The sequence below is a fragment of the Pseudorca crassidens genome, chromosome 10, assembly GCF_039906515.1.
Source record: "Pseudorca crassidens isolate mPseCra1 chromosome 10, mPseCra1.hap1, whole genome shotgun sequence".
Classification (NCBI taxonomy): domain Eukaryota; kingdom Metazoa; phylum Chordata; class Mammalia; order Artiodactyla; family Delphinidae; genus Pseudorca; species Pseudorca crassidens.
The window spans coordinates 99,579,032-100,084,152 of NC_090305.1; the positions used below are offsets into that span (position 1 = coordinate 99,579,032).

General features: G+C 44.4%; 5 protein-coding genes across 39 annotated transcripts; 2 read left to right on the forward strand and 3 right to left on the reverse strand.

The window, feature by feature from the left end:
- Positions 1 to 1,530: 1,530 nt before the first annotated feature.
- Positions 1,531 to 369,705, reverse strand: SRGAP3 (SLIT-ROBO Rho GTPase activating protein 3). Of its 11 annotated transcripts, none has more exons than XM_067755322.1 (25): positions 369,619 to 369,705; positions 325,224 to 325,355; positions 285,973 to 286,033; positions 140,867 to 141,059; positions 120,564 to 120,726; positions 97,599 to 97,661; positions 84,991 to 85,176; positions 80,198 to 80,326; positions 78,484 to 78,705; positions 76,836 to 76,937; positions 74,429 to 74,626; positions 70,146 to 70,230; positions 60,529 to 60,556; positions 57,912 to 57,998; positions 51,514 to 51,559; positions 50,355 to 50,415; positions 48,574 to 48,651; positions 39,083 to 39,217; positions 35,470 to 35,575; positions 35,042 to 35,269; positions 32,127 to 32,206; positions 14,180 to 14,360; positions 12,876 to 13,025; positions 10,372 to 10,699; positions 1,531 to 6,494 (listed from the first exon to the last, which is right to left on the reverse strand). In XM_067755322.1, the coding sequence occupies exons 5-25, from the start codon at positions 120,624 to 120,626 to the stop codon at positions 6,081 to 6,083; spliced, it is 2,970 nt and encodes a 989-aa protein (XP_067611423.1). In that variant the 5' UTR covers positions 120,627 to 120,726; positions 140,867 to 141,059; positions 285,973 to 286,033; positions 325,224 to 325,355; positions 369,619 to 369,705; the 3' UTR covers positions 1,531 to 6,080. The 11 variants fall into 11 exon arrangements, 10 of the variants coding, with proteins under 10 accessions (XP_067611423.1, XP_067611424.1, XP_067611422.1 ...); XM_067755323.1 differs by lacking the exon at positions 369,619 to 369,705 and adding an exon at positions 332,722 to 332,803; XM_067755321.1 differs by lacking the exon at positions 369,619 to 369,705 and adding an exon at positions 332,573 to 332,754.
- On the forward strand, positions 332,795 to 359,552 carry THUMPD3 (THUMP domain containing 3). Of its 6 annotated transcripts, XM_067755332.1 has the most exons (11): positions 332,795 to 332,900; positions 334,203 to 334,491; positions 335,580 to 335,657; positions 343,047 to 343,523; positions 347,357 to 347,487; positions 349,634 to 349,703; positions 352,963 to 353,078; positions 357,560 to 357,670; positions 358,304 to 358,427; positions 358,604 to 358,636; positions 358,725 to 359,552. In XM_067755332.1, exons 2-11 carry the CDS (start codon positions 334,237 to 334,239, stop codon positions 358,773 to 358,775), a joined length of 1,446 nt encoding a protein of 481 aa, XP_067611433.1. In that variant the 5' UTR covers positions 332,795 to 332,900; positions 334,203 to 334,236; the 3' UTR covers positions 358,776 to 359,552. The 6 variants fall into 6 exon arrangements, 5 of the variants coding, with proteins under 5 accessions (XP_067611433.1, XP_067611427.1, XP_067611428.1 ...); XR_010947159.1 differs by lacking the exon at positions 352,963 to 353,078; XM_067755326.1 differs by having other exon boundaries at positions 358,604 to 359,552.
- On the reverse strand, positions 339,352 to 340,465 carry LOC137232709 (HIG1 domain family member 1A, mitochondrial). Its single transcript, XM_067755337.1, has one exon. It carries the CDS (start codon positions 340,356 to 340,358, stop codon positions 340,077 to 340,079), a length of 282 nt encoding a protein of 93 aa, XP_067611438.1. The 5' UTR covers positions 340,359 to 340,465; the 3' UTR covers positions 339,352 to 340,076.
- A 153-nt stretch (positions 369,706 to 369,858) lies between the features above and the next one.
- On the forward strand, positions 369,859 to 451,762 carry SETD5 (SET domain containing 5). Of its 17 annotated transcripts, none has more exons than XM_067755298.1 (27): positions 369,860 to 370,157; positions 404,201 to 404,260; positions 407,008 to 407,194; positions 408,009 to 408,233; positions 411,610 to 411,802; positions 412,079 to 412,184; positions 412,511 to 412,719; positions 413,059 to 413,117; positions 413,659 to 413,837; positions 414,773 to 414,811; positions 418,310 to 418,552; positions 419,353 to 419,501; positions 419,887 to 420,004; positions 421,118 to 421,227; positions 422,126 to 422,378; positions 422,753 to 422,836; positions 423,599 to 423,856; positions 424,544 to 424,864; positions 425,281 to 425,523; positions 430,701 to 430,830; positions 438,623 to 438,867; positions 441,866 to 441,922; positions 443,810 to 444,280; positions 446,877 to 447,175; positions 448,103 to 448,236; positions 448,712 to 448,800; positions 449,135 to 451,762. In XM_067755298.1, the coding sequence occupies exons 5-27, from the start codon at positions 411,711 to 411,713 to the stop codon at positions 449,741 to 449,743; spliced, it is 4,497 nt and encodes a 1,498-aa protein (XP_067611399.1). In that variant the 5' UTR covers positions 369,860 to 370,157; positions 404,201 to 404,260; positions 407,008 to 407,194; positions 408,009 to 408,233; positions 411,610 to 411,710; the 3' UTR covers positions 449,744 to 451,762. The 17 variants fall into 17 exon arrangements, with proteins under 17 accessions (XP_067611402.1, XP_067611403.1, XP_067611399.1 ...); XM_067755310.1 differs by lacking the exon at positions 411,610 to 411,802 and adding an exon at positions 412,279 to 412,415; XM_067755314.1 differs by lacking the exon at positions 411,610 to 411,802 and adding an exon at positions 412,824 to 412,949 and having other exon boundaries at positions 412,568 to 412,719.
- Positions 451,763 to 463,011: 11,249 nt separating this feature from the next.
- On the reverse strand, positions 463,012 to 494,891 carry LHFPL4 (LHFPL tetraspan subfamily member 4). Of its 4 annotated transcripts, none has more exons than XM_067755334.1 (3): positions 493,371 to 494,780; positions 470,572 to 470,808; positions 463,012 to 467,201 (listed from the first exon to the last, which is right to left on the reverse strand). In XM_067755334.1, exons 1-3 carry the CDS (start codon positions 493,774 to 493,776, stop codon positions 467,101 to 467,103), a joined length of 744 nt encoding a protein of 247 aa, XP_067611435.1. In that variant the 5' UTR covers positions 493,777 to 494,780; the 3' UTR covers positions 463,012 to 467,100. The 4 variants fall into 4 exon arrangements, with proteins under 4 accessions (XP_067611435.1, XP_067611437.1, XP_067611436.1 ...); XM_067755336.1 differs by lacking the exon at positions 463,012 to 467,201 and adding an exon at positions 468,159 to 468,935; XM_067755335.1 differs by lacking the exon at positions 463,012 to 467,201 and adding an exon at positions 468,159 to 468,944.
- Between the last annotated feature and the right edge of the window lie 10,230 nt (positions 494,892 to 505,121).

A 505,121-nucleotide genomic window follows, 5' to 3' on the forward strand; every position in this document is an offset into this window, starting at 1 on the left:
AGCCATCGGGCAATCGCAAGATATCGGAGAGCCCTGTGAGCATAAAGTTAACAGGCAGAGCTGAGTAGAGCCAGCCTGAGAAGAGGGGACTGCGGCCGGGAGACCACGCCACTCTCAGACCATCCGGCTTGGAGCCCGTCCTAGCCTGGAGTTCCCAGCTATGTGAGCAAGTAAATTCTCTTTCCTTAAGGCTATGTGGGTTGGATAGCTCGTCCCTCGCAGAGTCCTAAACAGATATGCCCAGAAGTGGGCAGTCCAGCAATGGACTGCTTTGGGGCTGGCAAAGCCATCAGGCAGCTAAAATGTGTCCTTTCTTTGTTCCTTCGTGGGTCAGAGATGCTGTCCTTTGCATCGTTGCTTTAATGACTCAAAGTTGATTTCAGGATTCTGGAGTGATCGTCTTGTGCAATTAGACTGCGAGCAACTTGAGGGTAGGAACTGGGTCTCGTCCGTCTCCCCAGCAGCCAGCTTGGGGCAAGGCTCACACCAAGGTGCTTACCACACACTTGTTGAATGACAGGCTTCTTTTTCAGGGTTCTCAAGCAAGCACGGTTGCTTTGAGCCAGATAAGAGATTATGGAATGCACCCAAAATCTAGACCCTCAGCAGGCTGCACCGCATTGGAGCCTGGAATTAGCGAAAGGCCGCCACTGAGTGGTGAGTGGTTATGGGGGGACTCATGGATTCCCTGAGGCTGGCAGAAGACCTGGTTCTCTTCTGCAAAGGCCCCTGTGTGAAGGTCCACCAGAGGGCTCACTGGAAAGGAAAGGCCCGGTGTCTTCCTTGACTACGGCCCGCAGGGAGCTACCTTCATCATGGGATCCTGCCGCCAATCCCACTGTGATGAGCTTGCTTGAGGGCAGGCAAGACAATGAATGTGTAAACAGCACGGCTGCGGGGTCAGATGGGCTGAATTCAGATTCGGGCTCCTTCACTTCCTAGCCTGAGTTCGGACAAGTTGCTTAGCCTCTCAGAGCCTCCATTTCATCTTCTGCAGAATGGGGTTTAAGAAGGGTACTTACCTTCAATAGCTGTTTTGAGAATTTGATGAGAAATGCATACTTAATCTAGTGTCTGGGACAGAAATAAGTGATCAACAAACACTTCACACATGCACACACACACACACAATTCCAAGGGGCTGTATCACACGTGTGTAGACAACAGGTGCTAAAATGCTGCATATGCAGTCACACTGGCAATAGTATCCTGTGGCCTCCGCTGATTCGTCATAAGCTCAGGAAGGCCTCTCCTCAGATGACGGCTCCCCCTCCCCCTTGCCTTTGCTCTGACCGTCCTGGTTCTCGCTTTCCCAGCAGGCACCCCACACTTACCTCCTTCAGTTAGCTCTGCAGCGGACGCAGTCCTCTTTGGAAACTTGGCCTTCACAATGTTCGACCTGAGCTAAAGGACATCTCAGGGATGCTTCCCGGGGGAAGCACACTGACCGTGGACTGGAGGGTAGGAACACCCCCCTGGGGCCTCCCCATCCCCAGCGGGCGACCTCACCCTTCCAAAAAGCCACCGGAGCACGTTTGAGAAAAGTTAAGCTGTTTTATTTCACAGGATAGCTCCACGTCAAACCAGCAGGCACCATCAGAATACGCGACAGAGGATCCAGTCAGACACTCTACAGCACGGGCGCTGGGTTGTAAGGTAGAGAAATGATGTCCGGGAGAGGGCAACACTTATCGCCACACGGGGACAGGCAACCAGCAATCTCCTAGGGTGATTTCGGTTTGATTTTCCTGACAGTTTGGGGAGGAAGGAAACCAAAGGAAACGAAATAGACCAGCCACTCTGAAGCAATCAGAACCAAACCTATTGCCAAACCGAGTAAACAGTCACACTGCCGGGGACTAGAGCCTGAGCAGAAACTCTGGCCAGAAGCTACTTCCATTCGAGGGAAGCAAAACGCACTCTGGCTGCTCTGGTTCAAGGTTGTCGTTTGCCTGTCATTTGTCCTTTCACACAGAAAGGAGGTGTCGGCAAGGGGCAGTCCCAGAGGATGAGACGGCGGGACCCTGGCAGATCAACCTCAGAGAGGCAAGGAGGACGCAGACCTGGCAGCAAAGCCCCTGCCCTCAGCTCCCCCAGCAGCTTTAGGTATGTGCGGAATTCTCCACACGGCTGCTCAGAGGAGCGGGGACCCCAGAGAACCGGGGAAGTTGCCAGGAAACATCACCATTAGCTCTGCACAGCAGAAAATCATCTTAGCAACACCTCGGCTCACCCGCTTCCTGCCTTTTCCTCCAGGTCTCCCTCCCTGAACCCAGCAGCCCCTAACCCCCATGGTTGTGAGCCAGCCGTCCTTCTTTCTAGGTTTCTCAGGAGGATGAGGCATTTGCTCTAGTATGAAAGGTTAGGGACAGAGAGACTGAGAGGAAGAACCATTCCATTAGGCCTCATGGTTTGCCATCAGCTGTGTACGTGCGCTGAGCGCCAGGTAATGACCAGGTCCCAGGAAGTCCTCTGCATCCGTGCCTCCTGAATGAGAAAGAAATCCCCCTGACAAGGCACTCCGAGGGCCTCCAACAGGGAAGCAAGCCCCACGCCAGGCCCTTCCCTGTGCTGGCCCCCTGGGGGTACCACCAGCCAGTTCTGGAGTGTTTGTTTATAAGGCAGATCGCTGAGCTGCTAGTTCCGCCGGCAGCCGAGGGATGACTCCACTTCCCTGCATCTCTTCCCACTTGGATTTCTTCATGGAATAGGAACCTTTCGACCCTCGGGAATCCGTTTCTCTCCTGCCCCTGGGCCCAGTGACCTCAGAGAAAAGACTCCCAAGTCTGATTCCCAAGCTGACAATTCCCTCCAGTTGTGCGCTCTGTCTGGGGTTCAAAAGGCGCTTCAAGGTGAGAAATCGTTAGCACTGAAAACAAGGAAAGGCAAGAATTTTTCACAGAATCCCACAGCTCAGAGCAGCTCTTTAAGAGGAAAGGGGACTAAAGGGAGAGAGTGAGAGAGGGGTAGGAAGCACGGCTCATTCTCCGTTTTATCCAAGAAAGGTCCTTAGTGGCCGGAGGCTGGGCCCCAGGCCCAGGAAACTAGACCAGGAATGAATTGTCTTTGGTCAGTTTTAAATGAACATCTTGCTGGTTCATTCCTAAAAGAGACTGAACACCAGTAACACATAAAGACAAAAGGCTTGACCTCAGGGTAAGTTGAAGGTTAAGAAACTGTTCTGTGAAGAAAAAAAAAAAAAAAAATTGCCCGTTATCAATGAACTGATCAGTACAGCTTTCGGTAATCGTGATGGACAAGCAGGTAAACACCACTTCCCCTTGTACAACTGGTTATACTGAGGACTACTAACTAGGTTACTACGTTTCCCCCCACGCTCACTGTACAGTTAGGTTTCTGGTACTTGTTTTTTACACTGATCTATCTACTAGGTGCAAAGATTTGGTGAGTGGCATTGGCTGTGATTTCATTGTAGCCTTTTTAAAAATTACAGTTTCACATTTTAACAGTTACTTTCCAGCATTTAAGCAAATACAGCAATATATAGTGGACTAACACAGGCAGGAGTCAGGACGAGAATGCCAATGCTCGTGACAGTGGGCGGGCCTGGATGCGCGTGGAGGGGGCCTGAGACATGCAGGGCGCCAGATGGGTGGGGCAGGGGGAAGTACTTTTCCACGTGGTTCTGCGTCAAGGCTCAGATTTGGAGCTGGATGAGTGAGGTGTGAGCTTCCCTAAATGTGAACTCACCAGCCATTTCCCAATGGAAGAATAGGTGCCTAAAGAAAACAGCAAAGGCTCTGCCCTCAGGTAATTCAGTGAAAGGCAGGCCTATTTTCAATAAGGAAAGATGAAGTTAGTCATTTCAGAGGAAAATCCACATGATCTGACTGGTGTTATGTATTTCAGGCAACAGATCTGTCAACTCAGATTTTCACTTTTCGTCTGGTAGTCATGGCAGAGAATGTGGCATTTTGCACAGGAGGCCACTGCATTTAAGGTCTGCGAGTCTCTCTGGGGTGGACATGAGAAGTCTCTTATCCCACTGAACAGCACAGCCTCCTTGCAAATAAATGACTTTAGGAGCTGGACCCAGCCCCACTCTCAGCCATCTATTAAATCTTGGACAAGTCACAGCCATCCTAAGGCCTTGCTTCCTCTCCTAACCTGTAATATGGGGGTATGTTTATGTGCTAAAAAGACAGAGGGCTCCTAGCTCGTTCTGAGGCTCTTTCATTTCCAGGAGTTACAGGCAAAACAAGGAAGGTCAAGTTTGTCACTGGCCTCTCCCTGGCATTCTCTTTTTGTGCCCTTTCTTATTCTTTCCTCCACTGTGTGCTCTCAAGGCCAGTGCTTCAGGCAAGGCAGCGTGGCTCACCACCCCTATACACCTAGGTAACGTGGCTTCATAGGTCCCCCCGTCTGGGGACCAGAGGAGAGGGCGAAACAATCCAATGGGCTGAAATGGTGATGATGGAATGTCAAGAGGTGATGTACCTGCAGGACTGGGCTTCATGGCTCCTATGAAGCTGGCAGGAAAATTCCACTGCCCACTTCTCAAATGCCATTAGGAGGTTTCAAAAGGATGGCGCTGGATGGTTTTCACCTTAGTGATGACCGTGAAGAGAGCAATCGTGTTGGCACAATGCTTTCTAGGTTGCATGGCTTGCTCGCTTACATTTTTATGGAGCAGGAGACAGAGGTTCAGTGAGGTGGGTGACACGCCCCCCAAACCTAACCCCATATTTTCAATTGAGTTAAATGTGCTGGAGGAGGTGGGCAAAAGGGAAGGGAAAGGGGAGAGGGAAGCTTATTTCATTGCATAAAGTCCACCGAAGCGTTCTCTAGGACGGCAAGTGCCAAGGACTCCCTCCCCGGCCCTGGTCTGAGGTGGGCACTTACGGTCCCGTGTGGTTCATGCAAGAGGCCACCAGCCAGAGCGTGTCACGGCCTGATTTCAAATTAAAATGATGGGACTCAAAGTCTCCTTGCCTGTTTAGTTCCAGATTTTGACACAGTATAATTAGTAGAAAGAGGAAAAGACAAAATTAAATATTTTGAAAATGGTATAAGTTAAACCTCTATAGTTACCACAGATTTATTCCTACAGCGTTTCTAGGTTTTGAAGTGTTCCACACCACTGTTTGGGTTTTTTTTTTCCTTTTTCCCAACCACACATAATACTGCGCTACGATGGGGCTCAGGCTCTCACCATCCCCTCTTCTACAGTCGAACACAGGCCGCTGCAGTCAGGGCTCTTCCCGCCAACGTCCTCCATGCCTTTGGGGTGCAGTTGGTCTTGGCCTCCGTGTGGAAAGGCAGGGTCTCTGGGGTGGACGGGGGGGGGGGCTCTGTGAAGGGTTCCCCACCTCTGGGAGCAGCCTGCCCGGGGTACCACCTGCCCCACCCTTCCTTTAGGGGCAGACTGTTCTGGAAGGCCACAACTTCTGGAGACAGTGGGAGACTGGTTTTGTTTTTCTGCAGGTTAGTAGTATATTGCTTCATTCGCAGTTACTGTGGGCCTTAAATTCTCCCAGAAAAGTCCCTGCAAATCCCACCAAATAACTCAGCGGGAGATGTTTGGTGGCATGGGTCTGAGGTAAATCTAAGTTTCGTAAAAAGAAAAAGGAGATCCTATATACATTTCATATGTGTGTCCAGATCTAGTATATGTATATAGATGCATAAATATATATATACACACACACACTCCTACAGACACATACGTACATATATACGTGTACATATGCACATACACATACATACACACGTATGGATGCATGTAGAGAGAATGTCGAGAGAATAACTTTCCAGTGACTATACGCGGGTGAAGCCATTTAACATTTGCCACGACCTCGGGAAAGGCTCCGGCTGGGGCGGCTGCTCCTCTCCACTTGGCCGTCTGTGTGCACACAGGAGGGAGGCCTGTGGATTCATGTGGCTGAAGGTGAGCTGTGGCTCGGGCCTGGGCCTCAGCTCCACACAGACCCGCTCCCAGGCTGACCTTCCGGGCCCTGCCCGACAAGGCCAGGAGCACCGGGAGGACGTGGGAGTCACAGAGGCCACCCTCGGCCACGGCGGGCCACGGCGGGCCGGGGCGGTGCCCGCCACCCCGCAGGTCACATGGTGCCCGACTTGTCGGCCGAGCTGTTGGGGAACATCTTCTCGGTGGGCGTCACGGCCGGGCTGCCCACGCCCGAGCTGCTGCTGCTGCTGGACCGATGCTGGACCACGGGCCGCACCGGCCGCATGGGGGGCGGGCGCAGCTGGGCGCCGGCCAGGCGGGCGGACAGGGCTGGCTTGAAGGTGGTCATCATCTCGGTGGAGGAACTGCTGCTGCGACGCATGGCGGCGTCGGGGTCGCGGATGACGATGGTGTGCAGGGGGCTGGCCGGCTCTGAGCTGATGGGGCCTGGCGGGTTCTTCAGGGGCTCCAGGGTGTCCAGCACCACATCTGGTGCCTGCTTGACTGTGTTCTGCCTCTCCAGTTCCCGCAGCTCGTGCAGAGCTGTGCTCATGGTCTTCTCGATGTCCTGGGGACAGGGAGAGCGCTCGTCAGCACAGAGTCTGGAGGGCTGGGATCTAACCCTTCTGGGGCTGCTACCCAGCTTGTAGGCTTCTTAGGGAGGCTTCCCCACAAATCTCATGGGAGGGATGGAGATTGGATCCCAGGGACTCTTATAACCATAAGGAAAATCAGTGTGAGTATCACAGACCTAGTGGTGGCAGGCTCTGCAGTCAGACAGACCTGGGTTCAAATCCTATTTCTGTGACTTCCCTGCTGTGTGACTGTGGGCAAGCCACCTTACCTCTCTGAGTCACAGAATCCTCATTTGTAGATTACAGACATGTATAATACTGACCTCAAGGGGTTGATGAGTATATTTAATGATATGGTCCCTGCGAAGAGCATGGCATGGCACCTGGTACCTAGTGAGTATTTCCAAATAATGACAATAACAATGACAATAACAGCTAAAACCGAGCACCAATTCAAGCCCCTTCCCCTAACAATTCATTTAATCCTCTCACTTATCTGGTAGGAACTACCATTACGCTCACGTCACACATGAGGAAATGGAAGCTCAGACTGGTTAAGTAACTTGTCCAAGGTCACACAGCTACTTAGCAGCATAGTAGTTCTGGCTCCAGCGTTCATGCCCCTAACTATTATTATTAAAAAATGTATCTCTCCTTTGTCCATAGGAAATTTGTGTGGAGGTTGTATATCAGAATGCTTGCAATGCTCACCCCAGGATGATAGGACTGTTACTTTCTTCTCTGTATTATAATCAGAACAATTTTTTTAAAAATGGGAAATTTAAAAAGCAACAAAAATCTTCATCTGCCTACACAATTCCCAGGGATATTGTGATATTTAAGAGCTCATCAGCATGAGAGCACTTTGAATGACACAGAGAGAGATTCTGGCAGCCCAGAGGGCCGACCTGGGGCTCAGCATTCCAGGAGTGAGCACTGGAGCTGGATGACAGCATTTAACCCAGGAGCCCTGGGCCTGGATGCAGAGCCCAGGTTTGGGAGGGAAAAAGGTTCCTCTGCTACCGCTGCTGGGCAACCTCGGGCAAGTCTCAGTGGCTCCGCACAACACTCGGTCCAGGTGCTGAAAGCCCCCTGCTGGCCGTGAAGATGGGATGAGACAGTGGACGTGATGATACTTTGTGAACTGCTGGATGGTGGTTTTCACACTCCCTTCAGCCAGAGTCCTCGGCTCCCGTGGGGTTTCCCAGGGATGCCTCCACACAGAGGCAGGGGGAGCTGCTCAGGCTGAGCTGGGCCACCGAGAGGACAAGGAGGGACAGAACCGCTGCTGGAAAGTGCTGACCCACCTCAGGCTCCGGGATGACTATTGAGACACACTAGCTTTTCTGCCCTGGGGCAGCTCTGGGAAAACTGAAAGTCTGGTCAGACTGATGGGGCTGGTGCCCACAGGTGTCCTGCCGGCCCCTTCCTCGTCCACGTCTTCTTTCACCTCCTCTCCTCCCCTGTCCTCAGGCAGCTCCTGCCCGCTGGGCCTCCACGACAGGCTCCAATCTGGCCTCCATCAGGGTCCCAGCCTATCATCTTGTTTGGTGAAGAGACTACTGATGATTAGCTAATGGCTAATATTAGCATTTATGCTTCCCCAGGACATTTTATCCTTTGCCCTTAACACTGTCTACTTTAAAGAAGATGCTGTTTGTGCCTTTACCTACAAGGAATAACTGTGGGGCTGTGACGGGGGTCCCACCTGACAGGAGAGAAGGCAGTCCTGTCCCAACCTTTGCTACATCCCAACCCTGCAGTGATCAAGCCCGCCTTCCGCGTCTCAGTCTGCTTAAAGTCCCCCACTGACATCACTACTCTGTCTGCTCTACTCCAGCAGGAGCCAAAAGGCAAAACTAATAAATAAAATATAATTATCGCCCCTCCACCACCATCCCCACCACCACCACTCCACCCTCGCAGAGTGTGAGCCAGGAAGACAGCGAGTCCAGAGAAAGATCAGCTGGGGGGTTTAGGCGTGAGCCTTGCGTTAGTCTGAGAGGTGATGCCGTGATCTAAGAGTGGAGCTGCAGAGAGGCGCTGGGGAGCACGGACAGCGGGGGAAAACGATCCCTTTTCACCTCCTCTCGAACGAGACCTTCCCACCTTGGATGGCGGTGCTGCCAGATCCCCAAACTGCCTCTTTAACTGGGCTCCAGTCTAAATCCTAAAAGACATTTTGAGACCAGAGGATTTCAGGTAACTCCACCTACCACTACATAGCTGCCCTCCGCAGCCTGCAATGTCAAGTGCTCGTCAGAGCCAATGCAGAGCAGGCTGGAGGCCATCCAGGGGGCCCTTGGCTATTCACATACCGTTTCCCATGCTCTGCTATCGAATGGCAGCTACCAAATTAGCGTGTGGAGATATGTCTGCAGACATATCTGCAGATATGCGAGCAGCATGCCCCACGTGTATTCTTTAGGCCGCTCTTGCAAAATGCTCTGTGACTAAAGGTCAAAGAAGTCTGGGAGATGGGTGTGCCCTGCTCTCTTTCTTGAAGATTCACAATGCACATCAACATATTTAATAATGCTTGTTGCAGACAACCCATTCAAATTTGCAAGACCAGCATTCCCCAAACTTTCTTGACCATAGAACACCTTTTTCCCCTCCACTAATACCCCATGGAACCAGTCTGCTGTGGGACCTGCTTTGGAAACAGTGGCGTAGACTTCATTTGATTCTCCGTGTAAAGGGCTCTGGGCCAGGCCTCAGGTGGCCTGACCTTCCAGGTGACGGCGGATGCTAGGGCAATGCTTCCCAAGAGAATGGCCTCCAACAATGGAGGGAGCAGCAGGCTGCCCGGCTGCTCTGCTGGACCCATGCCAAGATGCTGATACCTTGGGAGTGGGCATTGAGACCTGGGGACAAACTAGATCCTGCGAGGTGTTTCACTTGCTGTGTTGATATCCCTGAGAACCTTTCCTGGCCTCCTCTAGAACACAGCCCCCAAGCTCTCAGCTTTCCCTTCCCCTTGTGAACAGGGATTCAAGGCCACTCTTCACAATACAATCCTAACCGACCCAAAGGTTCTAACTGTCTCTCTTTTCTAAACTGGGAGAAAACACTGGGAAGGGGATTCATAATGGGCATCCTGCCAAGTTCCAGAGGGAAAAATGGAAACTTCTGAACTATGATAAAAGTATCAAAAACACAGGAAAGTAGCTATGCAAATTATTAAACAACTTGAACAAACTGTCTCATAACAATTTCTTAAATGGATGTGTTTGGTTTGCTTGGCAAGTGTAAAAATCACACAGGTTTCTCATCCAGATTTTTAAAAAGTTATTTAAAAAAACACAAAACTCTAAAAGCACTCTTGAAACGCAGAGTCCCCTCATTCAAGACTCCTGACCCAGCTGCCATTTCACAGCTGTGTGTGTTACTGGTTGGCATCTCTCTCTTCTCTAAACCATAAGCTCCATGTGGGCAGGGCCTGGATCCATTTTAGGTCAATTATACTCTCAGTGCCAGCCAGTGATTGCCACACAACAGATGCTCAATCAGTATTTGTCAATAAATGAATGAACAAATGAATGAATGAATGACAAGATGAACGAATGAAAACATGAAGAGCACAATCTTGCCATGTTATGGAGACGTCTACCATTACCACATCCCCACATCCGGGAATCCCACCTCTGGCCCTGGAGACTGGGCCCTTGGGCCTTCACAGGAGCCCCAGCCAGCAGTTGCACCCATCCAGCTTCCGCTCCCACAGGGGGGCCAGCTCATTATCTACCTCACGTTCTGGCTTAGCCTGAGCCTGGCCTGAAGGGCGAAGGGGTTCCCCCGTCTGCAGGTGCCCACCCCCTGCCCCTCTGGGTGTCGGCTGGCGCAGCCTGCCTTCCCGCCGGCCCTTACTTCTGCCAGGGCCTCGGCCTCCAGGGACTTGTGGTCCCCCAGGCTGCTGTGCCTGGTGGAGCCGCACGTCGACCGGATGCAGTGCCCTTCGGAGAGCGCCTTCTTGTCGGGGTAGTTGATGCTGCCGGCGCTCCCGAACGTCGCCATCCTCCGCTTCTCGGGGCTCTCGATCCGCCCCCGGGAGAGGGGGATTTTGTGGGGACTGCTGGGGCAGGCGGCGGCCCGGGGTGGCGTGTCTATGCTGGGGCCCAGGCCCCGGGGCGGGCTGTGTGTGTCTCCCCCGCTTCGGCGCCTGGGGATGGCTGCTCCATCAGATCGTAACCGCACTCTGCAAAGGAGCCAGGGGGCGGGGCGTGGGGCAGAGGTCAACCCTGGCCAGTGTCACACGGGTCAGCCAACCCCCAGGCCAAACGCTACACACTAGTCTAGGGAGTGGGTATAGTAAAGCCTCGTTCAGCCAGACTCTGGGGTTCTGCAGGGAAGGCACTGTCTGAGCACGTGACTCAGGCCCGCGGGTTTCATCTGCACACACGAAGGAGTCGGGGGCGTTCCAAGCTCCAGCCGGGGGTGGTGCCAATTACATAGTGAATCTCGTCTACACGTTAGGTCAGGGCCAGGAGGATTTCAACCTGGGAACACTTCGCTCCGGGTTAGGTGGGCCCATGGTATGTTCTTAAGCGGTTTAGAGGTCTCCATGATTCCAAAGGGCCTCTGACTGGTCTGAGGCATTGAGGCTTGACTATACCAAAGAGTTACCAGCTCCCTGCAAGCTCCCTGAAAGATGGCCCTGGTTTCCGTGGGGCAGCACAGACAACAAGCCTGGTGAAAACAGCGTGGGCTGGGGCTCAGGACACTGGGTTCTAAGCTCAGAAGGCCCCCCTGGGAACTGACCACAGCCCAGTGTTGTCACCAAAGGCTGTTCCTATGAGGCTTTTCCAGACCTTGGACAACTAGTCATTAAGAGTAAAATGTGCATCACTGGAACGCCTTGCGTGCACTTGGATACCTTTCACCCCTCAGGGAGGCCTGTGGTGGAGTGAAAAGGGGACTAGAGTGTCTATCAGGAAGGCGAATTCTTGTCCTGTCTCTGTCACAGACTTTCCAGTGACCTCTTTCAGACCCACTTTATTAATCTGTTAAATGGGCATAATATTCCTTGCCCACCTTCTGAGGGAGGTTCAGTAGGTGGGAAAGCACTTTGAAGAGGTTCTCCCCACAGGAGATTTTGCTGTGTCCTATGGAGGGCACTGAAGACTCAAAGGCACTGGTGAGGGGAGGGAAGGCTGGAAGTGGCAAGGGGGCGGGGAAGAGGGGCAGAGTGCGGGAATGGATTGTGACGGGGACCAAGCTCAGTGTGGTCAGCAGCGCTTTAGACCCTGGGCCACCAGCCAAGCTAAGCACCTCCTGTGGGCACCCCAACAGCACCAAAGCATTGGTGTTCGAGAGGAAGAGTACTGGGAAAGAACGAGAAGAAGGTAGATGAAAGAGGACAGAGGGAGAGGGAAATTGAGGCAGGAGAAGATACGGCCCCCCTGGAAGTCAAGGGACCATGATTCTGTCATCTACCTACCCCAACCGTCCATCTGCCCTGATTCTATCACTTATCAGCACCCTGAACCGAACGGAATACACTGAAAAGAGGCACTGGGACTTTTGCTGAAATAACTTCATAAACATATGTTCCTATTGTGGCTGATTTCTCTGGCTTTATCTGCAAGTGCCCCATGTGTGGGTTGATCCCATGACCTCTCCACCAGAAAAACAAAGAATATGACATTTTGAGAATTCGATTAAGAAAGCAGTGACACACTGCCAGCTTTCCTTTCCAACGTCACATCTTGTGGGGAAGAAGGGGCCACGACAGCCTCCCTCTCTCCCTCCTTCTCTTTTCCTTATTGTATTTTTTTCTTTAAACAGCCACGTGCTTTGGACTATACCTGTAGAGGGAGTGAGGAGCCCAGCTCCGTACCTGGCGGAAAGATCATGTGACAGCCCCGCCCACACGCAGGAGTGAAGAAACTGGCAAATCTGCTCCCACCAAATATGTGCGTGGAGCCGAGTGTCAATTTGCCCCCACGAAGTGGGTGTGAGGCTTCTGTTTCTGCAGTGCACTTCAGGGACTAAGTGAGCTTTACATCTTTAAATATAACAACTTAGGTCTTCAACAGAAAGTGGGGAGGAGGTGTAAGAACTGGAGACAGAGAGGAAAAATACTTGCCAACTTGCAACTCTCTCTTTCCCGTTTATTATTATTTTAAATAAAAAGCATTGGTTGCCAATATGTCTTTCCTCCTCTTTCTCCACCTCTGCCCCAAGCTGGATCACTTTCTACCTGACATTCTAGGCCAGTTCCAGCCAGCCCACCAGCTGTGCCCCATGTCATATCTTGTGGGGAAGAAGGGGCCACAACAACCTCCCTCTTTCCCTCCTGTGCTCTTGCTTCTCCCCAGTCAGACACAAACCGGCACTGTACTAGCCGCAAAGAATGAATCCGCGTTTCCTACCGGCCCATCACCCCCCCAAAGCCGTAATCCGAGATGTGCTCCGTGGGGGACTGGAGGTCGTTTTTGGAGGAGGCCTTGTCGTCCAGCAGTGGCCCACTGCTGGCCTCGCTGTCGGCCTTTTGGCTCAGGCTGTCCGAGAAGGCATCGTCCCTGGGGAGAAGGACAGACGTGAATTGGGAGGGATTCGCTCCAGAGAACCGACATGTGCTGAGACCTGAGGGGCTGGATCCACACACACCTCGTGGTTGAGCCGCTGCTGCTTCTCCAGCAGGAGGCCCTCTGTGGCACCGCCCGTGCCTACCTTCTCCTCCCCTCATCTAGGCTCTTCTCTCCCAGCTGCTCGAGACTGGGATAAGCTAAAGGGGAGGGTGTGCTGGAGAAATGGGGGAGGGGGCCTGCAAGCTGAGCCCTGGGCGATGAGCAGCAGTTTGGGGGTCCAGCGAGGGAGAAGGAAGGCATCTCCATCCCTCTCCGCACCCGGGGCTTTGAATAGGTGTGAGGGGCCTGGAGCTTGTTGGGGTGCCCTGCCCACCTCCCCCCCATGACCTCTCCCTGCCCTCAGAGGCCTGGGGACATCAGAGAGCTGCTTTGGATCGTCTTGTTGTTTGCCGAGCTCTGGACTTTTCTCTGTCTCCAGACCGTCCCCTTGAGGCCCAGCTTGGTGGCTGCTTCCTTGGTAAATCAGTTCCACCTGAGGCAGACTGGAGCTCGGAGGGAGTGTGTGCAGGAACCTTCACAGGCTTTCAAAGAATGGAAGGTGTAGACTTTCTGGGCATTATGGTGGGGCTAGGTATTTGGGATGTAGGGCTTTTTTTTAATGCCCAAAATTCTTTTTTAAAAATTAGTACCCTCTTAGCTGGAAATGAAGGGATGATTGTTTCTGCCCATCTCCTGAGACAGCCACCTCGGGGTAGAGAATGGTGGGCTATTAAGAGGGGAGTGGGATGGCCACTGGCTACAGGGAAGGCCCAGGAGGGTGGAGGTATATGGCAAGATCCACTGGACACTGAGAACCATAGTGGGTGATAAACGCCCTGGAGGCTGTCAGGTGGGCCGGGATGGTGAGCCAAGGGCACCAAACATTGTCCCTGTGGACTCTGAAGGATGAGCAATTTGCTTATTTGTTAAGTAGGTTACCATTCAAAGGGAGGTTAGACATAATCCATTCTTACGGAAGACCAAGTGTGTCATACCAGGGAGAGCAAAGTGCTGTCATACAATCCAGTACTCCCATTCCTGTGCCCATTCCAGACATCACTAATCAATCATGGCATTCTTCACAGAAGCTCTCAATTCCCACTCACATGTCCTGTACAACTATGTACTGATGTGGGATGAGCCCATCCACGCCGTTGTGACGACCCTCCCACCAGTCCTCGGAGGCGCGGTGGTACAGGAGCAGTGAGGCTCCCTTCTTGAAGGACAGCTCACGCGGGGACCGCCCCACGTAGTCAAACTTGGCGATGGCCTCGATCTGCTCCACTTCTAGAAGGAAAGCAAGGGGAAGAGCATCTATGAGGCTAGCAGAAGAGCAGCCCAGGAGCCTCACTCAGATGGCCCTGGCTTCTGTGGGGCAGCACAGACAACAAGCCTGGTGAAAACAGCATGGGCTGGGGCTCAGGACACTGGGTTCTAGGCTCAGGTCCACTCTCCATGCTGTGATCTCAGGCAGGCCATCTAACTTCCCCAAATGGAAAATGGGGCTGAAATACTACATCCTTACCTTCCACTGCCCTTCTTGTTCTCCACTTTTTAACACTTATTAAAACAATATTATAAGAAATTTCTTTTTCTTCTATCCCTTAATGCCAGCTCTGTTTCCATTTTTCCATGAACCCTTTCCCTCTTTGTTCACTTATAATACCACCAGTGGTTCTTACCTTTTGGGAAGTCAAACAGATGTTATATATGGATTCCTTTCCATGCAAAATATTGTACACAATTTTTAAGGGTTCCCAGAAGCTTCTCTTCAGAGCTCATTGTTATGGACTGAATTCTGTCTTCCCTCAAATCCAAATGTTGCAGCCCTCACTTCCAATGTAATGGTATTTGGAGATGAGGTGTTTAGGAAGTAATTAAGCTTAAGTGAGGTCATAAGGGTGGGGCCCTAATCTGATAGAACTGGTGTCACTCTGAGAAGAGGAAGAGACGTCGGAGATCTCTCTTTCTGTCTCTTCACGTGCACAGTGGAAAGGCCTTGTGAGGACACAGTGAGAAGGCAGCTGTCTACAAGCCAGGAAGAGAGACAACAGCAGAGCCCAACCCTAATGGCACCTTGATCTTGGACTTCTAGCCTCCTGAACTGTGAGGAAATATATTTCTGTTGTTTAAGCCCCTCAGTCTGTGGTATTCTATTATGGCAGCCTGAGCTGACTAACACACTCATCCATGAACTTAATTTGGGGAGCGGGAGAATTCTTATGGGGGCTATAGATCAAGCATATCTCTTTGCACACACACATTTACCCATCAAAGCTTTATTCTTCTCTGGTCAGTGACAGGCCCTGCCTGAGTTAAGCAATGAGAACATAGCTCTTGCCCTTGAGACACTTCTACTGCCCAGCTCTGTCACCTCTTGTTTGTGTGACCGCAGGCAGGTTACATAATTTCTGTACATTTCAGTTGCCTTTAGGAGACTTAAACGATAATCCATGAAAGAAGACAAAAAGATGGCCAACAGGTGCATGAAAAGATGCTCAACATCATTAATCATCAGGAAAATGCAAATCAAAAATCAAAACCATGAGATATCACCTCATACCTGTTAGAATGGCTATTATGAGAAAGACAAGAAACGACAAGAGTTGGCGAGGATGTGGAGAAAAGGAAATCCTTATGCACTGCTGGTGGGAAATAAATTGGTGCAGCCCCTACAGAAAACAGTATGGGGTTTCCTCCAAAAACTAAAAATAGAACTACCATGTGATCCAGCAATTCCACTTCTGGGTATTTATCCACAGGAAATGAAAACACTTAACTTGAAAGGATACCTGCACCCCCAAGTTCATTGCAGCACTATTTACAATAGCCAAGACATGGAAGCAACCAAAATGTCCATCGACAGATGAATGGATAAAGAAGATCGGTGTATATAAACAATGGAAAATTATTCAGCCATAAAAAAAGAAGGAAATCCTGCCATTTGCAACAACATGAATGGACCTTGAGGGCGTTATGCTAATAAAATAAGTCAGACAGAAGAAGACAAATAGTATATGATCTCACTTGTATGTGGAATCTGAAATCAAAAACAAACCAAACTCACTGATACAGAGAACAGACTGGTGGTTGCCAGAGGTGGGGGTGGACAAAATGGGTGAAAGGAGTCAAAAGGTACAAACTCCCAGTGATAAGATCAGTAAATCATAGGATGTAATATACAGCACAGTGACTATAAATTGTGATATATATTTGAAACTTACTAAGAGAGTAGGTCTTAAAAGTTCTCATCATAAGAAAAAAAAAGTAACTATGTGTGGTGATGAATGTTAAACCTGACTTATTGTGGTGATCATTTCATAATATATACATATATCGAATCATCATGCTATACACCCGATACTAATAAACTGTTATATATCAATTATATCTAAAAGAAGAAAGACACGAGACTTCAATACATTAAAAAAAAAAGAGAGAGAGATACGGAAAGTGCTCAGCATAGCACAGACATACAATACATTAGGTATTCAGCTGATAGTGGCTCTTGTGATTATGATTATAATTACTAATGGCTTTAGCTTATGGGGTGGGTCTACACAAAGAAATCTGAGGTGCAGAGAATTTAAGTGTTTTGCTCAAGACCATGCAGCTAGTGATCTTTGGGAAGGAGACTTTTGGGGGAGCAGGACAGTTAAGCCTATGATTTATTTAACCTGTGTTGTAGCTTGTACCCTGAGAAGTGAAAATGGGTAGAAAATGGTAGAAAATGGGTAATGTATAAGTGTTAATGTATTTGTATTTTAAAGCAAGCACAAAGATGTTTAATATTATAAAGAGAATACATATATATACACCTATATAGACAGACAGATCTATTAAATTCTAATAAACAAAAGAGTAACAAAGGTGGCCCCTGCTCTCTCTATCCTGCAGATACCTTCCCTGTGCCGAGCATCCATGGGACTGTCTCTTCTCCTGTCCTCGTGGATTATCTTGATTCTGTCCACGCAGCCTGTCCACCTGTCCACCATGGAGTTTTACACAGGTAAAAAGTGGCAAAGCCACGATACCTGGCTTTGCCACTTTTTACCTGTGTGACCTTGAACAACTTAGTTCTCTTTTCTAAGCCTCCATTTCCTCATCTGTAAAATGGGAATGATAATAATAGTACCTACCTTATAGGGCTGTCATAGGATTAAACGAGTTATTACACATGAAGTGCTTGTAACGGTGCCTGGCACACAATTAGCTTCATATGAGAGTTAGTTGTTGTTGTTACCAGAGCTACTGACTCCTAAGGGCCATGAGCAGCATGGAAATCATCCCTCCCTGTTAATCCCCAACCCATGCATGCACACTAGGACTCCTCTCTGTGAGCAGGTGGCTCAAGAAGACTGGGCCAGTGCCCCCATGAGATGCAGTGGCCTCTTGGTGGACCCAGCCCTCAGTGCCTGGGACAGCCTTCTGCAGACAGCAGGCCTCTGACAGCTAAGTCAGCTTTCCCCAGATGGCTACCTGACAAATGTCTTTACATGCTGCTCTGACATAGTTGATGCAAAATGACAGCCCGGCTAAATGGGTCAAATGAACTCAGATCTGGACTCAGAGTCACCTTCTCAGTAAAATGGAGAGATCTCCGTACTTCTTTCTGCTGCGTCTTTGAATCTCACACCAGCCATGTGTTAGCACCACCTGGTGACCTGTGTGTCTGCCTAGCTACAGAGACAGAAAGGCCGGAGGGCTTTGCAAGCCCATGAACTGAACCCCACGGTCTGCATGCTCTCGGGTTTGACCCCAAGGGCTTCCTCTGATCCCACCCCCCGTAATTGTGAAGGAGCCGACCCGGGCAGAGGCTTGCTCATTTCCAGAGGCTCCAGCAGTCACTGGTGGTGGTCTGGAGTGGCGGGTGGAGGAGCGAGGAAAAGTGGAAAATGTAAGGGGGAGAAAAGAAGAAAAGATGAGTAGAGCTGAGCTGCAAGCTAAGAGAGAGCTCGTGTGTTTGCAGAGGTCACTATGTAATCGTGTGGGGTAGAAACAGTGATAATAGCTACCATTTATTAGGAAGTCTATTATTTGTTTTTTTCACACCTAAAATAGAACATGTGATTCTCCCTCTTACCACTCTCCCACACACCCCTCCCCAAACTTACTTCATTCCCTCATCTTCCCCATCTTAGGAAACAGAACCACCATCTGCCTTGCTGAGGCCAAAGCCCTGCTCTTGGGCAATGCATATCTAATCCATCAGCAGCTCCTTCAAATTGCCCCCTGAATCTGACCAGCCTCACCACCTCCACTGCCACCCCCCTGGTCCAGACCACCACTGTCCCTCTACCTGGCCTCCTTGCTTTCATGCTTGCTTGCATTTCTCCCCACAGCAGCCAGAGGGATCTTTTAAAGTCATAAATTAGATCATGAAACTCCCTTGTTCAAATCCCTCTGAAGGCTTCCCATTGTGCTTAGAAAAAAACACAAAATGTCTCCTCACAGCTTATGAGGCCCTCCACGCTCTGGGCCCTGGAGACCTCGGTGGCCTTCTCTCTGTACTCTCTCCTTCCCTCAGTCTGCTCCAGCCTCACTAGACTTCCTGATGTTTCTCCGCCAACACTGCATTATGATACTTTTCAAACACAAAGTAAAGTTGAAAGAATTTTAGGGTGAATATTCATATACCTACCACCTAAATGCTACTATGAACATTTTACTATACTAACATAAGCATATATCTGTCCATCCCTCTATCTATCCATCCATCCATCCATCTAATTTTTTAATGAATTTTAAAGTAAGTTGCAGACATCAGTACACTTTACCCCTAAAAACTACAGTATAAATATTCACAGAGCCTTCTTAATGCTTTTAAAACATGCCAAGTACTCCTGCCACAGGGCCTTTGCACTTGTTATTGCCTTCCTTGGGATATTTTCTTCCCAGACATTTGCATCATTCACATTTCACAAATATTTACTGATCACTGTGTGCCATTTTCTCATTTCTTTCAGATCTGTACCCAAATGCCAATGCTTCAGCAAGACCTTTCCTGGCCACCCTTCACTAACTACAAAAGCACCAACTTCAGATCACTCTTGCTTTATTCTTCTTCATAGATCAGATCAAAACCTGAACTTTTGTGTGTGTGCACAAATTCGTAGTTTCCAAATTTGTTTACTGCTGATTTTTCCTACTAAAATGTGAGCTCCATTAGACAAGGATTTTATTTTATTTCCTGCTATTTTCCCACTTTTACAACAGTCCCTGGGATGAGTAGGCACTCAATACATACTTGTTACTTGTATGAACAAATTAAGCTTTTACCATGTGCCAAGGGTTCTACTTATGTTATCGCATGTAAGTGATATCCTCACAACAGTATCTGCACACTATCCTCATTTTACAGGTGAGGAAACTGAGGTTGAGGTGAAATGATCTGTCACGCAAGGGGCGAGTCATATAAGTAGAGAGTGATGAGCTGAGAGCTAAGCCCAGGTCCCAGGTGTCATTAATAGAGCCTTCTTGATGTTTTTAAAACACAATATGCTTATTCCTGCTACCGGGCCTTTACACGGACACAGTGCAAATATAAATATGCATATATACCATACTGTATGACTGGTATTCAATTTGACTCCTGCTTATGGAGAGGCTGGTTAGGCCAGGTAGGTGCCCCACGGGCCCTACAGGGAGTGAAGAAATACAGAGGCCATTCCTGAGCTAAAGAAGAGGTTGAAGGCTGTCCCCGTAGAGGCCCGGCTGGAGTCACACTTTAGAAAAGTCACTCCAGGAGCAGAGCAGTTGCAGAATTGGAAAAGGACTGGAGGGGAGAGGCTGGAGGCAGGAGCACTTCAGCGGTGGTTACAATAGCCCAGGGCCTGACATGGAGAAGAAAAGACAGACTGGAGCTTTGGTTTCATTTCAGAATCTGAAGGCTGGAGATTTTGCAAATCCCATACTCGTTATCCTTCTCTACTTATCACCCAAGAGGAAGCGCAAATGCCCCTCTCTAATGATGCCACAACAGAGGACCCTTTTAGGTCACGGGAGAGCAGACGGCTCTGTCCCTCTCAAACCACCTCACTGCCCCCTATCCACCCCGCCCACCACCCCACCCCCCCGACACACTGTCTCTCCTCTTTTAAGAGAGAATCCTAATCTCATTAGGACCATTTATCAGAGGCCACGGTCACCGCGTTAAAGGGTAGGAACATGGCTGTGCCCTCTCTTCTCTCTCATCTTCCCTGCAACCAAAGTAATGAAATCACCTGGGGCCTGTCCACAGGGTCCTTCTTTTCTCCTCTGTTCACTCATGACCTTGGGTTCTTTCATTGCCTCTGGCTGCAGCACCAGCTAGTATTAAGGCTTTGATCTTATTTGAGAGGATAGGAGAGTGATGAACCTGGCAGGACACTGTGGGGAGATCTGCTGATCTACCCTTCAGTGAAACTTGTGAAAAATGCAAAAACAAGCAAACAAACAATGACTGAAAGCCTCTGGAAATGGTCCTACAGGCAAACAACAAATGAAGAAATATCTATTCAAGAAAATCTATGAAAATTCGGTAAGAAAAGTGAGTCTGTGCAATTTGAACAAAGACTACTCCCTCCCTCCACCAGCACCCACAAGCTCAGGGAGTCAGACTCCACTTCAGACTCCTGTAGCCCGAATGTAGGGCTTCCTCTCCCACCAAGCTTCCAGCAGGAGGGCTTTCTTCCCAGGAGGAGCAGGACATCAGTGTTTCTCCTCCTGCCCCCAGCTACCTGTTGCTGAGGCTAAGTCCCAGGTGAATACGGTAGAGAGGTGAGGGCTCCTCATTCCACCCAACCTTCACTTACACAATAGAAGTTCTGCCTTGGGCACAGCACCAGTGAGAATATTCGGGCCCTGATCACCCTTACCCCACCTCATGAGGTGATGGTTCCTTGTGAGAAGAGGCAAGCTGAGAGGGCCTCAGGACGCTGCCTTCCTCTCCACAAAGCACTCAGCTCCTAGAATGCGCAGGTCACTCAGAAGCTTGCCATTGTCCTCACCCCCAGCTCCAGACCTCTACCTCAGAGATTCTGCCTGGGGGAAGAAGTAGGCTGCAAAACAGCTGCTACTCTCTTCCCAAAGGAATTGACTTCACTTTGAAACAGAGCTTGGAGAAGTTTAGGCCTAAGGGTGCTCTCAAGAACGGTGGAGATTGTGGTGAAAGGCAACTGGGGGCAGGTTCACAGATTTAATGTAGATACAACTATTTTGGAAGAGATAACCAGAGAATTAGACAGCTGAGAGGAGCCCTCCTAGGGTCAAAACAAATACCAAACAATGACCTCAGAAACTATTCCTTCAAAGGAGACAGTTTGTTTGGATTGGTTTGTAGAAAAATTTATGACTGAGGACACTGTTAATATTTACAATAGCCAGGAAATGGAAGCAACCTAAGTGTCCATCGACAGATGAATGGATAAAGAAGATGTGGCACATATATACAATGGATATCACTCAGCCATAAAAAGAAATGAAATTGAGTTATTTGTAGTGAGGTGGATGACATAGAGTCTGTCATATAGAGTGACGTAAGTCAGAAAGAGAAAAAAAAATACCATATGCTAACACATATATATGGAATCTAAAAAAAAAAAAAAAAAAGGTCTTGAAGAACCTAGGGCCAAGACGGGAATAAAGACGCAGACCTACTAGAGAATGGACTTGAGGACACGGGGAGAGGGAAGGGTAAGCTGGGACAAAGTGAGACAGTGGCATGGACATATATACACTACCAAATGTAAAACAGCTAGGGGGAAGCAGCCGCATAGCACAGGGAGATCAGCTCAGTGCTTTGTGACCACCTACAGGGGTGGGATAGGGAGGGTGGGAGGGAGATGCAAGAGGGAGGAGATATGGGGATATATGTATACATATAGCTGACTCACTTTGTTATACAGCAGAAACTAACACAACACTGTAAAGCAATTATACTCCAATAAAGATGTTAAAAAAAAAAAGAGCAAAACATGCAGCAATTAGTGGAGTTTAACAGCTGGATGTAGTCAGGGAAAGAGAACCCTACCAAAACCACTGTCATCCCAGGTGATTGTGGGCATACGCAAAGCTGTTCCTCTCTGGGAAGTAACATCAGGCTTAACACTGTATGTATGGGGGAAGGGAGGAAGGGGAACACAGATGTCACTGAAACAGTCCAGTCAGTCGTTAAACAAACACAGAAGCAAATAACAAATAAGCCTCACAGGGTAGGGACCAGTACCCAGAGTTGTTATAATATTTTATCTAAAATGTCCAGTTTCCAACCAAAAATAATTAGAAGACATGCAAAAAAACCCAAAAAGTATGAAAAAAAAAAGTATGATGCAAACACTGGAGGGAAATAAAAAGCAGACAACAGAAAATGCCTGTGAGAATGACCAGATGTCAAATTTAACAAATATCAAAGTAGCTGTTACAAATATGTTCACAGCTAAAGGAAACCGTGATTAAAGAAGTAAAGTATGAGGACAATGTCGAATCAAATAGAGAATATCAATAAAGAGATAAAAATTATAAATTAAAAAATTCTGGAATTAGGGCTTCCCTGGTGGTGCAGTGGTTGAGAGTCCACCTTCCAATGCAGAGGACACGGGTTCGTTCCCCGGTCCGGGAAGATCCCACATGCCGTGGAGCAGCTAGGCCCGTGAGCCATGGCCGCTGAGCCTGCGCGTCCAGAGCCTGTGCTCCGCAACGGGAGAGGTCACAACAGTGAGAGGCCCGTGTACCGCAAAAAAAAAAAAAAAAAAAAATTCTGGAATTAAAAAATACAGCAACTGAAATTAAACATTTACTAGAGGTGCTCAATAGTAGATTTGAAATGGCTACAGAATTAGCAAACTTGAAGACAGATTGATAGAAATAATGATGAAAGCTAAAGAACCAAGAGACAAAAGAAGGAAGAAAAATGAACAAAGCCATAGAGAAATGTGGGATACCATTAAGTGTGTCAACATACGTGTAACAGGAGTAGTAGAAAAGAGAAAAATGAACAGAAAAAATATTTGAAGAAATAATGGCTGAAAAATTCCCAAATTTACTGATAAAACAATAACCTACACATCTAGGAAGCTGAACAAATGCCAAGTAGGACAAATGCAAGAAGATCTACATATAGACACATCACAGTAATAACACTGAAAGTCAGAGACATGGAGACAATTTTGAAAGCATTAAGAGAAAAATAATTTATCACTTTCAGGGAACCCAAATAAGATTAACAGCTGACTTTTCAGTAGAAACAATGGAGGTCAGAAGACAGTGGGATGCCACATTAAGAGTGCTCCAAAAAATAACTGTCAACCAAGAATCTTAAATCTAGAAAAGCTATTTTTCAAAAGTGAGGCAAAATAAGGATATCTTCAGATTTAAAAAAAAACCCAAAATGTGTTATCTAGCAAATCTACCTTATAAGAAACACTAAAGGAAGTTTTTTCAGGTTGAAAACAAGTAACCCTTATAGTAATTTGAATCCACAGAAAAAACAGAGAGCACTAATAAAGATAATTATGTAACCATAAAAGAGTATAAATGCATATTTTTTCTCTTTTCTTCTCTTAATTTATTTTAAAAGCAAGTCTAAAAAATATGTGTATAATATATGTATATAATGTATTGCTGGGCCTATAACACACAGAAATGTAATATATGTATAATATGTTTGCAATTAGAAAACAAAGGAGGTGAGAGCAAAGCTGTACTGGGCTAAGGAAATGGCTACAGATGGTAAAAAAAAAATTATAACAATGTGCTGCTGCATTTATAAAATTAACAGATGTAATATGTATACCAATAATACCACAAAAATACAGAAAGGGGAATAGAACTATATATGAGTAATATTTTCACATATTACTGGAATTAAGCTAGTATAAATCTGAAGTTCATTCTCAGAGTTAGGACATATATGGCAGGCCCTAGAGCAACCACTTAAAAATAACTCAAAAATATAGTTAAACACAGTTTAAAAATTATTTAAAAATTAAAATACTACATTAGAAAATACTTAATGCAAAAGAAAGTGGTAAAGAAGAAATAAAGGAATAAAAAACCATGACACATAGAAAACAAAAAAGGAAAATGTCAGGTAAAAATCCAACTATGTCAATAATAACATTAAATGTGAATGGATTAAACAATCCAATTAAAATGCAGAGACTGTCAGACTAGATAAAATAACAGGATCCAACTATATGATGTCTATAGGAGACATCTTTAGATTCAAAGACACAATTAGAGCGAAAGTAAAATGATGGGGAAACTATATTATGCAAACTACAGCCACAGGAAATCTAGAGTGGCTATCCTAATATCAGACTACACAGGCTATAACACAGAAAAATTACTAGAAATAAAGAGGTACATTTTATAATGACAAAAGGTTCAATCCATTAGGGAGATATAACAATGATAAATATAATGCATCTAATAATAGAGCAGCAAAATACATGAAGCAAATAATGTCAGAAATGAAGGGAAAAACAGATAATTCAAAAAAATAATCATTGGAGACCTCAACATCCTACTTCCAATAAGGAACAGAACAACTAGACACAAGATCAACAAAGAAACAGAAAATTTAACATTATAAACCAAGTACACCTAACATACATCTATAGGATGCACCACCCAACAACAAGAGGATACACATTCTTCTCAAGTGCACATGGAACATTCTCTAGGATATGCCATATTCTGGGCCATAAAGCAAACTTCAGGTAATTTAAAAGACTATAAATAATACAAAGTATTTTCTCCAATCACAATAGAATGAAACTACTGATTTCTCAATAGTAGGAAACTCAAAATTATGAAGAATTGAACAACGTCCTCCTAAATAACCAATGGTCAAAGAAAAGATCAAAAGGGACATCAGAAAATACTTTGAGATGAATGAAAATGAAGACACAACATACCAAAATGTATGAGATGCTGCTAAAGCAGTGCTTAGAAATTTATAGCTGTAAACACCTGTATTAAGAAAAAGTAGAGCTCAAGTCAATAGCTTAAACTTCCACTGTAAGTCACTGGAAAAAGGAAGAGCAAAATATACTTAAAGCAAGGAAGGAAATAATAAAGACCAGAGTAGAAATTAATGAAATAGAGAATAGATAAATTATAGAGAAGGGCAATTAAACCAAAGCCTGGTTCTTTAAAAAGATCAAACAGATTGACAAACCTTTAGCTACAATGACCAAGAAAAAAAGAGAAGACTCAAATCACTAGAATCAGAAATGAAAAAGGGACATTATGGCCAACCTTACAGAAAGAAAAAAGGATTATAAAGCAATATTGTGAACATCTGTATGTGAGTAAACTGAATAAGTTAGATGAAATGAACAAATTCCTATAAAGACACAAACTACTGAAACTAACTTAAGAAAAAATAGGAAATCTGTAGAGACCTATAACAAATAAAGAGATTGAAACAGTTTAAAAAAAGAAAAGACCAAACTACCCACCCACAAAGAAATGTCTAGGCCCAGACAGTTTTGCTGCTAAATTAGACCAAACATTTAAAGAATTAATAACTATTCTTCACAAACTCTTTCAAAAACTAGAAGAGGAGGAAACGCTTCCCAACTCATTTTATGAGGTCAGTATTAACCTTATACCCAAATCAGACAAAGATGTCGCAAGAAAACTGTAGACCAATATCTCATGAATATGTGTGCAAAAATCTTTAACAAAATACTAGAAAACTGAATCCAGTAACATATAAAAAGAATTTTGTGCCACACCCAAGTGGAATTTATCCAAGGAATGCAAAATTGGTTTAACATCGCCCCCATCAATTAATGTAATATATCAATCAATAGAATAAAAAACCAAAAAAATCACATCATCATCTCAGTAGATGAAGAAAAAGCATTTGGCAAAAGCCAACATGATAAAAACACTCAGCAAACCAGGAAGAGAAGGGATCTTCTTCAACCTGATAAATGGCATCTATGACAAACCTACAACTAACATCATACTTAACAGTGAAATACTGGATGCTTTCCCCCTCAGGTCAGGTGCAAGGCAAGGATGTCCATTCTCATCACCTGTAATCAACATTGTACTGGTGGTTCTAGCCAGGGCAATTGGGCAAAGAAAAGAAATAAAAAGCACCCAGATTGGAAAAGAAGAAGTAAAACTATGTCTATTCACAGATGCTATGATCTTGTATATAGAAAATCATAAGGAACTCACTAAAAACTATTTGAATGAATGAACAAGTTCAGCAAGGTTGCAGGTTACAAGAACAATTATTAAGATCAATTGTATTTCTATACACTTGTAATGAACAATTCAACATGAAATTAAGTACACAATTCCATCTTTTGATTAGCATCAAAAAGAATAAAATACTGAGGAATAAATTTAACAAAAGAAGTGTAAAACTCATATTCTGAAAACTACAAATTATTGTTGAAAGAAATTAAATAAGATATAAAAAATTCGAAAACATCCTATGTTCATGGATCAGAGACATAGCACTTAAGATGACACTACTCCCAAATTGATGTACAAATCCAACGCAATCACCATCAGAACCCCAGCTGTTTGGTCTAACCCCAGTATAGCCAAAACAATCTTGAAAAAGAAGAACAATCTTGATAAAGAAGAACAAACACACTACAAAGCAACAGTAATCAAGACAATATTGTACTGGAACAAGGATATACATACGGATCAGTGGAATAAAACTGAGAGTCCAGAAATAAACCTATACATCTATGGCCAGATGATTTTTTACAAGGGGGCCAAGATCATTCAGTGGGGTAAAGAATAATAATTTCAATTTATGATGCTTTTTTTAATGAAAACATATGGCTGCATAAAAGTTGTATACAAATGTTTACAGCAGCAATATTCATAAAAGCCAAAAAGTGGAAACAACCCAAATGTCTATCAACTGACAAATGGATAAACCAAACACGGTCTGTCCACACAATGGGATAGTATTCAGCCATAGAAAGGAATGAATTCCAGATTCATGCTACAACAGGAATGAACCTTGAAAACATCATGCTAAGTGAAAGAAGCCATATACAAAGGCCACATATGGCATGATTTCATTATATGAAATGTCTGGAATAGATAAACACATAGAGACAGAAAGTAGATTAGTGATTGCTTAGGGTTGGGGAGAAATGTGGGAGGGAAAGGAGAGTAAGGGATGAGAGCTAAGGCCATGGGGGTCCTTTCCATCGTGATGAAAATGTTCAAAAATAACATTTTTTTGAAAAAAATGTTCAAAAATTGACTGTGGTGATGATTGCACGTATCTGTGAATATATTAAACACCACTGAATTGTACACTTTAAATGGGTGAACTGTAGGTATGTGAATTATATCTCATTAAAATGGTTAAAATAAAAGAGGCAGTGAGATTCCTACCCAGGTTTCAGGCCTAAGCACGTGGTGCTGGCCAGTTAACCATCCCTACACTAGCGGTGAGGAAATAATGACGTGACCACTGTTCTCGTTTTTCTATTGTCTTTATTTCTTACAGGGCAGAGTGGCAATCATTCAGGCAGAATTGGGCTTTCACGTGTAAACTGACTGAAATACCATTTTAATACCCTCAAAACCTTGCCTAATACATACGATATGGATGAATCTCCAAACGTTATGCCGAGTGGAAGAAGACAGAGCAGAAAGACTCTCTTCACAATTCTATTTATATGAAGTTCTAGAACAGGCAACACTAATCTCTGGTGGAAAAAAATCACATCAGCGGTTGCTTCTTGGGCTTTTGGGGCAGGGACTGAGTGGGAAAGGGCATGAAGGAACATTCTGGGGTATTGGAAATGTTCTGTATCTTGAGAGGGGTTTGAGTTATACAAATTTTTTGCATTTATAAAAACTCACGGATGAAACACTTAAAGTTTATGCATTTCAGTGTTGCAATTTTACTTTAAAAAAAGAACCATGAACAATACTGGCCCTTTTTAATGATTTGCTTGCTGAAGCGTCTTGGGGAGACATCCAGTGATGACTGAAACTTACTTTGAAATGTGTTAAAAATAAGATGGAGGGACTTCCCTGGTGGTGCAGTGGTTAGGAATCCGCCTGCCAATACAGGGGACACGGGTTCGAGCCCTAGTTCAGGAGGATCCCACATGCTGCAGAGCAACTAAGCCCGTGTGCCACAACTACTGAGCCTGCGCTCTAGACCCCATGCGCCACAACAAGAGAAGCCACTGCGATGAGAAGCCCGCGCACCGCAACGAACAGTAGCCCCCGCTCGCCGCAACTAGAGAAAGCCTGTGCGTAGCAACGAAGACCCAATGCAGGCAAAAATAGATAGATAGATAGATAGATAAATAAATAAATAAATAAATAAAAAACAAAATAAGATGGATTGACGGATGGGTAGACAGATACATGAAAAAGCAAATAAAGCAAAATGTTATCAATTGTAGAAACTAAGTGGTAGTTATATGGGTGTTCACTGTACAATTATCTTCAACTTTTCGGTGTGTTTGAAATTTTTTTATTAAAGAAGATACTGGGAACCAATATTTTAGAAACAAGTAAAAATCTTACCCTGATTTCTAGTCAATGCCTAGAACAATCTGATGAAAACTGTGGACCTCTTCTCAGAGGCACACGTTCCTACAGAAATAAATTTTGCCTGTAATGGGCCTCCTAAAGCCCATTTATGGATACCTGATGTGTGCAAAGAGTTAATGGTTTAATGGCTTTCTAGATGTAGATGATGTGCAAGGAGTCAAGGGCAATTTGGCGAATTTGGGGAAAATATCAATGAAAGGATGATGGTGCACATTTTAACTATATGAGCACGTTTCTGTTACCAGTTTCTGTGGTTTCTTTGTCTGGCAGTCTGCTTCCTCATTTAGCATTGTATTAATAAAGTTGCTACTGACTGGCTGCCTTAATGTTTTCATTGTTTATTTCCGACAATCAAGGGTTCTTAGCCTAACCATCGTTTCTTCCTAAGTCTTGGAGACAGGAAGAGCAAGCACAAATGGATTTTCCACACTCACACCCATGATGTATTATAGACTCAAGACAGGGCAGCGGGCGTCAGTTAGGTGCAGAATCTGCTGAGACAGCAAAGGCAGGAGACTCTCAAACAACTGACTTGGTCCTCCAATTCTGTCACTCGTTGGGTGAGCCATCGAATACAAGGATGTGTAGTTGTGGTGTTATGGCCTATTTGACCTTTGAAGGGCTGGGCTCCATTCATACAGGGTACTTTCAAGAGAGACGAAGATACCAATGGATCCCCTACATGAAATGTCTTAGAGGGAAGTAGGTAAGAAATCAGGCAGTTAGGCTGCCAATAAATAGTTACATCAATAAAATTCTTTGGACTCGGTTTCTTTATCAGGACCAGGAAAGATTTACACTGGATACACAGTCAATTGATGTTTCCTAGCCATCTAGTGGTCCCAAGCACTGTGCTAAGCTCTTTCATGTATGTCATCTCATTTTAACCTAGACCACAATTCTCTTGCTGCTGCCATTCCCATTTTACAGATAAGGAGACCAAGGCCAGAGGTTATGTGGCTTATCAAAGATCACATGGCCATAAAGGTCTCGAGTCCAGTGCCCCCTTGACCATTCCTGCAGCTCAACATTTCTATGACTGTTTCAGCTGGAGTTGGCATGAATGTAAACATTTGACAACGCAATTAGTTTTTCTCCAGAGAACGTCCATGGTTCAGCACCCACACCAACACACAGGATACAGAGAGAGTCTTCCCTGAACTCGCTCTCCCAGGGAGAACCACTGTCCTTCCAGGACGATTCTTCCTACCTTTGTCATTCTCAGAAACCAGCAGCATGACAAATAACAATAGGGGCAGTATCTCCTGGAGAAGCAGACACAAGGCTCTGATCTATCCCCTTCCAGGGACCTGTGTGCCTCTGCTCTGAGGGGTCAAGGCAGTATTTTCTGGGGGTTTTCTTGGTGGGGGTGAAGCCTGCCAGGTGTGTCCTGTGGCAGCAAGCCCCGTGCTCTCTGGCCTTCCCCCTCCTCAGTCCTGATGCCCACAGCACCTTCCACCCCCAGTGAGGAGCTGTGGGGAAACACAGCAGGTGCAGGGTGACTGACAGCGACCTCAGCCCCCCAAAAGTGGGTGCCCCAGGAAGGCTGCAAGGCTCCTCAGAGGGCACCTGACCCACTTCCTCACAGATGTGTCTGCCTCCACCAGCAGCCCCCACAGGTCTCAATGCTGAAAACTCAGTCTAACTTGTTGGACAAGAGGTGTTTTCCACCAGTGGAAGAAGAGAGGCTGAGAGCAAGATCTAGAACAAGAGCTGCGTGCACACGCATGCGTGCGCACACACACACACACACACGGGAATAAACAAGCAACAGATGGAGAGAACGAGAAGGGGGGCTGTTAAAAGTGATAGAGGAAGAGGGTGGATCGGAGGTGGTAGGAAAAGAGAGGAAAGGAAGAACAGAGAAAAGCAAACCACTGCAAACAAGCAGAAGGTGGCAGCCTTCATATCTCAAAACAAAGGCTCTGCAGGACACTTTCCTCAGCTCAGGATGACTTCAGCCTCTGAGGATTCTGGCAGAGCTGAACACTGTGCCTAGATGTGCTTTCCTGCCCTGGGACCCAGGTCCGACCCATCAGCTCCCTCTCGGGCCACAGTGACTGGTTCTCGCCTCGGTGCGTGACTCAAGGCAATGCAGTGAGACTTCATCCCAGCAGCTTTCTTGGAACCATTCTGAAAAGGAAGCTCTCTTCCACTGCGACTTTGGGTAAAAGGATGAGGAAAGCCTGGAGTTGCCAGAGACCACCACACAGGGAGATCCTACCTGAGGATGAAGCCAACACAGAGGGAAGCAGAACGGCAAGGTGGAGACACATTCCTGACAAGCTCTACTAAGCTCCTGGATCCAGCTATGCCTGAAGCCATGCCTACCCTGGGACTTTCAAGTATATGATCTGAATCCCTTTTAGGCTTAAGTCAGTTTGAGTTGGAGGTTCTGTGGCTGGAAACTGAAATAGTCCCACTAGAATATGAAAACCCACCTATTAGTCTTGCCTCTTATGCCAACTCCCAGAAACGTCACCTGAGGAGATACCCAGTTCTCCTGACAAAAATGGTGGCCAACAGGGCCTGGGACTGTCCCACAAGACAAACACAAAGGCCAATAACTGCTGAATAATTTTTTATTTTTTAAAAGTGAGACTATCACAGGGAGAAAGGAGGGCTATGCTCAGTCAACATAGGGAGGTGTTGTGACTCTCAGGCCCTTGGCACCTGGGCTTGCATGGGCCCCTTCCTCCACTAAAAGGAACGTCAAAAATTATATCTTACAACTGCATTGTACAGAGATGAATATAATCCAGGCTCATATTCTCTTTTTTCTTATTATTAAAAAAAAAATTAAAACGTTTTCATGGGCCCTGAAAGCATCGTGGGCCCTGGGCACTGTGCCTGATCTGCCTAATGGAAATGCTGGCCCCAGGCCCATATTATCCAGACTGCTTGCCTGTAGTGTCCAGGCTCCCTAGAGACAAACCTGATTTTATTTCCTTGTCTAGAGGGGTGGAAGGTCTGAGGAGTCCCTCAGAGCCCAGGCTGGCCTTTCTCTCTATATATGCTAACACTTCCCTAGGTCACCACAGTTTGGCCTCGCCTTCGGGGTACCCACTGCACTGGGTCACCCCTGTAGCCTGGCATTGTCACTCTGCATGGTGGGGAGCTGCTCTCGACCTGTCAGGTGACAAGACCAGGAACGCCTTGATGACCCATGTCTGGTTCATTGATGTGCCCCAGGTCCCAGCTCAGGCCGGGCGCAGAACAGACCCCCAACAGGGGAGGGAAAGAGGACAAAGCCTGCTTCCTACTTAGGAAACTCTTGTCCCTTAGGATTTGCACTCAGGCCAGGCAGGACACAGAAGGGAAGGAGGCAAGCTGTGTGGGGATGCAGTGGACTGGAGGTCTTTCTGGGTCGCTGTCTGCATCAGAGGATGACGTGCTGACTTCCAAAGCTGGATGGGTGGTTACGTGGGTCAGCCCAGCAGGTGGGCAGGCATGAGTCAGCAGGAGAGGCCCCAGGTGAGTTCTTCGCCCCGATTCCCCCTCACTCACCTTCATCACTGGTGTGAGGCTCGGTGCCATTGTCGTGGTCAACTTCGTCGATGGTCCCTGGCTCGCTGTGCGGGCTGTCGCTGCAAGGAAACATAGGGAGGGGACTCCTGGGGGGCTTTGTACCTCACGCTGCCCTCAGCCTCCCGCAGGCGCCGGCCTAGCCCACCTCTGCGCCTTGACCCAGATCAGGCCAGGCCCACTTCATCCCAGTTTTTGATCTGACCACCCGCAGACCTTCCTAACAGAAAACCACTCCCGGCCCCCTCACCCATTGGGAAGATTCCCTGAATACCATCCCCCAACTGACCCCAGCCCTGAAATTTGCTGGGCTGTCTTCTTGGTAAAGGCCGTCAGTGCCTAAGTATTCTGTAAGATCTAGAAGGCAGTAAAACACCGACGTTTTTCCTCAGAAGGACCTCAGGCCAGAGCAGAAGGAACTTTGGAAGTACTGAGAGTCATCCATCTGGCCTGGCTCCCTGCCTGTCTTGCAGCAGAGGTGACAAGCTCAGCGAGGTGGGTGAAGCTCCCAAGGAGTGGGTTTCTCGGGGCTGCCTCATGGTGCTGCGTGCAAAATCCACATCAGCCCAGGTGGCGAGCAGGCTGGCAACCATGATGGGCTTAGGGGTAGAGTGAGTCCAGGACCATCAAATTCTGTCACTAATGCGCTGGGATAATTTCATCAGCTGCTGCCCCCTCACTGGATTGTAAGCTTCTTAAGGCCAGGGTTCATTCACATAGTGAGCCAATCAGTTTTTTTTTTAATCAAACCATTGATTGAGTCTTAATCTATGCCAGGCATGGTGCTAGGTAAGAGGGATGCGTTGACGGGTAACGTGGACACAAACCTTGCCCTCATGGGCTGAGAAACAGAAGTGCTACAAGTTGAAATATGTTATATAGGCACAAATGAGCAGAGACAAGAACAGGAGAGGGGACCTACACATGGTGTCAAGGAAGTCTTCTTGAAGGTGACATTTACAATACCATTTAAAGGAAAATGGACTTTATTATGAAAAATTCTCCTGGATAAGTTCCAGACTCTGCACAATGGCTTAAGACCTTTCATAACCTGGCTCCTGCCGGCCTGTGGGGCCTCCTCTCTCACCATTCTCTCGTCACATGCAACACTGCAGGCATACAGAACACTTTTCATTTTATTGCATGCTCCAGGCCTAGCACATTCTTTGCCCGCTCTCACCTGGCTGACCCAGTTCATCCTTCAGGTCTCAGTCAAGTCTCCGTGTTTCCTCCAGGAAGCCTTTCTTGACCTCCCTACATTGGCTCCAGGGCCCCTACTCCTAGAACTGCCTGTTTCCTCCTCCCTGTCTCAGGGGTTACTCCTGGTCAGGTTACATCCCTACTCCTCAGCCCAGGGCCTGGCCCAGGACAGATGCTCAGTAACCATTTGGTGAATGAATGTTGTCCACTGTGATGAGACCCTCAACCAAATCCTCCTTTTTGGCTTTGAACACTCCTCCAAAATTACCATGTAATTAGTTTTCCTTTCTCATGGGGCACAAATGGGATTAAGAAAAGTGTGGTTACTGTATGTAGTGCTTTGGTAAGTATGCTAAGATCTGTACGTGCCTTCCCAGAGCACTAATTATATATACTGCAGCAAGAAAAGAAAACTGGTAATGGCTGCAAAAGCGATAAAGTTGAAAAGCTTCCTTTGTCTAAAAAGTGTGCTTGCTGGTTGTAGGATTTCTGTTACAGATCAGGGACAGACTGGCTCCAGGTGCCTCAGATGAGATTAGAGAGCTGTGGCCCGGTGTTTCTATGCAGAGAAGTGTTGCAGAGAAACAAGGAGGCTGGAACGTTTCCCTTCTTTGAAGCCGCTGCCCAAATATGCCCACAGAACTAAAGCGAGGCAAGAGTCCAGGAACGCTCTGACAATCAAAAGAGTAACTCCCCTGTAGGCATCTGGCTGAAAGCAGTGTGGGTAATACCTAAACATACAGCTGTGTGTTGTCCTGGATTGGGAAGAAAGAAAGAGTAGGAACCCTTTGGTTTTTGTCAGTTGGTGTTCTGAATTTTCTGTCTTCACAGAAATGTTCTATTTTCACCGTATTTTCAGGTCTTAGCCTGGGGAAGGTAGTCAGCCCTGAGTTTGATAAGATTCTAAAATATTTCTCCCAAGACCCAGTGTAGCACCAGGTACACAGGTGCCCAACTAGCACCTGTTGGCCTGGTGTGGAGCTCTCAAAGAAAGTGAACAAACTTTGCCAGGAAAAGAGAACTCTAGATGGTAGGGGACAAGGGTGGGAAGTGTCATTCTCAGTTTAAGAGGCTGAGGTGGGGATTATCCACCCCCTGCTGCCTGAGATGGGCTTGCAGCTCACCTGGCCAATGACAGCATTACATACATCTCCTAATCGATGTGATTAGTTCACCAGACCCAAGCCTCAGGAGGAGACGTAATTCTTGGACTTGTGTTAAAACATTTGGGAAGGAGAAGCTCTTTTTCCACTGGGGATGGTGAGAGAACAGGCTCTAAACTGGCGTTACCAGATGCCTCTTTGAAACTACCAAGGGAGAGGCTGCCTGAAAATGAAGCCAATGTAGAAGAAAGCAGCCAGGGGCTGGGAATTGCAGGACTGAGTCCTGATGATAATAGTTGAACTCCTGGATCCAGCTATACCTAAAGCCATGATCCCAGACTTTATTTAGTTAAAACTAAATTCCCAATTGGCTTAAGCCAGTTTGAGTTGTATTTCTGTCCCTTATAAATCAAGACAGTCTTGACTGATGTACCTATCCCTCGTATAAGGCTGGTGCGAAGCTCAAATGAGAAAATATATATGGGAGTACAGACTAAAAAGCAGTAACAAAATCAAAGGGTTTCTTACTGTTCTGGTTCAACAGTAACAACAACAGCGATGATAATAATAATATTAAGAAGAATGGAATCTTACCAATATTCTTCCCCTCCAGCCATGCATTTTTCATACACAGGTCCCTCTAGCTCCCGGGGGCTGGGGAAGATGGCTTCATGGTGGATGATGATGGTTTTGATGACTTCGTTGACGTGTGCCTGGCAGGACACAGGGTCTTGCCCATCGGGGATGTGCATGAGGGTGGGCCCGAAGCAGATGGCCAAGTTGTAGGGATCCATCATGTTCTCGTCACTATATTGCGAGAGGCTACAAGAAAGGAGTACCCACAAGTCACCAGGGAAAGGTGAATCCTCCTCCGTGGTTTCTTTCTCTTGGGGGCTCTACTCACGTTCAGGAGGGTCCCATGTTCTAGGAACAGTTGTACCTACAAACCTCAGGACACCCCCTCCCAAAGGAGGCCAGGGCTGAGTCAAAGAGGGGGTCCCCCCCTTGGCTGGGCAACTCACTGGTTGAGGAAAGCGAAGAGGTATCTCATGACCACGATGACCACGCGGGGAAGGGTGATGAGGATTTGTTGGATCTGGTGCACCCTCTCAGCTGGGTTCTCCAGTTCTGTAACACAAAGGGACTTTTCAGGGTGCCTTTCACCATCAGAGAGCCAAGTAGCTGACATCTGTGAGTCCCACCTGTGAGATCAGCCCACGTGGTTCAGGGGGAGGCAGCTTTTTGTTTTGTTTTAATTAATTTATTTATTTTTGGCTGTGTTGGGTCTTCGTTGCTGCACATGGGCTTTCTCTAGTTGCGGCAAGCGGGGGCTACTCTTGGTTGTGGTGTGCGGGCTTCTCGTTGTGGTGGCTTCTCTTGTTGCAGAGCACGGGCTCTAGGCACGTGGGCTTCAGTAGTTGTGGCGCATGGGCTCAGTAGTTGTGGTGCACAGGCTTAGTTGCTCTGCGGCACGCGGGATCTTCCCAGACTAGGGATCAAACCGTGTCCCCTGCATTGGCAGGCAGATTCTTAACCACTGCACCACCAGGGAAGCCCAGGCGGAGGCAGTTTTACTCTCAGTTCCAGGGATGGAAATGTGACCCTGGCCTGGCCAATCAGAGCATCAAATTCCCCTAGCCACAGGGTTGGGCCCAGGAAGGGGTCCATGGCCTAATCAGAACAAATCAGGGTTGATCCTTGGGACTCAGCTGGAGAAACCTAGAGAGAAGTTCCCTCTTGCAACTGGGTAGAGGAGCAGCTGGGGGCTCCCAGGAAAGAAGATGGTGTCCGGGAGTGCAGTCACCACAGAGCTGGAGGGCACAGATTCCCGAAGATGTCATGTGAGGTCTGAGTCCAGCTGGGCCTTAACTTTTCAGATATATGAGCCACTACATTCCCTTCTACGGGTTAAGTCAGTGTAAGCTGAGTTTCTGTCACCTGTAGCCTATGAGTCCTGATGAACACAGGCAGGGACCAGGTTTTATTAGACTCTTTAAAAACACCAGCTGCAGCACAGGCCTGGCACAGAGTAGGTGCTCAGGAAATGAACACAATAAATAACCACCTCCTGAGCTGTATATTGGTCAAAGAGCCTGGTGATTCCTGGGCTCTTGTCTCTGACCCCCATTTTCAGGTCAACCCTAGAGATACAGACATTTAATCAGTCAAGCCAGAGTTGGGGGCAGCAAATTGGGCTTGGTAAGGAGAAAAAAGTGCTTTGTGGGCTTTTCTCTGTAGAGAGAGAAAGCTCAGGCTAAGAGTGAGCTACCAAAGCTCCAATGATTATCTGCAGGGCTGATGCATAAACCCATGTCAGTTTCTTTTTCAGAGAAAAACATGTTTTTCTCACTCAGCCCCTCCTCTCTCCAGCCTCCAGATCCTGTCAGCATGTTCCTTTTAAAACACAGCTTCCCCCTTTCTCCTCTGTATCCAAGGCCCTTCATGATGCAGCTTCAACCACCCTTGCCTGCTTCATCTCCCAGCTGCCGCCCCTTCTCCAAGTATCTGAAGATGACTGAGAGCCATGCTTCTCAGATGAAGTGGGCGTGCACCTCTGGGGCACTTACAAATATGTGGGGCATTCTCTGGGGTTGTTGCAGTGACTGGAGGGTGCCACTGGCATTTGGGATCCAGGGGCCAAGGTGCTAAGGGTCCTGAATGTGTGGGACACACAACAAGGCACTGCTCTACCCAAAGTGCCAGTAGTGCCCTGAAGAAGAACTGTGCCAGGCCACCTTAGCTACCCCCCACCCCTCCACCCGAACACACGAAGGCTCTCCTGCTCCAGGCCTTGGCACACACTGGTGATCTCTCTTCTCCACCTGGCATGCTCCAGCCTACCTTCAAGGTCTGGCACCTCACCAAGGCCTCCACACAGAGTGGAAGGCTCTGGCACACATATCGAGTCCACTGCCCCCCATACAGGCCCCTCCATGTCCTTGGCTTCAGTCACACTGCCCTAGACCACCTCCACTACTGTTTATTAATACTGTTTTCTTAAATACATTTCTTTAAAAAAGGAGACCTTGGGCTTCCCTGGTGGCGCAGTGGTTGAGGGTCCGCCTGCCAATGTAGGGGACACGGGTTTGTGCCCCGGTCCGGGAAGATCACACATGCCGCAGAGCGGCTGGGCCCGTGAGCCATGGCCGCTGAGTCTGTGCGTCCGGAGCCTGTGCTCCGCAACAGGAGAGGCCACAACAGTGAGAGGCCCATGTACTGCAAAAAGAAAAAAAAAAAAGGAGACCTTACCTCACTCTGTAAAGGAGAAACCAGGATCACTTGCCATAATTAGAAGGTAACATAAAAAGAGATACAATGAAAGCAAAACAATGCTACCAAATTATAGGTAGACATTGTTTTATACAAAAGTTTCTGAGACTGAAGTCCTGCTCTCTCTGTTTAGCAGGGAGATTGACTTGTACGTTGGGGGCAGAGGGGGTGTCACTCCTTGATGTAGCCAAGGCTTTGGGAGGGAACTGAGGAGGGACTTTTCCTCTCACACTGTCATTCAAGGTACACAATGCCATGACCTTGTACCAGGGGCCAAACACCTTGTCCGCTCAGGAACTGGTCTATTGGAGCTTCTGGAAATACTGGCTGAGCAGGTGACACTGGGCTCAGACAGGGACGGGCCTCTGTGGCCTGGGATTTCTGAGAGGTGGTCTGGAGCCTGAAGTGGATCAGGAAAGATGAGCAGGAAGTAGTGGCGGGGCAAAAGAGAGGAGGAAGCGCCTTTCACACAAGACAAATAAGAGGGTTCAAGCCTCCCTAGGCTCTTGTCACCTCCTGGGGCACTTCCCTGGCTGCAAATATCCCTCAGAACATGGTGAGAAGCATCCCTAGTGAAACGGGGTGTGGGGCAACTTTTCTGTAACTCAAAGAGTTTATTAAAAAAAAAAAAGAGTTTATTCCAAAATACTAACATTCTAATATTCTAAAATTAAAAGTTTATTTAAAAAAATACTCCCAAAAGATTGTCATGGATTTTGGCATCTTACAGTCAAGGTGCCTTTACTTCAGCCCCTAGATTGGGCTCCTGCCTTTATCCACAGAAATACTAGTCAAGAAGGACTCTCATGGCTAGTGATGTCAGAGGAAGCCCACAATCAACTTATTTTCATCATTTCCCTGTTTGCCATATTGCTGACCTGACTCCCAAACCTTCCATGGCTCCCTGTAACCCAAGGGGAAAAGCTCTGGAATCCTTGCAAGGCATTCAAGGTCTTCCCTTTCTTGCTCCATCAGACCCTTCCAGCATCTTACACCATGTACTGGCTGGGACACCCTCCTGCTGGTCCCATTGATCTGTGGGTCCCCAACCCTTCCTAGGATCGCTGAGTCCACTCCTCCCCGAAGACTCTACTCACATCATTCTCCGTCAGCTGTGATTTGAGAAACCAAGGCTCCCTCTGCCTCTTCTCTTCTGAGCTCCTCCTATACCCAGAGGTGTACCATGCCCATGAGTTCTTCTATTATAAACCATCTTGTTATTTCCACAACTAGGTTTTAAGTTCCATGAAGACAAGAGTCATATGGCTTCTTTCAAGGCACCCCTCCCCTGCAGCGATGAGCCTGGAGTGCAGCTTCAATAAAGATTGGTCAAGAAATTGATCATTCCACCTGGGAAATACTTACTAATAGTAGATATCAAATCTTGAAACCTTTCCTTAGGAAAGAGTGGGTTTTCCAGTCCTCGGAAATACAGTTTTAGAACACCAGCGACTGAATTGATATCTCGTTCATTTTGATCATCCACAAGCGGGTCTTCACCTAAGGGGAAACAGGAGATGACGATTCAGCTCGGTAAGGGGGCAGGGTGTGTGCAGATGGCGGAAGAGGTGACCTGGCCCAGCCTGAACTGGAGGACAGATGTGACAGCCTCCGCCACACAGCATGCTTAGGGTGCTCCCTGCAGCGGATTCTGAAACTGCTCCAATCTCTAACAACGCTGTAGAATTAAAATAATGAACATCCGTCACCCTACACTTACACTCATCTTGCCATATTTGCTCTCCCTCCCTTTCTCTACTTATGTTTAGTACTGCTCAATTATTTGAGAGTGTTTTGTAGACATTACAACACATCACTGCTAAATACTTCAACACATTCCTTCTCAGCATAAGGCTATTCCCCTACGTAACCGTGTATTACACCTAAGAAAATTAACAAGAGTTCCAAAACACCGTGTCACAGACTTTACCCAAACATTCCCCATTGTCCCACGTCTTTCATAGAATTTTTCAAACGCTAAGATCTAATCAGTGTTCACACAATTCATTCAGTTGTTATGCTTCGTTAGTCTTTTGAATGCAAAACAGACCCCAACATTTTTTATTGTTAGTTTGTTTTTCATAATATTGACTTTTATTGAAGAGTCCAGGCCAACTGCCTTGTAGAATGCCTCACGTTCAGGATCTGTCTGATTGCTTCCTCATGATTAGAGTCAGGTTAAATATTGTGGCCAAGAATACTATGTGGGTAATGCTTGATCACTGGGTTAAGGTGGTGGCCTCTGGATCTCTACACTGTAAAGGTATATTTTCTCCTTTGTAATAACAAGTGTAAAATATAAAATATTTTTGTAAACAATAAGTGATCTATGTGCATGTCATCATGCTTAACATATTTTACCCAGTGCTTTGAGCATCCAATGATAACTTTTGCCCAAATCAATTATTACCCTGCGGTTCTAACGAAATGGTGATTTTCGGATTCTGTCATTCCATCTACAATTATTAGGTGGCATTCTTCTAAAGAAGAGCTTTCTCCGTGTTCCCTCCACCCTCCTATTTTTTTAAAAAACATTTTACGGGCTTGTTTTTATAATTTTTAATTAAAGTGTTATAACCCGTTACATCACTATTCATTGGGGTGCTCAGATTGTCCCCAGATTTGGCCAGGGGGAGTCCTTTCTTATGTCCTTTGATGCAACCTCTATTGAGCACTTAATTGCTTACTGGCATAAAAAATGTCCCTGAATCACCTGGTACTTTCCTTGACCTAGACCTGGAATAAAAAACTTCTCTAAGGAGCTTTGTTTGCTTTTTGCAGGGCATGGTATTTAGAAACCAAGATCTCGGTTCTAGGTGTGCTCATTGCTACAGGAGTGTCATAAAGAACATCTAGGCTCTTTCAGTACATAGAGCTAGAATATACATATTTTTTTTTCACAAGTTCACACTGATATCTCTAATTCATGTTTAAGGTACAATGTTTTATTTACCTTCATTTATTTTGTATTTTCATTTCATTTTTCTTACAGTGAAAATCTTGTTCTGAATAGTATTTATAATTGATATCTTAATGTATCTGCCTTATCCTACAATATACATAAAACAGTTTCAGATTTTTTTGGTTTTGTTTTTGTTTTTTTTGTGGTACATGGGCCTCTCACTGTTGTGGCCTCTCCCGTTGCAGAGCACAGGCTCCGGACGCGCAGGCTCAGCAGCCATGGCTCACGGGCCCAGCTGCTCTGCCGCATGTGGGATCCTCCCGGACCAGGGCACGAACCCATGTCCCCTGCATCGGCAGGTGGACCCTCAACCACTGCGCCACCAGGGAAGCCCTAGTTTCAGATTTTTAATAGCAATATCACCACTAGCGATAAACCTACTACATAAAAATTAACGTTTATTTGCAGGGCTTTTTTTGTTTTTTAGGCCCTCAGAATGTATCCCACTAAAGACATATGATCAGAAGACAGAAAGTAGATTAGTGGTTGCCTAGGGATGGGGGCTGGGGTGTAAGCGGTACAGGGAGTGACTATAAATGGGTACAGGGTTCCTTTTAGGGATGATGAGAATTTTCTGAAATTAGATTATGGTGATGATGTACAAATCTATAAATATACTAGAAACTACTAAAATATACACTTTAAAAAATGGATGAGCCTTATGGTATGTAATTCAATAGAGCTTTTAAAAAAGTGTATGACCAGAGCACATGTTGAAAAGTTACTCTCTGTATGGTTGTCAGTCTGATATACAGCTTATTTGTTTCTATTTATATTCAATTTTAGGGATTTAATTTTTTTAGAAATCCTTTTTTTTTTAAAGTATGCAATTTTGAAAATATAAAGCATCCACATGTTCCAGGAGTCCTAACCAGATAAAAAGTTGCTTGCAGAGAAGCCCTATTCTTATTCTTCTCTCCCTACACCTTACATTTAACCATTTTCATTAGTCTCTGGTTTGTCCTGCTAATCTTTCTTTCTGCAAAACTAAGCAAATACACATATACAATTTTTTTACCTTCCCTCATTTCTTACATAAAATGGACGTAGCACACTCTGCTACTACATATACTTGTTTCTTCTCTAAACAGTAAATCCTAGAAATCCCTCCTTGTCAGTTCATACAGATCTTCCTCATTTTTTTTTTTATGGCCGCAAACGACTCTATTTCATGGATAGACCATAATGTAGTCAACCAGTCTCCTATGGATTGACATTCCCATCTTTTGCTGTTACGAATACTGCCACAACAAATAACCTTGTACCTGTGTTTCTTATTCATAGAGGTGTGTCTCTGTGGTAGGTTCCTAGAAGTGGGATTACTGGGTCAAAGGGCAAACAAACATGTAGCTTCATCAGATAAAGCCAAATTCTCCTCTGGTGGGGCGGCACCATTTTCTCCTCCTCCCAGCAACATAGGAGAAGGCTGCTTTTCCATAGCCCTGCCCATGGAATGTCTTTTAAATTTTTGCCAATTGCACAGGGGAAAATATCTCAGGAGAGCAGCACTTTTCAGTTTAATGGGGGTTGCTGAGCTAGTTCACCACCAGGATTTCCATGGGGGACGTGAAAGGAAGCAGGCAGCAACCTGACACCTCCCTGAAGGTGCTGAGAGAGGTCTGTTCACTGGGCTTCTCCTCCTCCTGCCAGAACAGCCCAGAGCAATCTAAGTCTGGTAAGTAATGAAGAGCAGAACTGCGGGCTTCCCTGGTGGCGCAGTGGTTGAGAGTCCGCCTGCCAATGCAGGGGACGCGGGTTCGTGCCTTGTGCCGGGAAGATCCCACATGCCACGGAGCGGCTGGGCCCGTGAGCCATGGCCGCTGAGCCTGCGCATCCGGAACCTGTGCTCCGCGACGGGAGAGGCCACAACAGTGAGAGGCCCGCGTACCATAAAAAAAAAAAAAAAAAAAGAGCAGAACTGCAAATTCATACTTGGATCTCTATACTATGCCTCTGTGGGAAGAGAATGTGTGTCACTGCCAGGGCCTCTGCTGGCCCCAACATGCTTTAGTGCAAATTAGAGAAAGACACCCACACACACACACTTCCTGAACCAGGGCTTGTGGCTTCCAGGGCATGAGCCAGAGTTCAGCACACTCCTGTCCTCGTGGCTGAGTACTCTTGTGCAGTGCCCAGCCTGAACGACTGTGTGTGGCAGCCCATGCATTGTGTTCCACAGGTCAACCTCTCAGACGTTCCCATAGGAGGAGATGAAAATGCTTCCCCACAGGGGTTGAATGTAAATGTCCCCAGCACTTCATGGCTGCTCTTTACTGGTACTGGCCACTTGCCAGATTCTGTTCCCTCAGATCACTGTCTCCGGAAAACTCATTCTAAGCAATCATCTGGGACCCACCAGCCTGCACTGAATCAATCTGGTTTTGCCTTACACACACACACACAAACACACAGGCATAATGACTGATTGCTTAGAATGAGTTCCTCTAGGATTACCTTTTTTTCCTCTAAATTAGTTTTTTCTTTAAATTTAACCTTCAGTTTTGAGTCACTTAGTTGCCTGTTGCATCAAATGATTCTTTGGTTTTACAGGTTGCCTCCCAGTGATGCCAGATGGGATCAGTACAGCCCCAGGTGCCAGTTGCTAATGCCTATAAAATACCATCTTCCCCAAAGGAGAATCATTTAAGAGTTCTTTGGACTTCATCTTCAAAAGTAGCCAAAGAATTCAAGTGACAGGTTATCCCAGAAAATCTTTTGCAGTTAGTGAACTTAGGGTATCAGTAAGAATATTCAGAATACCACACACACAGTTTAGGTGATCTTGGTATAGTGGTGGGACAGCAGTGATTATAAAATGAAAGTAAATAATATGTACATGCTCTGTTGGGGGGACACTAGAGGGAAACAGGTGTTCAGCCTAGAAAATCATTTCTCAGTGGATTTCCTATGAAGTCAATGTGTCTTGGGTTTAACTTTGAAACAAATTTAAAAATTCAAAAACTGGAAAAAAAAAAGGAAAATGCTTCCCCCACAAGACTTTCTCATGAGGAAGGAAGAGAGAAAACATATATATATATATATTGCCTATACTGATATAGCACTTTTCAAGTGAGAAGCACACTGGCATATGTGATCTCTCTTAATCCGCAAAACAGCACTGCATGGCACCAGGGGAGGCATGGTTCCAGCTCCACCCCTCTCACCTGCAAGAAAGCTGAGGCCCCAACAAATGAAACAACTTGCTCATGTAGTCAGAAACAGACACCAGCAGCTCCCAGGTCTCGTAATGCCTGGGAGGTATTCCTTCTTCTACCTGTGGTTTTCAATTCTATCTGCTGCCTGTCTGCCTGCATGCCTATCTATCTATCTATCTATCTATCTATCTATCTACCTATCCATCTATCATCTTCCTTCCTTCCCTCCCTCTCTCCCTCCTTCCTTTACAGTAGAATCTCAACTTTTCTTTTTTCAAGAAAAAAGTTCCCATGGATGAGCAAAGCTGCCTTAGTTGAATTTAGAGAAAGGTGCAAGCCCTACCTTCTCATCTTCCCTCCTTATCCCAGTAGCAGCCCTTGAAGCCCCTCTGAAGGACCGTAAGAGTTTGAAAACTGCGCTGTATTAAGCTGTTCCCCTAGTGCACCACATGTTACTCTTGTGGTCTCATGATCCAAAAGCACAAGGATTTTATTTCCTCCATACAAGCTCTCCTTGTTAAGTCTGGTTAACTTACTGACCACACACACACACACACACACACACACACACACACACCCCATCCATTCTTGCTCTTCCTCCCAGAAGGCACTTCGTCCATAAAAGGAGCCATCCAAACAATCCTCCCTCCTAGCCCAGGCCTTCGGCTCTCTGCAAGGGTTGCCAATTTTGGCTTAGAAATGAATGGAATTCCAGAGTTCAAGATGAGCAGGATGGTGTATGTGAATGATGGCTTCCTCCAGGAGGAGAATTAGAGCTAAAATTCCAGGCCAGTCCAAGAGAAAGCTAGTTCCCATTTTGCTAGCTAGTTTCCCGGGGAAGGAGGCAGAATTATTACCAAACAGCCCTGCCTGCAGCCTGCTCCCAGCCAGGTCGCCCCAGCATTCCCTAAGGGCTGAAGGCAGGCTGCACCCAGGGCAGAGTGAACACACCGTGTGTGCTCACAGCTCTAGGGGAACGTGCTGCTGGATGGGGGCATGGCAGGAAGCCCACAGGTGGTCTCTCCAGGGCAGGTCTCTGCGGCCAAGATCCTCCCAGCCCCATCCCGAGGCTCCGCAACGTGACAACCCCTCCCTGTGTCTCCCGCTCACACCCCTCTTCCTGGGGTAGGAAACAGATCTGAGAAGGGCCACATCCAGAGTCTAGAATGTGTCAGATCCTACATGCCATGATTTCAGCCCCAAATCCAAACCCTATGTTGATGTGAGCACAGTGAAAGGACCATTGACTCCCTTTCCAGCCACCCTTCCACATGAGGAGAGAACACAGGCAGCTCTCTCACCTTTTACATACCAAGAGGACAGGGGATTGGTTTGTGGGGAAAACAGAGAGGCAAAAAGCTAGCCTGGGAGACAACAGCAAACCACAGCTCTTTCCACAGCACAGCTGCTGATTCCTGTTTTTCCATGATGTTTTCTCCTTCATTTTGCCAGAAGATTACAGGAAGATCTCAAAACTTGAGTGCTGAGTTTGAGATTTATTGACAGCAAAATATAATTAAAAAAATCATAATCCCTTGGGCTTCCCTGGTGGCGCAGTGGTTGAGAGTCCGCCTGCCGATGCAGGGAACACGGGTTCGTGCCCCGTGCCAGGAAGATCCCACATCCCGCGGAGCGGCTGGGCCTGTGAGCCATGGCTGCTGAGCCTGCGCGTCCGGAGCCTGTGCTCCGCGACGGGAGAGGCCACAACAGTGAGAGGCCCGCGTACCGCAAAAAAAAAAAAAAAAAAAAACATAATCCCAACTAAAACCCTGGTTGACTCACGTCAGAGGAGAAGGAAAGTGCGTTTAGGAATAATAAGCCAAAAATGGATTTCTAACATGTAATTTTTTCACAAGCTTAACAAAAAGAGGTCCGTGCTCCTTTCAACAGCCTTCTTCATGGAGCATAGGCAAGAGCTTCGCCCAAAGAGAGAAAAGAAGGGGCCAAGGAGGAAAAGATCCATGTCTGTTTGAACAAGTGGCAAAGGACAGGCACCCTGCAGGGATTAGAGGGTTTAAAATTTTTTAAATAAAAGGAAGAAAGGAAAAACACACAATGTACTGGTTTGAAGAGAAAGTTCCATCACCAGTTAGAGCAGGTGGGCCGCGAGGAGTGGGCCCAGGCCGCTCACTGCCAGGGGCTGAGAAGAACACAGCAGCGAGCCAGGGAGAGGAAAGCTGGTTTCAGGAGATGGGGGAGGAGGTGCCCCGAGGGTCAGCCAGGTCAGGAACCCAAACCCAGGGCCGGTGGGTGGTGAATGTCAAGAAACAGAAAGTAATGCATGTGAAATCTGGGTACCAGCCAGCCCAGAGAAGCCAAAAAGGGTTTTTCTAAAAGAGACATCCCAGGAACTATTCTTTTAGAATAAGCCATGCTCCCGTGTAGGCTCGGGTGGAGCCGAAGAACGAAGCGGGCAAGAGAATGAGATTCATCCCGGAACGGGGGTGAGAGGGAGAGGGGCCAACTGCACACATGAGGCAACGAAAAAGCAGAAAACAATTTTTGCAGCTGAGGTTTGGGTCAGGTGATCTCTTCGCTCCAAGGAGCAGAGAAGTCTAATTTGCACAAATACCCCTCCAAGGCACCTGAGCAAGTAACAGAAGGTGCTGACCTTAGAAATCACGTTCAGGAAGGAAAGAAAGCAGCGCTGCTGGGGTGGGGATTGGGCCTGGCTGCCTGGTACAGCAAGGTACTTACTTACAAGACACTGGCAAGTAAGAAAACACAACGGGGAGCGGTCACCGGCCTGGAGGCACCAGGCAGTTTACTCATGACATACAAGGAATTCTCTCTGATGGGGTGAGCCCAGGAGGATGGAACCAGCAAAGGGTCCAGACCACGGCTCTGTTCACTTACAATGAACACAGGGCAGCAGGGGTGTTAAGGAATTGGGGGAAATAAAGAAACCAAACCCTGGCTGGGCTGTCTGTCATTGCCAAGAGAAGCTCAGGGAAATGATGGATGACACTTCTACCAGGGATGCTGAGGGGAGGATACCTCTTGCTTTGTGGGCTTTGCACATGCTGTTCCCTTGGTCTGGAATGCCCTTTCCCTGCTTCCCCTGACTCTTACTCTTCAAGCCTCAGCTTAGGCATTTCCTCTTCCAGGAAACCTTTTGAGGCTTTGCTATTCCTCCCCCTTCCACGCAAACTGGGCTAGGGGCTCCCATGCTACCCAGCGATTACTCCATGCTTGCGCTGACCGTGCTGTTTACTAAACCGGTTCTCTGCTAGCGGTGACTTGTCTGTTGTTCCTATCATATTGACAGGCCCTAGTCCATTACCCAGTGCAGTGCAGGGCTCAATGCAGGCTTGTTGAGAGGATGAATGAATGCGCGAGTAGGAGCTTGGAGCAGGGCGATTCTGGGGCTCCCTGGTTCTAAGTACCCAAGATCCTGGAGTGGACTCCAAACCCTAAGCTCTCCAGGACCCTCCTCATGGGCCACTGAGAGCCACATCCAGCCCAGTCCTGCTCTCCACACCCGGTTCCAAGCCAGAGTGCCTAGTGCTGCAGAGCTCTGTGCTGGGGGCTATGGTGGTGACTGCCTGGGGCTGACAGACTGCTTCCTCTGCCCTGGAGCTAGATCTCAGGACGGAAGCGGGAGGATAGGGTGACCGAAGGTGAGTCTGCTCAGGAGGCAGCCCCTCCGGGAAGCCTGGCAATAAGTCGGGAGAATTCTAGGGCTGGAGCCCTGGGGAGAGGCTTGCTCAGAGCACAACCAACAAGGACAAACCATAACCTTCCAAGGCTATTAGGAGGATTACATAGAAGAATGGGTAAGAAAGTGCTTTGTAAATTGGGATGTGATGTATTGCGGGGAAATGGGTTTGGGATCCGGGTCCTCAGACCAAACTTAGTACCTAACTACTCAGAGCAAAGTGTAGTAAATCAGAGCTGAGGAGTAACTACGGAGACGGGATGCTTCCAAACGCTGTGAAACTAGAAGTGCAGATATCGCTTAGGATGCCCCACACTGGCTCTTCTTTCCTCCCTGGGATGGGCTTTGTTCAACAACCAGAGAGTGTGATGCTGGAAAATATTTCCTTGAACGGAAATGCACGGACTCTCAGTTTCACTGTAGCAGCAAGATATGTACTAGTATAAAAAGGCAGAGGTTTAAGAAGAATTGAGCTCCTCCTGACCCTAGAAAGTCCTTACTTTGCTTGGACACTGGCCGTCTGTTCCCATCAGGGATCCTGGGGCCAAGGGAGGCTCAACCAAATAAGCCACATTCTGGTGGCCACTTCATTCCTGATAAGCTTTTATACCAAAGTGGGAACTAGGTAACCTCTCCAAGGGTTGGGGAGAATAGCTTTGCCAAAAACACTGCATAAAAAAGAATTAGGCAATTCTAAGCCACTCCATGTTATCTAGCTTCTTCCAACTTTTCTAAAACACAGCAGCCTTTACAGATTCACACAATAACTCCAAGGCCCTCTTTCCCAGCAACCACTGTAGAGCCCACCAGAGAAAGTCACCCATGTGTGCTGGTAAATGTTCAACAGCTAGCTCTTTGGCGGCGAAAAGAAAAAGATCAAAGGTCTTAGTGTTTGCCAATTTCTGTGATGTAAATACTCCCACCTTGGCTGATTTCGAGCTACCAAGGTGAAGTCGCTGAAGGTGAAGTTGGGAAGAGATGTTGATACAAGCTACCCCAGCACCACTGGCTCTAAGACATGCGTTAACACCCAACCTGGCTTCCTCTGGACACAAGCTGGAGATGATCACTTCACACCTACCTCTCTCAAAGGAATTTTTGATGTCATTGACTTCAACCTGGGATCCTGGCACTCTGAAGATCCCTTGCTGCTGGAGTCCTAAAAGAAATAAACAAACAAAAAAAGAAAGAGAAAATGCCTTGAGCTCATCAGGCCACTGGGAACACGGAAGACTCTCCCCACTGCTTGCCTCTTTCTCCCGCCATCCTTTGTAACAGAGTCATTCCCAGTGACCGTCTCCTGGCAGAAGCCCCAAAGGAGCCTTTGCGATGAACTTCAGCTGGTCCAAATACTCAGTCACATTCTGCTTCATATGTCTAGGGTCTCTTGTTTGGGCTTGAAGGAAACAAGAAGTTTATATCAACACTGGACCAGTGAATGACTTCCACTTTAACCCACAGGTCAGCTCAATCAAATAACTGGGTAGTGAATGCTGCCTAGTGCGTTCATCAGTTGCACTGGTCCCAAGTAGCTTGACCTGAGTTTACAAATGCCATCGGAGTTTAACAGCCACAGAGACTCTGAATGAGAATGATTAATGCCACTCCCTCAACCATTCCCTCGCCCATCACAGACAACGTCTTCCTTCAAGAAAATCTAGAGTCTAGAGTGCATGCTGGCTTGGGATCAAGGAGTTTGGGGGACATTAACTTATTGCAGAAGGACGATCTCATTTTCTATGTGTTTCTACAAGGCCTTAACAAAGAGGAGAACTTGATACCTGACACAGCAGTAACAACAAAACAGCGACCTATAAGATTGAAGGAATTAGAGGGCCTCCCTCATCTGAAAAGGGAATTAAGACTGGGATCCTTTCCCTGAGATTCAGTTTTTCTATATGAAACAACTCTCCACTTTATAATTCAGGAAAGTGTTTACCCTTAAAGGCAGGCTTTAGTTAAAGTTTGGTTTGTACATATAGTATGTGCTCAATAAACGTTGTTCATTTCTTTCGTGCTGAATTTCTACCACCTGTGTCTCTTACCCCATCCTCCTGGCTCATTCCCATCCAGTTATGCTGGCCTTCTTTCTCATATTAGGCCTTGACACTTGCCATTCTCTCCACCTGGCTGGCTTCTTCTACTCAAATATCACCCCCTCGGAGATGGCTCTCCTTACAACCTTAGCCAAAGCAGGCCTGCCCTCCTCTAGCCATTCTCTATCCCCTTTAATTAGTTCCTTGGCATTATCACTATCTGAAATTATATTATTTGTCTCTCTGCCTGTTCATTCCCTTGCCCTTCTAATTGGTCATGTAAGCTACCTAGGGCCAGCATCCTACCTGTCTGGTTTGTGGCTATGCTGCCATTGTCAAAAACAGTGCCTGCTATGCACTCTGGAAATATATTTTTGGAGGGATGAATAAATGAACAGATGGAGGCACAATTTAAGTGCTGGGGACACCATGTGGCAAATCCCAGACACTCTATTTCCTCCATGGAGCTTACCACAGTCTAGCAGGATTAACTGATTGGTTGACCAACCTCATTCAGCACTCAAAGTGCAGAGCTCTGGGCTCGAGTGTGAGCAAAAAAGGAACTAATACAGTTGTCCCACGTGCCCTCCCTGCTCCTCGGTTCTCCTAGCTCCTGGGTCTTCTCACCACCATCTTCAGTTCCCCCGACACACAAGGCTCAATAGACAGCACTCAAGATAGCAGCTGTTCCATAGAACGTTTTCCCCTCAGAAGCAGAGCAGCAACAGGAAATCTTCCCAGACGAATTTGAATCTCATATCTTATGAGAACAGCCTAGCACCTGTTCTGGAAAGAGCTGAAAACACTGCCCTGAGATCGAGCTTACCATATAAATTGATGTATCTGATGCAGCTCTCGACGACCAGTGGTATAGCTTGTCCTGAATCCTTAAGAAAAAAAGTTGTGAGTTGTATTGGACTTGGCAACCACCACAGGAGAGAAGACACTGCAAACACAGATTATGAACTCAAGCCAGAAAATTAGTACCATCAGATTAGTAGGAAAACAAGCAAGGAAACACTAATTCTAAAGTCTCCACAAACAGTTAAAATAGAAAGTCTTCTGTGATTGCAGAAAAGCCATAGCTGTGATCATTTTAAAGAAATGCTCTGTCTTCCTATTCAGCTGGGAAGGAATCAGGGCTCAGGAGGCCTGATAGGCACATCAGGGAAGGGGAGGGAGCCCACCGCCTGGAGGGGCTGGAATCCGCCCTCGAAGACTTCTCTGCCTCCCACTGCCCTCAGCCCCATCTCAACTCTGTTCTCCCAGCGCTCAGGGCAGGATCAAGGCCTCTGCCTAGTACTGTAGGACCTGCTGCCGGAATTAAGAAGGACACACCATGGGGGAAGCAAGGCTGGCCCCAGGGATCCTTTTGAGCTCAGAGGAGGGGTGACCAATTCTACTCACAAGTAACAACCTAAACATCCAGACAGATATTTGTTTAACAGTAAACACATTAAAAGGAAAAGTTCTAGAAACAGCTAACGTCAGCCACTGACCACTGAGTGGCAACCTTAGTCAGAAAGGCTGAATAAGATGCAGTTCTAAATACATGCATCTGGGGTGTGAATGTATTTTCAATTATATTTTCCTAGACTGGCCCACAACCACAGAGAGCTGGGCACGGGATAATTTCCTTTCGGATTCCGTGACTGGTTGACCTCTCTGCTATTTCAGGCCACTTACAGAGCATAAAAATTTTTAAAAACTCTCTTTGCAAAGGGGACAGGTTAAGCACTAGCCTCCTCAGAAGGTGAGGAAGCAATGAGGCATATGTAATATGCTCATGTAAAGGGACAAAGAAAAAAACCATGATTTCGATGCTTTCGTGGGTCCTCCACACCCCACCTGCAAATTCTGTCCTTGATTAACTACCGTCACGGAGAGGGTAACAAAGTGGACTCATTGGCAACAGGCAAGGCGGGCCCTGTGCTACTAGTCAGGGCTAAAGACAGGTTCCATCCAGTTGAATGGGGCTGACGGACCTTTCCAGTAAATACCTGGTTCCTGGTTCGAGCATTTCTTCTTCCTCTGATAACAAAAAATAAACAGGCAGCAGAGCAGAAGAAAAAGAAAAGATTACGCAGAAGTAATAAGACCAGTTAGAGCAAGCAGCTCCTTCAGAGTCCGGGAACGCCGAAATGCAATGGCAGCCAGCGGAGGTCCGGGGAGACGGCAGGCAAACCGTGGGCCCAGTGGAGCTCCGGACCTGCCCGGCCAGCCTTCCAGGTGGCTGCCTCGGACGCCAGGGGGCAAAGGGGCCTCTTTCAGTCCTTGTCAAAGGGCAGGAACGGTGTGTACTGAACACTTGCCCCACCCCAAGTCTAGCTTCTCCTCAACACAGGGGGCTGTTTACTCACCAATGGTGAGAGCCCACCTAAGACTCTTTAACGTTAGCCCAGCCACCCACAGAAAAGGAGGGACACACGCCCTCAGGTGTCTCCTGTGACACTGGCCCTGCAAGTCAGCTCAGGAAACCTCGCTCTTAGCTCTTAGTTAACCAAGACCGTGTTTATGAGGTGCCCTCTGGATAGGACCAAACAGGATTCCATCTGGTTCCAAATTCCACACCGCTGCCCATGCTTTCCTACCAAACACCTGGGGCAGCTTGTCCCGGGTACCCACTTGGCTTTGCTTTCCTTCTGCCCACGGACCCTCACCCTGGCACTGAAAAAGCCTCAGGGAACGCAAAAGCTGACAAAGCGTGGAGGAGGGAGGGCAGTGGAGTCAGAGAGCCTTCGTGATCTTGCGGGCAGAACCGGAGGCTCTGCTTTCACTGAAGTCGCCCATTTGCAGGCGAGCACGGCCTCTTCTTTCTTCCCACACATGCAGTGGGTCAGGCTCTGGGGTGCGTGCTGTGTCTCATCCCGACTGAGAAACGGGAGCATGTGCGCCTGCTTGCTGGCGTCACCTGTCCAGCCCCTGGCACCTCAGCAACTAGAATTTTCCTATGTCGACTATGCCTCCCTGAACCTAGGACAGCAGTGCCAGGTGATCAGACAGGGCCCCGTGGGCACTCTCCGGAAAGCCCAGGCAGCACTAACAGTTAACATTTCCATGGTGTTTACCCTGCGCCAGGCAGAGCTCTAGAACCCGGCAGGTGTTACTCATCTGATCCTCCTCACACACTCAGGAGGTGGGTAATTATCATTCTCATTTTATTGAAACAAGGTAAGGACTCCCCTTGCCCCAGCCCGAAGGTAGACCTCCTGGGCCTCAAAATTTATCATAATAAATTGGGTTTCCTTCTATCCGAGAGAAGGGGGGAAAAATCAAGCATTTTGAAAAGAATCCATTCAGGTAAGGTCCTAGAGATTTATACAAGTAACTCCAACTACGTTTATCCGGCATTCTTGGGGATGCTTCCTTGTCCCTCTAAACCCTCATAATCATGGAGTTCCTGTGATGTTATTTTATTGAAAAGCCTTTCAGAGCTTTAGAATTTCAGAGCTGGGGATTCTTAGTTCACACTGAATCTTCTTCCAGATAGCATGAGAATCATAAGAGGAAATTAAATTCCATTCCCAAAGGTTGAAGGACTGGATGCATCACACTGCCTTTTCATTTTCTGAGAGTTAACAATCCTTGAGGTTGGGGTCCCGCCGCTGCAGTCTGTCCCCACAGGGAGCTTAGAGTGGGCACGCAGAAGAGCTGGCGGAATTGCACAGATGATGTGCGGTACAAGCACACGTGACTATAAAAAAATGCATTCGCTCAACAAACATACTTTTTTCAGTCAAACGGTCCCCTGAGGAGGCTGTGCTCTTATTTCAGCAACATGCTGCTGCCTAGTGCTCTGGGGTGACCCTCTCTGGGGGCTCTTTTCAGAGCCAGTCCCCTAGCGTCCACTACGGCCTATGCCTCTTGCCATATTGTGGCTCCAGGGGCTACAAAGCCGGGCTCTGATTGGCGCTTTTCATTCCAAAGACTGGGGTGTCTGTTCTCAGACAAAGTTTTGGCACCGCTGACGAAGGTCCTGCTGCAGGCTCTCGGAAGACTGACCAGCTGCAGCAATGGCTATATATTTAGAATAAGGATGTGGCTTCCTGGTGACTACCTCCAAGGGGCAGACAATCCCGCGGTTGGTGCATGGCACTCGATCGTCATGCATTTTTTGTAGGAGCTCTCCATTCAGAGACTGTTTCACTGAACAGAACACCTAACTTGCAAATGCCATTAGGTAAGAGCTCCTTCCAAGCGTCCTGACAGAGCACCTGTTTCCAAAGAGCTGAGCATATTCTGAAAGGTGTCTGTGTCTCTGAGCCTTTGCTCATTCTGTTCCTCCTCTCAGGGGCTCCTCCGTCCTCCCCTCTGCTGTGTTCCGCCCCATCCTTCAAAGCCGCCCGGACCCCACTGCTCACAGTTCTTCCTGCTCTGAGCTCTCACAGAAATTATTTCCGTGGGGAATCAGTCACCAAGTGCTCATCCTTAATCATCTTCCGCGTTCAGCCTTCTGTCAAAAACCCCCTGAGCAACATGATAAGCTCCTTGAGGGCAGAGAGAGTAGCAAATGGGCCTCAGTCCCCTCTCAGCTCTGGAGTATGGCTTTTTCGAGAAGAAAGTCTTGTTGGAGCGAGGAGGGAGGATGAAGAAAGGGCTCTTGAGACAGCCCCTCTTCCCATGACCTTCTGGATGGCAAACTGCTCACTCGGAGTCACCCCCAAACAGCACCCCTTCCCTGATGCACGCAGTAGCACCCCTCATTTTGGGGTCCTCCACACTTCCCTCCTCTGAGGCATCCTAGAGCAGCTGCTGCTGTTTCCCACCCCCGGGCAGTGCCAACGTGTGCCCTCCTTTTCCCCTTTCCCTTCCCCCACTGTCCCCCAGAACTCAGCTTACAGACAGAGGGACCCAGGCTGGTCCTGCCTACCCCCTCCCACGCCTGAGGCCAACCCTCCCTGCCCAGCAAGTCCTGTGCATGCCCTATATGAGGACAGAGGATAGAGAGCCAGAGCAGGGGCAGCCTCAGCACTCCAAAAGTGTCGGCAGGGCCCGAGAACCTTTACTTTTCTCCTGACTCTTATTTTCTGCAAACGGTCTTCGTTAGATGGGGCACGCTTCCAATAACTGTCAGGGACCTTCTGCTGTTCCCCTAAGTAATGTTCAGAATGCATCTCCCCTTCCTCAAGTATGTCCCCCACGTGCTGCCCTTTTCAACTCCACCACCATCTTAACTTGCCTTGAGCTGTTCTATCTGGGATGGCTTGATCCTGCACCCTTTGCAGCCAAGAAGTAAGAAGAGAAACTCACTGAGGTGAAAAGCTTTTTTTTTAGTTTAAGGTGTAAAGGATTAACCTGGAATTCTAAAGGGACTACCTCAGCTCTTTTCTCTTCTCCCAAACTGCCTAACAAGAAACAAAATTAGGTGGAAGGGTTGTCTCTCGTACAAATTGTATGTGTTGTGTTCCTTTGCTGGTATATTCTCAACTTTAAAAAATCACTTGTATAAAAACACAGTTACTCACAGGGCTTTTCTTTGTATTGTTTCCAACCTGTCCCCTCTTGGGAGATGTGAGTGTGACTCAAGGCGAGGGGGTTTCTCTAAGTGTCCCTCAGGCTGGTCAGGACTGCAGTTCCTGAAGCAGTGAAGTGGGGCTGACAGGGACCACTGTCTGGCACGGATTCAGCGCCACCTGGATTTTACTGGGTCCCAGCGTGATTGCAACCCTCCCCCAGGGTTGAGAATCAAGGGAAAGCACTTAGGAGCGACTGGTCAGAGGCAAGAGCAGCTCTGATTAGAAGCCCTCACTGAAGCTAAGAGCAGGCTGCCGGAAGGACCAGCTTGCCACAAGGCCTGGCCGAGGGCCCGGATTGAAAGTTCCAGTCCGTCAGTCGTTGGTAGGTCGGTAGGTTGGGGCAGGGCTGTTGGCCGGGGGAGGAGGTGGAGAAAGGCTGCCATTACATTGGGTGCATTCGCGGACTCCGTGGCTCCCCAGCAAGTACCTTAATGAACGCTTCCATACAGCCGTTAAATAGTTTATGGCTACACACTGAGAGAGGCCTAGGTCTCCTCATTTTCTGTGGTTTAGGGGGAAGACAGGGGGGCCTAGGGGAAAACGGAACAAAAGAAATCAAGAAAGCAAACAAGGTAAACATACAACTGGGAAAGACGCTCTTACGACCCACGACTGGAGGAGAACACAAAATGCAAATGGAAGGCCTGAACCCCCAGCGCATTGGTGTCCAATGCTCCATCTGAAGGCCTCTGGATGTTTAAGCAGGTCTTAATTTACCCACGGTGTCAGGCAGGAGTAACACAAATGTATTCTAAATCACAGGAGGGCACAGCACGTGTCCAGGAAACCACTGAAACTCCAATCAGGGCTGTCATCCCGCAAAGCTGACCAGATGGAGGGGGAATCAGGGGAGAGATGTAATCTGTAGCCCAAGAAAGCAAGAGACTTTCAAAGATGATCGGAAGGGTTAATTTTCATCATGTTGGCTTAAATGCATCACCAAGTCTCAACTCCCACCATACCAGGGCACTGATCTTCCTAATGCCTCCTTGCATTTCAAACGCACTTGACTAATCTTTAATCCATTGATCTAAGAGCCAGGCAATTATTATTCTTATTTTAGAGATGAAGAAATTGATGCCAGGAGGGAGGCTGCAGCTTCTTTGGGGTCCCCAGGGGACCCAGGATGATGATTATCTCCTGTCCTTTAGTCAAGTACACTTTCAGTTACAATGTTTTCAAATCCATTATCACACTTAATGTCAGCTCAACCCTGCACGTATGGTCCCATTTTACAGAAGCCTAAACTGAGGCCTAGAGGGGGGAGGTGGCAGAGCTAGGCCGCAAACCCAGGCCTCTTTGGCTCCAATCCCAAGATTTTTACCAAAGGGTCTGTCATGGAGCCTTAGGGAACTTTCTCATTTCCAGCCAAAGACTCATCCATCCCATTAACCCTTGCCAGCGGAGGACCCGTGGGGTCAGGTTGAAAGTGTCTTGCTTGACTTTAGGATCTCCATTCCCTGCGCTCCATCTCGGCCACAGGGAGGGGCGATCATACCACAGTTCACCAGCGACAGCGAAACAGCCACAAACACTGGACCAGTTTCCAGAGTTGCTCACATGCATATACCTGTGTTGGCTTATTTGCTCATCTTTCACCACCCAAGTTGGCCTGACTCAATGCTGCCAGCGTTCTAGGGCAAAGGGCTTTCTGAGGTTAGGAGGAGAGTCCCTAACCAAGAGACACAGTTCGTTTTCAACTGGCTTCGTTCATAATTTGAGAGGTACCAAGTGGGGACCAAGCCTGACACAGATAATGTCCATGCGTGATGAACACAGACCTGGGCCCACAAGCCTTGACTGATTTCTGTGAATGGGCAAGAAATCGTATGTGCCGTGGAGCCAGTCAAGGAGATAAGACTCATGCTGCCTTGCTCACTGGCCTTGTGGTGCCTGTCTCCCTCAGCAGGCCCGCCATCTAGGGAACTCGGATCAACTTCTAGGTGTCTGAATACTGAGCAAATGCTGCTAGCTCCAGGACATGCATGGGCAAAGACACAGTGGAATCCAAATCTCATGCCACCCAAACACTGGAACTAAAATAACAGCACAGACCAAAATTTTGCAAAGAAACAACAGGCAAGATTATTTTGAGCTCATCTCGGATCTACGTCAATTTGGTTAGCTAAGTCCATGTCATTTCTTTTTCATAAGTTACTTATTTTTTGAGGATGTGGGTTATGTGAGAGTGATATTTCTTACAACAGATCTGCTTTTGAATTTCCAAATGCCAAAAGAGAGTGCCAAAAATGTGACAGGGCCATAGGTTTTACGTATCATAACTGGAGGGTAGCAGCTGCACCACCTTGTTTCCATGGTGATTTGGGTTTCTGTTTTTGGACGTTCTCACATCATTTCCTTATCTCACACTGCATGATACCCTCACGACAACCCTGTGAGATAGGCAAGAACTATTAAACCTACTTTAAACATAAGGTAAACGAGCCCAGGAGAGATTAAGAAACTTGCCCAAGGTCATAGGAACAGAATTCAGCTCTTCCTACTTCAGGTTCCGGTGTGATTATGGAAATTGGGAAATCGATTTTATCACAGAACATTCAGCAATAGCATTAAATCATCTATTAAACTCTCATGGTCAGCAAGAGTACAGACTCTTAATGCAGGTGTTGGACACCCAATACCAAAAATATCTAGGGTGCCTTTAAAATTTATTTCCTAAAATAAGTCCTAAGGATTCTTTTTTCCTTGAAGTTACATAATTTCTGCCCAATCCAGAAAGCAAAGGACTGTTACAACCGCATCAGGATTTCTTTCTTTTGTGTGGTGCTCTGTGCAGTGAGCGGAATCTCTGACAAGGAAACGTAGCTATCCCAACTTTGCATGACACCAAATTGATACCGACTTACTGAAGTGCTGGGTGGGGCACAAAGTGGGGAGCAGGGGGGCAGCTCAGCCAAGGAAAGTGGGGCAGCCTAAGCCTTCCATCTCTTCTGCTGCTCAGTTGCAGAGCAAAAGGAAAGAGAGAGAGAGAGAGAGAGAGAGAGAGAGAGAGAGGCAGGGAAAACAGGAACAGAGAAAGCCACGGAGAGGAAGAAAGAGAAACCAGAGACCAATGTCCCCTTTCTGCCTTTCAACCAAGATAAAAATTAACACGCGTTAGTAACATAGGAATTGGCCTCAAAATTATTCTGTGACCAGAAGGATGGTTATTTCCCTAGACAACCCAACAGATGTGGGTGTCAACATCCAAAATGGCAGCAATATTGTAGTTCAATGGTGGTCAGGCTCTTGGAAGCTGTGCATGGGTATGCATGGGGTTGCATCTGTTTGGACAAGAAATCCTGAGTGATTTCACTGCTAATCCAGACTTGGAGCGAGTCAGCCTAGGTTAGGGAAGCCACTCAATGGTTTGAAAAACCATATCAAACCCCACATTTGCATCTGGCTTTGCCATTTACCATATGTCTTTCAAGCGCATTATTGCATCTGGTCAGCCTAATTACAGGGTTATTATGAATTGGGGCTATTCTAAGATAACGTTCTAAAGTATGAGAAAAAAATATACAATGTGTTGCAGCCCATATGCAAAACTTGGTCTGTCTATACAAGGCCAGCAACAACTTGGCTGAGGGGACCTGCTCAAATAATCACCCAAAACAACACTGACCTTGGACAGGAAACTATGGCAGATAAAGAGGGCCACAGTATAGAAATAGCTCACCCAGGGCATTTAAGATAAATTTTAAAAACACTTCCAAGTTAGCAGTGCACTCCACAATAAGTTAAAAATGATTTTTGGAAGTAAGAGGAAGCTTTTACTTTACTAAGAGTTGCCTTTGACCTTGGCCAAGGGCCAAAGTGCAGATGGCTGGATTTGCAGCTTAGTGTCGTGTATCTAAGTGGGAGGTCTGTAATCCTAGCTTGGATTTCCCAGGCCCTAGGTCAAAGAGGGTGTGGAAGACAGCATCTCAGAGGGCTTTATTTAAAAAAAAACAAAAAAACAAAATACCTCTCAACATTTCTCTAAGGAAGACCCTGGGACCTCGCTAAGGGTTTGATTACAGATCTCTCCTACAATCTGCTGGAATCATCTTCTCCCACATGAGTTTTAGGAATTAGGAGGAAGTGAGGGATGGCTCAATTCATCCCCCCATCTGTTTCATTATTTGCAAACTTTGGTGTAAAATGTGGCTTCTGTTGTTTTGGGACTATGACAACACTCTTGCAATAAGTAAGTAAGTAAATAAATAAATAGGAGTTTGTTTCTAAAAGGTTCTTAGAAAGTAACCCTGCACATCTGCTGACCCATGTGCTGGGAGGGCCTCGCCTGGTATCATGAATCTTCCCAATGTCCGGGGACTGCTGGGGCCTAGAGGAACAGCTGCACAGGCTAAGCTTCTGGAGAGCCCTCAGTCTTCCCCCACCCTGGGCCAGCAAACTGAAAACCTCAGAGCTTTCCAAGCCTTTTCCCAGCCAACTCCCTTCCAGATGAGGCGGGAGTTAAGGGTTCATCCTCCCTCTTGCCAAGTAGGACAGCTTTCCAGGATTCTGGGCCACTGGGAAGAACTTGTGGGAAAAGGATGTCTTTGGGTCACTGGGCCCAGAATGAGGCAGAAGTAGCTCTCAACGGCCATGTGATGGAAAAGCGCAGGCCTCTGGGCCACCAGCTCAATTCAACTTGGGCAGTGGGACGGGCATTGCTGGGAACACGGAAATGGATGGGCTCTAAGGAACCCGGGCAGCGATAGGGCTGCTTATGGACCTAAACTCTCCACAGGTAGAGGAAAGGTCCAGTCCTGAAGCCAGCCTCTCAGCTATCAGCTGCTGAGTGAAAGTGTTCACTGGTTCTGGTCTGCTCAGGGAAAAGCCCAGAGGATAATGTTGAGCGAGCTGGAGAGAAAGCAGAAGCTGCCCACTATTACTTCCCCCACCAGGGGCTCTGCCATCAGGCCATCCCAGTGCTGCGAGGTCCGAAGCCAGGGCAGGCAGCAGCGGGCGTCTGCGCCCGCTCGTGTGGAGATGCGCATGCGTATGCCCGGTGGTGTGCGTTTCCAGCCAAACCCGGAGCCTTGGCAAACTGGGACCCCGGGCTGGGCCCCACGCCTCGGCGGTTTGCTCAGCAGCCATAGAACGGATGGGGAGACAGGTGGGCAGCTACCCCACAGCCTCTGGCTTCTCCTGGTTGCCCTCAGCCACTCTGCAATATACATTACCTTCCCGTCCTCCCACCAGATGGATAGCAACAAGGGACGACACCCACTTCCCACAGCAGCTCTGAAAGGCTCCCTCCCCATCACCAGTCTAATGCTGGAACCAGCAGAGCAGCCAAAAGACCTTTGCCTTCCCTCTCAGCACAACCACACCCCCGTGGGGACACTGGCGAGGAGCTGTCCCCTCTAAGACTCCTCCGCTGCCCTGAGCTCCAGCACTGTCTCCCCACCTCCCCGTCTGTCCTGCTCCCCCCACCTCCTCCCACTGCCCACTCAGGCAGCAGGTGAAGGAAACAAGATGCACCGCTCTTACCTGGTTGTACCGCATTCTGCTCTCTCCCCTGGAAAGAAAAGTGTACATTGATTTAATTGTTGGTTTTGTTTTCGTTTTTGTTGGTTTATTTTTGAGCGGAGAACATTCATCTGTTTCTAAAAACAAGAAACAACTAACACCTTAATTATTTGTGAAATGGGAAATCTCATTATGCCTAAGGTGTGTTCTGTTGCGAAGAACTGAGTCTTATTAAATCCTCAGTGCCTCCTATTTGTAGGGCCATGTTCACATATTTTTCATTTGTTATTGTTCCTACGCATTTGATTTTCAGTGATTCTCAAACTACAACCTGCTGACCAGTGGCATCAGAATCTTCTGGAACTCTTGTCAAAAATGCAGGGTTTTTTTGGCTCTTTCCTGGATAAGGACCCAGGAATCTGCATTTTGACAGCACTCCCAGTACTCTCTTCTATGCATACCCCAGCTGGAGAGCCCACGCACTGCTTTATGTCCACAAAGGTTTACTGAGCACCTGTCATGCCCGGCACTGAAGGGTATCAGCCATAAGACACCTTCTGTTGTCACTCAACCCCGCCAAGTGCCCACCCCCAGCCCTCCTGCCTTCATCCTCAGCTGAAGACCTTCTCGCTTCCTTCACTGGAAAACAAAATCAATAAGACAGGGTCTCTGGGTACCACCATGAGACCTACCCACCTACCTGCGCTTGCCCACTCCCCCGCTACCTCCTTTCCCGGTGCTCTGGAGGAAGCATCCTGCTTCTGCTAAAACCCAGACCCCATGCCGCAGGTCCCATGCCCTCGGCCCTTTTCAGGGGCTTTGCTTCTGCAAGTGTCTCCCCTCTCTCTAGCATCGCCAGTCTCCTCTCTTCTGGATCATTTCCATCAGCGTATCAACACGTACACTGGATACATCCAACCTGCCTTTTAAGCCTCCCCTTGATCCCATTTCTCCTCTAACTCAATCTCCATTTCTCAGCTCTCCTTTCCAGCAAAACTTCCTGAAGGAGCTCTGTTTGGGGTCCCTGTCGCTTCCTCCTCTTGCCTTACCGCAGCTGGCTTTTGTCCTCACCACTCCACGGAGACTGCTCTGTGTGGCTGAACCTAATGTCTCCTCTGCTCTTACCTGACTGCTCAGCACTGCCTACCTCAGTTAATCACTCCCTTCTTCTTATAAAGCTTTTTCCTCTTGATTTTCATGACTCTGTACACTTTCCAGGTGTCCTTCCTGCCCTACAGGCTGTTCCTCAGTTTCTCTTGTTGTCTCCTCATCTGTCCAAACTCTAACCTCTAAATATTGGAATGCCCCCAGGATGCAAACTGGGTCTCCTCCACCCTCTCTAGGTGATCTCAAATGCTTGCTGAGACTTCCTAACTTTATCTCCAGATCTTACATTTCCCTGGAATTCCAGTCTCATATCCACTGCCCTCTTTTTTAATTATTGAGGTATAATTTACATATCATAAAATTCACACATTTAAAATGTATAATTCAGTGATTTTTAGTAAATATTCAAAGCTGTGCAACCATCACAACTCAATTTTAGAACATTTCCATCACACTGAAAAGATCCCTTGTGCCGATTTATAGTCACTCCCTCTTCCCATCTCCAGCCTATGGCAACCACTCATCCACTCTCTGTCTCTGCAGATTCGCTTATTCTGGATATTTCATAAAAATAGAATCATACGATATGTGGTCTTTCGCATTTGGCTTCTTTCACTGAGCATAATGCTTTTGAGGTTCATCCACAGCATGATTCAGTACTTCATTATTTTTATGGTGCAGTAGAGAACCTCTAAGCCGGTGCTGTCCCATGGAAATATAATGCAAGCCACAATTTCTAGTAGCCACATATAAAAAGTAAAGAGAAACATGAAAGATTAATGTTAATGATACATTGTATTTAATCTAATATATCAAAAATACTATTTCAATATGTATCAATATAAAAATTAATAAGATATATATATTACTAACTCTTTGATATCTGGTGCTCGTTTTACACATCTCAATTCAGACTAGCCACGATTCAAGTGTTCGATAGCCTCATGTGGCTTGTGGCCACCATATTGGACAGAACAGCTCCAGACCCTAGAATCCCATCTAGCATTCACATGAAGGGACTTTATTCAAAAAAAAAGAACTGAGCATTTATATTTCTCTATTGTTTCAGAAAGCAATGCTGAATGGGGAGAAAAATGAGGGGAGGAAGAGAGTTAGAGAAGTCTGAGAATAAAACTTGGAGCGAATCAGCACACAATTCCTTAATTCCTGACCAAAGCCACAAGCAGTTACAAGAGTGACTGCAACCGGCTGAACAGAAGCCAAAGGAGGAAAGGAGAAAAGTTGGGTAAAACAGGAAAATTTGCTCTGCTTAATTTGATTATGTGCCTGGGGTCTGGGGCAAATTCCTACCAGACATCAACTTGAGTTAAATTTTCACGTAGATCTAAGACCCTGAGTTGAAGCTGACGGCAGCCCACTCATGAAAGCGTCAGCCAGTGGCCTGGGTTGACTATAAAGCACATCATTTCCCTTAGAGCTGTAGTCAGCTGTGCAACTCTGACTGACAAAGGGGACCTAGGAAGAGGTTCCAGCTCTACCTCCTCTTAGTTCCAGAATTGCCCACTCCCCTACATACTCACTGTGGTCCAGGCACAGTGCCCTTCTTTCATTCCTACCTCACCACATCCCTTCCTGCCTTCACACAGGCTGTTCCCTCTGCCCCAACACTCTCTCCTCAGTTTTTCACACGGCTGACGCCTTCCCATCCTTCAGTCTCAGCTTAAACATCACCTCCCCTCGGAGGCCTCTCTGATCACCCAACCTAAAGCAGGTGCCCCAATGCTCCCCAACCCCGTACACAACTATTCTCTATCTCAGCCCCAATTTTCTATTCGAGGACACTCACAGTTATAATTCTTTACTTAATGGTTTGTTTCCTGTTTGAGGTCTCTCTTCCCCACGAGGGCAGGAACCTTGTTCGTCTTGTATATACTGTGTCCCCATGGATGGATGGACAGATGAATGGATGGCCGGGGGGGGGAAGAAAGGGGTAGGTAGGAATCAAAGGATCTGAGTCCTGGAGTAGAATGTGTCAGAACACACTCAAGACAGACCTTCCTCTGGCAACGAATCGAATTTATTCTCCTTCAGCTTTGACTCACATTCCAGACCTCAAGAACCTCTTTACCAGAAACATCTTTTGGAATATGGTGTTTCAACTTCTAACAAATAACAGAAATTAAAAATGTTCTGCCCTTTACCACCTGAGATCTCTTCAGGTTTTAAAAATATATTTTATACTTGGTGGCTCAGTCATTTTCTAGAAGGTCAGACTGTCTGGTCCCGGTGGACATTTTGCTCTGTAATGGGCTATTAAACCTTGGCCTGAAAAGGTTATATCTCATCCCTTTTATAGACAATGCACCATTCACCCCAGAGTGGCTATAGAGTAAATTGAAAACCCACCCATATCTTAAGTGTAAAGCCTGGAGCTTACTGACTAACCAGGGCAATAAAGAGCTCAGAAATCTAAGACTCAGAGATGATAAACTAAGAATCCTCTGGCCAATAAAACGACATAGCAACAGCCAAGGGCACATAAGGGTGTGTGCTCTTGTTCCCAAGATGTGGCAGCAACATTTGTAACAAGGAATGACAATTTGCAGGGCACCTAGAAGCATTTTGACTTGTGTGCCATGTTCAAAAATTCGCTTCTAAGTGAGGGTGACCCAAAAGACCTAGTTTCCTCCAACTTGTGGTTTCTTTGAGGCGTGCTGTCAAAAGAGTACTGGAGAGAAACTGAGGCACTAGACATGATATTTCATTTCATTAAAAAAAAAAGCTTTGTATCTTTTTAGTAAAAATATTCCACTTGGCCCCATATTTCTCACCTGTTTTCAAAATAACCAGCTTATCCCCCCAATATATAATAGCTCTCAGATGACCTAAAAAGGCCATTGAGGCAGGTGTCACCCTACCCTAGCCCCACTCTTAGAAGAGCTTTCTACTAAATGGAAGAGTTAACATGTCCAGCTGGAGGGGAATCATCTGAAGATGCTCAGAAGAGTGAATTAGAAGATTCTGAGCATTCTTTGGCCCGCTCAATTTTTTCATGCCCCAACTTTGCCCAACGGGCAAGTTCTTTATCAAACTAAGTCAGCGCAAATTCTCCCCTTTCCCCTAATGCCCTTAGAATCCACATATACCTTTATTGTGCAGGGGAGACACAAAAATGACTGAAGATTTGGTTTCAGCTTCAGTAATTCAGTAATTTACTAACTTCAGTTAATAATAATGTATCAATATTCATTAATTGTGACAAATATACCATATTCGTGTAAAATGAAGATGTTAATAATAGGGGAAATTGGATGTGGAGTATATGGGAACTGTACTACCTTATCTTTGCAACTTTTCTATAAATATAAAACTATTCTAAAACAAAAAGTTTATTAAAATTTAAATAACTATGGAGAACACTACGGAGGTTCCTTAAAAAACTACAAATAGAACTACCATATGACCCAGCAATCCCACTACTGGGCATATACCCTGAGAAAACCATAATTCAAAAAGAGTCATGTACCACAATGTTCATTGCAGCTCTATTTACAGTAGCCAAGACATGGAAGCAACCTACGTGTCCATCGAGAGATGAATGGATAAAGAAGATGTGGCACATATATACAATGGAATATTACTCAGCCATAAAAAGAAACGAAATTGAGTTATTTGTAGTGAGGTGGATGGACCTAGAGTCTGTCATACAGAGTGAAGTAAGTCAGAAGGAGAGAAACAAATACCATATGCTGACACACATATACGGAATCTAAAAAAAAGATGGTTCTGATGAACCTAGGGGCAGAACAGCAATAAAGACAAAGACGTAGAGAATGGACTTAAGGATACGGGGAGGGGGAAGGGTGAGCTGGGAAGAAGTGAGAGGGTGGCATGGATATATATACACTACCAAATGTAAAACAGATAGCTAGTGGGAAGCACTGGCACAGGGAGATCAGCTCAGCGCTCTGTGACCACCTAGAGGGGTGAGATAAGGAGGGTGGGAGGGAGATACAAGAGGGAGGGGATATGGGGATATACGTATGCATACAGCTGATTCACTTTGTTATACAGTAGAAACTAACACAAGCAATTATACTCCAATAAAGATGTAAAAAAGAGGAAAAAAAACTTCTCCAGAATTGACCAGTCTAACAAGACCCATCCCATTTATCAAAAGCAGCACAGTGGGCTTTCCTCACTGCTGGCTTATGAGAAAACAGGACTGTGGAAATTCTTCTAGATGGCTCTTTCTTAGCCTCCATTATACTTCTGAAGTTGCATTTTCAGTTTTTTGCTGCTCTTCAGCTCAAAAGTCAGATGAAGGACTCATAAATCACATCTCAAAGCAAGGCGCAGCTGAAGGCTAAATAAACTTGGAAGACCAAATGGATCACGAGTTACGCCAACCAAAACTAATTATTATTATTATTTCATTAAGGCCATTCAGGCAAGGGCAGGAATAAAAGGTTGCATGTGAGAGCACTCACGGAGGAGCTGGAGAGAAGCACTTCCTCATCTGGGATCTTATTTTATAAAAGAACATCTTGTTTTCTAAATCCAGGGTATCTGATTTCAAAAGTACAAGTAGCCAGCAACTCACATGGACCCACATTTTGCTACAACTCATGAGCAGCAGCCCCCAGTCCCATGATCATAAAAACTGATTCTGTGAGCTGTGGAAGCTGCCCCCGTCACACACACACCCAAGCTCCTCTCGAGGACTTTCTGTCTCTCCCCTTTCCCTCTATTCTTGCTGTTCTTGTTCCTCCGTGTTACCCACAGTCCTCCATGGCCCCATTCGCCTGGTCCAATACTGAAATGTCAGGATGGGCAGAATGTAGAGGGGTGGGACAGGGGAAATGAAGAAAAAGCTCATTGCAACTCCTTCTCCCCCACTCTTCCTCTCCATCAATGAGTTTTGACAAATGTAAACACCCATGTCTAACTACCACCCAAAGCAGGATATAGAACATTCCCATCACCTCCAAGAGCTCCCAAGCTCTCACCAGCTAGAACACAAAAAACTAGTCTATGGCAATAGAAATCAGATCAGTGGTGCCTTGAGGTGGAGGATGGGGGCAGCTGAATGCAAAGAGGCACAAGCAAACTTCCGGGTGGTGGTGACAGGTGGATGTATGTGTTTGTCAAAACTGATTTCTACACATAAAATGGGTGCATTTTATGGTATATCCATTATATGTCAACAAAGTTGACTGAAAAAATTCCATTGGTATTAGTTTTAAAGTCCTGGCTATTCCTTCAAGCCCTAGTTATTCATCTTCCTTGAAGCCTTTCCAGCTCTCCTGGGCCCACAGCGAAATCTCCCTCTCTGGACTCACAACCCTCAGAGTCTGTACTGTTCGCCTGGCAATTCAGTCAGTATTTCTGTGTGATAGTGTTATCGTTATTTAATTTTTTATGAAGCCTTTCCAGCTCTCCTGGGCCCACAGCGAAACCTCCCTCTCTGGACTCACAACCCTCAGAGTCTGTACTGTTCGCCTGGCAATTCAGTCAGTATTTCTGTGTGATAGTGTTATCGTTATTTAATTTTTCATGAATTCATGTGTTGTCTCCCAGTGAGAATGTTAAGTGCCTTGGGGTTGGGAAATGGTTTCATTTTTCACCAGTTCTTCTAAAGCATGGGGCTCACAAATGCCAAGCACCTGCAGAGCCTGGCAGCCCCCTTGATAGCTGCTGAGTGGACAGGAATTAGGGACTTGTGTGGCTGGGACACAGCCACTAGAATGTGCACCCACCGGGAGAAGAGAGCGAGCAGGGAAGGCAAGGACGTGTTGCGGACAGCGAACTCCCACCGGCAGTGACCACCAGCCCCACAGTCCAGCACAACTCTCGTCCTGTCACACTCCTTCCCCAGAACACTCCTGGGAGCTCTCTAGGCTGCTTCAAGCTGTCATCTCGGGATCTACTGGCGTCATCATCTTAGAAATTCCCTTCATCTCTCTTGTACTGCCCCCTGTTTCCCAGACCCCATGTTTTCTTTCCTTTCAGTGGAGCACATCCTTCAGCCAACAGCCCTCTCTAAACAGAACACAAGACTATCTCTGAGGTTGCCCAGTAGCTTCAGAAGCCCCAGGTCAGCTCCTCCCCTCAAAGCTGAGCCTCATACCCGGCTCCAGGGCCGCCAGGACTTGCTGTAAACCATCTGTGAACTAAAAATGCCGGCTGCCATATCAGTAAACAAGGGATGTTGCAGGCATCAGCCACTACAGCCACTCCCAACGGAGAGCCCTGAGGGAACTTGGGATGGAAACATAATGCCCAGGGACTTCCCTGGTGGGCCAGTGGTTGAGAATCTACTTTCCAATGCAGGGGACAGATTCAGCCCCCGGTTGGGGAAATAAGATCCCACATGCCACAGGGCAACTAAGCCAGAGTGCCGCAGCTACTGAGCCTGTGTGCGCTCTAGAGCCCACGTGCCACAACTAGAGAGAAGCCCGCGTGCCGCAACAAAGAGCCCACGTGCTGCAATGAAAGATCCCACATGCCGCAACAAAGATCCCGCGTGCCGCAACTAAGACCCGAAGTAGCCTAAATAAATAAATAAAACATAATGCCTACCAGTGAATCATCAGATACTGCAGCCACCCGCCACCTGCCCACCCCCCTCAACAAACGGTGCACCCTGAGGAAACTCAGCATGAGAAAAGACAGGATACTGGCTCCAGAGAGCTGAGGTGCATATCAAAGGAATGATTGCACTGAGCCCAGACTCTTGCATCTTCCCATATATAGAAAAGTGCCAAATTCCTTAATGTGAGATGTCTGGTTTTCTTTTATTAACAGCAATCTTTAGATGTTCTGACTACCTGGTCTTTGTTGCAAAAACTCCTATATATCCTGGCTCCCCACCTTGCCTCTTTGGAACAGTATCTCAGAGTTATCTGAGATGCTGTGCCCTGGGCTTAAGTCCTCAATTTTGTCCACTGAATAAAATACAACTCTCAGCTCTTAGGGTGTGCATTTTTGTTTTCAGTTGACACACCCTTGACCTTGGATGGTTTCTAGTTCGTGTTCTGGTGACCTTTCCATTCAACATTCATTCAGTGGCTACTGAGTGCCTGATATGAGCCAGGCACTGTTCTAGACACTAGATAAAGTGGTAGACAAAATAAGCAAGGAAGTCCCTACTCTGGTTGAAGATATGATGCTCTTGGGGGTGGGGGTGTGACCAACGACAATAAGCAGGTGAACAAATAGTATATAGGAGGATTTCACATGGTGATGAGTGAGATGAGGAAAATCAAACAGAAAGAGTGTTGGGACAGAGGTGGTGATTCCTTGAGGTTGGGTGTCAGAAGGGTCTCAGGGGGAAGTGACATCTGTGCTGACAGCTGAAGGATAGGGAGCCATCCACACAGAGACATGGGGTAAGGGCATTCCAGGCAGTGGGAACAGCAGATGCAAAGGCCCTGAGGCAGGAATAAGTTGGATGAGCTTTTTTTTTTTTAACACCTTTATTGGAGTATAATTGCTTTACAATGGTGTGTTAGTTTCTGCTTTATAACGAAGTGAATCAGCTATACATATACAAATATCCCCATATCTCCTCCCTCTTGCGTCTCCCTCCCTCCCACCCTCCCTGTCCCACTGCTCTAGGTGGTCTCAAAGCACCAAGCTGATCTCCCTGTGCTATGCTGCTGCTTCCCACTAGCTATCTATTTTACATTTGGTAGTGTATATATGTTCATGCCACTCTCTCACTTTGTCCCAGCTTACCCTTCCCCCTCCCCGTGTTCTCAAGTCCATTCTCTAGTAGGTCTGCGTCTTTATTCCCGTCTTGTCCCTAGGTTCTTCATGACCATTTTTTTTTTTTTTTTAGATTCCATATATATGTGTTAGCATACGGTATTTGTTTTTCTCTTTCTGACTTACTTCACTCTGTATGACAGACTCTAGGTCCATCCACCTCACTACAAACAACTCAATTTCGTTTCTTAGATGAGCTTTGATGTGCAGAAAGGAGCTCAGTGCCACTGGAGAACAGTAGGGAAGTGGAGGATGGGTAGATGAGGTCAGCGAGGCAGGCGGAGGTCAAGTGACCTTGGGCCTCGTGTGCCATGGGAGCAGTTGGGATTTTATCCCACCCATCGTTGGAAGCCTTTGGGGAGCTTTAAGTCTAGTCCCAGGTCTCCCAAGGACCAAACTCTGCTTTACACGTATGCATTTTTCTTCTTGAACCTAGAATCCTGGCCAGGCACTCCAGTAGTATTCCTGGCAAACAGAATCTGCTAAAAAGCAACAGTGCAGATGCCTGTTCCCTGAATCCCACCCCCTACCTATTGGGGACCCTCATCACTTTATCTGGGACCCTCCTCCACAACCCAAACTAAGACTTGTGCTTGCCCCATAGTTTCTGCAGCCAGACTGGACCCCCTCAGCATCTGTACCAGAGCTATTTTCCCAGATTGCTCATCCCGATAGGTGGCTCTAGGACCAGACCTCATTCCACCAAGTGCCCAGGATCTCCATGTGAAACAGCTCAAGGGGCCACAACACAACCCAGCGGGAAGACAGCCCCCCTTGCCAGCCTCTGCCACCTGACTCACCTTCGCCCAGAGTCTGCTTGAGTAAGTCATGCTTGGCCTGTAGCTTAGTGATGAGGTTACTGCCGTTCACATATTCTTTAAATTTCTGTAAGACACAAGGCACAAGGACATTACAGATCGCAGGGCCAAGTCCTGCCATTTCTGCTTCCATAATGGACCTCCAGGGCGGGAGGCCACCCTCAAGGCCCCAGGCACAGGGAAAGGGGTTTCTGCGTCGGCTCCATCAGATCCCCAGCTCTGCCAAGCATGGCTGTCCAGTCCTATGAGGCATTTCAGTTCAGTTTGGGAACACAGAGAAAGCTCGGGGGATGTGCGCAGTGAAAGGTGCTTCTGTCAGGTGAGGACTGCAGGAGCCCGGGCAGTGGGCTTCTTTAGCCATCAAATTCCTCCATGCTTCTGGGCCAAGAGCATGCAGCCGAGACAAGAGAGCGTTATCAGATCTGTCAGAGGGGAGCCTCAGAACATGTCTTCTTTTATCTGGCTGCACTCTGAAGGAGGAAGGGCATTGCAGGCCCCTGGAGACGTTCCTATTAAAATAACCCGAACTGCATTTGGGGATATGATTTTCTTCTTTTTACAGATGAGAAAGGTGAGGCTGGCACAAGAAATGATTTGCCCTAGGACCCCAGGCTGCCTCTAGTTCTGGGGCCTGGCCAAACACAATGCACTTTGAAGCAGTGCCAGGAACGGGGCACCCAGAACAGAAACACATCCACCTGCCCCCAGTTCAGCCTGGCCTCAGCCATGCCTCTATACAACTACCAGCTTCCCTCGGCCCTGCCCACCCCATGTCGCCCAGTCACAGGCCGGGAGCCCTCTCTGCTGGACCATGAGCCACTGTAGGCACCGTCCATGCAGGTTCCTTTCTGGATCCTCGGTGCCTACAGCTGTGCCAGGCATATAGTAGGTGCTGAGAAATTCAGCTGAAATCTCTGACCTGGTGGGACTGACATAGCAGGGTAAGAGAGAGACAATAAACTAACAAAAACGTAAGTAAAATACACAATTGGTCAATGGTGGTGAACGCTAGGGATGGAAACAAGGCAGGAATGAGGAACTGGGAGTGAGGGCAGACCTCACTGCAAAGTTGCCATCTCAGCCCCGGCCTGAAGGAGGTGAGGAAGACAGCCGTGTGGGTGCACATGGGAGGGAAGGGTCTAAGCAGAGGGGAACGCAATTACAAAGGCCCTGAGAATGAAGGCACAGGAACAGATGTGATTGCCCCAAATCTGCCAGCTAGTTTCTCACCAAAAAACCCATTCTATTCCCCAGCCAGAAGGCTCAGAAAGGGCGCAGAGGAGCAAAGAAGTGTGCCTCGGCAGCTCAGGACATCTGGAACGTCACCATCTTCCCGCTGAAGACAGGTGTGGGGAAAGGCCCACGGGGAGGGGGCTGACATGTGCCCGGATAAGACTGAGGTCACCGCACCCTGGCCCCTCCCTGCTGGGTTTCTGGGGCTTGTGGCGTCCTGTCTCCTTGGCCGTGGTCCTTCTTAGCTCCTAGGGCCTTGTCCCGTGGTTGCTAAGAGTCACTCCCCCTTGTATCTGTAGACGGTTTTCAAACATGTACATCTGGTCCTCACTGCAGTCTCAGATGACAAATGGTGGAAGCATCACCATTCCCATTCTACCCAGAAGGAGAAAGAGCTCAGAGCTGTGGTCACTCAGTGTGCGATCTTGGCCGGATTTCTGAACATTTCTGGACCTCATGCCCTCCTCAAGGTAAAATGAGTAGACTCATGGTGCTTCTCCAAGTGTGGTGCAGGGACCAGTGGCCTCCTACCCAGCTGGGGAGAGTGTCCACATACAGATTCCTGCTCTGGAAGACTGTGAGTCTAACCCGAGGAGGACACCACAGAGGCCCAGAAGTGCTCACATTTCCAGGGTGCCACCTCAGGGAGGGTGGTAGTCTGGGAACCTACGTTTTCAACAAGCTTCCTACATGATTCAAAAGCACACTTCGGTTTGATAACTACCCACCTATAGGCTCTCTCTGGATGCTTCCAGTAATATAGCCCTCTGATTTTATCGCCCTGTGTTTAAGAATTCACCATAAAAAGCAGAGCTGCGGTATAAGTAGGTATTCTCTCCACCCTGCCTCACTGTCCCAAGCCAGGTGAAGCTCCAATCCCAAACTTGTAACTCATGCTTTGGTGGGTTAGTGCAAATTACACCTGGTTAGTGCAAATTACACACTGGGGCTCTGGGGCTTGGGGATCCTGGCTACTTCTTCCAAGCTTCACCCAGGCTTCACGTGTGACCCATGAAGGAAAGAATGCCATTGAATCGTATTAATGTTTGCTTTAAAAGGAGTGTTATGTCCTTAAAATACCTAAATAATGTCACAACATCACGTCATGAGGTGTACTAGCCAACCAGGTTGATAACTTGAATATTCAGATCAAAATATAACATCCATGACCCCCATCATGGATGCTGTCTTTTAATTTCAAGGAGGCTGAACCCCCTTCTTTGCTCCTGCTGCCTAAGTGACAATATTCACCCACACTCCTCACTTATCTTTGTAACCCGTAAATTCTCTACAAACACAGTAGGCCCCTCGTGGAAGTGGTGAGCCCCCGAAACTGGCATGGGCTGATTCACACAGTATTCACGTAGTATGTGCTAAATAGATACCTGAATGAGTAAATGAGTGAATCGGTTCTTTCTTGAAAACAACAAAGTCAAAGAGTGTTGACAAAGGAAATGCAGTAGGCGTCAACCGTTGGTTTTTGACAGGGATTTGATGAGGCCTAGCATGAAATGGAGCTGGATGTTAGAACTGGGTGGGTTTGTGACTGGTTAAATGACCACAATCTAAAAGTGCTGATTAATGGATCAATATTAGCCTAGTGGCATGTTTTGAATAACTCTGTCTTTGGCCTGGGCCCTGAAGTACCAATTAGTTTTTTTTTTTTTTTTTTTTTTTTTTTTTGACAAACTTTAAGGTACAGAAGCCACGCTTACTGAATCTGCAGACACAAGGTCTGAAGAGACAGCATATGTGATGAGCAGCCGGTCAGGATCCTGACAGTCTGGAACCATGAGCTGAACCCATCAAGAGGAAATCTAAACGGTGATAAACATCAGACCCACCCAAGACATCACCTACACATCCCATAGGAGGAGGGTGGCCTCATTTAATGGCAGTACAGTGGGAACAGAGATTTAGCTGATACTAGCTTAAAAAAAAAAAAAAAAGAATATGGTCTTAGGACATATGGAAAGAGAAGCATAGCCCCTAATGTGGAGGGAGGTGAAAGTTTAGCCCTGCTCTGTGCTGGTCACTCCCCTGCTGGGAATCTCACTTTAGAAGAAGCACCGACAAGTGGGACAAGTGGAACACATTCCGGGAGAGGGTCGCTAGGATGCTGAGGGCACTCAAAACAAAAGCTTTAAGAGGCTGGATCGAAAGAAGTAGATATGTTTAGCCTGGAGAAATAAAAACCCAGCTCCCTGCAACCTTGCCAGACTGTCAAGTAGAATTAGCCTCTCTCTGGGTTGCCCCAGAGAACAGAATTAAGATCAATGACCAGAAATCCTAGTGAGGAAGATTTCTGAAGATAACAGAGATACGGGAAAACATCATAATATCTATAGCCAGCCGCAAGCCAAACAAAAGGGTTGTTTGGGGAAGGAGGGAGCTTTTTAATCTGGGGTTGTTCAAGCAGAATCTGAATGACTTTTGGGCAGGGATAAGGTTGAACAGGGTCCAACATCAGATGGAAGATGTAAGGTCCTTTCTAACCCCATTCCATGTTCACTAAATACATGTTGAAATAAAGCCCCAATGCCTCTCATTCCTGTTCCTCCTTGGCCAAGTGAAATGTAAGTAATCTGGGATTTTACATGAAGGGCTGGCAACTCACCAGCAATTTGCAAAGATCACTCAGGGTGTTGTTTGCAGAGTCCATGCCCAAATTTGACACAACTTGACATGACAACCACATACTAAACTTGGGGGTTGTTACTTGGGGCGTGCACCTGGCTCTGTTCGCCCCTTTTCCTCTCACCCTACTGAACACAACTCTCTCTGTATTTTTTCTAGAAAAGGAAAATCACAATAACTGTCAATCCAAGATCAAGGCTGGTGCTACCCACTGGTAGCTCACTTTCTGCATTTCACAAAGCCACGCCAGGCAATTTAACCTGAAAACATGCTGGAAGACCTGTAGGTCTAACGGACCCACGTGGTTCCTCTGGCTCCCAGTAGTTTGGGCTGCTCCCCAAAATCACTGCCGGTGGGGGGGCAGACAGAGGGTCTTGGGCCAGGACGCCACTTACTGTAAAATAAAACATTTCTGTCTCCTGCTGGTTGGCTCTCCTCTTGGCGATGTTGAGCTTGCTCATGTAGGTCTCGGAGGCAGCTGACTTCACAGACTCTGTGGACCGGCTATGTTGGAAGGCGTCGGAGACGTCAAAGTCCTCCACAGTCAGCATGTCCTGCAAGGTCTGCATGGTGGCGTCCAGGGTTTTTCTAACCTGGGGAAACACAAAAATCCTTCAGGTTGACAAAAATCCTTCAGCCTCAGAATGCCTTTGACACTCATAGCCCTTTCCCAACCGTTCCTTAATTTCTTCCACACAAAACATCAGGAGGCAGGCAGGACAACGATGCTCATTCCCGTTACAGTGATGTGGAAAGTAAGGCCAGCAGCTGGCTGGGGGGAGAAGCCAGGTGGCCTAATCTAAAGTCAGGCCATGGGACTGCTTCTGCTGGAGACAACGTCGGAGAAGGTTGTGACCAACAAGGAACTTCGGTTTTGAGGTTTGTGTTTCTTTATGGTTATACAACCCCAAACCAGCTCCTCCTGGGAGGCAGGTCCCTGAGGAGGAGCAACGCTAGAAACGCTCCCCGTTTCCTTCATCCAGAGAAGGGAGGGGACACAGTCTGGATAAGGGCAGCGCTGTCCTCAGTGAGTGAACTCCTCTGCTGTCGGCCACTGAGTCCACGCAAGCCTGACTGAGATAAAACAGCCTCGAGGAAGATAGACCCAAGACACACGCATTGTGCTCGGTCCTCCAGGACTCCGACTCCTCTCCCGGGACCGAGCAGGACCTCGGAGGCTCCACACGCAGGGCCCCGGCCTCCCCACGGCCCTTCACTGAACTGTGCCTAAAGGGCGTACTGGAACTTGGATGGAGGGTCACTCCAAACACAGTCCTGGGGGAACTGTGTCCACATTCGCTCCACAGTGATTGCTGCTCAAAGCCTCCCTTGTCACTCAGATCTCAACTTAAAAGTCACCTCCTGGTGACATCAGGCCTCCCCCCACCCACCCCCGACCACCATCCTTAACTTACTGTCTGATATTCCGTGTACGTATTCACTTATGGGTTCGTTCGCTTCTGTGTTTTACCACCTGTCTTTTCTCACTAGAACATAAACTCCGTGAGAGGAGGTACTATATTGTCTCATCCACTCACTGAACTCTGCACAATGTTTAGCGCATAGTATGTGCTAAATAAATACTTGAATGAATAAATGGGTGAATCGGTTCTTTCTAACATAGGCTCACAGAAGCTCAGGTTCAAAACTGAGCATTTCCATGGCCATGAACAGCCTACCCAGAGGAGCATGTGCTTCACCCTCCTTTCTGTGCCCCGATTTTCAATTTAAATTCCATTAACATTATTATCCATATACAGCATATACCGTTCCATGTAAACAATTTAAAACGCTTCACGGGAAGATGTAGGGCATAAAGAAAGAAAGAAAACACTCTGGCCATATCCTCTCTCTTCTCAGGTTTGATAAACAAATATATAATTTGTCTCCACATAACCACTCCCCAGGGACTGCTTTGATTCGTTCATCCTTAGCTACACTCTGGCTCACGTTCGTCCTGGCTACGTCCTTTTTGAAGACACAAAGCAACCTGCCCTCTCTGCCTAGAACAGCCCTCTTGAGGTCTGAAGACAGGGACCACGGCTCCCCATCTCCAGCTGCAACTGCACTTCTCAAGGATGGACCTGCCCATGATCTTGGGTGACACTCCCATGTCCTGGTGTCCTCCAATTGGGTGATGTCCTCCCTGGGTGGGGGCATCCCGGCTGGAACAGGAGGTCTCCCATGTGGCCTCATCAGTGCACATCAGAATGGAGCCACTCCAGCTGGTACTTCCATTTGTGCCCACCTGGCAGAAGTCCTGAGCCACCAGCTGCAAGGGAGGTGTGCTGGCCACGGTGAGACAGAAGCTCCCTGGAGCTCAGAATCTATGACACATTTAGTGTGCCCTGGGTTATTTCATTGTGTAATTTAAAATACCTACTACATTTCTGATGATAAAAATAACATAAGCTCACTGCAGAAAATAGAGAAAAGCACAGAGAAGAAAACAGAAATCACCTATACTCCTGCAACCCAGACAAAACCACTATCAACATTCAAAGTATTTCCTTCCAGTCTTTTTCTCTATGCCCGTGAATATGCACAGAAACGTGCACGCATACTTCAGTTTATCCTGGTTAGGACAGTACTGAACATAGAGTTCTACTTCCTCCTTGCTTTTCTTTAACATCTTGTGAGCATTCCCCATGCCATCAAAGATTCTTGGTGTAGTTGGTTTTGACAGTTGTGCATGTTACAGATGAACCCTGATTTCTTACGTGTTCCATGGCAAGAGTAGACTCTGCAGGACCAGTCAGGCCTTTGTAAAGAAATCCTCACAGGGTGGAGGGGCTCACTCACCTCCTCGTTCTCGATCTTGAGAGTGGCCAGTCTGGACTGCAGCTGGTGGTACCGCATGAGCAGTTCCGTCTGGACGGGCTGCTGAGCACTGACCTGGCACACCTGCAGAAATGACAGCCACCGCCTGCGGTTGACCGGGGCCCTTGCCACCTGTGCATAGCTGGGGCCGGCCTATCATTAACATCCCCATCGACAACTGCAGAAACAGGCCTGGAAAGGTTAAGTGACCTACCCAAGGTCACACAGCTTGTACCCAGCGACACCAGAGCCAGCCGGGAGCCAGGGGCCACCCTCTCACGCTCTCGGTTGTGGTCTACATTTGTGCAGCATGTGACGGTTTGCTACTCAGAGCTTGGACATAATCTCATTAAGTGAGACTAATTGGTTAATTTCCAGGCAGGAAGTGGTGGTAAGGAAGCAACTGCCTAAGAGAAGCCAGTGAAAAGAACAAAGGATGGGAAACAGTCAGCAGAGTGGCCCAGCAGGAAGATGCTTGAGAGAGAGGCAGCCATGGGGCAGCGGCCCTCTCACAGGGGCCGCTGAGAGAGGAGGGGAGAAGAGAAGAAGATGAGAGAGCGATACTGTTCGCCTACACCCATTCCCACCAGGGCTCTCACTACCTGTGGGCTGGGCTGCCTGCCGTAACTTGGCTGAGCTCATAAGGGACAGCAGGCCTCTGTTCTTTACCACTAACTGGGCAACCCGACCCTGCAGTCACCAGCTGATGAGCCAAAGGGCTGGACATGAGGGCACAGGGATGGGGCAGGAGCTGTGGGGAAGCCCGGCAGAAGGCATCTCTTGCAAATGAAGAAAGAGGGCAGAGCCACTGGAGGGTCCAGCAAATGCCATCGTTAAAGGCGCCTCCTGGTCCCTCCCTGCTAAGCAGGTACAGCGACAGCCCAGCTGAGCTCCCACTGGGATCCAGAGGCTGGCTGGGTCCCCCTGACTCTCGTGTGCCTGGGGGGAGGGAACGGGGCCACTAGGAGAAAGTTCTGGGCACATGTCCCTGGGGTAGAGATGGTGGAGATGGGGAGGCAGATATGACACCTGGTGGCTCTCTCCGTTGGTTCCAGGGACTGGGGCCTGAGCCCTGGAGAGAGGGAGGAATGACATGGAAAAGCTCAAGGAGCTATTTTCATAAGAAGTTGTGTGAAACTCAGGTAACTAGTGTGCTGCTTAGGGGCTAGTGAAGAGCGCCTTCTCCCATTTTTTTTTCCAGAACATAATGAGGATGTGAGCAGCGCAAGCCCTGAAGAAAACTGGGTTGGCTGGTACTCCAAGGGCTCACGGCACTGGAGCACAGGTCCGAGTGGCTCTGCTGAGGCCCCGCCTTCGGTGATTTGAGGCCATCCATCCGAGGGGAGAACGTGAGATGATTGTCTGTGTGCAGATGTGGGACTCCCTTGGGGTCTTCTAGACACAGCTGCGAGGGATTTCATGGGAAGCTATGGTCTCGCAATTCTGCAGGTGGGGGACTTGAGCTGCCAAGATTAGGGTATTCGTGGTAAACTCCTCAGCTAGGGAAGCCCATGCACCAAGAACTTGACCCCAGGCCTCTCCGCTGACGTTCTCCTCCCACTGATGCTCTGGGAGCCCACGGGAGACAGATGGAAGCAACCTCAAGCATGGGCTCCTGGGAGAAGCCTACCTCGTCCCCCATGTGGGGCTGGAACTCAAACTTGAGGGGGGGACAGAAGACCTGGTTGCACATGTCCATGACTGTGTGCTTGTCACTTCGGGAATCCAGGTTGTCCACCGCGTTCTCGATGACGTCCAGCCCCTCATGGCGAGAGGTCTCCAGGTTGTACTCGGCTGAGAGGTAGGTCCGGAAGGTGCGGGCCAGGCTGGCATGAAAGCCCAAATCACAGCACTTGGAGAGAAGCACACACAGAAGGTGCAGGTGAGGGTGGTGACATGGAGGTGGGGCCGTCACAGTGACTTACGACTACCTCCTATTCCACGGTCAAATCTTTCATGCTGGAGGCCCTCATGCACTTTGGAATCTTACCACACAAGTCATGGCAAAGCCCTCGGAGGGAGCGGGGGACTGCGATCTGGGCAATGACAGTGCTCCTCGCGGCTCCCCAAACTCACTGCTTTCTTTCTCATCTCCAGGCCTTTACACACGCATTCCCTCTGCCTGAAGACTCTTCCTCTCTCCTCCTGCCTAAATACTCTTCCTTTGGTTTCAGTTTAGAGGTCACTTCCTCCAGGAAGCCTTCCTTGATGTTCTCCCCACTCAGAGTTCACACCAGGTGTCCCTCATCCAGGTGTCCACAACTCCCTCCACCTCTCTCATGGTAACACCCACTGCTTGGCATTACGTTTGCCTTTAATGCATCAGGGTTATGTAGGCTGAGCTCCATGAGGACAGACCCCCTGGCTCTTATCCACTGTTGTACCTCAAGAGCTAGAGCTAGAAGGCACTCAATAAAAATTTGGTAAATAAAAAGATGAAAGGGTTGGGTGAAAAAGAAAGCTGAAAGGTAGGAAAGAGGAGGGGTCTTGCCCCCGGGCATTTGGAAGGCAGGACCAGGCAGCTCCCTCTCCTGGGGGTGGTGATAATGGCGATAATGGGTCCCCTCTGCAGCCAAGGGAAGAGCGGTGACCCTCTGACTTCCTGACGGGATACACCCAGGCCAGAGGAAAAGGACGCACCCACCCTCAAGGAAGCCTGACCGAGCATCTGCTGGGCCGGATCCCTGTCTGCATGAACACATGCGAAGCAGCCCCAGCTCTGTCACAGATGATGCAGGAGCCTCCCCGAAGGCACCACTCACAGAATTCTTTCCCGAAACCTCATTGTCCTACCAGTGTGTCCTGCACAGCTGGTGCTCAGCAGTCAGTGTTCCATTTCCTCTTGCTTAAACTGCCTGATTTCTCCCAACATAACATCCCCAAGTAAAGCTGACCTGTATAATTTTGTCTCATTCATTGTTTTCTTCCGTATGTGTGTGTGTGTCTAGTGGACTGGACCCAGGCGTGTTAAACAGATAAGCATCTTTACCACCCTGGGAAGTTCCCCAGGGCATGAACTGTGTACGATCACCCCTGTACCCCCAAACCCAGTAAAAGACCTGGTGTAGAGGAGGACACTTGGAAAGTGCACGCTGAATTACAACTGCCCAGCCCAAGTGTGCAAGGGCCGCCAGAGGCCCACTCCCACCCATGGAGGTAGAAGCCACAGGGTGATACTCCTTCCCAGGCCCCAAAGGCTCCCTGTCCTTCCCCTCCGTTAGGGCTCCAGGGGCCACTGGCCGCCCCATATGCCAGCTAAGGACAAAGGCCAGCCCTCCCTCAGCTGATGACTCGCACCAGGCGGTGCAGGACCCTGTTCAACCCCAGACTCCCCAGGAGCTCACGTCGATGAGGTCAGAGACATCGTGGATGTAGTATTTGCTTATAGCTGCGTTGGTGGCCGCCAGATTCAGCAAGTAGTCGTTCCGGGCCTTAGTGCATTTCAGCTTGTTCTCAGAATACTTTGCCTGCCTCTGGAGGAAGGAAAGAGTGGATGTGAAAGCAGAGCCGCTGATGGGAGGGATTTGAGATTTTCTTTAGGGTCACTGCCTGCGATCAGCTCCCCGCACGGCCCTGGAAAGCCTTACTCCATGGGCCAGGTGAGTAAGATCTGGACCCCGTACTCAAAAAGCTCACCTGACACTGCACATGTGCAGCCATCGTCGGCAATGTCGGGTAAGCAGTGGCCTTTTCCGGGAATGTAACTAAGACCTCCGGAGGCCCCTACTCAACACCCCCAGAGGCTGCCCAAACCCGGACGACAGCCTGTGAAGCCCTCCTGACCTGGCTCTTCCTCCACGCTCCTGTCATCCCCTCCTCTGCACATCCTTTAAGAGGCCAAGTTCATTCCTGCCTCTAGACTCAGACCCATTCTCTCCGGCTGGCAGGCCAGCCTTCCAGGTCCCTGCGTGGCCTGCTCCACGTCATTCAGGTCCTTAGCCATGGTCACACAGTCGCATGGGCCTCTGACCACACAACCGTGTCTAAAATGTGTCCCCGGCATCTTGACTGCCTCCTCCCCACATTCTGTCCTGCTCTATTTTTCCCATTCATTTAATCTTTGTTCAATTTTTAGTGATTATTTTCATTTTTATTTAATTTTTAAGAGACTTTTTTTAGAGCAGTTTTAGCTTCACAGCAAAATTGAGAGGAAGGTGCTGAGATTTCGTGCACACACCCCTACTCCCATACACACACCACGTCCCCCCAATATCAACACCCCCCGGCACCAGGTGGTACATTTGTTACAATTGATGGACCTATACTAACACATTGTAGTCACCCACAGTTTACCTTAGGGTTCAGTCTTGGTGTTGTACATTCTGTGAATTTGAATAGATCTATAATGACATGTATCCATCATTAGAGTATCAGAGCAGTTTCCCTGCCCTGCAAATCCTCTGTGCTCTACCTGTTCATCCCTGTCTCCCACCTAACTGCTGTAACCACTGACCTTCTTACTGTTCCATAGTTCTGCCTTTTCTAGAATGTCATATAGTTGGAATCGTGCAGTATGTAGCCTTTCCAGATTGGTTTCTTTCACTTTGTAACATGCATTTAAGGTGCCTCCGTGTCTTTTCATGGCTTGACAGCTCATTTCTTTTTAGTGCTGAATAACATTCCATTGTCTGGATGGACCACAGTAACTTAGCCACTCACCTACTGAAGGACATCTTGGTTGCTCAAATTTTTCATAAGTACTTTTCACCACCCCAAATTACATTTTTTACCTCTTTGATTACTTGATGATTTTCAGGGTCCCCTGCTAGAAAGTAAGCTCTGTGAAGTCAGGGACTTAATGGTCCCTGTTCATGACTGAGCCTACAGCACCCAGAACAGTCCCTGCACGGGCAGCATGAAGTGATTGCCACTGGCTGTCTGGTTGTGCGTGGTGGGGAGAGGCGGGGTGGGCAGCCAGAGGTGCAGTCTCGGCTAGGAGCTGGACCGCCTCCCTGGGAAGCTGTTTCTGTTCTGGGCCATCCTGGGCAGGAAGCAGTAAAGAGTCCGTGGGTTACAGAGCTGTCCCCTTGCCCCCTTCAGACAGATGAGTCCCACTGCTGAGGAGAGAGACAGCTCTCCTTAAAGAAACAGGGCTTCTTCCTACCTAGGCACTCTCAACCTTCCTTCCTCCAGATTGAGTTCGCTAGCTGTTCAGTAGAGATGCCCCCATTGTCAGCCTTTTAATTCTCTTCAGACATCTCCTCTGACCTTTCTCCAGGGTTCACTTATTCTGGGAATTTCTAGAAACAAACTTCTGGTTATACCCTGTACCAACCACACACCCACCCTCCACAGAGAGTTTTGAAATTCCTGGCCCATTTCCAGGGGGCTACTATAACCCTGAGACCATTTTCAGCTCTTCATGGACTCATAAAATTTTATGCCTGGAAAGGATACTTGAAGATATCTTACTTTAATTCATCCATTTTATAGGCGAGGAGATGAAAATTGAAAAGAAGTTGGCTGTCCAAGAGCCAAATGGCCAGTTAGCATACAACTCTGAACTAAAACTTAGTCTCCAGACCCCACTAACCAGTGCTTTCTCTACCTCTCTACATATCCCCTCTATAGCTACCCCCCTATGTTGTAGCTCCATAATTCCCTGCCTGGTTATCTTTTTTTTTTTTTTTTGGGGTACACGGGCCTCTCACTGCTGTGGCCTCTCCCATTGCGGAGCACAGGCTCCAGACGCGCAGACTCAGCGGCCATGGCTCACAGGCCCAGCCGCTCCGCGGCATGTGGGATCTTCCCAGACCGGGGCACGAACTCGTGTCCCCTGCATTGGCAGGCGGACTCTCAACCACTGCGCCACCAGGGAAGCCCCTGGTTATCTTATTTTTAACATTCATTTCTAGTATATTCACAGACATATTGTACAACCATCACCACTATCTAAATTTAGAATATTTTCATCACCCCAAGAGAAACCCTGTACCCATTAGCAGTCACTCTGCATTCTTTTCTGCCACGGCTCCTGGCAACCAATAATCTACTTTCTGTCTCTATGGATTTATCTACTCTGCACATTTCAAATAAATGGAATCATGTAATATGTGGTCCTTCGTGACAGGTTTCTTTCACTTAGCCTACTGTTTTCAAGGTTCATCCATGCTGTAGTCTGTATTCATTCCTTTTCATGGCTGAATATTCCCTTACAGGGATTCACCATATTTTATTCATCAGCTGAAGGACGTTTATTTATTTGGATTGTTTCTACCCTTTGGCTATTATGCATAATGCTGCTATGAACATTCATGTGCAAAGTTTTGTCTGGACACATGTTTAAATTTCTCTTGGGTGGATACCTAGGAGTGGAACTGCTGAGTCATATGGTAACTCTATGTTTAACATTTTGAGGAACTTCCAGACTATGTTCCAAAGTGGCTGCATCATTTTACATTCCCTCCAGCAATGTATGATGGTTCCAATTTCTCTACACCCGCACCGACACTTGTGATTATCTGACTTTTTTATCTTAGCCATCATGGTGGGTGTGAAGTGGTATCTCACTGTGGTTTTGAATTGCATTTCCTTAATAACTAATGATGCTGAGCATCTTTTCATGTATTTATTGGCCACTCATATATGTTCTTCAGAGGTATGTCTATTCAATTCCTTTGCCCATTTTTTAACTGGGTCTCTGCCTGGTTACTGTGGAGCATATTTTTCTTTGCCTTTGGAAATTACCCTGAATTTTTATTTTACCTGCCTTTGGTTACTTTGCCAGCTTACCCAGGTCCTGTTGGATTATGTTCCCACTCAATCTCCTATAATTTTTAAGAGCTGTAGGATCATATAATCATAGAATTAGTCTCATAGAAGCCCCAATAAACATCTGATGCAATGTTTGCAAATAGAAAGAGCTCAGGAAATGTTTGCTGATTTCATGGAATGAATGAATGCAGAGAATTCAACAAGAATATCATAGCTTTTTAAGAAGAAAGGAACCTTAGAAGTAACCCAATCTAGGATGACAAAAAGCAGCATGCACACTGCCCCTCTAAATTCCTTGGCCAAGACAGACATCATTAATTGATCACAGCACTGTCTTTAACTAAAGCCTCGAGAGGGCTCACAATCCTCAGCATAGGGCTCTGGGAAGCCACTATCAATTGATCAGAGTTGACATGAGAAAGGAGATTTGTTTGCCATCACTGTCAGTTTTTAAAATTGAAGGTCAGGGACTTCCCCGGTGGTGCAGTGGTTAAGAATCCGCCTGCCAATGCAGGGGACATGGGTTCGAGCCCTGGTCCGGGAAGATCCCACATGCCGCGGAGCAACTAAGCCCATGTGACCCAACTACTGAACCTGAGCTCTAGAGCCCACAAGCCACAACTACTGAGCCCGCATGCCACAACTACTGAAGCCCGTGTACCTACAGCCCATGCTCCACAACAAGAGAAGCCACCTCAAGGAGAAGCCCGCACACCACAACGGAGAGTAGCCCCCACTCGCCACAACTAGAGAAAGCCCGCGTGCGTAGCAACAAACACCCAAGGCAGCCAGAAACTAATTAATTAATTAACTAATTTAAAAATAAATAAATAAATAAAATAATATTGAAGGTCAGAGAGTCGCTGTACATGTGGCATCTTCAAAACTCAGCCTGACTCCAAAACTAGCACTTTCACCATGCCCTACCGAAGCTCTTTTCCAGCACCAACACAAAAGGATTCTCACTGGCCCAGCTTTGGCTTGGCGATGGCAATTTCTTCAGAATGGTTCTTTACCTGGTTCCCAGGTGCTGGTTGGTACGCCAGCGCCGTTCCCTCTTGTTGGGACACACGAAGTCCCAATCAGCCCCCCGGCCACTAAACTGACGTCCAGGGCAGGCCCCACCCCCACTAACGCCTGGTGATTCTTGCCAGAATGTGCTCGCTGGGCGAGAGTCTCATCGCAGTTCAGCTGTCTTGCCAGCTGAGTGCCTCTCCTGCTGTTGACCCTCGCCTGAGGCCTAACAAGTGTGAGCAGAGGCATGGCCAGCCCTGCCTCTACCGTGACACTGACCTCCAAGACAGCAGACGCTGGCAGCATTATTCCAGCCCTAGTCCCTCAGGGTGCGGAGGTGGAGGCTGAGGCTGTGGGGAGCCTGGCCCTCCCCTTCCTTCCCACCCCGATACCCGGGGCCTTCACTCGCCTTCTCCTTCATCTTCTCAATCTTCTTCACGGAGCTACGGCGCTGGGGCCGGTCCTCATGCCGGAGCAGGTTCATGCTGAGGTCTCCCGACTTGTTGAACTGCTTCTCCTCCTGCTTCTCAGCCTCCTTCAGCTTGCTTTCCGCACTGATGCTCTCCGCATGGTACATGTGGTAGGTTTTCATGACCTGGAGACACACGAGTGTGGGAAATCAACAGGCTGTTATGGCCCAGCAAGGGTGGCCCTAGCACTGGCAGCCCCCTTCCAAGTTCTGTGTTCCAGTCAGCTCTGTCCCAGCCCTCTTCCCATGACATGCTCTGAAATCCCACAGCCCTTTACTTTTGCACAGACGGTCTGAGGACTGGAAATGATGATCAGCAGCAGCAGCAGCAGTTTCATCATCATCATCATCAACAACATCATTAAGCGATTACTAAGTGCCACGAATGGACCAGTAAAGAGGAAATTTAAAAGGGCCACCACAGGCCCCGGGCATTTTGGGGCTGTCAGAGGTGATATGGTGAACACGGCCTTCTTCAGCTGCCCTCTCCGGCCCTGCCAGCTGTGTCTCTTGTGTCCTACTCCCTCCCCACAGTGTCGCTGGAAAAGGCCCTCCTCAGGTACCCACGGGATTTCTATGGGAACATCCTTCTTACACACAAATCGTTATCTCAGCTGTCTCCTTGAGTAAAATTGGCCTGTAAATGGCTCTGTTCCCCAAAGGAATATTATTGGGTAACCTAATAGATATTCTATGCTCTCAGAAATAAACTCATCCTTGGCTATAAAATGAATTCCTATAAAGAAAATTGCACTTTGCTACTCTACTTCCACATTAAGAGTTGGATATTGTTATATCAAGGGAATTTTTGAGTCAGAAGGAATCCTATACATCATCTAATCCAACCACCAAATTTTACAAATAGGGAAACTAAGGCCCAGAAGAATAGGGTGACTTATCCAAGATCATACAGTATTATCAGCATAGTTTCCAGACTTTACATCCATGGGATCATCATCACCATCAAGATACAGAACAGTCCCATCACACCAAAAAGATCCCTCTTGACCCTTTCCAGTCGATCCCCACCCCTTACCCCAGCCACAGGCAATCACCGATTTGCTTTCTGTCACCGTAGATTGTTTTTGTGTGTTCTAGAACTTCATGTACATGGACCCATCGAGTATAAACTCTTTTACACCTACCCTTGCTCACTCAGCATAATTTTTTTGAGATTCTCCCATGTTGTTGCATGTATCAGAAATTCTTTTTTACTGCTGAATAGTATTGCCTTGTATGGCTATACCACAATTTGTTTATCTGTTCACGTGTTGACCGTTATTGGGGTTGTTTGCAGTTTTTGGCTCTTATGAATAAAGCTGCTAGGAATGTCCATGTACCATTCTTTATGTGGACATATGTTTTCGTTGCTCTTGGGTAAATATCTAGGAGTGGAATGGAGGGTCATACAGTAAGTGTATATCTAACCACATTAAAAATCTGGTCTCAGACTTTTAATTCTATCATATCATACCGGTTCCTTAATTCATTACCATTTGTTCCTCAGATGTGAGTATCTGGGGCAGCCTTAGAGCAAGCTGGGCCAGGCCCATACCAACAGTATTCTATCTCCCAGTCCCCAAATAGTACACTTCCCTTTGCAATATCAAGTTTATGACCATCTTTCTATGCTAAGAAACACAAGAAATTTCTGGAATTCATGGCTCCTGAGCCTTGTTGGTCCTCTTCTCCTGTTGTTTGGGTAATTACAGCAGCTAATGGAGCACAAGCTTCCGCCTCGGGATGGGATGTGCTTCTGACAAGCCAGGCCCTTTAAGTCAAGGAACTCAGAATGAATTACTGGCCAATGTTATAACCTTATTCACTGTCATTTGAAGCCCTGTGAAGTGAGACTTTTAAATGAGGACTTCCTCTGTGATTCTTACTGTGAAATCACAGCATTGATCTGTTGTTAAGCAAGTCCCCTTTGTCATATGTCAGGAGTCAGTGGGGGCAACATCTATTGTAGAGCATGTCAGGTAAGAATATGGCCTCTGGCCCAAACGTCTGGGCTGAATCCTGATGCTGCCACTAACCGGCTGTGTGACCTTGGGCAAGTCACATAACCTCTCTGACATCTGCTCCCTCATGTATAAAATGGGGATGATAATGGCACCTACCTCATAGGTTTGTCGTGAGGACTAAATAAGTTAATTTTTTATAAGGTGCTAAAGGCAATACCAACCACACAGTAAAAGCTATGTAAGCATTAGCTGCTACCATCACCACCAGCATCGACATCCCTGATTTGGGCTGAGGGTTTGAAAATCTTGAACTTACTCACTTGACTTCAGGAAAATGCTCACAAACTCTAAAAAACATTAGCTAATGTGAAAAAAAAATTATTCTACACCATGTTTCTCCCTCCTTTCATCCTGAAAACCTCCCCACGTTTCAAAACAATAAATGAAAAACTGAAATCAACTTTTCTTCTTGGGTCTTGGTGGAAAGACTTCTTCTCTGCATCCCACCCATCTCTGCTCATCTGCAGTTGCCCTAAAGCCTCTAGAGATGCCCTTCTTGCTGATTTCATCCACTCCTTACGCCAATACCTCTAAGTTTCTTTCTAAACAACTCAATGGACCAGAAAGTGTGTTGGATCAATGTGTTCTTGACATCTAGTGGCCAAAGGGGATGACTGCAGGTTTACAGATAACCAAGGCAGTTGCCTACTTTCAACCACCTTTAAGCCATGGCTCCTGGAACATAACGCAGCTCAGAGTCGGGAAGCCGGCTGAAGGCTGTCTCCGGGCCTCTCTCCCATTCTTGAACCTTCCCTCTACACCTCCACATTCACAGGCACCACTGCTTTCTTTGCTCCTCCCCCTCTATGTGATCCAGTTGGTAATTCCTGATCCCAAGAATAATGGTGAACTTGATCACTGGTGTCACTTACGTCAGACAGCTGCCACAAAAGAGCTTAACCTAGGGACCTCTCTGAAGTGAGTCTAACTATTTATGCCCAGAATCCTCTAAGATGTTTCCTTTATTTAATTACCTGAAACATGGGCTTCAGGATGAAAGGCCCTTAGCTCAATAGTCTAGAACAGCCTGCTCGGTATTGCCAGTCCAGGAGATGCTGAATAATATTTTAAAATTATCTATTACTTCACAGAGTTTGCAAACCTCTCTATTCATTATCACCAAGGAGCATTTCAATTAATCTTTACCCCAATCCTGGGAGGCAGCATGATAACAATAATAACAACAATAGCAGCTAACACTTACCGACCACTTACTACACACCAGGCCTAGCTCTAAGCACTTCACATATATTAACTCACTTATTTCTCACAAAAACCCTGTGACGTAGACTATATCATCCCTGCTTTACCAAAGAGGAAACCACGAAATAGGGATGAAAGGGTCCTCTGCCCCACAGGGACTCAGGAGACCCAGTTTTGAAACTTGACCTTCCCACCACTTGCTGGATGACCGTGGCAGAGGCTTGACCTCTCTGTGCTGCCTGGCAAAGGCCAGAGGCGGGGGGCTAGGAAAGAACTCAGTAAGCTGTGACTGTAGAGTGGCGAGCTGACAGCAGTGCTGGGGCGGGGAAGGGAGCAGAAGTGGATGCAGGAGCTGAGCTGAGGCCAAGTCACTGGGACCTGGTCTTCAACCCGGGCTCTCCAGAGGGGCCCTCAGAGGCACCCACCCAGCTTACTGCCAGATGGGCGTTCTCTTTCCAACCCTCAAGACCCTATCAGGGAGAGCCTTTCAGAAGAAGTCCAGCACAGGCTAAGAAGCACTATATAGGAACATGTAAGTGAGACCACTATTCTTGGCCCAAATCAGTTTCATAGGTTATCAGAGGCCCTCCAGAAACTTTGGTGTATTAACCTGTCATTGAAAGAAACTAAGGCCCAGAAATAGCAAGCATGTGGCCTAAGTCACACAGCAAGCCAGATGGCCGGGCCTTCCAAGCTGTGGACATTGCCTTTTCTGGTGATCATGCTGCCTTTGCTGTGTACACTTTGCCTTTTGCATCTTCCCAAACCCTCAGATCATGAAAACAGGAAAGTACTATCTGTACAGCTCTTCAGATCTGCATTTAAATGCAAAAGAAGGCAAAGGCAATCTGGAAGTTAACAGCATTAATACAGGGACATGCTGGGGCAGGAAAAGGATCAGTTTTTAGAAAATAGGTTCTCAACAATGCAGTCCATGTACACTTCCTCCACCCCACAGGAAGGGCCATCCCTAGGCCACACAACAGTTGTGTATGAGGTGAGACCCTGGGCCAGGACATGACAAAGACACCCTTGAAGTACCCAAACTTCAGTCTGAGCGCCCACACTCTGTGTGGCCTACGTTCTCTGTAGAAATTATAATCACTGTCTTATTCCATTTGCACGTTTATAAACTGTCTCACCCAACTACAGTGCAAAGTCCATGAGGGCCAGGACGTTGTCCATGATCATAATCCCTGTATTAGGGCAGAGACTGGCACCCAGCAAGTAGCAATATATATTTGCATGAATGAGTGGACGACAGCTGACTGGCTGGCTGGATAAATGGGTGGGTGGATGGATGGATAGATAAGTGGGTGGGTGGGTGGATGGATGGGATGGAGGGAGGATAAAACAGGGGAGGTAGATTCTATTGCCTTTGCTCTGCTGAATATATTTGGGGGTAGGGCAACAGCTACACCTTCAATCATTTAATATTTATTGAACAGTTCATTATGTGCTAGTTACTGCACTCGGTGCCATTATAGGAAACACTACAATGTAGAAGACAGATATGGTCTCTGCCCTCACAGAATACACACCTTAGTAGGGACACAGACAGTTATGCAAGTGATTATCACAGGGTGTGATAAGTGCACGGATGAGGGGGGTACAGGGTGCTAAAGGAAGGCTTCCTGAGGAAGTGACATCTAAACTGAACCTTGAAGGAAGAGTAGCTATTAGCTAGGTGAACAGGGACTGGGGTGGGGATGGATTATTCCAGACAAAGGAAGCAGTGTCAGCATTAAGCCCATTAGAAGCAGGAGCCAAACAGGTTTGAGGAACAGCTTACAGGTAAAACATCAGGTGTTTGTTTGCAAACCAGCCAATGGAGCCACTTTCTCCTCCTTCCTGAGCTCCTCCCCCTCAGCAGACATCTGTTGTTGCTCTCTGCGTAGGATCATCCAGTCCCCCTCCTTCTGGAACATCTTCCTGATTTTCTTTGAGGAAATCCCCCAAATTCCGCTCCACCATTCTCATTCCATGTGGTTCATGGGAAACTGACACTACCCCCCAATCCCTGGGTACAGGGCAGCAGACCCAGGCCTGACCTATCAGTATGCATGATGTTAATCTGGCCACAGCGATGGGACCCCAGCCAGGCCAATTAGAGACAGCCCTGGGCTTCCGCTGGAAACACCAGGAAGGGAGTGTTCACTTTCCACTAGGGGGCGCTGAGCTGATAGAAAGTGAGCTTGGGAGGGTGGGGAAGAGGGATGGACTTGGGCCAACTTTGTCACCACAGGGGAGAAGCCTCCTGCAGAGGAAAACAACACCAAATAAGGGAGGGGAGGATGGAGGGAAGGGAGGGAGGGAAAGGAAAGGAGGGGGAAGGAAGACAGAAGGAAGAAGGAAAAGTGAGGGAGGGAATAGGATAAAATGGAGGAGACGCAGTTCTGCTGCCTCTGATCTGGTGAGTGTATTGGTGGGCGGAGTGGCTACACCTTCAATCATTAAATATTTATTGAACAGCTTATTACATGCAGGTATGATATACCAGGTGCTGCCAACAGTACAGCGTGGAAGGCAGATAGGGCCTCTGCCCTCAGATTATTCACTCTACTGGGGAGATAGACAATGAAACAAGTGTGTCAGCCTCCGAGATTCAATAAATTGCCATTTTTAGATATGTCAGGTTTTCCTGGCTTTCCGTCTCTTGCTACTGAATGAGTCCCAAAAGGCAGACTTCCTTCCCCGCTAGCTTCCCCACTACCCAGGATCAATCCTGGTCTCGACTGGCCACACTTAGTGCCTGACTCACAAACACTGACCGGCTGAACAGGGGCTGCTCCCCATACCCGGCTTCCTGCTTCTCTGCCTTGCTCTCCACCTGGGAAACTCCACTGTCATTCAGCTCCAAATCCAATGCCATCTCTTCTCCATTCACACCGTGTCCATATCCCCACTGACACTTGTCACATGGCGTAGCCACATCCCATGCTCTCGACACAATGATGATCAGTAAACGTCTGCTGAGTGAGTGAAGGAATGTCCACACAGGAGAGCTGAGGCGGGGAAGGAGGTTGTCTAGAAGGAAAGCTTGTTCCCCCCATTCTTCTTAGGACCACCACCATTCCTAGATGACACTGGGCATACACCCTGGCCAGCAGCTGTGACAGTCCAGCAGGGCCTGCCTTGCCCTGAGTCAGAGACGCGCCCTCGTCTCCCTCCCTGGGCGGCGTGGCAGGAAGATACAAGCCTGAGAGGAGCCTCAGAGTTCCTCTAGATTCGTGCCTTCATGCGGCAGATGGGGAAATCGAGGACCAGAGCCCAGCTAACTGGCACTGCGTCAGTGTTTCCCAAAGTGTGTGAGGGGAACCGCTTGTGTTACTGAGGTGATTTCAGGTGTTACGCCTTTTCAGTTCTCTTGGAATCCTTCTGAGTATATCGGGAGGAAAAACTCAGTTTGGTGCTCTCATGTCTAATGCCTGCTTTGAAGGCACGGGCAAGAATTAACCCTGTTTTTTCTTCATTTAGCTTATGGAACCCTTCTATTTATACCAAGTTGTTTTTCATTTGCTAATGTGAAGTATCATTTCCTTCCAAAATATATATATATAAGTAATTTATATGTGTATGTTTATATAACTAGTTGAATGTATTTATGTAAGTAGCTTTTGGGAGTAGACTTGGAGCAGGCTCCGCCACTCCCCCGCTGGGTGACCTTGGGCTGGCTATCCAGTCTCTCTGTGCCTCGCACCCCTCATCTCTAAAATGGGGTGGTAATACTACCACCTACCTCAAAAGTGAACAGAGGATGAAACGAATTAAGACACTGGGCATTTAGACCAGTGCCCAGCACGTGATAATCACCATGTAAAAGTGGAGGCTCTAATTATTGGTGATATGAAACAATCTCCAAAACGTAACCACAAAAGCAAGATGCAGAACAGTAGGCCCAGTTGTTGCCACTTGTGCGGGATATGTGTGTCCACGTATGCTTAGTGATGAATTAAATATCTCCGCAAGGAGCCACCAGCTGAACTAGAAACTAGTAACCAGGCTTGTATGGGAGGAGGGGGAGAGGTGGGCAGCAGGAGACATACTTCTCACTATGTATCTTTTTGTACTGTTTATCGGGTTTTTTATAAAATGCATGCATTATCTATTTCTAACTTTAAATATTCAACAATTTTTTAAAAAGGAAAAATACTGGCTCGAGTATGTAACATGTGTAATAGATGGCAAGCCTGGAGGATAGGAGAGCGATCAGGAGGTGGCTGAACTTTTTTAGGCAAAATATTCTCAGAGCTCGGGCTGGCCTAGTGGCATTGTAGGGGAGAGGAGAGAGGAAAGATTTAGAAGCATAAATGAAAAATATTTATGCTTCACCCTTTCATAAAACACACAATGATTTAACACTGGCGTTCACCAGGCACTGTGCTATACTCTATGCCACTCACTCTTAGAATCCAGAGAGATGAGGTGGTGACACTCCCATATTCTAGGGAGCTGAGGCTCAGCGTGTTTAACAAGTGACAGCTGGGGCCAGAACCCATGCTGCTGGGTCCCATCTCAGGCTCTCTCCACCACTGCATCCCTGAGAGTGGTCATCAAGAGGGAGACACCTTAGCAAAAATTTGCCTGGGGGCCCAGAGTTGATTTCATACCCCTGAGCCCAGCGCACAATCAAGTCAAAGCTGGAGTAGGTAAAAGGTAGAGCCCATTCATTACTCCAATTGGCGTCTACCTGTCACCAGCAGCAGTTGGTGTGGATGCTCCTCAGGCCCCCTCCACGTCACCCTGAACCAAGTCTCAGGGGCCCCACTAGCAGTGCTGGGCTTGGAAGACAGGCCCAGCAGCCCTGCCTGGGAGAGCCTGGAGCAGGGCTACTGAGCCCAGCAGGAGGGGCCCAGTGGCAGATGCTACAATGTTTGTCAGTGCAAAGCACAACAGGTGCATTTCATGATCCAGAACTATATTGAAAATCTGAACGTAGTTTTAGCTGAACAATGAAAACAGAGTGCTTTGTTATTGTTTTGTTTTGGTTTTGCTTCTTCTGGAGCAAAGACTGGCACACTGGCCCACATTCTCACCCTCTGCCCTTCTTTCCTCTCAGGTCAATACACGATGATCAAGAGCTATATATTGTGTCAGGCTGATGGGAGTCTAGGGAAAAATACGTGAGGTGTGACGTGTGTGGGGTGTGTGTGGGGGTGTGTGTGGGGGTGTGGGGGGTGTGTGTGGGGTGTGTGTGTGCGTGTGTGTGTAAGCACTGGCATGTTTTAGAAAGGAAGGCACCTCAAGGTGATGAGGACTGGGCAGAGGGAAACCTTGTTGAGTGAATGAACGAATGAACCAACGAACAAATGAACCTACAAAATGCCCAGCCCTGCCGTCTTCTCTGTGTCCTTCCTGGTCCCAGGTGGAGACAAGCCTTTTCCCTAAAGTAGGAGACAGGTGGCAGTAAGCATTCATCTCTATCATCATTATGCCCAGTACCACCTCCTCTAAAAAACATTGAGAGAAAAAACGTGGGGCTTACTGGACAGTCCTTTCTCTACATCATTTCCTCTTTAGTCCCTGTGGTCATGACTCCGGGGCTGGGGGAGGAGGGAGCATCTAAAGGCTTGCATAACAAGGCACGGTAACCAGAAAGTGCTCAAAGCAAATCTCTAGTAACGAAGCGTGGCATTGGGGTCCAGAGCATCCTCAGCAACTGGGTGCTGTGGTGGACTGTTTGCAAAGACGGCCACAGTAGTTGCCCGATGGCCTCAGGGATGCCCCTTTGCATCGTCACTTCGCAAGCAGTTTACTTCTCCATCCCACAGCTCTGGGCTTGGCTGTGTGACTTGATTTGGGGAATGAGATATTAGCAAATGTGACACAAACAAAGGCTTGAAACCTCACTGGGGTTTTCCCATTTGGGGCTCTTTTTTTCAATGGCCAGGAAACTGTAGCCACATCAGTGGCCCCCGTTGAACCCAGCCCAAATCACCAACACACAGAATCTCGAGTGAATAAAATGCTTGTCATTTTCAGCCGCTGAGTTTTGACAGAAGTTGTTATGCAGCAGTTGATAACTGATACAAAGGCCTTAAGCCAGGCTTTACTTCTTTGTGCCTCAGTTTCTTTATCTGTAAAATGTGTGTCAATTAAATAATGTGTATAAAGTATCTAATACAGTGTGAGATACATTCTGGCCATGGTTGTTATTATTATACTTGTTTTGAGGTCCAAAGACGATATTTGACTTGGCCAAGCTGGGAGGTGGTGCAGCAGGAATTCAAACCCACCTCCCTCTGTAATCGGTTTGCTCTGCCATGATCCTGTGTTGTCTCTCCTGCTCAGAATTCCCTTTCTCTTCCTCTGTCCCCCTGTGCTTTGTTAATTCCTACCCATCCAAAGGCACCAGGCCCAGAACTCACCTTTGATCACAGTAGCCCCAGCCCTTTTCTGAACCCTCAGTCAATCTCTCACACATGCACAAACTCTACCCCTCATTTCTTCGCTCAGTGAATATGTATTGATTGCCTACTGTGTGCCAGCACTGCCCTACTGGGACAGCTGTAGAGAACCTGGCTCAGCTTCCCCAGGCTCACAGTCTAGGTGCCTTCCCTCCGAGTCCAGGTATCCAGCACACGCTAGGCTCTGTCTTAGGCGGTGATATCACCAGTTCACAAGTTTACTCTCATTTCCCTGCACAGATTCTAAACTCCTTGCAGGCAAAACCAGTTTCTTTCACTTATTCATAGATCCTTCCCTCCCTCCTTCAACAAGTACCCTGGGAACACCAAGGATGTACAAGACACTTCAAATACCAACTCTTGAAATGTTCACGGCCGGCTGCTATGTCTCCTGTGGTGCTAAGTCCACAGAAGGCAGCCCCAAATATCTGAATTTAAATGAATTTCTGGGCAACTACTGAAAACTCAGTGCAGGCAGCGAATGACCTGGTGGGGGGCAGGGGGTGCTGTTGGCCCCACCGTGTTCTCACTTTTCTGCAGCACATGGCAAAAGGAGACAGTGGGGAGGGGCTGGCCCTTCCTTCCCCACCAGCTCCAAGGCCATTGCCAGGCTGCTGGGAGATGGCAAGCAGGGACCAGCCTGCCTGCCTGGCCTGTGTGTCTAAGGCCAGTGTCACTTCTGTCCAGCCACCCTGCCCCATGGCCAGCAGGGACACCCGTGTGTGGGCACCAGTGTCATCCTCCTGCTCCCTGACCCTCCTGCCCTATCCAGCCTACAAACTGGAGAAAGCTTCTATTTCCAGCCCACATTTCACTGAGAGCTGAAGTGACTCGCCCAAGACAAAACAGCTGGGTTCAAACTGAGGCCTTGGGCCCTAAGCGCAGTGCTTCTCACCAAGATCTGACTCCAGGGAGTGTACGTGCCAACGGAAGAGACAGGGTGGAGACATTCAAGATAACATAAGGGGTTTTTTTAAACTGCCAAAGGAATTTGAGGCCCAGCGGTGACGGCTTGCTCAAGGTAGTGGAGTTTGGTCTGGGTTTGAAAACTGAGTATGACTCAGACAAGCAGAGGAAGAAAGAGGGTGGCTGTAGGCCGGGGGATCTACAGGGGTAAAGGAGCCAAGAGGGGAGAAATCTGGGGTGAACAGAGAGCACCCAGGAGGGGAGCCCAGCTGGAGCCCAGAGGAAAGCTTAGAGATCTGGGTGGGAGTGGCTAGGGTCCTGGATGTGGACCCAGTTGCTGGAACACTGTGGAGGTGAAGTGCCTGAGAAACATGAAAAGGTCCTCAACAGGGGAACAAACCCTCTGCAGAATTCTGAGGAGAAACATCTCATCTGGTTCCCGGCCTTGCCCCTTTACCACCCGGCTTCTCCACCGGGTGCTAAAGTGGGAACACACAGTCCACTTCACACTCGCCAGGGAGGTGGAGATAGCAGTGGTGAAGGGACCATGGGAACCTCTGATACGCTGTGCCTCTTGGTTCTCTTTGTCCTGGTCATGCTTACATATCTGATCCCCTTTAATTCTCACAAGGGGGTGTAAAAAGCAGGTATTATTATTTCTATTTATCAACTGTATTTGAATCCAGGTCTCCAGCTCCAGAGTCTGTGCTGTAAACCACAAGGTGATTTCCCCACAGTCCAATCTGACTCAAAGTCATATGTTTTCTCCAGCAGCAGTGCTTCCTTTACCCCAAGCAACGATCCATTAAAAAACTGTCAGGGTGCGAGTTTTTCTCCTTAACTTGGAATCACAGAAATGTGTGTTTCAACTTTTATAGACTAATCTCTAGGAACTCTCACCCCCATTTTACTGATTGGGAGACTGAGGCCCAAAAGATCGAATGCCTGGCCCAAAGTCCCATAGCTGGTTGGAGTCTGAGGCAGGACTTCCAACCTGAAGTACAGGCTCTTGGGCAAAGGTTCTTGGCCCCTGAGAGGTCTACCACCTGCTGGTTGCACAGAACATGGACTTCGAAAGATAACAATACCAAAGAGAGGGGCCTCTTACAACCTGCTCTTCTTCCCCTCATACCAGAGCTTTTCAAATATAATTTTAGCAGCAGAATCCTCCCCTTTTAATGAGAAGCTTTATGAGGAATCTCCACATACTTAAAACATAACAGTTTTTCTCTGGCCTGATTGCCTTAGGAATGGTGGGCCTGTAGTTCTGTCTGCTGGGCCTCCCCACCCTGCTCCCCCAGGCTGTCACTGGGCCTCTCCTCACTCCTCCCCACGGAAGCCCATGGCTCCTCAAAGCACAGGCTGTAACTTCCCTCACTATAACCACTGTGCTTGTGTTCCCCATCCACTCACTTTCTCAGATTCTAACACCCATCCCAAACCCAGTTAGATCTTGCCTCTAAGCAGGGAACAAGGTCAGTTCTGGGCCAAATTGTGATGTTCTGAAACTATTCCCCTGAGATGGTGAGGCATGCTCATCCACCCCCCAACCCCTACCCTCTGCCCCTCACGTGACCCTCAGAAGAGTGCTCCATTTTGCAGATGAGAATACTGAGACCCAGATGAGCTACCTGCCCGCCTCAGGTCCCACAGTCAGTAAGGAGCGGGCCTCAGCTTCAGCCTGTCCTACCTGACCCGCGCTCTCTCCACTCCAGCTTTGCGTCTTCAGGTTTGGGAGGTAATACATTCCCACAGCTGGCAGGTAATCTGGATCTCTGTGAACTTTTACAAATTAAACATACCCGGGGCCCCTCCCCAAATGTACTGAATCAGAAGCTGGGGCTGTGAGTCATTACATCCCATCGTGATGACCCACTGTCACTCAGGCAAAAGACACAGCAAAAAGGCCCAGGGTCACCCCAGATCTCTGGTCAGCCACCCCCCTGTGCTGGGTGCAGAAGAAAGGGGGCCCAATCCCAAACAGCAGCGGAGCCTGAGCGAGACTCACCGTGTAGAGCTCATTGGTGACCTTCAGGAGCTCCTCATGCATCTGCAGGCCGATCTCCTTGCTCTGGAATATGGAAGAACAAGCGTCAGAAGGGCAGAAGGGAGCTGGCTGCACTGACCAATTTCCTCTTCAACACAGAAAGGGCAGTAATGCTTGGGGTGGGGTGGAAAGGGGTACAGAAAACGACATAAACTTCATCGACCCAGACCTGAATACCTCAACTCACATCCACAGAACAAATCCACAGAGAGTGGCTCCTTAAAACAGGAATTCCTGGGCCATATAAGTTGGGGAACCCTACACATCCCCTCCTTACCTTGATGTTTCACAGAGACACCATATTAAAGATTCTGAGAAGCCCACAGCCAATCAACCTGTTCACCTTTCTGTAATTCTGGGTGTCTTCAGCTGATGTGACTAGAGTGTGTGTCCCTAGCTCAATACTCACTAACATCTCATGAGACTGGGGTTCCAAAGAACCCAGTATGAGAAATAATGATCTAGCCTCTCAATTCAGTGAGCAGCTCAGGTAAACAGACAGCCCACTGGCGCTTGAGGCAGGGGGTCGGCGTTCTTGCCTGGCTGCGCTGCCGAGTAGTCACATGGCCTTGGAACCTAAGTTCTCACATCTATAAAATAAAAAACTTTAGAAAGCTCCTTGAACAAAATGAGGCGGGTCTTCTTACTGCAGAACTTTTCAGAGGCTTTCATGCCCTCACGTGCATGGATTTTGGGGCTGTAGGGTGCAAGTTTAGCTGACCTCAATCCAAACCATGAAGTGACATACATATTTAGTACATTGAGGGACATGAGTCAGAAAACAACGGACAAATTATCTCCAGGTTCCCTCCAGCCTGAAGATTCCAGGATTCTGTTATTTTGCATATTATTATTATTACAGTCATCCTTCCATATCCATGTGTTCTGCATCCAAGGATTCAACCAACTGCAGATAGAAAATATTTGAAAAAAAATTCCAGAGAGTTCCAAAAAGCAAAACTTGAATTTGTCTTGTACCCTACTGCCAACTATTTACATATAGCATTTACAGTGTATTTGTAACTATTAACATAGTGTTTACACTGTATTAGGTATTATAAGTAGTCTAGAGATGATTTAAAGTATATGGGAGAATGTGCATAATTATATGCAAATACTATGCCATTTTATACAAGGGACTTTGAGCATTGTTGGATTTTGGTATCACGTGGGGGGGGGCGGGTCCTGGAGCCAATCCCCCCCCATATTGAGGGATGACTGTGTTATTATTATTATTAGGGGGAGGGGAAATGCTCTCCCTGTTTGCCCAGGCCATCATATGAAACTTCTGTATTGACAATGGAAGCCCTGCTCTTGGCCCCTGACAGCTGAGTCATCCTGTCCTCTCTCTCAGCTCCCTCAGCCTCAAGCATGGCCAGCGGCTGACTGGCCTTCCTCTGGCTCCTTCACAGGTCAGAGCCCCCGGACTCTGAGGTCGCTGAGGAAGGCTCAGTATCAGACATGATGCCTTCCCAGGCTCTTCACCTGGCCCACTGCCTTCCTCTCAGCTTCTGGCCCTGGATGGCCAAGAATCACCCATGTGAAGGCAGTCCCTACAGGAGATCTCTTAGATCTCCTAAGAGATAGCAAGGACTCCAGGGCAATTGCAGAGATCTGTTTAGACCTCCCTCCAGCTCTGGCGACTAAAGCAAGGAGACCCAATCCAAAAGCACAGTAGAGTCTCGGCAGAACTTTCTGTGCAGAGCTCCGGGAGAATCTTCGGTCGCATCCTGGGCATCTACAGAGGTGCTCGATGAGCCCAAGGAGCTGTCCCCATCTCCTTCCATTCTCCCTGAGTCTCAGCCGGTACCTCAGCCTCACCTGTGGCCCCTCCCCCTGACATTTGCCTCGGACTCTCTGACACCCTCCAATGGCCTCCTCTTGGTCCTCGGTCTGGCCAACATCTCTGACACCCAAGATTCAGTTTCTCACGTATTTGTTTTTATGATCCAACTTTTTTGATAGGTAATAAATGCACACGGTTAAAGGAACTCTAACAGTCAGCAAGGTAAAAAGTGAAAAGTAAGTGTCCTGGGCTCCCAGAACCCCACCCAGAGGCAAGTGCTATTAAGTTTCTTCTGATACCTTCCAGAAACAGTCGATGAATATACATGCGTACAGTTGGATAGTGTCTGGTTTTTTTTTAACACAAATGAAACTATTCTATACAAGCCTTTGTTTCTTGCTTTTTTCCACCTAACAATATAACTGAGAGATTGTTCCTTGACAGGACACGTAGCTCTTGCATCCTCTTTTTCTAATAGCTGCTCGGGGTTCCATACACCAGATGTATCGTAACTAATTAACTAGCAGGTTGTCTCCAGTCTCTTAATATTCCAAACAATGAGACAGTGAACATCACTGTACTCTGTCACCATGCACGTGGGCAGGGACCCCTGTCAGAAAAATTTCTAGAAGCAGCTCTGCTCGGAAGAGTCCAGCCTTCTCAGCTCAGCCCCAGCCGGCTCCCCACGCACTGCTGACTTCAGCTCCCACTTCTCGGGCTCCATCCTGCATGACCTCAAAGACCCATATCTTCAGCTGTTGCAAAACAGTACAGTTTGGATGGCGCCTCATCACATCAAATTCAAATTATCCAAAACAAAGTTGTGACTTTTCCTCCATCTCCTCAAGTTCAGTCAATGGGATAATATCTTCCCAGACATGGCAACTGGAAATTTGGAGCTATTTTTGACACTTTTTAAAAAATCCCCCGTCCTCAATCCAACCTGTCAGTGCATCCTGCCTTCGAACCACCCAGTCCTTTGTTTTCTGCAGCAGGCTATACCCGTTCCCTCCCCACTATCCATTCTTGCCCTTCCTGCTTCCTAACAGAGACGTGAATTTGGCCCTGCTTTCATCCCTCCAGCCAAATTCTTTCCAGGACATCGCTGACCCCCATCCCGACTCAAGATGGTAGATTCTGTATGTGTTGTTAGTCTGGGGGTGAGTATTTGACAACTGCATGGAAGAGGACTTAGAAGGTTGAGGGGAATTTCAGCTTTCCTACTGAGTGCTAGCAAAAAAGCATGGAGCCCCAGTGGCTACCACCAGGCCTCTTAGGACCAGGAGAGGAAGCTGCCTTGGGTGGCAGAACAAGAAACCTAGCTGCTAATGACCTCCAGAGAAACTGGTTGAACTGAACCCACAGCCTGCCTCCTGGTGAACTTCTACTTCTGTGGATTTACTAGTTAAGCTACTTAAAGCTGGGTTTCCTGCCATTGGCAGCCCAAAGCAACCTAATGGATGCATTTCCCATCACCAGTCCCAGAGCAAGCAATGTCATCGTTGCAGGACCCAGATTCGTGAAGCCGCCCCTCAACAAAGTCCTGACTCTGGTTCCCGATTCTGCATGCCCATCCCAATGTCATTTCCTAGAAATGCATTTTACTGTGTCCCTCTAAGACTGCCTCAGTGCCTATGGGATCAAGACCCAGCTCTTTAGCTCGACTTTCAAGGCTCCATACAACTGGCAGAGGTCTGGTTATGGGGTGGAGAGGGCTGAATTTCAGAGCCACAGATTGGAGACAGGGATTGGAGACAGGATTGGAGACAGGACTTTAAACCATTTTACCTCTCAGCATCTTCGCTTCCTCGCCTGTAAAATGAGTGCCCGTTACTGTCCTTCTTTGCATTTATAAAGGGAAGTGCAGTGATCTTGCTTGTTTACTTGTTTATTCATTTGTCATTTGTTTCCCCCACTTGAAGGTAAACCCCATGAGGGCAAAGAGACTTTCTGTCTGGTGGTAGATGCTCATATCCCCCAGCTGCTGGGACGGCTGGCAGCAGACAGCCCCCAGCTAAGAGAAAGCTTCAGGGATGGCATCAGAGGATGTGGTGACAAGTCCTCCAAAGACCGACACCTCATCCAAAGATGGATCTATGTGGGGCATAGAGGCTCATCTCTCCTGTCTCAACCTGGACAGCTCTAAAGGGTTGTGCTCTCTTTAGAACTCCCCGTAGGGCTGGCTAAGACCTTAAGTAAGCCTGCCTGCACTATAGCTTAGCTTCACTCAGCTTCCTCCCCCGCCCTCCCTAGGGGGTGGATCCCAAATACACTCCCTAATCATTCTGCTAAGATGTTAAATTCAGGCCTCAGAGTCAGCTTCCCAGGTACCCAATCTGCAATGTCTCACCTCCCCACTCTTCCCGGCAAGCCGTAGAGCCTGTCGCATAGTGGGTGTTCATTAAGTATGTTTGTTGAGTGAACCTATGAATGAATCCAGTGACAGTTCCTCTAAGACTTAGTTTCCTTATCTGTAAAAGTGGGACGATGTCACAAGTGTCATGAAGTCCCTGTAAGGATGAAAAAAGATGACGCACATGACAGCACTGGTATCATACCAGGCACAGGCAAAGAGCTTGGGAAACAGTGGTACAGGCTGAATCAATACCCACTGGATGCCAGGGGCAAGGCTAGGAAGTTGCCCAGAAAAGGGAATTCAAAGTTGAATTTTTTACTAACTCTTCCCAGTTTGGTGGGATCAAGGGTCAAGAACCAAATAATTCTAAGGCATGAGGCAGAAAAGGCTGCAAAAGAGTGAAAGAGGAGGCGATGTGGGAAGCAGGGATGAAGAGGCTGGAGGGACCACCACCGGAGCCACCTGACCTTGCACGGATGGCCAGAGACGGCATTCTAGACAGGAGGCACAGCCTGAGCAAAGGCACGGAGGCCGGGAATAGGGGAAAATGTGGTTTGCTAAGAGAGAAGCACAGCAACAGAAGAGCAGAAGATACGCTTGGAAGGCAGGTTGGGCCAGATCACGGAGGCTAGCAGAGTGCAGGCTTCAGTCAGAGCGCACCTGGGAGCCTCTGAAGGTTTTTGAGCAGCAGAGTCTGACGGCAGACTGTGCTTCTTCAGGAAGATGAAGCTACGGGTAGAAGAGGGTGGATTGGATGGAGGCGCTGCAAGTCACCAGAGGGAACCTGCCTGAGTCTCTGCTCTCTCCCCCTCAGCACCAAGCCTGGGCAGGGCTGGCCACAGTGAGTGCTCAGCCAATAGAACTGCAAAGGACTAAAGGCATTTTATTTTTTATGGTTGGGTTTTGTTGGGAAGGGAAAGAGTCTCACTACAGTTCCAGAAACTACTGAACCCAAACCAAACATTCCATCATGAAGGGGAGGCTAAAACCCTGATCATCCCCAGCAGACACCACACCCAGCCCTTGGGGACCCCAGCGGCAGTGTATTCGCACTCTGTCTGCATTTCTCGCATGGCTTTCATGCCTACAGAGGTTGGGGTGGTGGGTTGCTTCCTTCAAGGACAGGAAGTGTGCAGACTGTAGAATATGATTACACTGGGCCAAGGAGGGTTCAGCCCTGGTACTTCGGGGTTGGAAGGACAAAGCCCTGTCTCTCTAACCCAAAAATCTGTAAAATTGGGTGGCAGGTGGCCCCGGCCCTGCTTCTTTTTTTGGCCACGGCTAAGGACAGTTAAACTCCCCTGAGGACCAGGTCACTCGGATGGGGGTGGGGGCGGTCCTGGGCATTACGAGACGCTTAGCAGCATTCCTGGCCTATCACCTCTAGATGCCAGGAGCATCCCCTACCCCACCGCAAGCTGTGACAACAAAAATGATCTCCAAACATTGCCAAATGTTCCCTAGGGGACAAAATCGTCCTGGGTGGAACCGCTGCCCTAGACTTAGGGCTCCAAGTGGCAGCTTCTCTGGGCTACAGATGCGTTTTATTTGGCCATTCAGTGTTTTCAGAAAATCTGACTCTTTCCAGCATTTAAAAATCAGGAAATTGCCCTTACAAGTCCAGATTTTCAGCTTCTCTTGAAAAACTAGAAGATCCAGCGAGGCTGAGCCCCGACTTGGAGCACAGAGGCCCCTTCGGATGGGGTTGTGCTCTCCAGTTGGCCACAGCATCTCCCTTCACCCATCCCTTTGAGTTTATGACCCAGAAACCAGTGGGGTCTCACTGGGGGCAGCCGTCTGTATCCCCTGGTGCTCATCAAGGCAGCCATCCCAGACCTGCCAAATCCAGACGTGTGAGAGGATCTTTCTACAAGAGCCCTTCTCACATGCCAACCTTTGAGAGTCACCGAAGAGTCTGGTTCCTGAGGCTGAACCTCCTGACTCTCCCGTGGATCCAGACCCCACTGTCTGCATAGAACCCCACACCCCTGAACCCATCCTCCTGTCTGCACTACCTCTTCCTGTAGCTCTGTGGCCAGTTCCTCACCTGGCTTTTATTTGATTTACACCAGCATTTATCTGAATGGCCTACTACATACGAGCCTGCACGAGGCACTAATGACACAAAGCTGAGTGAGACCTGGTCCCTGCTCCATCAGCTGCAGCCAGCATTTCTGGAGCACATTCCATAGGTAAACACTGTCCAAAGTCACCTCCATATATTATCTAATGGAAACCTTTAAGGCAGGTACTATTATTATGCCCGCCTGGCAGACGAGGGCTGGTGGCTCATAAGGGTTAAGCAACTTGCCCCACGCTGTACAGCTAGGAAGTGGCAGAGCCAGGATTCAACTTTTGGTTGCTCTAACCCCAAAGCCGGCACTCATAAGGACCTTCTGTGGCCTGTTTCCCCAGGGCCAAGACGAGATACAGGCACACAGGTGAAGAGAAGCCACTGCAATGCTGTCACAGAGATTAGTCCAGGCCACAAGTCCAGGCTGCAAAGAACGGCATACCCTCTGGACGCCACCAGCCCATCCGATGTGCTTTCTCACCACTTGTGCAAAAATCTGCATCCTTGGGCCTTACCCTCACTTGCAGGCAGTAGAGTTCTCCTTGGCCTGGTCCTTCTTGGCCCACCTGCCCTGCTAGGACTAAATCGGCCATGATGGCCATCTCTGGCTTCTCCCTTCTTCCTTGTTCTGATAACAAAAGATGAGATACAGGTGGCACTCACCCCTGCTTGTCTGATCACACCAGATGGTCCATCCAGCACGGGACCCAGCCTGACCAGAGTGCTCTGGTGCCCTGTGTCTAGTGACTGGGTCAGAGATGGAAATGTATTCCAGGCTGAGCCAACAAGAATTTTCCCTGCAGCTTTCTAAGAACCATACTCTCAGATCATCTCTCCTCTGGGGTCACCAAGCAAGGACATCAGGGGTCTCGAGCTACCCACCACAAGGAGAGTCAGGGCCTCAACAACAGCATTTCTGTCCTGACCTAGTGATGCTAAGACTTACCTCTGGACTTTTCCAGCTTACAGAATCCTGTGAATTTCCACCTTTGCTCATGTGAAACAATACTGATGCACTCTGCTTATTTTAGCATGAAGACACCAAAATAACCACAGGGTGAGACAGCCTTCTGAAAACCCTCTACCAAGCACCAGCTTTCAAACAGTTTCTGCAAAAGGTCCAATTTTCAACCGACTAGAGAGAGCATAAGCCCCTTAAAGGCTGGGACTCTGGCTTCGCAGAGTGCTGTTCACGAAGACTTGCGCACAAAAGGAACTCCACGCTACCTGTGCGTGAGCTAACCAATACGCAGAGCCAGCGAATGGAGAGGGTAAAAGGGGGCCAGCTTTGACTCTCGCTTTTCCGCAAAACACAAGACAAAACCAAATCCAGTACGTTCACGTCAAGATGGCATCAGATGACAAAAATTTTTTGACACAGTGTTCCTGAGCGAAATCAATGTCTTCACCAAAAGTCCTGCTGTGGATGGCTGAATTTGCTTTTCAACGCAGGGCTGATCTCGCTATTAAGGGGAAACCCTCAGAACTGTCACTACAAATCCTAGGACTTCATGAGCTGTATTTGAAAAGTTCTCTTTGCAAAGGGTATGTTTCTGTCTCCCTCAGGCTAACTCAAATGTGGAGCTGGTCATTCTGCACATCTAGAAAACATTAAAATTCTGGGTTTCAATGACAAGACTCCCTCTCACTTCTCCAGAGGAGACCATTCGAAACAACCCTTAGAAAACTTTAAGGCAGAGAGTAAGGTGGAACCTTCCTCAACTCCAACCGTCCCCTCTTTCATCGCATCAGGCGTTGAGTCAGCAACACCTGTCTTCCTTTTCTCTTTGCTTGATGTTCTCATGTCCAGTTTTCCCCCTTTGGGAACATTCCCTGGTTTTCCTAGTTCTGAGGTTCGAAGGAAATAATGGGAAACAAATATACAAACAAAGTAAAAACAAAAACTCTGTCTCTTTTAGTGCTAATCCACTGCTTCAGCTTATTTTCTCATCAAATAACAAAACTGGAGACCCACAGATGTTCCCCATTTAAATAAATGATATATGTAAGCACTGGCCATCTCCCAAAGAGACTGCATTTTTATTTCCAAAGCAAAGGCTTGAGGGGCGTGTCTTGGAGGGATGGGGCTTCTCCAACTCTGTCCTGGAAGGTCAATTTATCCCTGAACACAGCCACTTGGACAGCTAACTGGCTGCCATTCTCCGGGCCGTGTCCTAACTTGCCAGTAACTGGGCTGCCAGCGCTCTGGCACGTCCTTACCCCTTGCCTCCTAACATCATCCTTAGCCTACACTCCGCCCACCTTCCACCAAGACACTTGTTACTCTTCCCCCTCCCCCCACCTTCTTCCTTTCCCTGCTCCTGGACACCTCCCTTCTTTCCTCCCCTTCCCAAACTAACTTCTGTCTCCTGTGGCTGCAACTCCAAATGCTGTCATCTATTTGTTTTCACAAGGAGCTGGAACACCAGGGCTGGGATATCGGGCAGCAAGGAAACAGGAGGCCCTGCGACCATTCATCAAACGTCCTCGGCAGAAGTGGGCCCCACTAGTGCCTCCCAGGAGGCCAGCAGCAGGCTAAGGCAAAAAGCCTAATGTCGTGTCTGTCACCCTCTTCCCCCCCTAATTCCTCCCAGCATCTCTCTGGGGACCCTGTTTGTGCTGAAAGCCTTCATTTTCAGAAATGCTTAATGTCTGAGGATACCTTGGAATGGCATGGCCAAGTGACCTGATACGGTCAGGCTAGGAGTTTCTGGATCTCTTCTAATAATACTAAATATTATTATTCATATAATACTTATCGTTAATAGTAATGCTTAGTACTATTGATATTACTACCAATAATACTTATCATTAAAGAAAATAACAACAATAATAGCTATTGTTTCTTTGATCTCTTAGCGTGTACCAGGCCCAATGACAACTGCTTTACTGACAGTAACTTACGTAAGCCTAATATCAGCCTATGGGATATAACCCCACTGTAACCCCACTTTAAAGATTAGGACACAGAGGCTCAGGGAGGGTGAGTAATTTGCTCAAGATCACAGAGCTAGTAAATGTGATTCTCTCAACGATTCCACTCTGTTGCTTCCACCCTGTTGCTGGGAGAGTTATGACTCCCTGTGCCTTTAGAATTTTTTTCCCCAAACATTCCAAAATAATTATAAAACGGATATTCCTCTGCCTTACCATAAGAAGCATGCAGATATTTAAAAGGCTCTCCTTTAGGTCACCGTCAGTATCAGACAACAGACAGTACCCAGTTCCGTTTTGTAGAATCTCCTGTTTTCTGTGACCACGTCCTGACCCCACCCCCTGGCTTCCAGGCCAAGGCAGAAGGACACAGTGTAGACTGCTGGGCTGAGTCTCCGTGAAAGCAGAACATACTCAGGAATAATCTTTCCTATGTCCCTGATTTTTTTCATTTTTTTGGCAAGAGTTGGGGGACATAAATCTCTCACAGATAAGCATCAATAGGCTCAGGGGATGGTGAGAGTCTCTGTATCCTAAGGAGCGTGACAAATCCGTCTTCCTGAAAAACCAATAGCTACAAAAACCAGAAGCCCCTCAGTTTTGAGCTGTTTTCTCCCCCTCTACATTCTCTTCAAGGTGAATATGGATGTTGTCAGGCTTATCTGTTGGATTCAAAACATTATTGATCACTTATTCCTGCTGAATAACTGACCTGAGATATCTCTCTAACCTCCTTGTCATTTTATGATCTGATCTTCTACTTTATTTGCATTGTTTGTGAATACCTATGTATCCACCCACCTATCCACCACCTTCCCACCCATTCACCCATCCACCCATCCACTCATCCACCCATCTACCCATGAACCTACCCATCCACCTATCCACTCATTCCTTTCTATTTCCATATCAACCTCCCTGATCCAGGCCCCTGTCACCTTCCACTACTAACTTGTATATTAGTCAATATGTATAACAACTGAGTCCAGCAACTCTCTTTTCAAAGCCATCAAATGCACGAAATCAGTCGTCCTTAAATTTGACTCTGGCCACAACACCCCCTACTCAAGAACCTTCAGTGGTTCTTCTTTGCCTAAAAAATAAAGCCCAGCTTCTCACTCTGACACCCAAGGCCCCCTTGATCTGTCTCCAACCTACCTTCCCCACCCCACCACTTAATTTCAGCACTCCAATATTTAAAACACACAGAAGAGTAGAGAGAACAATAACAAACACCCACGAATATGCCACCCAAATTAGATAACCATTAAAATTTTGCCATTTTTGCTTCAAAATCACTCTTAGGAAGCAAAATGTTACAGAGAGCACTGAAGCGTTGTCTCCTCCCTTCTTCCCTCATCCCTCAATAACTCTTGTGAAGCTGGTGTGTATTCTTAGCCAGTCCACCTTTGTATAGCTCTGTTTCAGACACGTATCTAAGAATACAAACAATATGAACTGTTTGAGTTTTAAATTTATAAAAATAGTATAGTGTACCTTGCTTTCTTCACCCAACATTGTGTTTTCAACTTTTATACACAGTTGCTTTATGTAGATCTAGTTCCTCCATCTAAATGATTGTATAACAGTCCATCATGTGACTATCCATAGCTTATTTAACCAGTCCCTCCACGATGGCCATTGAGGTGATTTCCCTTTGTTTCTTTACTACAAACACTATTGCAGAAAACCTCCTGGCACAAGGTTTTGTGTGTGTGCAGATATGCTAGAATATTTTAGGTTGTACTTAGAAGTGGAACTGCTGGGATACAGGGTATGTACCTCTTCCTTCTCTGTCACAAGACACTCCCAGTGTTCTCCAAAGGGGCTGAACCAATTTACATGTTTATTAGGAGGACACAAGTGGCCCTGCTGCTCCACATTCTTGCCAGCACTTGGGATTATTTGACCAATCTAATGGGCGTCAAACTGTGTCTCATTTTCTTTTATTTTACCTTCTCCTGATAACCTGTAAGTATGAGCATCTTTTCTTATATTTTTAACCATTTAAATTTCATTTTCTGTGACTTATTTATATCTTTTATCCATGTTCCTATTGGGTTGTTTGCCCTTTTCCAATTTATTTGTGGGAGCTGATTTTTATATTCAGGTTATTAACCTTTTATTAATTCTATGCATGCCAAATATCTTTTCCTTGCCTGGTCTGTATTTTCCCCTTATTTATTTGTTGCAGTTGCTGTTGTATAGAAGATTTTAAAAATCTTTATGTAATGGAATTTATCAATATTTTCCTTTATGGTGTGTGCTTTTTTGTTTTATGTTTAAGCAACCTTTTCCTACCTGCCAAGGTTTTAAATAGAATCTTCTACATTTTCTTCCAGAATTTTTTAAAGTTTTGTTTTTTACCTTTAGCACTTTAATCCATCTAGAATATATTTTTGGGAACTAAGGTGGAGGTCTAATTTTATTCCATATGGAAGAAAAAGTGTGTGTGTGTGTGTGTGTGTGTGTGTGTGCATGTTTGTGTGTGTGTGTTTAAACCAGTTCCTAAAAAATAATAAGAAATGGACAAGCAACCAGTGGAATCAGATCCATTTACTAAACAGGCTATCCTTTCCCCTAATCTGTAATGCACCACTGCCATATACTGTGTTCCCATTTGTGGGGGGCTTTGTTTCTGGGCTCTGATCTGGACCATCGGTTAGTTTACTTAGCATTGGTCTAATATTACCGGTTTTACTGACTATCACTTAAGAGGAAGTCTTCATATCTGATAAGGCAAATGCTCCAACAAATACCAAAAAAATAGAGCCTACAGGCCTTATTTTCTTTTTATGGGGTAATCAAGTTAAAAATTTAAAGCAAGTAGAAAGCTTTAAAGAAAATCTTTGGAAATAAAATATACATAATTCTGAAAAATTTATGGGGCAAAGAAGAAATTGCAAAATGCAAATTATGAAATATTTATATCTGAATGACAATGAAAACATCACTTATCAAAATTCCTAGGATGCAGCTAATTTATAGCATTAATGGCATTAATTTTCCATCATTCTTGTTTTCTAATGTATGCATTTTTTCTAAACTTTAGTTTCTGCTCTGTTAGATTCTTTTTTTTTAATTAATTAATTAATTTATTTTTGGCTGCATTGGGTCTTCGTTGTTGTGCGCAGGCTTTCTCTAGTTGCTGCGAGTGGGGGCTATTCTTCGTCGCGGAGCGCAGGCTTCTCATTGCAGTGGCTTCTCTTGTTGCACAGCATGGGCTCTAGGCGCACGGGCTTCAGTAGTTGCAGCCCGTGGGCTCAGTAGTTGTGGCTTGCAGGTTCTAGAGCACAGGTTCAGTAGTTGTGGCACACGGGCTTAGTTGCTCCGTGGCATGTGGGATCTTCCCGGACCAGGGCTCAAACCCATGTCTCCTGCATTGGCGGGTGGATTCTTAACCATTGTGCCACCAGGGAAGCCCTAATGTATGCACAGGAATGTTATTAATTTTTATATATTGATCTTGTAATCAGCCATCTTGCTGAATGCTTCAGCAGGAAGTATGAGATTTACTGGTGGTTTTCGGTTAACACCCTTTATTAGACTAAGGAGGTTTCTATTTATTCCTAACTCGCTAAGCATTAAATGGTGAAAAGATAAAAGCATGCTTTTTAAAAGTCAAGAAAGTATTCAATATCCTGTGATAAACCATAATGGAAAAGAAGATGAAAAAGAATGTATATATGTATAACTGAGTCACTTTGCTGTACAGCAGTAATTAACACAACATTGTAAATCAACTATACTTCGATAAAAAATAAATTTAAAGAAAGACAAGAATGCCATTTCTCTCCCATTTCCCTCTACACTATATCAGTTGAGGTCCAAATCAATACAATAAGGCAAGAAAAAGAAATAAGGTTATAAAAAAAAAGCAAGACCACCATCAGTTAGAACTAATCAGTGAGTGGTTTCCTGAGCATATTTTCTTATTTCTGACCCGTTATTTAACCTGTGTGCCTGAATGTTCCTTCATCCCACCTCTGAACTTAATTCTCACTATGTTCTTTCTTGAAGTCCCAATAATCCTCCTAATAATAACTAATATTTAATGATTGCTTACTGTGTACCAGGTAGGCATCTTATATCATCATTTTTTAATCCTTACAACAACCCTAAGAAAGAGGTTTTTTATTAGTTTCCTTTTGAAAATGGTGAAAGTCAGCGGTTTAGGAATTAGGTTGAGCTCACACATCTGGAAAGTGGCAGAACAGGGATTACACAGTCTGTCCATACCCCTAACCACTGCAGTAGACTGCAACGCTGGCCGACCTGCTCATGATCTGGGACCCAGATTTTTCTGCCAGATCTCTGCATATCCACTGGGGACACAGCAATGCACCACTCAGATCCCCTTCAGGACTGGAGGACTTATTCCCCCAGCTATGGGGAGTGCTCCTGGCAGGCACCCCCAGCTATCAGCCCTGTTTGGAAGTGCCTCACCAAAGAGGCACCTACCCAAGGCCACATGCCCTCCCAGGAGCAACATGAGGGTATAAAGGCCTAGTTTCCTTGCCACAACCCAGGACAACTCAGAAGGGCCACCCCAGCCTCAGAGCTCCCCAAGGAGTCATTTGAGGCCTTTCTTGCAAATTCCCTGAATCCTGCCTCCCTCCCTTCCTTCTGCAGTGGGGACCCCAAGAACACTTGATAATACACCCCTGCACCATAATCACTGTCTGAGAGTCAGGTTCCTGGGAACCCAAGCTGGCATAGATCCTAATCCTCACTTCAAGATTCACTTCAGATGCTGCATCCTCAACATAAAACCTTCTCCAAAGTGCCCCCCAGCCCAGATTAGAAGTCCTCCTCCCTCTGAACCAACTTCCCTTTCTGCTGTATTTGCATCATTGATGCACATCTGTCTTCACTTCCATTGTTCACTGCCAGCTCCTTGAGGGAAGGCACTGTGTCTGATTCATCTCTCCATCCTCTTTAGCACCTGCCTTTACCACTAAGCATGGGCTCTTGGGTCAGACAAATCTGGATTCAAACCCCAGCTTCACCTTTATAGGCATCAGTTTCCTCATCTGTAAAATGGGGGTGATGACAACATCTTCCTCTAAGGCTTTAAGAAGTGAACGCTTAGCCCAGAGCCCGGCATACAGTAAGCACTCACTAATTGTTTGTTATCTATGATTACTGCTTATCTATTGTCACAAAAGCACTAATACATGTCTGCTGAGTGAGTTGGGAACATGGCGACCAGCTCAGCAGCCTCAACTAGCAGAGCGAGCGTTCACAACTTGTCTCCCTGGCAGACAGTGGAGACGGCTGAAGGCTCCTCGTCCCTGGCAGTCTGCCCACTTCACTCTCTCTGTCTGTGCAGGCATCAGAGCTGGACCCTCCAGCATGCAAACCCTCACTCTCTCCTGCAACCCAAAAATAAAAAATAAACTTGGCTTTGAATCCAAGGCCATTGGTGCTTTTGATCTTGGTCACAAAGCAAGGCAATTATTGGATACAAAAGCCCTGATTTATTTATGAAATGTGACGGACATCTTCAAGGCAGGAACGAAAAAGCTCACTGAAGACCAAGCCCTTATTGCCACACAATGAATGGCTGCTTTCAAACACAAGCCCCCCGAATGCCCTCTCTTCTCTGCTAAGAGTCTTTCCTCATTAGCGCTTCCTTCAGAATACCACAGCTTCCAACAATCAAACTCACTCCACGGCTGGGGCAAGTAATTAAATTCTGCAGGCATCAGAGCAGAGAATAATGGATGGCTATTGTTAAGGAAGCTGAGGCTGGAAATGAAATGGGCTTCAATGCCCAGCTCAGAAACGGTTGGGGCGGGAAGAGAGAGCAAGCAGGGTGCAGATGGACCCTCCCTGTTGGTGCACCATGGGGGGCAGTGGATTCAGGACTGGACCTGGAGTAGAGAACCTGCATCTGGGGCGGGTTCTGTGCTTACCAGAGGTGGGCCTGCATTTCCTCACCTGTAAAACCAGGAGGTTGGACTAGGCAAGTCATTCCCCATGTGTGATCCCCAGATCAGCAGCATCAGCAGCGCCTGGGAACTCGTTAGAAATGCAGAATCTCAGGGCTCACTTCAACCTGGTGAATCAGAAGCTGTGGGCATGGGGCCCAGCAATCCATGTTTACCAAGCCCTCCAGGTGATTCTGATGCTAGACTTTGAGAAGCTCTGTTAGATCGTGTTTAAAGATGAGGCCACAAACTCAAATGCACAAAGGGCCAAGGAGCTAAAATAAAGGGATCGGTGTCATTCACCAGACAACCCACAGGGGCTGTGGGGCAGTGGAGCGAGTGTGCCCAGCCTGAAGGACCAGCGGCTACTCAGCTCTGGACAAGTACTGCCAAGAATGACCCCATGTTGTTCTGGTACTGTCAGAGCTTCTGGCTTTTTAAGAGGAATACAAAGTTCTGATTTTTATGCGAAATCCCACAATTTTAAAATATTAAAAAAAAAAAAAGGGCTTCCCTGGTGGCTCAGTGGTTGAGAGTCCACCTGCCGATGCAGGGGACACGGCTTCGTGCCCCAGTCCGGGAAGATCCCACATGCCACAGAGCGGCTGGGCCCATGAGCCACGGCCGCTAAGCCTGTGCGTCCGGAGCCTGTGCTCTGCAACAGGAGAAGCCACAACAGTGAGAGGCCCACGTACCGCAAAAATAAAATAAAATAAAGTAAAATATTGGTTGAAATTTTCTTAACATAGTGAGGGCCAAGCAGATTACACTTGAGAACCAAATTCAGCTGCGGACCACCATTTTGCAGCCTCTGTTCCAAGGTGCTGTGGACCCCCATCATGACACTCTGTCCCCTGTGCTCTTGCCTTTGTCCTAACACTGAACTCCTAACCTCCTTTCCCCACTTGGGAGACTCCTATTCATCCTTCAACACCCAATTCAAGCATCACCTCCACTGTGAACTCATTCTCAACCCTCTGCCCCACTTTCCACCTTCTCCACTAAGAAAGTAGAGAAGAATCAAACACGAGGCCAAAGAACTGACACGTAGAAGAAAGTAACACAGAGGAGGAAGACATGGAGAGGTTATAAAACAGGCTTCTCCCACAGAGGAGGAATGAGGAAACTCTTGGAAAAGTTACCGTATTGCTGCTTGAAAAATCGCTTAAAAAAGGACACTGAGGGCTTCCCTGGTGGCGCAGTGGCTGGGAGTCCGCCTGCCGATGCAGGGGACGCGGGTTCGTGCCCCGGTCCGGGAAGATCCCACATGCCGCAGAGCGGCTGGGCCCGTGAGCCATGGCCGCTGAGCCTGCGTGTCCGGAGCCTTTGCCCACCAAAAAAAAAAAAAAAAAAAAAAAGGACACTGATCCCATTTGACCAGAATCTAATAAAATGAAGTTTTAAAAGGGCAAATATAAAAAAACACAAGGACAGAACTCATGGACAGATTAAAAAACATTTGGTACAAAATCCCCTGGAGATTTGAGCTGAGAGTTCAGAGTGGGTCAAATGCGCTGAGACGATCATGAAAAAGGCAAGTGCCTTCATAGGCTTCGTTATTAGAAATAAAGGGTCTAGACAGCCCTGCTCTCCTCTTAGCTGGTCAGAGCTTTCTGGAGGGTTCTGAGTGGTTCTGAATATTAACTTATGCCGGTCACAGCAGCCCTGGAGCCTGACCCAGGAGGAGAGAAAACTCAAAGCCAAGTCACAGGGGTCAACTGAAGGAACCTGGCATGTTTACCCAGAGGCGGGAAGGGCCTGGGTGTGTGGTCATGAGTATCTGATAGATTTCCATGTGGATTGATCTAGGTGGCCCACAGGACCTGTGAGTGGAAACCCTGAAAGATTTCATCTCAACATTGGGGAGAATTTTCTATTGGTCTCAGTTGTCCCCAAATGTAATGCAAGGTAACGAATGCCCATAATTGGGGGAGATCTGGCAGAGAGAGGACAGCTCATGAAGAGGATGATAAAAGGACTGGAACAGAAGGCCTAGTGGACACCCATTGTTTTATTTCACCCTTCTTGTAAGAGCACCCAGTTTTTCCTGGGGAGCCACCCTCAGCCATCCTTTGTCCTATGCATAAGGGGGAGTTGAGTGTATGCCCAGCTTCAGGAGCACTCGTGTGACCCACACTGGTCCAGTCAGAGCCTGTAAGAACCAATTCTGGGAGAAGGGACCTCTCACTTTCCGCTGGACTTGAAGCAGGTAGGATGTAAGCCTGGGGCTACAGGGGCCATGTGGTCATCACAGAGAGAGACTGACTATGCATGAGCCCTTCTCCCACCCCTCCTTAAAAACAAAACAAAACAAAAAACTGGAAAACAAAGAAAATTGGCGCAGAATTGCAGAGAGATTGGGTCCTAACAACACCCTTGGTGCCCTTGAAGCCCCCTGCCTGAAGCCAGTCTTGGCTCTGAAGAGCCGATAAGCTCCCTTTCCTCCCTCAAGCCAGCTGAGCTGCGTTTCTGTTGTTTGCAACCATAAGAGTCCTGATCACTATGGTGGCTGCTAAGAGCTCATCCAGTCCATTCTGCTCTGGTGGATCCACATCTCACAGTTAAAGCAACGGCCACCTGCATGCACAAGTCCATTTGCCCAAATGAAGCCTAGAATGGCTGTGGAATGAGAAGTGCTGCTTCCAGGCATAGCACACTGCATTGCAGAAGGGGAAACGGAGAATCAGGAAAAGGTGAGTTATGAAGTCAAAGAGCATTCTGCACCACTGAGGAGCTGGCAGGTGGAGCAGCTGCCCCAGGCCCAGGCACAGGAAGGACACCTGGCCTGGAAGCCACTCCCACCTCCTGCAGAGGCAGTGACAGAATGTCACTTGTCAGATGGCGAAGGACTCCCACTCCAAGTGTGGCACTGTCACCATCTCCTCTTCCCAGATGAGAAAACTGAGGCTCAGAGAGACTTACGCAGGGTCACAATGTCAGTGACAGGTGGCTCTGAGACAGACTCCAAAAGCCCAGCCGTGCTGCCTCCTGGAAGTGATGACAACTGGCCATTCTCAGGCTTTACCTTCTCATCTGTAAAATGGGCTGAGTGATGATCTTGTTCCCCAGTCTGACCAGAGACCAGCCCCTGCAGTCGTTTGAGGTCTGCAGAACTATTATTATGTAAGGATGCAGGGCTCAGGGCTGAGATCATCTATAACTGATGTGACACAAGGGGGCCACGCTGTGCTAAATCAGCCAGTCAGGCCCCGTCCCCCAGCTCTCTCTTGGCCCAGAGGGGCCGGGTCGTTTCCTTTGTTCCACAGGCACAGAGCTGGTAACAAGGCAGCCAGGAGCTCAGCTGTAGACCTTTTTTCATTATTTTCCACCCTGTTAACCTCCATAACAAGTGAGGCTGCTGTCAGCCTAAATGAGAGCTGAAAAGATTTATCTCACTTGTCCCAGGGCTCAGCTCAGGAAAAGATCCTTCATTTCCTAAAGGCCCAGATGACCCTTTCTCTGTGAGTCCCTCCCACCCAGAAAAAAAGATGTGACAGTGGCAGCAGCAGGCGGGGGCTTGCAATGGGACCAAGCAATCTGAATCCCTTCAGTCTGGCTTTGCAAAGCACTATGTGAATTTTTTTTTTATTGCACTGTATTTACCTTTCTAATTATGTTTGCTTACACAAAAATTAAACTTAGACTACACTTCATAAACACAGCCCCAGGAGGAGACCAGAGCAGATTGTGTGGCGGGGGGCGGGGGGGGGGGCGGGGAATTAGCCTGCAGTAACAATTTTGCAATAGAAGTCATCCTCAAAGTGGACAATCCACATACAGACCAGGGAGAGATGACTATATTTCAAACCAACTTGTCTTCTTCCTCTGTGTGACTAGCAATCCCAGGTCACCTCTTCCCTAAAACTGGTGCCTGGCAAGAACAGATGAGCTGGATCATTTTAGTAGTAATAGTCTCTTACACTCGTATTATAATAGCCAGCTTTCCTGAGCACTTAGTGACAGGCGCTGCTTTCCATGCTTTACTTGGGATTAATAACCCTCTTAACCCAAGCAACTACCCTGTGGGTATTTCTATCCCCATTTCACAAATAAGGAAACAGGCTCAGAGAGTTTCAGTAACAAACCCAAAGACACACAGCTAATAAACAATTGGACCAGGATTATGAAGCCAGAAATTGAAGACTTGTGGACCCAAAGACCATATCCTGAAACACTTCTCAATAATACCCACCTCCTTCACTTGCACCATTTCATTTAACCCTCATACTGCCCCTGGGAAGCAGATGATCTTAACCTCATTAGATAGACAAACAAATGAGCAAAATTTGACCCTAAAATTCCTGTTACAGAAACAGATCTTAAGAAAATAGCAGTGGCCCAGCCAACATCGTTCTCAATGGTGAAAAACTGAAACCATTTCCACTAAGATCAGGAACAAGACAAGGTTGCCCACTCTCACCACTATTATTCAACATAGTTTTGGAAGTTTTAGTCACAGCAATCAGAGAAGAAAAAGAAATAAAAAGAATCCAAATCGGAAAAGAAGAAGTAAAACTGTCACTGTTTGCAGATGACATGATACTATACATAGAGAATCCTAAACATGCTACCAGAAAACTACTAGAGCTAATCAATGAATTTGGTAAAGTAGCAGGATACAAAATTAATGCACAGAAATCTCTTGCATTCCTATACACTAATGATGAAAAATCTGAAAGAGAAATTAAGGAAACACTCCCATTTACCACTGCAACAAAAAGAATAAAATACCTAGGAATAAACCTACCTAAGGAGGTAAAAGACCTGTACTCAGAAAACTATAAGACACTGATGAAAGGAATCAAAGATGACACAAACAGATGGAGAGATATACCATGTTCTTGGATTGGAAGAATCAACGTTGTGAAAATGACTATACTACCCAAAGCAATCTACAGATTCAATGTAATCCCTATCAAACTACCAATGGCATTTTTCACAGAACTAGAACAAAAAATTTTACAATTCATAAGGAAACACAAAAGACCCCAAAGAGCCAAAGCAATCTTGAGAAAGAAAAATGGAGCTGGAGGAATCAGGCTCCTGGACTTCAGAGTATACTACAAAGCTATAGTAATCAAGACAGTATGGTACTGGCACAAAAACAGGAATATAGATCAATGGAACAGGATAGAAAGCCCAGAGGTAAACCCATGCACATATGGTCACCTTATCTTTGATAAAGGAGGCAAGAGTATACAATGGAGAAAAGACAACCTCTTCAATAAGTGGTGCTGGGAAAACTGGACAGCTACACGTAAAAGAATGAAATTAGAACACTCGGTAACACCATACACAAAAATAAACTCAAAATGGATTAAAGACCTAAATGTAAGGCCAGACACTATAAAACTCTTAGAGGAAAACATAGGTCGAACACTCCATGACATAAATCACAGCAAGATCCTTTTTGACCCACCTCCTAGAGAAATGGAAATAAAAACAAAAATAAACAAATGGGACCTAATGAAACTTAAAAGCTTTTGCACAGCAAAGGAAACCATAAACAAGACCAAAAGACAACCCTCAGAATGGGAGAAAATATTTGCAAATGAAGCAACTGACAAAGGATTTATCACCAAAATATACAAGTAGCTCATGCAGCTCAACATCAAAAAAACAAACAACCCAATCCAAACATGGGCAGAAGACCTAAATAGACATTTCTCCAAAGAAGATATACAGATTGCCAACAAACACGTGAAAGGATGCTCAAAATCACTAATCATTAGAGAAATGCAAATCAAAACTACAATGAGGTATCACCTCACACTGGTCAGAATGGCCATCATCAAAAAATCTACAAACAATAAATGCTAGAGAGTGGAGAAAAGGGAACCTGTTGAGCTGTTGGTGGGAAAGTAAATTGATACAGCCACTATGGAGAACAATATGGAGGTTCCTTAAAAAAACTAAAAATAGAAGTACCATATGACTCAGCAATCCCACTACTGGGCATATACCCTGAGAAAACGATAATTCAAAAAGAGTCATGTACCACAGTGTTCATTGCAGCACTATTTACAATAGGAAGGACATGGAAGCAACCTAAATGTCCATCAACAGATGAATGGATAAAGAAGATGTGGCACATATATACAATGGAATATTACTCAGCCATAAAAAGAAACAAAATTGAGTTATTTGTAATGAGGTGAATGGACCTAGAGACTGTCATACAGAGTGAAGTAAGTCAGAAAGGGAAAAACAAATACTATATGCTAACACATATATGTGGAATCTAAAAAAAAAAAGGTTCTGAAGAACCTAGGGGCAGGACAGGAATAAAAACGCAGACATAGAGAATGGACTTGAGGACACGGGGAGGGCGAAGGGTAAGCGGGGATGAAGTGAGAGAATGGCATGGACATATATACACTACCAAGTGTAAAACAGATAGCTAGTGGGAAGCAGCTGCATTGCGCAGGGAGATCAGCTCGGTGCTTTGTGTCCACCTAGAGGGGTGGGATAGGGAGGATGGGAGGGAGACGCAAGAGGGAGGAGATATGGGGATATATGTATACGTATAGCTGATTCACTTTGTTATACAGAAGAAACTAACACACCACTGTAAAGCAATTATACCCCAATAAAGATGTTAAAGAAAAAAAGAAAGTAGCAGTGGCCCATCAACAGATGAATGGATAAAGTACATGTGGTATATCTATATATACATATACAGTGGAATATTATTCAGCCATAAAAAAAGAATGAAAGTCTGCTATTTGCAGCAATGTGGATGGACTTAGAGAATATTATGCTTAGTGAAGTAAGTCAGACAAAGACAAATACTATATTACATCATTTATACGTGGAATCTAAAAAACAATACAAATGAATGTATATGCAAAACAGAAACAGACACACAGATATAGAAAACAAACTACTGGTTACCAAAAGGGAGAGGGGCAAATTAGTGGTATGGGATTAAGAGACACAAACTACAATAAATGAAATAAATAAGCAACAAGGATATATTGTGTAGCACAGGGAAATATAGCCATTATCTTATAACTTTTAATGGAGTACAATCTAGAAAAATACTGAATCACTATGCTATACAACTACAACTAATAGAATATTGTAAATAAACTATACTTCAATTAAAAAAATAGCAGTGAATGTGACAAAGGTGTATATAAAAGAAGCTCACAGCAGCAGTATTTATAATAATATGGAAATCACTGAAGTGTTCAACAATAAGGGATTGGTTAAATAAACTAGGGTACAACTGTATGATGAAATACTATGCAATCTTTCAAAATGTTGTGGAATTATATTTATTGATATGGGAAAATTTTGTAATCCAGTGTTATATAATTTGTTAGGTGACATAAGCAGAGAGTAAAATCGTATATGTGGTCTGATCTCATTTGGGAAAAGTACATACATATTCTAGAAAGTGTATAAAATCAGCACTCATAGAAAATGTATTTACATATGTACATATAAAGAAGTTCCTATGACAACCAAAGTGATTATGGCTGAGTGACAGCATTTCAGGTGACGTTAATTTCTAAGTGTTTGTTTGTTTTTGAATTTTATTTTTTATATAAGTGTGAGCTCATCTCTGTTTCCAAATCTCCTACAATGAGTGTACTACTTACCTAACCATGCAAAGGTTTTTATTTTTGTGGTGATGGTGGTCGCTGAAGTGGCTGAGCCCCCCAGCCACATCCAGGACTCAAACTCAGGGTCTGCGGTGCCAAGTCCAGGCCTCAGCACCCCGCACCCTTCAACATGCCTGACCCCTGGTCCCATGTCCCCAGACCACACCCCACCGTGGCTGGCTGTCTTGCCAAGGCCAGCCTGGGGCAGAAACTCGGGTGGCCCAAGTACCCACCTTTTTGAAGAGTCTGATGACATCCTCGCTGATTTGGGAGAGGCGAACGATGACATTGTTCATGAAGATGTCGTTGAGGGTGGCATGGTCTCGGCTCTCCCGCCTTGTCTGATGCAGGACTAGATACCAACAGTTCACGGGCGAGAGGAGATATTGGTCCTTCCTGTGGAAACCAAGACAGCTCAAGTTGGCTCCACTGAAACTGCCAGCCACACAGTGTTCTACGTTGTCACCCACCGTGGCTCTTTTGACCCTCATGGGGCCCTTTCAAACTCGTTTAATTATAACATATTTAACAGCTGGGGCAACAGAGACCATGAGGAAGCAACCCTCCCAAGGTCACAGAGCAGTGCTGGGGCCAAAACCCAGGTCTTTGACTAGAAGTCCTATCCCGTCCTACTCTCCCACTGGATGTAGCACTTGCTACATGTATCTCTCCCTTCTGAGAGGAAGCTGTCTTCCCTGGAGTTAAGAAATACTAAACCAGTTGTGCTTGAAATTCTTGTATGAGTTCTAGAAATATCCAGGGGAAAGAACAAAAAGTGGACCCTTTCCTTCCCCTCCTTGCCTCCCCCAACCCCTGGGGGTCCCTCAGGCTCTTAACCTTTTTGTCCTCCTCCAGGGTCAGTCCTGGTCTCTTGGCCTCTTGGAAACACATTCCTTTGCCCCTCAATGGAGCTGAGGGCCTGGAGGATTTCAGGTTCTATACTTGGGAAGAGGGCCTAAGGAAATCTGCTTTTGAGTGAAGTACACACAAGACAAATCTTTGTCCTTCAAGGACTGACACATTCTTAGTGTCCTCTAGCTGGGCATTATGCTAAAAGAGGGGTTCTCAAAGTGTCGGGGTCCCCAGACCAGCAGCAGCATCGCCTGGGGTCTATAAGAAATGCAGGCTCTTGAGCCTCACTCCAGCCCTGCTGAATCAGAACCTCTGGAGATGACCCGGTGATCTGGGTTTTAACAAGCCCTCCAAGCTGCTGATTCCCACGCAAGTCTGAGAACCACAGATCTATGCACCAGTGTTTCCCAAAACTTGGGAAATGGGATATTTCCAAAAATGAAATGGGGGATATTTCTCTTCTCTGTGCTTTACCAAAGACCCCTCTGTTAGTCTCAGTAAAGTGTATATAGTGTCCAGGAAGACAGTAAAGGACAATCAGAAACCAAAATCAAACCAATAATCCCACGTTGCCACATGGGGCATCTGGCATGTGTACTTGACCTAAGACCCTTCCTCCACTTTCCAAGGCAGGAAGGTGATGTTGGGGCAGAGGGCCATCCACCACCTAGGGTGACTGGCTCAAGGTCCAGTCCCCCAGGCCTGCCTGGCTCCCCCAGGGGGCTGGCCATGGTTCTCTGAGGAAATGCGGCCTCCCACGATCAGTGTTTCTGAGGAAGGGAATTCTGCTGACTTCTGCTTTGACCACATCATCCTCCCAAAGCCAAGTGGAAGCGTAGCCCTGAGGGCCTCTGGGCAGCCACAGCACGTACACCCCTCACTGCACCCAAACCCTGGGCTTGGGAAGGATAGGTGAGGAGAGGCCAGTTGACTTTTCTTTCTGTCACCAAACGGGCTTAAAAATCTGCCCAGGTAGTCGGAATTTGGGAGAAAGGAATTTGGTTGAGAGAGAGGATGGATATGTTAGAGACCTCTAAGGAAAATGGAGGAGACATTATGCTGTAAGAGAAACGAAGCAGTTTCTCCTTTGTTTATAGCCTAGAGAAAAGGCCAGAACACTGAAATCCAACAGCCCAGCCCAAATCCCTCAGCATTTATTCCGTGTCAGGTCTCAGGTGGGCTCTGGGTGAGCGTGGACACAGACCTGCCTCGGAGGGGCTCCTAATGAGGTGGCTGAGGCAGAAGGATTACAGTGGAAGGTGCTGAAGCGCTGGGATAGAAACATGCAGAGTACCCGTTCTGCGCGAGAAGCTGGAGAAAACGCGGAGCCCACTCCACGTCCCCGTCACACAGGCCCCTTTGCTTTCCTGCCAGCTTCTTCCCGCCTGGGGTCTTCACGCGCGCTGTGCCATCTGGAATGTGTGAGCCCCTGCTCTTCTCTCTTCCTGAGTCTTGGCTTAAATGATACTCCCGGGAGAGTGTGCCTCGGAGGACCTCGCTCTAGGGCAGCGGTTCTCAGAGGTGGTCCCCAGCCCAGATGCATCAGCTTCACTTTGAAATTTGTTGGAAATGTAAATTGTCGGGGCCACTCCAGACCACTTAATAAGAAATCCTGGAGGTGGGACCAGCACCTGTGTTTTGACCAGCCCTCCAGAGGATTGCGATGCACTCTCAGGTTTGAGAATTCCTGCCTTAAGGAGTTTCCACTCCCCACCCATCACCCTACTCGAAGTTCTGTGAAAGCAGGAACTGTTTCTGTCTTAGTCACCATATCCAGTGCCCAGCAATGTGCCTGACATGTAGTAGGTGCTGTAGAAGAGAAACCCAACAGAAAAGGTCACATTTGTGCTGGGTCTTGAAGAATAGGTACGAGTTTTCCAAATAGAGGGGCAGAGAGATGGAATTGTAGGCAGAGGGACCTGTGGATACAAAGATAGAGAAGCAGCTCGGCAGAGCTAGAATTGTGAGCGTGTTAGGGGAGGACGTAAGGATGGGGAGACAGGTGAAAGGTTTGATTGTGGGGAATCGAACACCAGCCTAATGAGTTGGGATTTTATCATCTAGGCCATATGGTTCTCAACCCAGTTGCACACTAAAATCACCTGGGAAGCTTTTAAAAAACACCAAGACCCAGGCCCCACCCAAGACCAATTAAGTCAGAATCTCTGGGGGTAGAACCTTGGTATTTTTAAAACATTCTCTATAAGATTCTAATGTGCATCCAGGGTTAAGAATGCCTGCTGTAGGCAGTGGAGAGTCATGGAAGTTATTTAAGCAGAGGTATGATCTAACCAATGTGTGTCTTAGGAAGATCATTGCGGGCAGACTGGAGGGTGATGGACAGATGAGTGGGTGGGTGGATGGGTTGGTGGGTGGGTGGCTTGTTGGGTGGATAGACGGGTGGATGGATGAACAGGTGGATGAGTGGAGGGCTGGATGGGTGTGGGCAGAGGTGTGGGGCTGGAGGCAGGAGGATCAGTCAGGAGGTGACCCTAGTCCAGGAAAAGAAAGATGATGAGGGCCTGGGTGGTGGCCAGAGAAGGGTGAATTTAAGAGACTCCTCACCAAGAGAGCAGAGAATCTTGGAGACTTCCTGGAAATAGAGAGGGGGTGGGGGAGGGGGAAGTGGATGGTGATTCTGAGGTTTGGATCTCAGGCGACTGGTTGGATGCTGATGACATGAACCAAGATAAGAACTGCAAGGGGAGAAGTGGGTTTGGGCAGAAAATACTTTACATCCCATTTCCACAGCTTCCTAGGTGGCGATGGAAATGCAAAGATGAAAGGAGAGATGAGATAATTGAGCTGTTACCTAAATTACTTCAGGGGCTGAGCTCAGCCTGGGATGCAAGAATTGAACAGCATCAGGGAATTAAATGTGCAAAATTTATGGAAGTCACAGCCAGAAGGTAAGTTTCAGGGAAAGGAAAAAGGTCTTGAAAGGGTGCAAAAGTGCTGGGACAGCTTGGGGACCATTAATTAGGTCACCTGGCCAGGGAGAGACTGGTTAGGAGAAAGAGTGGAAAGGAGGCGCTTTCCTTATCAGCAGCTGTGGGCAGGAGGCAACACAGACGCAGACGGGATTACAGGGGCGGCAGAAGGAGCAGAGGCAAGGAGGGGAGAGTTACCCGAAAGCAACCAAGGACTTGTCAAGCTAAAGTGAGTGGCTGCTGAGGAGATGAGGCCTTGGTTCATTCAGGTTTTCATTCATTCATTGTCTGTCTCCGTGTGTACATGCCAGGCAGGCGAGGGGCTGGGGATGCAGCAGTAACCACAGCAGGCAAGACCCTGCTCCACAAGGCTGCATTCGGGTAAGGGAGACACACAAGGAAGCAGAAGATGATGATACAGCCTCATAAATGTAGTGATGGGAAGGAGACTATGGGGCAGAGGAGGCCCCCTCGCCCAGATCTGGTGGAGGGGTGAGCATGGATGGCTTCCTGGAGGAAGCACTTTCTAGACTGAGAACTAAAGGCTGGAATGGAGTTTGACAGTGGAGAGCTTTCTAGGTGGAGAAATATGATGAACAAAGGCCTAGAGAGAGCAGGTTGGTGAGTCAAACATAGTCAAGGGGACTCAAGCATCATGTCCTGGAGTGATGGGGGGAGAGTGAAAAACAAGGTTGGAGAATTAGGAAGAGCCCACATAGTTAAGGGCCTTAAGTCCCAGTAGAGAGTTTGAGCTTCATCCTGAGGTTGGCGGGGAGCCACTGAGGGGTTTAGAGCAGGGGAGTGAAAGGATAAAATTCCACTTTCAAACTCTCACTCTGGCTACTGCGTGGAGGATGGGCTTGAGGGGGCCAAGAGGGAAGTTGAGGGATTCAAGAAACATTTAGGTGGTAAACTGACTGGACCCTGAGACTAACTGGTTGGGAGGGAAAAGAAGATGCTCAGAATGACTCCAAGTCTTTCAGGCTGGGTGCCTGAGAGCAGGGGTAGCATTTACGGACATGAGGAACATTTACAGGGGCAGGGTAGGGAAGGAAGGCGATGAGTTTTATTTGAAGACGGCGAGTCTAAAGGGCTTGTGGAACACTCAGAAGGCGATATCTGGGCTAGAGAGATAAATGTGGATGCCGGCAACAAGCACTTGGATGATATTTGAAACCATGGAATGACCTGGAACTCTTTACAAATGCACGTGACCACCACGTGGCAGAAAAGGCAAATTCTCAGGAGGCCTGTCGAGGCTGCAGCTGGAGGGATGGGGCAGGGCTGCGCTCCTCCTGCCCTGGTGAGCTGGAAGAGGCCTACAATGGGGATGATGTGCCAGCCCATCCTCTGCAGACACTGTCCCAGGCCTGCCGTGCAACCAGCAGCATCCATCCTCTGGGTCCACTCCAGCACGGGAGGCTGCTTCTGCTCTCCCCATCTTCTCCCAGCCCTGGCTCCCCTCGTGTGGGGCAGCTCACTTGTAAACTAAAAGACCGGGGTGAACAGGGCTGTCCACAGCCAGGGTCAGGGTGGAGTTGACCGCTCTGTGGAGAGCTGCCATCTGTGGCCTTGGCCACAATGGTACCTGGCTCTCACCACGTCAGAAAGAAGAGGGAAGGCCACAGATGGGGCCCAGCATGGTGAGACAGAAAGACACGATGAAACAGAAAGACACCTGGACTTGGGGGGGGAGGGGTACCCCTAAGTCCATACTGCCTGTGTGACTATATGCAGGTCTCTTAACCCCTGTGGCCTGCCTACTTAGACCATATTGTCAACCTTGGTGTTAAACACCAGAAAAAAGCTCCAGGGTCATTCAGCAGTTCCCCCACTCGATACATTCTTATTGCATATTTCACATGGACCAGTCCCCTGGGACATGACATGGAGCGCAACAGACACAGCTCCTGCCTCCACGGAGCTTACAGTCCAGTGGGGGAGACACATAACCCTCAGAGAGTTCAGCACGTGTGGATGGAGTCACAGCCACAGAAAGTGCCAGAAAGGAGAGCATCGTGCATGAGGACTCATATCGAGGGGACCTGGCCGTATTTCGGGGGTCTCTAAAGTGTCCCTAAGGAAGGGGCCTTTCAGCTAGGCTCTAAAGGAAGAGATGGGGAGGCAGGTAAAGGGGCCAGGAGAGTGGGCTTGCGGGTAACGATTCCAGGCAGAGGGAACAGAATGGGCAAAGGCTCACTGCGGGGCAGGGAGCTCGGTGCATTTAAGGCACCGAATGAAGGCCAGCGTGGCTAGAGCCCGGGGAGCAAGGCAGAAGAGGGGCAGGTGCGGGGTCCCGAGGGCTCCGGCCAGCGCACTGATCACCATCCCATGGGCCATCTGGATTGTACCGGGACCGCAGGAAGAAGCATCCAGGCCACGTATGGCAGAGCTGGACACCGGCCTTCTCTTTTCAGGAGGTTACTTGTCCCTTTTGAAAACAGGACCCCTTTGACCTGAGATCCAGCTCTCCATGCTAGCAGCCATTTTGCCTGCTGCAGCCACACTTCTGGAAGATGCCAAAATGAACCTGGGCAGGCGTTCTGTCCTCTAAGGCACATCTGGAGGGCTTTTCTCCTTTTCCAGTCTTGCATCCCTGTGTCCACAGAGCAGGTGGAAGCTGCTGAGCTAAGGTATAATTGAGAACTTTCACATAGATGTGTATGTATTTTACTTTTTACAGCCAGAAAACAGCAACGAAAATTTCTGGTGAGTCACAGCTTTCTTTCCTTGGCTAGGGGAGCTGGGTACGAGGATCCAAGCAACTGCAGCTAGAGGAGCGAGGCCTCGCCAAGCTGGTGAGTTGGGAAAATGAAATCAGCAGTGAGCCAGCTTCTCCCTTCTTCTTCTTCTGGCTGGGCACCGGAAAATTCCACTTAGCAAACAGAACCCATTTCCAGGCCTGTTGAGCCCCATCCAAATGCAGATGAATGCAAATCCACTGCCCGGGGATGGTGGTCCCTCCGGGAGGGAGGGGAGCTCCTGCAGCTGACCCCGTCCCCAAGACGCGGAGTCCCTGCCTCTGGCTTCCCACTCGCTTCCAAGACATTCCAGGGTCTTGCACTACGCTTGCTTGGGCAGCTGCCAGCAAAGCTCAGAAAAGCACTCCCTCAATTAGTTCCGGGGCCCAAAAAGTATGGTTAACCTCTTGCTACCTAAGTTGCCCCAATCAGGATTTGGAATTCCTTGTCCTTGCTGGGAGCATGAATCATTAATTCTGAAAATATTAACTGGGTGCCATGTTTTGTGCCAGACAGTGCTAAGCAAAGTGAGTCATGCTCCCTGATTCATGGAGCTTACGGTCCAGTAGGGGCCTCAGGTGACAATCAAATAAGCACGTAAGTAGATAGGAAATGGCGTCGGTGATAAGAGCTGTGAGAGAGAAATGCATGGTGCCTCCTGAGTCTATAACGGAGAGGGGCGGGGGGGGGGAGTTTACCTCACCCAGGGAAGATGGAGGTGGTCCTTCTTGTCACTGAGACGTTAGCTGAGATGTTTCTCCTGATTGAGGCCTTCCCTGCCCCCCAGCGGCTCCTGCATCTCTAGTACACCACCCCATTTTATCGTTATTACAGCACTACCACGCCTGACATCCGTCCTGTTCATTTACTTTTTGTTTCTGTCTTTGACCCCTTTCCAGCTTACATCTGTCCTCTTCACCACTGTTTCTCTGGTGTCAGGCAGGTCTGGGCACACAGTCAGCTGATAGGTGAAAAGTGCCCAGAAGGATGAGGTGGGACCAAAAAAATGCATAGGTTGTACAGTGGCCTAGGGATAAGGGAGAGCATCCCCAGCAGTCGATATGAAGGCTCTGCGTGCATGGGCGCCTTCCCGAGGGCAGAGCGGATGTCCAAGGGGTGGAGACAAGGCCACAGAGGCAGCATAGACCAGGGCCTTGAGGGACAGAATGAGCATCTGGGCTGTGTACTGCTGGACACCAGTCTTCAGTAACAGAGCACCACAGATGGGTCACTTCAAGAGCAGAAATGTATTGCCTCTCAGTTTTGGAGGCTGGAAGTCTGAGATCATGGTGTCAGCAGGGTTGGTTCCTTCTAAGGGCTGTGAGAGAGACTCTGTTCCGTGCCCCCCCTCAGCTTCTGGCGGTATGCTGGCCATCTTTGGTATTCCAGCCATCTTTGGTGATCCGTGGCATGTAGACACATCACCCCAATCTCTGCCTTCATGTTCACGTGATGTTTTCCCTGGATGTGTGTCTATGTCCAAATTCCCCTTTTTTTATATTACAGGGACACCAGTCATGTTGGATTAGGGCCCACTCTAATGACCTCATCTTTACTTGATTACCTCTGTAAAGACCCTATTTCCAAACAAGGTCACACTCTGAGGTACTGGGGGTTTAGGATTTCAACATGTGAATTTTTGGAGGACAAAATTCAACCCCTAGTAGGCTACTACCCCAAGTGGATCAGGAGTCTGAGGAGAGTTTACATGGTCACTTGGGCATCTTTCCTGTGGTCCATCAGAGGAGCAAATGGACCTACGACACAGAGGATAAAGTCTAACCTCCTCCGCCAGCATTTAAAGCCCATTTAAGGCCCAATCTGCTGCCTGCCCAGCCCTCTCCCTCATCCCCCTTTCTGCTCCAGGCAGTGGGTGAAGCTCTGCGCCAGGAATGGGTTTCTTCATTTACCTATCTTTTGCCCCCCAAGGCTTCTGAGTCTATTGTACTGGGAGTTGGGGAGCATGGCTCTGCTGCTAATTGGCTGTGTGTTCTTGGGCTTGCGGCTTGACCTGTCTGAGGCTTTACTGCCTCAGCCATCAAATGGATGCGTGAGGGACGGAGTGGCCAGTGAGGGCCTTTCAGACCTCTGTGACAAGAGCAACCATATATTTCAAAACCAAATGTATACATGTGACCTGACAAAGGATTTTTTTTCCCAATTCCCCAACTTATTTATTTGAAAAGCCTAACAAGAAGCACAAAAATGGAAACAGTGAATGGCTATTTTCTACACTTTTATGTATCTAGCTTCAAAGACAAGAAAGTGAGGCTGCTGAAACCTGGGAAGGACTCCTCCTGGGTCACATGCATCTCCACCTCACATCTGTGCATTCACTCGCTCGGAATGCCTTCCCCTCTTCACTCCACGCAGCAAAATCTACTTCAAAGGCCTTTCCTCCAGGGATCACCTGAGATCCACAGAATGTTCTGTCTGAACCACTCATTTCAATCTTCTCGTATAGTTACTTCCAGATGACATTTTTTATCTTCTCGCTTAACTCACTCGTCAGTTGCCCTCCACACATGTGGGCTTGTGTCATCACTTATTCTATAAGCCCCTTGAAGGCAGGAACCACCTCTCATATTTCCCTGTATCCCTCCAGAGCCCTTGGCAGACTCTAATTCATTCACTCATTCACTCACTCTTCTAATATCCTTTGAGTATCTGCCATGTGCTAATAGGCACCGTCCAGTCCCAGGGGATTAAAAAGATGACTGGATGAGCCTTGAGAAGGCTCATGATCTAGTAGTTGAACTTAAGGCAAACCGAGAAGTCTTATGGCCATTGGTCAGAACACCTTTAGTTGAAGTGAAGGAAAAACTTACTTCAGACTGGCTTAAACAAAAATGGTAGTAATGGGAGGAAGAAAAATTTTCAGGATCAAAAATTTTAATTAAAAAAATGTAAAGGAATAGGAGGTTGTTGCCCGCAGGCATGGCTGCATCCAGGGGCTCAAAGGATGTCAGCGGGACCTGGTCTCTATCATTTGGCTCTGCTTTCCTCTCTCTGTACTGGCTTCACTCTCAGGCAGGCCCTCTTCAAACCAAAAGTACCCTGACTGCTAATAATCCCAGTAAAAAGAGGGCTTTTCCTGACCTGTTCCACCAAAAATCCTGGATTGCAGGTCGCTAGATTAAAGCTCTGTGGCCAAGAGGATACAATGCTGGTCACAGGCTCACCATTGTTCAGGGATGATTCCCCAGAGGAAAATCTAGGTCTTGTTATCAAAAGAAGAAGGGAGGGATGCTGAGCAGGGGAGAGTAACAGACGTTTCCTATATTATGCTGTGTGAGGAAGGGGATCTCAGAGGAGTGGGGGAGGGAGCGGCTCATTCTGCCTCAGGGTGGATGGGTTATCACAGAAACATTTGCAGTGGGCTTGAAGCACACGTAAGAGTTTGCTGGATGGGAAACACAAAGACAGACATATCCTGCAGGCAGACGGAAGGCTGAGTGTGAAGCTATGAGGTCAGACAAGACATGGATGTTCCGGGGCTGAAAGAAGTTCTTTTGGGCTCGGGCAGCAGTGATGCAGGACATGGTGAAAAGGTGGCAGGAAGGGAGGAGCCACGAAGGACTTCGAAGGTCAAGGCTGAATGAAGGTTTTGAATGGTCCAGTGATATGATCGCTGGGCGGGAAGGCCAGGTGGGAGGCAGAGCAGCTGTCCAGGTGAGGGGGGAGAATTTGGGGCTTTGCCTGGGAGTCACCGGGTGGCAAACAGTGGATGTGAGGCTTCAGGGCAGGGCAGCCCCTTCATGAAGCTGAGATCTGCTGACTTAGAAGCTGCTGTTGGCTGACACCAGCCCTGAGACAGTCATTCCATAAGGGAAGAACTACATCCACTGGGTCACCTGCCCGAAGCAGGTTCTGCTTACCCATGCTGGGTGCTATGGAGTCACAGGCTGGGGTTCAAATACCAGTTCTGCTCCTCACCAGCTGGGTGAACTGGGAAGCTAGTCAAACCTTTTCTTTCTTTATCTGTAAAACAGGGTTGATAACGCCTACCTCACAGTGGTGCTTTAAGGATTAAATGAGGTAATTCATAAGACACTCTCAGCATCAAACCCAGTGCCTGATAATAGTAATAATCATTATTACTGGCATCATTATTATTGCCACCAGCACCTCACTTGGCTATTGGGAAAATCCATTGACTGGTGTATGTGACCATACAGCCCATGGTAGGTTTGCTATAAATGTTGGTTTTCCTCCTCCCATTACTACCTTCTCTCCCAGTAAACCCTTATGTGTACTTCAAGGCCCAGTGCCAATGGTCCGGAGACGCCCCCTCCACCCTGAGGATCACTCCTCACACCTCAAAGTGATGGCACACTGGGTCTGGTTCAGCAGCACTCCTGAGCTCCCTTTTGACTCGCTGAATGTATTCTTGGTACTGGAACAAAAATTCCTGCCTCATTAGGCAACGTCTGGCCAACCTCATCTTCTCTTTCCCTGTGAGAACTTTTGCCTTGGTTTATCCACCTGCAAAATGGGTGCATCACGTGGTACGTGCAGCACCCGGCAGAGGAAGGGCGCTGACCCACAGTTCCTCCGGTCAGTTCTTTCACCAGCCAGCGGGGATCCTAAGCCAGGCCCACCCTGTCTGGCCTTCAGGTCCTCTGCCTGTCAGATGGGGATGATGACACCTTCCCTGACTCCCTCAGCCCACCAGGACTCTTGGGAGGATTTAAGCAGCTAAAGGCTAGGAAGGCACTCTGCAAAGCGTAAGGTGCTGTATAATCTTGGAAGATCATTATTGTCCTCTTTGCCTAATGGAACTGAGTCAAAACTAAACCCCTGCATATCACTGCTTGCTAATTACAACAACATCTATTTTATCTTTATTACAACTTCTATTTTCATTTTTAGAATAAAATTCAAATGATATACACATATCTATGTGTATCAAGCATATCCAAATATAAATAAATCACGTCCTGCTTAATATTAATACTTTGGAAGTTGCTGATTACAGTCTCTGAGGATTCCAGGAAACTGGGTGTAGGATCTGGAGAGGCCCCAGAAGGAAAAACTGGAAGGAGGATAAGGGGCTGTAGCCATTGCAAAGACCACTCAAGGGGCTGACCCTCCTGCCTTAAAATCCCTCCCAGCAATGAAAACAAAGGTGGGGGATGAAGAGGGTGGAGATGAAAGATGTTCACTTTCCAGGAGGAGCTGGCAGGGGCCCTTGGGGTATCTCATGTTGGCTTCAGGATTTCTGCCATCCTGCACACCACCATACTTCATACCTCCCTGTCGAGTGTCTCTTTTTACTTAAATGGATTTATTTACAAAAAGGACTCTCCCTAGTCTTAGTTAAAATAAAAATTTAAAAACCAGCTTTACTTGCCCTAAATAGAAGGTTACTGGAAAAAAGTAAGTTCCAAACAGTATCACTGAATCCTAGGCAGAGGCTGATACCCAAGATCTGCTGTCTGTTTGTTAAATGGAGGGTTAGAGAGGTGTTAGCAACACACTAGAACCAAACTATAACCACAAAGACTGAAAGAGAACTGAAAAGATCAGTCACTATTTATGGCACACATGCTATCGATGATCCCTCCCTCATTCTGAGGAACACTGATCCGGTCTGACAAGCCTTCACAATGTGCCCCTAAAACACCCAACTGTGTTGTGTACACACCTCCATGGATTGGGCACTCACACCTCCCAAGGCAGCCCTTTTCTTGCTGGACAGCTCTGGCTACTGGAACGTTCTCAAGGTTAAGTTAAAGTCTGCTTTTCTGAAAATGCTATCCTTGGACCTCACTTCTCTCCTTCAGCATCCCCACAAGTCTATTTCCTTCAAGTATTTGAAGAAAGTATTCAGTAGTATCTTGGTCTTTTCAGTTCAAAAAACTTTGATAGAGCTTCTATTGTATGTCAGAGAGACAGAGGGACTAGAAATGGTGCCTTGCCGTCAAGCAGCTGGCAGACTGAGGTGGGAGAATGAGACGTATGAATTGGATCATTCCTTGATAATCTGACCCGAGCCCCAGGAGAGTGACATACAGATCACCATGGCAGGCCAGGGGAGGAGCAGTGACTGCGAACCTGGGACCTGCAGCAGGGACTTCGCAGAGGAGGTGAGCCCTGAGCTGGCCCTGGGGAGACGAGCATGAGCTGACCAGCAGAAGGAGCCCTCTGACGCCCACACGAGGAGGATGTGGTCTGATGGCTGACTCTCCGGGAACACGAAACCAGCCCAGAGAGGTGAGGGGACACACCGAGAGGCATGCAGCTAGAAGAAATTTTGCACTTTGGAGCCAGTTAAACCAAGATTAGAATCCTAGATTATCACAGTAAGTGAAGTAAGTCAGACAGAGAAAGACAAACATCATATGATATCACCCATACGTGGAATCTAATTTTTTAAAAAAAGATACAAATGAACTCTTTTACAAAACAGAAGCAGACTTACAGACATCGAAAACAAACTTATGGTTACCAAAGGGGAAACGTCGGGGGGAGGGTTAGTTGCATCAGGAGCTTGGGATGAACGCACACACACTACTATATATAAGATAGAGAACCAACAAGGACCTACTGTATAGCACAGGGAACTCTACCCAACATTCTGTGACAACCTATATGAGAAAATAATCTAAAAAAGAATGAATATATGTATATGTATAACTGAATCACTTTGCTGTACACCTGAAATTAAAACAACATTGTAAATCAACTATACTCCAATAAAATTAAAATATTAAAAAAAATCCTAGTTCTGCCAGTTACCTGTTCTAGCTGTGTCCCTCTGGACAAATTACTTAATTTCACAAAACCTCAATGTTTTCAACTAGAAAGACAGAGATAGTACCTGCCTCAAAGGTCACAACGTTTACCATGAAGGTTAAATGACACGATCCATGTCAAACATCTATAGGGCACCGGGCGTATGGTAATATGGATATGGGGGGAATTTGAAAGATTAAACAACCTACACAGCACAGACACAGAGCCACCAGGAAAGAGTCGGCTGGCAACCTGTCCTAGGAGAATACCAGCTCTGGACAGCATTACTGGAAAGCCATCACTGGTGCGATGGTAGCCATAGTAACAGCAGCAGCTATGAATGGAAATGCGATTCGCCACCTGGAGGACCTCCCCCATTATCCCCACCTCGGTCTGAGCAAACCTTTTCATTATGAATCCTTTGCACATTTTACTCACTAGAAAAGTGCTTCTATCCTTAGGATTCACCTGGAAGGCTAAGTCTAAATTATAGCATCTTTTTAGGGAAATGCTACATCTGTGGAAACAAAAAGTCTGTGATGTTTTATCCCCCCAAAGAAGCATTTTCTTGGCAATCAACTTAGCTGCTCACTGAATCCTCCCTCTCAACTGCTCCGTGAAGCTAAGAGATGCTCCAAACCTCCTGTGCAGAGAATATTAAGCATTATTCACTGACTGGCCAAGCACCTCCCAGCTCCTTCCACACTCTGACTTTCCACAGTTTAAACATGTTTGAATAGAATTCCCTGTTGTTTTTTTTTCACAGCTGTCCAAATAGCAGCAACCAACACTTAGACTTCTGGAGGGAGCATTTTTAGCAGGTATATCCCCGGAAGGTCAGGGGTGTCAAAAACGGAGGGAGTCAGAATTCTAAGAAGGGGGCTGTGTCACCTCCCACACTATTTGCATGTAGCGTGAACATTCCAGAGGGGAATCCAGAGTTTGTCTCAACAGAGCTTTTTAAACTGGGTCCCAAGGAGCGCTTGTTTGGTAAAAAATTAATAAACATCCTGAGAGAGGGAGAATCCTGTGGTCAAACAGCCTTCAGAAAGAAGTCAACAGGCTTATTTATTGTAAAACCTCTCAGAGCCTTTCATGGGGAATCTCTAAGGGGAGGCACAGAGTGGCAGTCTTTCCCACCTCCACTCATTCTCGCTCTCTTTGCCTTCTCCCGCACGCCCCACCACCAGCCTCCACAGCTGGACAGCTCAAGGTGTTGGAGTTTCAGAAAACACTTCTCTGGAGGAAGAAGAAATCTTAGTTCCAGGAAACCTCTGGCTGCCTAGACCTACCAAATTTGTTCGCAGGACACCCCTCTACCCCCAGAGGCAGGTCTTAAGGTCCCCGTGTGCCGCCCTCCCCAGCACATTCCTGCTCAGGACAGGCTCCCAGCCTCAAAAAGGAAAAGGCCAGCGCATCTGGCCCGGCTGCAAAAGGGCAGTGGATCATGAATTTTATGCTGGGGGAGAGGAGGGGTCTGGAAAGCCAGCACAACCTGAAAGTGAATTGTAAACAATTTATCACCTAGAAAGTCATCATCCTGGGCAACTCTTCAGCAGTGAATGGCCATCAGAATCCCCTGGAGGGCTTGTTAAAATACAAATTGCTGCCCACCCCCACCCCCCAGAGTTTCTCATTCAGTGGGTCTGAGGGGAGGCCAGAGCCTTTGCTCTTCTGACAAGTTCCCCCGGGATGGGGACGCTGAAGCTGCTGGTCAAGACCACACTCTAAACTAGAGCTCAACTTCTGCGTTCCCGACTCCCCAATGAAGGACTGTCCTCTCAGCAACCCTGTGCCTGTGCCAGGTACCACAACTGGTGGTACCTTTGCCTTCACCCAGATGGCCTCCCCAAGCTCCTACTGCAGCCACAAATGTCCCCTTCCCTGCCCCCAACCACCCCCAGCCCAGAGTCACATTAATTACCACCTGACCTTCATTCATTCATTCAACAAACATTCAGTGAGGACCAACCATATGCCAAACCTGGTGCCAGGTGCTAGGGACCCCAAGTCAACAGCCACCCCCTCTTCCATCTCAGAGCTGGCAGCCCAGTCGTCAAAAGAGGGACAGACAAGGAAAAAAGGTGACTACAACACAGGGTGGCAGCTTTTGCCTTAGGCCCTTCTCAAGTCCCTTCATCTCAAGTCCATAACAGATTCTTCTCTTTTCCTCAATTCTGCCTCTGACAGATTTCCCAGCACCTGTCCACTCTCTGTCAGCTCTGCTATCACCCAGGCCCTCGTCACCCCTGCCTGGAGAGCTATACTCCCATCACCCTGCTAGTCTGCTCAGCTCCACTCTTGTCCCCTCCAATCCAGGGTGATCTTTCAAAAATGGAAATCAGATCATGCTACTCCTACTGAGGATGGCTATGGCTCTCCTCACCACCAGTTCCAGCCCCATTGGTCTCTCTTCCCCTCACACTGTCCCCACGGCTGCTCCTTCTCACCCCTCGGGTCTCTGCTTAAATGCCACTTCCTCCAGAAGCCTTCCCTGGCTGCCGTTTTAGCTCAGTGCGGAGGATTCAAGAGGGCTGCGAATCCTTTGACAGTCCTCCAGTGAGAGGAAGGCTTTATTTTCCCTCCCTTGAGCTAGAGCTGAGACCACTCTGATCAAGAGAATCTCGGCAGGGGCTGGAGGTGGGGTCCAAGAAGACTGCGGATTGCCCTCCTGCCACCTCGGTGCCCTGAGCTCCCACGACTGAAGTGAGGCCCTGGCCCCATGTGGAGAGGGAGGCAGCCCAGCTGAGCCCAGCCTTACAGCTGTCTTCACCAAAGTGCCAGGGAACGTGGGGGAAGCTGTCTTAGACCCTCCAACCCAGACCCTAGCAATTGTTCCATCCCAGCAATCATTGGATTCGTTTATTTGTTTTCTATGTTTGATTTGCATCTCTCTCCTCCACTAGGTGGTAAATTCCACCACAGCAGGAACCAAGTCTGTCTTGTTTGCCACTGTAAGCCAGGGCCAGGCACGTGGTAGGTGCTCGATAAATACCTACTGAATAAGCGAATCAACAAGTGCAGAATATTGTGGGCACACACAGGAAGGCACCAGGTCAGACTCAAGGAAGCTTTGCAGAGGAAGTGACATCTAAACGCTGAGGCCTAAAGAACAAGCAGGTGGCAGGGTTCAAAGAACAGGGCCTCAGGGACTGGGTGCCTGCCCCAAGCACACCACCTATGGAGGACATCCCCCACGCCACGTGCGAGAGAGAGAGAGAGAGAGAGAGAGAGAGGGAGAGGAGGGGCAGTGTCTCATTAACCTGTGTCTTCATCATGAAGCACGGTCTAAGAAAATAAGAGGTCCTCAATATACACATTTCAAATATGATGGCCCACATGGCTTTTCGGAGAGAGATGCCTGAGCTGGAAGCCAGGAGCCCTGGGTTTTCTCACTCAACAGCTCACGATGTGTCCTTTGTAAAATCCCACTCAGCTTGCCTGGCACTCAGTTGGCTTGAGATAAAACCACTGGCTCCCTCTCTGCATCCCTGGGTTATCATCAGGATTGTAAGAGAGCAAAGACGTCAGAGTGCTTTGAAAAAAGTGTTAGAATAGAAATATGTGATGGTAGAAAAGACACACGTGATAATGTTTTTCTCTGAATGTTCAACCGGCCCCAGGTAAACTGTCAGGGCCACCAGCTGAGCCTTTCTTTGAATCAGGTGCCACATGGAACTCAGTCTGGGTTAGTCTAGCCCAGACTCCTCCTGGGTACCTCCTGGGCAGCTGTAAATTTTTCAGCTGCCCAGGTGGAGAGGGAGCAGCTGGAGCCGTAGAGAGACGGAGCCCATGGAGCAAAAGGAGGAGCAATGGACTTGGAGTCAAGAGATGTGAGTTCCTGTTATGGACTGAATGTTTGTGTTGCCCCAGAAGTCATATGTTGACACCCTACTCCCAATGTGATGTTGTTGGGACATGGGGCCTTTGGCAGGAAATTAGGAATAGATAAGGGCGAGAGGAAGGGAGCCCTCATGATGGGATTAGTGCCCTTGTAAGAGTCTCTAGAGCTTGCTTCCTCTCTCTGTTCCTCTCACTGTGGGAGGACACAAGGAGAATCAGGTGTCCGCAAGCCACAGGAGGGCGTTCACCGGAACCTCACCACGTCGGCACCCTGATCTCAGGCTTCCAGCCTCCGGAAGTGTGAGGAAAAACATGTCTGTTTACAAGCCACCCGGTCCGTGGTACTTTGTTATAGAAGCCCAAGTGGACTAAGGCAGTGCCCATCCCAGTTTTGCCACTGATTTGCTGTGAGATCTCGGGCAAATTAATTCCCTCTCTGAACCAAATCTCTCAGCCATAGTGAACTTCATAGACCAAGTAAATCCCCTCCCTCCCTTTCTTCCTCCCTTCCTCCTGCTCACTCACAAAGGCCCCACCTCTGCCCCGAGGGGGCCCAGTGTAGTAGGAATAAAATGACCAGACCCATACCCTGAGAGGGTACCTGGCAGATAGGTGGACCCTCTTAATAAAGGATCTACAAGACAGCAGGACAAGGCTTCTCTGGACAGCCAGGACAGAGCACAGCACAGACCCTGTGCACTGAGCTCCAAAGAAGAAGCAGCCAGAGGTCAGGCTGGTTGGCCCTGGGGTCAAAGGGCAAGTCCAGGCATCCCCTGGAGACTCCTGCTTCCAAAAGCCATCGGGGGCAATGCCAAAGCATTAGCCTCATGCAGAGGGCCTGCAGCAGCTGCACTGGCCAGGGCCACACCCTAATTAGACATTTTCAGAGTGTGTCCAGCGGCCTGCTTGGCCGGACTGCCAGCTGGGGCTCCTGTTCTGTCTGGTGGCCTCGGTTAATGAAGCCATGAGGGGCTGACTGAGCTCATTACAGGCAATGCAAGGGAAGAGGGGATGCCCGCCCATGCTCCCCCAGTGCCCCGCCTCCCTCCTCTCCACCATGTTCACACCGAGAACGGGAAGAGAGCTGATTTCAAACCAAGAGGAAGGAGAGGGGCAGGAGCTGAGCTCCAGCCGGATCACACAGCCTGGATGGCTCCCATGACAGCGCAGCCAGAGACGTGGGTTTCTGCAGTGTGTCTGTGGTTTTAGGGAAGTGTTCAGAGTCCATGGCTGTTCTCAGACCACACGCAGGCCCTTTCTTATCTCAGGCCAAGGAGGCAGAATGAGAGCAAAGGTTCAAATCTGTCACTTTCCAATAATTGGCCCACAGACATGTTTGTACAAGCCACTCAGTCAGAGCTTCGCTGTCCTCATCTCTAAGATGGGGTAGTAATACCCATCCAGCTCAGAGTAAGTACTCAGTTAATGTGCTCAATAAATCATCGCTGTTGTTTTAGTTATCAAAAGGCAGGCAAGAAAAGGCACAAAATGTGAGCTTCTGAGTCATGGGGCTGCGAGTGATTTTTTTTTTCTTCTCCTTTTCTACATTTTCTAAATGGTATACAATGAGTATTTTACTTTTATCATTTAAAAAAGCACACCCTTTCTCCAAAAAATATATCAGAAAAACAAGATTATGTATGAAAGGGCCCAGATAGTGCCTGGGAGGAAGTTATTAACAGAAGCATCCTCCTGCAGTGAAAGTTTGAATAGATGAGATTGGGTGGAAAAACATGCATGGTATTTGCAAAAGTGTAATACATTTTTGCCCTTTAATAAAGCAATTTCTTCTCCCCAAATGTCAAGGGAAGAAGGCACAATAGTGAGTGTTCAAATGCTGAGGCACCGATTTAGGGAGATGTTGAGGGGAGCTTAAAGGAACAGCACTCCCTGGCCGGAGCAGAATGCAAAAGACAGAGAGAGCAAGGTGGACGCAACTAAACAAAGGGTGGTCTATACACACAATGGAGTATCATTCAGCCTTAAAAATGAAGGACATTCTGACACATGTGACAACATGGGTATACCTTGCGGACATTAGGCGAAGTGGAATAAGCCAGTCACAAAAGGACAAATACTGTATGATTCCACTAATATGAGGTCCGTAGAGCAGTCAGACTCATAGAGATAGACAGTAGAATGGTGGGTGCCAGGGCGGGGGGAGAGGGAAATGGGGCATTATTTACAGGGTGCAGAGTTTCACACTTGTAAGATGAAGCAAGGGTTCTGGGGAAGGATGGGGGTGATGGTTGCACAACAGTGTGAATGTACTTAATGCCACACTCCTGTACATTTTAAAATATTTAAGGGCTTCCCTGGTGGCGCAGTGGTTGAGAGTCTGCCTGCCGATGCAGGGGACACGGGTTCATGCCCCGGTCCGGGAATTTCCCACATGCCGCGGAGCGGCTGGGCCCATGAGCCATGGCCGCTGAGCCTGCGCGTCTGGAGCCTGTGCTCCACAACGGGAGAGGCCACAGCAGTGAGAGGCCCGCGTACAGCAAAAATATATATATATATATTTAAGATGGTAAACTTTATGTTATGTGTATTTTAGCACAATTTAAAGCTACGTAGAGAGAAAAAAAGAGATCGAACCCAGGGGAAAGAAGAACGGGGCAGGCAGGATGAAACAAGTCTCTGGTCTCCTGGGGTTGAGGGCCATTCACTGGAGAGATGACCCACAGGGGAGGGGGACCTCCAGGGAGTACGGCAGAGGGGGAGACAGGTGTAGGAGGACGCATCCCGGTGAGGTCGTGGCTCCTGCCCACACTTGGCGGCTGGCACCGCGGGTTCTGAGCTAGGGGCATTTGCAGCTGGAGAACTCAGCCAGGGACGTGCCCAAGAGGACCAAGCCTCCCTCCCTCCTCGAAATCAGAGCTTGGGGTATGAGAAATTAGGCCCTGGAGGGTATGTGTAGGTAAATAAGCAACTAAGGCAGCAACTAAGCCTGGCACCGTCCTCCAGGGGAGGAAGGAAGGGGAATGCTTTGAGCATCTGTTTCACAGGGAAGAAATTCTGAGGCCATTGTGCTGAAGGAATGCAGACATGGGCTGGCTCACCCCCAGATAAAAGAGAACTGGGGAGAGTCAGGATGTCCTGAAAGGAGGTAGGCTGTCACCTTGGCCCAAATGGAAGACAGCGCAGAGCCTGGTGCTTGGTGGGATAATCACAGCAGAACAATTTATTGAGCACTTAACTCTCTGTGACAAGCACTTCTCTTGGGTCCCTTGTGTATTCCCTTCAGCATCTTTATGGGTAGCAACTATTTCTAGCTTCACTTTACGCTGAGGAAGACTGAGGCTTGGAGTTGGAAGTCACCTGCAGACCCCGGGCCCTAGACGCACACCATTTGCCCCCAGTGAGTCCTTGCCTCATTTCTGCTTCAGCCCCAGCACTGCCTCCCACCGCCCCAGACCCCTGGCCCCTTCTCACTTGAACTGGTGCTCCCGGGAGCTGCGGATCTTGGAGGAGAAGCGCTCAGCCAGTTTCTCCAGGCTGCGGGAGTACTCAAGCTCGATCTCGGCTTTCCGGCGGAAAAACTCCTGGAGGTCCTGGAGCAGCTGCAGCCTCGACTCAGACTGCTGCTCCAAGCACTTGAACTGCTCCACCAGCTGCGTGCGGATCTCTGCGGACAGAGGCAGGAGCAGGCTGTTAGGCGATGGTGGGGAGAGCAGAGGGACCCACCCAGTCGACCCAATGCCAGTGGCCCAGGCACTGCAATACCATCTGCCATCCAGAGCCTCTCCAGACATTGGCAGGACGATTTGGCAAATGCCAGTTTTGGCCATGGTGTAACCCAGTGTTTTCCAAAGTTGAATCATTGCACGTCACCACCACGATTTTTGCCATATCCACACACGACCAGCATTATTATTTCTTCTGTATGATCTAGTAAATTTGCTCATTTTTCTTACTGGAAAGAACTTACAGTTTTATGTCATTATGACAAGTGTAAAACTAGAACGACTTGCCACCCTGATACACAGAAAATTTATTCAACAAAAACAGAAACTTTGTAAAATTCTCTCTAAAGACTACTGCTATCAAACGCCCTAAGCCTAAACTGCTCGATCTCCATCAACAAGAGGAATACAGGAGCATGAGAGGAGTTAAAGACAGACTTTCTCCAGGTATAGTCAGGACTGAGCGAGGGCTAAGCGTTTCAGTGTTATTCACTCTTAGGTTTCAGGGTTATTTAAGGCCATGCCTGTGTTCTACTCTGAATCACCTTGAATTCCATTGCATCAACATCTCAGGTATGTAGCCCAGACTTCAGGAAATCCTGACAGAGCAAATCAGGTCTGTGCAACCAGGGCAAAAGTTCATAAGCAGGGGCTAGAGATAAAAATCACAGCCAGATCCCAGTGGTTCTGCCACTGCTGCCATCTCCATGCATTAACCCCTTCCCTGCCATCCCACGAGCTGCTCAAGAGATCAGTCTCCCCACACTATGCTCACACCAACTCCCTGCTCAAAACTGCCCAAGGCACCCCCGCTCTGGCTGAGTATTACGTCCAACTCATTAGCACAGAATTCAAGGCCACCCATCACCTGGCCCCAAACTTCATTTCTCTGGATTTACCCCCAGTGGACTCTCCAAGCAATCCAAACCAGTCCCTGAGATGTCCAATTCCTCCTGCAGAAATGGGCCTCCTGTCTGAAAAGGTGGCCAGCACCATCTTAGCATCCTTTGGAGAAATGGTCTTCAAAGGGGGCAGCCCTACTCTGGGGCACTCGAAGCCTTCCCAAGGGGTGCACAGGCAGGAAGTGTTACAAAGGAATCGGTTTGAGATCCTGTTTCCATTCCCACTCTTTCCTCCTCTGCCTGAGAATGTGCCTCAGCATCTCTCCTTTCCCACCTCACTCTTTACAACCGTCCTCTCTCTTTGCAGAAGAAAGACTAACTTCTCCGTCGTCCAGAATCTGGCTATGGTGCAGTGCCCCAAAGTGTCAAGACAGACTTTGAGGACGATTTAGAATGTTGGTGCTCGCAAATCTTCTTTAACCTAGTTCATAAATCCTCGCTCCTCAAAGTGTGGTCCATGGACCAGTAGCATTAGCATCACCCATAGACTTATTAGAAACACAGAACCTCAGGTCCCAACCCAGACCTCCTGAATCACAATCTGCATTTTAACAAGATCCCTGGATGGTCCTTATGCACCTTAAAGCCATCAACCATTCATCCACATCATTATGAGAAGTATTTCCCATACTGTCTTACTTTTTATTTTTAGTATTTATCAAATTATAAAACATTGATATTATTTTGATGAACTGTATGATAAATCAATCTGAAATAAAGATACTTAGGGTTTTATGGCCAAAGGAATTTTTTTTAAAGGTCCATTTCAATTTAAATACATATTTTGGGCAAAAAGAATAGAGCAATCAATAAAAAAGTTCAGGGACTTCCCTGGTGGTCCAGTGGTAAAGAATCTGCCTTACAATGCAGGGGACGCGGGTTCGATCCCTGGTCAGGGAATTAAGATCCCACATGTCACGGGGCAACTAAGCCCGTGCGCCACAACTACTGAGCTTGTGTGCCTCAAAGAGAGAGCCCACGTGCCACAACTAAGACCTGACACAGCCAAAAAAGAAATAAAATAAATAAATAATAAGTAAAAAAATAAAAAAGTTCAAGCATAAAAATATATTACAATAAAATTCTGTGAAGGAAGTAGAAGGAAATTATGAGCTCAAGAAGGTAAAGACAGGAACAATGTAAACGTAAAATTTCTGCCTTGTATAGGTCATTTTTGATGAGTGGTGGTGGATACCAATATATTGTGGTATTTATCTTATCACCTGGTAATTCCACTCATGGATCATACCCCAAAGAAATCAGTGTTTATGTCTACAAAAAAATATGGAAAAATACTCATAGAAGATTTATAGCTAAATATTAGAAACAACCCAAAATGTCCATTAAGAGTAGATAAGATTTTTTTTTCAGTAGGGCAATTTATTTCAAAATGCTTGTCACTCTTAAAATAGTAAAGTAAATTTATGCAAAGAGTAGGTAAGATTTTTTAAATGTGAGATATTCATTCAATGGAATACTATACGATAAGGAAAAAATGAACTACTGCTTGCTACCTGCTTAACTCTCCTTATGTTGATGGAAAGAAGGAAGAAAAAATGAGATCATGCAAAAATAGTTTATGGTGATAGAGGTCAGAGAAATGATCACCTTTGGGGGATACTGACTGAGAGGGGATGTGAGGGTACATTCTGGAATGCTGGAGATAGACTATCAAGGTTACACCTTGGTCTGGGTGGTAGGCACACTGGTAAAAATGAACTGAGCTGCACACTTAAGATCTGGGCATTCTACTGTTTATAAGTGATACTTCAATAAAAAGGCAAACTAAAAATTGCTGTTATTTAGTTTCCATTTGATACATTTAAGAGAGTAGGGTAATTTTGCTCTAAGAGGTCAATATTTACAACACGGCAGAAATGATATCCTTTGTAACTATTTAAACTTCTAATGAAACATTTCAGATATCAAGTTAAAATGTGTGGGGCAAAAGAGATTTTTTCCCCCAAAGTTCATTTAGAGGGTAGGCAAGCAAAAAAGTTTTAAAACCAGTGCTTTAGAGCCCAAGCTCTGCTCCTCCCAGGAAGTCCTGGACAGCTCAGCCCTCATGACCCTCCTATGAACTCCCTTGGTACTTGCAATTAGTCTCAGACCGCCTTGTACTATTTTTTTAATTCTTCATGTATGCGCGTCATATCGCCTTAGCTCCCCGAATGAAATTTAAGTTCTAACAGTGGACTCTCCCAGCACACATGGTATGTCAGTATCTGTATAGCAAATTACTATTTGCCTTTACCAAGTGCATTTACCCAAGGACATCAATTGCTGTGATTATGGGAATCTCACCCAACACACACACACACACACACACACACACACCACACAAGCACCATACACACACCACACATACACCAGACACACATACAACACACGCCACACACTCACACAAAACGCACACACTCACCATGCACGCGTTTACACACACCACACACAACCCACCACAGATACACACACCATACACAAACCACATACATACACCACACAAACTCTCATACCACACATACACCACAACCACCACACCACACTACAAACACACCACATACCACACACACACCACACATGTCCACATGCACACTCACACACATACACCACACACATTCACACACACCACACATACACTATTCCCACACCAGACATGGATATTATTATTATCCATTTTTACAGATGAAGAAACCAAGGCTTCTGTGTGAACCAATCAGGAACTTGTCCAAGGTCACATTTTGTTCTGTGAACTGTAACAATCTACGCAGGCACTCCTTGACACAGCCTACTTGTTAAATTGGATTGAGATGCCTTCACTCCACAAGTGCAAACCCTGCCATATCAACACATAGTTACAAAAATGCTTTCTAAATATTTTTTTTTGGATGGGAACCATTTTTAAAGTCTTTACTGAATTTGTTACAATATTGCTTCTGTTTTTATGTTTTGGTTTTTTGGCCCGGAGGCATGTGGGATCTTAGCTCCCCAACCAGGGATCGAACCCGCACCCACTGCATTGGAAGGCGAAGTCTTAACCACTGGACCACCAGAGAAGTCCCTAAATATTTTAAAAATTACTTGTAGACCATCCACTATTTAGGACTCATAATAACCTTAATAATTATTGTGAGCACTTACAGAGCACATCATGTGTTCCACGCCTGACGCTGAGTTCTTTGGATATTTATCTCACAGAATCTGTATAGCACCCCCTCTAAGGTGGGTGCTACTAGTATTCCCCCACTTTTTCCCCATAGATGAGGAAGTGGAGGCTCAGAGGTAAGCAGTCTCTGGTCATAACAGCTGATGTGTGGCAATTAAGCTAAAAATCAAGCCCAGCTCCTTCAGATGGGAGCAATGACCCTCCCAACTCCTCACTTAACTGAGGCCATACTACTTGCTTTAAAAGACTTGAATCTAACTTCTTGTGTTCAATACACAAGAAGTTGTGTATTCAACTTCCTGTATCCTTTTTGTAACAAGACGGTGGGCTAAAGAGATATTATTTATCAAAAATGCTGCAGCCACTGCCTTCCTCCATCATAGGGCATGATCAGGAGCCAATGTTCTCATATTTTAGAGGAAAATCTCATAAATCACACTGTGCTGACAGGAGATGATTTGGAAGGAGCAGAGAAACCTCCCCCAGTTCACACAAGCAGCTGGAGGCTCTAGCAGCTTGGACGGCTCAGAGTCAAGTCTTTCTAGCAGGAAATGCCCTGGCAGGAGCCGGACTGCAGCCTGCTGGTGCTGTAGAACCCTGCAGGGATTTGACTACCCATCTCCTTATTTCTAACTCCCTTCCAACTTGCTCTTCCTTGGAGCCAGCACAGACTTGGTTTTTCTCCTGGAAGATTTCAAAAGGAGGGGCAAATAAATAAATAAATAAAACAATTGCTCACAAGGCACAGACTTCATTCAGAAGACTGTCCCCTGGGAGTGGTTCCAGGCTCAGCACAGCACTGAGTGGCGGAAAAATCAAAGGGGGTTGGGCAGGGAGGAGAAGGGGCTTGGAAAGTCGGAAAAGCCTTTGATATCAGAACCTTAGAGCTGCAGGGGACCTGCATGACTCCTGGCGCAGCCTCTGGTTTTACAGACAGAGGCGTGAAGCCCAGAGAAGGTCTCTTGAAGCACAGCTCTCCCTGTGTTGCTCTCCTGATAAAACTCTCCATGGAGTAATAGGGGAGAACAAATCCTACTCCATATTTGATGTGCTTCTTTTACTTTAACCTTTGTATTCTATTGCTTTTGCTACAAGTTAACCATGAAAAGAATGTTGCCTATGGCCTGAAATATACAGGATAGCCCTTCTCAAGTCTCCGGCCTTTAAAGGAATAACACTCTTCCATTCATGTAGAGATAAAAAAGTTGCAGAACAGAGAATAACATTTGTCCTGCTGGAGGTTTACAAATACTGTGACCAGGCCTGCATAAACAGCTGCAGGAACAAAGGATTCAAAGGATTCCTGCGCCAAGAAGTTTGCAACCACCAACCACACCCCCTCCCCTTTTAGTAAGAAAGAAGCCTGAATCCTGACTCGGGGAAGATGGTCCTTTGGGACACTAGTCCATCATCTTCTCAGTCTCCTGGCTTTCCAAATAAAGTCACTATTCCCTGCCACAACAACCCGTCTCTCAAATTACTGGCCTGTTGTGCCGCGAGCAGGACGAGCTTGGACTTAGAAAGATGACTCCCTATTGCTTAGAGGATAGAGGCCAAACGCCTCCGACGTTCAGAGTCCAAGAGTCGACAGCCTGCCTAACCACCCCCCTTAACACTCCCGCTTATTGTGCAAGCAACAGTCTCACCCAAGACCATGGCGCCTGCACCAATGCTACCACCCATGGCGATACTCAGGTGACCCACGTTCCAGGAGGACAAGTTTCCTCACACTCTTCACCCCACTCACAACCACAGCCTCACAAGCAGAGGGAGCAGGGAGATTCTTCAGATCCAAGGTAGTTAAGAATTCTTTTTTTTTTAATTTAATTTAATTTAGATTCTTTTCCCTCTCTTTTTTTAAATTTTATTTATTTATTTTTGGCTGCATTGGGTCTTTGTTGTGGTGCGCGGGCTTCTCATTGCGGTGGCTTCTCTTGTTGTGGAGCGCGGGCTCTAGGTGCACAGGCTTCAGTAGTTGTAGCACATGGGCTCAGTAGTTGTGGCTCACGGGCTCTAGAGCACAGGCTCAGTAGTTGTGGCACACGGGCTTAGTTGCTCCATGGCATGTGGGATCTTCCAGGACCAGGGTCTGAACCCGTGCCCCCTGCATTGGCAGGCGAGTTCTTTTTTTTTTTTTTTTTGCGGTACGCGGGCCTCTCACTGCTGTGGCCTCTCCCGTTGCGGAGCACAGGCTCCGGACACGCAGGCTCAGCGGCCATGGCTCACGGGCCCAGCCGCTCTGTGGCATGTGGGATCTTCCCGGACCAGGGCACGAACCCGTGTCCCCCACATCGGCAGGCGGACTCTCAACCACTGCGCCACCAGGGAAGCCCAGGCAGGCGGATTCTTAACCACTGCGCCACCAGGGAAGCCCTCTATTTTTTTTTTTTTAATTAATAGACTATTTTTAGAGCAGTTTTAGGTTTAAAGAAAAATTAACCAGAAAGTACAGAGTTCTCATATAACCTCCCTCACTCTCCTGAACAGATCCACCTATTATTAGCCTCTTGCATTGGTGTGGTACATTTATTACAATTGATGGACAATACTGATATATTATTATTAACTAAAGTCCATAGATTACATTAGGGTCACTCTTGTGTTTTACATCTATGGTTTTAAAAAATGCATAATGTCATGTAGGCATCACTACAGTATTATAGAGAGTATTTTCACTGCCCTAAAAATCCCCTATGCTCCATCTAGTCATCCTTTCCTCCCTCCTCGTCCTAACCCCCAGCAACTACTCATCTTTTTACTATCTCTGTAGTTTTGCCTTTTTCTAAAGGTCGTATAGTTGGAATCATACATTATGTAGGCTTTAAAACTGGCTTCTTTTACTTAGTAATATGCACTTACGGTTCTTTCATGTCTTTTCATGGCTTGATAGCACATTTCTTTTTATTGCTGCATAATATTCCATTATTTGTAATAATATTTATGGTTTCTGTATCCACTCACCTTTTTGACAATTATGAATATTTTGTGCAAGCTTTTGTGTAAACATAAGTCATCACCCCATCTGGATAAATACCTTTTTGTTAAGTAATAGACTAAATTTAAGAGCAGTTTTAGGTTTACAGGAAAAAGAGGGAATTCTGGTTTTAAAACACAGGAGTTTTAAAAATTAGTACAAAATTCAAAAAGTAGAAAGTGTATAAAGAGGAAGTTCTCTCTTCCACTCTTGTTCACCAGCCACCTAGTCCCTCTCTAGCAAGGTAACCAAGTTTCCAAGTTTATGTTTCTAGAAATAACTGCATATTTCAAAAACATTATTTCCCCTGTTTTTATACATATTATATAGCATGACATTCACAGTGTTCTGTACTTTCTTCTTTTAAGAATACATTGTAAGGGACTTCGCTCCAATGCAGGGAGCACAGATTCAATCCCTGGTCGGGGAACTAAGATCCCGCATGCTGCATGCTGCAGCCAAAAACAAAACAAAACAAAACAAAACACACACACACAAAATACACTGGGGAACTCAATCCATGCCATTTTATAAAGAACTTCCACATTCCTTTTTACAGCACTATAGAATTCCATATTCTATATTCCAGATGTACAATTTTTTTAGCCAGTCCCCTTTCCTGGACCTTTAGGTTGTTTGTAATTGTTTACCACCATAAAAAGTGCTGGAATAAACAGCCATATACAAGCCTCATTTTGCACACCTGCAGGGATGTCACCTGTGTGATGAATTCTTCACATAGAAGTGCAGATCAAAAGGCACTGATGTTAGCATTTTCAGATTGCAAAAGTGCCCTTCCCTGAAATTTCACCAACTTGTACTCCCAGCAGAAATTTATGAGAGGGTCACAGGGACTATTAGAAACCTGACACGCTGGGATTTACTTCAAAATAACCTTGGGTAGGGGACCAGGGAGTGGTAGCAATATAGGTAAAAAACATGATTGGCCTTGAGTTGATTGGTGAAGTTTAGCTGTAGTGATGAACATGGGGAAGAGGCTTCTTATACTATTCTCTCTAATTTTGTAATGTTTGAAACTTTCCGTAATAAAAAGGAGAACAAAGAAAGTCAGGCAAGGCCAGAAATATGATACAGAGCCTGCAGCTCTGGTTAACAGGTCTGACCAGTTAGAAATTAAGAATGCCAATAACTTGTCCCTAGAGGCCTCTGCCCCTATCCTGCAGCGGGCTCTCCTGGGCTAGAAGGAGGGGCCAGAGCACGACCCTCAGAGCAGGCCCCGCTCAATTCTCATCCTTAGACCCTGTCCTGCGAATGTGGTAACTTTTCTGACACTCCCTGGGACGGTGAGGCCCCACTTTCACAGTCTGTGTCCGTCCTGAAAATCAAGATCAAGTGTTTTGCGCTCTGCTCCCCAGAGGCGGCTGGTGTACCCTCCCCAGGATAAAGTTTCAGGAGCTAACAAGGAGGATGGTATGTTACACAACTACGCACAATCCTGCCTGAGGCTGGCACTATTCTCATTCCTACTTTATAGATGAAGCAATTGAGATGCAAGGAGGGGGTGTGAGTGCCTATGGTCACCCAGAAAGTGGCAGAGCCAGGGCTCAAATCCAGAGTAAGGGGCAGACAGGAGCCAAGATGACCCAGTCTCCAGGTCAGGGTGCTTTCCCTGGGGGATGTCCCAACGCCCCCTCTTGCAGGGATCATGTCCCACTCCACCTCCTGTCTCCACCCCCCACTCCATCTGTCATCTCTGTGCCATTCTCACTGGTTCTGGCTGTCATCGTGTCCCCCAGTGCAACCTGACCTTGACCTCAGGCCCTCCTGTGATAGAAGAAGACATCAGTTCAAAGCCTGGCCCTGCCACATATTCAGCAGGTGAACTCGGGAACATTTCCTCATTTCCCAGGGACTCAGTTCCCCCTGTAAAATGGGGATGATAGTAATCTACCACATATTGTTGTTAAGGGTTGATAAGTGACCATGAAGAAAGCTCTTAGTACAGTGCTTCATCTATATCAGCACTGCACACAGTGGCCACTAGCCACACGTGGCTATTTAAATTTGATCAAAATAAAACATTCATTCCTCAGTGGCACGTGCCACTTTTCCAGCGCTCAAAAGCACGTGTGGCTAGTGGCTACTGTATTGGACAGCACAGAATATTTCCATCACTGAAGAAACTTCTATTGGATAGCACTGTATGAGAGGCTCAGTAATGGTTAGCTATGATTCTCATTTATTGTTATTGCTTTCTGTGGCCATTTCTCATATCCTCAGATGGAATAAAGTCCTAAGGCAGGGGTGACACCCATGTTTTATTACTCAGAATTTGCGCTCAGTGCTTCCAACAAGAGCAGTGTAATGGGGCCCGCGAGGCCCTCACAACAGTGTGATGGAGACCCACTCTCATTGCCGCCAGCCCAACGCCCAGCATCCTGAGGGGTCCACAGCCATCCGCCTCTAGCCTTAGGAGAAGCAGTGTGGCAGAGTGGATGGACGCAGCAGAGTCTGGACTCCAACTGCTCTCATGAGTTGGACTGTTGTCTCTGCCAGAGGCCATCATGAGGTCTTGGGCCAACGAGTCATTTTCTCTGAACCGTTTTCCCATCTGTAAAAGGCAGGTAACTGTGCTTATCCTGCAGCATTGCTGCAAAGATCAAAAATAATGTGTAGAATGTGCCAGGCACCTAGAAGACCCTCGGCAAACAGCCACCACCGAGAGGTGGCAGTGACACAGCAGGAAGGGCACAGCTCCCAGGCTTTGGGGAGAGCCAGCCTGGACTCCAAACCTGGTTTTCTCCACTTTGCAGAAGTCGCCTTGGCTCTCTGAGTCTCTTTTCTAGTCTATAAAATGGAGAATAATAATACCTTCCTGGTGGGTTTGTCAAAAGGGCGAGAGGTGGTGTGCATATAAAGCCCCTGGCTTGGTGCCTGGTACATAGCAGGTAGGCAATAAATGGCAGGAGGACTTCCCTGGTGGCGCAGTGGTTAAGACTCCGCCTGCCAATGCAGGCGGCATGGTTCGAGCCCTGATGCGGGAAGATCCCACATGCTGTGGAGCAACAACACCTGTGCGCCACAACTACTGAGCCTGCGCTCTAGAGCCCGCGAGCCACAACTACTGAGCCCGCGTGCCACAACTACTGAAGCCCGAGCGCCTAGAGCCCGTGCTCCGCAACAAGAGAAGCCACTGCAGTGAGAAGCCCACGCACCGCAACAAAGAGTAGCCCCCACTCGCCGCAACTAGAGAAAGTCCGCGTGAAGCAACGAAGACCCAACGCAGCCAAACATAAATAAATAAATATATATTAAATAAGTAAATAAATAAATGGCAGGAATGAGACATCACTATCGCTGCAGCCACGTAGAGTGAGCCTGGGGCACGCTGGGCACTGAGCTAGCTGATTCCCAGGCTCAAGTCACGCCCTCTGTCCACCACCCCACAAGGACCATGTATCACCCCGGGACACCGTGGTGTATCATCCTGCGGCCTGTCGGCACTACGTTCCCTCTTCCTTCCCTGCCTCTGTGCCAGCCTGGGCCCACGTTTCTTTCCTTCTCTGGGTCCTGCATAAAAGTCTCCACGACCCCAGCACGGGCTCTGCACCCCAGCCACTTCACCCAGCCTCGTGAACGTAAAGATGCAGCTCGTCGTGGGGCCCCACGCCCCGGAGGGCACCCAGCTCCGGGCTGCTGTCAGGGCAGAATTCGCGCACAGCCGTTTCCCTGCAACCACTGCCGCCATGCGACCAGCTCCGCCCCGCCCGACCAGTAGAGCCAGCCTCCCCCTGGAAGCAAGCTTCTCTCTGCAGGCTCCAACCGGCTCACAGCACCTTGCATTATCTCTCTCATTTTGCCCAGGACCTCTACTAAAGACTTAAGTCCGTCCTTCATTAACCTTGACCAAGCCCCTTCGCATCCTACATCGCTTCTGACCACAGAAGAGGGCGGCAGGGAAGGATGAGGAAATTGAGGCCCAAGAGAAGGTAAAGGACCTGTGGGAATCACAGGATTCAATTCCGGCTGGCCTGACCCTGCCAGGTGCTGCCCTGGTCTAGCTCTGCTCCCCACCCATCTGAGGGAATCAGACCCAGAATGAGATTGTTTCTCAAATCTTAGCACGGCCTCAGCCCTGATAAGTGGGCCACTGGGTGATGCGGTGCCAAGAGCTGGGTCTGGGATCAGAGTTGCTGAGTTCAGAGCCTGGCCTTGAAGTTCGCTAGCTGTGTGAACTTCAGCAAATCAGCCTCTCTGGGCCGTGGCTTTCCCATCTGCAAAATGGAACGAATAACAGCAGACAATTATGGCACTTCGTGCTTCCCACTAACTGTCTCCTTCTTCAAGCAAAGCAGTGAATATTATGCTACAGCCTTAGGAAGAGGTCGCTACTACTGTTATACCATTGGATAGACTGAGGCACAGAGAGGTGAAGTGATTTGCCTAATTTCATCTAAACATTAAGGAGGCTTTTGGCTCCAAATCATGTATCACTTGCCAGAGGTGTTTCCTGCGCGCTTACCGTATGTACTATACCAAGTCAGCCAAGTTTTTACACTCTGTCTTTAGCCATCTCACAATTACTCGGGGTAGCAAAGGCCAGGCTTAGAACAGATAATCAAAGCACATCAACCCCTGAGGCCTCCCTGAAACAAAATTATATCCGCTTCCAGCTTTCTGGGGAGTGGGGGAACACATATGTTGGAAAGCAGCTGGGTGAAGTGACTGGCATTTCCCCCTCTGCTTCTGTTGATGAACATGGGGAAGACCATGTGCCTCCCCCACAAAGGAAACAGAGTATATGAGCTAGTGTTCTGAAAAAATAAGAACTATTTAATGATGATGATGATAATGCTGTCAGCCAGGAAAATCTTCCTCTAAGAGGAAATTATATGGTCCCAAAGAAACTAGGGAATTAGCACTGGATATACATTCATAGTTGAAAAGATGGGAGACGAGATTCCCACTTCCCACTGTGGTCCAATAGCACAGATCCAGCTCTGCGGCCCTGTGGGCATCCCTACCTGGATTGCGAAGCCAGGTCCCTTGAGGAGAGTTCAAAGCGGAGTGGGTGGGAGAGAGGGTTTCCCTACAGCATCTGGGCTGTGTCCAAATAACAGCCATTCCTTCTCATGAAGAAGTCAGACGGAAGTTGCCTCCCCACCTTCCAGATGTTCAGTGAAAAGCAAAGAATGGTCAGAATAAGGCCACGCCTCCTCCTACCAGAAGCTCTCAGTTAAAATTGGACATGATCAGTTTCAACACATTAATATTCACGACTTTGTTGCTCAATGGTTCTTGAAGGATCAGATGTATTTAAATGGGAAAAGGTCAGGAATCATTAATGCTGAATTTCCAGCTGCATCCTCTGACCAAAGACGCTTTTCTTTGTGTTTCCAATCCTACCCTGCTCCCAGAACTCAGAAGTCAGAGAACTGGGGACCCCTGGAAACATCTGTTTCCTAAACTTCAGAGCCATTTTCACAGTGTGTCCTCTCTAAAAACCATCTATCCTATATTTATTTAATATATATTTTTAAATCACCTCACTTTTTACAGAGGATACTTTACAGTATTGACATAAATGGAAAAACCTGAGTCACTCTCCATTGATGGAAGGTAACTGTAAAAATAAATACAATGATCAGAAAATAATGTTATTCAATTCTGCCTAGATTCTGTAGCCTGAGACCAGATTTCTTTCTTTTTCGTTTTTTTTAATTAATTTATTTTATTTTTGGCTGCATTGGGTCTTCATTGCTGCGCATAAGCTATCTCTGGTTGTGGCGAGCAGGGGCTACTCTTCGTGGCGGTGCGCGGGCTTCTCATTGCGGTGGCTTCTCTTGTTGCGGAGCATGAGCTCTAGGCACGCAGGCTTCAGTAGTTGTGGCACGTGGGCTCAGTAGTTGTGGCTCGTGAGCTCTAGAGCACAGGCTCAGTAGTTGTGGCGCATGGGCTTAGTTGCTCTGCGGCATGTGGAATCTCCCTGGGTCAGGGCTCAAACCCGTGTCCCCTGATTGGCAGGCGGATTCTTAACCACTGCGCCACCAGGGAAGCCCATCCAGCTTTCTTTTTGATAAAAGGAGTCTGGTAAGTATTGAAGGAAGTGTTGAAGACACACAAGCACCTAACAGCAATTTTCTCCTTAAGAGGGGTTGAAGGAGAATTAACAAAGGAAATAAGTTATCTGTTTCTGTGAGTCAACACTATTTAGTTCTGTCCCTGTGAACCACCTAAAATTACCCTATATATACACCATCAGTGGTGCTCATCCCTCACTTCAGGAAACAGCAATTGGTCTAGTTCCTTAATTCACAAAAGGGAAACTGAGGAACAGAGAGCCTTACCCCAATGTGGTACCAGAACCTGGGTCTCCCAGCTTCTTAGCCACTGCTCAGCTCTTTTGACTACAGTTCTTCATATACAAGTCCTTTCTGCTCTGTTGTGACAACAGGCAGCTAGTACAATGTCAGTGTCTACCACCAAATTGGTTCCTCACAAATATTTTTAAATGAATATATTAGCCAGTCAGAAGAAACAGTGCATTGTGGAAGGTTGAATAATGACACCCCCGCAAGGATATTCATCTCCTAATCCCTAGAACCTGTGAATATTACCTTAAATGGCAGAAAAGGACTGTGAAGATATGATTAAATTAAGGATCTTGAGATGAGCAGATTATCCTGAATTACCCAGGTAGACCCTAAATGGAATCACGAGTGTCCTTATAGGAAAGAGAAAGAAAGAGATTGGCACAGACAGAAGAGGAAGAGGTGATGAGACTACAGAGGCAGAGATTGGAGTGATGCAGCCACAAGCCAGGGAACGCTGGCAGCCACCAGAAGCTGGAAGAGACAAGGAATGGATTCTCCCCCAGCATCTCTGGAAGGAGTAAGTGGGGTCCCCTGACAACATCCTTATTTTGGCCTGGTGAAACTGACTTCAGACTTCTATCTTCTACAACTGTGAGAGAATTAATGTGTGTTGTTTTAAGTCACCAGATTAGTGGTAATTTGTTACAGCAGCCATGGGAAACTTATACAGTGTACATTATTACCACTTTGAAAGCTCTAAAGAATTACAGAATATGGTCTAAGCAGTGCATGATATAGAAATTCAGATGACCAGAAGAGGGAGGGACCTTGGGGTGCTGGAGAGCTAGCTGAGACCTCATGAAGGAGGAGAGCTGAGGTGGGATTTGTAGGATCCAGAGAAGCAGAGAGAAGGAGCTGGGCATTATATTATACAAACCCACAAGCATTTCCTGACTGCCTACTATGTCTGTGTTAAAGGACAGGAGGATCTGAGATAGAAATAACATGTACAACAGGATCCCTGCCCTCAAGGAAGTACCAGTGTACTGGGAGGATAAGGCATACCTAGGTGAAAAAAAAAATTAGCAATATGAATTGGAATAATTCCCTTTCTAGGATCAGAGGAATACACCCAAAAATGTGCAGGAATTTTTATCACAACGTTATTTATAAAAGTAAAAACTTGGACACAACACAACATAATCCAACAACAGGGGATTGGTTAAATATCCTCATACATCCATGCGATAAACTTCTCTGCAGTTTAAAAATCAGTGCTGTACAATAGTTAATGACATAATGATATAATAGTTATTATAGTTAATATAGTAGTTAATAGTTACAGTAGTTAATATGTAATTAATTGGAAAGTTAAAGTTAATTGGAAAATGCCCATAATATATAGTTAAATAACAAAAGTGGGTTACAAAAATAGGAGGTATAATTTAGTCTTCCCAAAATATAACTATAGCTATTTATACACAGAGCAAAACTAAAGAATATACAGCGAAGTGTTAATTGTGGTTACCTCTACGTGGTGGGATTACAGATTGATTTATTTCTTGGATAAATATTTCCTGAGCACCTAGGTGCTAAGCCATGGCTTGGCAAATTTTTCCTAAGGGGCTAGATAGTAAATATTTTAGGTTTTGCAGGCCATACAGTCTCTATTGCAACTACCCAATCCTACTCTTGTAGCACAAGAGTAGCCACAGACAGTATGGCAATGAATACACATGGCTGTGTTTCAATAAAACTTTATTTATAAGAACAGGCAATGGGCCACATTTGACCCATTGGACCAAGGTTGCCAACACCTGCACTAATCCCTGTGCTTTTCTATTTCTATATTTTTCAAATCCTCTATATAATAGACATTACACCTCTAATATGGGGAGGGGCAGTAAATTTTAAAAAACACTCACTATCGGGAATTCCCTGGGAGTCCAGTGGTTAGGATTCCAGGCTCTCACTGCCAAGGGCCCGGGTTCGGGAACTAAAATCCCACAAGTTGAGCAGCGCAGCCAAAAAAAAAAAAGGTTTAAAAAAAGAGTTTCTTAAAAACAAAAAACAGCTTACTATCAATTGGCCCTGGAAAGGCCATGGTTGGGTCTAGTAGGGTAGCAACCTCAAATATCTCCAGGGGTTAGGCAGGTAACAAAAATGTGATTAGAGACCTTGCATAAAACAATACAGAGAGCACAGATTTCACCAAATATATTCAAATTCACTCTTTAATGTTAATGCTGTATCTGCTAAACAAAAGTGATCTATAAACCTCTAGTTTATGACTCCAGCAAATGTCACTTTAGCTAGTGCCAGCCCTGATTCAAACCCAGAGCATGACAGACCCCACTGTGCCATAGCTGTCCCCACCTTGACCCCATTAACTCATGTTGAAATGACCAGCCGGGGCCAGAGCTGCTAATCTTCATTGAGAAGGTGCCTCCGGCCATGTGTGCATTCACCTGACAGTAATAGGATGCAGGATGAATTTCCTTGACCTTCTGATGAGAATGCCACATGGAAGAATATCCAAGGCCTCAGTGAAGCCCAAATATTTTATGCACATTGCAGCTACTGCTCACGAAGTCTTGCCATGGGATGGAAAGGCACTACATCAGGCTGAGTGATTTATGTTTCTGAAAGCTACGTGAATTATTGCCCATTACCTCGTTCTGGCAACTTTGCAAATTCTTGCCAATTGATTTTTGGAAAGAAGAGAATGAGAAACAAGGTGGGTTGCTCCTCTGTGTGTGTGTGTGTGTGTGTGTGTGTGTGTATGTGTGTGTGTCTGTGTGTGTAAAACTCTGCAAAGGTTTTCAAAGGGAATCTTTATCCATTCGACAACAGGGGCAGAGGTTAAATTTTCAAGGAGGTCAGTGAGCGGGGCCTGTTTATTTGAAGGAGTTTTATTTTTGTAGTGCACATCAAGCAAGTCTTTACAATCACTGCTCTAAATTCTTGTTGTCAATCAGGAACCTTCAGGGAAACTCTTCAGGAGACCTTCCATGCCTCAGAGGATAGATGGAGTGCAGCAAGACATAAAAAAAGGAATCTAGATATGTACCTTCTCAAATTCTGAGTCCAGACAAATTTTAGGAAAAGGCTCAGAAAAAAATACAGAATTATTATGGTTGCCTAATGGCTTAATAATGGCTTACAAGCCTGAGCACAGATAATGTTAGCACATGAACATGCTGTGGTCTGGTAAGGCTATTTCATACTCAAACATGGACTTGAAAAAATAGGGTCTGGGCTAGTTCCCTCTCTGCCTTAAGGTATTAACCTCATCCATAAACTGGGATTAATGAGACCTACTTAATAATTGTGGTAAAAATCAAATTAGGATATATATACACACATGAAAGAGTTCTATAAACAGTAAAAAGTTTAACAGCTGTGATTCTTCTTCGTGGTATGATTATTATTACTTTATAAGAGTCCATTACCTGCAAATTAGAGCAAAATGTGGCTGTACATCCACCAACTGCAATAGCGACACAAGCTCAACCACAAAGGAAGTGGTTACAGCGTCCTTAGCAGACGCATCTCCCAGCGTTACAGCAAATTTCAACAGTCAGGCTGGAATCCCATCACTCACACTTGGGCTCAGAGAGAGCACTCACTACCCCAGTATAAATCTATGTGTGCTGCTAATGCAATATGGAACTCTCTGCCAAGCACGTATTTCATGTCTTGGGTCCTACTACCAAAGAGGAAAAATACCTCATGTTTATTCGCTTGCCACTTGGCAGCGGAAATGTAATGGGTTCTTTCTGCTCCCTGCCGGGGCCATAACTCTTCATGAGACGTTGGCCAGATAGCCTCACTCTTCTCGGTCAGTCGGTCAATGGATTGCTTTTGTGGTCCTACTACGGACCAAGCTCTGGGCTTCAAATTCCATACAAATCCGGGTTGTTGGATTAAGGTCTATTTCAGCGTTAAGAGCTTATCGGATGTTAACCAAGTGGACAATTTCTTAGTCTAACACCCCTCTGTGCCCCATTTGGGCATAATTCAGGTTACGTGCTCTATAGTTCCACAGGAGTCACCTCCCAGCCAAGGTGCCCACCTCCCACACCCATCGCGTGCAGATGAACTCCAGCCCCTTGGCCTTCCCCTTCCTCTTCCCTTGGCCTCTAGTAATTTCTCCCAACACTGAGGTGAATTGCTGGCAAGAACACAACAATAGCAGATTCTAACTTTCGAAGCACTGTCTGTTTCCTCCTGTTCAACTCTTACATTCTCCCTCCTGAATGAGGGCAGCTGCTGTGGGTCAGCTTATGGGGGAACTGAACAGATAAAATGCCATCTAATATTGCATTCCAGTTTCCAGGACCAAACCTTTTGGATTCTGAACGTACTTCATGGTAGGAAATACATGAAATATATTTCCTATACAGCAGAAACACAAATGCCAGTGGTGCTGATTCCTTTACAGTGTCTGTCTTCGAGAGGTTGAGGAGTGCTGGGCAAAACCACAGTCTTTACAAGGCTCTGGGTCCACCACGTCCCATAAGAAGGGACATAACGGATCTACAAGCACCTGATAGGGAGGGCGGTGGTCTGGCCTGAGTCCTACTTTCTGAAATTCTAGGGACCTTAGTGATCGTCAAAGCCAGCATTTCCTCCCAGGGAGTTCCCCAAACCCCTTTGCCATGAGATGCCCCTCATTCCCACCCTGAAACCTATCTCACTACATATCCCCTAGGTAAGGAAATGGCACTTTGATTCCCCTACTTGCTCGAGTTAGAAACTGGCCATCACCTTACCTCTCCCATACACCCAAGCCTCCATCCCAATCCATTCTAGTGCCCCAAGACTTCTAAATTCATCCATTTCTCTCCATCTCCACCACAACCCTAGTGAAAGCCGCCATCATCTCCGACCTAGACAACCACAGCAGCCTCCTAAACCAGTGTCCACATCACATTTGTCCCCTTTCCAATGTTTTTAAATCAGTTCTTCTTTGGAAAGTAGCACTCTCATTCATGTCACCACCAGCAAGTCTCTCTCCTCCCCATTCTTCACCTCCAGCCTAAAATCCTTCAATGGATTATCATCCCTTTTAGGATAACAGACCAACCCCTAATGGGGCCTACAGGACTCTCTATGATGTGTTCTCTCCACCCCAGCACGGCCTCACCTGGTTCCCTCTGTCCCTTGCTCACTATCTTCCAGCCCCCCAGGCCTTCTCTCTGCTGCTTGAACATACCAAGTTCCTTCCTGCCTCAGAACCTTCGCACTTGCTATTCTTCTGCCTGCAATGACCTTTTCTTCTTCTCTCTGCTTTTCTCTTATCCTAACTCCTATTTGTCGACAGGTTTGGAGAAATGGAATAACTCCTTTATGGTGTCGCTAAGATCATTAAATGAGATTATGCATGTAAAGTGCTTGGCCTGAGTATCCAATAAATGTTACATATGCACTATCCATGTTTAAATCTGAAAATGCATTCTTATTCAGGCCCATGTATTCTTCCTTTCTTTCTTCTCTAAGTTAATTGCTTTATCTTCAACTCTAGCAAGTCTTTTCAGAATGCTCAGAAGGGAGATAAAAAGTTTCTTGTTTCTACCTAGACCTGGAAACCTCTTGGATACTTTCTTTTCTCTCCGTTTTATATAAACTTTATGTTTTACTCAAATACTCAAAATCCTCCCTTCCTCCTAAGATGTGGATGACCCAATTCATATCTAACTTTCTATTACTACATTCAATCATTCATTTACACGTTCAGTCAAGATTGGTTAGCACCTACCAGGCCCTGTGCAAGGACAGGAGGATACAACAATGGAGATGACACAGGACCTGCCCTTGAGAAATTCAGCAGAGACCAACAAATACAAAAACTACAACCACGAGCTGGGATGGAGGTATGCACAAAAGAGCCTAGGAGCCCACTAAGGAGGAAGCAGGGACTCTGCAGGGAAGACAGTAATGGCCAAAGCGATCAGAGGCTTCACTTGGCATCTGGGCCTGGCCTTGGAGGGTGGATGGTGTTCACCAGCTGAGGCAACAGCAGAGAAGGCAGCAGGAGTAAGTCAGTGGACGAGGCCCCAAGGTCTGGAAGTGCATGGTGTGTTCAGGGACTGGCAAAGGGCTTGCTGAGCCCACAAGTTAAGGAGTTTGGCAGGATGCAGAAGCTCAGGTGGGAAGGGTTCTTTGGAGCCAGACTGTGGATGACTTTGAAGGCCACATTCGGGGACTCAAACTTTACCCCACAGTCAATCTGACGGAAAAACGTGGTGGCAGCATGGGAGACAGGTGAGAGGAGATGGGAGAAAAGGAGACCGCTCAGGAGGCTACTGTGATCCTACAGTCAGGGATGGGGAGGCTCAGCTGAGAGATTAATTTCCTTCCACAAAGTAGGTATTTCATGTGATGACTGACAAAACCTGCTTCCTTAACTTTTACAAGAGCCCCAGGCATGCAGTGCCACCGGACCACTTTCAAGTGCTGAGTTTCTCGCAGTAGCCTCCACATGCAGCCTTTCCTTTACAGCGTCCAGCTCAGAGTTCTCTCCACCTTGGCTGGTGGTGATGAAGGCCGTGATGTGATGTGCTGCCACTGCCACATGCAGGCAGTTCGGAGCCCAAACTGAGATCAGAGGTGTCAGGCAGACAACCCCAGCATCTATGTGTGTAACTGAGTTCATAAACCTGTGAAAAGGAAGACAGTCTGGGAGAAGAGGTAGCTTCTAGGTAAAATATGGGTATTACACTTACCCTTCATTTTGTGAACTCCTAATCATACCTCAAGGCCCAATTCAGATGTCCCATGGGAGACACCATGAGATTTCATGATAAAGCTTAGCAGAGTAGAAGAAAAGGGCTTCTTCCACCCTTTGGCTTAGAGCAGAGATGGCTCTGGGGCAACACAGACCAGCAGGATCACAGAGGCACTTAAGGGGATGCAGCTCAGAGAGCACCAGGCCCAGGCCCTGGAACGGAAGTGGTAGTCCCACAAGGGCACCGTAGCTGGGGCAAGGGGGTGATGCTTCACTCTAGGTTCCTGGCAGGAAGCAGATATCAACTATAACACGAGTACACTTGTTCACGGCACATGTGAGATACCCTTTGGACATGTGGCACTGCCGGGCCCCTGCCCGGATTTCCCCTTCCATAGAGAACATGAACATGAGATCATGGCAGCCACCAGAGAAGCGAGGTAAGGGATCCAAGGTTGATCAATCTCAAATCAGATTCAAAACCCATCTGCTCGAGGCAGGTTCACATACCTGATCTCCCTTAGTGTGACCGTGCACCTGGAGGAGCTTGTGAATGAGCAAACTGAGGCTCATTTGGCAAGCTCCCCAAGGCCACTGGGCCGCCATGTGCTGCAGCCAGAACCTAAGCCCAGGACATGTGAGCCCAGGAAGGCTCGTCCCCCAAGTCTCAGCGCCTCAGCTTCCCACTCACCAGAGCACCAGGGTCCCCGATTCTGGGGACAGAACCATGAGCCAGATGAACCCCTCCAGGAAAGATTCCAGGCACAATGATTCATGAGAGAGGGAAGAGAAAAATAACACCGTGTTGTCAGCAAGAAGTGTTCAAACGCTTCCTTTTGCACTTCTGTGGGACTTGGACGTGCTCTGAGCCAGGTGTTTCCATGCAGCCAGCCAGAGCGACGGCCTCTGGAGAGATGTGAAGCCTCAGAAAGGAATGCAGCCTGCACTGAAACCACAAAAACAGATGCCAGGGTGCAAGCCGGAGTCGGCATGGGCTCAGATGGGCACCCAGACCCTGCAAATTCATTACCATTCTCTGGCCTCCCTGTCCCACTCTGCAAGGCCCATCTTTCAAATGCCCCCTTTCCAAGTTCAGGAATGAAAGGCCCCAAGCCCCACCTCCCACCCCCGGGACTGTCTCCAGAACTAGAGAGGGGCTGTTGTTTTGATGGGGCTTTTCCTCCCAAGCCAGTGGGAGAAATGCCCACGGATCCAGTTTAGCTCAAGTGCCCAAGTGTACCTCCCATTAGCATTTCAGAGACGTGGCTAATCACCAAGAACCATAAACTCAAGGGAGGGTGCGGGGAGAGATGAAGGAGAGGCCTGCTTCTCCTCCAGAAACACGGACTTTTATTTGAGGGGATGACCACATAGGACTGAAAAAAGAAAACGCCCGGGGAAAAGCACGAACTCTAGCATTTCTCTACCCTGGGTGGTCGGCAGGCTGGGGAACCTGGGGTACGGTCACCAGCAATTCTGCAGGCAGAGCTGCATGGTGTTCATGCAGAAAAAGGATACCTAGCAAGTGTCGCTTGTCATTTTTATTGGGCTATGAAAACATCTTTACAGAACAATTCGCTCCTGACCATCTCGTCTCCTGGGGACACAGAGGAAGTGCCATGGGGTAAAGCCAGACTCGTGAAATAGCTACTTCGGCAAAGTGGCCTGTGTCTAACAGTACCTTACAACCACATAATGCTTGATGCTTTTCAAAACCCATCTGCATCCATTATTTATTAGACCCCACATGGCCTCCAGTTCACAGTGGAGAACTTGAGATGTGGGAAACCTAGGACGTGGGGCTGGCAGGCAGGTTCCCGGTCTTGCCACCACCTCTCCACTGTCCCACTTCCTCCCCAGTTCTGTTGGGCAAGTGCCCATGGGAGAGCGATCCTGCTGCACAGTACTGTTCAGATCAGAAACCACTTCCCAAACTCTGAGCGTGGGCCGAAGAAAGAATGAATGAATGAACTCCTTGTAATTATAGGCGGGCAGGGCGGATACCATCATTCCCATTTTCCAGGTGAGGAAACAGAAGCCCTAGGCCCGCCAGACACATGTGAGCTCCCTGAGGCCCCAGCTAGGGGTGAACTATGACCCAGGATTTGTGATGCCCAGCGTGCCAGGTTTCATTAGATGCCCCAAACTTCTTCAGCTCCTCCCTGTACTCACTATCTTTGCCACGTGACTCTATAGTTCCTCTCTCACTAAAGAGGTAGAATCTGTTTCCCCACCCCTTGGATCTGGGCTGGCCTATGACTTGCTTTGGCTGAGAGAATGTGGTATACCTGGGCCCCAGAGGCCTTGCGTGTAACAACAAACCAGGAGTCTGTGCCGCTCCTCCCCACTTCATCGCCTGTGCCCACCTGCTCTTACACCCCTGCCATTGCCAGGAGCACACGCCCAGACTAGCCTGTGGGAGGACAGGAGACACGGGAATGGAGCTGCGTTGCCCTGGTTGCCCCGGTTGCCCTGGTTGCCCCAGTCACCCTGGCCCAAAACAGCTAACCTCATACATATGAGTGAACCCAGCCAAGATCAACGGAGCTGCCTAGCTGACCTCCAGACACACGAGCAATGAACACTTGTGATCCATGCCACTAAGCTGTGTAGGTGGTTGTCGTGCACGATTCTATGGCAGTAGCTAACAGGTACACAGCGCCTGTTCCATCCACCTATCCTCCTATGCCTCCATCGATTCACTCAGCGTGTATTTGCTGAGTGCCTACTACATGCCCAGCACTGTGCTCGGCACTGGGGACACAGTGGTGAGCAAGGCAGACCCTGCCCTGCCTTTGTGGAGTGCACAGACCAGGGAGGAGGACTGATAAGCAATTACAATTCACGGAGAGGAGGGTGGGCAGGGAGGCTAGGAGGGGTTCCTGGAAGGAGTGACATCTCAGCAGAAATCTAAGGGCTGGAGAGGAGCCGTGGGGCTAGGAGAGGTGTCAGGGAGAATGTTCCCAGTGAAGACTCAGCCTGGCAGAGGCCTGATGAGGTATCTGGCACTGAAACCTGGAAGTAAGAAGGTGGGGGAGGAAAGGGGACTCCAGAGGGGCCAGCATCAGAGGGACCCAGCCATCATCCCAGACACTTTTTCCGTATTTACGTTCAAGGCCACGCACAGATAGAGAAACAAACGCAGAGGCCACAGAGCAGTTCCATTGCACACTCAGGGAGCAGGGCCTGAGGACAGCCTTCTAAGGGCAGCAGCAGAAGTTCTTGCATTTTTACTGTAAGGGACATTTGCTACCTGCCTAAAGCTGTAGGTTCTTTGCTGGTTCTCGCACGGGACAGAGTGAGGAAATGAAAGTTTACCGATGGAATCTAGAACACTCCTCTAAAGCAGCCAATCAGAGGGAGACAGAAGTATGCTCATCTCTATGGAGAAAAATGGGGGAAAAAATGCCAGGGGAGGCTGTATGTTGTGGCATTCATTCATCCATCCATCCATTCTTTCAGCCAAGTCCGCCCTAAGTGGACACACTGTGCCAGCCCCGAGGAGGACTGAAGATGACTGGCCCTCAATCCTGTCTGCAAAGACCTCCAGTCCAGAAAAAACTGGGTCAACACCAGACTTTCTGTATAGACAGAGCCTAGAGGCAGCAATCTGCTGGATGTGGACACTTGGGAAATAGCTTTGAAGCTGGTTGAGAATAAGGAGAGTGCATTTTTACTTAGATTATGTATTTATGTGGGGTGCCTTGGGGAGAAGAGGTTGAAGTCACCCTTTGGCTCAGCCATTACGTAGGTGAGATCAAATATGTGTGGAACAGCCTGCAATACAGTTATCAAATGGGAAGGGGTGGCAGTGAGATTCAGATGGAATTTGAAGAGTTTGGAAGAGGGCAAGATGGGCCATTACTGGCTGAGTGAATCAGGCAGGGCTTCTAGAAAGAAAGATGAGTCAAAGATTGAGGAGAATGAGGAAAAGGTCTAGAGGGGGAAGGAAACATCCAAAAGTGCGGAGGTAGGGAAGGCTGGAACCAACCTGGGCACTCATTCTGGGTGCTTGGAGCACAGCCATCAACAATAGGGAAAAAGTAGAAGGTCAGCTGGACAGGCAAGCTGGAGCCCAATGAAGGAGGTTCTGAGATACCAAGAGATGGAGGTTGAACTTTATCCAGAAGATAACTGAGTCAAAGAATGTGACATCAGGGGTGCATTTCGGGAATATTCATCTGACCAACTAATGGGTTGGGAAGGAGAGACTGAAACCAAGAAGAGCAATTAAGAAGATCCCGCCAGAACCGGCTGGAGAAGAGAAGACAGATGTGAGAAACAGACTCCAAATGACTGGACAACTGGCTGGATGGAAAGAGCAGAGCCGAGGGTCATCCCAAGGTTTCCGTCTGTGAGGATGACTGTGAACTCCACTGCAGTAGGGAAGACTGGAGGGCTGCCGGTTTGTGGGCTGAGGCTGTCAGACATAGTGGGGTTGGACTGCCAGAGGGGCGGCCGGCAAGGAGCTCAGGGGAGAGCAAAGGTACTGCTGCTGCTGCTGCTGCTACTGAAAGACAGGCCAGGTTTGGAAATGAGGAGATGGAAGCAACGGGGAGCCAGTCAGAAAGAAATGACTGAAACCGCAAGGGAGAGAGAAGAGAAGAACAAACCAGGAGCTCGTCCTGCTCCTCCCACATCATTGCCTGTGCCCCAGGGAAATGCTGTTCTAGGTCCCAAGCCTTGCCTGGGTCGGATCTTATTTATTTCTTCACAGTCAGTCTCCCCGCAAGAGAACGTGCCCTCCATGAGGGACTGTTGTCGGTTAGATTTTCTGCAGCATCCCCTGTACCTTGAATACTCCCTGCACATCAGAAGAGCTCCTAAGTGTCCCATAGACATGTTTGATGGTGACTGACCTGGCCACGACCCCTGGAAAGGAGAGGTACAACATGCCAGACCGCACTCCAGTGACTGGGATAGGAGTGGACAGTGATCCAAGCTGGGTGTGGGGAGAGGGTGTCCACTCACAGGCTGCTCGAACCAGCTAGTCTCTCTCAGACATTTGAACTAAGACACAAGGATTGAGGGCAGTTGTGATGGGAACAGGAGCCTTAAAGCCATGCAGGCTCTGGGCCGGTGGCCATCATGGGCTGTGAGCAAAGTGAGTAGGTGAGAAAGCCTGTGGTCAGAGAGAGGCAGGAGAAAGGGGCAGAGAGAAGCAGAGACACACGACCCCTGAGAAATGAGCAGAGTGGCCTCCATTCCTAACCTCCCAGCTCCAACCTTGGAAGTACTGGCTTAACTCTGCTCTCAGCCCCTGGGCACTGTGGGGGACACAGAATCAGCCACCAGATTCTCCTTCAGGAAGGAAGGCTGCATCCTCCCAGCTGCTGGGAATGCTTCCGGAAGACTACCCGTGGCTGCCAGCCCCTCTGGAGACTGAAGAACGCTGCCTCACCCATGGTCACGCTCCTTCCAGCAGCAACCCACGTCCATGACTGATCAACATCCCATGTAAAGGCCTGGGCCCCTTGCTCCAACCTGGGACAAGTCTGAAGGGCCTCTCCAAGTTCCAGAATGTCACATAGAATGGGCTGAGGCCTTCACTGGGACTGCATCAGAGCTCAACTCCTCCCTCTGGCCAATCACCTTCAGAAGGGTTGATGCCAATCAGACACCACAATAAATGCCCTGCATGCTAATCTCCATCTCAGCACCTGTTTCCCAGGGAACCCCACCCTCAACAGCCCTAATATTGCCTATTATATCCTTATAATAAACTCTTTGTATACTAGCCAGCACAAGTAAATCTTTTTTTTTTTTATAGATTTTTTTTTTTTTGGCTGTGTTGGGTCTTCGTTGATGCGCGCGGGCTTTCTCTAGTTGCGGCGAGCGGGGGCTACTCTTCATTGTGGTGCGCAGATTTCTCATCGCGATGGCTTCTCTTGTTGCGAAGCATGGGCTCAAGGCACGCGGGCTTCAGTAGTTGTGGCTCACAGGCTCTAGAGCGCAGGCTCAGTAGTTGTGGTGCACAGGCTTAGTTGCTCTGTGGCATGTGGGATCTTCCCGGACCAGGGCTCGAACCTGTGTCCCCTGTGCTGGCAGGCGGATTCTTAACCACTGCGCCACCAGGGAAGCCCCACGAGTAAATCTTGATTAGACTGAGGGTACCAGTTTTTGTATTCCTAAGAGCACTTACCACAGTGTTTTGCAAATAATAGCAAGAAGAAGAAGAAGAGGTATTTATTGAGCAAATACTATGCCAGGCATTACTCTAAGCATATACAAGGATCATTTAAGCTTCGCAGCATCCCTATGAGGCAGATACTATTATCCCTATTTTACAGATTTTAAAAGAACAAACCTGAGGCATACTTTCCCAGAGCCACCCAATTAAGCAGGAATAAAGTCAAAATGAGAACACAGCCTGCCAGACACAGAACCTGTGTCCTTAACCACATTCGACCCTGCCGCCTGCATCAAGGACACTCAATTACAATGTCAAAGAAAAAAGAGTCAATGATTTTGAGCTGAACGGGGGCCTGTAAATTATCTGGGCCGCTCATTTTATTTTACTGAGGCCCAAAGCAATGATTTTTTTATGCTCAAGTTTATACAATCCAGTTGTAATATATGAGCATTTAACTAATACAAAGTCAAAATACACATGTGGCAAAAAAGAGAGTGATAAAAAGATAGTTTAAATAATGTAATTTTCTCCATAATAAATGATCGTTATATCGACGCTACTCATGGCACTTTATACATTATACATACACACACCTTACTATATAGTGTTACACACACTAAACCATGTACATTCTATTTTAAGGGCAATTTCAGGGACTGACATGACCCAATATGCTGACTTTGGGATCTAAACCCCTGTAAGACAGGCTCTGTCTCTGAAGGAGCTGATGGCAAGAACCAGACTAGAAGCGGGGTCTCCTGACTCATGATCCAGCTTCCCTCCACCACTCCCACCCACGTCCCCTCTATTTGTTTACCTGGTTTTATTTCAAAGAAACCAACTGGTTCAGAGCGTTGCAACACTGCCATTTAGAAAAGCTCAGAGCCAGAGACTCAAGCTACTGAGAAATCCACGTGAATTACCACACTGCAGCCATGCTTTCCAGATCACTGTTTCTAATTAAAGGACCAGCTGACACATTACGTAGCTCCTTGGGAAGCATCCCATCACACCACATAATCTCCCAGATGTGCCTGGATTTCTCCTTCTTGCCTTTTTCATTGGCGTTCTCACCCTCATCACCAAGTAGTGCTCATTTACTCACCACGGCCGTCCCTGGGGAATGATGTAAGACACTAAACTATGTGACTCAAAATAGACCAGCTTCCAGATCTTAAGGAGGACACAAGGATTCAGGACAATATTTAAACATCTCTGGCCCCAACCAACCTCCTCCTCTCAAACCCCACCCCCACCAAATTATTTCTTGAGCCACTACAGATGCACTCCCACCTCAAGGTCTCAAGTGCCCTTCCTGCTCCTCTCCACTTAATTAAATCCCATCCATCCTTCAATTCCCAGTCCAAGTACCAGCCCCCGGAGAAGGCATCTCTGCTCATGTGATAGAGACCAGAGAGCCAAAGGGACATTTAAACATTGCCTGTGCCCGAGGTCACCAACTGCAGGCTGAATGGCTGTACAGTGTTATATACTATATATGGCTGTAGTTTTCTTGACTCTTCAAAGTGTTGAAGAGCTTGGTGTCTTAAAAATCACTGAACTTGTTGCGAACCCTTAAAACTCAGGAGATTTCACATAAAAGTTCTGGCTTTGTGGTTTGCCTTGAAAGACCAGCGATCTGGAAACACTGGGCTTATTTCCTACATGGCAACAATCAGATGAAAGGGAGTAGAAACTGTCCCCTCTGTACTTTTTTTTTGCACAAAAGTTTTGGTTTTGTGCTTTTTAAAAACCTAATCAATGGTTACATACATCTGCAATCAAACTATTTCACCAATTTCTAGGCTCAGGTTTTTTCTGCATGCCATTTTTTAATCTCAATATTTCATCTCACTTTTCTTCTTGATAAGGTTCATCTTTTAGTATTTCTTTCAGCAAGCATCAGTGTGTACTGAACTTTCTTCTTTTTGTATATCTGAAAATGCCTATCATCCTCACTCTCGAGTGCTGGTTTAGCTGAGCGGAGGCTTCTGGGCTGACAGTCGTACTTGCTCAGCTTTTTCAAGGTGCTCCCTCACTGTCCTCTGGCAGCTGCTGTTGCTGATGAGAAGTTTGCTGTCAGGCTAGTTGTTACTCCTTTGCAGGTAATTTGCCTTTTCTCCGTGGAGCTTTTAAGAGTTTGTCTGTGTTCTTACGGTTCTGAAGTTGCGCTACAACATGTCTAGATGTGAATTTATTTTTATCTGTCACTTATGGTTGCTTTTTTCAACCCTAGAAATCACATCTTTCTTTGGTTATGAGAAAATGTGCATTCACTGTTTAATCAAATATTGCCTCTCATTCATCTCCTCTATTCTCTTCTTCTGAAACTCTGACATATATTAGAGTCTTTTGATCTATTCTCTGTGTCTCTTAACTGCTCTTTCATATTTTTAATTTCTCATCCTGGGTTGAGTCCCTGATGAACTCCTCAGTACCGACTTCTAATTCACCAGCCCTTTCTTCAGTTATGTCCAGTATTGCGTCTATGCCCTCTATTGAGGTTTTATTAAGAGATTCAAAACTATATATTTCCTGATTTCTAATTGGTTCTTTTTATATTCTGTGTTCTTGTTTAGTTTCTGCTTACATTTATTTCATTTAATCTTATTCTTTTTTATAGATGATATTCCTTTCTTCAGCCCTTTGAGGATCCTCCTCACACATAGTTTGAAGACATCATTAGCTTTCACTCTTATTTCTTGTAGTCTGAAGTGAATTCATTTCCCTATTGTTGATTGTGCTGGCTATATTCCTTTCTTTCTTTCTCTTTTTTTCTTAGCAATAGTTTTCCTCCCACGTGTTTTGGAATCTGGAACCGTAGGCTTATCTTGAGTGGGAGGTTTGTTTTGTGCCTGTTGCATTCTCTACCTATACATCTATCTATCTGGCATTTTGCACTAGGCTTCTCCTGGACCACTAGAGTCCCCCGTGCAGACCACACCCCAGTGGCAGCTCAGGGCTTAAATCCCATGGTGATACTGGGAACGCTCAAGCTTACCACTGAGTGCTGGGGGACTTGACTTGCTGGGTACTGTCTGCAAGGATATATTAGCATCTCACTTTCTATTTGTCATAGCCATAGGCAGCAGTCAAGAGGAGCTTTTTTCCAATCTTCTTTTCCAAGTGAGGGAACCCCACTTCAGCTCCAGATTTCAAGCAATAAACCTGGCTCTGGAACCCTGCCTCTCATCGGGCACTTTGAATTCCCCATTTCCTCTCCAAAATGTATTCCAGGGGAAGTTGCCACTTGGTCTTATCACTAAAGCATTGAGGCTCCAGCCCAGGAGTGGGGAAGAACTATACTGGCCAGAGGAGCAAGATCTATTAACGTATTTCCCAAGGGACTTCCCCTAGATCTGGAAAAGTGAGGGCAGCAGAAAAAAGCCCAGGTACATATTTCAACAGACAAGATGCAGCCAGGCAAACAGAGCAGAGCCTAGTACCTCAAAGGGGCATCCCCTGTACCCTTCATTTCCAAATAAAGAAAAATACTTATTAAGACTGTACTCTGTACCCCCAAGTACCCTATTTTCTTTAATATTCCAAGCATGGATCCACAGATTTATCTGAACTTTTCAACCTGTTTATATTTCTGGGGCACATATTTTTCTTGAGGGTAACGAATACCATATGTGCTACCTGAAAAAAAAACCCTGACATTTATTGAGTGTTCACTATGCACTAGGTACTATCTAAGTAAATTTACACATATTAGCAACTTTCAGCCTCAAAACAACCCTGTGAGGCAGATGCTGCTGTACTCCTTATATATGAAAGGGGAAAGGGAAGCTTGAGATGTACCCAAAATGTCCCCAGAGCTCCCATTCTTGGCCATTACATGACCGGCCTTCTCTAGTTTACACTGGGGGACACCAGGAACTGAAGTAAGAGGACCCAAAGAAGAAAATGAAATCTAAACCAAAGGGTTGAGGACAACTTATACATCTCTAACCCACACATATATATAGACACCAAACAATTAAAACACAAACTACTATAGGCAGGAGGGACAACTTCCTGTTTCTTGGAAACTAACACAGGAAGTAATCCAGAGGAGCATTTTTAGGCTCAAGGGAAGATTCTTCAAGGGGAAACTCATACTCAGAAGTTGCTCGCATACCATTTAATGAATAAGAGCCATTGTTATTTTCACCTAATACTTATGTGAAAGTCCTAATCTCTGAAAGTCCAGCTAAAATAACTCTTTCAGGTATTACCTAGAAGGAGGGGGCCTGGCTGGACCCGCCAAGGCGATGCGAGAACAAAGCCCCTTCCTAGCTGGGGTGAAACCATGCGGCCCAGCCAGGATTCTATCTGAGTCTCCTGTCCGCTCAAACCTGGGAGCGTTCCGTAGGGCACGCTCACAGAAAACATCGGTCCTTTACAAAGAGTAGGAGGTGGGGAGGAATTCTAGTCAAATTGGAGGTTTTATCAATCAGGATCATCTTGAGTTTTTGCTCCATGAGCCAAGAGCAGTACATCAAGTCTGTAGCTCCCCTGGGACATCCGGGTCCCTATGTAAAGAGGGGCCCAGTGACAATATTAAGATCTTTCAGCTCTCACTGGCTGGAGTTTGTTTCACAGTAATATTCCCTTAGGTTCACACAGCACTTGCTGTTTGAACAATTATATTCACGTGTCTGATTGAATTGATTCTCCCCAAAACCCAGGGAGGTGGGTATTAATTACCCCCATGTCCCAGATGAGGAATTATCCCATATCACCTGCCGAAAGTCCCACAAGAAAGAAGTGGCAAAGCTGGGGCTCAAATCACAAACTTAAATCTTCTCTGTAGGGAAATTTAAGAAGCTATTCCCTCTTTTTGCACAGAAAGAAAAGTAAAGAATTGCAGACAGGCTTCCATGGCAGTAGGGTTCCCTGGGTCTCATCCGCAGTGTAGGACTGGGTGTCTCCTAAGGAATTCAACACTAAAAACCCCTGGAGAGCAGGTTCACCCTCACTCCAATCTGCACCATAAACCACAATTTGGGCAAGTGAAAGCCTTAGAAACCTGCAGGAGACGGACTTCCCTGGTGGTGCAGTGGATAAGACTCCAAGCTCCCACTGCAGGACGCCAGGGTTCGATCCCTGTTTAGGAACTAGGTGCCACATGCATGCCGCAACTAAGAGTCCACATGCTACAACTAAGGACCCGGCCTGCTGCAACTAAGACCCGCCCGGTGCAACCAAATACATAAATACATAAATATTAAAAAAAAAAAGAAAGAAAGAAAGAAACCTGCAGGAGACACTGAAGGGGGCTTGCCCAAGTGAAACCCTAGCCCCTTGGCAGCCTAAATTCACTCCAGTCCCTTCCTGTTCACATTCCTAAGAGTGAGCCCCTCAGACACCAGTTCAGGCCCAAATGAGGTCAAAAGGCACCAAAGGGTAAAGTGTGTCTGCCTCAGCGTCCAGTCATATTCCATGCTCTGGTGCTGGAGCTATAACTCTCTTTGCCTGCCCACGTAGATTCCAGGTTCTCATACCTGCCGCCCAGATTCCCTTTGCCAGACCCCTCCTGACCTCCGGTATCTGCCTGTCCTTGAGTTCTCAGCCCATCTCTCGATGCTTGTCAGTCTTTGTAGATCCCTGATGACACCTGCTTGGCTGTTAACCTCTGCTAGTTCCCCTACCTAATGCTGCCTTCCGAGGCCAGACACTTCACGATAGGCACTTCCCCTGGCCGGCTTGCCTCACCTCACCAGCCACCTCCTTCTTGTCTCTGCCACCCATGCCATGGTAGGATAGCAACATTCATTCACTTAGCAATCAGTAAGCAAAGCCAGGCGCCCTACTAGGCACTGTGGTGGAATATAAGGGCAACCAAGACACAAGCCTTGGCCCTACCATTTAAAAGGTAATTACATGTAACCCAGGTTTTAAATAACTTCATGTTTATGTTATTGTCTTCCAAATGGACTCTGTGCTCCTGAGGGTAAAGACCATGTCTCATATTGTTCCATTTTTAAAGGTGCTCCACCCCCAAGCCTTCCCCTAACGCTTTGCCACGCCAGAGAGGCCAGCACCACCATTCTGCCCGTTTTAAAAAATTATGATTTACACTGCTTTTCTCTAACTGTCTACCTGCAAAATAAGCAAATGGAAAGCAACAGGTGGGAAGACAGGCCTCCTAGGTACAGAGCTAGAAAGGGGATCTGCGGGCAAGCCCTACTGGAGAAGGCAGTGGGGCTACCCATCACCCTGTACCTTGCTGCATGCTGCCTTCCACGGCTAGGGTGGATGGATCATGTCTCTTTCCCCTCAAATACCTTGAGGAATTCTCCATTTCCTTGCCTCAAGGCCCTGCCAAATCAGGTAGTGGCTGAGAATGTGGGCCCTGGAGCCAGGCTGCCTGGGTTCAAATCCCAGCTTTACCACTGTCTGCTTGTGTGACCTTGGCCAAGGCACTTAACTGGTCAGAGAGTAATGCCTACCTTTTAGGGTTATATAGTATGGATGAAAGAATTCACAGGAGTTTATGTATTTTGTGGTGGCTTTTCAATACGATCACAAATCCTTTGACCCGCTCTCTTCAAAAGGGCCTAGGAACATCCTTCATCTCCCCTTAAGTGTGGGATATAGTCAGTGACTCGCTTCTAATGAATGGACTGTGGCAGAAGTGATGGTGTATGACTTCTAAGACGAGGTCATACAAGGCGCTGTGGTTTCCTCCTTACTCTCCCTGTGGGATCACTCTCTGTGGAAGCCAGCTGCCACGTTGTGAGGACACTCCAACAGCCCTGTGGAGGAGTCCCTGCGGAGAGGAACTGAGGCCTCCAGCCAACAGCCAGGTGAGTTGCATATCTTCAAAGTGAATCCTCTAGCCCCAGTTAAGCCCTTAGATGACTGCAGCCCTGGGATCTCCACTGCAAGCTCTTGAGAGAGCCTGAGCCAGAACCACCCAGCAAACACTCCTGATTCCTGATCCACAGAAGCTGTGTGAGCCAGAAAATGTTTGTTGTTTCTAACTGCTATGTTTTGGGATAACTTGTTTCACGGCAATAAATAACTATTACATATGTGAAGAATTTATATATATAAAGAGTTAATAAAGAAACTTAGAACAGTGCCTGGCACATGGAAAGGGCTCAATATTATTATTATTTTACGTTACAAAATCACAGTAGTTTATGTATTATTCGCCAAGCCTACCAGATATTTTTAAATTTACAGAAAAACAATTTGAGCATCAAAATAAATAATGACTGTTGTGGATTATAGCCCATTGAATAAAATAGAAATTCATGAGTTTGTGCTGATACAAATGAATGAATGGACAAACAAATAAATAAAGGTGTAAAGCCTCTACCTTGTAGTAGAATTGCAAATAATAAATGTAGAAGGAATTATAGAATCATCATTTGGCAAAACATGATGCTAAAACTGCAGGGTCAAAGTTTGATGAGGAATAGAATCTGTACACTGTCTCAAAGTAGTTCCCACAAAATGCTTATTAGATAGTAATTTATTAATGAGTACAACACACTTGTTAATCAACTTTGCAATGGAGAAACCTGGCAGACACCATCTTAATCAACTGATAAATGTCAATATCACCAATAATGGGACAAATCAACATCATGTGCCTCTTGCTATGATGCACTGAGAAGAACTCCCAAGGGCCAGAGCCTGTCTTGTTTATCTCTTTGTCCCCAGCAGTGCCTCGTAGAGTGGCAGCTCCTGCTCTCTGGGCACTGTGTGCCAGACGCTGCCCCAGATGCACTGGACACATCCCATCTCATCTGATCTTCACAATGACCCTAGGCTCTGAGAAGCAAGAAGAGGACCCAAGGTCACACAAGCAGTGAGACGCAGAAAGAGACACAAACTCTATCTCCACGTTGGACTGGCTCCCGTGGGCACTCAATAAATATTGAATCCAGTCCTCTCTGCAGCTCCAGGAGGTTTATGGACACAGAGCAGTTGCCCCCAGGACAGAGCCGCATTCTCCTTCCTTCCTCCTTCTAAATATCAGAGCCAGCAATCAGAGGGAGAGAAAGTGCTGGACTCAGAGTCTGAAGGCTATAGTTTTGGCTCTGCACATTACGTACAGGTAACTTACTCATGCTTACTGGGTCTCCATCTCCCCCAACTTTGGTCCATTGTGGTGGTTTCCAAATTTCTTTTAGCAACTGGATTTTCTTTCAAGCAAACTTTCCCATAAAACCTCAATATATCATAGCAGTGTTATTTGCAATAGCCAAAAGGGGGAAGCAACACAAATGTCTATGGCTGGATGAAGGAATAAACAAAATGTGCTCTATACATACAATGGAATATTATTCAGCCTTAAAAGGGAAGGAAATTCTGACATATAACATGGATGAACATCAAAAACATTATACTAAGTGAAATAAGCCAAACAAATATTGTATGATTCCACTTATATGAGGTCCCTAGAGGCACAAAGTAGAATGATGTTTGCAGGGGTGGGGGTGGGGGTAGGGGGAGTGAGGAGTTAGTATTTAAAGGATACAGAGTTTCAGTTTGGGGAGACAAAAAGGTTCTAAAGATGGATGGTGACGATGGCTGCACAATAATATGAATATACTCAATGCCACTGACCTGTATGCTTGAAAACGATTAAAGTGGTGAATTTTGTTATGTATATTTTGCCACAATTAAATAAATAAATACCTTAGTGTACACAATAGATGAAGCAAAAATAAAGAATGGAGTATTAAGATGCTCCCTTAACCCCACCCCACCCCGCCCCCTCCAGTGACTGCAAAGAATCCCTACTCCTGAGGAGCACATGGACTATTTCAATCCTAATATTTGGGGTTCTGGGAGCAAGGTCTGCCCATGGAGCTTGCTGCCTACAATTTCAATCCTGAGCAGCCCCTGCTCCCTCTGTTGCACTTGCTGGCTGCTGTGATGAAGCCCACGAGTTAAACCACAGTGAGGACAAGCCTCCCAACACAGGGACAAAGGCTCCAGGATGATCCGGCAGGCAGGAGCACTCCCAGGGAAGCTGGCTTTGGGTGAAGCACTTGAGGGTGGGCAGGCGAGGGGACAGGAGCTTAACAGCCTGGTGGCACAGCTGCACTCATTACTCCACGGCTTCCCATCCCGACCCTGGGCGATTCGATCAACTTCTCAGAGCCTCAGTTTCCACTTTTATAAAAAGGGAACAGTAATAGCAGTAGCTGCCTCATAGGATGTGTTGAGGATTAACTGAGATAATGTACATAAAAGTGCCTGGCACAGTAAGTGATTCAGAAAGGGTGATGCTATATGATGGGGGTGGTGTCCTGTGGCAGTCAAGGGGTGGGCTTTGGAGGTGGCCTCTGCCACTTACCAGCTGTATGATTTTGAGAGAGTTGTCCTGTCTGTGCTTCACTTTCCTCATCTATAAAAGAGGGTGATCATCGTACCCACTTCTTAGGTTATTAGGAAGATTAAATGGGCTGATTGAGGTAAGATTGTTAGGAGGATGCCTGGTCCATAGCATAGACGTGAAGCATCTCACCAGGCCTGTCTGACCAGGCCTCCTAAGGCGGCAGCCCTGGCTGAACTGAGGGGGATGGTGCCTGCATAATGACGCTGGTCTGTCTGAGCCAAACCAGATTATACTGCCCAAACCAAACACAGGCCATGGGGGCCTGCTCTGTAGCCCAGGGCCGCACTCCTGGGAGAGAGAATGGCTCCAAGCTGGGCAAAGTGGGGGCGGGGGCGGGGTTTCAAGGGAGGGTCAACTGGGGAAGCAGCCGAGAAGGAAACAAGATTGTTCTCCAGTCTTCCCTCAAAAACAAGCAGAGGGCGTGCCGTGGACCAAGGGCCTCAGATTTGCCATTTATGGTCTTGACCAAAGGTATTTTGAAAATGTGGCCGCCTTTGTGCTTTCCCCTTGGTCTTCACCTGTGGCTCACCGCTGAAGCCAGAAGGCTAAATTTAGGCCACTCTGCTGCTTGGGCCCAGCGGGAAGGCTGCTGCTTTCACAGCAAAGAGGGGAGGGGAGGTGGGGGGCAGGGGGTGCACAGGAAAAAGGAGGAGGCAGACTCCACCCAAGGGCTTCTGGGCGCTTCTAGGATCCTGGCCATAGGCCTGGCCTGAACCATGGCAAGGACCTCGGCTCCAGGCCTCCAGCAAGCCATGCCTGGGGCAGGTTGTGGACCTGGGGCCTGTGCACAAGCGGCGCTGGGTGAATCAGAGACCCCAGGATCCCACCCGTGGGAAACACTCACAGGAAACCCTGACACTCCCAGTGGAAACCCTTGTCATTGTCACCACTGGGACAGATTCATCTCAGCTCTTCACAGATGAGGAAGTTGGGGACCACTGTTTCCACTGAATGTGCATCCACTATTCCAGGACTGTATGAAGCACCTTAGGTGCAGCATCCCCTTTAATTCCCAGCAACAACTATTATTTCTATATTATTATAAGCCTATAGCTGGTAAACAGCTTGGCTGATCTTTTTCAGGGCCTCATGCCTTTAAACATCAGAATCTACCATATAAATTGGGGAACCGAATTGCTCAAACCTCCCAGCAAGGACCACTGGTGCTGAACTCGGACCTCAAATCCCCTGACAACCAGACCAATTTACACGCACCCCTACACACACACACAGTTATTCTGAAAAATCTCCCTAACGGAGACATCAGGTGTGGCCACTGCTAAGCCTCTCCTTGCCCCTTGAACCCTATCCTCTTTCTTCCCACACAGTGTAGGCATTTCAGGTGGATGTCACAGCCACTCCGTACTCCATATCGTCTATATCATTATTCTCAATATCCATGATATTCATACTGCACCCTGCTGTTAGCTGATCTTCCCTTTGATCCTCATAGAAGCTCTTCTTTTACAGATAGGAAAACAGCTAAAGTCCCAGGATTGCTAAATAACCCAGATGGAGACACACAGCTTCACCCCCAGTTCCAGATGGAAGCCTGAAGTTAATGAGCCCCTTCCCTGTCCCTCCATCTGCTCCTCAAATCCCTGCCTCCAGTGTCCCTGTGAGCCACAAACCCTGCCCAAGGCGGCCCTCTGCCCTTCCTATTCTCTAGCTTTTCTGACCCCTTTCTGATCCTTGTCCTATACCTTCTGTCTATTCTGCTGCAAAGTCACAACTTTATGGGCTTAGCTCTTCCCAGGGTTCTGACCATGTCACTCCTCGCGTTTCAGACTCATCTGTGGCTTCCCTTGGCTCTTAGGATAAAGGCCAAAATCCTTAAGAACCTTCAGGTCCCGTGTGTGCTTGCCCCAGGTTACCTTTCCACTGCCCCTCCTCCCCGCCACCTCCACCCTGCCTCAGCCACATGGGCCATTTTTCAGTCCTCCATCCCCAGGGCCTTTGTACATGCTGTTCCCTTGGTCTGGCTGCTCCTTACCTGGTTAACACCCATTCATCTTTCAAATCGTCATTCCTCCCTCCCCGAACCCTCTGTCTAATACCCCCTTGTAAAATGGTCTCACAGATCTAAATTCTGCTCCTTCAAAGTCTTACCTCAGGTGTAATTATTCATCCCATACATGTGATTACCTGATAAGTGAGGAAGAAACCCTATTAGGAAGAAAACCCAATAAGACTGGGCACTATAACTGTTTTCACTTACCACTGCATCCCTATCACCAAATGCTTGTTGAGTAAACAATGAATGAATGAATGAATGAACGAATCGCCCTCTACCTACTGCCTAAGCCCCAGTCTAGCCTTCCTTGACACCACTCTTCCCTCACAGCCCTCTCCTGTAAAAGCCGCCCATCTCTCGGCTCTCACTTGGTTCGTCTACAGCTTCCACTCATCAGCTGCCTTTTCCTCCTCTGAAGACCACACCACCCACTAGGCTGTGCGCTCCATCAGGGCAGGCATCGTGTCTGTCTCCCTCTCTGTAACTCCAGGACCCAGGCCATAAGAGGCACTGAATAAGTATTTGTTGAACGAATGACGGTCCATCCTTAAAACCATCTGTGCCATCAGTGTGAAGTTTTTTCAGTTACATTAATTTTTAAAGAATATATAGTAAATGTAAGTCATATTTACTGCTAAATATATATTTACATACATATTTATATATTTACTGCCTAATATTCAGTAGAACCTTCTCCACTGATGACTTTCTATGAAAGTCAGTCATTCTTTGATTTCTTTGTAAGAAATAAACTTAGATTTCTGGTTTGAACTTTGGCCTCAAGTGCATTTATAAAGTACAATACTTTTGTTTTTTAATTTGTTTTTAATTTATGCAGGGTGGATAAAAATTACTGAACTTTTTATATTTATGTAAATTTATTTAAAATTAAATTCAAATTTACTACCATATGCCTCAAGAGCTAAACATAATATAGACTATTATAATCATTTATATAAATTGGTTTTAAAAACCAGTTCAATATGTTGAATCAATATGTCATGAATTTCATATCTATCTAGTTGTCATCCTAGTAAATTCCATGTCATGTACTTTTACAGCATACAGATTTTAAATAAAATTGAATAGACTTTTCTAGCCTGCGTTATGGAGGAACTTCTCTTATCTTCCAGTTGACTGATTTAGTATTAGAAAAGAAGCACGCTACTGAAATATGAATCAGCCATGTTTTGTATATCCATCAAATCTTTTTAGGACAGAGTTTTTATCTCTCAGCAGTATTTACTGATTGTCCTTCATTTGCTATTCTTTGTGTGATACAGGATAACATGAAAATAAATATTCACGTCAAAGGATAAAAAAAAAACCATCTGTGCCAGATTGCTAGATGGTCCCACAAATTTTGTTCCCTCCTTTGTCCATAGGGATAGTGTACTAACTGAGCTCATGTCTGCCCCAGATGGGAATTTCCCAGCCTCCCTTGCAGCTAAGGGTGACCTGTGACTAAGTGTTTCCCAATGCAATGTGAGTGGTCCTCATGGGACCCAGCAACAGCCTGTAAGTAAGTTCAACATCCTAGAAAATGGCAGAGCCATAGTACGGAAGTCCCGAACGACTTCATGGAGCAGTGCCTTGCTGACAGTCGAAGCCAGCAGTGCTGTTACATGAGACAGAAATCAATGTATTTAAGCCTAGTATCTTTGGGTGTCTCCACCCTAACTAGCACGTAGTCATTTCCAGACCTCCAAGCAACACCCACAGAAGCAAATGTGGACTTGGCTGTTGGTACACAGCTTCCTCATGACATGCACTGTTGCCCTTGCCTGAGGCCAGTTGAACATCCACACTGATGACCAATTACCACTCTGGCTTCAGTTCTCTGTCCTCACTAATCTAATAGTCTTCTGCTCCACCCCTCCTCAGAACCCACTCATGGGGCCCCACCCTGACATTGTCAGCTCCCAGGAACTGCCCTACCTCTGAAATCCTGAACTGGATAATGCCTCTTTCTAGCTGCAACTCATTCCTTTATTTCTGCTACTACCTGACTCCCAACCATGCCTGTTCTCCAGCCTCCTGAAAACCTCTAGTCCTGGGTTCTCCATCCTTTTGTGAACCGGTAGCCTTTGAGAGATACGACACGCTCTCACTACCAGCGACAGCTCACCTACGGCAGCGATTCCCACAGACAGAGAAAGGGGGCCATCGGTCCTTGTGGGGCTGCGAATGCTCCTCCGGTGGGCTGTTTCCACCGTCCATCTGCCTGCCCTCCCTGCTGCCCTTGCTAGGCTCTCCCACCATTCAAACCGCAAGAGGCCACTGCTCATCTTGCTGGCTTTCCGTCTACTACCTCTTTACTCTCCCTCTCATTCTCCACCGCTGGTTCCCTTCTGAACTCGACACTTGGTTGCCAGGCATCATTTCCATTGCTCTTCTCAACTTACAACTCAGGTTCTCCTTAAGCGACCTTGCCCGTGCCTGTGCCTCTACTTCACACACGTGCTGACGACTCCCACGTCCATGCCCCATCCTCTGACCTTGCTCCTGAGTTCCAGGGGCTGAATTCCCTGCCTCCAGGACCCGGGCTACCAGATGCTCCTCACCCTCAACGTGTCTGAGCAAAACTTAGCATCCTCTGCTGTTCCCCTAAATGTGAGCCTTCTCCCGTGTTCCCTGTCTTGAGGAATGACACTCGACACATATCTGTGGAATGAATGGAAGTGTGACTAGTCCTGCAGCACGGATTTTATTTGGACAGGCGTAGGAAGGATGTGCTGGATGGAGGGAACATCAGAGCGAGAGTGTGGAGGTGGCTGTGAGCATGAAGTAACAGGCCTACAGCAAAGAGACCAGCCTAGAAGGAGAGTGAAGTTGGGATCTGCACTCCTTTGCCAAGTCCCTGGCTTTGGGCTGCCTTCAGCCTTCAGATGTGCTAATTTTAAGGAATGTCCCTGGACATCCGGGATGCAAAATAAGAAGGAGAATCCAGCTTCCAAACTCTCATCTGCTGAAGACCATCAACTTTCCCACTTCAGACTGAAAAAAAGCCAAACCCGTTCTCTCCACTTGTAAACAAAAGCCCCAGGCTAAGTCTCCCTGTCTTCTGCCTGCCTTGCTGTTTTCTTCCCACCCTACTCCTCCATCAACACCACCTCCGAGCACACTCAGCAGATGCAGCTGGGAGCAAACTGCCCCAGGGACTGGCAAGAAAAGCTACCTAATGACAAATAATGGTAGTTAGAGCATCTGCACAGCCCTTTCCAATACACAAAGTGTTTTTTTTCATAAACATTAGCTCATTGACTCCCCATCACAATCCTCTGCAGGAGGTGACATTCTCCCCCTCTGCTCGGGAGTAAACGGAAGCCCAGAGAGGTTAAGAGACCTGTCCGGGGATGCAACAAGCAAGCGGCAGGCCTCTATGTCAACAGGAGGTGTTACAAAGCCACAAGGCAGGACCAGAATGCACAGCTTGAATTCTCAGCCCAAAAGTCCATCAGACAGAACTTTGTCCCCAGGCCTCTCCCGTCCCTTGCTTTGTCTGCACAAACTCAGACATTTCTATAGACATTTCAACCTAAAGCCCCGGTTTTTGCCTGTCACAGAGGCCCAACCACCAGCTCTGCTGTTACCAGCTGCTCCAAGTACACTCAGAAAGTCAGCGGGTTGGGCAGCAGCCAGGCCACCCCATTCAGGACATTCTGAGGCCCCGCCGGAGAACGTAGTACTCGTGCACCAGGGCTAGAACCAGGACCAGCATTCATGCAACAGCAGATGTGCAGTTCCGGCAGCTGGTTTCAAAACCAGCCTTTGTTTTGGTTCACCTGTGGCTTTTTAACACCAGCCTAACAACTGTCAAAGGTCCAAATTGGGAGAATGGATTTACTTAGAATAAAAGACAACTGTGTAACACTTAGAGCTCCAGATGGAGACTTTTTTCTGGGTTTTCAGCCATTTCTTTGTACCTGCTACAAGGCAAGTCAACTAAAAGATGTGCTTCTTAAACCAAGTAACCTGTTAAGTGATGACCTGTTTCTGCAGTAAAAAGGGAAGGAAGAAAATGGGAAAGCCTACTGGTTCATAATCCCTTTCATCTACATTTGGGCTCCTACTCTGTGCCAGACACTGACAATATGACTGTGCATATTTATATTCCCAGAATGTCGCAGTGGTTAAGAGCCTGAACTCTGGAGCCAGACCTCATGGTGCCTGTGTGCCCCTTCCTCCCAACATTCACAGCTCTGCACCACGGTGAGGGCACCCCAGATGCCCTTGGGAAGTACGCAGTCAGCACAACTGTACATGGCAGCACTGACTTCAACCCTGACTCTGCCACCTATGGTGTAACCTCGGGCAAGTTTCCAAACTTCTCTGTGAATCTGCATTTTCATCTAGGAATTAGGACAAGTAATGATGTCTACCTGATAACGTCATGAAGGATGAAATGAGATAATGCGCAGAAAGTGTTAGCACAGAGCCTGGCTACAAGGAAGAACTTTTTAAGTACTATTATTTAAATACTATTATTGTGTATAAGACATTGTTCAGGCCCTTGTAGAGTTTACGGTCTAGTGGGAGAAGCAGATTGTAGTAATATTATAACTACTTACAATAGGGTTGGGGAGAAGAGTGGTTGGACATGAATCAAGAAACTGTTCTTGAAGGATGAGTAAGAGTTCACCAGGCAGAGAATAAGAGGAGGGTGGGATCAGGAGGGAGAACACTCAGGGCTTTGAGAACAGTATGTACAAAGGAAACGAGGCGTTACATGTCATTGCATGTTCCGGGAATGGTGAGACATTTCGCACTATTAACTACTAATTATGAATTTTTGCTGAGTTCAGGTGCCTGGTATCAGAGCAAATACCTCCCTCTGGGTGCCAAACTTATGAGTCCAGACACTTGACTTTGAGTACAACTCTTTGAAGTAGACAACGGCTTGAATTAACCAATACCACCTTCGTCAGGTTTAACTGAGACCTGGGATGTAATAGCAAGAGCATAGCTGAGTGAGGGCTCCCGCTGGTACTCACTGGGCAGCTCCCAGCAGCAGTTTGGCGCGTCTCTGAGGGGGAGGAAGGGGCAGCAGAAAAAGCCCTAGAAGTTAGGACATCTGGGGTCCGGTTCCTCCTTCTAGGAAGTCGCCATCCCCCTTCCTGAGCCTCAGTTTCCTCACCTGCAGGATGAAGGGACTGGGCGAGAGCTCCTTCAGACAGTTACACCAGAACTGCTTAGAACCTGGACTTTAAAGTTGGACAGACCTGTGTTTGGCGTTTCAGAGGATAAAATGAGGATTTAATGCATGTAAAGCGCCCCACGCAGTGACAGACCCACAGGAAGCACTGACACAAGAAAGGACACAGGGTTTATTGCTGCACTGAGACAGTGGCGGCATGTGGGATGTGTCAGCGAAGGTTTCAGAACAAACAGGTCCTCAGTCTCGCACCCTTGGAGAGTTCTGAAGCCCGCAGAAGTCCCACGCCAGGGCAGTGCGACCAATTCAGTCAACTTCAGATTCAGTAAGATGGTCCTTCTGTTTGGCTTGAATGGGTTTTCCAGATTTTTTACGTGGAAAACACTCACATGAAAACCTCAGAGCCATGGTGGTGGTGGCAGGAGTGGGTGAGGAGGGACGGAGTGGAAAGAAACTCTCTGGTGATAGAAACCAGAAGAGTTTTCTAAAGAGGCCAAAAAACTGCAAAAGAATGTGAGTCACACCCAGGCACAACAAATGAGAGGCAAAGGGAGCAGGTTAGTACTGCTCTTTAGGAAGCGGCCAACGGTTCTTTATGGCTCCTCACATGAAGAAGGATTTATGGTCTTTGCCCCCAAAGACTCAGGGACATTCACTGTTATTATTGTTGTGAATAACATCGAGGTCAACATTAGAAAGAGCTCCCACCTGTCCTTTCCTCCTCACCTCTGCCCAGCAAGCTGGACGCTGTCCTCCAGCCATTTCACAGGTGTGGGCCCTGAGGCGCAACGAAGTCAAAGGAAACTTGCCCAGGGTCACACTCTGCAGAGGCCTGAACTCAGACCTCAGACTCCACACCTTCTGGCCATTCCTCTCCCCCAAGCTCTTCACTTATTAGTAGGTAGTGGGCACTTTCAAAGTCCCGAGGAGGGCTACAAAGTGGCCCTGGACTGCAAAGCGTCATTGTGCTCCAGCTTGCTAAGGGTCGTGGCCGTGAGACGTGCGGACAGTTCACTGTGTGATGAGTGGCAATCCCACCCCTGGGCAGCCAGCTCCCCGCTGGAGCCTCTCCTCAACTGCTGTGTGCTGTAAATGACCCACCAGGGCCCACTCTCACAGTAGGACCTTGCTCTAGCAGGGGCCCAAGAACCCTGGAGGCCCCTGTGGCCACCACAAAGTCCTACGAGAACCTGGCAAGGTCCCGGCAGGATGATGTCCCCTCTTCCTTGCTCCTGAAAGAGGATCAAAAGACTGTGTTACTCCTCAGGCCACCAGGCAAGGGCTCAGCTGCCCTTGAACTGTCCCATCTGCTCCAAGTTCGGAGGCAGCTGTGAGGGCATGGAAAGAACATGAGACTCAAGTCAGAAGGCCGACATTTAAGTCCCAGCTCTGCCACTTAAGACAATTATGGGACATCTGTGAGCCTCAGTTCTTTCCTCTGCAAAATGGGAATGCTCACAGTACTAACCTCACAGGGTCACCCTGAGCGCCAAATGGGATAATAAATAAGAAAGCTTTTTGTAGACTGGAAAGCCCTGTAAAAGTATATATGGGATAATGGGTTGTTTTATCCCTTGCCCAGCTCTACACCAGTCAGAAGGATATTAAAAAGTTCCTTATTAGAATCTTATTAATACTCTCATTAGAGTCTTATTAAAAGTTTTTATTATTATTATCAAAATCTCTGCCCAGATACCTCAAAATAGAGCCTGTATGTCCAAACTAAATAAGACGCAAATAAACTTGATAGCTAGAGCACACTGACCCATAATCAGAAGTGAGAGGCTCTGAAGGTATTCAAATACTGTATTCATTTCCTGGGGCTGCCATAAGAAAGGACCACAAACTGCCTGGCTTAAACAATAGAAATGTATTGCCTCTGTTCTGGAGGCTAAAAGTCTGAGATCAAGGTGTCAGCAGGGTTGGTTCCTTCTGAGGGCTGTAAGGGAGGCCCCACAGCTCGCGGAGATTTGCTGGCAACCTTTGGCATTCCTTGGTTTGTACATGCATCACCCCCTCTCTGCCCTCATCTTCACATGGCACCCTCCCTGTGTGTGTGTGTCTGTGTCCAAATTTCCCCTTAGACACTAGTCATACTGGATGAGGGCCCACCCTAACGACCTCATCTTAATTTGATCTCTGCAAAGACCCTATTTCCAAATCAAGTCGCATTCGCAGCTCCTGAGGGCTCAGAACTTCAGCATCTTTGGGAAGGACACGATTCAACCCATAATAGATACCTTCCCCCAACTCTCTGGGGCGCTCAGAGCCTGGATCCCCAGAGCCCATGTCTGCCTCCCCATGTGTCTACCCACTCATTTGTTTTCAGTCAAGCTCTGAGCTAGGCTGCTATGGAATGTTCATCCCATGACTTAAGAGCAGCCCATTTCTGCCCCCCCAGGAGCTGGTCCCCTCCTGGGCACTTGATGGAGGAGCCCCAGATACAACATCATAGGTTTCACATGAAAAAGTGCACCGATCCTCCTTCGCAGTGGTAGAGAGAGTTGGCGTGGGAGGGCGGTGCGCGAGCTGGGAGGGTGAGCCAAAGACAGCACACACTCTGGAATGAGGCCACCAGGAAGGGGCCAGCGCAGGGGCTGGGTTTAGTGCAGCAGATTAGACTGGAGGTGGCACGGGGACGCCGCAGGCAGGGAGGCCAGAGAGAGAAGTAAACAGAGACAGAAGTCATGTGAGAGGAAGTTGGGAATTACCAAGGCCAACAGGAGAGGTGGTGAGGCATGGCTCACGGCCACCAACCCCCGAGCGCTGTACACTGTGGCCCGGCCGAGTCGGCCAGGCTGGCGCAGCGAGGCTGGACATCTGCAGACTGGGGCAAACGCCGCTGCAGAAGTTTGGCCACATCTGGCCAAGCCCTGGCAGGATGCTTCCCACACTCCCTGCTTAGGGGGCCACAGAGCAGAAAAGGTTCAGCCGGCCAACACAGGCAGCCCTGCACACTGAAGCTGGCAAGTGCGTGGCACGTCAGGAGCAAGAGCACGGAGGAAGAGCTTCCACGCTGAGTCAGACGTCCTCACGCTTGTCCCCCGTCCAGCCCTGGCAGGCCCCAGATGGCGGGAGCCTCCCTGTTTACATGGCCTGGGGGCATTGCCAGTGAAACAGCTGACCCCTTCAGAGGAGTATCTGTTTGAGAGTCACTGACACCTACCAAGATATCCAAGATAATAAAGTAGTAGATAATAAAGTAAAGATAATAGCTGTGCATCAGGCATCTTACTGGCTAAAGGGAGAAACAGCTGAGCCAAGGGGGAGTTTGAGTGGATTGGAATAGTGCCAGGGTGGAGAAAGTGATGGGGGAGAAGAAATAAAGTGGGCCTGGGGGTTGGCAGGATGCTCCCCAGAGGAGGGCACAGCCAAGTGACATTCTAAGGACTAAACTTGTTCCAACTCCTCCAACTTGCCACCTCTGCTGCACTTCGGCAGCTTCACACATGCTGCTCCTTCTGCCTGGACCTGCCCTGCCGACCCCGTCCCCACCTCCCCACCTCCCCACCCTTCAGGCCACTTCCTGAGGAGGAATCTTTACTCCCATTTGATGGATGAGGAACCCGAGGTCACTGAAATGAAAAGCCTATGCTTGTCCCTCGGGGCTCAGGTGAGTAATCTGGAGAAATGTGAGTGACCTGGCAACACTGGACACCAGAAAGGCGTCCTTCCGTGGGCTGGGGAGACAGTGGGCAGGGGCAGTGGGCGATGGCATTCTATGCACGCAGATGCTCGCTGCCCAGGCGTGGCTGGAGGCACAGTCTGAGGACTCTTGTTGAGCCAGCACCTCATTCCCACGTCCCTCCCCGCCCTGTGCGGCAGGTGGGCAGGAATTCCCCAGGATGCTTCGGAACACACAGCTGCTTACTGCTATCAGCCAAACATCTGGACTTGCCCAACGTTCACATGTTCCAACATCATTTAGGCATGAGCTTAAATCCCAAACTAAAATTAATTTGGTTAATCGAAAAAAAAAAGTAATTGCTTGTATCTCGAAATTCACACAGCACTTCTCAGTCTATCTTGTACATTGGATGTCCTATGCACTGACCTAGACAATGGATGTCCTGGGAAAAGAGAGAGTATTTTATTTGCCTCTGGATCCCCAATCCCTAGCACAGGTCCTGGAGCACAGAAGGTCCTCACTAAACATTTACAGAATGAACGTGTGTTTAGCTGTGAACTAACTCATAGACATGACTCAGGGCAGTACCCCACCAAGGGAAGACACAGCTGAATGGTCCGAGGAAGACCCAGAGACAGGCAGGCTCTCGGTGGGGCAGCCCAGGAGCAGGCTCCGGTCTGCTATGGGTGCCCCTGGGCAATGAGAATGTGGCTTTGTGCCCACTAGCACCACACCTGGCACAAGGGGTGCTCCAGAAATATTTGTGGCATTGAGTCTGTGCCAGGTACATTCTTCTGGTCTCAGTCCTACTCAACATGAATTAAGACTTCACCAGCATGTCCCAAATTAGGTGCGATCCTTGAGATCTTCTAAGTGTTTGGAGAGAAAAGGGATTCCATTATCAACAAACACACGTTACACAAAGGTAAAGTGTTTCCACTATAGGATTTCTCATATCTTCAGTTGAGTAAGGAGACTGGACACCTATCAGATCGCCAGGATTTGAGTTCCATATCTACCACTTTCTAGACGATAACTTGAGATTCTTAATCCATGCAAGCATTCATTTGTCTTCTGTAACATGGGGTGATGATGGCATCTACTGCATAAGGCTATTATGAGATTACTTGTGAAAATACGTGTGAAGGACCTAGTAAGGTACCTAGCACATAGTAAGCCACAGCTGCAATGGCTGCTGGAACAAACTTCAGTTCCTTTCCTTCAGGTAAAGCCCATGTGATCTCCACTGCTCCCCCACATGCACCCACCAGCCTGATCCCCTCCTCATCTCCCTTTCTTCTCCAGGTCCCCTGCTCATACCCGCCTCTGCCCTTCTGAGTTTCCAATCCTGCCCATTGTTCAAGATCCACTTTCCCGATAAAGCTCGGCTGCAGGAAGCCATCCCTCTTGATGCCCACAGCCCCCACTGCCTGAGGCACATTTCTAGGTGGGGTGTGTGTGTTGGGTTGTGATTACTGCTAGTCTACCCCCTTCCTACTCTCTTGTATGCTTTCTGGTTATTTTGGGCACATCAGTTTGAGATGCTCAGCTGGATAAGCAATAGCACAGAGGTTACAACTCTAGGCTCTGGGGTCAGACACACCTGAATGTGAACCCTGACTCTGCCTCTGCATAGAAAAGTGACCTTGGACAAATGACTTATCCTTGCCGAGCCTCAATTTTCTCATCTGGAAAGTGGGAATAATAATAGGCATATAAAGGATTTAACCCAGTCCTTGGTAAATAGTAAGCAGTTGATGAATGTGAGTTTATGAATGCTGTGGTTGTTGAAAATGTCATTAAACACTGTCACCAGTGAACTCCTGGGGCACAGTATGCAGTAAAATAGAATCAGCTCACAGCTAAGTAGCTGAACACTTAGCTCCTGCTCCCGCTCCTGCTCTTCAGCCGCCCGAGGCTTTACTTTCTCAACTGTAAGATGGGTATAAGAACTGCTGCCATGCCTACCTCATGAGATAATTGAGAGGATCGAGTGAGGGGATACAAACTAACAATACCTCCTCCATAGAGTTTACAGTTTACAGCATGCTTGCAAAGCGCCGCTTCAGTCATTGTTCGACATGATTGTAACACAGAGGTGAGGTGATGAGCTCAGGGTCACGCCACCAGCAGGGATGGAACCAAGGCTGGCACATGGTCCTCTTCTGTCTTGTTCAGTGCTGTGTCCCTGAGTCCTAGCACAGGGCCAGGCACACAGGAAGTGTTTAGTAAATATCCAGTTCTGTCCACCATGCTGTGCTACTTCCCAGCCTGAAGCCCGCGAGGCCATCATTTCCAGCCACCCCCACGGCGTATGGTCTGGGGGCTAGAAAGAGCTCCTGAACTGAAGGGCACTCCAAGACAGGCGGGAGGAAGGGCGGAAGCGAGGTAGCTCCCCAGGGAGTTCAGGCATGGGGAAGATACAGTCTAAGTCACCTCAGCCATGCAGGCGACAAGACTGAGGAGGGGACGCCCCAGGCTCAAGGACAAGTGGAAAATTGCTAAGGAACCTTTAATAGGAGGGCAGCTGCCCTCAGAAGACAGGCTGTTTGCTTCCCACCCATAGAGAGACAAAGAGAGTTAATCAGAGTTCGAGTGGGTTAGCGGGGAAGCCACGGGAAGCCAGGCTGGGCAGGAAGTTATTCTCCGCCTGTATTTCCCTTACCCCTTTGCTCTCCCACCACTGTTCTTTTGGCTACAACCACATGGTGTGCCCTCAGCCAGCACCATGGACTTGAGGGGGCGTTGAGAGAGAGGAGGGCAGGCCAGAGGCCGTGGGGTCCACTCACTTCAGGTTTGACCCACACCCTGCCTGCAAGTTTCACCAAAGCAACTTTTGCTGGAAGGCGTGGGCAAGAGGCATGCCCTGCAATCACGCCAGAAATCCAAACGCAGCCATCCCCTCCAAGTCCTGCTCACCTCCTCTGTGCATCTTCTCCAGGCAAGACCCAGTGGGCTTTCTCTTGTCTGAATTGTGGTACCAAAAGCTTATCCCACCTCCCACTGTAGATCCTGAATTGAAAAGGGCATCAGGAGGCACCTGCCAACGTCCTCCCACGGATGGCAGGAATCCCTTCCTCAGCATCCCAGGCAAATTGTCCACTGGCTCCTGCTTGACCATTTCTCTACAAAAGGAAGCTCACGCCCTCACAAGGGGCCCAAGCCTTCGGACAGCTGTAACTGTGTTCAGACAACAGGTGCTTTGGGAAATAGAGGCAGCCATGAGCTGTGGCAAAACGTGTCTGTGATTTGGAAACAGGAAACCTGGCTTGCAATCCCACTTCTGTGAGGCCCTGAGCAAATCACTTCCTTCATTAAATCACATGGTTTCCTGCCTTGTAAAATGGGGAGAATAATATACCTAGAGCTCACAGGGCTCCTGGGAGAAGCAAGTGAAATTTTGCAAGAAATGCACTGGGAAACATCACATTCTGTACAGGATGGTGGTATTATTCAAAGATCCAAGAAAGTAAACGTGAGGCCCCGAGAATTCCTATCATTGGCCATGTCTTTGGCTTAAGGCACTGAAGGTCCGGTGAAATGGGAAGGTAACTGTATTCCTTTTCTATTACTGCCAGAACAAACTTCTACCAACTCAGCAATTTAAGCACAAATTTATTATCTCACAGTTCTGAGGCTCAGAAGTCCAGGTTGACTCAGCTGGTTTTCGGTCTAGGGCCTTACAGGGATGAAATCAAGGTATTGGCTGGCTGGGCTCTTATGGGAAGATTCAGGGAAGAATCCACTTCCTCCTGGATAGTGGTTGTGGCAGAATCTAGTTCCTTGCAGTTGTAGGACTGAGGTCACCATATCCTGGCTGGCTGTCAGCTGGGGGGCACCCTCAGCTCCTAGAGGCTTCTCTCCAGTCTTTGCCCTTGGACAGGTCCCCATGTCTCAGAGCCAGGGGTGGCGCAATGGGTCATATCCTTCTAACTTCCCCTCTGGGCACCTCTCCTCTGTCTCCAGCCAGAGATAGTGCTCAGCTTTTCAGGGCCCATGTGATTAGACTGGGCCCCCCTGATAATCCACGATAATCTCCATATTTTAAGGTTGTTATGGGTTGAATTGTGCCCCCCTCCAAAAAAGATATGTTGAAGTCCTAAGCCCCAAATATCTCAGAATGCGACCTTAATTGGAAATAGGGTCTTACAAAAGTAACCAAGTTAAAAGGAGGTCACTTGGGTGGACCCTGATCCAAGGTGACTGGTGTCCTTATAAAAAGGGGAAATTTGGACACAGGGACAGACATACACAGAGGGAAGACAACGTGAAGACACACAGGGAGAAGACAGCCATGTGACTGGAGTGATGCACCTACAAGCCAAGGAACGGCAAGGATTGCCAGCAAACACCAGAAGCCGGAAGAGGCGAGGAAGGATCCTCCCCTAGAGTCGGCAGAGAGAGCACGGCCCTGCTGACACCTTGATTTCAGACTTCTAGCCTCCAGAATTGTGAGACAATAAACTTCTGTTGTTTTAAGCCAACCAATTTTTTTGGTGCTTTGTTGGGGTAGCTCTGGGAAACTAACAACAACCTTAATGACATCTGCAAAGTCCCGTTGCTGTGTGAAGTAACACTCACAGGCTCCCAGGGAATCAGGATGCAGGGCTCTTTGCGGGGGGCGAGGCATTATTCTGCCTACCAAACTCACCCAGTGATGATCACAATCCTTACGCTTTAGCATGCCTTCCTATCAGACTCACTGAGCAAACTGCATCCAAAGGGGAAGGCCATGACTGGGAACTGGGAAAGAAGGAGGAGGTGGTGAAGGGGCCAAGAAAACGGGCCAGAGCAGAAGCCCCGCTGCAGAGAGGGCACATGTGATCCCACTTTGTTATAAACAAGGTGAACTAGACCAGCAGGAAGCGTCCGCATCTTGCAGCCACATTTCTACCCCCGGCACCTCACTAAGTCTCACTTCCCCCAACCTGTGAATGGGGATCATTAATACCTAACTTCACAGAGATGTAAGAATGAAATGAGGTCATGAAAATAAAGAACATCTCCTACTTACTATAAAGGCTGGCACATAGTAAGCGTTTGATAGAACTTAGCCACTATAGTTACATATCTAGTACACAGATGTTTAATTATGTATCTAAAACACAGTATACACACACACACAGAGTCTGGGAGAATATATCCACAATGTTAACAGTGATAACTTATGATGGGTGGCAAGAGCTTTCAAAGTTTTATTTAGAGGTTTATAAACCTTGATAGTTGAATTTTTACAGCAAGTATGTATTACTTTTATAAGTTAAAACTATTCTTAATTAAAAACACGTATGTCCCTAGGAAACTAGTTTTGAATGTCCTTCCACACCCACAGAGTTGTGTTCTAGAACTGAAACGGATTTGTTCTCTCTCGCTCTCTCACACACTCACACACACACACACACACACACACACACACACCCTGTAGTATTCCCTAAAGACCTTCTCCCTCTCATGCGCCTTCACCCCAGTCCCAGCCCTGGACCCTCAGCCCCGGCCCCTCAGCCCCGCAGCGGTACCCCAAGATGAAACTCAATCCTCTTCAGCTTGGCTTTTTGGTGGAGCCAGAGGCTGTAGGCAGTGGCGACTCCAGGCCCTCCCACTCTGCTCTCAGCTTGCAAGTCCCCCACCCCTTTGAGCCCCTCACCACCTCAGGAGCTGTGCTCTGAAAGGCTCTTTGTTGCTCGGCAAAGTGCTTTCGGAGGCTGTTTGAAAAACATTCTCTGCAGACGTTTCCATCCACCCCCAGGTCTCTCTCCAAGGGGCTCAAGGAAGGAAAGGACACTACTCCAGGTGCCCCAGGTTGTGCACCCCCTCAATCTCCACCCCCTCCCCCAGTTCAATCAATCAATCAATTCACATACAGAGATTATAAGCAAAGTGATGCTGGAGGCCAAGGTAAGGAAGGAGCATGATAATGCACTGCAGTGTCATGGCTTTTAACAAAGACCAGTTTCAATAAATTGGAATGATTTTATTTCACAGCATAGCACAGGGATTAAAAGTACAGACTCTGCCTGAGACTTCATTTGAATCTGAACTGCAACAGTTACTAGCTGTGTGACCTTCAACACTGGATTTTAAATTCTTTGAGCCTCAGTTTCTTCATGTGTCAAGTGGGAATAAGCTTGCCTCAAGGTCTTAACATGAGGATCGAATCAGCCATACATGTAAATCTCCCAGTACCCAGAAGAAGTGCTCAATAAATGGACCCTGTTGTTGACATTCTTCTTATTATTAGAAATGCAGACACAGATTTTGCCTTGGAGGTCTAAGTGGGAGTTAGGCAGAGCCCCTTGAAAGTTCGATGAGGACTTGGCTACAGTACTGTAAACGGCATTCAGAAACTAAAGGTCACACAAATAGTAAAGAGCTAGTTAGTTGCTTTATAGGAGAGATTAGAAGAGGGAGGTTATCCAGTACAGCCTGGCTCCTTACCTTTGCACCTCTCCTCCTAAGAGCCTTTACCTAGCTCCAGAAAGATCCCTACCAGACAGAAGGTATGAATCAGCTGTATCCACACCACCCGACTCCCAGGCAACACAAATACCAGTATGACCGCCAGGAGCCCACTTTGTTCCCAAGCCCTGGTGTGGGTGCTATACCAGTCACCTGCCTGGTGTACCTTGCTCTTACCATCTTCCCTCCCCAGACAGGCTCTTCCCCCTAGGAGGCTCTGCCCTAGATTCCCAAAGGTCCCAGGCCCAGACTCCCCTTCGCAGCACTCCAGCCACCCACTGGGCCATCTGTGGTTTCAGAAACAGTGCGAGCCCCCTTCTCTACCTGGAATCCCACCTCCCATTGACATACTGGGTGCCCCTGGACACACTGCCCCCCCCTTTCCACCATGTGTGCCTCTCTAACCCCCGCCCCCCCCCATGCCTAGTCTCGGCCAGATTCCAGCCCCTCTTGCTAGCTACCCTGTGCTCCAAGAGAAGGCAGAGAAGGTCGTGGCTGGCGTGGCCAGAGACAGAGGCTCAGTGGAAGAAGGAGCCACCTGTGACCTGGGCTGACTGCAGGAGGGGAGGGCATCCCAGGGGCACCCCACTTGTAATAGAGTGAAAAAAGGCTTAGAAACAGACTGTAATGAGCCCTGGATGCCAAGCTTGATCCCTCCTTCCCAATAGGCTACTTAGAAGATTAGATGGAGGAGCAGGGAGTGGGCTGGCACACAGGGTTCAGCGAGGCAGAGTACTGGAAGCACTCCACTTTCCATCCACACCAGACAGCTCTGCGTTCTCCAACCCCATCACCCTCAAATGCTGGGGCTGGTGGAAAGAGTCACCAAGTCCATTTCTCTCATGCCACCACCAGTGGATGCTTCCTCAAAGAGCACCAAGCTGTCTCCAACCTCACTGCCTTTGGACGTGTAGTCTCCTTTGCCAGGAATGTCTCTTCTCCACTCTGCCTTCAAGGTCTAACTTGAGAGACTCCTCCTCCAGGGCAGCCTTGTCTGTCGCTCCCAGAGAGGATCCACTGTCCTCTCCTCTGTTCTCGCAGAACTCAGAGTGCCCCTCTATTACCATGTTTACCACAGTGCCTTGTGATTACTTCCTGAGTATTATGAGTCTCTCTTTATTGCTGCATTGCCAGCCCCTTAAGAACAGGAGTCCTGTATTATTCATTCTGTAACAGCACCTGGGACACTCAATAAATGCTTGCTTGTAGCATCATCAATACCACTTTTTATCGAATGCCTGCTACATGCCAGAGATGACACTAAGTATGTGAGATAGAAAATCTCATTTAACCCTCCTATAACTCTGCAAGCTAAGTATCACTTACCCCATCTTTCAGATAAGGAAGCTATCCTTTGGAGAACCTCAGCTAAGTGTGGAAAAGCAGGAACCTCAGCTAAACGTGTGCTGTGTCCTTAGGTAGCCCGAAGCAGATATTTATTTCTGGTTACTGAAATCTACTCAGTTTAAGTCAGTCCAGTCGATAATCTGCTCTTGAATAAACATCAGGGGCATCTGTTATTCTACAGAGGAGCAGCTTGTCATGTGGCTAGCCCCAGAACAAGGTTAATTAGACCTTTCTACAGCCAGTGGGTACTAAATTCTCCCTGTATCTTACTTTTTCCTCAACAAAAAGAGCTATAATGGCGATTTCTCTAAAATGCAATGTGCCTCCCAGGTAAAACGTGGAAGCGAGGTGGCCCAGTCGGTGGATTAACTGAGGAAGGGGCTGGACGGGATTTAATCACTGTCATCCAGTAATTGAGGGCAGATGAGAGGTAATTAGGGGGAGAACCACACCAGCACACACACAAACGCCATGCTAAGTGCTGCACAGCCATTATCTCTCCACGCGTCATCACCCTTTCACCTCTTCAAAGAAGCACCATCTTCCCCACCCTCGTAATCACAAAGCCAGGGGCCTGTCTCAGCCCTGGTCCTCCTCATCCTCTCTCTTCCTCGCCAGAACTTGCCACCCCACCCCGCACCCCCGTCTCCACCCCCCTGGGCTTACATGAATCTAGGCTCTGCTGCTTCTTTCCCTTTGTTGCTCCTTCTGACAGCATGTGCTCCATTCCACCTCACTCTCCTCCTCTTATCTCCTTTTCCTTTGCCAACCTCTTCAATCAGGGCCTCGGCTCCGTCTCATTTCACCGGATGTCTGCTCCCTGGGGATCTCATCCAAGCCTGTGTGAGATGCGGCTTATACCAATCAGTGACATCCTCAGAACACTTGCAAATCTTTGCAGTAACCATAATGGTGATTAGCAAACAACCCCCTGCCAGAGGCCTATGGAAGCAATCGATTTGGGACTCTTGTCCCAATCCCTTTCAGTGTCCATCCCAAATTAGAAGACGGTGGAGGGAGGGGAAAGAGAATACAATAAAATGATCATAAAAGCAAGGGTCGAACCGCAGAAATACAAAGGATTATAAGACTGCTACCAACAACTATATGCCAATAAAATGGACAACCACGAAGAAATGGACAAATTCTTGGAAAGGTACAATTTCTAAGACTGAACCAGGAAGAATTAGAAAATATAAACAGACCTATCACAAGTAATGACATTGAAACCGTAATCAAAAATCTAACAACAAACAAAAGTCCAGGACCAGATGGCTTCACAGGCGAATTCTATCATTTAGAGAAGAGCTAACACCAATCCTTCTCAAACTCTTCCAAAAAACTGCAGAGGGAGAAACACTCCCAAATTCATTCTACGAAGCCACCATCACCCTGATCCCAAAACCAGAATAAGATGTTACCAAAAAAGAAAATTATAGACCAATATCACTGATGAACATAGATGCAAAAATCCTCAACAAAATACTAGCAAAAAGAATACAACAGCACATTAAAAGGATCATACACCATGATCAAGTGGGATTTATCCCAGGGATGCAAGGATTCTTCAATATACGCAAATCAATCCATGTGATACACCACATTAACAAATTAATGAATAACAACCACATGATCATCTCAATAGATGCAGAAAAAGCTTTTGACAAAATGCAACACCCATTTAAGAAAAAAAACTCTCCAGAAAATGGGCATAGAGGGAACCCACCTCAACATAATAAAGTCCACATATGACAAACCCACAGCAAGCATCATACCCAATGGTGAAAAACTGAAAGCATTTCCACTAGGATCAGGAACGAGACAAGGATGTCCACTCTCGCCACTCTTACTCAACTTTGTTCTGGAAGTCCTAGCCACAGCAATCAGAGAAGAAAAAGAAATAAAGGAAATACAAATTGGAAAAGAAGAAGTAAAACTGTCACTATTTGCCAATGACATAATACTATACATAGAAAATCCTAAAGATGCCAGCAGAAAACTACTAGAACTAGTCAATGAATTTGGTAAGGTTGCAGGATATAAAATTAATGCACAGAAATCTCTGGCATTGGTATACACCAACAACGAAAAATCAGAAAGAGAAATTAAGGAAACACTCCCATTTACCACTGCAACAAAAAGAATAAAATACCTAGGAATAAACCTACCTAAGGAGGTGAAAGACTTGTACTCAGAAAACTATAAAACACTGATGAAAGAAATCAAAGTTGACATAGACAGATGGAGATATATACCATGTTCTTGGATTAGAAGAATCAATATTGTGAAAATGACTATACTACACAAAGTAACCTACAGATTCAATGCAATCCCTATCAAACTACCAATGACATTCTTCACAGAATTAGAACAAAAAATCTTACAATTCGTATGGAAACACAAAAGATCTCGAATAGCCAAAGCAATCTTGAGAAAGAAAAACGGAGTTGGAGGAATCAGGCTCCCCAACTTCAAACTATACCACAAAGCTACAGTAATCAAGACAGTATGGTACTGGCACAAAAACAGAAATATAGACCAATGGTACAGGATAGAATGCCCAAAGATAAACCCACGCACAAATGGGCACCTAATTTATGACAAAGGAGGCAAGAACATACAATGGAGAAAAGACATCCTTTTCAATAAGTGGTGCTGGGAAAACTGGACAGCTACACGTAAAAGAATGTAAAAAGAATTAGAACACTACCTAATACCATACACAAAAATAAACTCCGAATGGATTAAAGACTTAAATGTAAGACCAGACACTATAAAACTTTTAGAGGAAAACACAGGAAAAACACTCTTTGACATAAATCACAGCAAGATCTTTTTTGGCTCACCCCCTTGAGTAACAGAAATAAAAACAAAAATAAACAAATGGGACTTAATTAAACCTAAAAGCCTTTGTACAGTAAAGGAAACCATAAACAAGACAAAAAGACAGCCCTCAGAATGGGAGAAAATATTTGCAAATGAAACAACAGACAAAGGATTAATCTCCAAAATATACAAATAGCTCATGGAGCTCAATAACAAAAAAACAAACAATCCAGTTAAAAAATGGGTGGAAGATCTAAATAGACGTTTCACCAAGGAAGACATACAGATGGCCAGGAGGCACATGAAAAGATGCTCAACATCACTAATTGTTAGAGAAATGCAAATCAAAACTACAATGAGGTATCACCTCATGCCAGTCAGAATGGCCATTATCAAAAAAGCTAGAAATAATAAATGCTGGAAAGGGTGTGGTGAAAAGGGAACCCTCCTACACTGTTGGTGGGAATGTAAATTGATACAACCACTATGGAAAACAATATGGAGGTTCCTTAAAAGGCTAAAAAATAGAACTACCATATGACCCAGCAATCCCACCACTGGGCATATACCCTGAGAAAACCATAATTCAAAAAGAGACATGCACCCCAATGTTCATTGCAGCACTATTTACAACAGCCAGGACATGGAAGCAACCTAAATGTCCACTGACAGATAACTGGATAAAGAAGATGTGGCACATATATACAATGGAATATTACTCAGTCATAAAAAGAAACAAAATTGAGTTCTTTGTAGTGAGGTGGATGGACCTAGAGTTTGTCATACAGAGTGAAGTAAGTCAAAAAGAGAAAAACAAATACCATATGCTAACGCATATGTATGGAATCTTAAAAAAAAAAAAAAAAAGTGGTACTGATGAACCTAGTTGCAGGCCAGGAATAAAGAGGCAGACATAGAGAATGGACTTGATGACATGGGATGGGAGGGTGAAGCTGGGACGAAGTGAAAGTAGCATCGACACATATACACTACCAAATGTAAAATAGTTGACTGGTGGGAAGCAGCAGCATAGCACAGGGAGATTGGCTCGGCGCTTTGCGATGACCTAGAAGGGTGGGATAGGGAGGATGGGAGGGAGGCTCAAGAGGGAGGGGATGTGGGGACATATGTATGCGTATGCTGATTCGATTTGTTGTGCAACAGAAACTAACATGGTATTGTGAAGCAATTATACTCCAATAAAGATTAAAAAAAAAAAAGCAAGGGTCGAGCTGTATACCTATCAAATGTGTGCTTACCTGTATGCATATTCCACTTTACAAACACAGCTTTTCAAAGACCTCCCAAATAAAACAAAAAACAAACAGTTGAGAAATCCACAGCCTAGATCAAGAGCACTGGATAACTGACGCAGGAGAGAGAGAGAGAAATGTTAGTTCACTTTCCTTTTCCTATTAATGCCCATGGGAAGACTGAGCAAGGAAAACTTTATGGATTAGGAGCAGGTAGTTGGTGTGTCCATTTGTAATGTTACACAATTGTTTAGTCTTCAAAAAGACTTTGGCAGAGAGTTGTAGACCTACAAGGAGGGGCCTGAAAGATCACCTAATCCCCCTTTTCGTTTTACAGATGAGGAAACTGAGGCTCAGAAAGGGAAACTGTCTTGTCTCAGGCCAGTGATCATCTACTTGCCACTTATGCCTCTTCTGTATTCTGATCCATGGGGATACTGATCAAAAGTGTGATGAACAGGCCCACAAAGGTCCCAGGAGAGCTGAGGTGCACCTGCCAATATCTCCTGGGCTTAGAGGAAAGCTCACAGCAGCCTGACCCGACCAGTTACAGCAAAGCGCATCCCATCTCTTCGGTGCCATGTCTTTTTTTCCCCTTGATGTATGATCACTTAATTCCCTCCTTGATTGCTTTTCAAAAGCAATCTAAATTAATGCGAACCCACAAAGGGCAAGGCTCTCTGTGAATAATCAGTGCATGATAATAAATGCAAATAGGGAAAGATGCAAAGTTGGGCTAAGAAGAGGGCTCCCACCTCCCTGCCCCCCTCGCTCTCTTCTCATAGGGAATTCTCTTCACACCATTAAGGAAAGGGTTTTGAGGAAACTTGAGAAAGGGTGGTATTTCTAAATAGGCCACTGGGTTCACTGAAGGATAGCTGGAGGACAAAACAGAAGCTGAAAGAATCAGACGACTGATTGCTACCAGATCTTTGCCTTTTTAGTAGCTTTTGCTGGAGACAAAACACTTGTCCAAATTTCTGCCATTTAGAGAGGAAATATCATCACAGTCAAGGATCCACCATCACTTAATCCCATCCATGCAGGATTTCCTTCCACAAACCTTTAGCGCAGCCTATGTCGTCTCCTTTCTGTCTTAGCCTAAGGCCAAATGGTTCCCATCCGTAAACTTTATTCCTGCTTTTATCCCTGTCTCAAATGCCCTCCCTACTGCCTTTGACAAATTCACATCTTATACATCTTTCAGAGCCCTTCTTAAAGCCTTCTCTGACAACTCCACCCTTTTTGGAAGTTCCTGTGATTCCAGGGTACATGGCAGAAACTGCTAGTGCCCACCAGTATCTGCATTTCTTCCCTCCTTCTCAGGCACACAGCTAGACTAACTTTCCAGCCTTCCTTGCAGTCAGGTGTGGTCATGTGCCTGGGTTCTGGCCAATAAAATGTGAGCACAGTAGTGCCTGCCTTTTCCAGGCCTAACCTATACAGAATTCTCAGGCATGGTCCTCACTCTCTCTTTCCCCATCTATGGCTGAATGGGAAGGACTCCACAGGCCTTGAGGAGGGCCGGAGTCACAAGATGGAAGAAGCCTGGGTCTCTGAATGACTGTGTGGAGCAGATTTCCCTACCAATTCAAAATGAGTGTGAAATAAACTTTTATTGTGCTGAGCCACTGAGATTTTGAGATTTATCTATTACAGCAGCTAGCTTTACATATTTTAACTAACACAGGATGGCATATAGATTTTACTACACATGCCAACTCTGACCTATGGTAGTGGCTGCCTGGAACTCCACGTTGAGAAGGATTACTAGGCAGCATCTGAGCTTACTACGGAAAGACTGTAGTGACTGATTAGTTATGTCTGCCATGCTGTGTTTTCCTATCTCTGACGTATAATGTATGTTTTAGTACTTAACTTAGCAACTGATTGTATACAACTTTGTACTGTTTTTCACTGCTGTGTGTGCCTCAATCCTACCTCCCCTATAAAGTTATAAACTCCTTGAGGGCAGAGGCCAAGCCCTGTCCACGTCTGCCTAAAAGAGGACATACAGATGCAAATACTTATAAAGCTGACTTAAAAGTCAAATTCAAAGATGGAAATAAAAGGTGTTCAGACCTTCAGTTGGACTGTCTTGAACATTATGCAGAGGAAACAGAGGTTTAGGAAATGTTGCAGCCAGTAAAAGGCAAGCCCCTGCTCATCCCCAGCTAAATGGGATATGAGTCCCTTCTGGAAGTTAGTTTTTATCTCGAGTCATACTTAATAGGCAGAGGTATATGGCAAGGGGATGGACTATCTGTGGAGCTTGAAATTGGGGCTCCTTGCACCGCTTTATTTAAGATTATAGACTATCAGAGTTAGAACATCATCTAATCCAGGGACAGAAAACAGATGTGAAATCAGGTGCCACCTAATCAATTCACAATGGCTGCCTGGAGAGCTGTATTCAGAAGAGTTTGAGATCATATCTGAGACTGGTAGGAAATGAGAGAGAAAATCCAGAAGTTCTATGCCCTTCCTCCATCTGTCATTCCTGATCTAGTCCACCCTCATTATTTGACTATGACCATATTAAGTCCCAAGAGGAAGAGCTGACTTACCCAACATCACAGAATAAGCTGGTGGAAAAATAAGGACTCAAACCCAGGTCTCCCTGCATGTTCCATTTTCCTAGTATTCCAAGGTTTAAAACAGGAGATGGACCTGAGAGTGTAATTTTGAGCTACGGGTAATCAAAATACTCCTAATCACTTATTAGCACTGTGTGCCAAGTACTGTTCTAAGTGCTTTTCACATATAATATCATTCAATCCTGCCAGAACAGTGAGAAAGATGCTATAATCATCCCCGCTTCATAGATGAAATTAAGGCACAAGAGAGGTTAGTAACCTGCCCAAGACTCCAGGACCACTAAGTGGCAAAGAAGGGATTTAAACACAAAGGGAAGGAAAAACTCAGAAAAGAACAGAACTGGATTCAGAAATATCCTCATATAACCCATGGACGAGGCAGGTAATTTCACTAACACATGTGAAGTCAACTAACATTGGAAAAATATCCCAGGAAGCCTTTGTGATCTTTTCAAAGCACCTAAAGGCTGCAGAATAAGGAGTACAAAGTCCTCTTGCAGTGGCAGGGAGCAGCAGTGAGTGACTGAGAAGACAGGAGACAGCAGGACTCAGGTAGGACACTGAGCTCCTGGCATGAACACACCGGCCTCACTACGATCTCAAGCATGACAGGCTGGCCCCAAAAAGTCTCATTTTGCTGAAAAGACCCCTTGAAATGAAAAACGTGGTACATGGAATAGCATCGGCTGACTCGATCCCCATGGCTGCTGTTTCAGAACAGAAAGACGTGCCCATCAATATATTTATAGGCTTAAACCTGGCCTGCAGTTAAGCTACCTGGGGCTGCTCGACATCTGTCTCAGTGCACATTTCCCCCCATTTTTTTGTTTCACTAGGTTTTAATCAGCTAGTTATTTTGAGCCTGAATTACAATTTCACACATATTCAGAGCCAAATGACATAAAAAAAATAAAGAAACCCCATGACCAAAACAGAACTTGGGGCCAGCAGCTCAGCAAGGGCAGCCCCCTGGGAATAACCCCTGCCTGGGATCAAAGGAAAGTCAAGTGGTGTGTCACATCTGAGGGCTGGGGAGTCTGGGGGAAGGGGGGCCCCTCAGCCTTGAGCCCAGCCAGTCCAGGCCATGCACAGCCGGTCACCCCTTTGTTCCATGACCTTGGCCTGGAAATCCCTTTCCTCCCCTTCCTAAGGAAAATCCTCCAGTTCCTTCAAGGCCTAGCCCAAATGTCAACTTCTTGGGAAGTTTTCTCTTATTCCTTTCCTACCCTATTTCTACTTCCTGCAAAAAAAACTCCCTCCTCCCCTTCCTCCTTCTCCCCCTCCCCCCTCTTCCTTCTCCCCTCCCCCTCCTCCTCCTCCTCTTCCTCCTCTGTGTTGCCAGCAACTTCATCACACCATGGTGAGCTGTCCAGGGCCTGTCTCTCCGACCACACTGAGCTCCTCAGGACAGGGCCTGCGTTTTCCTCAACTCCCAGCCCATTCCACATGTTTCTGGATGAAGGGGGAAAGGAGGAGGGAAGAGAGCACAGCTGTGAACCACCCTTATTCAAACAGATTGAATCAACATCAGGCAGGAACTTGGAGGCAGAGGCAGGTCCAGGCCCTCTGGTCACCAGGATTATTAGGTGGAAAGCACTGGAGAGAAAAAGTTGAGAAGCAATACACTGCCCCAGTTTTTCTACCATGAGCAAGTATTACTTTTAGCACTGCAAAAACATAAAGTAAACATTATTTTTAAGGGCCTACATGTTCCCTATCTTAAAAGAACTTACAGTGTTTCCTATTGTGTGGGAAGTAGATGCTGAATGACCTATGATGAGAGGAGACATTTACAGAGCGCTTTGGGCGCACAGGGAGGGAGAAGCTCAGCTTGCCTGCGGGCATCAGGGAAGGCTTCTCACAGGAGGGAATGCTTCCCTGGAGACTTAGGATGAGTGAGAGCCCACCAGGTAGACTAGGGCAGGAGAGGTGGAAGGGAATTCCAGGCATAAGGAACAGTGCATGCAAAGGCACAGAGGCATGAGAGTGCAGGCTAAATGATACAGCTGGAGTGCTGGGTGCATGGGAGAGAGTGGTAGACCTGAGTTTGGAGGATGTGCAATAAAGGGTTAACTCAGGAGGCCTGGGGTGCTCCAACCCTGCATATTCCAAAGAAAGGACTGATTCTTGACCAGCTCCTAGGAGATAACCTCTGAGTTCCTGGAATATCCTGCCTGATACTGTCTTTGTATACCTGGGGCTTTGGGCCACACCAGATTGTCTATGCTAACAACGTGATTTATGATGAAGGCCTGGGTTTGTTTCCTAAGGTCAGTCACATGGGTAATCCATGCCTATGTGATTGACCCCCAATAAAGACTCTAAACACCGAGACTCAGGTGAGCATCCCTGCTGGCAACACTTCATAAGTGTGGTCACACATCATTGCTGGGAGAATGAAGCGCTGTCCACAGGACTCCACTGGGAGAGGATAACTGGAAGCTTATGCCTAGTGTCCCCTGGACTCACCCCCCGACACACTTTTTCATTTCCTGATTTCAATCTGTATCCTTTTGCTGTAATAAACCATAACCTATGAGTATAACAGCTTTTCTGAGTGCTGGGAACCCTTCTAGAAAATCACCTAACATAAGGATGGTCTTGGAGACCCCCACCACAGAGGGTCAAGCAGGAGCAGAGCAAGAAGAGCTGTGCCTGGCAGGCTAATGAGTTTGAACTTCATCCTGGAGGCAGTCATTATGAAACTGAAGGGTTCTAACTTGGGGCTGGCATGACAAGGTCAAAAGGACATTCTGGAAGACACTTCGCACTACAGGTGGGGATCGATGGGAGGAGGGGACAGGGCTGGAAGCAGGAAGACCAAGACCAGGGAGGAGACTGCTAAACCAGTCCAGGCAAGAGCTGGCGAGCCCTTGGTAGTGGGCAGTGGCCATGGAGAAGGACTGAAATCAAGGGAGATTCAGAAAACAGAAGCCACAACTAGACTCTGGAGTGAGGGAGAAAAGTCAAGGCTGACTCCCAGGTTTCTGGCCTGGGCAACTGGATGAATGATGGTATCAGCCGCTGAAATGGAGGATCCTGCAGGAAAAAGTTTGGGGGTGTCCCGACTGCCAATGTGGCTTCTCTCACTATTATTCATTTCTACCATCCAGGGTAGACAGACTGCTTTGTCCATCCTTTTTTCTCCCCCTGAAGCCATCCCTTCAGCCCTTTGCCTTCAGTGATCACTTACAGATTGCTCCTCCTTAAAAACCACCAAAAGGTATACTTGGCAGATCTCCCTGACCTTGATTTCTCTGCTGGCAGAATCACAAGAAAGGCATTAGCGCCTGCTGTGAAATGGGGAGCCGGACAGAGGAAACGCCCGGGATGGGTGGCAGACGCCTAAGAAAACAAGGGACATGTGAGGAGATTTCAAACACCTAGATGGGGTCTTGGGCCAGATATCAGGGAGGTGAGACTCAGATCCCTGTTACATGGAGTGGGGGTGTGGGGCCGAGGGAAACAGTGAGAAAGAAAAGCTGGTGAGAAAGAAAAGCTCTTTGGTCTGCACAGAAAGTCTCCCCTCGCCTGGTGCTAAGCTGCACTTTATGGGTTTCCAGGTGGCAAGGAGTCAATGTGAGTTGTGGTCCCTCCACGCTTGGCCCCAGGACCAGACATCACAGAGCGGCCGGGCTGCTTCTGGGTGCAGGTGATCCAAGCCATCACTAAGTCAAGGGTGAATCCCACATCTCCTGGCTGTGCTCTGCAGACCCAGCAGCCCCCATAGCAGCACAGAGCCTGCAGCGCCCCCGGGGAGGCATCACCGGGAAATGCTCAAAACCAGCCTTCTTTGCTCCTCCGCCCATCACTGTGCGTCCCAGACAAACGGCTGAGTGCACAGCTGGCTTCTGGCCTCCTGGCCTTCCTCCTTCATTTGCTTATTCAACAGTTACAAAGGCCTGAGTTGCAAAGGGCTTACAGCCCATTCTACCCAGAAGAGGGCCCAGAGAGAGAAAGGCAGAGAGTAAGTGGAGAGGGGTGGAACCAACCAGTCTCTAGGTCCCAAATGGGGACCAAGATGCAGCAAGAGCCTCACATAAATACTACCCCAATAAGGGAATATGGAAAATGGTTGAAAGCACAGGCTCTGGGGACTTCCCGTGGTACAATGGCTACGACTCCATGCTCCCAATGCAGGGGGCCCGGGTTTGATACCTGATCAGGGAACTAGATCCCACATGCATGCCACAACTAAAAGATCCCACATGCCACAACTAAGAGCCTGCATGTCGCAGTGAAGATCTCATGTGCCGCAACTAAGACCCAGCACAGCCCAAATAAAATAAATAAATAAACATTTAAAAAAAAAAAAAAAAGAAAGAAAGAGAAAAGAAAGCACAGGCTCTGGAATCCAGTAGACTGGGCCTGGAATCCCAAAGTGGCCGTTTACTAGCTATGTAACTGGGCAAGTTACTTAATATTTCTGAGCCTCCGTTTTCTCATCTGTGAAATAGAAAGAACAAACAAACCCTATGTCACAGGGTTGATACGTGGATTAGATGAGTTAAGGCCTAAAATGCCTCGTATATAGTAAGTGCTCAATAAATGTTATATATTTTTACTGTTGGCTCTCTAAGCCTGGCGATCAGAGAGGAAACTTTTGAGTTAGGTCCTACAGTACTACAGTGAGACATGGTTCCTGTAATGCTTCCAACACAGGCCAGATGGGTAAGAGGATCACATAGTTTGAGGTTGTACAGAGCTGGAAGTCTCCTGAGTGATCATATGATTCCTCCTTTCATGGGTGAGGAAACAAGAGATGTTGAATAGCTTTTCCAAGGTCATACAACAGGGTAGTAGCAAAGCCAAGACCAGAACCCAGGGCTCCAGATTTCTGTTCCATTGCTTTATTCTCCATGGAACCATATAAACAAAGAAGAGGATGCCACAGGTCAGGTCATGGATAAAACATCAGATGACTTGCTGTAGTAGAGGACACTGTTAGTGCCCGGTCTCGATCATCTTATCCAGGCCATGCACTATCCCTCTGCTGCTGTGAGTACTGGCTGCTCCACGGCATGTGGGATCTTCCCGGACCAGGGCTTAAACCCACGTCCCCTGCATTTGTAGGCGGATTCTTAACCACTGTGCCACCAGGGAAGTCCCCATGCTTTGCTTTTGTTTTTAGTCACCTTCAATATCTAGCAGCAATGTTCACTTTTCATTTGCAGAAATATGTAATGTTTCCCTTTAAAATAATTTGTACAGAATGGAGCTGTTTAAAGAAAAATACTCAGAAAAATAATAAAAAGGTGATACAGATATGGAAAATTCACAAAGGCAGAACACAAAACCCATAAATTTTGCAAACTAGTCCAAAACTCTCACTTTAAGATAGGAAACTTGCACCCAGAAAGGGTGATGGAACTGCTAAGGATCACACGACTAGTTAGTTGAAGAAACAGGACAAGAACCAGATCTCGTAATTCCTGCTTCCATGTTTTTCACTCTGCACTGCTTTTCTTTCAAAGAAGGAAGAAAAACAATGTGTTTTCTTCTAGAAAACACCTTCCCAAAGATTCTGTCCTCCCTCCAAAAGGTATATAACAGAAAACTCACCAGGTCCTTTCTCATTCATGACAGAAAAAAGCCACCTTCCCTTTTCAATCAACCTCACTGGTGGTTTTCTGTGTAGAGAGGGGGCTCACAGATAACAGGGTGTGCTGGCCTGGAAAGGACACAAATCCTCTTGAAATCTGTCACTTCTGAATTCATCATTCTGCTAACATCGGATGTCAAAGCTGCAAAGGAAAGTTGGCATTTTGATGCCAGCGTCTGCCTCCAGCTGTTCCATGGGGCGTGACTGTCAAAGAGGTAGCCTATTTGTTTTCTAAACTAAAATGTACAAGCACAGTTGGTTTAAAACGCATCTTCATGAGAATTGTGAAGCAGGAAACTGACTGTCTTTGCCATTAAACGCCTCTGGAACTTCAGGCTCCCTCCTCAACCTCTCCAAGACTCAGTTTACCCACTCTTAAATAGAGAAAATAATTCTTGTTTATTTCAATATTGTTTCAATAGCCACTAAATGTTTTGCAGGACAGCTTAACAGTTTACATGAGGTTTCCTCAGACCTAGTGTCTCATTTAATCTGTATAATTGTGTTGATGTGGATTTTATTACTTAACGGATGGGGAGACAGTGTCCGAAAGAGGCCATGTAACTTGTTCATGGTTGTAAGTGGGTCTCAAATCCAGATCCTGTGTCCCTAGACCACCCATTTAAAAAGTTTGGAAGTATATCAACAACGTTTCCCAGAGCATATTTTTCAGAATCTGTGTTGATTGATATTGATAGATAGAGTCGCTAGTTATTACTTTTTAAAAGAGCTACCATAAATAACATTGTACTAAAAGTGTTGAGGGCTTCTTTGCTGCCATGGAACTTTCATATGAATTGTAAATCTCCAAGAGGGAACGAAGTATGAAGCATTTCTAAAACTGATTTGTCAAATTACCAATTTTGTCAAATTTCTCTGTCTCTAAAAATTAACATTCTAGAGGACACTTTGTGAAATGTGACACTATCCTATTGTAGTTACTCTTAGTTCTATCATTACTTTCAGTTAGGTTATCTGTTGCCTTACGAAAACTGCTAAACTCTCTACTCCATGTTAACTACAGAAAACGGACCTTTCTATAAAGCCTGTCTTTCAGGCCTATAATAATTAGACCGATCACAGCCTATCCATTTGCTTCACAAGGCAAAACTTTGAATGACAAAGCTTTCCATCATCATATTTGATTACGTCCAGATAATTTTCAGAGAAGTTGAGCATTCTGTGCATGTTTGTGTGGCCTAGCTGCATGTCTCAAGCAACCGATATTTACTTAATATTTATCTTGCCTTTTATGTGTATTCAATTGTCTCTCTGTAGGCCCACTGAGTCAAGGAAGACATCCTCCTCTTCTGAGGCTGCTCAAATCTCACACACAGGGATAAGAGGATTGGAGTAATAAGGAAGCAATAAATTCTTAATAATTTTTGAATAAAGGGCCCCACACTTTCGTCTTCTACGAGGCCCTACAAATTATGCAGCCCATCCTGAACAACCAGTGTTTAACTGTAAGCTCCGTGAAGGGAAAGACCATATCTGTCTACTCTCAGCACCTAGCATTGTGCCCAGCACAATAAAGGGGCAACCTATGTATGTATTGAATGAACAGGTGCAAGGAAAGGGCTGCAGAGAGGAGAGGCCTGGTCCTTCTTCCCAACAAGGTGTAGGACCCCCCTTGAATTCTGAAGGGCATTCACATGTAAAACAGGATCAGTCATTGAGTGAGAATGAAAACGCACCCACAGACAAGCTGGAGGAATAGGCCAGAACATGAAATTAAAACCCAGCCTGTAGGAAAGCAAGTAAGCAAAAGACAGGAAGCAGGCAGACACACTGTCCTCTCCGCAGATAATGGGACATTTTCCAATGCTTTTCCAGGCGACAGACAATATCAGAAAAGAGCACTAACCTGAACGTGATGCATTTTCCTTCCTGTCCCCATCCAATATCTGCCCTGCTTCCTTTCCTTTCTAAGCCAGCTATCTCCGATCCCCAGCACCTCTCAGCTGCTAAAAGCCTGAAAGGTTTAATCTCCAAGAAGGATGCTCCAGAGCTCTGTTATCAGAGTTACTTAATTCTGCATTTGCCACAGGCTTAATGATCTGCATCAGACCACACTCCCGTGACTCATGCACACACACTCGCTCTCTGGGAGCTGAAAGTTGTTCTCACTTCATCAGCACCTCAGAAGCATTAATAAAGTGCAAATGTGCAGTGGCAAAGGCAGGGAACGAGGAGGGGTTCAGTTTCGTGTTTTTGTTTCTCGGTAACACTGATGTTCTAGCAACAGTCACTGAAATTAAAACAAAACAAAACAACAACAATAAAAAAAACACAAAATATAAACGTTCATGTCATTTCACCCCAACCACCAGTTGAATGGTGTTCATTTTCCCAAGTTTCCTTCCTTATTCATTCTATATCATTGCCATAACAGTAAAATCTTTTACATGTTGCGAAATCGCCTGCCGAGGCCTCTTGTCTAAAGGCTGAGTAACATTCCATCAAATGGCTGTGACCATCTGTTATGGACTCAATGTGAGTGTCCGCCCAAATTCATTTATTGAAGCCTTTAGCCCCCAATATGATGTTATTTGGAGGTGGGGCCTTTGGGAGGTAATGAAATTTAGATGAGGTCATGAGGGTGGGGCTCCTATGATGGGATTAGTGTCCTTATACGAAGAGGAAGAGACCAGAGTTCTTGAGCTCTCTATTGTTCTCTCTTTCTATGCCACTTGAGGATATGCAAGAAGGTAGCCATTTGTAAACCAGGAAGAGAGCCCTCACCAAGAATTTGACCATGCTGGCATCTTTATTTTGGACTTCCCAACCTCTAGAACTGTGAGAAATAAATATCTGGTTTCTAAGTCACCCAGTCTGTGGTATTTTATCACAGCAGCCCAAGTTAAGACACCATCCAACGCTTAACTATTCTCCTCCCAATGGACATTATATAGGTTGTGCTTTTGTTTGTTTGTTATTATAACTAGTACTGTAATATCATATTTGAAAGGGATTTAGAGGGAGTAGAACTGCATTCAAACATTAGCTATGTCCCTTACTAGCTGGTGAGACCCTAGAGGGGAAATAGTAGTTTTTCCTGATTCAAAGCATTGATCATGGGAAAGCGCCATATAAACTATATGGCGCTCTACAAATTTCACTATGACTGGAGGTGCGAAGCCCTGTCCAAAAAGAATTGCAAACACGTGGTCCCTGTCCATTGGAAACTTGCCATTGAGACAGACAGCAATTTGAGCTATTAAACAGAGGAATTATGACAGAGAAGAAGTGGGAGACTAACCTCTAGACTTTGAAGTATAAATGTGAGAGAAAAAAAATCAATCTTCAAAAAGGCCTTAGGAATTACAAAATTCATATAGGTTGTAGGTTGACTAGTAACCATAAAGATGGCATTTAAAAGCAAACTGTTTAAAGTAGAGGCTAATAATGTGACATTTATATGCAAGGCATCATTTGTGTGCTTGGGGGGTGGGGGGAAATAACTACAGCCTGGAAGATAGTAAACTGTGTCCTATGGAGATTAGAGCCATGAGCCCTGAAAAGAAAATGTATTCATCCTTTAAATATCATTGATACTTTTTAAGATAAATGAGCTATGTTATCAAAACTAAAATTGTCTTATTTGAATATACTTTATGAAGACCCTCTATATCGTAAGAGTATGGTATTAGGGGGTTGGACAAGATTCTTTTGTTCAGTCACTAAATATTTATTGGTGTCTATGACACGCTAGTCTGCTATACTCTAAGAGAAAGATGAAGAAGATGAGCTCCCTGTCCTCAAGGAGCACACACACACAAAAAGTGAGGTGTACCATCCAATAAGAGTACCTGCAAAGTGCTATAGAAGCAAAAGGAGGAAGCAAGTAATTCTACCCAATAAAGGGGTGTTCAGAAAAGTTCTCACAGTTGAAGCCACTTTTGATCTGGATCTTAATGGATGGGCAGTTTCCCTGGCAAAGAAGAAGGATCATGGATACGTGTGCACACCCCTGGAATAGAAAGCAAAAGCAATTCCAGATCCCAAAAAGACAGGGTTCCAGGTCATCTTGCTCTGAGTAGTCTAAAGTTACCTGCATCAGCATTACCTGGTGTGCTTGTTTCAAATGCAGCAGATTCCTGGGCTTCACCACACACTACTGAATCCCATGGTAGAGTCCAGCAGTTTGCACCTTACTAAACTCCTCCAGTCACTCTGACACATACCAACCTTTAAAAACCAGTGGTACCAACAACAGAATGGTACTTTCCAAGCACAAATCAAGTCACAACTGCCCCCTGAGGTAATCAGCTGTCAGTGGTCTGGAAATGCACCAACAGAGGCCATGGAGCAGGAGAGGGGTGAACATACAGGCACCTCCTTCAAGCCACTTCCAAAGACTCGACACCACCCCCCCGCCAGCCCCTTGACAGCCAGCCAAGGCTGGTCCAGATGGATATACTCCTTAAACAGGCAGACACCATTTTGTTAGCTTAAAATCAGTTTTCCAACAGGAAGGCTCAGTAACAACGGACCAGACATGAAGGACAGTGGCAGGAGCCAACCATATCCCACTCTGTGCTCTCTCGACCACCACCTCTAAGTCTCACAAATCAGACTGGTAGACCCCAAGACCCCCAGTGAGGCAAGGGGAGAGGGAGCTCCCCTGACATCCATTGGTGGTTGAACCAGTGTTGAAGCTCAGGTGATGGAAAAGCCCAGAAGCCAAGGCAGATGTTCAGCCAAATTAAGTGGTTCCAGGAGAAAATGAAAGCTTGCCTGCCAAGACATCTGGTGTCCATTAACCTCCTAAGCAGAGCTGCAGCAGAGCCATCTGCTAGAATAGACTCTCTGGAGGCAAGGAGCCTCCCCCACCTCTGTGTGCCTCAGCTTGCTCCCAGCAAAGGCCTGGCCTTAAGAAGAGAGAGAAGGACACTGGTCCATTCTATTCCTTCCAAACTTGGGGGCCAGCAAAGAGAATGGTGAAGAGATACCCCATGAGGCCACAGTCACAGGATGTGATGCTTGCCATCAGGGAAAGTAAACTGACATCAAGGAGAGCTTAGTCACTATCAGGTGCCTGGTGACACTCAAGGAGACACTGTACAAAGACTGTGGGTGCTCCTGGAGAAATGGGACTTCTAAGTGGTGCATCTGATCAATACAGAGAGAGGAAAGAAACTAACATTTAATGAGGACCCACCATGGGCCAGGCAACGTGCTAGGCATTTCCAGATACATTTATCTTATTTAATCCTTACAACAACTCTATGCCCTAGGTGTTGTTATTTGCATTTTATAAATGACAAGACTGGGATTCAAACTCACGTCTCCTAAACTTCCAGGAAAAGTTCAATACTTCTTTCGCTAGATGACTGTGCCACAGTTAAGCTAGTCTCTTCGGTTCAGAGGATGGGTGGGAGGGGTGGGGGAAGGGCTATAACAAAAGATTATGCATGGATGAGGTTTGCTGCCTTTGATGCTTTTGAAGATGACCAGACTGAGGCTTGAAATGTATCCATGGAAACAGCTATGGTAGGAGCAGAGGCCAAATTAGTTCACCCTTGAGGCAGTTGGGTGGGGACTCTGGAGACTGTTCGTTGATGCAGAGAGACAGTGGTGTCAGCTCCCACTTCATCTCCCAGGCTCTGCCTCGCCTGTCCCCACAGCTGGACCACCGGAAGGCACAGTCTCCTCCCAAGACACCAGCCAATCCAGATACCAGGCCTTTTATGAAGCCAAACCTTAATTACCTCTGAGCCCCCAGTTCCAGGGGGCTGAAAACCCTCCCAGGGAGGCCCAAGGACAAGCTGCCACTCTGGATTGTGCTAGCCTGACCTGCGCTAGCAAAGACCTGGGCCTCATCCTTGAACTCTTGTCTAGAGCAGAGGCTTTTACCGCCCCTACTCAGACCTCCAGGTAGAAACTGCCTGCCTGCCTCACCTTGAGCCCCCTCCTAGATTCCTGCCCCAGCTCTGTCCAGACCCTAGGAACCCTTCTTTCTCTTTGTGAGAACCGCCAAACTGACATTCGGCCTGATTCTCCACTGAGCCTGCAGGCCTTGGACTTTGCCTTCGCCACCTAGACCTCTATTGTTTTTCCTGCATCCATTCCCCCGCACCAGGATGGTGGTAACATCCCCCAGCTGCCCGCGCAGTTGGCACCCCACAGCCCTCAGCTGAGCCCATCTCTAAATGTGCTCTAGGCCTCTCCAAAGGTCACAGGGCCTTTTGGGGGGAAACCAACCCCAGTGACAGGTTGCTGTGAGGGTGTAAGTTCAGCCTCCTCCCCAGTTCATGACAACTCTGTAGGCCATTCCACTGCAGTGCTCCCTGTGAGATCAGCTGAGCCTTTCGATATGACTGCATAGCAGGTCAGCTTCTCTCTCTGCCCAATCCTGCTTCCTTCCCTCCTGCACAGACGTTGATCCTAAGAGCAATCCTCAACAACCTTACTGCACAGAAGTCTCCAACTCAAAGTCTGTTTCCCAGAGAACCCAGCCTCATAAAGACAGTTTTGTCCTCTTTAAACTAGAGAGCACCATATCCCATGCCCCTCCCAGCTTGTCCCTGCAGCTGCAGCCTGTCCCTATATTGGAACACTCACCCACTCTCCTGAGCTCAGCAAAATCTGGGGCACTGAACCTGGATTCTATTCCTAACTCTACCATATACTTGCCGGGCCCCTTAGGGAATTATTTAACCTCTCTGGTCAGTTTCCTATCTATAAACTGATAAATATGGGGCAGTTATCCTTGCAGCTCATAGCATTTTTAATTATCTTATTCATTCAACAAACACATATTGAGAACTGACCACATGTTTTCATCCCTCAGACCCCAACTTAAATGTCACTTCCTCCAGGAAGCCCTCTCAAGCTCCAAAGCTGGGATATACAGTTCTTCTGTGCTCCTGCAGCCCCTGATCTTACCCTTCCTGTGGCTCTTACCCCCTGAATTGCAATTACCTGCTTTATGTCTTTTCCTCCATTGGACCATGAGGTCCATGAGGGCAGGAAAGGCGTTTATATCCTCCATGCCTAGTTCAGGGTCTGGCCCATGGTAAGACTGTAAAAATATGTATAAACTAATTAAGTCATTAAGCTAGGTGTTTCAGGAAAAGCAAAGACAACATCCTGCATTCACAAGGCCCTTTACAACGTGCAAATTGCTTTCACACCCAGGTCTCATTTGGTCTTCATAACAACCTTGCGGGGTAGGCAGGACTGGAACAGTATTCCCATTTCTGTAGATGAAACAGAGGCCAATATGTGTCAAACTGACTTACACCCTGCTGGAGCCTGGTCTCCTGACTGCTCAGCAGGCAGCTCCCTTCCATCCCCCTGCCCCACCAAAGCACAGCGAGGTGGAGGCAGGCCTCACTAGTACTGGTTCACACGCTAGGAAGCGCTTGCCTCCATCCCCAGCCCACTGGTGCGTGGGATCTGTGATTGCCCTCATCTGTAGACCGCCGTCCTAAGAGTGAATGAAGAAGCCATGAAGCATCTGGGACCTGTCTTGGAAACTACTTAGACCCCATGGCAGAACAGCACATGTGACAAAAGTCCATGTGACACTCAGGAAAGCTGGCGAAGGCAGAGTGCCTGCCTGCCTAACACGCCGCAGGAGTGGAAGCCTGGGTGACTGGCCTCTCAACTCTGGGCAGAGCATTAGTGTGGGAAGTGCCCTGGGGATACAGAGAGCAGGGGGGTGGGGCGGCCCTCCCACCCTGTTCCCCCCTCCCCCAGGCCTGAGCTAGCTGTGCCTTTTCTCCCACTGGCTTCGCCTCCAAACTTATCTCTGTTTCTGTGTGGAACACTCTTGTCTCAGCTCCCTCAATATCCTATCAGTGGGGAGATAAAATGAGGAAAGAGGGAGGGGCGTGCACACAAAAGCTCTCTTCCAGCTGCAAAATAGAAATTCTTTTCTTCTCTACTCCACAGGGGGAAAAAATGCTACACCCAAACACAGTACCAAATGGATCTTAACTCTCCCTAGGGTCTTCTTATTTTTTAAGTCCTAAATAAATGCATGATTTTTCCCTAAAGAAACTGTGATAATACAATTAGCGATACACAGAGGCTTTAGCTGGGAAATCGCCTGCCCTCCCCACTTCCCAACCCTGGCCTCCGTAGGAGTCAGGCTTTGAAAAGAAGAAATCTATTGTCGCTGGGGAACACGGAGCTGAATCACCAACCCCAGCAGAGTGGCGATGCTGAAACCACCCTTTGTGGAGGGAACTGGGAGGCTGCACGTTAATGGCTGGGCGTTATTGGCAGCAACGCTGGGGCCTATTCTCTCAGCTTGTTTAAGCTTCCATGGGCCATAAACATTGATCACCATTTAAAGTGCACCACCTTTGTGATATAAATCACTTGTCTGCCTGGAGCTCTGGGAGAGAATCTCCTTTCAGACCCCAACTAACCGTGGGAGGAACACCCAGAGAATTACTGATCTAGATCTGAAAATGAGTGATGAACTCTAGACCAGAGCTATCCAATCAAAATCTGAAGCAAGCCACAGTGTCATTTTAAGTTTTCTGGTGGCCACATTAAAAAATAAAAAGAGGTGGGGGTGGGGGCAAGATAGGTGAGGGCATTACGAGGTACAAACTACTAGGTATAAAATAAGTAAGTTACAAGGATGTAATGTACAGCACAGGGAATATAGCCAATATTTTATAAGTTTATAAGGATAACTTTATCTATAAAAATACTGAATTACCATGTTATATACCTGAAACTAATATAATATTGTAACTCAACTACACTTTAATTTAAAAAATAATAGGGACCACTTACCAGTGGTCCACTGGTAAAGAGTCCGCCTTCCAATGCAGGGGACCGCGGGTTCGATCCCTGGTGGGGGAACCAAGATCCCACATGCCGCAAAGAAACTAAGCCCGTGCGCCACAACTACTGAGCCAGCACACCTCAACTAGAGAGCCTGTGTGCTGCAAACTACAGAGCCCACGTGCCCTGGAGCCTGCGCGCCACAACTAGAGAGAAGCCTGCGCTGCAACAAAAGATCCCACATGCTGCAACAAAAGATCCCGCATGCTGCAACAAAGATCCCGCATACCTCAACTAAGACCCGAAACAGCCCAAAAAATAAAATAAAAAATAAAATAAATAACTTTAAAAATACACAAAATTTTAAAAATAAAAAACAATAAAATAAAAATAGAGGTAAAATTACTTTTAATAATATATTTTGTTTAACCAGGAGGCAGGAGGAGGCAATATATCTGAAATATTATGTCAATATATAATCAATATAAAAGGTTATTACTTGAGATATTTCACATTCTCCTTATTCTGTACTAAAGTTTTCAAAATACGTATGCATTTTGCATTCACAGCATGTCACAATTTGGACTAACCACATTTCAAAGCTCAGCAGTCACATGTGGCTGGTGGCTACCATATTGGACAGCCTAGCTCTAAAGTCTGCAGAATATATCTAACTTGATCTTTACAACAAGCCCCCTGAAGTAGGCATTAGCGTCACCATTTCATAGATGAGAGAGCTGAGGTTCAGACAGAATAAAAGAGTTGACCTCACACAAATCTAGAAGCTACATCTCCTGCCTCCTGGTCCTAAGCACCTATCATTTCCCTGCACTTACACAAAGCAGGATAAAAATTATGGCAAAGATAAATCCAGTGCTTATACAATGCAGGTGCAGGATTCACAACAGCCAGAAGTGGAAGCAACCCAAATGCCCATCAATGGATGGATGGATAAACAAAACATGGTATATGCATACAATGGAATACTATTCAGCCTTAAAAAGGAAGGAAATTCTGACACATGCTGCAATAAGGATGAACCTTGAGGACATTATGTGAAGTAGAATAAGCCAGTCACAAAAAGACAAGCACTGTATGATTCTACTTATATGAGGTCCCTAGAGCAGTCAGACGCAGAGATAGAAAGTAGAATGGTGGTTGCCAGAGTCTAGGGGAGGATCATGGGAGTTACTGTTTTAATGCAACCAGATGGGAAGGTGAAAAAAGGCTCTGGAAGTGGATGGTGATGATGGTTGCACAACAATGTGAATGTACTTAATGCCACCAAACTGTACACTTAAAAATAGTTTAAATGGGGCTTCCCCGGTGGCGCAGCGGTTGGGAGTCCACCTGCTAATGCAGGGGACACGGGTTCGTGCCCCGGTCCAGGAGGATCCCACATGCCGGCGGAGCAGCTGGGCCTGCGCATCCGGAGCCTGTGCTCCGCGCAACGGGAGAGGCCACAACAGTGAGAGGCCCGCGTGCCGAAAAAAATATATATATAGTTTAAATGGGAAATTCCCTGGCAGTCCAGTGATTAGGACTCTGCGCTTACGCTGCTGAGCGCCTGGGTTCAATCCCTGACCAGGGAACTCAGATCCCGCAAGCCATGTGCTCAAAAAAAAAAAAAGTTTAAATGGTCCATTTTCTGTTATATTTTAAACACAATTTTAAAAATCATTTGTAAAAAGAAATGCAAGTGCTGTGCTGAACTCTATGAGCATTTTCACATCTTATCCTCATAACAAACTCAGTTCATAAATTAGGTGGGTTATTATCTCCATTTTACTGATGGGGAAGTCAAGGCTTAAATACATTAAGCAAACAGTTCAAGGTCCCATTGCCAGGGAGTGGTGGAACCAGGATTTGAACTCAGGGAGTCTGATTCCCAAGCCCGTGGTTTTAAGTATGATGTTCTCCACAACGTTCTCTCTGACTGTCCCCAAATAGAAACAGAAATATAAATAATCCAGGAAAGAAATGGAAATGACATTAGTTACAATCTATTCTCAGCATAACAGTCACAAAACCCCCTTTGAAACATAAACTTGATCATGCCACTCACTTTCTCCAAAACCACTTGCAATAAAACCCAAGTTCTTTATTCCTAGCCCCCAGGCCCTGCAGGATTATGGCCCCTTGATTCCTCTCCAATCCCCTCTCCCCCTTCGCTCATCATGCGCCTGCCACACACCTCTTTCATCTTTCTTAAACCTGCCAATGCCCAGGGCCTTGGCATGCACTGTTCCTCCCTCCTGGAAGGCACTTCCACTGGCCTCTGTATAGCCAGTTCCTCTCTTCATTCAGGTCCTTAGCCAAAGGTCCCCTCATCCCAGAAAGCTTCTTTATCCCCTGACTCTAAACTAGGACACTTCCTCGCCCTCAGCCCAGCACCCTCCATCCCCCGCATTCTCTTCATTTTCCTTCATAGTCCCTACCATTGCTTGACATTATAGTGTGTACTTATTTGTCTGTTTCATTGCTGTCTGCCCCATCCCCGCTGAAAGGCAACTCCAAGAGGGCAAGAGCTTTGCTCTGTTTACTGCTGTACCCCTGGTCCCTGAAGTGGTCCCTGGCACATAGCAGATGCTCAATGAACATCTGTTGAATGAATGACTGAATGGATGGATTCACTGAGTGCTCAGTCAATCCTCACATGGGGTGACCCACCACCCTGGTCCATGAGGGAGTAAAGGAGTTCCCAGGACATGAGACTTTCAGCCCTGGATCTCAGCAACTTAGATCCAGAGATTAAGAAATGAGAGCTCTAACCAAATGAACTTTGAGTTCCCTTCCAGCAACCTGATTTTATAACCCCATGGTTTCCACTGCTTAAAGTCCCACACCTACAGGGTGGCAATATAGAAAGACTGTACTTTGAGCACAGACTTAGTTTGAACTCAAGATGTGCCACATACTGTCCCTGGGCGAGCCATCCAAGCTCCCTACGTCTGAATTACTTCATCTTTAAAACAGAATAAGTAATCCAGCTCAGTGGTCTCTCATGAGAATAGATCATCTATGTGTCATGGATTGGGCTCCCTGGGAAGCAAACTCTGAGATGGAGATCATCATACAGGAGTGTTTTAGGGTATGTTCTTCTTTTCAAAACCTGTGATAGGAAGGGGAAGGAAGCAGGACTGGACAGAGTGAGGAGCCAAGCCACAATGCAGTCTCAGTGGAGGCACTGAAGCTGAGTGGGCCCTTCAAGTTGTCCAGGTTTGGGGGAGGGGATACCTAGGGCTGGGAAGGGGGCATAATCTGGGACTATGCAGCTCCCTTCAGCAGGGGCCGTTCTCAAAGAGGGCTGACAGCCAACAGTCTCTCCAGGACCTGGGGATAAGTCCTTCAGTTCTGAAGGGGACCTCCTTGTCTGCCACTCCATGCAACATACATGGTACATGCTCAACAAATGATGTTGTTGTCATTATCATAGGACATACCTCAAGGCCAGGTCTATCTCACTTCGAAGTCGGTGCTCCTTCTTTCTGCCTCCCAAGCTCTTTATCTGAAACTCTCCTGTCACCACTTCTGCCTGAGTTCGAGTGATGTCTGAATAGATCCCATTTCCCTACCCAGATGGTGAGTCCCCTGAGAACAGGCCACACTGACTCATCTTTGTGTCCCCTCCCACAGTTGCCCTCGGAACCTTAGGCTTCCTAGGTAGCTAATACATGAGCAAGAGTATATCTACCCTTTCCTGGATCCCCATGATTTTTCGGGATTTTAATCATATCCTTTCTAGGTCTTCAATATCCTCATTGCCTATCCAGGTTAGGCAACAGTATCACCTAGGGTCAAATATCCCAGGCAGAGCCATACTCACCTAGACACCATTTGACTTCGGAGTTTAAAGCACCTCTCTTCTCCCACTACCCCAATCTCCCTCCATTGGGCCTAGATCTAATTGCCAACAGCCAGCTCATTCCTACCATGGAGCAAACAGAAAACCCAGAAGGGTCTCAGGGTCCACTCTTCCTGCCCCCGCCTCCCCGGACTCTGCTGCAAACACATGCCTTCTCTCATTACAAGAAAAGAGTCTTGGGGAGTTAAGACTAGAACCCACAGATTCTGCAGCCCAAATCAGTGGCCTTCTCACTCTACATTCCACCTTCCTGAGGATCTGTGTCCCTTTATAAAGGCCTCCTCAAATATCTCCTTACTGGTCAGACCTAGGTGAACTCATTGAATGCTTCAGAAGCGAGGATGAGAGATTCCTGGTTAAGCACAGGCTCTGGTGTCAGGCAAACATGAGCCTGAATCCCAGCCCCAGCATCTGCCATCTGTATGACTGAGCAAGTTATCCGAAGATCCCTGTGCCTTTTTCCATGAGGAAATAACTACCTATCTCATAGAGTGACTGCAAGGAGGAGTGGGAACAAATGGCCTACAGTGTGGATTCTGTTAACGTCAGCTGTCATAATTATTACAAGCAAGGGGCTGGGAAGTAAAAAATATCCAGATTCAGTTCTCAGGTTTTGCACTAATACCTGGAAGCTGTGCTTATGTGACACCAAAACAACTATAAAGAGTTGAAAAAAATCTCACCCATTCAGCTGTTTGGTAGATGAAGCACATATTGCACTCCTCAGCTTTCTCCCCTATCAATATTTTACCTTCCTCACCTCCTTCTGGGGATATTATAAATATCTAAGTGATACTTGTAAAATGTTCACAGATCCCTTTTTCCCTAACAGATATGAGTACTCAAAAATGTAAAATATCTGTATAGCACACTACCATGAACAGAGTTTCTGATGGGAAAAAAAAAAAAGGATAAGCTGAGGAATGAAAAATTTGCAGTTCATTTTATAAGCAAAGAGCCAACTTCCTAAAATACAAAGAATTATTTCAAAGTCATAGGAAAAGATAAACCAGTAAAATATTAAGAAACTGACATATAAATGGTCAACAACTTCTCCAATAATAAAAGAAATAACAATTAAAATGACAATGAGACATTTTTCATTTATGAGATTTTAAAAAATGAAAATATTCATTCTTTTTTTTAATTGGGGTACAGTTGTTTTACAATGTCATGTTAGTTTCTACTGTACAGGAAAGTGGAGTTCCCTGTGCTATACAGCAGGTTGTCATTAGTTACTTATTTTATACATATTAGTGTATATATGTCAATCCTCATCTCCCAATTCATCCCACCCTCCCTTTCCCCCCTTGGTCTCCATACGTTTGTTCTCTACATCTGTGTCTCTACTTCCGCCTTGCAAATTGGTTCATCTGTACCGTTTTTCTAGATTCCACATGTATGTGTTAATATACAATAAAATATTCATTCTTGCACACGACAAGTACATGGGAAAACAGCTACTCTCCTGTGCTGCCGGGGGTGGGAGGTATAAATTGGTGCAGCTTCTCTTGGAAGACAACTTGACACCAGCTATTGAACTGTCAAATGTTTACATCTGTTGACTCAGAACTTCCCCTTGTAAATATATATCCTTCCAAAACATTCACCAAAGATTATATATATATATATATATATATATATATATATATATATATATAAAAGGATGTCCAATACACATTATTCATCAAAAAAATCAAAATCCAAGTAAATGGCCATCAGTGGGGTTTGGCTAAATACATTAATGGACAGCCATAAAATGGAACTCTATACATGCACTCAAAAAGAACGAAATGTATCCACACAGAGATTTGTACACAAATGTTTGTAGAAGCATTATTCATAATAGCCCAAAATTGGAAACAACCTAAATATCCACCAACTGGTAAACAAACAAAATGTGGTATATCCTAAAATGGAGTAGTATTGAGAAGCAACCAAGGTCTGTTACATGCTACAACTGGACAGAATCTCAAAAACACTGTGCTCCCTAAAAGAAGCTAGACACACACGAAATACATATACTGTGTTTATAATTCCATTTATATGCAAGCCCATAAAAGGCAAATCTACAGAGGCAGAAAATAGATTGCCTGGTAACAGAGATGAGGATGGGGGTGACTGCGAACAGACACGAGGAATCTTTTAGGGGTAATGGAAAAGTTCTAAAATTGGACTGTGGACTTCCCTGGTAGTGCAGTGGTTAAGAATCCGCCTGCCAATGCAGGGGACACAGGTTCGAGCCCCGGTCCGAGAAGATCCCACATGCCACGGAGCAACAAAGCCCACGCGCCACAACTACTGAGCCTGCGCTCTAGAGCCCACGAGACACAACTACTGAGCTCGCGTGCCACAACTACTGAAGCCTGGGTGCCTAGAGTCCGTACTCCGCAACAAAGAGAAGCCACCGCAATGAGAAGCCCACGCACCACAACGAAGAGTAGCCCCCGCTCGCCGCAACCAGAGAAAGCCCGCACGCAGCAACGAAGGCCCAACACAGCCAATAAATAAATAAATTTATAAAAATTTAAAAATAAATAAATAAAATTGGACTGTGTAGTTAGTTGCACAATTCTGAAATTTTACTAACAATTTAATGACTTGTACACTTAAAACAGGTAAATTTGATGGCATATAACTTATACCTCAGTAAAGCTACTTTACAAACACAATGAAATAGGGACTTCCCTGGTGGTGCAGTGGCTGAGAATCTGCCTGCTAATGCAGGGGACACAGGTTCGAGCCCTGGTCCGGGAAGATCCCACATGCTGCAGAGCAGCTAAGCCTGTGCACCATAACTACTGAGCCTGCACCCTAGAGCCCACTCACCACAACTAAAGAAAGCCCTCGCAGCAACAAAGGCCCAATGCAGCCATAAATAAATGAATAAATTTATATAAAAAAAGAATGAAATAGATCAATAAATTCTCACATGCAAAGATGTCTGAGATATATTGTTAATTTTTTTTAAAAGAAGGAAAATAGTATGAATGATATTATATGATTGTTCAGGCAATCATAATAAAATACCTTCATACACATATAGAAAAAAAGTCTGGAGGAATATATACGAAACAGGTAATAGGCATTTTCTCTCCAGGAGGCAGGATGATGAGAACGTTTTACTCTCTTTATGGGACACTGCTGATATATGATTTTTTTAATTAGGTATTTTTGCTACATGTTTGAACATTTTCTCAATAAACCATTGAGGGGCAAGTGGGCATTACTTTTATAATCTTAAAAAACACAATGTAAATATTAAAATAAACAGGTAAATAAAGGAGCATTGTTTAAAATGGACTCTGTTTTGCTGATACAGCTGAGTCCTAGTTAAAGATGCCACATCTGGTCACAAGATGTATGGAATTTCTCATTTTCCTGGCTCCACCACAGCCTGGAAAAAAAAAATCTGAAAACCACCCAGCTCTCTTTCTCTCATTCCAGGCTTCCCAAACAAACTGTGACTAATTCTGTTTCCCAGCTACCTTGAAGCTGGGGAGAACAAATGCCCAGGAGAGGTGGATCTCCCAGTGTTCATCCATCTATGGATACTAGGGCTTATGAAACAATCTTTTGTGAGTTTGGCTGGCAAAAAAATGGATTCCTCAAACGCAGATAAAATAATCTGATTATTCATTAAGCTAAAGAATGGAATCAAGGGCCTGAGGACTCTCTCAAGACACAGAGACCCCTGGGAGGCCTGACTTATATGGCTGACCTATCTCCCTGTCTTGAATTCTCAAAGCCCAGACCCTGACAACTCAACAAACTTAAGTAGCTTTTTCATAACTTTTTATTGAAGTGTCATAAACATACAGAAAAGTGTACATATTTTAAGCAGAATTTTTATGAAGACTCCAAGGCTCAAGGATAAATCTTACCCTTTTCTAATGACTTTTGTTTTTTCCTTTGGCTTCTCCTAATAAGAGGTCAATGAAGTAGCTGAGCTAATAACAGTCCATAGCCACGCTGGACCCATCTCCCTGGAAGTCTGGACTCAGGTGCATGTGTATTGTGGGTGGTGGTCATTGTTTCCCAACCCCCAGAGGTGCTTCCAAGTCAGATGTTAACATTTCATGTCTCAGAGAACAGGGGCTGAGATCAGCTCAGCCTTCCCCAAAAGAAAGCTCTCCAGTTGCTATGAAGAAAGATGGAATGACCTCCACTAGACTATAAACTCTGGGAGGGCAAGAAGTGTATCTGTCTGTTCATCTGTATAAACCCAGTGCCTGGTACACAGTAGGTATTCAATAAATACTTCTTAAAACAAATGCTAATTGACTGGAATAGAAAAGGTGAAGACAGACCTTGGAAACCGGGCCACAAAGCAGAAACCCCAAGGGCTGGAAAGTGCTACTGCTAACGCAGATGAGCCTTGGTGCCAATTATAAAAGGGCAGCCCCTTCTCCCTGCTGATACACCTCCACTCCAGGGCAAATGCTTGGTGAGCAGAGTTTGAACTGGCTTTCAGGCCCCACCTCTTAGCCAAGTGCCCTTGTGCAGGGGACAACCTGCACTGTCCTATGGGTGGCCCTGAGTTGGTATCTCTACTGCTTCTTGTGCCCATTGAAAACACAAATCATGTAGACCATTCCTTGTCAGGCTTCTAGGCAGATGCCCAGTTTGTCCACAGGAAACTCTGACCTGAAGTGAAAGCCAAAGACCTAGAAAAACCTTCCTTTAGTCAATAAATGCTTGTTGATTCATTATAGGAACATGTAGTCCCAAACCCTGCATCATCTGAAAAGGATATGCAGAAATTTCCCTGTGCCCACTTCAACTCCCTCCACACTCCTACAAGAACAAAGCAAATGGGAAAAGGAAAAGAGAACATCCTACTTCGCACCAGAGACTGTCCTTTTCCTGTGGAAACAGTTGCATGAGCTTCATACTCAAACAGCTCCAGGAAGACTTCATCTGTGCATCTTCTGCTGTGCAGGCATCCTCTCTTGCCGAGATGGATGGCACATGCCCCTAACTGGTCCCACTGCTTCTGCTCACCTACCCACAGTCTATTCTCCACGTTCTAGGAGGAAGGATCCTTCTAAAGGAGAAAACTGATCATGTCATCTCCCTGCTTAAAATCTCTAATTGCATGTAGAATAAAATATAAGCTCTTAACATGGTCCATGAGGCCCTCTATGACCCTGTTCTGGCCAATCTCTCCCAGTTCTTGTATCCTTCTCTATCTTGTTCGCCTTATTCTTTCTGTGCCTGCTTTGTTACAGTTCCTTCCCCATTTTTCTTTTTTTTAATTCTCGAAGCTTGTTGTTCCTGCCCCAGGGCTTTTGCACCTCCTGCTTCCCAGGCCTGGATTCTCTTCTCCAGCTTTTCACATGACATGCAAGTGTCAACTTAGAGAGGCTTTTCCTGATCTTTTATCAGAAGTTCCAACAACCCCCCTTCATTCTCTATTACTATTTTATTTTTTTAATGGTTACTATTATCTAAATTTATCTTGTTTACTAGTTAACCTTTTTATTGCCAGTTCCCTGCCTTCCCTTATCTCCCTACACCACCTCCACCAATACACACAAGAATCTAAGCTTATTTCCCACTCTATCTCTGGTATCCAGAAGTTTAATAAATACTTTTTAAAAGCATGACAATAATTATAACTGTAAGCCTCTTAACAGTTTGCAAATATACTCACATTCATTGCTTTATTTAAGCTTAAAAGCAGTCCTATAGGGCAGGTAGCACTCATTTTATAGATGAGGAAACAGAGGTTCAGAGAGGCCAAGCAGCTTGCCAAAGATCACACAGCAAGAAAGAAGGTTATTTTGCACTCAAACCCAGATTTTCTCCCTCCAAGTCCAGAGTTCTTCCCTCAATATATTTAACATCCAACAGGGCTTCCCACCCAGTAAGCAAAAACTTTACAACACCCGACGAGGAACAAAGCAGTTCCTTGCAGGATCAAGTTAAGCTCCAAGACAAAAGAGAACATAAGGCTATGAAACCATTTTGGAAATAATCAAAATAGACAATTATGTAAAATGAGCCCCCTCTGAAATCCACGGAGGGAGAAGCTGCGAGGCATCTAGATGTCATATCTTAAGTTTGATCTGTGCTTATGAAATTCCTTGATTCAAATGGAGGATGGGGAACTTGGGAGTGGGGGAATGTGGCAAGAGAAGAAAAGGGCTGTATCTCTACCCAAGAGTGGCAAAAAGAAACTATGACTAATAGGGAAAATTCACTGTAGGAAACTAACCACATGCTATAGGAGGATCAAATTTCTCACCCCTCAGACCAGAAAGTTAAAGGCATAACAACCAAAGCATGTTTAAAACTATCTTCGCAGTCCCAGCTCTAAAAGAATGAGAGTAAAAATCTCTGGGAGGATAAACTGAAGTGGCCTTTGGGGAAGGGGAGCTTGGTGGATGGGAATACTTTCCACTATATTTATTTTGCTTTATATGCGTCTATATTACATATTCAAAAATGAACTAAATTTAAACGAACAATTAAAATGAAGAGAATGAGAGGGTCCAGGAAGCAATTTCAGCAGGTCAGCTCTTCCAATCTGGCCTTCCTAACAGATTTCATCTTTTTCAACCCAAACAAAGGTGAGAAGTCAGGCCTATTCTTCCCTCTTCATAGCATGACATGTAGGAAGTTCTTCCTTTGGTCTCACTCAAATCTAAGCCATTTCCCCTTCAAATCCTGGAGCCACAGAGCTGAAAAGGACCATCTTCTCCATACCCTCTTTTACAGAGAAGAGAAGAGATTTTCTCAAGGTCCCCCAACTAGTTAGCAACAAATGGGAGGTTTAGTGCAGACCCCCTGCCTCCCAGGGGGCAGACCCCCTATGCTCCTTCTGTGACACCCAGGCTCCCTCTCTGTTCAATACCCAGAACAGACTAATATGCAACTGCTAATATGCGCAGTTTAAGACTATCATCCACCAGGCCATTCTCTAAAGACCCCTCTTTTCCATACTGCATCTACTTCTGCCTCCGACCATTCCAAAGCACTCAGTCGGTGGCTCTCCCCTGGAGGCAGGACCATCCCTCCAAGGGGAATGCAAAATTTGTGGGCAACGTCACAAAACTGGCGGGCACTACCAGCACTTAGTGGGCAGGGGCCAGGGGACATCTGCGATGCAGGGGACAGCCCATGCAGAGAACTGTCCCCCAAAGTGCCTCATGGGGTACCCCCACCCTGTCATCTCTGCATCAGTCTCTGAACCCTCCCCCACCCTTCAAAAGCTGCATGTCCACAGGGTTGTGGAAGCCATGATAAATGCTAGCTGAATGCTATGAAAAATAACTACAATAATGGGCAGCATTTGATGGATCTTGCAGCTAAACAGTGTCGCTGACAATCACTCTTACAACCCTAGGAAAAGGGCACAGCTGTTCTGACTCAGACAAAGAAACTGAGGTACTAAGGGGCTAAGTCAGTTGCCAGAGCCACGCTAAAAATCGACAAGGCTGGCACTCATCAACGGAGTCTCCCAAATCCACAATTCCAAACACCACCAACTTTAAAATAACCTGGGCTGTGGGAAATTTAAACTACTAATAAAAGTCACCCATTGCCCAATCCCGTGCCTCAGTGGCCTCACTGGGATGACAGATTGCATCTTCCAGACCCTCCAGAAGGCATATCGAGTCCTGATGGGCCTCACTTCAGACAAGCTTCTAGTTTTCAGACCAGATTTCACGGTTCAGTAAACTCCACGCCCCCTCCAAAAAAATGGGGGGGGGTGTCTACAAAGGGTGGCCAACATTGCAAAGGGTATTAAGGAGAAAAAACTACCCCAACTGTTTAAGAAAGGATAATTTCACACACACACACACACACACACACACACACACACAAACACACACACACACCAGAAAGGAAGAACGTAATTTAAAATAAAGGATAAAGGGCAGGACATTAATTATACACAGTGAGCTTTATGAGGAAATCCCTGCATCACCCTTAGGTTTTCTGTAGTGCTGCAGAATGGGAGACACTTCAAGGATAGAGAGCGGTCCAGGGATCTTTCGGGCAGACCACCTTATTGTGACAAGGAGACCTGGGCCCTTTGGACCTCGCTGTACTGGCTGCAGGCCCTAGTCTTGTTGAAGCCAAACTACAAAGAGATTCACAGAGGCAGCAGAGAACTGTGAGGGCAGAAAGAGGAAGCAGGGCGCTCCTACAGCCTCAGCGGAAGCTCTTCCACCCAAAGGAGCCATGCGCCAGTGGTCCCTACCCACAAGACAAGGGAGGAGAGCAGAAGGGGCAGGCACGGCAGGGGCAGGAGGAGATGTTGCCGGACTGGGTCTGGCTCTCCTACCCCTCCTCCCTCCCACCTCCCCCACCACCACCCTCAGACTCAGGAGCAGAGTCTCTGAGCTTCAGCTTTATAAACACAGGGAAAAAGCTAATGCGAACTTTCAGCTGCATTACCAGGATCAAGGGATGTGTTATGAGTCTCGCTGGCCTCCATATTGTTCCAAGTACTTCCAAAAGACAGTGCTTAGCTTGGGCTCCATATTTTAAGGGATATTAATAATTTGGAAAGTTTATCAGTGGGCTGCAAACTCAAAAATGGTCCTCCTCTATTTGGGAAAAATACTGCTCTAGGAAAAACCCCAGTCCGGCCAGCCAGATTGGTTAAATCCACCCTAGAAACAAATGAGGTAGAAGATCTGGCAGCCAGATGGCTTTTAAAACGTTGATAAGTTGAAGTGTGGCAGGAAAAAGAGAACAGAAGGTGAGGGAACAAGTCACCTTAAGCACAAAGGAATAACCTAACATGAGAATGCTTAGCAGAGAAAACAAATACCTAGCACATATACCACCACTGCTCACCCCCAAGCCCATGGTAGATATAATCTTTTCCTACTGACCCTGGAACACAGCCTCAGAATCCTTCTCAACACAGCTCTCCAGCAGCCACTACCAATCCATCACAGTTGGCACTTGGTTAGGGATCGTTCTATCCCCAAACGAGAGTTCTCTCCATAAAGGGGCACAGATGGCACATTAGATATGAACTATTCCCCATCACTGACTTAGGAATACATGAAAGCGGTCCTCACAGCATGGAGACGTTACCATGGGAATAAGCTTAGACCTATTCTGGTTGTTCCAAAGGAAGTGACTTGCAGTTCTATTCAAGGAAGACCTTTCTAGCAAATCTTTCCAATAATGGGATGGTCTTATTTATGAGGTGGTCAATGCCTTGCTATGGGAAGTTCCAATCAGAAGCTTCACAGCTATCAGAGATTCCTGCCTAGGGTGGGCATTTGGGCAAATTCTATGATTCTAAGTAGGAGTCGAGGTTTAGATATAACACGTATATACTGAGCATCTAATGTGTGGCAGGGATGGGCACACAGGCTATCATGGTGGATACTGTGACCCCATTTACAGAGGAGAGCACTGAGGCTCAGGGGGACTGAGTAACTTCACCCAGTGAGGGAGTGGTGGGTCAAGAACCCAAATCCCTCTCTCCCAACTCCAAATCCTGCATGCCCCTGCCTTTCTGCCCCCCGCCTCTTTTAGCTGCAAATGAACACCAAGACAAGGCCTCCTCTGAAGCCAACTAGTCCTCAGATAGTACCTATGCTGGCTGCTTTTTCCTCCCTAAAGACGTTGTCTAGCTGTTACGTGATGGCCTCACATCTCTGCTCTAAAAGTGTTCAGGTCCAGGGCCAAAGCTCCCTCACTGCTGGACAGCTGGCATCTTTTCTGCTAATCCTATCCCCAAACGAAGGGGCACCAATGAAATCTTTGATGTCGAGCTTAGTATCTCCATCCTAAAATCCCATGCACTTTCTTTCTCTTGGTTTAAGGCACTTGTGGCTTCTGTTCCAATGCAAAAGTCCCTAAAATGGGTGACACCTGCATCGATCACTGACTCTCCAGATGAGTAGCTAATCGTCAGCTATGAGGTCCTGAGCAATGGGAGAGAGAACAGGAAAGTTTCAGTGAGGGAAAGGGAAGAGGAGAGTTTGAACTCCGTTCTCATTGCTGGTCCAGCTGCGACGTCACGGCCCGTTTCAGATGCCCTGGGATTCTGTCTTGTACCCCAATCCCCGCTCTCTCAAGTCCCGCCTTGTCCCACACTCCGGCAACAGTATCTGCCTTATTCCTCAGTGCCTGGGTCCTGTCTCTGAATTACCCAACCCCTTGGCCAGGCCCTGCTTTTTGCTCTGTCTTGCTGGCACCATGCAGAACCCCCATCCCAGACACCCAGCACTCCCACCTGGATAGACCCGCACCTGCTTGGACTCCTCTTGCCTCTGTGGAGCTGGAGGCCCCTCCCCCAGGGGCTGGACTTCTAGCTTCCAGGCCCTCCTGTTACAGCCCCACCTGTCCCCTTCTGCTACAGTGAACCAGACCACCGTGGACCGTGCCTCCAGCCATGTTTCCCTCTTCCCTGAGTGCACTTCCCACTGCTCTAAAGTTACTTCCCCGATCTTGTTAAGGAACCAGACCACACTCATGTCTGTAATTCTATGTCTTTACCCATGCCCATTTCCCTAGTCTAATTTTTTGTTTCTCATCTGCCCTCAGAGAACATATATTTGCTGCCTAAAACTCTTCCTGGTGATGCCAGCCCACAGACCTTTCCTGTCTCTCTTTTTGCACTCAATGTCTATACAGCAAAATCAGTCCCTTATTTATACTATTATCTTCTTCACTGCCTAATGAAACAATTTAGCACATCTGACATCCTCATTGCCACTAAGTATTTGTTTTACCTTCCAGCTAGTTTATAAATGTCAACGGATAAAAATATTCTGTTTCACCTTGCACCTGCTTAATGCCTAGTCAGGGCAGGGCTGTATAGACCTCCTTCGTTGGAAAGTGCCTGCCCCACCAGTAGCATCCTGGCTGGCAGAGTTGTGTTGTTAACCCCACATTCCTGTCCACAGTGACTGGTTCAGGGACCACCTAAGCTGGGCCAATCAGAGTGTCTTCCCCAGCAATACTGAAGTGAGGGAGGAGGAAAAGAAGGCAAATGAGAGAGAGACAGAGGGAAGGAGTAAGAGAGACAATCTTTCCACGCATTCACTCCAGCTAAAACATGAACTTCGGAGCTGTGGGCAACCATGTACACCCGTGACGTACACGTATCAGAAATAGCCAGTTTGCTAAGAAGGAAGAGTGAAACCGATGTACAGAGAGAAGCCACAGTGAGAGAAAGTACACCAATTAACATCGAGAACAAACCAGGGCTCCCTAGCACCCCGTTCCTGATCCCAAGCCAGTCCGAGGCCAACTTCATTTCCCCACCTGGGTTCCAGATAACACCCTGCATCTTTATAATAAACTCCATTTTCACTACCATCAGCTTCATTTGGTTTTTGTTGTTGCAACCAAAAGTTCTAATTAAAGTGAGGGCACATGTTAGGTGTTTAGTCAATTCTTGTACATTGATTGAATACATTCCTGATTTCTCCCTGCAGACCTCAATTTAAACGGCACTGGTGAATCTCTTTAGCACCTCCCATTAGATGCTTTGAAACAAAGACCTCTAACTGGATAACTTTTCCACTGGCCACATTCATGCTTAACAACACAAATGCCATGGTCGTATTCAGACGAACTTGCACGCAAACACCCACATGCACCTACGTGTATATCACTTTGGATGCACAGGCAGGTACTCAGTGCATTTTGCTCCCTTCCTGGGTCTTTCACTCCAGAAAAGCAGAAAACAATGAAAAATAGAATTTATAGTCAAGAGCCTGGGTGACATCTCTGATGGCACTTGGCAGTCATACACCCTGAGCAAAGCATCCAACCTCTGAGCCACATTCAATGAGACATTGCCACCATGCCACCTGTTCTGGGAGCTGGGAGTGCAGTCCCTATGTAGGACTCTGGACACTTAAAGCAGCATCTCTCCAAGGATGCTTGTTCTAGAACAAGGATTAGCACGCTACAGTCCATGAGTCAAATCTAGCCCACAGCCTATTTTTGTAAATAAAGTTTTGTTGGAGCACAGGCACGCCCACTCATTTCTCTATTGTCCATGGATGCTTTGGCACTCAAGAGCAAAGCTGAGTAGTTGAGACAGAGACCATATGGCCCACAAAGCCTGAAATGTTTACTATCTGGCCATTTACAGAAAAAGTTTGAACATCTAGAAGATGTTAATGAGTTAATGAGTTCAGGAAACAATGGGTTAAATATTTTCTTTTTTTTATAGGACTTATCAGAGTCTTTAATATGCAGCTGTGCTCTATGACTCTCTAAGGAGGGAACACACTAGAATGCTTCTCATGCCTATTTGAACACACAGCCCTTTTTAGAGCAGACATCTTGAGGGACTGGTGTTCCAGAGTCTAGAGAGTTCCTCACCTATAAAATACAGATGATAATAACCCAGCTCTACCTGCCCCACAGGCTGTGGAAGATCAAATGCGACAACAATGTGAGTGGGTCGAGCAAACCACAGGCAAATGAGAATCACACCTTCAGCCCAGTAACTTAAAGGTATTTTCTCTCCATTTCCCACCAGCCATTCTGAGGAAAGACATGAAGAGCTTCAAGGAGTCAACTGTTTCCAAGAACCTGTTGATTCTAAAGAACTCGCCTGGCCTCCATAGAATAGTGCACTACTGGAAGCCTAATGGGAAGGGTTGCTGAGAGATTCAATTTGTTTCCATTAAAGAACATCAATTAATCTTGATTCTGGATGGAAGATAGGCACCTCTCCTCTTGAAGGTTTGACTAGCTCCCCGCACTACAGGAGTGACATGGGCTCCAGATAGGCTGTTTCTTCACGCAAAGCCATTCCACAAGCCATGGGGTTCTGATAGGGACAGATCCTCCTGCAGAAGGAACATTTGATCTCCCCCCCAAGAAAAGACCCTTGCTCATACTCCACGCATACATGCTCCATGCCCCTAGCTTTTCCATGTATCACCTACAGCACCAACTGGATTTTGTCACCAAGTATTACCCAAAGGTAATACTTTGGGTAACACCAGTTAATGGAACAACTCTTTGAGACAAAAGACCTCTCTACTTCTTTTTTTTTTTTTTTTCCAATTATTTTTTTGGCTGCATTGGATCTTTCTCTAGCTGCAGTGAGCAGGGGCTACTCTTTGTTGCGGTGCGCAGTCTTCTCATTGCGGTGGCTTCTCTTGCTGTGGAGCACAGGCTCTAGGCACGTGGGCTTCAGTAGCTGTGGCACGCAGGCTCAGCAGTTGTGTCTCGCAGGCTCTAGGGTGCAGGCTCAGTAGTTGTGGCGCACGGGCTTAGTTGCTCCACGGCATGTGGGATCTTTCCAGCGCAGGAATCGAACCCGTGTCCCCTGCATTGGCAGGCAGATTCTTTTTTTGTTTCTTTTTTCTTTTTTTTTTTTTTTTGGTACGCGGGCCTCTCACTGCCGTGGCCTCTCCCGTTGCGGAGCACAGGCTCCGGACGCGCAGGCTCAGCGGCCATGGCTCACAGGCCCAGCCGCTCCGCAGCATGTGGGATCCTCCCGGACCGGGGCACGAACCCGCGTCCCCTGCATCAGCAGGCGGACTCTCAACCATTGCGCCACCAGGGAAGCCCCGGCAGGCAGATTCTTAACCACTGCGCCACCACGGAAGTCCAAGATCTCCCTACTTCTGACTCAGATGCAAGGAAGTGCGCAGGGAAGGCGAAGCAGGTCAGGTAGGGAATGGCCAGGGCCCCAGATTAGCAAACAACAATGATGTTATACTGAGATGTCACGCTACTTAGAAATGGATGTTGCCATTTCCTTTTCCAAAACAAGAAGTGGGGATTGTGGGGAAGGGGACAGAAGGAAGAAAGTGGGAAGGGAGATGGATATATGGAAACACCATCCACCCACCCACCATCCTGCAACTCTAACCCTCTCCAGGCAGTTCAGATGGCACCTGCCCATCTTCTCCCCTACCATAAAGATCCAGCATCTTCCAGATGCCAAGTAGTCACAGACAGTCCCTGGCACTCCCAAGAGATAAGTCTTCCTAGAATAACCACAATTCACAAATACCACGTCTATCTGTGGAAGAAAGGTCCCAAGAAAGGCAAGTCTTCAAAAAACGATTAGGGAAAGGTGAAAGGAAAATAACAGGCAAAGGATGACTCAATAAAAGGATACACTGAGGCAACTACAGTAAAAACAGAAAATCGCCGCCACATGACTGTGGAGAGCCAGACAAGACCCTTTGTCTACACTAGAAATACTCAGACCAGAAGGGCATTTCCTAAGTGATAAGCCCAAGGTCCCATGCAGGGAGGGGCTCGTTCTACAAGGAAGTGGTGTTGGAGGGAGTTCCTAAGGATTTTGAAGGTCTGGGTTGGACAATTTCAGTCTGAGAACCTAAGAGCTGAGAGACAGACTCAAGCAGGATGAGGGTCTAGCAGATTCTGTCTCGGAGTGGGGCAGCCAACCAATAAGTCCACAGTGGGCCTCACTCCCCTGACTCCTAGCAGCCATCAGACACTGAGCTAACAGCCCTTGACCATCCTCGCTTCTGGTGAAGTTCTTGCAATTTCTACCACCAAATACCAAAGTTTCCTAAGAAGATTCAGACCCCAGCAGCTGGCAGAGAGGTTCTGAGGCTGGCACCAGGAGCCTCTGGAGAGGAAGGTGCTTCATACGAAACTCGGGCTTCCAAGCAGAAGCAGCCAGCTTGGGAGCCACCTGTGAGCAACACTGTCTCAGCCGCCTCCACCTGGTCTCTCTGCGACCCCGCCCACACCCCATCCCCTCCAAGCGGGGAAGGTCAGCCAGCTCGCAAAACAGAGGAAACCACTAGGCAGACATCTGCAGGGCTGTGCTGTGCAAGGGGAAGCCATTGTTCTGCATGGCTCCAGAACAGGCCCATGGTGTGGAAGTTACAAGGGTGAAGATTTGGATCAATATAAGGAAAACCATCAGAAGCCTTGGAGTGGAGCAGTTCAAAAGAAGAGGCAGGGGTGTCTGCTGAGATGCAAGAAACGGGGGCTGATGGTATGCAAGCCAACATTATTCATTAGGAGCAGCTGCAAAAGCATCTCTGCTCCCCCCACCCTACTCCCAACCCTCCCCTGTAGCCCCCAGCTGCCTGCCACACTGTTGGGGAGATGACCAAGAGGCATCCAGGACTGCACCTTAAAGATGTCTCTGACCATGCAGGGCATTTTGATATAGCCTTGCAAACAAACTGCTGCCCAATGTACTGGTCATGCTTAAATAAACAAACCTCTTCTGCTCCTCAGAGAGTAAGGCATCCTCTGTATAGTTAGTCCTGGAGGAAAATTTCAATTTGACATTGACACTGGTGCTGTTTGCATTCTTGGTCCACACTGTCTTGGCACCTATAGCAAGTCTTTCCTGAGATACAGATTTTATCTTGCTTCCAGCTGCTCTGAAGATGTCTAATTCCTCTTTGAGGTGCCCCACCCAACCCGCCTCCTAGAAAGTGAAATACAGGCAAACCACAAAGGCCATATTTTAAGTCAGACCATCTCAAACATGATATTCCCTCCAAAGTTGGAGAAAATCAGTGACTTTTATATAATGAAAATAAAAGTTCAATGAGATTTTGATTAAAATAAACAACCACCACAACACTACACCAGGTGTCACTAACTCCAGTACCTATAGGGGCCTCGGGGGCTCAGGTGAACTAGCAGAGCAGGCGAGGTTAGGGGGATGAGGACAGTGGCCAAGTGAGAGCTCGAATCCCACCCAGGAAGGGCTCTGGCGCTCAGCCCCATCGCGTGCTGCCACATGGGAATGCAGGCCCAGCGCTGCCAGACCTTCTGACTTTTTAAAAAGGTGCTGGAAGTCCAGATTTTATGTGAAATCTCCTCATTTTTACTTGTTGGCATCTAATTCACATTTTTCAAAGACACAGTCCAGGCCAAATCAAACACGACTAAGGGCTGGATCTGGCCTGTGTGCCTTCAGTTTGCAAGCTCTGCATAAAAGTTCAGCTTAAACAAATTACCAGAATGTGCAAAACAGATCCTTCCCCATCACCCCCTCCATCTCTGAGAAATGAGGGGGGCGTCAGGGACGGCATTGCAGGTGAGATGAGGTTCAGGAATGAAGCAGGGCCAGTGACGTGTGCTGTCCAAATCTCTAGGTGAGAGCTGCAAGTTTACATTTCCACTTTGACAGAGTCCAAGCAAAATGGCTGCCTCTTCAGCGTGTTCTGCTTTCCTCTATCAGAAAGCAAGATTTTTACTTTTGTTAAGGAAATTATCTTCTTCCACTGGGCTGCAGGAAGCAGAATCACAGGGTTGGCAGAGACCTTATATGTCACTTAGAACAAACCTCCCTCTGATGCCTAAATCCCCACTCTGACAATCTTTTCCAGGGGCATGTCACCCAGCTTCAAACTCCTACACCAGGGAGCTTGAGGCTTCCTGAGGCTGTCTGCCTGTCCTTTCAAGACAGCTCTAATTGTTAGAAAGGTCTTCCAGACACTAAACTTCCATAAACCCAGCCCCAAATCAGATTACGTTTTTTGGCAGCTGCCTCCCCATGACTCACACCAAACTTAATGTCAACGAGAACCTTGAGTCTTTTTCACCAGCACTCTGCTGAGCACACCTCTCCCCAGTCTGTGCTTGGCCAGCTGGGTTCTTAGACAGAAGGGCAAGCTTTACACTTTCTTCCTTCTTAAATTTCAGCCCACCTACAGGTTGTGATAAGGCAGCCATCCATTAACAGGTACAAATCTTTGTTAGTGTCCCAGATTCTTTTAAGAGGACCTTGGCACTACCTCTGCTCCACAGATTTCTGGAGCTGAGGGCCCTGCGTGCAATCAATAACACAGAAGGCACTGGGGCATTTGCCAGTAAATACGACCTGCTGTCTCCTTCTCCAAAGCCTGGTTGCTGGAAATATTTATGGAGAATTGAATGAAGGTTGGTCCCTTCCTCCAAATCAAAAAACTCAAACGCCCAAGCAGGTAACAAAAATGAGTGAAGTGAACTAGGTGGGCCCTAGAAAAAGTGGAGCCTGTGCCCCAGTTGGGGGGACAGCCAATTCTTGCCTCTGTCTGAAAACAGGCGCCCAGTGTTTCTAGATCTTCCCATTTCATAAGAAATGCCAGAAATCTGGATTTTTATGTAAAGTCTCCTGATTTTTTAAAGACTTTCTAATTTTTTAATGTTGGGAATTAATTCACCTTTGTAAATGTTCCAAAGGCCAAACAAAACACACTAGTGAGTCTAAGTTTGCCTGCAAGCTGCCAGTTCTGCTCTAGAGGTTCTAATCTCACTCTTGGATCAGATCAAGCCCTTCACATCTGGAGAAGCGTAACAGAGTGTGACCCACGTTCCAGACACTAAGCTAAATACTGAGTGTGAATTATGTCATTTAATCCTCACAAGAGTCCCAGAGAGAACTTCCCTCGTGGCGCAGCGGTTAAGAATCGCCTGCCAATGCAGGGGACATGGGTTCGAGCCCTGGTCCGGGAAGATCCCACATGCCGTGGAGCAACTAAGCCCACGAGCCACAACTACTGAGCCCGCGCGCCTAGAGCCCGTGCTCCGCAACAAGAGAAGCCACAGCAATGAGAAGCCCGCGCACCGCAACGAAGAGTAGCCCCCACTCGCCGCAACTAGGGAAAGCCCGTGCACACAGCAACAAAGACCCAACACAGCCAAAAATTAATTAATTAATTAATTTTTAAAAAAAAAGAGTCCAGCGAGGTGCCCATTTTAAGGAGGTGGAAGCTGAGGCGTAGAGATGTGAGATGACTTGCCCAAGGTCAAGCAATCAGTAAGTAATGAAGCTGAAATTCCATTCTGGGTCTGACTTCAGAGTTCAATGCACAGTTCCTGGACCACACTGTTTGAGCAGAATTGCTTTTAGTGAACTGTGCTTCAGTGTGCAAACTATCAACTTACCCTGGGGGGTTTTTTAACTACTAAAAATGTGTTGTGACTACTACAGGGGGATGACTAAGGCCGCCACCCACCACATTACCAGGTCCTCAATGGCCTCCAGCAGCTGAAGGGCCCTCCAGCCCACCTCCCCCCAGTTCCCCTCAGGGACGGGTCAGAGGCAGCCCCCACAGTGCTTCTCCTTGGGGGAGAGTGTCTTGCCCTGGACTCCAACCTCAAACTCATCCTTGAGGAAAAGTAAAGGCTTTGCTTAAAGTAATGAAAGGGAGTCTCTATTCTGAAATTTGAAAGGATGGTGGCAAGTCAGGCATTTTTGTTTTATAGATATTGCACCATTTGCTATGCTGTCATGTGATTCTCATTGTGCAATCCTATCTGATGAGCATAATTTGAAAGACAAGATAGAATGTAACTTCTTGGCCTTATTAAGAAATGGCAAACCCAACTGCCCATAGAAACCAGGGAGCTTAGGGAAATGAATGAAGCAGTGGGTGTGAGATAAGGGGGTGTAGGGACCCAGGAGGAGCTCCTGGCCCAGGAAATAGTGGAGACTTAAGAGTGCAGGCCTCATCTAAGAACGGCGGCTGCCACTCAGCTCTGGCTGACTGGCTGCTGTGAGGGAACAGGGGCCCAGCACACCAGATCGTCTGGTTTGTCTCATAAGAGTCAAAAATACAGATTTTTCTATGAAGTTGCTCACTTTGTTGTGCATCTCAATAAAATACATCTTGCTTGGTGATCAGTGCTGGTCTGGAAGAAAATAAGTTGAATTTTTTTTTTTTTTTTTAGTTTTGAGCTGCTTTAAACATCTGGAGAAAGAGAAGGATATCAAGGAGTCATTCTTAAATCCAGACTTCTGAGGATGCAGTCTGGGAGTCATTGATTCTCCATTGACTTCTTCCACAAAGGGAGATAGCCACACCCTGAGTTGACCATAGGCTTGGCTGTTAAGCTCCTGGTGGTGTTAGAAGAAAGGTCAACAAGGATGGGGAGGGAGGGGGATTTTGACCTCTAGTGAGCTAAAGGCCAACTCAATTCACTTCTTCCAAGTCAGGGTCACAATGAAGAGCATGGGAATCCATCCATTGGAGTGATACAATATTATACACTTGCCAAGTTCTAGGCACCTTTGCGGACCAAAATTCCAAGAGGTTGTACTTCCAAGGAGGTCAAAGGTCAAGTCTAGTTGAGTCCAGGCTTCTGACTCTCTCTTCTCCTTTGTGTCTGGTTAGGCCTGTTGGCATCTCAGAGAAAAGTCAGGGCAGTTGTCCAGGCTGGTCCCTACAGGGACGGGGCAGAGGTTCAAGCTCCAGACCAGCTTTGGTTACCCTGGAGCAACAGAACCAAGATTCAAGTATGGGCTTGGAGGGGAGGCCTGCATGCCCAAGCCGCCTGGGCCAAAGGAGTTCATGTAGAGAACCAGACTTCTGCATTAGGGTGTTGAGCCACAGCTTCAAGCCAGGTGTTCATTTCCCAGTCTGTGGCCTCTATCATCTATTTCCCTCTGGAACCTCCCGGGGGGGGGGGGCAAAAGCCACCTGGACAAGGGACCAGGCTGGGGCCAGGGTCCAAGGTCTGGCATCCTAACCAAAGGCCAATTTGTTATTGCCCCATTCATGTTTCTATCTATTCAAAGGAGAAATTCCTTTCAGAGCTCAATATCTTTCTCTTGAAGAGTTGGTAGTATTCTCTTAAAGATACTATTAAACTCACATTTTTAGAGTCAGTACCTCATCCCATTCTCTTAAGATTTCTCTGCTTCCTGGTTCTGTCCGCCACACGATGTGCTGTTTCTCTTAATGATAACCACTGTTTATGGGGCATCCACTGTGTGTCTGTTCTGGCCTGAGTGCTTTGCAGAAATGCCCAACGTAGGTATTATTGTTCCTATTTTACAGTGGTACAGAGAGCTGAGCCTCAGAGAAGTTAAACAATTTGTCCACACTAATAAGCAGCACAGCTGAAATCTGAGCCCTGATCTACTGGACTCCCAAGCCTACCATATTACTCTTATACTTGTGATTATTAATAATAATAACCAACACTGAGTCCTTACTATGTGCCAGGCACTGTGTGGAGGGCTTTACATTCATTATCTAATTTAACCCCCTAGATAACTCTTTGAGGTTGGATAATTATCTCCAATTTACATATGGGGAAACTGAGGCTCAATGAGATGAAAAGCTTGCCCAAAGTCACACAGCTAGAAAGTAGAGAAGCTGGGCTGCAAAACTCGGGCAGTTCTATACCAACAACCAGGTCCTGGGACTTCCCTGGTGGTGCAGTGGTTAAGACTCCATGCTCCCAATGCAGGAGGGCTGGGTTCGATCCCTGGTCAGGGAACTAGATCCCACATGCATGCTGTAACTAAGAGTTCACATGCCACAACTAAGGAGCCGTGAGCCGCAACGAAGGAGCACACGTGCCACAACTAAGGAGCCTCTGAGCCATAACTAATGAGCCTGCCACAACTGAGACCCAGAACAACCAAATAAATAAATAAATAAATATTTTTTTAAAAAAACATGTCCTTACCACCAAGCCTGCACTCCTTGGTTTCCTGACATTCTCAAACTGGATAGACATGCTCATGTCCTCATCCAAATACTCAATTAAAACAATGAACAGGGCAGAGCCTTTTGGCAGGCCACTAGAGACTTCATCTAGGCTGACAACAGTCCATGCAGCAATCAGCACTTGTTTGGACAATTATGAACCCATGTAATGGTGTTCTCCAGCTGTCCTGTGCTTAGGCAACTGGTACGGGAAAGGCAGAAGACAGTGCAGATTCGTGGCAGTGCTGGAGAAGGGTCCAGACTGCCAAAGCTGAGATTGGTCCCCTCTGCTCTAACTGCAGATCTACACCAGGGCTCTGTTTCCAGTCTTGGCCCCAGTCCACCCCTCTGCCCATTCAGATGATAATTATCTGGGTCTTAGAGGTAGCGGAGCCCCTAAATTGGGCCTCAGATAATCCTTCCAGTTTTGTCAAGCAACTTATTTTCCAGAGGAAGTAAGGGACTTTGTGGTTCACCAGCCAAGGTCTGGGGTAGAGGCCAAAGAGGGCCATTGTCTGAGGAGTCCAGAGAAGGCTTATTCTAGGGCTCTGACAAACAATAAAGGAAACTGGTGATCCAGGGGGCATTCCTGTTTCTTGGGAGAGTTTTCTCCGGGGGTATCAGGATTTGCCTTTTCACAATCTTTTTTCATTCATCTTGCCCTCCCTGGAAACAGCCATCCCGCACTTGACAGTAATTGAGGATGGAGAGATGTGGCTGTCTCTTTAGAAACTGGGCAATTAAATTTTCCTTAATAAAGTTCTTTACCTTCTCCTGGCAGTATCATTTCTGTTGTCGACTTGGATGAATTTTTTTTAATTCCTTTAAATAGAAGTAGAAGACAGCATTTCCTGGAAAAGCATCTTAATATTTTCATAAGCCAAAACCTAACTGTGCACGTATTTTTCTATCCTTGATAGCTATTCCAGAACTTGCTTTGAATGCCTCTTGTGTTGCAGGCACTAGGCATAAGAATTCAGGGAATGAATAAAACAAGGCCCCTGCACTCAATGAGCTCACAGGGAGACAGACACATAAACAACGTGGCGGTAATAGCAGCATGTCCGCGGGGGGAGCTAGGCAAAAATAGAAATAATTAACATTTCTGCAGCACTCTAGAGTTTACTTTCTCACACAGCACCTCATTTGATCCTCGCAGCAACTAGCCCTTAAGGTAGATAACACCCTCATTTTACGGATGAGGAAGCAAGGATGCAGAATGGAGATGTGCCTTGCTCAAAAGATAGATCAGAGATGAAAATCAGGTCTATGCCTCTGAATCCCAGACTCTGGACACAGCACCACAATGGCTTCTGATTTAAACCCAATAAACTAAATGGTTGGGCTTGACTATTCCCCCTCTAGGACCATCTCTTAGAATTGTGGAAGAGCAGGGAAAAAAATCTTCCTCGCTACATGGAGGAATAATCCAGTAAAATAATACATTGCATTTCAGCAATCATTCTTACTGTATATAACGAGCACCACAAGAAGTAAAGCATAACTTAAGTATCTCTTGCAGATGTCTTTCTTTCTTTCTACATTTCTTTCTTTTCTTTTCTTTTATAGTTCAGTTGATGTCTGAACATCCTCCACAGCAGGAAAATTTGTCAAATTCCTTACTTATTGTCATCTTGGTGGCTTTTTAATTAGAAAAGTAATCATGCTCATTATTTTAGAATTGAATCAATATTGAACAATATAAGGAGAAAAGGTCTCCTTTCTGCTGTTCCCTGTCACTACCATCCTGCCCCATCCCTGACTTCCACTCCATTCCTAGTTCCCAAGAATAAACATCATTACCAGTCAGTAAGAACTATCAGACTCTTTTTAGGCACACCTAAATAAATAAAGACAAACATTTTTTATTAAAAAAACACAGGATTGTAACATACACACACACACACACACACACACACTCTGGGGGTTCAGGTTTGTTTTTTTTCTCATTCATCAGTAGTCGACATGGCAACTAAATGTTCTTTTGTCTTCAAAAAACAATACACAGACAGTCAAGTTGGTGAGTTCACCACAGTCCAGGTCCAAATATTTCAAGTTCATGAACTCTGGGACACTTGTAAAACGCAGGTTCCCAGGTCCCACCCCCAGAGATTCTAATGCAGGTAGCCCAGGAGCCACATTGGGTAAAAACACTGCAATAGGCAAAGAAAGCATCATGCCTGTCTAAGAGTTACTGGAACCTTCCTCTCCCAGCTGCCCATACAGGTAACGCCACTCTACTGATGGTTTTCCAGTACTGTTGCATTTTCCTCTCCCTACTAATTGGTACACTCACTGAGGGCGTCACCTGTAGGCTCAGGTTCACTGTCCAAAGACTCAATGTTGGTGACCTTCTGAGTGGTTGAGCTAACATTTCCATCGTTCAGTGAATGCTCCTGTGTGCCAAGCAGCATGCTGGAAATTCTGATGTGTGTTATTTCAACTAATTCTCACACACACACATACACACACACACGAGTAGGTATGACTATCCCCATTTTTCATATACGGAAACTGATGAGGTATTATATCTATTTTTCTTCTTTCTTGGATTAAAAAAAAGACATCACTCAGCTGATGAGCCATAAGCCAAGACACAAACCCAGGTCTGTGCAATTCCATCCAGAGCACGGTCCCCCCCATAACACAGCTGCCTCCTTCCACAATCCATATTCTTGTCTCACCCAATTTCTGTGACTTCAGCATAACTCTATCCAACCAAGATGATTTTCAATCCTCTTCAGTTGATCCCTGGCTTTAATTTCACCTTAAAAGCACTTATCCTATGATTATATTTACCAACTTGAGTATAACTATTAGAAAATTCCTTTTTTGGAACTACTTTTATCTTTTACACAAAGAATTGTGTGTTTCTCTTAGAAGAATCCATCTTCCTGACCCCTTAAGTATTTTGATAGCTTCTGACCCTTCTCTAAATGGAAAGATGGTTCGGTCTAGATCTTAAATAACTCAGGAAATAATGGTGGTGAGGTAAGCTTAGCCAATATGATTCAGTTTTACAGACCAATATCAGAAATCACAACATTTTCAGCAATTTAGATCCATTTGCTACAGGTTCCCTGAAGAACTCTGAACCACCCTTACATAATACTCAATCTTTTTGTAATTACAAGTTAAAATGTGTCTCCCTCACAGCATTATAAAGTCTATGAGGGCAGGGAATATAGAAGGAACTCAATAAATACTTGTTAAACTAAATCAAAGTGGACTGACCCACCACATCCTCAACATTTCTTTCCCACTATTCCCAATGGTCTAAAAATTCTGTGTTTCTGGCAGGAGACAATAGGACCCCTGCTGTTTTGGGCGCAGAGTTTCGATGGCACTATTATGCCAAGTATGAGATCCAGCAAGACAGAGACACTCAGGATAAGACCTGAGACAGGAGGGTCAGGCCAGAACTGATCAGGCCAAAGCCCTACATTAGCTTTGTCAAGGGACAAGTAAACTCAAAAGACCAAAACCAGGCAAAAGCTCCGGAGTCCAAATGACTGGGGTTGGAGGTCCAGGAGTAATCAGTTACCAGGTGTCAGAAGTGAGAGAGTGGCTGTTGTTCTGCCTCAGTTTCCCCAAGATGATATGTCTTCAGGAGATCCAAAACATACTGTCTGGAGAGGCCACTGATCAAAATACAGATGCTGTAAACTAAAAAGTAACGTGCTGGCAACTCTGCTTGAAATATCCTGCTGAGACAACAGCTGGGGAGCAGTCACATTGCTCAGCCAGTTTGCATTCTTTAGTACAAATGAAATCAGAGAAGAGACACCCACTCTTTTCTGTCCCTGAAGGTGGCTAAGGTGTTTCACTGGTAAGGGTCCTCTCATGGCATGTCTCTCTAATTCCTTATAAGGCACTCTAAGCTATGGATGGTCCCCCTTTGGAGCTGTCCCCTCCCACCAAGCTCCAATTCCTCCATAGGAACTCTACCTGCCTACAGGAATCCAGGCCTTTCTGTCTGACAAAGAGTTGGAAAACTTACTGATCTATAGTAAACCATACCCAGGAAATACCCTCACCAGCCATCAGAAGAAAAGGGATAGCAGGTTACCACTGCTAGGAGCAGACCGGCAAACAGGAACCCCAAAAGTACCACTGATGACCAGGGACGCGGGCAGAGGGCTAACAATGAGGAAAGGTACCACCAGGGAGGGGGAACCTGCTGTGGAGGTTAAATTCTTTGCCTTTGACAGGTCTCTCCTTTTAATACTTCCTGCCAAAGGCAGGGACAGCTGCCTGGGTACCAACAGGGAAGTGAGACTATGCAGGACCAGGAAGGGGAGATTTTTTAGCTGAAAGTAGCTGGGACAGATGTGGAGATGGGGAAGTTCTTGATGAGTTTTATATAAATCTGGTGGGACAGAAATGGCCACACACAAACCTATCACCACAAGAAAATGGTTTCCGACAAACAAATCCCCAGCCCTCATGGACCATCAAAACACGTGGGAGGTCATGCATATTGACTGATGTTCTTACTTAGCAGTCTCTTTATTGTAAGGTCATACTCTATTTCAAGCCGTAGGCCTATAGGCCTACGATGTTTTGCCTATCAGCTTCATTTTTATAATTTTTCATTAAAGACCTAGGATCCTATTTTTTGTTATATATAGATATAAAAGAGATCTGAAGTCTGAAAGGTAATACACTGAATTTTTACAGTGATTATCTCTGGTAGTGACTTCTAGATTCTTCTATTTTTCCTGTATTTTCAAAACTTTTAAAAGAATGAGCATGCATTATACCCAAAAATCAGAAAAAAGTATTATCAAAAAATAAGAGTTTCATCCACTGTCTCCAAGGTCAAAGACTCACAGGAGCCAGTGGTTAGAAAGGAACTTCAAAATCCTCTCACTTCTGGTCTTATCTCCCACCCCTACTCCATTCTACCTGCTCTGGATTTTAGCCACATCAGACTTCTCACCATTGTCCAAGTACCCAGGCCCCTTCATGACACCCATGCTTTTGCGCTTGCTGTTCTCTCTCCATGAAATGCCTTTCACCACTTGGAGAGCTTCTACTTATCCTTCAAAACCCTACCCAAAAGTCCTTTCTTCTAGAAGAACTTCTCCATCTCTCCCCAGCAAAGCTGTCACTTTCACTCTGAGTTTCCACAGTGTGTGATTCCAGTGCTGTCCCAGTACTTACCACACTGTACTATAATCGATTAATCTATTTTTGTAACTATCTTTCCTGGAAAACTATGAGTCCATCGAAGACAGGGACAGGGACCATATTTTATCCATTTCTGTGTCCCCATTTCAGCTATATAATAGGAACTCAACAGAAAACATTAAATTCCCTGCAGTATCCCTGCAAGTGGCCCCCTGGTCTCTCTATCTCATTCCCCTCTAAGCCAAAGGTTGGACGGCTCTGCATAGATACAATTGTCCCTTCTTTGGATTCTTCGTCTTCTTGAATTACCTCTCAGTCAGGGTTTCAGAAAGCCTGGATCTGCTCCATTATGTGCCTCTAAACTACAATTCCTGGTACAAGCCCATGCACCCCAAAGCAGAATATACATGTGTGCTTAGGTGCAAAGTCCGGGGACCCAGTGGTAAAGAATCCGCCTTCCAATGCAGGGGATGCAGGTTCGATCCCGGGTCGAGGAACTAAGATCCCACACGTGTGGGGCAACTAAGCCCGGGTGCTGCAACTACTGAGCCCGCTCACCTCAACAAGAGAGAGAAAACCTGCACGCCGTGACAAAGAGCACACGCGCCGCAAGGAAAAAAGATCCCACATGCCTCGCCAAAGATCCCATGTGCCGCAACTAAGACCTGACACAGCCAAAAAAATAAATTAAAATAATAAAATAAAATAAATAAATATTAAAAAAAAAAAAAAGGCCAGCACAAGGACATCTACACTTACCGTTCACTCACCGAATCCCACGGTCACCTATTATATACCAAATGTTATTCTAGGTACTAACAAAACACAAATGGACATGAGAAACAAAACTCTTGTTCTTAAAGACTTTCAATTCCGGTAAAAAGAAAAAAGAAGGGAAAATATCGTATAGGGAAAACATCATACAGCTTGAAGTGCTCTCCTGAGACTTCAAGTCAGCTAATCCAATAGTTACTCCATAGATACTTAAGATTGGGTGGTCAGGAAGTGACATGCAAGCCAAGAGTTGAATACCTAGAAGAGGCCAGCCATGTGACAATCCAGGGGAAGAGGATTCCAGAAAGAAGGAAAAGCTAAGTGCAAAGTTCCAAAGGGGGTACAATTTTAGAGAATTCAAGGCACCAGGAGAGTGGAGAGATGAGCTGGCTGAGATGGGCAGAGTAGGGCTTCGTAAGCCCAGCTAGCAGCTTGGATTCAATTCTTGAGCAGTGAGATACTACCAGAGGGTTTGAAACTAGGAAGTGACATGATTAGATTAAATTGTGTGAGGATTACTGCTGGCTGCTGCAGGGAGACAGACTATAAAGACAAGAGAAGAAGCAGAGAGACCAGTTAGGAGAGCGGCTTTAACGCAGGCCTAGACATTTTTGATTGTCACAACTTTGGGGGCGGGGAGGTGGCTGCTGACACCTCTACCTAGTGGGTAGAGGTCAGGGATGCTGCTCAACATCCCACATGGTGCAGGACAGCCCCTCACAACAAAAAATGACGCAGCCCCGGGCTTCCCTGGTGGCGCAGTGTTTGAGAGTCCGCCTGCCGATGCAGGGGACATGGGTTCGTGCCCCGGTCTGGGAAGATCCCACATGCCGCGGAGCGGCTGGGCCCGTGAGCCATGGCCGCTGAGCCTGTGCGTCTGGAGCCTGTGCTCCGCAACAGGAGAGGCCACAACAGTTAGAGGCCCGCGTACCGCCAAAAAAAAAAAAAAAAAAAGACACAGCCCCAAATATCAGTAGTGCGGAGGTGGAGAAACCCTAAGTTAGGGGGATGTTGCCATGGTCCCAAGAAGAGGTGATGGTGGCCTGGGCCAGGATGGTGCAGATGTAAAAGGAAGGAAATTCACTGCATTTAATATTTTGAAATATTGAAGGTTTTCCTCCCATATTTCCTTAGACCTCCTGGACCTTATTCAGGCAGGGAGGGCATTCTGTGTTCACTGTCTCAGGGATAATACAGGGAAAGAGTCAATTCTTGGCTTTTGACTTTCAAAATCACAGCCCTCAGGGAGAAGAGAAAGAATGTGGGTTATGGACAATAGCTTTGAGAGAATGATGACAAAGAGCCAGGCTACCACCCCTATTAATCCCCCTCTCCTTCCCTCCCCCACACATGGATAAAGATTCTGGGAGACTATAAAGCAAGGTGTGTGTAGATTTTACGGATGTGTAAGAAAATAACCCACATCCTGCCTCACCACAGACAAGCCCAGGGAAGGAGGGTGATGAGGGAATGTCCACATATATTTGCACAATCTGAGACCCGAGGAACTGGGCCACTTCCCCAGGCAGCACCCTAGGGAGGTCCTGGAGGAGAAGTGAGTGCTGGACACAGCAAGATGGGCCTGAGACTAATGCCCAGAGTCTCTCACGACCCAGCACAGTGTGTGAGTCCTAGGATGACCCCCAGTGCCTGCAAATCTCATAGAAGGAGGTGAGGAGGGGAACAGGCAAAATGGCCTCAGGTTTGGAACAGAGAAGGACCACTGGCTGGACCGACCACTGCAGACCCAACAGGAAGGAGGATATCTTGGTAGTTGCCAAAGTAGATTGATAATAAACCACAACAGATGTCCCCTTGGCACTGCCCCAGTCCCCCTGCACCTTGGGACACAACACTGGAGAAAACAAGAGGAAAACCCCCAATTCACTTAGATTTATTTCTGCCACTCGCAGCAGAATAGGGATGTGAAATGTAAATCGAGTTACAGAAAAATAAAGAAAACCATATTTTTATTGCACCTGGATTTGTGGCTGAGATCTGCTCACCCTGAGGCGCCACAGGCCACGGGCTTCTGCGTGTCCATCTGCATTGTTATTAGCTGGCATCAACTGTGCGATCCCAGCGGTGGCACCAAGGTCCATTCAAGGTCCCTTGCACACTGCCTGCAGCTGAGTGCACCTCCTTACTGTCACACACAGGCGGGCACGCGCGCACACACCACGCATATTGATCAGGAAAGAACTGTCACCAAATTACCATTTAAATCAATGGTTGAGCGCTCAGTAAATGGAAATGTCAAAAGCCACATTTTCTAAGTGACCTTGAAACACCACATTGATATCACTTATCTGAGCTGGATACGCATTTGTTTTACCTCTTCCCCTCTTCAAACTGTCTTCTTAGGAAACTGTAAAAGTTAGGGAACTGGGCAAAAGGCAAAAAGAGAAAGAATCTGGGTAACCCACAAACTGTGTAGCCTGACATTGTCCAAAATGTAATCTCTGGAACAGTCTTGTGAGATATTCTATGAAAAAGGTTTACAAGGCTGAGTAAGTTTGAGGAAAGTCTGTGGCCCGCTTCTTGGCGGTTCACACTTAACACATTCAAGTCCTGTGGGAAACAAACCTATTTAACTCACTTTATGCTAGAACTTCCAAAACCTATTTGACCACAGAGCTATTTTTTTCCACCCAATGCCTCTTTACATCCAATTTCATGGAATACACCTCAGGGAACACTACTCCAAACATAAATTGGCCTAATGATTAAACAAATTAAGAGAACGGAGCCAAAACCCCACTCCTGGGCAGCCAAGATATTTTATAAACACCAACAAGCCATCAGGAAGAAATCATTTACAAGTGAAATCAAGCCCAGGATACAGCTTGCTGCAGCCTGTATTAGGCCAGAGGTTCTGAACTGAAACTCAGCACCTTTAAGACGTCAACCCCTGTCCCCTTCCTGGCAGCTACAAGGACAGGACCGAGTTTCTGAACCAGCCTCACCTCCTCTCCTCCTTTCCATGTTATACCCCCGCCTCATCCTATTTTCCAAGGCACCTCTGCTCTGCCTCCCAGGCAACCGTCCCCACCTGGCTTGCCCCACCCACCAAAGCAATTCAACTCCATGCGGTTATTGATCACCAACGAGGTGCAGGCACAAGGCTACAGCAATGAGGCTACAGCAACGAGCCAAGCGAATAGAGCTTTTGTGTTCACGGAAATATGGTCTAGAAGTGCCTGCGAGCCAGAAGTCTTCTCTGAACATCAGCTTCCACATCTGGAGGGGAAAAAAAAAAAAAGTGGGAGCGTTGGACTAGAAGACACCTAAGATTGCTGGTTCTGTATTTCCAGGCTGGTGGAGCCTCCGTCAAGTCTCCAGTGGGCCCTTTTTCAAAGTGGGAGTGAGGGATCTGACACAGCTAGGTGGCTAAGTAGGGGATAGCAGAGATTGGATTAGAAGGAGTGTGGAAGGGTTAGGAAGGGTAGGAAGTCAAAGACTAAAACCCGCCCCAGACTGGCCCCCCAGTGAAGGAACCCCTGGGTTTCAGGGCCAAATTGCCCTGGCATACATCTTGCCTCCCTGTACAACTGGAAGTCAGAAAGCCTCCAGTTTAAACCTCGGCTCTGCCACTGTTCGCTCTGCAATCTGATACAATTTATGTCTCTGAATTTTACGTTTTAATCCGTAAAATAGGAATAATAATGACTATTTCACAGAATTTGGGGGATCACAAAATGAGATACCATATGCATGACTGAGACGTAGAGATAAATAAATTACCTCCCACTGATAAGCAAAGCTGTATAGCCTGAAATGAAGCATGGCTTGTAACAGTCACTGAATGAGTGAGTGAGTGAGTGAGTGAATGAATGAACAAATAATAGAGGTTTCTGGAAAGGAACGGTCGTCCCTAGCATATAAACTCTGGTGGTGAGAACTCCAGAAATGGCCAATATAGACCCCCAGATCCACTGATTTCCTCAGACTGGGAGGTGCCTGGTGTGCCATGTGCCCCAACCACATCCCACCACGACTGTGACAGACATCACCCCACCAAACATCACCTAAGCTTTCAACACATCAGCCTTCACCCAGTCTCCATAGACAAACATCTCCCCTATCAGGCACAAACAAGGAAACTCATCAAGCTATGAAAAATATTTCCTTAACAAATAAAAGCTCCACTTTCAATGGAACAGAAAGTATGACATTGTTAGGGGTTGAATGTTTGGTGTTCCTCCCCAGATTCACATGTTGAAGCCCTAACCTCCAATGTGATGGTGTTTGGAGATGGGTAGGGCCACTGGGAGGTGATTAGGCTCACATGAGATCATGAGAGTGGTGCCCTCATAATGGGAATAGTCCCCTTCTAAGAAGAGAAGGATAGAGAGCTCTCTCTCCACACACAGAGGAAAGATCATGTGAGCACAGCGAGAAGGCAACTGTCTACAAGCCAGGAAGCGCGCTCTCACCAGGAACCAAATCTGTGGGCACCTTGATCTTAGGCTTCCCAGCCTCCAGAATTACGAGAAGTAAATGTCTGTTGTTTAAGCCACCCAGCCACCCATGGTATATTGTTATAGCAGCCCAAGCTAAGACAAGTGTCAAAGAAAATATAACTCGAGCTTGAGCTTGAGCTGTGAGTCATAAGAGTAAAACTTCTTATTAGTAACTTATCAGTCACTCACTCAACTGATTGTACGCCAATCACATGGGGGAAATGAAAATGACCATAAGCATTTCTGCCCTCAAGAGTTCATGGCTGAAGGACTAAACATAAAATAGGAATGAAGGATAATAAGGCTAAAAATAGAGAGGCAGATGTGAGGAATCACTCATTCTGCCCAGAAGAGTTATTAGGAAGGCGTCATGGAAGAGGGATCATTTGAGCAGGCATTGAAGGATGGTCAGGAGTTGCCCAGACAAGAAAAAAAGAAAAAAAAATGAGAGGAAGAAGGAGTCATTTTAAGCAGAATAAAGGCACAAATGGGGAAATATTTGGAGGTGAAAAAGTGTATGGAGGATGCAGAGACAAGGAATTGGTCTAAAGTGGATATGAGAGCACAGGCCTATAATAGAGAAAACAACTGAAGATGAAACAGGTAAATTGGCTGAGGCCCCATCACCAAGACCCTTTATGGATGTCAACTTGTAGGCCACAAGTTGCAGACTGGTGGGCACAGGCTGAAGCTCTCCTACCGACAGGTTTGTTCATGTAGCAAGGAGTTTCTTAAAAACTTGAGCTACCACTTAAAAATCAGGAGATTTTCATCATGGCCTTGGATTTGGCAAAAGATTCTTAGATATGACACCAAAAGCATGGGAAAAGAAAGAAATAGATAATCAGAACTTCATAAAAATTTTAAAACTTTTGTGATTCAAAGGACACCATCAAAAAAGGGAAAAGATAACCAACAGAATGGGATAAAATATTTGCAAATCATATATCTGATAAGGAACTTGTATCCAGAATGTAGAAAGAACTCTTATAGCTCAATAATGAAAAAGACAACCCAATTTTTTAAACGTTTTAAAAGTTAAATTTTTCAATATTTAAAATGATAATCAGGAGACTTTGGTTTAAAATCCAGATGCCCTGGAAACACTGAAAGAACTAACCACTCTGGGCTCACATCCCTTCATGGTAATGACAGGCGAGAGCTGAGCAGGGGCTGCCTCCTCTAAGTGAGCTCTCTAATCAGCCACAGTCCTCACTACTCCCCACTGTTCCCCAACCCAGCCTACTTTCCTCACTGAAGCCACTGAAGGTGGTGAGGCCTCCTAAGGTCATTGTCCAATCACTCTATCGCATAATCTCTTTAAGACTAAATTCATTCTGGTGCTGAGTTGGAAGTTTTTTATGTTTGGGGTTTTTTAAATTTCTTTTCCTTCACTGATTTTTTTGCCATATTCCAAGAAAACTCTTAGCCAAGAATGTATCCTATATTTTGCGTCTCTCACAACACCCAGCACAAGACTAAGAACAAAGCCGATGCTCAATGTTCACTGAATGAACCTATAAATGAATGAGTAAATAAATACTTCTCTGTGATCTTCTTCAATACCTTGTCTTCTTCCCCCCAATTCTAGACTTACGCCATTAAGAAGATGGCCTAAAATGAATATGGATGTGTAATAAAAAAATAAAACACAAAAATCAATCACTACATTTCTATTTTCATTTTCTATTAAGATGAAATGGAAATGGGAATTCTGAATAAATGCAGAACAGACCATTATGTCTAACAGCAAGACGAATTAGAGCCCAGGACAGTGGAGAGCACCTGCAAATAAGATTACCAAACACTATCAGGGATCTTTGAGGAAATAGTGAAAAATAGGATAGGCGCCATAAAGCTGGAGATGGGCAAATGTTCTGATTTTCAAGAGGGGAAAGAAGTTCGAGCTTGCCAGTTCCAGACTGAGAATATGGTGTCACTCTCAGGCATGGTTCCTGAACAGATTCATAAAGGGACACTTGTGAACACCTCGGACAGAAAGCAACATCGCTTTGGAGCCAGCACAGGGTCACCAAGAACAAGTCATATTAAATTCACTTCATTTTCTTCTCTCTGACAAGGCTCCTAGCCTAGTGGATGAGAGAAATATAGCAGATAAAATATATACAGTGCAATGATGGGGTGGGCAGTGAAAAGGGCTAATTCAACCTTGGGCTGTATTAATAGAAGCATTACATACACCATAAAGGAAGTGATAGTGGTTTTCTTTCTCCAATCACATTTAAAGAGTCGCATTTAGAACTTAGTATCACTCTTAAAGAAGGCTTTTGACAGTACAATCTTTTGGAGATCTATTTGGCAAAATCTCTTCAAAAGCATAAAGCTCTAATCCAGATTACTGGTATCTGTTGAAAAATTGAAAGATCTGGCTGGGCCTACATTCTAAGTGGTAACAACTGGTTGAACCCAAGTAGAGACTGCCCATTTGGACAGGACATGTGCTCTCGGGCTGACCATAACTACCACCTCTTCTTACGTTGCCCTGGTTGAGGCAGTGGGCCAGCTGCCACAACTCATCTTACTTAGCCAGCTTCACTCACTTATTCTACCTGCCAAGTACTCAAAGACACTGGAGTTTGCAACCCGGGATGCAGTTGCTCCCAAGGTGAGTGAAGATGATAAAGCAGCAGTGAACCATCTTATATGAGCAAATGGGAGATAATCATAGTCCCTGGGTTATGATCGGAGTCTCCAAACACCCAATGGGCAGTCATGGGAAAGAAGCATCTGTCTTGTTCTATGAAGTCCCAAGGTATAGAACCAAAAGGTGGATTAGAGACATACTTAACCCAACATAAAAACTGCTTACAACAGCCAGAGTGGTCCAAAAATAGAGTATGTGGGCTTGGGAAGTGGTGAGTTCTCTATCACTGGAAATGTGCAAGCATGTGGTGTACTACTGTGTTGCAGGTATATAATCAAAGGGATTCAAGTATCTGATTAGGCAAGAGAAGGCATGAGTCTGAAATTTTTCACAATAGGAAAAAAAAAGCTGTTTTAAAACATTCCCCTTCAAAGAAAAAAAAATTCCCCTTTGTTAGGTCAGTAAATGCTTCAAAAAGAGAAAAAAGGGACTAAGCCAACAAAGAACTCAGTATCATTTTTAAAAATCAAAAGTTCCCCTCACAAAATGCACAGAGGACAAAATCTGTCAAACTAGGTGGAGTGTTTGTGGCAAACTGGCCAGATGATACCGAAGGTAATTGGCATCAGGCATTATTTTTGGTGTTTGGTCAAACGCTCTTCAGAGGCCAGCAACAAAGGCAAGGGAGGAAAGTAAGAGGGTAAACAATGGGCCGTGATCGAGAGGCAGCCGGTCCCCACCACAAAACTGCCATCTGCTACTGACATCAATCCTTCAAGGGGCAGCTTCAGGCAAACAATGTATCGGGGACACTGGGCCTGGAAGAAAACCAGCTGCCTTCACATTTCCCACCTTGTGACCTTGGGCAAGTCATTTAACACTACAAGGCCTCAGTTTCCTCATCTCTAAAACTGAGCTCCTACAGACCCTGTCTGTATTTTGTGTAGGCCAAGAGTGGTGAGGTCTGGGAGTGAGCCATGGAAACAGTTGAGCCCTTGAACACACATCAATAGTTATGATGATGATGATGAACAAAGAGAATTTTGACAGAAAAGATTCCGGACAATTTCGGGCGCAATAGCATCCTGACCTAAATTGTGTGGGTGTCAACCCTGAAGGAATAAAATCAAACTCTTTTAACTAGAATGCAGAGACATTTAGAGTCTGGAAGAGACAAGATCATTTGGACAAATTTCCTGCTGAAATGCATTACCTTGTCCTTGCTAATTAGTTGTTAAAATAAAGGCAAAAAATAAAAAGTAAAAGAATCAGCCAGAGCTATAAATGCTTAATTGATCCTCAAGCAAAGTTCAGGGGCCCAGTGGTGGCAATCCTTCAAAAATGAGATGAGCACATTTTCTACCAAGACGATGCTTATAAAAACTCCAGACTGTCCCAAACTCACCATACCCTTCTCTCTTATGGCATTTTTCAAGGGAAACTCAGTTTTAAAAAACAGTAATAATCAGCCAGTCTTACAAAACATAAACTTCCTAAAAAGTGTGCAGGCAAAGGCTGAAACCAGGCTTTGTATTGAATACTCGAGAGAATTCAGATCTCTGACCAATAAAGGGCAGGTATCTAAATTTTCAGGAACGCTGAAACATTGTAAATCACTGTCTTCTACACTGAACTGAAAACTAAAGAGGAGGAGCCCAGGGAAGAGCAGGGTTTTCTGCTCATTTCTTCCTGGGGTCTACTGAGAGGTGATCAGCACGCCAGGTTTGAGCAGAACTGAAAGGCACAAGACGGTTGGCGAGACTGGAAAAAAACAAAGCTCTCCCCTGACGGCTGCTCCCCTCCCAAAGTTTCCCAAGCATCTGAAGCGTGTACAGCAGCTGTGATGCGCAGCCTCCCACCGCTCCTGTGGAGGCCACCCCACTTCCTGGGTCACTGAGCCTTGAGCTGCAGCAGCACCTAGAAGCAGGTGTGGAACATCAGGTTGCCGGAGCCCCAAATAACCAACTTGCTCAACAGTCCACCTATAAACTCAGGGGCAGGCATCAACAGCCCCGAAGATGTATTTTGTCTTTACTCTTTCTTCAGGAGACCACAACACACCCTGTGTTGCAGCAAGGAGAACTGTGACCAGAAAGAAAACATATGCCAAGAGGCCAGGCCCAGGCTTCTCTTAGAGTACATCCCAAGAGAAAGGGTGAGCATGGTGGATGGTGCTTTCAGGTTTTCCTTGCCAAGGCTGAGCCTAGAACTCATGAGGGTGGGAGAAGCTCCAGTCTGGCCTAAATAAGGATTCTGCCTGAATCTGTCTATACGATTGTGTCCGGTTTCCTCTCTCCCCTTGCTAGTGTGGATTTAGAGGAGTGTGTACCCAGTGAGTAGCACTAAAGCTGGAACAAGCAGTCAGAGGTCACCTCATCCTCCTGGCAAGCTTTCCCTGACACTACGGAAGCCAGGCAGCACCTACCAGCCAGCACACTGAGCTGTTGGCTTTCAGTGAAGGCTGATGACCCTAAACGCTAGTGCACAGACGGTGATCGGGGCTGCACACTGCGAGACAATACATTTTCTGCACTGAGCTCGCTCTTTATGCCTAAATGCCTGCATTAGTTTGGATCAATATGCTCCATAACAGTTAATCCATGGCAACCCAGTCCAGCTGAGAGTCACCGACAAAGAAGTGCAGCCCAGGGATGCTGCTTCCCTGAGCACATGCATGTGAGTTCCAGCCCAGAGAAAGGGACAGAGGCAAAGCAATGACAAAAACCAGAAAGGAGAGAGAAAAAAACCCAGATCATTAAAAAAAAAAATCAAATTAAGGGGTTTTTTGCATGGCGGGGGGAGGAGGCAGTGACTGTCAAAATGGCCTTAGAGTGACATGTCATGGCCAAGATGATGGAGTATCCGCGACACTCCTAAAGCAGGGCGTAGGATCCTCCTCACACACCTGCAATGCAGTGATCGCCGCCCGTTCTACAATCCATACTCCCAGCGCCAGCGCTCTCTGCAGTTGAAACCAGTCCGGACTTGTGCGGCTGCCACTGTTCCTCCTCACAATAAGATTATTGATGCATAACAGCATTTCATGATGGCAGGGAGGAAAAGGGAAAAAAGCCAAAGCAAGAGAAGAAGGAAAGGGGAGGGGAGGCATGACTCCCCAGCCCAAATCTCACCTTTTATTTGGGCTTCATATTCGGCAATGATCTCTTTGTCTTTCTTGAACTTAGTTTGAGATGACATCTTCCAATGTGGCCAAAGGCACTGACAGGCTGTTGGATTTATTGCTCCTTTTCTTCCCGAGTCCTCGCTCCAGCCCTGGTAATCACACGGCTCTGGTCGATTTCACAGGTGTAGGGACAAATCTCTTTCACTGGCTGCAGAGCCAGGGGAAAAAAATCCCTCTTGTTCTCAGAGGAAAATTCTCTTTACTCGCTGAAAAATGTCTGTAGTAGCTTGGTCTGGCCAAGTCCTCTTGACCAGAAGAACCACCACCCTAGGAGCACGGTAACCTGCCTGATATTTTCAAGATTTTTCTTCCAAAACAATAATATAACCGAGAGCGCTCACTCACCACACACACACACACACACACACACACACACACACACACACACTTATGGGTGTACTCACACACTCATCCGGACATGCACACACACAGTTGTGAAGCACACACACACCCTCACACCCGCTTACCCGCTTACCCGCTCTCACACACACACACACACACACACACACACACACATCCACGAGAGGCGCGGCACCTCCTTGGTCCTGCAGTCAGCCTCCGGCTGGCTTTCGAAGGCTCTCTGCTAAGGAGATGGTCAGGTTGCCAAAGAGCCGGTCATCTCGCATCCTCCCTCCCTTCTGCGCCTTTGGTCCGATGTACAGTGAGGCTCAAAGCCAGGAGAGCGAGGTGGAAGTTCTCCTGCTGCAAGGCTTAAGCTCGGGGTGAACAGGGGGCCGGACTGCTCGCCCTGCGGGGCTGGCCAAGCGCTCCCCCCACCGCTCTCGTCACCAAGCTCCACCTCCCGGATTTTATAACAACTGACACATTGTAGCCTACAGGAGAGCAGAACTCACTGCAAGCAAAAAGGGGAAGAAACATTCACAAAAGGGAAGGAGGCAGGAAAAAGAACTGGGCTGGGGAGGCCTGAGAGGCCCCTGCAAACTCCTACCATTAGCAGTTGGGTTAGGGATTTTTCCTCCAAAAACTCCAAAAGGTCCACCTTTTCTTTGCAACATGCAATAATTCAATTTCTCAAAGCAATGGCTATGTGACAGTTTGTCACTCTGCCGGATCGTCTAGCAGAGGAGAGGGGCTGACCCATGTAGGCAACCTCATTAATATTTGTTGAGCATTATGGGGTGGCAGGGACAATGCCAGGCGTCTCAGACACACAGCTTTGCACAGCTGTTGGGAGCAGGCTTGCTGGAAACCCAGCCACCTCAGGGTCTCGTGGGGCTTTGGGCAAATCAATAACTCATTGAGCCTCAGTTTCCTCACCAGTAAAATGGGTTCTCTTTGGGGGCTTTTTCATTCTTTCTTTCAACAAATATTTACTTTACGCTTAATACAGGTCAGGCACCGTTCTGGGTATGGGAACACAGCAATGATCAAACTAGCCCCCGCCAAAAAAAAAGAAAAAAAATCCCCACCCTCCTGGAGCTCCAGGGTGTCCACATCACCCAACTCTGGGAAGTCAGCACCAGTCATGGTAATATTCTCAGTAAAAGCAGCCCCGAGCAGAACCAGAATGCATTGTGAATGGTGCCTCCTGGAGTTGTGCAAGGCGAGAGGCCCTGGGAGGGGAAGATGAAAGATAAACAAGATGAGAAAGTTATATAATATGGTAGAAGATGATAAGTGCTGTGAGGAAAAAATATTGCAGGGTAAGGGCCTTCCGGAATGAGGGAGCTCTTGGAGGCTCAAGTAAGAATGTGAGGCTGAGCTTAGTGCAGAGCCTGGTAATAAGTAAGTGAGAGCAATTCTTATTAACCATGATATCCCTCAACAACCTCACAGCATAGTATATGTGAAGGAACAGAGGCACAGGTATGGGAGGTGACTTACCCAAAGTCACCAGCATTCAAACCTAGGCTGTCTGACCCCAGATTCTGCCCGTGCAGATGTGCAAAGTCTCCTGCTGCATTCTACTGGAGATTAAACCCATTTCACATGCAGTTAAGGCAGAATAAGATCTGTTCTGTAAAAATGAAATCAAGCACTACAGGGTTGCTGCCACTGGAATTTCACATATTAAGATGGTCCTTAACATGTATTGTCCCCCGAATGTCGTATTTTCACAAATTTCTCAAAATAATCTTCCATTTGCCTTTTTCTGAGTGCATAATGAATGACTTGATTTGGGTTCAGAAGGAAATAGGTTATCCATGCCAGTCCATTGAGGCTTCCTAGAGAAAGTGACAGCTGCAGCCATTCTCCCCAGGTCGGCATGGGGAGGTGAGGGGCACTCAGTACGAGCTGGAGCAAACAGTACAAGCCACAGTTGGGAATGCATGAGATCTGCTTGGAAAAAGCAAGCGAGAAGTCCACAGGGCTTATTATAGCTTTGTGCCCAGAGACAGGAGGTCACAGAGTTCACAGGTAGATGCCACTGGCCCACAGCCATCACCATTACCCCCCGCCTCTCCCTTCCCATAGACACACTCAGGCCCTCTGCAGTCACCCTTTGGACCATTTTAAAACAGTGAAAGCCACATGTCACCTGAGAAAGATGTGCTCAGAGATTAGCATCCCTGCCTCAAGCCTAGACTCTCAAAGGAAAATGGGAGCTAGTATCATGCATTTGGGGATGTGACAAACTGGATTCCCTGCCTGGCTCTGCCACTGACCAGCTCTGAACACTAGAGCAAGTGACTTAAACTGCTTGTTGCCTATTTGAGGCAGGAACTAGCAAATGTCAGCTATTCTCTTCATTACTAAAATTTAAAATCCACAAAGATTTCTGGGAGACCCATGTGTAAGGACCTGAGCCAGAGAAATGTCGCAAAAAGCCATATAAAACTGAAATGAAGTATGGTATAGAGCTAGGTGCTGAACAACAGAAGCAGCTGGGCTGCGGCATAAGACAGGTGGTGGGGCTTCCCTGGTGGTGCAGTGGTTGAGAGTCTGCCTGCCGATGCAGGGAACACGGGTTCCTGCCCCGGTCTGGGAAGATCCCACATGCCGCGGAGCGGCTGGGCCCGTGAGCCATGGCCACTGGGCCTGCGCGTCTGGAGCCTGTGCTCCGCAACGGGAGAGGCCACAACAGTGAGAGGCCCGCGTACCGCAAAAAAAAAAAAAAAAAAAAGACAGGTGGTGGTTTAAATTCTGGCTCTGCCATTCCAGCGTGTTGGGGGGTCTTAGGTAGCTTCTGTGCCTTCACTGAGTCTCAGTTTCCTCGTCCGTAAAATGGTGGGAATCTCACTCTTTGCACAGGATCCAGTGTGATCATGGGTTTAAAGTGCCTGGCACATAGCAGAGGTCCCATGCAGTATTTCTTTTTAGGGTTCAACCATGCTGGGTCTAGGACCAGAGATGGGGCTCCACACATGCCTGGGTTGGAAGCAGGAAGGGAGGAAAAAGAAAAAGGGAAGAAGAAAAAAAGCGTTGTGCCCCCTGTGAATACATCATAACACACCGTGAACCCACAGCATCCAGAATCTTCCTTCCCCAAGAAGAGGTGGTATGACCTGCTCTTTTCCTTCCACTCCTCCCCACAGTTCACCCCAATCTCCCAGCTGCCCTCTGTGACATTCTCTTCCATGTGGCCACTTCTTCCTCGCTATATGAGAACCAACTGCCATACCTGATAATTACCCTTCACATGGAAGAAACAGAAACCAGATTGCTCCAAAAATAAATGTGGTAGGCGGCAGGGCCAGGGGCTCTGCCACGTGATTTGATCTGTGCCAGCCCCACCCCCCAAGGATGGGAATAGCCCCTGGAGGGTATATTTCACTTCCCTCAGGCTCATTTCCTGGATTCTTTTAGATATTCCTGAATTATACTAATAGCTAATATTTATCAAGCCCTCACTCCATACAGGCACTGGGCCAAGTATACTATATAGGTTTTATCACTGACATAGATCTTATCACTGGGTCAGGTGCTGTAATCATCCTTGTTTTACAGATGGGGAAACAGGGGGACAGAGCAGTGAAGCAATTTGCCCAGGATCACACAACTGAATTGCATGCAAGCCCACATCCGGCCATATCAGAGCCCAAGGACTCAACCAGTACCCAATTCTATCCCAGAGCAATCAGCGTAGGAATAATTGCTGTCAAGTAGTAACATTTTTCTTCAATCAATATAGTGTTCAACCTGAAGTCTGCCATTAAAGAAAGAATTTAGAGTTTAAAATATAAGGAAAACATGTCACAAACAGCCATTGATGAAGCTTAAATCACAATTACAGCTGAATAACACAAAACCCACTGAACTGGTTTCTTTTCCTGGTAGAAAAAAAAAAAAAAAAAAAGACTCTACTTGGAGGAAGAATGACCAGAATAGTTTTTAGTTTAAGGCAATTTTATTTTTCTGATCAAATATGAAACACTCCCAACCGAACCGGGGTTCGTGTCCCGGTCCAGGAAGATCCCGCATGCCGCGGAGCGGCTGGGCCCGTGAGCCATGGCTGCAGAGCCTGCACGTCCGGAGCCTGTGCTCTGCGACGGGAGGGGCCACAACAGTGAGAGGCCTGCATACCACAAAAAAAAAAAAAAAGAAAAAAGAAAAGGGGAGACTTAATCAGTCTCTTAGCAATCAGGACCTGTCACTAAGCCTGAGGAGGGCTGCTAGGTGATGCTACAGAAGTCCTCTGGCTTTTTAAGAAGAGCAGTTCCTGATATGCAGCCCAGCTGTCCTCTTGTCCATCCAAAGGCTAGGCAGTCACAGGAACAGTGATTCACAGCTAGGCCTCAGAATCCTAATTCTGGAAGAACAGAAAGAAGGACTTGAAAACACTTGAGCCCTTGACTCATTGCCAGCAGAGTTTGCTCACTTCCAAGGATGATGAGGCATTTGGTCCACAGCCTCCATGGGGTTCGGGGGAACATTTATTCCACCTGAAGAGACCTTAGTTCAGTGAACAATTTGGCCATTCTCCCCATCTCTCACTTACTCCTCCCTAGAGGAGGAAAAGTGACTTAGCAGATTGGTAAATTTGGAAGGAGAGACTGAACTCACCCCCTTAATCTTCTCTTTTCAGGTCTGCATGCTTATAGGAAGTACCAAACTTGCAGTAGGAGAAGCAGGGCTAGCTCCTCCATAGTGGAGACACCTATGGGGGCCACAACCAGCTGGGAGAGTCTAATTCAGGAATAGAGAGTTAATTCGCCATTTTGGACATGCACCTAATCCCTGTCCTCCACTGTAGCTTTATCATGAACAAAGTTTACGATTTAAGAAGTAGAATAACAAGTTTCTGGAGCTGGGTTGGAAGCCTGGTTCTACCACCTACTAGCTGTGTGACCATGGGCAAGTTGCTGGCTGGCACCTAGTAAGTCATATATGTGCTTGTTACATAAATAACAAGATAACCCTCTGCCTTTCTCCTTTATCTACTTCTCAGTTGGTTCAAAACTTGAAAGGGGAAGAATTGGGTTTGATATACTGACCCTATGAAAGTCCACACTAGAGAACTTATACCTTTTAAAGTTTTTTAATTCTAAGTTATGGGGAAAATCACAGCAATGCATAGTCACAGGTGCTTGGTCAGGTAGCCCAAAGTCTTAGTCTGTTCAGGCACTATAACAAAACACCACAGACTGAGTGGCTGATAAACAACAAACATTTATTTCTCACAGTTCTGGAGACTGGAAGTTTGAGATGAGGGTGCCAGCATGGTTGCCTGAGGGCCCTCTTCCAAGTCAGACTTCTCATGTATCCTCAGTAGGCAGAAGGAACTAGGGAGCTCTCTCAGGTCTCTAATATAAGGGCACTAATCCCATTTCTTAGGGCTCCACTCTCATGACCTAATCACCTCCCAAAAACCCCACCTCCTAATGCCATCACATTTGGTGTTAGGATTCCAACATGTGAATTTGGGGGAGACACAAACATTCAGACCACAGCACCAACCTACAAGGACTCAGGCCAGAGACTGCAGACCAACAGATGCCTGCCCAGGTCACAAGTCCTCAAGATCGGACAGGGCGTGAGGAGTGAAACAGGAGGCCATGAAACAAAAGCAGAAGGACAATATTCCAGGATCAGGACAAAGGGACTACTGGGGACTCCCAGAGACTCAGTCTTCTCATCTCTGCAATGGGAAAACGATATGAATTCTTAGAGTTCTTGAGAGGATTAAATGAGATAATGAATGAGAGGTCTTATGCTGTTGATGTGAGGAATTATTGAAGTACCCACTGAGCCTGTATATGTGGTTAACAAGTGTGTCCTGACCATCTTAAATACCCTCTATTGAGTACTGGGAGAAGAAAGAGATGATGTGACTTGATCAGGGTGTTACAATTCATAAATGCTGGAGCTGGGCTCTAAACCTAGGTCATCTAACTACTATTGAATACATCATGCAGGCCATCAGCTGTCAGTGGATTCCAGGGTAGGAAGTAGGGAACCCGTGTCAAATCCTCACCTCGTCTTAGAGTTATAAACTGAATGTTTGTAACATCCTCCAAATTCATATGTTGAAGCCCTAACCCCCACTGTGATGGTATTTGAAAGTGGGGCCTTTGGGAGATACTTAAGGTTAGATGAGGTCATCAGGGTGGGGCCTCATGATGGGATTAGTGCCTTACAAGAAGAGACACCAGAGAGCTCTCTCGGCAACACTCTCTCTCTCTCAGTCTCTCTCACTCTCTCTTCCCCCAAACCCCTCCTGTGTGTGAAAACACAGCAAGAAGGTAGCTGTCTGCAAGCCAGGAGAAGGTCCTAATGGAAACCAGCCCATGCTCACACCTAACCTTGGCCCTCCAGCCTCCAGAACTAGGAGAACATAAATATCTATTGTTTAAGCCACTCAGTATGGTATTTTGTTATGGTAGCCTGAGCTAAGACACTCAGGTTAGGAAGCCTAAAGAATGGCTGATTCAAAATAATGATAATAATGGGAAAAAGAAGGATAAAGAGAATGAAAGCAGCTACACTAAGGGATATGAATTGAAAATTTTTATTAACTCATACACTTACTCATTCATCAAATATATCTTAAACATTTCATATGAGCTAAGCATACAAAGAGCTAGACACAATCACAGACCAGATGGACATAGTCCCAACTGACATGGGGATCTTAGTTTAATTGAGGAGACAGGTAAACAAGCAATTATAGCTAAACATGAGGAAAAAATACAGGGTTCCATGGGCTCTCATGGTAAATGCACCTGACCTACACTTGAAGAGCCAGAGATGACTTCTCAGAGGTGGAAATTTCTAAGCTGAGCCTAGAAAGAGAGAGAGCTGAAGACAGCAAGTCCAAGACAGAGAGGGAAAGTGTTTTGGGCATGTGGAGTGGCATGAGCTAAAAGGTGATGATCAGTGTAGGTGGAGTCTGAGCTCAAGGTGGAGCCTGAAGGATATGATCCCGGAGAGGAACGTGGGCCACAGTGTGAAGAGCCTCCTAAGCCATGTTAACAAGTTTCAAGTTTAGCTGAGGTTCAGTCGGGAGCCTCTGAAGGGAACTGACCTCAACAGATTGGCCTTTCCGAAAAGGTGACTCCACTGACAATGAGGAAACTGGGCTAGAATAGGCAAGACAAGGAACTAGAAAGCAGAGGAGAGGCTGTTAGCATCATCTAGGCGAGCTATAAAGGGAGTTAGACAAGATAATGCCACGTACTGTGGTGCTCTGAAGACTGGGTCCTTCACAAATGTTGCTTCACTGTACACTGGGTACTATTATTGTATCCATATTTTCAGATGAGGAATTATCTCCTACAGAGCTACCCTTCTGGGGTTAGCTACCTTAATAGCCTCCTTCCTGGTCCCTCTGCCTCCAGTCTAGCCTCCTTACAATCCATGATCAACCCAGAAGCCAGAGTGAGCTTGTAACATATAAATCAGATCCTGATGCGTCCCTCTAAATACCCTGCAATAGCCTCCCATCACACTCTTCCCCATGACCCATGCAACTGGGCCTCTGCCTTGCCCCTGACCCCATACTGCTCCCCCTCTGGCTCCCTACTCCAAGCCACAGCAGCTTTCTTACACTTCTGGAATGCTCCAAGGACTTGCTGTTCACCCAGCTCCCTCCAGGGTCACCCAGCTCCCTCCAGGACCTTGGCCCGTGTGTCAAGGCATACAGGGGCTCAGTGGACACTTCAATAATTCTCAGAGAAGCCCACCCAAACCACCCTACTCAAAAGGCAACTCTAGCCCATTCCCATTTTGTTTTCTTCATAGTGTCACTACATCTGACGTTACCTTATTTACCTATATGATTGTTCACTTAATGACCCTCTGCACCCCACCCACTCTATTCCAGTGGGTCTGATGGACCTTTCTGCAGTGGCAGAAATGTTCTTTACCTGTACTGATCGATACAGTGACCATTAGCCTATGAGCACTTGAAATGTGCACATGTGCCTGAATAACTGAATTTTCAATTTGATTTTGTTTTAATGAGTTTATATTTAAATTTCATGGTTACTGTATTGGACAGAGCGGCTCTAGAGTATAAGCTCTCAGAAGGCAGGGACCATGTCTCACTATGTCTCCTGTGCCTAAACAGTACCCGACATTTAGTAGGTGCTCAATAAAAAATTCTTGAGTGAATGGACAAAGATATGAACAAGTGAACAATGAAATCCCTTCTGACCTCCTCTTGGCTCTGCTCTCCACCTCTCTCTAGAGGCCCTGAGGCTTCCCTCCACCCAGCTCAGGACAGGCGGTTTCTTTGCTGCAGGGACCTCAGGCATTTGGCAGAAACACCAGGTGCCAGAGCAGCAGAGTCAATTACTCCCTCCACTGCACTCCATTTGGAGCTGAACACCCGCTGTGAGGAGGTGGGATGGTAATGAGGCCTCATGAGGCCCCAGTAAATACTGCAGCTGTTTCTTATACAGCCATTCCGGCTTTAAGGAATGTGGAAGTGGTTCGGCCTATAAATCCATGTGAATCTCTTTATTTGTCTATTTTTCCTCCTCCTCCCTTGTCTAATGTTGGAAGGCACTGGGAGGGAGAACCAAGTCAGTGTCAGGTCAAGAGGCTGAATTCAATTAAAGTCTTATTTGGACCCAATCTCTTTTAGGAAATGAAATCAGCATTCAGCTGAATAATATATTTTTTGCAAGTTAGGGTCCCTCCTGGGCTCCATTTAGGCAGAAAGATAATTCAGAACAGACATTCAGTCTGGTCTTATTTCTGCAGAGTGAGGATTAGGACATCTACATGATCCCGTGGCAATAAGACAAAGTCATACTTCCCCCTGTAATAGCCCCAAATGATGATTGAGAAAGATATGGCTTCCAAGGCCTCTGGAAAGCACTGCTTCACCTTGTTAACTGTGCCAGGACTGGATGGGAAAGGAGCAGACACTATGCTTTGAGACAGTACCAAATATGAGACCGAGAACAGACAATGGTTTAAAAGACAGGATAAACTGAGGTGGACTACGTGAAGGTGGCTCAAGTTGAACTTCCTGGAGAATCCATGTCATTCACGGGCAGTGGATGCTGTAAGGGGTCTGGTTTCTCTAGGGGTGTGAAAGGAAACTCTTGGGCCTGCTCTAAGAGGCTGACATGGAGGGACAAAAAAAGGTATGACTACTGTATACTTCATGGCACATCTCTGAGAACTGCCAGTCCAGTGGTCTGAGATGCTTCAGGAAATAAACTGCATTTTCTCTGTGGTTTAGAAACTGTCCTTAACCTGGGGAAGACTCTGTTATAGCAGGAGACAGGGGACATATCCTCATATGCAATCTGGACAATGGCCAGGCTCTAGAGTATCAGATGCTCAAAAAATTATAATAACAGTAATAACAGTTACCATTTAGGAAGCCCCAACAAGATGCCAGCCTCTGTGCAAAGCTATTTTCTACATTATGTCAATGAATTATCACAGCAACTCTCGAAGAGCTATAACCGTCCCCATTTCATAGGGTAAAAAGGGGGATGATTCAGAGAAGTTAAATCATCTGCCTTGTTGGAGAGGCCCATGTGGAAGTAACAGAGGGTGACCTCTAACTGACAGGCAACAAGGAACTGAGGCCCTTAGTCCAGCAACCCATAAGGAACTGAGTCCTACCAACAACCACACAAGCTTAGGAGTGGATCTGCTATGGACTCAACTGTGTTCCCCCAAAATCCATACGCTGAGGCCCTAACCCCCAAAGTGCTAGTGTCTGGAGATGGGACCTTTGGAAGGTAAATTAGATTTAGATGAGCTCGTGAGTGTAGGGCCCTCATGAAGGGACTAGTATCCTTATAAGAGACCAGAGATCTTGCTCTCTCTCCCTCCACCATGTGAGGACACAGCAAGAAGGTGGCTGTCTGCAAGCCAGGAACAGAGCTCTCACCAGAGCCCACCTGGCCCCCTGACCTCAGACTTCCAGGCTCTGGAACTGTGAATGTCTGCTGCTTAAGCAACCCAGTTTGTGGTACTTTGTTATGGCAGCCCGAGTTCATTAATATAAGACCCTTCCCCAGTTGAGTCTTCATATGAGACCTCAGCACCAACTGACACCTCAACTGCAGCCTCATGAGAGCTCCTGAAGCAGAGGACCCAGGGAAACCAAACCTGGATTGTTGATCCACAGAAACTGTGAGATAATAAATGTGTGTGTTTTTTGTTTTTTGTTTTTTTTGTGGTGTGCGGGCCTCTCACTGTTGTGGCCTCTCCCGTTGCGGAGCACAGGCTCCGGACGCGCAGGCTCAGCAGCCATGGCTCACGGGCCCAGCTGCTCCGTGGCATATGGGATCTTCCCAGACCGGGGCAAGAACCCGTGTCCCCTGCATCGGCAGGCGGACTCTCAACCACTGCGCCACCAGGGAAGCCCAATGTGTGTGTTTTATGCCACATTTTGGGGGATAATTTGTTACTCAGCTACAGATAACTGATACAGTCACACAACCCATAAGTGCCTTATCTCTGACTCTAAATCAAATCAACATAGTTCCAAAACCCACTCACTTTGCCTTTCATGTTTTCTTCTATCACTTTCCCCAGAAGTGTCAATATAGGTACCTAATGCCCTGAAACAGTCTGACACTGCCCCCTTTCCTGATGCCCTGTCCACCAGGCATAGGAAAAGGACCATATACTCTCTAGAAGGCAGCACCAAGAACGGAAAGCAGGCAGAATCTGGAGTTAGGTGATTTACATGGGAATCACAGCATTGCCAACACATCCCAACTATGTGACCTTGGGTAAGTTACTTTCCCAATCTGAGTCCTCAAGGCCATTTCTTTAAAGATAATTTCTTGTAAGATGACTATAAAGCCTTTATATGGAGGGATATACTCAGGACAACTGAGGATAAGGCCTGCCAGTCTGGAGTCTCCCACTGGACATAGTGCTCCTTAGTAGGGCTGGCTCATGAGGCAAGAGGGAGGGTTATTGTTCAACTATAACCAAGGACCCAGACAGTGTCCCCAACAGAGCCACATAGCTACCTTTCCTTCAAGATGTGTCCTCTGTCATTGGCATGTCTGTGTCTGCCCACCTAGACTTCAGAAGACCAACTCTTATTTGGGAACGACAAGTGTCAGTCCTCTGCATCATTTGCCTGGATGAAATTGTTACTCACCAGACCTACACCAGACGAGGTCTGTCTGTAAATCTTCCCAAGTTCAACTGGAATCATTCCACCCAAACACATTTCCAGCACCATCATGCTAAATGGTGATGAGAGCCAGTAAAGGAAGCTGTCCACAAATGCGGTCGAGTTGGGAAGTAGATATCCCAAGAGAAGGCAAAAGCCAAAACAGGCCACATTTAGCTTCATTACTATACTTACATACCATACAAATTTTTCTTAGTCTGGATAAGTTAACTCATTAACTGTCATGACATAGTAATGTTTCCGATAAATTGTTACATGAAAAGGTAGAACGTAAAAATGTTAGCACAGCATGATCTCATCTAAGAAAGAAAGGAAAGAAAGAGAAAAACATTATAAGGAAATGGTTCTCAAATACTCATGTATCAGAGACACCTGGAGGACTTCCTTAAACACACTGCTGGGCGCTACCTGCAAAGTTTCTGACTCAGAAGGCCTGGGATGAGGCTAGAAATTTTGCATTTCTAACAAGTTCTCTGATGTTGTTAGCCTGGAGACTAGACTTTGAAAACCACTGCTGTAAGGAAATATGCCAAGATTCAGCGGTTACCTATGGAGAGTGGATCTAAGGACAATAATTTTTAATGCTGCATAATATTATTCTATATTTTCAAATGTTGATAATAAAAAGATATACTTTTCACATCCAGAAAAATACATTAGTATAAAGAACAGGGAAAAGTCGATTTTTAAAATATGTTTGTATCAAAAGAGTCAATCCTCTAGGCTTCCTTTTATGTAAAATTCGAAAGCAGACAAAACTAACCCATGATGATAAAAATCAGAGTCTTGGCAATGATTTTCAGGCTATGACACCTAAAGCACAATCAACAAAGTAAAAAATAAATAAGAGGACTAAAAAATGCTTCTGCACAACAAAGGAAACCATCAACAAAATGAAAAGGCAGGGCTTCCCTGGTGGTGCAGTGGTTAAGAATCCGCCTGCCAATCCAGGGGACACAGGTTTGAGCCCTGGTCTGAGAAGATTCCACATGCCGCGGAGCAACTAAGTCCGTGTGCCACAACTACTGAGCCTGCGCTCTAGAGCCCATGTGCCACAACTACTGAGCCCATGTGCCACAACTAATGAAGCCCGCATGCCTAGAGCCCGTGCTCCGCAACAAGAGAAGCTTCCGCAACGAGAAGCCCGCACACCACAATGAAGAGTAGCCCCTGCTCGTAGCAACTTGAGAAAGCCCACATGCAACAACGAAGACCCAGCGCAGCCAAAGATAAATAAACTAAATTTTAAAAAAATTAAAAATAGAACTAGCATATGATACAGTAATTCCACTTCTAGGAATGTATCTGATGGAAACAAAAACACTATGTCAAAAAGATATCTGCTCCCATGCCCCCACTTTTCCTAGCAGCATTATTTACAGTAGCCAAGATCTGGAAACAACCTGAGTGCTGAATAGATAAAGAATGGATAAGGGACTTCCCTGGTGGCACAGTGGTTAAGAATCCGCCTGCCAATGCAGGGGACACAGGTTCCAACCCTGGTCTGGGAAGATCCCACATGCCTCAGAGCAACTAAGGCCGTGAGCCACGACTACTGAGCCTGTGCCCTAGAGCCCGCACACCACGACTACTGAGCCTACATGCTGCAACTACTGAAGCCTGTGCCCCTAGAACACATGCTCCGCAACAAGAAAAGCCATCGCAATGAGAAGCCCACACACCGCAACAACAAAAAGTAGCCCCCACTCGCCACAACTACAGAAAGCCTGCATGCAGCAGCAAAGACTCAACAGCCAAAAACAAATTAAAAAACAAAAAAGAATGGATAAAGAAGTTGTGGTATTTACATAAACTGAAATATTAATAGACCATAAAAAAGAAAGAAATCTTGTGGAATCTAAAAACAACAATAACAAAACCAAACTCAGGAAAAAGAGATCAGATTTGTGGTTACCAGAGATACAGGGGGTGAGATGGGGGGATTGGAGGAAGGTGGTCAAAAGGTACAAACTTCCACTTATAAGATAAATAAGTACTGGGGATGTAAGGTACAACATTGATGACTATAGTTAACGCGGCTGCAGAGTATATCTGAAAGTTAAGAGAGTAAATCCTAAGAGTTCTCATCACAAGGGAAAATTTTTTTTTCTTTTTTTTGTATCTGTATGAGATGATGGATAACTAAACTTGCAGCAATCATTTCACAACATATGTAAGTCAAGTCACTATGCTATATACCTTAAAGTTATACAGTGCTATATGTCAATTATATCTCAATAGAACTGGAAAAAAATTTTTTTTAATAAATCAGAACAGGAGTTGCCTATGGGGGTGGAAACTGACCAGGTGAGGTCACCAGGAACTTTTCAGAGTGATGGAAATGTTTCCTTGACTGGGGTGGTAGTTACTCAGGTGTATACATTTATCAAAACTAGTCTAATTGTATAATAAGATCTGTACATTTCTCTGTATGAAATTTAACTCATTTAAAAAACACTAAAAAAAAAACTATAGTAAGGAAAATATAGTGTTGTTTATACACATATAATACATCATATATACACATATACATAATACCTATAATCTTAACTATATAAAACTGGTATGTGCATAAGGCTAATCTGACCAGATAATAGCACAGCAAGTGAAAACAAGTAATTCAGAAGGAAGGCAGGGGTTTAAAATTTTATTTCTATGTTTGCTTTTTTAATATTGTTTGAGCAAGAGATTTTTAAAAAGTTAACAAGAACTCAACTCTTGTTTTGTTCATGCTGCTGGTACTGTGTGCTACCTTTCCAGGAAATGGCCTAAATCTTCCACCAGGAATTCCTGAGGACCAAAGCAGAGTATCCATACAGTGCCTGTGAGTCTGCTGTGCCACCAGATCCCCATCAGGACCGAGGCACTCACTCCCCAAGTGCCCAGGAGTGCTGGCTGTTGAGGGCTCCCAGTTACAACTCCCCTCAGGCCTCGACCTCAGCCAAGGACACCACTCACTCCACATTATGCCCCCTCCTCAGACACTTGCATCAATGACTGTGGCATAGGTGGTCCCGCCACACTTTGGACAACTCTGAAGGATCATTCCAGCTTCAGAGATTCCCAGGGATTGATTCTGCTGCCCTCACTCCCTCAGAGGTGTTGTTGCTGAGAGCAGCTCCGTAAACCTACACATAAACTTCCGAAAGCTTGGGACAATTGCTTTCCCCATTGAACAAAAGGTACCATTTTGTAGGCTGAATTTCCATCACATCAGCCTGGCTAACAAGGCAAAATGAACCCTACAGCCAAAGCACGATGCCAAAAGAAGAAAGCACAGAATGGCAGAGGAGGGAGAGAAAAATTAGGAATGTACACCTCTGTCCTGTCTCCTGGAACATATGAAGTCCACAGGAAATATCTCAAGGCTGAGTGAACAGGGACTTCCCTGGTGGTCCAGTGGTAAAGAATCCGCCTTACAATGCAGGGGACTCGGGTTCGATCTCTGGTCAGGGGATTAAAGATCCCACATGCCATGGGAAACTAAGCCCACATGCCACAACTACTGAGCTTGCATGCCTCAACTAGAGAGCCTGCGTGCTGCAAACTACAGAGCCCACGAGCCCTGGAGCCGGCGCACCACAACTAGAGAGACGCTTGTGCACCGCAACAAAGAGCCTGAGCACCACAACGAAAGATCCCGCATGCCTCAACAAAGATCCCACGTGCCGCAACTAAGACCCGACACAGCCAAAACTAAATTAAATAAATAAATAATAAATAAATCTTAAAAAAAAAAAAAGACTGCGTGAACAAATAGGTACTATACACCTATCTCTTTCATGGTGCTTCTCATATTGCAATCACAGCAGAAGATCATTTGCATGGAAGGTCTTAGACCTGCTCCATTCTGACATTACAGTAGTTCTGGAGTTTCGATAACTTAATGCCAAAATTTGTTTAGCTTGACAATGATCAAACTAAAGTCATTTTTACCTGCCACAGCAGATGAATGTTCAAAAACAGTCACAATTTCTGTAGCCACAAGTCCATTGCAATGCCATGGCCATTGTCTATGACAATCTACCTCTGGGCAGCCATCACCAGTCATTCACAGTCCACCAAATCACATCATCTCTTCACAGTACAAAATGTTGTCAGTCTTTACAGTGGTGTGATTTTTGAGTGAGTGATAACTTTTTTTTTTTTACTTAAGAAAACTTTTTTGACTGCAGTAAAATACACATAAGGTTTATCACCTTAACCATTTTTAAGTGTACAGTTCAGTGACATTAAGTATATTCACATTGCTGTGCTACCACCACCATCTATCTCAGGAACATTTTCATCACCCCAAACTGAAATCCTGTACCCACTGCCCAGCTCCTGGAAACCTTCATTCTACTTTCTGCCTCTGATTTTGACTGTTCTAGGTCTCTCATATAAGTGGAATCATACAGTATTTGCCCTTTTGTGACTAGAAGGTTTCACTTAGCATAATGTCCTCAAGGTTCATCCATGTAGTAGCATGTGTCAGAATTTCATTCCTTTTTTAAGCCTAAATAATATTTCATTGTTTGTATAGACCACATTTTGTTTATTCATTCATCCATTGATGGACATTTGAGTTGTTTCCACATTTTGGCTATTGTGATTAATGCTGCTATGAACATTGTTGTATAAATATTTGTTCAAATCCCTGCTTTCAGTTCTTGTGTGTATATATCCAGAAGTAAAATTGCTGGATCATATGGTAATTCTATCTTTACTCTTTTAAGGAACTGCCATACTGTTTTCCACAGTGGCTGTACCATTCTACATTTCCATTAACAGTGTACAAGGGTTCCAATTTCTCCCCATTCCCACTAACACTTGTTATTTTCTGTTTTGATAGTAGCCGTCTTAATGGGTATGAAGAGATACCTTATCATGGTTTTAATTTGCATTTCTCTAGTGATTTGTGATGTTCAGCATCTGTTCATGAGCTTACTGGCCATTTATTTTTCTTCTTTGGAGAAATGTCCTATGTCCATTTTTTTTTAATATCTTTATTGGAGTATAATTGCTTTACAATGGTGTGTTAGTTTCTCCTGTATAACAAAGTGAATCAGCTGTATGTATACATATCCCCATATCCCCTCCCTCTTGCGTCTCCCTCCCACCCTCCCTATCCCACCCCTCTAGGTGGCCACAAAGCACTGAGCTGATCTCCCTGTGCTATGTGGCTGCTTCCCACTAGCTATCTATTTTACATTTGGTAGTGTATGCATGTCCATGTCACTCTCTCACTTCATCCCAGCTTACCCTTCCGCCTCCCCGTATCCTCAAGTCCTTTCTCTACGTCTGCGTCTTTATTCCTGTCTTATCCCTAGGCTATGTCAATTTTTTAATGAGGTTGTTTTTAATGCTGTTGTTGAGTTGTAGAAGTTCTTTATGTATTCTGGATATTAACCCTTTATCAGATAGATGATTTGCAAATATTTTTTCCCATTCTGTTCATTGCCTTTGCACTCTGTGGCCTTTGTTGCACATAAGTTTTAAATTTTGATGTAGTCCAATTTATCTATTTTTCTGTTGTTGCCTATGCTTTTGATGTCATATCCAAGAAATCACTGCCAAATTCAATGTCATGAAACTTTTCCCCTATGTTTTCTTCTAAGAGTTTTATAGTTTTAGCTCTTATATTTAGGTCTCGAATCCATTTTGAGGTGTTTTTTTTTCATATGGTATAAAATAAGGGTCCAATTTCATTCATTTGCAAGTCAATATCCAGTTTTCCCAAAACTCTTTGTTGAAAAGACTGTCCTTTCCCCATTGAATGGTATTCAAACCCTAGCTGAAAATCATTTGACCATATATATGAGGGTTTGTCTCTGGGCTCTTTATTCCATTGGTCCATATGTCTGTCTGTAAGTGAAAGACCACATTCAATATCCTTTTAGAACAACTCTGATGTTCAGCCTCCCAGATTAAAGTCTTCCACTGAATCTGTTTCCATACATGCTCTTCCGAAAGACTGTACACTTCTTAGGAGCCAAGACCATGTCTAGTTTTTTTAACCTCAGTGCCTGGCACTATACCTGGCACATAGTAGGTGCTCCAAAAATATGTGTCCCAGATGTGGCAAGATCCCAGTGGGCAAGTTTTGTTCATCATATGCCCACCTTGAATGGGGACTCAGCATTTCAATGTATTCTCAAAAGAAATTAAACTCCGCAACACATTAATAAGCAATGTCTATATTACCAAAGAATTGTTGGGGAGACAGAAAGGAAAGTTTACACTGCACATAGTGTGACGAGATTTCATAAAAGTTCCTTTAAATATTTTTCTTCTTTTCCCTCAAAGTCTTCTCCCCTGCAGTTAGTTCATTTTTGCTCCTTCTCTTCCTCTTCCTTTTTCTCAGCCTCTAAAAACTATGCTCTATTGTCCCAAATCTATTCGGTTCTCAGCCTTAGAGTACCAACCCACTCAACCAAATATGAGCCTGGTGGTTAGTTAATGGAGCAGAACCATCTACATATTGTTCTTCAAGCTTAATGCTTAGGAACTCATCTTCACCCCCACCCCAAGCAGCTGATCAAAGTGTTCACCCACCTACATACGTTTCCTGAAATGAGGAAGGACGGGCAGTCCTAAGCGAGGAAAGAATCTACTGCTAGGAAAATAAGACTTTTTTCCATTGGGTTACAAAGATATATTGAGTGAATGAGTTGAGATTATCACTATCAAGCCTCAGTCAATGTCAAGATAGAGATGCCTGCCAGAAGCTGCAGTTCCACCTAATCCTAACCCCTTCTCCTGCAGGGCCCCGGTCAACTACTCTTCAGTGGGTTCCTGGCTTAACAGAAACCACAGCAAAGCTCTCAGCCTGAAATAAAGAGCCTTCTGGGTCACTACGGTGTCTCCTAGTGTGCTTTCTCTGGCTCTGTGGGTCTCTAGTTCCTAAGCCCACGTGTCTTGCTGGGCCCTCCTTTATTGGCATCCAGGCCCCACCTGTCTTCCTCATCTCTGATCCCTGTAGGTGCTCTGACCATTATTACCTCCCTGGTATAGCCTCCAGCCTACTCTGATCTGTCTACCAGACATGGCCCTCTTCCACCCTAGATCCACTGCTTCGGTTCTTTCCTGAAACCGGATACTGAACTTTTCAGAGAAATAGGAGTAGGATACAGAGTAATTCTGTTATTTAAACACTTACTCTGCTGAGTGCTGTGATTAAGAGTTCTTAACCAGCATGTTTGGGTTGAATGCTGCTCTGCCACTCATAAGATATGTGACCTTGGGCAAGTCACTTGACCTTTCTGTACCTCGGTTTTCTCATTTGGAATATAGAGATAATAATATTAAATAATATAGTAAATGCTCAATTCACGTTCATTGTTGATATTATTATTATTACTGCTCACATGCATTGGTTTCATTTAATCCTCACAAAAATCTTGTAAAGTAAGTAGTATTCTCCCTGACTCATAGGTTTTACAAAAGAGGAAACTAGAGTTCAGAATAAAGTGAGTAACTTGCCCATGGTTACAGAGTCAGTAAGTGGTAGAAGCAAGATCTAAACGTGGATCTGTTTGACTCCCAGACCCCATGCCCCTGCCATCGTGTCAGACCTCCTCCAAAGGCAACTACCTCCAAAGAGTGGTCAAGGCTCCTTGGGGAAAAGGAGACAAGAGGCCAGCAGCTGGGGCAATTCAGGGAGTGATGGAGACAGGTGGAATGAATATTAAACCAGAGTTAAAGTAAGCAGCCCCACTTAGTCACTCACTAAGTGCACACGCAACCAGTCTTCAATACCCTCATCTAGAAAATGGGGATGATAGTACTGTGTTTATAACAATAAAAATAATTAGCCCTGTGCTGGGAGCAGTAAATTGGTGTGTGGTATAAGTCATGTGAAAGTACTCTGCATGTTGTGAAATGTATCACAAATGTAAGACTACTATTCAAAGTCAGTATGGGATAGTGGAAGAGACAGTGTTTGGAGTCAAGAGAAATGGGGTCACACTGCAGTAGCTGGGTATCCTGGACAGGTTATTTCACTTCTCTGAGCCTCGATGTCCTCTTGAATAGGGATATATCAGACTCTGTCACTTGGAAGTGACAGAAAACCCAACTCAAACAGGCATTTGCATAAAAAGGGAGTTTTTTCTGACTCAAGTATTTGGTTTACAGCTGAGGCACACAATGTCACCAAGTCACAGGTTCTCTCTTAACCTCTTAATTCTATTCTCTGCATTGTTTCATTCTTCCTAAGTTGTAGGCCCCCCATACCAGCACATCAAGATTACATCTAACACCCTAAACAAGAGCAAAAAAACTTCTTTCTTGTGCAAGTTCTGTAATTAATTCTCACTGACCTGGCTTGGATCACGTGATGAATCCCTGGACCAACCATTGAAGCTAGGAGATAAGAATATTCTGATTGGCCAGGCCCTGGAATAAGAGTGGTGGGATGAGCCCCACTAGAGTTGAGAATGGGGAAAAGGGAGCGGTTCCCCAAAAGACAAAATGCTATTGCCTGGAAAGGGGGGAATGGATGCTGGGCCAGCAGCAACAGATGTCTGTTACAGGGGATGCAACGGCCACCTCATGGAGCTGTCATGAGGTTTAAATGAGCCGTGCATATAAGTAGGAGATTGCGATGATTGTAGAGGAAGACAGGGCTCTACGAAGTAACATCCAAGCTACTGAGAAATCAGTCTGATGAGAACAAAATCAGTGCCCTGATGAGGCCAATGGAAAGTCCCAGGATAGGCAGTAAGGTGGTGGAACCCACACTGGACTGGTGCTGGGGCAAAAGTCAAGGTCAGCCCCACCAGGGGTGAGGTTTAGGGCTCAGAATGGGCAGGTGATGAGATGTGGTTGGGATTGTGGCCAAAAGGCCAATGCTGGCAGAGCTGTGCCCCTGGCTTTCAGTTGAGTGGACAGCCTGTCCCCCTAAAAAGGCCAGGCCCAGCAGGCGAAGGAAACCATAGCAACCACAAGTTAAGGAAGGCAGATGAAAAGCTTGTAAACACAGCTTCCAGCCATGTGGCATAGCTTTGGGCTCCTAGGAGACAGCCACATAAAGACCAGTCTGGCTCATGGCGACCAGGCAAAGGGGACTATTTCTGGACTCAACTGTGGGCTGACGCAGTCTGCAAACTAGACAAGCAAACAGGCAGCACAAACAGACATCACTACTACAAAAGCAGAGTCTCCATGTAGCGCACTTCCAGTTGCTCACGTGTGTGGAGCAGCAGGTTGGCTCTCTTTGCCCACACCATTTCATGCCCCGCTCCCCTTCCCACCTCCATGAAAACTTCTGACCCAGCCTCAGTGCTGGGTGGAAAGTGACTGTTTATAGAGTGGCGGCAACTGGGAAACCTACTAAGAAGCTCTGTGTTTCTCTGTCATAAATAACCAGCTGTCTCGTGCAATTTCCTGAGCTGCACAACCAGCAATGACAACCTGCCTTTCCATGCACCATCAGGCAGTGATTGTGGGTCCTCAGCATGATGCTGACAAGTCCATTTTTCAAGGCCATGGCCAAGCCTGCTTTTCACTACTGCAGAGTTAACCGTAACTCTGCAATGCCGGGTATGACAGTACCCACCCAGAAAAGACATTTAATAGGAAAAAAAAATCCGTTTTTTCTCCAATCTGATGTTCCAAAGAGAAAAATCAGCAAACTCTTTTTTTCCTGATAAATCCTTGAAATTTTAGGTGCACAGAACCCAAACAGTAACTATGGCAACACAAGCCACTCCAATAAGACTAACGCAGATTATTTCCAGCACAATAGCCTGGCTTGTGCTCAGAAAGCAGAGGTAATGTTGGCTGAAAGCAATTCCTGAATTGGTGGGGGGGATAAAATCCTCCGGCAGTGGAAGCTTCATGCTTAGGTTTCTGGTTTCAGGCCCCTAGGATTCAGTGGCAAGATGAATTAACTACTGGATTAATATCTTGCCACTCCACACTGTTGAACTGGCAGCCTCTTCACCCTCTGCTTGGACTTCTTCACTTCCAACCACAAAGCCATTCAAACCCCAGGACTCACAGCGACAGCAAAAAGAATATGGGCTGTGAAAAGTACAGAATCAGGCAGTTTGAACAGACGTTAGGGATCACCTGGACTGGGAGTCTCTTGAAGTCAGGAGAATATGCTACATGTTCTGCACAGAGCTGAGGACCTGACCCAAGGTGGGTGAAGCTCTGTCTAACCTCATTTGTTTTACAGATGAGGAAACCAAGACCCAGGACTTGGCCATGCTCACTCAGAATCAGGAGATGACAGGGACTCCTGGTTAAGCCCACTGGCTGTGGAACAGGACAGAGCGGGGTCTGCATTATGGCTGTTAGATTCTGGGCAAGTCACTTAACTTCTTTGAACCTGGGTTTACTTAAGAATAACAATAATTACAATGACAATAATAATAATAAGGCCTAACTTTTAAGGTTGTTGTAGGAATAAATGAAGTAATCCATGTAGATCCATGTAGTATATTTAGCATACAATAGGGGCTCCCAATATAACTAATACTATTATTATTAATGGCAAAGCCAGACTAGACCAGTTTTCCCCCAGAAGACTTGTGCATAATGCAAGAGGAAATCCAACTTCATCTTAATCTATAGGACCACTTCTTTCCATACCCCATCTTCTTCTGACATAAACTGACAACTTAACCTATTCACATTTAACAATCTTTCCTTGTGCAGTGGTTCTCAAACATTTTGGTGTCAGGATCCTTTTCCACACTTAAAAATTACTGAAGATTCCCAAAGAGCCTTTGTTTATATGGGTTTTCAAAACTATTTATTAGTCTATTTAAAAATAACAATAATAACCTCATTACATTTTAACATTAATTACATATTTTCATGAAATATAATTATTTTCCAAAACAAAAAAAAATGTAATGAGAAGAGTGGCATTGCTTTACATTCATGCAAATTTCTTTGGTGTCTGGCTTGATAGAGAGCAGCTAGGTTCTCATATCTGTTTCTGCAATCAATCTATTGTAATGAGTTGTTTGGATTGAAGTATATGAAGAAAATACAGTCTCACACAGATATATAGTTGGAATAGGAAGGAATACTTTATAGACTTCAGATAATTGTGAATTTTCTTCTTTGATAATCAACTACATCAAAACTCAGCAACTGTTAGTTTCTTAAAGATTAGTTGCATGTAGAATCTGAAACCATATCAGGGAACTCTGTTATATTAAATTCTATCAGCTTTCATGCACTTTGAATGGATTTCTTTTTTACCTATGCATGATTCTTTAACATCATGCATTGGTCATTTGGAAAATACTGGCTCACTGAGTTATGCAGACCTTCCAAATGCTGTCACATTTCACTATACAAGATCACATTCATTAACATCACTGCCAGTCTCAGGAGATAAGTCTTTAAGTGTTAGGAAGCTGTCAAGTTAATAGTGGAAGATATTCTAATTTTTCCTTGAAAGCTTGAATTTGATCTTTGATAACAAATACTGTCAGTGTTTTCCTTGACAGGCTAATTTCAATTATTTTTGAGAAATTTTCTGCCACATACCTAAGCTGGAGTAACTATAGTTTTTTGTTAAAAGATAATTTTTTAAAAAGGTTAAACTGTAACTCTCATACAGATAAAAAACGACCACATGTTAAAGATTTTATTTAAATCATGATGAGAGAATCAAGCAGATGTTTGAACCAGTTCAAAGGAGAAGCTAAAGAAGCACAAATTTATAATGAATAAAAGAATGTTGAAATGAATGCGCACATGGCACAGAACTGGCTTTTTCATAGAGGGGGATGGGGTATCCCTCCACCAGACACAAGTAATTTGCATATCTATAGAAAAGAATTATTTCGCATTGCTATCAGTTAACTACAACTTACAGAGTTGCAAAATAGCTCCATACAATCCTAACCAGCTAAGTATGTGCTATACACAACGCAGGGTTTTCCTTTGAAGCATAAACCTTCCCTACAGTCTTCTGTCACTCATTCTTTCAAGTAAAAAAATGGTGTTTTGTGAAACAAGCAGCTAGTTCAACTCACAGCTCAACAGTTGCACAAGCACTCTTCCTGAGACAATCATCCTACTTTGGTATGCAACACAAGTAACACTAGGAAAGATTGGTGCCACTGCCTTGATTTCTGCTAAGGTGCCAGTGGCTTTAGCCACCATCGCTTTTGCACCATTAGTGCAAATGTCAACGTGGTGAAATGGCAAATGATAGTCTTAGTATTAATCTAAGGATATTTTTTACCTTGAGGACCCCCTGACAGGGTCATGAGGAATCTCAGGGTTCCGTGAATGTTCTAGAATCAGTGCTCTGAAGTATGCTGTTGATCAAGGTAATGACCTAAAGAAGAATGAGCAAATAGCAAAAAGCCGGACATCTGCAAATTGAAAAATCAGACCTCACATGGGTCACTGCTTGGGAAGGGAAAAGCTATCAGTGAGAATCTGGGAACAGTGCCATGGAGTTGGGGGAATGGAGAATTTAAACAATAATAAAACCCACTAAAAGTTGGTATGCTTTGTTGTTAGTGTACTGGCAATTCCAAACAATGCCACTGATGAAATACTCCTCCCCACGTGGGCAGACCATTCGCATTGCTCCCCACTTGTTCACCACTGTCCAGAAGTATAGACCCAAGTAAGACACAGGAGCTCACTAGCATTAGAGTTGCAGACTGTATAGGGGAGAGACTGCAGCCGTTCTGTTCCTATTCTTTTAGTAACTGACAAGTAATCTGACAAGCATGGATGCTTGTCAAAATCCAAATCGATCAGTATCTTGATCCTCCTCTCCTCCCCAAAAATAAGGATTATAACTCTTCAACTTTAATCACATTCTCCCCAAATTTTGAACCATTATTATCATAAACCTCAGTTTTATCTTGGTTTTTTTAATCTTACAAGACATTGTTTTTGTCTTATAGAGTTGACTTTTTTATTCGTCCACATATTTATCATTTTCTTTGCTCTTCATTCCTTCTTGCACCTCAGACCTTCCTTCTGCCTAAAGTATATTCTTTAGAATTTCCTTTGGTGAGTCTGCTGGCGATGACTTCTCACAGATTTTGTCTGCATATCCTCCTTTAAAAATAGTTTTGCTACATATATAATCGTAGGTTCACAGTTCTTTTTCTCTCAGGACATTTAAGATATTTCAATGGTTTCTACTATTGCTGTTGAGAGGACAACTGTCAGGATAACTACCATTCTTTAAAGATGATCTGTCTTTCTCTCTGATTGCTTTAAGATCTTCTCTTTGTCTTAGTGTTCTGCAGTTTCATTTATGCTATGTGCAGGTGTGGATTTCTTTTTATCTAACATGAGATTCACTGGGCTTCCTGAATGTGTGAACAGGTGTCTTTCAGCAACACTGAAAAATTCTCAACTAACATCTGTTCAAATATTGTCTCTGCAACATTCTTTCTCTCCTCTTCTTCCGGAACACCAATTATACGTGTATAAAATTATTTAATTCTATCTTCCAGATCACTTAATCTCTCATATTTTCCATCCCTTTGTGTCTCTGTGCTGCATTCTGAATATATTTTTTAGAACTCTCCCCCAGGTTACTGATTCTCTCCTCAATGTTGCCTAATTAACTGCTGAATCCATAATCACTTATTTCTAGAAATTCTTTTTTTAATATACTTTGTCAGTTTTACAGTCTGATTCTTTATTTGTAATTTTATTTCTTATTTCTTTAAACATATTAAAATACTTCTTTTATATTCTGTGATAATTCCACTATCTATAGTCTTCATGGGTCTGATTCTGCCGTCTGTTGTTTCTGCTGGCTCAGTACTCATGTTGCCTCGCTTCCTTATGTATTTTTACCATTTTTGATCATGAGCTGAAATTTCTTAAAACTTTATCATGAAGAATTCCTTGAGGCCTGGGGAAGACAGGTTCCTCTACGGGGTGTGCATTTGGTTCTGCTAGGAACCTCAAGGATACTACTAACCTAGAATCACTTTGGTTGTGTGAATTCATGCTATAGATCCTTATAAGGATTGACTTATGATTATAAATTTTCAGGGAAGATTTTTTTTGACCCTCCACCCAGGCCCAGTCTTCAAGATAAGCAACTATTTTTATTCTTCAGGTGACAGGTTTATTTCTAAATCACCCTTGCACTAAAGTGCCTTTACAGTGAGGTATGGCCATTTGAGGTCCTCACTTTATGGAAGGGGTCCTATTAGACCCCTACCTTAGGCAGGTTCTAGGCTTCACTTTCTGTCTCCCCATGAAAAACTAAAGCTCAAAAATCAGCCAGTTCAGATGGGAACATACTGTATAGCACAGGGAACTCTACCTAATGCACTGTGGTAAGCGAAATGGGAGGGAAGTCCAAAAGGGAGGGGATATCTGTATGTGTATGACTGAATCATTTTGTTGTGCACTGGAGGCTAACACAACATTGTAAAGCAACCATACTCCAATAAAAATTAATTTTAAAAAAATCAGCCAGTTCAGCAAGTATCTTTGAGGCAAAAGCCAGCTTTGGGGTTCTGCTTACTTTACTTATTTAGTTTTTGGTCTTTGAGGATTCCTTAATAACTTGCTGGCTCATGAACACGTTTTTTAATGGCTTTTTATGTCATCTAGCACATTTAGCTCTTTTCAGCGGGAGGATCAGTCAGGGTAAGCCATTCCACTATACTGCAAGAAATGAAAGTCTACATAAAAGCACGTGGTGCATAAATGATGATTTATCTGATGCAGTTTGGTTGTGTGGAACAGGAGTGAGGGAGAGCAGCAAGGTCACAGCTGGGTTTATACTTGAAAAGCTCAGCAGGGGTTAGCGAAAGAAGGGCCTTGAATGTCATTCTATATTTCAACTTTATTGAGTAGGTAATGGAGGTTCTTCCAACTCTGGACTATAAGATTCATAAAGTTTTTCATATACTAACACCTTAGGATTCTATTATTGTTTCCTTGAAAGTAGTGTTTCTCAAAGTGTGGCCAAGTTCCACCTGCATCAGAATCCTCTAGGTAACTTATCAAAACTTGCAGATTTCCAAGCTCCATCCCAAACCTACTGAGTCAGTATCCTCAGAGAAGGAAGGTGGGAAAGAGACCACTAAAGGATTGGAAAATCATTTTAATAAGATAGAGTAAAATATTGCAGAGCATGTCTTTTGCTATAAGGATGAGTATTATTTCATTAAACCTTTATTTAGGTGTTATAAAGTGTGCGTGTGGGTATGTGTGTACCTGTGTGTGCACACACACACTGGGCCAACCTGTAAAATGTATTTCATGCATTGAGGTCAAAAAAGTTGAGGTCAAAAAAGCTGTAAAATGTGTTTCATGCACTGAGGTCAAAAAAGTTAGACAATCATTATCTTAGAGGATGCCCTTTATATTATTTTTCATCAGACTTTATCTGTAATTAAAATATTGTAAGAAAAGGAATGCAGCATAATTTCCCTCTGAATAACCCTACCCATAGCATGCTGGGACACATCTATGTTTGTACATAAATCAATTAACTTGGGCACTTCTTGACTCAAAATGAAGTGATGAAAAAGCATCTCTATGAATCTGGTATGGGTGGAAACATGATGTTAATTGTCACCTATGCAAGAACTGTTTTCTTCTTTTCCTCAAGAGATTACAAAGCCTGTGTTCCGGCTCTCATCACATCTCAACAACCCTATACTTCAGGAAATGAAGTATCACAAAATCCTGGCACAACTGACCCCAAAGGACTGAGTGGCTCCTTTTGCCGTGGAGGATTTTGTTGTACTAGGTATTGCTCCCACAAGTGGTCGTAGGTTGTTGCCTGGAATGCCTTTTGCTATCTGGATACTTTTTTCCTTTGTACTTGTACTTGCTTCAATCTGTGGTTTATTCTCCCAAAACACCAATAAACAAGGACAAATATAAATTTATCCATTCAAGCATCAATGCCAAACACACACACACAAATTGTTGTCTTAAATAGACTTAATTTCAATCATTCACATAATGCCTTGAGTATGTTCTCCATTTCCACATACCTCTAGTACTTTTACCTTTTTTCTTTAAATCGAATCACATTTATACATAAAAAAAGTTTTCAGAAGGAATACTTTATACTCCTTTTGCAAAAGGAAAACTAGCATCACTTGCCAAAAGGGAAGGTAACTGTAAAAATAAATGGGAGGGAAGGAACACCAAGTTATCAGCGTCAAGTTAGATTCCATCACCTGCCAGGCCTTTGAACCTGAATGCAGCCTGTTCTCCTTGTTTGAAAAAGAGATGCGAATGAGGACAAGACTCTTGCTCTGTGATGCTATCAAAAGGCATGAGAGATTGGAAAAGGAAATAACTTTCTTGATAGTGATTCATTTTGTTTTAAGGCTGAGCAGGTAGTTCTTAGAATTGTCTCCTGTTTCATTAGTATTTCAAATTTTAGAAAAGGATGGTATAGATTTGGTTCTCAAACTGTAGTGTAAATCAGAATCACCTGAAGGGCCTGTTAGACCACAGATGGATGGGCATCATTCCCAGTTTCTGATTCAGCAGGTGAGACCCAAGAATTTGTATTTCTAACAAGTTTCCAGGTGGTGCTGATGCTGTGGGTGCAGACCACACTTTGGGAACCACTGCACAGGTAAATCCTACACATCTTTCACAACCTTGTTTACGAGGGTCCCTCCTTCTCTGCACTCTCTATCCACGTTAAACTGCTCCTAACCACTTCCTGTTCATCTTCCTCATTCCCAGTCTTTTCACCCAAACCATTTTATTATCCTCCCTTCACAAATCCCATGCTTTGAAATACTTTTTGTCTATCAAACAAAACATACTTATCAAGCAATAATTCATTTTCTCATGTTTTATTAATCAAAGACAAGGGTAGGGCTTCCCTGGTGGTGCAGTGGTTGAGAGTCTGCCTGCTAATGCAGGGGACACGGGTTCGAGCCCTGGTCTGGGAGGATCCCACATGCTGCAGAGCAACTAGGCCCGTGAGCCACAACTACTGAGCCTGCACGTCTGGAGCCTGTGCTCCGCAACAAGAGAGGCCGCGATAGTGAGAGGCCCGCGCACTGCGATGAAGAGTGGCCCCCGCTTGCCACAACTAGAGAAAGCCCTTGCACAGAAACGAAGACCCAACACAGCAAAAATTAATTAATTAATTAATTAATTCCTACCCCCAACATCTTCAAAAAAAAAAACAAAACCACAGCTTAAAAAAAAAAAAGACAAGGGTAACTACCAATCAGAGCTTCCAATCAGCATGGGGTAACTGGTATTTCTATTCTATAACTGACTTGTTATAATTCTAGCCCAGAACAAAGAAACCTGATGTTTTGGTTTAAATAGCCTGTGCATCTAATCTCTGGTATATATGAGCTTTTTTGGTTACTCTTTTTTGAAGTCCTGAAAATAACTCACAGGCACCCCCTCCCTGCTTCCCTCATTACCCCGTGGGGCTGGGAAGCTCAGGTTGGGACCACCTGGTATCTATCACTCATCTGGTAATTAATCACTGATTATCTTCTGTCATTTCTTCTATTGTTGTCCCTTAACAGCATGAAAGGACTGCATCTGGCCCTTCTTTGTAAACCGCATGCTACCTTGCTTAGGGCTTTAGAATATTAGCATCTCCCCAAAAAAGGAAGAAACAAAAAAACCAGAAACGATGTATTTCATGTTTGGCTATATATACTACAATTGTATCCAGGGGAGAACAACACAATGAAAGAATATTTGCAGTAAAATAGACCAGTATTGTAAATAGGCGACAAACTCAGAAGTTACCCTTTGGGGAAGGAAAGTGAGTCAACAAAACAATTAATTTCCAGAGGTGGTAAAGAGACTTGAAAATAAATACTTGCCTTCTTAAGTTCACCAGGATGTGATTCCATTGGATTGCTCTGCCTGGGGCCTCCTGGAAGGCTGTTAGGAGGAAATGTTGAAAATGAGTCTGATTTAACCACAAGCAGACAAACTGGGGATTTGGAGTGATGGTAAGGTCTTAATGAATCAGACACAACTCTGCCTTCCTCAAGAGTATGTGACTCTTCCTTTTTCCAAAACGCCACTTAAAGCTCTTGTCCTCCTGGAAGCCATCCCTGGTGGTGATTACTACCACCCCACCCCCACCTGATTCTGATCACATTTTATTTTGAACTCTCTTAGCAATATGGACTCACTGCATGTTGCTTTGAAATTGCTACTGAAGCTTTTTCAAGCGGGTATGTGGGTGTGGGTGTGGGTGTGGATGTGAGTGTGTGTATGTGTGTGTTTGGGAAGGCACGCTTCTTCCCTCCAAAAAATAGCTCCCCACCCACCTGTGACAAAGACCTAAAGCTTGCCTATGATAATTTCTTTGATGACCTTGTTTATGCCAGGCATCTTCTTTCAACATGCCAGTGACAGTAAGCTGTTATCCATCATTAATCTGTTGGTGCCCCTTCCTGCCCTTTGCTGATGATATTCAAAGAGTACTGCTAGCACTGCTTTGGAGAGTTCCACCAAGGAAATTCCAAGGAAATCTTTTGACTACTGATGACTCCAGAAAAGATGCAAAAAGCAAGGTTTTAGGTTGTTGTTTTACTTGTTCCAATGACTTATTAGATTTAGCTAATTACACAGCTTATCAAAATAAAAGATCTTCTGTGTGCCATGTGATGGTCTATCCCATCATTCATGCCTGATTGAATAACATGGTTAAAATCCAAGGAGCTCCTCCTCTAATGAAGTTCCTGCTCTGTCCGTTGCTACGGCAACTTAGGGCCATGGTCCAAGATGACAGCAAATATATTAAATATTGCAGCAAATCCATTTTCTCCCTGCTTTAGTGACCTCAGAGCCAAGACTGTATTTGACAGTGTACAAGTATAGAAGAAGTATTGTGCCTGCGATTTTTTTTCTTTTTCAACATGGAAACCAATCACATTTATATTCACAAGCACAGTGTCATCCATGTAGCAGGCACTGAAAAAATACTTGAGGGAAATTAGTTATACATGATGCATTAACTACACACATATATTGTCGCTTTTTCCTGAGACCCCACCAAAATGACGGTAAAAGAATTAAAAAGGAGTATGTTCACATAGATGAAGAAAATGGGACATGATACCACAGTAAGCAAGTGATTTCTGCTTTTTTTTCAGCTTTTTTTTTCAGATTTTTTAAAATTGTGGTAAAATACACACAACATAAAATTTACTATTTTAGTCATATTTAAGTGTACAGTTCAGTGGCATTTAGTACATTCACATTATTGTGCAACCATCATCACCATCCATCTCCAGAACTTTCTCATCATCCCAAACTGAAACCCTGGAGCCATTAAATAATAATTCCTATCCCCCCTCCCTCAGCCCATGGTAAACCCTATTCTATTTTTTGTCTCTACATCTTTGACTACCCTAAGTAGCGGAATATAAGTGGAATCAGATAATATTTGTCCTGTTGTCACTGGCTTATTTCACTTAACATAATGTCTTTAAGGCTTATCCATGTTATAGCATGTGCCAGAATTTCATTCCTTTTTTATCCCCTACAAAATCAGACTATATTTCATTTTCAGCTTTACTGAGGAAAAACTGATACAATCTTATTCCTTTTTGAGGCTGAATAATATTCCACTGTATGGATATTACTACCCTTTGTTTATCCATTCATCCATCAATGGACATTCTGGCAGTTTCCACCTTTTGGCTATTGTGAATACTGCTGCCATGAACACTGGTGTGCAAATATTTATTCAAGTCCCTGCTTTCAAAACTTTTGTGTATATACCCAGAAGTGGAACTGCTGAATCAAATGGTAATTCTATGTTTAACATTTTTGAGGAAACATTATTTTCCGCAGCAGCTGCACCATTTCACATTCACACCAACAATGTGCAAGGGTTCCAATTTCTCCATATCCACCCCAACACTGTTAGTTTTTGTTTTGGGTTTTTTTTAATAATAAGCCAGCCTAATGGGTATGAAGTGGCATTTCATTGTAGTTTTGATTTGCATTTCCCTGATGGTTGGTGGTGTGCAGCAGCTTTTTATGTGCTTATTGGCATTTATTCTGTTCCTTTTTAAAAGATGGAAAGCGGAGGAATGGTAACATCATAGCAGAGCAAGGGAGGGGGAGTGGGGAAGGGGGTTACACGTGAGAAGCAAACTGACTGACCCACAAAACCTCTGAAAAATTTGGCCCATGATAAAAGGATGGAACACAGGGCTTCCCTGGTGGCGCAGTGGTTGAGAGTCCGCCTGCCAATGCAGGGGACATGGGTTCGTGACCCGGTCCAGGAAGATCCCACATGCCGCGGAGTGGCTGGGCCTGTGAGCCATGGCTGCTGAGCCTGCACGTCCGGAGCCTGTGCTCCGCAACGGGAGAGGCCACAACAGTGAGAGGCCCACATACCGCAAAAAAAAAAAAAAAAGGATTGAACACAGTAAGGATCAGAGCTGAAAACATCCTCTGCCCCAGAAGCCAAGCAGTTACTCTTTACCCAGGCAGGAGAATGGAAGCTTGATCCCTGGCGGATCTGAACTGGGGAGGCCCTAGATTCCAGTACAACTGGCACAGTAGCCAGCAGGAGTGAGGTAAGGTCTAGAAATAGGGAGACTCAGCGAGAGTGCATCCTGAGCAGTGGGAACCCCAGTCCTCTTCCTCGACTCTGCTCCCCAAATGCAGGCAACGTGTGTTACCCCTAGACAGCAGATGAGAAGATTCTTCTCCTAAGAAACTGAACTGCCCCAGAGGAAGAAAACCATAGATAATAACATCTGGAGTTCCCCTAACAAAACAGCAAGACCCCCACCAAAAACCCAACAGTAAAGGCTTCCACTTGATAAGTTCTGTATGTACACATAGGGCTTACAGTTAGGTCTTTCTTTTGCCTTTTTTAATTGAAATATAGTTGATTTACAGTGTGTCAGTTTCAAGTGTACAGCAAGGTGATTCAGTTATATATATGGAAAAGAATTTTTATATATGTATATATTTATGTATATTTATGTTCTTTTTAAATTTTCCATTATAGGTTATTACAAGATACTAATTTTAGTTCCCTGTGCTATAAGTAGGTCCTTGTTGGTTATCTATTTTATATATAGTAGTGTTTATATTTTAATCCCAAACTCCGAATTTATCCCTCCCCCCTCCAATTAGGTCTTGTGCCTTACTCTAAAATATGAAGTGATAACTAAGGGTTATCAGACACTGGAGGAAAGCCCCCATCATGAAAGACAGAGAGCAAAACAAACCACCCCCGCAAAAAAAAATTGGATCAGCAAGAAACAGATCATGCCAGAAACAGAAGAAAGCTTCAAATAAAAATTACAATTAATACTCCTAGAGAGTTCAGAGAAGATATCACATCCATCAATTTTTTATTTTTCTTTTAATTTTATTTATTTATTTTTGGCTGTGTTGGGTCTTCGTTGCTGTGCGCAGGCTTTCTCTAGCTGCGGCGAGCGGGGGCTACTCTTCATTGCAGTGCGCAGGCTACTCAATGCGATGGCTTCTCTTGTTGCGGATCACGGCCTCTGGGCGCATAGGCTTCAGTAGTTGTGGCTCGCGGGCTCTAGAGAGCAGGCCCAGTAGTTTTGGTGGATGGGCTTAGTTACTCCGTGGCATGTGGGATCTTCCCAGACCAGAGCTCAAACCCGTGTCCCCTGCATTGGCAGGCGGATTCTTAATCACTGCGCCACCAGGGAAGTCCCATCAATTTTTTAAAAGCAGTATATTATCAAAAATAAAGAGTCCTTGGAAATCAAAAGTGATCATCAATGTTAAAAAGTTAATAGACAGGTTGGAAGTAATAAAAAGGCAAAATGATGGAAAATAATAAAGATAGTATAAGGATAAAATATTTAGGGAATCATTTGAATTCAACATCCAAATAAGAAAACAGAGGAGGAAAAGATTATCAAAGAAATAATTTAAGAAAAATTTCCTGGAACTGAAGGACCCAAGTCTCCAACTGAAAGCCTAATGAATGAAGAAGGATGAATGCCAAGTTTCAGCATACTAGGGATACAGAGAAGAACTAGAAGTGTCCAGAAAGATAAGTCACATACAAAGAAATAGGATTAAAAATGGCATTGGACTTCTCAAAAATGACCCTAAAAGCTAGAAGACAATGGAACAATGTCTTTAAGGGAAAAGAATTTGCAACCTGAATTCTATATGGCCAAACGGCAAATCCAGAGTGAGGGTAGAAAAAAAGACATTTTCAAATAAGCAAGAACTCAAAAAAATATATCTCCCATGTATCATTTCTTAAAAAGCAACAGAAGGAGAAGTGTCACCAAAACCAGGAAGTAAAGAAAGACCTGGGACCCAGGAAACAGGGGTTCCAACATAAAAGAAAAGAGAACTCCCAGAATAATAGTTATTATTTAATTTATCATTACTTTAGGTGAAAGGCATAAAGTAAAACCTGTCTGTACTGGAGGAGGAGGGCTTCAAGGAGGAAAGTTCCAGATAGAGGGGTATACACACTTGAGCATGAAAAACTATTGATAGGACATGAAAGTTCTAATTAGAAAGAAAAGGACAGGTACATAGAAAATAATGCAAGTAAAACAAACAAACAGGGACTTCCCTGGTGGCACACTGGTTAAGAAGCCGCCTGCCAATGCAGGAGACACGGGTTCGAGCCCTGGTCCAGGAAGATCCCACATGCCGCAGAGCAACTAAGCCCGTGAGCCACAACTACTGGGCCTGCGCTCTAGAGCCCGTGAGCCACAACTACTGAGCCTGTGTGCCACAACTACTGAGGCCCACGCTCCTAGAGCCCATGCTCTGCAACAAGAGAAGCCACTGCAATGAGGAGCCTGCGCACCGCAACGAAGAGTAGCCCCCGCTCACCACAACTAGAGAAAGCCTGCGCCCAGCAGTGAAAATGCAACGCAGCCAAAACAAATTAATTAATTAAATAAATAAATTTATTTTTTTAAAAAAGCAATCAAATATTATCAACTCCAGTAAAAACAAAAATGTATACAAGGAAGGAAATGTAATCACAGTATACTTTTTGGGTTTGCAATGGACAATAATTACATAAACATAATATGATATCAATAAATATTGATTATAGGGGTTTGCAGGAAAAGATAGAAGGCAAGTAACTGACAGACATTTTAATCTCAGATAACACCAAGTCAGTAAGTGATTTCTATAATTGATAAATCAAGAAACAGTATCAGTATTTTATTTTGATATGTAGCAATAAATATCTTGATGGTTGAAATTGAAAACTTTTGGGTAAATGATGGCCTAACGGGTCTTCCCTGACTTAGATTCTTTTTTGTGGAAATAGTGTAGACTCATTCTTTTTTTTTAATTGAAGTATAGTTGACGTACAATATCATATAAGATACAGGTGTACAATATAGTGATTCACAATTGTTAAAAGTTATACTCCATTTATAGTTATTATAAAATACTGACTATACTCCCTGTTTCGTACAGTGCATCCTTGTAGCTTATTTTATACATACTAGTTTGCATCTCTTAATACCCTATCCCTGTATTGCCCCTCCCCCCTTCCCTCTCCCCACTGATAACCACTAGTTTGTTCTCTAAATCTCTGAGTCTGTTTCTTTCTTGTTATATTCACTAGTTTGTGGTATTTTTTAGATTCCACATACAAGTGATATCATACAGTATTTGTCTTTCTCTGTATGACTTATTTCACTTAGCATAATGCCCTCCAAGTTCATCCATGTTGTTGCAAATGTCAAATTTTCATTCTTTTTTATGGCTGAGTAATATTCCATTGTGTGTGTGTGCACACACGCGTGTGTGTGTGTGTATATCACATCTGCTTCATCCATTCATCTGTTGATGGACACTTAGGTTGCTTCCATATCTTGGCTATTGTAAATAATGCTGCTATGAACACTGGGGTGCATGTATATTTTTGAATTAGTGGTTTTGTTTTTTCAGATATATACCCAGAAGGGGAATTGCTGGGTCATATGGTAGTTCTATTTTTAGTTTTTTGAGAAACCTCCATACTGTTTTCCAAAATGGCTGTACCAATTTACATTCCCAACAGCAGTGTACAAGGGTTTCCTTTTCTCCACATCCTCACCAACATTTGTTATTGGTGTTCTTTTTGATGATAGCTATTCTGACAGCTATGAGTTGATATCTCATTGTGGTTTTGATTTGCATTTCCCTGATGATTAGTGATGTTAAGCATCTTTTCATGTGCCTGTTGGCCATCTCCATTTCCTCTTTATTAAAATGTCTATTCAGATCTTCTGCCCATGAAAGATACTGAAGACAACACAAACAGATGGAAAGATATATCTTGTTCTTGGATTGGAAGAATTAATATTGTCAGAATGGCCATACTACCCAAGGCAAACTACAGATTCAATGCAATACCTATCAAAACACCAATGGCATTTTTCACAGAACTAGAACAAATAGTTTTTAAATTTGTACGGAAACACAAAACACCCCGAATAGACAAAACAATCTTGAAAAAGAAGAATAGAGTTGGAAGAATCACGCTCCCTGACTTCACACTATACTACAAAGCTACAGTAATCAAAAGAGCATGATACTGGCACAAAAACAGACACGTAGCTCAGTGGACACAATAGACAGCCTAGAAATAAACCCATGTACTTACAGTCAATTAATCTATGACAAAGTAAGAAAGTATATACAATGGAGAAAAGACAATCTCTTCAATGAGTTGTGCTGGGAAAACTGGACAGCTACATGCAAAAGAATGAAATTAGAACATTCTCTAACACCATAAACAAAAATAAACTCAAAATGGGTTAAAGACCTAAATGTAAGGCCAGAAACCATAAAACTCCTAGAAGAAAACAGTAAAACATAGGCAGAACACTCTTTGACATAAATCATAGCAATATTTTTTTGGATCTGTCTCCTAAAGCAAAGGAAATAAAAACAAAAATAAACAAATGGGACCTAGTTAAACTTAAAAGCTTTTGCACAGCAAAGGAGACCACTAACAAAATGAAGAGACAACCTACTGAATGAAAGAAAATATTTGCAAATGATATGACCAATAAGAGATTAATATCCAAAATATATAAACAGCTCATACAACTCGACATCAAAAAAACATTCTTTACCAAGTTCCCAGAGTCAGTATGGAAGAATAATAGTTAAGAGTACACATTCTGGATTCAGATGGCCTGAGTGCTCAGCTTGACTCTGCCACTTCTTATTAGCTGGGTGAATTGGGGCAGGTTAATGCACCACTTTGCCTCAGTTTCCCCATATGTAAAATAGGAAACATAACAATACCCACCTGACAGGATTATTGTGAGAATTAAATAATGCACGTAAAGCACTTAGCATTCTTCCGGGCACACTGTACTCATTCATAAAGTGTTAGTGATCATTACTATCATCCCCTAGTATGATTCTATCAGGATATGCCACCCCCGTCATCTTTCAGTGCCCTTCCGAAAAGGTCACTATGATAGAGTGACAGGTGAAAGACACAGAACAGGTAAGTGGAATTCAGCTCCTACTCCTCAGTTAGAAATAGCTAAGTTCTAAATGCAAAGCTCTACAGGCTTGGTGTCTTCCTCCACCTTGTTCTTTCCTGCTTGGGACAAGAACTGAAGACAATTTGGAGTAATACTATAAGGAGCAGTTAACAACAGGAGCCTGAAGTCAGACAGACCAGGTCAAATACTTGCTTCCCACCTATTAATCACATTAGCAGAGGCTAATTACCTGACTCTATGGGCTGAATTGTGTCCCCTCAAAATTTGTTTGTTGCAGTCCTAACCCTCAGTACCTCAGAATGTGACTGTATTTGGAGACAGGCGATGAAGTGTGATGAAGGTAAAATGAGGTGATGAAGGTAAAATGAGGTCATGTGGGAGGCCCTAATCCTATAGGACTGGTGTCCTTCTAAAAAGAGGAGATCAGGACACAGACACACACAGAAGAAAGACCATGTGAGGACACAGGGAGAAGACAGCCATCTACAAGCCAAGGAGGGAGGCATCGGAAGAAACCAACACTGCCAACACCTTATCTCGAGCGTCCAGCCTCCAGAACTGTAGGAAATAAATTTCCGTTGTTTAAGCCACTCAGTCTGTGGTAGCTTTTTATGGCAGCCCAAGGTGACTGACACACCTGATCTCAGTTTTCTAGAAGGTAAAATAGGAATATACCTCATGAGCTAATTGTGAGGATTAAAATGTGTAGAAAAGTACTTACGACAGTGCTTGGCATACAATATGTGCTTAATAAATTGTAGGCTAGTATGATTATTGTGTTATTATTATTATTATTAAAACACAATTGGGACTTCCCCTGTGGCACAGTGGATAAGACTCCGTGATCCCAAAGCAGGGGGCCCAGGTTCCAGCCCTGGTCAGGGAATTAGATCCCACATGCCTGCCACAACTAAGAGTTCATATGCCACAACTAAGGAGCCCACGTGCCACAACTAAAGAGTCAGCAAGCCACAACCAAGGAGCCCTGGAGCCACAACTAAGGAGCCCGCCTGCTGCAACAAAGACCCAGTGCAACCAAATTAATTAATTAATAATTTTAAAAACACAATTACTCTGATCTTTCCACAGTAACAGAAGAAAAGAGAGATGCTGAATGACCAATTCAGCCAAAATTGTTGAAGCTGTTACAGTGACTTCATAATTCACCTTCATGTCTTTAGTCTTGCCCTCTTCAATCCACCTCCACAGTGCTGCCAGAACATTCTTTCTAGAATAAAAATCTGGCTCTGATATCCAGTAGCCAAAAATGGCCTCAAACAATTCCTCCCTTCCCTCCCTATATGTGTGTGCCTCTCCTCCTACCAGAGGTGGGCCCCATGTCCCCTCCCTGTGAATCTGGGCTGTGCCTGTGACCACTTTGACTAGAATAATACTACAGAGGGGCTTCCCTGGTGACGCAGTGGGTGGGAGTTCGCCTGCCGATGCAGGGGACGTGGGTTCGTGCCCTGGTCCGGGAAGATCCCACATGCCGCGGAGCAGCTGGGCCCGTGAGCCATGGCCGCTGAGCCTGCGCGTCCGGACCCTGTGCTCCGCAACAGGAGAGGCCACAACAGTGAGAGGCCCGTGTACCGCAAAAAAAAAAAAAAAAAAAAAAAAGAATACTACAGAGGAAACAACATCTTGGGACTTCCAAGTCCTCACATTAAAAAGGCCTGGCAGCTACTGAGCCACCAAGAAGAACAGGCTACTCTGCAAGAGAAAGTGGTCATGGGCAAAGGCCCAGATAGAAGAAGAGAGAGGTGAGAGGCTACATGGAGGACCATCGAGGTGGCAGACATCCAGCCCCTCCTCACTGCTACTGCATGAGAGAGTCCAAGCCAGACCAGCAGAGGAACCACCCAGCTGAGCCCCAGCCAACCCACGAAATCATGAAATATAATAAAGTGCATTGGTTAAGCCAGTCACTTTGGGGCGGTTTTCTATGCAGCAAAAGGTAACTGAGACACTGATCATGACACTGCTCTACTTCAAAATCCTTGGATCTCATAACCAAATTTCCATCACCTTCCCAAGCTGTGTGGCTGGGGCAAGTTACATAATCTCTCTGTGCATCATTTTTACCATCTATAAAGTAGAAGTAATAACAATAATACCTTCCTCAAAGGATTGCCCTGAAGATGAAGAAACAATATACATAAGACACTTGGAACAGTATGGCATACAATAAGTGCTCAATATGAGTTAACCATCATCATTAGATGCCATATATTATGACATATAATAATGGTTAATATGAGTTAACCATCATCATTATCCTCCTCCTCATTCTTACTTTTTTTATTTTTTATTTTTTTGGCTGCATTTGGGTCTTCATTGCTGCGCGCGGCTTTTTTCTCTAGTTGTGGTGAGCGGGAGCTCCTCTTCATTGTGGTGCGTGGGCTTCTCACGGCGGTGGCTTCTCTTGTTGCAGAACACGGGTTCTAGGTGTGCCAGTCTTCAGTAGTTGCGGCGCATGGGCTCAGTAGTTGTGGTACACAGGTTCTAGGGCACACGGGCTTCAGTAGCTGTGGCTCGCGGACTCTAGAGCGCAGGCTCAGTAGTTGTGGCGCACGGGCTTAGCTGCTCCGCGGGGTGTGGGATCTTCCTGGGCCAGGGATCGAACCCATGCCCACTGCATTGGCAGGAAGATTCTTAACCACTGCACCACCACGGAAGTCCCACCCTCGTTAGTCTTGCCTCACCCTCCTCCAGGCTGCTCCCTAACCACTCCCCATTTGCACTCTAGGACACGGTCACACTAGAATACTTTTTTCAGCCAACACGTCACACTTCACAACTCTTGACCTTTGTATATTCCATTCCTTCTGCCTGGAATGTTGTTCACCTGCCTTGCCTGCCTGGAAAACTGCCATGTCCTCCTATGAAGCCTTCTTGGATCTCCAGTCAGTGAAGCACCTGCCCTGTGCCCCTCAGAGAACCTAGTGCTTATCTCTGTGGAAGGGCTTCCCATACTCTGCCACCTGTGTGGCCCTGTCCATCTCCCCAGCTGGACTCTGAATGAGTCCTTCCTTTAAGGACAGAGCCCATGCTTGATTCATGTGCCAGCAGAGCATGGCTCATAGTAAGCTTTTAATACATGTTTCCAGAAGAGAAGGAGCCGGTTTTTAGAACACTGGTTCTCAACAAGAGTGGGGAGCAGGAAGGGGGACATTTGGCAATGCCTGGAGACATTTTTCGTTGTCACACAACTGGGAGAGTGCTACTGGCATCTAGTGGGTAGAGGCCCAAGATGCTGCTAAACACGGGACAGCCCCTGAGACAAGGAATTATCCAGCCCCAAACGCCACTAGTGCTGAGATTGAGAAAGCCTGTTTTACAGGATCATCACCTATGAGAGAGAGAGAGCGAGCACTGAATGCACACATACTCAGTGGCCTAGATGCACATTCCCACCCTGTCCCAGCTCAGCCCTCTCTCAGCACCTCTGGGAGCTGCGGGTACCAGGAAAGGTACCAAGGATAAGTAAGGGCTTAAATCTGGGTACCTTCCTTCCTGCTCAACGAGATCCTGACCAAGAACCTTCTCTTGTCAGGATACTTTTCTCCGCATCCTATGGTCCCTTCCAGCCCTGACTGACGTTCTATGATTCTGTAATTATAGGTTGGTGCCTGCTGCTTCTTTCTTGGCTAAAAGATGTCAACACTGCAGGCTCTCTCACATGCCAAGAGAGGAAAAATCCCAGATAGGCTGGCCTGAGTCACTGAGAGCTCGTGTTACATCTGGATCACCCAGAACTCAGTGAATTCATGTGCCTGAGATGCAGGCAACCCACCCTGCCCAGGTAAGGGGCCTGCAGGCTGCAGAAGAAACAGGAGGCTGGGAAGGTGGCCCTTGAAGACTGTGTGGCTAACTCAGCTCTAATCTGAAGAGGGCTCTTTGTTTGTCGGTCAAAGTATGCTGTGTCTTTACCAAGAAGCAGGGAGACATCTGTGAAATCTGCTCCTTTGTCCCGAAGGATAAGAGTGGTAGGAGGGAGACGCAAGAGGCAAGAGATATGGGAACATATGTATATATATAACTGATTCATTTTGTTGTAAACCAGAAACTAACACACTATTGTAAAGCAATTATACTCCAATAAAGATGTTAAAAAAAAAAAAAAGAGTGGTAGGAAACCTCACCCTGCAGGATTGCTTCTGAGAGAGACAGGTCCTGCAGAGAGGCGTGAGCAGAGCGGATGCTGGGGCTCCTCCGGGGGCTTGATTTTATTGTTTTTAATTGGCTTCAAGAGGAGGTCAGACGGTGTAGTGGTAAAAAGCCTCAGCTTTGACATCACACAGGCCTGAGTGTGAGTCCAGGTCTGTCACTTTCTGTGTGAGTCTGGTAAATGCCTTAGTCTTGACTAAGCAACTCTGAGTTGAGAACAATAATGGTATCCACGGGTTGTTCTGTGGATTAACTGATATAATGAAATCACAGGTTTAGCATACTGCACAGCCTAACTGCAAGTAGATGGCACTTGTTATTATGAAAGGATACTACAGACGCGTGAATAGTTGGGGAGTGTGATGAATCATACTGAAACTCTCACATCAACGCATATCCAGGTAGGATGCTGGTGAGTTATAATACTGAGAACTAACACTTTTATAGCTCTTACCATGTGCTTACAACTGTTCCAAGTGCTTTGCACATATTAACTCGATCCTCACAAAGACCCTGTGGGATGGGTATTTTATAGCTCCTGTTTTATAGATGGGACAATGAGATGCAGGACTGGTAAGGGGAGGACAAGGGTTTGGACAAAGGCAGTTTAGTTCCTGGATCCCTGCCCTTAGCAGTGCACACACTACCCTGAATGACGCCAGAGAATGGTAAGAAATGGGGAGGGCTCCCCAACCTGCCACAACACCTGCCCTGCTCCCAAACACCTTCTCTACCCCCAGACAGCTGAGCCCTGCAAACGCCCAGCAGGGAAGCACCTACCTCTGCAAGGGACAGTCCAGAAGTGGCTGCAGGGACATGGGCAAGGGATGACACAAGGAGGCAGGAAGCAAATGAGATTTGGAAATGGGAAACTGGGACTCCATCTCAGCATCACCTGGTGACCATGGGTGAATCTGGGCCCAGATACATACATTCTCAGAGCTTTGTTTCTGTCCCTCTAAGAGAAGGGCTTAGACATGATCAAAATCCCTGCTAGCTCTAGAATGCTAGGTTCTTCTAGTTAGAAAAGGCTGCTGCTGGATCCTTGGCCAGATCCTATCCCGGGCGAAGAGCGTCCCCTGGCGGGCAGTTCCAAGAATGTCCCAGAGCATTGGGTCGGGACTCCGAAAACCTGGTTCCTAGGGGCTGCTCTGCCCACATTCAGCTGTGTGGTCCCTGGCGAGGTGCTTCACCTCTCTGAATCTCAGAATTCTGATCAGTAAAATGACACATAAAAAACTAGCAACGGTGATGATATTTATAATAGCTAAGACTTTTTCCCCCCACATTTTTTCACCACTTTATTTTGAAATAGTAATGGGTTATAAACCAAGGTGAATGATAAATTTTAGAAGTGATGTATTTGTTCTGGGCACTCTAATAAGTTATAACGTTGCCTCTATTTTTCCTACATATATTTTTGTCCTTCATGGGTTTTTTTGTTTGCTTGGTTTTTTGTTTGTTTGTTTGTTTGTTTTGCGGTACGCGGGCCTCTCACTGTTGTGGCCTCTCCCATTGCGGAGCACAGGCTCTGGACGCGCAGGCTCAGCGGCCATGGCTCACGAGCCCAGCCACTCCGCAGCATGTGGGATCCTCCCGGACGGGGGCACGAATCCGTGTCCCCTGCATCGGCAGGCAGACTCTCAATCACTGCGCCACCAGGGAAGCCCTGTTTGCTTGTTTTGATTTCAGTTTGGGGGAATTTATTTAATTGCGATATGAACAATTTCTTACCACAAGAAGAATTTAATTGTGGTGAGATCTATTCTCTAAACAGGTTTTCAACTGTACAACACAGTGTTGTTAACTATAGGGGCTATGTTGTCTAGAACTTATTCATCTTGCATAACTGAAATTTTATACCCACTGATTTAGCCAAGACTTTTTGAGCATTTATGACGCGATAGGCCCTGTTCTAATATTATATATATTTACTTAATCCTCCACATAACCACATAAGAAAGTTCAGAAGGACTGCACAGCTTACTACATTAATCCACAAGAGACTACACCAATTAGAAAAGTCTACAATAATGACATTTGTAAGGTGATTTACATTTGATAAACATGACCCCATTGATCCACACAACCACCCCTGAGATCAACGTTGTCATACTCGTTTACAGCAGGGAGACAGAAGATCACTCAGTCAACAAATATTTGCCTACGTGTGCGGAGCCCTGCGCCAGGCCCTGGGGGAGAACAGGAGCAGGGCGCTCACGGGCCACGTCCCCTCAGCATCCTCTGTCTGGCAGGAAAGGGAGACATTCATCCTGTACTCGTGGGATGAGTTTGCTCTGTGGAAAAATCTAGGAGCCATAGGAGCTTCACTTGGTCTGGGAGGGGAGCAATGGCAAGAACCATTCCACCCAGGGTCACATGCCCCCAAGTTTTGTGTGTTGCCTCATCATGGGACCCGGCACACTGTTTACAGACCTGTTTGTCCACCCCTGGCTTCCGAGTTAGTATCTGAGCCCCTTAGGAAGAGTGCCTGTGTCCTAATCACCTTCATAAACCCACCACCCAGCAGAGGGGCTGGCAATATGGTGGCTGCTCAAAAAATATTTGCCCAGCGAAAGCCCAACTCCTCTTCCATGCCCACACGCCCTCCCTCCTTTCGTTCCCTGGGCCTTCCTCTCCTTCACAATAATCCACAGAGATTAGGACAGTGGCTCCCTAGCCCAGGCCCTGACCATAATTCTCCAACCCAGAGGAGTTACACAATGTTAACTATTCCAAGTATAATAGAATAAAAGTGTTGGGGGAGGCGGGCAGGGGGAGGGGCCAACAGTTTTCAGACACTTACTCTGTGCTGAGCTTTCTATCTTTATTACCGTAAATCTCATAACAAGCCTGGGAGGTAGGTAGTAGGTGGCAGGGCTGGGATTTGCATGCGGGCAGCCTGGCTCCACACTCCTGTACTCATGTTCACCACATTCTGCTGCCCCATCACTCTTTCCCCTAAGCTTCAGTGAGTGGCCTGTGCTATTCTCAGCCAAGGACAGACCTCAAAGATGGTCATTCAGACTTCTTCCCTTCCACACTCCAACCTTCCTAGAATCAGAAGATTCTTCTGGAAGCTCCAGCCTCACTTTCTGAAGGCTACAAAGCATCTTCCCAGGATTTCCCACTTCCAGTTTCTAGCCTCTTGTTCCTGAAGACACCCTGAAGGACACATGGATATAGGTACAGTCCACTGGGTTGAACCAACCAAAGAAATTGACACCTGAAAGATATCATTCTCTACCTGCTCACCTGGGTAATAAAATCAGTGAGGATAATAACAATAGAAACAACAATGTGTATCCTTGACTGAGCTCTTAGTTGGTGCTGGCCTTCAGCTGCGCCCTTGTCAAATTTCATCTCATTTAATCCTCACAACAACCTTCAGAGGTATGTACTACTTGATTTCCATCAGGTAAGCTTCTTGAGAACAGAGCTATATTTGTTTGGGCCTTCCAGGAAGCTGACAGCAAGACAGAATTAGACATGCAAGAGACTTATTGGGAGACACATCTCTGAAGGATAAAGGGGAAGGAGAAGGGGGAGGCAGGAAAGCCTCTGACCCTGATCAGGTCTGACACCCACGGAGAGAGAGGGGGACAGAAGGATTGGGCAAGAAGAGCCCAGGCTGCAGTGGCCTACACCCTCATTGCAGCCTCAGTATTAACAGGGTGGTGCAGTGGAGGGAGGCTAAAGTTAGCTTCTTTGCAGCTCTTAAGAGTTTCTCTCCTAAAGTTGCTCTGAACAGCGTGATCCCATGGCTGTCACAGAAAACTGTGTTCCCTGCTGACTCCCCAGCACCTAGAATAGTGCCTAGCCCAATGCATTCAATAAATACTTATTGAATCTACCTGTTACTTGAATGAATCCCCTTTTATGTATAAGGAGACTTAAGTGCAGAAAAGTTGAGTGACTTGCCCACGGTCACACAGCTGGTAGGTTGTCCGGCCCAGATTTCAGTCCTGGTTTTCCCACTCCAAAGCCCATACACTTAAGGCTGTGTTTCTCTGTAACCTGGCTTCCCCACCTCCCTCCTCTTTCCCTGCACTGAGCATCAAAACATTGCTTGGGTGTAATATCAGGATTTTTTTTCTTGCCTTTATTCACTCAGTCAATCACTCATTCATTCATTCAGCAAATATTTCTCAGGTACTGCACAGGATGGGAAAGGTCCCTCCCTTGAGAAGCTCACAGCCCAGGGTAGGGCGGCAGTCACATAACAAAGGATTAGTGTGCGATGTGACAGGGTTACAGTGGCAGGGCACTGCCCAGAGTTGAGTCTCAGGATGTGGTGGGTCAAGAAGTGGAACAGAAGCCCACCTAGGCCCAGCTAGCTTCTATCGCTGCCTGCCTCACATGCCACCCACACTGCCAGCCAGGGCACAGAACTTCTGGAGGGAGTTTCACCTCCGAACACCCAGGTCAGCCAGGGGTCTTTGGGGCTGGAAATGCTGATAGTATGAAATCACTTTAAGGAGGGAATGGTAGCAAGCCTGGTAACCATGTTTACACAGAACTGAACACAAAAATACAGAGGGAAATGGCCAGCCTAGGAACCCACCACACATCTATTGAGGTGATGTTTTAGTCAATCAAATGTAGGCTACATTTAATGAAAAGATTGAATAAGGCCTTTAAAAGTCTATCATACATTACTTGAAAACCACTTAGAAACTCCTGTTAGAGGTCCTAAACAAAACAGATGTCAATGATCAAAACTGACAAGACAAAAAAAAAAAAATCCTACAAAGATAGTATCTTCAGCAAAGTAGAAAAATATGTCCCAGAGAAAACAGGAAAACTCCAGGAGTGGAGCTGAAATCAGAGAATCAAAAAATTATGTAATCCGTTACAAAAATCGCAAACAACCTAAATATCCAGCATTGTGGGACTCAACAAATGTGAAGCTCACAAAATGGGATTTAAAAAAATCAGGTTACAGCCCAACTCCGTTTATTGCATCATGTACGTATATTCACTGAGGGACGTCTGAAGGCTGTTAATGAAAATGTTACCAGTGGTGCCCTCAGGATGGTGGAATTTCACGAGATTTTTATGCTCTTCTTTCCAGTCGTCTGTGTGTTCAGATATTTTTAAACAAGCATAGATCATTTTAAAAACAAGAAAATGTATAAAGTTATTTTTACTTTGAAAACCAAAATAATCAGAAAAGCACTGAAATGATTCCAAACGCTATGGACAATGAGGAGATAAAAGGAAGATGACAGTCCAGGGAAGACCACCTAAAAGACCTTTTTATGAACATATTAAAAAGGAAGCAGTTTTCACAGAGAGCCGATTGTTAAATGAGACTCAATAAGTAGACTTCAGGGTCCTCTCCAGAATGTCTTTAATGCCTGTGATACCACATGCCTGGCACATGACAGGTGGTCAGCAAATATTTGTTGCATGAATCAATGAACAATCATTTTGGTAGCTATCTGCTCCTTGTAATTTTATCTCTATTCCTTTCAAATTTGGGTGAATTCAAATGGATTCACCAGATCTTATTTCCTTTTATTTACAGTGTCAGTGGTAACTCCAAAATTTATACATAGGTGCAGCTGAAAAGGAAGCAGTCTAGCTGGAGATTCATCCTGGAGGCTTGTCTTGAAACTGTGTACACGGTACCTTAAATATGACTGAGAAGATGCCAACTGTTCACATCTAAGAAAATGGAGGCTGACGGAAATGATGGAGAACTACAGTCCTCTCAGATGACCCCTTGGCTCTACCAAAGGACAAAGCCAGTCAACTAGATCACAGGAACGTGGTCAACATTCTTGACCTGGCCTCTGTCCTCCACTCCAGCCAAACCCCACAGCCCATCAATCATGTACACCCTTGCCTCACTGTCTCAATGGGTTTAGAAGCCAGGATCCCTGAGCATTTTTATGGTGGCCCCCAATGACTCCTGCATCCTGGTATTCACATTCTTGGATAGAGTCACTCCCATCCTGACTCTGGGCTTGGCCACACGGCTTGCTTTGTTTTTGGCCAATGGAACACTGGAAAATGTGATGCAAGCAGAGGCTAGATAAGCACTCGCACATTGGGGCTGGTCCCCTTGGAATGCTCCTTTTTGGGACCCAGCTGTCACATAAGAAGGTTGGGCAAAACAAGTGAATGGTGAGAAACCACACTGGGAGAAAGGCCCAGCCCAGCCATCCTAGTGTCCTGCTTTATCAGCCGCATGAGGGACCACAGGGTGAGACCAGCAGCATAATTGCCTGGTCAAACCACAGAATCGTGAGAAATAATAAATTGTGTTATGCCATTAAGTTTTGGAGTGGTTCCTTATGCAGCAGTAAATAATTACAATAACCTCTGATCCCTATTTCCCTGTTAACCCCGTGATGACTTCAACTGCTACTCCTCTCCCTGGAGCTTACTCCCTCCACTCACACTGGCTGCCTTGCTGTACCTCAAACACACCAAGTCCCCAGCTCAGGGCCTTTGCACTTGCTGTTCCATTCACCTGGAGAGTATTTCCCCCAGAGACCCACATGGCTTGTTCATTCATGTCCTTCAAATCTACTCAAATGCCACCTTCTCAATGAAGTCGCCCCTCACCAGTCTACTAAAAACTATCACCTTTCCCTGTCAGTCCTTATTCTCTTTCCCTATTCTTTCCCCTTTGCACAAATCCACTTTTAAAAGACTTATAATTTACTTATTTTATTGCCTATCTCCACCCATTAGAATATACTGTAACTCCTTGAAGGCAGGTATTTTTGCCTTGTTCACTGCTGTACCTTCAATGCCTAGAACAACATGGCAGGCACTCAGTAATAGTTGTTGAATAAATGAATGAAAATATAATATGAAAAATGAGATGCTCTGTACATAAAAGAGCTTACGGGAATACTGAGGAGAGATGTCTAACCCGGTTGTGGAAGTTAGGCAGAGCACAAGAGGGTGGGAAGATATTCAGGGCAGAAACCCAAAGTAAAGACACTCTTTGCTCTGGTGGGCACACAGAGCAGGAGGGAAAAAAGAGCCCATGCAATGAAAGAGATGTAACACAGCATGAAGTTTCTGTTCTATAGCCCCTCACAATATGTGTCCAGGTTGCCCCTCCCTTCCCCACAGCTGAAGGGATGTGATCCCCTACCTCCAAGTCTGGTCCTGTTCCTAGTTCCCAGAACAGACCTGACCTGAGATGGCAAGGACTTAAGTCGATCCAGCACCCCTCTGCAGAAACCAGCATCGAGTCACCCCCTGGCCTGCCCAGGCAAGAGCCAGGCGGTTGGGGAGCAGGGTGGCACTGGGGCCCAGTTCTGACAACCAAACTCCAGCCTCATTCCCAGCACCTGGAGCCTTGTCTTAGCAAATGCCCAGTACCTTTGGACTCCAGACCTGCCTTGGCAAGACCACGTTCAAAAATAGAAAACTGGCTTAAGCACTAAGGAGATCTGTTGACTAGAACAACTAAACATTCTAGTGGTAGGTCTGGCTTCAGGCACACGGCTCAATGATGTCATCAGGATTGGGTTTCTCTCCATTTCTTAGTTCTATCTTCAGTAGGGTTGCTTCATTCATCCTCAGGCTCTTTAAAGGCCCCCAGCCTCTGCCATAGCTTCAGGCTCTCACTTTAGGGTATCAAACTGGCTGCTGTGTCTCCAGCTCCACCTTCTCCCAAACTTTAGCATCAAAGGGAGGACAGCACCTGCCTCTCTACCACCAATCCCAGAAAAGTCTCAGGTGCATTTCATTGCCTATGGCTAGGTCATATGGCCCATCCCTAAACCAATCACTGTGCCTTTTCCCCTCCCCATGCTGGGTGGGAGAAAGGGATTGCTAATTCGATTGGCCAGGTAGGGATCCAGTGTTCTCTCCTCTGTGAGAGTGGAGCCTTGCAGAGATCAAGTAGCCTAGAGGAGAAAACACAAATCTGGGCTGTAACTGGAAAGAAGGGGAATGCTGCTGGAGGGGCAGACAATAACCTCTTACTCCAAGTTTAGTTCCAGAGCCTGGCCTCCAGCAACACAGCCAAAGAAATAAGTCCTTGATTAAAGAATGTTTTATACCTTTTGCTACATTCTACAAAATTCAAAATTAATGGTGAAATCACATCTTTTATGGTGAAATGAAAATCAAAGATGTTCAAATATACATAAACCATTGAAACATATGGGGACTTAAATGATGATAATGATTTTTCAATATAATTTGCTTCCAGGATTTAAAAAAAACAATGTGATGCTATTAACATTCTTCTTTGAAAAAATAAGATAAAATTCAGGAAGGAAGAACAGAGATGACCTAAATAATATCTATTATCAAAAACCCATTTCAACAGATTCCAAAGGTTGTCTGGACTCCTCTCTGGTAATGCAATTTTGTTCTGTCAAATATTTTATGAAAGTGGGTCACTGGCTAGAGCCAAAAACAGGTTTGTTTTTTTCTTTTTTAATGCAGCAATTTGTCCTATATGATTTTTTAAGCTGGATTTTTTAATTGAGTCAATATTTTTTGTCCATCTGAAGGAATGCATCAAATGTATTTGTTTAGAAATCAGCTATCCTAGCGATTTCTAAAATTGTTAAAGAAACATTTGATTTAATAATTGTTCTGCCCCTTAACTACTTCCTGCTAAGCATCTTAAGGCAGGAGAAGTTGGAGGAAGGTTTGGGTTTTTTTTTTTTAAGCCTGAGAAACTGGGACTTCCCTACATTTCAAAGCACAAAGGCCTATTATTCAAGGAAAGGGGCCAGGGAGGCAGAGCGATTCAATTTTGTAGGCCACTGTGTACTTCTTCCTTTCTCCTGCCAAATCAAGGCTCACCCCGGTCCCAAGTGGACTACATGCACGGCAGTGCTCTGTGAAAAAGTGAAAGCAGTCGAAGAAAAAGAAAAAGCAGCCAGCCAGGAGAGCCTGGGGAGTACTCATTATACTTGAATAGAGCCAGTGAAAGGGGCTTTGGCTGAGCTGCCTGGGTGGGGCCACTACATTCAGGCTCCCTTTGTAAATTCCATCTGTGTGCTATCATTTCCTGACCCAGAAACAGGGAAATGTTTAGGTCATAAATTTCCCCAGGAACTTTGCCTGGCCACAAAAATCATTCCCTCTGAAGTTCACCGGCTCCTTGCATATTTGGTAAAGGTTTAAGACCATGTTTGTCTGGGATTTCCTCTCCCGATTTACTGAAGGGTCTTCTCCCCATCTCCCTATTTTCCAGAAACTGGGTCCTCCATGAAGGGAAATGAAACTGGGATGTTTATGAGGAAAACTCTGGGGGAAATCAGAAACTCTCCTTCCTCATATGAGAAGCATAAAATGTCTGGCTGGCCCAAAGCTGAAGCTAGTCAAGTGTCAAACCGTAACTTGACTATGTTTGAACAAGTCTGAGAAACTGAGAGTGTAAATGAGAAGAGAAAACAGAAATGATGTAGAGCAGTTGTTCTCAAACTTTAGCATGCATCAAAATGACCTGGAAGAGTTTCTGATTCAGTTCTGGGGCAGGGCCTGAGAAAGTGTGTTTCTCACAAGTGACCACCCTTTGAGAACCCCTGATGTAGGGAGTGGCTGTACCAGGCCTCAGACATCAAGCAGGACATTATATTCAAAGGCTCAATAACATCTGGATTCAAATTCAGTAAAAGTAGTCTGGTACCGACCTACAGACACAGGCTAAGTGCTTTCTAGGGTAGTAGTTATGGCTCTCAATCTACCACACAGTTATACACAAAATATAAAAATATTTGTATAACTCAACTTCATTCTTAGCCTCTATTCAACCAGAGTGGTAAAAATGTAACCTTGGCTAATTTAAAGTCTTCCTCCCACCTTCAGGGAATGCCTCTAGGCTCTGGGTGTTTATGGATAATCACTGTGTGTGGGGGTGGGTGGGTGGGCTGTGATCAGGGCTTGCATTCTGGTCCTTGCTGTCATCTATCCACACAGCTGTCAGATGAAATCGCCATCACCCTGTTTGGCCCGTAGGCTTCAATCCTCGCTGATCATCACTGACATATCCCTCACCCCAGGCTGCATGACCCTTTCTGGCCCAGCACCATTTCTGGGCCACACTGGGAACCTGGAGTCGGCCAGCCCTGTCCTTTCTGCTCCCCAGGGCTCTACTTTTATCAGACTCGCTGTGTGTCTTCTTCCCACCCTTACCTCCCCTCCTCTGCCCAGAACAGTGGATTCTCTGCTCCTCTGAGGGAGAATCTCTCTTCAAAGCTCTTGCCCCCACTCATTCTGGCCATGTCCAGTGATCTCAGTGTTCCCCTAAGGGCTTTAGACTCTTGGAAACCAAAGTAAAAAAGATTCTTATTTGTTTTTTCTGCTCTGACGTTTCCTTCCCGGAATTAATGAGCACAGAATGGCCTACCTGCTTAAATGGGGAAGACTGCATAAACAAAAGAGCCATAGAAGGGTGAAGAAAAACTAATTTAAAATACACACACACATTAGCATTTTAGAATTATTATCTATTACTATCTTGCCATATCTGCATTCTCCTGTTTAATCTTCAAGGCAATCCTGTGAGGTAGATATTATTCTTACAAGTGAGAAGATTGGGGTGCAGACAGACTAGAAAGCCTTGCCTAAAGTCACATATGCCAAGTTTTGAACTCAGGGCTTCTGGTTCTGAATCCAAGGCTAACTCCACTGTTATCTCAGCTTGTCCTCCAGAAGAAGAAAGGGAGAAAGGGAGGCCTGTTGATGGAGAAGGCATAGACCAGAATACTGACCAATGTTAGGAAATCAGTTGGCCCATGAGATACAATTAAGCCAAGGCGTAGTGGTAACAAGGCAAAGTAATAAAATAAACCAGGAGACAGGATGCGAAGGAAGTAAGGGGTTAACAGATTCGTAAACACCAGAAACTAGGGAGTCAAAAGGCCCCAAGCAAAGGCCACAGGTCAAGTAGTAACTGCTTCGGGACTATGAGAGGCAGGTTAAGAGTCCAGAAAATTAAGATCAAAACCAAAGCGTCCTATGCCCCTCAAATCCTAAGTTGGCCAGGAGTCAGGAATGTAGGAGTCACAGAAGTAAATCAAGGCATCAATAGTAAGAGCTAGACCTTAGACTATAAACGGATGCTTTTGCCCTTTAAGTTGTCCTGGGAAACTCAGAGCCCACAAGTTGAGTAGGAACATGATTGTGAAAGTGAGGACTGGCTGAGTGGAAAGCCAGGACAGGAACGGGAGAGCAGAGATCAGAGAAAGTCCTCGGGGTCTAAAGGCATGTCGCTCTGCTCAGGGAATGTCTGTTGCCTTTGTCTAGCTTGCCGGCTTCTGATAACAAAGCCCATCCCATCCTTTGGAGAAACAAATGCCCCCAACCTTAGCTCATGGGTTCAAGAGGGACTGACTGCCTACTGGCCAGGCCAGGATTCCACATACATCACAGTGATTGGCTCAGGGGGAAGTTCATGACCCAAGGTAGGCCAATCAGTGTTGTTGTGGTCTGAATGTTTGTGTCCCCCTCAAATTCATATGTTGAAATCCTAACCCCCAGATATGACGGAATAAGCAGGTGAGGTCTTTGCGGTGGTGCTTGATGTCATGAGGGTGTTTGGGTGTTTGCAGAGGTGTTTGGGTCATGAGGGTAGAGCCTTCGTGAATGGGATTCGTGTTCTTACAAAACAGATCCCTTGCCCTTTCCACCATGTGAGGACACAGCAAGAAGATATCATCTATGAACCAGGAAGTGGGGCCTAATCAGATACCATACCAAATCTGCCGGCACCATGATCTTGGACTCCAGCCTCCAGAACTGTGAGAAATAAATTTCTGTTGTTTGTAAGCCACCCGTCTGTGGTATTTTATTACTGCAGCCCAAAGGAACTAAGACAAGCGTCAACCTTGGCACTTTTCTAGAGCAATAAGAAAAGAGGCAACTTGGGCTACTGGGCTTGCTAAGCCAGTATAATGTAATGGTGCTGTCCATTTGGACCACCTCCCAGGGAGAGTCTGCCTGAGAATAAAGCCAATAGAGTAGGAAATAGAGCTAAAATACAGGGGCAGACAAGAGAAAGAAACTGTATCCTACGAACATTCTTTGAGTGCCTGGATCCAATCTTAATAAATTCATCCCCTTGAACTTCTCAATTAAGTGAACCAGTAAATTCCCTTTTCTGGTTATCTGTTAATGTCTGAAAGAGTCTTGCTAATTCACTGTGCATAAAAATTTGCACTGAATAATGAAAATATGGACAGGTGCACTGAAAGCACAACACTTTTGTGGAATTACATAAAGAATAAGATCTAAATGTACTTCCCCTCAGCTTTTTCTGTCAGAGGTCCTACCTCTGGGTCTCTAGCCAAACCTCTCACACTGATAAAGGAAGTTGTCTTTAAGACCCAATGAAGAGGGACTTCCCTGGTGGCGCAGTGGTTAAGAATTCGCCTGTCAATGCAGGGGACACGGGTTCGAGTCCTGATCCAGGAAGATCCCACATGCCACGGAGCAACAAAGCCCGTGTGCCACAACTACTGAGCCTGCACTCTAGAGCCTGCATCCCACAACTAATGAAGTCCACATGCCTAGAGCCCGTGCTCCGCAACAAGAGAAGCCACCACAATGAGAAGCCCGCACACCGCAAGGAAGAGTAGCCCCTGCTCACCACAACTAGAGGAAGCCCAAGCACAGCAACGAAGACCCAACACAGCTAAAAATAAGTAAATAAAATATATAAATTAAAAAAAAAAAAAGACCCAATGAAGGGCAGAGAGGTTAGATTCCAAGGTACTGTCTCCAACCAGTGAATATTCACTGTGGGCATGCTGGGTAAAAGGCTCTGAACAATGTTAGCTCCAACTGTTACCACCAAAAAAACTTAATTCCAACACTTAATTATTCATAGTGCTAAACGAGGCCCACGCAAAGAATGTTACACAGACACCATCTATGTCCAATATGTGCACAACATCTGGTGGTTTTTAAATATGTCCACAAATTAGTTGACGCTCCTTCCTTTAAAACATGGAGTTTAATTTACTGCCCCTTGAAAATGAACAGATTTAGTGACTCACTTCTAAGAAATAGAACGTGATAAAAGGGATGTTTTCTCACTCTCTCTCTCTCTCTCTCTCTCCCCCTCCATTCTAGGCTTTAGAACCAAGCAAGGCACCACAATTTGAGGAAGCCCAAGTCACAGGGAGAGGACACATGAGGATGTTCAGACAACAGCCCCAGGTAGGTCCTCAGCCAACAACCAGAATCAACCACCAGACAAGTGAGTGAACAAAACTAAGATGACTTCGGCCCCAGCCTTCAAGTCTTCCAACTGAATGTGCCAGGCGTGGCAGAGTAGAGCCAGCCATTCTACCTGCCCTAACTGAATTCTGGATCCATAGAAATTGTGCGAGATCATAAATGATGTTTACTATTTTTAAGCCACTATGTTTTGAGGTACTTTGTTACATAGCAATAGATAACTAATACAGAGTCCAGGAACAAAATAGTAGATGGTTATTAGCTCAAATGCTAATTCCAATCAACTGATAGTTGTCTGGAGAAAGTTGCACCAGGGCTGAGCAACAAAGAGAAAATGGAACTGAACTAGCAATGTCTGCCAAGAGCACGGAAGTGGGAAATGACAGCATTTGTGCTTTTTATTTGCCAGCCCTGGTCTAAGACAACTGACTGCAGACCCAGAAAAAGCATGTTTCAAGAGAGAAAGGGAGAAAAAGACATGTAGAGGGGGTAGCAAAAAAAGCACTAGGCTTGGAGATAAGATACAAGGCTTCAAAGCTCAGCTACTTATCAGCTGTGGGAACCTAAGCTAGCCATTTAACCTCTCTGGTCCTCAGCTCCTTCATCTGCAAAATCACAGGACTGTTGTGAGGGTTAAACTAAATGTGATCATGATACAAATGTCTGGCAGTAGGTCCTCAACAAATGGGAATGTGGTGGGAGTCCTGGCAGAACCTAAGCAAAATTTGGATGGGGGAGATGGATTTGAGGTCTATTTGACTCTCAAATACAGCATTGTCACATCATTCAAGGCCTTCCCAAAGCTTTATTTCCTAAGTATGTTCTGTGACATACTAGGACTGTAGGGTGTTAATAGCACATTCTGTGAAATACTAATTATGTGGAATCTTAATAGGTATTACACAGATAATAAGAATTTGCTTACATCCACTTACCATATGACCCAGCAATCCCATTCCTGGGTATTCACCTTAGAGAAGTAAAAATTTATGTTCACACAAAAACCTGTACATGAATGTTTATAGCAGTTCCATTCATAATCACCAAAGGCTGGAAACCACCCAGATGTCCTTCAACAGGATAAACAAACTGGGACATCCATACCATACAATACTACTCAACAATGAGAAAGACCTAACTCTTGATACATCCAACATGGATGTCTCTCAAAGGTATTACCCGAGTGAAAGAAGCCAGTCTCAAAGGCAGTATAATTCCATTTATATGACTTTCTTGTAAAAAAGAAAACTATATTGGTGAAGAACGTGTCTATTGGTTGCCAGAGCTTGGGGGAGTAGGGATATGACTATAAAGGGATAGCACCAGGGCGTTTTGGGGTATGATGAAACTGTTCTGTATCCTGACTGTGGTGGTGGTTACACGAATCTATGTATGTGTGAAATTTTACAGAATTGTACACCAAAAAAAAAAGTTATTTTTACTGTATATTATTTTTTTAAATAAAAGCAAAAGAAGATTTCACTTAAATTTGGGAAAGTTTGGGTTAAAGTGAAATAGGGTGCTTTACAACAGGACTTCTCAGAGCCTTTGTATTTTTAATCACATATTTAATTTAATATATATTAATTTAATTTAATATTTATCTAATCACAAATGAGCATCTGTGATTCTCAAAGACTAGAAGAGAATATGTAGCATTTCTCTAACTTATTTGACCAAGAAACCTTTCTTTCCCAGAGCATCTCTGGAGCCTGGTGTTTCCTAGATTCACCCTGAGAAATTCAGATCTGGTAACAGGTATGAGCTGGGATCCATGGAAGACTAAAATGACACGTTGTGAGTCAGGTTCTACTTAACACTGCAGTCTCAGTGCCTATACAAATGCCAGGATGAGAAGGATACAAATAATAAAAAGTAATGGGTACTTCTGTGATTTTAAAAATTATATATATATATTATATATATAACTTAAACACACACAAACCAATCTCTCTCTCTCTCTAACATGTACTTATTCATATGTTCATATGCATTGAAAAAAGTCTAGACGCTAGATGAATTTCACCAAAAGGCTGACAGTGACTAAAACTGGTTGGTAAGATACTGGGTAATTTGAAATAATTTTTCTCTTTTTGCTATTCTATATTTTCAGATTTTCCTGAAAAGAATGTTGTGAATTACTTGTAAAACAACAACAACAACAACAGGATTTAAAATAAGAAAACCAAAAAGTTAAATTAGCTATCATTCATTTGAACACCTGCTGTGTCCAGGAACCATGCAGAGCACCTTCCATACATTATCTTTCTCACTGAATCCTCACAATTTATGTGGGAGACACTATTACTATTCACACTTTAAAGATGAGGAAATGAGACGACGCAATTTGCCCTAGTCTGATGTGGGATGACTCTGCAATACAATTATGGAAGCAAACTTGTACACATCCAGCTACTGTCATACACACTCCACTTTAGGGACAGCTGGCTCAGTTGGCAACTATCGAAGACTCAAAACCCAGATATAAGCACGCTTCCCAGTGACAAATATCCTAATAATTCTCTCCTAGATAAGTAGCCATGTGGTAGAAAAACTTGGCCACAACATATAGGGTCTCTTTCTTACAAGAGAGGTAGATTCCCCATTCCTCAAATCTAAGCTGTTTTTGAGACTTGCACTGACAGAATATGGTAGAAGTGACATCATGGAAGTTCCAGAAGCCTTGCAGCTTCCACCTTTATCCTCTTGGAACCCCAAGACCACCATGGTGTGAAGAAGCCCAAAATGAAATACCACATAGAGAGAGAGGCCCAGACATTCCCCATAGCCCAAATGAGCCCATCCCCCAGGTGACCTTCCAAATGAATGCAGCCATGTGAGTGAGTCCAGGCAAAATGAGCAGAAAAACTACCCAGCAAATCCATAAAATAGTGAAAAGTAATATACTGTTGTTGGTTTTAGCCACTAAGTTGTAGGGTGATTTGTTCTGCAACAATAGCTAACTGATACAACTTGAATTTACAAAGCTGAGAGCCTATCTCAAGTCATTGAGGTGCCTATACTAGGTCAATGCGGCAAAAAAAAAAATACTAAATAACACAGTGAGGTAGAAGCCCTTTCAGTCAGGCTCTCTTGCACTTCTTTTCCTAACACGTAGATCAAGCCCACACTCCATGCCCAGAGAGTGATTACAGATCTCACGCTCCCTTCTAAACAGACCAAAGGGTTCTTCTTCTGAAAACAGAACTACATACAACTAAACAGATAATGGTAAGAACGTGTGGAAGATTATGCAAAAAAGAATGTCAAGAGAGCTCTTTCTACGTGAAAGCAAGGCCTTGTTTACATAGGAAAATGTGTGCTGAAATCAATTAATATTTTTTCCTTTGCTTTTACAGCACATTAGGTTTTTCTTCCCAGATTTACTGAATCATGAAACATATTAACTGTGGCAGGCTGAGTTTCAGTTAAAGACAGAAGGCAAGGGTCCTTTACCTACAACTAAATGCTTCTTCAATAATAACAGTCTCATGAGCAAAAGGAACTTGATCCAAAGAGAATATGATGATTGTGAATATAGCTGTCGTTTTTATTCAGACACAAATGGCTCTAGACCAGAAAATCAAATTAGCACAAAACATGATATGGAACCCACTGCTAATACCAGGAAATGTTTCTTGCACGTGGGTAATTCCCTATCAAAATCAGCAACCATGATCATAGGAAAAAAATACCCTAGCTTCTTGACTTATCGTCTCTCTTGACAGGATGCCTTAGCATATTTTAGTTTTACAAAATACCAGAATGTTATCACAGATTAATCAGATTCTTAAAATAAAATTACAGTCTATATTTTAAAAGCAATAGCACCACAAAATACTGCAGTGGTGTTTGGGGTTTGATGATGACAATCCTTTTCAGAAGAAAGTGTCTCACGGTGGGGGTGAGGAGGGAGAGTACAGATGGTATCTGGTGGCTCCTTCACAGTGGGTCACTTTGCATTCCTTAGTCTCTTTTAAATGCTATCTACAGAGCACCCTCTCAGTCTTTCCTTCCTCTCCATTTCTCATATTTCTTGACCCATTCCCTTTGTTGATTTCAATCACTTGGCCCTTTCTAATTCCTCCTTTCCTTGAACCTTAGTCCTCTCTTTACTGCCTTACCTGATACACAAAGGGCGTAACTGCTCCTCACATGACAGCCCTGCACTCTCTGGTATTAGCACAAAGAAAGAATTCTCTCTCAGACAGGGTCTGGTTACCGTGCAACTTCCCATGTCCTTTTCTCAAAGATCCAAGTCAATCCCAGTCTCTCTCTCTCTCTCTCTCAGCATCCAATCTCTGATAAAACAGTGAGTATATTTGGATAATATTCAGATGGAGAGAAAGTAGATTTAATCATGAGCAACTTTTAGATTATACTTTCAAACATTTCCCTCAACTGGTAACAGACACAGCTTCTAACATATAGCAGTGGAAATTACGTTCAAATCAATGCTTACTGAGTGTCTGCCACCTGCCACACCCCATGCTGGGGATAAAGATCTACATAAGGCTTAGGCTCTGCTGTCAGGGAGAAAGCCTTGCACAAATTATAAAGAAAAGCAAAGAATAACAATCAACTGTTTGATGGAAAACCTGGCAAACATCACCTAGTAACACCAGTTGGAGAGAATTCAGAATTCTGAGCTTCATTTCTTCATTCTTAATATGCGTATAATGATATTAATAATAATACTTGCTTCACAGGATGATTATTATAGGGAGTAAAATTAGAATATGACTGAATGTATCTTGCAACTGTGCAACTGAATTTCAATTCCAGTCAAGGGAATTCCATTCCCTTCAGCATTTACTTTGGGCAGCACCTAGTTTGGGCCAGGCCCTGTGCTACAAAAATTGGAAATAAAAATAATCCCTGAAACCAAAGCACCCAAGGACTGAGGGAGTAAGTAGAGAGACACATTAAGAAAATATAATACAGTGTGATTATGTGCTACAATAGAGATACAGAAAATGTACCAGATCTTAGATGAGGGACGAAAGTATCCAGCCAGGGGTATGGAGAGTAGGGAAAGAAGGAAAAGGGCATCAAGTGATGCTATACAAACAAAGTAGATAATAATAAGAGTAACTATCTTTCATTAAGGACCTTCTATGTACTAGTTAGTATATTAAACACTTTACAGAAAATATTCACAATAAATAAAGACAAGATAGAGGGTTCCCCTTCTTGAAAACATGGTACCCTATTAACTTACAGAGTTTGGCTTTGGTGGCAGCCAGGTATATTGGCCTGGAGAGACTAACAGTCAGTTGCCCAGATGGAAGGGAGAAAGCACTGAAGAAGAAGTGAAAAGTGATGGGTTTTCATCCTGCTCTGTCACTATGTGGCTCTAGGGATGTCCCTTAGCTCACTAGTACTCAGTTTCCTCAGCTGCAAAATGGAGATTTAATACAGCTGACCTTGTGGGGTTGCTGGGATAATGGATGTGTAAAAGGCTTTCAAGTCTGTTGAGCACTCTTCAGGGTAAAGCCCGGGCTGGAAACTCACTTGCCTATAGGGCCAAGTCATCCTCCACTCAGGTGGAGGATGGTGACTACATGCTGACCATAATCATGTAAACCCCAGACTGGTTGGAACCAGAAGGTTGGTGATTAAGGTTCCTGAAACATCATCCCATTAACTCACCACCAACCAATCAGAAGAAGGTCATACACCCCACAGCCTTTACCCCGAATGTTGCCTTTAAAAACCCTTCCCTGAAAGCCATCAGGGAGCTCGGATCTTTTGAGAATGGGCCACCCATACTCTTTGCTGGGCCCTGCAATAAAAACTGTACTTTCCTCCACCACCCGGTGAAGTAAATTGGCTTTACTGTATGGTGGGTAAGCACACCCAAGTTTGATCTGGTAACAGTAGAAAAATCCAAAGTTTAAACCTTGGTAAGTGAAAGAATACATAAACACTAACAGAAAAAAACTAAAAGGAAAGACTGATGTATGGGCAAAAATATGATATGTTCACTTTTCCATATGCTGGTTTTGGAGTCATGGTACACAAAGGTCTGGAAGAAATATCTAACAGTTTTTGAAATTATGAGACTTGTTTGAGAGTTATCAAAATTATAGATCAATTTAGGAATAATCAGCATAAAGGTGGAAACTAAGCCACAGGATACCCTCTTCCCCACTCCCCCATTTTCCTCAGCCAGGCTAATCCCTTCTCACTGACAGGGGCTTCATTTTGAGGGGCCTGCTTCCTATGCCAGCTTTAGGCCCTCCTAATAAGCTCCCAAAGGAGCACTGAATTACATTTATCCCTCAGCACAGCTCTGGGTTCCAGGGTGGTAACCAAGCACCATCAGCAGGTAGTTTAAGGAAATAAGCCCTGGAGGAAGGTCCTTAGATGTGTAAGGAGAATTAACTTTGGGATTTTACCACATTTATGGAACACAAGTCAAGTGTGGACAGAAATGTCATGGCCTCCTTGTCACATGCCAATGGTGCCCTCTACTACAGAGACTGATTATTACAAAATCCCGAAGTCCAAGGCACCTAGACACCAGTAGGTCTTAAATAAACTTCAGAAGCTAAGATCCATGCCTGCAATCTTCTGGCTACTTGTACTCATGAAAATATGCTTGAGCATTGTCAACCAATTCAGTAAGTACTTACGAAGTGCCTACCATGCATTTGGCCCTGAATGACCCATGGTCTTTTCTTTCACACTGAACCTTTGAAGTCATACAGTCTCATCTTTAAATTCCAACTGTAACCTCTATTGGCTCTATGAATCTGATTAAGTTATTTAACTGTTCATGGCCTTGGTTTTCTCATCTACAAAAATGGAATTAAAATGCTGCATTCATATATTTATGTGTTCATGGGTACCTTCATCCATTCAAAGCTCCTACCACGTAGCTTTGACTACACTGAGTGCAGGGTACTCTCACAGTGTTGAGGAAAAACGTTTTCTCGACCCTCTTAGGGTGCCTAGCTGGGTCTGAAAGTTAAACTGACATAGATTAACAGGAGAAAAGCATACAAATTAATGAAATATAAGTTTTATGTTACATGGGAGGCTTCATAAGGAAATGAGGACCCAAAGAAACAGTTAGACCTGAGAGGTTAATGCTAGAGGTTTTTTTTTTGTTTTTTGGTTTTTTTTGCGGTACGCGGGCCTCTCACTGTTGTGGCCTCTCCCGTTGCGGAGCACAGGCTCCGGACGTGCAGGCTCAGCGGCCATGGCTCACGGGCTCAGCCGCTCCGCGGCATGTGGCATCCTCCCGGACCGGGGCATGAACCCGTGTCCCCTGCATCGACAGGCGGACTCTCAACCACTGCGCCACCAGGGAAGCCCGAATGCTAGATTTGATGAAGAGTGGATAGTCAGGGAGGAACGGGAGGGTAAGGAGTAGGAGGGAAACTTATCAAGATCTGCTTGTTAGGATTCTTCTCAGGGTCCCTTTGTCTTCAGAGATGAGGATATACCTTTCCTCCAGGTACAGATATCCCCTGCTTTTCAAAAGCTCACTTTATGCCACTTCACTTTTACAAAAAACCTACATTTTCCTGCTTCTGCTAACTGAAAGAAATCTGAAGAGGATTTTCATTTTTACAAAAAAAAAAAAAAAGGAAAATGAAAAAGACAAAAAAAATGAAAATAGCATTTAGCGTTTGTTTTGCAGTGAGCACACATCCAGAGCAGTGTGGCTCCACAAAGCTCCTTCCCCAGGAACTACACTCAGCATCTCAGCACTAGGCACCTCACCTTTGAACGGTGTCTGTGAGCATCTGTGCTTTATCTTCATTTACTTTGTGCATCCATTAGCAAGATGTGTCCTGAGGTAATTGCTTCTTCACCTCGTGCCACTTTGTCTTACGAAAGGTTTCACAGAATGTTCTACTTTCAGATAGCAGGGGAAACCTGTATAGGGAGGGCACTTCTCACATGAAGGTTTTATGACTTGTTTCAGGGGAGAAGGGTAGGGAGAAGGTCAGAGTGACCCTCCTGATTCTGCTGTGTTCTCAAATTCCTTCAGCTTAAAATACACAATATGCCAAGGTGCCATATTTTGAGGTGGCGTGTCCTGAAGCATCACAGGCATGGTCCCTGGAGCACTGGAGCTCAAATCTTACTGGGTTGTTAGGAAAATCAAATTAGATCACGTGTGCAAGTTACAAGACACAGTGGTTCATCTATAAAAGTGACATTCAATAAATGCTAGTTTCCTTCTGAAGGGTACCAGCATACGCCATATGAAATTATGCCTCTTTTGCATATGGATTATTTTAAGCTAAAGGGAATTGAAACAAGCAGAGGAAAGAAAAGCTCTTCACCTCCCCCTAACTGCTTAAAACTAGAGTATAAATTCTCCCTTTTGTAAAGGAAACTTATATTTATGAAAGAACTTTCCATTTGTAAAGGTGTCTCTGTACCAGGAAGAAAGACGACTTTTATCACCTAAGAAACTCTTACCTACATAATAAGACAATTATCATATATTTCCTCCTCTCACTTTGTCATAAGTTTTCTCTCCTACCCAGAAGCCCAAAACCCCTTTTCCTTTGTCTAGCCTAAGATGGTATATAAACCTCAATCATCTGGCCACTTCCTTGAGTCTTGTTTCTTTGTGAAACTCCCATGTGTACCTATATAATTAAAACTGGTTTTCTTCTCTTGTTAATCTATATATTATCAATTTGATTCTTAGGCAGAGCCACAAACCTAGGATGATAGAGGAAAAAGGCTTTTCCTCCCCTGCACGTCCTTCCTATAGGTCATGGAACACAAACTCAGGTGCCTCTGGTGGCCAACATAAATGAGTGCAGCAGCAGGGACTGTGGCGACCTGGAGAGCTGATGTCCACACTAAAGGGCAGTGACCCACTCAGCATCAGCCAGTCATTTCCGGGAGGGACTGCAGGGCCAGCATTACAGATCTTCCAGTTTTAAAGAGAAGCAGGAAAATTGGGTGTGGAATATGCCTATTTTTAAATGTTGTCAACTAATTCTAAACCCTAGGTAGACCAAATAAAATACATCAGACCCAGGTGCTGCCTGTTTGCAACTACTACAAGAGGGCTGGACACGCAGATAACTCCCAGTTTTAAGTACCGTCTGAGGCATTATTATGCAGCAAGACCAAGGGACTCTCCAGTAAAATTCTTATTTCACTCCAGCGTGGACTCAATCAATCAGCCTAACTCTCTTCACACTCCAGTGAAACAGGAACCTGGTGCGACAGGATCATTATCACCAGAGGAAAGGACAATCTCACCACGGGTCATCAGCTTGCATTATATAAATGAATCTAAGGGCTCAATATGAGGAAACAATGAAAATGCACTCACAGGGCAGTGAGGCGCAAGCAGTGCAGGAACCCAATTGTGCTGATCAGACTTACAGAGCCAATCACAAATACAGCAGGAGCATTCAGTCAGCACTTTCAGGTGAGATTTTCCCAGTGTGATACTCACTGCTTTCACGCTTCCTTCATCTCTGACTCATTCTTTCCGGTTCAATCTATTTTGTTTATGGATTTAATATCTGGCACTATTCCTCTAAAGAGTTTACCATTTCCCTCTGTCTTCTCTTCCTCCTGTTCCAGAGCAGGGCAGATGGAAAACCAAATAATAAACAATGACAGATGTAAAAAGATACGGATATTTATAATGCTTCAGTTTGGGGCCCCAAATGAAGCTGGTAACAGACATAAGATTGGAGCTGCCTCATCCCTTGCAGGAGAGTCTAAGCATTGTTGCCTCTGACAAATGCCATGCTTTATAAAGCCCAGTAATTATAATTTGGTGCTAAAGACCCACACTTTCCATCGGAATGTGTTTCTTTTATTTTGCCACTTAAGGGCAACTGAGCATTCCATGAATCAGGGATGACCTGATAGACTTGAGTCACCTAGAAGTCCACCGTATGCTCTGGGAAGACCAACATCCAATAGTCTTCTCACCTGTTGGGAAGGTTCGGGGACAATGAAATTGGTACCCAGCTGCACTCCTTGATGTTCATGGGACACAACAGCCCTATGGAAGAGAGGCTGAACTGCCCACAAGTGGAATATGCTACAACCTGTATGATGGACAGGGGAGTTCCTTTAAAAACCCAACTGTTAGAAGAGACAATAGGACCACTAAGAGAAAATCACCATAAAGGAGGGAGTCTGGCAGGGTGGCTGTCTTAGTCATCTCAGGCTGCTGTAACAAAATACCACAGCTAAAATAAATATTTGGATTACGTTTCACGAGACTGAAAATGACTTTTGTGGGAATCTGAGCTTGGCAGTACCCTATGTGTATGGTTACAAATAGCCCTAAATTGCCAAATATAGTGGGAACTTGTTAGCACTTATATTACTTTACCTTACTGACACGTGATACTGTTGACAATTCCTTCTCTGAAATTCTCCCCTCCCTCACTGCCTTTTCCCTCTGAACCTCTCTGGCCACTTTTGGGATGCTACAGACAAGCCTGGTGCAGGTGGAGCAGCAGTAAGAAGAGAGAACACGTGAGGAAGTACCTGTGGAACAGTGAGCAATTGCCTTAAGAAGTAATACCCAGACCCTTGAGGGCTACGGACCCCTTTCCCAGCCTGAAGAGCAGTGAATGGCAGATCAGACTTGAGAGGGACTGCACTGACCCCTGAACTCTGGTCACACAGCTCCACTAGGAGCAGAAGAAACCCCAGCATCTATTCATTCAATGTTTGCTTGCACATTAGAGAGTAAGCAGAAATGAAAGCAACCTTGAACTTGTCCAACTGTTCATTCTCGCCAGGCTTTGAACTTGGATTAGCCTATTACGGGCTGGCCTCGCTCCCCACTCTTCAGTCTTCTCCGGGACCTCCTCTTTCTCACCCTGCCCTGAACTGTAAGGGTTCCACAAGGGTCCCCGCTCAGCCCTTTTCTCACTGTTCACTCTCCAGGTAACCATAACAACCAACCAGTTTTAACCATCACTCATTCACTGATGATCCCTAATTCTGTATCTACTGACCAGAACTAAGCTTCAGACTAGTGTACCACAGCTTAGTATGTGTCCCACAAACTCCTCAGACTCCACATGTCCAAAACTGAATTGATTTTTTCCTTCCACAATCCTGTCCTCCTCTTAATTCTCTTTCTTGATCAACGGGACCTCCATTAACTCAGCTGAACAAGTCAGAAAACCAAAACCCTGTCATCAGAATTGGCTCTGAGTTTCTTTAAATGCATATTAGAAGGTACTCTAAGGCAGCGGTCCCCAACCTCTTTGGCACCAGGGACCAGTGCTGTGGAAGACAATTTTTCCATGGACGGGGTAGGGGGGAGGTGGTTCAGGCAGTAATGTGAGTGATGGGGAGCGATGGGGAGCGACGGGGAGCGGCAGATGAAGCTTTACTCACTTGCCTGCCGCTCACCTCCTGCTCTGCAGCCCAGTTCCTAACAAGCTGCAGACCGGTACCGGTCTGCAGCCCCGGGGTTGGGGACCCCTTCTCTAAGGATATAGATGAATCATGTTAGCTCTTTTAAAAGATGACTGTTGGGACTCCCCTGGTGGTCCAGTGGCTGAGACTGCACGCTCCTAATGCAGGGGACCCGGGTTCGATCTCTGGTCAGGGAACTAGATCCCACATGCCACAACTAAAGATCCTGCATGCTGCAACTAAAGATCCTGCATGCCACAACTAAAGATCCCGCATGCTGCAATGAAGATCCCACATGGCACGACTAAGAGCTGGTGCAGCCAAATAAATAAATATTTTTTTTAAAAAAAGATCAATGTTTATTGACTTGGAGGTGTGGTGTGTGTTTATAGTTCTCAGAAAACTACTGAATATGTCTTCAATAAGCTTTTCCTTCTCTATCCACACTGCCTTATCCTTGGTTCTTACTTACATTGTCTTTTGCCTGAATCACTGCAATAAGCTCTCATGCAATCTCCTTCATTCATATTCTAATAACCACAACTGCCAAAGGGATTTTTTAAAATTTTAACTATATTTAAATACCTTTCTTCTTATTACAGAATTAATACATGTTTATTGTGGACATCAGAAAAGAGTTTGTAATAGCACAAAAAGATAATCACCATTAACACTGTATTATATATACTTCCAGCCATTTTCTATAAATAAACATACATCTTCAAATAAAAAGGATTATATTATACATACTTTATATGCCCTACTTTTTTTTTTTTTTTTTTGCGGTACGCGGGCCTCTCACTGTTGTGGCCTCTCCCATTGCAGAGCACAGGCTCCGGACGTGCAGGCTCAGCGGCCATGGCTCACAGGCCTAGCCGCTCCGTGGCATGTGCGATCTTCCCAGACCGGGGCACGAACCCATGTCCCCTGCATAGGCAGGCAGACTCTCAACCACTGCGCCAACCAGGGAAGCCCTGCCCTACTTTTTAAAATTAGAGTTGTGAACAATTTCTTAGTATAAAATTACCTAGTAAAAAAATATTTTATTATTATTTTTTAATTTTTATTTTATTTTACTTTTGGCTGCATCGGGTCTTAGTCATGGCATGCGGGATCTTCGTTGAGGCATGCAGGATCTTTCGTTGTGGTGCACAGGCTTCTCTCTAGTTGTGGCGTGTGGATTTTCTCTTCTCTAGTTGTGGCACACAGGCTCCAGGGCACGTGGGCTCTGTAGTTGTGGCGTATGGGTTCCAGAGCATGTGGGCTCTGCAGTTTGCGGCACGCAGCCTCTCTAGTTGAAGCGTGCGAGCTCAGTAGTTGTGGCGCATGGGTTTAGTTGCACTGCGGCATGTGGGATCTTAGTTCCCTGACCAGGGATCGAACCAGAGCCCCCTGCATTCTAAGGCAGATTTTTTACCACTGGACCACTAGGGAAGTCCCTAAAAATATTTTAAAATATCCTATAATAAACATCTTTGTACATGCATCTTTGTTCATATCATAATTAACTCTTTTGGGGTAGAATTGCCAGGTCAACGGGGATGCATATTTTTAAGACTTTGAATCTTTGCCAAATACTCCATGGAAAGGTTTTACTCATTTATTATGTTTCCACCAGTAGAGTGATCATTTTAATGCAGAAATCAAATTGTTACTCAAAGACTTGGAAAAAACTTACAGCTTCAAAAACACAGGCCAGAGAAGGCTCGGAAATAAGGCTGTTGTAGTCATTTGGGCCAGCAAGTTTCCACATATAGTTGTGGCCCACTACAGTCTTCCTGACGAAACATGAAGAGTTCAAAATATGAAAGTTCTTTCTTCAACTCTTAGAACAAATGCCATGCAAGGCCAAGGACTTTCATTTTTATATATGACTAAGTACTTAATAGCTTTCTTCATTAATTATTAAGAGTGATTAAAATTTTATAGTCTCAAAAAGAAAAAAAGTGCAGTACTGCCAATTATCAAAAACTTTGGCTGCCACAGAAAGTTTGGTAATGATGCAAATTTCCTGCCACACATGTGACAGCACAGATTGCTGGAATTTCCACAGTTTTCAGGAATGATTTTGAGGGGACTGGGGAGACTTCATAGTGTCTTAAGTTTCAAATACAGCCGTTCTTGTATGTGTTATTTCACGGGTCAAATATAGTTGTTTTTCTGGTTTTATGATATTGTTCATGCATAAACGTTATGATATTGCCACTTGGGGTTGCTATTTTGTTCCTCCCTAATCCTTTGTTATCATCAAATTCTCTTCTCACAAGAAGTGGAATGGATGGGTTAGGTGTATTACGAGGTCTTTTGTGCCAATTAACATATGTGCAAATCATTGGTCTGAATGCCTCAAAATCTCACTGCCCTGAGTCTATGTTGATTTACTAAGTTGGTTAACCTAGTAAAGAGACCTGGTAAATTATTGCCTATAAGGTGATCAGATGTTTGAAAGAAGGAAAGAAAACAGAGTGGCTGAAAGCAATTTTGGGAAAGAGTGACAGGAGGCTCACAGACTCACCCTTTCTCCTCCCAACTCTTGGTTTTTAAGACAGTGGTCTTATGTGACAGAATATATGCAGGAATATATATTATATGAATATATATATAAAACAGGACTCAAACATTAGCAGGGGTAAGAGATCTGAGCCACCTATTAGCCTAATAGAAACATAAACAACACTGTGTTGAGAATTGCACCAATACTGTTTTGTACTCAGCTCAAGTTACCCAGCTGCTGGCCTACAGATTCATGAAACTCCTGCTTTGAATCTGAAAGACTAGCAGGAAAGAGGAGAGAGCTCTTCCTACATAAGTGATTATTGGAGGAAATGGAGATATCTGTATAACTGGTTCTGATGATAGGTTCAAAGTTTCCCCTTGATTTTAAAATATATAGGATTTACCTTGACAAACAGCTCATGAGACGATATGAGAATCTGGTTTTCACCAGTCCAGCTCGCATTTCAACAGGAATTCCGTAATGTTACGAGCCCGAGGAAGAACTGCTCCACTGCATGGCAGTACATTTCCATTCCCTTATGGAGAAAAAGGGGACGAGAAAATTAGCTAAATCAGTTCTGCTTGATTCTGCTCACATCTCTACTGCCAAGAGTAGCAGTTATTCACCAACAGGCACTAGAAATACCCACACACCCAGAGACATGTACAGTCAAGCATTTGTTAGACTATAACTTAATAAGCGTGTTGTTTTCCATTAACCAGGCCTCTAGATAAAATATTCAGTACCATCAAAATTTGGCTTGCCTTAACAGCAGAATTTTATGCACAGTCCTAGGTCAGCTATAAATCACAAATAGTTACTTTTCATCCAAGACGAAGTTCCAAAAAGTTTTCTCTGCCCATCCTCTGAGGTAGGGTGAAACAACACCAATGAGGGTCCCTGACAGGCCACAAGCAAGGGCAGGAAAGAAGATGCAATGACAGAAAAAGAAAAGCAGGGATAAAGTGGAAAGAAAAGAGAGGAAAGACTAAAAGTAATAGAACATTTATAAGACAAATGTGAATGATCTCATGTGTTACAGTACTGAATTGCCATAGGTTATATTTATTCAGCATCATCTACCCTATGCCAGACACTCTTCTAAGTGCTTTTATATGCATTATTTAATTCATTCAACACACATTCGTGGCACACCTTCTGTGTGCCAGGCACTGTTCTAAGAATGTTCTGTAGAGAACAAAATAGGTGAAAATCTCCTCCTTCTTGGAACTTACATTTCAGTAGGGAAGATCTTATTTAATCATCCAATAAGGAAATGAGATAGGAAAAGTATGTGAGAAAGGACAGAAAAAGAGAATTTAGGAACAGGGAGATAAAGGAGATGAAGGTCAGAGTGAAGTGTCCTTTTCAAGGCTTTCAGATGCTAGAAAGAAGATAAATCTCTGTTCACGCCTCAGCTCCTCCAACATAAAGGTTTTGGAAGGTCTCCAACATAAAGGCTTCGGAAGGTCCCACCATAACCAATTTAGTGAAAAGCCTGAATTGGAAATGTTTGAAGAAATATACTTCTATATTATATCAAATGTATATAGCAATTTGAAATGCTAACAAAGTCTTTCTGAGTAGATATCCTGTTTTAATAAAAATATAAGACCTATTTGTAACAAGCAACATTCACCTGCACATATAACCCTTGTTTCTCTCAGTCTTTTTCAGTGAAAGAGGAAAAAAAAACCCAGTGACCTAAGAAAAGATAAACCAGATATTTGGCTGAATCCCTCACCAGCACCAATTATAATACTAATAGATGCCATTTATTGAGGACTTTCTATTTGCTGTATAACAAACTGTCCCAAAACTTAGTCATTTCACAGCAATGAATTATTATTTCTCATAATATATAGGTTGGCAGGTCAGTTCAGGTCTCAACAGCTCACTCACATGGCTGCATTCAGGTGGGACTCCGGCTCCCTGATGCCTCTTTCTCCATGTGGTCTCTTACCACACAAGAATCTAGGCTGAGCTTCCCTACAAAGTGGCACAAGTGGTCCAAGAGAGCAAAAGTGGAAACTGCCAGGCCTCTTAAGACCTGGGCTTGGAATTGGCCAACAACACATCTGCCACGTCCTACTGGCCAGAGCAAGTCATAAGCCCAGGCACACTTCTAGGGGAAGGGAAATAGATCCCACCTCTTTTTGGGAGGAATATTGATCCTTACAATGATGAGAATTGTTGGCAACCATTTTGCAGGCAAGCCATCTCACTTGCCACATGCCAAAAACTATACTATCTTAATGAATCTTCAACAGCAACTTATGAAATAATCACCATTTTATCCCTATTTTACAATAAGGAAAATTAGTTCCTGAAAGGTTAAATATCCTCCTGCAAGTAGGTGGCAGACCTAAGACCAGATCTTAATCACCTTCAGAGTTCCAATTCACAACTATCCCTCAATACAACAGTCAGTAGAGTTAGAGGCATTGAACCCCATGTTCCCTCCCCCTTAGGGAAGCAGGAAAGCATGGCAATGAAGAGCTTGAACTCGGATCAAATTGCCTTGGTTCAAATCTTGGCTCTAAGTCTCATTAGCTCTGTGACTTTGGGCTAGTTACTTAGACTCAAGTTCACAGTCTTCAGAACAGGGCTGGTAACAACATCTACTCCACAGGACTATTATGAGATAATGCATGTAAAGCACTGCCTGGATAGAGTATGTGCTCCATAAATGTTAATTACTTTTGTTATCCCCTGCGTGTCCTGACTAGTTTACCCTGAATCAAGCAGTACTACAGTGCCAAGACCATGGTCTCTGAGGCTGCTGCTGACCAGTGATCCTGAGTCTATGCAACTTAATCATCATCTTCCCTGTTGGCCTTGCTTCTAATTCTGCTTTGCCTCTAGACCCATGCTGCTGCTGCAGTAACCACTGCAGAGGGTCCTGCTTCACTGTGGTCCCTCTCTGCTCACTAGTTGCACTTCCTGCTTCCTTCTGGAGCTTCCACTTCATGCTAGAGATCTGGTGGCCGTCCGTGTTTATCTAACAACATTCTCCTTTGTCAGTGCTCTGTTAATTCTTCTGATTACACAAAGGAAGAACGGCTCTCAGGGTCAACCCCATTAATACCTTTCTTCGTCTTTGACTATTTAAAAAAGGCTCACAAACATCCCTTTATAACAAGGGAAGAGGGAACAGAAGTTTCCCCAGTTCCAAACATTTGCTGGATGTTTCCTGTACCAACTCAGTTCCTTTTCTGCTGTCTGTGCTTTCAAAGAACTGCCGTGTTTCAGAATGAGTGACCACTAGGTGGCAGGGGTGTTTTGCTCCCCAGCTCATTACCTTCTTCCTCCTTGCAATCTCAATTACAGCCAAAATACAGTTCCTTTTAAGATGAATGAGTTGCTTTTAAATAAACCTACTTATCCATAGGAAGTTTAAGGTGAACGATAAATTTCAAGGACATTCTCTTGAAAATTCACTGTGATGTCACTAATTCTATTGGAGAGTTCTCGCAGGAGTTATATTACTTAAAGCAGTTTTATAGCCTTTGGCTTGACAGGGCTTGGGAAAAGTAAACAAATCTCAGCTTGTTCAGGGCACGGCCAAAGCTGATTGCTTTCCTCTCTAGTTGTTATCATCACCTGACAGGCCAAAGGTCCGTTGGGTTAAGAGTTCATGGACTCCTAGTCTACCATATCATTTCATTAATAGGATTGTAGACCCATCACTTGTTTCCCAATGAGGTCCCAAAAGGTTTTCTTGGGGATGATGGAATTTTAGTAGTTTCTTGAGTGAGAAGCAGGTGTAGGGGTATCCTTTCTTTCAATTACATCCCCACAGGAATCCAACCTGGCAAGCGGAATCCTAACAAAATAGGTTGGGAGCTATAAAGAAGAAAAGTAGAGAGGGGCTTCCCTGGTGGCGCAGTGGTTAAGAATCCGCCTGCCAATGCAGGGAACATGGGTTCATAGCCCTGGTCCAGGAAGATCCCACAAGACGTGGAGCAATGAAGCCCATGCGCCACAACTACTGAGCCTGCACTCTAGAGCCCACGAGCCACAAACTACTGAGCCCACAAGGCACAACTACTGAAGCCTGCACGCCTAGAGCCCATGCTTTGCAACAAGAGAAGCCCGCGCACTGCAACAAAGAGTAGCCCCTGCTCACCGCAACTAGAGAAAAGCCTGCGCACAGCAACAAAGACCCAACGCAGCCAAAAATATAAATAAATAAAATAAATTAATTTTTTTTTTAAAAAGGAAGAAAAGTAGAGAAAGGTACAAAGTGGGCAGCAGAAAGGCCAGGAGTGCTGATAAAACCCTCACCTAACAGTATGGGGAATCAAAAGATACTGTCTACAGCTGATAAAACAAAAAAATGTTTCATATATCGCTTAAATTTACCCCAGTAAATTTAACATAGAGGAACAAACTATATTGGGCTGTAACTTTAATGGGAGGGGAAGGGAGGGGGAAATAGGCTAAATCTCAAGTACCACAACAGACTTCACAGATAACGCCAAAATTGAAAAAGCAAAACATAGCACTTCAAGCATGCTATTTAGCGACATGGAGGAAATCACCATGTAAACTAAAGGCAGACGTGGTTAACAGTCCTTGCTTCCGTACAAGAGCAGAGGAAGGGACAGGGCTGGGGAGTGGCTGTACTCTTTAACTTTCTAACCACGATATTGTTTTACCCTTATGAATAGGCAAGGATAGACAGCTATTAGGGTAAAATAGATATCTGTATTCATGGGAGCAACTACCACTCAGTTCCTAATTTGTGTCACTGTATCTGATAGGGATTATTAAATTTAATCATTTGCTTATTTACTTAGGGGTCACTTTAGTTTACTATAATACAACTACCAGTTAGAAAGGAATTAGAGGCTTCAATTTCTACAGGTATGTGTTACTTACTCAAAACTGGCATTTTCAAGCAAGGATGCACTTTAGTCAATATTTTCACAGCAGATCATCAGGGTTTGTCTGATGTAAGCTAGAATACTATTTTGGTTCTGGTTTATTACTCTTTGCAATAAACCAGAACCAGAACTCTAAAGAGCAAATATGTCCATTTTTACTTCCTCTGTAGCATTTTGGCCTGAGCTCTTGAGCATTCATCCCTCAGCAGAATATGGGCACTTTGAACCAGCAAAATCTGCTAGGTCTGACCCTTAAACTTCCTGTTCTTTACCTTGTTTTCAAACCCACATCCAATTCATCAGCAGTGACAGGTCATCCCTCAAAATACACTAGAATCTGACAATTCTCACCACACCCACCCCTAATATCCTAGTTTGAGTCATCATTCTCTCTCACTTGGACCACTGAAATGGCCTGGGGACTGCTTCCATTCCTGCACTCTACTGTTCTCCGTGCAGCAGCCAGAGTGATTCTTTTAAAATCTAAGTCACGGTGACAATTTGTAAAACATTGGCCTATATGATGTACCCATCCCATCTTATCTTCTCCCTCTCTCCCCCTCATTCCCTCCTCCCAGTCTACACTGGCCTCCTGGCTGGCTATTCCTAAACCCTGTTGAACATGTTCCTGCCCTCAGCCTGGAATGCTCTTCACCCAGATACCCAAATGGCTTGCTTTTCATTTCCTTCAGGCTCTGCTTTGTCACCTTATCAAAGAGGCCTTCCTAACCACCTGATATAAAATAGGTTTTCCCCTCCATCTCTCTAGCACTCTTCATTAGTTTTTCTCCGTAATACTTATCATCACAGGGATGATATGTGTATTTTTCTGTATTGTCTGTCATTTCCATTAGCATATAAGCTCTAGAAAAAATTTTCAGTGCTGTATCTTTAGTGCCTGAGAGTGTCTAACATGTAATACATGTTCAAGAAGTTCTGTTGCAGACTTCCCTGATGGAGCAGTGGTTAAGAATCCACCTGCCAATGCAGGGGACACGGGTTCGAGCGCTGGTTTGGGAAGATCCCACATGCCGTGGAGTAACTAAGCCCGTGCGCCACAACTACTGAAGCCCGCGCGCCTAGAGCCCGCACTCCGCAACAAGAGAAGCCCCTGCAATGAGAAGCCCACGCACCGCAATGAAGAGCAGTCCCCCACTCGCCGCAACTAGAGAAAGCCCGCATGCATCAACGAAGACCCAACGCAGCCATAACTAACTAAATAAATAAATTTATAAAAAAAAAATTCTGTTGCTTCAACGACAGACCTAACATTACAGGTAGTTACTGTCTTAGGGTAATGTTTCCCCACGTGCGTGACCTGTTTATGAGAGACAATTTAAATAGTATAAAGGTATGCATTAAATAACACTGAATCAAGTGGAAAGAATCTTTTCAATATTTTAATCCCTCTCATTATGTCAAGAAGGTCTCATTTAATGCAATTTTGTCTCTAATACTTGATAATTTATCCTTTTAAAAAGCAAATGGGCCTCACATTTAGAACCTTTTATAGGGAACACTATCTGGCCAGCATTTAATAACTTTGTTTCCACTGTATTTTTTTTTAATGGCACGATTTATTTTAATTATGTAACACGTTAATCTCATTTAGAGCTTGCAAGAACTCTTATGAGAGAAGTAGCATTTTGCATGTGAGGAAACTGCAGAAGAGTTTCCCATGACACCAAAGTTTCCTTTAAGACAAACTTCACCAATTTAAATATTTTAAACTGTACAATTCAGTGTTTCTTAGTAATAGTCACAATGTTGTGCAACCATCACTACTTCCAAAACATTCTCAACACCCCAAAAAGAAACCCCATACCCTTTAGCTATCACTCCCCAATCTCATTCCCCCCAGCCCTAAACAACCACTAATCTTTCTGTCTGTATATATTCGCCTATTCTAGACATTTCATACAAATGGAATATGTGGTCTCTGGGGACTGTTGTTGTTTTTTTTCACTTTGCGTGTTTTCAACATTCATCCATGTTGTAGCATGTTTCAGTACTTCATTCCTTTTCTTAATGACTGAATAATACTGCATTGTGTGGATACACCACTTTTGTTTACCTATTCATCAGCTGAGGGATATTCTGGTTGTTTCCACTTTTTGGCTCTTATAAATAATGCTGCTAAGCACATTCATGTAAAAGTTTTTGTTTGAACATCTGTTTTCAGTTCTCTTGGGTATATAGCTACCAGTAGAAATGCTGGATCATATGGTAATTCTGTTTAACTTTATGAGGAAAGGACAAACTGTTTTCAACAGTGGCTGTACCATTTTGCATTCCCACCAGGAAAGCCCAAGTGTTCCATTGCTCCACACCCTTACTGAAACTTGGCATGTCCACTTTTCAAAACTTTTAGCCACTCAAATAGGTATTTCACTGCGATTTTAATTTGCATTTCCCTAATAACTAGTAACCTTGATCATCCTTCCACGTGACTGTTGACCATATGCGTGTCTTCTCTGGAGAAATATTCCAAATGGCCTTTGCCCATTTTTAAATGAATTACTTTTTGTTGCTGAATTGTAAAATCTCCTTCTAAAATAACTTGTTGAAACTATAAATTTAAAGAAAAGTGTTACGTAAACAACAGTACAATTGGGCAAAAATAATGAAGGCAATGTACAACTCAGGGACTAGTTTGAGCAATACTGGCTCAGACGCTAAAAGCAAGCATTCTGGAGTCACAGCACCCAAGTTCAAATCCCAGTTCTGCCTCTAAAGTGCTGTGGGGGACGTTTTGGGCAAGATACTTAACCTCTGTGAGACTGTTTCCCCGGCTTTAAGAGGGGTGGCCCCTGCCACTTGAGAATTATTGGAACAAATTAAATGACGCGTGTGAAGCGCTTACTCAGTGCCAGCGCCGCTAAGCGCTCTCTAAAGTTAGCTACAAGGACGTCTGGCGACGAAGCCCGCGGCCTCCCCGGTTCAGCTTGCTGAGGCGCCTGTCCGCAACCGCAGAAACCAACCACCACGTACTGCACGCCACCGCGCACAGACCTTTACACACACGCCCTTTCCTCAGCGACCTCGCACCGGCGCCCGCCCCTAGCGCGGAGCCCCTGTGACCGCGCCACCAGACTTCCGTTTCCGGGGCACCGAGGCGACTTCCGGCGCGGTGACCTCGGCGCGCTGGCCTCGGCGGCACCGGGAGCCGGAAGGGTGTTCATTGGCGACCGGTAACCGGGCGGCGGGTGGGAGTGGCCCGTTGGGGCGCTGCTGACCCTCGGCAGGGAAGGGCGGCCTTCGTCTTGCGACCCGGGCCGGAGACTGGGTACACTTCAGCCCGATCCACGGTGGAGCCCTTCTCGCTACCTTTCCCTGGGCTTCACCTGCTCCCCAGGATCCTGTGATTAGGGCCCTGGGGGTGGGAGTCGGGAGACGTGGGTTTCATTCTAGCCTGCGCCATTGGTTGGCTCTCTGACCGTGGTAGGATACGTCCTTTCGTGGGCTTCAGCTGCCTTATTTAGCAGATGGAGGTCGTTATCACAGTGATTGTGAGCTCCTTAATGGCAGGAACTGACATTTATTTGTGTTAGACACTGTCGCCTGTCCCGGGTACAGAACAAGAACTGTGTAGGTACTCTGGGCCTACTTGTTTTGGCTCACGAAACTTTGAAAATCTGCCGAGAACTATTGATCTCCACCTCCCACCCAGCTCTTTAGTCCCTCCTACTCCACCCCGCCCCCCACCCTACCAAAAGCTCAGATAAAAGAAATTTGGCTTACTGGTTTAAATAGTTCACAGGTCTCTCTTGATGCCCATCCAAGCATCCCAGAGCCTATCCTGTCCTAGGCATTCAAATATTTGTAGTCACTAGATAGTAGGTGCTCAGTTGATCATTTTTTAATGCATGAATCACTGTCCATTTCAAGGAGGAAGATAGATATCCTTAATTAGCAAGTTTTAATCATGGGCCTGGCAGTATGCTATTCCCACTGAAGTCTTACAACAACTCTAAGAGAGAGGCATTATTCAGTTCCCATTTGGCAGATAAGGAAGTTGAGGCAATGGAGAATAAACTTGTTTTAGGTCATTCAGCCTCTGAATGGTGAGGGCAAGAATTCAGACCCAGGTCTGAAATTCCAAAGCCCCATGTTCTTAACTGCTAGCTGAAAAAGGACTAGATGTAGAAATATTTTTGAATGTGTTGTAGCAACTTCTGTTTTGGGATTAACTGTTGTAGTTATGCGATGGCTATCATCAAGATAGGTGATCCCAAACCAAACATTGCATGCTGTGGAAATACTCTTGTCTGTCTCCTTTTCTTCCACAGTACCTGTATTGCTTGTTTAATAATATTTTATATCCTCCACTTTGTACCCATGTTATTCAGTCCTTTTATCTTTGGTGAATACTGATTCCGTTGTGTTGCATTGTTCTGCCAGACCTCCAAAGCAGATGTTTTTAGTTATAGTTGAAATAAGAGGTGATAACGTTTAGGCATTATTTCTTTTTCTTTTCTGTACTACTTTTAAAGGGACTATATTCAGGACCTTGGAAGCACTGCCAATATGTCTGATGTTCAAGAAGCCACTAACCAGCTCCTGGATGTGAACCTTCATGAGAACCAGAGGTCTATACAAGTGACAGAAAGTGGCCTCAGAAGTGAGTCGGAACATCTCCAAGTCACTATTGGAGCCACTGTGCCTACTGGTTTTGAGCAAACAGCTGCAGATGAAGTGAGAGAGAAATTGGGGTCACCGTGCAAAATCAGCAAAGACCGGGGCAAGATATATTTTGACATTTCAGTGGAAAGTCTGGCTCAGGTTTGAATGAAGCAATGTTTAAAATAGTTTTCTAAATATATCATTTTATGGTTACTTTCTAGTTTACAGACCTCTCTGGAATCCTTATTGCTTTTCTTTTCTTTGCTCTGCCCCAAATCAGGTAATTTTAAAGTATTACTGCATTTTCCATTGGGTACTGATTTGTAAGTGTGACTACTAGGTTTGCTTTATTTTTTAGAAGTGATCCTAGTATTTCCTGAGGATGAATTCACCAGAAAGGATCCTGTGAGACTTATGAAGAAATTCTTAGTATCTGCTACGCCTCTTAGAATTTATTTACTTCAGCATCTAGCTGAAGTTTAGACTTCAGTGGTGAAGCATAAAGGGAGAGATTTTTCTTTTTATCTGTGTCAAATTTATTCTTGCTCAAAAGTAATTAGGAATCACTGAAGGTGAGAAGTGAAGGTCAGCAAAACTGCCATCCCACTAAAGTAAAAGCTAAGCTGTATCTCATTACTACATAAGGAACATGAGGGCAGGGATTGTTGCCTGTTTGTTTGTTTTTTTTCTTTTTTTTGGTCAATATCTCCCAAGCTCTTAGTATCTGGCATATAGTAGACACCCACTACATATCTGTGGGATGAATTGGTAAGCAAGTATTTTTCATCCAGTGTTTTAGATAACAACTCAGCAGCTTTGTAAAGATAGGCCCTACCATTATCCTCATTAATTAAGGATTAATTAATTTTATTCCTAAAATTGAGCTTAGGAGTAAGTAATTTGCACAGGGTTGCTTAGCTAATAATCACAGAGCTGGAGCTCAAACCCTACCTATACAGTACCCCAGAGAGCCATGAGGGCAGTATAAAGCCCCACTTCACTGTCTTCCTCTCTCCCTTCCCCCCAAAACCCATGTTGCCCACATAACACTTCAAGCTTCTATCCTGCCATCTGTCTTTTTTCCTTTTCTGTAGAGGAACAGAAGCTGGGAAAAATTTTAAATACAAATTATAGGTATTAGCTGCTTTAAAATCTTTGTACCTGATTTTTATATTTAAATGCTGATAGTTTATGCACTTCAAAAGTTTTTGGAGAAATTTGTTTCTAACATTTTTTTCCCTCCCCAGGTTCACTGTCTGAGATCAGTTGATAACTTATTTGTGGTTGTTCAGGAGTTTAAGGATTACCAGTTCAAAGAAACAAAGGTGAGCTATCCCAAACGCAGTAGCTGATTTTCAGCCGTCTTCCCAAAGAGATTATTTCCACTTTTCACATTCTGTGTATCGTTTAGCATTACTGCTGCTTTTATAATATAGAATACTGGGAGACTTTTACAGTAAAATCCAGAGATTTATTGATAGTCCATCGCAAAAGTTGCTTTTAAAAATCATTATTGCAGGGGGTGGGGAATGGATGAAGGGAGTCAACAGGTACAGATTTCCAGTTATAAGTAAGTCCAGGGGCTATAATGTACAGTATGGTGACTGTAATTAATACTGTATTGCACATTTGCAAATTGCTAAGATAGTAGGTCTTAAAAGTTCTCGTCACAAGAAAAAAAATTTTAACGGTATGGTGACAGATGTTAACTAGATTGTGGTGATCATTTTGCAATGTAAACAAATACTGAATCATTATGTGTACACCTGAGACTAAAATAATATTATATGTTAATTGTATTCCATTTTCTAAAAAGATGAAAGAATAACAACAAAGAAATAAATATCAATATTGAAAAACTTATAAGAAATAGAACAAATTGTTTGACTTTCTTACAAAAGAGGGACACCTTAGATGAGCTTTGCTGATGTATATGGTTTCAAAATAGAATTGCTTCTAGGCTGTGAACCAGAGTAGGTGACAGTTTGTGTCATCTACAAATAACACTTTCTCTCACCATGCTCCTTTTGCCCTGCTTTCTTCTCTAGCTTGTTTTTTGAAATAAAGCCAAAGTAATATCTAAATACTCCTTCAGTTGTTAGGATAACAGCTTTGTCCCCAACTTGTATTTAGCATCTGATTCCTAAATATTGAGACGCTGCCTAAGCTGAACGCTGAAAATAGATCACAGTGAGTCTTTGGTATTTTTCCAGATTGCTTTTTGGTCTGGTTTCCAGAGTCAAATGCTTGAAAACTTTTTTCTTTCAGTTTTATTGCCTATATTAGAAATAATCTTTTTTAAAGTTGTGATGTGCTGCCTAATTCTCTAATTTTTATTTATTGACAACAGGTTGATTTCAAAAACTAAACTGATATGAACCCCCAACCTAGAAAAAAACAGACCTAAAAGAACTGAGACTCAAAATAGATGATAATTTTATTAACTAAAAATGTAACTTCTAACACTAGTTTTATAACCCTTCAGCCTTCTGATAGGCATTGCCAACCATATCATATCTATAAAACTAGTGAATAGCAGGCAGGGTACTGACAGTTTTTGCTCTTAAGTATTTCAAAATTGTGATAGTCAATTCTATACATGAATAAATGTTAACATATTTTTTAAAACTATAAGTGTCCATCTTAAATTCTTGCCTCTAACCTACTAGGGTGTTATTAATATTTTCTTCAATTACTATGTTTTTGTCATCTTAGAATTTGTATTATTTTGAGTATTTTTGGAGGTGAATTTGTTATTATGGAATGGTTCTATATGAGCCAGGTATTCAGAGTTGCCTTGTAAGTAACTGCAAAAGATATTACTGGTGGAAGTCCCAGAAGAAGAGCAGCAGGGATTAAGGCAGATTTTCTTTCATTTTTTTTTCTTTTTTTAAAAAATAATTTCACCTTTTATTTTTTTTTTTAATTAATTTATTTATTTTACTTTTGGCTGCATTGGGTCTTTGTTGTTACACACGGGCTTTCTCTAGTTGCGGCGAGCGGGGGCTACTCTTCGTTGCGGTGCACGGGCTTCTCATTGCGGTGGCTTTTCTTGTTGCGGAGCACAGGCTCTAGGTGCATGGGCTTCAGTAGTTATGGCACTCAGGCTAAGAAGTTGTGGCACATGGGCTTAGTTGCTCCACGGCATGTGGGATCTGCCCAGACCAGGGCATGAACCTGTGTCCCCTGCATTGGCAGGTAGATTCTTAACTGCTGCGCCACCAGGGAAGCCCTGAGGTAGATTTTCAGATCTCTGCAAGGGCAACTTCTCTTGTGTATAACCATGAGAAATTGTTAAGCCCTCCACTTTGTGGACTTAATTTGGAACATGCCCCCAATAAAACCTTGTTTTTAAACATTCGCTTCTAGTTTTCATTCTGTTGACCATCAGTTTTTCTTTGTTGCATTATACTTTCTCATGGCTTATAAAAGCCTGTTAGTTTAAGCATTCTAATGGGTTCTCTTATTTTTAAATATTCAGATGATATCATGAATTTTATTAGCCTTTTTATTAACTGATTTTAAAAAAGGCTAACATCTGTGATTAAAATTTTTTTAAGCTAGTTTATACATGTTCTTAGAGCAAAACTGTAAAGACTGAAAAGATATACAGTGAAAAGTATTCCCCTGTTTTCATACCAAGTGTTTCCCTCCTTGGAGGCAACAACTATTACCAATTTCTGAGATATCCTTCTAGAGATATTTTATGAATATGTGTATTTTATTTACATATTTACACAAATGGAAGTATGACATACATACTGTCCTGTGCTGTGCTTTTTCTCATTTTTCTTGGAGATGATGGCAATATCATTGTTGGATGTGACTGTATCACAATTTAATCGGTCCCATTTTAGGACATTAGGATTTTTCACAGTCTTGCTATTACAGTAGTGCAATGAACATCCTATATACACCCTTGTACATATTCAGTCTGAGGGTCATTTTTCTGTTTAATAAGTTTATCCCATTGATGTTTATTGACACGACAGAAATGTTTGGTCTTGGTTCAGTCACATTTATGCTACATGCCTTCTGCTTTCTTTTTCTTTCTTTTTAAAAATTTATGTTACGTGTTTTCTTTGCTTTTTCCCCATGCACGTGTTTTAAAATATTTGGAAGGCTTGTATTTGCTCTCTAGCTATTACCTTTATAAATACAACTTAATCTACTGCTTACACAGTATTTTTGAATCCCTACTAAGAGCAGTGATGAAATTGGCATATTTCCCACATCTCTCTTCCTTCCCTTTCACCTTCCAGTTTTATAATTTTTCTTAGCGTTGAACCACATGCCTTTAAATCCTTTAAATATACTTTTTTAAAAATCATCTTTATTTATTTATTTTTTTAAAGATTGGATGAAACCCGAAAAGCTTTAATGCTGCATGAAAAGTCACTGAGATTATATTCTGGAAGCACCAAACTGCCTGTGTTTTGCACTTTCTCTGCTAAGCATTAATTTCTATCCTTTGACCTTGGGGTATGAGAGAAGAGGATATCAGTGTGCTTAAATTACTTCCCATCTTCTGTTCCCTTTCCCCTCTAAGGACAGGCCACTTTGTAACATTTACATTCTGTTTTGCAGTCATAATCCCTGTATTTGTTTTCATTTTAGTCCTATAGTTAAATTGATTATAGACATACTACCTGTCCTTTTGTTACAGTTTTTATCTCTTGACTGGCATGAGTTCACAAATGTTTGTCTTTCACCTTTCTATTTGATTAATAGTTTGGGTTTAAAATTTGGAGTCACGCTTTCCTTCCTTAAGAATATCATAGACAATGTTTGTTCTCTTCTAGCATGAAATGTTGCCATGGAGAATTCTGAAGTCATCCTGTTATTTTTCCTCCTTATTTGTTGCTTTCTTGTTATTTTTGCTTGATGCCCAGATGATTTTTTTTTTTCAATTTTGAAGTTCACCAGGGTACATCTCCTTGTTGCTAATTCCAGTTAAGACATGTCAGTCTGTAGAGAAATTCACTTCCATTTATGTTTCTTTTTTTTTTTTTTTTAAAAAAGTATTTTTCATTTACCTTTGCATTAGCACTTAAAATACACACTTCTATTTCAAAATGCCATTTAAAAATTATTCTAATATAACAGCAGCAAACTATAGTTCTGCAATTACAAAACAGCTAAACGGGGATCTACAGTTAAGTTATTCTCATGTTTACAACTATGATTCTGAAACAGATACTACTTCAAAGCAGCTGTTACCAGCTCTTTAGGTTTGGTTTAAAAACACACACATAGTTGCTGGGAGGTTTATAATGTTGTATTCCGTGCACTGTTCTGAAAGGGTTCTTCAAGAGCCAGCCAGACCTTAAAAACAGTACTCAGTCCACAAGGCAGTCAGAAAGAGTTAAATTAACTGGGGTAAATAGGATTCCTACATTACATCAAAAGCGTATGATATTCTGCAGCAACTGGGAGCATTTTCAGGTTTGGCATGTTGTCCTCTTTACAACTAATTTTATCAGAAGGGTTTAAGAAGGTGGACACTGTACCAATATCGAGTGCATTTAAAAGTGACATGTTTTTGTGCTCATCTGACTCCCCTGAATGACTTCGCTAGTGAACTAGTCACCAGGCAAATCAAGCCTGCAAGAAAGGAAGCCAATATTCAAATTACAAAGTTATTGTCTGACCCACAGAATTTATTTTCAACATAAACATATAACCTCAATATGAGATGTCTAACTAAAGCAAGCACCACCGAGACCAAGACAGCATCTCCTCTTCTAAGGTTTAGGTTTTGCCCAGAATTCTTGATACATGGAATAGCCCATACCAAGAGTCATTGCTCCCACAACAAAGCCTTGGGCTGCCACGCGCATGTGGATCAGGTGAACAGACATTTTAGTATTGCCCCTGCTCTTCAATTTATATAATCCATATGCAACGATTGCTGCAAAACCTGCCATTCCAATGGGGACAAATGGTGCCTCTCTAGCTTTTCGGATAAGTTTAGATCCCTGACCTTCATCATATGAAGAAAGAGAAACATCTGTGTCACTTGACATGGTGATTGAAGAATCTTCAACTGCACGACGTCGCAGGTTCCTACCGGCTCCTACCAGCTGCTGACCCACCTCGCGCACCAGCAGTCTGCCCGGCTTTTCCCAGTTCCGCCCACCCCATTTATGTTTCTTGAAAGTTTTCTTGAATTATTTTTTTAGTATGTTTTCTTTATTTTAAATCCCTCCATCAGGGATAAACCAGTTATACATACAGCAGGATCTCTTTGACTGTCTTTGATGTTTTATCATGTTCTCTCTAATCCATTTTAAAATTTTTGCTCATTTTTATTGTATTTGCTTTACTTTTCTTCACATCCCTTACTGTGTTTTCAGCGGTGGCTTTTATATGTGGTGCTTTCAATATGGTCTTCATTTTTGCAGTGGTTTGTTTTTTTATTCCACTTTTCTTTGAACTCTACAAGATCCTGTTTCATCTCCTTCTGGCGGCTCCCCTCATCTTTTTCCTGCTTTTATATCTCTGCTTTGAGCTCTTATTTTACAAAAGTATCTCCTTATTACATTTTTTGATGTCATGTCAACATATTTGACCACGGTTTTCAGCTGCTCTGTGGCAGTGTCTTTCTGGTCACTGGATTTAGTCCACTGTTTTTCTGTCCCTTTTCTTCTTTTTTCCGTTCATATAAGTCTGGTGCTGATAACTTTTGATAATTGCTCATCTTTGAATGAGGTAGTTCCTCTTGGGCCTACTGTTTATAGGAGGTTCAGGAACTGTTCCAAGCTAGCAAGAAATCCCTCTGGTTCACTGTGAAGTTCCTTTTGACAAAAGGTTGTGGTGAATGAGTTCTCTTCCTTTTTTTTTAAATAGCTTTATTGAGGTGTAATTTCCATACCACTTAATGAGTTCTTTTAACCATTACTTCTCCCTAGCTGGAAGCATTCAGCAGCTTTAGGGTTATTCACAATGTAGAGTATCTCTCCCCATCTCTACTCTGTTTCCAGCAAATAGAGCATGTCTGTGAGATTCCTTGTTCAGCCTCCATTTCTCTCCTCTGCTGCTTCTGGGTACAAACGAGATCCAGGGACGCTCCCTCTCAGTGCATGTACTTGTTCCCTGCTGTTCCAGAGAAGAGTTTATTTCCTACTGCTCTGCAGACTGCTCTCCCCTTTGTCTGAGATCTGTAGTCATTCTCCCTCTGTTGTCTTTCTGCACCTCTGCTTTACCTTCACTGAACCTGGGAATTCTTATGTTAGAATTCTTATGTTCTGTTTCTAGGTTACAGATATCATGTAGATTCTATTAGGATAGAGTTGGTATTTCTGTTGTTCTTTTCTTTTAGAGTGGTTTCTGAAGAAAGAAAGGGGCTGTACCAGTGTTATCCCACCATGTTAAACCTACAAGTCCTATAGATGCCCTTTATATGGAAATTATTTATAAATAAAACTGAATTTGCCCAACCTGAAATTACCATTATTTCATCAGGTTTCAAGTAGTATTAGAGCCTTCACTCATTTCCAATTCAAGTCTCAGCTCCATCAGTCAGCACTGATTTCTTTCTACTTTGATCTTCAGTAACATATACTGTCTGTGCCAGTGCTCTGCACCAGAACTTCTGATGGAAATGTTGTATGTTTATGCTGTCCAGCATGATAGCCATGTGAAGTGTAGCTAATATGACTGAGAAACTGAATTTTTAATTTTAAATCATTTAAAATATTTCAGTAGCTGTATGTGACTAGTGGCTGTTGAATTGGATAGCACGGCTCTGTACCACCCATTTTAACATTTTACCACATATCCATTAGCTGTTTACTGAGCACCTTTTTTACACCAGACACTGCTCTAATGTGTGCTTTATAGCAATGGTCAAGACAGCCAAGGTCTTTCCACCCTGTGCTTACCTTCTGGGAGGAGCCTAAACCTAATAACTTTAGATAATGTTAAGTTCTCTAAAGAAAATAAAATGAGAAAAGAATGACTTGAGAGGATTACTTTAAGTAGAGCAGGTCTCTCAAAGGATGTGCCTTTTAAATTGCTGTTAAATAATGAGAAGAGAACCAGCAATGCAGAGAGGCCATATGAAGCAAATACCTTCCAAGCAGAGGTACGAAGCTAGGGAGAGAATGATCCTGAAGTGATGTAAGAGACACAGGCAAGAGTCGGGTTGTTTGGGCTTTTTAAGGAAGTTAAATTTTGGGGGGTGTAATGGGAGGCTGTTGAGGGGCTTTAAGCATGATCAGATTTACTTTTCTAAAAGATGACTATAGATACTATTTAGAAATTGGATAGATACATTTTTAACTGCTTAAGCTTTGGGTTTTTTCTTTTCAAAAATAGTTAATTTGTATACACAGCACAAAATTCAAAAGGAAGTCAGTGAGAGGTAAGCTGCCCTCCCTCCCCTGTCTTTCATCTCCTCATTTCCACTCGCTGGAGGTAACCACTGTTAATAGTTCCTTATTTGCTTACATTTTAATCTTGAATCCCAGCCTCTGATCTACCATTCTGTCTTGTATTATTCTGTCGTAGCCTTAATTTGTGTAAATCTTAATTTTCAGTGAGACTTCAATTTCCTCAATTGCAGACATTATATTATTTACTCTTTTGTCCTGTACTCCTGCCACCCCCAACATAACAATTAACATAGTCTGTAGGCAAAGTAGGGGTTTATTTGTTCAATTAAAGTGGTGAGAAATGAATGAAATGAATGGATTTCATTCTCTCTTTTATAGGAAGAAGTTCTAAAGGATTTTGAGGACTTGGCTGGGAAGCTTCCATGGTCAGACCCTTTAAAAATATGGAAAATTAACACATGTTTCAAGAAAAAAAAAACAAAGCACAAAAAGATAAATCAGAATTCAAGTAAAGAGAAGATTGAAAGTGGACGAGGAGACAAAACAGATGAGAGAGATGTCAAAAAAGAGTTCACTAACAATGTCTTAGATTCACAGATCTTAGACTATTATGAAAATGCAGCCATCAAAGAAGAGATATCAACATTAGTAGGTGATGGTTTGACATCTTGCAAAGATGAGACTGAGGAAAGCTCAAAAGAAGAAACTGATCCTGAAGTGCTGAAGTTTAGAGTCACATGCAACAGGGCAGGAGAGAAACATTGCTTTTCCTCAAATGAGGCGGCAAGAGATTTTGGGGGTGCTGTTCAAGATTATTTTAAGTGGAAGGCTGACATGACCAACTTTGATGTGGAGGTAAGTGCAGGCTCTTACTGTGAGGATTCAAGAAGGCTCTCATAAATGTGTAGAATTTTCAAGACTAACCCAATCTTATGGACAAATTAAACTGAGGCCACAAAGCTAATAGGGTATCTTTTTTTTTTAACATCTTTATTGGAGTATAATTGCTTAACAATGGTGTGTTAGTTTCTGCTTTATAACAAAATGAATCAGTTATACATATACATATATCCCCATATCTCTTCCCTCTTGCGTCTCCCTCCCTCCCACCCTTCCTACCCCACCCCTCTAGGTGGTCACAAAGCACCGAGCTGATCTCCCTGTGCTATGTGGCGGTTTCCCACTAGCTATCTATTTTACATTTGGTAGTGTATATATGTCCATGCCACTCTCTCACTTTGTCCCAGCTTACCCTTCCCCCTTCCCATATCTTCAAGTCCATTCTCTAGTAGGTCTGCGTCTTTATTCCTGTCTTGCCCCTAGGTTCTTTTGGCCATTTTTTTCTTAGATTCTATATATATGTGTTAGCATACAGTATTTGTTTTTCTCTTTCTGACTTACTTCACTCTGTATGATAGACTCTAGGTCCATCCACCTCACTACAAATAACTCAATTTCGTTTCTTTTTTATGGCTGAGTAATATTCCATTGTATATATGTGCCACATCTTCTTTATCCATTCATCTGTCAGTGGACACTTAGGTTGCTTCCATGTCCTGGCTATTGTAAATAGAGCTGTAGTGAACGTTGTGGTACATGACTCTTTTTGAATTATGGTTTTCTCAGGGTATATGCCCAGTAGTGGGATTGCTGGGTCGTATGGTAGTTCTATTTGTAGTTTTTTAAGCAACCTCCATACTGTTCTCCATAGTGGCTGTATCAGTTTACATTCCCACCAACAGTGCAAGAGGGTTCCCTTTTCTCCACACCCTCTCCAGCATTTATTGTTTGTAGATTTTTTGATGATGGCCATTCTGACCGGTGTGAGATGATATCTCATTGTAGTTTTTGATTTGCATTTCTCTAATGATTAATGATGTTGAGCATCCTTTCATGTGTTTGTTGGCAATCTGTATTATATCTTTGGAAAAATGTCTACACAACGACTCAAAACCTATGGGATGCAGCAAAAGCAGTTCTAAGAGGGAAGTTTATAGCAATACAATCCTACTTAAGAAACAAGAAACATCTCAAATAAACAACCTAACCTTACATCTAAAGCAATTAGAGAAAGAAGTACAAAAAAACCCCCAAAGTTAGCAGAAGGAAATAAATCATAAAGATCAGATCAGAAATAAATGAAAAAGAAATGAAGGAAACTATAGCAAAGATCAGTAAAACTAAAAGCTGGTTCTTTGAGAAGATGAACAAAATTGAGAAACCATTAGCCAGACTCATCAAGAAAAAAAGAAGACTCAAATCAATAGAATTAGAAATGAAAAAGGAGAAGTAACAACTGACACTAAAGAGATACAAAGCATCATGAGAGATTACTACAAGCAACTATATGCCAATAAAATGGACAACGTGGAAGAAATGGACAAATTCTTAGAAATGCACAACCTTCCGAGACTGAACCAGGAAGAAATAGAAAATATGAACAGACCAATCACAAGCACTGAAATTGAAACTGTGATTAAAAATCTTCCAACAGGGCTTCCCTGGTGGCGCAGTGGTTGAGAGTCCGCCTGCCGATGCAGGGGACACGGGTTCGTGCCCCGGTCCGGGAAGATCCCACATGCCGCGGAGTGGCTGGGCCCGTGAGCCATGGCCGCTGAGCCTGCGCGTCCGGAGCCTGTGCTCCGCAGTGGGAGAGGCCCCAGCAGTGAGAGGCCCGCGTACCGCAAAAAAAAAAAAAAAAAAAAAAAAAATCTTCCAACAAACAAAAGCCCAGGACCAGATGGCTTCACAGGCGAATTCTATCAAACGTTTAGAGAAGAGCTAACACTTATCCTTCTCAAACTCTTCCAAAATATAGCAGAGGGAGAAACACTCCCAAACTCATTCTGTGAGGCTACCATCACCCTGATACCAGAACCAAAGATGTCACAAAGGAAGAAAACTGTAGGGTATCATTAACAAGAGCATGAGCTATTGAGACAGAGCTAGATCCAACTTTTGACTCCCTAACTGTGTAACTTTGGACAAGTTATTCTCTCTGAGCCTCTGTTTCAAATGGAGCCAATAATAGTTTATACCTGTGTGTCCTGAAGGTTAAATGAGATTATACATTTTAAGTATCTGGTGTGATACCTGGTCTATACTACATGCTTAATAGATGGGAGCTATTAAGACTTGAATTTTCTAATTTCTAATCTAGTGCTTTTTACAACATTATGTGGACTTTCAGATTATAAAATTCAAAAGAATTAAAACAACTATTTTGTCTTGTGTGTCTTGGTTTCAGACTTTGCTTCTGAAGTGGAATACATTTTTAAAACAAACCTTGACCTTCTAAAATCAGGACATCATTGCTAATACTCATGCTAGAGCCAGCTGTCCTTTTTCTTAAATTCTGCTAGATTCCCAAATCCAGATACCTCTTTTTAGCATGCTTACCCTCCTTGGTCTCAATCTTCTACTATAAGGGTGATTCACATGTGAGCCATACTAACAAGTCTTTCCATCTCTGACAGCTTAAAAGGCCCCTAGCAGCTGACGTTTTCACCAAGGAGTCATTTACTGTTGCTTTTGGGACACTTGAATCTGGGGCAAGTTGCCTGTTCTCTCTGTAACTTTTGTTTTTGCATATCAAATCAGAAGAACAAGTCCCCATTCTTTTTTTTCTTGTAACAGCTGTTATGAGAATGAATAGGCTAACTAGAACAGTGATGTCCAGAAGTTAGCATGGGAGCTCAGAGTACAGACTCTGGAGCCATACTACATGGATTTAAATCTCAGTTTACAAGCTGCATAACTTTGGGCAAGTAAACCGACCTCTTTGTGCCTTGATTTCCTTATCTATAAAAGGAGGATAATAATACCTAGCTCAGAGGGTGTGGCTATGAAATGAGGTAACAAATATAAAGTGTGTAGAACAGTGGTTTGCATATAGCTAGGTAAGTGTTAGCTGCTGCTGTTAAGATCATGATGAGGAAATTTTAGGTGGAAGATTGCAGAACATATTTTATTTCAACTTTTATTTTTGTTTGAATAGTATATATTTAACTGTGTGTTAGAAAAACTATAACTAAGTCCAAAAAGAAACATTCTTTCACAGACATTACTTGAGTCAAGTTTTAAAAAATACTAAAAAAATAATAGGTTTTAAAGCAAATGTGGCCCATCGTTAACAGTTGGTTAATCTAAATGAAGAGCATACTTAAGAGTTCGTTGTGCCAGTGTTGTGCCAGCATTTCTGGATGTTTGGAATTTTTTCCAAAAAAGTTAAAAATTTTAAAAATGCATATTAAAAACCTGGAAACCTTCAAAATGTGTTTCTCTTATAAAAATTCGGGGGGAATCTGGTTATGCTAACTTGTGAATACGGTGAATTAAAAGGAGAATAAAATAGATTAAAAAAATTTTAAATACAGTATTCTTAAATTATTTCATTTATATGAAGCTCAAAAAAAGACAGAAGAGTTTATCACGGTAGTGGTCAGATTAATGATAATTTGTGGTGGGTATTGACAGAGGGCAAGAAAAACTATATATATGTTTATATGATGGTTACACAGCATTTATATGTAAAAATTACTGCGCTTCACACTTAAGATTTGTGCATTTTACTGTATGCAAAGTATACCTCAGTAATAAAGTAACAAAAATTAATAAAGCCTCAAATTTTAAAATCTTAGTGATAAGTACAGTTCGAATAACCCTAAAACTATTTTATTATTTTATAGGTTCTTTTGAATATCCATGATAATGAAATTGTTGTGGGCATTGCATTGACAGAAGAGAGTCTCCACCGAAGAAATATCACACATTTTGGACCCACAACTCTTAGATCTACTCTTGCCTATGGGATGCTCAGGTAAGAGAATGGGTTTGCCATGTAGATGAAAGTGACAACTTGGTTTGAATTTTCCCTTCAAAATGTAATTTTTTGTGAGGTACTGTGTTAGAATCTAGTAGTTAAGGAACAGGATAAAAAGCTAAAGCTCTTTCTTTGTATCCAATGTTGATTCCTTGAGATCCTGAAAATATCACTTAATTACTATCTCAATTTTCTTGATTTTAAAATGAGAACAGTAGTTTTCATCTGCCTCTTGAACGTGGTTATCACGTTTCTGTTTAGAAAGGATATACTGCATGTTGGGAAATAGAACAAATTTTGCTTTGTTTCATTTCTATGCAGTGAAGCAGATGAAAGCAGAGATTTTTTTAATGTGTATAATGTATAAGTGAACACAGAGAGCTTTTACTTATATTTTAAAATTTTATACTCACATGGAAAATTTTCCACTTTTCCAAGAGCAAGATATAACTTTCTTTCTCCTTTGCCCTTTTCCCTTTGATTGGGTGTTTCTTTCCACCACTAGGACGAGTTGTTTTCTCTAAGTTTCTGTTTGCCAGACTGCAAAATGGGTTTGATATTAGACTTAAAGGATTATTAGTGAGGAGTAAATTGCAAAAACAGATGAAAAATACCTGTTACATACGGTGCCTGGCATAGCCTGGTAGTTAATTGTATTTCCTACTCCTCCAATCTTTGCTTCCTCTTTTACCCTGCTCATCCATGGAGTCCTAATTCAATACAATTGGAACCTGTCAATTCAATGACAACAATAGAAAACTGCACCCGTTTGATTAAGGAAGAGCTCCTAGTCTTCATTCATTTAACAAACACTTATTATCTACTGCCAGGCATTATGGTGGGAGCCAGGGATATGGAGAGTTATTTTGGGTGCAACTGTTAGAAACCTAAGTAAGCTAGTTTAAGATTAAAAAAAAGTGATGATTGTGTGGGAGGGGGAATTACTGGCAAGATACTGAGAAGTCTTGGGAAATCCACAGAAAAACTAAAAGCCATATCTTAAGAAGGGTAGGAACCAGGTCTTAGAAAACCACCAGAAACCTAGACACTTTTATCTACCCTGGGAGCCTACAGGTTCTTGTTTTGCTCATCTGTGCAAATGGCTGCCCGTCATCTAAATTTATGTATTTCCAATTTTAAATAACCAGCCAGCCCCATACTGCCTAGGACTTCTAGCTCTTTGTTCCCACGTCTTAGAAGAGAGAATCTGGTTGACATAGTTTCAGTCATGTGTTCACCCAGACGCAGCAGCAGTGGCTAGGAGTACGGGGTTGCTTACTACCAAGAGGGTTGCCAAGGATTCTGTTGCCGTGTGTTGAGGGGCAGGAATGGAGAAGTAGAGCTGGGCAGGTATTACAATAAGAATCCAGAGTTAGTCCCCAGGAATCTCAGTTTTGTAAGGGAGAACCATAATAGAATGTGGAAAGAATAGCAGGACAAAAGGAGGAAAGAGAAACCTTGTCGCCTGTCTGAGGAGGGGATGCTTCATAGAAGAGGTAACATTTAAGCCACTAACAGTAATTCCTCTAATCCTGACTCTGTCACCTACTAGCTTTGTGTCCATGGACAGGTTTGCATCAGCTTATCTGTAAATGAGAATAATAATAGTAACCTATCTCACAAGATGGTTAAAAGGACTAAAAGAGATAATGCATGCAAAGAGCTTAAATCCATGCCTGGCAAATACTAGGTGCTCAAAGTAAAGCAGTTATTTTATAGCAATGTTATTATCTTTCAAATTGAATTAATTAGGAAAGGAATACTGAATGAATAATTTCCAGTAAACTTATATTGATATATATTCTACTTCACACATTTGAGTTGTTTTAAATGTAACAACACAGGTCTATATACAAAATAACGTGTTTTCTAAAAGCATATACACACATATATTAACAGATCTAGAAGCTATTTCCATTCGGAAGTGAAATGGGATTTTGGATGGTAGTCAAAGGGGACTTTTAGTTATATGTAATGTTTTTGTAAGTGCTAGGATATAGAGTCAACATGTAATTACAAATTGATTTTAAAAATAAATATCAATTGTTTCTTCATGCTAGCATAACAGGCCTTTGATCTTACAGCTTTAGGAATAGTCTTTGTGGAAGTCTTGTCTGTTCACATAGGCTGTTTTCTTCTCTAGGCTCTGTGCTCCTCAGCCTACTGATATAATAGTTGATCCGATGTGTGGAACAGGGGCAATATCAATTGAGGTAATAACTTTTCTTTAGCTTTTATTTATTTATTTATTATTTTTTAAATTTTATTTTTGTCTGCATTGGGTCTTTGTTGCGGTGCATGGGCTTTCTCTAGTTGCGGCCAGTGGGGGCTATTCTTTGTTGCGGTGTGCGGGCTTCTTATCGTGGTGGCTTCCCTTGTTGCGGAGCATGGGCTCTAGGTACATGGGCTTCAGTAGTTGTGGTTTGCGGGCTCTAGAGCACAGACTCAGTAGTTGTGGTGCACAGCCTTAGGTGCTCCGTGGCATGTAGGATCTTCCCAGGCCAGGGCTCAAACTTGGGTCCCCTGCATTGGCAGGCATATTCTTAACTACTGCGCCACCAGGGGAGCCCTTCTTTAGCTTTTAGATAAGGAAGTGATACATCCAGAATGTTCTAGAACTCATGGGTAAATAGACATAATGAAATCACCAAGGTTAGATCCATGGACCCAAGAGTTTTGAGTGAATTACACTAGTAAAGCTGGAACTTTTGTGATAAGGATGTAGCCACTTACTACAAATAGCCAAGGACTAGATTTAGGTTATAAGTCATGTTTAGTCACTGGATTACAGAGGAGGCTGAGAATTACAAACTGGTGAGTCCCATTTCTGTAACAGACAAACTGGTAGACTTGAACAGAAAAGATAATTGAAGGTACAAGCTTGAACTGGAGGAGGGCATTTCATCTCTATAAAGTGAGACTATGCTTCTTCATCCTCCTAGGTTCTTGTAAGATGGGGAAGCCTGTGACCATTAGTTAGGTTTGTTAGGAAGTTTAACAAGGTTACAAAGTTTTCAGAAAATACCATGACATTGAGAGGACTCAAAAACTGCCTAAAGCAAAGCAAGAAATAGAAAGGCATTTTCTAATTGGAGAACATTTAACAGGAGAGTCTCCTTGAATCTGTATTATTGAATCAATATTACCTAAACTTTTATAATAAATAATTTGGAAGAGGGCGCCAGTAAAATTGCTTAAATTTGTAAAAAATTTAAATTAAATTTAAATTTAGGGCTTCCCTGGTGGCGCAGTGGTTGAGAGTCCGCCTGCCGATGCAGGGGACACGGGTTCGTGCCCCGGTCCGGGAGGATCCCACATGCCGCGGAGCGGCTGGGCCCGTGAGCCATGGCCGCGGGGCCTGCGCGTCCGGAACCTGTGCTCCGTTACGGGAGAGGTCATGGCAGTGAGAGGGCCGCGTACCGCAAAAAAAAAAAAAAAATTAAATTTAAATTAAATTAAATTTAAATTTGTAAAAAATTGCTTTATGTATAGTATATGTAAAGCCAATGGGAACAAACTGCAGGGAGATACTACAGATTCTGTGACTGAGCAGAAACTGGACAGATGAGCAAGTCCAAAACAACCCACAAAGGGAAAAATAATCCAGACTGCAATTAGAAAATGACATCGGCTATCTGGGAATTAGAATCCCAGAAGGAAATCATAGTAGTCTAGATGACTGCTGTTTTCTGCTAGTGTCAGCTAGAGAAATTTACTCTGGCTAAAGAGCCACACAGAGAAAACTCAGTTGTTGTCACAAAGAATTCTGGGAACAAAGCAGAGTGTGCTTCTCTAGCATTAAACCATGATGTGTCTATGGTCTGGAGTAGCAGTGAAGGTTACTACATGTCAAGAAATATACAACAGAGCTAGAGAGAGACCAGAGGAGCTCCCAGCCCCACCAAAAAAAAAAAAAAGATAAAAAGAAAATGTTTGAGGCATTTCCATGTAGGGGTAGGCATGAGAATGTCGATATGGAAAAACCTAAGTTGGTATATGATCAAAATGAATGAAATTATGAAAGGAATTGAAAGGGTATATAAACAGTTTGTTCACCAAAGTATAAAGTATTTGATTTATAATACTGCCTTTAAAACTTGGAAGTACTATAAAACCCAAAAATCTAAATAGGTTTAGAAGAAAAAATGAATACTCGGCAATCAGAATCACCAGAGAGGTTTTCATCAAACTCTACATCATCCTCCCTACATCACCCTTCTCCATTACCCTCAAGGGTCTGGGCAAAAGAAAAAGCTAAGAAGCCCTGTGTCCATAGATATGGGGGTATTACTGTTTACCATGGAAGAGGTGTTTGTTACTCATCCCTAAACCAAGGGCAGAACTGTCTCTGCTTTCACGTCAGAAACCTTCTGTTAATCTGCATAGAACATTGTTCAGGCCTAGGGTAGTATGTCACCCCATTGCACAAATAATATGGAAAGCTCGGTATTTCTGTTCTGCTAACATGTTTTTGATTTAAAATTACAAAATCTTGGGTTTCCCTGGTGGCGCAGTGGTTAAGAATCCGCCTGCCAATGCAGGGGACATGCGTTTGAGCCCTGGTCCAGGAAGATCCCACATGCCATGGAGCAACTAAACCCGTGCACCACAGCTACTGAGCCTGCACTCTAGAGCCCGCAAGCCACAACTACTGAGCCTGAGCACCACAACTACTGAAGCCCGCACACCTAGAGCCCATGCTCCACAACAAGAGAAGCCACCACAATGAGGAGCCTGCACTCGCAGCAACTAGAGAAAGCCCGTGTGCAGCAATGAAGACCCAACACAGCCAAATATAAATAAAGAAATTTATTTTTTTAAAAAAAGTGACAAAATCCTTTCAAGAATATGGTGGTTATCATTCAAAAGCCTATATAATAGACATTACACTTTATTTAAATTCTCAAATATTCCAGGTTATCGGATTATATAAAAATTCCATAATCACAAAAGGATATAGGTTAGTCAGTTTGATTTGGTTAAACTATGTTTGTATTTAAAGTCTGTAATACCTACTGTGTGGCAGACACTGCTGGGTGAGGGACTGAGTGACACACCAGACCTATCCTTAAGGAGTTCCTAGACGTTTTGAGCCGCAGACAGGTATAGAAATAATTAAAAAGAGAGCAAGTGCAGTGGCAGATACATGTACAGAGTGCTTTTGGAGGGGCAAATGAGAGACAGCTTGGAGAGTTGTGCTTGATGTCACAGAGGGCATGACATTTGAGCTGGGCCTTGAGAGATGAGTAAGAGTTCAGCAAACAGAACAGGAGGGCATTTCAAGCAAGGGGAATAGCAAAGTTGACAGCATGCAGTATTTTGCCACTTTAGAAAAGCATTGGATTATTGGATTGGATTGGATTGTCTTATTGACAAGTGATTGAAATGATTTTACCTTTAATCATATTTTGGTTTTTTTTTTTTTTTTTGCAGTTGGCTACTTCTGTTTTCATATATACTCTTGTCTTTTAGGGGGCTACAGAATGGTCTAACTGTTATCACATTGCTGGTGATAATAATCCATTGGCTGTGAATAGAGCAGCAAATAACATCTCATCTTTATTGACCAAGAGCCAAGTGAAAGAAGGGTAAAATTTTAATTTAAAAGATTTTGTAGCATCTCTTAGACTTAGATAATCAGTTTTCTTTCTTTCTTTTTTTAAAATTAATTATTTCTTTTTGGCTGCGTGGGGTCTTCGTTGCTGCACACAGGCTTTCTCTAGTTGCGGCAGACAGGGGCTATTCTTCATTGCGGTGCACGGGCTTCTCATTGCAGTGGCTTCTCTTGTTGCAGAGCACGGGCTCTAGGCTCCTGGGCTTCAGTAGCTGTGGCACACAGGCTCAGTAGTTGTGGCTTGCAGGCTCTAGAGCACAGGCTCAGTAGTTGTGGTGCACAGGTTTAGTTGCTCCGCAGCATGTGGGATCTTCCTGGACCAGGATCAAATTTGTGTCCCCTGCATTGGCAGGCAGATTCTTAACCACTGCACCACCAGGGAAGTCCAATAATCACTTTTCTTATTGGCTTTATGAACTAATACAACCAGTGCATTGTGACAGTATTATAGCCAAATGAATATATTGAAACTCCATTTAAATTTTAAAAGTTGATTGAAACTAATTTGTATTTTTAAAATATTTTAAATTTAACTATAATTTCCCCCACCCTAATGCAACTATTTTTATTTCTGTCTTCCTTTTTCTTTCCTTATTCAGATATCTTTTTTCCCATGTAGTGGAAGAACTGCATAGATTCATTTTAATTTCATAAGTTTTCCATTAGTGCATGCAGGCATCCAGCTGGGGGTTTAACAGAGGCACAAGACTCCTCCTAACTGACTAGTGGTCTTTTCTCTGGAAATGTTTTAGTATTGAATAAGTGATGTAGTTTGGAGAAGGCACCCCGTGAAGGGGGTGAGAGAAGGGGCCCTAGCTGTCCTCCTAGCTGTCAGGGAAGAGGACCGAAGTGGCAGCGGTGCACTCTCATATCTGAAACTTAATTGAACACCAACAAGGAACTCAGTCCTCTGCTACATGCTATAAGTATTAGAGAAATACCAGGGGGAAAATAATCTAATGTTCAAATATTTGCATATCCCACACATATTAGCTTTCATGTCCTCTTATTAGTATGTTTCAGGACCATTTTTGATGATTGTAGTCTTACAAGACCACATGGGCCCCAGGACCTAATTCATTCATAACTCAGACTGACACATAGACACGCTTTGTAATCATTTTCTCAATTCAAAATTTCTAGGTTCTTGTAAAACAAGTACATATTAAAATATTAATATTTTCTAATGCAATTAAACAGTTGAAAACATTAAAAAATTTTCAAATGCTTATGTTTTTATTCAATCTGTTTTTTAATGACTGCATAATATTCCATTGTACAGAAATATTACAGTTTATTTAGCCTTTCCTCTGTTATTTGGCACTTAAATCTCAGAGTTGGAAAAGACCTGAAAGCTGTCCCTACAGTCCCTAAATGTCCTGTAGGAGATCCTGACCAGTGGTCTTCCAGCCTGTATAAACACCTCTTATGACTCTGAAGGCTGTTGATTCCAGCTTAGCACAGCTTTGAGTGCTAGTCATATCTTTTAGGGAACATGAATCTCTCCCTGTACCTTGTACAGATCTGGGTTTTTTCTTCCACTTGAGTCCATAAAGAAAAATCTTATCTCTGTGTCACAGTGATGATTAACATCAGATATTTGAAGGGCTACCAACCCTCCTCTCCTTATCCCAGCTCTCCACATCCTCTCTTCTCCAAGCAAAATATTCCAAGGTCCTTCAGCCATATCCCTTTGATATATGTGCATTGAAAGTCTGTTAGCCTCTGGGAAATTTCCCATCCTGAGATGTATGTTGCTATAGTACCTTAAGCCCTAGCCCATTGCTACAAATTGGATTTGACGACACACCATCTGTGCCAGCCTTTCACCATTCTTTCAAAGTCTCAGCTGTCTTTGGGAAGAATTGGTTGAAATAGCACTTGGTCTGCAGTTTCCTACGAGACGCCTCATCACAAAATTGTTTCTCTGGTCTCCTCTGCTTGGAGTCCTTCATTTTCTTACAAGGTGGCAGAAATATGTAGCGGTAAGCAGATTTGTTAGGTCTTACAGGTGCTTCATATCCAGGAGCACAGGAAGTCATTATATCCCATGATTGACCTCACAGCTGCCTCCATGACCCTTAATGTGAGGTTTATATTTGTAAGTAGAAATCAGTTGTTTTTAAGAATATTTGTTCATTTTATGCAAATTTTCATATTATTTATACATGGTATGCCTTAATATTATTTTGTCTGTATATTGCTTATCCTCTTTTCTTTGCTAGTTTTTTTTTCCCTTTTGATTAGATTGCCAGTGCTTTGTTTTGTTCTTTCATATACTATTTGTTCTGTGGTTTTATGCTTGATGCTTTTTGGTTTTTATTCCTATTTCCTATTGAGGTCTTTTCATTTGTTATCTAAAATCTTAAGTTATATGCTGTAAATGTCTTCTTTTTTTTGTTTGTTTTTTTGCGGTACGCGGGCCTCTCACTGTTGTGGCCTTTCCCGTTGTGGAGCACAGGCTTCAGACGCGCAGGCTCAGCGGCCATGGCTCACGGGCCCAGCCGCTCCGTGGCATGTGGGATCCTCCCAGACCGGGGCATGAACCCATGTCCCCTGCATCAGCAGGCGGACTCTCAACCACTGCGCCACCAGGGAAGCCCAATGTCTTCTTTTTAATAAAAGTTTTTACTAGAGCTGACTTTTATGCTAAGTACTCCTGTTGACCATATCCTATAGATTTTGATAAATCTGTTTTGGTTACTTTCTAAATGATTTGTTATATACTTGATTCTCTCTGTTCTAATTGTTTAGGACAGTGCTTTTCAAACTTTAATGTTCAGATGAATCACCTGGGTAACCTGTTAACTACACACAGATTCTGATTCAGTAGGTTTAGGATGGGACCTGAGAGTCTGCATTTCCTGGCAAGCTTCCCAGTGATGTTGATGCTGCTGGTCTGTGGCCCAACTTTGAGGACCAATGGTTTAGATCATTTTTTATACATAAGTAGTTAAAAGCTTTTAGTTTATTTTTATATTATGTTTTATTGTGATTAATGAATTTTTATGGTATATTTTGTTTTATATTTGAGATTTTTCCTGAGGCATAGTACATGACTAGGATTTCTTTGAAACCTGATATTTTTAAGCAAATAATTTTTCTAGTTTCTGAATATTTTATCATTTTTCATATCCTCTGCATCTTCACTTTTTGTCTGTTCAACCTGTACTATTTCTATCTTACCTTGATTTTTTAAAAATATTTATTTTTTTAATTTATTTGGCTGCATCGGGTCTTAGTTGCAGTACACGGGGTCTTCATTGAGGCATGCGGGATATTTCATTGTGGCGAGCGGGCCTCTCTCTAATTGTGGTGTGTAGATTTTTCTCTCTCTAGCTGTGAGTTTGTGGCACGTGGGCTCTCTCGTTGAGGCGCAGGAGCTCAGTAGTTGTGGCAATGTGGGCTTGGTTGCCCCGCAGCATGTGGGATCTTAGTTCCCTGACCAGGGATCAAAGCCACACATCCCCTGCATTGGAAGGCAGATTCTTTACCACCGGACCACCAGGGAAGTCCCAATCTTACATTGACTTTTAATATTTTTTGCCTTTTTTGTTTTGTTTTATTGTAGCTATTGGTGCTTCTGAGTGTAATACATATTTTTAATATCTGTATTTTTTCCTATTATGTAGTGATTACCTCTATTGCATTTTATTTTTTCTTAAATTCTTTATTAAATATCAATATTACAACATTTAATTTCTGCTCATAATCTTGATTTGCTTTTAATTTTTAGCCTGTGCATTATTATTGCCTGTTATAATTTTGTTTCTTAAACTAGTAGGTTTGCCTTAATGGGGAGGATTTAAATCATTTATATTATTATATTCATCCTGCCTTCTGTCATTATTTTTTTGATGTTAACTTTTTTGTTCTCTTGTTTTTTTATAGTATGATACATGTTTTTTAATCTTAAGACCAGTACCTCTATATTTCCTAATTTTACATACCTGTTTCTTTAGGTCTCCTGTTATTTCTGTGTAGACTTACCAAACTTTATCCTTCAGGTGTGTCACCTCATCAGCTTTTTTCTCTTTAGTGTTCTGGTTTTTTCCAGTGTATGTTTCATCAACAATGTTTTTACATCATCAGTTAGGTAATTAACTGCCTCAACACTGTTTTCAAGTTGTGTACTACAGTTCTTTGTGTTAACGGTCTTTTCCCCTTAATCTGTCTTCTTAAATTGTAGATGAAACAGATATAGACAGCTTTTGAAAACGAATCTTAACTAATTTTTTAATTTACTTTTTTACGGACTGTCATTATAAAAGTTTTAGCTTATGACCTATGCTTTCTGCCTACCTGCTACTTTAAAAATTTTTACTAAGTTCTTGATGTTGTCACTGATATTATTATTTTAGTTTTTGTATTTTATAGCAGTCTCTTCAGAAGAAAAGTCTTCTAAAATTTCATTCTTCGGGATATGTTGAAGCACCTTTTCTTTTGTCGCCACAGCAAACTGTCCTGGGGCTTGCCCATAGATACTATTCAGTGGGATATCTGCAACTTGCCACTAAGAACTGGCTCTGTGGACATTATTGTAACAGACATGCCATTTGGAAAAAGGTGGGACTTGTAAAAAAATGAATTTTACTTTCATTTGTTATATTAGTACCCACTTGTCTTCTAAATCTGTTGTATTTTCCTTGAGCTTATTCTGTCAGAAATCTTCCGTTTCTTTTAGCAGACTTAACAGTTTTTCACTTAAGAATGTAACAATATGATAGATTCACCCATTTTGTTTCTTATGAGAACTCAGGAATGTACTAACTACACTTTGATCCTGACCATCACAGGTTTATCCACTTTGTAGCCCGTTGTTGAATTACATTAATACTTCAGAGAAAGGTTGAGCAAAACTTGGTTATCAGGATATTTTTTAATCACTGGTTTCATTTACATAATGACTGCTTATACTCATTAAGGGGACAATTTACATAACTATTAACATAACTATTATAGTTGTCAGATCTTTTCCGTAACCAGTTCATCCCATTCAGAATTCTTAACAACTTAACTAAATCTAACCATTTCATTGACATGTAATGACAAAGGTCTGGCTCTAGAAGGCAACTGTTTTTCATACCTCAGGACTTTCTTATTGCAATGAAAATGAGTTTTTAGTAACTTCTCATTTCATATAGTCCTAGATACTTATTTTTTGCAAAAGTAAGTGACTCATTAGACCTTCTTTTATAGGATGGGCTCCAAGAAGAGAAACTGGAACCTTTATCCAGCTTGCCTACGGGAGATGAGCCGTGTCTGTAGGCCAGGGACAGGCCAAGCTGTACTACTGACCCAGGACAAGAAATGCTTTATCAAGGTGCTGTACGTTAGCTTGAAAACTCAGCCAGCCCATGACAACTTTAGGACCTTTTTAAGTATACTTGGGGATATTTCAATAAGATTTGTTTTCTCCCAGTGTTTCTTACTAAGACCCCTGGTTGGTAGAGAAGCAGTTATCAGCTAATTACTTTTCTACTTTTTGTGTGTACACAGGCATTATCTGGAATGGGACACCTGTGGCGGAAGGTACATACCGTCTGGGTCAACATAGGGGGTCTTCATGCTGCAGTTTATCTTCTGAAACGTACACCTCAAACTTTTGTTCATCCTTCAGAACAAGATGGAGAAAGATCTCCTTGGTGATGCAAAGACTGAAGATGATTAGTAGCGCTGCCAGTGCTTCCTGACAGTGGACATGTCAGCATGAAGAACTTGCTTTGAGAGAAAAATAGTATTAATAAAAGTGATGTTTGGTGTAAATCTCTTCACCCTAGATAGCAAAAGGTGTGAATAGAATGGAACAAGTCTTAAGAGAAAGCAGAGCTTTTCTTTGGAGCTGTTGTAGTTGGGCAATTAGTACTTTTCTTAAAATGCTTTAAAGATGCTAAGCCTACTAAAATACTCTGGGATTTGGGTTTAGAACATTTTATTTTCAGGCTTTATAGCAGTTCCTGTTTTCCACTGTAGCAGGTGGAAAGCTACCCTGGCCTAAGGGAAAGGCAGAGAGCATAATCAGATCGTGAGGTTACATTTCATTGCCTCTGCAGCTTTGTTATTTAGTTGCTCAGGTTCTTCACCTCAACTTTAAAAAATGAAGCATTATTACACTTTGTAAAATAGTGTTTGCCCCATGACAAGGTGAAATCTCACAAGACCTACAGAAAAGTTTACTATCTGCTTTAAAAATTACAATATGCATCTGTTATTCAGATTAATAGAACTAAATAGACATTTCTATTTGTAAACAGCAGGGATTACACTGGTAGATGAAGTATGGGACCAACAAGCCATATTTAAATAAATTTTTCTTTCAGTACACAAAGGTGGTGATGCCTTTCAAAGTCAAACATAAACCTGTCAAAGTATTTTTGTTGGCTTCTCTAAAGGACTAGAGAACAAACTGATGTATCTTTGAATTAAAAACTTTGTGTAAGTTCTTTTATTTTCTCTCAGTCACTATTCATATTTAATTGCTTTTGCAGTAGCAAAGTCCTTCCCAAGACAGTGGAAAATGAAATAACCTAAACATCAAGTCCTTGTAAAAACAGTGCTTCTGTGCAACAGAGTTGGGGTTTTATGTGGCATTCTGTATTCAGTTTACTTTGGAGTTTCTGGCTGCATTCAGCTTAGATTTTCAGTGTCATGTCAGTAACATACTAACTTTTGATGTCTCATTTAGAATAAAAGGACACAGTACTTCTTTCCTTTGAAAGAATAGAGTTCACATTAGCAGCAGAGCCAACAGTCCTTGTATGGTTTCTCTCTGATATACCTCACCCTTGAGAATGAATTGGAAGTAAGACATTTATAAGGGTCTTATATCCTAGACTGGAGTTTTTAAGGTCATCAGAATGCAGTTTCACTATTATGGGTTCAACATAGAACAAACAGCCTTTCACCTCTCACAAAAGAAACCATTTAAGCCTCTAAGTGTTGGTCAGCAGTCCATAGGACTGGAAAAGTACAAGGACCATGTTTTCTCTACTGTTCATCAACTGCCTGACACATTACCTATCAGCATGGACGTTTAATATCTGTTGAACAAATGGGTGTTTTTGCATATTGGCTGTTTTTACGTGTATCAAATTTGTGCTCAATATATCATAGCTTTAGTCCTATTAAATACCATCATAAAAACATGAACAGATGTGATTTAAGATGATGTAAGTATGTAGCGAACATTGTAATAGTTTGCCATCTTCCTCTCTAGTATTGTTTTGTAATCTGGTGACAGGAACAGGAAATGCGCTACATGAGGATTCAGAAAAGCTGAGATTGAATTATATATGACACTGCCACCTACTAGTTCTGTGACCTTGGTTTTCAACTTTTGAAACAGACCTGTACCATGGGGATGTAAAAAGATGGGGAAGGTAATCTTAGTAATCTGAAAACAGAATGACTTGAGTTATAGAGCAGACATTCAATGCATTTTAGAGGGGAAAAAAAACAACAGACATTGAGACAGATTTTATAAATTTAATGAAATTAAAGGAAGATGGTTATCTCCCAGAGACAATATACTACTTGGCTAGAGAGGGAAACATTTGTTTAAACATTTCTTTTAAAATGGTAATAAGACTTTCAGAAAATTTTAGATTCTGACATGTCACATTGCAGACATGGCTCATGTTTCCACTGCAAGGACCAAAAGGTAAGCTGAAGACTGAAAAAAGGAAGTATTTTAAAAGGTCTGTAAAGTGCCTGAAGTATACTCATGCCCACAAGTGCTTAATATTAATTACTGAGCTAGGCATAGGAAAAGTAGAACATCCTTATTCTAAGCATAGCCTTTTCCAAGTTCAGATGAGGTGTTATGTGGGAATATGATGAAAGTTTGAAACTTCTAGGACAAAAAAATCAAATTATTGTACCTTGGTTACATTTTTTTTTTAAGTTCAGGAGAAACACCATATATAGGTCTCTCCTGTGCCAAATTTTAAAAAGTGCACCATGTGAAAATATTCATCATTGTTTACAAGAAGCCTGCTCTGTCACCCTCATACTTTTGCCCCAAGGCTAACACGTATGCCAATCAGTTGTGAGGTAGTAGCTGTTCAGTGATATATTCCATGATGAAAGCAGTTTTCACTGCAAAGGAGAATGGTGTTTTAGTTTTTCTCACGCCCAAATTCTGAATTTCCAACTGCCTACTATTGTTATCCCTTCTCCTGTAAGTCCTACTTAAACTCAACAGGAACCTATCTTTCTCCACTAAAACCCGCTCCCTGTCTTAGCGTGCCCATCCTCCCAGTAATCCACACTTAGTGCTGGGAGTCATTTTTAGCTACATCCAGCTACTCAACAGGCATGAGTGTTTGTTTACAATATACACTGTGCTACAGCAGCTTTCTCAAACTTCTTGGCTCAGGACCCCTTCACATTCTTAAAAACTGAGGGCTCCAAGTAGCTTTGTTTACCAATATTTTACCATAATTAGAAAAACAGAAAAAAAGTAAAATACAGTAAAAATATTAACACTTTCACGGAAGTAACTATTTTCAACAAAGAATGGCACATTACAAAGCATGTAATCTCATACAATAACCTATCCTTTAAGATACTTCAGTAGGTTTTTCTCATAGTTTTTTGGAGTTGATTCTCCCTATGTGTCAGACAACTCTGTGAAATATTCATCACCTTATTTGATAACAGAATGTATTCATGTTTATGCTTAGGTGCAAGGAAAACTACAAGATTTTATAATAACTGCATAAGACTGAGGTTTGCTGGGGTTTTGGAGGTATAACCTGAAGAGTGAATTTCTAAAGACACAGATATTCATACCCTAAACCTACGACCTTAGGAAATTGTGAAAAATTCAAGAATATACAGCACCATTCAATTAACATTAGTGATGATGTCATCCAACACATATCATGTAGCCTCTATGTACTTGTGAGAATGAGTTGAAAAGGTAAGTTACGTCTTAGTACAGTAAGCCCCCTACATAACGAACAAGTTCAGTTCCAAGAGGGCATTCATAAGTGCAATTTGTTCATAAGTCCAACAAAGTTAGCCTAGGTACCCAATCGGCTATGTAGTACTGTACTAATAATAGGTTTATATAAAAATAAATACAAAAAATAAAATATTTTTAATCTTACAGTACAGTACCTTAAAAAGTACAGTAGTACAGTACAACAGCTGGCATACAAGGGCTGGCATCGAGTGAACAGGCAAGAGTTACTGACTGGAGGAGGGAGAGGAGGTAGAAGATGGTAGAACTCAGGGATGGGCAGCAACAGGAGACAAAAGGCAAGCTGCAGTTTCACTCACACCTGACACTGATGGCACAGGTTCTGGTTCCTTGCTGGATTCAATTCTATCTACCCTCTTGAAAAAACAACCCAATGATGTCTGGGTAGTAGCTCTTTTTTTCTCGTTGTAGATGACACGGTTGCACTGGATTGCATCCCGAACGGCTGCTGCAACCTTCATGTACTGTTCTACATTCGGATCCTGCACCTCAAAAACTAACAGTGCCTCCTCGAATAAAGAAAATCCCCTTGCCATTTCCTGTGTCGTGAATCTCTTCGGTTACTTCCTCCTCTTGTCTCTCTTCGTCCTTTCTCTGGGCCTCCAATTCCATCAGGTCTTCGTTAGTAAGCTCCTCGTGTTGCACAGCAAGGAGTTCAATGAAGTCGTCCTCTTGCAGATCTAGCTCCAGCTTCTCTCTGAGGGTCACTAAGTTGCTAAAAACCTCTTTGGACTCCTTATCCCGGGCAGCTACCATATCTGCACTCGCTGCCTTGCCACTTACTTCTACATTGTGAAGGTTGGCTCTAGCCTTGAACTGATGAAACCAGCCATAGCTGGCATTAAAAGATGCACCCTCTGGTTCTTCACCATGTTTCTTCTTCAAGTCTTCATAAAGCCTTTTAGCTTTTCTTGCATCAGCATTAAGCTGAGGGGGACTCGATGCTGATGCTGATCCTGCATCCACACACTGAGAAGTTTCCCCATCTCCGTCACTTTTCCCGCTTCTTCAACATTATTGTCGCCATCATTGGCACAGCAGACTTCACATGTTCCATGATCTTGTCCTTGTTCTTTAGAATCATGCTGATGGTTGAACGATTCATGTTATAAGAATGAACAACGTCTACCATCTTTTCGCCTCGCTCCACCCTCTCAATTATTTTCACTTTTGTTTCCATCGTTATCACTTGGGGCTTCTTAGCAGTACCAGCTACAGCGCTTCTGGACATGCTGGGCTTGAAATAAAGATACTATACTACTGTATACAGTAAAGTACAAAAAAGCACAACCACTTGTAGAGGCTGCAGGCATGTGACAATGTACGCCAGACACGTGAACTAACTTACACGACTGGACGTGCAAACACATGTTCCCATCTTTGAAAGTTCGCAACTTGAAGGTTAGTATGTAGGGGACTTACTGTGTTATGAAAACAGTTTTGACCTTGAAGACTTCTGTATGCTTACACAACAGGGATATAGCCATAAACAAGCAATGTCATGCCCTCAAGGAGCAACCTAAAAAAATAGGGAAAAAACCCCAATTACTAATTACAACTGCGAGAAATGCTATGACAGCATTCAGGTGGGTACCCAATACAGTGGAGTTAAGGCATCAAGGAAGGCTTCCTTAAGAAGTGATGTGTCGAGACCATTTTCAGTGACCATTTGGTCAGTCTGACTCTTTTAACTTCCTTTCCATTTTGACTGCCATCACTGTATACCAGACCTAATCACTTCCTGTTTGGACTACTGTAAAAGAATCTCCTAAGCGGTCTCTCTGCCTTCAACCCTACAACCCATCCTGCATCTGTAGCCAGATTAAATTTCCTAAAAGACTGTTTCCATCAGAGAAACACAGTACCCTAAATTGGTAAGGAATACTGACTAAGCAAGTCAGATCAGTCTCAATCCCTGGCCCTTAATTAGTTGCTATGTCTATAGGAAAGTTGTTCAACCTCACAGCTTCAGTTTCCTACTCTGTAAGATGAGGTTTCATGTATTAGAACCACACTAAATACAATGGCAGAGTCTGGCATACTATCTGGTACACAACTGGCACTCAATGAATATTATTAGTTCATTTCTTCTAACCTGTGTTTCCATTAGCTTTGCCTATAGCATGCACTAGTAAGTTACCACTACTTATTATACTAAAAAGTCTGGGATGAGATTTTAACCAAAGGTCAGTAAAAAGAAGAAAGTCTGTAAAGAGTGTTGACTGAATTGACTAAAATCCATATACTAGAGGTGGGGTTCATTAGCTGGTAACATAACCAATTCTATAAATGTGATCTGAAAATGTGTTACTGTTGTCAGCAGGAAGAGCCAATCGTAAACATGTTTTTTAAAAACCCAAAAAACTAGAACACAAAGGGTGACTAAGTACCAGTACAAAGCAAAGGTCCAGGAAAAAAGCTAGAAAGTAGAATTATTAAGTGTAACCATGACTTCCAGATATAATCAGAGAGGCAGAAAACAATCTCTCTAGTCACCAGGAAGGTATACATCATGATACCAGGAATAAGTCATCAAGTTCAACACTGGCCTAGATAAAATAAACCTAAATATTTTATACCATTCTATTAACAGTTCTCTAATAACCCAGTTTCTCACCCACTCCATCAAGAATCCATGAGGAGTCATGGATAAGAAGCAAAGTCTTCTGGAGAAATACATCCTCCAATAAAGTTGTACGCTACTATGTAACTAAATCAAGAATTCTCAGCCTGCAAAGTAAAGTACCAGACTTCTGGATATGTGACCTAACAATGTGCTCTAAAATTAAGATGGGCTTAAAACAAACTAGTCTTACACTTGTGATGTTGATCCCTATCATATTCTGGATTAACAGTTGCAAACCATAATTATACCAAACCTCTTCCGTGCATAAAAAATGAGAGAAACATTATGTAGTTCAAATTTTTTAAATCTTAAAAAAAAAAGATTATAAAATCCCTTACAAAGCCTTCAACTCTCTCATGCAAGTACAAGTTTTCACTCTATTTAATTTCTGTCCTAGGAGTGTAAGAAATAATATGGCTCTACTTCAGAAGGAGGTAAGTAGCTGCTTTGTTTAAAAAATTGTAATAAAGCCTAAGGAAGTCAAGCATAGGAAGAGGATGAGTGCAAGGGTTTGCACAGGAAACCCAAGGAAGAGCTGAATGGCAGACAAATGTATTCAGAGACCATGAGGCATCAGATTCCTTTATGAATAGAATATCAGGTGACTTGGGTTAAGTATGATCCTAAAGTTTCTCCATAAAAGGAGCATTGCTTCTGTGGATTTAAACTATTACTTGAAAACAAACTTCACATATAAATCAATAAAATCAACATTTATTGAGTATCCAGTTCTGTGTTCAGGCACCAGGGAATCAAGAACAAATCTGTATCATTGAGGAATGCATTTAGTGGGACAACAGACAAAAGAGGGAACTTTCTTGGTAAAAAAGTAAAAAAAAAAGATTACTTGGAATAGTTTAACATTCCTTTTAAAACAAAGCAGTCTGACCTGTATGTTTCCCAAACTATTAAATATAACTTTTTTTTTTGCCTTTCAAAATGTTTCCCCATTTATTCAGTTTTTCTGGAGGAAAAAATTACAAAGTAGAGGGGACATACAGTTTCCCTGAAGTTGTAATCATTTTTGTAAGATAGGCATACTGTAGCCCCTCGGGTCTGTATTTGTAGTGTGCTTTCTGGGCCACCAACATCAGAAGCATATAAAAGACACAGAATTCTAGTGACCCCCACCAGTCTTAACTGAATTCAGAATCTGAGTGTGGGACTGGGAATCTGCATTAAATAGCAAGCCAATTATGTGCACTTCTCATATTTTAAGGAGAAATCTTAAGAAATTTTAAGTTAAAAAACTTGTTTTTTAAATATAAAAAATTTGAAATTTACAAGATGCTATCTATATTAGCATACAAACCAAAAAGCATTTTGGTGTTAAAACATATCTATTAATTTATACTTCATCAGAATGAAAACTTACTTTGTGATGATTTCCTGTAACTTAAGATATGATACTTAGGGCCTCCTCTGATGGAAGTTTTTCCAAAATTGAAAACTTTGTAGAACTGAAATTCAGGGCTAGTTTCACTAACATCAGATATAGTCCTATTCCTCATTAAACTTCTGTCACCGTTATGATTTAATGAAATCCCACTTTCCTAAAATCCATTATGCCTTCTTGAAACTCAAACGAATCAACAGTTGCTTTCTCAACACACCATTGTCCAAGGCAGGTTTATCTTTAGTAATGGTTTGCTGGATTCAGCTGTCAGCTAAAGTATACAAATAAGTTTTAAAACAAACCAACCGGGCTTCCCTGGTGGCTGCAGTGGTTGGGAGTCTGCCTGCCGATGCAGGGGACACGGGTTTGTGCCCCGGTCCGGGTAGATCCCACATGCCGCGGAGCGGCTGGGCCCGTGAACCATGGCCGCTGAGCCTGCGCGTCTGGAGCCTGTGCTCCGCAACGGGAGGGGCCACAGCAGTGAGAGGCCAGAGTACCGCAAAAAAAGAAAACAAAAAACCAACCAACCAACCAACCAACTTGGTGGGGGGCTGGGGGGGGGCGGGGCGCACACCTAAATGGGCCAGAAAGGTTCAACTTTTATTTCCTTACTGCTCAGTATGAAGACAAAATTATCAATGTCCATATTAAGTATTCTGCAATCTACAACACAACTTTGTGGCTATAGCCACACCTCCACAGTGGCAATTTAAGCTTAAATTACATAAAATTAAAAACTGACTTCCTTAGTCATAATAGCCACATTTCCAGGGCTCAAAAGTAATGTGTGATTAGTGGCCACCATATTGGACAGCACAACTATGGGGTATTTCCATCACTGCACAAGGTTCTCGTGGGCAGTGCTAATCTAGAGCATTAGCAAGTGCACAAAGAAGTGTTTGAGAGGCCAATCTATCAAACCTTATTAAGACATTCTTTCATTTAGGGTTGGCTAGCCATCAAGGAATATACTAGGAGCTTAGGTACAAGACTCAACAAGAGCCTGTGCCCTCAAGAAGCTCCGAATAGTTAAGAGAATTTAAACAAGCAACAACAACAACCTGAGAAGTGCTATGATTCAACCTGCTTTGGGACCAAGAGAAAGCAATACTAACTTTTTTGTAGGCGAGTCTGGCTTAAAGGACGGCAGATCACAGAAGGCAAGATGATATTTGAGTCTTAACAGTTTTTACTGGAAGGGTAAGGATTATCAAGGGTAATATTCCAGGAGGAACCACCCTACAAGGAGGTCTGATAATCTCACTATGATTTGGGTAAACAGCAGTCAATTCAGTGTGACTTGAGAAGTAGTGTTTGTGTGTATATGCAGAAAATTGTGGCAAAGGAAAAAGCTGTTAAGGTGAGATCAGTCCATTGAGGGACCTTGTATATCACATTTGCAACGATGGAATTCATCCTGTCAGTAGTTAGGGAGCCAATAATGGAGTTGGATCAGTTATTTTCATGCTCTATCTTTATGTTAGGACAACTGTCCTGGACACACAAAAGTTGTAACAGCAGATACCGGAGATGGAGACACTAGTTCAGAGACTACTAACATTATGGCAACTGAGCTCAGTTACTGATGAGAACAGCACTGGAGATGGACTGAAAGGTATTCAAAGGACATAAAAGAGAGATGTTGCTGAACCTCACACCCAATTCTCAGGAAAGCAGTAGCCAAAATCATGTGGACTGAGAAGAGGGTCAGGAATAGAATCCCAGATGAGGGAAAAGGACAAAATGAAAATTAAGGTGAAGATTCAAGAATATCCATAAAGGAGAAATAAACGCATTGCTGGGCAAGAGTGAGGCCTATGCTCAAGTTGGGTAGCCTGTGTGGTTTCATGACTTACCGGGCTACCAAAACAGGAGACAAGAAAGCCAATGGTATGTCTGGGACTAAATGAGCAAGTAAAACAAATAGAAAATGGGCTGAAAGCATGAGTGAGAGTTGCTAAAATGCCTGACCCTGGGGATGCAAGGGTGGGGGACTAAAATTTTAAGATTAAGATTTAAATCTAAGATGCTCTATTTTGGTGGTGTAGCAAGGGCTTCAAATGGGTAAAGTTTAAAACTCAGGAGATCATGCCTTTCATCTACCTCCCTTAATCTCCAGGAAAAATGCGAAAAAAGATCTTAAGAACTAATAACACGCAGTCTCGCTGCATAAAATCAGCCCCAGGTGTTGCCTGGACTCCATTTCCCCCCTCCACCCCTATTATAATTACTTTGTGACACAAACTCAAGTCTGTGGGTAGAGAAACTGGGCTCGTCCTCATAATCTTACACCTGCTCAGTTTCCTGCAGGACAACGCCCAGGAATCAGGTTAAGCGTGGGCAAAAGAATCCCGCCCACAATCGAGAAGGAGCGACTCGACATGGAGGCGATGACGAGATCGCGGGGGAGGGAGGGATTTTTCTAGGCCCAGGGCGGTCCTTAGGAGACAGGAGGCAGCCGAGAACTCCCATAAAGGTATTGCGGCACTCCCCTCCCCCTGCCGAGCAGGGTGCGGCCTTCTCTCCGCCCCCTCCTCTGCAGCTCCTTCTGGATTGCAGCTCGCGCCGATTTTTGGAGACCATGCGCCTCCCACCCACAAACCACCAGGACGGACCCCCGCTCCTTCCTCCACCCCCACGGGTCCAGGAGCACGTCGGGCTAGTCTCGTCCTTCAGGCGGCGGACGCCCAGGGCGGAGCCGCAGTCGCCGCCACCCAGAAGCCTCGGCCCTGCAGCCCGCCCCCGCCTCCAGCGCGCGCTTCCTGCCACGTTGCGCAGGGGCGCGGGGCCAGACACTGCGGCGCTGGGCCTCGGGGAGGGCCGTACCAACGACCGCCTCCCCGCCGACCCGCGCAGTGGTTTCGCTCATTTGGGACCCGAGCCAATAACAAGGGGCCGTTGCCGGGGCTTCAGCAGCCAATCAGATGCCGAAGCCAAGCAGGCGGCGGGTAAACCGCCTCCCCCGAAGGAAGGGGAGGGTGGCAGGACGTCCGCACGGAGCCACTTTCACTGACCCTCTCCTCCCCCCCGCGGGAGGCCGACCGCGCCCGCCAGTCCAGCTCGCTCCCCACCCCACCTACCTACCCGCCCCAGGGGGCAATGCGAGAGTCTCTAGGCGGCTGCGCACTCCCGAGGCTGTAACTGACAGGCGCTTTGCTCCAACCAAAACACGCCATTTGTGTTTTCACACACGGCGGGAGGAGCGGCAACCAATCAGTGACAGCAGAATAGCCGGAAGCGCCCCTCCCTCTGAGGGAGCAATGGCTCCGTCCGGATTCGAGCCTTTTCCGCTCCCTTCTCCCTCCCCCTCCGGTTGCCACAGGGCAGGCCACACTCCCGCCTGCCTCTAACCACCTCTTTCCCTTGCAGCGTAACAAACGCTATGCTCCCGACTTCCCGCGGGGGAAGATGACCCCCAGCTACCGGCCAGACGGCCTCAGCCACCCACCCTCCCCCCCGCCAAACCGCCAGGCCCCCCCCTCCCCACCAGAGTTCCGCTCCCCTACCTAGCCGAGGCTCTCTGAGGAGCGGGAGCTCCAGAGCACAGCCTCTTCTCTAGGCGGCCCCGGCGGCTTCCGCTGATTGGCGGCGAGTTGGCCAATGAGTGCGGGGCGGTGGGCGGAGGGGCCAATGGCGGTGCGGGAGGGGGCGTGTCCCGGGTGCCCCTGGCGCCGGCGCTGGGAATCCCCGTGCGGTCAGTGGCGTTTCCGCTCGGGCAGCGGGCTGAGTGAGCTGCTGCCGCTGCCGCCGCCGCCGCCGCCGCCGCCGCCGGGGGAGGGGCGGCCGCCGCCCGCCTGCGCTCAGAGACTCACGCAGCCCCAGTCCCGCCAGTTCGCCAACACTGTAGTGCCGGCCCCCCTTCCTTTCCTGGCCCTTCCCCCTCCCCGGCTTCGGCTCGCTCCGCCTTTCTGCCCCCCACCCCCACCTCACGGGCACGGGCCATTCCCGGCCAGGAAAAGCCGTGGCGCCGCGTTGGGCCTAACTCGAGTCCTGCTGCCTCCCGGGAGTGCCGTGCGCCGCAGCCCGGGCCCAGGCCTGGGACAAGGTAAGGGTCCGACAGAAAAGCGAGACCTACCCTCACGACCGGGCCCCGGGGGAGGGAAGGGTCACCTCCTCCGTCTCCCCGCGCTCGCTGTCGGGACGTGGGCCTGGCCCTCCCCAGGCCCTCAGCAAGGAGGATGCTGCCCCTTCTCATCCCGCTCGCCGCCCCCCACACATCGTTGCACCCCTCTTGCCCAGGCAGAGAGGCCCCGTCGGTAATCTCGTCGACCCCGCTACCCTTTTCACGTCTTTCCTGGGTCAGGACGTTTCCCCTCCCCCCACGCCTCTTCATCCCTTTTCCTGGGAACTGCCTACTCCACGTTTACCTTTTACTTGAGGGTAGGCCTCTCGCTGGTCTCCCCTCAAAATACACAGGCACACTTCTTCCCCCTCCCCAAACCTCACCCCCACCCCCGTTCGCGCGGCCTTGTGACAACTCTGATCCCTCTGGGGGCCTCGATCTCCATCTCCCCCTCCCCCCCCAGAATGTTTCTGGACGCCTTCCCTTTCGGCCAGGGTCCCCATCGCAGATGATTGCTTCGTTCCCCACACTAAAGACGTTACCTTCGCCACCCCCAGCTCGCATTCTTGGGCTCTCGGTGGCGTTTGCCCCAGTATCTCTGAGATGGCCCTACTGAATTTGTAGGGTTCTCGCTTGGAGTGGAGCCAGATTGTGTCGTTTTGCCTGCCTTGGGCGTGGAGAGCGATCATTTGCGAACGTCTTTAAAGGCAGAAAAATGTAGCCTTTATGAATTCCGTTTCCGTCTGTGCGGAAGCCAGGGATGCGAAGTGAATGGTGGTGAGGAAGAGCCCTGGTTTTAAGTAGGTGAATCGCGTGAGAGGGAAAGTTTAACTGTCGGGAAAGCCCCTTCTCTGCTAATTTATTCTACAGAGTTCTTTTGCTTGTCTCACTTCTTAGGAATAACTGGTCTTTCCCGTGTATACTGGTGCTGGAGCCAGCTCTGCTGGTCTGGGTCAGGGGTTGCGTGTATGACCTGCATTTTCTGCTTTCTCATGTTACTCGTGCAGTGTGTTCACCACTAACTCATTTCTTGCCCAGACCTCTGGGTTCCGTTGGGCTTTGTCTGTAGTTAGTTCATTTTTCCAGTTTTCCCCGTTCTTGTAGTACTGGAAAAATCCCTAGGTCCTCTGCTAATTTCCCTTAGCACTTGATTAAACGAGTTGCATTTAAATAACAGATATGTAACCAAGGTCATATTAACATTTTTTTGTTGGGCAGTTACATAGCTATACTTTGATTAGGGAGGATTCAGCTGAGTTGAATGTTTGAGCTTTTCAGGAGAATGTGTACCCCCTATTTGGGAAAATTTCTTGGTGATTAGTTTTATATCATTAATGTTTTTACGTCACTTTGAGAGAAAAATTTTAAATGGTAATTTTAGGTGTATGGAATCTGAGGTAGTATTAAAGCAGAGAATATTCACATTATCAGAGGTTTCTGGGCCTCTTGGAGGACAGAGGTAATTTTTTTATTGGTTTCTACCAGTTTTCTCAGGAGGATCATTAGTTTTCTTCTGTAGCCAAAAATTCTGGCCCATTATGGGATTAGAATCTTTAAGGTTTACTCAGCATGTCATTATATATAGAAAAATGAATTATGTCCTTTGGTAGGACGTAACACAAGCCACTGTCTTTAACTGCAGATTTAAATTTGACTGTAAAGAGAGTGTTTGGCAAATTGGCCTTTTAAAGACTAAAGCTTAATCTGCACTCCTAAATTGCTGGCTTATTAAATATATATTTGGAATTTGGTAAATGTTGATTTTTCTAATAAAAGGACTTAGTTCAAACTAAAAGGGTGACTTTAGGATTGTTTCTTTCTAAAGGCATAATTCCAGCCCTCCTGGCATGGAACACTGGTCCTCCCCCCACCCCACTCCACCCCCCCCCAAAAAAAGAGTGTGTAAGGAGTGGGGGTGGGGTAAGGAGAAGGTTGTTCCTTTGGGTTGGATCACCGGGGTGAGTATACAAGGCAGCAGCAGCTGCTGGCTCTGGAGCTCTGGTTGCTACGTGAGAAGCTTGAGTAGTGCTGGCTGCTGTCTCCAGGGAAGGACAGCAGTGCAGCGTCCATTAATGCTGTTGGCTGCAGGGAGCTGCACTTAAGCGATGGCTGCTTTAGGACTAAGAAGAAACCTTGCTTTCCTGGGAATTTTCACTGCTGAGCTGGTTTGCATTTTATTGGTGGGGACATGAGAACTAGCAATTCGTAACCTTCTACCCATTTATGGATATCACCATCTGGAAACTGGATCATAGTTAAAGACTTTTCTTTTTTGTTCGGTTTTTGGTTTTTTGGCACATTTTGGGTTTTGCCTGGGGTTTTTGCTTGGATAGGACTGGAAGTTCCATTTGAGTTTTAATTTTTCAATACATTTACAACCAAAGTAATAAGAATTTAAGGATCTCCCTGAGAACGAGAATGGGGAAAATATCGGTTCATTTTTCTGCAACTGACAGGTTTTCCTCCATCTCTTTAATCATTAAATCAATTTTAATACTTTATTTGTATGTCTCCTTACTTCTGGTTAGACCATATTTACCTTATTGAACAGGTGTTTTGCTAAACATTTTACTAAATTCGGAATCTTAAACTTTAAAAAGAACTGTCCTTTTAGGAATTATTTCTATATATATAACTATTAGAAGTATTTTCTTTTTTTCTGTATTTGTAATAGACTTCTCCAGATTAGATTTTTTTTCTTTAGAATTTGACCTATGATATTGATTCATTAAAATAATGTTGAATATAGTCATCTGAGATCACAAGGATGTATATGTTTGGCCGTGATCCATCTGAAATATGGGACAGACTAGAAAGAATATTCAGAAATCAAGTATCTAGTGGACAGGATACTTGAGAAGACAGCCTCTGAGCCCCTTATGTGGTCTCTCTTCCCCCACAGCTCCCACACTTCAGGGAGATCTCTGATTAAGCAAACAGTTTGCTGAGTATGGAAGAACTTGAAGAAGAACCACCACCACAATATACCATCAGTTACATCCCTACAACTCTTGCAGCCCATGTATTTTTTTCCCTAAGAATTTTGATATGTTCAGTTTTGTGCAGATGTACCCAGTCATCTGTAATGTGTGGTGTGACTCTGGCATTTGTGGCGGGAACCAAAAAGAATGGAAATGAGTTTTGTCATTCACAAAGGTTGCTTGCATTGTCGCTCAGGGATATAAGCAGACTAATGAAACAGAACCTTTAATGGATAATATTTTAGGTGGTTCTAATTCTTATTACTATCACATATAAAAGATGTCATATCAGGTAAATATGGTTTCACTCATACTGGCCGTTTAACATAGTTTAGATATAAATGTCTTTAAGTTATTATGTAACATGAAAGTTACCTTATAAAGTAATTGCTTTTAACTTGTATTTCCTGTTTGGAACCCCCTTGTGATCTTAATGTAAGATCATTTCCTTAAGAGCATAGAGGGCCTTTTCATAGGATTTATTTAACCAGTATGCTTGAAATTTTTAATATCTTTTGATAGTGTTTTGTGTCCAGGAACTTACATACTTTCTGGGCTTATTTTGGCCTTTCTGGAGGAGAGTGGCTACTTCATTTTTTTTCCTTTGGACAGGAAAATAATATGGGAGAAAATGCAGATGTGCAGACAACCACTTTTACTTTATCCTCTTCATATTCAAATAACTTATGAAACATTAGGCCACAGTTAAGGACAGTTAATGATTGTTGGATACATCTTATCAGTGAGAAATTGGATCATGAATAAAAATTTTTTATAACTTGTGGTTCACCTCTGGTGATGTGTCAAGTTTAATTTGAAACTAAAAGGCCTAGCAGTGAATTTTTTTTATAAAAATTGTTTTGGCTATTGAAAACTAAAACTTATTGATAGGGATGTTTGTTTAAAACAAACAAAACTTTGACTCCACAAAATTGTAAGATAATACGTATTTAGTAATACAACTGGTAGTTATTTGTAAAAAAAAAAAAATCCTTTCAGAGGCACTCCTTAGAAAATAGGTATAATGTACCTATGATAAACAGGGATTGATACCATTCCTTGCTACCAAAAATTCCAAAATATGTAGTGAAATGGCATTTTTAACCTTTCCCTTGATGCAATGATTGATTTCTCTTGGAAAGGGTCAGGGAAGTTCACCAAAGGTTGATAGAATATCATTTCTTTAATGTCTTGATACATATTTTGTTTAATTAGTTGCAGTCTTATGAAAAAAGATACCCTGTAACTTGGTGGGGGACGGGTGTTGGAAAACATTACTTTAGAGAATCCTCTTATTTTGACAGAATATATTAAACTCTTAACACTTTATGAAGGGAACTATGAGAGATAATAAAGGAACAATGAAGCAGAATCTCTGTCTACTTCATATGAGCCCTCACTGAGCAAGGAATTTGTAATCCCATCCTGCCTCACTCAGTTTCTCCATCATATGGATTTTGTTTGCTGAATACCTCAGGGAGAGATGTAAGGGTCACATTAAGTATCTTTGATACAAAGACAGGGATAAGGAATTTTCTGCTTATTGGAATAATGTCTTAGTATTTTTAAAACACTAGGATTATTGGCCAGTTTTGCTTGATGTATACGACTGTTGATTTCATCTGACTGATTCCTCTTCTGTGCTCTTCTGTCTTTCCTTGAAGTATGAGAATTATCAGAGTTTTGATGGCAAATTGAAGGAGTAAGAATCATTTTCTTAGCCATGTTAGTCATGTTATACACCTAGAGCTGAGGGTACTCCTTGGCCTATGTTATGAATCACAGAAAAAACAGTGGATGTAGGACTTTATACAGAATTTGTTTCTGTCTGGGGAATCAAGTTTTTGATGTGCTACCTGATTGAGAGAAAATGCAGAGTTCCCTGCTGCGCTGTTTGAAAAATAGGTGGAAGCATGGGAGGGGCCTGAGACCTCTGCAGCAGGATTTGGTCTGAGTAGAAAAGGAAGATATTTGTTTGAAATTGCCAGCTGCTTATATCAGACTGACTCGCTTATTATGCCTCTAGTTGGCCTGTCAATATGGCCAAACAGCTAGATAAGTACGGGGCAGGACAAAGGGCTCTTTGCACAGCAGGGAGGCAGTGTTGATGGGGGAGGGGCAGGAGGTAGGAAAGGCAGGAGGAGGAGGTTCTTTTCCCTGGGAGATTATTCAGTTTGGCATACAATTAAAGAAATCATTTATAGTTCCTACTCGAGCATTGAATTTGTGCCAACCATATAATGTTAACCCCAAATTTAGTATGTCCCTGAATATCTGGTAGGAACCCATCCCCTCCTCCAAGGAAAATAAAAGCTTTGTATAGATTAAAAGAATAAATCCCATGTTCTCCACCCTCCTAAATACAAATCACCCCTCCCCCCCAGTAGACCAATTCTGGAGCATCTGAGAGCTGAATTCTCATTAAAAAAATGGAAAAGAATATTCTATCTGAATAAAGCTTTTATATTTCAACACATACATTGTCCTTATTTGGGTTGGGATTAGAACAGAGTAAGTAGAATAGTTTGCTTCCCTTTGTGAAATAGTTGCATATTGTTAGCTCCAATTTTATATCAGTATCACGGAGAGCATCCTTCAGCATTCAAGTGTTGGGTTGCCATCATGTAAAATGCTAACTAAAGAAAGGTTACTTACTGTTTGTCTCATCCCTACTTCCTGGAGAACATGATATTCTCTGGAGTTTACCCAGCCCCCCTTTTAAGTTAGGCACAACCTTGTTTGATACATACGTGCTCAATTCCCAGTTGCAAGTGGGATGGTTGCATCTAGTTTATTATAATTAATATGAATCAGAGTTGGAAGAGATCTGTCATTATCTATCCCTTTAAGCAAAATCATAATGAAATATTTGAAAGTTTTTGGAGGTTTTCATTAAAATATTAAAAGGATCAATGTCCTGAACAGTAGTTATAGTTACTTTTATTTATTTATTTAAATTTATTTATTTATTCATTTATTTTTGGCTGCTTTGGGTCTTCGTTGCTGCGCGCAGGCTTTGTCTAGTTGTGGCGAGCGGGGGCAACTCTTCGTTGCAGTGCGTGGGCTTCTCGTTGCAGAGCACAGGCTCTAGGTGCACGGGTTTCAGTAGTTGTGGCACACGGGCTCAGTAGTTGTGGCTGGCAGGCTCACTAGTTGTGGCGCACAGGCTTAGTTGCTCTGCAGCTTGTGATCTTCCCAGACCAGGGCTCGAACTCATGTCCCTTGCATTGGCAGGTGGATGCTTAACCACTGAGCCACCAGAGAAGCCCTGTAGTTAGTTTTAAAATAAATGTTGAACAATACATGTGTGCCACTTCTTTTTAAAAACCCAAAATATTAAAGAATTGCATTCACAAATTAGATAGCAGTTATTTTGATTGCAAAAGGATTCCTGCTTTATAAAAGGTATATGCTGTGGTTCTTTTAAATGCTTAATATATTTTAGGAGAATTTGATTTTTAGACATGATTGGTTTGAACTCAGCTTTCCAAGAGTACATCTGTTGCTTGAATTGAGATACCACCTGTATTGCAATGTTATTAAACTAGCTTTAAAGTTTTCCCTTCTATCCAGACTGGAGGAGATGATAAAGGAAACTGGAGTGCTAATTTTTACTTATGGGTTCAGAGCTTGTGGCTGTTAGCAAAGAAGAGATGTTTTAACTTAATAGAATAGCTAAAAAACTGCCTTTAATGCACATTATAATAGTAAACAAACGACCAAGTTTTGTGTCTTTTCCCTCAGTAAAAGAAATATGTGTTACATACTTAACATTATATTTTTATGTGCAGTGGTCTTGGCAGTAAAGATATATTTTGACCTGAAAAGGGAAATTTGAGTGACTAATCATCTCTGCCATTAGTTAGAAGTTTTTTTCATTAACATGAAATTTAGTGGGCTGTATTTTATATTATTATGGAAATTAAGGGTAGTCATTTCTTCTCTTTAAAATTCATTCACACGGATTATTTCCATAGATTTGTGGGAGTGAAATAGAAGCCATCTAGTTCAAACCCTGGCCTCCATTCCAGACAGTTTTCTTTACGAGTCCTAAGACCCACATTGCTAGCACTAGGGTAAACATCCTTTACGCATGTGCTTGTGCATGTACACACACTCGGGCGCACACACACCACTTCCCAAATAATTAGAAATCTCTTCATCGTGGTTCCTAGTACTCCTATTACCCTAAAAAGTTCCTGGCAACAGTGAGGAGGGCGCACATTTTGATCCCAAAGGTTTTGATAACTGCTTTGGCTCCCCAGACAGCTAATCTCATTTTCAGTAAGACGTAGTCAGCAGTAGGCTAGAATGAAGGTGAAACGCAGCACTACCTACCTCATCTTGCCTGTGCAGCTGCTCCACCTTATTTCCTGCTATTATCATCCTGCAGTGCCTCTCCCCAGCAAAAAGGAAAATAGGACAAAGGGGGAAAATTGGATGGGCTATTAGGATTTTTATTATGATTCGATTGTTTATATATACTTAAAGACAAAGCTGATTTGTCCTATTCTTAAAAATCAGTAGTGAAAGAGGTTTTATAACTTCAGTACCTTGCATTCTCTTTCTTGATAAGCCATTTCAGTTCTTAGCCTTACAGGAAAAAAAACTGTTTTTAAGCATACTTATTTTTCATTGGTTGGTCACACAATCATTATTACCACCAGATGCCACCGTATTATTAGCTTGAAAAAAGAGAGAATCTCTTCTGTAGATAGTATTTGCAATTTGAATTGGGAATTACTAATTAGTGTAACTCAGATTTATGACAAAAGTAAGGTTAAAAATTAAACCTTGATGAATATTTACCCCTTTACCTTAGTGGAGGTGAAATTGTTTGAATATAGATTTTTCAGACTTCTTTCTTCAAGCTGCATAATTTATATTTTTCAAGCCTTGTTTTTCCCACACCACCTCCCCAAACAAGAAATTTTATTTTTATTATTTTCTGATGCTGAAATTTCCTCCTCCCCACTCATGAAATGTGAAGACTCAGATAAAATCCAGTAATCTAATAAGGCATGTGCACTGCTGGATATAGTAAGAGGATAATTTCATAATTCTTAGAAGTTATGATCTGGTTAGGATGTTCCAGTATAGTGTTAGCATATTTAGTAATGTTGACTTGTTAATTTTAATGTATATCCAGATGGATGTCATTGTTTTACATTTGCACCCATTGTTTGTCATTTTGTTTAAGGTTGTTTCTTTTCTTTTTTTGTCCCCCTGTCTCCATGGTTTTTTATTCCTGTCCTGTTATGATCTTTGGCCTGTGTTGAAAAATCTATTTCCTTCCACCAACCTCTGTGCATGCCACAACACATACAGTTTGTACTCTCTCACAGCTCTGCGAAGGAGGATGATCTGCAGTTAATAATCAACTGTTTGGGCATTCTTGGCATCCAAGGAAGGTTTTATTTATGAGGAATGACCTGGAAGGACCTGTTGGCAATTACTCTGCCTTTATGTTACATTTTCCTTTATTAACGTAGGCTGTTGAGAGTTGACTTATTTTAAAAGAGAAACCAGACAGGAATGGAAGAGCCACAGTCAGATAGTTATTTGAAAAATAAATGTTTAATATGTTAGCATTTGGGATAGAGTGTAGAGGACACTTTTTTAAAAAAACTGTATTTTAGTTCTAAAGACAAAAGAGTTTAATCTCTTAAAGTAAAACAAGGAGAAAGACTTTTGAGGGACTGTGATTGATTGCATGACACATGTAGCATTAGATTGTTGTGTGAATACATAAATTTTTATATTCTTGATTTCTGTGGTGCAGACTGCTACAACCATGCAAGTTAAGTGTCTTTATGCCCACAGCCTGGAAAATATATGGTGAAATGACTTTAAGAAAACAAAAATAACAAAGAACAGGCTTGAGGAAATTGTAGAAGCAAGTCCAAATTTTTGAAGTCCGTTTTAAATTATTTGCCTTCTTACTAGAGAAATTTAGTTTTATTTATGGCAATTAGAACTTTAATGTCATAGCTTAGTAATAGAAAAGAATAAAGGTAGGTTGACAGGGTATCAATCCACATTTTAGTATGAGGCTAAATTGTACCAAATTGTTGCATACTTTCATATTTAGGCTACTTTTATTGAAAAGGTTTACCCAATACTTTAAAACCTATGAAATGGCATAAAATATTCACAGTTTAACAGGTACTCATCTCTTGGTGACATGTTATATAAGCAATACTAAAACCAGATATTTGCTAAAAATTAAAAAATTTGAAAATTATATTAACATGTATGGAGCTCTGCAGTTACTGTAGCCATACCACTTTAGAACAAGTAGGTAATAATAATGCCAACCCCAAGGCCCTTTGGAGCTTGGGCTGGCTGACCTGATCAAAATGTTTTTGCTTACTCTTGCTTTACCCCTAGGCTGTTAAGATTTGAAGTATTGCTAGGAATAAGGTGTCTGTTCATAAATTGAGTAGGAGTCTGACTAAGTCATGTGTGGAGGCCCATGGGAAGACGTGTATTTTTAGAAAAGCAAGGCTCTGGGTAAGTGTAACTTTCCTCTCATAGTTTATCATGCACAGTTGGTATGAAAAGAAATGGCTGGAGGTTTGCAGAATACACTGAGCAACGAGAAGAGAAGTAGGCATATCCCACTTTATGATATAACTGTGCCAGGCAAGAAAGATGAAAAGTAATTTTTTGTGTGTGAAGAATACCTTAGCTTTTCTGAACTCTATTACATTAGGAATATGTTTCTATGGAAAATGGTTACCCAAAGGATTAAGTTGAATATCTTCTGTGAAAATGATTTTTAATCTTTTGTGGATAGAGTGACCATACATCTTGGTTTACCTGGGAGAGTCCTGTTTTGTGTTTAGCAGGTAGTTAGTGATAGCACCCCTTTCACTCTCAAAAATGTCCCAATTTGGGCCGTAAATTACATGCTCACCCTAATTATAGAGGGTTGTGGAACTTTTCATCACTCCACAGCAATGCAGTTTTCTTTTATAGAGCTCTTCTGATTGTCCTCTCGGCTAGGATTTTTCTGTTGGCCTCTCTGAACCCCCATTTCCACGTGGACAGTTTAGAATGCCTTTTTCTTTTCCTTTCAGTTTGTGGTGAGGGAGGGGATAGGTACAGATTTAATTTTTTATGATGAAAAATTCCAAATACAACAAAATAGAGGGAATGTAGAAAAATGGACTCCCTTTGGATTTTACTGAAACCATTCCATTTGGTCAAGATAAGGTCCATACGTTCGTTGCACTTGGTGGATTAGTTTGTGTCTTTCTAATTTATAGCTTCTCTCTTCTCTTTTTCTCATGTAATATACTGACTAATGAAATTTATCATTGTGTTGAGTTCTTACTCTTGGATTTTGGAAAGTGTGTCTCTATGGTGTCATTTAACATATTCTCCTATTAGATGACCCCCCCATATTTTATGTAAATTAGTGATTAGATCCATTTCAAGTATACTTTATAAAAGTAGTAGATACTTCCCTTAAGACTTACATAATGTCTGCTTGTCTTTGTGATGTTAGGCAGCTGTTGAAGGCCCCAGAGGGTTTCTGTTTTTGTAGTTTCTATTGAGATTTACCATATTAGAAATTAAAACTGATAATATTTTTAAATATTTATTAACCAATTTTAGAATAGCAATAACAAATCCTGCTGACATAAGTAACATGACTGTTATGAAAAATAACTTTCCAGTTTTTTTAATGGTATTGTTTAACATTTTTGTAAGTCTCTTTAGTGATAGAAGGTAGCTGCTTTCTCATAGTTACTTCTGCGTTTAATTTGTTGTGATAAGTTGTTTTGGTTAAAGACTAAAGAAAATCTGGCCTAACACAGATGCGTAGTTAAAAAGGGAAAGCCTTCACTTATTCCCCGAAAGAATCTCAAGACCTTCAGGAGTTCTCAGACCACAGTTTGAGAAGAACAGGCTTAGATCCTTATTTCCTTTATGGTTGTGGAATGGTGATATCACTACTTCATTTAATTTCTGTAATACTCCCCCTCATTAATTATATGGTACCCTAAGATACAGTTTGAATACAAAAAGCAAGATCAGTACTTGGTTTCTTTTTCCCCCCTCTTACTAATTTTCAAAATAATGGGTTGGTAACTTAGCAACGTCTAGAGGTGAGCAATAAAGTGTTGTTATTATTGTGTACTTAAGGTTTTAAACCTGTTTGATATGTTTCAGTCCCTTGGAGTTACTAGTTTTGACATTCAAATGGTCCCACATTTGGCTGTTGGCTTCTAAGTCGTTTTTATTTATTCTCAGTCGTTTCCTGGCTTGTTTTGATTGATTCCTTGCTTTCTAGTATGACAAGATGTTCTAGGATCATTTTGTGTATTTCCCGCCCCAAACCTGGAATTACTCATTTCTGCAAAACTCTGATTTCTTTTAGTGGGAAATGGTACTTAGAGACCATGGTCTGGGTGTTAGGAGTGTTTAGTGCTCTTGGGTTGGACCTTGTTTCTAGACCTTTTCAGTGAACAGAACTAAAAAATGGTTTCTCTCCTTTCCTCTTTTTCTCTTTCCTTTTTTTGTTTTAAAATATCAGTTGTTGGTGTTTGATAACTTCTATTTTGAATTTAGTGCTTCATGATATTTTCATAAGCCTAATCTTTTCCCCATGCCTCAAATCCCAGTTTCCACTAATAACCAATGTAATTACTTTGCTTTGTCCCACGATACACACACAACAGTTTTAGAATGGCAGAACAATATGATTACTGGAAAGTGAGTTTGTTTTGTTTGTTTGTCTTTGCCCTGAGCATATATTCCTCCAAGGATATACAGTCAAATTACAGTGGTTTTTCCATTCTGTTATCTTCCTGTCCCTGTATGTAAGACTTACGAATACAGGTTCATATGAATACTATTTAAAGTGATATTTTGTCGTGGTGCTTCTGTTGTAACACAAAAGCATATAAGTTAGTTTATTTACTAAAACTTATCTGCTTCTAGATTTTTCAGTAACTGATAACTTTTAGGCCATGGAAAAGGAGATAGACTTTTCTGTTCTTCTAGGGTCCCGAATTTCTTGACTTAATATAAACAGTTCAAGATAAGAAACTTCCTTTCTCCAGTAAAAATTCTCTCTCTTGAGTTGTTAGATCATTTTCCATTTGTCCCTGATGATTTCAGATACTTGACCTTGACTACCACATGGGACACTGGAAGTACTTGTAGTACAAAGGTCATCAATTAACATTTTTTCGATGATTCACCCTTAGACCTGAAATTTAGATATTATCTTAGAAAGGATGTCATCTAATTTTTAGCTTTGTCATTTAAAAGTCAAATTATTTGATTTTATAAGTTTTAAATTAAAAATCAAATTGTTGAAAATCTTAAACCTGTTAAATATTAAATCTGTCTTATCCTTTCTAATTATAATACCTAAAAAGAAAAAAGTTACAGCATCATTTCAGCAATCTTATGTCACATTCTAATATATTTATTTTGTATGCTAAAAAATATTAAATCAAGATATGCCAAATGGTGAAGTGATAGTGGTTAAAGGTGTGAGGGTTCTGAAATTGGATAGACCTTGGGTCAGGTTCTAGTTTGGGGGTTTCCTTGCTCTGGCCTTGGACAAGTTTCTCAGCTTAGTGAGTGTAAGTCTTTGGCTACATAGGGATAGTGCCTTTCTCATGAAGTTGTGGGCGTTACATGAGCTGATGCATACAAAGTGATTGAGGACACAGTGGCTTTTAGAAAATAAGCATTCTCCAGATGTTAGCTTTTATTTTGGAATTCGTTATTGTTATGAATATTTGATCAATTCTCTAAACTCTGTCTGCATCTTAGGATAAGTAATGCTTACATGCTGTAAATATAGCATCTGATTTTCACAACTTCACTTGGTTATATGAAAAGAACCAACTGTTAACAGAGGAATAATTGGTGTCTAGCTAAAATTTGAGACTTCTGACTTTACAAAGGTACCAGTGCTTGCTATATAAATATAATTACATTAAATATCTTAATAGAGAAGGGAGTTTTGGGTGTGGTTTTTTTTTTCTTTTTTTTTTGGTTTTGGCTACATTGGGTCTTCATTGCTGTGCGCGGGCTTTCTCTAGTTGTGGTGAGCGAGGGCTACTCTTTGTTGCAGTGCGTGACTTCTCGTTGTGGTGGCTTCTCTTGATGTGGAGCACGGGCTCTAGGCGCATGGGCTTCAGTAGTTGCAGCACGCCGGCTCAGTAGTTGTGGCACGTGGGCTTAGTTGCTCTGCATCATGTGGGATCTTCCTGGACCAGGGATCAAACCCTTGTCCCCTGAATTGGCAGGCGGATTCTCAACCACTGTGCCGCCAGGGAAGTCCAGAGAAGGGAGCTTTAAGGAAACAAAACTTATTTTCAGGATCCAAGGTCCTTTTCAGACATCATTAGAAGCGGCTCTAGGGCTTCTACTGACCAGAGTGAAAGGAATTTTTTAACTCTGGAATTCTAAGATACATCAGCCTTTTAAGAGCCTTCAGGTAAAGCTATGTAAGTCCAGGTTGCTCATCAGGTCAGGTGTTTTTGTTTTGTGTTTTGTTTTGTTTTTAAGCTTTATTGAGGTATAATTGACAAGCAAAATTGTGATATATTTATAGCATACAGCATGATTGTTTGATATACACATATGTTGTGAAAGGATTCCAGCAATTAAGTTAATTAACATTCATCCATCACATGTTTACCTTTTTGTGTGTGAGGGAACCTATAAATTCTAATCTCTCAGCACGTTTCAGTTTTCCAATATGTGTTATACATTAGATCCTCAGAACTTAGATACCCTTTTCACTGAAAGTTTATACGCTTTTACTAACCTCTTCCCATTTCTCTTACACTCCGACTCCTGGCAACCACCATTCCACAGTCTTTTTCTATGGGTTTTTGCTTTGTTTGTTTTTTACCAATTCCTGTATAAGTGGTGATACCGTGCAACATATGTCTTTCTCTGTCTGACTTCTCTTAGCATAACACCCCCCAGGTTCATCCATGTTGTCACAAATGGTAGGATTCCCTTCTTTTTTATGAATAATGTTCTATTGTAGGTAGGTAAACAGCTAGATAGATAGGTAGATATCACATTTTCTTAATCCATTCATCCTTCAGCAGACACTTAGGTTGTTTACATAACTTAGCTATTGTAAATAATGCTGTAGTGAACATGGGAGTACAGATAGCTCTTCAAGATGTGATTTTGTTTCCTTTGGATATATACCCAGAAATGAGATTGCTAGATCAAATGGTAGTTCTACTTTTAATTTCTTGAAGACCTCCAGACTGTTTCCCATAGTGGCTGCACTGATTTACATTCCCACCAACAGTGCACAAGGGTTCCCTTTCTTCCACATCTTCATCAGTATTTGTTATCTCTTGTCTTTTTGATAATAGTCATCCTGACAGGTGTGAGGTGATGTCTTATTGTGGTTTTGATTTGCATTTCCCTGATGATTGGTGGTGTTGACCTTTTCAAGGATCCGTTGGGCATTTTTATGTCTTCTTTGGGAAAATATCTATTCAGGTCCTTCGCCCTTTTTTTAATTGGGTTTTTTTTTTTTGTTCTTTTCCTTTTTTGGCTATTGAGTTGTATGTGTTCCTTAAATGTTTTTGACGTTAACCCTTTATCAACTCTGTGGTTTGCAGATAATTTCTCCCATTCCATATTATGTTTTCTTTTCGTTGATGGTTTCTTTTGCTCTGCAGAAACTTTTAGTTTGTTGTAGTCTCACTTGTTTATTTTTGCTTTGGTTGTCCTGGCGTTTGGTGTTAAATCAAAAAAAACCATTGGCAATAAAGAAGATGTGATACATATATACAATGGAATGTTACTCAGCCATAAAAAGGAACAAAATAATACCATTTGCAGTGACGTGGATGGACCTAGAGATTGTCATACAGAGTGAAGCAAGTCAGAAAGAGAAAGACAAATATCATATAATATCGCTTATATGTGGAATCTAGAAAAATAATTCAGATGAACTTACTTGCAAAGCATTAGTAGAGTCACAGAAGTAGAAAACAAACTATGGTTACCAAGGGGGGAGGGGTGGTATGAATTGGGAGATTGGGATTGACATATATACATTACTATATATAAAATAGATGACTAATGAGAATCTACTGTATAGCACAGGGAACTCAGTGCTCTCTGGTGACCTAAACGGGAAGGAAATCTAAAAAAAAGAGTGGTTATGTGTATATGTATAACTGATTCACTTTGTTGTACACCAGAAACCAACACAACATTGTACAGCAACTGTACTCTAATAAAAATTAATTTTTAAGAAAATAATTAGCGGGAGTTCCCTGGTGGCGCAGTGGTTAAGAATCCGCCTGCCAGTGCAGGGGACACGGGTTTGAGCCCTGGTCCGGGAAGATCCCACATGCTGCAGAGCAACTAAGCCCGTGCGCCACAACTACTGAGCCTGTGCTCTTAGCCCTCAAGCCACAACTACTGAGCCTGCGTGCCACAACTACTGAAGCCCACACGCATAGAGCCCTGCTCCGCAACAAGAGAAGCCACTGCAGTAAGAAGCCCATGCACCGCAATGAAGAGTAGCTTCTGCTTGCCAAAACTAGGGAAAGCCTGCACGCGGCAACGAAGACCCAATGCAGCCCTAAGTAAATAAATAAATATATTTAAAAAAAGAAATCATTGGCAACATCAGTGTCAAGGACCTTATCTCCTATGTTTTCTTCTAGGAGTTGCTTGGTTTCAGGTCTCACATTCATGTCTTTTTAATAGATTTCGAGTTGATTTTTCTGTGTGATATAAGATAGGCGTCCAGTTGCATTCTTTTGCATGTGGATATTCAGTTTTCCTGGCACCATTTATGGTAAAGAGAGATTATCCTTTCCCCATTGTGTATTCTTTTTTATATATATGAATGAAATTTTAATTACATTATATTTTAATTATACGCAAATAAAAAAAGCCACTTTTAGTTTCTTGTACAACCTCCATTATTTACAGAAAATGTCAGAGGAAACACTAAAATGCTATCGTATAAATTTACATTTTAAAATTCAATTCAGATTTACAACAAACTGATTTATATAAAGAGTTAAATTTTTTAAGAAAAATTACTCCATCAGAATTATCAGCTGTAGAAGTACTGTGATTTATATTTTGAAATAATTTATCAGAAATTTATCCCACCCCATCCCTTTCCCCTTTGATAACCATAAGTTTGTTTTCTATGTCTGTTTCTGTTTTGTAAATGAGTTCTTTTGTGTTATTTTTTAGATTCCACATATAAGTGATACCATACAATTTTGTCTTTGTGTGGCTTCACTTAGTATGATAATCTCTAGGTCCATCCTTTTTCTGCAAAGGGCAGTATTTCATTCTCTTTTTATGGCTGAGTAATACTTCATTGTGTGTATGTACCACATCTTCTTTATCCATTTATCTGTTTATGGACACTTAGGTTGCTTACAGTGCTGTCATGGCCTATAAAATACTCTTAACAGCTCTAGTAACAGAAAGATGCTTCTCAAAATTAAAGAATATCCAAAGAAGTCCTAATTCATAGCTTTTGCTGAATTTCTCCCCATTGTATATTCTTGATACCTTTGTTGAAAATTAGTTTACCGTATATGCATGGGTTTATTTCTGGGCTCTTCAGCCTGTTCCATTGATACATGTGTCTGTTTTTATGACAACACCATACTGAGTTTTTGTAATATAGTTTGAAATCAGGAAATATGATGCTTCAGATTTGTTTTTCCTTCTCAAGATTGCTTTGGCTATTCAGCGAAAATGCCATTGGAATTTTGATAGGGATTGCTTTGAATCTGTAGATCACTTCGGATAGTATGGACATTTTAGCAGTATTCTTCCAGTTGATGAGCTCGAGCTGTCTTTCCATTCGTTTGTGTCTTTGATTTGTTTCATCAGTGTTTTACAGTTTTCAGTGCACAGATCTTTCACTTGGTTGGATTTATTCCTAATTATTTTATGCTTTTTGATGTTGTTGTAAATAGGATTGTTTTCTTAATTTCTCATTCCTGTAGTTTGTTGTTAGTGATTTTTTTATATATTGATTTTATATCCTGTCACTTTGCTGAATTTGTTTTTTGTTGTTGTTGTTTTGGGGTTTTGTTGCTGTGTTGGGTCTTCGTTGCTGCGCATGGGCTTTCTGTAGTTGCAGCGAGCAGGGGCTACTCTTTGTTGCAGCGCGTTGGCCTCTAACTGCAGTGGCTTCTCTTATTGCGGAGTACGGGCTGTAGACTCATGGGCTTCAGTGGTTGCAGCGTGCGGGCTTCAGTAGTTGTGGCGCGTGGGCTCAGTAGTGGCAGACGGGCTTAGTTGCTCCACGGCATGTGGGATCTTCCTGGACCAGGGATCAAACCCATGTCCCCTGCAGTGGCAAGTGGATTCTTAAGCACTGCACCACCAGGGAATTCCTTGAATTTGTTTATTCTAAACATTTTGGGGAGAATTTTTAGGGTTTGCTAGTTATAATACCATGGCATCTGCAGACAGAGATGATTTTATTTCTGATTTGGATGCCTTTTCTTTTTTTTCTTTTTTTCCTTTTTCTTGTCTAATTGCTCTGGTTAGTACTTCCACTACTGTTTTGAATAATAGTAGTAAGAGTGGAAATCTTTGTCTTGTTCCTGATCTTAAAAGCTTTCAACTTTTCACCATTGAGTATGATGTTAGCTGTGGGTTGTCATATATGGCCTTTATTATGTTGAGGTACACTCCATCTGTACCCAATTCATTGAGAGTTTTTATCATGAAAGGATGGTGGAATTTGTAAAATGCTTTTTCTGCATCTATTGAGATGATCATGTGGTTTTTAATGTGTATAACATTGATTGATTTGGGTAGTTGAACCATCCTTGCATCCCAGGAATAAAACCCATTTGATCATGGTATATTATCCTTTCAATGTACTGTTGAATTGAGTTTGCTAATATTTTGTTGAGGATTTTTGCATGTATGTTAATCAGGGTTATTGACCTGTAGTTTTCTTTTCTTGTAGTATTAATATCTGGCTTTGATATCAGGGTAAAATGAGTTTTGAAGTGTTCCCTCTTTAATTTTTTTGGAAGGTTTTTGTTTGTTTGTTTTAGTACTTTGGGATTAGAGTGAGATTGAGGAGTGCTAAAGTGAATTCAGATTGGATGACAATCCTTTAGATATAGGAATGGGAGTTCTAGGAAAGGACAAAATGGTGGTTTGAGTTATCTTCCCCCCAAAAGGGGAGGGGGCTAAATTGGGAGATTGGGATTGACATACACACACTACTATGTATAAAATAGATAATTAATAAGGACCTACTGTATGTAGCACAGGGAACTCTACTCAATACTCTGTAATAACCTATATGGGAAAAGAATCTTAAAAAGTGGATATATGTAAATATATGTATAACTGATTCACTTTGCTGTACAGCAGAGATTAATACAACATTGTAAATCAACTATATTCCAATGAAAATTTTAAAAATAAAGTTATCTTCCCTCCAAAACAAAACAGGAACTGAAATGCACGCTTTTTTTTTTTTTTTTTTAAAGAATCTGTCTTTTAGAGATACATGCTGAAATATTTATGGACGAAATGATATGTTCCTGGTGTTTGCTTTAGAATGGAGGAGAGGTAAAAGATGGAACAAGATTGACTGTGAGTTGGTAATTGTTGAAAGATGATACATAAATGGAGTTTCTTCTAAAAGTTTACTTTTATTACTTGTTTGAAATGTTTCACAATAAAACATTTTAAAGGATAAAATAAAGGTGTCTATCAAATTGGCTGTTTTGAGTCTTGTTAAAGCAGATAGTAACATACTCAGATGTTTCAGTCTTTCCCCATTGGTGCTACTTGCTTTCTGAGCCCAGTTCCTTTTGTGACTGTCACATGATACTTCTAGTCAATGGAAAAACAGAGTGGCTACGCAGATATGACTTTGTAGTAAAAGGAAACTAATATTTTTTAAAAGTCTGTATAGAATTCTGGAGAGCCTTCCTGAGAGGAATTGGACAGGATTGAGGAAGCAAGTGGCTAAATTAACAGTATATTCAGTATATATTAGATTTCATTTTATGAGCTGGTTGAATTTCTGAAAAAGTATCTTATAAATACCACATCAATGCCAAACAGTTCAGATTTCTCTAAGAAAATTAATAGGGTATTTGACTAAGAGTGCAGATTATTCTGTGACTGTTAGCAAGTTTTAACGTTAGTAGACTTGGCAAGTTATTAACAAAACTCAAACTGTAGGTTCCTTTCTTCCGCTAAATACTATTGCCTTGGAAGCAGGAAAGTGGTTCCTATTTGCCTTTTGACCTCTATTTACTTCTGTAATATTGTAACCCTGCATACCAAAAGTAGGTACCTGCAGTGTGCTAAGTATCTTGCTAAGTTCTCAATGTTATGTTACTTAATTCTCAAAGTAGTGCTATAGGAGTGGCTTACAGATGAACAAACTGAATCAGAGTGATCGCACAACTAGTAATAAGGTGAGTCAACCCTGTATGATTCCAGGATCTTTTCATTATACTGTATTATGTTATTTAAAGAAGACTCCACCAACATAATATGCACTTTCCTCTCCTCCTGACTTTGGATGTTGCCATCCATCTGTAGTTTTTCCCCTTTTTCCTCTAGGATTCTTTGCCTCAAATTGGATAGCGGTCCTGGATCTGGATAAAGAGAGGAAATTGATGAGGTTTTATTGGACTTTGTCCCCTACTGGACATATTGTAAATTCTGACTTTGAGGGTATTTACCATTCAGTCAGTTACCGGCTTCCATTATTCCAGACTGCCTGCGTTTCAGGAATGGGTGTAGATCAGAGGCCTAGGAATCCCTAGAATTTTTCCCTGAGTTTTGTCTCTACATTTTTCTGAGGTAATGTTTCATAATATTCTTAAGATTATCACAGAAATCTGTGTTTACTCTTCAAAAAGGTTAAGAACTATAGGCATCCTATGATTTGGTTCCTAAGAGAGCAGCTTGACTCAGTTGATTTCTTCTTCAGCCTGAAGAGGTGCCCCCCCTTTGACCTATTGGGCCAAGCAGCAAACCACCACAGAGTCCACCCGTGAACGTACTTGTTTTCTTATAAAGAAATAATCTGTGAATTCTTGTAGTTTTGAAATTTTAAATAATTTTGCTACTAGAAATCAAAACCTACTTGTATCAAATTGGCACAGATGCACACTCAGTTGTGCTTGATAAATCAATTTTTTCCCAAAGAAAATACCTTTTAAAAAGGAAGTAAAGGACTTCCCTGGTGGCGCAGTGGTTAAGAATCCACCTGCCAATGCAGGGGACACGGGTTCAATCCCCGGTCCGGGAAGATCCCACCTGCCATGGAGCAACTAAGCCCGTGAGCCACAACTACTGAGTCTGCACTCTAGAGCCCATGAGCCACAACTACTGAGCTTGCGCACCTAGGGCTGGTGCTCCACAACTAGAGAAAGCCCGCACACAGCAACGAAGACCAAGTGCAGCCCAAAATTAAAAATTAAAGAAAAAAAAAAGGAAGTAAAAAAGGGAGGCATTAATAATAGGTCTAGAAGTCTGCTAAGACTTCTAAAAGAAATTTGAATTTTTGTAGAATAAGGAATGGTATCAAGCTGCTCCCAAACATTTATCTTTAAAACTTATTTTGGCTTGTAAATAAGGATTTTGTTTGAACTGTAATAGACTGATAGCCAAATAAACATTTGTTGTAGGTCCCCCTCAAAGAAAATTTTAGGCCAATATTGTTTCCTTTGAACAGTACACTAATGTAGAGTTGGTAGGAATTTAATGAGTATGTATGCTCAAATAATAGCTAAGAGGTGTTAAGTTAGAAATCTGCTAGAAAAACTGTAACAAGGTAGTTATACCCCGGATTTTTTTTTTTTTTTTTTTTTTTTTTTTTTTTTGCGGGACTTGGGCCTCTCACCGCCGCGGCCTCTCCCGCTGCGGAGCACAGGCTCCGGATGCGCAGGCTCAGTGGCCATGGCTCACGGGCCCAGCCGCTCCGCAGCATGCGGGATCCTCCCGGACCGGGGCTCTAACCCGCGTCCCCCACATCGGCAGGCGGACCCTCAACCACTGCGCCACCAGGGAAGCGCCCCCAGATAAATTTTTAATATAAATACCAAGAAAAATGGAGAGCCTGCTTCGTGGGCTTCCTTCTTGCTTTCATGTACAGATGGGGGAAGAGTTGGAGTTTAAAACATGAAACACAAACTTAAGTCTTAGTGGATTCTTAAGAAATCCTAAGTTCATTGAAGAGCCATGGGTCATGTAATTTTTTTCACAATTCAGGGTTGAATGTAAAGACATCTTTGCTTTAACAGGGGGCTTTATGGTGGTTTGGCCCAAGAGGTCAAAGAAAGGCACCTTCTTAGGCAGGGATTTTGTTTGTTTCCCTTTTTTTTGTCACTTTTAGTAAGTGTCATCTGATACATTTATCAGAGTATAAATTGTTTAGTCCTGTCGTGGCTAAATGTTAATAGATAATGGTCCTTAAGGGCATAAATGAAAGGCTCTTGTGCAGAAATATTGTCAGTTCTCCATAATTATTATTATTATTATTATTTTTTTTTTTGCGGTACGCGGGCCTCTCACTGTTGTGGCGGAGCACAGGCTCCGGGCGCGCAGGCTCAGCAGCCATGGCTCACGGGCCCAGCCGCTCCGCGGAATGTGGGATCTTCCTGGACTGGGGCACGAACCCGTGTCCCCTGCATTGGCAGGTGGACTCTCAACCACTGCGCCACCAGGGAAGCCCCATAGTTATTATTCTTGGGCACTGGTGCTTTGTGGGCCAGGAGCCCCAATTGCAAAGGATCTAATGTGTTGACAAATGCAGGGTTTTTTGTTTTTGTTTTTGTTTTTGTTTTTTTTACTGTACTTTCCTAGTCAGCAGATAATCTTCTTTGCCCTTTTTTTGAGGCTAAAATTCTGAGAGGTCAAGGTGTCGGCAGGGGTGGTTTCTCCTGAGGCCTCTCTCCTTGGCTTGCAGATGGTCAGTCTCTTGCCTCTTCGTATGGTCCTTCCTCTGTGTGTGCATGTCCCTGGTGTGTTTTGTGTGTCCAGATTTTCTCTTGTAAGGACACCAGTTATGTTGGATTAGGGCCCACCTTAATGGTCTTATTTTTTTTAATTTTTTTTTTGAGGTTTAATTGACATTAGTTTCAGGTGTACAACATAATGATTTCATAATGATTTGTATATGTTGTGAAATGATCACCATAATAAGTCTAGCTAACATCCCTCACCTTAGTTACAACTTTTTTTTCTTGTGATGAGAACTTTTAAGATCTACTCTCTTAGCAACTTTCAAATGTGCAATACAGTATTAACTAGTCACCATGCTACAGATTATACCCCCATGATTTATTTATTTTACAACTGGAAGTTTCTACCTTTGACCCCCTATAGCCATTTCTTCCACCCCCCAAAATTTTTGCAGTTTTAAAAGCTATCCTCATACCCAAAAAGATTGGGAACCACTGCTCTGAAGTTATTAGTGGTGGTCTACAAGAGATTTGTCAAAATCTAGGGCATAGGCTTTTTTTTTTTTTTTTAAGTCTTAGTTTTTATACTGGTTACCAGGCACTGGAAAAGGAAATACCATATTCAAAAACAGTAATGTTGAGCATTTAGAAATATTTTACTTAGGAAAAAATAAGTTTATACATAGAAAATGTTTTAACAAAAAAGAAAAATAGAAGCTAAATCCTAAGATGCTTTATGTTTTACTCCACTTTGTTCAGTGGTAGAATTGTGGGCTTTGCTTAGGGTCAGACTCTGACAGGACAGGAAAAGCAACAGAGATGATTGAAAGAGACAATAAAATAACTGGGAAATTTTAACGTAGTATATGGTTATGATTATATTTTGCATGAGAATTTGGAGCAACTTTACTGTACCAGTTGTATTCATTAAAAAGTACTGTTTTGTCCGTGTCCTGGGGCTAGTTTATTGTTAAGTATTAATTAATGAATGAGAATTTTGGCCCAAATACAGCTGAAGGGTTTACTGAAACTGAATTATGAGGGTTTTTATTTTTATTGGCTACGCCACGCAGCTTGTGGGATCTAAGTTCCCCAACCAGGGATTGAACCCAAGCCCTCAGCAGTGAAAACGCAGAGCCCTAACCACTGGACCGCCAGGGAATTCTCTGTATCAAGGTTTTTAAATTATTTTCATATTAAGATCTCCAGAGAATAATTTTACAATCCATAAGTTAAATATTTTTGATGTTTTTCATGATGAGAACTCTTACAAGTTTCTGCATCTCATAACAAATTACTAGCTAGTTGGTCCAGAGATGTTCATCCTCTTGGACTTCTAGGGAAATGATGTACTTACCATTCCAAAGATTTCATTTTACCCAGTAAGCTACTATATGAGTAAATGTAGGCTAGTTTTTGGCTTAGGTAAAACAATGTACATCAGTGTTTCTTTGAGTTGATCATTGTCTTACATCACTGTTACTTTTTAAATTACAAATTATCCTGAGTTTAGTTTTATTGTTATCAGTATAGCTTATGGAGGGTAGTTTGGTAATAGAATGTGTTGGTATATATTTGCATTGGCATTGATTTGGGCCTATTTTCCACTAACTGGATCTTAAGATATCTTTGCTTTGTGGTTTATATAGGTATCAGCTATATATATTCCCAAATGTTTCTGTTCTGTGACACTCACCATTATTAGTGAGTTTTTTGGCTGGAAAGTATGCTTCCATTGAGTATATGAGCTTTTTTAACCCTAAGTTAGTCATCAGCCTAAGGTTCTAGTACTCTTAAGAAACTGCTCATTAAAAAGAACAGCTGGCTAGCACCTCAGATATGATCCATTGCTAGTGTGATGTTACAGTCCTTATCTTTTCTTTTTTTTGACTCAAAACCAATTTTTTTTTCTTTTCTAACATCTTTATTGGAGTATAATTGCTTTACAATGGTGTGTTAGTTTCTGCTTTATAACAGAGTGAATCAGCTGTACATATACATATATCCCCATATCTCCTCCCTCTTGCATCTCCCTCCCTCCCACCCTCCCTATCCCACCCCTCTAGGTGGTCACAGTCCTCTATAATGCATTGGTTTATCACACTTAACTGCTTCCAGGTGTTTCTTCTGTGTTTTATCCATTTTTACTTATTGACACATAGCATATACAAATAAGAATGCTATGTCAGAGATGTGGGTCGTGTGTATGCTTGTACTTAACTCTGCTATAAGGAAAAATTTGCATTCCCAAGAACACAAGAAATTTTGTTATCAACAAACTCAGATAAAAAAATTGCTTACTGGGACTTCCCTGGCAGTCCAGTGGTTAAGACTTTGCCTTCCAATGCAGGGGGTGCAGGTTTGATCCCTGGTGGGGGAGCTAAGATCCCACATGCCTCAGGGCCAGAAAACCAAAACAGAAGCAATATTTTAACACACTCAATAAAGACTTTAAAAATGGTCCAGGGCTGGGCTTCCCTGGTGGTGCAGTGGTTGAGAATCTGCCTGCTAGTGCAGGGAACACGGGTTCGAGCCCTGGTCTGGGAAGATCCCACATGCCGCGGAGCAACTAGGCCCGTGAGCCACAACTACTGAGCCTGCGCGTCTGGAGCCTGTGCTCCGCAACAAGAGAGGCCCGCTCACCGCGTTGAGGAGTGGGTCCCGCTCGCCGCAACTAGAGAAACCCTGTGCCCAGAAACAAAGACCCAACACAGCCAAAAATAAATAAATTTATTTTTTTAAAAAAAATGGTCCAGGGCTTTGCTGGTGGCGCAGTGGTTGAGAGTCCACCTGCTGATGCAGGGGACACGGGTTCGTGCCCTGGTCTGGGAAGATCCCACATGCTGCAGAGCAGCTAGGCCCGTGAGCCATGGCTGCTGAGCCTGCCCGTCCGGAGCCTATGCTCCGCAACGGGAGAGGCCACAACAGTGAGATGCCCATGTACCGCAAAAAAAAAAAAAGGTCCATATCAGGGCTTCCGTGGGGGCTCAGTGGTTAAGAATCCGCCTGCCAATGCAGGGGACATGGGTTCAATTCCTGGTCCAGGAAGATCCCGCGTGCCACGGAGCAACTAAGCCCGTGCGCCACAACTACTGAGCCTGTGCTCTAGAGCCCACGAGCCACAACTACTACAGCCCGTGCACCTAGAGCCCGTGCTCCGCAACAAGAGAAGCCACTGCAATGAGAAGCCCACGCACCGCAACGAAGAGTAGCCCCCGCTCGCCATGACTAGAGAAAACCCACCCGCAGCCATAAATACGTAAATAAATAAATAGATAAATAAATGAATCTATTAAAAAATTGTCCATATCAAATTTAAAAATTGCTTACAGTATTTGTTTTTTGGGGTTTTTTTTTTTGGCTACACGGCTTGTGGGATCCTAGTTCCCCAACCAGGGATCAAATCTGTGTCTCCTGCAGTGGAAGAGTGGAGTCCTAACCACTGGACCACCAGGGAATTCCCAGTAGTTTTTTTTCTTAAAAGAAAAAGATTGACATTTTTAATAGTTATGTGTGTATAACTGTAAAGCCTAAACATTACTCAGCAAATCAATTGATGAATTACGTTACGTTTTTATCCATTTTCACTTTTGCCTTGGAATGATGGTCTTTCTTTCCCTGTCACTGCCACCTGTCATTATAAGCCAACCACTCTCACCATATTTATAATAAACAAGGGATAACTTTATTCAGCAAATGTAATATGTACAACTGATATTTCTGGGATTTGCTTTAAAATAATCATGTAGAAGAGGAAAGATTATAGATAAAATAAGATTGGCTATGAGTTGGTTGTTGATTAAAACTCGGTAGTCTGTGAGTTCATTACAGGGTTTTCTCTGGTTTTGTATTTGTTTGAAATTTTTCATAATCAAGTTTTTTTAAGATGCAAAAAAATAGCATATCAGACAAGATAAGTAGTGTGAACAAAATTTTGAAGGAAAAGAAACAGATGAATAGCTAATTAACAAAGGTGGTTTTCCATTCAGGCAAAGGAGTTTGAACTAACCCAGTAGGTATTAGGTAGCCATTATAGGTTTCTAATAGTAGAATGATAATGGTCATAGTTATTTAGCGTCATGGGAGAATGAAGAGTAGATTGAAGGGTTGAGAACTCAGGAGAGCAGTTCACTGCAACCTTGAAATCATAAGGAGGTGAGTAGTGTTGGTGAATGGATGGATAAAAGACAATCTGTGAAATATTCAGAGGAGAAAGAATACCTCTGCATCTATGCTGTCAGTCAGGTGCTAGTGCCAGCTCAGTGAAAGGGAGAGGTTTTTTGCCTCATTGACCCAGGACTTAGATTTGAACCATGTCTGGTGTCATAGTGGAGTATATACCAAATGATTTGTAGCTACGTTACAAATTTAGTCAATATTTTGGCACTCTGTCTTTTAGTAAGTCAATATTGACAAGCTTCTTGTAGTTTCAAACTTTTTTCTCTTTCTGAAGGTAATTAAAAATGGAAGGCATCATATATACTACTGAGGCAGAACTGCTAGAACAGAGTTTTGATAGCTTATTTGAAACTGAAGAGCTCAAATCAACAGATGCCAGCTAGATGGCTAGCATTTGTTTTTTCATTACTGGGAAAAGAAATTTAGAGCTTGGCACTGCATTCTATTAAATGAATTTAAAGTTATGTCATGGGACAACCATAAGAAAATACTTCCGTTGTGTAATGGTGCCTTATCTAGGTTTTACTTTGAAGATCCCATCCCAAGTTTAGTGAAAAAGCAACTGAGATTTCCTACTTAGTATAAAAGAATTTTAGAGGACATCCAGTACATCCAGTCAGTAGTCTTAAAAGTGTATCACAGAAATGTTGAGAATTTGCAATTAACTTTCATTTTAGGGTTTTCTTGTAGGCTGTAGAGAGTCTTCTAAGGAAGAAACTCTATGAGGAATGTTAGAATTGAAATTATTTTGAACCTTACGGGAAAATGTAGCCTTCCCACTATGTTTGTAGCAGTGTAAAATGGCTTTAACTTTCTGGAGGGTGGTTCGGCATCGCTACTAAATGTGCTCATGCCCTTCTAGCAGTTCCACTTCTAAGAATGTGTCCTAAGGAATTGTTTATACACATGTATAAAGAAAGGCATATGTACATGTACATGTCCATTCAGTGCAGCATTGTGTATATTATGGAAAATTAGCAACAATCTAAACATTCTCATGCAGAGAATTGATTTAAATTATAGTGCATCCATAGGATAGAATACAGTGCTGTCTTTTTTTTGTTTGGCTGCATTGGGTCGTCGTTGTGGTGCACGGGCTTCTCATTGCGGTGGCTTGTTTTGCGGAGCATGGGCTGTAGGCGCACGGGCTTCAGTAGTTGTGGTGTGTGGGCTCAGTAGTTGTGGCTTGCAGGCTCAGTAGTTGTGACACACGGACTTAGTTGCTCCATGGCGGTTGGGATCTTCCCAGGCCAGGGCTTGAACCCCTGTCCCCTGCATTGGCAGGCAGATTCTTAACCACTACATCACCAGGGAAGCCCCAGTGCTGTTGTTTAAGAGGAAGAAATAAATTTTGTACATGTGCATATAGAAAGATGTCCGAAACTTACTACTAAATGAGCAAAGCTGATTAAAGAAAAGTAGGGTTCTCACTTTCATCTTTGGGGAACTTTGGGAAGTGGAATTATGTGAGAATTTCACTTCTACTTTTTATGCGTTTGTAATGTTTGTATATTTTTATAAGCATTTATTATTTCTCAATAAGTCAATAAAGATACAGCTATTGGTCAGGAGAGGATCCCCGTTGTGCATATCAGAATTATTAAGCTTTAAATTCCTTTACTGCTAGATACTTAGCCACCTGGTCTGTCAAATAATCACAGAACACACATAGTCAGCTTCTGTTTGTCTGTGTTTTGAAGGTTCTTGCTGCCCATTGTTCTTTATTCTTCTTCATTCTTAATAGAATTTTTCATGAGACCAATCAGTGAAAAGTTTTGTCTAAACAGTTTAAGAGATTTATAAAAGAATCTGTTTCTGTACCCCTCTGTGTCATTGCTAAAAGATGGAGTGGTTTGGGGTTTTCTTTCTTTGGGGGTAGGGTGTTGTTTTCACTTCAGGATGACTCATTAATTGTAGAGACACACTTCAGGATTTTCTTTTCCCTTCATGGTTGTGAAGATGCAATACTTTGGCACACAGGCAAACAGAAAGAGTTTTTGCAAAGTGCCTACCCTCTTCTACTTGGATAAGAGAAACTTTATTATTTTGGGGGGAGCGGGGGCTGCGTTGGGTCTTTGTTGCTGCATGCGGGCTTTCTCTAGTTGCAGCGAGTGGGAACTACTCTTCATTGTGGTGCATGGGCTTCTCATTGTGGCTCCTCTTGTTGCGGAGCACGGGCTCTAGGTGCGTGGGCTTCAGTAGTTGTGGCTCGCAGGCTCAGTAGTTGTGGCTCGCAGGCTCTAGAGCACAGGCTCAGTAGTTGTGGTGCATGGGCTTAGTTGCTCGGCGGCATGTGGGATCTTCCCAGAGGAGGGATCGAACCTGTGTTCCCTGCGTTGGCAGGCGGATTCTTAACCACTGTGCCACCAGGGAAGTCCCAAGAGAAACATTTTAAAATAAAACTTAAGATCGTTTTTATACGTAGTAGAGTTACATGAGTAGTTACTCACTTCATGATTGTTGAATGAACGAATGAAGAAAACCCTGACAAATCTAGGTAATATAAATCCCAAGAGAGCCAGGAATGTTAATCTGGACTTGTTTGTCTAACGTAGTACCAACAATAATTGGTGCTTAATTTTTTAAAATTTTCTTTTAGGGAATTCCCTGGTGGACTATTGGTTAGGACTCTGCGCTCTCACTGTGGAGGGCCGAGGTTCAATCCCTGGTTGGGGAACTAAGATCCCACAAGCTGCTCAGCAGCCAAAAAAAATATATTTTTTTCTTTCAATTCAAATATTGCTATCTAAAGTTAGTAGTGATTACTTTAATAAGTAGAACCTATCCATTAAAATCCTAATTTTCTTCTTAACTCCACTACTGTGTGTGTGACTTCTTATAAGTTAACACTTTTATAGCTCTGTTTCTTCATCTATAGAATAATGAATTAGACTCTGAACTTGAAACTCTAAATTTCTTATCAACTGGAGAAATTTTGCCTAAACTACTGAAAATATAAAGATATCAATTCCTTATAAATATGTATGTCTCACTTTGTCTGGAGTAAGTAAACATGGTTCCCATTCAGGGTTTGAAAATGAAAAAAGTATGGATTTAGAGGAGGCAGACACAGAGGTAGGAGAGGTTCTTTTCCGATCTAGTATGGAACATGGCTCTAAAGCATGATCAGAGGCTTCAAACACAGTAGGACAAAACCTTTAGAAAGTCTTTAGAATATAGCTCTTTAAAGAGGTAAATCGAAGTTCATTGAGGGTATCATCTTTATTTGACACTTAGAAACCTAAAATTTTCCTGATTATTGTTAAGGGCAGAAAGAGTCTGTGCATCCTTGGTTAGTTTAGCAGTAAATATCTGTTTATCATTGTTAAATGAGTTGTAAATAAAATATTTCTTTTTCTTCACTGTCATCTTAAAATAATTTAAGATTTAGTTTCGTTATTTATAGAGTGTACTCTTATCCTGTTACTCACCCCCCTTCCTTCCAAGCACAATGAAGTATGTCTTCGCCTCTATAATATTGCCATTATTGAAGTATTTCATGGGGAAAGAAATTCTTACTATGGACTGAAATAGGATTTTTTTTTAATTGGGTTTTAATTACCTCCTACTCTAGTAAGTTTAGAGCTTTTGTAGACATCAGTTTATTGTGCCAAGCCCAGTAGCCCCTAGAGGGAGTATAAATTTAGGCAAAGGAGCCAAGGGATAAACAGGTGTTGAAGGAGAAGAGGTGGGAGAAAAGCAAAACTTTATCTTGGCTCTAAATTACTAAATAACGATGTTTCTTTAGTCTCTCTTAATTGTTTATCCCAACACGTTTGTCTTTTCTTCTCTTCAGCCCTGAATTTCTAGATCCTTTGCCTGTATTAACTTGCTTCAGATCATAAGCCTAACTTATAACTTACACTACCCCAAGTACATGAACTTTTCCCCAGATCTCTGAGCTCTTTCTCTTTTTTTAGAGTACATCTCTTATTTTCCAATAATTCTTATTTATTTCTTCTAATGCTTATCACTTCTCTCTCCTATACTTTTCTTTTTTTGCATGTTTCTTACATATCCTTTTCTCACACGGTTTATTTTACTTTAGCAAAATTGAAATATACACTGTTAGAGATGAGTGAAAATAATTTTTAGCCACATTCAGATTATTAGTAGCACCTCCTCTTTGTTTACGTATATTTTAAAGTTCCAGAGAGCCACTTAAATTATTATTTGCTACAAACACTAGTCTTTGTGCACCTATGTCAGCAGTACAGGTATTATTCTTTCTACTGTACACTGAGAAAACCGAGACATTGCATGAATTGCCCAAGTCAGTGTCACGATTCACAGAAATTTAGAGCAGGAGGAAACCCAGTGAAGATTTTACTTTGAGGAACTTAAGTCTCATCTATAAAAAGTGATTTTTCAGAAATCACCAGACTAATTAAGTTGTAGGCTAGAACTCAAATTTCCTAACTCCTAATACAGTACTTTTTCCTAACATACATTTTCTCCTCCCAAGATAAAAAGCTTTATGTTAAACAGTACAACGGCAGTGTTTTTCCTCAATATCTCAGTTTGGGTGGGAAATGGAAGATAAGTGTATAATGCAGCTGCCACATTAGTTCTCAGGCAAGTTGGTTGTGTAGCTAAATGTACATATATATTTACTGCTTTCTTAAGTGTTATGTGATTTAAAAATTGAGGATATAAACATACAAAAAAGTCTTCTAATATTCTCTCTGTCTTCCCTTTTTACTGTTTAGTCATTCAAAAGTAGGAAATTTAAGTATAGAAGTATTTAAGAATAATCTCAACTTACATGTATAACAAAATTTTGAATAATCAGTAGATTCAGAAGTTGAATCTTAAAATTAGTGGTTATTTTCTTTTAACCCTTATTGAAAATTTTTCTGACTTTTTTTCATCTTAATTGTGTTGAATTTATTCATTTATTGGCCTATTAAAAATTTTTACTGCTTCAGAGTTATTCTGTATATCTGTTGATTTTTATTAATAGTTTAAATATCGGGGTAGTAGATTGGGCTGAACATACTGATTTCAGAATACATTTTAGAAGCTTGTGTTTATAGTGAATCCCAGTTTAAGGGTTATTGCTTTCAAAAAGAAGAAATTTGGGCTTCCCTGGTGGCGCAGTGGTTGAGAGTCCGCCTGCCGATGCAGGGGACACGGGTTCGTGCCCCGGTCTGGGAAGATCCCACATGCCGCGGAGCGGCTGGGCCCGTGAGCCATGGCCGCTGAGCCTGCGCGTCCGGAGCCTGTGTTCCATGACGGGAGAGGCCACAACAGTGAGAGGCCCGCGTACCGCAAAAAAAAAAAAAAAGAAGAAATTTGGTTAATTGTCGCATCTGGCTAGTTGGAGTTTAGAGAAATGAGGTTTCTTGTATACAGAGTCTTTTATTTAGTATGCAAGGCAGGAAAAAATCCTAATAATTTCATAACAATACTGTGTGAACAACCTGATACCAAAGCTCTGAAAAAGAAACCAGGCCTAGGAGATGAGGAGTCTAGGGAGGATTTTTTCTTTTTTTTAAAAAATATTTATTTATTTATTTGGTTGCGCCAGGTCTTAGTTGCCACATGCGTGTGGTTTCTAGTTCCCTGACCAGGGATCGAACCCGGGCTCCCTGCATTGGGAGCGTGGAGTCTTAACCACTGTGCCACCAGGGAAGTCACCTTGGGAGAATTTTTAGGTGGAGGATGTTTTAGATTCTAAAATAGTAAGTTGTGGCTAATAGGATGAAAATAATCATTAACCCTCTTAAAAGATCTGAAGTAATATTACTGCCCTTGAGAAAAGTGGGCATTGCAAACTGATATTACTCAGCCTACCTTTTGTGTCAGCCTAAGCAAGAAGAGATTTTTCTCTTTTTCTGTAACACCTGCCTATTTTTAACATATTGAGTTTCACATAATTTCAAAAATGTCTAAAAATACACCTTTCTGGCCCTGAATTAGTGAGTGTACATATTTGTCTTTACTTTGAAATCTCATAATTGGGCCCTAGATTGCAGAGTGAATTTAAAACTTAGAGAATCCACTACATCCCCAAACATTTTTTTTTTATAAGAAGGGGAGAAAAGTGTAAAATTTCAACGTAAATACCTTGCTGTTAGCTTGAGAATTCATAAAAATAAAAATAATCTCAGTGTTTTCTTTCAAATGTAATGATAGAGGATAGATATTATAAAGCCACAGGAACTTAAAAGGGACATTTTGAGAAAATGGCGTGTTTGTATATATCTAAATATATATTCACTAACATATTTTGTCAGAGATCAAAACTGAGGAAGAAATTTGACTTTCTGGTGGTTTGTGAGAGAGTTGATCAGAGATTGCTTCTTGGCTAAGTTGCTGTCTGCATAGGCTGTTAACAATTGTTTCTCTGGCAGCAGATCTTGTTCATCAGGATTGCATCATTTCTGGGAGAATGGCCAAGGTCCACAGCCACAGTACAAAGACTGTCTGAAGCATATGAGGCCTGTTCTTTTTCTGAAGCGGCACTCCTCTTCCTGCCAGTCCTCTTCACAGGATTACTGAAGCAGACTTGTTCTGAATTTCTTTCATCGGATTGGCTGTTTATTGGACTCTTGTCTCCCAGCTGCTTCCGGCTCACCTGGCTGATGCAATTTCTTTTTCTGAAATCTCTGTTGGAGTTGTTCTTAAAACACTTTTTGTCTGTTTTCTCTGAGAGTGACCTGACAGATCACATGGGTCTTGTGCTTTCAGCAAGTCATATAGAGAAGAGACTGTCAGAATGGCAGATACAGAGACTATTGACCATTTCTGAATTCAATTTAAAAGACTGGGGTAATTATAAACTATTTCTGGCACGTTCTTAAAAGCCTTTTCCTTAGAAACTATATGTAAATGGTGACTTCTCAAAAGAGTACTCAGTACTGGGAGTCAAGCTGGTTCTGCTTCTGAGTCCAAGAACTTAACTACAGTTCCTGGGGGGTCTGATGGATTGTAGTTAAACTGAAATGAAATTGAAATTGCGATGCATTCATTTTCCCCCTACTGTATACTCATGTACTTATTTCTCTTTTTACTCCTCTCCATTTTTCTTTCTTATTTGTTGTTGCTAAAGGAGTCTGTTTCTTCCTTGGTGTAATTTTTTTCTTCCTTCCATTTACTGTTACCTTCATACCTTTTATTTTTACAGTTCTGAGTATGCTCTTTTAAAATTGTTTCTAAAGAATAGTTTATTTTCCAATTTTTAATAAAAAGTTAGAAATCCATAATATATCAACATAAAGAACATTTACTCTCTACTGCTTGGTAACTGGAATCTCACACACAACTCTTTTCACATATATGATATAGCATTTCAGATGTTGAAACTCCTTTCTGGCTAATGTTAAATTTGACTTTTTACCCCCCCAAGTCCTGTGTCATCACCTATTTTCTTTTTGGAGTGTAGAAAGCTAATTAAAGCTCTGTTTTCTACATGCTTTCCATTGTGTAGATGACCACAAATGGATTCCCTCTTGTCACTCTTTCTGTAGTAGGACAAGAGGGTAGGGGGAAGAAAGGACTAATATGAACTCTAATAGATCATGGTAGGTCCCTGTCTGACTGGAGAATAAATCTGACATTTGATTAAAGAAAAGCCTCCGAATTTAAGAATGGGTCAGAGGAGGAGAAAAGCACCTCCTAGGAGAGATAAAAAGAAGGAATCCTTTGGGAAATGGGAGAGAATTCTGATTTGAAGGAAAGAAAAGGATTACCCAGAGACAATATATATCACTTCTTAACTCAAATAGACAATTGCCTTTTCTACCCTTTATTTAGGTTCTGGCTTTACAGGAAAATAAGATAACAAGGTTAAAGGACAAAGATACAGTACTAAATGGAACAATTACCGTTAAAGTATTATTTCTGTAGAATTCTATTCCATGTGTCCATCTGTGTTATTTCTTTCTATACTAATTTGCTTCTCAACTTTTTCTAGGTCTTCAGAACTACTGGCAGATAATTTTGGGGGACTTCATATTCAGAGGTCTATAAAAAGGTGACTGAGCCAAGTAAATTCTTTCAATTTGTTTTAATTTTTGTACTTCAATGAATGCTAAAAACTATAATTTTGATATGAGTGATCATAATTTATTCAGCAAATATTCTCAGATACCCTCTATGTGCCAGGTGCTGTTGTAGGCTGTGGAACTACAACAGAGGATAAAATACAAAAATCCTTGTTCTCATTGAGTTTTTACTTTGGTAGGAAGAGAGAGAGACAAATTAACAAGTAAAAGATACTTTGAAACTGTTCCACCTAGAGATTTTAATTCTTATCAGTTCTTTCTAGGACGTATCTCCAACTATGTGATAAATTAGTAACTGCTATAACTACTAAGCTTGGTAAACTATAGTAGGAGCCTATTGTCTTGTCTTATAAAACCAGGGTAATTATAGTAAAATACTGCATATAGATGATCTGTTAGAAGTTTTTCAGTTAACATTTTAATAGCTACATTTTGCATGTTATTTAGGAAAGGAACTAGTCTTGGGGTCATGTGAGAAATTAGGTTTTGTTATCTTTTTTTTTTTTTAATTAAAAACACCCAATATTATAAGAGTATTATTTGGAACAGGATAACCAAGCTAATCCAAAATGCCTTCATCAGAAGAGTGGAAGAGGTCATGTAAAATTACACAAAAGGGAAATGGAAGAATTCATGAAAGTAATTAACTACTTAATCTTTCTTAAAGTTATTTTTCAACTATCCAAATTAGCTGGGTTGAGATTTCATTAAGGAATGTATTAATCACTTACTCATTTATTAAGGAGATATTATCTGAAGTGATTTTTCCATCTTTTCCTTTTAGTATATCTTTTTTTGACTCAGAAAAATAACCACTGTCAGCTTAGTTTTGTAAATTTTCTTTTATCTAGACACCTACATTTTTTTATGGGCATATAACAGTAATGGCTATGACAGAGGATTTTTTAATGGTGTTGAGTAATTGGTAGTGAGGGGTTCTTTACTGAAATATAACACACGATTCAGATTCCTGTATTGGTCAAGGTAGTAGTATGCTCATTATTAGACTCTGTTCTGGTTATTTAGCCAAGTAGCCTCTGGACTTTTTTTTTTTTTTTTTTTTTTCTTGAGAATTATGCAGTGATACCAAATAGAGAAAGAGTTGTAACCAACAATCCCCAATGTTTAAAAATGCCCTTTTGGGCTTATTTGATAAGTATTCTCTCTTCTGTTACTAACAGATTTTATTTCAGTTTCCCAGAGGATTAGAGGATGTACTGCTCTCCTCTGTTCGGTTTGTTAGGGAAAGGAAACATTTATGTGTAAAATAGGCCCAAAGGCAGAAAGTTGTATTAGTCACTTTTGTTTTATGAGCTGTGAGGAAGCAATAGATAGGAAGATTTGCCCTTTTCATTTCAGTCTCAAGTCCAACATGTCACCTCAAGTTGAGTGGGAACAGGTATATTGCCACACCCGGATTTGGAGAGTCCTAGGTCCATTAGTGAGATCCAGCTCTTTCAAAGTGTAGGTGCCAGGGAGGACTGCTTAGTTTATCGCTGTTCTAGCATTGTAAAATAATGATACAGAAGAGTATTATCTTTACGTGTTCTTAAAAATCTTGTCCTGATTCACTGTTCACTATTGGTTTTCTTTTCCATGTTAATTTGCTTCGTATTTCAAAATAAGAGTCAAGCATCTGAGATCATCTACCATTTTAAAATTTGCATTGATCCCCTGTATTGACTCAATTAATATGGTATAGTTTTCATTTGATTTAATTTTTTTAGTATAAATAACCATTTTCTACTGTCTTGTCTTATCATGAATCAGTATATCAGTCATGACTTCTTTTTGTAGTTTTTTTGCAAAAATCTGTATTAACCTGGGCCTTAACAGTCACATTGACTTTCTTTCCTCCCACATAAAATGCTTTGTGTTCCATTCTTTTAATGTTTTTTTTTTACAGAACTATAAAATCACTAATGTAAAGTCAAAGTACACTTTTTCCCTTTGCACCATACCTCCAAATCTCTTAATCTACTTAATCTACTTTTGTTTCTTTACACTACCAAGTTTGTTTCTTTCTGTTCCCAAACTCCACTGGCTGTGGTCACCAACTCAAGGTATCCTCACTGCTTTTCCATGCAAAATTTTCTTATTTTTATCATGAAACTGTACACTTTGTGGTTTATGTTTTTATTCATACCTAGCAGTGGATATTATCTCACAGATATCATTACTAACTACATCTTCTCCCAAAATTATAGTTATTAAAAAGGTTTAAAAGAAGGAAAAGAGTATTCCATGACAAAAGAAGGCAATAAGAAACAGCTATTCAGTCAAATATAAGCAAATTGATTTCTTTTATCATCATATTTAATTTGGAAGGAATAACATTAAACTATAACATTAAAATAGTAAATTCTTTTAACTGTTCTCTTTCTTGTTAGTTAGGTCCTAGGGTGTCAGAAATTTTTGTTTGATAAGCAGTTGTGGAATGGGAGAAATGTGCTCATTGGTGAGCAGACTGTGACTTTCCCTTTATCTGAAAAGAAAAAAATTAAAATAGAAATGAAAAGTGAGCATAACTTTTGCTAGCTCACTTTGTGGAACATTAATGTAGAACATAGTAAACACGATACAATGTTGATCCCTTGTATTTGTTTTACATTTATCCCTTAAAAGCTTTGTTCAAAAAATAGAAAAATATTCAGTAATATTTGCAATAAATTCAAAGAACTTTCTGGTTACTAGATGTTTTCCTTTTCTGTTCTAGGATTCCTCATGTCCATAACATGTTGGTTGAGGCTCTGCAGCTCACCCCCACTCTCAGAGTGGCCAGTCTCTGATAATTGGACCCCGTGATTTCCACTCTCTGCTGTGTTGGACGTCATGAGCATTGCAATCCCTCTGGGAGTCACCACACCAGATACATCCTACTCAGATATGGCTGCTGGATCAGAGTAAGTGCTGCTTCCTAGATAGCAGATACATTACCAGTTTGTGTGGAGACAAATTTCTTGTGGGCATCTAATAATAAATAACGTGGTATTTTCTAAACCCAAGCCTAGCCCATTGTAAATGACATTAGACCTTTCCCTTTCCCCCATAGAAACTGGAGGAAAAAAAGAATTAGAAGCGGGAGGAAAAGAATTTGGCGGGGCGGGATTTCTGAGTAAATAATTAATAGAATTAAATTTTCAAGGTAGTGATTATGTTTTCATTTATTTTGATGGGTGAGGAAGATTGAAATAAGTAAGTGTCACTACCTGCTTCTGTAGAGTTAATGATTATCTGATGAATGAAGGATAAGGAGGAGTTCTCTCCAACTGATTTTCCTTGAAGGCCTCTTCCTATGTACTTCTCATTGTTCTAGAGTAAAGGGGCTGCAGCTATATGGGCAGGTTACTTAGACATTCTGATATTTGGGATAGAAAATGTGGAAATTAGTATCATCTGTTTTTATAATATTCATTGCCTAGAAAGAGGACCTTCAAAATCAGTGGTACCAAACTTTTTTTTCAGCTAAGAGCAGCTTTAGGAATTCAGAATTTGTCGAAAAGTCCAATCCCTAAAATAGACTCTCAATTCTTGAAGAATTTAAATGCCAAATGGCAATGAAGGTAGGCCTTCATTATAAAACTTTATATTCACAGTTTAAAATTTTTTAGACTTTTGTATCCCTTCTCTTTTAAGTTGTCCAAGATTCCCCCTGCTCACAGATTCCCCCCCTCTTGTCCTTTTACCTCCCTTGTACCCAATCTTCCTTGCTTACAGAAAGGAAGTGGAAGCCCCCTACCTTTCAAGACGAAGTGGCACTACACCAGGATGTGAAAGTCCAGCGAAAGAGACCCAAGGGGCCTAGGGGGCAGCACACCCCCAGAAGCCAAGTCTATTCCAGGCAGTACCAGGGATTAGGGTCTGGGCTGGAAAAATCCTGGTGTTTTGAATATGTTCAGGTCCAGTTCAGACTCTTGATCCCACAGCCACTTCTTGAGTGAGGTGGGTGTTGCTCTAATTCCCCTGTTTCTCTTGCCATTCTCACAGTCCCTGGGGATTCCTTCCCCTCCAGCAAAGTAAAGAAGCTGTACCAGAACTCTGGGTTCAACTGCATCCCTGATAATAGTGGTTTTCTTCCTTAAGACTGAGAATATTAGTAAAGAGCATGTATGTTTCTTCACAAAGCCACCTAGGATAATTTAACTGTTTCATGACTTCCTTAAAGAGGAAGGCTTAACATGAAGCTACCCTAAGAAGCAGTGTATTATATTCTGGGGTCGTGTAGAATTGAAAGCAGTTTCTGGCCTTATTCCCATATAAAAAGGAAGATGGAGGGTCGGGGGGTAGGGAAGGGTGGATTGTGTTACTTCCAGGGCCTTTTTTCCTGTTTTGTTTTGTTTTTGTTTTTTTGCATGCCACAGAGATGTAGTTATGCCAATAGCCGAGACTACCAATTTTACACCTGTTTCCCAAATAGAGTACTTAAAAATCTTCCTGCATTCATAGGTAATTGTGTAGTGTTAATGAATTTGTATAAAGTCAACCACTAGCCTCCTATATGGATTGGCTGACAGACTGTATATGTAAACAACATTAACATTTGTCAGAAATTTCAACGAAAAGATTAACTCAACGAGTTTGGGGTTAGTAGCTAAGGAAAAGACCTAAAGCTATTATTCTTAAAACAGGGATTTTTCCCATAGTACAGAGCTAACTGCCCATAAATGTTGCTAGGGAGTCCAGAAGTAATTGCAGAATCAAAAAATACTTGTGGCCTAAAAGTTTGACTGCAGTGTTTCTGTTTCCTGAAACATTTTCATCCATAATCTCCAGACAGATTTCTGATACTGTGGTCTTAGCTAATTATACAGTTTTTCGTTTAGTATTCCTATAAAGTAAGAGAATGTCAACAATTAGCTTATATACCACTCTGTTAAATTATTGATGATATTTGTTAATGCTTCACTGTGCATATGTCACTGTCATGCATATTCCACTGTTCTGGGCACTCTAAGATTAAACCTGGGGACAGGATAACATCCTCAACTAAATAAAAGATCTAGACCTTACCTTATGGGATTTTAAATCTGATGGCAATGGTATGCATTATGTTTTGTTTTTGGTTTTTTTGTATATTTGTAGGAAAACCTCTAGATGTAACAATAGAAGCAAAGACTTTTCTGAATTTACAATCCTGCCATAAATGAATTAAAGACATTTTCTAAGAGGTAGTGTTATAACAGCAGGTTGCATATTATACTTGGAACACAGTTGATGGAGTATATCTTTCGTAAGCATGGCTTCTGTGTATGTGCCTAGCTGTCATAGAAGTTCAAACATAGGGGAAGAAAGGCTATGATTACATTTGCGTAAAATCATTCGCTAATAAAGAGATGCAATCCTAACACTCCAAAATTTTTATCGATATTTTAAAATATAGATAAGAGCTGATATATGTTTCTGTATGTCAGGGAATATCCTAGGAAATCCTGTAGTTACCTGTCAGCATGTAACTATGTATTTAATCAGTAACCAGTATGGAAATTGCAAAGTTTCCTCATCAAAAGATGTGAGCTTAAATTTTAGTATTTGGCATGCATAGCAATATATTAAATGCTATGCTTGACTACAAAGTATTGTGCAGTGGGATGGCCTTTTAACCTACACAATATACATTTTATTTTTATTCCTTAGACTTGCACATGAAGTGCATATGTTCATATTTACCCAGTTTGGAGATGGGTAAGATACAACCGGCACAGCTCCATCTCCATGGCCATCTTTTATTTCATGCCACTTTCCTTTTTCCCGTCCAAAAAAAACAAATTCCATTTCTAATAAACAGCTATCATGTTTCACCCCATGTGTTCAGTGGTACAAAATCTCTTGCATAAAATATGTACAGCTCTTTGAAATACTTGTTTATCTAGTAAATTAACAATGTTGTGTAAAGTTATTACTTTCTCTTAACCTGTCCATCATAGAAACTAAATTCTACCTTCATTTTATTAATGCTTGTTTGCCTTTGGTTTATTTAAGAAACCCCACCTGTTTCCTAATACTCAGAGCTGATTGCCTCTCAGTGAGCCACGTTCAGATCATCTATTTCTCAAGAATACTGACCTGCATTCTTGATGTATTCCCCTACCCCCACCCAGTTCCCATCTTGCAGACACTCTTAAGTAATAAAATGCATGCACTTCACTAACAGAGAATACTTTCCTGTGTCTAAAGTTCTTCTTCACCTAGAAATTACCTTTGCTGTTATTTATAAGATCCCTTCTTACAGTTTTGGAGCAAATAACTGGGTGAGTTGGATACATATCTCAGAATTTTCTTTTATCCCTCACTTCTCAGCTGACATTACACCACATTGAACTGCACACTTGATTCCTGCCAAGTCCTATATTATGTGTATTTCTAAGCAGGAAAAATGTACATTACTTGAAGCAAACAATATTCATTATTTGATTCCCTAAAAGACCCTTTGATCCACCACTAAGGCTGAGTTACGTGTGTCTTTGGAGTTTCTGATTTGTGAATCTCAGTGCTGGTTAATTTAAATGACGGATAACCCATTATTCAGTTCTGCAAATCATACAATTGCATTCGTTAATTATCTTTCAGTATTCTCCAAAACCTAACCAGGTACCTAAGTAATCAGAGTTAAAGTTCTTTTTGCCCCAAAACGTGAATTTTGTCCTTAGCCACCTATGCCTTTTTATTATCAAGTAAGGGTTTACATTAAATTTCTAAATTTGAACACATTTATAATTATTTTATTTTAATAAATTGTGTTTGAACAGTTTACTTTCCGCTCAGTGAGGGTACAGAAACATACTCAACCAAGCTTCTCACTAAGCCTGGTTACTTAAGATCTTATGTAATTTTCTTTAAAAGAAGAAAGTTATCATGGTTTCCAAACCAATTAGGCATAGTGGAAAGAGCACAGACTTTAGAGTCAGACATTGTTTCAAATCCTGGCTCTGTCAGTGGGTAACCTTGGTGAAGTCATATAATCTCACCACCTCAACTTCATGTTCTGTAAAGATGGGGTGCTGTTTATCATGTTTAGTAGTGGCAGAGTAAATGAATTAATACATATAAAGCACCTTGCAAATAATGGGCAATTCAAAATGGTAGCCAATACTACTGTTGTTATTTGTCGTTAGACTAAACTTCTGAGTACAGTTTTGAATAGTTTGAAGTTCTATGGTATTATCATGCAGCTATTAAATAATTGTGTCCTTGATATGCTTGCATGTCATTGGTAGATGAGAAATTATTACTCTAATATTTGGAAGGTGTTTGGGGGTTCATCAAGATGAGAGGTATGATAAATATAAGATGCCATTGTTTTTACCTGTACTTTCTTCAGGGTATCCTGTCTTGGTAGTGAATGGAAGAGGGCCTGGTCCCTGGGGCAGTGCAGAAGGCACTTTCATCATCTCACTCACTGCAAATGTCATGTGAGGTTTCATGGAAGTATTAAGAGATCCAATTAAGAAGAATAGTTCTGAGTCTAAACCAGCCCAGAGTGGCTTCTCTAGGGGAAACTCCCTGCTCAGCTGGTACGTTTGTGTTTGTCATTAGGGACACCTTGTATCCCAGGTGCCTGCTTTGAGACATCTGCCTGTACTGGCTTCATGTTACACACAAATCCACATTTAATGACACTCCTACTGTTATTTATAGGCTTAGTTATGTTAATCAGATTGTTTCACTGAGTTCTTATTCTAGTGGCTGGTGGTTGTGGAAAGAGGAGGGGTTAGAATGGGAAGTTAAGTCTTAGTTTAAGGGAAGATTAGGTGTTATGCTATCATGCGTTGCTTTTCGCCTTTGTGCAGCCCTGAATCTGTGGAGGCTAGTCCAGCAGTTAATGAGAAGAGCGTGTATTCCACTCATAATTATGGGACCACTCAGAGACATGGGTGTCGAGGACTGCCTTATGCTGTGAGTATGCATTTGTTTCTCTCCAGAGCAGTGATCTTCCTGGAGTGTAATCCATTCTTATACATTGTGACTTTCTTGAAATGTTTATATGCAGCATGACGAAGTTGCCCCTTTTGCACTTCCCTGCCTCCAGCGGACGTCTAGCCCTGCATCATTGTTCTTGTTTTTATGTCCCAGTTGACCTTGGCATTTTGTTTTATCACTTTCCTGGTTGAAGCCAAAAAACGAAGGGTACTACTTTCTTCTTTCTTTCCATATGTACCATACTTTAGGGGAGAGAGGGGCCAGTGTTTGGACACTGTTGATTTAAAAAATCTTATTTTCAGGATCATAATTACGGAGCCCCTCCTCCTCCGACACCTCCTGCTTCTCCCCCTGTCCAGACGATCATCCCCCGTTCTGACCTGAATGGCCTGCCGTCGCCCGTAGAGGAACGCTGTGGAGACAGCCCGAACTCTGAAGGAGAGACTGTTCCTACCTGGTGTCCTTGTGGTCTTTCTCAGGATGGCTTCCTTCTCAACTGTGACAAGTGCAGGTAAGATCGTGTTCCATCTAAATCCAGCCCTGGGTTGCTGGGATTAGGGTTTCTTATTAGTAGGGAAAAGCTCAAAGTATTCTTTCTTGTGTTTGTTAATGTAGATGATTCCTTAGTGCTCCTTGGCTCGAATTCTCTGCACTAGGTGAGAATTGCTGACAACAAGGAATGAGAGATTGATGTTAAAGCTATTGAATTTGATATGAAATTTAATGTCCTGGAAACATTTGGTAGGTGGGAGGAAGGGGGTAGTATATGCAGAGATACTTCTCCCATGTGTGTTGATGATGCGCTGCATGCTGTTGGAAGGACTACTTTAAGTTTATTTTCCCTCTTTAGGGGAATGAGCAGGGGGAAGGTTATTAGACTTCATCGGCGGAAGCAGGACAACATATCAGGTGAGCCAAAGATGGGTTAGGACCATATTTTGACATATACTATTTTGTGGTTTTAATATTCATCCCAAGAACCCCTCTTGTAAGTTCCCATGGTCCCCAGCTCTTTTCATGGACAGTGATTGAAGTCCTCTCAAGACCATTGTAATTCTATTGTTGTGAATTAATTGTATCCAGAGTCAACAATTTTAGCCCTATAGTAATCAAATTATTCCTTGTGAGCATGCACGGGCGCGCACACGTGTGCACACGCACACACACACACATCCTTTTCTGTTACATATACATTGAGGCAGTGGAGATTGGGGACTGAATTCAAGGGTAGAAATACATGATATAGAACAGGGTTTTCTATGCTTAATGCCAATGATGCAGAAAGAATCTTGTTTCTATATGGAATGTAGGTATATGTTCCACAGATAATAGAGTTAATAGTAGAAGTAATAACTTACTGGGTATGGGCTAGATCGAAAGGAATAAGCTGCTTTTAATGTATTTATGAGGCTTTTTGTACAACATGAACTATGAAATAACCTTTTTTCAGGTGGGGATAGCAGTGCAACAGAAAGCTGGGATGAGGAGCTTTCTCCTTCCACTGTGTTGTATACAGCAACACAGCACACACCTACAAGCATCACCTTAACTGTTAGAAGAACCAAACCCAAGAAGCGGAAAAAGAGTCCAGAAAAGGGTCGTGCAGCACCAAAGGCGAAGAAAATCAAGGTATGAAGGGTAAAACTATCTCAAATAGAAATGTGTCTGAAATAGCCCAAATTTTGGATGAAGAATGCACCAGAATTCTTTTAAGAAATTTGATCCAGATGTTTGAAGGGCCACTTTTGCTCTTCTTGCACAAATCAGCTAATTTGTATTATGAACATGTAGATCAACCTCTCTTATTCCATATCATCACAACTGGCACAGAGTTTCTTTTGCTCCAGCCCCCATCCCAGGTATGAAATCCCAGCCCCACCTGGCACAAGTCCATGTGTGCTGCAGCCTCCAGTCTAGGCTTCCACTGTCCTTACAGTATCTCCCACCTCCTCAATCCCAAAACCCAGTCTGAAATTCTTGTCCTGGTACATGCCCACTTCATGTCGTTGGTTGATTGTTTTTCCCTTGTTACAAAAAATTCAGGAAACATCTCTTGAATGGTCTAGGCTTCCTCAGTGTTGTGGTCACTTTCCTGTATTCTCAACTAAAAAGTCTCCAGAAGAAATCTCTTCTGTTTTGTGTTCTTTCTTCCCCATCACGGCAACTTTGTTGCTCCTAGGTGACTTGCCCACCCCTTGTTAAGGGGATTGGTCTTTGTTTCCTTCTTAATTTCAAAACTGGTAAATCTGCAGCCTTACTTAACATTTTTATTTACTTTTTCTTTTAGTGTCAGGGGTGCATATAGGATTTAAGTGATGCATGCTCTTCCCTGTTTATTACCTAATTCTGCAATGGAAAGTATTGGAATTAGCCTCAGAGTTCACTGGCCATGTGCTACCCCTATTCTTGATAATAGTGTGGGGAATTCCATTGTATTTGTTACCTAGGGTAAAGGGGACAGACTAGAACACTAGTTCTTGCCTTAGTTTTAGTCTCAGATAGGTATAACTGTCATTTTGGTACCAAGTTTTGTTTTGTTCTACTTGTTTTCCTCTTTGGGATAGGCATTTCGAGAGGGATCCCGGAAGTCCTTGCGGATGAAGGTAAGGGGTATTCTTCCCTGATGCTGTGTTTTACTTCACTGTGATCTTGCATTTTGGTCAGCTTCTTTCCTGACATGGATGGTCTGGGAATCTTGGACCCTGCTTTTCGTTAGTTTGTAATTGTTGCCATTCAGTTTTCATAGAGCCTTTCTCCAAAGTAGATTTTCTTGACCATTTTCTGAAATATTTTCCCTTTCTGTAATTAGCCTTCATTTATTGGTTTTTCATTAGCTGCTTCTCTCGGCATGGGGGTAAGTGACATTTTGCCAGACAAAATGAGGCTGATGTTTTCCATCATTGTGATTGGCCTCCACCTCAGGAGTGAGGATTTTCTGGTGATAGAGCATCTCTTGTGCACCCGCCCTAGCACCCTGTAGGCTTTAATCACCAGTTGGAAGGATAAATTTCATCAGTAGGAAGGTAGTAGTTTTGATAAGAATACTGGAATTACTTACTTTTGAGCTGTTTTCTCCTGGCATATCTGTTTGGTACAGAAGACTCGGGTGATGCTGGTGTGCTTCTTTTCTTCGGTTATCAAATAAAAGAGCTATGAGGCATGATTTCGGGTAGTGGTTGGAGAATAGAGAAATTATGTACAATGGTTTAAAGGGACTTTCAGTTACTAGGTGATAAGGAAAGAGTTTGCCCAAAGGAGATTTGAATATACTGTCTGGTATCTTCCTTTACCTATGTGTGTATATAGAAGGACAGCATACCTCCCAAACCATTACTTAATGGCTTCAAAGCATTTAATTAGAATTAAGGTTGAGTGTAATTCCATAAGTATACTTATGCCTAAATGTGTAACTGATATAAAAGCAGGATCTTTCCTGTTGACCGTTCTGTGGTAAACATTAAACTCTTGTTAGTGAGGGGAGGCTTTCTTAGGATTTATGCACACACACACACACATACATATGGAACACCAATATGACTCATGTTAGAAAGATCTCAGGTAGCACTTTATATAAAATTAGAAGGCCTCACCGTGCATATACCCATAAACAGATTTGTACATATCTGTAAAAGAGATGGGAGAGGACTTAAGAGCCCAAGACCATCAGAATCCTGGGATATCTTGGAACACAATTACTGTTTCTTTGTTAGATCTATCTCCTGCAAGGAGACAGTTGCTTAGAGGGGACCTTCAGTAGATTTAAGGGGCAGACGTAGCCCCTGATCCCAGGTGTTAAGCCTTTTCTCTTTTATCAGCTAACTATTGTAACTTAACTTCCAGAGGTTTGAAAGCAGTTGATTGGCTCTCCCAGAAAACTACATGTAAACCCCAAATATTGCTTGCAGTTTTGAGATGTTGACAGATAGCCCCATAAGCATGTTAAAATTTAGATAACTAAAAAGTACTGGGGCTTCCCTGGTGGCGCAGTGGTTAGGAATCCGGCTGCCAATGCAGGGGACACGGGTTTGAGCCCTGGTTCAGGAAGATCCCACATGCTGCAGAGCAGCTAGGCCCGTGCGCCACAACTACTGAGGCTGTGCTCTAGAGCCCGCGCACCTAGAGCTGGTGCTCCAAGACGAGAGAGGCCACTGCAATGAGAGGCCCACACACGGCAATGAAGAGTAGGCCCCCCCCACAAAAAAATAGTACTAGTTGGTTTATTTTGATTCTCATATCAGAATTCTAAATTGAGTTATAAATTTTGTACTCAGAATTAATTGTTAGTAAGAACTACACCAAACATCTGAGTGGGAACAATACCTTAAGAATGAGAAGAACCTATCATTTGGCTTTTTAACCCCAAAGTTGAATTTCCCTACTGGAGACTGCTCTAAACCAGGGTTTCTCAACCTCGACCCTGTTGACATTTGAACCAAATAATTCTTTGCAGGGATCAGGGCTGTCTTTCGCATTACAGTCGGCTGTGTAGCAGCATCCCTAGCATTTACCTGCTGGGTGCCAGTAACACACACACCCAGGTGTATTAATCAGAAATGACTTCAGGTATTACTAAATGTCTCCTTGGTGGCAAAATCCCCTCTGGTTGAGAACCACTGCTCTAAACCCACTGAGATGGGGTCTCCAGTACCTGGAAGAATGGGATAGCAGAGTATACAGCTATATTAGTGAACAGTAGCTAAAACTATGGCAGAGGCTTCCAGTGTACATTGTTTAACAAGTTATAAGTTCAGTGATCACTGCTGGGTGCTTAAACCTGGGAATACTATTTGGGCACCCCTAATCCCCAGTCTTATAAACACCCTTAAGCCTCAGCTTTTGTACTTTTCTGTTGCTCAGCTGCTACTGACACCTCAAGCTGGTGATAGTCTGTTCTCAGTGTGTTAGCCTTAGGTGTTTGTTACATCCCTTGTTTATTGTTCATTCTTTTGGACTCTAGTGACAAATGTGGAAAACAGTGGTGTTAACTTTTTCCTTTGATTTCCCTGTTCCTTGGGGGAAGGATGGTAGACAATAGTCAATCAAAACTAGTGACACAGAAGTGAAAGAAAGTAATTGTTATAATGGGTATAAATGTTTTCTCTGTAATTTGTGGAAACTATATTTAATTTTTTCATACCTGTTTTTGCAAGTTTAGAGTCGACATGGATTTGCAGGTAGCTTTGGTACTATAGTGTCTTTTCCTTCTTGTTGTCACTAGTGTGACATCATCACACGTTTGTTTTGTTTTCTGAGGACACCTTAAGTCCTGAACACAATGGAGGAGAACATGTATCAGAGTTCAGCTGTGTCTCTATAGCACAAGCACATATAAAACTGTTTAGGATGATGTTGGTGAGATGTAATAATCTTTCCTCAGTACTATGTTGTCATAGAGGGCAGCGGTTTTCTGAAAGAGATATAGCACAGTATCTCTCAGCATTTCCTACACTGCCCCTACCCACGCCCCTCCACCCACCTCACCTCTACAGAGGGTGGCTGTTTTAAAATGTCAAAAGTAGAGTGCTAGAAAGATATACTCCAAATGATAGCTTTTTCTATGGGAGGCAAGAGTATGAGTTACTTATTTGTTTATTTGGTTCACATGTATTTTTAGAATGAACATGTATTAATTGTATATTAAAAATAATAAGTCGCACAAAAACATTCTCCTGGATGCTAGTAAAACTACCAATTTGAGATGGCACACTGTTGTTTGATAAGTATTGAAATTTAAGCAATATGGATATTTTAAGGTGTCTGTATTGTTCATTTTTATGAAGATTTTCTTATGAACTTGATGTCATTCTTCTGATAAGTTTGATTTTTATGACTTAAAAATGGTCATAAAATGACAGTGATGGGATGGAATTGCAATCCAGATTAATTTCTCACTTTATAAATGAGGAAGCTGAACCTCACAGCTCACTGGTAATGAAACCATGATAGAAGCCAGATCCTGACTCCCAGGCCATTACTCTTATGGCACACCAACTGCCAAGTGAAAACTAATCTTCTCTGGATATTCAGCCCGCCCCACCCCACCCACCCACCCCTGCCCTTTAATGGACTCTCCTAACCTACTTGACCTTTGTTCTCTACAGAATTCTCCTTCTGAAGCACAGAATTTAGATGAGAATACAACTGAGGGATGGGAAAATCGGATAAGACTATGGACTGATCAATATGAAGAAGCCTTCACTAATCAGTACAGTGCAGATGTACAGAACGCCCTTGAACAACATCTACATTCTAGCAAGGAATTTGTGGGCAAACCTGCTATTTTAGACACTATTAATAAGACTGAATTGGCCTGTAATAATACAGTTATTGGTTCCCAAATGCAGGTAAGGATCCAAGGGTTAAAGACTCCCTAAGTAGTTGAGATTTTTTTTTTTTTTTTTTTTTTTTTTTGGCGGTACGCGGGCCTGTCACTGCTGTGGCCTCTCCCATTACGGAGCATAGGCTCTGGACGCGCAGGCTCAGCGGCCATGGCTCACGGACCCAGCCGCTCCACAGCATGTGGGACCTTCCCGGACCGGGGCACGAACTCGTGTCCCCTGCACCGGCAGGCGGACTCTCAGCCACTGCACCACCAGGGAAGCCTAGTAGTTGAGATTTTAAGAACCCAGGAAAAGGACATATTTTGGAATTACTGTTTCTTTCAGATGGCCTTAGAATAACAAATTAGCCAGCTATTGAGCATCTTTAACTAAAAGCAAGTTACAGTAACTGGAAACTGTTCGGATACGTGTTTTAAAACTACGTATCTTTATTAATTAAAAATAGATAAATTAGGGTAGGAAATTTTATATAGTCTCAGTAGGAGTTATTAAGATTAATAGAAACCTAAACCTAAACTCTTACATTAAACATAGAGCCACTAAAGTTTTAATCATATATTTTTCTTAGATTTTTTTTTTTTTTTTGTCTTTGAGGATTGGGGGGGTGGCAGGTTCACTAGATGGAGCCTGTTTCCTAGAAATACTAAGGTTTTATCATATTTTAAAATGTCTGATCATCGAGCTAAGTAACATACAAATAAAACCTAAAAATATTGGTGCCTTTTCCTCAATTAAGAAATATTTTAAATGTCTGCTAAGCTGCTGTTGATATTATCTAATGTTAATATTCTGATTTTATTTAGCTACAGTTGGGAAGAGTCACTCGTGTTCAGAAGCACCGGAAGATCCTGAGGGCTGCAAGAGATTTGGCTTTGGACACTCTTATAATAGAGTATCGAGGCAAAGTCATGTTACGGCAGCAATTTGAGGTCAATGGACATTTCTTCAAAAAGTAAGAGCATCATTCATTGAGTAGTAAGGGCTAAAGTAGGCCTGGCTGAGCATATGGCTATAAAAACCATCCTGGTTGATGGGATGCTCTTGGGGGAAAAGATTACAGCTCAGATAAGCTCACCCCTCTCTGCTATTTGTAGAGAAGTGCAAATAAACCTGCAAATTGTTTAACGTATAAAGTGGTGATGACTCCTTTCCAAGCGAAGCATTCCTTGCTTTGTGCTTATTCTTTAATCAGAAGCAGACAAGCATGTGATGTTTTCCAAGTGTAGGCATTGCAAAGGACTACTGCTTCTTCTGTCAGCATATGCTTCATATTTGAAATCATGGGGTGGCCTTTTTATTTGTATTGAGAATTACAGGAATTTTAATTATATCCCTAGACCATACCCCTTTGTGCTCTTCTACTCAAAATTCAATGGTGTAGAGATGTGTGTGGATGCACGTACTTTCGGTAATGATGCTCGGTTCATCAGAAGATCATGTACACCAAATGCAGAGGTAAGATTTCTGTAGCAATTTCTCTTTGAATGGAACCACCAAAAGGACAAGTCAACTGAAGAAGCAGTCTGAAAACTTCACCCAGATTAAGGTCTGTAGATAATGGTTATGATCTTTCGTTGTAAGAGATGAAAAACAAAAGTAATAATGCATCTGTTCTCACAGGATGTGGGCAAGGAATGGATTTTCTTTAGAGAAGGCAGAAATGGGCAAAAGCATGTTAGCATTTGCTAAAGAGAAAGAGCTAGACTGGATAAGTCGTCAGTGACGTTATATTAAAGAATTGCCATATAAAAGATTTTATTATTGGGTCAAAACGAAAGTGTGTGGTTGCAGTTTTTTAGATTTTAGCTAATAGGATTGTGAGAGAGATTCTAGACATTTCTAAAGTTCAGTATTTGGTGCATAATGAGTGCAACCACATCAAATGCAGCAAGAAAATCCACAGAGCTTTTCTTATAGACTTAAGGAATTTTAATTTTCTGGTGCAACTGAAAACAGCTTTAAGATGTAGAACAGGGGCTTCCTGGTGGCACAGTGGTTAAGAATCCGCCTGCCATTGCAGGGGATACGGGTTCAAGCCCTGGTCTGGGAAGATCCCACGTGTCGCGGAGCAACTAAGCCCGTGTGCCATAACTACTGAGCCTGCGTTCTAGAGCCCACGAGCTACAATTACTGAGCCCTTGTGCCACAACTACTGAAGCCTGCGTGCCTAGAGCCCACGCTCTGCAACAAGAGAAGTAACTACAGTGAAAGGCCCACGCACCGCAATGAAGAGTAGCCCCCGCTTGCCACAACTAGAGAAAGGCCGCGTGCAGAAACGAGGACCTAATGCAGCCCAAAATAAATATAAATAAATAGATTTATTTAAAAAAAAAAAAAGATGTAGAGCAGACCCTGATTGCTAACATCTCAAGATTTCTTCATTTATTTCAAGAAGTATCATAAATGTTCAATTACTATATGATAGTTTCAGATGAAATGATGGAGTTAAATGACAGACTACCATTAACTCTAAGTGAGGAGATATCATTTTGGTAAAAGGTTTTTTCCCTCTTATGGAGAGTTCCTGGTCTTTTTGATAAATCATAACCATAAGCCTTGTTCACACAGGTGCGACACATGATTGCAGATGGGATGATTCACCTCTGTATCTATGCTGTGTCTGCCATCACCAAGGATGCTGAGGTCACCATAGCATTTGACTATGAGTACAGTAACTGGTAAGATTTCCACAACCTTTCCTAACATGAATTGCTTGTCTTACAGATTAAGCTATTCTGTTCAGTCTGCTTTTGTGCCTTGCCATTTGCTGCTTTTTTTTTTTTTAAACCTAATCTTTCCATGAGTAATGCATTTTCTGCCTAGAAATTGTGGAGGGAAAGACAGACTGAGGGTGTTTTCTTAAGAGACACAGCTACATAGTGTGATACTGCTTACCAATCTTCTAACCAAGGGTGTTTTGGCCTCTGCCTCTATGTAGCAAGCATAACAAAAAGTGTATGTATGAAACACACGTAGAAATTATAGTAGCATCTATTGTTATGCACACAGCACTTGTACCAGGGATCACATAGAATGAGAATTTAAAGCTTTGCTCCATCCACTCAAGCCATGTAATGTAGCTGTATATGGCAATGCCGAAAAACAGATGGCAAATCATAGGTGATTATGTGATGAGTTTTGTAAAATGGATGCTTTTCTCCCTTGGTCCTTTCAGGCAAACAGGGGTTATGTGGCAATTGATGTTTGGGCACAGGTGCAAGAAGAAAAGGTATTAATAATAAGTAGGGAATCAGTAGATAAAAGTGAGGACATGGAGAAGGGTACGGCCACTGCAGAGTCTGTCACTGATTCACTAAATAGCGTAGACAGTTGGGAGAATTGAATTTAGTGGGAACTTCATTTCCTTTCCACTGACCATATATAGGGGAAGCGTTGGGGTTATATAGAGAAACACAGAATGTTGAAAGTATTTATCGGACTTTCTTAATGACTATTTACCTTGTTCAAAGATGAAACTAGAGTAAATTACTATACTAATATTACAAGAGAATGAATGGGTAATATAACTGATATTCAGGGGTACTGAAACAGGCACTTTTGGTTGTTTCTTTGGAGCAGTAATTATAAAGTGGACTGTGCATGTCACAAGGGGAACCGGAATTGCCCTATACAGAAAAGGAATCCCAGTGCTGCAGAACCGCCACTTCCACCTCCTCCAAGCCTGCCCACCATCGGAGCAGAGACAAGACGTAGAAAAGCACGACGGAAAGAGCTAGAGATGGAGCAGCAAAATGAGGCTCCAGAAGAGGAAAACAACCAGCAGCCAGAGCAAATTCCTGAGAAAGTAATTGTATCCAGTGACCATGAGGTAATCTCCCCTGGTCAGAGGCTGTTGCTTTGGTGTTGATCCTCTTCAGATGAAGAGGATCTCAGGTTGCCACATGTTGTTTTATGTAGGGAATCTATATTAACACTTAATAACCTTCATATCAAGGTGGGTGTGCTTTCATTCATTATCTTTTTATTATTTTTTACAATGTCAAGAACATCCATTCAGGTACTTATCAGGTTTCAGTCCAGTGAATGAGATTTATCATCTGTGTTTACTATGTAGCCCCACATGAGTAACACTATAAAGCACTAGAAATTGTTTCTAGAGAGTTTTAAGCTACGAGCCAAAAAACAGGGATTGAGTTTTCTTAGAGCTTAAGAATACAGCTGAGTATTTACTCTGTCTTAAAGGCAATAGACAATCCAGAAGAAAAAGCAGAAGAAGAGAAAGAAGAGATTACAGATGACCAGGAGAACCCAGCTCATAGCAAGAGGGTGAGTACCTTCTAATGTCTTTTTGTTCCTGCTAACTCATGTTACCTATAGCATGTAAACCCCTTGTCTTCTGAATTTATATCATCTCATTTCTTCAGTAAGTTACTATGCCATCACCTCTAGGTCACAGTGTGGGCTTTTTCTATAAAGTAGATTTTATTACGATTTTTTACACAGACACACGTAGTTCTCTAATGACTATTACCAGATGATGGTTTTAAGAGGTTTCTTACTAACGGTTTGATTTGCAAAAAAACTGTCTTAATGGAACAAAATATCCTTAGGCTACTTACTCTAACTTAGGAATTTCCTAAGTTTGTTGTGTGAATTTTGACATTTAAAAAACAAACACAACATTCAGTCATATGGATTCAAAAATTCTGCTTTATGGCTGAAATCAGTCATGTTTATTTCTGTCCCTGAGAAGCTGTTTAAGAAAATCTGCTTGACTTTTTTTTTTTTTGAACTCTGAAAATACAGAGAAAAATTGGTTTTGATGGCTATTTTTCTTTTGTATTAAAAAGTTTCAAAATAGCTGACCCTTTTTGAAAAGCTTGGGTTTGACCTTGCCTTTCCTTACAACTCTTTGCAACATTTAAGATGAAAAATTTTTAGTTTTTATCTTATGTTCTCAAAGATATATATATTATCTTATTAGTATTTTCTATAAATATCTATCAATTTCCATTAATAATACTTTCGAAAAGCTGTTCCCTTCTCCTGGTTGAGGCTTCCTTCTATGCTAATATTATTTCTTTCTAGACCCGGGAAGATAGGAAGGTTGAAGCCATCATGCATGCTTTTGAAAACTTAGAAAAAAGAAAGAAGCGGCGGGATCAGCCCTTGGAACAGAGCAACTCTGACATAGAGATTACTACCACCACCTCAGAGACTCCTGTGGGAGAGGAGACAAAAACTGAAGCCCCTGAATCTGAAGTTAGCAACCCTGCTTCAAACATTGCCGTCCCAAGCAACCCACAGAGTGTTGGAGTGAACACCCGGAGGTCTTCCCAAGCAGGGGTAAGATGAAAAGACTCCAGGTCTTAGTCGGTCTTTCTTTTGCTAATATCAGTTACCTAGCTTTTGGAATGGTTAGTGTCAGCATTTTCAGCTTTGCCTTATTTCGCAGTAAGTAAGACTATTTTCAGTCAGCTGATTCGTGGGATTCAAGGAGACAGAATTTGAATGACTAGATACTCTCAGACTAGAATGGGACTTTCTACAATTTCTGCCAGATATTGTTGGTGGTGAGTTCATAAAAATCATGTGGTTTCTCTTTGGCTCTCTGTGTAGCACTGTCATGTACCTGACCTTTCATAAGATTCTCAGAATTAATTCTTCGTTCCTTTTCCTACCTTAGCCATAGATTCTAAGCCTTAAGCTAAAACCTTAGTATCTGGGGAAAGAGACAAAGGAAGAATTACCTTCCCTGCTAAGAACCTAAAATTAGGTGGCTACTTTCAGCTGTCTTTAGACCTATTTTATAAACACTTATTAGAAAGAGAAATAACTGAGACATCTTCCTGTAGCCTTTTTAGCTGATTTAAATGTATGAATTTTATAAGGATTACATTTGAAATTAATGTTTTTAAACGCTCACTTTTTTCACCAGTAAACATTCAGAATGCTTAAAGTGAATAGGAAGCTGGATAGAATGTTTGCTGATAAGAAATTTCTGGTAAGCAGTTAACTTTGCTATTGTTATAGGATGTTGCTGCCGAAAAACCAGTCCCCAAACCACCTCCAGCAAAGCCTTCTAGGCCCCGACCGAAGAGTCGAATTTCTCGGTACCGGACCAGTTCAGCCCAAAGACTAAAGCGTCAGAAGCAGGCCATTGCACAGCAGGCAGAGTTATCACAAGCTGCCTTGGAAGAGGGGGGAAATAACAGCTCAGTAACTCCTACTGAAGCTGGAAATGTAGACAGTTCAGGAGAAAACAGGCAATTAACAGGGTCTGACCCAACTGTGGTGTCAGTTACTGGATCCCATGTCAACCGTGCTGCATCTAAATACCCCAAAACCAAAAAGGTAAGTTACAAGTACATCTTCGTTAAGTGTAGTCTGCCGAAAGCTGTGGCTTAGTAAAGTGAAAGGACCTGTAATCCCCAGGGGAAAAAAAATAATAATAATCTAAGATTTATTAGATTGAAAGTTTTAGATAAAATGCTTAGACACATAGGGCTGAGGTCATCCTGCTGCCTTACTTTTGTTCGCATAATTTTTAGGCAGAGTTTAAATTGCTGAGCTGAAATCATTCTTTCCATAGTGCTCATGGAGAGGGTGAAAGAAGATACCCTTGTGCTCTGAATGTGCGATTCATACTCTCTGCAGCTGCTATATCTACCTCTGTCTAGTTTCTAGATGAGGTTTGTGTTTGTGAGCTACACTGCTTCCTCTGGCTTTTGCATCTGCAGCATCAACTGATGGTCTCTTTTTTAACTTAGTATCTAGTTACAGAGTGGTTGAATGACAAAGCAGAGAAGCAAGAGTGCCCTGTTGAGTGCCCTTTACGTATCACCACGGACCCAACTGTACTGGCAACGACCCTGAACATGTTACCCGGTCTTATCCATTCCCCGTTAATTTGCACCACCCCCAAACACTACATTCGCTTTGGCTCACCCTTTATCCCTGAGAGGCGTCGAAGGCCGCTTCTGCCTGATGGCATGTTCAGCTCCTGTAAAAAGGTATGTCTGTGTTTACGCGGTTTTTTCTTTTAAGCTAGGATTCCAGTACTGATGACATATCTAACACGTTCTCTAGATAGCCACACTCTGCCCGTATGAGTTTATAATGAGTTAGTTGTTCAACCACAAATACTGACGCATCAAGAGTCAGTGAGACTAAGGTGGGATGTATACTACATTTTTGGTGCTCAGTTTGTGAGTATTCACTGTTGTCTTTTCTGAGAGCCCTTGTGGTTACTGAGTTGAGAGCACATAGCAGTTGGTGACTGGGTAGGGAGGGGTGTTCTGTGTGTGCTCCTGTGATATTGGTTAACATGTCCATTTGTGATTATTGTGTGAGATTGGGCCCCAGGTACTCTAGAGCACTGTTGTACAAGTTAAAGAATGATTGAATTGTGTTTTGGATTAATTCAGTCACTGTTATCATTTGACTGAGAGTAGAGGAAAAGTCCTGTTTACAATTGGCATAATTCCTTTTCCTTGATCAAATGACAAGTTGGACTGTTTATTCCCTAGTGATTATGGAACCCACTATAAAATTTTTCTCTCTCTCTCTCTCTCCCTCTCTCTCTCCCTCTTTCTGCCTCTCTCTCTGCCTCTCTCTCGCTCTTCTCTAGTTATATATTGTTTTTGGATCTAGTGACAGTAGTATTTGATGGCTGTTTGTTTTTGGAATGCTCTTTCTTAGTTCCCAGAAGCCCTGCATATTTTCCAAAGGTGTCTCTCAAGAATAGATCACTCCCTCAGACCTATAATGTCATTTTCGTGTTTCTAGAAGTATAGGACACCCTTTCATTTGGTCTTCTTTTGAGGTAGAGTCTGTTCCCTGGAACACCCTTTTCTCTTATCCTCAGATCTGGATTCAGGCTGCCTTCCTCAGTGTCTGCCATTGCCCTCCTCCACTGGCATCACGTACATGAGGATGCTGCATATAGATTATTTGATGTGATGAAGTCTCCAACTCCAGGCAGGTCTTCCCTGACTCCTCCAAACTTAAAGCTTTTCTCTTTTCCCAAAGAGCAGATACTATTTCTTGGGGGGAGGGGGCATAAAAGATGAGCCAAAGTGGTGTGGGATATGGAGGGGAGGAGGGCAACAGGGATCTGCACACAAAGGAAGGGTACTACCACTGAATGAGCAGCATACACTGAAGAAAGTCTTTTCCTAATCTTACCTAAGTGTTTGAGTCACTTACTGGTTTATTTAGGGGAAATTACCAAGTAGAACAACTCCTAAAGAGAAATTTGACCATGAGATCTTTGCCAGAAGTGTTTGTGGATGATGGACTAACATAACTTTCAGGTGTCAGAAGTGAAAACAGTGACAACTTTCTTAAGAAGAAAATAAGACTAGAAATTTGCCTAAGTGATAAAGGAAAGTTGGGTCTCTGGGGATCTTTTATTATACCAAGTTACTTATCCTGGATCTTACAAATTATCTGAGAAGGAAAAAAAAGTATTTGCCATTTAATGACCATTATGATTAACCTAATTCTGTAATAATTGGAGAAGGGCATTAACTGTGGTATGGCATGCGAAACTAATCTTCCTGTTACATTTAGCTCAGTCCCTCATTAAGAGTAACAGCTCAGAATCTTTAACTACATTTTCAGAGTAGTATTGAACAATTAGAGAAGCTGTAAATATGGTCTTTAGTTTGGAGGAACAAGTCAAGAGATGGTTTAATATATATGAAATAGACTTTTTCCTTTTGTTCTGTCTTTGGCTAGACACAGTACTAGATTTCCTAGGATGTTAACTACTGAAGCATCTTACCAAGTCAGATAATAGAATTTCTTATTTTGGTCCTTTAAGAAGGGTGAACAATTATTAATACAGAGTAATAGTGAAGTCTGAATTGTAAATAGTACGGACTAGCCTCTTAAAATACTGCCTTGATCATTGTGATGCTGGGTTATAATCTTTCTATTCCCATCTTGCTTTTTTCCAAGTAGCAGAGTTCTGTGAAAATCGAAAACGTGTAGAAATATGACTTCAAATCTGATAGAAAATCCATTTCTTAGAGCTCTTTTTACCTGGTTATGGTTTAGGACTTATATCTGTATCTCATCTTTGTGTCTCCATTGGCAACAGTTAGAAATACTTAACTCATGTCCGTGTTATATTCTCCACATGTATCTGACCATCCTTAGTCTTGTTTTATACAGGCTCTGCTCAGGGACTTTTATCTATTTGTGTCATATTGGTCTTTGGGAAGAGTTCAGGCTATGTATGCTGACTTATATATCAAATTATCTTACTTAAATTGGGTCTTTTAAAATTAAGTTTTAATCACAGATTTAATAGTTGCTGTTAATGTATCAAGATTATATTACACAACAAGACTGTAACTTTTTATGGGACAAAATTAATGAAATTGGGCCTTATATAGAAATTGAACTCAGCTTTATCCTAGATGGGGAAGGAGAAGATTTTTTAGATTGGTTAGAAAGTACTCATATAGTACAGGACCTAAGAAGATTTCCATGATAAAACAAAATTGTAATAAATTTCTGAAAATCCATCAGAGAAGAATATAATTTAAACAGATGAAAACAACCATCCTCCATGGGATTAGTTAGAACAGTGTACATTCTTAATAGGCTTACTCTTTCATATCTGATTAAAGGAGATAAAAGCTTCATAAGTTTAAAACAGTATAAAGCTGCATGGGTATATTTGCACCCAGATTCTTAGAGTATTTGGCAGAATGTTTTGTGATGTCTCTGTAGTTTCTAAATTAAATCGATTCACAGTTCTTAACTAGCATGTTATAGCATGTCTTTTGTTGGATTTTACTTCACTTGTTATTTTAGAATGGAAGCATTTATGACTGGCTAAGAAGCCTTTCGGTAGTATCCCTCCTTGCTCTCTCTAAATCTCTAAACTTACCTTGTAGGCATAATATGTGTGGGCATTTGGTTTCCCGTTCAGACTGAAAATGAAACACTGTGTTTTGCATTGATATTTCATGATGTGCACTAGAGTGTTGTTAATCTGTATATCTCTGTACATAGCACTGAAATTCAGTTGAACTAGTCCTCACTGAACATGTGTGCCCAGTACTGTGCTACAAGCTTTCTTCACACACACTGTCTCACCATTCATGATAACCCTGTGAGGCTGGGATTATTGCTTCAATTTACAGATCCAGAAGCTTTGGCTCAGAAGCGTTCAGTAACTGGCCCAGAGTTAGGCGTCTAGTAAGAGACACAGCCAAGTTTCAATCCAGGTCTTTGGACCCTAAAACCCAAATTAATTCCTTTCTCTTTCCCCATCGTAATGAGACCCTTTAAGACATTTCTGTTGCCCATCTCTGAGCTTCCTAAAAATCTCTTCAACACAGACTTTCAGGGAAGGGAGAAATGTTCTTTTGACCTTAATAACTGTAGCTAGAACTTGGGGAGAGGGGTTGTCTAAAGTTAATTTATTATCTGTAGGGGTGATTGGGATTTGTTAGATACAAATAGCTGTTCATGTTCCTTCTTTACAGGCCCTGAAATATTGTGTAGACGTACATATAGGGTCAGGGAGGAATGGGTTTGATCATGTTGCTGTGTTCGACCTTAAGCTAACCAAAGCAGCATCTTATTCCTTAGAATGCCCTTGTCCTGGTTTTACTTTCCCTTTTTGTAGTCATCAGATCCAGAGTGTAAGTTCTTTTATGGGTGCGTCTATTTGACACTGGAAATATAAGAAATTGACTTCTCTAGGAAGAAAGGACAGTGACCCCAAATGAGTCCTGTCATCTGCTCTGATGAAAAACTTGTATGTAATAAGGTATCTATAACAAAGGATTTTCACTCTTTTTGGCCTCCTGGCCTTATTTTCCCCATCTGTATAATGAGTGCGTTAAGACAAGGTAACCTCTGAGGTCTCTTCTATGTAAGGAGCTATGGTTCTGACAGTTTTCATCTTTATATCAGTATTCTGTATGTAGGAGAGTTAGTTCATTCTTGGTCTTGTTTTGGCTTTTCAGAGACCTGATCAAATCCTAAAATGCTGATGTGATTCAATAGATGCTGAGCTGTCTTTCTTAGGTACTTACTCACTCTTTACCCCCTCATGTTCATAATTTTATTCTTGCTTTCATTTGGCAGACCACATGTTCTGGTTTCCTCACATTATTTCCTAAGTTTCTAAGAGGGTAAATCTATTAGAATTTCTCTCTTTGGTAAAGAGAATATTTACTTACCTGTAATATTGGTTTTCTAAAGGTGTAAAGTTATAATCACCTTTGCTCTTCCTATTTGGGATAGGGTCTGACTCAGAAATTGATGTTTATCAAAATTCGATCTGTCTTATGTCAGGGCAGGAGAGCCACAGAGTGGTGAGCAACCTACAACTGTGTATCTTAAGAGAACACAATTACAGGTAAGAAATTTTCTCTCTTCCACAGGATGCATAATCTTATTATGCTAATCTCTGCAGACTTTCTGACAAAAAATCTATTTCCATCATTTTAGATTCCATTATTCACAACAAAAAATGACTGATTAGAGAGCTCTTTTTTACTTTTTTTTGCCTTTTTGATTTCTGCATAAGGTCATTTATTCAGGTGATGATTTGTATTATTCATGCATAATTTAACCAAACTACTTAACAAGGAGGGAAAACTCAGAGGATATTCTGAGAGTAGACTTTCTGGAAGCATTTCGGTACTTGTAGTGAAGAGCTGTTTATCCTCATCCAAAGTTTTCTTGTGAATCTTTTCGATTATTCAGATATGCCCAACACAGGGCAGACAACTCTTAAGAGATCTTTTATCTTCCTTCTATGCACTTATTTTATGTGCTAGTTTCATCCTGTGTGATCAGAGTCTCTCTTAAATAAATGCTAAGATTTCTTCCTTATCTTTTCCCATTTATCCCATTCTAAGCAATATGAAAAGTTAAATAGTAATCTTTTTTTTTTTTTATTGGTTTGGGCTTTTTTGTGGGACTTCATTATGTGTAATCCAGGTTTTCTCAGTTATGCCCCATAAAAGGAATTGATGGGGCACTATCCTAGAATGCTGAAACACAAGACAAAAACTACTTGACTGTGGACCCGAATGAATGCATTGTATTGCATCTCTCACCAGTTGATATGTAATGACCTGGTTAATGCATTTAAAATAGGTGACCTAAATAGTTTTAAATGATTATTGATAATTCCCTGATTCTTTTCCCATTATAGCGCTGGATAAAGCAAGCCTTGGAAGAAGGGATGACCCAGACATCATCTGTACCCCAAGAGACTAGAACTCAGCACCTATACCAAAGTAATGAGAATAGTAATTCTTCTAGTATCTGCAAAGACAATGCAGGTATGTGTGGCAGACCTTTCTGAATACTTGAGCAATGATTATTTTGGGTCTACATAAAAAATTTCACTGAGTACTTTAAAAAGTCTGATACAAAAAAAAGAAATAGCATTGTTCTCTAAATAGTTACTTTACATCTGTCTTTACAGAGGAAGAGAGAGATCTCAAGTCAGGGATCAGTATTCCCAGGACGACAAAGAAGGAACTAGACAGTGTACAGATAACAGCAGAAATGGTTAAAAAAAGGTTAGATACATTTAAAGTAGTAAGTTTAGGAAATCTATATCCATATTTATAAGAGGAGAAATAAGCAAGAAAGATGCGGGGCACTATTCAGGAAAGAGTCAAAATCGTAGGTGATTGAGTTGGGTGGGACTTGGTTGAAGGGGCAGGGGATGAGTGAAGTAAATGAGAAATTATTATGAATTGGTTGTTTTCAAACTGGAGGGTCATGTAAAATCATCTGGCCCACTGGTTTTCCAGTGACTCTTGCAGGGGTTTTAATTGAATTGCAGTTGAAAGCACTGGTGTATGGACTTGATACCAACTTAACTTATTTTGGGATAGTCTTATTACCGGTTTCTCTTGGCCAGTATTACTTTAATTGAAAAGTTCTGTGTGATTCCTCTTAGTTTATTTATCTCTAAATCAATTTTGTGAATATTATGCAATCAAAACAAAATGCCAAAATAAATAAGATGCTAAAAGTCACATAGTAATATTTCCGATTTTCATAAAAACCACTTCTTTGTTTCTGTTTATTGTCTGAGTAAATATGAACTTGAATTAAATAAAGAGATTTGTACTAGGAATATCTGCTTTATATTAAAACTTTGTGTAATACTGTATTTGGGGGAAAAATAGGCTACTAAAAACAGATTTTTTTAAAATTATTGACTTTGTTTTTCTATCCCTAGATTGGATTATACCTTGTAAGTTATCGCATGTGTAACCTCAGGATAATAAGATCCCAGTGTAGAACATCTGGAAGATAAATGATACCATGTATTTAAAATATCTTATTCTCTTCACCAAATATTAGGGAGATTTACTCAAACCAGGTTAACATAAAGAAATGCTGGTAAAAGATTTCCGTCAATATTATCAATTTATTGGCAGCTTTTACAGTACGGTGAGAGTATTACTTAACTGAAATCTTCTATCTAGTATACACATATATGTATATGTATGGTCTGTGTGTGTGTGTGTGTGTGTGTGTGTGTGTGTGTGTGTGTGTATTTGAGGATGGGAAAGGGAGGCTGTATTAGCAATTCATGTCCTGACTGGCAAAGACTCATAGGGAAAGTTGCCTTTGTTACTATGTGCCCTGGTTGGAATGGAAGTAGGACTGTTAGTCACCAACCTTTATTGAACTTCTCTCGTCTCTAGCAGTGAGAAACATTCAGAGGACACACCTTGCCCTTCAGGAATAACGTAAATGGGAAAATATTTAATTATAACCAAGCAGGGCTTCCCTGGTGGCGCAGTGGTTACGAGTCCGCCTGCCGATGCAGGGGACACAGGTTCGTGCCCCGGTCTGGGAAGATCCCACATGCCGCGGAGCGGCTGGGCCCGTGAGCCATGGCCGCTGAGCCTGAGCGTCCAGAGCCTGTGCTCCGCAACGGGAGAGGCCACAACAGTGAGAGGCCCACGTACCGCAAAAAAAAAAAAAAAAATAAAACAAGCAATACTCAAATGAGTGACTTGGTATATTGCTACAAGTTAGTGTAAATCCTGAGGAATTATTTTTATTTGGTTTCTTTGGGTTTTTTTCCTCTCAAAAAGATCAAGAAAATATTAATCAAGAAAGGGAAAAAAGAAAACAAAAAGGGATACAAATTCGTGTAGTAGAAAGAATCCAACAGACCTGAGTTTGAAGACCATCTCTGCCCTTTACTAACTATATGATGTTGGGCAAGTTATAAAGTTATCTCTGAGCCTCATCTGTGAAATGGGTATAGTAATATCTGCTTTGTAGAGCTAATATGAGATTAAATTAAGGTACATAAATTACCGTATCAGACCCTTAATAGGAATTATTATTGTCATTATCTACAGATTTCTTGTCGAACATCTATGGAACATTTGCAGAAATTAGTCATGTACTAGGATACATTAAAGATTCTAAGTTCCTAGAAGCTAAAGTTGTATGGAAATAAATGGTATTACTCTTCAGGCAGGGGAGGACATAATGTTCATTATTTGTAAATGATGTGGATATCTATCTAGGAGAGCATAAACAATCATTTGAAAAAATTAACAGGAGTTCAACAAAACTGCTGGATATGCAAAAATTAATACCATTTATGTACCAAGAAAATGAAGAAAAATTTTTCATTGCCGAACTTAACAGAACTGAGAAACTGCCTAGGAATAATGGTGGGGACATGTAAAGCAAATCATTACTGAGAAATATTTTTTTAAGTCTTGAGGAAATGAAGGGAACTCCCATACTGATTAATGGAAAGAAGAAATATAATGAGTCAGTTTCTTTCCTGGCTTCAGATAGTTTCCATCAAACTAGTTTGTTTGGGGGTTTGATTAAATGATCTTGGAAGTTTATCATAAAAAGCAAACATGAAAATAAGAAAAAATTGAAAAAGTAATGACAAAGAAGTACTTTACCTAGAAGTGTAAAACTAACTTCTATTATGAATCTAGAAGCTGGTAATTAGTACAGGTGCAATAATGGATGTATATATGGAACAGAATAGCCAGAAGCAGGCCTTATGTAAGTGAAAGATTTGGTAAATTATTCTGGAATTTTTACTTGCATGGGGGATGAGAAAGACTTAGATCTTTGCCAAAGTAAATTCTATGTGCATTCAGTGTTTTGGGTTTTGTTTTTGTTTTTGCGGTACGCGGGCCTCTCACTGTTGTGGCCTCTCCCGTTGCGGAGCACAGGCTCCGGACGGGCAGGCTCAGTGGCCATGGCTCACGGGCCTAGCCGCTCCACGGCATGTGGGATCTTCCTGGACCGGGTCACGAACCCGTGTCCCCTGCATCGGCAGGCGGACTCTCAACCACCGCGCCACCAGGGAAGCCCCCATGTTTTTTAATTAAAGTTAAATAAACAATGTTTCTATGTCCTTAGTTCTCTGAATTAATAGAAGACAAAAATATTGGGAGAAAGGATTTGCAACAAAAATGACAGGGAAGGGGTTCCCTGGTGGCACGGCGGTTGAGAGTCCACCTGCCGATGCAGGGGACACGGGTTCGTGTCCCGGTCCGGGAAGATCCCACATGCCGCGGAGCGGCTGGGCCCGTGAGCCATGGCCGCTGAGCCTGCGCGTCTGGAGCCTGTGCTCCGCAATGGGAGAGGCTACAACAGTGAGAGGCCCACGTACCGCAAAAAAAAAAAAAAGAAAAAAGAAAAAAAAAAATATATATATATATATGACAGGGAAGTAATACCCCCTACTAGCAATTTGGTAAGATTTATCATGCATTTTATTTTTTTAGTTTATTTATTTTTTTGGCTGCATTGGATCTTTGTTGCTGTGCACAGGCTTTTCTCTAGTTCGGCAAGTGGGAGCTACTCTTCCTTGCAGTGCGTGGTTTCTCATTGCGGTGGCTTCTCTTGTTGCAGAGCACAGGCTCTAGGCGTGCGGGCTCAGTAGTTGTGGCTCCCGGGCTCTAGAGCGCAGGCTCAGTAGTTGTGGCGCACAGGTTTAGTTGCTCCGCGGCATGTGGGATCTTTCCGGACCAGGGCTCAAACCTGTGTCCCCTGCATTGGCAGGTGGATTCTTAACCACTGCACCACCAGGGAAGTCCCTGTCATGCATTTTAAAAATTCATTCCTTAACCTAGAAGTTGTTGTTCTAGGTACTTGTTCTGTAGAAATAGGTGTGGACCAAAATTTTTATACAAAGTGTTAGTCATGGAATTATTAATAATTGCAAACACATGCAGGATAAAAACAACCTGGGTTTCAACAAATAAAGAAATGTTAGAATTTGTGGTTTATCTTCTATTACACATACTTTTGGTGGAATACTATAGAGTAGCATTAAATTTTTTACTCTATTTTATCAAATTAACCTCCAAAAAATAGCACAGTCCTACTTTTGAATTAGATTTCACTGATCTGAATCTTGAATCTGTAAGACTATTAAAAGAATAGTTTATTATGATGAAATAAAATTTTTCCGTGGAATGTAAAGGTGGTTGGTTCAGTATTTGAAATTTTATTCATATAATTTATTAGCCAGCCAAATGGAGAAGGGGGAGTAATAGCACAGTAACTGTGAATTTAATGATAAATCTAATAACATACTGAATGATTTTTTATTTTACATCTATCTGAAAACAATTGCCAGTTATGTTTCCTGGTGAAAACTAGTTAGATTAAACTTTTAAATTGGTTATCAACTTATCCCACTATTACCATTCTTATATAACAACATCTAGAATTGTTACCCAAACTGATTACCAAAAAGAAAATCTATGAGATAAAAGTTTTGGTAAAGAGGATGTATTTGTTGCCATTGTATACAAATAATATGCTACTCTACCTGGAAAAGCCAAGAGAATTAACTGAAAAACTGGTAGAGATCAATAGGGTAGCTGGGTACAAAAATATGTAAACATTTTCTTACATGTTAGCAATAACATTTAGGTAATACACAGGGAGAAATACATCCAGTTCACAGTGGTAACAGAAGATAGTGAACACTGCAGAATAAACCTAATTAGAAATGTGGCAGATCTATAATGGAGAGGAATATAAGGAATTCCTTGGCGGTCCAGTGGTTAGAACTCCACACTCTCACAGCTGAGGACCTGGGTTCAATACCTAGTCAGGGAACTAAGATCCCACAAGCTGCGCAGCAGAGCCAAAATAATAATAATAATGAGGAGGAGGAATATAAATGAAGGCATGAGTAGCTAAAAGATCGTGCCACGGTGCTCAGTTAGAATTCTTGACAAATTACTCATGAATTTAATACAACCCCAGTCAGCCTTGGGGAGGGGGTAGTATCAGCATAGTGTTTGTTAGTTTGTTTTAAAGTTGTTTGTTTTTTGATGTGAACCATTTTTAAAGTCTTTATTGAATTTGTTACAATATTGTTTCTGCTCTATGTTTTGGTTTTTTGGCCGTGAGGCATGGGGGATCCCAGCTCCCTGACCAGGGATCGAACCCGCACCCTCTGCATTGGAAGGCAAAGTCCCAACCACTGGACTGCAGGGAAGTCCCAGTATCAGCATAGTTGACAAATGATTTCTACAGTTCATTGACATGAACAAGTATGCTAGAATAGGCAAAATATTTTGGAGAGCTAGAGCAGAATAACTGGAATTGCCCAAACAATTTTACTAAAAAGGGTACAGAATAACATTCAGAACTAAACCCAGTATCTAGTCGGATAAATGTCATATTTCAAATCAATAGAGAAATATGATTATTCTATAATTACAAAAGAATTTGGAAGAATATGCTAGCCATTTGGCCTGTGAAAAGGATAGAACATACTAGTACCAAAACTACTATATGTTCTGAGTTGAATTCAAAAATTAAATATGGAGATAAAGGGAAAATTGGTCAGTATTTTTATTGTCTTGGGGTGGGGTGACAAAAACATGACATCAGAGGCAGAAAATAAAGGAAATGGTTGATATATTTGACTAAATAAAAATATAAAACATTGTATAGCCCAAGACTATTAATAAAATTAAAATATAATTGTAACATTTTTGTCATTGTAATGGAAGGATTTTTACTATGTATTTCTGATTGAAAATAGTAGGTTATTGTCCAGTGTGATTTAGACAGGGTGAGTAAGGACATGTCAGGAAAGAGTTCTAGATGAAAATACACCAGCATATTAACAATGAATTAATTTGTGGATATGATTTCAAGTTATGTATGTGTTTCAATATGTGGGTGTTTGTTTAGATAACCTTAGGAATTATTTGAGTAAAGGTAAAAAACCATAAAAGATAGGTTTAACCACATGAAATTTGATAGCTGTGTATGGCAAAAAGAAGAAAAATGAAACTTGAAAAAAACAATTTTGTAAATATAGTGCCGTTCATAGAAAAAAGTACGCAGATTACCACTGGCCCATAAACCTCATAAGGGCAGGTGTCAGGTCTCTTGTTGAATATATCATAATAAGTACTCAGTAAATATATTTTAAATGAATGACCTTTAAGTTGATTTTGGGGGTGGGAGAGTTCATCTGAACTTTATAACTTTTCTACAATCAACTTTATCACTTACATAATTACCTTTAGTAGTTACAGCGTTGGACCTAGCAGTATAGCAGTCTTTTGAAAGATTCACTGTTTAAGACTCTCAAAATATATAAACCTAACTATAAGTCATGAATCACATGTTTGTTTGTTTATACCTAGGCACTTTTCAAAAGGAGAAAAGAAAAATGAGTATCTGGAACAGAAGGAAAATAGAAATATACTTCTAATCTAGGAAAAATTTTAAATTTTTATATATATGAAAGGAGAAATATGTACCTCCAGTGTTTTTTGCTTTTATTTCTTGTCTCTGCTTCAACCTCTACTGCCCTAGTTCAAGCCTCATAACTCTTTCTGTTTACTTCATTAACTCCAAATAGTTTCCCAGTGTTCATTCTTATCCTAACCATTGCTACCAGGAGAATCTTTCTCAAGCACAGCTCTGATTACTGTCCGAAAACTTTTCCTCAAAGACTTGGGGTAAATGTCACTCCTTCCACCAAGCCTTGGGGGTATAATTTAACCTAATGATTAAGAATGTAGATGGGAACCAGGTGACCTAGTCTTTCTCTCTTTATACATCAAATTCCTTATCTGTAAAGTGGGGATAATAATAGTACTGGGTTTATAGAGTTACTCAAATTACATCTGATAATTCACATAAAGCACGTAGAATAGTGCCTGGTGTGTAATAAGCACTTAAAAGCATATTTTTTTTTTTTTACTAACATAGCAGTATGATCACCTCTGTTGAGGTTCTTAAACTTACACGTTTTATATATGTTTTCTTTTTCTTACACATTTGTAAACTCATTTAAAATAGAATACATGATAACCATTTTCCCCCACTTACCTGGTTCAGTGGTTTCCATATTGTAGGTATTTAGTAAATGAATAGCTTTAAACTGTAAACGAATAAAAATAGATTTTTCCTTTGAGAAAGTGAGACAGGTGCATTGGCCTGAGTGGTCAGTAAAATTTATAGTATATTAACTTCCTTTCAAAGTGGAACTAAGAAGTGTACAGTAGAAAGTAGGATATTCCAATCAGAAAAAGAGTACCACCCTACTTTTTGAAAATGATTGGGAGAAGTTTCTGTAGAAATGATTTCACACTTTGAAGCACTATAAAACTAAGGACTCAACAAGGATCAAGTAATCATGTGTAACTCTTTCCTACTAAAACAATATTACATAAAGAGCTGGTAAAGAATGGCAAAAATACATAAAACCTTGAAACTGAGCTCAGTAGAGGGTGATTTTAGCAAAGAGACACAGATTAGAGATGTTCAGAAATTCAGTGTGAAAAAACTAAATTTATATTTTCCACTACAAGAGATTAAATTAGCTCCAGGGATTAGTTATCAGAAGGGTCAAATTCATCTGGTGATTTTCTGGGAGGTAGAGAATTTTGAGAATTACTTTAAGTGTGACAATTAAAAAGTCTTTGGGCTTTTGGTTTGATTGCAGGAGATAACAATGGGATGAGGCAAAAGTGGAGTTACCAGCCATTGTGGGCTAGAGATTAATAATGGCTTCACTATGAAGCAGCCCTTGAGGATGTAATTTCAGACCTCTCATCCAAGCTTTGTATTTCACAGACTTGTTGAGCCCATTAAAGAAATGGAAATCTCGCTATCTGATGGAGCAGAATGTTACCAAGTTACTGCGGCCTCTTTCTCCAGTCACACCACCCCCTCCCAATCCAGGCTCAAAGAGCCCCCAGCTGACCACACCTGGCCCATCTCACCCAGAAGAGGAGTGTCGAAATGGATACAGCCTCATGTTCTCACCAGTCACGTCTCTTACTACTGCTAGTCGCTGCAATACTCCTCTGCAATTTGAGGTGATTTGGGTTTGGTTGTTGGGAGTGCTGAATATGAAAATCATTATTTGCACCTCCTCATTTCAAATACATCACTCCAAATGTTTCTTTACCATGTTCTTCGCCCATCTTAGCAAGAGAATGGGAAACCTCAGGGTCATTGTGACCTATTACCTGGTAGCCTCTCATCTTGGCAGTCCCCATACTTCCCAGAATAGGAGTAGTGCTCCCACAGGTGACACTCATCTTTTGCATGCAATTCATCAACCTCCATTACTTTAGGTGGTAATCGTGCTAGATCTTTATCTTTACTGTATACCTTGGTTAAAATAGGCCTCTAGCTGCTTAGTAACCATTAATGACACCTGCCTGAGCGCTCAGGTTATACTGATTGGTTGTGCCTCTATTTCTAGGCCTTTAAATAAGTGAAGTGTCTGTTATTTTGCATTCTCGTGTGCCTAAGTAAACAGATTTAGAAAGCACTGAGGTATGGTTTATGGCAATTTAGGGGTTTTATTCATTCCCAGATTACTTTTCCTTCTCCTCATGTGTTAGGAATGAGAAGTAGAAAGAGCCTAGCAACATGCATTTATAAGAACCAGATTTATTACACTCGCTCTCTGGTCAGCTGTTTCAAAAAGTTACTTCTGAATTGCTTTAGTATTCAAGTTTGAGTGACGGCAGCTTTACTGAATAGAATCCGTGTGCGTGCGTTAAAAAAAAAACTCATCTATCGCATGTTGCTTTGATTTATAATTAAATTAAACAGACACTATCTATTCCTTCTCAGAAAAATTTGTTCTGATGACTAAACACTCAGCTCTGACCCTACCTTGCACTTTTCCAGATGTGTTCTTTGATAAAGGTGAATGTTCTAATCAGTGCCATCCTACCTATTCAGTTTTTGTGAGAGCATGGAGATTAAAAAGACCTGAACCTTTAAATGACTAACTCAGAAAGAGGAAACTTAGCAACCTTGAAAGTAAGAGACAGCTGTATTCTGTACCTAAACTCGACCATATTAACTTACTTTCAGAGCAAACCTTTTTGAGAAGGCGAACAGAACCTTCTGGTTACATTTGATTTCTAGGGAAGTTACCCTTTACCAAATTCCCTGTGGCGTTCTTTTTAGTCAGATAGCAAAACAGCTGAAATGGGCCTTACTAACTTTACTTGGATCTAATTGCAGTTGATTTTTCATTTAGCAGCCAAAGTTTGATGGTAAAATTTCGTGAGAGGACGTTCTCACTGGGAGGCAGTAGATTCTAGGAGTAGAATTTCATACTTTATTATAATTAATGTTTTATTATAATTAAAGGTGAAATTAGAAGGTGGGTTGCCATCTAGAACAGCCGGGTTTAGCACTCAGTGTATTTCCTACCCCTTGCAGCGTTTTGGATAACTGAAATTCTATGCAAATGTAAGGTGTTTTTATTTTCTATTTTTTTTAATCAGAGATCATTTTAGTGATGCGTAGTCTAAGCATAATGTTAGGATACCAGGAGGGAAAGAAAACATAATACATTAAGTAGCCGATCCTGTCAAAAAGTTCAGTGCATGTTTTCACTGTTTTAGTCTCATGATTTAACTAAGAAAATTTGGCCTTTTTCATCAATTCAAAAAACAGATTTCATCATCCCAACCATCTTTATCACCATTCTAATTGCTATACTCTTTCCTATATTCTAGTATGGGGAGGTGGGGAGCCTTATTTCCATCCAAGACTATGACACAAGAGAAATAGCAGAAAGGTGTCACAAGTGAAGATCAGCTTGGCTGGGGGAAGAATATTTTTGAAAGAAGGAAAGTGAGAAATGCTAAGGGAATGAGTTGAAAAGACATGTAGTAGAGAGGCAAGATCATGAGGAAAGGGAAGCATCAAAAAAAAAAGTGAAAGCAACATTGGGAGGCCAAGTTTAATGAACCCCTCCTTTCCAGCAGAATAACGCTTCCTTTGTTTTCCTGCCTGGAGAGCCATACCCCACTATCCATCTCGCACATACTACCACCCCACCAAATAAAGTGAACACCAGTACCCCTGCTCTGCTAAAACAGCCTCATTTCCTGCCCCAGGATGGGCCAGCCACCCAGGCCACAGCTGTCCAGAGCCTGTGATATTAGAGGCCCTCCCCTACCTTGCCCCTGAATCCTTGTCACAGCAACCACTGTCATTCTCTGCTTTTTACCCTTCATACCTTCCCATCTGAACTTACTGCCCAGTTCCTGTTTCATACGGGAGTGCTGCCTCATGCAAAAGCCGCCCTAATGGTAGCCCTGTTTAGGACCAGAGACTGGAAGTGTACACATCTGCCGTTTTTTTTTATTTTCTTTTCTTTTTTCCCTCTATTCCTCAAAGTACAGTGGATTTTAATATCAGAAGAACTTTAGTGGTGGTGGTCAGATCCAGTTGGATTATGTTAAGAACCATCTAGCCTATGAGCTAGAGAATCCATCAATCATAACTTCTGCAACTGTCATTCAAGAGGAACTGGCCATCTTCCTAGCCCTGTCAGCCCCCAACATGCTAAGCAGTTTCCCTGGGTAATGGTGGCAGGCTTGAGTCACACAGGAGAATTGAGGAAATGTGACATTCAGAATAGGGTGTGGGGTGAAGAGAAAAGGTGCCCCTAAGCATGAGGAATGAGTGGTAGGGTGCCCCTCAATAACAAGTACTGTAGGAAATCTCTTCTAACATAGAAAGACATATACTGTAATAGTGTAAAATCTTACCAATTTAACTCTTGGTATCTGCTTGAGATGTTTACTTACAGCATGATACATAACCAGTTTATCCTTAAATGCTTTCAAAGACGCCAGGAAGCATTTTAACAAGTCATTCTGTCCATCGAGATGAATTCTGCATTTGAACATTTCCCTTGTGCCTTCTTACCCTTCTCCCTGCCCCACCCCCCAAAATTTGTGGCTAACCATCTATGCTTGCTTTTTTTTGCTTTATTTTTTGTTTGTTTTGTTTTGCTTCTTTAAGTAGATGAATAACAAGATGCTTTTCCTCCTCTAGAACATATCCTCCCCTGAGAGTTCCCCTGCGAATAGGCCCGAGTCCCTGTCACCCGAGGTAGTTATCACACCATCTCAATCACACTTGGAGGCTGAGAGTGAGTGTGCATGAGTGTGCTCCTGCCTGTGTGGGGAGGGCTGGGGGATCTGAGTGAATGGGGTGATGGGCTGGAGGGTGGCCGATTGGTCACTGTAAGTTGAATGAATCTTCCCATGTGTGCCTGTGGTTACTCAGAACTCTCAATGTAGATGGAGGAAAATGAAGTAGTTTGTGTGTGTGTGTGTGTGTGTGTGGTGGGTTTGTTTTTGTTGTTTTGGGGGGGTGGGGAGGAAGGGTATGGCTGAAGAGTTTTCTTAAAGAATAGAATCTAGAAATCAAGTTTAAAGGAGCTGAAGATGCGGTGGGAACCTTGTTAAAGAAAGTCTAACAGTGTGTTTGTTAAATAAGGAAGGTTATATCAACAGTTGGTAGGAGCTGTTTTTTGATCTTTATTATCTTGGGCTGATAAAGGAGCAGCTTATATTGGAAAAGTTAGGCAGCGATTTATGCCTTATTCCCGGGTTAATCTGACAGCTGTTTAACTGGATGTTTTGAGCTTTGGTTGATAGATTAAGCAGCTTCTTTAGAAAGAGTCATGCCTCTCAGCTTAAGTCAGCCCATGGCTTCTGTGACTCAGGGCTCCATTCTGCAGTGCTTGGGAAATGGTTGCTGTACAAATGGTATCTCTTAGAATATCAAATCCTACTGCTATGGAGATGTTAAATTCAGATTTTAGTGCTAGAGTTTCTTAACTGTTAAAAGATTTGGATGAACGTAGTAATGATTAACTCCATGAATCCACATGGAGCCTTTTTCCTCTTAAAGAGAAAGTGATAGTCTCTCATAACCTTTCAGAAATTAACCCACACCCTTCCAGTAAAAAGTTAGTGCTAAAATCAGTGACAGGTGACCAAATTCTGAATCAGTAGGATTTTATAGATCAATGTGAAACTGAAGAAGATTGTATTCTAGTGTACTAGAGGTCTTCTGGGTGTTTTTTACTCTATTTTGTAAGGAATGTAAAGCTCTCCCTCAGTTGCTAAAGATTCTAAGATAGCATAATTTGGAGGCTGACATGGTGTGTCACCTGGGTTTCTGGTACTATTCTTTCTAGAGAGTTAGCTGTAGCTGACAGTGGCAGAAAATCTTGATGTTAGGAGGTAATGATGACCAAGTAGATGGGTTTATTTTTGGTACGTTTCAGCATTTCAGATGCTCTGCAGTGATGAGCATTAGTGGTCTTGTGGTATGTTAACATACGTTAGAGGATGCAAAAAGAAGAATTGAGTGGCCAGAAAGTTTTATGAGAAATACATACTTAATAGTGAAAGTGAGTGAAGAACTGGTTGGTTGATGTCGTTAACTAATACCATTCTTCTTTCCTGAACCAGTAACTTAAATACTTGACTTTTCGTCTACTTTCTACTTTCTTTCACCCTTTTCCCTCCTCCCACCTTCCATCAATATTAGTTTAGAAATGAATAACTCCAGAAGCCAGTTATCTTAAGACACTATTCTCACCTCTGTGGCTCCATGGGGCTCAGGTAAATCCCTAATTATACTGCCAGTCCCTGAATGTAGTGCAAGGTGACTCAGCAAACCTGATGAAAGGCTAAGCAGGCAAAATAGTCACATTTGGCCAGTTATCTAATTCTGACTTTCCCAGTATTCTCCTCCAGAAAGACTTTAAAACAATTTGGGGAAGGCCAGGATTCTTTGGTAATCTGGCATGTATACACTGGTATTACATGGGACCTTTACAGATGTTAATGGCTTTCTCTCTTCTACTTTCGTCCCTCTTACCTATTCTTATTCACCTGTGCCCCCTCACTTCCCTTCTTTTCTGCCCTTTGACTTTTTCCTTTCTCCTCTACCCCATGTCTCCGTTGATTTTTATTCTTTCAGCTTTGTCACCGAAAAGACCTGGACTTGACAAAAGTAGGCTACCTTGACTCCAACACTAACAGCTGTGCTGACAGACCTTCCCTGATAAGCTCGGGTCATTCTGACCTGGCTCCTCATCCCTCTGTCGGACCCACCTCTGAGACTGGCTTTACAAGCAGGAGTGGAGATGGACATCAGACCCTTGTGAGAAACTCGGACCAGACATTTCGGACAGAGTTTAACTTGATGTATGCCTACTCCCCATTGAACGCTATGCCTCGAGCAGATGGATTGTATCGAGGGTCTCCCCTAGTAGGGGATAGGAAGCCTTTACATTTGGATGGGGGCTATTGTTCCCCTGCAGAAGGGTTTCCCAGCAGATATGAGCATGGTTTTATGAAAGACCTCTCTCGTGGATCCATGTCACCTGGTGGCGAAAGGGCTTGTGAGGGAGTCCCATCTGCCCCACAGAACCCACCACAGAGGAAAAAGGTAAGTGTTTCACATTTTATAGGCTCTTTTGAAGAACTTTAACTGAATAATTCAACAGATATTTACTGAGTTACCACTGTGTTTTCAGCACTGTTCTCAGTGTGAGGAAAATGAAGATAAGTAAGACGGTCTCTTGGCATGTCTAGTGAAAGACTGTTTTAATGTAATTTGATGAGTGTTGTAAATGTTAAGCAAATTCAAATGCCTACCATGTATGTGCCATACACGTGGCTAGGCAATTCAAAGGATAAAGCAGTGAAAAAGAATAATGCTACTTACATGTTTTATATAGTACTTTTCATGTTCTAGGCACTGTTAAGCTCTTCTTATGCATTTAACCTCACAATAATCCTGTAAGATGGGTAATTTCCCATTTTGTAGATGATGAAACTAAGGCAAGTTGAGTAACTTGCCATGGTCACACAGCTAGTATATGGAAGAGCCAGGACACTACCCAGGTCTGATTCCAGATTGCATGCTCTTATTGCCACCATGCTATATTGCCTCCTAGGTTCCGCCCTAAGGGAGCTTATAGCAAGTCAGACTGAGCTTAGCAGATAATTGTACTAATGATGAGAAAGGAGTTGTTCAGATGTGATGAGAACAACTTAACAGGAAATCTGACCAAGTCGGATATGTGGAGGGTACTTGAGAACAAACAAGAGGTTCATAGCCAAGTTTGAGGGGTGGTAGAGTGCAAGGTGACAGGTCACTGATTTGTCTGATCTCAAAACAGGAAGTAGGAATCAATCAGCCAACAAATTGAGGGGGTGAAAATCTTACAGAAGAGAGAGCAGAACAAGTAACTGTGACACTCCATTGAGTGGGCAGCAGGGATGTGATGTGGTTGCAGTTGAATGTTGCTATGGTGGCAGGTGAATAGTGGGGATAGTCAGGAGGAGAATACAGAGGTGGGCAGGGCCAGGTCGCAGAGATCTGGTTTGGGGCTTGACTTGTAGGTGATGCCTGATCTATAAATTACAAAGCCAAACGTGTGCTTTTTTTATGTCAGTGGTTTTCAACTAAGGGCATTTGGAAATGCATAGGAGTATTTTGAGTTGTCACAGCAACTTCCATTTACTGGTCAGAGCTAGAGGTGTTTAATGTTGTGTGTGTGACAGTCTCACATAATTGCAAAATGTCTGTGGTACTCTTGTTCAAATGTAGCCTAGTGGCTTTTTGTCTTTGCATTACAGTGAAATACGTTAACAGAATTTATTATTAACCCCTTTCCATGATTGTCTATAGAAAATGCATACACAAAATTGTCTTAATTTGTGTTTTCATTATATTTTACATTTGAACAGATAAATGAGAGCCCTAAGTGGATAAAAGAAGGAGGAAACACTGGCAGATAATTTGTAACAAAATAGCATTGCGGGGAAAATTCCCTGGTGGTCCGGTGGTTAGGACACCGTGCTTTCACTACGGATCGAACCCTGGTTGGGGAACAAAGATCCCACATGCTGCGATGCGCAGCCAAAAAAAAAAAAAGCACTGGGTCTGGAATACTGTTGCATCAACAGCACTGACTAGCAGGAACAAAAGTGGAGACAGTCTTTGGATTTCTGGTTTCATTTATTATGTGCAAAAGTGATTGAAATCATGGTTTCATTTATTATGTGCAAAAGTGATTGAAATCATGCCGTCTTTGAAATTATGACCTGTTATTTCAGAAATATTGTTGAGCACCTGCTATCAACCAAGTTCTGCACTGTATGTTAAAGATAAAAAGCCAAATAAACTTGGTCTTTGCCCTTGTAGCACATGACAGTTTACAAGCATACAAGACATTGTAATAGGTCGACAGGCAGTGTAAGCACAGTGTGCTGTAACAGCAGAGAGGAGGTGTACTAGGCAGGGCAGGGAGGAGGGGTTTGTTGTGGCAGTCAGGAAAGAATAAGGCAGAGGAATGGCAGATCGAGGAGAAGTTTCCAAGTACAGGCTTTCTAGAGCTGGCTTGCTAAAATATAAACAGGAAATCATTTCCTTTCTCCTTTTACGCTAGTTTCTCTATGTGTAAAACAGTAACAGTAATAAATCCCTGGATATATCTTGAAAATTTGAGCACATTTAAAAACCCTGAAGCATTGGCTTTTTCTTTTTGTTTGTGTGTGTGTGTGTGTGTGTTGTTTTGTTTTGTTTTTAAACGACTAACTAGAGATTTCTGGGGAGTGAGGAAGAGCTATCAGAATCACCTAGGAGACTTTTTCAAACTACACAGACTCCCAGCTCTTCACCTTCCCTTTTCTGGGTGCTACCATTGTTCCAAATAGCTATGATAGCACACTTTTGTTGAAGGGAACTGTAATCTCACAGGTTTTTCTGAAGGCAGAATAAAGGTTGAGGTCTACTGGTGAATACCATTGTTCAAAAATGCCATCTCCTAGTGTATTCTCTTTTCCTTACCAGTTGCTGACTGATTTAAATAAGTAGCTGTGCTCAGGTCTCTCTCACATTGGAAAAAGTCACCTGTTGGTGCCTGCTTTGTTTGCATGGCTTGCTAGCAGTTTACTAGGATTCCATCTTCTTTCCCCATTGCTAGTGATCCACTAATGATGTCTAGCTAGGGTCCTATTTCTTTTTTCCTTCCTAGGTATCCCTGCTGGAGTACCGCAAACGGAAACAGGAAGCCAAGGAAAATTCTGCTGGTGGGGGAGGTGACTCTACACAGAGCAAAAGCAAGTCTGCAGGAGCTGGGCAAGGCAGCAGTAACTCACTTTCTGACACTGGTGCCCATGGTGTGCAGGGATCCTCAGCCCGAACCCCATCTTCCCCTCACAAAAAGTTCTCCCCATCTCATTCCTCTATGTCTCATTTGGAGGCCGTAAGCCCATCGGATTCCAGGGGCACTTCATCTCACTGCAGACCTCAAGAGAGTATCAGCAGTAGGTGGTAAGTTTATGTTTGATGCTTTAATGATTAAATTCAGGAGGGAAGTAAACATCTAGGCTCTTTACCTAAGATGTACGGAAACACTTATCTGAGAAAGCCAGCCAACAGTGCTATCTACCCTATTCAGCTGATTTAATAGTATCAGCCACAATCCACCAGCCCTACAGAAGCAAAGAATTGCCACCGAGCCTGCAAAACAACATGTTGGATGGCATATAGCTGTGGACACAGTGGAGTTATTTTTTTTGCTGGGCACTAACACTGCCTCTTCTGTTTTCTCATTTCGTGTGAAAGGTAAGTCAGGATTTGAGCTCAGTTCCCCTTAAATTAACAACAGATATCTCAGTTCCACACGGCTAGAATATGCAGAGAGATGTGACACGTTCTGAAAGGATTTGTCTGGTTTAGGGGACAACGCAAATAAATAATACTAATGTCAAGTACTGAGTATCAAATGAGTGAAATAAAGAATGAGGCATTTTAGGGATCTTGAACTGAAGAAATGAGGTCTGAGAAAGGAGAGACATGGCTCAAGGGAGTAATGTTCATTCATCTGTGAAACAAACTGCTACCACATGCCAGTCACATGAGTTCACAGAAGAGAGAATTAGCATTTCAAGATGGAGGTTAAAAGAAGTAAACAGCTTCAAATCCCCCTTTTCCTTAATTGCTATTTTTTCTTTAGAAGTGTTTATTCTTAAGTGCCTGACATAGTTTGAGGCAGAGAAAATACCTTGTTTTAAATTGGTCCTGAAGAAAATAACGTTTAAAAAGAGGGTGTTCTAAAAATAAATAAATAAATAAATAAATAAAAGAGGGTGTTCTAAGAGAAAACGTTGTACAGTTTTTTGTCAGAGCTTTGTTTGTTCCAGACTCTTATCTCTAAAGTCCTGTGGCATAAACCTCCACACCCTATTGCCTTCACAGGATGGTTCCCACATCAGTAGAACGACTCCGAGAAGGAGGGAGCATCCCCAAGGTCCTCCGAAGCAGTGTGAGGGTGGCCCAAAAAGGAGAGCCTTCTCCCACGTGGGAGAGTAACATCACAGAAAAAGACTCAGGTGAGCCTATGGCCTTCTGCCAACCAGGTACAGGGACACGAGCCAGGCTCTACACAATGCACACCAAATGCTGGGCTGAGGTGAGTCCATTTCTTATGCAGTTGGGCTCCCCTGTATGCAGAGTTCCAGCTCAGTCTTGCTTTCACTCTTTTGGGCTACAGCATTCTTAAGATCTAGCATTGCTTGCTCTTTGTCTGCTCTTTTTTCCCAAAGGATACCTTTATGTAACTCATCTCTCCAAAGCCCTGGGAATCACCTTGATGAAGGATGAAGAGAAAAAAGGAGACAGAAATCAGATCAGGCATTTAAAACACCCCATAATTAACCGCTCCTTTTGCCCTTCTGGCATGCTGCACTCACCTGATTTGTCAGAAAGAGAGCGGCATGGGTTGGTGCTGGCATTGGTGACTTGAATGAACAATGGCTCTCTCACACTTATTCTAAGAAAATAAGTTGATTTTGTATTACCTTCCAGACCCTGCAGATGGTGAAGGCCCAGAGACACTGAGCTCAGCACTCTCTAAAGGAGCAGCCGTTTACAGCCCTTCCAGATACAGCTACCAGGTGAGACAAGAAAGTGCTCATCTCTGGGCATAAGAATGTGTTCTGGGTTCCAAATGTTTTGTGATCCTGGCCATCCTTTGCAGTTGAGATGCCGTCTTTGCATATAGTTTCAGCAGCTTTGGAAATAAGTCATCATCTGCTCACCTTCAGGTAATAAATCATGCCAGAAAAATTAAGTGACCAAAGACAGCCATTTTACTGTCCTTGGTATCCTAAAAAGAACAAGTGTTTAAGAAGATGAAGAAAAAGTAGGATATTTTAAATATTCACAAGCCTAAATGGCTTAAATAGGGACTTTTTCACCTCCTTATGTTTTCCTCCCAACTCTTTCTAGCTCCTGCAGTGTGATAGTCCACGGACAGAATCACAAAGCCTCCTTCAACAGAGTTCCTCCCCCTTTAGAGGACATCCCACCCAGTCTCCGGGATACAGTTATCGAACTACTGCACTGAGACCTGGGAACCCCCCTTCTCATGGTTCTTCAGAATCCTCCCTCTCTTCCACGTCCTATTCCAGCCCTGCCCACCCTGTGTCCACAGACTCGTTGGCCCCATTTACGGGGACACCAGGGTATTATAGCAGCCAGCCACATTCTGGAAACAGCACCGGCAGCAGTCTTCCAAGGAGGAGCTGCCCTTCTAGTGCTGCTAGCCCTACCCCGCAGGGCCCCTCAGACTCGCCGACCTCAGACTCGGTTTCCCAGTCCAGCACAGGAACTCTGAGTTCCACCTCCTTTCCTCAGAACTCTAGGTCGTCATTGCCATCAGACTTCCGGACTATCAGTCTGCCCAGTGCTGGGCAGTCAGCTGCCTACCAGGCCTCCAGGGTATCTGCGGTTTCCAATTCACAGCACTACCCACATCGAGGGAGTGGGGGTGTGCACCAGTACCGGCTCCAGCCACTGCAGGGGTCAGGGGTCAAGACTCAGACAGGACTTTCCTAGGGCTTCTGGATTTGGGCAAACAGAACTTGAATGAGCCCATAGCTGCTTCCTTCCAGCTGCCTCTGGAACCTAGGCCGAGCATATTGCTGGGGGAGGGGGTACAAGGTGCCAGAGGATTGGGTCTGGTCAACAAGAAACAAGACTTGTGGTCGTGACTGGCTCTGGCCTTGGAGAAAGATGTAAATCTTGTCTGAAGCAGAGACTATAAAGAAGTTTCTCCCTGCTGTTAAGGGTACATTGTTGACAAGCAAATGGTGTTTCGGTTAGTAATGGTTCTAAGTGCAATGAGTTGTGTTGAAGCCTCCGTCTCCCATCCTTGCCTGTATCCTGTAGTCACTTGTGCAGTGGGGACATCTTTTTAAAGCAAAAAAAAAAAAAGTTTTCAAAGGAAAAAATGGTGAGAAGAGCAAATCTCAAAGCCCCAAGCCATCTGAGTAGTGTTAGGGTTTTATGCACTTAAGAAAAAAGGTAGGTATATAAGACAACCATTCCAAAAGCAGTTATCTGGCCAAGATGTGTCCACCCAAGAATATTCCTTACCTTTGTCTTAGAAACACCAAGGAAGAGGCGGGGATAGTGAAGCTTGGAGTGTGCTTTGACTGAGGGGTGCCTGGATCTCTGAGGAAGAGCTCATGGTCAACTCTTGATTATTCAGGAGCAGACTGTCCTAGTAGATTGTCTGAGCCCCCAGCTGGTACCATCCCACTCCCCTTCCCCAAGCTATTTCACAGCTCAGTAATCTATGAAGTAAGTAGGCAAAGAAAAGAGATACAACTGAGATGGGCCAATTGCATTGCTACTTATCAGCTTTTGGCAATAAATTTGATTAGGAAGGGTCCCAGGTGGTTAGGGAATTCTTTGAATTTTATTTTTTCTACTCCCAATTAATCAGGAGTTGACGATCCCCTGAGTAGGACTGCCTCCATGATTGGGGAGCATGCACTCGTGACTGCAGGGTAAGAGTGGAAAGATACATTTGTGGAATGGCACCGACAGGGCTGTGATTGTGTGTGGCGTGTCCCACGTTTCTTTGGGAGATGCTTATTTGAGAGTGGCCCAGGTGAGAGTGTTATAAAGCCACCCACATACCTAATAACACTGTTCTGGATGAGAGATGAGAGCAGACTGGCTTCTCCCCATCAGTGCATTGTGCCTGTTGTACACCCCTGCAGGAGCCCTGGAGCCAGCCAGGTGGGGTACACAATCTTTTTAAATTCCATACGGTTGCCAGCTTATTTCTTTCACTTGTTTACTGTAATATCCGGCGTGTTTTTATTTATCTAATTTTGTATTCAGTTATAACCATGGTAGGGGTAGCAGATATCTGACAGGTGTAATCCCTGGTGCTGCAGTGGACCTTACTTCTTTCTTTTGGACAAGATAATACTGTGAGTCTCCCTCCTTCCTTCCCTCCAGTTTGTTTTCTCCTTTTTTCCCTCAGCCTCTTACATCCCCTTTCTTTCTACCCTCTCCTACAACTATCATATGCACAGTCTTCTCTCTTTGTGTGTGACTGTTACAAAATTTCACTTTTTCAAAATTGAAATCAGGTGTTTGCTCAAATGAGGGGAGATTTTTTTTTAATGCTGAGACTTCAGCAGAATACTTTTCTTTTTGTTTCCCCCACAAATCCATCAGTCTGGGAGAGCGTTGGGAGTGGAAATCATGTTGCCTGGGATGCTGGTTTCTTTGTATATTATATAAAACGTATGTAAATGTCTCTCCATTTGGGCTGGGGTTTGCATTCTCCCCTTGGCTTTTGACTGAGGGGAGAGGCCAGCGGGCAGGCGGCCCTCACCCTGCCTGGCACGTGCAGAGACCCCAGCCACTCTGTGTGGGCAGGGTGCTGTCAAGACCAGACCTCTGGGGGGGGGGGGGGCGGGGGGGGGGGGGACTCTTGGAAGGGAAGAAGTATCACTTCTTTCTCAAGTGGAGTGTTTACACCTTGCTGTAACATTTGAACTTTCACAAGAGATGTAATAATTTTGATAATAAAATTCTTAACCATAATAATCATAAGTTGAGAACTTCTTTGTCCAGTTCTGTGACCTTGGCTTGCCTGGTTTTCCTAACGCTGTCCTTACTTGAAGAGAGCAAAGATGGACCCACATTCAGGAGACTGTGCTCTTGGTGTTGTTTTGTCCATAATGGGGTCAGGAATACAGACTGATCTTCCTTCACCATTTTATGATTAAGATCAGGCTATAATCCTTTACTAATAAACAGCTACTGGGTGCTAGGCTATATGTAAGGTGCTGGGAATATGAAGATAAGACAGCCTCCTTCTCTATTACTAGGTACGTTGCTTTCGATGTGATATAAATATTAGAAGCTGAACTGTATTAAAGAAATAAGCAAGTGCACCTTGTATACAACTTCACAGTTAACCAGGCTCTTCCATTTATGTCATTGGTTGTCTCATTCATCCTTAGAATATGTTAAGGTAGGTATATTATTCCCATTCTATAATTTTTTATTAGTTTCAGAGGATATAATGTGTCCAAGATTTCTCTCTTCTAAATGGCAGGCTCCAACTGACAGTATTGGAAATTTTGCAGTTTACCCAGGAAACAAAAAGAGATAGCTAGAGATGCTTTGAAACTGACTAGAAATCACTTAACTAGCAGGAAAAGTATATCATACCAGTTCTTGCCTTAAAAAGCAGTCTGGGCTTTTTAGCCTTCAGGCATCATTTTGATGGTGCATGGTTCTCTGTTTACTAAAGGTCACCCTGAAGAAAAAAATGCACTATTGTCCAAATGGAGTAGGCCATTTACTTTGAAACTACACTGATTATCAGTTCATCAGCACAGCCTTCATAACCTGCTATGAGGCTCAGAGACAGAAAGGTTCCTGTGCTGAAGATGAATAAAGGAAACAGCTTGGAGAAAAAGCATAGTTATTGAAGGAGATGGTGTTCCTCTATAACTTTTCCCTGCTCCTACACTCAAAACTTACTCTGAGATACAAAACCTTGGGCAACTTTATAGGAAAATTACACATACCCATGAGCCTCAAAACACCAATAGCCACAAGACCTTCATGGTATCACGTTCTGTTCCAGAGGAAGCAATGGTGTGTCTGATGGGTCTCAGAACTCCAAACGAGCACTCACTTGGTTCAGCGAGCCAATTTGAGAACAACCAATTTGAGAACAACAGTCAAACTAGAAGGGATTTGCAGTGCGGGCAAAGGTGCTTGGGTAAGTCTGAAGGGGCTGGAGCAGTCTGGGCCCAAGACAATTCTAAACAGCAAAGCTCCCAGAACAGAGCTCCACACTGAAAAGAAACTCCTGATAGAATCCAAATTGAGCAGGAGAGGTGGAGGATCACATTAAATAAAGTATTTTGAATGAGTGAAACTAGGATTGTCCATAAAAGTGTTAAATAACTTACCTTGTTCTTTAACTCCTGAGAGAAACAAGTTGGTCATAGGTTGTTCTGCTGGGGCTTCCCTGGTGACGCAGTGGTTAAAGATCCGCCTGCCAGCGCAGGGGACATGGGTTCAAGCCCTGGTCCGGGAAGATCCCACATGCCGCAGAGCAACTAAGCTCGTGTGCCGTAACTACTAAGCCTGTGCTCCAGAGCCCAGGAGCCACAACTACTGAGCCCACGTGCCACAACTACTGAAGCCCGCTCACCTAGAGCCCATGCTCCACAACAAGAAAAGCCACCGCAATGACAAGCCTATGCACCGCAACGAAGAGTAGCCCCTGCTCGCTGCAACTAGAGAAAGCCCACACACAGCAATGAAGACCCAACACAGCCAAAAATAATATAAATAAATAAATATGTAAAAAAATTAATTGTTCTGCTGAATGTCAACTGCTATTGTTTGCACAGTCCATATTTTAATATTTTACACATACAGAAAAAATGTGCTGTAAAACCTTGAAACTAGAAAGAAATCATACCTCCCTTTATTTACCCATAAAAATGGGTAACAGAAAGTACCATAGTCAAATTCCAAACAGTTACAAGAAAGGAGCAGAATAATATCCCCACAGATAAAAGCATGCTAATGAAATAGGACAGGAAAAGGAAATAACAGGTATACAGATTGGGAAAACAAATGACTGTTCACAGAGGAGGACATAATTGTCTTATAGAAAATCCAAAAGAATTGACCCCCCCAAAATAAAAAGATGCAACTAATAAGCAGTTATAGCAAGGTTGCAAGGTATAAGGTTAATGATATAAATGTCAGTTGCTTCCTTACATACGAACAACTGGAATTTGAAAGTTTAAACACTAACATTTACATAAGAACTGAAAAAATGAAATAGGTATAAATCTAACAAAATATCTAAAAGACCTATATGGGTAAAACTACAGAATTCTTGATGAAAGAAATCAAAGAACTAAAGAAACAGGGATATTCCATGGCCATGAATGGGAAGACTCAATGTCAGGATGTCTGATCTCAACTTGACCTTTAGATTTGTAATCCCAATCAAAATCCCAGCAGATAGGGCCTCCCTGGTGGCGCAGTGGTTAAGAACCTGCCTGCCAATGCAGGGGACACAGGTTTGAGTCCTGGTCCAGGAATATCCCACGTGCCGCAGAGCAACTAAGCCCGTGCGCCACAACTACTGAGCCTGTGCTCTAGAGCCCGCGAGCCACAAATACTGAGCACACGTGCCGCAACTACTGAGGCCTGCGCACCTAGAGCCCGTGCTCTGCAACAAGAGAAGCCACTGCAGTGAGAAGGCTGCCCACCACAACGAAGAGCAACCCTCACTCAACGCAACTAGAGAAAGCCTGCGCGCAGCAACAAAGACCCAACACAGCCAAAAATAAATAAAATAAAATCCCAGCAGGTTGTTTTCTGGATATCAACAAAATTATTCTAAAGTTTATAGGCAGAGGAAAAAGACCCAGAGTAGCCAACACAGTGTTAAAAGGGAAGAATGAAGTCAGCCAGCCTTTGAGACTTACTATAAAGCTACAGTAGTCAAAATAGCATGGTACTGGAATAAGAATAGACAAATAGGTTGATAGAGCACCCGGAAGCAAACCCACACAAATACAATCAACTGATATTTGACAAACAAGCAAGGGCAATACGGTGGGGAAAAGATAGTCTTCAACAAATGGGGCTGGAACAGTTGGACATCCACGTGCAAAAAATGAATCTAGACACAGACCTTAAACACTCTTCACAGGACTTCCCTGGTGGTGCAGTGGTTAAAAATCTGCCTGCCAATGCAGGGGACACGGGTTCGAGCCCTGGTCCGGGAAGATCCCACATGCCATGGAGCAAGTAAGCCCGTGTGCCACAGCTACTGATCCTGCGCTCTAGAGCCCAAGAGCCACAACTACTGAGCCTGCATGCCACAATTAATGAAGCCCGCACACTGCAACGAACAGTAGCCCCTGCTTGACACAACTAGAGGAAGCCTGCTTTCAGCAACGAAGACCCAATGCAACCAAATAAATAATTTTTTTTTTTTAATGAATCCGCCTGCCAGTGCAGGGGACATGGGTTCGAGTCATAGTCTGAGAAGATCCCACATGCCACGGAGCAACTAAGCTGGTGTGCCACAACTACTGAGCCTGCACTCTGGAGACCGCAAGCCACAACTACTGAAGCCCACACATCTAGAGCCCGTGCTTCAAACAAGAGAAGCCACCACAATGAGATGCCCACGCACCGCAACAAAGAGTAGCTCCCACTCGCTGCAACTAGAGAAAGCCCGTGCGCAGCAATGAAGACCCAACACAGCCATAAATAAATAAATAAATTTAAGGAAAAAAACAAACAACTCTTAACAAAAACTAACTCAATGTATCACAGACCTAAATGCAAAACTATACCTAGACAATAACAGAAAATCTAGAAAACCTTGGGTTTGGCGATGACTTTTTAGATACAACACCAAAACCACCATTCATGAAAGAAATAATTGGTAAGCTGGACTTTAAAATTAACATCTGTTCTAAAAAATACACTAACAGAGTGAGAAGACAAGCCACATACTGGGAGAAAATACTTGCAAAAGACATCTCTAATAAGGGACTGTTACGCAACATACAAAGAGCTCTTAAAACTCAACAACAAGTAAACAGACAACCAAAAGCAATCTTAAGATTGAGTGCAATCCTTACCAAAATTCCAATGGCGTATTTCACAGAAGTAGAGCAAACAATCCTAAAATATATGTGGAACCACAAAAGACCCTGAATAGCCAAAGCAATCTTGAGAAAGAACAAAGCTGGAGGCGGGCATCATGCTTTCTGATTTCAAACTATATTACAAAGCTGTGGTGATTACAACAGTATTAAAAAAAAAAGACACATAGATAAATGGAACAGAACAGAGAACCCAAAAATAAACTCACGCATATATGATCAATTAATTTATGACAGAGGAGCCAAGAATATACAACAGGGAAAAGGACAGTCTCTTCAATAAGTGGGAAAACTGGACAGCCACGTGTAAAAGAATGTAATGGGACCACTGTCTTACACCATGTACAGAAATCAACTCAATGGATTAAAGACTTGAATGTAATACTTGAAACTGTGAAACTCCTAGAAGAAAACATAGGCAGTATGCTCCTTGCCATCGGTCTTGATTATGATTTTTTGGATTTGACACCACACAAGCAACAAAAGCCAAAGTAAACAAGTGAGACTACCTCAAACTAAAAATCGTCTGCACAGCAGAAGAAGGGGAACCATGGACAAAATGAAAAGGCAACCTACTGAATGGGAGAAAATATTTACAAATCATATATCTGATAAGGTGTTAGTATCTAAAAATATATAAAGAACTCATATAACTCAAAAAGAAAAATTGCAATTAAAAAATGGGCAGAGGATCTGAATATACTTTTCCAAGTAAGAGAGACAGATGGCAAACAGGACATAAAAGGTGCTCCACATCACTAATCACCAGGGAAATGTAAATCAAAACTACAATGAAATACCACTTCACACCTGTTAGAATGGCTGTTATCAAAAAGACAAATCAGTTCAATGAAGATGTGGAGAAAAGTGAACCCATGTGCACTCTTGGTGGGGATGTAAATTTTTGCAGCCTCCATGGAAACCAGTACAGAGGTTCCTCAGAGAATTAAAAATAGAACTACCATACGATCCAGCAATCCCACTTCTGGGTATTTACCTGAAAAAAAAAAGACTAACTCAAAAAGACATTTGCACCCCCATGTTCACTGCAGCATTACTTACAGTAGCCTAGATATGGAAACATCCTACATGTCCATAAATGGATGAATGGATAAAGAAAATGTATATTTACAATGACAGCCATAAGCAAAAAATGAAATCCCACCATTTGCAACAACATGGTTGCTCCTTGAGGGCATTATGCTAAGTGAAGTAATTTAGAAAAAGACAGATACCATATGATCTCACTTATATGGGTAATCTTAAAAAAACAAACAAACAAAAAAAAACTCAGGGATACAGAGAACAGATTTGTGGTTGGTTGCCAGAGGTGGAGGTTGGGAGGTAGGCCAGATGGGTGAAGGTGGTCAAAAGGTCAAACTTGGAGTTATAAATAAGTCCTAGGGATGTAATATACAGCCTGTTGACTAGAGTTAATAATACTGTATTTGCGGGCTTCCCTGGTGGCGCCGTGGTTAAGAATCCACCTGCCAATGCAGGGGACACGGGTTCGAGCCCTGGTCTGGGAAGATCCCACATGACGTGGAGCAACTAAGCCCGTCCGTGCACCACAACTACTGAGCCTGCGCTCTAGAGCTCGTGAGCCACAACTACTGAGCCTGCATGCCACAACTACTGAAGCCTGCGCTCCTAGAGCCTGTGCTTCGCAACGAGAGAAGCCACCACAATGAGAAGCCCATGCACCACAACAAAGAGTAGCCCCCGCTCACCGCAACTAGAGAAAGCCTGCGCGCAACAACGAAGACCCAATGCAGCCAAAAATAAATAAAATAAATAAATTTTAAAATAATAATAATACTGAATTTGCAAGTTGCTAAAGGAGATCTTAAAAGTTCTCATCGGGCTTCCCTGGTGGCGCAGTGGTTGAGAGTCCGCCTGCCGATGCAGGGGACACGGGTTCGTGCCCTGGTCCGGGAGGATCCCACATGCCGCGGAGCGGCTGGGCCTGTGAGCCATGGCTGCTGAGCCTCCGCGTCCGGAGCCTGTGCTCCGCAGCAGGAGAGGCCACAACGGTGAGAGGCCTGAGTACCGCAGGAAAAAAAAAAAAAAAAAAATCACAAGAAAACAATTTTTGTAACAGTGGGATGACGGATGTTGATTAGACATTGCGGTGATCGTTTCACAACATAAAAGCAAGAGAACAGAATACCAAAAGTTATAATTCAAGAAAACTTTTCCTTAAATATTTCAAACTACAGACTGAAAGAACATAATGCATACCTTGTAAATTCAACCAAGAATTCAAACCCAATATCAAGACATTCTAAAATTGTTGGAGTTTAAAGAAAAGAAAAAATCTTGGATATCTAGGCCTAAAAAGTTATTTACAATGGAAGGAAAATTAAGCTCTGTCAGGTTTTGGTTTGTTTTATGGCTGCATTGGTTCTTCGTTGCTGTGTGCGGGCTTTCTCTAGTTGCAGGGAGCAGGGGCTACTCTTCATTGCGGTGCATGGGCTTCTCATTGCGGTGGCTTCTCTTGTTGCGGAGCACGGGCTCTAGGCACGTGGGCTCAGTAGTTGTGGCGCATGGGCTCTGGAGTGCAGGCTCAGTAGTTGTGGTGCACGGGCTTAGTTGCTCTGCGGCATGTGGGATCTTCCCAGGCCGGGGATCAAACTCGTGTCCCCTGCATTGGCAGACGGATTCTTAACCACTGCGCCACCAGGGAAGTCCCTCTGTCAGGTTTTTTGACAGCCACACTTTATGGCAAAAGAGAATGGAATAATATATTTAAGATACTCAAAGAGACTATGAACCAAAAGTTTCATACCAACTATGTAATAGCAGCAAACTGTCATCCTTATGCCAGAACCTGGGAAACTTTATTCTTGTTAATTCTTTCTTAGGAATATGTTAGAAACTGAGCTGATTTGGATGACCAAACTATCTTAAGAAACAGCAACAGAAAGTCTGGTTGTGAGTTAATTATATGCAGTTAGCTACGTGTAGAACTAAGAATGAATGAGGAATATAAGGTGAGACTGCAGTGTCAGCTGGTTCATGTGACCTAGGCAATGTAAGTACAGTGCAACTACAAAGAAATAAGCAGAAAATAATATGGTTTTAGTAGTTATATTTGTGGTATTATATATGAGGGCTTTACTGTGAGAGGAAGCAAATGAATCCAATGTCCTTGAGAACCAACTAAGAGTCCACATGCCCCAACTGAGTCTGCATGCTGCAACTAAAGATCCCACGTGCCACAACTAAGACCCGGTGCAGCCAAATAAATAAATATTAAAAAAAAAAAAAGACACACCAATTTAAAGAGGCTTCTGCTAACCAGCGACAACATTTTAAGCATTAATTATGATAACTGTAACGGAATCAAGTATGTTTAAATCCATGAGTTCATAATGGTGCCAAAACATAATAATTGTTCATCTTGGGAGGATGTTAGGGAACCAACTCTATTTTTGAAAACTAGAAAATAAAGGGAAATACTCCAGCATTATTCTTGCCTTTCCTATACAAGTTGTACCACTATCTGGCTAGATCGAAAATGAGGATGTTTCCCTTTATAGAAGCTCTCCCACAAATAAGAGAATGATAGGTTTGGAGCATCACTATTGTTTAACCCGTAATTACACAAAAGCAATTAGATACTATGTATCTCTTGATTAAAAAACAACAACAACTATGAAGCAGTCATTAAAATGTTCAAACATACACTTGAATGTGAATAAGCATCTAGATCCAGTTTTCTGGAACTACAGAGAACAGAGGGAACTTGTTCAGCTAAACCACAAGAATGGAGCCAGCAAAATCCCAGCTGTGGAACACTACATAACAAATGGTCCAGTTTCTTCAACAAATTGCAAGGAGGGATGAAAAGAAACAAAGTGAGTAAAGACATATCCAAAGAATAGTCAAAACTAAACGATTTTGTTTAAAGATGCTCACTTGGATGAAAAAAATTATAGAAGTTGGAAAGTGATTACAATAAAAATCCAGGCGGTGGTTACTCTTAGGAGGGAAGGAAGGGGGGTAGTGTTTGGGGGCACTGGAAAGGCTTCTGGGGCGGTCAGCAAGATTTTCTTTGGTTATGGTGAGAAGGTTATGTTTAATAGGTCATCTGCCTGTACATTTGTCTTATGCTGCAATATGTCTAACTAAAACAAAGAACAAAGCCTTACATAGCCACAATAAACAGGCAAACAGCCCTGCTACTAAGTGACCTAATGTCATTTGAGCCCGGGGTCTCTGTCTGACTTATTTGTGTATTTCTAGAGCCTGGCAGTACCTGAGCAGAACAGGCATTTGACACATATTTTGTTGAATGACTAAATGAATCTGAAGAAGCCTCCAACCCACTCAGGTTGAATTTCGGCACCTAAATGAGCTTTCCAGAACTCCAGATCTGTATGGGTGCCAGCAGATGGTGTCACCAGTCCTTCTGCTCTGCCTCAGTGGACTTGAAAGGGGTTTCAAACTAGAGCTCTGTTGGAAACTTGGAGTCTGGTGAGTTCTACCAATTTCATGCTCCTTAGTCACCTCCCAAAATGACAGTCCTCCATGTCGTCTGGCTTCCCAGCGCTCTCTAATTTTACGACATACCATCCTTCCCTCCCAACTTTTCTGCAGTGCTCTTTTCTTTGATGGACAAACCCCTACCTCCTCCATATTGTCTGTTGGCCTTGACTGAATATGGTTCTCTCGTTAGGACGCCACCTCCTTTGCAGCCTCTGACGTGGAGGCTGCTCCTTCTCTCACATCCTGTTGCGTGGAGGCTCTCCCTAAATGTTTCCAGACAAAATATATCTTATCCCTCAGATTAAAAATCCCTGCTTCCTCTGCTGCTCACGCATTGGTTACTGCGCTTTCAGCCTTCTTCCTGCTGTCATCTTAACTGTCCAACCTCTCTCTCTGATTCTTTGATTTTTGGGGCAACTTGGCTTGTCTTCTGCACACCGATTTCTGCCATTATCCTTACCATTTGGGTAGACATCCTAACCAGGTTGCCTCACATCTCAAAGTCTTTTATAAGAATTACTCAGAATATTCAGGTCAAATACCCAACTTTCTAATTAGATACAGTCTCCTAACCTTCCAGCTTTTTCACGTAAACTTTAGCACCTTGATTTCTCCATTTCCTCCGTCAGTTTGCCCCATTGCAGGCTCTCCTTTTCCCATACCCCGCCTAGATCTGTTGGTGGCTCTCTGACTCGGCTTACCTTGCACCTCCCTTTCAGTCTATAGTCTACCTTCTGTGCCTGCCCTCCCATCTGTTGGTGTCACCACATATTCATGGTCACCCATCAGTCCTTTTCTTGATCCTTTTATATCCTTGGACAGCTCCTTTAGCAACTGTTCCAAACTTTCATAATTCTTCTCAAACCCCTTGCTCATTCCCTTCTCTTTCAGTAGACAGTGTTGCCTCCTGCTTCACTGAAGAATTGGACGCCATCGGGCAAGAGCTCCCTAAACGTTGTACTTTACCCCCAAAAAGAGGCTTCCTCGCCTCTTCCATTAGTCATCCTCTCTTTATCTTTAAACTCTTACCGGCCATGACCTATATTCAGAACTCCTCCTCCTCCTCTGGATTACATGCTGGTATTTGTCCACTGCTTGTTCACTCTACTTAAGATTTCCTGAAAGAGTTCCAGTCACCGATTCTCCCTTCTTAGACACGCTTCTCCAGAAGGTGACCCGCACTCAGTCACCTCCCATTCTCTTCCTGAACAGACCTCATTTTGGCTCTAACCTCACTCCTCTGAACAGGCTTTTACCAAATCCAGCAGTAGCTTCCTTGTTCCCAAATCTAGGAGACACATTTTTAAGTCCCTAATTCTGGACCTCTGCTCCATCTGATCAGTTGACCTTCCCCTTGAATTCTAAATCCTTGGTTTCGCTAACACCACATTCTCATGGTTCTCGTCATAGCTCTGACTCTCTGGACATCCATTCCTCTGACCTTTATATGTTGTTGTTTTCCAGCATTTTGCAGCCCCATGCTCTTTTCACACTACACAGTCACCCTGAACAAGCTCATCTGTACTTCATATGTCAACCATTACCTGCATGTGTTTGTGTTTCTGGCCCAAATCTTTCTCTTGAGCTCCCAAATTAATTAAGTCAACTGACTACTGGACAGTCCACCAGGATGTCCCACATGCATGTCTCAAATTGAACTGATTATCTTGCTCCCCTGCTATACTGGCAAATTTTTCTTTTCCCCCCAAGCAAAAAATTTAACTCTCCTCCTTGACGCCACTGTATCCATTATCCCCACAATCAGTCAGTTACTAAGTGTAATTTCTATTTCCTAAATATTGAATTCCTTACCTCTCTCAAAAGCACTGCCACCACCTTGCTTCAGGCCAGACTTCTGCTTTACTTTTTCTTAAAATTGTCTCCATCTAACTCAACCCCCTAACACTACAACCAGAGTGATCTTTCTGAAATGCCTATCTAATTGTGTCCTTTTCCTGCTTAAATTCCTGCCCCATTGCTCTTAGGTCTGAACTGCTGTACACAGCATCAGAGCTTAGTCATCATCTGGCCTGTGCTGATCTCTCCAGATTAATCTCTGACCCTCCCTACCTCACAGTTTACAGTTCAGCGTTTCTAAATTGCTCTTATTTCTTCACAGGTTCATTTCGGTTTCTCATCTCAGCCTTTTTCCCCAAGCTGCGCTGTCTTTCATGAATGGCTCTCCTTGCCCCTGCCTGCCTGCCTACCTCCTGTTCATCCTACAGTTAAAATTGTCCATCCCCTGCTCTACCCACCCCACCTAAAGCCATGCAAGGTATCCCTACCTGGGGTACCCACAGTACCTTGCACCAGGCAGACTTCATCTCCCCAACCAGACCCTTAAGACAGAAGCTCTGATTTTGTTACTTTAAGTTCCTAGCAGATACTATGTGCTCAAAATGTGTTGAATGAAGATTGAATTCCCAAGTGCAAAAATTATAATCAATGTAGCTGACACATGGGGCATGTTAACTATGTGCAAGACACTGCAAAGCAATTCACACGCATTCCCTCATTTGTTCCTTACTTTAGAGAGAAGTGAAAGGACTTGACCAAGGCCACACAGGCAGAAAAGGGTGGAGCCTTGTTTTCAAGCCCATGTAATCAGGAGCTGGCAGAGACTGCCAGCTCTTCTCTCCTTTCACCTTGGAAACAACAACAATTTTATTTGTTAACAAATTACATTTCAGTTAGGTGTGCAGTGTGACTCAGTCCTATGGGATCTCCAGAAGTCTCTTTAAAATGAAATTGTGGATCAAAGTGATGAGTCCAGGCAGCCACTTCACGCCATGAGGTGTCCTTGAGGATGAAAGCCAGGATTGAAAGTGGTGCTGGGTTCCATGTCAGTCATGGTCTGGCTACCTCCACATAAGGTCTGTTAATACGCAGCCACGGCTGGTACAAAGGGTCAGGTTGAATCTTGCCCCTCTTAATCCCCTGGGGGCCAACTCAGAGAAGGAGAAGCTAGCATGGGTGATATAAAGTGTTTCTTTATTTGAATGTCATTCCACCTGCACTGAAGCTCAAACCCAGCAGCAGCAGAAGGGGTCTGGACCAAAATCAATGTTACCAAATTGGACGATGAACAGTGAGGACACGTTCAGACGGAACTTACTAATGGGGTGTAGACAACACCAAGCTATCCTAATGACACACAGCATAGGCCCTCTGCTGATCAGAGCTCAGGGGAGGACTGTGGCTCCCTTGTTCCCTTCTCAGGAAACTCCAGTCCCCCCCGAAGGCTAGCCCTGAGCCAGGCAGGGGCCTGCGGAGGTTTCTCGTGCTGGGAAGGTCCCAGCTTCTCCAGAGAGAGGGTTTCCCTTTCTCAGTTCACACTGGAAGCTGGAGAAGGGTGACTCCCCTGTGCCCAAGTAGGAACTTCAAAAGGTGGCCAAAGAATTCTTCCCTACAGCCTTGTCTAAAAGCTCTCAACTTCTTGGCTATAGCAGGCCTGAAAAAGATCTTGATCCTACCCATGGCGTTTTCCTCCATGGGTACTGGTCCCCAGAGAGGAAAGTTCACACATCCCAAGACCCGGAAGGACTTGAACAAGCAGTGCTCTGAACCCCCACTAGGTTGGAGCTGCATTGGCCTCTCCTGAGATAGTCCCACACCAGGCAAAGGAAACCAGATGGTGCCAGAGCCCTCTGGTCCAGGCACGGCTGGGGGAGGGGTGCCTCAGTGGGCCGCTCAAAGCTCGGCGTCTTTCAGGGACCAAGAGACCGATCTGGGAACGGACCACCTCTGCTTCAGCGTCCTCCCGAAGGCTTAAGCCAAGTTGCCAGACGTGGGTGAGAGCAAACTACAGACATCCTTGCTGTGATGGCTTCCTGGCCCCAGAGAGCCATCTGGGCCCCGGCTTGGTGACACTTCAGCCTCACCTGGGGTCTCTGGTTGAAACATGTTTCCCGCTCTGCTCCCACCTCTGCTAAAAAGCTTCAGGGACAGGGCTTTGGTTTGGTACCCACTCCAGCCTCTTTCCCTTCCCTAAGGCACCCTGGTGCTCCTTCAGCCCCACCAACACTCCCCTCCTAACCCCAAGCTCCTGGGTGCGTCTCCCACTGCCCCACAGCAGCTGGCTGGGTGGGTGGTAACAGGGAATCACTGTCCAACCACCCCAAGGGGAACCACCCTCCCTTTCTCTACCACTAACCCAGTCCAGTGGCGCTAACCTGCTCAGCAATCACCTAGACAGTTCCCTTGATGTGGCGCCTCTACCCCAATGGGGTGGGGCATGGCTGCCTGGGCCCCGCCTCCGCCTCTGAGGAGGTAGGTCCTAACCTTCCCACCAGCAGCCCACAGGGGTCTGTGGCCCCCGTGGGTGATAGGCTCTCCCCTCGCACAGTGGGCACGCAGCAGCTGCTCCCCATTCCTCCGAATCCTGTCCCCTGTATCCTCCTCTCCTTCCCCTTCCTTTCTCCCCCTGCACCTGGCCTCCAACAGCTCACCTCTCCCTTTGCCTCCTTCCCATCCCCGTTCCTTCCTCGTCTCTGGCCACCTCCCCTCCCACCTCCAGGTGCTCTATCCATCACGCCTCCCTCTCTGGTCACTTTCTCCACTTCTGTACCCTCTAAATCCACCCCACCCCCCATCGCCTGGTCTCCCTCCCTCCTTCTCTCCCTGTCTCTGCACCTCCTTCTTCTCTTTCTCCCATCTCTGTCTTCTCCCCATTTCTTTTTTCTTTTTATGGCCGCACCATGCGGCACGTGGTATCTTAGTTCCCCGACCAGGGATGGAACCCGCACCCCCTGCACTGGAAGCGTGGAGTCTTAACCACTGGCCCGCCAGGGAAGTCCCCTTCCTCCCATTTCTAATCCCTTGCTCCTGGCCCCTCCCCCTGATGCCCTCCAACATTGGGCTTTGGTTTGGATCTTGGAGGAACTCACTTCTGCCCCCCACTCCACACCTTCACGAGGCTCCCCTCACCCTCCCACTCAGCACGGGACCCTGGTGGGAGCAGGGGAGAGGGGAGCACAGTGCAGGGACCAGAGCACAAGGGGCAGGTGTCTGCCCAGGAGGAGGGAGTAGAGAGGGCCAGGGTCAGGACTTAGTTAAGTTCCAGGTTTCAGGAACCCTCCCAGGCCCCAGCATGTGACTCCAGTTAGGGTCCAGATGGGGGACTCAGGCAGAGGATTTCTAGGGTCTGTCTTGAAAACTCTGTCAGGTCCAGGTCCTATGGAAATGAACACAAGGCTGCAAATACATGGCACTCGCTGCTTTCCTCCCTCCTTGGGCTGAGGCCGACATGACAGGGAGACCACACGCTTCCCCACTGAGCCTGCAGGGGCCTCATGCCCCCCCTCCACAATAGGCCAGGCAGCCAGTACCTGGAGACAGAAGTAGGCACACGAAATGAAGCCAACCGGCCGCCAAAATGGGGGCTGGAAGGGGCCGTCCACGCCCCAAGCCAGATGGCTCTACCACCAGGTCCCCAAGGCAGTGAGGGGAGGTCAGAAACACCTGCAGTCTCCTTCCTGTGCTCCCTGCAGGAAGGGAGGAGATGTCCCCACGGTGGGAGGAGAGGGGGAGAGAAGACTTCATCTGCCCCACAAACACCTACGCGCGCGCGCGCGCGCGCACGCACACACACACACACACACACACACACACACACTCATGCCTCGGCTCCAAGCGTGCCCACTGGGTTGCAGACCCTGGGCAAACCGCAAGGCGAGAGGTGGGCAGGGAGGAGGAAGAGGTGGGGAGAGGGTTACTAGGGCTGGGGATGGGGACAGGGGATACCCTGTTCAGAGGTGACCTGCAAGTTCAAGTTATGCAGAAAAGTATCAAAGAGGCAAGACAGTCTCTGCCCTTGGCAGAAGGGGATGGGGGGACAGCACGAGAAGGGGCAGAGGGGCGACGCATCCCCTAATTCCCTACTCATGGGCGCCTCTCCCCAACCCTGACAACAGGGCCAAGAAGTTCTACGCTGTACAAAACAGGCCGGGGTCAAGGGTCCAGTCACTGGTGAGCCATCCGAGCAGGGAGGAGGCCAGGCCAGCCCCAGAGCTACTTCCAGCCCCAGCTGCAGAGGCCAAGCGCCATCAAGACAGGAGTCCAGGCACTGCCTCCAGAGCCTGCCTGTCTTGGCTCAGAGTCCACGTGGACAGGGCCCCAGTCAGCATCTGACCAGAAGGCCCTGTGCTTTCTCCCTCGGTGCAGCTCAGACTCCTTTGGGAGAGCTGGGACCAGGCTGCAGCAGGAGCAGAGAGGCCCGAGGGAGGCCGGTGGCGCCTGGAGCTCTGTGACGAGATGATGGAACCACCATCAGCCAAAAAAAAAGATAGGAAAGAGTCCAGTCTGCTGCCCTGGAGCAGTGTCTTGGATAAGTTTCTGCAGGAGGCGGGGACCAGAGGAGGCGAGGATAGAGCCAGGCAGCAGCCCTCCGGACTGAGGGAGCCTGGTGGGGGAACCACGGCGTCGCCTTCCCCTGAAGACTCTGCAAGGCCCTGGCCAGACTGGAGGGGAAGAGGAGGCCAGGGACTGGGGGCTGTCTCCCTTAGGTCAGTTGAGGGAGGTGCAGACCCAGACCCTCCCAGGCTCTGCAGGGCCTCTCCCCTCCCTCAGGCTGCATCCCAGCCCCAGCCTCTCTTCAACGCCCGGAGCTCGCAGGCAGGTAGCAGGTGAGGTCAGTCCAAGATCGGGGTCTTCCCTCAGAGCGTGAATGGAGGGATGAGAGGGCAGGAGACAGGACAAGCTGAGGGCAGGTCAACTCCTGGGCTGTGATCCCGGCCTTCAGGGTCCCTGTGAGTGAGCGACGGGACAGGGGAGGACTCCCCATCCAGAGACATCACCCCCTGGCCGCAACACAGAGCTTACTGTAGAGCCCACAAAATCTAAGAGAGAGAGAGAGAATTGGAGAAAGTCAGAGGCCGCCCGGCACTGGGGCTCCGTCAGCCACTCCTCAGGGCAAAGCTGGGCAGAGGGGTGAGCTGCCCAGGTTCTGAAACGCAGCCAGCCCTGACTAGCTGGAAGGCCTTGAGCCAGTCATTCCACCTCTCTGAGCCTCAATTTCCTCATCTGTAAAATGAACATAGCCTACTTCTTCACAGAGTGATTCTGAGGGGTTAAAAAGATGTAAATAATGCCAGCCGAGGGCTTTGCACAGTGTTTGGCACATAGTAAATAGTGGAAGTGACACCAAAGTAGAGCTTACTTTTCTTCCAGAGGTCTTTGGCTCAGAACTGAATGGTGAGGCTCACACACCTTGAGTTCCCAATGAGGGAAGGAAATCCCCAGATGCTGAAGGAAGGCAAACTGGGGCTCCCTTATGTCACTTTTAACACTGAGCTGTTAGGGCGCTTTGGGGAGGAAGGAGAGGACACTGAGTGGGCCAATCTCACACTAGTCACAACCCCAAACTTCTTTGGAAAGGCCACGTGGCTGTCTTAGTCTTGCACTTTTGGAAGCTGCCACCAGAGGGCAGGCTCCGACCTCACACCAAAACCATAGAAACCACCAGGTGCCAGTGTCTCCAGGGACAGGAGCCTCAGAGACGGACAGCTTAGCAGCCCAGGAGGGCCCTGAAAAGGGGACTGGCAGCAGGGAAGAGCCTGGCCTTTGGACTTGGACCTCAAATCCTGGCTCCACCACTTAGGTAACCTTGGGCAAGTCACTGGACCTGTCCAGACCTCGGCTTTCTCATTTATAAAATGGTGGTTATGATGCCTGCCTGATGGGGAGCTGTGAGGAGTGACAGCTTTCGCTGAGCATTCACCACTGCCCCGTTATAGGCACAGTCTTTCTTCCTTGCAGGACAGCCCTGTTAGGTGGTACCATTCTCACCACCCTCGTTTTTTGTTTTTTTTTTTCCTTTATTTTTCTTTCAGTTTTATTGAGATATAATTGACATACAGTACTACAGAAGTTGGAGGTGTAGAGCAGAATGACTTATATTTTGTGAAAGTATTAGCAAACAATTTTTTCTAATTTAATAAACACTTTATATAGCAGTTGGTAACCTCCATTTAAAACATGTTAAATTTACCAAACATAACATTACCTGAAATGGGCTGTGAAACCCTCAGTATTATTTGGTGCTCTGAAACTTTTTACATAAACCACAGTTGGGGGAGTGCTGATTCATGAGACAAATTCTGCTCTTTTCTTCTTTCTCTTACTCCACTGTCACCTCCAAGACATGTTAGACTGGAGGATGAGCTCTCCCTGCCATGGGGAGGCAGAGGAGGCGGCCTCACGGAGAACAGGGACTGGGACAAGGGTCGGCAATAGATGCCTCAAAGACGTGAAACATCTGACTTGGATTAGGAGGCTTCTCAGGAGGATGAAATGAAAGGGTTGTTCTGAAGCCGGAGCGCCTCTCCCCATCCCTTGTCCCATCTTACGATGACAGTTCTGAGGGGTTGGTCTGGAATACGCATAGATGGTGGGGACTGGGGGACAGTGCAGGCCTGGACTGGGCTCAGGTGGGGTGAGTCAGGTAGAGTCTGGGTGTCAGTGCTTAGCACTGGTCAGGTGTCCTTCCAGTCATCTGGTGTGCCTGTTTGTATCCAAGTCCAGTTGTACTTGGAAGAGGATGGAGACTGTGGACCACTCCATAGATCAGGCCTCTGAGTATCCTCGGGGGATAAAAAGGACGTGAGTCTTACTCTTTTTTTTTTTTCACCACCCTCATTTTAGCCAGTGCAGGAAACTGAGGCTCAAAGAGGTGAATTCATTCCTTAGCTCAACCTGCTTCCAACACAGACAACCTGCCTTCACAGTCCAAGGGTATTCACACCACAATACTAGAGTAACTCCTGCCAAATGAGATAATAACCCTCACTATCCCCATTTTACAGATAAGAGGCTCCAAGAGATGAATGTAATTAAAGGAAAGTGATGAACATACATCCAGCACACGCTAAGAGCTCAAGGAAGGGTGAGACGACGAAATCCGATTTCCCATGGCAGAAAACGGGCACCCAGACAGACGGGGTGTCTCCCCTTTCTCTAGGGGCAGCATGGGCCCCTGGGTCAGAGGACTGACCTTCCTTTAGAGAGCAATCTGGAATTATCACTACAATTGTGAGTGTGCAATTCCACTTCTGGAAAGACACCAAGAAAACAGAAGGCAAGGACAAAGATGGTCACTGTAGCATTGCCAGTAACAGTAAAAACCTGGGAACCTCCCTAACAGCCCCTACAAGGAGAACAGTTAAGAAACTATAATTCCTTCGTCTTATGTAATGCTAGGCATTGGATAAAAAGGACAAGATGGTTCTCCACAAAATGATAAAGATCTTTAAGACGTGCTCTAGAGTTGAGCACAAAAAGCCATCTGAGGAGGGATTTGTTTTGGACGATGCCTCTCCCATATTAGCACATAACACTACCACATATTTCACAAAGGGACATACATAGATACACAGATAAGCATCTGATAACTGGTAATCCCTGAGACTCTGGCCTTAGGTGTCAATTTTTTCTTTATTGTATATTAATGTTACCTGATACATACGAAAGTTTATGTGTACTATACTAGGTATAAAGCATACTGCACCAAACATCTGTGGGCTCACCATGCAAGTACTTAACTCGCCAATAGTTTGTACACACCCACCTGTCCCCCACCTCATGTCCTTGCTTCCCTGCTTCCATCCCAGCTACAGAGAACCACCATGATACCTTTTGTATTGATCATTTCTTTGCTTTTTTAAAAAATACGCAGTATTACCACATATATATATATATATATATTTAAACTGTATTTAGCATAGTGTTACTTAGTTTGTTAACTCAAAAAAATTATCTCACTGTCGTCTTCTGGAATTCTATTTTTTCCCCTCTCTCTCAATATTATGTTTCCAGGATGTATCCATTCATTCCATTACATATAACACGTTCATTCATTTCCACAGTTGTAAACAATTCTGTGATGTGAATGTATCACCATATATTTATCCATCCTCCTGTCAATGGCCATTTAGGTAGTTTTTAGTGTTTGCTATTTTGCAACTGCAGCCAAGAGCATTCATACATTTCTCCTTGGTTTATACTCATGGGAGGGTTTGCTGGGTCAGGCGTGCCAATGTTCGGATTTGAGGGATAACCTCCAACTGTCTCCCAGGAAGTCGGCCTCTCTGTTAAGGTTTCCACCTTGTGCTTCACTTGACTTTGAAGGTGCCCCGCCTGGCGGGGCCGGCCTCGCCCACCTCCGCACCCCGCGACTGCCAGCCACCCACCCGGAAGCGTGCGCCCGCTCACCTTTGTTCTCCTGCTTGAGCTCCTCCTGCAGCAGGTCCGTTTGCCGGTTGCCCAGCACGAAGGCAAGGAAGGAGAGGATGAGGGCGTTGAGGATGCCGATGATGGCCAGGATGTACGCCCAGCGCACCGAACAGTCCCCCAGGGAGTACTTCCCGGTCTTGGCCCCACACATGTCCCGGATCGTCTCGGCGTCCCAGCCGTCGGGGAAGATCATGCAGCCCAGCACAAGGCACAGAGCTGAGGGGGCGCCAGGCCGAGCCCACCGCCAGGGTCAGGAAGGAAGAGAGAAGGGGAAGATTACTTCCCAGAGCCTGAGGACCACCAGGAGGCCCCCTGAGGCTGGGCCCCGCTCCCCCGCACCTCCCATCAACCCAAGAGCTTATGAACCACCTCCTGTGGATCCAGAAACTCTACACCCTGGGAGGGCCTCATGCCTTGGGGAGCAGAAACTTTCCAAAACACAATGCCATCTCCTGCCCCCATCAAATCAACTCCTCCTCCGGGAAGGCTTCCTGGAAATAGGAGAAAATAGCAAACCAGGGTCACCTCCTTCAGCTCCCTTTAGCGTCTTGGCCATGCTTACCCTCTCCCATCCTCACCATTCTTTATTTTTTATTTTTGTCATTTACTCAACAAATTTTTATTGAGAGCCATTTTCCGGGCTCAGTAGGCCACCTCCAGCTGAGACCTTCCCCTCCTGGCAGAGAGTTTATGACTATGTCCACTGGCTTTATGTTGCCTTTTTTAGTGCCTGACAGTCCGCCAGTTACTGTTACTGTGTCTGAGACCTGAGGTCACCACAAGGCTCAGGTTGGGGCAGAGGGGCCCTTGACCCCCCGCCAGGCCCACAGGTGCTTAACCTGGGTTTTAGATGACAGTGATGACAAAGTGGGAGTGGCGGTCAGTTCTGCCCACTGTCTAGGAGGCACATCTCGTTCGTTGCCAGGATGGGGAGGGGGACACCTGGCTTTGCCATCTCTTTCCCTCATCTACCGTACGAGGAAGTGCTCCCCACAGCACAGACTCTTCCCTGCCTCGAGTTCTGCCTCCTCTGGCCTCACTCCGACCTTCTAACAGGACAGTCCTTCCACACTCCCCTAGGGTGTGCTCCTTATACTGACACAGGGCGCCCCTGACAGCACTGTGATCTTACACACTCAAACACACACACACACACACACACACACACACACACACACGTTGGAGCAGGCCTTCCTCCCCTCTCCAAAGCGCTCGCCTTCTCCAAGACAATTCTTAGCTCAAGTGAAAGACACCTCTAATAAATGGCTGGGGAAAAGAGCTCGTGGCAAAGGGAATGGCAAATGCAAAAAGGCCCTGAGGCAAGAATGAGCTTGGTGAGTTAAAGAATTCAACAAGTTTGAAGATGCCCTTTAGATACCTAAATGGAGAAGGAAACTCAGGGAGAAATCAGGGCTGGGGATATAAATGTGGGAGCTGTGGGCATGTAAATCCCTAGGACGGGACGTTATGGAAACTGAAGAGAAGGCCCAGGACGGAGCCCAGGGGCGCTCTAGCAATTATGGGGTGGGAAGAGAGGAGGAGCCTACGGAGAGGGCTTGACCCAGCCACCTTCCCATATTTCCCTAACACTCTTCAGGACCCTCCAGGACCCTCCAGGACCCGGGAGAGGGGAGGAGGGTCAAATGCCAAGGATGGGGGAGTGGGAGACGAGGCGCCTAAGTTCTTCACATCTGCAGGGTCCTTTGAGGAGGGCGGGGGAGGCTGCAATCCCACCTCTCCGTCCTCGGCCCTGAATCTCCAGCTTGAGGCAGGGGTGAGGAAAGAGCCTGGGAGGGGCAAAACCCACCCAGTCCCTCCTCCTCTCCCCGTACAGTGTTTCCTCTCCTGCCCAGAGCATCCCCGTCACCATGGAAACCGCAGCAGTAGCCTGCAGGTGGTCCTCCTCCCTCTGCAAGCTCAGCGTTCAGAGAGGTTTTCTCCCGGAGCTCTGCGCCTGCACGTTTTCTCTGTCTCGCTGCCTCATCACTTACGTGTCTCTCTAGTCGTGTGTCTCCATTCCTTTCTCTTCTCCACCCTTTTCATCTTTTTTTGCCTCTCTCTCCACACCCCTCCCCCTCTCTCTCCAGCTAGTCTATACAGTGCTTAATCCTCAGTCTTGACCCTCCCTCTTCCCTTCTCTCCTTAGATCTCAGCATCTGACATTCATTCAACACCCCTCCTCTTCTCTCTGCCTTTTCTTGCTTGTCTTCCTTCCCTTTATCTATCCCCTCGCCCTTTCCTCTCTCTGCCTCTCCCTTCATATATTCCACAAATAAATTCTGAGTGTCTTCTATGTGTCAACACTATGCAGGGTGCTGGGGACACTGCCAGTCACGGTTTCTTGTCCTCAGGAGCGGAGGTGTGTGGAGACGAATCAAATCAAATCAACACACAAATAGAATATTTATACATGTCAGGGAGCGACTGGAAGGAGACCCAGGATGACAGGGCACTCAGAGAAGGCGTTGGGGCGGAGGGGGGGGACCTCTCTCTCCATCTCTCACTCACTCTCTCTGCCTCCTTTACTCTGCAGTGTTTTAGGTGGTGGCTATGGGGCCCCAGAGGCTGCTCTAGGAACTACAAACACCCAGCAGTAAAGCAAGTGGAGAAAAGCCAATCAGACAGGTTTCCTGAGACCTGGGGCAGGAGAGGAAGAGACCTCTAGGGACAGCATAGACCAGGTAGGTGATCAAGAGGCTCAACGATCAGGAGGTGGAATAACTAGAGACAAGGCAGCCTTCAGCATCCCTGTGTGCTGGAAGAGGAAACCATGGCTGAGGTCTCTGGAGTCCAAGTTCAAGTCTCTTGGAAATAATGAGCTGCTATATACTGCTATAAGGCATAGACACAGGTGCAGGGTGCAGGGTGGGGTAAGTGGGGTGCATTGTGGGATGTACAGCATCACCCCTAGCTTCTACCCACCACCCACAGTCATAGTGATAAAAAAAAAAAGTCTCAAGCCACTGTCAAATGTCCCCTTGGGGGCAAAGATGTCCCTGGTTGAGAACCGCTGGTCTAGGGGAAGGGGCCTTCGGATGGGGCACCGATATCCAGTCACCCTAGAGTCTGCTGACTTCCCAAGCAGCCAGGTGGTGTTGGACAAATTTAAGATTAATAATATTACTGTTATTAATAATATAATAACGATAACAAATAGTATTGAGTGCTTAACCATATGCCAGGGTGTGAAGCTCCTAACATGCATGATCTCATTTAATCCTATAACTAACCTGAGGCTCAGAAGAACTAAGTCATATCGTATCCATGTCACACAGCTAGGAGGTGGCGGGCTCTGTATTCAAACCCAGACAGGTCTTTACTGAGTGTTTCTCTCTGAATAGACTCACTTTTTCTTTGGCCGTGCCACGCGGCTTGTGGGATCTTAGTTCCCCAACCAACCAGGGACTGAACCCAGGCCCTCAGCAGGAAAAGCGGAGTTCCAACTACTGGACCGCCAGGGAATTCCACAGACTCACTTTTTAACTGAGAGGCATTTACTGTAAAAGTAAGCTTTATATCACCATCAAAGAAAAGGAAACCAGGATCATTTACCATAGATAGAAGGCAACTATAACCATAAGTACAGTAAAAACAAAACATTGTTCTTAGGTTCTAGCTGGATGCTTTTACCTGTCAAATGATCTGAGACACCTCAGAGCACCTTAAAAAGGAAGGAAATCCTGACACATGCTACAACGTGGAGGAATCTGGAGGACATTATGCTAAATTATATGAGCCAGTCACAAAAGGTCAAATATTGTATGATTCCACGTATAGGAGGAACCAAGAGCAGTCAGATTCCTAGAGGCGGAAAGTAGAATGCTGGTTGTCAGGGACTGGGGGCGGGGCATGGGGAGTTAGTGTTTAATGGGGACAGAGTTCTGCATGTGAAAAGAGTTGTGGGGACAGATGGTGAGGGTGGCTGCACAACAGGGTGAATGTTCTTAATGGCACAGAACTGGACATCTAAGAATGGGTAAAATGGTAAATTTTATGTTATGTGTACTTTACCAAAAAAAAAAAAAAAAAAAAAGAGAAAGAGGAAGGAAGGGAGGGAGGAAAGGGAACACAGAAAATGACACGACGTATTTTCCTCATGGATGTGTATGTGAATGCACACAAAAAGATCAGGAAAAATAGAAATTACGTTCATAATAAGGGTGGCCTCTGGGCAGGGAGTGGGTGGGGACTTCAGCCTGTTTGTAATGCTTCAGCTTTTCACGGAGTGAATGTATTCATGTATTACTCACAAAATTAAAAAAAACATAATTTAAAATATTGGTTTTTCAAAGAATATACATACGTAAGCTTGCATGTCTATAAACATTTCTGGAAGAATACAGAAGCAACTTAATGATGGGAACCTCTGAAACACTGCCTGGGGTGGAGGAGGAAAGGAGGGAGACACTTTTTATTCTCTGCCCTCCTGTACTGTTGGAAAGTGTTTAACATTTGCATATATTACTTTTATGATAAAAATGATAATATTATGTCCAGTCCTTTGCCACCTATGTCTGGCCATGAAATCCTCTTACACTTTTAAAATATAATTAAGCAACTAAAGGAAAGTTAAAAGGAAAAACAATACTTGAGTTTGGGGAATGAACCCAGGATGAGACTAAAAAAGTGATGAAGTTAAGAGAAAATATACAATATACGTGGGTGCTTGTGTCCTTTAAAGCTTGTGGTGTAAATGTGTCTTTATGTAAAGCTTTTTAATTATGCATTTTATGCTTAGCTATTTTAATAGAGTTTCATTATGACACCATGACACTATCCTCAAGGGACATACACTGAGCCGATCACTCCTAAAGGGAGGGCTTTGTTTATGCTCAGCTGTCCCCTCCATGCCTGATGCACCCCGGCTGCTACCCATTACTAGGGGGTCAGATTGGATGTCCCCCAGGGCTTTCTGTCCCTGAGCAGACTCCAAAGAGGCTTGATATGGACTGAACTGTGTCCCCATAAAAGTCATATTTTGAAGCCGTAACCTCCAATGTGAGAGTATTTGTGGAAGGGGCCTTGGGGAGGTAATTAGGGTTAGATGAGGTCATGAGAGTGAGGCCCCATGATGGCATTAGTGCTCTTATAAGAAGAGATACCAGAGAGCTTGCTCTCTCCCTGCACCTGCCACCTGACGACACAGCAAGAAGGTGGCCGTCTGCAAGCCAAGAAGAGGACTCTCACCAGAACCACACCATGCTGGTCTGGAATTCTAGGTCTTGGAATTCTAGTTTCCTGAACTATGGGAAAATAAATGTAAGCCACCCAGGCTATGGTATTTTGTTATGGCAGCTACACGCAACAACTTGGATGCCCCTTAGAGTCATAACATTGGGGGAAAATGTGACTTCATTTATATAACATTCACACTGATAACCCTGCTTACTTCTAAGGAGGGGACTGAGGAGCCAAGGATAGGACAGGATGGAGACCTTGCACTGCTAACCTGCTACAACTTTTGAATTCAGGACCACGTGAGTAAGTTACCTACTGAAACCTTAAGGCAGGTGGGAGTTGATCACTAATAAGTGACTATGGCCAGAGATTTTTTCACTCACTTGGAATGAAATAATTAAAGCAACAAAGGACTGCAATGCACAAGCCAAATGGAGCTCACAGAAATAATGAATTAATCACCAAAAAACCCATAAAACTGAAAATCTCTAGACCCCTTTTGACTGAGCTTGCCAATTTCTAGGAATTTATTCTAAGAAGATGCTCAAGGATCTGCTCTAAGATTTAGCTATGAGGATGTCTATCACATCTTTATTTGCAAGAAAGAGAAGAAGGAAGAGAGCAGGAAAAGAAGGGAGGAAGAGAGGGAGAAATAATAAAAGAAGGAAGGAAAGAAAGAAGCAACTAATTATCCAACAACACAGGAATATTCTTTCATACCATGGAATACTACTCCCCTATTAAACTATACTGAGGAAGATTTAATGATACAGAAAATACTTATGATATGTTAGGTTTCAAAAGGATGTGAAAAATAATGTACAATATAATTTCATTTTGGGAAGAAATACTTACATAGTTATAGCAAATAGTTATATAAAATTTACCACATCAGGAACTATGCTAAGTATCTTACACACATTACTTCATTTAATCCCCACAACACTCTGTGGAGTAGGTACTATTATTTTCTTCTTTTTACAGTTGAGGACACAGAGGCACAGAGAGGTCATCCAAGTTATCCAAAGTCACACAGCTGGTAAGTTACAGAACCAGGATCTGAACCCAGACAGTCTGGCTCCAGAGCCTGCTCATAACCAGTACTCCATACTGTTACGACTTCAGACCAACAGTTAAGTTGACTGTTTCTGGGAAAGTGAGATTATGTGTGTAATCTTGGTCATCTACATTCTCCAATCTTTGTACAAAGAACAATGATAATTTTACGAAGCTGTAAAAAGTCCTAGAAAAGGTGAGATATACAGAAGCAGTATAGCACAGAATGCACGGATGGCTGCTCGTATCCTGTATCTTCTATCAGTCCCTTCCTCACATTTAGGAAGGTTTTTCTAGAAGGAACCAGGCTGACTTGGGGGCTGAGAGAAGCCCGGAGAAGGACCTGTGTCGGCACCACGACCACAGCTTTCCAAGGGTGCGCCTCCCCAGGCCTGGTGCACTAGGGGGCTGTAGGGAGACACCCCCCACACACACACCCTAAGAAGGAGGTTGTCCTCATGTCCCTCCCACCAGCTCTGTCCTGCCTCCCAGGGCAGGGGCTTATTGTACAAGGGAGACCGGACCTCTCCTAACAGTCAACCCCGCCCGCTGGATTTGAAGATCCAGGCCCAATCTTAGTGCCTCCATTAGCTGGGGAGCTCGGAGGGGACGGGACTCTCGTGCCTGGGCTCCCTACACCCCATCCAGCACCCAGATTACGGGAACACCCTGACTCCTCCATTTCCCTCACCCCCAGTCCAGTCCACTTGCAAGGCCGACTGTCTTGACCTCCAAAAATATCTCGGACTGACCTCTTTTCTCCATCTCCACTGCCACCATCTGTCCAAGCTGCCATGATCTCCCTCCTGGAAGCCCGCAGTGGCCTCCTAACTAGTTTCTCTGCTCTCATCCTGGCCCCATCATCTGTTCTCCACTCAGCATCCAGAGTGAGCCGTCGAAAGCAGATGGTGCCACTCCCCTGCTCAATACCCTTCAAAAGCTTCCCACTACACTCAGGGTAAACCCTGACGCCTGGTCCTGGCCTGTGTGACCCACAGGCTCACCCCACTTTCCCCCACGCCATTCGGCCTCTCGATCCGTACACTCCAGCCACCCTGGGCCTCCCTTCTAACCCTAACCCTAACAACATTTCTAGTTCAGCGCCCCCTGGAGGGCTTGGCACTGACTGTTCCCTCTCCCTGGGACACTTCCTCCAAGCCATTCAGTCCCCGGCTCGTGGTTCCTGATCTTGAGAAGACTACTGTTTAGTAGGGGGACTGTTAGGAACACAAATAATTGTATCTGTTGTCACAGATGCTGTTATGGAGAGATGGGACGCCCATCACTTTGTGTGGTAATTATTTGGGAACAGTATTTACTCCACCAGCCCTGGGCCCAGCCTGCATGGAGCCCACACACAGCCTCTTGACAACCTTTGAATGCGCTGCATCCCCCGCTACCCTGGCTCGGCTCTGCCACACTCATCTCAAGGGCTCGGTCAGAAAGCTCCTGCCGCTCTCCCCGCATCCTGCCTCACTCCTCCAGTCTGGCCCAGGCCCACCACGCAGGCGGCTCCGTCCCTTCCGCGTCCCTCTGGCTCCTCCAGGCAGCCGTCCTTTCTCAAGGCTGTCCTTCTCAGTTTCCCTGTTGCTAATCTGAGCAGCTGCTCTGGCGCCTCTCTCCAAGCCGCCTTTTCTGGCTCCTCCTCGACCTGCATCTTAAAGGTTGGTGTTTCGAGGCTGTCTCCTCTTTTCCCTCTACACGCTCTCCCCGGGCAATTTCACCCACACTCAGACTGACATCTAACATCTCCAGCTGAGACCTCTTTCCTCGGTTCGAGGCCAGATAGTCAACAGCTGGTCAGAGCCCTCCTCCTGTGGGTCTCATAGGGACCGCAAATTCAGCATTTCCCAGACTGAGCGGATCTCCCTGCTGTGTCCTTTGGGAATGTCATTCCAAGACCAAATCGTTCAACGAGAGGACCCTGCATCACCTGCAAGGCCTGCCTGTCCTCACCCCACTCCACACACACACACCTACTGGGATCCTAAATAGGTCTCCAGTTTTCTCCTCCTCCCGTGCCCCGGCCTCAGCCCCTCTCACCTGGACCACTGCCACTGCTTTCCCCCCAGGCTCCTGGTCTCCCATCAGGCCTCCATCAGTCCCTTCCCTGCAGCAACTGCCCAAGTCACCTTTCTTTTCCTTTTTTAAAAATTTATTTATTTTTGGCTGCACTGGGTCTTCGTTGCTGCTCGCAGGCTTTCTCTAGTTGCCGTGAGCGGGCTTCTCATTGTGGTGGCTTCTCTTGTTGCGGAGCACGGGCTCTAGGCATGCGGGCTTCAGTAGTTGTGACGTGTGGGCTCAGTAGTTGCGGCTCACGGGCTCTAGAGTGCAGGCTCAGTAGTTGTGGCGCACGGGCTTAGTTGCTCCGTGGCATGTGGGATCGTCCCGGACCAGGGCTCGAACCCGTGTCCCCTGCATTGGCAGGCGGATTCTTAACCACTGCGCCACCAGGGAAGTCCCCAAGTCATCTTTCTAAACCCACATCTGGCCCTGGTCATTCCCATGCCTACAAGTAATTGCCCATAACCTAAGAATAAGACCCCAGACTTCAAGGCCCAACTTTCAGAGCTCCCCTGCTTTTCCAGGTGTATTTCCCAGTTCTCCCCACTTTTCAACCTTTCCTCCCTGGTTGTAGCACAGACCATGGAATGTTGGAACCAAAGGGTTATGACGAAAGTCACACGACAGCTAATAACAATTGCTGTTTGGCAAATTGGGTTTCCTTTGTGCCAGGGTGTGTACACACATTCTCAATCAATCCTTTAACTGCCCCATGAGCTAGTTACTATTATGGTCCCCATTTTATAGAGGAGGAAACTTAGAGTCAGAAATTGTATAACCTTCCAAAGGACACTTAGTTGGTAATGCCACACTCAGGATTCAAATTCAGGTTGGCTGACTGCTGAACGTGCTGCCTCCAAAGGAGCGGGTGGTGGAGCTAGGACTTAAATCAGAGCTTATCATTCAGGGACTTCCCTGGCGGTCCAGTGGTTAAGACTCCACGCTCCCAATGCAGGGAGCACAGGTTCGATCTCTAGTCAGGGAACTAAGAGCCCATAGGCCGCACTGCACGGCCAAAAAAAAAGAAAAGAAAAGAGCTCATCATTCATTCATTCAATAGACACTTATTAAGCACCTACTATGTGCCAACCCAGACTCCTGATCCAGGGCTCTCCTTATGCCATTAAACGGCTCTGGGATAAAAGGTTGATAATGATGAATAACATGAAATGGAATGAAAAGAATAAGACAAAAATAAGAGGCTGTCAGAATAAGAACAGTTCAGCCCTCATCCTCTCGACACCTCCAGCCCATCCTCTCTACCAACAACCAGATCTATGATTCCCCCCCGCCCCCACTCAAAACACTCCAAGGCCATTCTAGGTATTATACTACACTCAGGAGGCATATAGGAGGGAACTGATGATGTGCTTACGTTGAGAAAAAACAAATTTCACCATGAGGAAAACATCCATAGACAAAGTCAAAAGATAAACTGGGAGACAATATTTGTAACATATCACAAAGAGCTAGCTCTTTTAATTTATAAAGAGTTCTTACAAATGAGAGGAAAAATACCATTAGCTTGGTAGAAAAATATTTCTGAACTGACAGTTTACAGAAAACATACAGGTACACCTTGGAGATATTGCGGGTGCAGTTCCAGACCTCCACAATAAAGCAAATATCACAATAAAGCGAATGACACAAATTTTTTTTTGGCTTCCCAGTGCATATAAAAGTTTACACTACACTATAGCCTATTAAGTGTGCAATAGCATTATGTCTAAAAAAATGTACAAACTTAAAATACTTTATAGCTAAAAAAATGCCAAAACAATTACAAAGATCACTGATCACAGATCACCCATAACAAATATAACAATGAAAAAGTATGAAATATTGTGAGAATTACCAAAATGTGACACAGAGACACAAAGTGTAGCAAATGCTATTTGGAAAAATGGCACCGATAGACTTGCTCAACACAGGGTTGCCTCAAACCTTCAATTTGTTTAAAAAAAAAAAAAAAAGGCAATATCTGTGAGGTGTACTAAAGTGAATTGCAATAAAATAAGGTCGGCCTGTGTATATAAAAGATGCTCGACCTCATTCATAAAAGAAAGACAAATTACTATCATAACAGAGTACTTTTTCCCATCAGTTTGGCAAAAATAAAATATTTGATAACACAGTTGGCAAGAATGCGGGGAAACAGGTACCCTCGTACATTGTTGCTGGAAATGTAACTCTGCATAACTTCCACGGAGGGGACCTGACTGGATCTGTCAAAATTGTAAACATAAAGACCATTTAATCCAGCAATTCCACTCTAGGTCTTTATGTTATCCTTATACTTACATATGTATCAAATTATATACATCATCCACTGAAACACTGCGATAGCAAGATATTGTAAATAACTTAAATATTGATGACATAAAAGATGACACATCCACTCAAAAGTATATTATGCAGCTCTTAAGAAAAAAGCAGCTCTCTGTACACTGATCTGGAACAATCTCCAAGATGTGTTGTTGAATTTAAAAAGCAAGACAAACCAAGTGTTTAGTATGCTACCATTTGTGGTGGCTTATAAATATGTCCACAACTTTTTAAATATACTTCCTTTCAAGAGGAGGAGCTGAATTCTCCTCCCCTTGAATGTGGGCTGGATTTAGTAACTCACTTCTAACAATAGAGTGTGGCAGAAGTGGTCTGTGATATCTGAGATTAGAACATAAAAGGCATTTGCTACGACAAAGGAGGCAAGAATGTACAATGGAGAAAAGACAGTCTCTTCAGCAAGGGGTGCTGGGAAAACTGGACCACTGCATATAAGTTAGTGACATTAGAACACTCCCTCACAGCATACACAAAAATAAACTCAAAATGGCTTAAAGACCTATATATAAGACACGACACCATAAAATCTTAGAAGAGAACATAGGCAAAAGGTTCTCTGACATAAGTCATAGCAATATTTCTTAGATCAGTCTCCCAAGGCAAAAGAAACCATCAACAGAATGAAAAGACAACCTACAGAACGGGAGAAAGTATTTGCAAACCATGTAACTGACAAGGGGTTAATATCCAAAATATATAAACAGCTCATACAACTCAATAGCAAAGGAACCAAATAATCCAATTTTAAAATGGGTGGAACACATAAATAGACATTTCTCTGAAAAAAGACATACAGATGGCCAACAGGCATGTGAAAAGACGCTCAACATCACTAATTATTAGAGAAATGCAAATCAAAACTACAATGAGGTACCACCTCACACTGGTCAGAACGGCCATCATTAAAAAGTCCACAAACAACAAATGCTGGAGAGGGTGTGGAGAAAAGGGAACCCTCCTACACTGTTGGTGGGAATGTAAATTGTTGCAGCCACTACAGAGAACTGTACAGAGATTCCTTAAAAAAGAAAAAATAGAGGGCTTCCCTGGTGGCGCAGTGGTTGAGAGTCTGTCTGCCGATGCAGGGGACACGGGTTCGTGCCCCAGTCCGGGAAGATCCCACATGCCGCGGAGCGGCTGGGTCCGTGAGCCATGGCCGCTGAGCTTGCGCGTCCAGAGCCTGTGCTCCGCAACGGGAGAGGCCGCAACAGTGAGAGGCCCGCGTACCGCAAAAAAAAAGAAAAAGAAAAAAAAAGAAAAAATAGAGCCACCATATGATCGAGCAATTCCACTCCTGGACATATATCCAGAAAAGATGAAAAAGATGTGGTATATATATGCAATGGAATATTACTCAGCCATAAAAAAGAATGAAATATTGCCATTTGCAGCAACATGGATGGACCTAGAGAATATCATACAAAGTGAAGGAAGTCAGACAGAGAAAGACAAATACTATATGATATCACTTACATGTGGAATCTAAAAATAATACAAATGAATCTATATACAAAACAGAAACAGACTCACAACTAGAAAACCAATTTATGGTTACCAAAGGGGAAAGGGAGGGGGGGAGAGGGATAAATTAGGAGTATGGGATTAACGGATAGAAACTACTACAATACATAAAATAGATAAGCAACAAGGATTTACTGTATAACACAGGAAACTATATTCAATATCTTTTAATAACCTACAATCTGAGAAATATATGTATATAACTCATTTTGTTGTACATGTGAAACTAACACAATATTGTAAATCAACTATACTTCAATTAAAAAAAAAAAAGGCAGTGGGATGGCCAAAACAATCATGAAAAAGAACAAAGTTGGAGGACTCACACTTCCTGATTTGAAAACTCACTACAAAGCAACAGTAATCAAGACAGACTGTTACTGGCATAAGGATAGACATACAGATCAATGGAACAGAAGTGAAAGTCCAGAAATTAACCCATGGTCAATTGATTTTTGGCAAGGGTGCCAAGACCATTCAGTTGAGAAAGAACACTGTTTTCAATAAACGGTGCAGGGACAACTGGAGAGCCACATTCAAAAGAATGAAGTTGAACTCTTACTTTACACCATATACAAAAATTAACTCAAATGGATGAGAGCCCTAAGTGTAAAAACTAAAACTATAAAACGCTTAGAGGAAAACAGAGGTAAATTTTTGTAACCTTGGGTTTGGCAATGGATTCTTAGAAATGGCATCAAAAGCACAAGCAGCAACAACAACAACAAAAAGATAAACTGCACTTTGTGTAAATTTAAAACTTTTGTGCTTCAAAGAACACCATCAAGAAAGTGAAAAGACAGCCATAGAACGGAAGAAAATATTTGCAAATCATATATCTGATAAGGGACTTATAACAAGAGTATAAAGAACTCTTACAACTCAATAGTAAAAAGAAAAATAATCCAATTTTTAAATGGGCAAAGGGGAAGGGAATGAGGGGAGGAAAGAAATAGGTGAGACAGATTAAAAGGTACAAACTCCCAGTTGCAAAATAAATGAGTCGTGGCTATGAAGTGTACAGTGTAGGGAGTACAGTCAATAAATATATGTTTATATGGTAACATACAGTAACTAGACTCATCATGGTGATCATTTTGAAATATATAGAAATATCAAATCACTGTGTTGTATGATAGGAAATAACAGTGTTTATGATAGGAGCTAACAGTGTTGTAGGTCAATTATACTTCAAAAAAAGAAAAAAGAAAAAGAGAACAGACTTGTGGTTACCAGAGGTGGGGGTGGGGGGAGAGACAACTGGATGAAGGTGGTCAAAAAGTACAAACTTCCAGTTATAAGGTAAATAAGTGCTAGGGATGTCATGTACAGCATCAAAAATATAATTACCACCTCCGTATGTTATATATGAAAGCTCTTAAGAGAGTAAATCCTCAGAGTTCTCATCACACACAAAAATTTTCTATTTCTTTAATTTTGTATCTATATAAGATGATGGATGTTCACTAAGCCAAATTATGCTGTACACCTGAAACTTATACAGTGCTGTATGTCAACTGTATCTCAATAAAACTGGAAGAAAAAAATGGGCAAAGGATCTGAATAGGTGTTTCTCCAAAGAAGGTATATAAATGGCCAACAAGCGCCTGAAAAGATGCTTAACATCACTAATCATTAGGGAAATGGAAATCAAAACCACGAGTTACCAGTTCACACCCAGGAGGATGGCTGTAATCCAAAAGTCAGATAATAACATAAGTGTTGATGAGGATATGACTAAGCACCTTCACACACTGCCGGTGGGAAAGTAAAATGGTACTGCCCCTTTGGAGTACAATCTGGCAGTTCTTCAAAACGTTAGAGTTGCCACCTGAGCCAGCAATTAGACTCTCGGGAATATATCCAAGGGAAATGAAAACATGTGTCCACACAAAAACTTGTACACAAGCGTTCACAGCAACATTATTCATAATAGCCAAAAGGTGGAGACAATCCAAGTGGCCATCAGCTGATGACTGGATAAACAAAATGCAGTATATCCATACAATGGAATATTATTCAGCTGTAAAAAGGAATGAAGTATTGACCCATGCTGCAACATGAATGAACCTTGAAAACATTATGCTAAGTGAAAGATGCCAATCACAAAGACCACATATTATATGGTTCCGTGTATACAAAATGTCCAGAACAGGCTTAATAGACAGAAAGTAGGTTAGTGGCTGCTTAGAGGACAGAGAAGATGGGCATGGTAGGCTTAAGGGGAGACAGCGAAAGGATAGATATAAGGCGTCTTGAGGTTATGTAAATATCTTAAAATTGATTGTGGTAATGGTTACACAACTCTGTAAATATACTAAAAACTACTGAATTGTACACTTTATATGTGTGAATTGTGTGGCATATGATTTAAATCTCAATAAAGCTATTACCAAAGAAGCGGGGGGTGGGCATCATACCTTCTTATTGCTCTCTCTCAGAGCACTCATTCTGAGGTCTCCTCCAGCCGACCCCAGCTAAGGTCTTGGGTGCAACTTCATGAGACACCTCAAGCCAGAACTACCCATCTAAGCACTCCCAAATTCCTGTGACTCACAGAAACAGAGATAATAAATGCTTGTTGCTTTCAGCCACTAAGTGTTGGGGTAATCTGCTATGCAGCCATAGATAACTAATATACCATTTATTTTTTTAAAATATAGTTTGAATTTGCTTGTATATTTATGGGATTTCTTGGAAAGGATACTCAAGAAATGGTAAAAGTGGTTGCCCCTGGGAGGAGACTTCTGGGAGGGTCACTGAGAAATGAGAGCAGGGAGGAGACTTACATCTGATTAAACACCATCTTATCTTTTGAACTTTGTTTCACGTGCATGTATTAACTTTTCCGAAAAGTAAGTGGAAGTCTGGAAAAATTTTTAAAGATTAAAAAAAAAAAAGTCAACAACTATCTGCTGCTTATAGATAAAGTCTAAACTCCTGACCATGGCTTAGAAAGCATCCGCAATCCAGCCCCTCTCCACCTTCCCAGTCTCAGCTCTCACCTCCCCTTGTGCTAATTGTTCGTGGTGCCCAAAACACACCAGGCTATTTCCCTCCTCCACACCTTCAATCATACTGTCTCTTCTGCCTGGTTCCCCTTCTCATCCTTTAAGACTCAGCTCAAATGCTGTTACTTTTTGGAAGACTTCTCTGGCTGTCCTTAATGTGTCGGAAGTGTGTGCCCCCAAGATACCCTTGCATGATTCAATCATTTCATATGTCATCCCATAGTGTGATGATCCGATTTCTTTCCTGCCTCTCCCATTAGACTATGAGCTTCCGGGGAGCGAGGACTCTTACTCAGGATTGCCTGAGCCTAGCATAGCCTGACACACAGAGGAGGCTGTCAGTAAAGGACTGATGTGAGAAAGAAAGGAAGGGAATAGGGAGAGAAGGAGCAAAGCAAAAAAATGCAAGAAGGGAGGGAGGGAAGGAAAGTGGAAGGCAGGAAAGAAGGAAGGAAGGGGGAATTGGGGGAGCAAGGAAATGAGGGAGGGAAGAGTGGGAGGAAAAAAAAAAAGGAGTGGGAGGAAAGAAATTCCCCCAATGTGCTCAGCAGTCTCATCACATTCAACAGAGACTCACTGGATGAATAAAATCCCAAACCAAATCTGAAACATAAGCCAAGGAAGCGGGGAGGGATGTGGATGCATATTCTAGGCTGTAGTGACACTGCTGCTCCTACCTCAGAGACCGCTGATGATTTAGGACACACATCTGGGAGGCTGGAAGATGCTCACCTCTGGCGCACCAACCAGCCCCTGCTGCCACCTCCACCATCAGTCTCCCCCCAGCTCCCACTATATCTCACACGTGCTGTTTGCCACAGTGATTCTAGCACTGGGCAGTGCCTGACACATAGTAGGCTCTCTACACTGAATAAATGTGGTCAGAATCACCTCCCTTCTGTGGATAGAGGAGTCTCACTTTGTGAGCATGGCCTTGTCTCTTCTCTCTGGGACTCAGTTTCGTTATCTGTACAACAAGGGAGTTGAGCCAGCTGATTAGTAAGACCCTTCCCAGCTGACGGTCTATGACTTCTTAAGGCCTTTGATCATCTCAGCAAGTCCAAAGTCTTTCACCTGAGTAGCAAGGACCCCTCACAAGCTACTCTTCACTCAGACTATGTCACAAGAATAACAGTGACCATTTACTGATTGTTCACACTGTATACCAGGAACCACACTCAGCATTTCAGCCCCATGGTTTCATTTCTTTCTTTCCATCACCTCTGAAGTAGGTACAATAATCACCTCCATTTTACAGATAAGGGAACTGAGGCTCAGAGAGGAAACCCACTTATCCAAGGGACACAGCTGGGAAGTGGCAAAGTGGGAATTCTAAGTCCTCCACCACTTCCCCACACTGCCCCCTCGGACCCTCGACCAGGCTTCCAGTCTGAGTCTCTACTCCAGCCAGCAACCTCCCCTTGGCTAACCTCACTCAGCCCACAGGTAAACACTGAGTACATACACCTGACAGTTGTAACTTGTAATCTGTGTATTCACGTCCTGTGTTTCAGTTCAGGGCTAAAAAACAGGTTCTAGATCCATTTAGACTCATGTGAAGTTTCAGCTCCTTCTTTCACTAGATGTGTGACCTTTGGACAAGTCATTTTAACAGATGAACAGTAAATGACATAACGAATGTGAAAGTGTCTAGCACCCGAAAATGGGAAAGACCAGGTAAAGAGTAGCAGAGATATCCTGAGAAGCCTTGAAAACCTGACCCCTGGGACTTCCCTGTTGGCGCAGTGGTTAAGAATCCTCCTGCCAATGCAGGGGACACGGGTCTGAGCCCTGGTCCGGGAGGATCCCACGTGCCGCGGAGCAACTAAGCCCGTGCACCACAACTACTGAGCCCGCATGCCACAACTACTGACGCATACACGCCTAGAGCCCATGTTCCTCAACAAGAGAAGCCACCACAATGAGAAGCCCGTGCACCGCAACGAAGAGTAGCCCCCGCTCGCCACAACTAGCAGAAGCCCACACACAACAACAAAGACCAAACACAGCCAAAAATTAATTAATTTTTTTAAAAAAGAAAAGCTGACCCCTAACTCCACAAAGAGCCACCTGAGTCTCCCAGCCTACTTAGCATTCGACTCTTCTGGCAAATTCATCCTGTCTCTATTCCCATCCTGAATGTTCCTTTATAAATCCTTGGGCTTTCTAGTTAGACAGACTGAGTTACAATTCTGGCTCCACCACTTACCCCCTGTATGACCTTGGACAAATGACTCTTTCAGAGGCTCAGTGTTCTCATCTATGAAATACTCATAGTGGTACCTACCCCATAGGATTTTTGTGAGGATTCAATGACAGTATGCATGTAAATGTTTAGCATATGGTCAAGCATATAGTAAAGGCTCAGAAAATGTTAACTATTTTTTTCCTGATTATTAACAGTGGTAGTAGCTTCGAACCGCCTGCTGATTAAATCCAAATTTTTTGACCCAGTACTCAGAGCCTTGCACACTGTAGCCCCATCATTCCTTCCTGGCCTCTTTCACTGCTGCTCCCCTACGTGGATGCCACACTCAAGCCAGATGTGGCCCTCTCCCCTCTGTGTCTCTCCGTCCATGATCTTCCTCTCCATTCAGAATGCTCTCTCGCAACTCACATCTGTCCACACCCAGCCCCACTCAAGCTTCACCTCCCAACTAAGGCGTATCCTCCTCAATTGCCCTGGGCTTCCACAGCACCTAAAGCTGAGCACGTATTAGTGCTCAGACTGTCCAGGATGAGGCCTCTGTCTGCACTTGTCTAACCCACAGTAGCCCTCTTCCAGTGGTGACACCTGACTTCCCTTTGTGGGAATTTATCTTTCTCCCCTATCAGTTCACGTGTCCCAGGAATGGGTATGTGGCCGAGACCTTAGACAGTCACACTGATTAATTAAGAGGTAGACACTTGACCAAAGCTAGACAATCAGAATCAGCCCTGGAACTTTTGCTGGAACCATTGAATAAAAGCTCTTTTTTATTCCACAGGCATCGCTAAGCTGAAGCAATGTAAATTCAGAGCTGCTGGTAGCCTTACTTATAACCTTCAAGAGAGAAGTGAATTTAAAAGTGAGCCAACACAGAGGAACCAGGAAATGGAGATTGACTGATTTTTTTAAATATTTATTTATTTATTTGGCGGCACTGGCACTCGGGATATTCGTTGCTGCATGCAAACTCTTAGTTGCAGCATGTGGGATCTAGTTCCCGACCAGGGATCAAACCCAGGCCCCCTGCATAGATAAGGTGTGTGGAGTCTTAGCCACTGGACCACCAGGGAAGTCCCAAGAGACTGATTTTTTTTTTGGAGTATAATTGCTTTACAATGTTGTGTTAGTTTCTGCTTTATAACAAAGTGAATCAGCTATATGTATACATATATCCCCATATCCCCTCCCTCTTGCCTCTCCCTCCCACCCTCCCTATCTCACCCCTCTAAGTGGTCACACAGCACCGAGCTGATCTCCCTGTGCGATGCAGCTGCTTCCCACTAGCTAGCTATTTTACATTTGGTAGTGTATATATGTCGATGCTACTGAGAGACTGATTTTTAATGACGCTATTTGAGCATCTGGATCCATCCGTGCCTGAAGCCAGTGCTCTTGACTTTTAATGTATGTGAGCCAAAAACACTATCTTCTTTACCTTATTTTATTTTATTTTTTTTTTTCCAGTACGCGGGCCTCTCACTGTTGTGGCCTCTCCCGTTGCGGAGCACAGGCTCCGGACACGCAGGCTCCGCGGCCATGGCTCATGGGCCCAGCCGCTCTGCAGCATGTGGGATCTTCCCAGACCAGGGCACGAACCCGTGTCCCCTGCATCTGCAGGCGGACTCTCAACCACTGCGCCACCAGGGAAGCCCTTTATCTTATTTTAATTTACTTAAGTCAGCTTGAGTTGGGTTTCTGTCACTTTTCACTGAAAGACTGCTGACCAGTATAGTGATTCACCTAGATGGTAAGCTTCCTGAGAGCAGGGATTGCCCACATGCTGCATGGCATGGCCAATAAACAGCTTGAGTAAATGTTCACTTGAACAAGAACCATACAACAGGCATTCTCTCTTTTTTTTTTTTTTTTTCTGTCTGCACTGCATGGCATGCGGGATCTTAGTTTCCCAACCAGGGATCAAACCTGTGCCCCCTGCAGTGGACGCACAGAGTCTTAACCACTGGACCACCAGGGAAGTCCTTCTAATTTTATCTGATACAAATAAGGCCCTCTGCTTCTCTGCAGTTTCTCTGAGGATGACTGATTTCTCACTTTCTGAGTGGAATGATCTTGGTGAAAGAGTTATTCTAGGAACCCCACAGGCCTGAAAGAGATACTTTAAATCCACTAATCTGACTGATTAGTCCCCCACTGTACAGATGAGAAAACTGAGATTTAAGCTAAAAAGTGGTTGCTTAACACTACATGGTGAGTCACAGGCAGAATTAACTAAGACAACCCTCCCCCACCAGCGCAATCCCATGACTTGCAGTCTAGTGCTCTGGCCTCTGCCCCTTTCTTTTTTTTTTTTATAAATTTATTTATTTTTATTTATTTATTTTTGGCTGCGTTGGGTCTTTGTTGCTGCGCTTGGGCTTTCTCTAGTTGCGGTGAGTAGGGGCTACTCTTCATTGTGGTGCGCAGGCTTCTTATTGAAGTGGCTTCTCTGGTTGCAGAGCACGGGCTGTAGGTGCACGGGCTCAGTAGTTGTGGCACGTGGGCTCAGTAGTTGTGGCGCACGTGTTTAGTTGCTCCACGGCATGTGGGATCTTCCCAGACCAGGGCTCAAACCCGTGTCCCCTGAATTGGCAGGCAGATCCTTAACCATTGTGCCACCAGGGAAACCCCTGACCTCTGCCCTTTATTAAGCAAAGTAAGTCAGTCACTTAGCCAGAGCTCAGAAATCTCTAAGTAAAATACAATGAACTGCTCAACTCTGATAACTGCCCTTAGGGGTGGGGCGAAACACAAGGGAAAGAGCACTGGACCAGGAGTCATGACTAGTTTACTCTATTACTGGCTGTGTGACTTTGGGTAAGACCTTTATGTCTCTAGGCTCAGTTTCCTCTCTCTATAATGGGGCTGGAGGAAGGCAGGGTTTGAAGGAGCTGATTCCTAAGATCCCTGAAATTCTATATTTACATGAGGGTTGTTGAATAGTTCATCAAATCCCCAAGATTAAACCCACATGGATTACAGAGAATTGGATGGATTACAGCGAACTGGAAGGCCAAGAGGTCAGTAACCCATCTGCAGACTACAAATCAAGGTTCAGGATATGGGAGTTCCAGCTGAGCGTATATTCTTTCCAGCTCGCCTTTTAAGAGTAGAATGGAAATCACCTTCTGGGTACTGATAAATATGGAGATATGCCCCACATCCTACAGTTCTCCTTTCTCACTTTCTCCAAAATCTTAAAAGACCTCCATCTAAGTCAATTGGAGCAAGCCCACTAGAATGTCCACACTGAATAAATGCTGCCTTCTGCAAGGTAGTCCTTTTGGGAGTTTGAACAATCTTCCAACGGGCCAGAAATTCCTCCCAGCATTTGTAACAGTCCTCTTGGGGAAGCAAACCAGCCTCATGATTTTGCCTTCACACCTTGGCTTTCATCTCAAGTGACAGTTCTCATCTTGACCACCCATTGTGTTTTCTTCTTTTTTAATTTTTTAAATTAATTTATTTATTTGGTTGTGCTGAGTCTTAGTTGCAGCAGGCGGGCTCCTTAGTTGTGGCTGGTGTGCTCCTTAGTTGTGGCATGCGAACTCTTAGTTGCAGCACGCATGTGGGATCTAGTTCCCTGACCAGGGATTGAACCCGGGTCCCTTGCATCAGGAGCGCAGAGTCTTAATCACTGTGCCACCACGGAACTCCCAACCATTGTGTTTTCTACACTTGGCCATTTCCAAAAATCATAGTCCTCCTTTAAAAAATGGAGGTTTGGGACTTCCCTGGTGGTGCAGTGGTTAAGAATCCGCCTGCCAATGAGGGGGACACGGGTTCGATCCCCGGTCCGGGAAGATCCCACACGCCGCGGAGCAACTAAGCCTGTGCACCACAACTACTGAGCCCGCGTGCTGCAACTACTGAAGCCCACGCGCCTAGAGCCCGTGCTCCACAACAAGAGAAGCCACCGCAATGAGAAGCCCGTGCACCGCAACAAAGAGTAGCCCCCGCTCACCGCAACTAGAGAAAGTCCGTGCGCAGCAACGAAGACCCAATGCAGCCAAAAATAAATAAATTATTTAATTTTAAAAAAAATAGAGGTTTCCCCTCAAGGACGATGTTCAAGAGTATACACACCACAATCCAAAGACAATTTCCTACAATGTTTTGAGGAGTGGAACCATCAGCAAGTGACAGAACAGCTTCTTCACAGCTTCTTTGAAGGGGCTGACACTTGTTGAATATCCTGAGGTGCTTATTTTGAAAAACCACCTCTGTTGCATGATCATCACATTTTCCCTTCTCTTTCTCAACCCTGGAAGTCTCTAAACGTTTTCCTTCACCAGCCTTCATCGGTCCTCCTCCTCCATCCCTGCCATCCCCTGGCCCAACTGTCCTCAGCCCAACTCTCTTCCGTGCCTGCAATTAGGCAAATGCCCAAGTTGCTGAATCTTCAAAAATCTGTCTTCGATTGAAAGGTAGGCAGTGATGGGGGACTCTAATGGATCCTGGAAAACTGTCTCAGCAGTTCTTACTCCCAAAAGGCCCTTCTCTGGTTTTTAGGGCAAGGCATCTGTCTTAACCAAACATTTCAGAGGGTCCCAGAGACTCATTCCCGCTAGGCATGGCACCAGAACCCTTCCTGCCTTGGTGGGGGTGGGAGGCTGGAGACCTGCTCTCCAGAGGCCCATGTTGCCAGGTGTTGTCAACCACCTACACTTCAAACATTGGACAGACACTACAGACAGCCTTCTCTTAACACCACCCTCCATCTTTTCCCAACTTTACAGTTTATAAATTACTCTTTTATCAGTTCTTGGACTCTTCTCCACTGTTTTACAGATGAGGAAACTGAGCCTCAGAGAAGTAAAGTGAAACATCCAAACTGATAACGTTAGCAAGTTAAAGGTCACTGTCAGATCTCTTGATTCCCCATCTCATTTTTTTGTTTTTAATTTTTTAGGTCACGCCGTGTGGCATGAGGGATCTTAGTTCCCCTACCAGGGATCAAACCCGTGCCCCCTGCATTGGGAGCACAGAATCTTAACCACTGGACCACCAGGGAAGTCCCTCATGCTTTTTTCAATGCAACAGAAATTGCTCACACCTAGAGTAACTCCTCATTCAGATAGTTATTTCCCTTAAGAGCCAAGGGTCTCTTTCTCAGAGACCCTCAGAAACTCAGACATAATGCTCATCCATCAATAAACGCAATCTGCCCACATCCAAGCACACAGACCTACAGACCCAGTTCTAAGGCTATGCCCTCTGCCCCAAGGTGTCTCTCTCATAGAATCCCCTCCCCACTGGCTGCTTAGAGTCAGCGAAGGAGGTGTGTCTTTAGACAGAGGAGCAGAATCTGTCTCTGACTCCTCCAAGAAGGGGTCCTGGAAGAAGCCCCTTCCTCAGCGTCTGTTCTAGAAGTCCCACCCCCCCGCCTCCCCTACCTGCCAAGAGCTGCATCCAGGCGCAGATCTTGTAGACCGTGGCCGTGTTGCAGAAGAAGAAAAGAGCAAAGCAGGTGATGCAGCCGAGGATCAGCACCATGGAGAGCAGCACGAAGAAGGCGGCCGCCTTGAAGGCGCCGGACGGGATAGTGCTGAAGTCGGTGAACGAGCCGCGGCAGGTGAGCTCGCGGCCCGCCAGCCCGCTGCCCACACAGTAGTGGAAGAGGCCGAAGTAACCAGGCTTGGGGGTGCTCACGCTGTCGCCCACCCAGTAGGGCTGGATGAAGACCACCACGTTGATGATGGCGAAGCAGATGGTGAAGATGGCCCATAGCACACCGATGGCCCGCGAGTTCCGCATGTAGTGCTCGTGGTAGAGCTTGGAGGCCTCCTGCGAGGGCAGCATGGTGCCCGGGGGCGGGGCCGGCGGCGGCTTGCGGGGGCCGCCGGCCCGGGACCGACAGCCGGGCTGCCGGGCGGGAGCTGGGGACGCACGCGAGAAGCGACCCTAAGCCAAGGAACCCGCGAGGGCGGGGCCTGAGGCGGAGCTGAAGGGACCTGGGGGCTGGTATGGAGGAGCTAGGAGGGGGTCATGAGAGTATCGGGAAGGTGTCAGGGTAGGGGGAGACTGGCAAAGATCTCCAATTCGGGGACATAGGAAGAGGCCATGTGAAAGTTGGGGGGCTGGGATGAGGGAGCTGGAATGAGCACAGGAGAGCTGGAGGCGGGGCGCTAGAAAGTGGTTACGGTGGCGTTGGGGAGGGGGCTTGGGGGCTGGTACCGGCGAAGTAAGAGGGGACCGTGGGGAGATGGAATGGAGGCTGGAGACCGGCAGCGGAGAATTAGCAGCGGGGTTTTACAGGGAGCTCGGAAGGGAATCTGGGGGCTGGTGTTCGGGGTAAAAGGAGGTCTGGTATTGGGTGTCTAGAAAGGGGCTGTGGAGAGGGGGGTGGGCGCTTCTACGAGGGGGTAAGAAAGGGATGTAAGGGGTTAGTGCCAGGGGACTGGGAAGGTGATATGGGGGCTGGGACAGGGAGGGCGAAGTGCAGGAACCAGGATGAGGCTAGAGGGACATCGGGGGCCGGAGCCGCAGGGTCTGAACAGGGGGCGGGGGGGTTGGGAGGGTCCCTCAGAAGACAGGGCTCGGGGGAGCCTACGTTTGGCGGGCCAGGGCTACAGGGAGAGAGGTTTTCCAGGCCAAGGGGACGAGGGACAGGCGCCGGCAGGCAGCCCGAGCCGCGAGGGGCGGGCAGTGGGCAGGGGCTGTCCCCGCGGCGCGGGGGAGCGGCCGGGCCCGGGTAGGGCCAGGGATGGGGGGGGGGCGGCTGCCGCGCGCCCAGGCCGGACGCACGCGGAGGCTGCGGCCGCGGGAAGGGGGTGCGGGGAGACCAACCTGGGCCCGGTCCGGAGCAGTGGGTCCGGGACTGCCACGGCCTAGGCGCCGCGGCTCGGCGCTCCGAGCGGCGGCTTCCCGGGCCCAGGCGGCGGCCTCGGCGCGGCCTCCATCTTGCTCGGGCTCTCCCCGGGGCGCGCTCCCGCGCGGAGGCGCGAGCTCTCGGGCACCGGCGCGGCCCGACGGAGGCGCGTTCCTGCCGCCGGCGTGCGGGGCGGAGCGGAACAGGAAAGGGAGCTCGGGTGTCCGCCAGTCCCGGAGAGGGGTCGGCACGGTCCCTGCGGGTCCCCCAGCCGGAGCAGTAAACCCCCGCCACAGTAAGGCCTTCTAATTTGGGGGACCCCCCTCCTTCCGGCCGGAGCTGAGCGATTGTGGGTCCACGCAAAGCCCATGGGAACGCTGCAGGGGCAGAACAGGGTGTTAGTTCACCGCGTTTGAACTGATCCCTTGCTCCCAAATTACCTCGGGTACAGCCTACCACAGTGCCTGTCGAGTGGCACCGTTACGCTTCCAGTCCTTTGGGTCTTGGAGGCGTTGAAGGTTCCCAGAGTCTCCTTAGGAAATCGCCAGCACCTCTGGGAGAGGGAACCTTCTAAACTGTTAGCGGCCCACGCCCGCGGTGGGGATTCGTTGGCCGCCGGTGTGTGGAGCTGGGCCTGGAGAGTGGGACACGGGGTGGGTATGGGGAACAGGAGAAAAGGAGGCTGGGGACGTGTTGGTTTCTCTCCCTACACTCTCCCAGTGCCTGGCATGAAGCGGACACATCAGGAGGGTGTGTTAAAGAACGGAGCATACCAGTCCAGGCAGTTTGCGGTTAGGCCCGAGAAAATGAGGGGACACTCCAAGGGAGCCAGTGCAGGTCATTTCTTCCCTGCAGTGAAATACCTTTTGGCTTAGGATCTGCCAAGATGATCTGGGTGGTCATCCAGAAAGCTCTGACTACTACTTAACTGTCTCCGTGACCTTGCACTTGCTCTCTGAACCTCTATTTCCCCATCTGTAAAGTGGGCAGATTAAGCCCCACTTCACAGGTGTTGAGGGGTGGTGAAAATAATCTCTGTTAGTAGGTTCCAAATACTGGACCATACACAGGGATCAGTCTGGTGAAATTTAGATCTATGTGCAAAAAACACACGTAATTATCATCATGTGAGGTTGCCACCTGTCTTTTTTCCCCGGGGTAGAGGGACTGTTTTTTTGTTTTGATTTGTTTTGTTTCTGAGATGATGTACTTCCTGCCTTCCTGGTATAAAAAATTCCATTTTTTAAAGAAATGGTGATGACAGTTAATGACAGTTGTCCCCCCCCCCCCGCCAGTGGCTTTATTTGGCAAAATAAGAAACAGGCAGTGTTATTTCCTTCCAAAATTAAAAAAAAAAAATGTGCAGTCCCCCACAATTTGGGGACCACAGACCCATGTGAAGTCATCTCACCTGAGACAGTATGTTCAATCAGTTTGGTTTCCCCTTCCACTGGTTCCTTGAAGAGGCATCCAGACAGTCTCCTGAGAACCCTAAGATCCCAGAAGCATGAGCTGGAAGGGGCTGTGAAGAGAGTCTCATTCTACACCTTCTCCCACTTGACAGATGGAGAACAGAGGCCAAAGAGAGGGATTGACTTGTACAAAGAGGTGAGTCCATCCTACCAATTCAAGTGATCAACCTGATTCATTAATTTTTTTCATCCACCCAATAAATATGTGATAGGCTCCTGCAATGTGCCAACACAGCACTATGCTAGGCCCTGGGAGAAGATGGTGGGTAAAACAGATGTGATCCCTGCCCTCCTGTAGCTCACAGCTTCATGGGGAGACACAAGGTGCTGAGAAGAGGGGGGAGGGAAGTCATCCTCAAAGGGCACCTCAAAGTCTCCTTCTGTGGGTGCTCCTGGTGTGGGTACTGTTCTGAATATAAGTTACCGGAGCCAGAAGTTCCATCTTTTCTCTTTATTCTGCCATGAATTATTGTCTTTTTTCCTATCCTGCTGAGCCAAGCTAGGCACTCCAGGAAAAAAAAATCACAGAAGTCCACTTACTACTCTCTCTCCAGGGAAGAACTGAGAGTTCTTGCTAAGATGGGCCCCCAGCTCCCCACTGGTTGCTCTGTTCTAGCTCTGCAGAGCGATGACACCCTGGAGAGAGCTGCCTGCCACCCACACCGCTTCTGACATCAGTACTTTGTCTTTAAAGAAACTCCTTTCCCCCTCACTCAGGCCCTGGATTTGGTGAGACTCACCCTACTCCTCTCCAGAACCGGGCAAATGATCAGGCCTGGAGAATGAACATATTCCATTGTTCTAGACACAACGATTGCGTCTGGGTGGGCCCATAAGCCAAGCCAAATAGCTGAGAATGATATCCAGGTCATTTGTTGCAGTTTACGAGAAAGAGATTGTTCCCCGTTTACTGAGTTTGTTGAGCTGGGGCTTCAGCTTCAACCACAGGGGGGCATCTTTGACACCCCAAGCAGAGAGATTGTCTAAGAATAAAGTGAACACAAAGAGAAGCTAAGAAATGGAAAGAGACAGTCCTGGTGACATAATTTGAGCACCTGGATCCATCCATGCCTGAAGACCTGCTTCTGGATTGTTCTGTTAGGTAAACCAATGAATTCAGTTTTTGCTGAAGCCAGTTTGTGTTGGGTTTTTGTCACTTCCGGTCAAAATAGTCCCAAATAATTTACCTACATCTCCCCCAACCCGGACTGGTGTACTGGATTATTTATATTGTAGAAAAATGCCTGAAAGGGTGAGCTAGTCCTGACATATTGGAACCCAAAGGCAAAAATTTGAGGTGCATCTCTGCCACTGTATGACCTAGGACAATGATGCTGCTCCTCACAGCCTCATCTTCTTCATTTATAAAATAGAGAAAAACATCCTTCCTTCCTACAAATGTTATGAGGATCGAGAGAGAATGCACGGAAAAGAGCTTTGTAAACTGAAAATGGCTTTATAAATGTAAGTGATTGTCATTAAATTTTAATAAGTGTCTTGCCCAAGGAGTAGAAATTATAGTGGTATTGGAAAGGCACTCTCAGAGCTATGAGTAGCTGGGACAGAATGTCTCCTCGTTTTCAAGACTAACCTTGGGGAGTCTTCCTTTCCTACAGAAAGGAAGTCTGAGAACTCTCCACAGGAAGAACAGAACAGAACAGTTGTGAGCTCAAGTTGGGAACTTTAGACCATAAGGCAAAGATGATCCTGGACCTGGATGAGAGAAGCCCCCAGGGCACTTCCAGCCAATATCCTAGCAGAGAAAGGTTTGTGACCTGTCAGATACCCTTATGCCTAAAGTAAATGTTCAGTTACCTTGAACGGTTATTAAGCTCTTACAGCATTCCAGCTCCCCTGATTTTTGCTTTAGATATATTATCTCATTTAATCTTCACAATAACCCTAAGAGGTAGTGTTATGGGCTGAATTATATCCCTCTCCCCCACCCCCAAATTCATATGTTCAAGTCCTAACTCCCAGTACCTCACAATGTGACTATTTGGAGATAGGGCCTTTAAAGAGGTGATTAAGGTAAAGTGAGGTGAAATGGGTGGGCCCTAATCCAGTATCACTGGTGTCCTTTTTTTTTTTTTTCTTGCGGTACGCGAGCCTCTCATGTGGCCTCTCCCATTGCGGAGCACAGGCTCTGGACACGCAGGCTCAGCGGCCATGGCTCACGGGCCCAGCCGCTCCACGGCATGTGGGATCTTCCCGGACCAGGGCACGAACCCATGTCCCCTGCATTGGCAGGTGGACTCTCAACCACTGCGCCACCAGGGAAGCCCACACTGGTGTCCTTTTAAGAGGAGATTAGGACAGAGGCTAGATGATGACCATGGGGAACATAGCAAGAAAGGAGCCACCTTCTGAGGGGCCTCAGAAGAAATCAAACTTGCTAACACCTTGATCTTGGACTTTTAGCCTCCAGAACTGTGAGAAGATAAATATCTGTTGTTTAAGCCACGCAGCCTGTAGTATTTTATAATGGTAGCCCTAGCAAACTAATACAGACGTGAACTATTTTACACATGAGGACAATGAGGTATGCCCATTTTACAGACGAGGACACAGAAGTTAAATTACTTCCCCAGGGACTTCCCTGGCAGTCCAGTGGTTAAGATTCTGCACTTCCACTGCAGGGGGCACAGGTTTGATCCCTGGCTGGGGAAGTAAGATCCTACATGCCGCGAGGCATGGCCAAAAAGAAAAAAAATTACTTCCCCAAAATCACACCTCTAGCAAGTGAAACAGCTGGTATTTATCCCTAGGTAGAGCCCACATTCTTAACTACCATGCCGTATAGATTATTCTGTAGAGTGGATCCAATTCTTCTCAACCACCCGGGTTTCCTTTTTATTTCCGTATCATGTGGTTACTGGCATCAGACCATCTGGGTTCAAGTCTCAGCTCTTCATTCCTTGGATTATAAGCTGTAAGGATGCTACATGTTCACCGTCCCATGGCAGAGACCAAGAGAATAGGCCAACATATCCTCAGAGAGATGAAGAGTTTCTTTTTTTTTTTTAATGGCCGCGTTGGGTCTTCATTGCTGTGTGCGGGCCTTCTCTAGTTGCAGCGAGCGGGAGTTATTCTTCGTTACGGTGTGCCGGCTTCTCATTGCAGTGGCTTCTCTTGTTGCTGAGCATGGGCTCTAAGTGTGCAGGCTTCAGTAGTTGTGGCACTAGGGCTCAGCAGTTGTGGTTTGCGGGCTCTAGAGCACAGGCTCAGTAGTTGTGGCACACGGGCTTAGTTGCTCCATGGCATTTGGGATCTTCCCGGACCAGGGCTTGAACCCGTGTCCCCTGCATTGGCAGACGGATTCTTAACCACTGCACCATCGGGGAAGTCCGAAGAGGTTCTTAATACTTTTAAGAGCCTGTGGTGAAAGTTATGCCTGTCTTTCTATGGTTTTCTTAAATCCCCCTCTTTTCTTTACAATGGTTTGAATTAGTTTTCTGTCTCATGTCCCTGAAAGAGTCCTAAGGAAGGCCATTTCTTTCTCTTTCCTCCCTCAACCTCACACATTAAATCTTGCTCTTTGACTTGATAATCAAGTCATTCATTCCTTCAGCCACTCGGCTAGTGTCAGTGACATCTTCTACTTGACACGTCCTTTGCTGTGCAGTGGGGACACAAAGATGAGGAAGACCCGGTCTCTGCCCTGGAGGAACTCACTGCCTAGTGCAGGAACAAGGAAACAGATGGAGTAGAATTAGAATGACAGAGGTTCACTCAGAGATTTTCAGAGCCATGTGAATGGGCTCGCTGGAGCTGTGATATTAAATGAGTCATTCAACTTTTTTTTTTTTTTTTTTTTTTTTGGCGGTACGCGGGCTTCTCACTGTTGTGGCCTCTCCCGTTGCGGAGCACAGGCTCCGGACGCGCAGGCTCAGCGGCCATGGCTCACGGGCCTAGCCGCTCCGCGACATGTTGGATCTTCCCAGACCGGGGCATGAACCTGTGTCCCCTGCATCGGCAGGTGGACTCTCAACCACTGCGCCACCAGGGAAGCCCCATTCAACTTTTGGAATCTCAGTTGTTTCATCTATAAAGAGCACATCGTTAAAAAGTATGTATTCTTTCATGGGTGATGAAATAATGGGCTCTGTACTTGAAACAAACTTTACATGTGAAGAATTTGTTCATTCAATAACAAGATGCCTTCATAGCTGTACCATGTCTCACCTGGGAAGTATCTGTTTTATTCAGAACTCTTGGGTTGCAAATGACAGAGACCCAATAAAAACTGGCATAAGCAGGAATAGGTTCCAGTAGGATCCAGCAGCTCATGTGATAGGGTTGGGAGTTAACATCTACCCATGGACCCTGCTTTCCCATCCATGGCTGTCTCCATGCCCAAGCAAGATCTTCCCAAGCCATGGCAAGATGGGTTTGCTAGCTTTGTGGTCAGAGAATGTGGTCTGTGTGATATTCATACTTTGGAGTCTGTGGAATATCACTTTGAGGCCTAGTACATGGTTCATTTTCATAACTGTGCTTTTAAAGAATATGCTTTCCCTGTTAATGGAAGGAAGTTCTTTCTATGTCTGTTAGCTCAAGTCTGTTCATTGCATTGTTCACATTTTGTAGATCATTACTCTTTTTTTTTTTTCTGTCTGCTTGATCCATGCATTTCTGAGAAGTGTGTTAAAATCTCCCATTATTGGGACTTCCCTGGTGGTGCAGTGATTAAGAATCTGCCTGCCAATGCAGGGGACAGAGGTTCGAGCCGTGGTCCGGGAAGATCCCACATGCCGCAGAGCAACTAAGCCCGAAAATGTTGGGGAGGAAAATCTCCCATTATGATTGCTGATTTACCAGTTTCTCCTTGTGAGTCTATTGATTTTTTGCTACATATATTGAGACGAAGTTATTATTACAGATGCATACTAGCATTCTTTTGACTAGTATTTTCCTGAAGTATAGTCTTTTATCTTTAGTCTTTCTGTCATTATGTTTTTGGAGTGTCTTTTGTAAAAATCAAAAAGCTTCATAAAAAAAATCCAATATTAAAGTCTCTGTCTTATAATAAGTAAACATTGATCTGTTTACATTTATTGTGATTATTGATCAATGTGAACTTATTTCTACCATCTAATTTTGTGTTTTACATTTACTGTGCTTTCTCTATGCATTTTGTCTCCTTCTAAGCCTTCTATTTTAATGGTTTAGTTTTCTTTATTCTTGATTTTGCTTCTCTTAGTTTGGAAGGTCTGTAATTCATACTTTGTGAGACATTCCCCACGAGAATCCTCTTGGTTTTCAATACCAGAACATCACACAACTTTCTTATCTCTCAACGCAACATTTTCTGGCCAATATTTAAATAAGAAAATTTTATATTTACATCCCTAAAACTCAGCACAATGTTTTAAACAGAACTCAGTGTAGGAAATAGCTCAAGCAGTATTCCAGCCACTATTGGTAGAGTATCAGAATGAAGTGTTCTTTGTAAATTGTGCCTCCACATCAACAAAATGGGTGTGCATCTGAGATGTTGGTGCTAAGGGAAGTATCATGGTATCGGGCTGTTACACACAAGGCTCTCGTTTGCTAACAGCAGCATCATTTGTTTGGTGGTTAGGAAGCAGTGGTTTCTGGTTTTGCTTCTTGTGTGTAGTAAAATATACATAACAAAACTTACTCGTTTAACCATTTTGAAGTGTACATTCAGTGGCATCAAGTACAATCACAATGTGCAACCATCACCTCTTCCATTTTCAGAACTTTTTCATCATCTCAAACAAACTCTATACCTATTAAACAATAACTCCCTATTTCTTCTGTGTCCCCCAGCCCCCGGTAACCTCTGTTCTACTTTGTGTCTATGAATTGGCCTATTCTAGGTACCTTATCCAAGTGGAATCATACAATATTTGTCCTTTTGTGTCTGGCTTATTTACCTTAACATGTTTCCCGGGTTCATCCATGTTGTAGCATGTATCAAAATTGTATTCTTTTTTAAAGTTACGATTTCATTTTATGTATATAATATATTTTGTCTATCCACTTATCTGTTGATGGACATTTGTGTTGTTTCTACCTTTTGACTATTGGGAATAACACTGCTATGAACGTTGGTGTACAAATAACCATTTGAGTCCCTGCTTTCAATTCTTTTGGCTATAAACCTAGAACTGAAATTGCTAGATCATATGGTAATCCTATGTTTAACTTCTTGAGAAACCACCAAACTGTTTTCCACAGCAGCTGCACGATTTTGCATTCCCACCAGCAGTGCCAAGCGTCCTAATTTCTCCACATCCTTGCCAACACTTGTTATTTTCTGTTTTGTTTTAATTGTCATCTTACTTGCTCTGAAGTAGTATTTCATTGTGGTTTTAATTTGCATTTCCCTAATGACTAGGGATGTTAAACATCTTTTCATGGACTTATTGATATTTGTACATCTTCTTTGGAGAAATGTCTATTCACAGCCTTTCTTCATTTTTGGATTGGGTTGCTTGTTTGTTGTTGAGTTGTAGGAGTTCTTTATATTCTCAGAATATTAATCTCTTATGAGATATATGATTTGTAAATATTTTCTCCCATTCAGTGGGTTGTCTTTTCACTCTCTTGTTAGTGTCCTTTGATGCACAAATGTTGTAAATTTTGTTGAAGTCAGATTTGTCAATTTTTTCTTTGTTGCCTGTGCTTTTGTGTCATATCCAAGAAATTATTGCCAAATACAATGGCGTAAAGCTTTTCCCCTGTGTTTTTTTCTAACATTTTTATAGTTTTAGCTCTTATGTTTAGGTCTTTAATCTATTTGAGTTAATTTTTGTACATGGTGTAACGTAAGGGTGCAACTTCAATCTTTTGCATGTGGCTATCCAGTTGTCCCAGTACCATTTATTGAGAAGACTGTCTTTTCCCTCATTGAATGGATTTTGGCATCCTTGTTGAAAATCAACTGACCATATATGTGCGGCTTTATTCCTAGGCTCTCTAGTCTATAGTCTGTTCTGTTGGTCTGTATGTCTATCTTTATGTTGGTACTACACTGTTTGAAGGAAGCAGTGGTTTTAATCATATTAAATCTTTTGTTTTTTCATTTTTTTTCTTCCATTTTAATGAACACTTTACAAAGTACAAAATATACTCTTTTTGGGGGGGAACATTAGGTACTTTTTTTTTCTCCGTCATACAGTACATGAATCTCAAGGGTTTTGTGTTTCTTCAAGAAAGAAAGAAAGTGTGAGGGCCTGCGGTACAGGGCTGCCTAGTTTTCCCCTCGCCCAGACCTTGGGACAGATGTAAGTGCCGCTGCTACTGCTGGTTAATCATATTAAATCTTAATACAATAGACTGTTGCTTGTGTACAGGTGTTTCACTGTATTTTATTTATGTTTTAGGAAATTGTTTGAGGTTTGGTGTTGACACATCATGCATTATAATTTTTCCCGTTTAAAATAATGGGAACTACACTTCCTTCTGGTCTGTGTTTTCACACAGAACATCTGATTTCTAACACAGATTACTGATGTTAAGCAAGAGATGCCTGTATTTTATTTCTACCCTTTATTGGTTACCCCTACTTTTTTTTTTTTTTTTTTTTTTTTGTAGTACGCGGGCCTCTCACTGTTGCGGCCTCTCCTGCCGTGGAGCACAGGCTCCGGACGCGCAGGCTCAGCGGCCATGGCTCACGGGCCCAGCCGCTCCGCGGCATGTGGGATCTTCCTGGACTGGGGCACGAACCCGTGTTCCCTGCATCGGCAGGCGGACTCTCAACCACTGCGCCACCAGGGAAGCCCCAACATAGATCTTTTAAAGCATAGGCTCATCCAGAAAGAATTGCCAGAGGATTAAAACTCATGCTGGGTTCAATCAAAAATCACCACTGGAGTGTGAAAGGAACTTTCCTAATTAAGCAATTCTAGAACATTCCCAACTCTTGACTACATGAGCAGTGGTGGGGAACCGTCATATCCGGGCTTGCTGGTAAGATGCCTTCTCCACAGACAGTGACCAGGGTGGCCTGGAAAGTGCATAGTGGTCTGACATGGAGCAACGTACCTTGGTGTGCTGTACCCCACAGTGGGTGGGTATTAGCGAATGCCACCCAGGAGACTCGAGTATCCCGGAGCTGCAGCGCTTTAGAACAGACTGAAGATGTTTACAGTGAAGGGTAAAGAATGTGCCATCTAGTTTAGTTTCATTGCAGCTCATATGTGGAAACTGGATAGACTGGGCAGCTGTCCATCACTGGGGGTCTGGATATCTCACTCCATGTGATACTGACCAGGGTTCTTGGCCTTCCTCAATCAATAGAGATTGATCAGAGGCCAGACAAGAAATTCAGGCAAGGCCAGAGGTATAATTTAGATACAACAAAATTCATTCACTTCAGTATTGACAGACACATAGAGTTCTGTGTGACCACTGCCACAATTAAAATACAGAACAGATCCATCACTCCCCAAAATTCCCTACTTTCCCTCTGATGTAGGCTCCTCATCCCACCCTAAACCCTGGACAACCACTTGTTTGTTTTCTTGTTTTTATTTTTAATTTTTATTTTATATTGGACTATAGTTGATTTACAATGTTGTGTTAGTTTCAGGTGCCCAGCAAAGTCATTCAGTCATATATATATATATGTATATATATATATATGTATGTATGTATGTATGTATATATTCTTTTTCAAATTCTTTTCCCATTTAGGTTACTACAGAATATTGAGTAGGGTTCCCTGTGCTATACAGTAGGTCCTTGTTGGTTATCTATTTTAAATATAATAGTGTGTATATATCAATCCCAAACTCCCACCACTTGTTTGTTTTCTTTCCCTGTGGGTTTTGCCTTTTCAACAATGTCACATAAATGGAATCATGCAGTATGTACCGTTTTCAGTCTAACTT

What these genes read in the sequence shown, in the direction of transcription:
- SETD5 (XM_067755298.1), top strand. Translation starts at nt 411,711, where the DNA reads ATGGAAGTATTAAGAGATCCAATTAAGAAGAATAGTTCTGAGTCTAAA. An exon ending in GGAAACTCCCTGCTCAGCTG is followed by an intron (nt 411,803 to 412,078) that starts GTACGTTTGTGT and finishes GCCTTTGTGCAG; the next exon opens with CCCTGAATCTGTGGAGGCTA. An exon ending in CCGAGTCCCTGTCACCCGAG is followed by an intron (nt 441,923 to 443,809) that starts GTAGTTATCACA and finishes TTATTCTTTCAG; the next exon opens with CTTTGTCACCGAAAAGACCT.
- LOC137232709 (XM_067755337.1), bottom strand. Translation starts at nt 340,358, where the DNA reads ATGTCAAGTGACACAGATGTTTCTCTTTCTTCATATGATGAAGGTCAG.
- LHFPL4 (XM_067755333.1), bottom strand. Translation starts at nt 493,776, where the DNA reads ATGCTGCCCTCGCAGGAGGCCTCCAAGCTCTACCACGAGCACTACATG. An exon ending in CTGGATGCAGCTCTTGGCAG is followed by an intron (nt 470,809 to 493,370) that starts GTAGGGGAGGCG and finishes GCGCCCCCTCAG; the next exon opens with CTCTGTGCCTTGTGCTGGGC.
- SRGAP3 (XM_067755315.1), bottom strand. Translation starts at nt 256,685, where the DNA reads ATGTCATCTCAAACTAAGTTCAAGAAAGACAAAGAGATCATTGCCGAA. An exon ending in TCCCGGGAGCACCAGTTCAA is followed by an intron (nt 120,727 to 140,866) that starts GTGAGAAGGGGC and finishes TGGTTTCCACAG; the next exon opens with GAAGGACCAATATCTCCTCT. An exon ending in GTGCCCCACCCAGCACTTCA is followed by an intron (nt 51,560 to 57,911) that starts GTAAGTCGGTAT and finishes TTTTGTTATCAG; the next exon opens with AGGAAGAAGAAATGCTCGAA.
- THUMPD3 (XM_067755326.1), top strand. Translation starts at nt 334,237, where the DNA reads ATGTCTGATGTTCAAGAAGCCACTAACCAGCTCCTGGATGTGAACCTT. An exon ending in CAGTGGAAAGTCTGGCTCAG is followed by an intron (nt 334,492 to 335,579) that starts GTTTGAATGAAG and finishes TTCCCTCCCCAG; the next exon opens with GTTCACTGTCTGAGATCAGT. An exon ending in CAGGGGCAATATCAATTGAG is followed by an intron (nt 349,704 to 352,962) that starts GTAATAACTTTT and finishes CTTGTCTTTTAG; the next exon opens with GGGGCTACAGAATGGTCTAA.